Source organism: Mauremys mutica, chromosome 10, assembly GCF_020497125.1.
Source record: "Mauremys mutica isolate MM-2020 ecotype Southern chromosome 10, ASM2049712v1, whole genome shotgun sequence".
In the NCBI taxonomy this organism is placed as follows: domain Eukaryota; kingdom Metazoa; phylum Chordata; order Testudines; family Geoemydidae; genus Mauremys; species Mauremys mutica.
Genome location: NC_059081.1, coordinates 45,718,367 through 46,188,369, shown reverse-complemented (window position 1 = coordinate 46,188,369; position 470,003 = coordinate 45,718,367). Strand labels below are relative to the sequence as shown.

At 41.1% G+C, this 470,003-nt stretch overlaps 3 protein-coding genes and 1 long non-coding RNA gene across 8 annotated transcripts; 2 read left to right on the top strand and 2 right to left on the bottom strand.

The window, feature by feature from the left end:
- Positions 1 to 4,906: 4,906 nt before the first annotated feature.
- LOC123378729 (calcium/calmodulin-dependent 3',5'-cyclic nucleotide phosphodiesterase 1A-like) lies at positions 4,907 to 363,979 on the top strand. The gene is made up of 5 exons (XM_045032841.1): positions 4,907 to 5,027; positions 168,237 to 168,320; positions 199,052 to 199,165; positions 362,954 to 363,067; positions 363,910 to 363,979. Exons 2-5 carry the CDS (start codon positions 168,274 to 168,276, stop codon positions 363,977 to 363,979), a joined length of 345 nt encoding a protein of 114 aa, XP_044888776.1. The 5' UTR covers positions 4,907 to 5,027; positions 168,237 to 168,273.
- On the bottom strand, positions 41,136 to 74,529 carry DNAJC10 (DnaJ heat shock protein family (Hsp40) member C10). Its single transcript, XM_045032138.1, has 23 exons — positions 74,412 to 74,529; positions 73,044 to 73,423; positions 70,548 to 70,713; positions 68,639 to 68,689; positions 64,631 to 64,713; positions 64,287 to 64,418; positions 63,069 to 63,162; positions 62,757 to 62,834; positions 60,483 to 60,526; positions 59,953 to 60,090; positions 58,866 to 58,955; positions 57,105 to 57,218; positions 56,556 to 56,670; positions 53,487 to 53,614; positions 52,990 to 53,106; positions 51,557 to 51,658; positions 50,815 to 50,970; positions 49,395 to 49,528; positions 47,464 to 47,517; positions 46,698 to 46,845; positions 45,015 to 45,134; positions 43,350 to 43,469; positions 41,136 to 42,252 (listed from the first exon to the last, which is right to left on the bottom strand). The coding sequence occupies exons 2-23, from the start codon at positions 73,248 to 73,250 to the stop codon at positions 42,241 to 42,243; spliced, it is 2,403 nt and encodes an 800-aa protein (XP_044888073.1). The 5' UTR covers positions 73,251 to 73,423; positions 74,412 to 74,529; the 3' UTR covers positions 41,136 to 42,240.
- Positions 231,097 to 238,416, bottom strand: LOC123378409. Its single transcript, XR_006582595.1, has 3 exons — positions 238,259 to 238,416; positions 236,571 to 236,738; positions 231,097 to 231,155 (listed from the first exon to the last, which is right to left on the bottom strand). It is a non-coding gene; the product is annotated as an uncharacterized LOC123378409 (long non-coding RNA).
- A 15,637-nt stretch (positions 363,980 to 379,616) lies between the features above and the next one.
- On the top strand, positions 379,617 to 452,701 carry PDE1A (phosphodiesterase 1A). 5 transcript variants are annotated; one of them, XM_045032134.1, is made up of 18 exons: positions 379,617 to 379,867; positions 380,936 to 381,055; positions 384,075 to 384,257; positions 385,782 to 385,848; positions 386,695 to 386,811; positions 388,129 to 388,269; positions 395,378 to 395,478; positions 400,472 to 400,597; positions 408,271 to 408,372; positions 408,488 to 408,608; positions 413,999 to 414,080; positions 416,984 to 417,104; positions 419,360 to 419,547; positions 429,334 to 429,615; positions 430,495 to 430,782; positions 435,856 to 436,140; positions 452,191 to 452,310; positions 452,686 to 452,701. In XM_045032134.1, exons 1-17 carry the CDS (start codon positions 379,761 to 379,763, stop codon positions 452,265 to 452,267), a joined length of 2,508 nt encoding a protein of 835 aa, XP_044888069.1. In that variant the 5' UTR covers positions 379,617 to 379,760; the 3' UTR covers positions 452,268 to 452,310; positions 452,686 to 452,701. The 5 variants fall into 5 exon arrangements, with proteins under 5 accessions (XP_044888069.1, XP_044888068.1, XP_044888071.1 ...); XM_045032133.1 differs by lacking the exons at positions 452,191 to 452,310; positions 452,686 to 452,701 and having other exon boundaries at positions 435,856 to 436,316; XM_045032136.1 differs by lacking the exons at positions 430,495 to 430,782; positions 452,191 to 452,310; positions 452,686 to 452,701 and having other exon boundaries at positions 435,856 to 436,319.
- Positions 452,702 to 470,003: the final 17,302 nt, after the last annotated feature.

Here is a 470,003-nt window from a genome sequence, read left to right as displayed (position 1 = left end):
CATTTTGAAATTGTCAAAATGAAATATTTACACAACTTCAAAGCTCCCTCCAATTGGTTTTTTTTTTTGTGAGTTGAGATTAGTTAAGTCTGAAGCTGAGCAGTTTTGGTTTTCACCAGTTAGCATTTTTCAGTGGAAACATTTTGTCAAAAATGTCCCGACTACAGCTCTAGATATAAAGCCGCCTTTGTGTGCCAAGGTAGCAGATTTCAATACTATTAGAGTTGGTTGAAAAATGCCTCCCCCTCCCTCCAGAGTTTTAGTGTTTGGGTGGAAATTTGAATTCCAAAATGTTTCTGCTGAAAATCAAAATATTTCAATTCAGAACTGCCACGCTGGTGCTTCTTGGGAGTTGTAGTTTGTATGGTTGATGCTCCCCTTTCTCCTCCATAGCTTGGGCTCTCTGGTTGGTGCGATATAGGAGAATTAAATCCAGCCCATAGCAGAATAGGAGGACGTGAGACAACCAACTACAGCTCCCATGAGGCACTGTGGCAGCATTTCCAAATAAAAATATTTTGGTTTTAATGCAAAATGTAAATTTTCTTTGGAAAGCAGGCACTTTTAATGAAAAACTTGTTTAGTCAAAGTTTAGAAGGAAAATGTTCAACCCGCCCTACTATTATGCAATGGCTGTTCAGTGGAGTTCATGGAATGAGCCTAGAGGTATGGGGTGACTTCTCACATATGGCATGGAAATCCCTACACTCTGCCTCTGTGTCCTCAGAACTCCATCACCACAATACAAGTGGCGTTTTGATTTGCTTGATCTCTTCCCTTCTTGCCCTCCCCACTCCTTCATTTTGAAGGAGGTCAAAGCCTCCTCTTTCAAGAGTAATCATGGGATCATAGGACTGGAAGGGACTTTGGTAGGACATCTAGTCTAGTCCCATGCACTGAGGCAGGACTAAGTATTATCTAGATCAGTGGTTCTCAAACTAGGGCCGCCGCTTGTTCAGGGAAAGCCCCTGGTGGGCCGGGCTGTTTACCTGCCGCGTCCGCAGGTTCAGCCGATCACAGCTCCCACTGGCTGCTGTTTGCCGCTCTAGGCCAATGAGGGCTGGAGGAAGCCCGGCCCGCCAGGGGCTTTCCCTGAACACGCAGCGGCCCTAGTTTGAGAACCACTGATCTAGAGCAGGGGTGGGCAAACTTTTTTGGCCCAAGGGCCACATTGGGGTTGCAAAACTGTATGGAGGACCAGGTAGGGAAAGCTGTGCCTCCCCAAACAGCCTGGCCCCTGCCCCCTATCTGACCCCTCCTACTTCCTAACCCCCCCGGCTCCTTATCCCCTGTCTGCTCTGACCCCTATCCACACCCCCCGACAGCCCCCCCCCAGGACTCCCACCCTTATCCAACCTTAACCCCCCCCAGAACCTCTGCCCCATCCAACCGCTCACTGTCCCGTGCCTGCCCCCCGGGACCCTCTGCCCCTTATCCAACCCCCAGCCCCCTTACCATGCTGCTCAGAGTTGCATGTCTGGCAGCTGCACCGCCCGGCCGGAGCCAGACACGCTGCTGCACTGCTCAGCAGGAGCTTGCAGTTCTGCTGCCCAGAGCACTGCCCGTGTGGCTGCGGGGGAGGGGCTGGGAGTGAGCCTCCCCGGCCTGGAGCTCAAGGGCTGGGCAAGACGGTCCTACGGGCCATAGTTTTCCCACCTCTGATCTAGACTCTCATGAGTGCCTTCTGTCAGCTTGATGTGATGCTGCAATCTTTTCTTGTGGCACCCCCTCTAGGTTCTCAACCTCATTAGGCAGGTCTTCAGTGGCTCAGCTCTTTGGCCAAGTCACTCAGTTCTGTAGTTCTCAACCAGCGGTCCCCTGGGGGCATGCAGAGGTCTGCCGGAGGATACAGTCAACTCATCTAGATATTTGCCTAGTTTTACAACAGGCTACATAAAAAGCACTAGCAAAGCCACTACAAACTGAAATTTCATAGATAATGACTTGTTTATACTGCTCACACCAAAATTGATATTTTATAATTATATGGTAAAAAAGAAAACAAGTGGTCAGTAATAGTGTGTTGTGACATTTTTGTATTATGTCTGATTTTGTAAATTTAAGTGAGGTGAAATTTGGGGGGACACAAGACAAGTCAAATTCTTGAAAGGGGTACAGTAGTCTGGAGAAGTTGAGAACCACTGACTCAGTCAATATGGATGAACCCCTTCCAGGGTCTTCAAATCCAAAACAAACATGAGCAAGAGTCTTCCAATCCCTGGCTCAAGCCCCTCATTGGCTCCTTTAAATCAAGCCCCTGCTCAGGCTTCTAAAGGAAACTTACCATATCTCAGGGCTTAGAAAACAATCTCACCAGAACAGGCAGTCTACACTCACTAGGCCCCTGTCACTGGGTCACTCACTACACTGGCACCTCCTGCTGGGCGTTTTAGGAATTAGCTCCCCCTAGCAGGTGTACTCTTGGGTGGTGGCTCCTCTCCTATCATCACTTCTGCCTGCAGACCCATTATGGCTCCTTCCTCTCGGCATCTGCTTTGTGGCACAGCCCTCTGGCTGTGTCACCATCCCTTCTCTCCCCCCCGCCCCCCAGGGGACTCCTCCTCCTTGGCAGTCCACAACCGGGCCGCTCTTCCAATGGCTAGTGGGGGAGGGGCCCAGGTCCACACTACTCTGGGCCCCTGCAAACAGCAGCTTCCTGCTAGCTCACTGTTGTTATTCCCTGGGCAACTTCCCCACAGCCTCAGTTCCTTCTGCTCCTGCATCTGGCTCCAGCTCCTTTGCCCAGTTCCCAGGGCCATAAGCCAGTCTTCTCCCTAAGGCTCGCTGCAGCAGACTTACTCACACTGGTCTGCAGTTTTCTTTTATATGGGCTGGCTGGGCCCTGATTGGCTGGTCCAGCTGCTACCCTAATTGGCTGTTTCCCCTGTAGCCATTCCTTTAGCTGCCTGTAGTTCAGCCTCCCTCGGGTGGTTTTAACCCTCTCAGGGCCAGTGCAGGGCAGGTGCCATGTCACAGCCCCTTTAAATCTAACCCATTTTCTTGAGCTTTTAAAACTAGCCATATCCCCTTTTCAGGGCTTAGGCCATCCCAGCCCTGGCTGGCAGCAGGACCCAGGCCGGCAGGGGCGGCTCTAGACATTTCGCTGCCCTGAGCTCTGCTGAGCTCTGACTGGCTGCGTCTATGCAGCCTAGGGTTGCCAACTGTCTAATCACACAAACCCAAACACTCCTATCCTGCCTGCCCTGCCCTGCCCTGCCCCTTCCCTGAGGCCCCACCCCTTCTCCGAGGCCCGGCCCTGCTCACTCCATCCCACCCTCACTCACCTTCACCGGGCAGGGGGGTTGGGTATGGAAGTGGGTGTGTGCTCTGGGCTGGGGTTGGGGCTGAGGGGTTCGGAGTGTGGGAGGGAGCTCTGGGCTGAGCCTGGGGCAGGGGGTTGGGGTGCAGGAGGGAGTTTGGGTGCTGGAGGGGGCTCAGGGCTGGGGAATGGATTTGGATGTGGGCTCTGGGAGGGGGCTCAGGACTGGGGCAGGGGTTGGGGTGCAGGTTCTGGGAGGGAGTTTGGGTGCAGGAGGGGGCTCAGGGCTGATGAAGGGGGGGATGAGGACTTCAGCTGGGCGGCCATTACCTTGGGCAGCTCCCTGCCTGCCCTGGCCCTGCGCTGCTCCTGGAAGGCCAGGGGGCTCCGTGCACTGCCCCCACCTGCAGGCACCACTCCCACAGCTCCCACTGGCTGTAGTTCCCAGCCAATGGAAGCTGCGGAGTCCATGCTCGGGGTGGGGGCAGCTCACGGAGACCCCCATGGCTGCCTCTTGATGGGCCGCAGGGATGTGCTGGCCACTTCTGGGAGCAGTGTGGAGCAAGGGCAGGCAGGAACCCTGCCTTAGCCCTGCTGCACCACCAGATTTTTAGTGGACTAAAATCTCCTGGTTTGGCTTCAGTAGCCTCCAGGAGGTAGAGTCCGATTCTGGGAGACTCCTGGTGAAACTGGGAGGGTTGGCAACCCTAACAGCCTCTTGAGGCAGGCCTGGCTCCTTCCTGGAGAGGGGTGTGATAGAACCAGGGGGCCTCATATACCCCGTCACACCATCACTGACAGGTGTTTGTCTAAACTGTTCTTTAAAAACCTCCAATGATGGAGATTCCATAACTCCCTCATCTCCCCATGTGATTTGTTCCAGTGCTTAACTTCCTAATTGTAAAAGTAGTTTTTCCTAATGTCTCACCTAAATTACCCTTACTGCAATTTAAGCCCATTAAGTCTTGTCCTGTCCTCAGTGGATGAGGAGAACAGTGTATCACTCCTCTTTATAAGAGCCTTTTATGTACTTAAAGACTATTATGTCCCCACTCAACTGTCTCTTCTTCAGACTAAACAAACCTATTTTTTTCCATTTTTCCTCATAAGTCATATTTTCTAGACCTTTAATTGTTTTTATGTTGCTCTCCTCTGGATTTTCTCCAGTTTGTCCCCATCTTTCCTAAAGTGTGGTGCTCAGAACTGAACACAGTATTTCAGTTGAGTCCCTGTCATGCTGAGTAGTCAGCCAAATTTGTTGTCAGTCAAATTATAATTGTTTGAAAATCTCCTCCCTCTATTCCAGCCTCAGCTATGGTAGCTCTGTGGTAGAGGATATAGACCCCAATTCAGCTTTTAAGTAATTTTAAATGGTGTAAAAAAGTCTAAGAGGAGCGGAAGAGCGAAGTGAAGGAGGTAGCTACTAAGGTTCCATTTTCGGCAGGATTGGGTCCAGGTTTTACCAACCAGCTTGTTGTTTTCAATCCCAGCTTCTGGCCTTGGCCCCAGCATTTTGTTTGTAAAGGCTTGAAACATCAGCCTTCATTCAGCCACTTGTAGGCATTATGATGAGCAGGTGGGAGACCATGTTGAGACTTGGATTACCTCTAATTGCCTCAGCTGTTTCTTAGAAGTTACTAAAGAGGGCAAGAAGGAGCTATTTCATCCCTTGCCAGAGCAGGCCTGCTCTTTTTTTCTGGAGCATGCTGGAAGGGGGAAACAGGCCCCTGGGTCCACTTCTCCATCAAAGAGGACAGCTACTATCCAGGTAAGAGGGAGCCTTGTAGGGGTGTGTGGCTTTGTGAGAGGAACGATTATGATGAGGTCTCAGTTATGATACCTTGAGGATGCTCCCTATTAACTGAGCTGTAATGTCTTGGGCTGATGAGCACCTTGGCCGGTGAGTTTATTTAACCCAGGACATGGTTATTAGTTCCAAAACAGATAGTGTGCACAAGTTTTCTAATAGAACAAGTTCTGGTTAGCTAGCAAATCTGCACTAATTAATGGTGCTTACATGGTTTATTTACCTCCCAGGACCCAAGTTCTGTGTTGTATCTGTACCATCCGAGGATATATAATCAATATCTGAAAGAAAACAGGGCGTGCAGTGAAATGTGTGGGTGATATAACATGAAAACCTGAACTTGCCAGATAGGAAAGTTGATTTTCAGCTCTTCTGTTGCAAAGTGTATTAATCTGTGATATTTAAGTCTGCACATGTGTTCCCTAAGGGCCATTCACATCTCTGTGCACAGCCTGAGGAAACAGGCTGTGTGTAGGTGTACTCTCTGGAGACTGCAAGGAGAAGGAATTGTCTTTCTGAGGCTACGGCGCAGCAGTGCAGCCACTCTGAGGCCTTTACTGTAGCCTCAGAACAGAAGTAAAACCCCATGTCTGCTAAGGGGGACTGGCCATCTAATGCTGGGTAGAAGGGACGTGTAATGTAGTCTTTCCTCTTCTCCCTAGACCCTTCTGTAGGGGGTGCAGAAGGAACCCATGCTCAGAAGGTGAGCACAGCCTGTGTCGGCTGCCAGCATCCTGGGTCCCCTGCAGTGGAACCACTGAGGGTCAGGCATGGCTGTTAGGGCCCTCCTTGGGACCACGGAGTGGAAATGGGATTTTTCTGTTACAATTAGGGATTTTATTTTATACTGCTCATTTAAAAATATTACTTTTCTGATTACCTTTCAAACTTGAATTTGCTTGGAGAAAATATCTAGATCATTGTACACAAGGACAAACAAGTACAGATGGGCTGAATAAGCTGACAAAAATGCATGTCACAGCCAACTTGGACCATACATTAATTGTGGAGACTGTGGGTATTTCACTGTGTGACACGTGATTCAGTGCCATGGGATGTATAGGATGATTGATTAAAAACCAGGCCTTTCCCACATCTGTTTTTTATTATTTCAGGAAGCAAATATGCAACTCAAATCTCTGTGGATAATTAGTAGGACATGTTGCTTACCATAAGGGAGCATTTCCTTTTACAATTCCACAGATGAGAAGGCAGGAAGAGTAAACACTTTAGCACTGCCATTCACAAGCATGTCCTGGTTTCTGGTTTGGATTCATGGTTTTAATAATTCTGTACAGCAAGCACAGCTGTTCAGTGCTGTATACATTAGCAATAAGGTGAAAATAATGGCAGACTTCATTTTTAGTCTATGTAATGCTACTCAGATTTAACCCTACTCCCAAGGAAGTCAATAGCAGTGGAGCCAAGTGGCATACATTGAAACACAAGCTTCTTTCATAATGCCTGCCTTAACATTAATGGAAATAGCAATCTCATTTAAACTAGGTTCCTGCTCTTTCTCGGAGACATTGGCACTACAAATTGAAAGACCAAGGGGCTCAGGTTTTCAAACATGCCTTCATTTTGAGTAGGAGAAATATCACTAGGCAGCCAAAAATTAGCCCCACAGAGTAAGATTCCAAAGGGCAAGAACATACGTTTACTTAATGAGGTGACAAGGGGCCAGGCTTTTAAAGGATTCTAGTGAGTCAAGCCTGAGGAAATGTCAGCTGAGTATAAGACTGATGGCAGGGAAGGAAGCCTCCCTACTTTGAGTTATAGCCTGGGCAGATCCAGTGTCTTCTCTGAGGAACCAGGTTGCTAAAGCTCCAACCTTTGGGGAGATGTCATTATGATTATTGACTTACATAACAGCTGTGGTGTGCATGGCACCATCCAGACCTATAAGATGGCATGGCCCCTATCCTGAAGTCTAAATTAGGCAGATAAGGCAAAGATGGTAGGAAAGAGGTAGAGAGAAAGAGAGAACAGTAAACACTGGGAAAATAACACAGCTGTGGAGGCGTAAGCCATAGGAGAGATTTACCAGATGCTCCTGCTTCCCTTCACTCAGAAGATATAATGTAAAATACATGGATACACAGTTGCCTCGTAATCCCCAGTCATACAGCAGTCCTGATGGTCTACAAAAATACTTGGAACTTCTGGGATCTATTCGCAGCTCCCTTGAAAAACTTGCTGTGTAACTTTGGGAAAGATGCTATGCCTGTCTGTCCTAGTTATTCACCTGTAAAATGGATATAACAATACTAATCTACCTCCTGAGGGAATTCCATGCCTCTGTAAAGCATTTTACAGTCCTTGGATGTAAGGAATTTATATTCAGTTATCATCATTGAAAGGTCACAGTTTCCAATTCTAAGTATTAGGGAAAACAAATATTTCAAATGCAACTTTGTGCTCACTGTTGGCAAAGGTTGACTCTTTAAATGGCAACCACTGTATTGTTAAGTGCAAGACATTGCTATTATTCCCCTCCCTGTAGATGTGTAATAAATCTACATGAGAGACACAAAATAGAAAAATGCAAACATACCTGAAGTACAGCTCCCCTTATTGATAGTAAGCACCTGGTCCATACAATTATGCTAGGTTCCGGGGTGTTCTGAATGCTCACAGCAATAAGGGAGACCAGGAGGTAGTAATGCAAACAGAAAGTTTATTTTCTGACTGTGTCACCCATGATGTCCCTGGCACAATTCTTCTCTCATTGAAGCCAATGGCAAAAGCCCCTTTGACTTCTGACAGGAAAGGATCAGGCCCTGATCCTCAATCTGCTCTTGGCTTGTCTGCCTTTCTCTGAACAAATTCTTTGTCCCCTTCAGGATTCCTGAAGAGAAATGCATTTGTCCTCCCGAGTTGAACTGTAACCTTGCTGGATTTCAGTCCCGTTCCTCTGAGCATTACATTGACTAGTTCATCATTCTTCCCACGCTTCCTAACTGCTGGAGAGCTTTCAAGCTATATTACGGCTATCAAGCAGTCTGATATGATGCTTTCCAGATATGTAGTAAATCTCCATTTTCAGCTCACAGTGTAGAAGTTAGTACAGATGACAATGTGGATGAACCACGGAAGAAGTGGTTGCTTTCTTCCATGGAAGCATCTATTCTACTATGAAACATGAGAGAGGGAAATTAGAGCTTCCCCCCAAGAAGTCCTGACTTCTAATCCTGGCTCTTCCAGTGACGCTGTGTCTAGGGTTGGGTCACTTTCTTAAGCATTCTGCCTCAGTTTCCCCATCTGTAAAATAATTAATACCTACCATACTGGGCCGCAGTGTAGATTAATGTTTGTACAGCAGTTTGTAGTTAAAGCACTTAAATTTCTACAGCACTTTGACCCTATAAAGTGAGATATATGAATGAAATATTTTCATCTGCTCAGATTGGAATCTTCCTGAAGAAAAGCCTTTAATTTAAAAAAAAACAAAAAAACAACCAACAAAAAAACCCACCTCATTTACATTAAGAAAGTCTTGTGTAATGTCCAGTCTTTCTTTAATTCAGTCTACACTATTGCTTGTGGAACTTTGAAAATCCTAGAAATCAGGAACTGACCACATAATCAGCAGGCCCCTGAGAAGGTGACAGTGAGATCTAGTCATCTTTTATTCCAGGTCCACAAAACTTAAAAAGGGTGCCTTTAGCCTATGCTGGCTTTGACCTGACTATTTTATGTCTCTTAGATACCCAACTGCCATAGAATAAATGGGCCAGATCCTCCATTACACTAGTTTTACACCAGTGAAACTGCTGAAATTAACAGTTACACCAGCATAAAAATAGTGTAACAGAGTGGAGACTTAGGCCTCTCAATGTTAATTCCACTCAGTGGAAAAACCAAACCTCTGAGTGTTTGTTTATTTTTTTTAAGTCAAAATAATTGTCATATCTTTGAAGTTATATGCAACATTCGTGTCCAAAGGCTTCTGAGGTATACAATATATTGTACAAATGTGTATGTATGTAATATACATAAATAATGACACACACACAAACAAAAGCCCCCCTACATTAAAAGAATGATAAGGTTGCAAAGTCAAGGACTCAGAAGTTAGGAAATGCCAGAACTAAGTTTGCCTGTGCAAACTTAATTTGCTCCCTTGTGCATATGTATTATGATATGATATAGTGTTCACATATCCTTTTCCCATAGGATCTCTGCCTCATTAAATGCACAGAGAATGAAACAGTGTTGTGTAGTGAATGAGGCTGGCTGTTCCCTGCCTAATTTGTTGCAGAAGTTGGAAGGTATAGTTGGTTATGAAGAAGGCAGGTGGCTTCAGAAAAAGAGAATGGTATCATGGTTAAGGAAGTTGAATCTTACCCTTGAAAATTGGATTCTATCCTTGCCTTTTCCATAAATTCTCATGTGGTGCTGGGCAAGTCACTTAAAAAACATGTTTTAGTTGGCCACTACTTGTGTGTTCTTCATTTTCTGAGTGTCCAGCATGAAACAGCCAGTGCCTTGCAGGTTTGCAAAAGTGTTATACATGCACAACTGCAAATGAAGTTGACCGGAGCTGTGCTTTGAACATATAAATTGCTGAACACATGCTAAATTCTATGAAAAATCAGGTCCTAGGTGTGTCATGTTGGGCACCTAGAATTGGTGGATGCTTTTGGCCTTACTCTTTGTGCCTCACTTCCCCAGCTGTAAAATGGGGATATCATCTGGTCTCATGGGGGCTTAGTGAAGCTAGATTGATTAACTTTTGTGAAGCACTCAAATGTGATGGTGAGAGCACCTGAGAAACACCCGAGGAAATTAGTAATCGTCTTCAATGGTGGGTTTGAATGGTGGGCGTTAAATAGGCCTAGAACCACACTTTGAATGTGGAGGATAAAAAGAAATGTTGACTATCCATTCACTGGATGTCCTGGGGCGGGGGAGCACAGTATGCGATCATGTAATTAGAGACTGTATCATAATGTATACACACAAGGGGACTGAATTAATGTTGGACTGGAAACTTTAATTCTGGTATTTGCTAATTTTTGAGTGCTTGACTTTACAACCTTAACATTCCTTTCCTGTAGCTTTTGTGTGTAATTTCCTAGAATTTTAAAAAAAGAAAACCTGAAAAAAAACCCCCCAGAAATTCCATCAAGTGTATTCATATTAACACCCGCATGGTTCACCAGGAGGGTTGGAACCTTTAGATCCACTGCATGGACCTCTGTGCCTTGAGTTAACGGAGCAACTAAAAGCGATAGTAGGTTGTCACACTCTATGTGGACCAGCACTAGAGGAGGATGAGACATTCACTTTGCCAGTGGGTTTCACAGATGTTTGTTGGCAGCAGAGGAATAGTGAGATGCAGGAATCTTGGGTTACATTCCAGGTTCTCTTGGAAGTACACTTTAATGGTCATAAATCCTCCTATTCTTGTTCCCTTCAACCTTGACCACTTCTGCCTTGGCCTATCCAACCATATATTTCTCTAGTTCCCCCTCCCCTTCCCATACCTTCAGGTCTTAGGCTAGGTGAGGAGACTGGGATTATCTCCAGATTTTGGTCTCCTTATCTTAGTCTCTTTCTTTTTGTCCAGACAGTTCTAATCTCTCCCCTCCCTCCAGCTCCTCATTAAAGTCCAAGTTTTCCACCCACACCAGCTTCCAGTTCCAAACTACCCACCCCCCACTACTTGCCCAGGCCCGATCTCACACTCATGAGCTCCTCATCTGATCTCAGTGTTGTCCGCCCCCTTCCCAAGGTCCTCTTCCCAGTCTCCCCCTCCTCTTTGTCCCTGTCTTTTTGCCCAATCTGTCCCAGTTTCACTGTCCTCCACCCAGATCATTGTCCAATCTTTCCCTCCTCCCACTCCCATTACCTTTCCCCACTTGCTCCCAGTCTCCTTGCACAGCCAGTCCCAGTCTTCTCCCTACCCAGCTCCTCATCCAATCTGTCGTCTCCACATCCCATTGGCTCTCAATCCCCCACCCCCAGCTTCCAGTCTCCTTGTTCAGCCAGCCCTAGTCGTCTCCTCCTGCCAGCTCCCAATCCCAGTCTTTTTCCCACAATCCCAAGCTCCTTGTCTCACCTTGTCATCCACCACCAGGTCTGGTTCTTGTCCTATCTGCATTTGAGCCAGGCCATTTCCCCTTCTACATTGCCTGGGCACCAGCAGCAGGAGCACTTAGAACCCAGAGGAGACTGTTTCCCTGCCCTCAGTTCCTGTGCCAGTGCCACAGTGGCCCAGAGCAGTTGGGAGCAGCAATTGCTCTGGGCAAGAGCAGGATCCTTGGGGAATTTATCAGCCAGATTCTAACATTTCAACTGGGCATGTGTGAAGTGAGATTTTTTTTTTCCCCAAAGACTTGTCAATTGGCAAAATGTGGGTTTTAATTCACAGGTATAGGAAAAGGCACGTTCCATACACTATGGCAACCCCCTTCCAAAGATCAAGTCCCTGCTCAATGCATGGAGATGCTAGAGTTTCTCAATGAAACACTTGGTCAATTGTGTTAAAAATTTCTACAATGTTTTCCCCCCTTAATCTTGTTCTTGGAAATAGCTAAAATAAATTTGATGAAATTTTCCAAATATTTCAGCCTATCGTACATGCCCAGCATGGAAAATTTCAGCCCAAATGGTTCAAATCTGGCAAAGTCATAAGCAACTGAAAGCAGGGTATTTATAATAAGAAATGTTGGGGAACCTTAAGTATAGGCACCTTTGCCAGCTCCTCCTCTAATAAGTAAACATTGGCTGTCATGATGCCCAGGGCTGTCAATTTCCCTTTGTATGAAAGAAACAGCACAAAATATTTCCATAATACTTGGGAAAAATCAAGGCTTCTAATATATGTGAGATCTTTTTGAGTTTGCCAGTTGATTTTTAACCCATTATTATGTTAACACATTAGCTTTTGTTTTACTGTGTGTCATTGGAAGTAGGGACAACAACCTGACTGATCTTTAAGGATAAAATGCACTACTCTGCTTTCAGAGAAATTCCTAGTAATATTACTGTGGATGCTGGGAAAATTGTTCCTTATCAACAGGCTTTCAGAATATGCTCATGCATTCCAAATATTTCTGGAATTACCTGGAAAGCAGAGTAAAATAATTTACCCTAAATGCCCCCAAGGTCAATCAGGTCCTTTCTCCACTTAAATGCACACAATAAAACTATGAACAGAAGTAAATATCCACATTTCCCCCATCATTATGGAGACAAGCCAATGGACAGACTCAAAGGCCTTGAATTTTCATGTGGAATCCACTGTAACCCTCTTGTCCATTGTTGGGTCCTTTTAGGCTTTGGATGTCACTTTTTAATGGTTTGCATCTTGCAGTTTTGTAATTACATTTGAGATGCCACTGAAACTTGGCTCACATATATGATTAGTGCTGTGTGAGCCCTGCTGGTTCAGATAATGTAGATTATGCAAAATAAACCCAGTAGCTGACAGGGTTTGCAGAGATTTTCCAACAAATCCACTCCTGCTGATTTGCTTGATGGTAGAGGTTCTTGAGGGGCCTAGGGGGTGGCCTGGTCCCCAGTAGGCTACAAGGAGATGGGACACAATTTCTTCTCATTGCCAGCTGCTGTATCACTGACAAGGGACAGGTTCTTCAGTGATCCAGAGTCTTGTGTACGATTGCTACAAATTATGGGACATTGCTCAGAGCATGTAATTACACAAGTTAAAATGGGATCCTACCTGCCCCTATAGCAAATGTCAGAAAATCAGGCTAGGCCTTCCTGCTTCCACTAAAGACCCTTATTTATAGAACTGGGCAAGCTAGTGGCCCTATAATCCTCCCAAATTATACAGCAAACATTTCCCCTTTTAGTTTTTAAAATATTGTACAAATTACATACGGTGCCTAGATAGAAAGTATTCTGTGTAGCGATCAATACATTTTAAAGACTGTCTCCATACTAAATAACTTCCCCCAAACCCTCTTACTGTTGGTGTGTATTTTTCTGCCTTTTAAGAATTTTGAAATTTTGTAAGTATAGTACAGAAGTGAGATTAATGATACAAGATGTTGCCTTTGAGTTTTTTCACACCTGCTCTTTCGGCTTCCGATATTTAAATTCAGTTGACTGTAAATGGCAGCAGGAGTGCAATCCTGGTGCTGGTAAGAAAGGGGTTAACCCTTCCCCAGCTGACTGGAAGGACCAAAGTTGCTAGCCTGAGTGCAGAGATTTTGCAGGGTAGGAGGACTGAACCAGCTGTGGGGAAATCATTAATTCCCTCCACATGCTATAAGAGGCATAGTTGCCAACATGAAGAGTTTTGCCTGGGAAAATTCTCCTAATGCTGGACAGATGTATGTGAATTCAGGTGGATTTTAGGTTATTTTGCTCTTCCAAGATTAAGAGGAAAAGGCAAAGAAAAATTACCTGAAATTAACCAACAGGTTCACAAAACACTAACTTATTTAACAAACTGCCCTCCTGTCAGTGGGGGCCTATGCCTCCCTGTCCCCCTTCACCCCACCAAGGCTCCATCTCTCCCCTAATGGCTTCTTCCTTCATTCTGCCTATGTCGCCCCCACCTTCTTGCCCTCCAAGCCTCCCCTGAAGTACTTTTAATACAGCATCATTCTGCCTGCCCCATGTGTCCCCTCACCACTTTGTGTCTTCTGCCTGCCACATCTGTCCCCTTCTTTCTTCCATTTCCCGCAAAGGTCTGCCCCTTCTATGTTTGCAGCCCGTCTGTTTCTATCCCCAAAGCTTCTGCCTGCTCTGCTATGCCCATCATTCCTGGGACAGGGCAGATCTCCTCTTTGCTCTCCTGGTGCTGTGACCAGCAGCTGCACCTCAACACCAACCCTCCTGCTGAGTCCAGCTGAGAGGACACAGGCACAGGGCAAGACTGAGAGCTGTTGCTGGGAAGTAGGGTGACCAGATTTTATAGGGACAGTCCCGGGTTTGGGCTCTTTTTCCTTATATAGGCTCCTGTTACCCTCGACCCCTGGTCCTGATTTTTCACATTTGCTGTCTGATCACCCTACTGGGAAGGGAAGACTTCCTGCCCTGATCAGAGCACAGCTGTGCTACAGCTGTCAGGAGCGCTCAGAGTAACACTGGCCAGAACAGCAGTTCCCTTGGAATGAGTTTGCAATCTCTAAGGAGCAGTTCCTCAGTTAACGTAAAAGGTCATAGATCCACTGAAGTCAATGGACCTGTGAGAGTTTATACCACATGAGAATCTGCCCCAGGAGTCTGTTCTCCTCAAGTGGGATTATTGACAGTGGCCAGAGTACTGTAGGGTAGACAGTTGGGGTAGTGCAGGTCAGGAAGGAAGGCTTCTCTAGGTTGGAAAAACATTGTAGGCTACAATTTGTAGCTTACAGGAAAAAACATGGCAGGTTTCCTTTCTTTCTCCCTGGACTGTGATTGCAGTGAGCCACCCTTGAACTGAAACTGGCATGCTTTATATCAGTACTCTGGATGAGAGGAGCTTTATTGTGTTTGTGGGCAGAATTGTCTTTACATCTACTTTTCTGTTTTACAAAAATTTAAAAAAAACACACCACAAAGGTATACACCTAAGCATGCAGCATCCTTTCCTTCTCTGACAAGCCAGTCTCAGATATTTAAGTGCATGCCCACACCCACCACCACCAACAAAATCCATTTCAGTAGTATAATTTTATCACAAACATTTTTATCTCTTGGGTGCTTTGAAGGCACTTATCACATTGTGATCTTGGCACCATACAACAAAAAAGCATTGTGGGTACCCACAATCTTATTTTGTGATAAATTTATCACTAATCAGGGATCTTTTAAAAAGTTTTGTATAATTATTTATGCAAAATTAATACTTTGTTGTCTGCAGAAGACAGTTTAACACTCTTCAGTACATGACATAGTTCTTAAGCCCACAAGCAGTCCCATTGACTTTAAAACTAAATATGTCCTTAAATGCTTTGTTGAATGCTATATTTTATACTGAACCAAGAAATCCTCTATTAGTTGCCTGATAGAAATGCTGTAATGGATTTTTAATTACTCTCTGATTTTTAAAGCAGACATACTGACAACTATTAAAATGATGGGGACAATTTTATAGTACTTTTAAAAATCCTTATTAATGTATATTACATTTTTAAAAACATGCTACTAAAACCCTTGAAAACAGGAAAAAGCTCTGGAAAGCTGCTGATTCTGCACAAAAAACTGTGTCTTTAACCCTTTCTGAAAAGAAGCCTGATTTACATTTAATGTCAGTATTTGATGATTCCCATATGCTCCATAATTTAAACAACTTAATCTGTTCATATCTCAGGGGTGTTTATTTGGACTCTGATCCTGAAACTGGTTCATATCAGGAGTTCCATTATAGGATATACTGCAACTCTGTGTTGAAGATGGTTATACTCAGCTTCCATCTACAGATCCAAGTGATATAGGCTCATTTCTGGTCACCATAAATTACATGGTTATTTTAATTTCTCCATAAATCCACACGCATAGTGATGGAATTTAACTTTCAAAAATACATTTTGTGCAAAGACATTTAGAGGCCCATCTCCTGCAGTAAGTCAGAGGAACAGATTATTCTAATAATAATGGGAATGCGATTTAGCGCCCTAAATACCTAAACTATAATGTTTGAGACTTCAGCATTAAACACCTCAGAATTTCCAGATAACTATTCTTTGAAAGTCTGCACAAAGAATGTTTAGGGTGGGGAGGAGAACTGGATGTACTTTTAAACAGAGTCCTCAAGTTTAAAAACTGGAATATCAAACCTATAAGAATGTGTTCTAACAGCAGCAAACTGGAATAAACATGTTGGAGTATACTGCAAGCATGAAGGGTTCAGTAATGATATGGTAAATAATGACAATGTTATAGGGTATCTAGTGAAACTAGTAACTAAAGATATACTTTCTGGTTTTATGCCAAACAGACAGGTCCCTGTTATGTTGTGGTGTTTACTATATTACATGGGAATTACATTTTCTAGCATTTAATCTACTACCATCTCATTTTTGGTTGTTTTGCATTTTATATCTGTTGCTAACTCAGCTGTTTCAAGGTACAAATTTAAGCCAAAGTTTTGAAATACACATGTAATAGAATATTACCTGTATATTTATATATCTCTACTTTGTTTTAAAACCTATCCAAGAATTAGCACATGTGTAAATGGCATAGTAATTGTTTTTCTTAGAAATGTATTTTATAATAATCAGTTGATTTAATCCACTATAGTTTTCTCCTAAAATAGGTTAGCTTTATATATTAAATACCAATGATGTTTCCAATTGTTGATCTGTTCTACAAATTACTAAACTTGAATTGGTTTGAGTAACAGTAGCTCAAGATTCAGTGATAATCATATTAATTCTGTAAGTGTACCTGTTTGTTTTTTTATAACAAAAAAATTTGTTCTTAGTTTCAAAGTTTTCAAACGTGTGTCTGAGTATTGATCTATCATGGGGTTCAAATCAAGTTCAGAGTGGTAGTAATGAAAATTGTTACTTCTGGAGGCTGTTGGACAGCCTATATGTGCAATGAGTTGTTTGGTCTCAGCCTAATGCCTAGTGAATAGGTGTTCATATCACAAAAACTCAACCACTATCACAGCTGGCATCCTCACGGTGGAGGCCATAGCAGAGAGGCCAAGGATATTGACATCTACATTCATGTATCACTGAAGCCTGAAAATAAGCTTCATTTCATTCAGACACCTCCATTATTTGGACTATGGTGGGACTTTTGGCTTTTGTGAGCTGTCTCAAATTCCCACTGGTTCCCCCACATGCCTTGATTTGGTTAACTCTGAGGAGGCAGGAATTTACCCAAGAATAAATACAAATACATTCCAGCATCTGTTAACTGTCAATAATGGCATGTAGGGTGACCAGATGAGATATTGGGACACATTGGGGGTCCGCCAACGGAGTAAAAAAAAAAAAGACAAACCAATGCTGCCGGCAGAGTGAAATATCAGGACAACCACCCAAATATCGGGACGTCTGGTCACCCTAGTGGCATGGAGTTTTAAAAAAAGGAATAACTGAGTCATAAATGTGGTTAATTAACTGCAGCAAGAATACACTGAGAGTACATATATATCAGGGCTCAGCCTCTGGACAGTGTTTTTGGGGAGGAGGAGGAACAGGGAGTAGGGAAGTAGAGAAGCAAGTTCCCCCTGCCTGTCATGCTTCTAACCAATTAGGGCCCAAGGGGCAGAACCAACCATTTCACAGTATTGCTGCCTCCATGTGGCAGAGGGTCTCATAGATACTTTTATCATTTAGGAGTGTCGGTGTTGAATAAGTTGCACCCTGTATGGTGTGCCTAAGCTATTTGGAACACACTGAACCAGATTCTGCTTTCAGTTACACTGATGTAAATCTGAAGTAAAACCACTTGAGATACAGGAGTTATTCTGGATTGAAACTGGTGTAAATGAGAGAAGTCTTTTGTCCATTCATTACTTACTATATGATAGTTTGTTTATAGTGCATCTTCTAAAAATCTAATTCTATTTTTTCCTAGTCACATGTCACAAAAATGTGTATGTGTGTTGAAACATATGTAAAATGAACGTGGAGTTATCATTAATTCAATGTGTTTTTATAGTGGCATTCACATACGCTCAAACCTTGCTTTGTTTTCTGATATGCTTAGGTAAAGATGTTAACACGGTGTTTTCTTTCTGTATCTTAAGCAGTGAACAAACTAAATTTGTAAGAGTGAGGAACTAACAACTAGGGAAGGGGTAAAATCACTGAAGGTGAATTACATGCCATGCAGTTAACTCAAAGATAAATGGCAGCCAATTCTGAGTAGTCTGAAAGTTTAATTTTAAAGAACAGTAGATAGCAATTTGTTGCATCAGTCTCTCAATATTTCTTGTTCATTTCTACAAGAACAAAACATAGGGCACCATAATCAGTGACAGCAAATGCAGCCAAATCCCACAGGGCTAGAAGATAGGCTATATAACTCTAGTCTTCAATTCTCACAGAGGTTCTACAAGTATTAAGTAACTGTTAGCAGCTCAACTATGACCTGCTTATAGGTTTGAGCACTTCATCTGTTACAATACTTGCTCATTTCCTTTGTCACAAAGGGATATCTTTGTGGCTACTGTACATGTTTAGAAATCATGTAGCTTTGTTATTAAAGTTAGCATGGTCATGAAAAGATGAGGGAGGAAGAATGGCAAGAAAGAGAGAGACAGGAGAGGGAAAAGACAGTGTAAAGAAAGAAGACAAAAAAGTGAAAAGCACAAAGAGAACCTGATGCATTTTTTTGGATGAAGGATGAAACAAATACAGTAAGCGCTTAGGCCATGAGACAATGTAGGCCAAAACCTACATAGAATAATAAATTGTTGGATCTTCTGCTATTTATTGTTTAACATGGCTCATGGAGGGGGACCGCCCTAGCACTTGGCTCTGTGCAGACACAGAAAAGGGCTCTGTGTGGGAGCAGAATGGGAGCCTTGTTTCTTATTATGGTTAGTTATTTTTGCAGTACTGCCCAAATGCTGTACTTAGATCTATTCTGTTGGGTGCTCTGCAAAAACATGAGAAGACACCGTCACTTCCTCAAACAGGCTGAAATCTAAAAATACAAGATAAACAAAATGCATACAAGCAAAATCTCATTCTGGGGAAGGTGCTTTCTCATCCCCTCCTCCCCCGTTTACCCTTCCCCAGTGACAAATTGCCCCAGTCAATCTGCGTTACAATTGCTCCTAATGTTCCTTCCTACACCCATCTCACAGTAGGTTCAGGTACAGGGTCAGACACTGTATACACTCAATTAAAAAAGAATCTCTGCACAATCTATACCTGCAAAAAAATCTTTTTGCTGGCAGAGCTATGATGGCAAAAAATCATGTACCTAACCAACATAGCTATGCTGGCAAAACTTTTGGACCAAGCCTAAGTATATGACAAGAGACCACAACATTATTTCTTCTAATTATAGAGAAGTAACTGGTATCTGAGATACTGTGTTTTAGTAACTAACTTGGCAATGACCACTTTATTTGGTGCTCAAATAGTTACTATTTCTCTGTTTGACAAAGTGTCCTGGTAGCATTTTGAGCAGTCCCATGAGTTTGGAAGTTGGGCCTACCAACCCAGTTTACTGAAATCAAGACGTACAAACCAGAGGAACAGTGTGAAAGATGTCTATGCTGATGGTCCTATATATATATATATATATATATATATATATATATATATCTCTAGTCTAGAGTTATATAAGAATATATATATTCTTTGGAGTGGATTGAAGTAATATTTGAGTTCTGTACATGGGTAAATTAATGTGCATGAAATGCATTTAAAAGTGGAGCATCTGTCTGACAGGGCTTCATTTAGCAGAGCCAACTCCAAAGGATGTATTCTCTTGTCAAGTCATCTGTCCCCATTAAGACAAATAGGAGCTGCACTTGTGCTTTGGGGGAGGTTATGCTCATGTTAAACATATACAGGTCAAATACTTAATTTTTAAATTTAGTGAAAAATGCAAGTTAAACCTTGTAATTCCAATTAAGACCAAGGATGCTTTCCCCCCTCCCCTTCTCATAATCTATTTTAATAAACGCAACCAGTAAAATGCTTTCCTGTTTTTCCACTCCTAGTGGTTTTTATATGCTAATAAAGTTAGTCTTATCCATACGGCACAGTTGACCCTTCCTTCTAAGTCATTTCAATCTGCACAGCCTGCTTCTGCATGCTAATTGAACTGTCAACAATAAACAAAGGAAGGCAGACACTTTAAGCTACTACTTTAAACTACAGAAACTTACTTGGAGGCTACCTGCTGTTTCTTCCAAGTCTGCATGAGAAGCAATTAGGAAAAGTCCTGCATAACCCTGCAGTCTGCTAAATCAAGAATAATCTGTATGTTGTGAACTGACAAAAGACGCACAAAACCCCTGCAAATCTTCTCAGGACAAAACTGTGTGGGATTGTGCTTGTAACAATGTGTGGCCCAATTAATGGAAAAGCACTTAACTGAAAAGTTATATTGTCCTCTTGCCTTTTGCCCTATAAACTGGTGTCTTGCCTTAAGCATGAGAACCCTTGCTGAATACTTGTTTTACCAAGACAAGAACACAATGAAGTGGCTATGAACCAGCCTGATAGCATTAATACTTGACCCAGGATTGGTAAAGTTAAGAATTTATACTGAATGAATACGTTCCTCTTTGTCATATCTCTGGCTGTGGTTATGAAAAGGTTACTAGATTCCCACATGATGGCACAAAAGGCCTAGTAACACTTCTTGGGGGAATGTATTACCCACCAGCACAACAGCTTCCTTTTATAACAAGAAAGTGTAGATAAAATAAAAATCTAGAGCAAATCTAAGAGGACTCTATTCCCCAGTGTAATTGCTGCACCTACACTATACAATGATTTCTCTTACCCTTCTTCACCATGGTAAGTTTTCTGAGTGCTAAACTACAGAATGAAGACAAATGCAACATAAGAAAATATGGACCACCCTGTAAAAGACTAACACACACACAAACCAAATGAGGGGATCCAGTTTAGAAAAGAGATAGTAAAACATATAAGGACAAAAGCCTCTTGGAGGGGGGATTGAGAGATGAAACTTTAAGGTGACCTTTGAAAGTGAAAAGAGATGGATTTTAGGGGAGAGTGCATGCAGGGTGTATGTGAAGGAAGGTGCCCATCACAACAAGGCTAGAAGAGCAGGCCTCTAACGCACTGCATTACGCTGTTAAATGTCTGATATGGCTTATTGCCTGCCCCCTCGGTAGATTGCTTGACCCAGATGTGTCTGCTCCTAAGGCTTTGTGTCGCACGGTAACTTTGGGCATCGGTACTTGAAATGTTCACTCTGGCACTGCTGCCTTGGCTTCGCTGTGTCCTGAGGCAGCACTGCCAGGGGAAGGGAGACAGGAGCACAAGGGGAGCCAGACTCCTTCTTTGTACAGCACTGGGCCGCCTCTGCCCCGCCGTGAAGCCGTAAGAGGAAAAAATAGTGTCTCTTTATAGATCTGTTTAATCTTCTCTGGGACCATGAACAATGAAATCATAACTGTATAGTTACTGCCTGATGTCACTGCAGGGCAGAGCTGAAGTTGTCTGGGTGCTCTAATTATTCATTCCCACACTTGACTACAGGGCCGGTGCAACCATTTAGGCAACCTAGGCGGTCGCCTAGGGCACTAGGATTTGGGGGGCGCCGTTTTCTTCAGCAGTGACCACAGTAGACAGATCTTCGGCCGCCCCGGTTGCTGCCGGCATTTAGGCGGAGGGAGCTGGGGCAGGGGAGTGCAGGGAGGGCCGCCTGCAGCACGTGGGCGAACTTCCCGCCCCAGCTCACCCCTGCTCCGCTTCCTCCCCAAGCACGCTGTGGCTGCTTCACTTCTCCTGCCTCCCAGGCTTGCGACGCCAATCAGCTTAGGCACCGCAAGCCTGGGAGGCGGGAGAAGTGAAGCAGCCACAGCGTGCTCGGGGTGCTCGTGCGCAGAGCAGGGGTGAGCTGGGGCGGGGTGTGTGTGTGCCGGAGGGTGGGGGGTGGGGAGCTGCCGCAAGGGGGGCGCCTCAGGGTGGAGGGGGGGGGAGCTGCCGCGAGGGGGGTGTGCCTCAGGGTGGGTGGGGGAAGGGCGCAAGGTGGAAGTTTCACCGAGGGCACGAAACATCCTTGCACCAGCCCTGCTTGACCACATTGGGGTTTCTTTTAAGTTTACCTGTAAGTCTCAGTTCCTCGTGCTCGCTTTTGTAGTTTATTTTACTCTTAAATTTTGGACTCTCAACTTTAACTTCATCTTAACAAAGCTTTTTGTCTGGAAATTATTATAGGCTTGAATATACTACACATAAACCTGAAATGTAAAGGCCCAATTCTATATGTATTCAGGAGAGCACTTCAGTGGGACTCTTAGGCTCTGATTCAGGAAAGTATCTCTATTCAGGAAAACACCTATGAGCTGACTTCAGTGAGATTATTCATATTCTTTGCCCAGAAGTATCTGGAAGATTGGACCCTTGCATAGTGATGGCCTATGAAACACATGCTTTAATAAACACTGCTGAGAACAGAACCCATTTATTCTGAATTTGAAAGTGAATTTCATAACATTTCCTTTTGCTAAGGAAACTGTTTGCTAATTTAATCCAAATATATTCAAAATACAAAGAAACCAGTTTAGTAACTTTTCATAAACATTTTTAAATTTTAACTGGACATTGGGTGCAGCTGGAATCTGGGTTTTATAAGGTATAAGCACTTTTGCCAGTATTACACTGCTGCCTCCTGATTGTACCTTTTCAGTAAAGTACACAATGGCTAATTCATGTTAAGAGAGTTATTTATGCCATTCCAAGGGCAGACCTTGGTAACTTCATTGTAGACAGCAGCATTCTTTGTTCCATCCACCCAAAAACCAACTGTAACAAGATTGGACATTTTCCTGCATGCCCCTATTTTTAGTAACTCAAGGATATATCCTCGGAAATGCCTGCTACAGTCAATTTCTGTCTTTCTTAAAGTAACCAGTTAGATCAAAATGTCTTCAGCGTAGTTAAAGTCTTGGTCAAACATGTTGATTCAAACGGTAAGGTTTGCTCAGGGTTGGAAGTATTTTGCATACCACTGTTATAATGATAAAGGCACCATTGCAACAGTATTTTTTTTTTAAATTTCCAGGATGTGTTAGTAATTATAAGTTGGATCTTTAGAAACGGGTTTTATTTTGTGGGTTTAAGCTGGCTGATATCGAGCATAAGTATTTTACCACTTTGCAAACGTGTGAAACAGAGAACTGTGGAAAGGTACAATTTTTTATTTCCATTTTGATCAAGGTTCTGATCCTGCAAACTTATTCATCCTTACTCAGGCCTGTAGTTCCCTATTGACTTCACTGAGGATACTTGCAAGAATAACATTACTGTTATACTGACCCTCATATTTGGTTAATTTATGGAGTCTTTCATTAAGATTATTTTATCAATGTGATGTGCCATGCCATTTGTTACAGATCTGAACAGCAGCAGTATCAATCTCCCAGAAACGTAGGATTTGTTTTTATTTTACACTGGTTACCTTTCTTAATTTGTCTGATTTTTAGAATCCAAGTTTCTTGTTAAATGAAGCAGAGAGGACCACTCAGTAATTCTAAAAATATTCAAATAAAAAAGCAGGGAGGGAAGTCAGCAGTAAGCAGAAATTATACCTAAAATATTTCAGCTAATTAAAGTCTTGTCCAAGATTGAGCCAGTGCTCTGGCTGCTGGGTTCAGTGTCCAGCTGTGACCAATTACTGGGCCTCCCTAATTTAAAAAAGTAGTAATCACCGTAATTTGATAAAATATATTTAGTATGGCATGAATATGTTGCATTGACTGCAATAACATTTTAAGGTATTATCTTACATTATAATGGCATATACTTATTAGTTTCTGCATGCTCTGTTCTTTATGTTGAGTCATGTGTTTTAATCGGTGTTAAAGTTCTGTACAATTCCTACGGCAAACAATTCCTATTTTTGTAAACATTTTACTGAGCTTGCAAAATATCTTTCCTGAATGAATACTCAGGAATAAATGCCAGTATAACTGTCTAGTCTCATAAAAAGCAGCAGGATTAGTTAATAATTAGGTAACATCTTGATTTCACTTCTTTAACTGCTCTCCCACCCTTAATGGTAAGCTGTATTCAAAGTAAAATGGCTTATGTGCACAAGCAATAGGACTGTGAAAGTTGAATAGACTTTTTAGATTTTTCTCTTATTTCACAAATATTTTTATTTTTATGACTACGATGGGTGAAATCCTGGATCTTCTGAAGTCAGTGGCCAAACACCCATTGACTTCAGTGGGGCCAGGCTTTCACACTGTGAGCGGTGGGTGGGTCTCATCCAGGGCCCTGATCTTTCTCCTGTTAAACTTAATGGGATTTCATCACAATGTAGGGCTTCTGCTGTATCTTCCATCTTTCCTGCAAATGTGATATTTTTTTTTCTTCTGGGCAGTTAATTAGAGTATTTTCCATATTTCTGTGTCACACCACCCTGGTTAGAGCTTCGCTCGGCTATGGGCAGTTGTTTCTATGTCTCTCTCACTAGCAGATCAGGTTGTCACCATCTCAGCACCTGCATAGTGATCTTGTGCTTGATTACTAACTCCCTCCCATTATCAGTGGGGCCATGTTTACAACCTTTGTCTCTCCTTTCTGTGCCCAAGTTTGATTATGGTGCATCCCCTGGTCTCCGCCTCCTGCTGCCTGTCCATTACTGCTGCTCCTGGGAGAAGGGAGGGGTGCATGGGGATCTCATATGGAGTGTATTTTTTGCTATATCTCTGGAGGACTAGGCCCAAACAGGTTAAATACCATTTTTTTCCCCCCTCTCAAGCTACATTAATACAACACTATGGTTGCTGTAGAAAGCATGGGCCAGATCCTCAGCTGGTGAAAATCAGCTTTGATTAGGGTTACCAGACAGCAATTATGAAAAAACGGGATGGGGGTAAGGGGTAATAGGCGCCTATATAAGAAAAAGTCCCAAAAAACGGGACTGTCCCTTTAAAAATGGGACATCTGGTCATCCTAGCTTTGATGGATCTATGCTGATTTACTTAAGCTGAGTATCTGGCCCCATTACTACAACTTTCCTGTCCCCCTTGAGTTTAAAATATCAAATGTAATGTAACACTTATGTATTCTTGGCATTTACTAAAACAGGGGTTCTTAACCTGGGGGTCTCCACTAGGTGTCGGGGGTCTCGATCCTCTTGTCTATCTGTCCCATATTGCTAAATGGGAGGAGGTCCCAGTTAGATGGCAGGGGAGCGAGTCTGAGTGGATATATCTCCACAGCCAGTGGCAATGAGCCTCCGAGCCTGGGTTGACAGACTTGGGCTCTCAGGGCTTATGTTCCCATGCTAACAATAGCAGTGTAGACAGTGCTTTTAAATTGCACCTCAAGCTGGAAAGGCTTCGGAGCCTGAGCTCCAGCCCAAGCCACAATGTCTACATAGTTGCCCCCAGGTTCACAGGTTTGCTGCACTGGGCCAGGTAGACGTATCCATTATGGAAAAGTTTAAGAACCATTATTTCCTTATTGTCCTGTAGTGAAGGAAAGCAAATAATGCAGAAAGTGGGAATTATCCCCTTTGCTGGCTTTCACTTCTTACAATGAACACGTTGGGTTGAGGCTGATTGTGGTGTTACACTCCAATGTGGGCCCTATTTTCTAATTGCTTATCACTTCTAACCCACAGACTTTGGGGCTGAAATTCCCCATTTATTCTCAGTTGGCAGATGAATGCGTTTTTGATTTACTTTGGAAGATTTGATTAGATTGCAGGTTTTTAAGTTACATTTCAAATTTATTTTTTAAACCACTTAAGTGATTTCGAATGCACTTTTTCACAAGCAGAGTTGTGTGTGTTTTTTTTTTTATTAATTCAACCTCCAGATGAATTTAATGGCAGGCAGGGCCTGTTGGAGAGATTTCATTTAGGTATAAATTACAGCTGTGCATATTCTCAATTAAGGTTACGGCTACGCTTGGAGCTGGGGTGTGATTCCCAGCTTGTGTAGACTCATTCTAGCTCTCATCGAGCTAGTGCACTGAAAATAGTAGTGTTGCCCTTAGCTCCAACTGTGGCCATAGCTAAGTTGTGTTTTGATACACACTCTGAATATTCGCATGCATGACTTTTAAAAAGTCACACGGGTGTCTTTTCAGCGTGGGCACATTTTTGGATGTTTTTACTGTAAATGTGTGTGGCAAATACTGTGTAAATGGACGGACTTCTGTCTCCAAAATGACAGGTGGGAATCAGGCAGCATAGGGGGTGGAACAAATCAAAATTCGTCTTGGATTAATCCTAGTAACACTTTCTGGCACCCATTTAGGGTTACTGCAGCAAAGCTTGTTATCTCTATATTAACAAATATCATCAGCTGGTTGGACAACAGGGTAGGCACTACTAAAATTGGTTAATTACTCTCAGGGCTTATCTATATGAATAATTAGACTGCAGCAAGCTGGGGTGTAAATCTACACCGCAGTAGCCTGCTGCAGTCTAATGGTTCATGTGCACCCTGCTGATACGAGTTAACAGTTCATATTAGAGCACTTGAGCTCGTCTTGTTTCAAAGAGGACTAGATCAATTAACTGCAGGGTAGAGTCACATCCCAGTTTGCTATGGTCCAGTTCTTCATGCAGACAAGCCCTAAGACTCTCATTAAGGGAACTTGCAGGCACTAGTTTCTAGAATGTAAATAGCTTCTCTAGCAGATACAAGTCAATGCCCAGTGGAGTCAGTGGAAAGACGCCCATTAACTTGAGTGGGTTTTGGAGCAGGGTCTAAAAGAGCTAGAATAAACACCAGCAGCTTTTGTTGTACCTTATTGTTTAATGCCATGATTGTTTTTCATGTAATCCTCAAATAGAAAACGAGGCAGCATGACACACATAATGACAGCGTCATGACAAAATATATTCAGCTGTTAAGAAAAGTAAGATGAAGTAGTGGGGAAGGGAGTTATGGTGAAAGCGGTGCAAGATAATAATGTAAAACCAGAAAAGGTCACGCAGACCATTGGAATTTAGAGTGGGACTTGAGCCGAAGAAAACTGTAATCCAGGCCTGTGAGAGGAAGCTTGCAGTGCCACTCCTCCTGCTCTTCTTGTTGTGGCTATAGAGGGTGTGATGGGGTTTAGAGACCTCACACCAAGGCTAAGGGCGTGATGGGCAGCAGAGGGCCAAGAAGGCCCCACCTCTCAGCAGCTGCAGAGCATGCTCCAAATGGAGGACCTGCTTAAAAGAGGACACTGATAGTCAAGCGGGGGAGAGCGAAGGAGAGGCTGTCTTCAGGAAGGAAGCCACTTTGCAGCTTCTGGAACAGAGGGAGCTACGGTCTCTAGACTGTGAGTGAGACCCAACCAGGAGGTCAAGGGGCCTGATCCTTTTTCTCCCCTGCATCTCTCTGACAAGGGGAAACAGCTGGACACTGAAAAGTGAGCTGGGAAGCCCCAACAGACATCTGAATTGTTGAGACTGTGTGAGCAACCCTCTACTGAGAGGTAAGCAGAGGGCTGTGATCATGTGCTAAAACTATGAGAGAATAGTTAGGTAGGAAGTGGCCTGGGGATGCTGGTCTGGTGTATCAGTTAGAGACATTGGTGAAAGTAACTGAGAACACTTACTGGTACAGGGGGGTGGTGGCTCTGGCCCCCGGAAGGGGCGGGGCCTCGGGCATAAGGAGCGGGGCTGGGGGGTCCGCATTTCCCCAGCCAGCTCTTGGACTGCGTTGCCTGGGGCTCCTGTGTTGATTTAAAGGGCCCAGAGCTCCGGAGGTGGTAGGGGCAGCGGCGTCCGGAGCTCCAGGCCATTTTAAATGACTGGCCAGGGGGGCAAAAGAGGCAGGGACATTAAAGCACTGCCGCGGCCGGTATGGGTATGGGCCAGTGCAGGTTCTTACCGGTGTGGAGTACGGGCCCGTATCGGCTCACTTTCATCCCTCGTTGGAGGAGACTGAGACACTCCTCCCCATTTTCTGCTTGGACCTGGTAAAGAGGTAGGGGTCTCTCCTCATTCATCTGGCACAGAGCACCAGGGGATGATGGAGGATGATGGTTGCCAGGGCCTCAGGCACCCCAGGACTCTGCCAGATGAATGAGCTGTGGTCTGGCGCCAAGTTAAACCTGCTACAGTGGGATTCACTGTCTAAAGATGTTAATCTGGCACACTTCACTTAAAACAAACAAACAAAAATTTCAAAATTTGTAAATTCATGGGTGAAAACCTGTCCCAATGTACTTCTTTTACCCAAATAGATTTCATGGACTTTGGAAACAGATCTGTTTGTATAGTGCTTTGGTATAATGTAATGCCCTAAAAAGGTGCTAAATGTTTTAATATTTGGGTCAAATATAAGCCCATTCTGTGTTAAGCAGCTTATTCCTCAACCTCCTTGGTGTTTATATCTTCAGATTGTAGATGTTCTCCTTTAAACACTGTTAGCCCAGATTACATGCATTGGGTTATTTTACTCTTTCCTGATCAGTCAGACCCTCCAGCTACTGTTGATACACCCACAAGTACATGCAGTATTCCAGTATTCTAGGTACAGTCTCAGCTTTGGAGCATGAGCTTTCGTGGGTGAATACCCACTTTGTCGGATGCATCTGACGAAGTGTGGGTATTCACCCACGAAAGCTCATGCTCCAAAATGTCTGTTAGTCTATAAGGTGCTTTTACAGATCCAGACTAACATGACTACCCCTCTGATACTAGTCTCAGCTCTGTGTGTGTGTGTGTGTGTATGTATGTATATCAAAGGCTTTCTAGAGATCCACTGGGCCATCAGGTATATAACTAAAATTTTTGACTAATTTATACGAGAAAATTGCTTGCCTAAAAAAGCCCAGTGCAGCTTAATTATTATAGCATAAGGCAAGCAATGTCACTTTGTGCTGCTTCAGCCATGGCCTGCATTGTATAGCTGTTTCCAGTATTCCTTCAAGTATTTTACTTGAAGGAAATATATATAAAATATTATATTTTAATATAAAATACTTGAAGGAATATAAGGAATACTGGAAACTGGTATTTGTTTGTATGTTAATATTTTTCCCAGCAGCAGACTTGCTAGCTAGCTGGGAGGCAGTGGAAAGTGATATTAACAAACATATAAACATCACTTTTCACAGCAGATTTACAAAGCCTCAGCAATCTGGGGGACAAAGTAAGCCCTGGATGGGGCGGTGAGTAGTGAGACCGTGGGGGCCAGGGCGATGGATGGGAGGCTAGAGGAGGCAGTGGGGTCAGGGGCAATGGGCTAGGGGAGGCAGTGGGGGCCAGCGGGTGCAGGCCAAAGCCCTGTGGCTGGGGACCAGAGCCCACCGCCCCATGGCTGGAGCCTGCCACCTGCTGCCCCATGGTTGAAGCCAGAAGCCCAAGCTCCACTGGTCCCAGGAAGGTGGAGAACTCATACCAGCTGCCTGCTCCTCCAGTGTTTCTGGCTCCAGAGGGGATCAGGGCGCAACCCCTGCTGGTGGCTCTGGGGGAGGGGACGATGCCTCCCTCCCCTCCCATTCCCCCCCAGTCACTTCCCAGAAGCCTTTGGCCGCAAGCAAAGCCCCTGGTGGCCACAGTGGCTGCATTTGAGAAATGCTGGACTACAGGGTCATAAACCTCATTTCCAAAATATGAATAAATCACCCTATAATCCCTGCAAATGGACATTTGGGAGGTACGGGTGGCATTTCACTGCAGAGATACAGCTAGAAATGTTCAGACAATCAAGGGATCCATGTGAATGGGCATTCCCTAGTGCTTTTATATTGTTGTGAACTCACCCTGTTGTGCCTGAAGCTAAATGGGACAGTATCAATTGAGAACAAAGGGTTAAATCCTCAAGCCCTCTTCATAGCTTTGGGCAGGCCAAAGCCTGGCAGCACCTCTGCAGCATGAAAAGGTGAAGGAGTAGAGAGGCCACTCAGAGAGACTCTGCAACCTTCTGCATGCTCTTGAGTGAAACTATGGCATGTTTCTCTCCACAGTGGTGTTAAGGATAAGGGATTATGAGTGAATCAGTGTTATGGTGAAGGTATAGCCAGTGGGTCCACAAGCTGCACAGGCTTTCTGACTGTAACCTCCCTGTACTGAATGGCTGTTGTAATGAGTCTATGGCCAAGCACAGTGGTTCCCCACACACTACACCCTTTGCTGGTGTAAATGCGTGAAAATCCACTGACAGCAATGGAGTTGCACGCATTTGCAACAGAATTTGATGTTCTAAGTAAAATGCTGGCCCTACTGAAGTTAAATCTCCCATTGTCTTCAACGGGACCATAATTTCACTCTCTGTTTCTGGACAGGTTTGAGGTGGTGGTGGGGGGAAGAGAGGAGAGAGAACTTCTCATTTTGCCTGTCTTCTACATCAAGGCATGTGAATTTTGCCCACATTTTCTTGACTAGGGGATGGAGAGTTGAGGTGAAAGGAATATTTAAAGTTTTCACAAACGTCATGCATTTAACTTCCCCTTTTTATTTATTTTTAGTCCCCCCCAGAAATCACTGGGATCATATGTAAGAGTCTGTGAAAGCAATGTTGGCTGCTTGATCTGCAACAGTCCCACTAGAATCTTCTATTCAGGTTGTGGTCACTGCTTTGGAGCTGCTGTGATCTCAGTGGTCCTTAATCTGTGGCTCGCTGACTTGCCAGACCATAACTACCATCTATGCCCTCTAGGAGGGACTCTTAACCTGCAGACAACTGACACAATGAGCAGGCTCCTCTGGAGCTGTAGCATTCCATTGTGCCAATTGTATTATTCAAAACCTAGGCTGTGTTGTTGGCATACTGTACTGTGTATTTAAAGGAAGTGTGAATACTCAACCTCTTCTGAAAAAGGAGTTAATGCACATGTCCAGCTTCCCCCCTTTTAAAAATCTGAATAGCAAAGATGTTTTTACGATTTCAGATTTTTTTATTCTTTTTATACAAAGGTACGATTATATATTCTGGACTAATCCTCTGCAAAACTATTTTTCAAGTTTTGGGAACTCCATAAATGTCTGAAACCATAAAAATTGCATTCTCTGTGGTCTCCTATTACTATAATCTATCAAACTGATTTTAATTCTGCAGCGTAGACATTTCAGTGTGTCCTTTACAGGCAGCGAGCACCAAATGCTGGCATAAAAGAATAAATCAAACTAAATTTGAGAATCACTTGTTGTCAAGTTTATATGCCAAGTTTCTTCCTGAAGTGACTGAAGTTACATTTGAATGTCAAAGGACAGAAGAACAGGATAAATAATGGTAAAATCTGACAGATCTTTTAAAGCAGCATGAACAGCATTCCTATCATATGACTTAAGTGATACTGATTACCTTAAATATGTAAAAATCACACACACTCCTCCCCATGCTTTATCCTAAAAGACACACCGAGATAATATTCGGACAGCTCGAGGGCAACAGTGATCAATCAAGCTTTCTTATGAGTCACTCTTAATGATGATGAGACATAACATGCTACAGAAGGAGTTTGTTGTTACGCAGTCTTTGAAGATCTACAGTTTTCATTGTTTATCCAGAAAAGAAGTGGCCTATTGCTTTTTTGATGTGACCATTCTATGGAATTTCAGCTATTTACATAGAGATAGAAGATAAAATGGGACTCCGTGGTATTTCTGAGGTCATTTAATTAAACCACTACCACACAGACACCTAGCAGAAAATAACAGAACTGTGGAAGCAAGTTTCTCTTATTTTATTAAGCTTTCCCCCAACATTCCTTACATCCATTCCGTATCAGGATGCTGGAACACTTCCCCCTCACAACAGGATGCAGATGCACTGGCAAGGAAACCTACTAAGCAGATACTTTAAAGCATTTACTTATAAAAACATGGAACCAAGCATTTAGCGCTGTTATCTACCCTTATATGCTAAGGTCATAGATGCCTTTGAAGTATTTGGGAGAGATATGGTATGTAAACATGCTGAAAATATTTAACCCTAAATCCATCATTTTAGGCATCTCTGTTAACATATCAGAAGATATTTGTGCTTTCATGTCTGCTCTTGTGCCAACTACCATAACTTCTTTCTTTATGGTCTTCCTAAGTATGGAGAACCAGAACTCTCAACTCTTCACTGGTATCCAAAACCAGAGCATCAATTCTTTGCCTAGAATTTCAAAGTCTAGACCAAAATCCACCTTGTCTGTCTTCGCTTTCCCTCCTTCCTTTCTTTTTTCTTTGTAGTCAACTAGTGGATGATGGATCTATGCTTCTCCCATGTTGCTCCCAAAATCTGAAACACTCTCCGTATCTCTCTGTATTTAATGCCCTTACTCTTTCCAAATTGAATCTCAGAATTTCTTTCTGTCTTCTGGTATGGGGGGAAAACAGGATTTGATAGATGTATTAGACAATCAGAAGTAACTTGTTCACTCTGAAAGATGGCCATTGTATCACTTCTTACCTGTACCCTAAATCTCTCTGTAGGGCACATTGCAAACCACACTGTAGTTTATTTATATCCAATACACTCACCGTTTGCATGTACAGACTGTAATCAGCCATGGAACATTTTGTGATGTTGTTATTCTATAAATGATGCTACTAAGAAATTGTATTTTCCTTTAATTTGAAATGACAGATACTGTCTCTTCTTGCATGTTGATAGGGATTACCAAATCCAACACTATTCCTCAGTATATCAAGTTAGTAGAATTTTTTCAACACAAAGAAAACTTTAAAAATCTTAGCATCCCTTTCTCCAACCTTTCATCAGTCTTATCTATTAAAACGGCTGAACCTGCAGTTTCTTGTGGTGGGAGCAGATTGGGGCTCTGTGTAAATGCAGCAAAGTCAATAGGTCTCCACACGGGCACAACAGTCCACCTGCACACAAGATCTTTCAGGATTGGGGCCTGAGATGGTACTCTTTTGGAAAAGGATAATTCTTTACATTGTATGTACAAAGTCTGGCACAGTGGGGCCCTAATCTGGGTTGGGACCACTAGGTGACAAATATTAAATAATGCAACCTCTGAATGGTCTTTTGCTAAGTATTAATATAGTCTCTAAATTTCACTGGAGAGTGGTGGTCAGAGGTTCAATTCAGATAACCCCCCTAAAACTCACAGGCTTTTTCACTGTCTCTTTGATCTGAGAATTGAGCTGGACATTATGCATAAATAGGCTCTATTCGCATGTGAAACCAGAAGAGCCGGGTCACATGAATAACTAAACTTATCAGACATAAAAAAGGGGGCGGAGGGGTTGATTTAAGCTTTAGGGGCAGTTTTTACTTTGTCCAAACTGAACCAGTTCTAATGTAATGGGATGTCTGCTTTTATTTATATATATATATATATATATAAACAAACTGTTTGACTTGGTGCCATGCTAGGAGTTCATTATATTGTAGGAAACCCAGAAAGGAAGATTCTAAGTTATTAGGTGCTATTAATTTCAGAGCACCACTTTGTTTATTCATGAAGTAGCATTTGTGTGACCTTTGTACAAATCCTAATGTTTCAATCAAATAGAATCTTACTGCTGGAACTGTAGGTTAGCATTAAACTGCACCTTAAAATTATTTTATCTAATTGCTTACTTGTTTTAAATAATTCAATTTATAGAATTTGTACTACCAAGAGAAAATTTCCATAAAACAAAGGGCCAGATTCTCCCTTGAATGACTACAGAAAGTTATTTGAGACGTCCAAAACAGAATATAGCCCTAAATTATTAATAATCATAACAATTAAAAAGCTGGGAGAAGGAGAAGTCTGAGCAACTTTACAATTAACAAAAATATTGGGAGAACAAATCAAGGGCATAACTAAAGCAGAAAAATCAGGAACATTCCTTGTGAGGGAAAAAATAGCTTTCTGTTGGCGGTTCTGTGACTTTAACAATAAAGTAATATGCTAAGTGACTGTTGTGAAAATGGCAGTTTAGTGCAGTGAAATTAAGTAGTCCATTAAGACTAGCTTTTTGGCTTCTGACAGCCATCTCTCTTCTGGTGTTGTAGGCAGTGTAGTAGTAGCCGTGCTGGTCCCAGGATATTAGAAAGACAAGGTGGTTTGTGTGTTTCACCAACAGAAGTTGGTCCAATAAAAGGTATCACCCACCTTATCGCTCTTCTGAATCACGTTTAGAAGCCATCACTTTACATGTAGGCCCAATTCTATGATGATCTGAGCACTCTCAACATCTCTTGATGGCATTGGGAATCAAAGGTGCACAGCACCTTGTAGGATGAGGCCCATAATGAAGGCAAAGAGGCAGGAAGTGAGGGTACTAATTGTAAAAATTCCTACCTTTTGCCTTTCCAGTGGGACTCATCCTGCAAATTCTTACTCCCAGAAGCAGTCTCAGTGACTCAGCTAGGACTGTTCATGTAACAATTTGGAGATCCAGGCCCCATAAGAACTTAGTTTCTCTCACTTTGTTGTGGTTAATGCTTTTGTTGATTCATGTCCATATGTAAAGGGATTTAGAGAATTGCATTTTTTTTTTTTGCTGGGGGCATGGGAGTGGCAAGGGTGGAAGGATGAACTCAAATGGGCAATGGAGAAATATTATTATTTCACTTAGCTTTTATTGGATGTTCTCAAATTGATCCTGGGAGTACTTGTTAGGGGTTTATAGAAAACTGGGTGATCACATGGTGTGTTCTTCTCCTCTTTTATAAACTCAAGTTGATTATTTAGGTAGCTTGAGATTTGAGTCAGTACTCATGAATTTTCATTATCTTCAAACTACAACAGTGTAGATTTCAGCTCATCTCAGAACAGTATGAGAAGTAGCTGAGAATAAACTATCAGAAACCAATGTCATTTGCATTCAGTAAATGGACTGAGGATTAGAAGTACTGTGTAGACATGCGACTACTCCTTGGCTCTAAAGGCACATTTGAGTGTGAAGGCAGGAGAAAACTATTTTATTATTACTTAACAACAAAAGGTTACACACTTTGTCTTTTTGTCCTGAGACTGTAAGCATGTCTTCAAGTGACTCACATGAGGACCATATCCCGAATCTTTACTGCCACCTGCTGACAACCACTTTATCTGTCATGCCATTCTAACTGTAGTACGTACTCTAGCTGTATCTGTTACCTTCCACACCGGGACTGAAAAACAGAGAAGGAAAATATAGTATCAGTAAGGGATCTGCACTGGCTGCCAGTTTGTCTCTTGGTGTGTGATTCATAAAGCCCTAACTAGCTTGGCAGCTACCTACTTGCAAGATCCCCTCTCTCCTGTTGACATACAGCTGCAGTGATGCTGGCACTTGATTTCCTTCACTGTAAAGAGGGGGATTCCAGCAGAGCATTATCAGGGCCTTGGAACTCTCTCCCCATTTTTAGTTTCAACTTGATTGCTGAAGGCTGTTGGCCAAAGGAGTTTATTTTGTTGAGGATTTGGGGGACTCCCCCCCACTACCTGTGATTGATTTTTATCTGGCTGCTTGTATAATGTAGTTCTAGTGAGTCATGAAAACAGGTAGTGCCCATCCTCCCTCCAGTAGAGGGGGTCGACTGTCCCATGCTTCTCTTGAGGCAATGACAGTTTTACCTCCTCAAGAATGGCAGCATTGGGACTGATGCCTTAAAAATAAACAAGTCAATTCATATTTTATAACCGCCACATGACAGGCTTTTATTCTGTGGTTTCAATGCCTCCATAGCTAGCAACAGAACGTGCAGCAAGCCAAGGCATTTTAAAGTGAAAATGGTCAAAGTGGTGTCAGCATCAGAGTTTTGGCAAAAGGAGCTGATTCCACAGCATTGAGACACCTGAGGGCAATTGTGGTACTTTGGGATAATATCAAGCTGTGTTTACACTGTGAAGGCAATTCACTTGGAGTGTTTTTAAAGACGTTCCACATCTGATCAAAACACCAGATGTCTCGACTGAGTTCTAAAATGGGTCTTGAAAATAATTTGGCACTGACTACACCAACAGCCAAAGTGTTTTCCACCCTGATAGGAGAGAGATCAGGTTAGCAATATGCACTGTCTACAAATGGGTTACTTTCCTATCCTATACAGGGACTTAGTGGCTTCTGATGCATCTAGTTTTGTCCCAGTCTCTTTGTCAGGTGTGTGTGTGTGTGTGTGTGTTTTTTTTTAAGACACTCTCCACATTCAAAAAGATTGGGGAAACAAGGCACTCCATCTGTTCTGTTTACTGCTGTCCATTGAAGCATCCAGAGTTTTTATTCCAGTTTTAAATCAACAGCAAATGAGAATTTGGCTTATGAAGGTGTCAGTGAATGTGCTAAGAGTTCCATTCTTTTTTCCTCCAGAGACTGCATACTTCCTTTCGTTCTGTCAGGACTTTATCTCAGGGTTTTCCCTTGTCAGAGACACAAAAGGAAAACCCATTTAAAAAACAAAATAAATTTTAGCAGCAAGGCATAAGACTACCCTGCCAGAAAGAGTCAATAAGATTGTTTGTGAGCCTAGTGTTGATGAGACACATTTTAATTAACTTAAATTCATTCACACTCTTCCATTAGCTACATCTCCAGTTTTCTTTGTAAACTGGGTGCGGTCAAATATCCACAGAGATTTACAGTATCACTGACAGTCACCCATGTGGTATTTCAGGCAGAGGTATAGATGCCGATCCTTGCCTCTGGCTGAGGAGCACTCTGTGAGAGTCCAGAAGTGTTGAGATGGTGTAAAAGCCACTTCTGTACTTCCCCAGTCTTGGGGCTGCCCTGCACTGGCCCAGTTCATTGGTGTGTTAGGACAATTTGAGGACTGCTCTAATTTGTGCCAACTGCCCAAAGCAGTTGGCAGTCTCCAAGGCATAAGGACAACTTGGACCCCCTATGCCAGCTAAAGAGATATATGCCACCCAAAGATAGTCTTTTATTTGGGTGATCCTCCTATGGCGTGCTAATCTGGCATTAGCCTTGCACCAGTAGAGCAGTTCACAGTTGCTGTGATATAGGGAGAGTCTGGCCCACAGTCTGCTGATAAAGCAGGTCCCAGCATATGATGATCTCTTCTATGGATCAACCGATCACTAACCCTCAGTGGGGCAAAGTTTGGATGTCTCTACCTTAAAGTAATCCCACACTTTCCCATCCAGCACAATGGTGGTGGTGGGGAACCTTTTCCCGTGCACTCAGATGATATGGTGTTGGGGACTGGATTAGAACAGAGAGAGAACTTGATTGGGGTTGTATTTATATTCACATGCATAGCCCCTTACTCCATTTTATCAAAGAACAAAAATATCTATCACGCTTCCAAGTAATATTTTTTTCCATTAGAGCAAACTTGTTCTGCAAGTTCAATGACCTTGTTGGCACTGTCTTGTTTTTACTGGAAAAAAAACTTCAGATTACTGGTTTCAGAGGCAAAACTGAATCTAACATCTGCCCAAAATATTTGGTGTTCAAGAGCATTTGCACTAGCACAGAGGGAAAGAACTGTATTTATCTGTAAGTTCTATTAGTAGGGATTGTGCTTATTCCTGTATTTTCACTACAGCTGCTCTAAACTCATTCAGCAACAATTACCCAGCTAGGGGCACGTTCTTCTTTAGTTTTAACAAGTTTGGGCTCCTGCACTATCAAATATTTTCTTCATACACAACCATTAGTAAAGTCGGGCATACACATGGCAAGAACCATTATGCACATATATGGCCACATCTTATATATATGATCTGAACCAAGTCCTGGCCCACTTACTTCAGTGGGATCACAATCTGATTCAGTATGTAAATGTAAACAGTAGAATCAGAAAATACAAAAGTAAGGTAATCAACTTTATCTCACCCACACTGCACCTATATAATACTTTCTCTTATTAATGATGAGTTAAACCAGATGTAATGATAATGGTTGGGGCACCTTTATTATAGTATATGCAACCCAGAATACTATAATTAACACATTCTCAGCTGGATATTTCATTTTCTTCCTCCACATTCTTTTGAAATCTTCCAGCCAACAATATCACTACTGGTGATTTAGCTTTAATAGTAGTACTTCAAATGCATCTATTGTCCATAGAAAAGTATTGCAATACTGAGTACCTATAATCTTCAGTACAGTGCCCCCCCCCCAGGGAAAATGTTTTGAAAAATGTTTTCTCATCACTTTTCCATGTTCAAGTTAAAATACTTCTTGTGTCAAATTATTCAAGGAAAAGAAGTAACTTTGCATGCTATCCTATCAGCATGTTCAGGCTGCCAAATGTTCAATTTCGTGATATTAATGAACAAGCTTTTACTTTGTTTCAGATGCTTTTCTGGTAACATTTTAAGACCTATTTGTTTCAGCAATGAATATTTATGTATCATTTTAATTATGAAGACTTACTGATGATCTATATGTATACTTAAAAGACTTGGCATCTGGGAGTTGGAGATGTAATGGACTTGACTCAGATATGAAGGTATTCAAGTAAAGAATCTGTAAATAAAATTGATGTATAAACTCCTCTTTGTGAGTAAGTAGGGAGTGGGGAAGAGAATTTAAAAGGGAAGTGAATGGTATAATGGGCCAGATTTACAAAGGCATTTAGGTGCCTAAAGACAGATAAATGTGTGGTGGGATTCATAAAAGTACCTAACCAGTGTAGATGCCTAATTCCCCTTGAAAAACACCTAATACCTTTGTACATCTGGACTTCAATCTTAGCATCACTTGTTCAGTTCAAGCACTTCATGCTTTAGAAAGAAACAAATTTAGTAATAATGGATTCCAACATAGATGACAATGTATTGCTAGCGGGCATAAGGCTGAGACTATTGGGACTTGACAAGTTTCTGACGTACGAGGCAAAATATGTTGGGTTTTTCGTTTTTCTTTTTTCAAACGATTTGAGCAGAAAATTAATCTCCCCTCCCCCATCTTCAAACTCTGAAACATAAAGATGTTTTAGATTTTATTATAAATTATGGTTGATTTTACAACTACTGAAAAATACAGTGCTTCCAAAATTAATCGAACTTGAAATGTGCTTATGTTAGAAAACAAACGTAAGGTTACAGTTTGGATATCCATATTATTATTCTGCTTAACAGTCAAAACCAAGTCTTTCAACCAGATGTGCTACTAAGTCAACTCATGCCTGAATCAGCCTGTGTTCCTTCTTGCTTTATACATCAGATCAGCAATAAAGATTCAAGTAGCAAAACATGGCTGACAAGTTTGTTAGATTGGTCAGAGATGACAGTTTACTTTTCTGCAGCTAACTAGCTCTGTGGCCCTAACTGTGGTAAACCCCTGTCCGGATTAAAGCAAACATAATTCAAAGAGCCAAAGGCCCATTTCAAAACCTCAGGACAACTCATGCAATTCTTATATGTGTCTCACCCTTGCACTAACCTTTGTTTCATGCACATCTATTTCCATGTGGGGCGGGGAGGGAAGAAGCCCAGCTGTATTAGTTTGCTGTGTGTAATGTGAGAAATTTGGCTGGCTTGACATTGTTGACTTAAAACCCTGAGTGTCTTCAGCAGCTGAAGCCCTGGAGAGTGCTCACATTGTGCTCTGGCTTGACTGTGAGACATTCCATGGACTCCAGCCAAAGAAATCCTTTGCACCCCAGGTATTTCTCCATCCTGTGGAGCATGAGTGGTGGATTGAGAGTGGGAGAGGAAACAGTTGAAAGAATCATCAGGGCTGGGTGTCCTAACATTTCCACAGAGAAGGGAGAATGCTATGGTGTTGCTGGAATAATGTTGCTGGTGGGGATGGGTAAGATTCAAGCTTTATTGTATCTGCCTCTTCAGTGGAGAGGAAATAAGGAACCATTGAACATCACTTCTTAAATCAGAGCATCCAGTTTATATATGAATCATGATTCATCTTCCAGTTAGTTTATTGCATCTACAAACAGGCTATTAGGTATGTTATTTGGAAGAAATTTTTTCATGTAAACACTACTTTAAAATATCAAAACAGCAGTTACATGCAGTTTATTTTGAAATGCCTGCTTTTTCTGTATTGGAGACCATGTGGTATTTCAAATTGTCAGTTTAATTCTTTATGGAATTTTTTCCCATGTTTCCATTGTTTTAGAGGAGTTCTTCAGCATCTCCATTTATTTCCACTCTGACAGCAGAGCGACTGGTACTGACACTTCCCTGATGCTACTTTGAGGGCCAATATCGTGCAATGTATCCTACAGCTTGCAGAATCAGGATCTTCTATTTAGTGATCTTGCTATTGCAGGTGTCCAGGACAGTGCATTTAAACTATTGAGTAAATTACAGATTACTAGCATAAAATCATACCTGTGATATTAGCAACAAAGTAAATGTACCTTAAAAAAGCAAGTAAAATAATGTAAGATGAGTGTTTTGCACAGCTAGAAATTAAGTCTAGGCTTTGTGACAGTAAGAATTGGCAGACAAAGCAGTTGGCAAATAAAATCTTGCACGTCTTTGAAAACATACAGCATCCTATAGTAATTTTTCTAACCATACATCTCCTTATGTATTGGAGGCTGGAAGAAAAAAGTTCAATACCAAATCTCTAAAAATTTAAAATACAGTTTATCCATTAATCTTTTTTTCAATTCAGTTCATCCAATAATTTTTTTTCATTTCATGTCTTGAAATTATGCTATTTCAGAGCTGTGGAACATGGCAAGAATCTTTCCAGACTACAGACTTCTACACAAGCTCCTTCACATCAAATTAAATCTTAAACCCCTTTTTTTTTTAAACTTTACTTGGACAAAATTCCCTCCTTATAGCCCATTTTGTATTTCTTCTGTTCTACAAGGTGAGTTCTCATATCTGTAGACTTCTTGGGCTGCCAACTACTGGTATTCTGTGAACTGGACACTTCTGATGGGCACAACAGTGTCCTATTTCCATACTATCAATACAAGTTTGGAAGGTCTAACATGGGAGGGAATATTATTGAATCTGTATGTTCATTTAAGAAAAACCTAAGTGTTAGAAGGGCTACAGTCCAACTAAGCCAGTAGGTTCTTATGCTCCTATTATTTTAATCAAGGAGAATGCTGTGAATTCTTCATACTTATTGTCTTAGAATTTTTATAATGATTAATTGCAAGTCAAGGAAGACTGTCAAAACACCTCTGTTAGTGTTTGTATTTCTGCTAGAATGAATTTCCAAAAGTATTATCCAAGAATGTATAACTGACATCATTCCCTGGAGGAAAGGTAGAAAGTGATGTAACGTGAGAAATGAGGTTGCAGTTAAACAGGCACTGACCAAGACAAAAGAGTCTGATTGTTTTAAAGTCACATAAAGTTTAACACTTTCCTGAGTCTCCTTGAGAAAAGAAGTAGATGTATTACCCTTTTTTATTTTTTTGGGGGGGGGGGGGGATGTCTGGCTGGTAATATATATTAAATATCCTGCAAACAATATACATAACTGTAAACATGGGGTAAAAGTATTTGAGTTTGGGTGCCTCAGATTGGCTAGAGTCACTTTTTGTTTTTGTGTCTCACACCCTAATTTATAATATAAATTACTCAGTGAGGACAGGACCTCTAGGAATTTCTGATTTACTCATCATTATGGTAACTACAGTAGGTTCAATTGTGCCAAAGCTGGGTGGGTGGAAACGGGGAGAAAAGCTCATCTATATTTTATTAAGGAGTAAATCATTTAAAAAATACAATGATCTTTCAAAGAAGTCTGACTCACAGTAGACAGTTTTTGTGGACTCCAATAAAACAAAAATGTAAAACGATTTAAACGTTGCTAAGTGCAAATGGTGCATATAGGATCCTTTGTTGCATACACAATTTTTTAAAAACCATAACCTCAAAGAATGACCTCAGTGTCTACATGAACAATGTTAAATGTCCATTATGAAATAGTCAAAATTCAGAAGGCACTTGTACAAAAAGGGGAAATATGCACGGTGGACCAGGTCCATATTTCATGATGATTTTCAAGGGTGGCTGGGAGCATACGGTTTGACAGTGGTTATACCAAAACAAGTTAAAAGATGTCCCCCACGTATTCATCTGAGTTAAAGATAAACTGGAAAACTTTACTATGAAACAAGCTGAGAATTCTGTACAGGATACTTCAGTGGTATAACACATTTGTATTTCTGTTAAACATTGAGTTTTGAAATCCTAATATGGTGAGATGAATTTTAAAAAAAAAAGACCCAGCTCTTCAAAACTTTTGTCACCTCAGTTGGTAAAATATAACAATATTCTACAAGGAAGGTGATCTGTTGATTCTATAAACCTATCCAACTACTGGTTGCTTGGTGAATTACTACAAAATTAAAAATCCAAAACTAAACTTCCGTCATAAGATTATTTTCCCTTCACATTGACGTCAGATGATTGCTCAGTGTTCAGGAAGGGATAGTGCACTGTGCTGTGTGAAAATGCAAGTTTGGCTGGCTTGATTGCACACTTGTCCACAGGTTGAATGCACATTTCCCTATTGTCTAAGCCCTTGAAGTTTGTGTCTCCTAATCAGCAAGTGGGGCAGGCACAGCCTATTCCCAAATTCTTGGAATCCCTCCACCACAAATAGAGCAACTCCCTCCCAAAAGTTTTACAGAATTCATTTGGACAAGCCTAGGTGCCCCTGAATTCAAACTAAGGTTCATTTCAGTTTTTCTTATCATGAAATTAGTCTAACTTATATTTTCATCACGGTGCCTTCTATTTGTCACAGCTTCGGTATACTCTGAAATTGATCGTCTTCAACATCAGAGTTCATCCTGGTGGTAATAAAATTAACAAAATTACAATCCAAAAGCACTGATACTCCATTTTTTTTCTTCACACCAGTAATTTTATATTTTCTTGCACTAGTTCTTTAACACCGTAACTTGGCTGGACAAACACTTAGCAAACTCAAATTTTGACATTTAATAATTTACTATCTCCTTCCTGCTGGAACACAGAAATACTAGTCCTGGGCTAATATACCTCTGTACCTATGTCCCCTTGCCTGCCAGGCTCAAGGTAAGTCTGCCCTCCAGTGTAAGCCCAGGATTCAAACTCAGGCTCAAGCCTAATCCCCCACCCCCACTTTCCACCTACAAACAAATCACATTGACTTATGCTCCCAGGACCCTATGGGGGTGGAGGGTCTGATCCTGAGTCAAGCTGGAATCCAGTGTTCAAGCCCTATTGCTTTGCAGTGTAGATGCAGCCCCACTGGACTTGTGCTTTGGGAGCCTGCCAAAAACATCCCAGAATACCATGGGCTGACTTTTTGTCCTTGTCCTCTGGACAGTCAAGTTTTCCCTCAATGCACCACTAGCAAAGGGCTAGAGAGGCCACATTTTGGGAGAGTGCTAAGAAGTCTGGGTTATGAGTAGTTGGACTCAGGCCCACAAAATGTCATGTAGATACTGGAGCCCCAGGCTGGGACCCAGGATTCAACAATTTCTAATCTAAGGTTACAGATAAATGTAGATGCTCAAGCCCTAGGTTAACAAACCCAGGGTCTGCTAACTCTAGTTCTTCTAAACCAGGGATTACGTTGCAGAGTAGGCATAGCCAGTATGAGGGGCTTGGCTAAAGCACACTAAACTAACTCCAGCTAATGAATGGTCCCTTGGAACGGTCCTTTTTATACTGAATTAAACTTTGGCAGGAATGGTGCAAAAATAGCCTCAGGGAGGATGCAGTAACTGGTTCTGTGCCCATCCACACAAGCAGAAAAGCTGACTCAGTAAATACTTTAATTAGACCAAGACTGCATATAAAAATACATTTTATGGACATAAAGATGAAAGGCTATCAAGATTATTTAAATAGCTATTCTTTACATTAATACATGTCTTCACAAAAGCCACAAGTTTCCTACCTTGTTTCTAGAAGATTTTTTTCTCTTTCCTTTATTTTTAATGACGGCTAATCTTTCAGTCAGAAGATCGGCTATGCCTTTTGCATCTCTGCTGTCTATATGCTCTCCAAGAACATTTTTCTTTAAAAACAGGGAGAAGAGTACATTATTATCACTTCATGCCTTCTCTACTGAAGAGAAATGGATCTTGTGACTGCTGGGTGAAATTCACACCCATTCTGGAAACAATTGCAAGACCCTATGCAGTGCTCAAACTCCCAAATGGGGTGAATATCACCCTTTGGGGGGAGAGAGAGAATTTAAGTCTGTGCTTCATAAAATGTCAACTCCCTCAGTAATAATGACTATGGAGTTCCAGTGTGTGTAAAACATGCACATTAAGGAAAACTCTAATGCTTAGCTATAATACTTTTGATATGCATATTAAATATTTACTCAACTATGAATACATATTTTAGAAATCTATCACATTGTCAGCTCAACCCTGCAGTAAGAGATTTACTGAATGTAGGTAATAAACTCTCATTCAGAGAGAAATCCCATAGAAGTGAATGGGATTATTATTTGAGTACAGACTAGTTTCCGGGGTAAGGATTTTCAGAATCATGCTCTTAATATTGCCCAATAGAGGCTGTTTGTAAATGCAAAGTAAAATTGAAAGAATCAGCTTTGTCATTAGAAAGTATTGAAAAGTGAACACTTTTTCTGAAACACAACAAATAATTATAGATCTTGCCATACAATAGTTTGGAAGTTTAATAACATCCAATGATTTCTAATGAAAGAGGCGATTTTCTAGAGATGGCTGGAAACTTTGTGATGGAAAGCTTTTTCTTTTGTTGAAAAATGCTAATTTGTTAAAAGCATGATCTTTGGTGGAAATGTCACTTTCGAGAGAAGTTTGTTTGGAAAGAAAACTTGAAGAAATATTTCGATCATCTCAAAACAGAACATTTCAATTTTCTGTTCTGACACAATTTTGTTTCACTTTTTATATAACACAAAATAAAAATCAAACTCTGAATGAAATGTTCTGTTTTATTGAAGCAAAGCATTTTCAACTGGATCAAAAATGTTTTAAATTTTGTTTTGCAGGAAATTTTGAAATTTGTTCCTTTTGTTCCATTTAGGAGCAAAAACTTGTGACATTTCTCACTAAATGAAAAATCTGGTGCCCACTTAGTTCTACAATTTTTCCTTACTTTGCATTATCAATTTGTCTAGATAGTAGCTTCCTTTCCCATCAGACACAATGACTTATCTCTCATTACACTAGTGTTTTCCTGCTATAGAAATTCCAAGTATTATTAAAAAAGCATCATTTTTTTAGTGTTTCATTTCCTTTAGATAGATTAGGTTAGAGAATCAATGTTGATAGAATCCAAAGTAAGAACTATAATACATGTCATTTCCAGTACAAAATTAAGCACAATACAATCTTAAATAGTAGTGGAACTAGAGCACTTAAGCAGCAGTACTTCCCCTCATGTGTCAGAGACTCTCAGACTTTAAGGTCAGAAGGGACCAGTATGATCATCTAGTCTGACCTCCTGCATAACGCAGGCCACAGAATCTCACCCACCCACTCCTGTATCAAACCTTTGTCTGAGCCATTGAAGTCCTCAAATCATGGTTTGTGTGAATGATATTTAAACTAATATTTACCTTTGCTCCTTGGTAGGGATAAAATTTAACAGTTGGGTAGGCTCTGATGCCAGCCGTCTGACAAGTATGAGCATAAGCTTGACAGTCAACTTTTCCAGCTTTTACTTTTCCTTTTACAGTCTACAAAAGAAAATTGTTTACTAGAAACCCCATTAGAATAAGCAAACTTCAAAATTTCCACGACTCAGACAACTTTTTATAAATTGGAATTGTAGGAAAAAGACACAACAAAAAAGGATGGTATAGAATATGTTCATTCATTCTACCAAGTGCAGATAAAGGGTAATATTTTAAAAAGATGCTTAAAGTCCCAGTTATAAAATTAATATAGGCACCTTGATTTTTTCAGTGAGACTTAGGGTATATCTACACTGCAAGTAGGGGTGTAATTTGCAGTTTGTGTAAATGGACAAGTGCAAGCTTTAATCTACCTAGAATGCTAAAAATATGAATGAGAATGTTGTGGTGTAGGCTTCCGCATGGCTGTACAAGGGGTGAGGTGTGATTTAACAGTTCTGAAAACTGTACTAAACAGAGTGAAAATAAAAAGCAAAATCTTTATTCAGACTGAGAGAAGAAAAACCGTAAACAAACAGAGGCCTGAACAACACTTTTCAAATGGAAAGATCTAGGATAAGAGTTGCAGACACATAAAAACATCCATAAAGTCTGATTTCGGCGTACCCCTTAATAAGCCCCGATGCAGGGGCGTGTGTGCCAGAGATATGGGAGAGGTGTCTCCATTGGGCAGCCCCAGGAGATGACTGTAAATTAGTCAGACCCCCCAGAAATTATGCTGGAGTTGCAGCATCTCCTACAGCAGTCCTGCATCTGGAGGGTGCAAAGGGAGCTTAAAGCCACTTTAGCCTCCCCTTAGCCTTGGTCTGCAAGTTCTGTGCTGCTCCTTTTAAAAGGTGTAGCACAGAATCTCATCCCTACAAATTTCAAATTTGGGCCTGTCTTTTGGAGCTCAGTTAGGCACAGCTGTCACCAATTTGTCTCCCTATGAAGACATGAACTACTGGGACATCTTTCTTGTATACAAAAGGAATGCAAAATCACTGAACAGAGACCTGGGTTTTGTTCTTTGTTTTGACCTTGGACAAGTCCCTGAATTTGCCTGTGCCCCCCACAGATTCCGATCAGTAAAATAAGATATTTGCCTACCTCACAGAGGTAATGAGGATAAACTCATTAATGTACATGAAACACTTAGATACTGTGGTGACAAGCACCATTGGCAAGCCTATTTAAAAATCACATGTCCCTCTTCCCTGTAAAGGAAGGGGACCATAATTTCTAAGTATTTAAGTAAATAAATGCTCAGAAATTATGGTTCCCTTCCGTTACAGGGAAGAGGGACATGTGTAAACTTAGAAAAATCACAAGAACTTCTCTCTAGTCACATGCAAGTCCCTAATGGTGCTGAGGAAATAAAAGGCTTGTCCACATGATGAATTACTGTGCGGGAAGTTGATGCACTGTAGATTCACACCACGGCTTGCTGCCTAGTAACTTACTGTGTAGACATGCTCTAAGATTTATAGTTTTGAAATAAACATTTTACTTCATGGCAGTGGCATATATATAACTGCTACGAATGAAAAGCTATATAAGAAGTAGGTATTATTATTACTTATCAGAAGCAAACTAACTGCTGGTGTCAATAGGTTAAAAACTTACCCTAGCTAGCACCTCAAATTCTGGAGCAAAATTTTGGCAAGGGCCACACCAAGGAGCATAAAAATCAATGACCCAATGATCTTTCCCATGCAAAACTTTTTCTGTGAAGCTCTGAGGTGTCAGATCTACAGATACTTGAGGTAAATATCTGAGGAGAGGGGAAAAACATTTATAATAAAATTAAAAACCTTAAATATATTTAAAATTCCAGTTACACTACAGGAAGCTTCCAGAAATTAGGGAACAGCTATAATGAAATGTAAATAAACACCATAATATGTTGAAAGGCCCTTTAGTTTAAATGAGGTATAGGCATCTAAGCATTATCTCATCCTTCCTTGAACCAAAAATTGAGGCTGTTGTCTAATTTGAGTGTGGGGAGGGAAGACGCGTCCATTCAATATGAATGCTCTTTTCTCATCAATATCGTCTTCCTTTCTTCAGAAAACTTGAACTTGGTATTTAGTCTGAATCTGGGAAGTCAAAGAGCTGTGTTCCGAGACTACAATAATGCTTTATATTAACTGTGGGTTCAGGAACGTGATGCTACCTTCACTGTTGTAGGAAGCTAAGAATACCTTCTCTAAACAATGCTTTTAAGGCTTGAGCCAACAGAGTACAGAAATTCCTGCATCTGTCTTGTGAAGCAACATATCCATCTATATAGGCATTTCTAATGCTTTGTTTCCATGGCATCTGGGTGCCAGCTTCTCCTAGACACAACCATTGGGTTAGCTTGTGAACAAATTTTAATGTAACAACTCACCCAAGTGCCCAGCTTCTTAACGAATATGAATCCCTGTGCCAACCATTGTAACTACTATGAGAGAACACACAAGAAAATTATACAATAGCTTGAATAGGTTTGAAAGACTATAGCAGTGTTAAATCTGAACCCAGGACAACCTATTCACAAAGGCTGATATAAAATTCATTTGAATGCATACATTTTAGAATATATTTATACTATAATTTAGATATTGAAAAAGCTATTTTAATTTCAAATCTGAATAATACAAGTCAATGATACACATTGTAAAGTACAGGAACATGAAGAGAAGGAAAGATTGATCCTATGTTATGTTAAATTAAAGGAGAGTAAGGTAAGTTTAGTACTTCAGTCAAATTGACTTTTTGTCAGCTAAAAAGGCTTGTGAGCATTGTCTCTTGGGTAACATTTCCAGATAAATTTGTTACATTTAATATAGGTGGGACAAAAAAATACCACATGATCAAGTGGAAAACACAATTAAGTAAAAAAAAAATACCAAAACCCAAAAAATTTAACCTATATTACAGAGAACATATTATTACAATGGAAATATTTTCAATTAATTTACTTTTCATTCTATTAACTTCTTCATTTCTCTCAGCTTAGACTATGAAAAAAAAGCTAGTTAGTAACCCAAAAGATGTATTATTTGAACTGTAAATACTGTAGGCGATTGTTTGCTCAATGGAATTTTCACACAAATTAGTGAAACTAATAATCCTAGGCTGTGAGAGAGTTTATTTCACAAAAATATAAATTCATAGTCAAATCTAATCCAACAGTTCTTAGTGGCATTTCTTTCCAGGGGTATTATTTATCCCCAGAGTATATTTTAACATATTTCTTAATTACAAAATCCTGCTTTCTGCAAAATCTGACATTATTAAAGATAGAATTTTTTCCCCCCAAAAAAGGAAAATAAAACACCTCTTCTGGGGAATTTTAGTGCTTTGGGAGAGATTTAAATAGAATAATAATAATAATAATAAAATCAACTTTCATCACAGGTAGTCCAACAGTCAAAGCTTCAGCAGCCTTTTAGGCACCCCTCAACACAGTCTACATAATTTACTATCAATGAGCATTTGATGGAACCCTTCAATTGTATAAATAATCATTAGTCTTTCCCAATTCAGTTTAATCTTTCTTCAATATTCCATTTCCTCTGAGGTGCCAGGGTCAGAAATGTAAAGTGTTCCATGTTACAAAGCTTTATGATACGCGATAGAATCGGAGCATTATTACAATTTTTTTTTAAATGGTCAGATTTCACTTTCCATAGCAGGAGTTTTTTCACTATTAAGCATTTTTCTGTCATTGTCCCAAAGAAATGGTATGGTGGATGGGCTCACTGGACAGGTGAGATCAAAAGTTCTACAATGTTGATATCAGACACATGCCAAAGAAGGTTATTTATATATAATATCTACACCCATACTGATCTGTTTTTAAAGGTCAGGTTGCACTAAAGTATGCACGGTGAGTCAGAGCTATTGGCATTTTCTGCAGAAGACAAAGGACTGGAAAATTTAAGGATCTATGGCACTGTTCTGTCTTAACTACATATTTAGCCACTAAGATGGCAAAGGACTAATTGTTTGAAGTTATGTAATTCATTTTTATGTTACTAATGAATATGCTGCTCATGAAAACCTCTGGTAAACTTAATAATAAAACATAGGAACCCCAAACAATTAATTTCTTGCACTATTTTAGTATTACAAAACTGAAAATCTCAGAATGTGTGAGAATAAAATCATTCATACAGTACTTGTAAACACTTATGAGTTTCCAGTGGCTTTGACTTACCATCTGAAAGATACTGTTTTCCCCCCAGGCCCTCCTTAATACGTTTTTGAAGATATCACAACTCTTGAAATACAAACCATGACATATTTTCCAAATGTAAACAGTTATTTACTTACTAGTGATGATGACCTGTATTTGATTTTTGAGGAAAGAGTCTTATTTCAGGATATCCCTGTATGTTTTCTTCGTGACAGAAAGAAAAATATTTTTGACAATCCATACTGCCAACAGTGATTAATCCATTTAGCAACTGAAAAAGAAAAAATATTGCATTTTCTAGTCATTGAGGTTAGTTCGTGGCATGTGAATACTTCAGAATTTAGACATCAGCATTTACTGCAGTCTCACCTCTGGAGTACTCAGCCGGTAAAAAGCTGATTTTTTTTTTTTAAATGGTAATTTTGTGTGTGCAATTACATACATACTTTGCACATGAAATACTATGCATGTAGTAGAACCCCTATTTTATAAACAAACTGGAGATTGAGACATTCCTAATAAAAATGTTCATAAAATTGGACATCTCAAAATTACAGTAGGTACAGTACATAAGCTGCAGTATGGTGCTCTGAATTGCTTTTTTTGGTCCCTCTAAGCACTTCCAATGCACTGAAGCTATTGGTATGTGGCGGGATGTAAACTTGGTCTTAATTGACATCACTTTTGTTATGGCCCCCCCACACACCCTGGTTGGAGAAAAGCATTCATATAACTGACTGTTAGTATGACTGTTGTTCATGAAAATCAAAGTTATACTGTACATGTCCAGAGCCATGATTAGTCTATACACACTGATAACTGGCACCAAATGGCTATGTGATTGCAAATCCTTGATTTTTGTGCAATACTATTACGCAAATGACTACATAGAGCAATGGCCATGCAAAGTAAGCACAGACCTGAATACTGAAGTGTGTATAGTTCAGATCACTGAAAATCAGACTTAAAACATCCTGGAAATACTATTTAATAACCAATGAAAAAGCCCTCAAAAATATATTTAAAAATATATATAAATAACCTTAAATTCATATTTTATACATCAATTTGAAATCAGAACTAGATCCTGATTGGACTCTAGGTGCTACCTTAAATACAAATAATTATAAGCTATCCATAAAGGAACTTAGAGGGGAAAAACAGCTATGGTTACTTAAAGCCATTTCTGATGCAGTGTACATAAATGAGTCTTTTTTTACTTTTTTAATTTTAAACACAAATACCTAGTCACCTTGTAATTTACAATACATAAGGAATTAATCAAACTTCAAGGAAAGTTATTCTAAACTTGTCAAAATGTGTGGGATTATGGGTATTTAGGAAGACATTAGCAATGTTCAGGAACTTTTTAAAAAAAAAAATCACCATAGTTGGAACAACATAAAACTGCCATGGAGGAACTTATCATTTTGTCCATTATACTAATCACTAATCTTTTTTGCTTCTGGTAACTCCTCCAGGTCAATTTATTGAACAGTCTCAATACTTCTATTAAATAGGGCATTTTTAAAACTTAGAATGTGATTTCTACTTTACCCTGGCCATCCTTTTCCATTCCGGCATTAAAGCCTGGCAAGGCCCACACCACGGAGCATAGAAATCAACCATCCAGACTTCATCCCGTTTTCTTTGTTTAACTAGTGCACTGAAAGTGTCTGGTGTTAAGGAGACCACCGAAGGGTTCATGAGATCCTAAAATACACAAATAATGAGACTTACATTTCACCTACAATGACATTATCCTGCACACAGTATTATCAAATACAAACTGATTACATAATACTACCATGCTCATCCCACAAATGAAGCTTGTTTGTCTTAATTTATAGGATTTTTGAGTTATTGATACTTAAACAGCCTTTGAAGAATGGACTGAGAGTGTAGAGATCTGCACCTTATTTCACAAAGATGATAAAACTACTTGCAATCTTAGGTACATATATTAGGTACTACTGTCTCTGAGCACTCTCCATAATGAATGTATTTCTCCTCCCTATAAAGTTGGGAAGTGCTGTTAACCGCATTTTACAGGCGGGGAACTGATGCATAAAGACATAAAGGACTTGCTCAAGGTCACAGAGAAAGTGTGTAGCAGAGCAGGGAACTGAACCCAGGTCTCTGAATTTGCAGACTAGCACTCAAGAGACCATCCTTCCTCTCCCTCCACTCGTTCTTATTTTAAGAATATCAGGTAGTGATACTAGGATAGCTGGTTAGAAAAGATATCTTGGAATGTTTTACACCAAAATAGCATGTGTATAATGTGTGAGTCACATACCTGTATAAACTCCAAGATCTGTTCAGCAGAGTGATGACCTTCATATTCATGAACAGTGGACTGGTTGAACACCACTGTTGTTGGGTAAGCTCTAATGTTATGCTATTGAAAAACACAACAACAAAACAAATTGCAAAGAATGTTCCTGTTTGCTGCCAATCCATTAAGGACCATTGGTATTAATGATCCATACTCTTGCTAGCCAATCTGCTTTGCACAGTACAACTCCTCAAACGTTTAGATAATATACTTAATCTTGCCTTAGCATGGGATGGACTAGATGACCTATTGAGATCCCTTCCAACCCTACATTTCTATGATTTGTTGGATTTTGATAAATGGGAGTTTGGAAGGCCTAGAAAAGACTATGGACTAGGGTCTCCAAACCCTAATTCATAGTGAAAAAGATGCTGGCTTGTTTAAGAGGCTGTGCTGTTGGAGTTTAAAAGCCATCCCACACTCCTTTCACTGTGCTCATGGTTAAGGGAACAAAACTACAGCCTTTTCTAAGTCTTCTGACCTGTCCCTCCTAATTCTCTAAACAAACCAACCAAAACCCTTTATTTGAAGTTTTCAGATGTACCCTTCTCCAACCTTCAGGTAAAACAGCTTGTACTGTACTAATAATTGTACATTAATTTTGCTATCTGTAAACCTAGATTCTTCAATGATTTAAGTATCCGTGTACATTGGCAACTCCTCTATCTTTAAGGCTTTCAATTCTATGCCAATTTCCCCATGTATCTTACGACTTTAAATTTTTCACTATAAAACCAGAAATATCCTGGTCTAATTGTGCATACATTAGGAGATTACACCAGTTTGACATATATAAAAAATCAGTTGTTGAATTCAATCAGTGCACAGATACAGAAAAGGCCTAAGCAAGTAAAAAGGCAAAAATGCTAAGGAAAGTTCCTTCTTAAATGCGTGGACTGGTCCTGTATTTCTTGTGACCTCCAAAACTCCTAATTTGTACTGCAGACAAAAGCAATGCAAATTACAAAGCAGCTGTAGGCTGGCTGGGAACTTGAACTCTTTGTGGCATTCTGAAAATGGTGCTCCATCAGCATAAACTTCTCTGCTGGTTTTTATCTCTCCATGTTCAAAGCAATAATAGGACCAGTGTATACTTTGTATATTTTGTAAATAGATTAGGAACAAGTAACTGAGTCGTGCTCATTCATTTCTCTCTCAAAAGGAGATAACCCAACACTGGAATTCAAATCTTTCCTGACCACTAAGGAGGTTGGACAAGATTTTAATCTTATCACAGAACACATTAAGTTTACAGATTCTTTTAAGAGATCTGTATAGTTTATTCCCTTGAAAAAAGCCTTGATAATGGAGCACCTTGTTTGGATGTGTTTTGAAATTTTAACTACAAGAAAACAGCATTTATTGAATAAGACCTTTTAATACTTGCAGCTTACCATGTTGCAAAGCCCTTCGTGGATTGTGCAGTCTAGTGTGCCAAATTTAAGCTGACCAATAAGGTGCTTTGATGCTTTTCTCAACTCTGGCAACAAAGCTCGACATGGAGGACACCACTAAAAAAAATGCAAATCATAATACCACTGTTAAAACAAAGCAAAGAACATATAACTCTCCTGTAAGCAGTTCTCTGCAGAAATGTGAATACATATATTAATGTAAAGAACATATAACTCTCCTGTAAGCAGTTCTCTGCAGAAATGTGAATACATATATTAATGTCTCACAGTATGCTAAGCAATTTGTGTGTGGTTTTGACAAACAAGACTCCAATAAAGGATAAAAACATTCAATGTAGGAATGTCGCAACCATGGATTAATGAATGATTAGGGTGCTCTGTGCTATAGAATATCATCTTCAAAAACAATGCTGGTATTTTAATACAGTATTTACATATTTTAGAAAAAAGGAAAAATATAGCAATCAAATACTTACAGGTGCAAAGAAGTCAACAAGCCATGGTTCCTTCTCCTTGCCAGGAAAATTCTGAGGCCCAAGTGTGATAACATGAGAGTTTACACTCTCCTTGGCGAATGCAACTATGTCATATAGGATCATCTTTCCTAAAAATACCACCCCCCAAAAAAACAACCCACTGTTATTCTTAATATCTATATTCTTATGATTACTCATTATTTATTTACCAAAAACCGGAGCACGCTTCATTAACAGTGTATGATTTGTCTTATTATGAATGTTATGCCAGAGATCCGGCTGAAGAGCTGGTAAATGCAAATGTTGTCACTGGCCACACTGGTCCTGATTCAAAGCCCACTGAAGCCAATGGGACTTATTCAGTTAACTTCAGTGGTCTTTGAACAAGGCCTTATTAAATAAACTGTACAGCTATCATCTTACCTCAACTTATGTAAGCATCATTTCATCAGTCTGCTCAGTGTAGGGAACAAGTATGGCAATTCATGTCGGACATTTGGATATGAAAATGCTTAATGCATAAAATGTTTAGCCAGGATAAAATATAGAATTAGTGTTCTTTGTGGAAAATGCTTTTTGTTTTGAAAATGATTGAGTTGAAGAAACTCAAAGTATGCTGTGACCTGAGACATGTCTAGTGATGATGCAATTTAATATTGCTCTCACTCAGTTTAGATAGATGAGACCCTCAACATTAGTCTCTCATAACCAAACTAATAACTAGGAGAAGTACAAGTTGTGGCAAAGGTTGTAGATGCCACCTATTCTGCACAAATTAAAAGGAGATATTCCTAGGAGAAGATACAGATATCTTTAAAAACTTGCAAGAAAAAGGTTAGATGAATCGGCACTGATTGCAGTCATACCAGCATTAAAAATAAGATAAATTCTCTTTATGCTGTTTGCATCTTGTATAGAATTTGGCTACAAAAACATCATACCTATTTGACAGGAGCTCTCTTGGTCCCTTCTAAAGCAATGGCTTTAGCTCAGTAGGAGGTTTTATCAGACTAAGGGTACGTCTATACTACCCGCCGGATCGGGTAGTGTTCGATGTATCGGGGATCAATTTATCGCATCTCGTCTAGACACGATAAATCGATGCCCGTACTCCACCTTGGCAGCGGGAGTAAGCGGAGTCGATGGCGGAGCCGTGGTAGTTGACTCGCCGCCGTGAGGACGGCCAGGTAAGTCGAACTAAAATACTTCGACTTCAGCTATGCGAATAGTTTGAACCCCCCTGCTGGTGTAGCCCAGGCCTAAATTTCTGGTTGAGATCTTTTGTGTGCTATGCTCTTCATGCTTCAGAGCCTGAACCAGATCTTCAGCTGGTGTAACCACGCATAACTCAATTGAATTTGATGGAGCTACACTGATTGACATGAACTGCCAATTCCAGCCCTGGGTCAATACCTAAATTTTTACAGCACTTCAGAATTCTTTCAAGGGGACACTTCAACATTGTAGGTTTGGAATTATTTACTGGTGGGCATTGGAGGACCTAAGCATATATGGCAAAAGTGGCTGTGACTGAAAGCACCCCTGTATTCACACTCTACACACTAATCTAGTAAAACTAATAACTCACTGGTCAATAATATCATGGTGAAATGTATGCAGCAATATTATATGTAAAGTTATGAATTCCTGCTGTATGTTATTAGCACATATTCAAAACCACACAGCCCTGCCTAGACAAACATTGTTAAACAGGTCTATCCTAAACAAAAGAATGTGTATTTATCTTAATTTACATATTAGTAATAAACAGTGTCCTCAAGACACTAGGGCGAGAAGATGGCAGGAAACAGAGCAATTTTCATTTTTGCAAACACAAATGGGGGAAGAAAGAGCATGGAGCCTCCTTTATCATGAGATACTATGTTGCCTTCCTCCCGCTGCTTTGGATAAACTTCACTTTTTGGGGGAGGCGAGAGGGTATCCTTCAGAAGAATCCATTTAAAAGATTCAATAGCCTATAAAAGAAAGGGGTAGGTACCCCAAGTTCTCTCTCTTTTACCTAAGACAAAAGCACCAAAACCTTTTGGGATTCTGGGACAGATCCTGATCGAGGAGAGGGTCAGTCACTATCTTGCTGGAAGACTGTACGTCTTACAAAAAGCCTTGAACTAAAAGTTGCTAGATTAAGTTTTATATGCGTTTTATTTGCTGGTTACCATTTCTAATTTTATCTCTTATACTTGAATTCACTTGAAATCTATTTTTTTTTTAAATCTAAGCCAACCCAGTGGTGTGAACTATTTTGTAATTTCAGCTAAAGTAGTAAAGTGTTGAATATGATTCCTTAAAAGGGTAACAAACCTGAATATCCCTCTGATTGTTCCAGGACAGGGCTGGACACGTGTTTTGGGAAAATTCAGGGCCAGGGACAGTGTGGACTCATCATCCCAGTTGTTAACCAAGGCTAGGTGAAGCCAGTGGAAATCTGTGGTATTGCAGGCATTGATCCAAGTCTGCCCAATACATAGACAGAATGCTTGTTGCTAACTGTGGGAGTTCCAGGCAGAGAGCCAGTGACAAGGCATTGTGAGGCACTTGGGTTTACAGGGAAAGAGGTGATACAATTCTTCACTGGTGTGGATTTCACCCCAGAATGTGACAACGGTGGGTGGATGTGAAATTTAGTAAATGGACACATGTAAAATATGAGATCAAGTCCCAAGATTCTAAAGCCAAAAGCACTGTGCAAGCAGCATGTTCAGCATATGGGGAAGGGTGTGCCTTATGTCATTTTTCAGCTACCTTTGCCAAAGCAAAGAGCAGCAATGATCGGCTTCAGAAATTCCCATTCTTATTCCAAGGCTGTAATGATGTCTTTGAAATTGAGGGAGTACTAAAAAGTGAATAAGTAGGAGGAGAACCTTTTAGTGTTTGAGGATTGCTTACAGAAGAAAAAAGTATACAGAATAATACAACAAGACAATAGGCAATGTTAAAGCAAAATTATGATGTAATATCATTAGAGTTGTGGAAACAATTGTTCTGAAAAACAAATTCAGTCTGCAAAAGACTTCACACTAACTTAAAACTTCTGTCAGTTTGCCTTACCATGATGAATTTCATAATCTTCAGTTCCCTTTCCTTTAAAGACTGCTAGACATGGCTGATAGACATACAGATTACTGCAGACACTTGGTGCAGAAAGGCAGTCAATCTTTCCAACCTATTATTAAACAAACAATATATATATATATTTTTAATAAGGGAATCTAATTTATTTATATTATATTTGGAAAGTTGACATAAGTTAAGATGCTTTTCCAAAATGGTACTTCCTGTCAGTTATAAATGCAATATTCTTTTATAAGTGCTAGTGATCTTGATCAGTTTTATAACTGATACGATGTTTAAGGTGTAATACAATTCACACAGATGTATTATGTACCACAAGCACAATTAGGTAGAGAAAAGCTTCTAAAAACAAAACAATTTAATATTGCAACACAGCTAATCACTGCTAATTCTTACCTCAAAGACAGGTATAGGAAATGGAAACTAAACCAATCCGATTTCTTCCAAATAAAATGTTAAGAGAGAACATAGCATCTGAGATAAGTACTTGGGGACGAAATTCTGTAATGCTAAAACAATTCTTACCTGAATATGTTCATCTTTAAGCAGAAAATTCAGTTTTTTAAACTCGTGCACATTTGACTTGTCACTCTCACCAAACTGAAAGAAAAGCAGCCACCGGTGATGTGCCACGTGGTCCTTAAAATGGGAAGCAAATGAGAGAGAGAAATGCTTAGCTTCCAGTTTCTACCAGTTATGTAAGTTAAATCCATGTTTTCAGTCATGTTACTGTAAATCAAATGTTAAGTAATTCACCAGAACATAAACCCGTATCCAACACACATTGCATTGCCCTTCAGCTTTTCAACAGAGCACCACCCTAAGAGAGAAAATCTAAAAACTACTTTCTATATCTTTTTAATCTTGCTTACAATTTGCCTCCCTCATACTAGATCAAAACTGCTAAACTTTGCACTCTCTCTTTAAAGCAGTGATACTCAGACCTCGGTTGTTCAAGAGCCAAAGTAGCAATCAACATTACCCAAAAGAGCCATAAGAGTGTGAATTCACTGTTTCATTTACTATAATACAATTCATATTTAACAGTATGACAGGAAATATATATATTTCTCACAGCAAATAAGTTAATAACTTAGTGCAAGTTTATAACTTAATTGGTTAATAACACAGTAAAAGCATCCTGATTGGTTAATAATTAAACGTGCTGCAAAGAGCCGCAGGCGGCACATTAAAGAACCACTTGCAGCAAACAATATTATTAGCCTAGTGAAAGGAGACTGAGGCTTAGGGGTTGTCTTCACTACTGTCTAAATCGGTGCTGCTGCGATCGATGTGGCGGGCATCGATTTAGCGGTCCTGATGAAGACAAGTCAAGTCGATGGGAGAGTGCTTTCCTGTTGACTTCAGTACTCCACCTCCCCAAGAGGCGGAAGCTACATTGACGAGAGAGCATCTTCCATCGACACAGCGTGGTGTAGACACCGCTGTAAGTTGATCTAAGCTACGTTGACTTACCTCATTAGCGTAGACCAGGCCTTAGTTTGGATACACTCTAACACATATAAACCCATTCAATTGAGTCTTTAATGATTAGGATATCTAATATCTAGGATATCACTAGATTTAGTTGTCGAAACAGTCCACTAGGAACTTAGTCAATTAAAAAGAAAAACAGTAGTCGTTACACCATTCTGAGTTCTTTTATGGTTATAGTCATTTTCCTGTTTTAAAAAAAATGCTTCTTTTCCTCAGTTGCTGTGCGAAAGGCCTGATTGCAAATAGAGGAAACAATGAACCTCAATACAGATAAAAGGGCTTGAAAACATAGAGAGAGAGAGAGATTTTTTGGGTATAGTAATTTTAAGAATTGTTTATACAAGGGGTCGGGAGCCTCTGGCATGCGGCTCACCAGAGTAAGCACCCTGGCGGGCTGGGTCAGTTTTACCTGCCACGTCCAGAGGGTTCGGCTGATTGCAGCTCCCACTGGCTGCAGTTTGATGTCACAGGCCAATGGGAGCGGCGGGAAGCCACGGCCAGCACATTCCTTTGCCCATGCCGCTTCCCGCAGCCCCCATTGGGCTGGAACGGTGAACTTCGGCCAGTGGGAGCCACGATTGGCTGAGCCTGCCGACACAGCAGGTAAACAAACTGGCCTGGCCCGCAGGGTGCTTATCCTGGCGAGCTGCGTGCCAGAGGTTGCTGACCCCTGGTTTATACCAATAGGAGGTGAAAACTTTTCAAAAAGACGAGATTATTTTGCTGAATGTGGCCTTTTAGACTTAAAATCAGAAATTATTTACTTTTTTTTTTTTTTTTTAACTTTACCTCTAATGAGGCTGCAGAGAGCATTTCAAAATCTGGAAGATGCTGCATTACTTCCAAATATATCTCTTTGGCATCCAAGGAGTTAAGAAACTAGAAAAGAAAAAAGTCATTCTAATTATATAAAATGTATAAACATTAAACTGATTGTTGATTAGCAATCCTCAACAGAATTAACCTGATTAGTCCCCATTCATCAACTGAAAAATGCTGTTAATCAACATATGTTTCTTGATTCAAACTTCCTTTTAATTGCTATTACAAGAACACTATACTCTAAGCAGTCTGCTCTTTTAGGCCCAGATTTTAAAGCGTATTTAGGCATGCTGTGCTCAGTGTTGCGATGCCTGAATCTCATTTTTAAAAGTGATTTAGGCACATAGGAGATTAAATCCCACTGTCACACACTGCTTTTCTCCCTATTCCCCGCACTAAAAACACAAAATACCACATGCTTTCTCAAAATGAGTGCTAAAACAAAATCCTGGCCTCAACTCACAAAATACTTTGTTTGGCAACATATCTCTATTTTACTGTACTATTTGTATAGTTCAGATCACTGTATTTCTGTAATTTTGCAAACATCAGGAAGTGTATAAGTAGTAGTAACTCAATGCTGGTGGATTTAATGTAGCTCCAGTGATTGTTACTTTCTCTTCAGGTTCACTTTTGCAGAAGGGCTTAGGTGGCCATAGCATGAGAGAGAGAGTGACTGTCGTGTTTCAGATTGGTGATTTTCTTGCATAAATTAAGAATATTAACCTCAAGACAACTGAAACAAGAGTTTAAGGTGATATGGTAATAGGAGGATAGCACAACACAACACATATCCATAGTGACAGGCAATGCAAGTCCATTTTCATTGCATGTAGATCACATTTCTTTGAGATTTTAAGAAGGGTATCTAGCTCATTATATATCAAATTTACCAGTAGCACATAAGTTAAATGTAAAACTGGGAACAAACATTTCTCAGTGTAATAAATTCACTTTTCTTTGATTGGTGAATGTTTATAATCCACTTTCTCATCACCACCACCACCACCACCATATTGTATGTAGACACAAACTGTTTAAAAGTAACTCATACCAAAACACCTCCTTTCTCTTTATTAGTTAAGGTGGCTCCAGGTGGAAAGTATGCGGTAGTACTAGATGAGATATCCAAATTATCACAAAGCTCACCCTGGGTGGCACAGTCCATCCAGCCTACATTAACAAGGCCTTCCTGAAATAAACAAACAACAATTTGAGTGTGTTATTTTGAAAGTCAAGGTCAGAAGAATTTCTGCAACGACAACAGAGGCAACTAGTTAGTTTTTAGGAGATGGGGAAAAGGAAGACTTACAGGGAAGCACAACAATACTTTGATGGTCATGTACTCCATTTTACATGTACATCCTTTAAACATTTGGTTCCATTATATCATGTCCAATAATGAGATGGCTCTCAAACATAAAGGTGATTTGAAAACAAACTGTTTGAAAGTTATTGCGTGAAATCTTGGCCCCATTGAAGTAGGTGAGAGTTTGCCATTGACTTCTATGACATCAGGATTTCACCTTTTGGAATTCTGATTTAGATATAACGGGTAACATCTTCAAATGAAATACTGCTTACCAACATGCCAGCTAGTTTAAGGCGCGTCTGGGAAGTCAAACAATCTGGAAAATGAAAATAATGATTTACCTGTAAACACAAGGCTTTAAATGATCAAATCATTAAACTTACTCTAGTTTAGAATTTTTCTTCTCATCACCAAGTATCCCAGAAGGAAGCAGGCTACAGTTTCACAATGCATGTTTGCTAGCTTTTAAAAAAAACAAAAACAAAAAAAACCCACTTTTTTTGTGGCTTTTCAAGTGAAAATCTTGAGAAGCTACTTCCTATGTGATGACAATTGTGAATGAAAATATTCTATATTGGCTTCATCGGTAGAAAATCCTGAGAAATATGAGCAATGTTTTACATGGCTTATGATTCCTGCCCTTGTAAACTGATTCTCACCTGAGCAATATTTTAAAAATATCTACCTATGTATCAAATTTTGTCATAGAAAAATATTTCATTGGAATTATTAGAAACCCCACAAACATTTCTGAAAAGTAATAACTTGAGAAGATAACTGATTTTTTGACAAAGGAAATGCAGTAGATTTAGTCTACCTGGATTTCAGTGCTTGATACAGTTCCACAAGGGAAATTATTAGTTAAATTGGAGAAGATGAGGATTGATATGAGTATTAAAAGATGGATAAGGAACAGGTTAAAGAGGAGACTACAATGGATCATACTGAAAGATGAACTGTCAGGCTGGAGGGAGGTTACTATTGGAGTTTCTCAGGGATCGATCCTAAGACTATTCTTATTTAACATTTTCATTATTGACCGTAGCCCAAAAAGTCGGTGTGCGCTAATAAAATTTGCGGGTGACACAAAGTTGGGAAGTATTGCCAAAATGGAGGAGGACCAGAATGTCACACAAGAAGATCTGGATGACTTTGAAAACTAGAGTAATAGAAATGGGATGAAATTTAATAGTGCGAAGTGCAAGGTCACGCACTTAGGGACTAACAACAAGAATTTTTGCTATAAACTGAGGACTTAACAGTTGGAAGTATCAGAGGAGGAGGCAGACCTGGGTGTATTGGTTGATAACAGTATGACTATGAGCCGCTAATGTGATCCTAGGATGCATTAGGTGAGGTATTTTCAGTAGAGACAGGGAAGTGTTATTGCCTTTTATACAAGGCACTAGTGAGACTTCATCTGGAATAGTGTGTGCAATTCTAGTCTCCCATGTTTAAGAAAGATTAATTCAAACTGGAAGAGGTGCAGAGAAGCGCTAGTAGGAGGATCAGAGGAATGGAAAACCTACCTTCCTTATGAGAGGAGCCTCAAAGATCTTGGTTTGTTTAGACTAACCAAATGAAGGCTGAGGAGAGATGTGATTGCTCTCTATAAATACATCAGAGGGATAAATACAAGGGAGGGAGAAGGGAATTATTTAAGTTAAGCGCCAATGTGGACACAAGAACAAATGACCATTAACAAGTTTATACTTGAAATTAGACAAAGGTCTCTAAACATCAGAGGAGTGAAGTTCTGGAACAGCATTCTAAGGGGAAGAGTGGGGGCAGAAAAGCTAACTGGCTTCAAGACTGAGCTTGATAAATTTCTGGAGGGGATGATGTGATGACTGCCTACAATGGCACGTGGCCCATCTGTGACTGCTAGTACAAATGTCTCCAATGGCAGGAGAGGGGATACTAGATGGGGAGGGCTCTTGGAAGGGTGCCAGTCCAAACCCCCACTGATTTATTTAAGAAGTTTACCCCCCCCACATGCTTTAAAAAAAAATTTGATCATCATATTTGTAGTTTGCGATATGCAAACTTAGGTTGTGCAAGGGCTACATAATGCCTAAAATATTTAATCATTGTTCAATCTTTTCTGCATTGATTGGAAAGGGAAGTCCACCACTCCCACCAATCCAGGGCCAATGAGCAGGGATGCTGTGTACTTTTTTAGTATCTGATGCTGCAGCCTATGAGCTGTAACGCAGCCTACACCTGTTTGTGTCAATTGCATGGGATGTGGGGGCTACTGCAAAAGTATGGATCCCATTGTGGGCCCAGGACAGAGGCCCATCCTGTGATGCATGTAGGGTGCGCAAGCACCACTGTAAGGTTCCTCCATTAATGTTCCCTTTCCCAAGTAGCCCTATAATGAGGTTTAAGTGGTCCACATGGCCTTGTGCTGGCCTTCAACACTATGGGTGAATTTTACCCCATTAAAACCTTTATTAGAAGCAGCAGCAAATGTGTCACTGTCAGTGTAAAACAAAAGAGAATTGTTTTCTCTTCAATCAGTTTGCTTTATTTAATATATTTACCTCCACCCTCAGCACAGAAAGTGATCAGCCAGCCAACACCAGAGGCAAATGAAGTTTGAATAGCATTAACAAAATTTCCTAAAAAAAAAAGGCACAAAATCCATATCAATGTGTTTGCATGTAAACTATGAAACAAGCATGCTTATTAGCACAATTATAATTGAACAGTTTTTTAATTTCAAGTAGTGTGTGTGTTCAACCTTGAGTAAGAAATACTGGGTACACACACAATTAAATATAGATATAATCCTGGAAACACCTACTTGTCTTAAACAACATAAAAAGATCAATAACCCAAACAAATTACATTACCTGCCCATAACTCTGTCACTGTGCTTGTGACATACTGCATGGCAAAATGCATTAAACTTTCCTTTGATCTGTCTCCATAATATTTCACTGGATTCTACACACACGCAAAAAAGAAAAAACAAAAAAGTGTGTTAACGCAAAATTTAACTCACAGAAATTATTACACAGTAATTAATAATTGAAATTATTATTTACACTGCAGATGGACCTTTACTAAAATCCTAGATACAAATGCTTTCACCCTCCATTCCAAACTTTAGAGTGTTTGGAGTTCAGCCTTAAATTTGAATGTTGTGATTCAGGCCCTTGTCTAGTTTATATGTGGCTTTCATTTAGTCCAGCAATACAAGGATTATAGGGCCTCAGAAATATCAGTTCGCATAGTCATATTTGTTTGTTTAAAAGAAGTGAGTATTGTGCCAGTCTTCTGTTAACATACATCTCCTCTACTTTAACCTCCTCAAAAGTTTACACATTCTCTCCACTGTAGCATGTGCTGAACGCTCAATAACCAGACTAAGTAGCATGCAGTACAGCATATTGGTACAGTAGAAGAAATTTTGTAAAAAATAGTGTGGGTGTCCCTTAAAGGAATACTGTCAAAGTTCCTTAGGCGTAAAGCAGAGTATTGCATATATTTAAATATCATCCTACATTGTTGGAAACTCCAATACAGAACTGTGATAAAGGCAGTGTGGCTTAGTGGATAGGGCACTGGTCTTGGTGTTCAAAGCCTTGTATTCAATTCCTGGATCTATCACTTACTCATTGTACAGCCCTGAACAAATTATTTAACTTCAGTGTCTCAATTTCCCCAAAATGGAAGAAATTATACTTACTCTCTATTGCAAAATGATCTGAAAAGAACTGTTGGAGAGGTATTTATTTATTTCCTCATTTAGTTGTAATATAACATGATTAAAAATGGAATTGTCTAGTGTAATTGGGCTGTTCATGGTGAATGAAAGTCCAAATTTTTTTTATAAATGATGAAGAATAAATTAGACTATTATAAAGAAAAATTCTTTACCGCTATAGCATCAATGATAAAATGTATTTTAGTTTAGTATTCTTCCTTAGAATTCTTTAACTTTATTTTAATTATTTTTATATAAAATATAAACACATAACAAAACGCAAATACATGCACAAGATGGAAAGAGCATATAAATGTCCATTATTTATAAAACCTGGACAAAAACAAAACCATTTACTCACCATTCCAGTTTTGAAAACATAGAGACTTGGATAACTATTAATTCCTTTGATCCGACAAAGCATTCTATTATCACCACAATTTACAGCTCCAATGCGTATTAGTCCATCCATTTCTTTAGCAAATTCTCTCCACTAAAAAGAAGGAGGGGGAAAAAGAAAACTTGGGATATTTTCTTTTGAAAACAATTTTCAAAATTCTTCTGGTGTTGGCTTCTTGAATCATTGCTGTTTTAGACTTTGGCTTCAGCATGCAAATCAAACTTGACACTTTTTTTAAATTAGAGTAAAACTTTATCTACTTGAAATACATTTTCAGAATTAAGATGTTGACTGTAAATACATACTGTAGGTGCTAAATCATGGCAGTGTGAACATCGAGGAGAATAGAAATTGATGAACCAGAGTTCTCCAGAGTTAACAGCAGCATCTGGTTAACAAGAGGAGACAAAAATATACATAAGTTAAGAATTGATAAAAGCTTCCTTTTAAGTTGTGTATCTAGAAATGGCATGAGAGAGAGAATAATACACACCCATTTTAAGGCCCGAGTTCAAGTGTCTAGAATTCCCTGATTCAGTGGATATCATTGATACCTAGAATAGTGTAATGACTGCAACTCCATTTACACTCACACTGACATATGCAGGACACACAACAGGCATAATTAAAGTGAAATCACCTGGTTAACTATGAAATTTTGTTTACATCTAACTGAGCTAGTAAACACACTAGAGTAGTAGTTTAAACATTCCAACAGATTAAACATATACTTTAAATATCCGAAGGATTATAGAAACTTAGTTACATTAACAAAATACAAACACTACCTCTACTCATCAGCTACACATTATCTCCTGACAATCACTTGCATTCTTGCCATATGGTAAGTAATGCTCAAATCTGAACTGAATAAAAAAATCTATTTCAAATGAGAGATTTATTTTTACATCTGAAAATGCAATTTAAAATGCAGGCTGGAATCAGTCTAATGTGCTTTGGTAAAGGGCCAGCTACCTAATGACTAGTCTCAAAGGGGAGCACAATCAAAAAAGTGTAGGACTGGAAGGGACCTAGAGTCTCATCTCGTCCAGCCCCAAGGCAGGACTATGTAATAACTAGACCATTCCTGACAGGTGTTTGTCTAACCTGTTCTTAAAAATTGCCAATGACGGAGATTCCACAACCTCCCTAGGCAATTTGTTCCAGTGCTTAACCACCCTGACAGTTGAGAAGTTTTTCCTAAAGTCCAGCCTAAACCTCCCTTCCTGCAATTTAAACCCATTGCTTCTTGTCCTGTCCTCAGAGGTTAATGAGAACAATTTACCTCCCTCCTCCTTGTAACAACCTTTTATGCACTTGAAAACTGTTATCATATCCCATCTCAGTCTTCTCTTCTTCAGACTAAATAAACCCAATTTTTAAAAATCTTCTTTCATAGGTCATGTTTTCTAGATCTTTTAATCATTTTTGTTGCTTTCCTCTGGACTCTCTCTCCAATTTGTCCACAACTTTCCTGAAATGTGGCTCCCAGAACTGGACATAATACTCCAGCTGAGGCCTTAACAGCATGGAATAGAGGGGAAGAATTACTTATCATGTCTTGCTTACAACGCACCCCTTAATGTATCCCAGAACGATGTTTGCTTTTTTTTGCAACAGTGTTACACTGCTGACTCATATTTAGCTTGCAATCCACTATAACCCTCAGATTCCTTTTCGCAGTACTCCTTCCTAGGCAGTTATTTCCCATTGTGCTTATGTGCAATTGGTTGTTCCTTCTTAAGTGGAGTACTTTACATTTGTTCTTATTGAATTTCATCACCTATATTTCAGACCATTTCTCAAGTTTGTCCAGATCATTTTGAATTTTAATTCTATCCTCCAAAGCACTTGCAACCCTTCCCAGCTTGGTATGGTCTGCAGACTTTATAAGTGTACTCTCTATGCCATTATCTAAATAATTGATGAAGATCTTGAACAGAACCGTACCCAGGACTGATCCCTGTGGGATCCCACTCATTATGCCCTTCCAGTTTGACTGTGAAACAGTGATAACTACTCTCTGGGATCACTTTTTCAACCAGTTATGTTCCTTCCTTATAGTAGCTCCATATAGGCTGTATTTCCCTAGTTTGTTTAAGAGGAGGTTATGCCAGACAGTATCAAAAGCCTTACTAAAGTCAAGATCTACCACATCTACTGCTTCCCCCATCCACAAGGCTTGTTACCCTGACAAAGCATGTATGTATATTAGAAAACTCATTACTAAAGGGGTACCATTGATGTCAAATCACGTGGCTCAGAGTCCCTAACTTTTGTGGGGTTTTTCAGTCATGTTTTCCTATGTTAAAAATCTCTCTGTTGCTGTGAGAAACACCTAAATGAACAGGAGAAATTGACTACAGTCCTGTTTCTGCAGGTGGCCAGTGTTCTTATGTGGAACCTCTTTGTCTTCGTGAGGCTCTATGTGGGTATAATGGTGTATCTTGGTGGTTCAGCTTGCAGGTGCAAAGCCTAGCTGACTATATAAAGAAAACTATGCACAAAATGCTGTCAAACATATACAAGTGGGAAAACAATGACTTTTCCCCAACATTCTATATTAGTTATGTTTATCTTCTGGGTGTTACTTCTAACAAGAGGAGAAAAAGATTGCCACAGAAGTGAAATTAAGTTGGCTATATCCCTTTAATTTTTTTTAAACAGAACTTTGTTTAAATTCATATATCCAGAATTTTAACATGGAAGCTGTGATACACAGAAAATTACATTGTTTTGTTATAAAATAAATTTGTCATTAGATTATCATTAACCATAGGTTAATACACCACCTATCATAGAAGAGGGTGCAAAAGGTCCTCAGAACAGCAGAAACAGTGGTTCAGCGGCATGGGGAAGGGGCAATAAGGTGGTGGCAAAACAGGCACACAAAAAGGCTCTCAGTACTGGTTCTGCAAAGCCTGTCATAGCAGGGACTTGGGGGATTGATGGGGGTCTGAACCACTGGTAACTACTTGAATCCAGTGATCACAAACACCTGAGTAGGGGGTGTACAAGGGTGATGGCTGCTGCTGTGAAAATGAACGCTGAGGGGGCATAGGGCTGTCCTGTATCTTGGTTGGAGGATGGATTTTAATTCCCCTTTTAATTTAAGTAATTAATCCTCATAGTTCCCAACACTAACTCATATTTTTTTGGAGTATATATGTGTGTTTCATCCTAGACGTAGATTCTACTGTATCTATTACACATTTGTTTGACAAAGAGTAGCAGCAGTACATTGCATGCACATTTAAGGAATCTGAGCCAAAGTGTATATAAGAAAAACAAGCTGTCCTCTTCAGATATCTGTATAAAAAAATCACTATCACATCCTGGCTCTAATTCATTTGTATTTTGACTTTTCTATTTTGTCTGAGAATTATTGTTTGTACTACAAGATGTCAGTATGTTTGACTGAAAACTACTGTCTTAATATAATGTTGAAGTATAAAAAAGATAGTTAAGATTTACTAATTTCCAGATTTACTAATTACCTCGATATAACGCCACCTGAAATAACACAAATTTGGATATAACGCAGTAAAGCAGTGCTCCGGGGGGGCGGGGCTGCGCATTCCGGTGGATCAAAGCAAGTTCAATATAACACAGTTTCACCTATAACGCGGTAAGCTTTTTTGGCTCCCAAGGACAGCGTTATATCGAAGTAGAGGTGTAATAGTAGAACACTGGTAATAGTCTGAGAGTACACACAGCATCTTATTTTGAAAACACATCATCAACTGTCTGTAAACACAACAATAAATATGAGAAGGGAAAAACAAAAGCCCCCACCCACATCATTGATCAGTATGAGCTGTTTCCTGGTGTCCGGATTAAGACTTTTTATTTTTGACATTAGGGAGCTAAGATTTAGGAATGTCAGAATAGGAATCCTGTCAAATGGTATCTTCAAACAAGCAGAATTGCGGGTAAGTAGAAGTGACTGAATTGCTAGTTTTGGAGATCAGCTGCCTAGTAGGAGATGTGTGCTCAAGACCAAAGAGTGAGAATTTTGCAGGATAATAAATCTGGAGAAACAAAGTTACAAGGTAAATAATTTCCCCTTCTTTCAGATATTACACATTCTTTCAAATTCAGTCTAAAAAGCTGACAGGCATTGATCCGCATAGCATTTGTTAATTGAACCATGATGCTCAAAAACATTTTTATCTTTGGAAATAATGTGCACTTTTTCTCTGGTGGGATTCTGACAATTTATAATCTATGTACACCATGAAAATATTCAGTCTGAAAATAATATTTACACAATGTTAAAATATTAGCGAACCCATATGACTTGACAGACATACCAAATTCTCCTCTATCCAATGTTATAATTTCAGGATCATCATCATAAATACCTAGTAAGAAAAAAATACAAAGTCAGCAACTATGTTTTTCTTTTGCAATCTTTACATAAAAGAATCCAGAAATACTCCTGTGCCTCTTGCACAAAATGAAATTTGTAGAAAACAAGATGGTGCATATTAGCAAGGTGAAAGATTTTACCATGTGATATGTAATTCAGTGGTATGTATAAAATTCATTTGGTCTCAGTTCAATTCCCAGGAGATAAATGTCCACATCACAATAGCTACCATCACAGCTGGGAACCTTTTGGCATCTTCAGCAGACAAACCAATCTTTAAGTAGGCATAGGAGACTGAACTGGCTGTTCACACAAAGACGTGGTACATCTTTGTCACAGATGAGACACAATACTGAGTGCCTGATGAGGGTTTGAGAGGTAGCACAATTCAGCTGATAAGAGCAAAGCACTGAGACTTTTGAAACCCAAATTCTAATCCCAGGTCTGTCACTGGGCTGCTGTTTGACCTTTGTCGCTTTCCCTCTTGGTGCCCCAAACCTCTCTGACCCTTTGTCTGGCTTATCTATTTAGATTGTCAGCTCTTTGGGGCAGGAACTGTCTCAGTATGGTTTGTACAATGCCTAACACAATAAACCCAAATATCAGTTGAGGCCTGTAGGTACTTCTATAATTCAAATAAATAAGACAGAACTTCAGTCTCCTCCAGAGATATCAAGCCACCGCCATAAGGAAACAATAAATTCACAATAAAAATCCAGAAGAAAAAGAAAACTAAGCATAACTGTACATAAACTTAAAATGAATATTCAATAAAAGTTAAAAATCTGACATTTTAAATCAACCACTTTCATCAAGAAGTGCAGACTCAAACATGTGATTTTTTTTTTTAATTATTGTAACCGCTAAAGAAATCTGAAATCACTCTCATTTTCATGCAATGTGCATGTCTCTGGTTTATTTAATTTAGGTGTACACAAACATTAAAGTAGTTCTTGAGGTTTTTGTTTTATAAAATGTTCCCTTTGTATTCTGAGTTTTTTCAGGGTTAGACTGCTTTAGCAAAATACAAGTATAGAAATTCTCTTTCACTTCTGATGTTTTTAGCCAATTGACCAAAAGAGAGGCTCGCTTCAGCTTCCATATTTATGGCATGGTAGAAATCATCATTGCAGTCTTTCAGTTGCCTATTTTCCAGGTTAGCTACCTGTGTCACAATAGCTCTGAAAAGACATGGCTGTCTAATTCCCAGCAAATATCTGGACAATTTTTGTTTGAAGAACTGATTTCATAATCATTTTTGGCCTAACCCTTTTGCTCTGGTGTGTATGCTTACTTCCTGGTACTGTTACATTGATCTCCAATAAGACTCTATGGGAATTAACTGTTTTGCAGGAGTGGGCTCTTTATACATAAAGTATAATAAATAAATAAAAAAACTTGTTATGGGAAAATACTTGTTATGGGTTTCCACTATAAAAAAAATAATCTGAAGGAATTAAAAAGAAAAAACCTTTCCCTGTATTAAGAAGTTAATACGACACTATTAGTATTTGATTGCAAATGAACAAAGATCACTTATCACATATAATACGCATATATATACACAAACTATAACTGAACAGTAAAAAAGCAAATACTTAATATAATGAGTGGATTTCATACCAAGCTGACTGTATTATTACTCCTGTTTAGTGGATTATTTTAACAAGTTAGCCTTAAGGCTAACATAGTCAGTAGGGAGAAAGGAGGGAAAAAAAAGACAGCTGTGGAGGCTAGAAAGAGGAAGAGAGGGTCTAAGAGGACAGTATGTGCATAGAGTTGGCATAGCTGACAATTTTGCATTTACTCAGGACTGTAAAAGACAAGCAAACTACAAACACACATCTTACCAAAATCATAGCGATAAAAGTTCCAGCTCTCATATCGACCTCCTTGTTGGTGATCTTCAAGACCTTTCTCTCCATATTTATCATACTTCTTCCGTAGCTCATCATCTTTTAATACTTCATATGCTCTATTTATTTTCAAGAAGTTTTCATGAGCATCTGGATCATTCTATCAAAGGAAAACCACAATTATTAAATGTCTAATGTATAACTAAAAATATTAAATTAACTTTCAGTAATACATTTGTTTCAATGTCTCCATAACTATGAATGTTGTAAAGTTTCTCAATGGAAGTTGCCATCAGATGGAAGCCTCCAAGCAAGACAACCAGTGTTGACAATAAGGTAGAGTAGCACAGAGAGGTCAACTCATAGTTGAAGATCATCTTACAATAACTTTGAAAGTCTCTGCTTTTCTAATCACTCAAACGTGAGCTGAATTCTACACCAGACTGTCAAGCTAGCAAGTTTTGTTTGGTTTTTGTTTATTTTATACTTAAATATATTAGTGAATTAGACGTAGTAATTGCAATATGTTATTACAGTGCAATTTTCCCTTAAGAAAACACTTACATGCTCTCTGAGGATTTATCATTTTCCTATAGAAAAAAAACTTGGGCACGTGCTGGCCTTTGGCTCTACTTTATTTGCATCTGTCTGGTGGCACAAAACAACTGCAGCTAGGAATTCCTGTGACACAGAAGCAATCTTTACCTCCCACTCCTCTTTCCCATCCCCACTCAGGTGTAGGGGAAGTGATGGAGACAAGGTGGGCAGCCTGGGGTGGAGATGGAATATAATGTTCTCCATTAGTCCTTGGCTAAAGACTAGTGATCCTCTAGGGAGAGACCAAATGCTGTAGCTGGCACAATTCAGAACAATCCTTAGGCTTCCTTTTAATACATCAAGGAGCATTTTGGCTTCTAGTCAGCTCCAGAATCAGGGGAGTGGAAAGTTGGCTTACAACTACCTTTACATCCCTTCTCTTGGTCCTGTGCTGACTGAGAGATCTAGCTCACCAGTATTAACTCTCTCACCTTTCCCATTATTACTTAAACATTTGCCTTAAATTACTACACTAATGTACAGCAATACTAAAAAATAAGTTATAAAGAGACTATTTTCTGCCTGATGCACCTGCACAGCTGCTATTAACATTACAGAGTTACATGCATGAATCAGTGTCATCTAAGAGTCTACAAAAAATGTATGTTTAATTCTGCAGAAGGTAGTCTGTTGAGAAATCTTTCTTACATAGTAATATTTCCATAGTTTATGGAAATTATAGATACTACTTTGGAATCTTAATACTTTTGAAAGTATAAATAGAGAGTCCCGTTAAAGCCTATAAAGTAGCTGAGAGAGCATTTCACACACTGTTGAGAATAAGCTATTCTTTTTCAAGTGGCATATCAGTTATCGCTGAATTGCTCTTTGAGATAGCAAGAATCAGTCGCATATAGTAGGTTACAGCTAATCTGCTTTTATCTTTATTGTGGGGGGAAAGGCATAATAAAATAAAGTCTTCCTAATTAGAGGCTATATATGATAACATATTCCTCAACAGTTAATCCATGTTCAGTCACTCTTCTCTTCCCCATTGAAATGTTAGTACTGGGTATATAGTCAAATACACATTTGCTTCCTAGACCCATATCATAAATGTTTGGTCAAAGTCCTTCTCCTTGATGTCAAGTTCAACAGTATAGCATCAACGTTTGCATTTTAGGCCCCACTCCTGCAGCTTGCTCTGTGCAGGCAGATCCTTGTGTCCACATGAACCCTCACTGACATCATTGAGGGTGCAGGGCTCTACAAGCATGGAACAAGTAGCAGGATCAGTAGCAGGGCGTTTGTATTGTCCTACTCCAAGACTTTTAGTCTAATTATTCCAGCAAATCTTGAGTAACGTATAGGAGAATAAAAATAAAAAATGTTTCTTTAGTGTATTTGAATTTACACTAAAACAGACTTCTCTCAACCAGTGTAATGTCTTCAAAATTTGATCTGTCTCCTGTCTCTTCAGGGGTCCTTCCATTTCCCCTTCTCATTCACAGGCCATCCTAGAATTTTTGCTTTCCCCCACTCAGTTTCCAAACGGGACTGACATGACACAGCCTAGCAATATTTATTTCACAGATGCAGCATTCTAGTAAGAACAATAATTAATAGCTAAAACCAAAAGACGCAGTGTAATTCTAAGTAAGAGAAAGCACTGGAGAAAGTGTATAACCTATCATGCCTTTCAGCTGCAATGGCTCAGTATGACTTCAGTTCAACTTGGCCATAATTTACTAATATATCCACTCTTTTACTTTTGTTTTTCTTTGCAGGACAGTCAGCTAGTCTAAACTACCGTAAGTATCATGTTATTACATCACTTAGATTTTTAAAGACACAAAGATGCAAAGTTTCAAATTTGTTAAAAAGCAAATAAAAGTCCATTTTAAAGTTAACACTGGACAAATTAGCTCACAGGAACTCAAAGATTTTACTTACCTGATTTTTATCAGGATGTAACTTTAATGCCAGTTTTTTGAAAGCCTGTCTTATTTCTCTATTACTTGCTTCTTTGGATATTCCAAGTAAACTATAATAGTCCTGATCAGTGCAAACAAGAGCTACCAGACATGTTAAAACTAAAAATAATAACAAAGTTCTTTTCAAATCTCTAACGCAGTCTCCTTTGGATAATAAGAACTCCATTATGAAGCTTTTAAAAAGTTATATAAGTTACAATTCAGACAGACTTCAAAGAGCGTATCCAATAAGTTCCAAGATGTTCAAAAGATATGGATGTTTAATTTAAGGAGTTTTCTTTAAGATTTTAGTTGTCATAATCCACAGTCACATGATAACTGCCTTGCAAAAGTTACAACCTGTAAAGAGGGGGAAAAAGCCATTTAGTAGCAGTTTCACTATATTACATTGATGAGTTATTAAGAAACATTAACAGCTTTAGCAGAATGCACCCTAACATTAGTAACAGGAAAACTCGATCAACGTTTTGATATTTCTACTTAATGTAAGTGTTAGTGGTCATTAACTTTTATCACTCCTTCTCTAGTATGGGCTAATTTTGCAAAGCTTTACTCATGTGAATAGCCCCCACTGAGAGACAGTAAAGCCTAGACATGTTTACCAGTTAGGAATATATTTATCTTCTGCTTGCTTTTCCTGCCTAATATTTCCCCCCCTCTAGTCTCACTCTCTGAGAGGAGGAGCTATTTCTGCATGTGGGAGCAAGTAGTTTAAAAGTAATTGTTTTAATATTGCACAATCTTTCATCCCAGGAGTGAAAGGTGTTTCAATTAGACATTTAAAACCCCTTAAAAATCAAAACGAACCTAAAAACCTCCCTCATTCAAATGGCTTCAGCTGGCCTAGGGTGGCTGCAGAGTCATGCAGCCTGTTGTGTACCTAGATACACACAACCGTGGGGGATGATGCATAGTATAAGTGGGCTATGCAGGTTGTGTGAAACAGGCTAGGAACAAAGATAGCTCCTTTAGCACCTTAACCGGGAGGAGGGGGGGGGGGAGTTTACACAACAATGGGGAAGAAGAGAGCAGCAGCTGAGTGTGTGACAGGCTGGGGAAGGAAAGCGGGAGGAGGGAAGGCAGAGGGCAGAACACGGGTAAACCAGGGCTAGGGACGGTAGGGCAGAGGATGCTGTGGGGGAGGCAGGATCGGGACGAGGAGAAGAGCCGGGACAGAGGGGAGCAGGAAGGGGAGGCGCAGGGCTGGGGGGTGGCTGAGGGCAGGGCTGGAGCGGCGGCCCAAGGAGGACACAGGAGGAGGAGCGCGGGGACGAGGCGGGTTTCCCGCCTGCTCCTTCCCCGGGCGGGCCAGGCAGGCCGCTCTTACCGGTCTGCGCGGCGCTGGGCTCCCCGGCGGGACGCGCAGGAGCCGGCTGCGGGAGGCGGCGGCGGAGGAGGGGCCGGCGCGGAGCAGCATGGGACGGGGGAGGAGCAAGGCGGAGACCAGAGCCGGATCCGGCTCTAAGCCGGAGGCAGGTGGGGCCGGGCGGCCCCTGAGTCACCAGGCCGGGAGGGCTGACGTGGCCGCGGCTCCTGCGGCGGGGCCGGGGCCGGGCTCGAGCGCGGGGAGGTCCCGAGCGGGCCTGTGAGCGCCGTTCCCTGCGCCAGTCCCTGGGCCCGGCGCCAGTGGGAGCCGCGCGGGGCTGGGTGTCTGTGGTGTGGCAGGTTTCAGAGGAGCCCCCGTGTTAGTCTGTAGCTGCAGAAAGACCAGGAGTCCTTGTGGCACCTTAGAGATTAACACATTTATCTGAGCATAAGCTTTCGTGGGCATAAGCCCCCTTCATCGGCTGCACAGCGCGGCCCATACAGTGAGAAGATATTTGTACGTACAGAGACCACGAAAAGGTGGAAGGACCCAAACCAACTGTAAGAGGCTAATTAATGAAGATGAGCGAAGTGAAGTATCCTCACACCTTTTTGTCAACTGTCTGAAACGGGCCATCTTGATTATCACTACAAAACTTTTTTCCCCCCTGCTGATGATAGCTCATCTTCATTAATTAGCCTCTTCGCCTTGGAATGGCAACTTCCACCTTTTCATGGTCTCTGTATGTATAAATATCTTCTTACTGTATGTTCTATTCTATGCAGCCGATGAAGTGGGCTGTAGCCCATGAAAGCTTATGCTCAAATAAATGTGTTAGTCTCTAAGGTGCCACAAGGACTCCTGTTCTTTTTGTGGTGTAACAGTGACCCCTGCCCCCGGGTATAAAATCTCCAGGGCCAGCGGAGAGAGATTTGGGGTTGGGGCTGGGAGCGCCCTCTGGCATAGGTGTAGTTTGACTTCTACTGGGTGGGGGGACAGGGCTGTGGGGAGAGTGCCACTCACTTCAGCAGGCCACCCAGCCTGTCTTAGGTGAGGGAGTTGCAACCAAAAATTATAAAAGGGTGGGGGGAAAGGGCTCAGCTCAGCGGGGGTAGCTGGAGCTGTGTGGGCGGTATTGGGAGCTCAGGGTGCAGGCAGTGGGAGTAGCTGGAGCTGCATGGGGGCAGAGGGTAGCTCAGTGCAGGCAGCAGGGGGAGCTGGAACTGTGTGGGTCAGGGTGGTAGCTCAGGGTGCAGGCAGTGGGGGTAGCTGGGACTGTGTGTGGTCAGGGGGGATAGTTGGGGCTGTGTGGGGGGGGGATAGCTCAGGATGCAGGGAGAAGGATAGCTGGAGCTGTTGTGCGGGAAGGGGGTAGCTCTTGAAAAGGGGTAGCTAGGGACTGTGTGCCACTGCATGAGCAGTCAAAGGGGGCTGGGAGCTGAGGAGAAGCCACAACCCCAGGCAGGCACCAGTAGCAGGAGGAGGAGATGGGGGAACACTGTGGCTGCACGCTGCATGGCGCCAGCCGGAGACACAGTCATCTCACCTGGCTGCACTTTCCGCACTCTGACATAACCAAGGGGCAGGTCCTTAGGGACCTGGGGGAGAGACGGAGATGGGGGATGGGGTGGAGCTGCCCCGATGACTTCCCCGCTCTAGGTAAGTGTGACATTCCCCCGTGTTATCTGGACCACTGATCTGCTGGGTCATTCCAACCCTCGACTCTGGGAGCCAGCCTTACCCTGCTCTGCTGTGAGAACCCCCACTCCTAGGCTGTTCACACACAGCCTCTAGCATGTAAGCTGCTCCCAGTTACGTGAATGAGCACTTTTGGCCAGCTGCTGCTTGGATTGTGCAACCGAATGACACTAGCCAATATCTCTGGTCCCAGACACAACCCTAGGACCTTCTGTCTTGCAGTGTCCAGTTCTGATCACTGATCGCTACAAACTTGTATGGGTTCGTCAATTTAACAAAGAAATTGATATGTACCAGGCTTGTTATCCTAAGGGGAGTCTCTGACATGCTTCAAACCAAAGGCACTGCTTCAGGTAGAATAAACAAACAGATTTATTAACTATAAAAGAGAGATTTTAAGTGATTATAAATCAAAGCACAAGAAGTCATATTTGGTCAAATGAAATACAAGGAAAACGGATTCTAAGCTGATCTTAACACTTTCAGTGCCCTTACAAACTTTGATCAGAGCTTTAGTTGCTTGGTGGTGGTGGTTGTAGATGGAGGTGGAAGAGAGAGAGCATGGCAACCATCTCTCTCTTTTATCATGTTCTTTCTTCTCTCTTGGCTTTGCCATGCCCTCCCCCCCGCCTTCAGAGTCAGGTGAGCATTATCTCATCGCAGTCCCAAACTAACCAAGGGAAGGGAGTAACTCACTCAAGAGTCCAACAGATCCTTTGTTGCTGCCTAGGCCAGTGTCCTTTGTTCCTGTGAGGCTGGGCTGGGTTCATCCCATACATGCCCTGATGAGGTGTGAACTTACCCTCATGCTCCTGTAGAGTTTTGCCTGGGCTTGTTTTAAGCCATAAGGACACATTTTCATCCTCATAACTATATACATGAAATTACAACCTATAACAGGCCTGCACAATTCGTAAAGCGGTGAGGGCCATATTACTCCAAAGAAAACAGCTGAGGGCCGAAACCCTCTGGCCCCGCCACCCCCCCCAAGCGCTGCCCAGCCCCCGCCCCCAAACACTGCCGAAGGTTGTATTCTTTCGGGACGGCTAGGATTTCATGACACATGAGGCACAGTATTTTGTCTTTGGAAACAGTACATAAGTATTTATTCATCCATTCAGTGTTGAAAACTCTGTGCTCTGATTCTGTTTTTCTTGTCACTCATGGTATCCATTATGAAGCTCAAGATTTTGTTGAATAAATTCACACACAAGGAAAACACTCACAGTCACACACAGAGAAGAGACATCTCACGGTGCATGGCACACTAACAAGGCACTGATGGTATGTGGAAGCCCGTAGAGGGGGAAAGAAACGGTGCGCATAGGGTGACCAGATCACAGCAATAAAATAGGACCCGCCCCCTCCCTGGTTGGCCCCACCATCACATCCCTCTTCAGCCCCCCAGGGGTCACTATATTACTGCACACAGCAGTACCAAAAATTAAAATACTGAAAATGGATGCCCCCCCTCCAGCCACTGACTCACCACTTGTCTCCTCACCCCCCCCAATATAAAGCCTCGCCGCCACTGCCTGCCCACCTGCTTGGCTCATCATCCCATGAAATAAGGGGAGGGGAAAAGGGGGACAGTTTGAAGGGAATTTCTGGGGCTATGAACTAAGGGGAGGGGAAAGGAGGGCACTGTGAAGGGATTGGATGTGACTGTCCAACACACAAACACAGGGGCTGCAGGGAGCCCGGGGGGTAGGGAGGCAGTGTGATAGGGACTGTGGAGGGGGAAGGTCCCTGGACCAGGGAAGGGGGCAGCAGTTTTGGGGCAGGGCAGGTGCAACCCCTCCCCCCCCACACACCGCTCTCCCCCCCAAGGGATTTCCTGGCTGCCCACAGACAGTTCAACCTCCCCCATCACTACGGAGGCCGCCCTGGGACCAACCAGTGAAGTAGCTGCCCTGCCCCCAACTGAAGGGGGTGGGGTTGGGAGGGGTCTCAGCCCAGTCTCCACCCCTCTCCCCCCGAGCTGCAGCTCAAGCTCAGGCCAGGTGCCTCTCCCCTCGCTCGGCACTTACCGGCTCTGCCTCATGCCCAGTGCTTCCCGCCTCAGCGGGCCCCGGAAGTGAACACCTGCTGTACGCCAGGCAGGGGGAGCAGGAGACGGAGACACGTGGTTCTGGCCACTAAGGCAGTTGGAGCATGGGAAATGCTAAGTGACATAGCTGGAGGGTGAGTCATGAAGAGGATGCTGTGGTCAATGGGATGAGAGAAGAACTGTAGACTGAAAATGAGAGACGGCATGATGGCTTGCAACCACAGGAAGGGGTATTGACCTTGAGATGTAATTCCCAGACTGACCAGGAGAAGGTGCCAGACAAGCAGTGAGTAGTGCACCCTGTGACACGTGTATTAGCCTGGTTTATTGTTGTACCTTATGCTGTAATAGTTGAATGCTGCTGTTCAAGTATTTACAGTCTTAGTAAGGAGAGAATTTTAAAAGTGACTTACTTGCATCATTTTTTTATTTCCTTGTTTATCTGCCAAAAGGAAATCATTGAAAGAGTCTGACTGCAAAAGTTTGGCATGCTAGTGTACATATGAATCATGTTCACATATTTTTAATGAGCAGAAAAAAATATAGCCAGCTGAAGTAGCTCATTAATTTAAAAAACTGATGCTAACAATTATTTTTTAAGAAAGGTCAAAACTATTTTCTTTCAAAAGTTTTTTCCATTTTTCTCCTGTTAAAATGATCCATAGTCTCCTAACTTGTGCTCTTAGTCATCAAATAGGCTTAACCTTTATCGTGCTGAAATTGTAAAACAACTGTTTTACTGCCTGTGAAGACTTTTAATAAATAAACTAGCTTTTTATAAGCATCTTGCAATTTAGTAAAACTATTGACTATTCTAGAAATTTAGTGTGCACTTGCACTCAATGTGTGTCATAATATGTAGAAATACAGCATTCTGAATGTCCATTCAAATCTTAATATGTTTCATTTTTAATATGTGACTAATATTGGCAAATTGTCCCAGGAGATCTGTTGATGTTGAATGTCACCGATTTGAAGCATATTTTCAAATGTCATGCATTGTACATATGTGTGCCACCCTCTGGCACAATGCCTTTTGGGGAATTCTCACAATGTGTTGTGGGTCACACATGAGTCACACCAGGAGGGCTGGGAACAAGGGATCAAGTTCCCATCATGCTGCATTCTACATCCTATAATACCATTCCTATCCCATAATTTCCTCACCTTTTTAAAAAAAAACCCATGCAGCACTTGTCACTGACAGAAGCATGTAGCCCACACAATTCTGCACTAGTGTCATGAACACTGTGAATACAGGAGAAATGATCCTCTCCTCTGGTATTAGCATAGTCACAGGAAGTACGACAACAAGGGATGTGACAACATTTTTGAGGACAAATTGCTAAAGAACATAGCAAAAAATAATTCAGAGTTGGTGGTGGCTTTCATGGAGCAGCTGCAGATGGTGGAGAGCTGCTTCTGGGCCTAAGAAGCAAGCACTTACTGGTGGGATCATATTAAAATGCAGGTATGGAAATACAAGCATTGGTTATACAACTTTCTGATGCAAAAGACCATGTTCCTGGATCTGTTTGAGGAGCTTGCCCCTTCCCCTCCAGCTCGACACCAGAATGAGAGCTGCTTTGACAGCTCAGAAGTGAGTGGCAATAGCATTGTGGAAGCTTGCAATGCTGGATTGCTACCAGTCGGGGGGAAATCATTTTGGAGTTGGAAAATCTACAGAGTGGGTTATTGTCATGCAAGTGTGTAGGGCTGTTAGTTATATCCTGCTACACAGGACTGACTCTAACAATGTGCACAACATCATGGATAGATTTGCAGCTATGGGGTTCCTGAACTGTGGTGGAGCATTAGATGGCATGCATATCCTTATTTTAACCCCAAGCCACCTTGCCACAAACAACAGTAACAGAAAGGGCTGCTCTTCCATCATTTGAATAACCATAGTGGATCACTGGGAATACTTTACTGATATCAATGTGGGCTGGTCAGGGAAGTGCATGAAGTTTATTTCTTAAAGGACACAAGTCTGTTCAGGAACGTGTAAATAGGGACACTTTTCCCAACTAACACATTACCACTGACAATGTCGAAATGCCAGTTGTGATCTTGGGGACCCAGCTTATCCCTGGCTGCCAAAGCTGTGCACCAGCCACCTTGATAATACTGGAGGAGATCCACAAGCCAAAATAAAATAAACCTGATTGTGTCTAGCTAAACATTCTGATCTACTTACACATTTGGAGTTCAGATAAGTAGTTCTAGGCATGATCTAATGATTTATGATCATACCTGGCTTAAGCTGCGTATAGCATGGCTGCTCTGTCCCTCCAGCGCAGAGAACAACAGATAAAGGGAAAGTTTCCCAAATTTAAAACTTCTAGCCTTCCCATTGGCTCTTTTGGTCAGGTGCCCACTCCTCCTCCCTCCCCCTTTTACTTGCTTTACCTGTAAAGGGTTAAAAAGTCCCCCAGGTAAAGAACAGACACCAAGAGGGATTTTATAGCTAACTGTCTGGCTGGGTGTCCATGAAAGGGAGCTATCCCCCACTTTATTTATCACAGCCTATTTACTGCAATGGTGCCTGCCAAAGTCATTGTGGAGTGGCGTAGGAAAGTCCTTTACCACAGAGGACGAAATAAAGCAACCCATCCCTAGAAACCTTTGGGAGAGGATCGCAGAGTGCTTTTATAAAAGTTTCATCAAGATCTCTCAGGAGGATACAAAGGACATCCCTATGTAATATGTAAACAAAGTGTTCCTTATCTTCCCCCCCACCCTTCCCTTTCTGCTTAAGCTTACAGGGAAATGAAAAGCAGATACAACAAACAGAGGTAGAGTTATCTCTACTTTTTCTTGTAAGAGTAAAACCATGAAAGTAGATACCTGTGTCCTGCTAACTTGGGGTTGGGCTGGGTGCCATCTTCACACAGAAACACTTTAAGGGAGAATGAAATGCACACACTTACCCACAGTTCCTTCCTTGAATTGGGCTAATCTGTGCTCAGCTGGTGGGACTGACTAGATACTGGTTTAGTCTCAAAGATCCTGGCTCACGGTATAGCTGGACTCCTTCTTCCTTCCCCCACCATGTCTCCTTCCTCCTTATTGTTCAGAGGAGGGGGCTCTCTTTCAGGCTCCACTGAGGTAGCCACAATGGCCTTGGGGGTGCTGGTGGGGTCTCCTCCAAATATGGCATATAGCTCACTGTAAAAGCATTAGGTCTGCAGATCTGCTCTAGATTGATTAGTGGCCTCCCTTGGTCTTGCGGAAAGCCTGCTGCAGTGCCTTTGCTTTCATGTGGCACTGTGGCTGGTCCCTGTTGTCTCCCTTTGCCTGCATCCCCATTGCAATATTTTTGTAAATGTCCACATTTCAGCAACTGCGCTGTAGCTGTTCCTACACAACATCTACTCCCTACAGGCCCAATACCTCCTGTCTACTCCAGGCAGGTGCATGTAGCCGAAGTGGTCAGTTGCATGCAACAAAGAAGAGCTGCTAGGTGTGCTTGCTAAACTCAGCAATCAGAAAAATACACTTAAAAATATATGGAGATTTTCAAGGGGGAGGAGGGTGGCTTCTCATCTCTGTGACCCCGAGCACTGGAGTTCACAACTTTGAGTAGAGTGGTCACTGTTGGGCATTGTGGGGCCACTGCTGGAGGATTGTTAGAGTTGACATAGTCACTCAGTGTCGCATTGTGTCGGCCATAGTAAGTCAACCAAGGCTCAATGCCATTCGGGGAAGTGGTGTTACTTAAGTCACCATAACAGGGTGCTTACGTTGGTGGGAAACAAATTTGAGTGTAGACACATGCACAAGTAATCGACAGTAGGTGACTTATGTGGATCTAACTTTGGTCTATGTAGACCAGGCCTCACTGTGTATTAAAGTAGTAAATTCTGTTCATGGTATTCACGCTGACTTTATGTGAAATAAAGGGAGCTGCTGGCAGGGCATTCTCTGTGGGGTGGGGCTTTTCCACTTTGGAATTCCTTCCCTTCCTTGGTAGTCAGAGCCTGGATTTGTTAACCTTTCAGGAATGCTGCTTCCAACTCTGCTTCCCAGCATTTGGGGAGCAGAGTTGGAATGTAGGGCCTGAGTCAGAGGAAAGCTGAAGACTGTGAGGATTCTATGCACAGCAGGGCTTGCAGAAGCAGCATTTGAGTTATGCATGTGTAAATATTTGTGGTAACTTAGCTTTTTGGGCACTAGAAATATTGCTTGCATGTGATGTTGTCTTCAATAGCTGATCATTCTTTCCTACAAATAGTAATGTATTTTGTAAATATACTTTCCTGTATGGTAGCAGGCTTGGGGAATAGGGAGTAAAAGTAGGAAGGCTTGTAAGGATTATTTGTATTACTGTTGTGCCTATGAGCCCTAGTCATGGACCAAGACCCCATTGTTCTAGATACTGTACAAACAACAAAAATATGACCCCTGCCCCAAGCAGTTTATAATCAAAGTATAAAACAAAGGAGTACAAGGAGACCATGAGACGGTCCGCATGATAGTCAGCCTAGATGTTAAGTATTTTTAGGCATCACTGAAAAGGAGGGTTTTGAAGAAGGAAAATGTGTTCAACTTGTGGATGTTTATGGGGAACTCTCCGGAAGGTGCTAGTTTGAAAATTTAACAAGTGGGCAATGGAGGCTGGTATCATGGACCAAGTGGAGGCAAGCATCAACAGCTCAATAGTGAATGAAAGATGTTATAGGGAAGAGGATATACTGCTAAAGAGCCTTGAAGTGAAAATCAGTAGCATGTTTGTTGTCGGAGAGCAAGTTGAGGATAAAGACAACAGTATATAGTATGGAATAAATTTTCACTAGTTTCAATAATAACTTGACTAAAATAAAATGCTTTTCACAAACAAGCTTTTCAAGAATAATATTTTTAATTTGTATGAGATTCTGCTTACACCAGCGGACTTTGAAATTTAGCATATACATTGGAAGTGCATTGGCCTGATTGATCCCAGCCAATCTATTGTGGTTTTAAGAATGAGGTCTTTGTTATTTTGTCTCAGAGGCTGAAGGTGTTACCTGCACAAATCACTCATTTCCCAGCATGTAGGAAGGACAGAGTTCCATTATACTCCAAACTTTTGTTTCATTGTCATGTTATTCCCATGCCACCCCTTGTAGAGAATGAACAGAATAGCTGGAAAAAGTAATGGATACAGTATGTTGCAATGGGAAAATGAAATTAATCTCCAATGGGGTGGGGGTGGGGGAATCTTCAGGGAAATTATTCTTAAACTTTGATGAAGAAAATTCTTAGTGGTTCCTAATCCTGCAATATGCTGTGTTGATAAAGTAGGACTAACGTTTTAAAGGTGCAATTACTTTAAAAGAAAATAGGCATATCACAATTCTAAGTCTAGTTAAGCGTCATAAGAAATATTTGTGATAGTATTCCATTCATTTGTGACAGTGTTAGCCCACATGTCCATTTCTAGTTGTAACTGAAGTATGTGTAGCTGTGTTTTAGTTACATACTTATAATTGTGAATGTCAAGTTTACAAAGAACTGACTCATCTTTCTGGAAGAGACTGTCACACCTGGAACATAATCTATTTCTGTTAATACAGAAGAGTCTTGCTCTATGAACAGGGGTACAAAATAACACAAAAACAAAAGATTGGGAAAACTTTCGCTCTGCTCCCTGGAAGTTGATTCATTCAAGAGATTTTTTTTGTATAGTTTAAAAAAAACCCACCTATGCTTAAATAGAGAAAAGCAATTCACTGTTAAAATCCTTCTTTCTTTTGCGTTGACTTGTTCCCTAGAATGAATCAGTGATGGCTGGGTTAGGACCATACAGTCTAACCTGAGTAAGAGGCAGCATGTAGCTGTGTCCCTCCCTCCCCCAAGGTGCAGGCCAGAGACCAAATGTTGAGTCTCAGTCTTCTTCTCTACTTGCTCTAAGGGGGAGATAAGATGTGCCTGACATCTTCCTGGCATAGATTATTCCCCTATCTGTACTGGCTGGCACATTGAGTGGAGTGGAGGGGCAGAGGCAACACTCCACTTGCTCCTCACCCATACTACTAAGTTCAGATTCAAGTTGCCAAGTTGTGTACACTATAAAATATCACTGATTTCATTTGGTCTGTGTAAGTAGAATTAGCCCACAGTGCTAAGAATTCCACTCACAACTATACATATTTCTTCTGGGTTGCCACAATTTCAGACTGAGTTGTGTGAGATGAGACATGTAAGAGGCCAAGGAAAATAAGTGACCCATGCAACTGTTTGTTTCCCATTTTTTGCCTTATGTAGCAGAGGAAAGACTCTAGAGGGAGCTCTTATCACATAATTTCTCAGTGAAGGGAAAAGTATCTTCATGAAGAAAATTAATCTAGCTGCATTAGAGAATGAACTTAATGTCAAATCTCTTTTGAATACATCTGTGCTATAGGAGATGTTAGGATACCACAGGACAGTTATTTGCGAACATGACCTGATACGTTTCCTCATTTGTACAAGGAAACTTAGCTCACCATTACTTGTAGGATGTGAATATGAAGGAAAGTGAACTCAGTGAAGGAAATTTCAGTGCTATGAGCACAATATAAAAGTCACATTGTGACCTTGCTCCTGTGGGGAGCTGTCAGGGCACAGCAGGTGGGGGAGGGTGGGGGAAGGTGCCACACTGCAGTAGGTGAGGGTAATCAGCCACTCTACCTGAACAGAGCAGATGCAGACAGAACACCTCAGAGCTTTGAGGGAAACCTCTGTGTCATGCTCTTACACATGCTTGTGAAAGGTACAACATATGGTTATCTGAGGATCTGCTGCCATGTGCCAGCAGGCACATCAAGTAATAGTGGTGTAGTGACAGGAATCTAACTGTGCCTCTTCACTAGCTGGTCAGATTTCTATTCGAGTTGTGGAGTGCAGACCTCAGATTAAGCTATAGCAGTCTACAGCAGCGATCAGGCAGTGGCAGTAGTGCTTGATTATTTCTACTCCTTTTACTCTTGGGGTATGTCTACACTACGGGATTACTCCGATTTTACAGAATTCGATTTTTGGAAACAGATTGTATAAAGTCGAGTGCATGCGGTCACACTAAGCACATTAATTTGGCGGTGTGCGTCCATAGTACCGAGGCTAGCATTGACTTCCGGAGCGTTGCACTGTGGGTAGCTATCCCATAGCTATCCCATAGTTCCCGCAGTCTCCCCCGCCCACTGGAATTCCGGATTGAGATCCCAATGCCTGATGGGGCAAAAAACATTGTCGCGGGTGGTTCTGGGTACATGTCGTCAGTCCTCCCTCCCTCCATGAAAGCAACGGCAGACAACCGTTTCAAGCCTTTTTTCCTGGGTTACCTGTGCAGATGCAAAATCATGGCAAGCATGGAGCGCACTCAGCTCAACGCAGCAGTCATGACTATTGTAAACACTTTGCACATTATCGTGTAGTTTATGCTGAACCAGAACCTGCAAAACCAGGTGCGGAGGAGGCAGCAGCGCAGTGATGAGAGTGATGAGGACATGGACACAGAATTCTCTCAAACCACGGGCCCCGGCGCTTTGGAGATCATGGTGTTAATAGGGCAGGTTCATGCCGTGGAACGCCGATTCTGGGCCCGGGAAACAAGCACAGACTGGTGGGACCGCATAGTGTTGCAGGGGTGAGATGATTCCCAGTAGCTGCGAAACTTTCATATGCATAGGGCCACTTTCATAGAACTTTGTGACTTGCTTTCCCCTGCCCTGAAGCACCAGAATACCAAGATTAGAGCAGCCATCACAGTTGAGAAGCGAGTGGCGATAGCCCTCAGGAAGCTTGCAATGCCAGACAGCTACCGGTCAGTCGGGAATCAATTTGGAGTGGGCAAATCTACTGTGGGGGCTGTGATGCAAGTAGCCAAAGCAATCACTGAGCTGCTACTACCAAAGGTAGTGACTCTGGGACATGTGCAGGTCATATTGGATGACTTTGCTGCAATGGGGTTCCCTAACTGTGGTGGGGCGATAGATGGAACCCATATCCCTATCTTGGCACCGGAGCACCAGGGCAGCCAGTACATAAACCACAAGGGGTACTTTTCCATGGTGCTGCAAGCACTGGTGGATCACAAGGGACATTTCACCAACATCAACGTGGGATGGCCGGGAAGGGTTCATGACGCTCGTGTCTTCAGGAACACTAATCTGTTTAAGCAGCTGCAGCAAGGGATTTACTTCCCAGACCAGAAAATAACCGTTGGGGATGTTGAAATGCCTATAGTTATCCTTGGGGACCCAGCCTACCACTTAATGCCATGGATCTTGAAGCCATACACAGACAGCCTGGACAGTAGTCAGGAGCTGTTCAAGGATAGGCTGAGCAAGTGCAGAATGGTGGTAGAATGTGCATTTGGACATTTAAAGGGATGCTGATGCACTTTACTGACGTGTTCAGACCTCAGCGAAATCAATATTCCCATTGTTATTGCTGCTTGCTGTGTGCTCCACGATCTCTGAGAGTAAGGGTGAGACATTTATGGAGGGGTGGAAGATTGAGGCAAATTGCCTGGCCACTGATCACGCGCAGCCAGACACCAGGGCGATTAGAAGAGCACACCCGGAAGCATTGTGCATCAGAGAAGCTTTGAAAACCAGTTTAATGACTGGCCAAGCTACGGTGTGAGTGTTCTGTTTGTTTCTCCTTAATGAAAACTTGCCCCCTTGATTGACTCATTCCCTGCAAGCCACCCACCCTCCCCCCTTTGATCACAGCTTGCTTTCGAAGGAAATAAAGTCACTATTGTTTAAAAACCATGTATTCTTTATTAATTTATTATAAAAATAGGGAGAGAACTGACAAGGTAGCCCAGGTGGGGTGTGGGAGGAGGGAAGGAAGGAAAAGGCCACTTCAAAACTTGTTGAATGACAGCCTTTTGCTTGGGCTGTCCACTGGGGTGGAGAGGCAGAGTGCACAGAGCCTCCCCCCGCCACGTTCTTGGGTGTCTGGGTGAGGAGGCTATGGAACATGGGGAGGGCAGTTATATAGGGGCTGCAGCGGCACTCTGTGATCCTGCTGCTGTTCCTGAAGCTCCACCAGACGCTGGAGCATGTCCGTTTGATCCTGCAGTAGCTCCAGCGTTGCATTCTGCCTCTTCTGATCTTCCTGCCGCCACCTCTCATCTCGAGTGTCCCTCTTGTCCTCACGTTCGTTGGCTGCTTTCCTATACTGTATCCTTCCACCCATTCAAATGAGCTTTCACAGCAGGTCAACTGCATGATCTCAGAGAACATTTCTTCTCACGTGCGTTTTTTTCGCCACCTTATCTGAGATAGCCTTCGGGACGGAGCAGGGAGGCTTGAAAAATTTGCAGCTGCAGGAGGGAAAAAATGGAGAGAAGTATTTAAAAAGATACATTTTACAGAACAATAAATGTACTCTTTCATGGTGAACAACACTATTCACATTACATAGCACATGTGATTTCGGTACAAGGTCACATTTTGCATCTTAATATTGAGTGCCTGCCGTTTTGGTATTAGAGATCACAGACACAGGGCCAGGCAACAGAATTCGGCTTGCATGCGGCCATGGTAAGCCATTGTCTTTTGGCTTCTGCAACCTTCATAAAATCAGCGCCCTCCTTTCCCATACCAAGCAAAGCCCATTGAGTGCTGCAGTTTTCGTGTTAACGTGCAGCAGCAGAAACCAAACTAATCCCCCCGCATCCAATTCTCTGGGATGATCACTTTACCCCTCCCCCCATCGCATGGCTGGTATCAGGGAAGATCCCTGCTAACCAAACGCAAACAGCTCAGTGCCAATGGCCCCCCCCCCCACCGGCACTTGGCTAACTGCAGGGACCGTAGGAACGGCCACCTCTGTCCCCTTAATTAAATTCCCGTATTTCAACCAGGTTACCATGAAGGATAACACAGTGAGATAAAGAACGGGATGTTGCTTGAATGCCGGCAAACACCGGGACCATACGCTGCCAGGCTTTGTCATGCAATGATACCAGATTACTTGCTAGTAGCATGGCATGGTAAAGTGTCCTACCATGGAGGACGGAATAAGGCTGCCCTGCCCAGAAACCTTCTGCAAAGGCTTTTGGAGTACCTCCAGGAGAGCTTCATGGAGATCTCCCTGGAGGATTTCCGCTCCATCCCCAGACATGTTAACAGATTTTTCCAGTAACTGTACTGGCCGCGAATGCATCCCAAGTCCTCAGGGCAAATTAATCATTAAAAAACATTTGCTTTTAAACCATGTTTTATATTTACAAAGGTACACTCACCAGAGGTCCCTTCTATGGCTTCATGGTACGGGATACTGCCTTGGGAGGGTTGGGAGGCTACTTCAGTCAGGCTGAGAAAAAGATCCTGGCTGTTGGGGAGAAAGGTGTGCTGTGTGCTCCCCACAAGCTCGTCCTCCTCCTCCTCCTCATCTTCCCTGTCCGCAAAATCCTCAGGCATGGCTGAGAGTACCCCCTCCTCGGAATCTATGGTCAGGGGTGGGGTAGTGGGGTTGCCTGCAGCTCAGCGTAGAAGCGGCATGTCTGCGGCTTTGCACTGGACCGTCCGTTTGCTTCTTTGGTTTTCTGGTATGCTTGTCTGAGCTCCTTAACTTTCACGTGGCACTGTAGTGAGTCCCTATTGTGTCCTCTCTCCATCATGCCCTTGGAGACTTTTTCAAATGTTTTGGCATTCTGTCTTTTGGAACGTAGTTCTGCTAGCATGGAATCCTCTCCCCATACAGCGATCAGATCCAGTACCTCCCATACAGTCCATGCTAGAGCTCTTTTTCGATTCTCGGACTGCATGGTTACCTGTGCTGATGAACTCTCCAGGCTGGGCAAACAGGAAATGAAATTCAAAAGTTCCTGGGGCTTTTCCTGTCTACCTGGCCAGTGCATCTGAATTCAGATTGCTGTCCAGAGCGGTCTCAATGGGATAGCTCCCGGAGGCCAATACCATTGAATTGCGTCCACACTAACCCTAACTCAAACCGGCAATGTCGATTTCAGCACTACTCCCCTTGTCAGGGAGGAGTACAGAAATCGATTTTAAGAGCCCTTTATGTCAAAATAAATGGCTTTGTTATGTGGACGGGTGCAGGCTTAATTCGATTTAGCGCTGCTAAATTCGACCTAAACTCGTAGTATAGACCAGGCCTTGGTGGTGGAGAGTTCTTTCTTGGAGTTTGGGTCCTTTCCTGGGGCAGACAGGTTCAGTGACTCATCCAAAGTTGTTGTTGAGAGTTAATGTCGGGCAATAGTGGAATCCAAGCTTCTAGTCTGTGGTCCCCTGTGCTCAATTCCCTAGACACACTGCCTTTCAAGGCATGGGGGTAAGAAATAGCTTCAGACTGCAGTGTAGGCAAGTGGAGATTAGTACACAAATCTGTTTTGACATATTATTAAAATACAATATTTTTCTGGGTGGACTGATGGTTTCCATATTTAATGTAGTAATTTACAAGAGATTTAGTGCTGAAGGAATTTGTCTCCTAACTGTGCTGTATGTTTAGTCTCCAGATTGATGAACTGTAGAGCTAAATCCACCAAAAACTTGTTTATAAAATCAGAGGAAAGCAGTTACTTACTGAATATTATCACAGATCCATTTTAATGTCTCCTATTAGCAAATTAATTTAATATTGGCAAAAATTAGTTTAACTTAATTAGGAGAGGGCAACAGTACCAAATATTTCAAGTTTGATTAGAATTTCTTGGAATAAACAATCTCAAGGATTTTACTCCAGGGTCCTATTAGTTGAGCTATATTTAGGTTTTCTCTGATGCCATCTAGTTAACTTACAAGGAAATTCACATTAGAATTGATTTCCCTTTTATTAAATTGTTTACAGATGTCTATGTACAGGTGTTAATGACCAGAACTAATAGTTTCTAATATGAGTACATTATCATCCAGAAAAGATGAAACACAAAAAATCAAATTCCAGTCATGGAAGTCTCTTATCACGTAATATAATCTCTGTTCCAGACAGGTGCTTTTTGTGCTTCTTAGCCTCTACAAAAGCATCTGCAAAAAATATTTATCAGGTTTTTTTTGGGATGATGGATAGCCTGGTTAATGCAGATTCTCTACTTCATGGCTGATGCTGACCCCTCCCATTGTAAGGACATTTGGTGTAACTCTGGAATCAAAATTGTCAGAATGTAGAGAGGCCAATATCCGGAGGGAACAAATGCTCACTCTTCTCTGCTTGAGTTTGGCCATTGTTACTCACTGACGCCCTGAGTGTGTGTGATATTTTAGCAGGCTTGCAAAGTCAAGAGGCACTCAAAAGTTAGGAAACGCCAGAAAGGACATGAGAACAAAGAGCAATGTTCCTTTTAACATAGTATTTTGTATGGAATTCCCTAGCTTTTTAAAAAAAGAAACTGGAAAAATAATTCTACCATGTGGTTACCCATTGATACCCACTTGGTTCATCAGCAGGGCTGGAATCTTTAGATGCACAACACAGACCTTTGTCACTTGAGCTAATGGAATAACTGATAGCAGTAGTAGGCTGCCATCCTCTGCGTGGACCAGCACTAGAGGAGACAGAACACTTTGTCAGTGGGTTTTACTGAAATTTGCTGAAAGCAGAGGAATTGTCAGATGCAAGAATCTTGGGTTCCATTCCAGGCTCTGGAGGAGAATGCAGTCTTCTGCCTGTTCCTCCACACTCGATCCATTCATCTGTATCTAATCCAACCTGTACCTGACCAAATCCTGTCTGTTCCCCACCTTTAGTTTCTTGTTCCAGTCCTATTCTCTTTGCCTTCCCAGTCTCCACTCCCCAGGCATCTCATTCCATTTCCAGGCTCATTGCCCAGCCAATCCTAGTCCCCCCTCCAAGATCACTATCTGAGACCCCCAACTCTCCCTGACTCCCAGTCTCACTTTCCTTACACCCGGTCCCAGTCTTCTTGCCCAGGAAGTCCCAGTTACGCCTCTTCCTGCCCCAGCTCCTTGTCCCCAGTTTTCTTTCCCAGCCACTCCCAGATCCCCCTCCCAGGTCCTTATCCAATCTCAGTCTCAACCCAGTGTCTCTGGCTCCTTTTCCCAGTCTCTTTGCCCAACCAGTCCCAGTTCTTCGTCAAGCAACGTCCCTATGGGTACTTCACTTTGTGTACTCTCACCCAAAGGGTCTTTAATCAGAGACTCTTGGCAGTAATGCCTGTCCATTTGGCACATGTGCCCTACACTCCCTGTGCCCCACTCAAGGCTATATAGGGCTGTGCAGGCTAAGTGCCCTCTGTTCCTTCTCAACTGCCTTGGCCTGAGACAGAGCATTAGCATGCCTGACTTTTGAAGTCTCTTAGCTTCGTTTCTCTGCTTTAGTTTATTGTCTCTACTATAGTTATTTTATTTACTTTCTCGCAATCCCTTTCCTCCTTGGGGTCGGGGAGTTTCCTCTGCTACATACTGTTGCAGTTTGGCACACTTCGGATGTAAAGATGACATTAACCTTTTTATTTAGACAGAACTAAGTCATTTAGGAAATAACTCAGACTGTTCATGGCTATTGGAAATGGATCCAAAGGTGCTGTGCTTCCACCCAGAGATTCTCCAGTTAGATCTCAGACTGTCATATTGTGCTATAAATCTTCAGATATATAGATAGCCTCTTTCAAGGGTGTTGGTCCTTTCCACATGATCTCTATCTACTTATATGGCCTTACTCAAGAATGTCCATATTTTGGACACTTGCAAAGCTGCCATTTGGTCTACCTTCTCAAACCATTATGCAGTGTTCCAGCCTTCTAGATCAGATGCTGCCATTGGAAATGCAGTGTTGTCTTCAGTCTTGGACTTGGCTCCAAAGCATGCCCCTACAGCTGGGGGTACTACTCAGTACACAGGTGCTGACTCTGTGGGTGCTCTGGGGCTGGAGCACCCCCAGGAAAAAGGTGGGTGCTAAGCACCCACTGGCAGCCCCCCCATCAATGGATCTCCCCCCCCATTGCCTCCTGCCCCTGATGGGCCCCGCCGATCAGTGCCTCCCACTGCAAAACAGCTGTTTTTGTGGCATCAGGAGGCGCTGTGGGGGAGACCCAAGGGTGCAGTGCACTCAGGGGACGGGGTGGAACTGGGTGGGGAAGAGGCAGGGCGGAGTGGGGGTGAGAAGAAGCCAGACAGGGGCGGGGCATTGGAGGAAGGGGTGAAGTGGGGGAGGGGTCTGGGTGGAAGTGGGGGAGAGCATCCCCTGGCAGATTAGAAACTTGGCACCTATGACTTGATAACCATCTGAAGTGGAGGACTTATAGGGACACTACTTGGAGAAGAAGGAAAGGTTCTTCACCTTGTGCAGTAACTGGAGTACTTTGAGATGTGTTTCCCGGTGGGTGATCCACTACCACCCTCCTTCCCCTCTGCTTCAGTTTTCCTCTGGAGACTTCATGGTAGAGGAGAAACTGAGGGTGGTTCACCCGCACAATCCTATATAGCCTCAATAGGGAATGAGAAAGTGTAGGGTGTATGCAAGGGCTAACAGGCACTACTACTAAAAATCTCCAGTTAAAGGTACAAGGGGTGTGAGTACACCTGAAGTGGAGCACCCATAGGACACACACATGTCTAACTCCAGTTACTGCACAAGGTGAGTAACCAACTTCTTCTTCCACACCACAGCTCCTTATTAGATCTCTCTCTCCTCGCCGCCTGTTCCTGTTCCTCCCATACTGATTCCGAGTCCCAGTCTCCTTTTCCAGTTCGTCTCAGTTCCCTCCCTCCCCCAGGTCCACATTTGATTGAAGTGTTCCTGCTCCCCACAAGTCAACAGACTTGCAGTCCTCAGACATTTCCTTCGCTGCCTTACCAGTCCCAGTTCACCCCTTTTCCTCAACAGCTCCCAGTCTCCTTGGCCAGTAAGTCCCGGTCTCCACCCCTTCTATTTCTGCTCACAGTTTATTGTCCCTCCTCCAGTTCCAGTTTCACCATACTCCTTGTCCTAGTTTGTACCTTTCCCTCCCCCCCTGTACTGGCTTTTGTTCCTTCTGCATTCAAATCAGATGGCTTCCTCCTCCATGCTGCTTGGGTACCAGCAGTGGGCATCATTGAGAGCACAGGAGAGACAGGCTCCCAGCTCTCAGTTCCGGTGGTTTGGCTCCAAAACTGCAGGAAAGTAGCAATTGCAGAGAGAGTCTTTCTGATCTCACCCCCACCCCCCCGCATCCTGGGATTGGAGCATGCTCAGTCTCTGTGAGGATGGCACGTGCACAGCCTGGTCAGTACTAGGAGCTGTGATAAGATGAAGCATGCTCCGTTGATCTGTGGGGATAGCGCATGCTCAGTCTGTTCAGCATTAGGATTTGAGAGGCAAAAGCATGTTCAATAAAGATGGAATCTGAGATTTTAGTTTCTATAAAAGCAAAGTTGTGTCTCTTGAGCATGTGTGAACTGCAATTTTACAAAGGCTTGTAACGTAGCCATTTGGGACAGCAAGAGGCAGTGACACACAGGTCCTTACCAACTTTCAAGTCCCCACTCCAAAGCCAGGGGAATGGTTGAGCACTTCAAAGAAAAAGTGTCAAGAATTTTTAACAGGGGCAAAACAATGTGTCTTCCCTAGTCTTGTCCACAGGAATGGCTGAACCGTTTTGAGTGAAAGTGCCCCTCATCATTACCATTTTTTGAAACCTATCAGCCCTGGCTGTTGTAATCACAATGGCTTTCAGTTTTCTTGCTATTTCAAGTGGAAAGCCTCTCCTGGTTGTGTTTTAAGAATTTGGTGTTGTACATCTGCATGGTAGGGAACAAGGTTGTTTAGTTGCACTCCTTCAGAAAAGGCACTTTCAGAAACAAGTTCTTTGATAGTTTGAATGACTGACAAGCCCACCATTAACACCCTGCACAGCATAACTGCTGACTTCCATTTGACATAACAAAGATGAGTGAATTATAGCCTTGGATTGAATCAATGCCTTTGCAAAAGAAATGCCAGCCACACTAGTATTTTTTGTTTAGGTAGAGAAATGTGTGAAAGGAAATAAATTAGCTATGATGAATGAATTAAACCTCTTGAAACTGCAGGAATAAGATATTAGAGACTGAATTTTAAAAAACATATTTAAACTAAAAAAAAGTCTTAAATATTTTAGGCTGAAAGCAATTGTTAGAAAACTTGCAGAAGTGAGTATAAGATTTTAAATTTATCAGTAACGTATAAATACTTGCATGTGTGTTCACACAGCCTATTCTATAAACTTTGCACTGAATGAATTTGTAGTCCATTTATGTATTTTAAAAGAACAGTTTCTAATACAGCACATGGAAGATTTGTGTTGCCTGATATTTGCCTAAGCCTATTGTAAATGCCCTGACTAATGTGTGCATGAAACAGAAAGGAAAGAGATCTGGGGGTCATAGTGGACTGCAAGCTAAATATGACTCAACAATGTAACACTGATGTAAAGAAATCAAACATCCTTCTGGGATCATTGTATTAGCAGAAATGTTGTAAGCAAGACATGAGAAGTACCATAATTCTTCCGCTATACTCTGCACTGATTAGGCCTCAACTGGAGTATTGTCTCCAGTTCTGGGCGTCACATTTCAGGAAAGATGTGGACAAATTGGAGAAAGTCAAGAGAAGAGCAACAAAAATGATTAAAGGTCTAGAAAACATGACCTATGAGAGAAGTTTGAAAAAATTGGGTTTGTTTAGATTAGAGAAGAGAAGATGGATAGGGGACATAACAGTTTTCAAGTCCATAAAAGATTGTTACATGGAGGAGGCAGAAAAATTATTCTCCTTAACCTTTGAGGATAGGACAAAAAGCAATGTAAATTGCAGCAAGGATAGTTTAGGTTGAACATTAGGAAAAAATTCCTGTCAGGGTGGTTAAGCACTGGAATAAATTGCTTAGGGAAGTTGTGGAATCTCCATCATTGGGGATTTTTAAGAGCAGGTTAGACAAACACCTGTCAGGGATCGTCTAGATAATACTTAGTCCTGCCATAAGTGCAGAGTACCAGACTAGATGACCTCTCGAGGTCCCCTCCAGTCCTATGATTCTGTGTGTATCTGTTGGGGGCATGTCTTGGGTCCCAGTCCGGAAGTACTCTGGGCTGTAACCCAACAGCGAGAGTCAGTGGCTGCTCCTGGCAGTGTCACTCAATGACCAGAGTCAATGTCCACTCCCAGCAGCGTCTCCCACTGGCAAGAGCCAATAGCCCAGGGTAGGGGAACCTGGGTCGTCCCTTCTCCACCAGGTTCCAACCCAGGGCTCAATGAGATAATTCAAAGTATACAGACTAGGGAGGCAGGTGTCACTATGCCCCTTCCCTGGGTCACTTCCTCTGCTGGCTTCAGTTCCTCTTCTGGTGCTACGAGGTCATTTCTGAGCATCCCTTGGCCTGCAAAAATGATAAGCTGATGGAAAATTGCTTCTAGCTGTAGTGGCAGAGGCAGGGCTGGCTCCAGGCACCAGCCAAGCAAGCTCGTGCTTGGGGTGGCAGATTCTAAGGGGCAGCATTCCGTCCAATCCTACGGTGGCATGGCCACCCTTTTTTTTTCTTGTTCGCCACTGTGGCCACCCTGTAGGGGGTGGAGGAGGGGAGCGCCCTGCTGGGAGCCGGCTGCGTGCTCCGTCTGCCCCAGCCGGTGCCAGGTCTGCAGTAAGTCCGTCATCCTGCGTCCTTCCCTCCCTGCCGACCGGAGCGGCGCGGAGCCCTCCTAGCAGGCGATGTGCCGGGAGGGGCTGAGGGGAGAGCATCCTGGCTGAAGGAAGCCCTGGCCACCTCCCTTCTCTCTCTCCCACCCACTCCCTGCCCCCCTCCCCACTAGCCAGGGCACGTCTGCAACGCAGGGAGTCCTGCTAGCCGAAAGTTTGCACCGTGGCTCCGGCCGCCCCGCAGTTGTGGTTTTTTTTTTCTTGGGGTGGCAAAAAAGCCAGAGCCGGCCCTAGGCAGAGGTCTGTGTTTTGGAAATGGAAGGTCCAGGGTCTATTCTATACAGCCAAATAATATGGCAACCATGAAGTCTACACAGGCTTGAGTTTGTTACATTTGGAACTCAGTTGCTGGATTTAAATTCCTCTGAATGAGCTATGCCTCAATTTAGGGGTGGAGGTAGCATACTAGTTAGTACATAGTACCACTGCTGTCTGTTGGATGGATTGTCAGAGCTGCTCTAGTGTTTTGTGACCACAATATCCTATTCAAGCTGATTCAAACAAAATATAAACAGTGATATCATTGTAGCTGGACAAAGCTGTGATGAAATCATGTATGTCTAGTTTAACTGGTGACTTTGGTGTCCTTAATGTACGTTTGTAGCCAAGTATCCATTTCAGATTAATAATATTGATTATTTTATTCAGCTATACATCTACATTGTTTAATTAAAGTTATTTAATGTCACTTCTGTTTCATTAGTTTTTAAAATGACATTAAATGGGTTTTTAGGTTACTATTGTAGCTTTGCTATTTAATATAAAGTTTGATACGTGTAGCTTTACTACTGTTGAAGTGAATTTGGGGTAATAAAATTCAATATAATTAAGCAGCATGTGAAGAAAACTTCAATTAAAACATCATAGGTATTTGAATGTTTTAAGAATAAATTGCATTTGCCTAGCTAAGAAGAGAAAAGCAAACCCACTCTGCTACTAATTTGGATGTTAAATCTCCAGAAAGAATAAGCTGATATAAATCAGGAGTGATGATAGTAGAGCCAGAAAACCAAATGAAACTGATTTCCTTTTTTTATAGGGAAGTGCAATTATAGAGACCATAGGCCAGAGTGAACAATGATTCCACTCATAATACAGTGGTGAAACTCTTAAGGACTAAATGTAATGAGAAAGCGATCATATGAATTTATTTGCAGATAGAATGCTTCACCCAGGTACCTTTGCTGCGTTTGATTTAGAGCAGCAGTGTCACTGGCAATTTTGCAAGTAAGAACTGTGTTAAGAAAATTGTCTATGAAGTGGAAAGTACTTTTCTGGCCCACATTCCACTTGTAAGTTTCCTTATGTCTCTTGAAAACTTGACGGTGTTTCGTTTCTTTTATAACCATCTGTCTCTTAGATTCAAGAAGAAAACATAGGGCCTGATCCTGAGAGGTCACGAACACCCACAGCTCCCACTGCTTCATGATTTCTTGGGATCAGTTCCATAAAGAAAACCTAGCTGCATATGCTCTATGGCAGTTTTAACTTCTTCTGAAGCATCAGGCACTGACTACTGGAGAGGCATCAAACAGGACAATCTGAAACAGCAGTCTGATTCTATATGGAAATCTATATAGCCAAGATTTTCAAAAGTGACTAATAATTTTTGGATATCTCAGTTTTTGGGTGCCCAACTTGAGACCTCTTCAAGGAACCTAGAGTGAAATCCTGGTCCCACCGAAGTCAGCTGGAGTTTTGCCATTTATTTTAATGGGGGCTGGATTCCACCTTAGATTTGCAGAAAGTACTGAATTTTCTGAAAGCACATCCCTTTTAAGGTCTCTCAAGTTATGCATCCTAAAATGGTGACCCAGAATCACTAGTTTCTGAAAATCTTGGCCCCTGTTCCTAAAACAAATAAATTCAAAATCTGCTGCCAATGAATAATAATTGGATTATCAGGCCTTTTTTTCTTATGCTGACCAAGTATAAAGAGATTAAACCTTAACATACTTCCTAACTGGGCTATCATATCTCATATCCCTTTAGTGCTGATAGATAGTTCTTGCAGTAGGGTTTGTAGTACATCTGCCAATGTTATTCATCCTAAAATCTATCTGAACTTCCCACACCCTCATTAGACAGTTCCATACTATGCAGCCATTCATTTTCTGGAGCATTATTAAACTTATGTTAATTTATACAGTGTTAAGGAAAAACTTTACAAAATTGCACATCTTCATCTAATTGCTGAATCAATAGTTCCCTAATAAAAGGTCATGTTTTTTATTCTGACCTTGAAATAATTGTTGGAAATGTTGCATGTCCCAAGATGGTTAGGAGAAATATCAAGTACCAGTAATTATCTTTGTGGTTTCTTCTTCACATACTTCTGTCAGACTACAAATTTATCAATTATATTGCAAAGGAAATTGAAGTCTTGTATTTATAATTAATATTCTATAATACTGATTAGTATCATGATCTATACATACTTGATTAAATGTATTATGCATTTGTTTAGAAAGGACAAATACAATGACACTTGTAGCATAGTTAAATTTGCCACCCCCTTCCACTGAGACCCAGGATACAGTAGCTTTGATTTCTCAGTTAATGGTATGTATTTTAGTGGTATATCTTCCAAACACCTCTCTTGCGAATGAGCAGGGGCGGCTCTAGAAATCAGGCTGCCCCAAGCAGCGCGGTGCGCTGCGCCGCCCTTCCCCGGTCCTGTGGCGGGTCCCCTCTTCCCGCGGCTCCGGTTAAGCTCCCGCAGGCATGACTGCGGCAGGTCAACCGGAGCCCGGGACGAGCGGACCTGCCGCAGGCATGACTGCGGCGGGTGCCGTGGTCCCGCGGCTCCGGTTGACCTGCCGCAGGCATGCCTGCGGGAGCTCAACCAGAGCCGCGGGAAGAAGGGACCCGCCGCAGTCATGCCTGCGGGAGGTCCACTCGTCCCGGGGCTCCGGTGGACCTCCCGCAGGCATGACTGCGGCAGGTCCGCCGGCCCAGCCTCCCGCCCTCCCCGGCGGCAGGGGACGCCCCCTACATTTTGCCGCCCTAGGCACCAGCTTGTTTTGCTGGTGCCTAGAGCCGCCCCTGCGAATGAGATTAAGGCAGGTGCATTTATACAGAAAGCACTTTCTATAGAGATCTAAGAGGTGGCTCACATTATCCAGCAGCGTTGAGATGAGAGAAATGCAAACTCTATCGGTGTTGCCTAACTCTAGGAACCAGAATATACATTTCTGTCTTATTGTTTGACTTGAGCCAAGTAATTTCTCTGCTTCATTTCTGTTCATCTTTAAAATGGAGTTTATATTCATAAATATTACAGGTAAAGTGCTGCATGAATGAAAACCATTATGGGTCAAATTCTGATAGCCCTAAAGTAAGTCCCATTGAAATATATGGGACTACTGAAGGTGAATAAAGGTGTCAGAATCTGAAGTACTAGGTACTTAAGTAGGTTGAAAGCCACAGGCTGACACATACCCTGCACTTTCTATGATATCCTGATTTTTACAAGGAGATCCTGTATCCCGTAATCACTGTTAGCATTTTGTGTCATGACAGAGTAGCATTTTGACACAGTGTAGTAATCTTGCCAGCAAACATCATTTTGGTTGCATCAGGTATGCCAATGCATGGGTGAAAATTTTTCTGCCAAAACTTTTTTTACTCCACTGAAAACTGCAGATCCATGTCAACCAAACACTTTTCAAATTTGTGTCAAATGTGCCAAATTAATGTGTTTTTTAAAAAAAATTCCAGAAAAATAGTTTTCTTTTAGTATTTTTGAAATGAAATATTTTGGTTTTTTTATTCAAAATGACTGTTTTGAAATTTACTTCATTTTTAATTTTTTTTTTTAAAGTTAAAGCTCAAACTAAGCAAAATATTTAGTTTTGGGTTGAATGAAATGTTTAGAGCAGGGGCGGCTCTAGACATTTTGCCTGCGGGAGGTCCACCGGAGCCGCAGGACCAGTGGACCCACCGGAGCCGCCTGCCGCCCTCCCGGCGACCAGCAGAGCGCCCCCCGCAGCATGCCGCCCCAAGCACACGCTTGGCATGCTGGGGCCTGGAGCCGCCCCTGGTTTAGTGTGACTGGAAAGTAATTTTTTTCCCCAACTTTTTTGGTTCTCCTAAAATGTTTTCAAATTTTTATTTTTGGCTCAACACAACATCCTACCCCCTCAAATGTTCAGTACAGCCAGTGAGCCAAAAAATCCATTATCAGTACAACTGTAAATGCACCACAAAATGGAAATACATCATGACCTTAAAACATACTTGCACATCACATTAGCCATGCGCACGCCAAAAAAAAAAAAAAAAAAGGTCAATACTGGGCGTTTTCCCCATATGTATAGTTCTACTGAAGTGTTAGAATTCCAGTGTCTGCATTCTCTAAGAGCTGAGTGACAGCTGTGGTGAACAGCAGCAAAGTGCTTAAATTGAGTAGGATACATGTTTGAGTATTCAGCAGACGAGTGACAGAAGCATATTTAAGATTTTTTTTACAACCATAAAATGTACTGTAATAGTAAATGACAAGCTATTATCACCTCATTAGGTCAACTCCTCAGAGAAATATTTTTTGTTTTACTATCTGGGATATGAGGCCATTGCACTTATCTAGATTTATAAGTTTTAATGATTTGCCATTTAATTTAATAGAAAAAAGCATTGCTGTCTCTCTTATGGAAGTCCTTTGTTTACAAAGTAGAGCAGTGTAACTTAAGGGGTGAAGGAGGCAACTGGCATTGGAGTCATCACTTTCCATTAGTGTATATGGCATGCAAAATGTTCTGTAGACTATGTTCTTATGATCCAAGTGGAATGATTGGGATAAAAGAAATGCTACATTACTTAGCTATTATCAGCTTTCATTTTATCATCCAAAAAGGTAGACTGGGCATGAGGTTAGGAGCAGTGGTTCGTACCTTGTACTGAGGAATACTACAAATCAGTCAAACCAAGGCTGAATAAGGGAAAGTTACATCAGCTCTTTGATTTCTAAAGAAACTACATGTCTTTATTAGTGCAACTGTATTAATCTCATTTGCACAAGCAAAGTTTTATTTGAAAAATTTGCCATTAGTATTGAGTGTGTTGTATCAGGTCAGGTGAGGAGGGAAGTGATGGATTATTTGTTCCTTGAGTCTGGATGGATAAAGAAAGGAAAGCAGCAAGGAGGGTGTGTGTGCAGTGGCTGAAGGGCGAAGGCAGAAGAAGGGGCTTTCTTCACTGAGAGAGAAAGAAAACAGGTGAGGTTCTGTACTGTGGGGAGAATACGAAGGAGCCAGAGAGTGTTTTAGTCCCTCCAATTGTTTTGAACACCAGCCAACTTTAACTGTCAGAGTGAAAATAAATGTGGTGTTACGAGGAATTATGCTGTTGAAGATACACTCTGATGCACGAGATTGTTCTTATAACCTGTGGTCATTCCAGGTCCCATGGCAATTTGGGTATTTGTATTCTGCCTACCTAAAATCTCCCTGCAGTTTCAAATGGATGAGGAAATCTTGATTTCCTGTCTTAAAAGGCTACAAAGGAACACTGTGTGATACTTGAGAGCTGTCATGTTCCACTATAAAGGTAGTTGCATCACAGTGATATCTTTTTGAGTGTTTGCTCTGTAAAGGTACAATATGTGTGTGTGTGTGCATGTGATTTGGACTTCTTTCAAAGGGAGGATGTTATATAAATGTAAGATTATTTATACTATTAACTGTGCTTCTGGTTTTCATGTCTAATAGTATAATGTAACTAAACCTCCATATAAAGGCAAAATGGAAAAATAATAAATTCTGGGTTCAAAATGCACTATTATGAATATCTATAATGTCATGCATTGGAAAGATTTAATTAAACCCTTATGCACAGTTGAATACCTCTGAAATTTCATTTCACTTGCTATCTAGCATCTGCATTTGGGAGTAGTATAATCACAAGTTTTGTGACATTTGATACAAGATTTTTATTTGCACAATGGGAACCTACTTCAATTACAAGATTAGTGAATACTTATTCATTCTGGTTTATGCAGTACAAGTTGTGTAGTGATAAAAGATCATTTTTACTTTATGCATGCTATGAAATTCACTTTGTATCAAAGTACTGGAAGGGAAGGTAATGTTACCATTCAAAAGTAGTAAAAAGAATAAGAATAAAGAATAAAATACTTCTGCATGATTCTTTTGTGTGTGTGTGTGGGGGGGGCGGTGTTTGGTAAAACTTCCAGAAATCAGACATGCATTTAAATTTTGTAGGGGAAATGTGGGATCTGAAGTGTTCTTGTCTTTTAAACAATCCACATATCTCCAAAAAAGGCAAAAAGTCATAGGATTCACATTTTAAAGTAAACAGTATTTTTTCCACATTGAAGTTCGTGTTGACAGGTATAAGTTCCATCTCCCCCCACCACCTGCCTATAATGGTAGATGGATATATTTCAGCTTAACCTTTTCTGCATGATAAATTAACATACTAGTGTTGGACATGTACAAGTATGTGAAAAATGTGACCATTGAAGAAATAAAGAAACTAAATTGTTCCTATGATAACCATGATGACTTAAAAAAAATCCCTATTGTAATTATGTGCAAATGGTTTGAAATTAAAGAATATCAGATGCAATAATCTTTCTGATAAATCTTCAGCCACAGTAGTGCTCTGGAGAGAGAGAGATTCAGGATTGGTTCCAGTTTGGAAATGTGATGCCAAAAAGGCAATGTAATTAAAATAGGCAAACTGCAGACCTTTTAGTTTCTGTGCTTTATATTCTGAGTGGAGATATTAGTGTAAAATTAATCTGTGTAATACCTGTGAAAGCAATAGTATGGAATGAATCACATTTTCAATATGTTATAGCACTGACTGCACAGCTACTATTTTGGTCTCAAAAGCAAGCATTCAATTTCATTAATGGTACACTATTTATACTGTGCATCGCCTTTAAAATTAAAAGAACAACATGACTCTTTGATTTGAGCATCTTTGTGTGCTTTTTAGAGTCCAAGGTGCATTACTGAGTTAGCCATCTGTAATCCTACCTACACGTAAAACTTTGACATTTTCAGTACATCTGAATTAATGACTATGCAGATATTTGGCTTGATCTTGTGGTCATTCCTTTCAGGATAGTGCCCCAAATGCTTTTATGCTTGACTTAGTGTTCAGTAAGGGAGATGTCACTTATAAATAACAAAATCACACTCCTTGTGTTCAGGATCCTCCAATGATTCACTCCCACAACCTTCCTAATCCTAATCTCCAATTTGCCACATTGGCTCAATTGTGATTTGACAGAAATTGGGTTAAATTCAGAGTTGTTGTGTAAATAAGATTTCCTTACTCTCAACTAGCTTCCTTAGACCTACTCACACCCACTTGTTAATGTGAAAGGGAGCCTCCTGTGGCCTTCTGTGCACTGGGTTTTTGCCCTGATGCCACTATTGATGGTAGCCACTGATGTGACAGCCCTGGTGAAAGACTCCATGTATAGACAAGGAAAGCTATGATTTGCACTAGTAGATCTTATCCTGGTTTCAAGTAAGGGTAAGCTCCACTTTTACAACGTGTAGTTTTTGGAGTCTACACTTAAGGTTGCACCAGTACAACTTGTATCAGTGACTGGCTATCAATCACTGGAATCAGGGTAAATTTCCAGTGTAGATACGGTATAGGATTGTTTTCAGCGCCCATCTCTGTTCCATCTTTGCTTATTGGCCACAATAAGCGCTACTTGCCCCAAAACTGTCAGCCTTTTAAGGTTGAACATAACCATGTTTTGACCTGGAAATTGTCTTGCATGGAGTTGAAAGAAAAACCTCACTGTCTGCCATAATTCCCTTTTAGCACTATTTCTATTTTATATAACACATAATTTGACAGACTGATTTTCATCTGTCACAATCATTTTTCACAGAAGCATTTTGTGTTTCTTTGTTATGAAATAGTGAAACAAAATTTCTTGTAATATGTAATGTTTATGTGGATATGCAAGTAATCAACATCCTTAGCATATAGGCCCAATCACGACAATTCTTTGGCTTGGGGATATGTGAGCCAAGGACCTCTGTGCCCTTTGCCAACTGGGATCAAGGGAATGCATAAAGTTTTACAGGGCTCCCCTGAGTCAGGTATATACATAATAGTTCACCAAATGGTGACATGTGAAGTCTCTGAGAGCCAGTAGCCCATTGGTCATCATAATCCTTTTGAAATGTATGTATGGATAATATTTAAGGAGTTATGATCTATACTGGAGATTATGTTCCCAAAGTCTTGGAGTTAAGGCAGGTAACCAGGCAATGTTATACCTCAGACTGGTTCCTTCCCAGCAGAGGGAAAGAGATGCTTCTCTCCCTATCCAGGTGCTTTACAATATAGGTCTATTTGTATACAGAGCCAAAATGCTAATTAAGAGCTTGTGAAATCTTCAAGTGAGGAAACTTACAGGAACAGATAGACCAACAGGAGGGGATTCTGTTTAGGAATAGTGACAATGGTTTGTTGGAGTACATCTTGGGGGCAAAGGTACCCTCCTGCATCCTTTGCTGAGGAGACAAGCTGTCTTTGCGGCTTGCCTAATGGAAAAAGGATCACAGCCAGGCCTGGCTGAAAAATGCGGGAAGGATTTTGGGGTGAGCGTTAGTTAAATAAGTCTAGGTTCTAGAATGCATGGTATGATTTGGTTTCCAGTATTTATACTTGCTCTCTCTGTTCTTTGTTAAATAAACTTTTGTTTGTTTTTTACTATAAATATATCTAAGTGCTGTGTGGCACTCTGGTCAAAGGTGTAATTGATAAGATGAGGTGGGAGATTTTCCTTTGGGAGTAGGGAATCTGAGTGTCCAGTGGACCAGGGCTGGACACTCCAGGGGGATGCTCAGAGGATTTGGGGGTTGGAGCATGCCGATCACTTACCTGCAGAGAGACAGCACAATCTACATAGGCTGAAAGGAGAGTGCTTGTGTTGCCTGTGCCTGGTGGGGTTGGGGAGCTGATCCATGGCAGAGACAGACAAGGCTTCTTCATGCTAAAGGCTGGTGGTAGCGAGGTATGTCTCAAGCCTGGGTTCCTTTTGGGAAGTGTCACAGGATGATAGCATTTTGATTCCTGAAATACAGCTTAGCCAATACAGTTAAACTCTCTTCTCCTTCCCTAGAGGACTAATTCTAACTCTTTCTCATCTACAGTTACCGGGTTTTGTCTTTGACACTTCCCTGCCCTCGTGCCCCCTTCAACAACTCATGCTTTTCAAAGAGCCAACAAACAAGTTAACTCAGGCCAATTGCTGATTGGAAGGATTTGCTCACCAAAGCACTTAGTTTACTCTTATCCTATTGTGTGTCCTGATATGACTTATCTGAAAGCTGCAGACAGAATTTATTCTTTTCTCATGCCAGGTCTTAGAATCAGGTTATAAACACTGTATAAGTTACAGTATGGTAACACTATACAAAGAAAGGGCTAGTTGCTCCCCTTGGGGAGAAGACTCATAGACTCATAGACTTTAAGGTCAGAAGGGACCATTATGATCATCTAGTCTGACCTCCTGCACAATGCAGGCCACAGAATCTCACCCATCCACTTCTATAACAAACCCCTAACCTATGTCTGAGTTATTGAAATCCCCAAGTTGTGGTTTGAAGACCTCAAGCTGCAGAGAATCCTCCAGCAAGTGACCCATGCCCCATGCTGCAGAGGAAGGCGAAAAACCTCCAGGGCCTCTGCCAATCTGCCCTGGAGGAAAATTCCTTCCCGACCCCAAATATGGTGATCAGTTAAACCCTGAGCATGTGGGCAAGACTCACCAGCCATCACCCAGGAAAGAATTCTCTGTAGCAACTCAGATCCTAACCCATCTAACATCCCATCACAGACCACTGGGCATACTTACCTGCTGATAATCAAAGATCAATTGCCAAATTAATTGCCAAAATTAGTCTATCCCATCATACCATTCCCTCCATAAACTTATCAAGCTTAGTCTTGAAGCCAGATATGTCTTTTGCTCTCACTACTCCCCTTGGAAGGCTGTTCCAGAACTTCACTCCTCTAATGGTTAGAAACCTTCATCTGATTTCAAGTCTAAACTTCCTAGTGTCCAGTTTATATCCATTTGTTCTTGTGTCCACATTGGTACTAAGATTAAATAATTCCTCTCCCTCCCTAATATTAATCCCTCTGGTATAGTTATAAAGAGCAATCATATCCCCCCTCAACCTTCTTTTGGTTAGGCTAAACAAGCCAAGCTCTTTGAGTCTCCTTTCATAAGACAGGTTTTCCATTCCTCGGATCATCCTCGTAGCCCGTCTCTGAACCTGTTCCAGTTTGAATTCATCCTTCTTAAACATGGGAGACCAGAACTGCACACAATATTCCAGATGAGGTCTCACCAGTGCCTTATATAACGGTACTAACACCTCCTTATCTTTGCTGGAAATACCTCGCCTGATGCATCCTAAAACCGCATTAGCTTTTTTAATGGCCGTATCACATTGGCGGCTCATAGTCATCCTGTGATCAACCAATACTCCGAGGTCCTTCTCCTGCTCCGTTACTTCCAACTGATGCGTCCCCAATTTATAACTAAAATTCTTGTTATTAATCCCTAAATGCATGACCTTGCACTTTTCACTATTAAATTTCATCCTATTACTATTACTCCAGTTTACAAGGTCATCCAGATCTGCCTGTATGATATCCTGGTCCTTCTCTGTGTTAGCAATACCTCCCAGCTTTGTGTCATCCGCAAACTTTATTAGCACATTCCCGCTTTTTGTGCCAAGATCAGTAATAAAAAGGTTAAATAAGATTGGTCCCAAAACTGATCCCTGAGGAACTCCACTAGTAACCTCCTTCCAGCCTGACAGTTCACCTTTCAGTACGACCCGTTGTAGTCTCCTCTTTAACCAGTTCCTTATCCACCTTTCAATTTTCATATTGATCCCCATCTTTTCCAATTTAACTAATAATTCCCCATGTGGAACCGTGTCAAATGCCTTACTGAAATCGAGGTAAATTAGATCCACTGCATTTCCTTTGTCTAAAAAATCTGTTACCTTCTCAAAGAAGGAGATCAGGTTGGTTTGGCACGATCTACCTTTTGTGAAACCATGTTGTATTTTGTCCCAATTACCATTGACCTCAATGTCCTTAACTACTTTCTCCTTCAAAATTTTTTCCAAGACCTTACATACTACAGATGTCAAACTAACAGGCCTATAGTTACTTGGATCACGTTTTTTCACTTTCTTAAAAATAGGAACTATGTTAGCAATTCTCCAGTCGTACGGTACAACCCCTGAGTTTACCGATTCATTAAAAATTCTTGCTAATGGGCTTGCAATTTCCTGTGCCAGTTCCTTTAATATTCTTGGATGAAGATTATCTGGGCCCTCTGATTTTGTCCCATTAAGCTGTTCAAGTTTGGCTTCTACCTCGGATGTGGTAATATCTACCTTCATATCCTCATTCCCATTTGTCATCCTTCCATTATCCCTAAGCTCCTCATTAGCCTTATTAAAGACTGAGGCAAAGTATTTATTTAGATATTGGGCCATGCCTAGATTATCTTTAACCTCCATTCCATCCTCAGTGTTTAGCGGTCCCACTTCTTTCTTTGTTTTCTTCTTATTTATATGGCTATAGAACCTTTTACTATTGGTTTTAATTCCCTTTGCAAGGTCCAACTCTACATGGCTTTTAGCCTTTCTCACTTCATCCCTACATGTTCTGACCTCAATAAGGTAGCTTTCCTTGCTAATCCCACCCATCTTCCACTCCTTGTAGGCTTTCTGCTTTTTCTTAATCACCTCTGTGAGATGCTTGGTCATCCAGCTTGGTCTACAACTCCTGCCTATGATTTTTTCCCCCTTTCTTGGGATGCAGGCTTCTGATAGGTTCTGCAACTTTGACTTGAAATAATTCCAGGCCTCCTCTGCCTTTAGATCCACAAGTTCTTCAATCCAATCCACTTCCCTAACTAATTTCCTTAATTCTTTAAAGTTAGCCCTTTTGAAATAAAAAACCCTAGTCCCAGATCTATTTTTGTTTATCCTTCCATCTAGTTTGAACTGAATTAGCTCATGATCTCTCGAACCAAGGTTGTCCCCTACAACGATTTCTTCTATGACGTCCTCACTACTCACCAAAACCAAATCTAAAATGGCATCCCCCCTTGTTGGTTCTTCAACTACTTGGTGAAGAAATCCATCAGCTATCACATCCAGAAAAATCTGAGCCCTATTATTATTACTAGCACTTGTCCTCCAGTCTATATCTGGGAAGTTAAAGTCTCCCATGATCACACAATTCCCATTAGTGTTTACTTCATTAAAAACATTAAAGAGGTCTCTATCCATATCCAAATCAGATCCCGGCGGTCTGTAGCACACCCCAAGCTCTATCTCAGGGGAGGCTCTAGTAGCTTTCTTTCCCAATGTGATTTTTGCCCAGACAGACTCTGTCTTATCCATTCCATCCCTTCTTATTTCTTTACAGTTAACCTCATCATTGATATACAATGCTACTCCACCACCTTTGCCTTTATTTCTGTCTTTCCTAAACAGCACATAGCCTTCAATACCCGTACTCCAGTCATGACTACTATTCCACCATGTTTCTGTTATCCCTATAATATCCGGTTTCACTTCCTGCACCAGTAGCTCTAGTTCCTCCATTTTGTTACCTAGGCTCCTCACATTAGTGTACAGACATCTTAATTTTTGCAATTTGGCTTTACTGACATTCTTTATCCGATTAGGCACAGACATTCTACCACCAGTATCACCTATTAGACTGGTATCTACACTACCCTTCCTCCTTATGTCCATTCTTCTGCCCATGGCTGTATCCTCTCTTACTTTGTTTTCTTCCCTCTCAGTGTTAAATTCCGGCGTGGAGATTACCTGGACATCTCCCAACCATCTCCCTCAAATTCCTAGTTTAAAGCTCTCTTAATCAGTTGGGCGAGCCTCCATCCTAGAAGTCTATTTCCCTCCTTACTCAGGTGAAGTCCATCCCAAGAGAACAGTCCTCTGTCCATTAATGCTTCCCAGTGGCCATACATCCCAAAGCCCTCCTTATAGCACCACTGCCTGAGCCATCTGTTGATCGCCATAATCTTGTCACACCTTTGTTGTCCTTCTCTAGGAACAGGCAGAATCCCACTGAAGATCACCTGACCCTCGATTTCCTTAAGCATCTTCCCCAGCCTGGCATAGTCTCCCTTGATACGTTCCAGCGAGAATCTAGCCGTATCATTCATTCCCATATGAAGGACAATCAACGGATTCTTTCCCGCTCCTGTTAGGATCCTTTTCAGCCTCAGGTCCACATCCCGTATATTAGCACCTGGCAGACAGCACACCCTTCTGTTCTTCGGATCAGCTATAGTTACAGACCTGTCTATTCTTCTCAGTAAGGAGTCCCCAATCACGTAGACCTACCTTTTCCTAGTGACAGTGTGATTCTCCGGTCTATCCCCTGCTCCCACTGACTGCAAGTCCTCTCGATTCCTATTCGCCTTTGCAATCCTCTGCAACCCATCCCATATCCTCCTGGGGCTCATATTTGGTGTTGTCTCTATTGACTCTTCCCCTCTTCCTGTAGGGCTAGCTGCTTTTCTCTTTTTCCTTGCCCTCTCACCTTCAGCGACCACCTGCTGTGCCCCTTCTTCATTTTCCAACTCTGCAAACCTGTTCTTGAGCTCTATTTCTCCTTCACTGGCCCGTCTTTTCCTCTGCCTGGTTCTCTTAGTCACATGCTTCCACCGTCCACTTTCCTGACCCAGCAATCTCCCCTCAGAATTCTTTGGTCCTGCTTCCATCTGCAAGTCTGAGATTATCCCTTCAGCCTCCTCATGTCTTTGCTCCATCATTTGCTCAAACCCCCTTCTAAACTCGACCAGAGGTTTCCACCTGCATCTCCAGTCCTCGGATCTTTTCTTCCATCAGCTCTATCAGGTGGCACTTCATGCAGACAAAACTCTTTCCAGGTACCGCCTCCAGGATCATGTACATGCCGCAGCTTCCACATCCAGTCATCCTCATTGTGTCTTTCACTGCTGCCTCTGTATCGGTCATAGCCTTCCCACCTAAAACCTGTAAGGACATTTCCTTTATAAAGAGAACACATATATGTATGCTCCATTACTTTGAAGAATGATTGCTGTGCTTATGCTGGGGTACAAGTCAGACCAGTCATGGCAGATGCCTGGAGCTGAATCAATTCAATTTTCCTAAATTTGACTTTGTCAATTTTGAGAATGATGAGCTTGAGTTAGAAGCAAGTGCTGTTTTTCAAGTGCTATGGTTTATCTGAGGCTGCAAAAAGGGGAATGACACTAATTTGGTGAAATTGCGTCAGTGTGGCAGGATGCAAGTAGGTTGGAAGGAGAGAACATTATTGCTAATGTGAATGGGAGTGAAATGAAGAGGAATTTGCCATTAAATGCCATAGTATGATAAATGCCTACAATGATTTTTTTTTGAGACTGCATTGGATGTCTTTGAACAGAAGAATATTACAGGAGTATAACAAGTGTGTAGATTACATGATGATACAGTACAAAGTGTACAGAGTATTCACTGTAACTCTTTAAGATTTCTTTAAAATCATTCTTTCAAAGACCGCATTAGTTTTGCTACATCTGCTATTTATCCACCTACCTACCACATATAAGAAGTACAGTCTTCTAATGAAAAATAATACATTCCCTACGATCTGCAGATTGTTAATAATTTTCAGCCATTTGTACTGTGGTATGTGTAATTGTATAGTATCATTTTCATTTGTCCACTGTTCTTTTATTCCATTTTTGTTTTATTCTCTCTCGCTAGTTTTTGCTAAAGAAGTCCCTATAATCAGCATGAACACAGTAATTGTGTTAGCAATACTCCACTGTGTACCAAAGGTATATCATTCCAACTTCTTTAGCTTTTAGTCCTACTTCTGACATTGACTTAAGTAGTAAAACCGAACTGACAATTGAAATCAATGCGAGTTTGGCATTAATAAAGCTTAGTAAGAAAGCAAGATTTGGACAAATGCAGGCAGATGTTGCTTATGTACAAGTCTACAAGGAGATTTCTGTTTTGCCCTATTGCTCCACAAAATCACTCACTCTGTTCAGTGTTCATTTATATTGCTATCATCCATCTTATCTGCTTAAGAACTGAATAACTGCCCCAAGACATCTGCAAGGAAGGGGAAACTTAGATAAGGGTCTCAAAACTTCATCTTAGATTAGCATTATGTAGGGGAGGCAGTAACAGGAACATCTGTAGCAGTAAATGTGCTGAGAGGGTAGATGTGCAGTAGCCACCCATTTAGATAATCAAATAGAAATGTGTGCAGTCTTCATTTCTTACCCGGCTTCTCCAGGTGCATGTGTGACTTATTGAACTATCATCTCAGATGCCTGGATTTGGTACAAGTTTCCTCTACTGGATGTCCAACTGGGGTTATGCCATTAGCTTACCAACGAGAAGCAGTATTTTTGCAGCAGGAAAGATTGTGTTTTGATTCTCCTTGTGCCATATATGCAACTGGTGGGACATCTATGGAGGGACATCCATGGCTTCTATATGTATAAGGCCAGAGATTTTGATGCCATGTCAAATATCTCAAGTAAATTATAACTTCATCTAAACAGATTTTTGTAGAGAGTAAAGTCGAGCATCTCTGGAAGCAGAATTACTTAGTATGCACACTACCTATCCCATGTTTCATAGTTGTCTGAGAATGATCTAAAAAGATCTAGTACCATCAATAGCTATGTAATTAGTGTTCACATGAGAAGAAATTTCTACATGGATAAGCTGAATGCTAATGAAGCTTGACAAACCATTTAATATGAGCTGTTCAGGCTCATAATCTCATGGGCACAAGTAAATATGCAACATTTTTACTGGATATACCCTAGGAGGTATGTGTTTTGAGTTAGGATACTTTTACAATGATCTTTTCTTAAGCAAATAAATATACATTAAAATACCCCCAAAACATTGAAACAAAAGGTGATCCAACTGAGACCAGTAAACTAAAAAAAGGAATGAAAGTGAGGATAGTCAGATTTATATAATGAATCAGATGAAATGGATATTTCTACCACATTACTAGGGAAAGGATCACTGACCACTGAGATGGTTCTTCTAGTCAAAGTGATTCTCTGCTAATCCAGGCCCACTGTGTCTGAAGTAAAGGCAGGGCCGGTGCAACCATTTAGGCGACCTAGGCGGTCGCCTAGGGCACTGGGATTTGGGGGGCGCCATTTTCTTTGGCAGCGACCGCAGCGGCTGGATCTTCGTCCGCCCCGGTCGCCGCCGGCATTTAGGCGGAGGGAGCTGGGGCAGGGGAGCGCGGGGAGGGCCGCCTGCAGCAAGTAAGTGGGGGGGGGGGCGGCACGCAGGGGAACTCCCCACCCCAGCTCACCCCTGCCCCGCCTCCTCCCTGAGCATGCTGTGACTGCTTCACTTCTCCCACCTCCCAGGCTTGCGGTGCCTAAGCTGATTGGTGCCGCAAGCCTGGGAGGCAGGAGAAGTGAAGCAGTGACAGCGTGCTCAAGGAGGAGGTGGGGCAGCGGTGAGCTGCTTCACTTCTCCTGCCTCCCAGGCGTGCGGCACCAATCAGCTTAGGCGCTGCAAGCCTGGGAGGTGGGAGAAGTGAAGTAGCGACGGCGTGCTCGGGGTGCTCGTGCTCGGAGCAGGGGTGAGCTGGGGCGGGGGGGTGCCTCAGGATGGGGGGTGGGGAGCTGCCACAAGGGGGGCGCCTCAGGCCGGAGAGGGGGAGCTGCCGCGGGGGGGGGGAGAGGGGCGCAAGGTGAAAGTTTCGCCTAGGGCGCGAAACATCCTTGCACCGGCCCTGAGTAAAGGTGGCCATAGTCCTCTTTCTTTCAGGACAGTGCATACAACCAACAATGGTAAGAACCAATGATTTTGAAACCAGAAATTAATATGTTTGTGAGGTTTAATGCATTGCTGTTTTTGAGGTGTTCTGGCACTATGGAAATGGCACCGAATGCTATGGATTTGCCAAGAATCGTAGGACTGGAAGGGACCACTCATGGCAGGACTAAGTATTATCTAGACCATCCCTGACAGATGTTTATCTAGCCTGCTCTTAAAAATCTCCAATGACTGAGATTCTGCAACCTCCCTAGGCAATTTATTCCAGTCCCTGACAGTTGGAAGTTTTTCCTAATGTCCAAATGTAGTGGGGCAGCTGCCCTACTCCAATAGAACAGGGGTTAAACGCAGCTCTGGAGAGGGCTGTGGCTGGGATAAAGAGCAAGAGCAACTGGGGGCGTAGCTGACCACAGGTGTAGCAAGCTTAGTCAGGGCCCAGCTGGACACAGTACTCCAGTTGAGGCCTTATCAGCATGGAGCAGAGCAGAAGAATTACTTCTTGTGTGTTGCTTACAACACTCCTGCTAATAAGAACATCAGAACGGCCATACTGGGTCAGACCAAAGGTCCATCAAGCCCAGTATCCTGTCCTCTGACAGTGGCCAATGGCAGGTGCCCCAAAGGGAATGAACAGACAGGTTTCATCAAGTGATCCTGTCACCCAATCCCAGCTTCTGGCAAACAGAGGCTAGGGACACCATTCCTGCCCATCCTGGCTAATAGGTCCATCCACGTCTATCTTCTATGAATCTATCTAGTTCCCTTTTGAACCTCATTATAGTATTGGCCTTCACAACACCCTCTGGCAAGGAGTTCCAGAGGTTGACAGTGTGTTGCATGAAAAAATAATTCTTGTGTTTGTTTTAAACTTGCTACATATTAATTTCATTTGGTGGCCCCTTGTTCTTGTATTACGAGGAGGAGTAAATAACATTTCCTTATTTACTTTCTCTATACCACTCATGATTTTATAGACCTCTATCATATCCCCGCTTAGTTGCCTCTTTTCCAAGCTGAAAAGTCCCAGTCTTATTATTATTTCTTCATATGGAAGCCGTTCTATACCCCTAATCATTTTTGTTGTCCTTCTCTGAACCTTTTCCAATTCCAATATATCTTTTTTGGGATAGGGCGACCATATCTGCACTCAGTATTCAAGGTGTGGGCATACCATGGATTTATATAGAGGCAATATGATATTTTCTGTCCTATTATCTATCCCTTTCTTGATGATTCCCAACATTCTGTTTGCTTTTTTGACTGCCTCAGCTCATTGAGTGGATGATTTTAGAGAACTATCCACAATGACTCCAAGACCTCTTTCTTGAGTGGTAACAGCTAATTTAGACCCCATCATTGTATATGTATAATTAGGATTATGTTTTCCAATCTGCATTACTTTGCATTTATCAACATTAAATTTCATCTGCCATTGTTGCCCAGTCACTCAGTTTTGTGAGATCCTTTTGTAACTCTTCACAGTCTGCCTGGGACGTAACTATCTTGAGTAGTTTTGTATCATCTGCAAATTTTGCCACCTGACTGTTTTACCCCTTTTTCCAGATTGTTTATGAATATGTTAAATAGGACTGGGCCCAGCACAGATCCCTGGGGGACACCACTATTTACCTCTCTCCCTTCTGAAAATTGACCATTTATTTCTACCCTTTGTTTCCTATCTTTTAACTAGTTACCAATCCATGAGAAAACCTTCCCTCTTATCCCATGACTGCTTATTTTACTTAAGAGCCTTTGGTGAGGGACCTTGTCAAAGGCTTTCTAAAAATCTAAATACACTATATCCACTGGATCTCCTTTGTCCGCATGCATATAGCCCAGAATGATGATTGGATTTTTGTGTGTGTGTGGCAACATTGTTACTATTGACTCATATTTGGCTTGCAATCCCCTATAACTCCCTGGATCCCTTTCCAGAGTACTCCTTCCTAAGCAGTCATTTCCCATTTTGTATGTGTGCAACTGATTTGCTCCTTCCAAGTGAAGAACTTTGCATTTGTCCTTATTGAATTTCATCTTATTTACTTCAGACCATTTCACCAGTTTGTCCAGATCATTTTAAATTTTAATCCCATCTTCCAAAGTACATGCAACCCCACCCAGCTTGGTATTGTCCACAAACTTTATAATATATTTTCTATGCCATTATCTAAATCACTGATGAAGATATTGAACAGAACTGATCCCTTCAGGACCCCACTTGATATGCCCTTCCAGCTTGACTGTGAACCACTGATAACTACTCTGTGGGAACAATTTTCCAACCAGTTATGCACACACCTTATAGTAGATCCATCTAGGTTGTATTTCCCTAGTTTGTTCGAGACAGAGACAGTATCAAAATCCTTACTGAAGTCAAGATACATCACATCTACTGCTTCCCCCATGCATAAGGCTTGTTACCCTGTCAAAGAATGCTACTAGGTTGATTTAACACAATTTCTTCTTGACAAATCCATGCTGACTGTTACTTATTCCCTTATTATCCTCCAGGTGTCTGCAAATTGATTGCTTAATTATTTGCTCCATTATCTTTCCAGGTATTGAAGAAATAAAGAAAATCTCAATGATTTCCAAACATGTAGGCAGCGATTGTTCCAGACCCCATTAAATTGGTTTAAAAATCTCAATGATGATTAGGCAGTTAATTTTGTGATTTACTGGTCAACATGAAAAAGGGCTATGAACAGTGTGTGTTTGCAACCGTGTGTGCTTGCAATTACAAATTACCACTCAGCTCCTCCTCAACACAGTACATTTATTCAGCTTCAAAAGCAGACAGAGAAGATATAAAACCAATGTTCTACACTCACATTAAATGTACCAGAAATATCTCACCAGTTTTATGGGGCCCTGGTGTAGGCCCAAGTCCTTCCAACCCCTTCAGTAGGGGTAGGAGCCCCCTAGGATCAAAGGTCCCATCCATTTGTTGGGTCAGAAAGAAGACCCTGAGTCTGTTTAAACTCAGCCTTTTATACCAAAGTCTTGTTTTGTCTCCTCTTGAAAACAGGTAAAATGGTTATTCCCCAGGAGGTCAAGCTTCAAAGCCAGCCTTGGGAAATGCTACTGATCACTCCCTAGTGATTCCAGGAACACATGAATACATGTGACCTGTAATGGTACAAAGGGCTGTGAATGTGTTATAACTTATACCGTCTGGCCCATGTCAGGTTATAATGGCTTTTTGACGGTTTTGTGCTTTCAATGTAAAATACATGGCTGCATGTGGTTGCAATATCTGTCAGTTTTATTGTAAGCTCTTAAGGACAGAGAAAGCAGCAAGGAGTCCTGTAGCACCTTATAGACTAACAGACGTATTGAAGCATGAGCATGGACATGCATCCGACGAAGTGGGTATTCACCCACGAAAGCTCATGCTCCAATACGTCTGTTAGTCTATAAGGTGCCACAGGACTCTTTGCTGCTTTTACAGACCCAGACTAACACGGCTACCCCTCTGATACTTAAGGACAGATTGAATCTCTTTATTATATATTTATACAGTGTGTAGAGCAATGGGGCCGTAGCCCCTAAATACTGCTGGAATATCATCATAAACATTCAGACCTAACTGTGGTGGTATAATTTGTTTTCTAAAATGGCACCTACAGGCCCCAGTCAAGACTGGCACCTTATGTGCTAGCTGCTGTACATACTCATAGTGAGAAATGGTCCCTGCTTAAAGTGCTTACAAGATAAATAGACCAGGCAGACAAAAGGTGGGAGAAAGGTAGCAATATAGCCAAACCTGCAGAATTTTACACCTTACCGTAGACAAAGAACCTGCCAAGGCTGTTTAATGGATACATTTTATTTTTGTTTGTTTTCTATGCTTCCTTTTCTCTGTCTGTTTTACAAATAATGGACCAGACTGTGAAGCCTTTGCTCCACCCTGCTCCAGGAGCGATGCCTTGGAGGTGAGGGGAGAGGTGGTGAATGGTCAGATGCTTTCTAGAGGCCCAGTCTTGCTCATGTAAACCATTTAAAGTTTTTCATCCACCTAATTGGGAACAGGATCTAGTCCAGAGGTTTAATGTGTGTCCTGAAAAGTGATGCTTTTAAAAAAAAAAAAAGTTCCACATGTATTGTGTCTCCATGATTGTCATACATGTGCTCAGTTTACAAATAAAATATGCAGTGGTGTTTTTGGTAACTGCCTGCTCTGCAAAACTTGTCCCTGCTGAGAGTCAAACTGTACGCTTTCCATTTTATGCTCCATCATAGTAACAAGTTTCTGAACATCTAATTAGGCCCTTGATTACACCTGTGACCCCCTATTGTTTGAATGGGTTTGCATGTATAACAATTGAAATTTACCAAACAAATCTGTTGCTGATGCACAAGATGGAGAACTCAGCTCATTCAGTTGTAGCTGCGTTGGCTCTACAGTATTAGGAAGTACCAAACTTACTTTTGTCACTAAAGTCAGCAGCTGTCCGTAGGGATGTACTTGGAGAGCAGAGTTCTTCAATAAGAAGGCACTGTATTTGGACCGTTGCTTTATAGAATTGATCCCCATCTTTAGATGGACTTATGTGGTACATATCGGCCTAATATGGGCCGAGCACAGGAATGAAATTTACCTTGTGATCCAATCTAGGAAGTACTGGAGTTAAAGGAAGAACAGATAGAAAAGAAGCAATTTCAGAAAAAGCAAAAACAGAGACAAGACGAGAAATACGGGGGAAATATGGGTGTTTGGTACTTCCAGTCTGTCAAACTGTGAGGGAACATGACTAATTTTTCCTTCTTCATTATTGTTTAGATGTCCTCCAAGATTTTTTGATTCTTTGCCCAATCATAATTCTCTTAATCTATATAACATCCCTTCTCAGAACATGATCGGCATTGCCCATGCACGTACATCAGCTCTTTTTAGAGGGTGAGAATGGCTCTTGCCACCTAGGGCTGGTCTACACTAAGGGGGAAAATCGATATAAGATACGCGACTTCAGCTACGTTATTCACGTAGCTGAAGTTGCGTATCTTATATCGATCACTTACCCGTCCTCACGGCGCGGGATCGATGTCCGGGGCTCTCCATGTCGACTCCGCCACCGCCGTTCGTGGTGGTGGAGTTCCGGAATCGATAGGAGCGCGTTCGGGGATCGATATATCGCGTCTAGATGAGACGCGATATATCGATCCCTGAAAAATCGATCGCTACCCGCCGATACGGCGGGTAGTGAAGACGTAGCCCTAGACAGTGAGAGCAGGCATAATGTAAAGAGGACTTAGGGTAAATGAGAACAGGCCTGATCTTTATAGTGCAATAGTTAATACAACTTTTGATATTGGTTTTAAAAAACAGAAATCCTTAATTCTGTATATGCAGTGGCATGTGTATTATTGGTCTAATTTATCCCCCATCTATATGAAATGTGCATTATCCATTAACACAGCATCTTTACAAAAAGAGAGTATTTTTCTGTCTTTGAAATGTATTATACATTAGACAGACACAATCAAGATGCCCTGATTCCAGAAGATATCCTGACTACACTTGGGAGTAAATCTTAGATGTATTTTATGTCAGAATGAATTACTCATATTTTTGTCTTTTATAGACTGCAAACCTTCAGATATTATCAGCTTTTTCAGTTTGTAGGTTTTATGTAAGGTTCAGATGTTTCTGGAGGAAAACAAAGACATTAAAAAATTAAGCTCTGAGTAATTCTTATGAGAACTGCAGAATTGCTGTAACAGACAGGAACAATAAACAATGAAATAATAGATGTATATATCAAAACAGAACATCGTATTAAATGGTTATCAGCCACTTAATAGAAGTTATAACATTGATAAACTACAAATATTTCCCAGAAAATCCTTGATTATTATCTGTGTTTTGTTTAAAAAAAATGCCATTTGCATTGCCATGCACTGGATATATGCCATATGTTTTAGCTATTGGTAAATAATCATAATCACTCAGTTCCTATTATAAAGGGAATTCCAAAGTGCTTAAAAAAAGAGGTTTCTATGCTTTAATGCTCATTTATAAAGATGGAATTGTAACATCCTCTTAAAAAAAAAAGTACAAACATTTTCTATCTTGGAAATATCGGGTGGTATTTTTATGCAGGGATCCTTTGGAAGACCAGAGAACTGAAGTGGGTAGTGACATTGCAATATTTTTATAAGCTTTGTTCTTCTATCATTAGTGGAGAATTTAGGTGCCTAACTTCTATTAAAAAAAATAAATCAGTGAGCGCTAACTACATGAATCCTCCTATTAATGCTATTTGACATTATTACAGCATCTTCCACTTCAAAGATCCCAACATGTTTCAGAAACCCAGTATATAGGAAGACAATTGACAGAAATCAGTGCTAGACAGTGGTGAAGGAAGATTATTTACTGTAATGGCCACAAGGAGAGGCATGCCTAGCCCATGGCAGATGCAGCAGAATCTGGTACTAACTACAGTCTCCTTCCATAGTATGCTTGTAGCAAGGAGGCGGGGTGGCATATAAGCCCCTACATTGCTTGTATACCCTGGAGGATCATCCTTGGATGAGGGTGTTCCTCTCTGGGCTATTTGTTCAGCTTTTGTAGCTGAAACAATGCAGCACAAGTAGATGCAATGTACCCTAGGATCTGACAGTATTGCACTTATTATGAGCTAAGCCTTATATGAGACAGAAAAGGAAGGCATTTCAGAGCTCATTCAAATATACTGGAATGTAGAGTACAAATTGCCCAAAACGCACATGGAGAAAATTTATGATAACACCAAACAAATGACAGATAACAGATGTTACAAAATCACCTACTGCTGTCTGAATAGAACCCTACAGTGCTAATAACTTGTTTGAGGATTCATCAAGACAAATACATTGTTTCAGTTTGATTGTGCAGCCAATTCAAAAGAGGGAATTGCATAATATTCTGTGATTTATTATGTGTGTATGCCACTAGCATAAATATAGAGTGCAGTAGTGGGGAGAGCTACTCTGCGTTAAAACAATACACATTCGTTTCTTTTCTGTACATAAGAAATTGGCTTTTCTTAATTTAAAAACAGACTTTTTTTCTTTTTAAAGATTGTGGCCTAAATTTGGGCAAGGAATAGAGTCTGATTACTCACATGAGTAAAGCAAGCAGATATGGCCCAGTGTAGCTAATAAAGAAAACATATATTGACAACCAAGAAGAAATAAAATATAGTTGTTGATAAAAAGCAAGACAGGATGATATGCATCTCAGAGACTTAGCTGGCAAATTTAGTGGACCCACCAGCCTGGGGAATTGGTAACAATGAAGAAAAAGCCAATGTGATACTGAGATTCTAAGAAGGAAAAAACAAATCCTAGGTATTACCATCTGGTAAACTTTACTTTACTCCCTAGATAAAGGATAGAACAAATATTGGGTGGGGGGAGAGGGGAAGTCTGCAAACATCTAGAAGACAATGGAATCAGGAGCAAACCCAGTAAAAGGACACAGTATAAAGAACAAATTAGAATACATAAATATGAATGTTTCTTTGGATCATATTACTGTCTGGATTCCTTTCCTCCACTAATTTTGTAATGTGCAGTTGGACTTCAGTAAAACATTTCCTACTCAAAAAATAAAATTAATTCAAATGATTTGGTTATGAACATTTCATCTTGAAAGAACATTGCTAAAGGGCTATGGATAACATCCTGTACCTGCAGGCATGATTATCTCCACTACTGGATGGGGAGCGAAACATGACTCCCAGGTGCAATGCAGCTGATTTGTTTTGCACCACCAGAAGAATCTGGCCAGAGGACAGCTCAGTCACATCCCTGCTTCTCTGCCCCATGTGGAGGGCTTGGTTGGGGAAAAGAGACATGACTGGAGCACTGCTGTGCTCTCAGTCCCTGGCTGCTGGGATGGCCCCTTTGGGCCATTGGCAACTGGGGGTAAGTTAGATTTGCCATGATACTGTTCTAACGGCTTGTCTATATGGGACATGTAAAAACTAAGGCAACTCAACTAGAGGTCTGATGTTAATGCATATAAATTAAGCTGTGTTAAATTACCTATGTGGAAGCTCTCCAAGGAGAATTAAGGCCATGTCTACACTACAAACTTTGACTGACACAAGTTACATCAGCATAAAACTATTGCAGTTGGTATATTGCTTGTGTGCATCCATACTTCGTTTCTTGAGTAGGCACTGCACATGCTCACCGAGAGTGCTTGTGTCGATGCATAGTGTGATGCACAATGGGTTGGTATCCCAGTATGCAACTCACCACCATCCAATGCACTGTATTTTGGGAAGTTTTGACACACAGGTGGAAACGAGTTGTGCGGGTGACTGGAGCGAAGAGTCAAGTTCCCAGTATGCAACTTCGTCCATTTCATTATCTCATCCATATCCTGCAATGTTCACATCCCGCAAAAATCCCACAAACCTGCATAGACCTCGTCAGCTCTGCCAGAAGCACAGAACCTGTGCAGCTCTGCCCTGTTGTCATGAGTGTTGTAGCACAGGACATACAATCCTCCTCTGTTTGCAAAGCTGCAAAAACCACCACATCCACAGGGAATGTGATGATTTTGTGGAGGACAGATTGCTGTGGGACATAGCGAAAACCAGTTCAAGGCTGTTGGCATTCTTGGAGCAGCTGCAGATGGTAGAGCGCCGCTTCTTGGCCTGAGAAACGGGTATTGACTGGTTGGATCACATCATAATGGAAGCTTGGGAATATGAGCAGTGGCTGCAGAGACTGCGGATGCAAAATGCAACATTTTTGAATCTGTGTGCTGAGCTGGCCCCAGCTCTCCACCGCATGGACACCAGAATGACAGCTGCTCTGACAGTGGAGATGCGAGTGGCGGTCGCACTGTGGAAACTTGCAGTGCTGGATTGCTACTGGTCAGTGGGAAATCATTCTGAAATTGGAAAATCCATTGTGTGGACTGTTAAATGTGCAGGCCCATTAATCGTCTCCTGGTATGCAGGACTGTAACTCATGGCAAATTGCAGGACATAATAGATGGATTTGCAGCTAAGAAGTTCCTGAACTGAGGTAGAACAATAAATAGCATGCTTTCCCTATTTTGGCACATGTCCACCTCGTTCCAGCATATATCAACAGACAGGCTATTTTTCTATGGCTATCCAAGTGTTGGTGGATCGTTGGGGATGTTTCACTGACATCAGTGTTGGCTGGTCAGGGAAGGTGCATGAGGCAGGTATTTCTGAGAACACAGGACTGTTCAGAAAGCTGCAAGCAGAAACTTCCTTTCCCAACTGGGGATTACCACTGGAGATATTGAAATGCCAATAATGATGCTGGTGGGCACCCAGCCTACCCCTTGCTATTCTGGCTATTCCAGTTTTTGACCCCTTGGGCAGCAGAGTTCACAAATGTGACCAGAGCTGTCACTGTCCGGCATTATAGGACAGCTGCAGGAGGACTGTTAGGGTCAACACAGGTAATGCAATGTCTACATATTCCCTGGATTTATGCCATCCAGGGAACTGGTGTTACTTTGTCACTGTAATGGGGTGCTTACATTGGTGGAAGACAAACTTAAGTGTAGACTCATGCACAACTGGGTCGACACACTAACTCTGTAGTGTAGCCCAGGCCTCAGTTACAGCGGACCTAGACCACTTTACTCCTGAATGAGAGCATCCATACTCAGGGCTGCCGGGGGGGGGGGGGGCAAGTGGGGCAATTTTCCCCAGGCCCCCACAAGAATATAGTATTCTATAGTATTGCAACTTTTTTTAATGGAAGGGGCCCCCGAAATTGCTTTGCCCCAGGCCCCCTGAATCCTCTGGGCGGCCCTGTCCAAACTGAGGGTTAAAACACTTTAACTTATGTGTATGAAGTCAATTTTCCTTAACTTTCTTGCATGTTCCCATGTCTATCAGGTAGGGCTGTTTTCAGGGTCTGAGAGCTGTAAAGGTGAAGTAGAGAGATCTTGATTTCCCCCCTCTCATTCCCCCTCTCCCCCCCCCCAGGCTCCAGTGCAGAGTGCAGCTTGGCGAGCCCATTCCCTTCAGAGGAACTACTCCTGAGTTCTATCCGTGTAGCAGAGGAGAATCAGGCCCATGGTATCCCTCCAGGCCAGCACATACAGAGGCCATTTGGGGCAAAAGAAAGTCTTAAATTGTTAGGCCTCTAATCTGCTTTATTGAATTAGTAAAGTTTATTCATCACTGTGCTGGAAGATTGAATTTCTTAAAGGTGCATAACTAGTATTTCAAATTTATTTAGGTTAACCAGGCAACATTGTCCCCTAGTTGCACTTTTGTAGCCAGGTTCCAAGGAGTATCAGAAGAATTCAAAGACGAGCTTCATACACTCAGTGAGAACTGAGCTAACTGGAGACCTCAGTCCTGATGGTTTACACATTCTCCCCAGTTTATACTGGTCCAGTTCATTCCTGTAACTTGCCCTTCCTGTACCAACATGGCCTACTGTACCCCAAGGACTACATATAGGGAAGGACAGCTTTAGTTTTCGCAGCTGGGAGAACAGATTTGTGTCCAGATTCTCTCTTTAAGAGATAATGGGAAACATTTGTTCTGCTGTGTACAAAACCCTAATTACTCATCAAAATATTTTGACCGTTCATGGCCATTGTTGCTGTAGTTGATCATTTCAAACCAATGCTAGGAAAAATGGAGCCCTGGCTACACTGTGACCCGCTCCCACTAGGGTCTTGTATTGGGCCAGAACTCTAATGGTTATTTTAGTGGATCAAGCAAAGGCACATCCTCTTTGATAGGTTCATCATGCCCAGTCATATCCCGTTTCCTCCATATGTCCAACTTCTAAGGGTAAACAAATAAGCAAAAGTAATAATGGAAATAGACTACATATGGTCAGATGCCCCATTAATTACACATAATTCCAAACCTTAGTAATGGACTAAAGTGTTTGGGCTTTTAATTAAATATTAAGATATCTACAAGGTCAAAAAGAATGTGAAATAAATTCTCTCATTCAAAGCATGGGGAGAGATAGTTTATACTGTACAAGTGTATAGTTCTCCTCTGTGAAGGGTATTTTCTCCTATTTCCTTCCATTTCAGTACTATTTATATGATCCCCTCCCGAAAATATGAAGCCTAAGTTACTGCTTCTGTTGTGAAAGGTATCTTGTAATAGGATAATTACAGTTCCCATACTGGATTGTATTTATGTTGTCCATATCCTGACTTTGAGTGATCTCAATATTTCTCCCATACATACATTTGCCACCAAGGTACTTAATCACACCATTCTGCCATTGATTTTAGCCAAACTTCCTGTTGACTGCACATGGAATGACAGCAGAATATGACTCGGCATAGATCAGTCTGTACTACATGTGATTCTCTGAATACCCAATTTCCTACGTGACTGTAGCTCAACATTTGTAAAATGTACTGCTTGCTGATTTTGTTAAAGGGCCATTGTGCTTCTATAAACCATTCCTGTGTAGCTGCGGGTCAAGTCTGAAATTAATTTGATTGTGCATTTGGGAGCTCTGTCATACATGGAGTGAAATATGAACAGGTCTGAACATCTGGATACAATGAAAAACCTGAACTGATTTAAAAATTATTCTCCCACTTGCACTGAAAACATTGCAGCACTTGTCCCCAGAAATTAGTTTGTTCTCTTTCTTAATATCCTGCTTGCTGAGCCAGTTTGCAATCTGAATTCAACAGCAGCAGCTAGGGTTTCATTGTTAACCTTTTAAACTTTAGTATTTTTGTAGTTTCTACTGTTTATATTGTATAAATGCTGCCTGCTAATAGTCAGAGGATAACAATCCCTGCATGGGGTTTTGAAAAGGCAAATGATAGTCTATAAAATTTTATATTTTTTACTCACTTTTTTATTTAATAAGTTAATTTATATATAACAGCACTCCCAAATGCACAGATACCCATATAATACAGCACAGACTGTCACTTACTTTTTCAAAACACTATATATATATATTTTTTTTTTTTTGTGTGTGTGTACAACCATGGGTAAATCTGAATTTAATTAAATCTTCTCGGGTTTTTTTTAACCTCTTCCCTGTATGGATTCTTTAAACTGGTTTCCTAATGGCTTGACTTGCAAAATCTATTATCTTGTGGTAAAAGATAATTTAACTGACAGTGTCTGGCAGAGCAGGACTGTTAGATGCATTAATGTAACAGTCTTTTAAAAAAAGGTATTCTGCACTGCGGCTATTCCAGGGCTGCTTTCCAGGTCCAGCCGAAAACTTCCAGAAGTGAACTTTTAAACTCTCAACATTGGGGCTATTGATTCTCTTTTGCCGTGCTATCTTCCTTTTTAAGTGTGGTTCCTAATCTGAAAAGTGACTATGTACAAACAGCATCTTCCTGAATAGATCATTGTTCGTATTCTGACTTTAGTCACAAAAGTAAGTTTTTGACTTTGTTAGCACTTCAACATCAGTAGAGTAAGAAGAGAGTGACCTAGAGTCCATTCCTTTTTTATAGGGCTGTCCAGAAAACAAGAATTCTGTTTTGTGAAAAAATGTTGAGCTTTCAAAATTTGCTTTTGTCCTGCATTGGAATGAAAATTAGATATTTTGATTTTTTCTTTCTTTCTTTCTTTTTTTTTTTTAATGAATAAACACATGAGACACTTGCTCCAAATAAGGTAGCCAGGGGCAGCTCCATGCACCAGCGATCCAAGCGCGTGCCTGGGGCAGCAAGCCGTGGGGAGTGCTCTGCCGGTCGCCGCTAGGGCGGCAGTCAGAGTGCCTTCGGCAGCTTGCCTGCGGAGGGTCCGCTGGTCATGCAGGCTTGCACATATTACATACCCACTTTCCAACAAACTCTTGGACTGAACACAGGCTACCCTTATATTCCCAACTGGAATATAATCCTATCATGTGATAACACAACCCCTCCGGCGCATAGGTAACGTTGAGCCCTAACTCTCTTACAGGACCAGCTCACCATGTGACATGACCATTAGACAAAGTTGGAAATCAGACTCAGTCAGAGAAACAGTTGATTTTAAATCAGTGCTTTTAGCACTGCTGTAGTAGGATTAAGGAGTCTACTGTGGCAGTTAAATCACAGTCCACATGTGGGACAGGTGACGAGAGCAGAAGAGAGATAGGGAAGTGCTCTGCAGCAGCAGAAGTCCCTTGAGACATTCTGAGCCAAATCCACAAAGGGATTTAGGTGCCTAAATACCCATTTTAGGCACCACTACAATTCACATATTCTCCATTCAGCTGTAGCCTAACCCTGTAGGTTCCTAAACTCACTCAGTGCCTAAGTTTCTGCCTCTGAGCCAGTGGATGGGGTACTTTCCCAATATATGAGAGAACCTGGTTCAATTTTCCCTCAGCACGATGAGAAGAGATTTAAAGAGGAATTCTCCATCTCTTTGATGAGTGCCCTTGCCACTGGACTATAGACTACCAGATAGAAATGTTGAAAAATCAGGACGGGTATGGGGGCGTAATAGGCACCTATATAAAACAAAGCCCCAAATATCGGGACTGTCCCTATACAATCAGGATATCTAGTCACCCTAATAGACTGATTCTCACTCTGTCCCAATTAAAATCTAATTAGTTAATAAAACGGAAGAGCTTCAAGAGGAGAGATTGAGGGAGCCCCATGTCAGAATATTGCATAGTCCAGTGATGAGGTGGGGGACCCCTGTTCTAATGTCTTCTCCTCATCCTGCTTTGGTGCACAGGGGGACAGAACCAGGTTTTCTCACTTCCTAGGTGAGTACCCCAACCACTGGGCTAAAGATTAGTGGGACCCCTCCACCTCCTGTCTTCTCAGCTGTTTTACATGGAAGCGGGCAGGTGCCTAGGCTGTTTCTTGCAAGAAATGGCATAGGCACCTAAGCCACCTGACTGCAGAAGTGGGGTTCCCAGCTGTGGATTGCAAACAGAGAGGCACCTCCTTGAAGCCCAGACTCAAGCACTGAACTCCACAAGAGGGACGGTGCTTAGGACACATCCTTCTCATCGAGCTCTCCCATGGGCTAGCTTAGGCAGCTCCCCGCTAAGTGTGCTGGTTCTGTGGATTGCATTTTAAGGCACCTATCTCTCTCCATTCATTATATAGTGCCTCTAGGTGCCTAACTCAGGCTTTGTGAATCACAGTGATTCTCAAGGTGCCTAAAAGTTAGGTGGTGTAACGGCAGGATCCCATGGTGGATCTGGGCCTCTGTCTGACTCACCAAGGCACTGATGTAGCACACATGAGAATGGACACTGCAACTCCATTAGCAGTGTGGCATGAGCCTCCAACCTCTGCACTGTCAGTAGAGCTGAGTCTGGTATAGAACTAGGTGGGATCACTCTTGTCTAGTGATCTCTGAGGCGTATACAGCCACCCCAGGCGCTAAACTTGCATGCCTTGCACAAAATCTAGCATTGTTGCTAACCCCATTGTAGGAGTGTAAAGCAGGGGGAAGGTTCTTGGAACCTTGCTCCCACCTCCATTTCTCTGCTATGCAGGGACAGACACTACCTGGCCCTAATCTGAGTCACACATCGGAATCTATGGGTTTTAGCAATTTGGCCATTTCAAATGCCAGCCAGGGTGTCTTCAATAAAAACACAAAGGAAAAGAAAGGAAGTTCTCCGAGTTTCTGCAACATTGCTTATATCCTCATCATGGTAGATGTTAGATATTTTGCTACCAAAGAAAAGAGATTAGTGAAAGGCCTGGTGGGGCTGTTAAAGTAGCAGCTTAATGCTGGAAGTTAAATAATCAGCCTTCAAGCAGTTTTTGTTTTATTTTAACTGAAGTAGGAAACCCAAGCAGATACAAGGGCCCCTCTTCACTCACCTTATCCGTCAGTAGCCTGAGCACAGCATTTGACATTCTCATCTCCTCAATGCAAAGGCTAGAGCATGATGTGAAAACAAAATACAGAGTATGGACATCCATCAACCTATTCAGTTTGTCATACCATTTTCTGCACTGAAGACCTCTTTCTGCTGTCTGTGCATATGATAAAAGGAGGATAGCATCCAATCCAGCCTTAAAGCACTGAGGCAATTGGCTCTGAGACTGCAAAGTTGGTATAAAATCAGCTTCAAGGCAATATCTAAAGTGTGAAGCACACCATCAAGCCTGTTCCTACAGACCTGACATCTGAGAGCTCAAGGTTAGTCTCCAAGGCCTTTTAGCCTAGGCATATTTATTTCCTTGGTTTATTCTACAAGCAGCATTAGTCAGATGCTTTTGTTGACAAGTTCTAGACAAAACACCTTTAATTTTTAAAACTATATGGTTCAGGCATACTCAACAACTGCATGTAAATGAAAATTAATCTTTTTGGCACAGTTTCCTGCTGAAGCCTCTGTGGAGCAGGAGAATACGATCATATTTTTTTGAACTCTCAAGTTCAAAGATTCTCAGATTCTACAGCCATGTGCACTGCCAGGAAACCTCAATTAGTTAGGCAAAAAAATGGCATGTCACTTGCAAGCAGCTGGGTTTGTTTTGCTAGACTTATCAAGCGCATTTAGGTTTCAATGAAGTTAAGGTTCTCAAGTGCACTGATACGCAGCAGGAAAACCTGCTAAAGAGGCTGAAACTTGAATCATAACTGACTTCTGGATGCCAATGCTTTACTTTAGTGGTCTTATGGGTGTTATCATGGAATACCCAGGAACAATTCAATGAGATAAACCTGAATATTCATTAGACATTTACTGACTTTTCTCTATTTAAATCAGGTCGTAATATTGCTTTGACTCAAGACAGCGCCAAATTAATCCTAGAATCCAGAAATCTCCAAAGTCTGATTCCAGATTAAGATTCAGACTTTGTGAAGTACCCCTGTTCTCCTAATAGGCTGAACTCAAACCCCAGAATTGAGCATCCCTAAACTTTGTGAAAGCTCAGATCAGGAACAAAAATTTGTGGCTCAAGTTCATTCTTACTTTTATCCACATTTTGTGGGGGAATATTGAAAAACCTGATTCATGACTTAAGAAAGAAGATCTAGCGATAATTCTTGAGGACCTATGTTGATCTGTGACTGGAGTTGGGAAGAATTCCTGTATCTGCCCTATAATAGGTGTAGTTAGACCAATGCCAGGGGCGGACACTGGACTAGTTGCATCAAGGCACCTCTCCAATATGGAAGTTGCTATATTTCTACACACTGTATGGTATATATCACTTACTATAACACACAGCTAATAATACACAATACATATCACTCCAAACTGTATAATTATGTAGTACCAGTACCTATTACACCTTCAGATGTATGTAACATCCCAATTAATATATAGTATACATTTTCAGAATCTCCCCATTTCTATTTGTAATAGATACATATGCCAATATTAAGTTTTAACTATTCAGTGCTGCCTAACATATCCAGTAGAAAGGGGTTGGGGAATGAATTTCCAATACTGCCCCAGCCACTTCCTACTGACGATCCAATTTTCCAACTGAACATTAATATTTAAATATATTCTGCAGTGGAAAAGAAATTGCAGGGTCCACAGCAGTGAAATCTTTAAGGACTGTGTTTTGTTGTGGGTTGGATTTTTTGTTTGGTTGGGTTTTTTGCAACTTACATTTTTCTCTGGCCAGTAATATCGTACACTGGTGCATTTATAAGGAGTAGCCACCCCAGGTTGGAATTACCCCCCAAGGAATATTTTGGTTGCATTATTATATTCCATTTTTGCTAGACCCTACATTTTATTTTCTTGCTTTGGAGCATGTCAAGAGACCTAACTGATGCTATAATATAGAGCCACAACCCAGTGGATTTTCTTGAGTGCAAACAATCCCCCAGTGGCATCATGCTGTCATCTAATACTCTAAAATCAACATCTAACAGGAAATTTGTCTGTGAGAATTTAAAATGAGAAATTAAGCATTGCCAGCCATAAAATTCTTTCACATGGAAAAGACCCTGGGTATCAATATTTAAAGTATAAATCTTACTTGTACTTTATATTTAACAAACATTCAATGACTAACAACACATCCAGATATTAACCAGAAGTCCAGCTTACATTTCTAAAACCTTCTCTTGATTTATTTCACATGGAAGAACCCAAAATGACATTTCCATGCTACATATATTGGAAGCGTACTAATGCATGCTTCCATATGGGTCAATGCCCTTTCTTTTTTGTATGGTCACCACTGTATGACTGTTGATAAAAATATTTGAAAAATATAGTGTGGCTGTGCTCTTGATAACTCTTAGAAAAAAATAAACTGAATCACATGTGACTCATCCACTTTTGTTGTTGCAGGTGGAGAGGAAAGCACTTCTAAAAAAATGGGTGGAGGAAACGCCATTGAACTCGGAGATAGTATTATTCCTAGCTCCAATTTTGTTGGAATTTATATGCATGTATTTTCAATACTTCACAATTAATTGTTTGTACACAATAACTACTAAATGCAAACATTTGGGTGAACTGTGTAATCTTAGGGTATGTCTATACTACGAAATTAGGTTGATTTTATAGAAGTCGATTTTTAGAAATCGATTTTATACAGTCAATTGCGTATGTCCACACTAAGTGCATTAAGTCGGTGGAGAGCGTCCTCACTACCATGGCTAGCATCGACTTACAGAGTGGTGCACTGTGGGTAGCTATCCTATAGTTCCCACAGTCTCCACCGGCCATTGGAATTCTGGGTTAAGCTCCCAATGCCTGATGGGGCAAAAATATTGTCGCAGGTGGTTTTGGGTACATGTCGTCAGTCGCCCCTCCCTCCATGAAAGCAATGGCAGACAACTGTTTTGCGCCAGACACCAGGGCGATTAGAAGAGCACAGCAAGGTGCACTGCGCATCAGAGAGGCTTTGAAAACCAGTTTCATGACTGGCCTGGCTATGGTGTGACAGTTGTGTGTGTTTCTCCTTGATGCAAACCCGCCACCTTTGTTGATTTTAATTCCCTGTAAGCCAATCACCCTCTCCCCTTCGAAATAAAGTAACTATTGTTTTGAAACCATGCATTCTTTATTAATTAATTTTAAAAAAATGAGATAATGGACAAGGTAACCCAGGTGGGGTGGGGGAGGAGGGAAGACAAGGCCACATTGCTTATTGTAGCCACACTAAAAATCAAAACTGTTTGAATGACGGCCTTCTGTTGCTTGGGCCATCCTCCGGAGTGGAGTGGCTGGGTGCATCAGAGTTTAAAGTGCTGTCCAGAGCGGTCACAATGGAGCACTCTGGGATAGCTCCCAGAGGCCAATAGCATTGATTTGCGTCTGCACTACCCCAAATTCAACCCAGCAAAGTTGATTTTAGCGCTACTCCCCTCGCCAGTCGATTTTAAGAGCCCTTTAGGTCGACGGAACAGGGTTGGTTGTGTGGACACATTCATTTTTAAATCGACCTAATGTGGCTAAATTTGACCTATTCCCATAGTGTAGACCAGGCCTTAGATTTGTTGGCCAGAGGCAGTTCACTATTTGCTAGGTAACAAAGGCTGTTTCAGTGATCCGAGCATAGGACTAGGAGCCAGGAATTCCTGATTCTACTTTTGAGGACAGATCCTCCTCCTATTGAAGACAATAACAAAACTCTTTAATGGGAACAGGATTGGGCTGACTTTAGCATGGATTAGTTTCTTTGTAGCCTTGGCAAAGTTATACACTGAGAATACCCTCCTGTGTGCTTAAATGTCCATCTTATCCTTATTCAGATCCCCCCTGAGGCCTCCCCTCTCTTGTGAGGCAAACCAACACAACCCATTTCAGTGAAAGAGAAAGATTTAAAATATCAAAATGCCAGATGACCTAAAAAGCCTGTTTTTCCCTGTGCATTGTCTGTCCATTTAGACTATAGGCTTCTCAAGTAGGAACACATCTTCCTTTCTGGTTTTTTGTACTGCACTGTTCATGTTTAGATAATTGACTTACTAATAAATGACTCTGTGCAATGATTGCTTTGAAAAGAAATTAAATGTGCTGTGCAGGCACGGACCATGCAGTCAGGTTAGACGGTGGTGCGCAGGCAGTCAAAAAGAGATAAAAGCAAAAGACAGTTGAGTCTATACTGCAATTAAGCAAGCTCCTTGTTTTCATGGAGGAAGCTAGCTACAAGCATTGAACTGGAGTGGGTTTAGGAAATGAACAGCTGCAGGGATGGTGCTAAGTTATTTTGTGGTGAAAGTGTGGTGAGGTGGGGGAGGAGGACAGTCAATTAGGTTCCTTAAGAGACAAAGATTGCCATAACCCACTCAGAACGCTTTTAGTCTTTACCCTTGTTACAGTGCGTAGTGGGTGTTGGTATTTTTAATGAAGAAGTCTTCTCTATAAGACACAGGTTTTATAATATAGTGGGAGGGAAGGAACATGGTTCACTGGATTTTCAAGTGCTCAGTATCCAGAAGCAGGGCTGGATTTCTGAAGAGCTCAGCACCTCACCAGCTCCAGCATGACACTTATGGCCAGCTTTTTCTGAAAAGCTCAGCACATTGAACTATTTGCCCTTCTGAAATCTGATCACTTATTTGGGAACTGAGCTTGCTTGAAAATCTAACCCCAGTTATGGGTCCTGAGTGCTTCTGACAAGCTGGCCATGGGTGTCTGTGCCTCAGTTTCCCCATCTGTAAAACATGATTAATTTGATTTCCTTCCTCTATAAAGCTTAGTTATGCTAAACAAGACAAAATTAAGGCGATCTTGGCTCCACTCTCCAATTCAGATCTCCCACTTGAGAGTGAATGAAACCTAGGAGGGGACTAAGCGGACCCTACTGTGAGTGAGACTATTCCTGCAAGATGCCGGGTGACTTCTGAGGTGGTGAAATCAAGGGTGCTTAGCACCTTATAGGATATGACTCTCTGGGCCAAATTCAATTCTGGAGTAATTCCACTGACTACACAGCCCATTGGCTGTTATTCAGCATTACTATGAAAAGGTTCACCAGGGGAGCATGATCTCTGCCAAAAAGAAAGACTAGTGAGCATCTTAAAATCTCAACCCCCCACACTGACTGTGGCTACAATATTGCTCAGCTACCTTGTGGGGAATTGAAGCTTGGAACTAACTCACTGAGACCCGAGCAGTCTGTCGAACTCCATCCTGACATTGCTGGCTGGTTCTTTTAAACACCGTTTTGCATAGTTACTGGCTTTCAGACCAGGTACCAATAGACACATCAGGATACCAGCACTGGCAGCACTCTGATTACAGCAGAGAGCTAAAACTACCTCAAGATGTTTAATTGGCAGATGGGAACTTAAGTTCTGCCGAAGAAAATGGATGTGTAGTTTAATACTCAAATCAGTTGTGAGGTCACATTCTGCACTGATTTATACTCATGCAGTCCTACTGATGCCAGTGGGGTTGCAGAGGATGGAAGTCAGTGTGGAAGCAGGTCCATGGCCTTTTACAAGACCTTCTGACCCACGACAAGAATGACACTGTTGGGTTGGATTTTTAAAATAGAAAAGCATCAGGATTCTCTCTTGATTGGAAAGACACTTAAAATAGAGCCTGCTTTGAAATTTCACAGGAAAACTTTCAAAACTAATCCAGAAAGGATGATGCAGTGTCTCTGATGGCATGTAGGAGATCTGGTGCTCAATTCCTAATCTTCAATGCAGAGCCTTTAGTTTAAACCAAAGAAGAGAGAATGGTAAACTCTATGCAGAAGAGCGCCTTACATCATTCAGCAGCAATTCATCTAGTATCCTGGTAGTCAATCTGACTCTGAGCCATCTGCAGCAGAAGGTGAAGAAAAGATATGCCTGCTCACACCACCAGGGCAAAAGGAGTTGGCTCTTGCTGTCACCAATAGCTGATAGTAAGAACTGATACATCAAAGGCAATTCCCCCACTCTCCATAACAGGATTGCACTTGGTGCAATAAGGTAAAAACTGATCCTGGGTATCACTTTCTTCAAGTGTCTGCAGTGCCCATCTGTACAATCTGGAAAGTAAATAACCCTTTGACTAAGATTCCCTTTCAGCCATCTCTCTAGGAGGAGATGGATTTGGAGAGTTGGGAAGAGTTTGATTAGCTGTAGGAGGGTTCAGGTGGCTGCTGCTTTCTACAGAAGACTAGTTTTCCTGCCATTGCCATTTTGCTCAAAATGTCACAGCACCAAACTTTCATTTTTAAAATGATAGCGCAGGGATCGTGATCCCAGATGTGAGCCTTTAAAAGACACAAGATGTCTGTTCAGTTCTGTTTTCAAGCAACGAAGTGTCCTAGGTGTTTCACATGCCTGGTAGCCTTCAGCAAGAACACCAAGTAAGGCTGGTCTAGTCCTGTGCTTTAGTCAAAAGGAGTCAAGAGACCTGGTTTTATTGCTGGCTCTTTCAAAAGCTTCCGGTGTGACCTTGAACACCACCAGCTACCCTTTCTCTGCCTCAGTTTCCCTCTCTCTCTTTCACAGAGATGTTGTTAGAACTGAATGTTTGTAAAGCACTTTGATATCCTTGGATAAAAGTGTGACTGCATAAAAGTTGAATATTCATATATTATTCTCCATAAAAAAATGCTCAATAAATCTTTAAAACTAGTGAAGACGTACAAGAACTATTTTCTATCAAAAGAAATGTGAGGAATAATTGTTTAAAGATTCCTGGTATCCCAGTAATGATTAGTTTCTCTTTGATATTAACACAAAAGTGTTGTTTTTGGAAAAGCAACTCCTGAAGCAACTGAAATCTGGATCTTTCAGTTCTTTTTCCTCTTTATTCCTTCCAAGAGAGAGAAATAGTTATCACTACTCTCTTTTCTCTTTTCACTTTAAGGTAGCAGGAACTAAATGAGTTAAAATGAAACAGAAGTTTCATTAAAAACATGACATGGATTTGACTGAAGGATACAGACTATGGTAGTTGTTTTCTGGAAAATTTTACCCTTCTGTAGCTATCTGGGATGAACATGTCCTGCTCCGATTAAATGACTCTTGATGTGGCCCTAGAAGATATGGAGAGCTACAGAGGATCTAAGTTCTCCCACTGTTGATGACTCACATCCTATATTTTTCACACAAGATGGCTAGTTCCAGCTATGATAGAGCCCATTAAAAATTCCCTTCATGAATTAAAAAATGTCAGTTGCCATTCAGGAGCTGATGTAAAGAGCAGGCTAACATGCCATAGAAATTATCAGAAAAAATATTATAATCACAAAATAGCTGAACACTCCCTCGTGAGCCATCTCTGAGAGAGCAGACAAGTAGTCGGGAGTGGGAACTTCTCTCCTGTATCTGACAAGCTCACTCCAGCACAAAGAATAGCACAAATAGCATGTAGACTATCAACAGTCCAAATGGTCTCAACTACTTCTAATTGTCATTCAGAAATGTTGGCCCCAGTTTTGAGCTATGAGTCTCAGGAGGCACTGCCAAGGAGGGGGAGTGGAGAAGGCAGAGGTGGTTTATGTCATCTTTGAATTGGGATTCTGGAACTGCTAGGGACTAATTCAGCTCCCTGGGGTTGCTCTAATTTATGACAGCCTCACATTATTCTAATCTCTTTGTCAGTAGTGTAAGATTAAAGTAACGCCTCTGATTTTGCCCTGTGTAAATAGACAGCAGAATGTGACCAAGTGTCTTCAGTAGGGTTATCAAGTGCAGTTTATTGTCACTAAAATTGAATGTAGTATACAATTCTGTTGCACAATCAGCTTCCAGTGTATCAAAAAGTAGAGATGATCAGCAATTTTTTGACTAAATATTTTCTTCTCAGAAAATGCTGATTTGTCGAGATAGGTCCAGGATGAACCTGAGAAACTAAGAGAAGGCACTAGCTTAGAATAACCAATAGCCCAAAAGATAGGGCTCTGATCTAAGAGATGGGAGATCTAGGTTTAAGTTCCTCTGCTACCTGCAGGGGCGGCTCTGGACATTTTGCCACCCCAAGCACGGAGGGTCCGCAAGCCTGCCCTGTAAGCTGCTGGAACCTGTTAAGGGCTAAGCCTCACCTTAGCAACCTGTATGGAGCAGGGTTCTGCTGAGTAAGACGCTACAGGTTGGAGGGCTGCACAGAACTGTGAACCTGGAGGAAAGGGTATAAGGAGGGGGAAGACTTTTGAGCCTAGAGGGAGAGCTAGATGGATACTGAAGCACATTGTAAACTTAAAAGACTAACTGAGCTTGGGGAAGAGGGCTGAAAGGTTTTTTAGTGTTTTATGATAGTGAACCACACCCAGAAAAGGAGCTCTCTTGTGAAAACAGTTGAGGGTGGCTTGTTTGATGTGAACTGTAAGGTAAACTGAGACAGGGTCCAGGCCTGAAACCAGACTGGGTAACTCCTGCTACAGGTATCATAACTGGGCTAAGAATTATATCTGTCTTCATCTTCTTAGCTCCTGCCTCTTCCATTTCTTTAGAAAAATCTTTGTTTTGACCAAGGCTACAAATGATAGTGTACCAACATAGTCCTTTAAGGAAAGAACTGCCTGCATGTCATACTTTTTTTTTTTTTTTTTTTTTACAAACCCATTAATTAAAGATAAAAATTCATTGCCACTTGGATAAAAATCTCACTGAACTTTCAACAAAATTGACTGGGGGGACACTTCTGTTGCAGCATAAAGAGATTTAACCACACTCATGTAATGAGTGTCTTGGCTAACACTGCTGCATGGAGATTATCTTGAATCATATGAATGTACATGGACATTGTGTCACTCAATGAGGAATAGAAACCTCACCTTGAAAGATGTTCATTCTGTTTCTGTATTAAACAAGCAAACACACAAACAAAAGAGTTGTCAATGAAAGACTGGGGCATAGATGGGGTTATACATTCATTTGCTTTTTAGTGATTGCTGGTTTATTTCTTGTGTCCAATACTGTAGGGTCATCAGTCCTTTGTATGAAAAGAGCCAGTCTCTTATGCAATGACTGGGGATAAATATGGTTGAAACTTAAATCAGTTTTTCAACAGCTTAATGAATGAAATCTTAAAAAGAGGTTTTCTGAAACTTTTCAGTGATTTTTTTTTTACAGACTTTACAAAGCTCTTGTGTTGGATGCAGAGTTTTTGAAGGTTTAAGTGTAGGAATAGACTGAGGAGGATGGCTATTTACTGTTCATTTCAACATCACGTTTTCCTGTAAACTCAATGGAATTTATGCAGCCTGCACCACTTGGCATGTTCTCAAGTCTGCTATTGATTCCTGGAATCTAAACTTCCTCAGTGTTGATCCTGGCCAGGGAAGCATGAACACGTTGGAGGTTTTATCTGATTTTCTGCAGATGGGACTGCAATTTCTTGGAGTTTGCACATGGTAGGGTGAACTGCATTGTTTACTTTCATTCCTGTGCCTGGTATTTCCAAGAAGTTTGATTCACTATGGTCCTTCACATTAATTCAATATTGTACTTAATCTTCTCTAGAGAAGATTATATCTGTTTCATGCATGTTGGTTTCTATGGACATGATCCAGCAAAGCACTTAAGCATATGTGTAACTAGTCCCACTTACTTCAATGGGATTACTAAGGTACTTAAGCACTCTCTTGGATCAAGGCATATGAAAGTAAGTTGAGATCAATGGGCACGAAAAAGTCGCAGGGGTGACAAGCATAAGCATTTGACTCTGCTTTATTTTCCAAATGTTTCCATCTTTCTCAGAACATTATTAGAAATAGAACTAGACAAAAAAAGCAATAAACAGACAGCTACAGGCAACACAGAGGAAAGAAATGCAGCTGCTTCTATTGTGGTGCAAAGAGCTTTATAAAGTGGGGGAAGAGCTCAGGAGGTAATGTAGTTGGGAAGATTTTTTTTATATATATAATTGTATGCGTTTTGGTCAGTTCATGCTGATTATACTTTATTACAATTTTTCAAAAATACAGCCTGTAAACTGACAAAACAGCAGATGAAGAAAGCAACACAACCGATACTTCACTTTGTAAGCTCTTTTTAAAGAGAAAATGAGTGGAGTTTCTGGCACTTTCAACCACTCCGGTACACCAGCTTTCCTTTACCCCCCTAGATAATGGGTGTCTAGAACACACAGCTCTCTGGCTGGCAGGTTTTTTTCCTGCACTGGAATTCCACTAGAGCAGTGGCTCTCAACCTTTCCGGACTACTGTACCCCTTTCAGGAGTCTCATTTGTCTTGTGTACCCCGAAGTTTCACCTCACTTAAAAACTACTTGCTTACAAAATCAGACATAAAAATACAGACTGTCACAGCACTCTGTTATTGAAAAATTGCCCACTTTCTCATTTTTAGCGTATCAATATAAAATAAATCAACTGGCATATAAATATTGTGCTTACGTTTCAGAGTATCGCATATAGAGCAGTAATTGTCTGTATGCTTTTTATGTAGCCTGTTGTAAAACTAGGCAAATATCTAGATGAGTTGATGTACCCCCTGGAAGACCGTTGTGTACCCCCAGCGGTACACAAACTCCTGGTTGAAAACCACTGCATTAGAGCAGAGTGCACCCATTAAAATGTGGCACTGCAAGCTATTGCTGATTCAGTCTGTGCCTAAAGCTATCCTCATTACAAACTAATCTTTCTTTCTTCTTCTCAATAATTGTGTGTATGAGAGTTCAATGCTTGTGACACCCAGCAGCTCAGAAAGGAGAAAACCTTCTAACTTTCCTAAACTGAGGTGTCTTATGTTATGTAATAAGTGCAAAGTGCTACATACTGAACTCTCTGGGTTCATTTCTTTTCATAATTGAGATATTAAATAATTTGAGGTTACAAATATAAAACACACCCTTGCAGATGAAATGAAGAATGCAGTTCTGACCTATAAGAGGAAACAATTGTAGCCTTGCAGTGGAGTGTAAATCAGTCTATAAGGTCCCCACAAGAGAATGTCTGCTCTAGACATTAACAGAGTGGAATAGAAACATTCCAAGGCTGACATAATCAATAAAACAATGTGCACGTAGATGCAACCATAGCAACATGCAGTTGATAGATGAGATGTAAACAGGACAAAACGGCACAATCAAAGGTTACGGTTAAATCAGGGAAGATTACAAGTATTGCTTTCCCCTACAAAGAACAGGTAGGAAAGGCAGCATTAAAGCATTGATCCCCAATCCACTATTGATGTCTGCAGCAAAGAAACAAGGAAAAGGCTCCAAAGCCTTAATTGCATTTTTGTAAGGGACTATGCCAAACAGTGGGTGTTAGTCCACAAATCTCAGCAAAAGAGAAGATCGTTTCTGGGCACCTTTTATGCTTCCTCATGTTTTCAGCTCAGCTTCCAATGTAAATTACAGGAGCCTTAGGGCATCTTTAACTCATGGACTGGCTGTCAATTGCCCTAAGAGTCATTCTATTGACTGACAATAGCTAGAGAGCAACAGCACTTTAGCCGTTTCTTCTCCTCCAACTCCATGCCTTTCCCCAGGGCTTCACACTGCCAGAATGGTATAAAAGGTCTTGGCATCAGAGAGAATGAGCTTCATGGAATCTAAGTCACCAGATGAAAGAGGCTCCCATTTTGCTCTTTCCAGATCTGCACATATGGTACCAAAAGCATCACTTTTGCATGTTATGATCAACTGTGTTCAATAATCAGTTAGTGCCTCAAAGAATTATGGCCATGAAGTCAAAGCGAAGCTTAATCTCTATTCACAAAATACACACTGCCTAATGCCAAAGCTCTTTGCTATAAAACTGCGGTAGTTCAGATCCCATATATGGTGCAGCTCCTCTTCTTCCAGAATTTGCACACTGCACCAAAGCCTTGCTTGCCAAAGATAAAGTTATAACTATTTTATGTTTAATTTCAAAATTTCATATTCCAAAAACCACTTGAGTTGTGTTCCCACTATTGTCACCAAAGGACGCTAAAGGACTGAGATTGGTTGTAGCATCCCCTGACATGCTACCAGTCTGGGAGATTACAGCTGCAAGCATGGCACATGTTCATATTTTTCTGGCAGTAATAGTTCCATAAAATTCAGCAATACAGAACTAATAATTAAATAGGCTGATGCAACTGCCACCGAACTCAAGGAGAGATTTGCTATTGACTTTAGTGGGTGGAGGAATTGGCACATTGTCTTGGAATCCTTTGTGGTGGTCTGTAGAATAAAAAAGATATGAAAACCAAATGCCATATATGCTGCTGGGAAAGGAATATCAGGGGAGTTTAATGAGAGTAGCTCTCTTCCTCATATGAAAAAGTCTGCAAATGGGGAAGTCTGAGAACCTATGAACTTGAATCATTCACTCTTCATTTCAGTGGGGGGGAAACTCCAGGAGAAGCTGGTAAACTTCATCACACACACACACACACACTGTACACCATCCTTCATTCATCATCCAGATTTTCTGCAGCACCAGCTGCCAAGTTCAAGTTCACATGTAAAAGGACAATTTGGAGATTCTTCAGAAACAAGCTACACAAGTGGATCTTCCTGAACTCTCTTTGAACTCCAAATGAAATGCAACACAGTTATCTAGCTTAAACATTGTTTTAGTTTGAGAAGATTCATTTACACAAATTTTTCTCGGTCTCATTTGTGGTGTTAGAAGAAATCATAAAGGAATGGAACCAGAATCTTCCCAATTTTTGGCTTCCTGTGCATTGATAACCAAGATAACGTCTTCATGACTTAGTTATTGTTAGTGAGCATGCATGTATGAACATCTAATAGAAGAGCAATAAACACTATCTAGAAGGAAGTCTGATGCTAAAGGTTGAGATTTATACACTGCAAGCCCTTATCTAGCTCAGCATGATTTGCCAGGGCTGTTTGTTTATTTTTTTTGATTAAGTGGAGAGGTAGCTGAAGTCTTTTTCCAGGTCTTTGGGACACGTTCACTTTCCAGAATAGAACACAAGCTCAAGAACAGAGGGGAAATGTGGGTGTTTATCTGTGCTTTATATGCAATTTTATAAAGTGTGATGGGATGAATGAGCCTACTTAGGGATATTGCAGTAATGTTACGAATCCCCTCTTCCAAATAGCCACATCTGAATTTTCTAACAAGGGAGGGTGGGATGAATGCTGATGAACTTAACTGTATGCAGTGTTGTTGTAGCTGTGTTGGTCCCAAGATAATAGAAAGACAAGGTGGGCGAGGTCACTGGCAGCAGACAACTTCCAAGGGAGTAATGATAGGGCGACCATACGTCTCACTTTGGCCAGGACAGTCCCTTTTTAAAACCCTGTCCTGGCCGTCCTGGCAAAAGTGGGCATTTGTCCCCTTAATCAGTTGGCAAGAGCCAACAGGACGAATGCCCACTTTTGTCAAAGTGGGGTGTAGAGGAACATGCAGGGGGTGAGTGGTGATGCCAGCCCTGCGTAGTGGGGTCGGCGGGGCTCGGGTGCACAGAGACACCAGCCCCAGCCTTGCGCAGGAGCATGGAGCCAGCCCTGCATGGGGTGTGGGGTGGGAAGGGGGAAGAAGGAGGGCTCAGACAAGCAGCTCAGGCCAACCCTGAGCAGGGGAACAATCTTAGACTAGCCCCACGTGTCCCATTTTCCCTTGGGGGAAATCTGGTCACCCTAAGCAGTAGATCTGAACCAGTAGCTGGATGACTGTCAGACATCTGGCCCAGATCAGTGTGTTTTGGCCCCTCAAGGAAGACATGCCTGCCCGCTTATCACCTGCGGGGCTATACCTGTCAGTGACGATGAGGAGATGCTTCTGAAAGGTAGTGCAGATTCAAAGAGGTTATCGCTGTTTTGAGTGCAATCAGTGGGCTTGTCAGTGGAAGGGAGATTTAAAAAAGAAACTAGTGCTGGAGAGTCCAGACAATGCAAACAGTACATCAGAATTGTAACTTTGTGTGGACAGTGAGAGGGCAATCAGTTATAATTGATTAAGAGACTAAGATTATGTCTGTACAACCTGCAATATGAATTACAAAGGTATAAATTGCAGCATGTACTAGCGTGTTACACTTTAACTCCCCTGTGTGGACGCAGCTGGCACAAACCTAAAGATACCTGTTTGAAAACAGACTACATTAATGCAAACTAGGTACTTTTTTCATTTGTGCCATTAGTGTCTGCACCGAGGAGTTACGGAGCAGTATGCTAGTGCACACTGTGCAAACTGTGGGGCTGTGTAGACAAGCCCTAAGTCTAGGACAAAAATTTCAGAACTGTCCTAACTGAACTAATTTCCACTCCTCAGTTTTTGAGTACAGCGTTGAGCAGCTGCAACTCCCATTGTCTTCACTTGGTTTAAGATGCCCGTCAGGCTTAAGATGTCTGAATTGCTGCATCTCAAGAAAAAAGGCACTGAAATCAGAGGTGAACTCTGGAAAATTTTAGCTACAGTAGGCTTGGAGACATCCTGGCTGTGGTGCACACCATTACATTTGTAGAATGTTTTAGTTTTGGAATGCAATGTTCCAGCTGTGTCACTGGCTGTTCTCTTCTTCCATATGAGGACCAGTGATATAAGGAAGCTGCATTTTCTTCCTCATTTCAGATTAGATTCTTAGAGGTGGAACTATTCCAACAATCAGTGTGATGTTGGCTTCCAGCCATTTCCTCTTGACAACAGCCAATTATTGCTTATTTTCATAGTCCCACTCAAGGAACAGTGGATCCCCTCTGTGTGCTGAATGAATGCTTTTGATGTTGATGACTATAAACCAGACGCTTCTTAAATGGTGTTCTTACTGTCTCTTTCATTCACCAATACCCACAACCATATACTAGGTTCATAATGTGAAAGACAGATGCAAGGGCACTGTATTAACTCATAGCTGATTGACAACTGACTAGTTCTTGCTTTAAAACATTAGTCAGAGTTTAATGCTCATAGTGCCAAAATGACAGGCTGGGGAAGCGCTGGATTTTTCCTCAGAACAAGCACAGCACAGACAGCAGCAGTGCAAGCTTATCCACACTTCTCTGACAACATGCTTTAGTTCCCTGCCTGGAGGGGCCACCCCTAAGGAGCATATCATGAAATGCTAGTCTACACCTCCATTAAGTTCTTGGTTTAAATTCTGAGGCCACCAGATTTGTCAAGGTTAAAACTATTAGGCTGGCCTGGATCAAACAGGTGAATATGGCAGGTGAATCCTTCTTAATTATACATCCAGACACAGTTTAAGATTCTGTAATGTGATCTTCTGTTCATTTAGATAAAGCATTACCTTTTGATTTTCCTCACGCCTGGCACTTTAGAAACTGTCTTACTAAAATATTGTTTTTATTAACTTTTTAAAGGGAAAAAGCCACCTGTTTTATTCCATCTTGTTCATTCTTTATTGTCATTCTTCTTAAATTTCTTTTCCCCCCAAAGACAGCCTGTCTCCAGCATCGTTTTCCCAATCAAGTGCTTTCTTTTTTGTCTAATTAGATGACTCCAGCTAGCATGAACTATACAATAGACTTAAACAACATCAGCAGCTGATAGCGTAGTGTTGCCTAACAACTTGCAGAGCAGTTCCTCCATTTGTGCTTAGTTACCATAGTAATATCTGCCCACTGGTGGTGGACCCATTTAGAGAGAAATTTAAATGAAAACAACTGTCAGTATAACATGGTTGAGATTTTAACCACACAAACATTAGGAAACTCAGTTATTCCCAAAGCAACTGTAGTGAGGCTCACTTTTGCATATGAAATCTCTGGGTTTTGGATACATGTTTATTTTCTATGGGTCCAATGATCTGTTGCCCTGTCCCTGCATTGGGTGCAGAGATGGATGGGAAGGGCCACGGTGGCCGTGTCACTTTTGTGTTCCAAAGCCACCTTTCAACCACCAGCATTTTGGAGCTGTTCAGGAGCCTGCTGGCTCCCAGTGTAAGTTAGGGCAGCTTACAGTTTGCTTCCCAAGACCCCCGATGAGTGATGGGAAGCAGCACCGAGCCCAGGGGGGTGGTGCTAGCACCAGCTGCAAGCCAGCAGAATAGTCCCTGACAGTACACATGGGGTGTTCCCTGTGGGATGTTTGTTTCTTGATGGTGCTGGAGCACAGTCGGGTGGAGAATGAGGTGAAGTACCAGTGAGGGATTTCTCCTAAGTTTAAGGCTTAACACAAATAGAAAAAAAAATAAAAATTTGGCAGTGCCTTCTTCAGGTATTTTACATTACGAAAGAATGGGGAGGGGACTCTTCCAAAGTAAACTATACCTGATGGAAAGGTATGTCACCTGACCAAACTCTGCTATGAAACATGGGGTCTGAGATAGAGCTAGGCTTGTGATTCTCTCAGCTATTCCTAATAACTGGGCGTGCTCCAGAGAGATCCAGCCGCCTTTGGTGCTGTGTGTTTGTTTGTAGAGCGTCTGCCATCTCCATTAAAGGTATTTATGCCCCCATAGAACTGTCACTCTCGCCACAGAATTTGACTGGTCCCAGAGTAGTGTACTGTCCAGTTCTTGCTGTAACCATAGAGGGGTCTGCACCTGCAGTCTGGCCATCTAGGCAGAATCAATATTTTATGACATTAGTGAATCAAAATAGTTTAATAACCTAGTTAATGAAAACTTGAATTTTCAAAAAAAACCTAAATTCAACTGGAGTTGGGCACCTAGCTCTTTTATGTGCCTTTCAAAATGTCAGGCGATGTCTATGCTACAAAGAGCAGTTGACATAAATTACATAATCGTACAGCCGCTAACTTTTGTATATCGCTCAGGCGCATGGATGCTTGGGTGCTTGTATCAGCACCGTGCTTTCTCACCATGAGTGCTAGCATCAATGCAAAATGTGATGCCACTATCTGGTTCAGTGCCTTGTGGGATGTTTTCTCAGTGCTTTGTGGGACACCAGAGATTTGCTCAGAGATTTCTGGGAACTAGGGGTCAAGTCTCAACCATCCCATAATTTTCATGTCATTTAAAAAAAAATTCCCCCAGTCTCACGCTTTTCAGAAGCACAGACCCCGCACAGTTCAGTGCAAGTCTCATGAGGATTGCTAATACAGGATGCACCATTCTCCTGTATTTGCAGGATGCGAATGAGTACTGCTACAACTGGGACTGAAATGATGAAGATGGGGAGATTTTCAAGTGCAATAACTGGATGATGATGATGGACACAGCAGAAAAAAATGCCAGGTTGCTGCTGGCATTCACAGAGCAACTCCACACAGTGGATCAATGCTTCTGGGCCCAAGAAATGAGCACTGACTGATGGGACCATATTATAATGCAGAATTGGAATTCACTAGCAGTGGCTAAAGAACTTCTGGATGTTAAAGGCCACATTCCGGGATCTTGTGCTGAGCTCACCCAGATCTCCAGCACAGGGACACCAAAATGAGAGAAATGAGTGGTGATCGTGCTCTAGAAGCTTGCAATACTGGATTGCTATTGGTCAATGGGCAATCGGTTTGGAGTTGGAAAATCCACAGTGTTGGCGGTTGTCATCCAAGTGTGTAAGGCCATTAAGTGTCTTCTGCTACATAGAACTGAGGGTCTTGGTAATATACAGGAAATTGTGGCTGGGTTTGCAGAAATGGGGTTCCGGAATGCAATGGGGTGATAGATGGTGCACACATCCCTATTCTGGCATTAGCCCACCATACCACATGGTACCTCAACCAAAAGAGCTACTTTTCTATGGTTATGCAAGTGCCAGTGGATGGCCAGGGATACGTCACTGATATCCGAGTGGGCTGGTCAGGGAATGTGCATGATGCTCACATCTTTAAGAACACAGTAGTTTTCAAAAAGCTGCAAGCAGAGACATTCCTATCCAACCAGCAGATTACTGTTGGCGATACTGAAATGCCTGCAGTGAATCTGGGGGACCCAGCCAACCATTTGTTCCCCTGGCTTGTAAAGCCATACATTAGCAACCTCAACAGCACTAAAGAAGTATTCAGCTACAAGCTCAGCAGGTGCAGAATGACTGTTGGATGCTTTTGGTAGATTGAAGGGACTCTGGAGCTATTTACTCACTATATTGCCTTGCTAAGATCCAAACATCATCATGGTTATAGCTGCATGTTGTGTATTGCATTATATCTAGGAGGCAAAAGAGGAAGAGCTATCACCATGGTGGAGGGGCCAGAGGGACTGGCTGTCGATGGAATTTGATCAGCCAGACACAAGGACTATTAGAAGAGCCAACCATTGAGCTATCCAGCTGAGGGATGCCTTAAAAACATTTTAACAATCTGGCACAGTAAGGTTGTCTGTTTTTATGAAAATAGCATTTCTCGTGTATGAAGATTAAATGGGGATGGGTAATTGCCTCCTGCTATGAATAGTGTATTGCTTGGTATAAACTAATAAAGACACCGAGTTTCCAAAAATAGAACTTTATTGTGTGCAAAGAAACAGGCAACAAAATGTAAGTGCAAAGAAACACACCAGGTTAAAAATCTTTTACCAGCATGGTAAAAGGGTGAACCATACTCTAAAACCACAAGTAAAAATGGAAGTGAACATTTATGGTCATGTATTTAAAACCTATTGCAATGTAGTAGGTTGTAGCTACACATACCAATGGATATGTGTAGCTGTTTTTCTCCTTTTTCTCTCACAGCATGGGTTGAAAGGGTTATGGATGTACACCATGCCACCACCTGGTATGTTGGGGCCATAGGGAGCACCAGCCATGGTGTTCTCCAAGGACTGGAAAGGCTGCTGAGTCCAGGGTCTTTGGGCAGGTAGGTCAATAATGCTCTGCAACATATGAGTTTATTGTGTGAGCAAACCTACAATGTCCTGGTGCATTTTCTAGTGTGCCTCTTAGTCCTGTCCCCTCTCCTGCAGCAACTGCTGTTTCCATTATTGGTTCTTCTCCTTGGTCATGGTCATATTATCTCTCTGTGTTCATGGTCCAAGGCCCTAGTCCTCTTCTTTTTCCTCCCGAGCAGGGTTAGACATTCAGCAGGCATGGGGGGGAACCTCTCAAGGCCCCCATGCCAGAGGCTGCTGATTAAAACAGAGATACAGCATTAAATTTACAGTCACAGTGGAAAGGGAAAATATGTGTCCAAATTCCCTTACATCATACTTGTAAATACTTTAAATAAAACGTGCTCATTGTGACTTTAGCTTTGGATTATTACCTCAGTACTGCACTGCTCTGCAGCGCAAACCAAACCAGGCTAGTCTGGAGGGAAAGGGCAGGTGTTCTGTTGCATGGCACCTGTAAATGCTGTGCACCTCTCCCCAGGTATGAGTATAAGGAAAGTGCAATGAATATTGGCAGTATTCGGACAGAGGTGGAGATTTTGGGTGATCTCTCACTCCTGAGGGTGACAAAGGCACAGAGAGCCCAGCTGCTACTGGCATCCTGAAGCCACCCAGGCCTGTATGCTGTAGATCAAGCCGATCACTTGTTTAGAGGGTCAGAAAGAATTTTTTTCTCCCCTGGGGCAAATGGCAGAGAACCAGGGAGGTTTTTTGTGCCTTCCTTGCAGCACCTTCAAGCCACAGTGGATTGAGTAGGAATGCACTCAGTACTTAAAGGAGGTATTGTTGGTTGTTCATCACAACTTGTGGCTGGTTTCCAGTGTGGTTAAGAGAATAAAATAAACAGTTCCCAGAGGGATTTTGGTAGTGGTCCTTGGGCTCATGTGATGCAGTGAGCACTTGTGGCCTTCATGGGCTGAGGTCAGACCTTGTGGCCCTCGCAGGTTGAGGACCCCAGTCTGCTGCACCCTTTCTCCCCTTCCTGTGGGGAGGGTGCTAGGACTCAGACTAAGCTGAGTCCTCGGAGTAGGCTGAGTTGAGCCTATCCCATGTTATTGGTTATATGGTAAGGAGCCCTTAACCCCCTCACTGTAACCAATTAAACGCCTGCTAGAGGGGAGTATGGGTGATGGGCAGGTAGCACCTCTCCCCTGTGTTAAAGCTTAATAAAATTGTACCCTACTGCTTAATTCCATGTGTTTGTCTGTCCTCATTTTGCTGCTGTGTCCACATCAAGTTGAGTTGCTAGGAGTGCACACTAAGATGGGCAATCAGGAAAAGACATTTCAAAAACACAGGAGGGTTTAAGTGTGTGTGGGAGGGTGGGAGGGGGGCTGGGGAGGGTGCCTCAGGTCTTTGTTTCTCCCTGGGCAGTGGAGTTCAAAATTGTGAATGGAGTTGCCATTGTCTCAGAGGCAGGGGCCGTGCAGGACAGCTGCTGAAGACTGTTACAGTCCACATAGGTAATTCAGTGAACCTAAGTAGGTGAGTCTGTGTGAACCTAAGTAGGTCAACTCTGTGCCATTTGGGGAGTTGTTATTGCACCACTGTAACTGCGCGCTTACATCGGTGTGAGACAAATTTTGGTGTTGACACATGCACAGCTAGCTTGACAAGTTGACTTATGTCAACTAACTTTGTAGTTTAGACTACAGGCTAAAAAAGCTCTGTCACATGTTCAGAAGTATTCAAATCCTTTAATGTATGTGAAAACAGTTAAACGGGGTCTGAGTTACTCATAGTCTAGAATGCTGGTGTTGGGCCCATACATATTTGTAGTGGGGTGGTGACCCGCTCCGGCCCAGAAAGGTTAAAACCAGCCCTGGGAGAGGGCTGTGGCTGGGGCAGGAAGCCTGGGCTGATTGGGGGGGAAAGCAGGCTCAGCTGTGGCCATGCCCCAGTCAGGCCCAGCTGGCCCCCATAAGAGGCTGGGAGCCAGAAGCCTAGTCAGTCTCCCTCTGCATGTAGAGGGAGATGGGCCTGACTGTAGGGAGTTAGACATAGGATACCTGAGTGGAGCAGGGCTGTGGAAAGGCAGAGGAGCTGGGGAGCTCCAGCCTGGAAAGCCCCAGGCCACAGCCTAGCAGAAGGCCAACAGGTACTGAGGGTTGCAGAAGGCAGCCCAGGGGTAGGCAAAGGCAGCAGGTCCCAGCCCAACCTTGCCAGTGATGAGTAGGCTGATACTGCAGTCTGCCCCAGGGCGCAGGGGCTAGACGATGACTGGCAGTAGCCATATACTGAGATGAGGTGGGGATAGACGATTGGGGGTTCCTCTGGGATGGGGGAGACCCAGATTGGAGGGGTTACTGCCAGGGGTCAGCACCTCAGGTAAACAGGGCACCGGGGTCCAGGGAGGGACACGGGGGCCAGAGGACAGGCGGATCACCGGTCTGCAGAGGGTGCTCCAGAGCTGGAAGAGCTAATTCCCAGAACAGACCAGCAGGAGGCGCCATGGGGGTGAGTCCGCACATCTACAATTTTAAACCAGCGACAGTTATTAGCTCATCTATTTTGCTCTTAAGAAAAGAGCCATGGGGATTTTTTAGTCTTTTAATTTGGATGCATGGTTCCAAAGATGGTTCATATAATTTGAGGATGGAATAATGGGCTCTTCTTTCCTGAAATGGGGACTGTTTGGTTGGTTAGGTTTTCTGGATTAAAAATCAGTTTAGTTAAATGCTCAGATAAAATGATGCTTTAATTCAGTCTCCATACAAGCATTTTTCCCCCCTAAGCAGTAATTGTTTGCTTTGCTCAGCGCATTAAGCAGTAGTAATATTATTTGATATCTGACCTTCTAGGCTTTTGTCTTTGAACCACAGTGTGAAAATCTCCATTTAGAAAGCAGTGTTTATTGACAAGGCCTTAATTGCTCCATCCCCAACCATCCATTGTTAAATAGAATGAAAGTGGTACTATTGTGTAAACAGGAATAGGATGGAATATTAATTGAGTACTGGTGATGTATTTTCTTTGTAATTTACAGGCTATCACTCCGGTTAATAACAAGACTTACCGTATCTATGGAGACCGTAGGGGGGGGAAAAAGAGCTTCTGCATCTAAGGAATGTTCAAGGAAAGAAAATGCTTTGGTTGTCTTAAAAATCAGTGCTGATGTCTTGATTGGTGACCTTGTGGAGCTCTTGGTGTTACAAAGAGGAAAGCAAGGAAATGCAAGTAGAACTTGAAAAAATTAAGGGGAAAAAGTGACCCGCAGCACTGATGTATTTTACATATGCACTGCTGATGATAAAGTGGACTTTAATTGACAAATCAAATACAAGTGAGTGAGTTACAAGGATTTTTGCTAGACACTCAACTAGAGCCAGTTTGGCAAGTTGAGTTTACCCAATTTCCTTGTGTCTTGCATCCACGAGTTGCTACTTTTTTGTGCTTTAGCAGGTCTTAATTAAAGATGAACTATAAAGCCACCACATTTAGATCTTGGTCCAGAATTTGGGGATTTTTGGATCAAGGGTTTTTCTGTGGGTTGATCTTTATTTTTAGTGAGCTTCATGCAATGATCCTGTTGTGAGCTGGGTGAAACCTTGTTATGGGTTGAGCTCAAACCTCCATTGAGATTGGTGGATGTGAACACATACCTCAGCTAACATAACTGTAAGGATATGCTAATCACAATGCCTCACCTAAAACAAAAGGCTACGTGAATCCACTCAGGAGTTTTGGACTATGTGGATGGAGGGGTATTTGCTGAGTAGTGTAAGGAAGGTCACCCTAGAGAAGTTCTGGGTTTGGGGTGCTGACTGAGAAGATGCTTGCGCATGAAAGCTAAGAAACTACCCCTTTGCCTTTGGTTCCTCCTGCATTCAGAGAAACAGAATTGTGAACATTCCTTGTAAATAAACAAAATTGCATCAAAGAAAATACCTGACTCCACTGTCAATTTCTACTCCCAACTGGAACATCCCAGGGCCCTGAATTTTGATTAGTTACTTGAGTCAAAAAGGAGTCAATTCATTCTAAATAAGTAACTAAAATGGTCATAAACTAATGGCAAAGACCCCCTCCCCCGCAAAAGTTGCTTTATTCTAACACTAAACAAAACCCTTTATGGAAAACTGTATTGGTCCTAAAACCCGTCTCACTGCTTCACTGTAAAGTCAATGTCTAGAACCTTACCTACCTCCTTCTGAGTATGTTCTGATATAGATTGAAAGGAACAGTACACACATCCTCACCTTTCCCCTCTCTTGCCTTTATTTTCTGTGTAAACCAACTTTGACCAGAAAAATATGTAACAGAAGATAGATTGAAGGCATGTCATGGACTTTGCCACTTACCCATATCAATTCAAATTCTAATCTTCAGGAGAGTTTTTTTGTCTTTGTGATTTACCTGGATTATCAAATCCCAAAGGTGTAGACTCCTTTTCAATAGGTTTAAAACTGCTTAAAAGGGTTATTTCTTTTTCAAGTGGTCCCTGTTGTATTCCACTGAGGGTTACGTGCATGTGCCTGGAGCTGGAGCTTATGAAAGTAGTACTGTTTGACAATCTGTGCATGTGCCCTATACTGCCTCATGGTTTCGCTTGAGGTGCTAAAGGGCATGGCAGGCCACTAGCATCTCCAGTTCCTTTACGCTTCCTCATGGGCCAAGTTGGAGCTTCTACTCTCCTATCAGCCTTGTGACACACTTCCCAAAACTTTACAAAAATATCCTTAAACTATTTGTAGCTTAGATTTATTATTTTTGTTTGTTTGATTTTCCTTCTTCATAGCAGATTCAAGACTTGGGACGCAGCTTTGGTGGTGTTTCCTGCTGAACTCCCTTTTCCCACCCCAATACTCAGGCCTGGGTTCTGGATTATGCCAAAGATGCCAGGGTTCAAAACCTGTGCTTCCTGCCCGTGCTCTTTTTCCATCAGTGATGAGCACCAGTGCTATTTATACTGCTTGGGGAAAGTCCACATTGCATCCAGGTGCAGTATCTGCCTCTTTTCCTGCCCTTACTCAAGAGAACCAGACTCTCCACCACAGGAAATACCTTATGGAGAGGGCCATGGGAATGGCATTGGATCCTAACTGAGGAACCCCCCCCTTGTACATCAGCCTTGGAACGCATACTATTATCATCAGTGTTATGTGGCTTTGGAACCAGATAAAGATGCTGACTGTTTCTTCTTGACTGAGTACCTTGATCAGTCTCAACTATGCAGGGTGTCAGGGGGCAATAATACCAATGACAATAACTAGTATGTAATATTTTACCTCAATTCAGTTTTATCAGGATGGGGTGGAGATCTCCTAGTTTAAACTTGAGGGAGCTTTGGTTTGCATTTCAATGGTGAACAAAGAAAATCTGAGATGTCTTTTGCACCCTAGAGTCTGGATGGTTATCTAACATTCCAGAATCCTCAAGTTTGGTCTATTCTGGCCTGGCCTAAATCTATACTGTGGGGAAGAGGCAGTGATACAGAAATAGAGGGGAAGGAGCCATCTGGGACTAATGCAGAAAACAAGAATAAGAAAGATACCACATCCAAAACAATTCAAATTGGACTTGCCAAAACATTTGCCTCAGATTTTGATAGCACTTTTTGAAGGCCCATGTAAGGCATAAAACAAAGATACTTTAAAACTACACCACAAAAGCTGTTGTCATCATTGCACTGATAGGGTATGAATAATGCATTTTATTTGGTTAAAAAGAAACCAAGCATTGCTAGGAGTCCAAACATATTGTAATAGCTCCAGCTGAATTTACCCCCTTTCACTAGATAACATAACCATTCAATGTTTAGATGAAGATGACTTGGCACTTAAGTTTTCCATTGGTATTTATAGGTGATGGGTTTAGAGAAATGTTTTTCTGCAGCAGTCCATAGTACAGGATGATATAAGGTTATCTTACAGGATTGTTCATGAGTGACTAAACCCCTCCTGCAAATGTTTTATCAGGTGTGAGTAGTGAAATGCTCCAGCCTTATTTTTCTGTGAGGAAGAAGGGAAATAACCTTTTTAAATAGTTCCAGGAACAGCCAGTGTTTATATGAGTCTCAGATGGAAGATTTCCAGATCCTCTCTGTAAACCTTTATATGAAACCATGCATAATGTATAGTTTACAATTTGGAGTCCTCAAAAATATGTGAACATTTGGATGTTCCAGAAAATGTTGGATTTGTGTCACAGAAGAAGTCCCTTGGAGAAATGCAGATGGTGTACAAAAGACTTAGAGAGGTGCCTGGAAAAGCTTGGTGAGCAATCTGAAGGTGAATTATCTTTAATTGATATCGGATGTGCTTTCATTGTCATAAGTCTGATAATGAGGGTGTACAAAAGATTTCACTATGAAATGATACTTACTGCTTCTCTGTTAGAAGGGCTGTAACTTTAAACCTCCTGCGCTCTCGTCTTCTCCTCCGAGAAGTATTAACGAGTGGATGATTGAAAATAGTAAACGGTGGAGGCTTTTTAAACTGACATGGCATGTTTCACTTTTCGATGTAGATGGGGAATCTGAGCTGCACCCAGGAGTTAAGTGAGTTGCTCAAGGTCACACAGGCAGCACTAGGAATATAACCTACATTATAGCCTGATTCCCAGTCCAGTTCCTTTACCTCAGAACCACTCTTCCTCTTTGTCCATTATTCAAATACCCTTCAGAAGATGTCATTTTTAACAGAGTAAAAGATCCAAATGATACTGAAAAAGTCAAGGAGCAGAAAATAGCTACTGTGGCCATAACAGGCCTTTTGGAATAACAATTTTTGATAGATACCAAATTGACTTTACTTAGGTCCTTGAAAGATGTACATCTTAAAGATGGAGTTAAAAATAAGAGTGCATCAGACAGCAGGATTAGTCAGTTTATGTCTGGCAACCACTATGACCAATTTACTGAGGCATAATTTTTGGATGTTGTCCATTTCACAAGTAAGCCTCACCAATACGATCTTTCAAATAGAATCCCTTGGGAACTTTAATAGAGCTGAGTGAATGCAAATAAAATCAGACAATTCATTCTCAAAATATCACAATACTTATTCAGTAAATTATTCCACCAGCTCCTATTCAGACTTATCTGAATTAGAATATTTCATGTTTATAGAAACATAGTAACTGTCATGAAAAAGTTCTGAAAGTCTGCATTTGCAATGCCCATATTTCAAGAAATACACACAATTTTCAAAAATTCAGTTTCCTTCTGTTGCCTATGACTCTATTTTTATTTGGAAGGAATCTTCACTGTAATGGCTGCCCTTCTTTGAAATCGGCACTCTCTTCCCTTTTATATCCAGTCACATAATGCAAAGCAAGTTATTTTAGTGAACAGGAGCTGCAAATGGGAGTTTTGTGAGGGAGTATGGGAGCCAGATATACCTAATAAACATTCTTTAAATTTAGGCCAATAACCCAGCCCGTCCCCCATACACACAAAGAACAAACAAAAAAATTAACTTAGCAACATTTGTCAGAAATAATGCAGGCAGAAGTCCCACAGCAGTGTGGGCAGTAACCAGTATATTGCATTGAATGCAGCGTGTGTGTGCAAGCAACTTATGTCCCTCAGACACTAGGGGCTTGTCTACACTACCAAGTTTTGTTGACAAAACAAAAATCTCCAAAGGGTGATCATACTTGCTCCTTTTGTTGACAGATCCCATTGTATGCTCTTGCTGTTTTGTCTCCAAAAGGCAGTTTTTGGCAACACAGCTTGCCAGTGTAGACAAGCCAATAGTATGGGCTCTTCAGACCAGAGTGGCTGAACTGGAGGAACTAAGGGGGGCAGAGAGGTACATAGATGTGATTTTTCTGGGACACAGTAGAGTGGTCCCATCCCCAGTTGGACAGACTCTATGTTGTTGAGAATGAAAATCTTGGGGAAGGCAAACATCAAGCTGGACCAGAAGGAAATTATCCCATAGTTGGGACCCTCCTTCCAGCTGATGTCGTGGTATCTTCTTGCATGGAGGTTCCCCCCACAAAGGGAGGAACCCCAGGTGCTGGAACAATTTTTATAGTGAGGATGCAGAGAGCCATTGAACCAAACTGTAAACCCTGTATATAATGGAAACCACTTCAAGCCAGAGGGTGGAAGTGCATCCCTAGTTCCAGCACCTATGGAGGGACCCTCGTTATTAGGAAGAGACAGATGATAGTAATGGGGAATTTGATTATTAAAAATATAGATGATTGGGTTTGTGATGAACAGGAGAAATGCATGGTGAATTGTTGGCCGGGTGCAAAGGCTGAGAACCTCTTGAGACATCTAGACAGACTTATGTGCAGTGCTGGGGAGGAACAGGTAGCCATGCTATGTGTAGGTACCAATGACGTAGGGGAGAGGTCCTGGAGGCTAAATTTAGGCTGGTAGGTAAGAGATTTACCAGGACCTCCATCGTAGCACTTGCTGAAATGCTTCTAGTTCCATGCATGGGGCCACAAAGACCATCAGAACTGAAGGTCTCAATGTGTGCATGAAACTATAGCATTTGGAGGAGGGATTTAGATTTAATAAGAACTAGGGAACCTTTTGGGAAGCCTATATAGGGAGGATGGGCTCTACCTAAACCAAAATGGAACCATGCTGCTGGAATGTAAAATGAAAAAGGTCATTGAGGAGGTTTTTAAACTAAGGGCTGTTGGAAAGCCAACAGGTGCAGAGCAGCACACGCTTCAGACAGACACATCCCTTAGGGAAGATTTATTAAAGTGTATAATCTGTATCTTAATAACAAGGTGAGGAGAGGACAGAAGTTGGAAAAAGTACACGCAGGAGCTGAAGAGAGTCAAATGAAGAAGAGTCCCATTCAGTTACATCACATGAAGGCAGACAACTAAATATTGACGATTTATAAATGCTTGTATACAAATGCAAGAAGCCTAAATACTAAGATGAGGGAACTCGAAAGCCTGGTATTAAATGAGGATATTGATATAATAGGCATTATGGAAAGTTGTGGAATGCTGATAATCACTGGGACACAGTAATAGCAGGGTCCAAAATATCTAGGAATGACAGAGTAGGTCATGCTGGTGTGTGAGTGGCACTATGTATGAAAGAAAGCAGAGTCAAAAAAAGCAAAAACCGTAAGACTCAAACTGCACCATAGAATCTCTATGGATGGAAATTCCATGCTTGAATAATAAGAATATAGCAGCAGCAATATACTACTGACCCCCTAATCAGGATGGTGATTGTGAAATGCTCGGGGAGCTAAGAGATGCTACAACAACATATACCCCAATAATGGAGCATTTCAGCTATCCCCATATTGACTGGGCACATGTAACCTCAGAACGGAATGCAGAGAAAATTTCTAGACACCAGAAAAATTAAAATAAAGTAAGAGGACCAACAAAAATGCCACCATGGCTAAACAACAGAGTAAAAGAGGCAGTTAGAGACAAAAAGACATCTTTTACCAGTTAGAAGTCAAATCCTAATGAGGATAACAAAAAGAAACATAAAATCGGGTAACTCAAGTGTAAAAATATAATTAGGCAGGTCAAAAAAGACTTTGAAGAACAACTAGCCAAAGACACAATAATTAACAGCAAAGCAGGAAGTCTATCAAACCATCAGGAGGGCCACTGGATGATTGAGATGCTAAAGGAATACTCAAGAAATACCAGACCATTGCAGAGAAGCTAAATTAATTATTTGCATTGGTCTTCACTGCAGGGGATGTGAAGGAGATTCCCACACCCGAGTCATACTTTTTAGGTGGCAAATCTGAGGAACTGTTGCAGATTGTCCCAAAACCACCTCTAGAGACCTCAATCTGATAAATTAAACAATACTAAGCCACTAGGACTAGATGGTATTGAGCCAAGAGTTCTGAAGGAACTCAAATACGAAATTGCAGAATGACTAACTGTGGTACATAAGGTTTCAGAGTAGCAGCTGTGTTAGTCTGTATCCGCAAAAAGAACAGGAGTACTTGTGGCACTTTAGAGACTTACAAATTTATTTCAGCATGAGCTTTCGTGAGCTACAGCTCACTTCTTCGGATGCATAGAATGGAACACACAGACAGGAGATATTTATACATACAGAGAACATGAAAAGGTGGAAGTATGCATACCAACAGGAAGAGTCTAATCAATTGAGATGAGCTATCATCAGCAGGAGAAAAAAAACTTTTGAAGTGATAATTAAGATGACCCATAGAAGGTGTGAGGAGAACTTAACATAGGGAAATAGATTCAATTAGTGTAGTAACCCAACCATTCCCAGTCTCTGTTTAGGTCTGAGTTAATTGTGTCTAATTTGCATATTAATTCAAGTTCAGCAGTCTCTCTTTGGAGTCTGTTTTTGAAGTTTTTTTGTTGCAAAATTGTCACCTTCAAGTCTGTCACTGAGTGGTTGGAGAGGTTGAAGTGTTCTCCCACTGGTTTTTGAATGTTATGATTCCTGATGTCAGATTTGTGTCCGTTTATTCTTTTGCATAGAGACTGTATGTAACTACTGCATAAATCAGCCTTTGTACTGATGATGGGTGAATAGCTAATTTAACACATTTTAAAACAGGCTCCAGAGGCAATCCTGGCAATTACAGCACAATAACCCTAAATTCAGTACCAAAAAAATTTGGTTGAAACGATAGGAAAACAGAATTATCAGACAGGTAGATGAACATGATGTAATGCAAGAATCAGCACACCTTTTGTAAAGGGAAATCATGCCTCACCAGTCTACTAGAATTCTTTCAGGGGGTCAACAAACATGTGGGCAAGGGTGATTCAGTGGATATAGTGTATTTGGACTTTCAGGAAGCCTTTGACAAGATGCCTCACCAAAGGCTCTAAAGCATAGTAGTTAGTCATAGTATAAAAGGAAGTTGCTCTCATGGATTAGTAACTGGTTAAAAGATAGGAAACAAAATGGGGAAGGATAGCTCAGTGGTTTGAGCATTGGCCTGCTAAACCCAGGGTTGTGAGTTCAATCGTTGAGGGGGCCATTTAAGGATCTGGGGAAAAAATCTGTCTGGGGATTGGTCCTGCTTTGAGCAGGGGGTTGGACTAGATGACCTCCTGAGCTCCCTTCCAATCCTGATATTCTATGAAAAGGTTAGGAATAAATGGTCAGTTTTCACAGTGGAGAGATGTAAATAGGGTTCTCCTGGGTCTAGTGCCATTCAACATACAGTAAACCCTCGTTATAATACCTTTCGCAATAGCGAACCTTGGCTATAGTGAATGTGGTCCCTGGATCCCCCATCCATTGTGGTGGGGGGCTGAGAGCTCCTCCAGGCCTGGGGCTGCGGCAGGGGTCTGACAGCTTCTCTGGCCCCAGGGCCACTGCTGGGAGACAGAGCTCCACTGGGGCCCAGAGCCAGAGGAGCTTTGTTCCCCCCATTCCCTCTCACTACAACAAACCGCTGGGTATACTGAACAAATGGCTTAGACCCCCAGGAGTTTGTTATAGCAATGCTGTACTGTATTCATAAATGATCTGTAAAAAGGGGTGAACAGCGAGGTGACAAAGTTTGCAGACGATAAAAAGTTCCTCAAGATCGTTAAGTCCAAAACTGACTGTGAAGAGTTACAAAGGGACCTCACAAAACCCAGTGACAAGGTAACAAAATGGCAGATGAAATTCATTGTTTATAAATGCAAAGTAATGCACATTGGAAAACATAATCCCAAGGCTGCATACAAAATGATGGAGTCTAAATTAGCTGTTACCACTCAAGAAAGAGATCTTGGAGTTATTGTACATAGTTCTCTGAAAACATCTGCTCAGTGTGCTGCAGCAGTCAAAAAAAAAAGCTAGCAGAATGTTAGGAACCATTAAGAAAAGGATTGATAATAGGACAGTAAATACCATAATGCCACTATGTAAATCCATGGTACACCCATACATTGAATACTGCGTGCAATTCTGATTGACCATCTCAAAAAAGATATATTAGAATTAGAACAAGTACCGAGAAGGGTATTACAAATGATTAGGGGTATGGAACAGCTTCCATGAGAGGAGAGATTGAAAAGACTGGGACTGTTCAGCTTAACAAAGAAATGACCGGGGGGAGGATATTGTAGAGGTCTATAAAATCATGACTGATGTGGAGAAAGTGAATAAGAATTCCTTATTTATCCCTTCACATTACATAAGAACCAGAGGTCACCCATGGAAAGTAATAGGCAGCAGGTTTAAAACAAACATAAGGAAGTATTTCTTCACACAACACCCAGTCAACCTGTGGAACTTATTGCCAGGGGATGTTATGAAGGCCAAAAGTATAATTGGGTTAAAAAAAGAATCAGATAGCCATTGCTGGATCTATCCTCTATGAAGTTATTAGCCAAGATGGTCAGGGATGCCACTCCATGCTCTGGGTATCCCTAAACATCTGACTGCTAGAGGCTGGGAGTGGATGACAGGGGATGGATCGCTTGACAAATTGCCCTGTTCCATTCATTCCCTTTGAGGCATCTCACAGTGGCCACTGTCGGAAGACAGGATACTGGACCATTGCTCTGACCCAGTAAGGCCATTCTTATGTAATACATCAGATGTCACTCATAGGAAAATAAATCTGAGATGACTGCATGAATTGGTGAGAAGTGATGTGCAAAGGAAAACTGTACTCTTCCTTTAAATACTCTTTCTTTAATAATAGAAAAAGATATAAGCTATAGGACCTTAAAAGTAAAGGCTGAAGTTCATTCCTATGGTTCAATAACTGTTGAATCAAAAGTGCAATCCACCTGCCAAAATCATTTTACTCTAATGAATATTTAAAAAAGGAAATGCTGTTGTATCCTCCTCTATAGCCACTTAAATGTAAGTAGCTTGTATAAAGTAACCCAGTTATTTCTTTTACAATTACTTCTTACTTGTTAAGACAATATATTTTCTAGGCACCAAAATAAGCCCCATCTGGAAGTACAATGGTGTCTTAAGGTATGTGTTTACACAACAGAGAAAAACCTGTGAACTTAAGCTCGTGGGGTTCTGGCTCTGAAGTTGTTTCATTGCTGTGTAGACTTCTCGGCTCAGGCTGGAGCCCGAGCTCTGGGACCCTCTCATCCCGCAGAGTGCGAGCTGGAGTCGGCTGGCCTGGGCCAGCCACAGGTTTTTCTTCACTCTGAAGACATACCCTCAAATGAATACCTCATAGAGGAATAAACATAGAAAAGAATAGACACTTTAACATGCCAAAATACATACCATAATAGAAAATGGACCTAATAAAAATGTATACGAGTACATTTTTGTGTGCATTAAACCCAAAATACAGAGGTAAATTCTCTGCTGGTGTAAACTGCTGCTGCTCCATCGACTTAGTTGCATGGTACCAATTCATACCAGCATCTAATTTGGCCCATACTTTCAAGGGGTTTGATCCTGCTTCTGTTCAAATCAGTGGAAAAAACACCCGTTAACTTTAATGGTGCCAAATCAAGCCCTAAAAGAGCAGACTCGTCTTAAATGACCGCCTTCTGTACAAGATTGTCCATTTATCATCTTTATTGTATATATGCTGTGTGGATCCTTCACGTCAGCAGCCTATAGTGAGAATTGTCATGCGACTTTTGCCTGGGATATTATTTTTATTATTGTATTATACCCAAAGCTCCCAATCAGACTCATTGTCCTGACACTGGACAAACGCAGAGGAAGATGCAGTCCCTGTCTCAGAGATCCCATTTCTGCAAACCACACCTGCAGAACTTTTTACTCGTGATTAAACTTATGCTGGTGTGTAAATGTTTGCAGGTTTGGAGCCCATTTTTCTTTTTGTTAACATACTTATTTTTTAAAGAAAATGTCCCCTCTTGTGTATGTTTAACTGCTGCCCATGTCTCCTAAGTGTAGAATAAATTCTAATAGCTTGGTTGGAAAGGAGGCTTCATTTTAGTTAACTTGGACAAAATATTGTTGCATGTGGACAGTGGTGGTGTTGGTTCAAGTTTCATATGTGGTATTATGTTCATGGAGAAACAAGTGTCATGATATGGGATGGCATGGCATGGCATGGCACGGGATGGATTGAAGGTGATGATCCTCCACTTTCTATATATGTTTTTGAGAATTACACTGTCAACTGGCAGATATACCAATTGCAAAGGAGTCTCTGTTGATGGGAAATTTGGAGTTTTCAGTTGTCAAATCAATATTAAACTTCCAGTATTTAGGAGACTGTTTTCCTGTAAGAAAACTTTTAGTGAGAGTGTTTAACACAGTTAACACTGTGTTGTAACCAGCTAATAATGCTTGAGAGTGATAGCATAGATTATTGTGGTAGTAAATTGAATTGTAACATCTGGAAAAATCTTCTCATGTTCTGATTTGTGCATACATTTAAATTTAGTTCTGCTATTGATTAAGGTATAGAACCAAGACATTTCTGCTTTAACCACTGGGTCTTATTCCTTTTTTAAATCAGTGCTCCAGTTCATCAATTAAGTACTCTTCTCTGTAATAAAGTAGGAGCACATGTTATCTCCATGTATGGTATTCATGGAAGGCTAAATAAAAGGAAAATTTCATGTAAGAACATTTTGGATATGATGTATTTGCTACTACAAAGTTTAAGTTCATAGAACATTTGTACTCCACTGTTTCTCTTTGGAAAACATAAAGACTAAGTTCATTTCTGTAGATGAGCTTGCAGCTAAGGAAGCAAGCAAGGAAGGGAGACTAACAAATTTGCATTTCAAAGAAATACTAACATCAATGCCTTATCCTTATGCAATAGTGCATTAAAATTCAATACTATGGAATTCTAAAGGGCCTCTGTCAAGATAAAAATCATATAAAAATTCTTTACTTGTGTGATTCAGACCTTTTAGAGATGAGGACTTTTCAGCGGGAACACGCTGTCAGGAGTCAGGACTCACAGCTGACCTTGGGACCAGCTAACTGCCCTGCAGCTGAGCACTCTGATTGACCACCACCCGATTGGCTGAGAGGAACCACCAGATCTGTTCTGAAGCCCAGCAGCAGCACTAGACTAAGGCCTGGTCGACACTAGGGTGGGGGGTCGAACTAAGGTACGCAAGTTCAGCTACGCGAATAGCGTAGCTGAAGTCGAACTACCTTAGTTCGAAGTACTCACCCATCCAGATGCCGCGGGATCGAAGTCCGCGGCTTCCCCGTCGACTCCGCCACCGCCGTTCGCGGTGGTGGAGTTCCGGAGTCGACGGGAGCGTGTTCGGAGTTCGAACTATCGTGTCTAGATTAGACGCGATAGTTCGAACTCCGAGAAGTCGAACGCTACGTGTTGACCCGGCAGGTAAGTATAGACCTGCCCTAATAGTTACTCAATGCTTATGCCTGCAGCAGTGTTTGTTCCTGAGCTAGCCTTCCTATGCTGTTCGGTTCCTAACTTTGGCTCCGACTCGAGCTTTGACCAATGGTGTTGTTTCTGCTCTCTGACCACCACTGCTCTAACCCTTCAGCTTGACCACTCACACCTTGTTTCATGACATCTGCAGTCTGCTGTGTTTTAAATCTATGACTCCTCAACAGGAGGACTGCAGCTGATCTCAATTGTTCGGGACAGCCAATAGAAAGAAAGGCAGTTGCACAAGGCCCAGTCCTGCAAGGTGCTGAATACTTCTTGTGGGGTGCTGATCACTGAAATCAGTGGAGTTGAGGGAGTTTAACACCTTGTATCATTAAGTCCTTAGCCAGCATACAGACTTTATCTTAAAAACAGCATCCTAAATTGCTCTGAGAGCAAACAGGAATTCAGCAAAGCAGGTAGAATGTGGGTGTAACATGCGCAGGACCCGTATCAGTGAGAAAAAGTCTGCTACCTTCTATGCTAGCTGAAGGAACTTCCGTGATCTTCAAGGTAACCCCCTCTGAACAGTGTTGCAGAAATCCCACCTGATGTGTATTTATGCCAAATTATTTGCCTACTTGGAGTGTTTCTAAACCCATACACAAGTGCCTTTTGGAATGAATGTTTAATGATCAAAGGAGAACAAGCTGCCTATCTACAATGAAGGTTATGAGGCTGACTTCAGCTTTATTGAATTTATAATTTTTTCAAACTGACATGGCAAATGCACAAACAAACCAACCCAAATAATTCCTATACTTTTTTGTCTTGTAGTTTTTGTGGTTCTCTGGCAAATTAGTACTATTATTATTATATTCAATCCTAATTACTGAAATACCAATGGTCTGATTTTCAGAGGTACCCAGCCAGGGCCGGCTCCAGACCCCAGCGCACCAAGCACGCGCTTGGGGCGGCGTGCGGCGGGAGGGCGGCAGGCGGCTCCGGTGGATCTCCCGCAGACATGCCTGCGGACGGTCCGCTGGTCCCGCGGCTTCGGTGGTTCATCCGCAGGCGTGCCTGCGGGAGGTCCACCGGAGCCGCGGGACCAGCGGACCCTTCGCAGGCACATCTGCAGGAGGTCCATTGGAGCCGCGGGACCGGCAACCGCCAGAGCGCCCCCCGCGGCGTGCCGCCCTGCTTCGGGTGGCGCAATTCCTAGAGCCGCTCCTGTACCCAGCACTCACAACTTCCAACAAAGAAAGTGTCTTGGTACTTCTGAAAATCAGACTATATAAAAGTATCCATAGTTATGTATACCCCAGTTCAGCAAGATATTTAAACGTGGGTCTAACCTTAAGCATGCTCATTGACTTCAATAGGCTGTTTATGTGCTTCAAAGGGTTATGCACATGCTTAAGTACCTTGAAGAACGGGGGCCTTAGCTGTAGTTTTCAGCACTTATTTCTGAAATTCAATGTTTAACATATGCAAATTTTCAGGATGTTTGGTTTAGCAGTTAAGAAAAAATATTTCCAAAATATCTTTGGCCATATTATTCTCTTTTTTTTTTGATTTGGAGAGGACACTCTTTGCAGTGTGAGGACATGAACACAAACAGCCAGACTGTAAGCAGCAACTCGAGAACCCTTGAGGAAGTTCTGATGTTTATCAAGCTTCCTGCTGCATCATTGCCTGGATTTCTCTGTTAAGTCTGGAGCACCAGGAATTCTAAAACCACTGCACACTCTCCCCGGATAACAGTAAAACTATAAGCAACAAAACTGCACTAGTCTTTCTCTGGACTGAGCATTTAACTGCTCACAAACAAATTCATGTGCTTAAGTGCTTTGCTGGATTGGGGCCAGAGAGATCATCTTCCTGCAGGATCAAACACTATATGTAGTCTTATGCAATGCACCAAAAATTAAAGGGTAATAAGGAGAGAGTTGAATAGATTTAATTTCTCTTATGTAACCAGCGGTCATGTAGATCTGTCATTACTATTCATACCTGACATCTGTCTGGGGCAGTTGTTGACTGAAATGCACAGCTTGATAAGGAACTCTGCTCATTTCAAGAGCAAAGATTGCCTTGTCTGGCTCTTTCTCTTCAGACTGAAATATTAGACTCTGTGGTAGTTCTTCTATTTTGAATCGTGGATATTGGGGATTGACTGATAGTAAGAATAATATTATGAAGAATTACCTAAGCGTTATTGCTCTCAGAAAAAGTGTTTTGTTTTTCTGTTTTATTGATCTATTTCCTGTTTTCATATGAGCTCTTCAGCATGTCTAGAAAGACTCTGTTTCATAGTTTGGGTTGACCTGGTTGGATATTTTGTTTTGATTAGGCCTTTTTTGTTTGTACTTTATTTATTTAACATATTCTTGTTGCACGAACATTACAAGAACCGCTCTTTTCATCATGTTATCAGACATTTTATTGATCACAAGGTGAAACTAGAGCTGTTTGAAAACTGCCAATTGCTTTTTTGTGTAGGAAATCTTGAAAAAATATTGTTTGTTTTTTCCTGAGAGAAATCTCTGTTTAAATGACATAAATATTTTGGTTTAAAAAATCCTGAAAATTAAAAATATGTTCGGACTTCAATGAAAAAACAGAAAATTCTGACTAAATTTAAAAGTTTTCATGAAAGAGCCATCATTTTTGGTTGACAGGACTTTTATTTAAAAAAACAAACAAACAAACAAAAATGCTTTCCACCATTTCTAGGTGAAACTCACCCTTGTGCAGCTTTCAGTTTAGGATTGAAGTGGACTGTAAGTGGTGCATAGGGCCTTGTTTCACCCATGGCAACATACCAAAGGGACAAAGAAGGTGGTCAGTCATTAGTTCTGTCTTTCACAGTTCCCATACCATATCTACATCTGTTATACAGTATACTATAACCAACCATATTGGCTTATATTTGTATATCGAGGGTAGTCAATAGGCAGACCATGGGCCAAATCTGGACCACCAGATGCTTTTGAATGGACCCCATCTTTTTATTAATTAAGTAGTATTATTATTTATTATATCTATTGTTATTGTTGCCAGATTTCTTATTTGGAGTCTGGACCTTGACCAAGAAATTTGGACCTTGACAAAAAATAATTGATTATTCTTGGTATAGACTGTCTGATCCTAAATACACCACATTTATAAAGAGTGAAGTTAGGAAAAAGAATTTCTCCTCCAGAGAGACAGAATGATAATAAAAATGGCCACATTGTGGAAAGGGTTAAATAAGACCATTTCCTAACTCATGCCCGGAAGTAGGGCTAACAGATGTACCAGCATGATCTACGGATGGAAGTGAAGTTAACCTAACTGCCTCGTTTAACTTGTCCATTTATGGCCTACTATTCTTTCCCTTTCGCTCTTCCCCTGGCTTTCATTATGTAACAAGACACACTTAAAAATCTTGGATCTGACAGAAAAACAATGTTTGGCAAACTCTTTAAAAAGATGGGTATTTTGTCATTTTAAAATCCATGAAAGAATAACTTTTAAAAACAAATAAATCAGTTGTTTCACATCTGACATGGCTGGGGTCTGCTATCTGAAAAATAGTTTAGAAGAAGGCTTTCTTGTGTTTTTTGCCTTCAGCAAAGACTTATAACCCAGTTAAAACAATTCTGAACAGGCAGATCAGGATTGCTTTTGAAGTTCAATCTGAGTTAGAAAGTTATTGATGTTAACTTTCCCAATCTCTTTATGAGGAAATATAAAACATAAATTTAATAAAAGCTCATTAGTGCTGCTGCTGGCAGAGAGCATGACTGAAGAGAAGTGCTCCCCCTCCTCTCTCTCTCTCTTTCTCCCCCCGCCCCACTTGGTTTATGAAGAAGTGGCAGGGGGAGGCTATGGAGAAATTTACTGGAGCATAAAGATAGACTCTGGAGTCTCCCTGAGAAACAGCTGCAGTATGGATGGCTGAATTGCTGACGATGTTTTCATCTGATAAGTTTCTGAGGCAGCACTCATGATAGTGCATTTATTTTGCTGCAACAAGTAACTGTTCTTGTTTGCTTTCTCAGAGTTATATTTTTTCAAAACAAAAGCCTAGAAGCTTTGAGAGTAAAATAGTTTTCAGGTTTATTCATGTCCTATGGTGGGTGGGAGGCAGGTGGGGAATGCTACTGTTTCTATTTTATATCCTTTAGATTTTCTATAATATCCATTTGTGATTGTAAACATATTTTAACTACTCAGATCAGTTTGCAAGGAGCAATATAAATAATACATTTGAGATATTCAGTTAATCAAGGATGTAATGGCATTGTTCTCTTCTTATCTCAACTGCTTGCCCTGAGTGATATTGCTCCAGTTGAAATCAGCTTAGGTTCTCGGGCCCAGATCCACAAATGTACTTAGGCATCTAAGTACACCACTTGGCTTCTGTCTAATCCTGTGGGTCCCTAAACTCACTGAGCACCTACATTTACATTCTAAAAGTTCCTAGGTGTCTAAATTTCTGCCTCTAGGCATGCACAGTGGACATGTGCCTTCTAGGAGCCTGGCCATCTATCTCTCGCATATGCCCTTGTACAATCCACAAATAGGAGAGATGCACCTTCCCCTGCCTATCTTGCCTGCAGGGCCTCATCCAGTCGGTATGCAAAAAGGCTGCCTACTGGCTTGTGTCCCATTGAAAATCTGGACAAAGGAGGAAGCGATGGTGCCCACCTTATAACTTGTAGCCCAATGATTAAAGAACTCACCTGGGATGGGGATGACCTGAACTCAGTTCTTCCCTTTGCCTAGTGTGGGGGTGGGGGCTGTGAGCAGGGGCTGTCCCATCTCTCAGAAGAGCGTTGTAGCCACTGAGCTATGGGATATTCTGATATGGAGCTCTGTTCTGATGGGAGGGCCAAAGGAAAGTTTGGGCAAACTGAGATATGCGCTGGGATGCAGGGAAGAATTTTATTTTCGCATGCTTTGGGGAATTACTTCATTTTTCTTTTATTGGAGTTATTTTTTATATTTAGCTACATAATGATTGATTCAAAGGCACCTACAGTCTCGGGTGCTTTTTTTTTTTTTTAAATAGATGGAGATAAAAGTAAATATTAAAAAATTCTGTTAATCAGGATAAATGGGCCCTTTGCATGCAGGCACCAATGTAAAAGTGTCTGAGTGCCTAAGCAAATACAAGTTTGGCCTTGCAAATAGTGGATTTTGCAAATGGGTGTGCTTGTAATTTTGGAGGCACCTTTCAAAATCTTCACTAAACTCAAATCAAATCTCTTTTGAAATCATAAAATGCTCAGCTAAGTGTACTTTCATTTCATCTTTCTGTATAGAACTGGAAGTGCCAGAAGTCTTACAAGAAAGCCTGCACTCATGACGCTTCCAGCCAAATTTCACAAATTCAGGAGCTTTGGATAACCTGTATACTGTTTATCTCTTCCAGTTTCTATTGATATATAACCAACTTCTATCTAATACTCCTGATATCTTTGTCACAAATTAAAAAAACTTGCCTAAGGTCACAGCATCTGTGGCAGAGGCCAAAATATAACTCAGATCTCCAGTTTCCCAGGTCTGCGCTTTAACCACTAGATCAGTGGTGGGCAACCTGCAGGCCATGGGCAATCCGCTGGTGGGCTGCGAGACAGTTTGTTTACATCGACCTTCCACAGACATGGCCGCTGGCAGCTCCCAGTGACCATGGTTCGCGGGAGCTGTGGGAAGGGGTCTAGTGCAGGTGTCTATCACTGCACTAGATCATACATACCCCTTAAATTAAAAGAAAAATGTTTCTTCATAATTTTTATGTCAGAAATTGCCAATGGTGCATATGGCATTCATATATCGAATAGAATAAACTGTGTTACAAAGGAATCTCAAGTCTATTCTTTTTAAGGACATAGAGTAACTTAATATTAAATTACATGAAGTGTCCTGGAATCTTATAGCAAACCTCTTTAACATGCATATTCATATACCTTAAACATGAAGACATGTTCACAGAAACCTTGTTTAGTTAAGTTACTTTTTATTGTCTTCAGTAGATAATGTGTGAGTCAAATGGCTTTGAATCCAGGGAAGGCATTACTTTGACTAGGGCTTTATTGAAATTAAATTTAGAGTTTGAATCAATGCCCAGGAACGTCGTCAGATATAACAGATTCAATTTGTTAGTCTCTTCACTTTAAATGTGTTTTTAAAAACAAAGAAGATAATTCTTCCAAGCCTTCAGATTTTCTAATGCTTTGCTTAGGCTGATTAACTGTTATACTTTGGATTATTGTACATTAAAACTACCCTGTTGTGTCTGTCATATGATTACACATGAATATGATGCATAATCTGGATATAATTTGTAGATCTTTATCTATGTGCTTTGTTACTATCATAGCTGTCTTATATATAACATTTTGGAGGGGTGATGGTAAAGGCAGGGGTTCTGGAACAATTTTTATGGTGGGGGAGTGTTGAGAGCCATTGAGCCAAACTTTAAACCCTGTATATGATAGAAAGCACTTCAAGCCCTGGGGTGCGACAGTATACCCAGCACCCTTAGTTCCAGCACCTATGGGTAAAGGGCAGGGCAGGGAGCATAGTTGCTATTGCACTTCAATAAATACTGTGATTCTTCAAAAAGCCAAAGACAGCACAAGATTCTCTAAATACGGAAGCATGAAGATATTGTTCCCCATTGCAAAATAGACAAAAGTTCATCTAGTTCAGTCTCCTGTAGTTGCCTGTATCAGATATACCTGGCCGGTTCTGTTTTGCTATAACAAGGGATTTAAGCTCTAAAGCATGAGACTTACTAGTTCTTTTTACTTTTGCCCTATCTAATGTAATAGCAGATGCCATTATTATTTATAATATATTTTAAAGCTCTTACTAAGCTAATTATCTCACTTCTATATTGCAGCAATGTGTTCCTCAGTTAATGAGTTATATAAACCCTGATGCTGAACTGGAGATTACATGAAGCTTCATTGATTTCAAGGACCAGGTAATTTTTTAAGAACCGTAAGTAGGTGACATTTGTAAATATGAAGTTCCAACACATCATGGATTTTTTTGCTTGCTTTAGAGAGCATGAAGGAAATAATAATGGGCCAGATCCTTTAGTGTGGTGCAGCAGCTTTGCAGCAGTGTTAGAGGCATACAGGCTGCCACACCCCTCCCTGCTGGTGCAGAGGGTGTGGACAGAGGAGAGGAATCAGGATTTTTTGCACTGTATTTATCCTTTTGTTCTCAGCATACGGACATTAGCTCACAAGGGGCCAATGGCGTAAAAGGCCTCAAATCAGAAACTGCAAAGGCCACTTTTATCTCACCGGTGCATCTTTCTCCCCCTGCTCTCAAGTGCTCAACCCCCATGATCTGACCCATTGTCTCTTGATCATCTGTGCTACTTATTGGTGCTAAAAAAGATATTAAGAAAAAGGTTCCTGCTGAGATTAATCTTTTCTCATCTCTGAAGTGACTCATAAAGACTGCTTTGCTTTCTTATTATTTAGAAAAATGAAAGTTATGTTGCTCTTGTTTCTGAAGCAGATATAATATGCGTCCTTTCTGTCATGTTCCACATGTTCTTCTGTTTCTCAGTCTTGTGACCTTGTGTAGCACTAGCCACTGCACTGGGAAAAACTGTTTTTCTCCATGTGTTTTGTTTGATTTTGTTTTTCTTCAATCTTGGATTCTGTTTTCTGGGCTCTGGCAAAAGCCACTTGCCAACTCCCAGAAAAGCAAGTCAGGCACTAAATCCTTTCTACAACATAAAGCATCTTTCTGCATTTTTACACTAATTGAGTGAAGCCTAAAATGCAATAGAAGTTTTAAAGTACAGTACCAGCCATTTATTCCTATTCCTATCCCCTCTACTCCTCTTTGAGCATCCCTCCAGGAGAAAGAGAACACACGTTACCTTTGCTAATTTCAAGAACTTTCTTTTGCAGTCATCCCATCTTGCTTTAAAAGCTCCATCCCTCTTTAAAGCACTCTGATGGCAGTATGAAAGAAAAGCTGCAGATGATAGGGAAGTAGGCTGTATTCACAAAGATGCTATTACAAGTTATCAACACCTTGGGCGAAACTCATCTTGTATAGTGTGCCTGCATGAGGTTTCTGCACTACCGAACTACTTAAAATAGAAGTGAAGTGCTGCAAAGGCCTTCTGCTAGCCACGTGCACAGGGATGATTGTCTCCTTTTTTATTTCTTTTCTGCTGCATCCCAAGTTTTGCTTCAAATATTGGCCTGGGTTGCACAGCGGAGTAAGGTGAAGCAGAGTCTGCAGGGTATTGTCTTCTCCACTGGACGGGCAGGTGGAAGAGGGAAGGATGAAACTCCCCCCCTCCCCCTTCAATATGCTGGCCATTATAACCACATGGCCACACTAATGGAAGGATGCAGCACCAAGTATAGACTTGGCTCAGGTACTTCCTTCCTGGAGTAGCTGGGAGACTGGGAAGCAGCTTGTGACTTTCTGAGTCGGTCTCTCTCCTGTGCTGCTTCAGGGACGATGCAGTAAGGTGCTAACACTTATGCTGGAGAGACTGTAAAGTAATGATATAGCTGGAGAAAGAAGAAGTTTGCAGTTGCCAATGGCAACCTTTTAGATTTCTCAAATATAAAAAAATCACCAAATTCGCCAGTTTTGTTTCACACACTGTTCTTTAATTACTTTCACTGAGACACTGATATCTTCATTAGGTGCTGTTTAAATATTTTCTTGAATATGTTTAGCATTTTTCAAATAATAAATGCATTTTCCTCTATTATCATAGAATCATAGAATCCAAGATCAGAAGGGACCAATATGATCATCTAGTCTGACCTCCTGCAAGATGCAGGCCACATAAGCCGATCCCCCCACTCCTTTAGCAAGCGACCCCTGCCCCATGCTTCGGAGGAAGGCGAAAAACCTTAAGCAAAAACTTCTTTTGATAACTCCTGTTTTGTTTGAATAAAACTAGAAAAGTATATTGTTCTCTGAATTTTTCCGCAGCATATGTCAGGAATTCAGAAAAATGTGATTCTTTATGCTCCATAATGACCCAGTAGAAGTTCAGCTACAATACTGCACCATGAAGTTGAAATCATAATTGATTTTTGTACTGCTAATTTCATAGCCTTCTATATGCCTTTGAAATAAGAATATTGGAGGACTGGGAATTGGATTTGACAATACAGTTTGACTCATACAATTTAGTTTCCCTAAAGGTTTGTTGGAATGCAAAGTGAACTTGTGTGCAAAGATGTGTGGTGTATTATATAGAAACCTGAAAGACTGAATTCTAAGAACATGTTGAGCAGTGGGTATCAATTTGCCTAGCTAAAAAATGAATAGGCAAGTGTTATCACTATAGACAAAGTTTACATACTCATTAAAAATGTTACACATCAGAATGGTTTACATATGGTGGACTATTCCATAAATGGCTTTATTTAGTGAGCAAAAGGGAATCTCAACTACACTATCTTAGTAGTTGTAGTAATTCTTTGTCAGATGTCTTTACTAAAATAGTAGGAACCATGATCATTGAAAGCATAGATGACTTGGGAACCATAGAAAATCTTGTAGCCCAGTTAATAAATGTATCACAACGACTGACAACAGTTGGAAAGGGCCCGTCGCTGTTTGTTGATATCTTGTAGTTAATATTTATAAAAAGTGAGGGTAAAGGAGACGTATTTCCTTGGGGTGATCTCCTAACCACTCTGAAGTCAATAAGAGTTTTGCCAGTGACTTCACTGGGGCCAGGAATAATTGTTATGTGTTTGGTTTTTTTTTTTTTTAAACAAACTGTTTGCTTTCTGTGCAGTTTATAGATGTTAATCTGTATGTGAGAAAAAAGTTAACATGTTGGATAATATATGTAGAAAAAGTAATTGTGACCATTTTCCCATGAACTAGGTCTTTTGTAGTCACCATGGATCTGATTGTTTTTGTTCCTATGCTGATTAAAATAGTCTATACACTTTTTGTAAATTATGAATGGCAATGACAACAGTTTGGGAATCTCTGTACAAATTATGTATTCTGTGTGAGATTATGAATTCTGTATCTTTACCAAGATGCAAACACCATTTGAATGTGCAGCCTTTTGCCTTCTCTGTGGTCTATTTACTTCCATGTTGTCCTGAAATCCCAAAGGCGGGTGGCAAAAGAATAACAAAAGAGGGCTGTTTGACATATGCTTAACCACTGAAATGTAACACTCTAAACTGGCTCCCAACTAGCAAAATTGATTGAGCAGAGGAGAGGTCACCTTGACAACAAAATTACCTGGCAGGGGTTTCTGATCATGTGGGGAGGCTGGAAGGACAATACCTGACAAAGGGAACTAAAGTTATAAATAGGGAGGAATTGACCTATCTGGGATCTTTGACCATTTGGTCTCCAGCTGTCGAGGAGAGAGAAGCAATTCAGTACGTCCAGGCTGCGTGAGGCAGGAAGCTCTGCTTGCCTTCCTTATCCCGGAGGATCCCCAAAAGAGGGTGATCTAGAAAGGGGCACTGCTTTTAGGATGGATGTTGTTTTCTATTTGATCTGTACTTTCTTGTGCTTTATATGATTAAGTAAAAGAGCACTGATTCTTCTGATTCTGTGCAAAGTATCTCTGTATGTTAAATGGTTCACAATCTGCTGTTTGCCTCTGGAGAGAGTTAAACAGTGAACCGGAAGCATCACACCTTTGGGAGGGAGTTCTGGGAAAGGGTATGTGTAAGTGTGGGGAAATCTAAAGTGCTGAGCCTAGAAGGCGTAGGTATCTGGACAGCGAGTTCCAGTTCTCAGAAGGCCGTGTTAGACCCTGGGTCCACACTCAGAGTGTGTGCCCACAGACAGACCTGTCACTGGGTAGCTGGTCTCCGTGAGTAGACTGGGCTCAGCTCCCCTCTATCACAGCAGGTGAGCTGAATCCAGCCAATTAAAAGGGGCTGGGCTACACCTGCACCTATTCAGGGCTCTAGAGTTCAGGCAAAGAGGAGAGTGGTTGGGCCAGGCTGTACCTGGGAAAGAAGCTCTTGTGGAGAGGAGCTAACGCTCTAAGGACTCACCGCAAGAAAGTGGCCAGGTGCTCAGGGAGGCAACTCAGGGGCTATTGCTCTAGGAAAGGAGCCAAGTGACTAGAACTGGGAAGCTGCCATTAGCAGACTCCCAGGAGGGGTGTTCCTGAAACCTGCAATCAAAGAGTGAGTTAAGACTGTTTTCTGTTTGTTTACTCTCTCGTATTAAGAGAAAAAAGCAGCTTGAAGGAGACGTGGTATGGCAGCACATACTTGGCTAACAGTTGTGGGATGCGGGGGAGGAGACCTGCATGGTCACAGACCCTAAAACTTGGGCAGTGGCTGGGCTCTGTTCAGGCTCCAGAAGGCTTAAAACATCTGGGGACCCAGGTGTTGAATTGCACCCACAGTAGTACTGTGGGTGGCCACTGGGGGGTGCACAACTGGATCTATGATAGTAATATCATATGGAATGGTGCCCAGTGCATACAGGTTCTTGTACCATACATTTTGTGATTAATTTCTTATGATAAATAGACCTTCTTTGTTAGCCTGCTCTTAATTTGGGCTTTTTGATTTGGACTTGAAGGCTAAGGTTTTATATTTAGGCTTCTAAATCCATGCTTAGGCACTCGAATAAGTGCCTTGATTTTCATTTAATTTCTTCTGATCACTCAGCACCTTCTACTGAAGTTAATGAGAATTGTGGCTGCTTGGCACTTTTGAAAAGCAGGCAATTTATTTAGATAATTCAGAGCTCAATTTCTAGATTTTTCAGAGTTGTTCAGATAAGTATCTAAACTTCTGGAAGCTTATTTGGACTGAACATTTGGAGGTTTTTGGATCACCAATAAGCAATGGAATAACTAGATATAATCAAGGCCTAATGAACAGGTGTTTTGTTCTTTTATAAATCAGTAAGATCAAATAAATACACTGGTACAAATCCTCCAGTGCAGTTTAACCACTTGGTGACTCTTCACTTTGTGTCCTAAACCCACATAACCAGCAATGAGAGGACTACCCCAATGATTCCTTAGTGGCATAGGCTCAGCATAGCAATTCATAAGTCACTCTCCTCATGGCTGCTGGTGTAAGAAGCATCATACATACTAAAAAGAAAAATACCTTTTCCTGAAGAACTATCATGAGCAAAGGTGTAGGGCTTAAATGTCTTGATTTTGGAGACTGCTCTGGTTCTATATGAACTGACTGTGGCATGTCTGTCTATATGCTACGAGCCAGTAATGATAGTGAGGTCCTCCCTGGACAAAGGTGACCAAACTCTTCAACAGGGGAGCAAACACACTCTTTCCTTATCTTAAAGATGCTTTCCCCAACCTACGGCATTTAACTAAATTTGGCTTCAGCCAGCTTGCTCCCAACCAAGTCCCTATCTTGGCTAGCAGCTTGCTGCACAATCTGGATTTGATAAAGGAGTGTGTGCTCTCTCATTTCACTGTCTACCCCAACACCTTCATATATACTTTCAACAGTAGAGTGTACAGAATATATCCTTGTGGATCTTCACATGAGGGAAATCCCACAAGGAAGAAACTATCCTCTGTGTTCCCAATCCTATTTCTTTGACCTCAACGGGAACAGGATAACACCCTTGAAAAGAATAGAACCACCCGAGTAACATTGTCTATTCTAGGCAGGATCCAGAGACACAGATTGACCAAATCTTTTGGTTAATTGTGTCAAAGTCTGCTGACAGATCCAATTGAATCAACATGGACATGTAACTTTTTTGTCGTCTTGTGTGTGTGTATGCAACCTATTTCTAATTTATTAAATTAACTTAGCTAATTTATAAGTATTTTAAATAATTTGGGCCATATTAATAACATATAATTTAGGTTTAGATAAGCAGAAAAATTTTAAACTGGATAAAATAGATCTCCCCCGCCCCCGAATAGTTGATGGATGCTCTTTTAATTTGAGGGCAAAAGTTAGTCTTGAGTAGAAACTTGATTAATGCTCATACGGACTGAACTGAGTCATAGTGGAAAATTTAGTAGCTCAAAATAAAGCCTAAGCAAATTTAAATAACGAATCTAACTTTTGCACCATCTCAAAAGCTTCAATAGAACTGCATACCAGTTTAATCATGTTTGTTGGACTCTATGGTAAACGTTGATCTAGTAAAAATATGACTTTTATGAAATGTCACATTTTCCTCCAGGCATCTTTCTATCACAGTGTAGTAAATAATTTTCTGTCAGTGTTATTAAGCACAGTTCCCTAAAGGACAGGTAACATGACAATTTGAGGTACTGACAACTGTCTGCCATTATTAATAATAAAGATGTTGAAATTATTTTGCTACATAAATTGGCAATAATTTGGTTGGCTCAAAAATATGCCTCTAAAATCTTGTTGATATGGTCAAAGGAGCATGTCAATGTTTTCAGTATATGCCAACTTGATTCCTTTATCTGAAAGAAAACCAAATAACTAAAAATGAGATCCATGTACAGTTTCACTTTTTCTCATTTAGTAATTAGATATCTACTGTAGTAGTTGAACCATTTCAGCATCAAACATTATACTGAAATTGGTTTAGCTGTATGAAAAAACGATGGTAGTTCTGAACATGAGGCAAGTCACCGGTTACTCACCACCTAGTTACTTCTTGCAATATAGTTCAGAATATTAATTTGACATGCAGCTAGCTTGTCCACCTTTTAGACAATCAAGAGTAGACATTTGTTAGCACTTATACAAGTAGTTTCCTTGAATATTATTATATGCTCACCACTATGAGTAAGAGTTGCCCAATTGAACCCAACAGATGTGATAATTTTGGTAACCATAATTAGCTTTTTGAAATAAATTCCTTTTGTGTGAATTTAGTGTTTTGTAAAAGGTGGTGAATTCACCTCCCTGGAGAAAGAAGTTCTCTCCCTGCAGAAGAGTTACAGCGTAAAAAGCAGCATTGTAAGCTTTCCTGTTTTGTCACAGAAATGTGCCTAAATTCTGTTCTGGAAAGACCATCTCTAAATCTACATTCCAGCTAATGCCAATGGCGATGATGTGTGTGTTTTTTTTTTTTGCGACGTTTAGGTTTGTCCACTGGGAACTCAAATGAGACAACCAAGCTAGTTTCACAGTCAACTTATTTTTTCTGAATTTAGAAAATCATTTTTGGTCTTATTGAAAGATTGGAAAACACGCCTTATTGTAAGAAACTCAAGGAGCTCCTATCTCTTTAGCTTATCAAACAGTGATTTGATCACAGTCTAGAAGTACCTACATGGGGAACAGAAATTGGATAATAGAGGACAAAGGTTTTAACAACATCTAATGTCTGGAAGCTGGGACTAGACAAATTCAGATTAGAAACAAGGTACAAACTTTTAGGTGAGGGTCATTAATCTTTGGTATAGTTTACCAAGTGATGTGGTGGATTCTCCATCACTGTGAACTTTTAAATTGAGCTGAATATTTTTCTAAAATTATACGCTGTAGTTCAACCAAAGGTATTGGATTTGAAGCAGGAATTTAATTGAAGGGAATCCTGTCCCATGTTATGGAAAAGGTCAGACTAGGTGATCACAATGGTCCCATCTTGCTTTAAAATCTATTGATTATTGTACTTTACAAACACTCTGTGGAGACTTTGGAACTGAAAGTCATTCAGTTATTTGAGTGCTGGGTTACTGGCATGTTAGAGAAATATTCCAAACTCCTTCCCTCCTCATAAAAATAATTACATAGACTTTACAAAGAAAAGTGAAAAATTGGCCTTACCAACCTGGGGCTTGCTCCTGTGAGGTACTGAGCAGCCTCATATTTGTTATGCATTGTCCTACATTGCTCTGTTACTTTTGCTTCTCTGTCTGATCCTCCTGCCATCCTCTTCTTCATGAGACACATTTGACCAACCCAAACTAAAGCTAATTAAGACGGCTATTTTCTAATCTGAGGTGACTGAGCACATCTTCACTTTTTTTCTCAACATCATTTGTATTTTGCAACCAAGAATTCATTCCTGATGTCACCAGAGATCATACGAACTGACATAGCTCCTCTCTGAATTCATCGCCAGCTATTCCTTAGTCATTAAAGGCAGGTTTTCATCCACATAATTTTGACAACTGTAGCCTGAGATCACATTGATGGAGATTAATACGGGCAGAAATTATTTACCAAGAAATGGATACCCGATTGTAGTGTCTAATAACCACACCTATAGAATACAAAAATAGATAGGCCAAGAATGGTACCCTACTGATGTAGGAAGAATAAGCTTTGTCTACGGTAGGCTCTCTTTCTTAAAATGTCATTCCCAGTGCAGCTTCACTAAATGTAATAATGGTGGGTGTGCTAGTGATTACTGACCTCAGTCACTATAACCATTGTGTCATTTAACCCTGTCAAAGCAGAGCAAGATAACACAAGAGTTAAAATGCTGGCAGATGCCAGTGCATGGTTTCCCTAGCACTCCCATCATTGCTTTTATCTGTGGAACAGCATCCAATGATAGAAACTTTCCAAGAAGACAGTTAAATGTAGAAGAGAAGCCCAAAAGTGCTTAAGGAAGGGAACAAGCTCAGGGTGCTGGGAAAAGAGAATGGAAGTCTATATTTCTCCTTATCCTGTATATCCTCAGTCCTTCTGGCATTTTCCTTTTACTCATTGAACCCGTCCCCCCCAAGATCTGACTTCATTGCTGAGGCACTGCTTTACCAATAACATGCATTATTTTCTGTCTGTTTTTCTGCCTGTAAATGGGAATAGTTATAATTACCACCACAGAAAGTCAGTCTGCAATGTACACGTATACAATGCATTTCTTGAATAATTAATATACTACTAATTAGTTCACATGACAATTAAATTAAGTTTCCAAAAATCTCTTATTCCAAGTGATTTTTGAATATTTTAAACTAAAATTTGTTTTCCTTAGGTTTACCTTTTTAACCAAATTCACCCATTTCCTTTTAGGAAGTCTGTTAGTACCCTTGTATTCAAATCATAAACTGTCATAAAGAATCTTTGACCTGGGTTACATTTTATCAGTTTGTCTCTAAAACTTGCCTAAGTTTCACCCTTACACTTCAGGTGAGTTTACAGCATGGTTCAATGATATTAAACATCTAATCAGGACAGCTGAATTTTGCTCTCTTGTCCTTAATCTTTGTGCACTATAGCCTGTTGGACTCATTTTTCAATGTGTTGCCAGTTTTAAGTATCAGTTTTAATACTCTAGTCATCTTAAAAGATGTTTAAAAACCAGATGCCAAAGTCCTCATGAGAGGAATTAAGATTATAATACAAAATGTATTATGGGAAGGGTCTCTTAAACCTCAGGCTACACAGCAAGTCCCTACATTTCCATGATACATAGACTGATTTTGAGTTAGATTATGTTTTGCATACTCAAGTCACATAGATCAGTATTCCATAAAATCCCCCTTATCCCTTTACCATGACTTTTGGAGAACATTAATATAGCACAGTTAAGAAATGAAAAGTCAGCAGATGCAAAAGTTAAAGTTACACATTCAGGATTTATGGCCATTATCCCTGCCTCCTTGTATGTACATAATGTATGCATTTTATTCTGCATTATATGATTGTACTTCTCAATACAATAAAATAGTGTATATATTTTTTCCTATCACCTAAGAGGCACACTTGTATTATCTTCTGTTCTGCACTGTGTATGGTGAGCAATGTTCCCAGAAGGCATTTTTATCAAACATAGAGAATAAATCAAACATATTTTATAGATGAATTATAACCGGAAGGGGTAATAGTAAAAATGTGCTGGTATACACAGGCCACCTAAATTCACTGCAGTATTTATCTAAGTAGGATATAATGTTCTTATAGTGGTACCTGTCACCACAGTGTCTTGGGTGCTGCCAAGATAGAAGACACTATTATATCACAGAAAGCCAGTTGCCTTTCTTCCTCCTCCTCTTCATTTTTTTCCCTCCTCCTCTTTGATTTCCTGAGTTGTCTGTGGAACATAAGTCCAGGAAGTGACTTTGTTCCAAAGGCTGAGAGATTTGCATCCATTCTTATCTCATCCTGTGAAGGCTGAGTTTCAAACCCTTGGCGCTGTTGCCAAAAATGACCTGTCTCCCCCACACAAGTCTTGCCTTTGAAGCTGACCGCATCATAGTTCTTGAGGAAGTAGCTTTCGGGGGGAGATGGTGGTTGTGGAAAGAGGTTCTCTGATATCTTGGGCTGATTCCATGGAAGGCCTTGAAGGTTAACAGTGAGCCTTTGAATTATTTGATCTATGGAGAACCAGTGTAGGGAGCAGAGCACAGGGGTAATGTACAGGGCTCAATTGGCTTGTATGTACATCTCCAGTCTGGGAAATTATTTCCTGATATCCCTGTGATGTCAAAACATATATTCTGGAAAAGCAGATAGCCTTCAGGAGGCTATTGGCTCCAGAAGAGGGAGGATGTTTTGAAGAAAGCAGCAGCTGCTGCTCACTCCACCCACTAAAACCGCAGAGGAGGAAGAGAAGGAAAGTAGACCCCTGCCCCCGTCCCCCCCGAGTTACCCAGACCAGGCCCCTTCTCTTACCAATGATACACCCAAGATGAGGGAAGTGACTCAGGCTGAGGGCTAGGTAACCATCACAGCTGCCTGGGGCTAATGCTGGAGTTACTCCTCTGGTGGGCCATTTATACATATAAATATTGAAATTATTCATACACAGAAGAAAAGGGCCTTCCCACAGTAAAAAGAACATATGTAAAACTCTGGTTTATGCAATGTGTCAGACACCAAATGGAATCATCACACCCAAGGACCTGGAGAGATGTAGTGGTTTTTATAGCTGCTGCTGGTCCCCTAGCAGATGGACAAGAAGGAATGATACAGTCCATGGCTGCGTCTTCTAGCCTGGAACTTCCCTTTTACCCACCCTACCACCTCTACAACTCTCCAGCCAGATAAGGGATAGAGGGATGTTTGGTCTGCTGTCACAGCCACATCTCCTCATCTGGTGAGCTGGGACAGGAAGGGCATGACCACTCTTCTGTGGGTGGAGAGGAAAAAAGGTCTGTTTCTCCACCAAGCCCCCAGTCCATTGCATGGAGCAGTGGTTCTTTTGGGCCCTTCCTGCAAAACGTAGACTGCAGAGTGCCTCGGAGGTTTGCTTCCTGAGCACCGTATGAAGTGTGCAAGAGCCGTCGCTCAGTACTCCCCTTTGACAATAACTATATATTGTGCCAACTGAAGTCAGTAGAGTAACTCTGGGTTTATATCAGTCTGAGAGTAGAATTTGCCCCATAGGTTCAGTGTGAGGTGTATGGCATTTTTTTTCTGACAGGAGGCTCTGACTCGTTTGCGTATAAAATGTCCTATAAAGATTTAGGCAGGACTAGATTACTGGTGACTCTAGAAAACTGCATTGGCTAGATCCATAAAGTTACCAATGGTGCAGAGCTCTTGTGGCAAGAAACTCTGAAGTCTGTGGCAATGTTAATTCTGTTACTCTGTTCATTTGTTCTAGTGCCATGCAATAACTTTTATCTTTAATTAAACAGTTGTCAAAAGAAAAAAACCCCAAAGTGAAAATGTAAGTTTTAGAACCTAACTCATTTATCTTATTTATTGGCTCTTACATTCCTGGCTTTCCAGCCAGTCACTGCTGAATAAACCTCCATTCCACGTGTTCCAATTAGAGAGAGAGTGACATTTGGGCTGCCATACCTAGGGAACCCACCTATCCCTTGGCATTGGTAGGAGAGAGGTCGGGCACTCAGCCGGAACTGAAAGCTTCAAGAGAAGCTGCTGCTGAAGGCAGCCACCAGTTTGCTATCTCCCTGCAGCACATATGTGGAGGCTGGGGAGGAAGAAGAGGGCTAAGCTGGGCTCAACTTGGTAACATTGGGGATAGACCAAATTTAGCTGATCTAAAATTCAGATCCAGGAATTGAGGTTCAGCTCAGCTGCTCAGGATTTACCTACATGTACATTCTGGTCTTTGTCAGAATATGCAAATACGCATTACAACTTTGATGGAAAAATACTAGAATTTGGAATGTACAGGCTCCAAAGTCCATGGTTATACAAATCTGATAGGGTTGCAGGTAGGGTGACCAGATGTCCCGACTTTATACGGACAGTCCCAATTTTTGGGTCTTTTTTTCTCATATAGGCTTCTATTACTCCCCACCCTCTATCCCGATTTTTTTTCACATTTGGCTCATTTTCCCCTAGCTTTTGTTATCCTAGACGTACTGAACATACAATTGCAGATGTAATCATGATTGACTGTTTCCACATTAAGCTGAAAGAATATTCAGGGCCAGATTTGTAGTCGGGTCCACTAAATATGTACAAGCCACCCACTGTGCACGTAACTGCATTTTTACTTACACAGTCATCTATTTGATGTTAATTACTGTAGCTATTTCCTCCCACAAGTCCCATATCTTGCAGGTACAACACATTGTTCCTAATTGTAAATTTTGCCTCTAATATTTTTAGTTATTGGATTAAGGAGGTCATGACCACTTTGTTCTCCTTAAAAACAAACAAACAAAATTACGGCTGTTGATTAATCGCAGTTAACTCACTTGATTAACTAATTTTTTTTAATCGCAATTAAAAAAATTTATCATGATTAATCGCAGTTCTAATAACTTTGTTAAACAATAGAATACCAATTGAAATTTATTAAATATTTTTGGATGTTTTTCTACATTTTTCAAATATACTGATTTTAATTACAACACACAATACAAAGTGTACACTGCTCACTTTATTATATTTGATAACAAATATTTGCACTGTAAAAATAAGAGTTTTTTTTTCAATTAATCTCAGACAAGTACTGTAGTGCAATCTCTTTATCATGAAAGTGTAACTTACAAATTTAGCTTTTTTTTTTGTTGGTTACATAACTGCACTCAAAACCAAAACAATGCAAAAATTTAGAGCCTACAAGTCTACTCAGTCCTACTTCTCGTTCAGCCAATCACTAAAACAAACCTGTTTGTTTACATTTACAGGAGATAATGCTGCCCACTTCTTATTTACAATGTCACCAAAAGTGAGAACAAGTATTTGCATGGAACTTTTGTAGCCGACATTGCAAGGTATTTATGTGCCAGATATGCTAAACATTCATAAGCCCCTTCATGCTTCAGCCACAATTCCAGAGGACATGCTTCCATGCTGATGATGCTCATTTAAAAAAATAATGTGTTACATACAATTCAGTCACAAATTTAATTATCTGGATATATTTTACCCACATTCTGTCATATATTTCATGTTATATTCGTCTCGGATGATGACTCTGCAGATGTTGTTCATTTTAAGAATACTTTTGCTGAAGATTTGACAAAACGTGAAGAAGGTACCAATATGAGATTTCTAAAAATAGCTACAGCACTCAAACCAAGGTTTAAGAATCTGAAGTGCCTTCCAAAATCTGAGAGGGATGAGGTGTGGAGCATGCTTTCAGAAGTCTTAAAAGAGCAACACTCCAGTGTGGAAACTACAGAACCAAAACCACCAAAAAAGAAAATCAACCTTCTGCTGGTGGCATCTGATTCAGATGATGAAAATGAACATGCGTCAGTCCGCACTGCTTTGTATTGTTATCGAGCAGAACCTGTCATCAGCAAGGACGCATGTCCTCTGGAATGGTGGTTGAAGCACGAAGGGACATAGGACTCTTTAGCGCATTTGGCATGTAAATATCTTGCAACACCGACTACAACGGTGCCATGTGAACACCTGTTCTCACTTTCAGGTGACGTTATGAACAAGAAGAGAGCAGCATTATCTCCTGAAAATGTAAACAAACTTGTTTGTCTGAGCGATTGTCTGAACAAGAAGTAGGACTGATAAAGTTTTACATTGTTTTATTTTTGAATGCAGTTATTTTTTGTACATAATTCTACATTTGTAAGTTCAACTTTCACGATAAAGAGATTGCACTACAGTACGTGTATTATGTTAATTGAAAAATACTATTTCTTGTTTTTTACAGTGGAAATATTTGTAAGAAAAAATAAAGTGAGCACTGTACACTTTGTATTCTGGTATAATTGGAATCAGTATATTTGAAAATGTAGAAAACATTCACATATATTTAAATAAATGGTATTCTATTGTTTAACAGTGTGATTAATTGTGATTAATTTTTTTAATTACTTGACAGCCTTAAAAAAATATATAAAATGCCCCCCTCTCAACTCCTCCCCCCAACACATGGTGGTCGGGTATGGAAAGCACTATTTGATGTACATCATTCTCAAGGTACCCTCAGACAGAGATAAACACCTACAAGATCTCTATCAAGCATTCTTAAACCTACAATACCCACCTGCTGAAGTGAAAAAACAGATTGACAGAGCCAGAAGAGTACCCAGAAGCCACCTACTACAGGACAGGCCTAAAAAAGAAAATAACAGAACACCACTAGCCATCACCTACAGCCCCCAACTAAAACCTCTCCAGCGCATCATCAAAGATTTACAACCTATCCTTAAAGATGATCCCTCACTCTCACAGATCTTGGGAGACAGGCCAGTCCTCGCTTATAGACAGCCTCCCAACCTGAAGCAAATACTCACCAGCAACCGCACACCATACAACATAAACACTAACCCAGGAACCTATCCTTGCAACAAAGCCCGATGCCAGCTCTGTCCACATATCCATTCAAGTGACACCATCATAGGACCTAATCACATCAGACACGCCATCAGGGGCTCGTACACCTGCACATCTACCAACGTGATATATGCCATCATGTGCCAGCAATGCCCCTCTGCCATGTACATTGGCCAAACCGGACAGTCTCTACGCAAAAGAATAAATGGACACAAATCTGACATCAGGAATCATAACATTCAAAAACCTGTGGGAGAACACTTCAACCTCTCTAGCCACTCAGTGACAGACTTGAAGGTGGCAATTTTGCAACAAAAAAACTTCAAAAACAGACTCCAAAGAGAAACTGCTGAACTTGAATTAATATGCAAACTAGATACTATTAACTGTGGCCTAAACAAAGACTGGGAATGGTTGGGTCATTACACTAATTGAATCTATTTCCCTATGTTAAGTTCTTCTCACACCTTCTATGGGCCATCTTAATTATCACTTCAAAAAGTTTTTTTTCCTCCTGCTAACGATAGCTCATCTCAATTGATTAGACTCTGCCTGTTGGTATGCATACTTCCACCTTTTCATGTTCTCTGTATGTATAAATATCCCCCGTCTGTGTGTTCCATTCTATGCATCCGAAGAAGTGAGCTGCAGCTCACGAAAGCTCATGCTAAAATAAATTTGTTAGTCTTTAAGGTGCCACAAGTACTCCTGTTCTTTTTCCATGTGATACTGTATGTCATTCACAGCTATACAAATCATGCCTGGAAGTATGATAGGGAAGTCCCTGTTTATTCATTTGTGTTTGCTTCTTTGCTGTGTGCCTGTTTGTGGTAGCTTTTGGGATGCTGTGTGCTGAGCCTAGTGGCCTATTAGGCGATGCTGAGAGCTTCCTAATGAGGCTCTAGCCTGACATGCTTTGATCCCTAATACCTTTAGGATCCCTTGCTACATAAGAGATTGAAGTCCAGGACCATCATAGTAGCAGTCTCTGAGGGTACGTCCACACTACGGGATTATTCCGAATTTACAGAAACCGGTTTAGTAAAACAGATTGTATAAAATCGAGTGCACGCCGCCACACTAAGCACATTAATTCGGTGGTGTGCGTCCACGGTCCGAGGCTAGCGTCGATTCTGGAGCATTGCACTGTGGGTAGCTATTCCGTAGCTATCCCATAGTTTCTGCAGCCTCCCCCGCCCCTTGGAATTCTGGGTTGAGTTCCCAGTGCCTGATGGGGAAAAAATCATTGCCGTGGGTGGTTCTGGGTACAGCCTTACCCCTCCCTCCCTGAAAGCAGCAGACAACCGTTTCGCGCCTTTTTTGCTTTGTGAACTGTGCAGACGCCATAACACAGCAAGCATGGACCCTGCTCAGCTCAATACTGCAATCGTGGATGTTTTAAACACCTCGCGCACTCTCGTGCAGTATATGGTGAACCAGGACCTTCAAACCGAGGCGAGGAGGAGGCGGATACGGCAGCGTGGCGATGACAGTGATGAGGACGTGGACACAGAATTCTCTCAAACCGCGGGCCCCTGCGCTTTGGAGATCCTGATGGTAATGGGGCAGATTCTATCCATTGAACGCCGATTTTGGGCCCGGGAAACAAGCACTGACTGGTGGGACCGCATTGTGTTGCAGGTGTGGGACGATTCGCAGTGGCTGCGAAACTTTTGCATGCGTAAGGGCACTTTCATGGAACTTTGTGACTTGCTTGCCCCTGCCCTGAAATGCCATAATACCAAGATGAGAGCAGCCCTCACAGTAGAGAAGCGAGTGGCGATAGCCCTGTGGAAGCTTGCAACGCCAGACAGCTACTGGTCAGTCGGGAATCAATTTGGAGTTGGAAAATCTATTGTGGGGGCTGCTGTGATGCAAGTAGCCAAAGCAATCACTAAGCTGCTGCTACGAACGGTTGTGACTCTGGGAAACGTGCAGGCCATAGTGGATGGCTTTGCTGCACTGGGATTCCTTAACTGTGGGGGGGGGGGGGGACGATAGATGGAACCCATATCCCTATCTTGGCACCGGAGCGCCAGGGCACCCAGTACGTAAACCGGAAGGGGTACTTTTCAATGGTGCTGCAAGCACTGGTGGATCACAAGGGATGTTTCACCAACATCCACGTGGGATGGCCAGGGAGGGTTCATGACGCTCGCATCTTCAGAAGCACTACTCTGTTTAAACAGCTGCAGCAAGGGAATTACTTCCCAGACCAGAAAATAACAGTTGGGGATGTTGAAATGCCTGTCGTTATCCTGGGGGACCCGGCCTACCCCTTGATGCCATGGCTCATGAAGCCATACACAGGCAGCCTGGACAGTGGTTCTTACACGTCTGGGTGAGGAGGATGTGGAACATGGTGAGGGTTGAGGGTGGTTATACAGGGGCTGCAGCGGCACTCTGTGATCCTGAAGCTCCACCAGACGCCGGAGCATGTCAGTTTGATCACGCAGCAGCCCCAGAATTGCATCCCGCCACCGCTGATCTTCCTGCCGCCACCTCTGATTTTCCTGCCGATCTTCCTGCCGTCACCTCTCATCTCGGGTGTCCCTCCTGTCCTCATGTTCACTGGCATCTTTCCTGTAATTTGATACCACCTCCTTCCACTCATTCAGATGAGCTCTTTCCTTGCGTGTAACTTCCATAATATCCGAGAACATTTCATCTTGCGTCTTCTTTTTCCTCCGCCTTATCTGGGCTAGCCTTTGGGATGGAGTAGGGAGGCTTGAAAAATTTGCAGCTGCATGAGGGAGAGAAGTATTTAAAAAGATACATTTTACAGAACAATGGTTATACTCTTTCACAGTGAACAGCACTATTCACCTTACATAGCACATGTGATTTCCCTACAAGGTCTCATTTTTCATCTTAATACTGAGTGCCTGCAGCTCTGGGGTTACAGATCTCACAGACACAGGTCCGGGCATCAGAATTCAGCTTGCATGCGGCCATGGTAAGCCACTGTCTTTCGGCTTCTGCAGTGATTTACGCCTCCCCCCAACGCATGGCTAATACCATGCTAGCTCCCTGCTAATCACCACCCTTCCCCCGCACCACTGCGTGGCTGGTAGCTGGGAAGATCCCCGCTGACCAAACGCGAAAAAGATCATCGGCATTTCACTCCTCCCCTCCCCCCGCTTGGCTACGTGCAGGAAAGGATTTTTTTTTAAGCTGCTGCAGTCCACGAACCCAGTAGGAAAATGGCCATCCCCCTTACTTAAATTCCTGATTTTCAACCAGGTTACCCTGAACGATATCACTTTGCTGAGGATAACACAGCGAGATAAATAACGGATGCGTCTTGAATGCCGGCAATCACCGGGACCATACGCAGCTATGCTTTGCCATGCAATGATACCTGATTACTTGCTACATGCATGGCGTGGTAAAGTGTCCTACCATGGTGGATGGAACAAGGCTGCCTTGCCCAGAAACCTTCTGCAAAGGCTTCTGGAGTACCTCCAGGAGTGCTTCATCGAGATGTCCCTGGAGGATTACCGCTCAATCCCCAGACATGTTAACAAACTTTTCTAAGTAACTATACTGTCTGCGAATGCATCCCAAGTCCTCAGGGCAGATCAATCATTAAAAAACGCTTGCTTTAAAAACAATGTTTGATATTTGCAAAGGTACACTCACCAGAGGTCCCTTCCATGGCTTCATTGTCTGGGGTAGTGGCTTGGGAGGGTAATTCCGTCAGGGTGAGAAAAAGCTCCTGGCTGTTGGGGCTAATGGAGTGCTGTGTGCTCTCTGCTAGTTCATCCTCCTCTTCTTCATCGTCATCTTCCCCGTCCACATAATCCTCAGCCATGGCAGAGATTACAACCCCCACCTCGGAATCCACGGACGGGGTGGGGTACTTGTGGCGCAGCCCCCTAAAATTGCAGGCAGCTCAGCGTAGAAGCGGCATGTTTTTGGCCCTGCCCCGGACCTTCCGTTTGCTTCTTTGGTTTTCTGGTAGGCTTGTCTGAGCTCCTTAACTTTCACTCTGCACTGCATTGAGTCCCTGCTGTGGCCTTTATCCGTCATAGCCTTAGGAATTCTTCCAAATACTTTTTCATTTCGTCTTTTGGAACGCAGTTCTGTTAGCACTGAATCCTCTCCCCATATAGCGATCAGATCCAGTACCTCCCGTGCAGTCCATGCTGGGGCTCTTTTTCGATTCTCAGGAGACTGCATTGTTACCTGTGCAGATGAGCTGTGCGTGGTCACCTGTGCTGATGAGCTCTCCACGCTGGGGAAGCAGGAAATGAATTTCGAAAGTTCGCGGGGCTTTTCCTGTTTATCTGGCCAGTGCATCAGAGTTCAGAATGCTGTCCAGAGCGGTCAGTGGTGCACTGTGGGATACCGCCCGGAGGCCAATACCATCGTTGCGGCCACACTAACCCTATTCCGATATGTTAATCCCGATATTAGCGCTACTCCTCTCGTCGGGGAGGAGTACAGAAACCGATTTAAAGAGCCATTAAAATCGATATAAGGGGCCTCTTAGTGTGGACGGGTGTGGCGTTAAATCAGTTTAACGCTCGTAAAACCGGTTTAAACGCGTAGTGTAGACCAGCCCTGAAATGCTTCCAGTTCCTTGTGCAGGGCCGGTCAGACAGGCAGAACTGCAGGATCACATTGTGTGGATGAGACAATAGTATCCAGAAGAGGGATTTAGGTTTATTAGGAGCTGGAGGATGTGTTTGGAAAGGAGGAGCCTAGACAGGAACGATGGGCTCCACCTAAACCAAAACAGAAATAGGTTGCTGGCATGTAAAATTGAAAAAGGTCATAGAGAGGTTTTAAAACTAAGTGCTGGTGGAAAGCCAACAGGTGCAGAGGACCTCAGGGTTTGCATAGACATATCCCTTAGGGGAGGATTTATTAAAGGGGATGTTCTATATGTTAGTAAAGAGTAGAGGATAGAAGTTGAAAAAGTACATACAGGTGCTGAAGAGAAACAGTTCAAATGAAAGAATCCCATTTGATTACATCACATGAAGTCAGACAACTAAATATTGATGAATTTTATAAGTTCTTGTATACAAATGCTTGAAGTCTATGGTGGGTGCCTGGTATTAAATGAGAATATTAATATAATAGGCATCACAAAGTTGGTGGAATGATAATCAATGGGACACAGTAATAGCAGGGTCCAAAATACATAGGAATGACAGTGTAGGTCATGTTGGTGGGGACCATATGTGAAAGAAAGCATAGACTCAAATATAGTAAAAATCTTAAAAGAATTAAACTGTACCATGAAATCTCTATGGCTAGAAATTTCATGCCTGAAGAATAATAGTATAGTGGTAAGAATATATTACCGACCACCAGGATGGCGATGGTGATTGTGAAATGCTCAGGGAGATTAGAGAGGCTACAACAGAAAACACAATTAACAACAATGGGGGATTTATTTTCAACTATCCCTATATTGACTAGTTACATGACACCTCAGGACAGGATGCAGAGATAAAATGTCTAGACACCATTACTGACTGCTTCTTGAAACAGCTAGTCCTGGAACCCAGAAGGGGAGAGGTAATTCTTGATTTAGTCATAAGCGGAGTACATGATATTGTCGAAGAGGGGAACATAGCTGAACTGTTCGTTAATAGCAACCATAATGTAATTAAATTTAATATACTTGTAGGAGGGAGATTATACCAAAAAAACCCACCACAGTAGCCTGTAACTCCAAAAAGGGGAACTATTAAAAACTGGGGAGACTTGTTAAATAGAAATTAAAAGGAACAGTCACAAAAGTGAAATTCCTGCAAGCTGCATGGAAACTTTTTTTTAAACCACTGTAATAGAAGCTCAAACTAAATATATACCCATAATAATAATAATAATAAAAAATAAACAGTAAAAGGATAAAAAATGCCACTGTGGCTAAACAGAGTAAAAGAAGCAGTTAGAGACAGACTTCCTTTTATAAACTCGAAGTCAAATCCTACGGAAGAAAACAGAAAGGAGCATAAACTCTAGCAAGTAAAGTGTACAGTTATAATTAGGCAGGCCAAAAAAGACTTCGAAGAGCAACAAGCAAAACACCCAAACTAACAGCAATTATTTTTAAAGTGCCTCAGAAGCAGGAAGCCTGCCAAACAACCAGAGGGGCCACTGGACGATGATGATGCTAAAGGAATACTCAAGGAAAACAAGGCCACTGCAGACAAGCCAAGTGAATTCTTTGCATGAATCCTCACTGCCAGAGATGTGAGGGAGATTTCCACATCCAAACCATTAGGTGACAAATCGGAGTCCCAGATTGAGGTGTCACTAGAGGAGGTTTTGGAATGAATTGATAAATTAAACTGTAATAAGTCACCAGGACCAGATGGTATTTACTCGAGTTCTGAAGAAACTCAGATATGAAATTGCAGAACTACTAACTATGGTATGTAACCTATTACTTAAATCAGCCTCTGTGCCAGATGACTGATAGGTAATGTAATGCCAATTTTTATAAAAAGAATTCAGAGGCGATCCTGGCAATTACAGGCCAAAAAGCTTAACTTCAGTACCAGGCAAACTGGTTGAAATGATAGAAAAGAACAGAATTATCAGAGACACAGATGTTGGGGGAAGAGTCAACATGGCTTTGTAAGGGGAAATCATACCTCACTAATCTATGAGAATTCTTTGAAGGGGTCAACAAACATGTGGATAAGGGTAATAGAGTGGATATAGTGTGCATGGACTTTCAGAAAGCCCTTGGCAAGGTCTCTCACCAAAGGCTCAATGGATCAGTAACTGGTTAAAAGATAGGAATCAAAGGGCAGGAATAAACAGTCTTTTTCTTTTCAGTGGTGGTGCGGGGTGGGTGGGGAAAGCTATGTTAAGGCGGCATTTGGTGGACACATTTTCTAATTTAAATCCCTTGTGTGATGGTGAAGAGATCCCCTCCCCCCCAATGGCATCTGTTCCATTATAGCCTTTTATAAATATCAAGGAGCTTTTTCTTGTTGCCATGGTCCTTGTGGAAATAGTGTACAGCTAGAGGGAACATTTTCTTGTTTCCTTTGAGCCATTCAAAGTGAATGTCTAATGAAACTATTTCAAACGATTGTTAGCTAGAACATTTCGTGCTACCTCCTATGTCCATGTCTCACCAGAATCAACTAGTTATCTCCTTAACCTTTTCTTGGTTTAGTGGGAGAAGCTGGCAGTCACTGTGTCAAACCCAGATTTCTTAATGCCTTTTGCGTATTCCTTCCCTGCATTTCCCCTATGCTGTTCTAGGCTGAGAGCGATCACTTGGCAATTAGTTTTTTCATGGGGTCCTATTGAAATGTCAGTCATGGCTCTGGAATGTCTAGATTGATGTGTTTTAAGGTACTTTATTAGTCAGAAGGGTTCAGGTAAGAGTATCATTTACTCCATAATGGCTGTATGAAAACACCTAAGGAGGTTGATGGAAGAGACTTTTATCAATTGATACAGCCGGTTTGTGGAAGCTGAAAAGAGACACAGTGAAACCCAGAACATTTATTCTGTTCTTGTGTATTTGTAGAGCACAAGGTTGTACCTCTGATCCTCTCTCTATGGTAATTTTGAAGTTGTGTAATACATTTCACATCCAGTGCAGTGCTGGCAGAGTTTCCAAAGCTCCGAGTATCAATTTTGTTGCCAAACCATTTGACTAATGATGTTCCCCAAAAGTAGTATTTGCTTCTTGAGTCCTTCCTCCTGTACTTCCACAGTTACTGTACAAAGCACACGTGCTTTTTAAATAAAGATGTTAACCCCCAAATCTTTCAGATATGTGACCTTTCTCATTCCTTCATGAATTTCTTGAGCCAGAGATCCATGTATCTGCTCCAAATACCTTGATGATTCTGCCTAGTCATCTTCTGCTTGTTCTGACCAAAAATGTATTGTTTCCTTCTAATTTATTTCAGTTAAATGTCTCGAAGGCATAGAGGAGATTTATTTTTGGAGAGGAGGAAGGGATGAAGAATGTCATCAAGCTCTACTCTATCCTCTCTTTCTCCTTCACTCAATTTCAATTTATCTCCATCTGAAATCTTCAGTTCTCTTACCTTGAACTCGTGTCTTTCCACATCTTCTACATGTATAATGTGCTTATCACCACTCCCACAATACTGCCAGCGTTTCCTCTAGACTTGGCTATTGTAACCTATCCCTATGCCCTTCCCAAATGGTCTGTAAAGTGCCTTAAGTTACATAAGCACCTAACTCCTATTGATTTCAATTAGTTAAGTGCCTAGCCTGCTTAGCAGCTTTTGTGAATCCCACTAGGCTGTTACCTGCATCCTTAGATTCCTAAATACCTTTGTAAATCTGGCCCCAAGTCCTTAATGCCTATGAGACTAGTGAACCCTCAATGTAAGTAGTGTATGAACAGGAGGTTCTTTTCCAATACTGTATTTAAACCTCTGGGGACATAATGCACATGGTTACTAGCGGGAACTATATCAAAGAGCTCACTGCTGTGGAGGAAAAGAAAATGCAAAAGCTTTTTTTTTTTTTTTTTTTAAAGACCAAAAGTATATTTCCTTTTGATTCCCTTTATCTAGGTCATCTGGTCTGTGCCAGTCTGCTTGAGAGTCTGTATCAGTCTCAACTCTTTTAGCTAGTTAGTTTAATCAGTGCCAGTTTACTGAGTGGGCCATCTATGTAAATCCGTCATGTTGCTGTAACTTAGTTCTATTGTCAGTGGTAACATCTATTCTGTGGGCAGTCTGCACAAATCACAAATTATTGTTGTGATGGGTTGGATCACAGAAACCCCCTTGGGAGCTGCCAACCGATATGCCCAGACTACTTCTATCCCTGTTTTCCCTGCCAGCTTAGGACTTCAGCACCCTGTCTTGCCGGGCCAGACACTCTTGTCTACTTCAACAAAGACCCAGAGTCTGAATCACCTGCCCCAAAGCTGCAGGTTTACCTGAAAACAGCTCACAGAAGTGTGCTTGTCTTTAGCACCCAGATGCCCAACTCCCAATGGGGTCTAAACCCAAATAAATCCGTTTTACCCTGTGTCAGAGTCTACCCTCACTTGAAACTGGGGGGTTTCAAAGTGAGGACCCGCATGTCTTCCCCCACCCCAAAATCCTAGGGTAGGTCTCCCTTTTGCTGCCACCACCTCGGTCAATTATGTGGGCCAGGACACCCCTGTTTTCCCCCTGTCTCCCTTCAAAGACACTCCCTGGGGAACACAGATCAACTCACAGAGGAGGAACCTTCCCCCTCCCCTCTCTGCCCGGAGATAAGCTGTCTCACCATCGAGAGAGAGTGTCTTAGCCCCTTCCCCTATCCACAGTAGAAGGGATTTAATCAAATCTTTATAGAAAGAATTTATTAACAGAAAACAAGAAAATACAGAATCTCTATGAGTCCAAGCCGGACACTCATAGGGTATAACCTTGCTAAGTTCTGGAGAGAATCCCCTCTCCTTCTCAGTACAACCAGTACAGGCAGAATTAAGAATAATCAATAACAAACACACAGAATTGCAAACATAGGATTATTAGATGAAGACACAACGTATCTTTCTAATACTCACTATCTTGACTAGAAGAAATTAGTTCAGAAAGGTGGAAGCTGGTAGACACTTGATTAAAACGTCTGGACCCTTGTAATTCCAAAACGGCTAAGAACAAAACACACAGCAACAGAGGGAAAAAGTTCCCTCCTAGAAATTTCAAATTCTCTTCCCTGATTGGTCCTCAGGTCAGGTGCCTACCAGGTACTATTTTTAACCCTTTACTAACTATTCATGACACCCTGTATAAAGCTTATGCAGGGTAAACTCATAAATTGTTCGCCCTCTATAACACTGATAGAGAGAGATGCACAGTTGTCTGCTCCCCCAGGTATTAATACATACTCTGAGTTAACTAATAAGTAAAAAGTGATTTTATTAAATACAGAAAGTAGGATTTAAGTGGTTCCAAATAGTAACAGACGAAAAAAAGTAAGTTACCAAGCAAAATAAAATAAAATGCGCAAATCTATGTCTAATCAAACTGAATATAGATAAGATCCTCACCAGTTCCAGAATGCTCCCTTTTGCAGGCTAATCTCCTTTAGCCTGGGTCCAGCAATCACGCACACCCCCTGTAGTTACTGTTCTTTGTTTCAGTTTCCTTTAAGTATCCTGGGGTGGTGGAGAGGCTCCTTCTTTAGCCATCTCAAGACCAAAATGGAGGGGTTTCCCAGTGGTTTAAATAGACTCTCTCTTGTGGGTGGAGACCCCCCTCCTCACCCTGTGTAGAATCCAGTCACAAAATGGAGATTTTGAATCACATGGGCAAGTCACATGCCCATACATGACTCAGGACCTGCAGCAGCAGTCATTACCCACATGCTATCTTGAATGTCCTCAGGTAGACTTCTTATGTGGATTGGAGTCTTCCAAGCTCTTTTGTCTGTTAAATGCTTCTTGATTGGGTACAATCCTTTCACAAGAAGTGACCAAATGTTCTAACTAAGGCTACTTAGAAATCAAGCAATTATACAGCCAATGTTCATAACTCTGAACACACAAATGGTGCCTGCATACAATTAGTAGATAACCAATAGATCATAACCTTTACATAGATATGTTACATGACATATGTAGCAAAACTCTATTCCAGTTATATCATATATACATTTATAAGCACCCCCCATAAAGCCTTATGGGATACACTGTCACAATTGTAACATGGCTAGTTTACTGGTGCCAGTTTTGCAATTTACATTAGGTCTGTGCACTTTAAGACTAGATCCTCTTCTCTTATCTCACCCATCCCTTTACATCAGATCAGAGGAAGCACATGTGGAGCAAGCAGGTGAACCATGGATTTTGTTTATGATGAAAGGCATTGTATGTGATTACAAAACCAGGATATAGGCAGAAGGAGAAAGAAGAGTCTGTGGAGAAGACTGCCTGACAAAAATTCCCTGGAAGCCTCACATGCGGTGAGGCTTAGGCCAGTTTAATTACATTCGATGAGGTGTGAAATTTTTCACAGCCGTCAGTGATGCAGTTGGGTCAGCTTAACTTCGTAGTGTAGACCAGCCCTAAGTTTAGGCATTGCCCCAGGTTACATCTACACTGCACACCACTGGTGGCAGCATGTAGGGTATGTGCAGCTACATGCAGCGGTGAAAAGCTGGCTGCATCCACACTGCGATGTGTAGTTACGAATGTCGTTGAAAGACTCTGGTGGAGGGAGGCAGCGCCCCTCGCCAGAGCGTTTCCTCGCTGACTTCAGTGACTTCAAATTCCTCAGTTAGTTCCTGTCTCTCCTGCAGTTCTCCTAATTAGGGAAGGTTGCATCGTAAGATTTGAAAAGATGAGCGATAATGAGAGTATGAGAAATCAGTTCTTCAGGTCTCTTGTTACTTTCTCTTTCTGCGCCAGTTTTGATCTACAGGTGCTGAACAGAACAGTGAATAATGTGGCATGTTTTGTTTCCTTTCAGGAGTAAAGGATTTATCTAAAATAAATCTCTAATCCTCCTCATCAAAACCTGTGTTAGCCCTTATCCTATTCTAGTGGCCAACTCTCTAATCCGTCTAGTTGCAGGCTTTTCCCTTTTTCTAAAGTGGATTTTTCTGTGTAATTTTAAACTTTTATTATTATTCAATGTTCATAGTACAAGGAAGGATGTTGCCTTTTTACCTGTATATTAAGACACTGCGTCTTTCTTTTCTAAGGCCAACATTCCATTTATTCTTAAGGAAAGGATGCACTTTGAATCATGGGGGGGGAGGGCATACCATGTTCTATTTCAGCATCTGATTTAAGTACTTGTTTGAGGATTAAGTGGCACAGTGACAATTTTATCAGGCCTTAGGTAGCGGGATAGAGCAGGGTGCAAAAGAAATTTTAAAATCTCCAAATTGAATCACTAGAGCTTTGCCTAATACCCAAAGACTTGTCTTGAATGAATAGATATTAGATTAACCCAGGAATATAAAGCTAAACTTCAAAAAGATGCAGGCAAGAGATGAAAAGATTGGTTTTTTTTTGTTTTTGAAGAGAGAGGAGAATGGGCTCTAAAACCTAGCAAGCTGAGAGCATGACACAAGTAATCAAGAACAAGAACATGGAGAGGCCAGAGAAAAACATCTATTACTTTACATTTTAAAAAAACCACTCATCAGTTCAGCTGCTATCCCCTTGGGTAAATGCCTGTTCCTAAAATAATTGCCCACTGGTTAGTATTTGGGGCTAGTTTAGGCTAGATTTTGCCTAGAACACAGCCCACAGCAAGGGAGCAGCTCAGGCAGCCATAATTTCTCACCTGGTCAGGGAGGAGGCTGTAATTTTATTGCTGTCCTCCTGACCGGCGGGTTGATGGGGGCAGATCTAAGGTTCTGTCTGTTCTCCATCCATCCTGACTCCTACCTATCTTCCTGAAAGTGGAAATAGTGGGTGAAGAATACCTGTTTACCCCTATGTGCCTGGCTCCATGTTTTGGTAATGGAGTCAGATATCTGTCATCCAATCCTGTTTATTTAGAAAGAATGTGTACAGTCCTGTTTCCCTGAACAGAGTAGGAATTAAACAAGTAAGTGGTTTGTTTTGCTCACAGTTCTAAGCCTCTTTTAGTATCACTTTGTCCAAAAAGCTGTTTCTCTAGCTTTTCTCTGGACCTCACACTCTGTGCTTGGGCTGACTGTCTCCTTGGCTTTCTACTGTCTTCTTTGTGTCTGCTTCTGTGTGTTTCTTGATGCTTCTTTCTCTCTCTCTCTCTCTCTCTCAAATATTCACATCTCCACCAATCAATCTTCTAGCCCCTGTGTTTGCTATATCAATCCTCAGAGAAACTGCTTTGGGCCACATGGTTCATATTCTACTCAAGCCTTGCCATGCATCTATGCTCTGTGAGGTGCTCCTATTGCTTCAGCCATCTGGTTTCACAAAGGAACTCAATTGCTTTTTACACTCATCCTGAATGAAAGGCAGCTGTTACACCCACCAGCTTCAATGCAGTTTCCCAATGTATAACAGTATTGTCTTGGTTGCACATAACCTCAGCCCTACCTGAGGGGAGCAACCGGAGCGTAACACCTGAAGAACAAGCAACATTTCCTCCTCTTCAGAATATCAAAAGTGATATTCACAACCATTCCTCCTGTTCCCTTGCGGGGAAAGAACAGCGTAAACATGGTGTTACTGCCACTAGGAGCTGGCACTATTTCTCACCATAGAATCGTACTACAAGGGCAGAGAATGCCTTATGAGGAACAATAGGGGCTTAAAATTTCCCTCTGTCCCTGGAGGAATGTATGAATACATAATTATTTTCTTTGCATTGCTTCAGATGCGGGGGAGTGAGAGGTAGGGGGCAGGGAAGAATTCACATTAGTGCTAGTGATTCATATCTGTTACTCCCTGTGAGGATATGTATACTATTTCTTTAAAACTGTATCAAGATGCCATGCAGAACAGGACTGGGAGGTTTCTAGGGGCTTGGCTACACTTGCAGATGTACAGCGCTGGGAGTTACAGCTGTGTTCGTACAGCTGTGTAGGGAAAGCGCTGGTGTGTGGCCACACTCACAGCTACCAGTGCTGCAGTGTGGCCACATTTGCAGCATTTGCAGCGCTGTTGGGAGTGGTGCATTATGGGCAGCTATCCCAGAGTTCAAGTGGCAGCAACATGCTTTTCAAAAGAGGGGGGTGGGGTGGAGTGTGACAGGGAGCGGGGAGAGAGAGAGAGAGAGTGGATTTTTGGAGCCGACACTGTGTGTCAGCTCCCTGCCTTGCAAAATCTGAAAATTTCCTCGACCCCTCATTTACTCTTAACCGCAAATAGCCTGCAGACCAGATAAGCAGCTGCTCCAACGGACTCCCTTTCTTCCCCTCTTCCCCCCGCCCCACTGTTTCTCTCCTCAAGCAAACAGCATTCATCCCCCTGCCTCATTCACAGCAAGGTAGTGGGTTTTCTCAATTGATTGTTCACAGTCAGTTACAGATTGATCACAGCAAACAAGAGCTGTGTTTGTTTTTTAGATAAGCAGCTCCTGGAGCCCCGAGTTCACAACAAAACAAAGAGAGGCATCATAACAAAACAAAGAGAGTAATTTAGTTAAAAGCATTCTGGGATATCTCCTAATAGCCTGGAGGCCAATAACAGCGCTGGTGTGTGGCCACACTTGACAAGCAGCGCTGCATCACCAGCGCTGCACTCGTTATACCCCAAGCAGACCAGGTGTACAGCCAGCGCTGCAGCCAGGGAGTTGCAGCGCTGGATGTGCCTTGCAGGTGTGGACAGTTACTAAGTTGCAGCGCTGTAAAGCCTCCACCAGCGCTGCAACTCTCCAGTATAGCCAAGCCCTAGGAAGAAGTTCCTAGTTCAGTGCAGCAGCAAAAGAAGGACAGTGTTACAGCTCCTACTATCTTCCTTAATCTAATCAAGTACTTTGTACAGTGTTTAAAGAAAGTGATTGTTTCTGTGGTGCTTCAGTTTTGTCACGTGACACTCTTCATTGCGAGCAAAAGGGGAGGTGTGGATCATGCGCTGACTTTTTTAAAAAAGCCCCATTGAAATCTATGGGTCTGATTCACACAGGCATAAGAGAGAAAGTGGAATCAGGAATACCTCTAGTGAAGCCAGTGTAACGACACCACTTTAAAACCAATGCAAGTGGGAGGTGAAACCTTTGGAAAGATATGAAATGTATCAGCTAATGATCTCTCTCTGATAGAAATCAGTGAAGAAAGAGGAGGAGCCAGTACATAATAGAGATTAATAGGACATAAGGGGGATATTAAAAATGTATTTTAATGGAGAGGAAATCATCCTAGTATTAGGAAACTTATGAGGAAAATAAAGGGAAATGATAGGGGAACTTCAGTGACAGTGAATTATTGTGATTGTTCTTTTTCTTTTTCCTTGGCATTTTCACCCATCTCTGCCAGCCATTTCAGATGGAGATCTCACATAACCTCACATCTTTGTTACTTTTAAACATACACAATGCTCTGTGGTTGAAACTGCTGCACAGACAAGCTAGTGGTATCTGGGACTATTTGGATCTTCCTCCAGAGTTGCAGATCCGTGTCTATTCACAAAACAAGAAGGAAGATGTTTATAAAATAAAGATCGAATTTTGAAAAGCTCTGCAAACACAGTTGAGCAAGCAATGAAATATTCTGATGCAGCGCTAACCCCAGTTCTATTGAAACAGCAGCTTTGGCTCTGCAACTAAACGCATGGGTCTGCACTGTAGAGATAGAGCTGGCAATCTGCTGCATGGCTGGCAGACTACTTAGTTCTCATTCCTTTTGCTCTTTACATGCACTTAATTTTTTCTCTGGCATGCACAAACAGTTCAACATCAGATTTTGACACATGCAAGCTATTGTCCCAAAGGATTCATTGAGCAGGCTGTCTTGCAGCTGCTGCATTTTCCACCAGTTAAATTGACAGTTGCCTACTGTGTGGAGTTGCTAGGAGAAGGTGAATAGTCATGATTACAGCATATTCCTTCAATAACAACCTGTAGAGCTCTCTGATTACTCTTCTGAAGGGATTTATACATGTCTTAGAGTCCCAACTTAACGTTTGTTCAGTTATGTTGTTAAGAGGCTGGTAGATATTTATTCATTGAAGACCAATTCAGGATCATCTAAAGAGACAAAAGCAGGCATTCATTTCTTACGGTGGTGCAGCTGATACTGACTGCTTTCCTATTGCAGCCTGCTTCTCCAACCTGCACAGCAAAAAAAAAAAAAAAAAAAAAAATTTCTGGACTGCTAAAGTCATTCACATTTATCCTGCATGGCAATGAATTCTAATACATTTTAAGAAAGCTTTTGTGCTTCAGTGCATATCCCTACAACAAACGAAGTGCATGGGGAAAGAGCTTGAGCCGTCAGTCAGTGAGTAGTATAGTAGCTGGCTCACATGTATGGAGTAGACTTGTGAGGTCAGAAGAGCTGTTTATAGTGCTGTATGCTTAGGGGGAGAAAGAGTGGATTTGTCTATCAGAGTGAATAGCAATTCAGCCAGAAGCTTTCCTTAGAATTCCTTGTAATTCTGAAATGTTTTGATAGATGAGAGCTGCTCCTGTGTAACGTGTGGCTCCTCTGACGTTTGTAGTGGACTAAGGAATGCTTTTACTTGCTGCTGAGCCTGACTGTACCTGTGTTGCTGTAGGACAATTACCATGGGGGCTAGAGCTACCGAAACAGCCCGGGAACTGGAAGACACCTCTTTAAAGTACCAAATAGGAGGACACACTGAGAAAATGTGGCAACGGCTCAAAGGAATGTGAGTAGATCCTCTCCTTGTTTTTGTGCTGTTTCCTGGGACAGATCTGTTGCTTTTGAATGTGACTAATCAATACAGGGGAGAATTATTTTATAAGTAGTTACTAGTATTTTAATAGCAGAATGAAATGTCTTTTTAAAATATATGGTAGTTATTAGATTCAGTCACCTTGTTTAAGAGACACATGGACAGTAAAATAACTATTGCCCAATCCAAATGCAGGTAACCTCTTGTATCTGACTACCCACTATGCTGTGACATTATTTTGCATGTACTATCTTCAGAATCAGCATTTCTATAGCTATGTCACTGTTAGAAATGGTTCCCTTTGGAGCTGGTACTTGTTCTCCTGGAAATGGTGGTACATTTAGGTAAGTATATAGCTGTCTGAGGTACTGTAATTCACACTGCTTGGGTGTGCAGGTGAATTAGCCTATATTGAGAGGGTCTTCGATATTCATAGGGATGCTGTATGATTCCTGTCTTGCATAGATTTCTTTTTTAAAACACTTTAGAGGCTTATATTGTCACTAAGCTAACATCTACAACATGCAGGCAATTTAAATGCCAAAGAATAAATCCATTAGCCAGTGTGTTCCTAAAGCCACAAAACTTTAATAGTTTATTTAGAATGGCTGTTGCTCTAAAGGCTAATGTCAGTATATGTTACACTCAGATATGTATGTTACTTAAATAACAGTTTCCTTCTTCAGTGTTTTGGGAGCAAGGGAACAGCATTAGCCTTCGGATGGGGAGGTTTGATATGCTGAGTTTGAAAGGCTATGCAACAGATGCTATCTAGTGTGTAAATAGCAGAAGGAACATTATTGATTTTAATTTAAAACCTATGGTACATTACAGCATTTAGAAGATTAGATGCAGTACAGGAAGGTATAAATTACTAGGCTTCCTGTGCCCAGGGTGAGGATTCATCCTGAGTGTGGGAAGGAGAGTTTTTACCACCTATTTGCCTGCAGTGTTCATTCAGTGGAAGTCAGCTTTAAGTCATGATCAGGGCACTTTAGGAAACCAGCTGGCAAAGACAGTTGGTTACGTGCACTGAATTATTTGACCATTCTGTCTAACTCTGCATGCTTTTGGGACAGTGCTGGCCCCTGTGAACTCCAGCGAGTGCCCTGGTGGTAGACGTGTTTCAGCCATTTTTTGTGCCACAACCTCACCTGATGGAGTTTCTGTCACTGGGGACCACCACCAATCTTTATAGGGACTTCCATTGGTGTAGACTCTAAGTTGACTTAGTGTTTTGTAAGGTTCTCTGCAATTACTAGCCTCTAGATTAAATGTTTTCTTTCAACTGTCTCTAATTAGTAAATTGGGTCAGTTTTATTATGATAACTAATTAATGTAATAAAAAACAGCCTCACTCTATACTGCATATCAAAGCAATAAGGTTAATTCCTTTGAGAGTATGTAAAGCAATGCAAGGAGTTTGAGGCTTATCAAATCCAAAAGGAATCTGAAAATCAAAATATGCCCATATTGTAAGTAGGAGCCAACCCGATAAACATTGTTCCTCCTATAGGACTTGTTAAAGCTAAAACATTTTACAGTATTGTAAAATGAAAAAATATTATTTTGACAGATAGAACCAGCTGGGCACTTTCCTCAGCCTCTCCGATTTCATTGTGAGATTGTGAATATTACAAAGAATATTGAATGAATTGAGTCTAAAATGTTAATTGTTTCAGGGGAGCTCTTTAAAGACCACATTTATTCAAAGCAGGAAATAGTGAGGAAAGGGACTGATTTCAGTCCGCACACAGTGGTATTAAAACAAGTGTGTGTTTTTCCAGGGATGGGGTGAGTGGAGCAGGACTGCAACATGTATCGTGGTTCTGAAGAAGAATCTCTATTTATAAATTAATTACTAATTAGCTAAGGGAATTGACTTCTCATAGGTGAAGTACAAGATGGTGTCTGTTAAGGGAAATGAACATAACTCTAAAGTCAAATTCCACTGTTAGTTGTCCATGCATGGTTCTCATTGAAGGCGATGGGAGCTATGCTTGTGAGTCCAGAACAGAATTTTACACCTGGGAGCACAAAAAAGCCCATAACTCCATCTCAGTTTCATCAGTTTAAAACTGTGGCTTCAATAAGGCTTTCATTGTTACTTGTGAGGAGACCATGAGGATTTCTCTGGCCTGCAAACTGGCTCAAATTAATCTTTGAGTTTCATATGAGTTTTATTTTGTTGTATTTAATTTCAATAATAAGAAGCTAGGTTGTGTTTAATAGCTGCATGCTGCATCTGTATGCATAGCTGGCTTGTTTTTTTCAGTCAGCATTTCAAATACAAGCATTATATATGTAGTTCTGCAGATTATTCCAAGATGAAACACCTTAGTTCAGTCTGAAACCATTTGCCTTTTGATTATCAGTGGAGGGTCCTCTGCAAAACAATATTTTGGAAGTATCAGCAACCATAATTGTTTGATTAAGTATTAACATGCAAGTCATCAACCCAGAATCCAACCAGAATAACTGGTTTGGGCAATATGGATGTGGTGGGGCAGGGAATGGAATGGCTTTGCAGGCTGTAGCAACCCTATTGCCCTAATACTCTTCTTCTGTGATGGAGCCCTGGAGATTTAACAACATTGAAACCTTTGGCCATGCCCCATCTCCATGTGATCCATGTGGCCCTGGAGTCACCAGAGAGCTGATCTGCAAGCTGTGCAGAGGGCGTGCACCTCTGCCTGACTACCCCAAATCCATCTGCATTGCTCGTGCATGAAAGGTGCTGGCCTTCTGTGGCAGTGGAGAAGAGGGCCAGATTTGCCCCAAACGAATGATTGCATAATACTCGATTCTGAGTTCATAGGTGACAGGGTTCACAATACCACCTTCCTGGAATAGGAATGTCTTGACCTGAGCTGCTGTTCCTTGAATTAAGACACTTTGAATATTAAAAGTGTGAACTCCAAATGTGTTGGTACTTCAGGGAGAAGACAAAATAAGCTGGTATCTCAGTTAATAAAACAAATAATAAATGAGCCAAATTATTCCTTTAATTATTCACTCCTTACACAAACTGCAGTTAAAGGAGTAGTAGCAGAAGTCTCTGACGCTGCTGGTAGAGCTCATACCGCCCGTCTGAACTGCAGTTTTATACAAGCATCATTTACCCAAAAAACCCTATATCTTAGTGTTAGGAGCAAGTTCCACTCAAAGAACTGGAAGCTCATACATGAGAGAAGAATTTACCTTTCATATAGGAATATTTGGCCTCTCTTCATTGTGCTAGAACTTTGGAATCTAAAAGTTTGGGAGGAATTGAATTCAGGGGTATGGCTAGAATTGTATCTAACTAGAATTGTTTATATTATGCAACCTGTAATTGTTTTAGAAGGAGACAGTGGGTCATGTTCATCATTGCTCTAAGACCCTTTTGTGCTAGCTTAGCTGGAACACAGGGGCCATTGGACAGGCATAAATCCTGGGTAGAAATACCTCTGTTGCAGGAACGCCCTTTTCATCTTAGTGCCAACTGGGCTTAGTTGTGTTGGGAGTGGGAGGAGGTGTGGTCAGGTCAGACCTGCAATCTAGTGATTCTGTACTCCTGCAGGAGTCCATACAAACTGTTACAGTATGGATACAAAGTGAAAGCAGTCCTAAGGGCTTGCCTTGGTTTGTACCAAAGGTGGAACTGGCTCCTACAGCCCCTAAATAGGGAGGCACAATGATTCTAGCATCAAACCCATAACTTCTTTCTTGTATCATAACTAACTAATAAACCCAGTCATCTCTCCTTTGTTTTTCTTAGTTTTCTGTACACATTTTTACTTTATACTGCATTTGGTGCTTAAATTTGTTGGTTTCTTTTTCTCTTCTGCTCCACCTGCTTGATCCAAGAAAGTTCAGGAAAGTCTAGACTATTGCTACTGCAATTATTGCTGTAGCAAACAATGTAATGTCATAAATGGAAGAAAGAAGATGGTCTGGAAGGTGGATGGAAATGATAAAAATACCTAGATATAGAAAAATCTCATTTAATGTGTCACTATCTACAGTATTAGCAAATTGCTGCTTCTTTTCTAATGTGTAAAAAAAAAAACCCTTTAGAGGAAAATCAAAAACGTCATTAGGTAGTCTCAAGTTTTCATTAAAACTAAAGCTAAATGGAATTGAAGTAAAATTAAACCAGTTACGTGTCAAATATAATGTTTGAGGAAAATTCATAATAATATACCTAGAATGATATACATCCCATTAAGTCTGTAGTTACAGTGAGAGATTTTTTCCATTATAAATCATGAACTTGTTCTTTTGATTTCTGAAGGTTAAAATAAAACGTTGCTCTGTCCATTGATTAAGCAAGACTTTTTATGTGGATAGCTTTGTAACCTACAAACATGATTTTTTTTTATTATTGTTGTCACTGTAGATGTTTTAATACTTCAGTTCTATAACCATGTTAGCACTGTAGAGGGACTGGAGCCCTGGCTTAGTCGTATTATGACAATAATATTCTTTTACCATTAGAAAAACAGTTCACCTATTGTAATGTACAGGAGGCATAGTTACCTGTTCTAGCTCACAGTTAGTGTTGCCACAAGTGAAGACTGGTTTTGATGGCTAGGTTAAGATGGAATCCTACAGTTTACAATGGGTGGATGGATTGTGTAGAGGACTCTATTGAAGTTGGTTGTAAAATTGCAGAGTTAGGGCCCTACTTTGTAACATTCCTATGCTATGCCTAGGAATGCCAGCTTCAGGCCTATATATAGGTCACATCGTACCAATGTTTATGTATTACTGGACCGTAGAGCATAAGCGAAGTGAGATATGTAAGGGATATTTTCTTGAAGATATATGGAGGGATTGTATTTAAACATGTCTTTTTATTTCAAAATTATTACAAAGAACAAATATCTAAAATATTACTTTAATTTAAAGAGTTGAGGGCTAATTTATAATACAAACAAGCAATAAAATCAATGACCTACAGTTTTCTGCTAAGCTCAGACTTCTACTTCCTTCCACATTAGATTTAGCAATTTCTAAACTCTACTAAAAGATGTTTCCTTGTCTGTGTAACTCTGCCCTCTTTATAGGAAGGGATTACACATAATCCATCACCTAAATATTATATTCTCCTTTTTCATATGACCACTTCCTCTACTTAACTTGCAGCTGCTGCAGACTGTTTAATATAAACCCTTTAATATAAAATTCCTTTGGTAAAACCACATTCTTTACCTTAGTCAATAAAATGTCTACAACAAAATGGTCACTTAGTTATTAAACTGCATTTCCCCAAAAGCCATTGGCTAGAGTTCACATTAACCTTCCTTGAATAAGAAGCCTCTGGTTCTGGCGGTAACTCTACTACAGGGAGCTGTAGAACACAACTTACATACCTGGGTACAGGGCTGGATTAACTCTCCTGTGGGCCCGGGGCTATTAAATTTTGTGAGGCCCCTGTATACAAGTTGTCTTCCTAATTTAGAACAACATGATCACAATTATGGCATTGAGGCTATTAACGCTATACTAAACTTGCCTTCTAATTAACATAAGGCTGTTCTGTGGTTACATTTCAGTCTTAAAATATGTAAAATATACTTGTTAACACAAAATAGCCTACTGCTTACCTTGAAAAAGCTGTTACATTAGTTTCTTTCTTTCTGGGAGGGAGTTTGGGTGCAGGTGGGGGCACCAGGCTGGGGCAGAATGTTGGGATGCAGGAGAGGTGCGGGGTTTGGGAGGGAGTTTGGGTGTAGGAGGGGATTCTGACCTGGGGCAGAGGGGGTTCAGGTGAAGGAGGGGGTGTGAGGTGAAGGCTCCGACCAGGAGGTGCTTACCACAGGCAACTCCCGGCCAGCCGGCGGTGCAGCAGAGTTCAGGCAGGCTGACTGCCATAGTCCCATGCTGCTCCTGCAAGCTGCCAGCTGCTGCCACGTATCTGCGCGCCCCTGCAGGCAGGGGGACCGCATGTCTCCTTCACTGCCCACACCTGCAAGCGCTGCCCCCCACAGCTCCCATTGGCTGGTTCCCAATTGGTCAATGGGAGCTGCAGGGATGGTGCTGGGGATGGGGGCAGCGCATGGCGCCTCCGCCCTACTCCTCCCCCATGCCAGAGACATGCCAGCAGCCAGCCACTTCCGGGAGTGGCGTGGGGCCATGGCATGCAGGCAGCTTGCTTGGGCTCCCCTTCGCCCGAGGCCCTGGGCTGCAGCTCTTACAGCCCTTGCATTAATCCAGCCCTGCCTGGGTAAGTAGGAGCTTCTCATCATATGCTGTTTAGTTACATAAGCAAATATAATATCCCTTTCCCTCTGCCCCCAGGAAAAAAAACACACCAGAAAACAGAGCCCTAATAAGGTACCAGTTAACAATGATTAAATATATTATTTTGTATCCAATAGGGTAACCATTTGTCCTTATTTTAAGGAACCTTTTTTCTTTTGATGTCAATGCCCCTTGTATCAGAGGGGCAGCCGTGTTAGTCTGGATCTGTAAAAAGCAACAAAGAGTTCTGTGGCACCGTATAGACTAACAGATGTATTGGAGCATAAGGTTTCGTGGATGAATACCCACTTCGTCGGATGCACGCCCCTTGTAGAATCCATGTATTTTTTTACCAATAATGTAGCAAAGAATCCTATGCTATTGTTCAAATGGAAGATTTTGTACCATATAAAACTTTTGGCACAAATATAATATTGAGTGGGAGAATGTCTGTTAAATAAGCTTATCGTGTATTTTTCAAACATTTGTCATTTATTTCCTTAAAATATATTGGTCCCTCTATATACCAGCTCACTCTAAGTTGCGCATAGCAACTTTAATGTGTATGTGTATATCAATCATCCACATCTACTTGTTTTTCAAGGGCTAGATCCTATCAATTCAGTAGAGAAACCATGCAAATGTCTAGGGTAGAAACAAAGAACTTGATTTAATGGGCCAGATTCTTGGCTGATGTAGATTGGTGTAACTCCACTGAAGTAAAAATGTCCCAAAATGTTGAAGTCACCGATGAATACAAATGAACTCTGTAGCTATTTGGTAGCTTGCAGTAATCAAGGCTGCCACTATTTTCCTATAGGGGATGTCATGCTAGGAAATTTAATTTGTTTGGAGAATGCTTGGTAGATATTTTCCAATCTCTTTTTTTTAATGACGTATAATGTAGAGGATCATTTTCAGGTGTTAGATAAGTTTTAGGTAATCCATTCAACCCCCACCCCCACTAATTAGTGCTAAAACAGATGATGTCAGAATATTTGATAGCAATAATTCTTGCTTTACAGCTGCTCCTGAAACAATCTAATTTAGACAGAGCAGATACTTAGAGAAATGCCAATGATTAAGTACCTAAATGTTTTGGATATCCACTTGAAGTTATAATTATAATTTGACATCATTTCTGTGAAGGAGAGGCTGCCACGGAGAACCAAGGCCTAACTAGCCTATGTCGGCCATGTAAACTACACTTGGGAGCACGTAGATGCTCCAGGTGGAGGCTCTTTAGCCAACTAGCCAGGGAGCAGCTGACTTGTACAGATCGGAAGAGGAATCCCAGGATGATGAGAGTTCTATTGGTGGGGAAGGCCTTGGTGTGTAAGCTGTGTGGGAGCCTCCAGGAAGAAGTGCAGGCTCCTGTACGGGAAGAGCCCTTAGTTAGGTCTTTGAGGTAACTGAGGGAGCCCAGAAGAAAAACTGCGAGAGACCCGAGGGGGAAGAGAGACAATAGGGGACCTCTGGTTGTTGGTTCAGAGAGGAGAACTGGTGATGTGCCTTGGGAGAGGCCCAGCTGTTTGGGTCTGACTGTAGGTGGTGAGTTGAGCCACAGAAATAGTGCTAATTCCTGTGATGGATCCCTGGAGCAAGGGGTCAGGCGTCCAGGAAGGCAGTCCTGGGCCTGGTGTTCAAAAAGAGAACAGGGAACAAAAGAGACCCACAGGAAGCAGTTCAGGCTGCTGTAGGGGAGCCCTGAGACAGGGCATACAAGAAACAAGGACTAAAAGAAAAAGCCCAGCAGGGGTGGAACACCAGTTGCTGTTGCATTAGGATTCCCAGGGGGCAAAGCTCGTGTATGTGTGAGTGCTCTGCTGAGAGTGAGAAAGAACTGTGAGTCCAGCTCAGGAGGGATGAAGGATGTTCTGTTTACATCATCTGGAACTTTGAGTAGCCTAGGGTTTGAACTTTAAGTGACTTGGCCACAGGGCAGAGCCATGGAAAACCTGTCGAGAGGCATGTGGCCTGCAGGAGGCGCTGCAGCCCAGGATGCAGTGAAATTATGCACTGACACAAGGTGTTCTCTAAAGGTGCATGCACCCCTTAACAGAGGCTAATCTCAGATTTACCCAAACTGGGTTTATAACCATAGATGGTGCTGTAGTATTCAAACTAGGCTTTAAAAGTGAACTGAGAGTTAGCAGTGCTCCTATTACTATTTCCATCCAGCCCAGCCTATGGCTGACATCAGCTCAGGTAGTGGGGAAGTATGTAAAGCTGGCTGCACTATTTCAATTGCTGCTGCTGCTGCCATTCCATAACGATCACCAAATGACTGCATCCAGTATTTAGCATCTAATAGAACATAGCAGTTCCTAATGAACTGACTCTTAAAGATAAACTGAAGCACCTTTAGGAATTTTGGCCTGTAAACTCAGTTATACAGTGTGTAAGTCAAGTAGTTTGTCACCTAAACTACTATGTTGTTTCTGTGGATGCCATAGAATTTTCATTCTTCCTGAATACAATGAAGACTGGCTGATACTCTATTGCCTAAGGGTCTGAGTACACCACCGGAAGCCAGACAACCCTGAGGCTTAATCTAGACTCTGACACTGAGTCACTACAGGTATATGTATACAGCATATGGCGGCGAGCCTCCCGACCCAGACTTCAGTGAGCGGGACTTGCGGTAATGCTGCAAAAATAGCTGTGTAGACAGTGCATTGAAGTTATGGCTCAGCCGGGCTCTGAAGCCCACCCAACTCCCTAGGCATCAGAGTCCGAGCTGCAACTCCAAAGCTCTGTCTACACAGCTATTTTTAAAGCATGAGGTCTGTTGACCCAGGCTGGGAAGAGTGTTCCCACAGGCTGTGTAGACATACCCTGTGTGGCCTCAGGGAAGGCATTTGACACATCTGATTCTCATAGACTCATAGACTTTAAGGTCAGAAGGGACCATTATGATCATCTAGTCTGACCTCCTGCACAATGCAGGCCACAGAATCTCACCCACCCTCTCCTGTAACAAACCCCTAACCTATGTCTGAGTTACTGAAGTCCTCAAATTGTGGTTTGAAGACCACATTTGTGAAACAGAGAGAATAATACTTGGGTTTAGAGTCATAGTGTAAACCAGTCAGCTGTGATGTAATTCCTGAAAACTGCACAACTTCCATGAATATTTATTGCATTAGCTGATACAAAAGAAAGGGCAACCCTGACTTCACCTGCAGGACTGCAAATATCACTGAGTTCACAACAACACAGGGTCAGGATAGCAGGTGGAAAAAGAAAGTACCTGGGTTGTTCTTGTTGTTTGGAATCTAAACTAATAAATGCTTGAGGGGGCATCTATAGCTCCAGTCTTTAAAGGGATTTTTTTTTTAAAAAAAGCCCAATGATACAAGATTTCTTTGTCTTATAAGTTCTTATGAAAATCTGAGTCTTACAAAATCCAATATCTTTCCTGCTCACAAAAATGAAACAGGAAGACACAGCAAAGAAATGATACAATGTGTTCCTGGACCAGCAAACCAAGGCAAGTTGGTCTAATTTCAGACCTCTCAACTTTGCCAGTATATCTTTAAATATTGCTTATTGGAGACTGGAAAAATAAGCATCAGGCTACTGTTTCTGAACTAACTTTCTGATAGGACTAATGGATCTATACAAACATCCTCTCAAAATGCACTCCTCCCCGTCAATCTCACAACAAATGACCATCACTCCTGGCCAGGAGGTGAGATAAATAAAGGAACCAAAGACTTGAATGGGCTGTAGCTCAGGCCTTATGTATAGAGCTGATTACACCCTCTGCATAGAAGTGTTCATAATCATAATATGCAGCAATTGGCTGGACTCTTCCCAGTAGCTTGTCAGTGCTATCCCTGAAAAGAGAACAGCAGCAGCGCTGGTTGAATATAATCCATCCAATACATTTTGTGGCCAATTTTGTTGTTTGTTGAATGACTCTTTACAGCAGTGGAAGCTTGATTATTTCTAGTGAGACCTGTTGAGTCATGGTAGAGTTTTAGGTCTAGCTCAGTAGCGACCATCCAAGCATAATGCATGTGTTCTCTGGTGCAATGTTCTTTAACAGGCAGAGATCTAAAGGAGGATTTTCTCCCATGTAAGTACTCCTGCTCCATTATCTATTGTTTGACATTGGCTGCAGTTTATTTGACCCAACCTATTTGCAGACTTTTGGCGCCCCCAGGAAAACAAGTAGCCTCTATAAATATTATTTGGACATTTCATTGGTATGAATTTCCCTGATATATAGTGTGTTTGGAGGCAGTAACATCGGAACGGTTCACTGCTGGAGTGATTTATGCCTGAAGACACTAAGAAACAGACTGCAATGCAGTATTTACTTTTCTTTTCTAGTTCATACACTGTATTGAAATACTTCACGGCGTGTGAGAATTCAAAGGAGGCGAAGCCATTGTAGGTCTTACTGTTCTTTCACTCTGCAGAGCTAATTGAGGAATCAGTATCAAACATTACTTTTCCTGCATAGTTGTGTATTGTGTTTCATCTCTTTGTTTTGAATGGCTTGTTTCCTTAGTGAAATGTTCTCACCTCTCTATTTTTAAATTGTTTTTATAAAAAGGACTGATGACTCTATGACTCTTCTTCCTTCTTACTGTAGCTGTATGTGAATATGCTCTGTATTCCCTAACCCAGACTATTCTAGATTGAGATAGTTGAGAGGCAACCACCCTGATCTCTCAGTCATTGATCTCAGATGGAGTTGGGAGTTGCAAGCGTTCGCCCCTTTAGAGAGTCTTGGAATCTTTCACCTGTTAGCGGCATCCGTTCAGATCTTAGTGCACAGATAACCAAATCACAATAAGCGCCACCCCACTGAACTCCACTAGACCTGTGTGGAAACTGAAATTCCCATTCCACAGGCAATTCTGAAATTATACAAGAAAATCATTCTGAAATGAGACACACAATCCAAATTCTGAAATTCCCAGTGGAATCCCAAAATCTTTTTATGAAAAAATTAAAATGACACATTGTTTTGACCTGTTCAACATGTTTTTGAGGCTCCCCAAGGTGTCTAGGGCTCTGGCAGCCTGCTGTGTGGAGAGCCTGGGGCTTGGGAGCCAGGGCTTCCAGACTGCTGAGAGACTGTGAGCTCTGGCTCCAGGGCAGTCCACCTTATGAGCTGCCCAAAGGCCTTGTAGGCCCAGCTCTGAGGCATCCCAATAGGCAGGTTGTTGAGGAGTGGGGGAGCTGTAGAGATGGGAATTATTTTCCTACATAAAATTTTCCCAATGGAAAGTGAGTTTCCTGTTGGAAAGTAATTATCATCAGCTCTCTCACCCTGGTCAGTCTCAGCAGCTAGGCCAAGGACTGAATAGGCCACTAAAATTTGAATGCGTCTCTCTACCCCTGGAGGTGCTTCATCTTTTGTTGAGGCATTATGTAAAGTTTCCTCTGCCACTGCCCGTGCCAATCCTGTTCTCTGGTAAAATGGGAGACCAGTCTCCAGGGCTGTCGAGCTTACCCATGTCTTAACTCAAAAATAGTTCAAATTCAGAGAGATGCCAGATGAGGAGACTAAGGGCTTGATCCTACACATTGTGAGCTTTGTCATTGACTTCACTGTCAGTGGGAGCAGGACCTATTAGCAGTGCTTGGAGGAATCAAGCATAGCAAAGTGCCTTTCCCAACACAGTTCTGCAAATATACATTTCTGTCATAACTAGCCGCCCCCTTTTTATTTCACTCCTAAGCTATTGAGCAGGCACTATTAATTTATTTTGAGAAAATAGGGACTAGAATGAGACCACTAAGCTTATATACATAAAACACAATATACTGATTATTGTAGGGGGCCTAAGAACTAATGTTCTTTTTCTGTGGAGCTCCTGATTTGGATACAAGCACGGTTAAGAGACAGGCATTGGACGTACACTCCTGAGCAAGAGCACTTACATTTGGTGTATATGTTTGCTTCTTTAGACTGTCTCCAATCATATTGTTTGTGTTGCACTGAAATATGCTGTAATAAGACTATATAACTGTTGTCATCTGAGACCTTCATGGAAACAAGCTGGTTATCTCCTGAGGCCATCTCAGGAAGTAAAACTATAAATAAAGTATATGGTAGGAAATAAGTGGGAAATGTAACTTAGAAGTGGCTACAGCCGTTTTCTGACTTAAGTGCGTTTTAAAATGTTTGGAATGTTTCATACTTAACCTTTTGTGCAACCTAAGTACCTACTTTCTGGGTAGATCGATTGCACTATTTGTGAGAAACAGCACGCTTTAGAATCCCATCTCTTTTCTAATGAATTTTAAACAGACTGATTTTAATATTAATTGCTCTTTCTAAAAATACCCTCGTGAAAAAATCAGTTGATGACATGCCACAATGAGACTTTTTATAAAGTATGCATTTAAACAGATCAGTGATAGGTGCAATTGTTTCCCCTAATAAACTGGAAGTTATTCGATAGTATTAGTTAAAATAATTTGTTTTGAATCATTGTGCAGTTAATATGAATTGCACATTGAAAAGTGATTCTGTGTTCATTTGAATCCTGGAACTTCTCTATGCCGCCAACAACAGACAAATAAATATAATGCATATGAATTCTTGCATAAAAGGGTTAATACGTTTGGGCTCCATATGCTTCTGAACTTGCATAATTAGCTTCCTGGCTGTGTAATGAATAAAACTGTGAGCAGCTCATACAATTAATTTGTTGTTGGGTGAGTTATGTCAGACAAACTTTAGCATAGTAGGTAGGAAAAGATAAAGCCAGTTAATCAGAGTTTACATTTTTATAGATGCCAGACAACAAGGGCGCAGGACCAATAACACCTAATTCTGAGTTTGTAACCCTCCCTGCCAATATACACATTCCTTGGCTACAAATATGTTACTTCTAGCTTTGGTTATATCCTTTGGTTTGCCATAGGGCATGAATGGGGAACCCTCTCCCCACTACATATTGTGTAAAGATGTAAATGGCACATGGGATTGGGGGGGAGGGGCAGTGATATGTCCACATGCCAGATGAGGGGGAAAGCAGGGCTGTGTTTGTAGGCTAAGAGACCCACAGCTGCTTGTCTGCTTTACAGATGGGCCCTAGCCAAAATATTAGAATACCCTTAGGGAAGTTTGTAGTTAAATCCAAACTTTCTGACTAGCTCTTATCTCTGCAATGTGCTACTCCAAAACGTGTGTCCAAACCCCTCTAAACTTTGGGAAGACTGGGATCAGTTTCATCTCTAGTCAATTCATGCTTTTTTAAGCATTAAGAATAAAGATTTCTAGGTCTAGTTGAAATACTTCAGTGCTTGTGTTGATGGCATTTATATTAGATAGGAGATTAAGTTTTGCTTATAAAAGACAGATACCAAACCTTGGCCTGCCTTGACTTTTTATTTTATTTTATTTTTTTTGAGGGGAGAGCAGAGGCACCTGACAGAAAGTGTGTGTATATAATTTAACTGGAGTCTTGCCTGTCGATTAATGTTAGAGACTGCTAACATTAACATGTTAGAGCTGTGCAATTAGATGTGCTTAAATTAGATAACAACAAACATGTTTAAGGGTTTTTATGTTGTCTCCTTCCAGAAAACTGAGGTTATAGTTTGTTAGGCTCAGGTGGGTACATCCTGTATGATCAATCTGAGGATTTCCTGTCACCTGTTTCTATATTTTCTTACACCCTTGGGTCATACTCAGGTTTTCCTAGCTCTAGTTAAGACATACACCTCTACCCCGATATAACACGACCCGATATAACATGAATTTGGATATAATGTGGTAAAGCAGCACTCCAGGGGGGCGGGGCTGCACACTCCGGCAGATCAAAGCAAGTTCAATATAACGTGGTTTCACCTATAACGCTGTAGATTTTTTGGCTCCCGAGGATAGCGTTATATCGGGGTAGAGGTGTATATGACACAGGCTATCTTCTCCTATTGTACCCCTGTTTAGTTCTACCACAAGGCTATATTTTACCCTCTAACATTGCATAGAACTTCCTTTCATGTTAATGCATTCTTCATGGAGCATATACCTCACAAAATATATGATTGTTTACTCATTCGCAACAAACCGCAACAAACTTTTGGGAGATATATATATACACACCCACACACACTAGGTTACTCAGGATCATGCATTTTTTCATGCTTAGAATGAGTTGCTCATGTAGAAGGGGTCATATTCACACTTATAGCTTCTCATTCTCACTGTTACTACCTGGACATAATTAGACAAGGTGCAAAGTATGGGGAAATAAAACATTACTCTGTGTGTGGGGGTGTTCTAATATTCTGCTACAGAAGATCTTCACTTCAGAAAGCCAAGGAATTACAAATTTCATTCTCTGTCATTCTTTATCATACTGTGGCATTGTATTGTTTATATGTGTCCTGTTTAGGCTAGTGCACAATCAATGTTACATGAATGTAGGAACCACATCCCCTAGCACATGGTGAAAGTAGTAGTGTCAAAGAATCCGTTTGACAGCTTCAGTCTCTGTTGGTGCCAGTCTCACTTGGCATACTCTATTTGATAAACATTGCAGCCAAAGACCAAAGCAACAAGTAGGAGTTGGATGACTGGCTGATGACTGCATGCCATCTCCTACAAATCTCTGCAAAGACCTTCTGGCATGGAATGTTAACTCAGAATGTCTTCATCAGCACAAAAAGAGCACCTTCCTTTTTCCTTGTAAGATGAGGACCCAAAAGTTGCAGAGTCTTTAAATCATGTTGTTATCCGGCCAACATCTTGGGACCCCTTGTTGCTTATGGAAGTTGACACTTTATGCATATTTGTGTTTTCACCAAGAGCTGAACTGTATTCTCAAGATTCATAAGTTTACTTTACCAAGGAAAGTTTAAAAAAAACGAACAAAATGTCTTCAGCTTCAATGAAGGAGACCTTGAAGGAATAAGTGAAGTTTTAAAGGTTTGGCATAATACAACCATGCCTCCTAATGAGATGCAACTTTTCATCTTCACATGCAGCATCTTCACTGGTGAAATAGACTGGAAATATACAGCGTACAATGGTGTAATGTCCAAAAGTGACAACAGATGAGATCTTCCATAATGAAGCTTGTTTCCATTATTTGATAATGTTCACTATCAAGAGGATCCTCTTGGCACAGAAGTGTAATTTTTCTACATTATGCAGGCTATACTAAATCCATTTTTAGGGGGTACCTATGCCCTGCTGAAATTGGCAGACTACCATGTGTGGGGCTGCTGCCAGCTTTCTAAGTTGGCACGAGCACAGAAACAGCCACATGATGCATTACTTTTGAGTATTAGTTGATGAATCCCTCAAGATGCTGCCTATGTGAAGCAATTATGTGTATCAGCAAAAATGCTTCATGGCCTGGCTGTGTGTTCTACTCAGAGGTTTAGTCAACTGCATTAATTTAATCTGTTAGGTTACCCCATCGACATGCACTCTAATAGCTTTGCTCTGCTGGGATCTTATGACACAGTCTAGTGAAGCTAATGATGTCAACCTTCATGAGACTGCACTTGAGAGATCTGATAGAAAACCGGATTGTGGTAATCTATTTATTGCTTCAGTAAACCATCACCTTTGGGCAACACCCTTGCTGACATGAGTAAAAAGCTGTTTTAAATGAGAGAAACTATAATGGATTTTAAGGCCTAAAGGCACCACTATCATTGTCTAGTTTTGCATAACATAGGCTATAGAACCTCACCTACTAATGTCTGCCCCAAGTACATAATTTAATTAAATCTAAATGTTAAAAGCACTGATGACATGGTTCTGGTCTCACTTACGCCAGTGTAACTGAAGGCTACCAGGTTATATCAGGGTAAAAGTGAGATCAAAACCAGATTTTACAAGTTTATTGTATGATGATATTTTATGAATGCACTAGAATTTGGTTTGGTTTTATCTGTCACTTCCTGTTGTGATCATTTGGCCAAATGGATTACATTTTAATTTTCTAATTTCTGTTGGTGCTGATGTTGGTTGCATACTTATTTATCACTGGGCCGTTCAGCTGGTAGGGAGAGATTTTAAGTGATTTCTTGGAGTCTGTTTTCAAAGGAAGGAAACAATTTTGCACCTTTCTGAGTTCCATTTGGCTGCAGGTAGAAACAACATGGGAGCACTAATTGGCACCAGTAAGAATTTGCTTCTGAGCATATGTGAGACTTGGGATTATTGCCACTCAGTGACTTTTAGGCTCTAGTCCTGCCACTAGATGAGTTAATGGGGACCCAGGCCCACATGGCAGTGATGTTAGCCCAGTTTGCCATTCATTTATTTTCAGTAATAATAATTTATATTTACATTACATTTTCCATCTGTATCTCTCAAAGCACTTTACAAAAGTGAGAAAATATAATTCCCCCCCCCCCCCCCACACACACTTTACAGATGGGGAAGTGAAGCACAGAAATGAAATAACTTGTACTAGCTCACACAGCAGGTAAGTGGCAGAACTGCTATTAGAAATCAAGTCTCTTTACTCCCAGGCTTATGCTTTATCTGCTGGATCATATTGCTGTCCTATTCTTTCCTGCAGCCCTTTCTGGCATTACTGTAATCTATATAATGCCTCCTGATTTTAGTCAAAAACACAAAGCCGCCTCATACAAGTAAGTTGATGGTAATATAGCTTAAATGTTTTTCTTTGAGCTCTTCTAGATATCTGTAACTAAAAAAAATAGAAATGTGAGAAAACCTTATTTTCAATCACTTGTCTCTTAAATGAGCTTGGATAGGCTCTCCGGATAAGACAAAGGGTTTTAAAAACTATTTTGCCTTGATAAACACTTTCTGGGCAAAGTGTTATTTTGAATTTTCAGTTATTACCCTCTGATTGTTCCATCATATTTCCTACCCTTACACATTTAGGACCAAATTCTGCCCTCATTTTCACGATACAACCTCATTGCACTCAGTAAGATGCATTCTACACATGGACATGAAAAGACAATGTACTATGTTGGGGAAAATGTGTCAGGTAGTTCTAAAGCCCTGAAGTGGTGTAATTATACCGAAATGGTGAGCATAGAAATGTAGGGCTGAAGGAACCTTAAAGTCATCAGGTCCAGCCCCCTCGGCTGAGGCACGACCAGGGGAACTAGACCATCTCTGATTGGTGTTTGTCGAACCTGTTCCTAAAAATCTCCTACGATCTCCCTGGAAGCCTAATCCACAGTTTAACTGCCCTTCTTAAATTAGAAAGTGTTTCCTAATATCTAACCTAAATCTCCCTTGCTGCAGTTTAAGCCCATCTCTTCTTTGCCCTCCCTTCAGTGGACATGGAGAACAATTGATCTCAGTCTTCTTTATAACAGCCCTTAATAGATTTGAAGACTGAAGAGGGACCCGATAGCAGTCTTCTTTTCTCCACACTAAATATACCCAGAAATATATAATCTCTCCTCATAGGTCAGGTTTTCTAAACTGTTTACCATTTTTGTTGCTCTGTTCTGGATGCCCACCAGTTTGTCCACATCTTTCCTAAAGAGTGGTGTCCAGATTTTGACACAATACTCCAGCTGAGGCATCGCCAGTGCCGAATAGAGCAGGACAATTACCTCTTCTGTCTTACATATGACACCTCTGTTAATATACCCTTCTTTAGCCTTTTTTGCCACTGCATCACATTGTTGACTCGTATCAATTTGTGATTCACTATAACCTACAGATCCTTTTCAGTAGTACTACCACCTAGCCAGCTGTTTCCTATTTTGTAGTTGTTCATTTGAGTTTTTTCCTTGCCAAGTGTAGTTCTTTGCACTTGTCTGTACTGAATTTCATCTTTTTGATTTCAGACCAATTTGTCAGGGTCATTTTGAATTCTAATTCTGTCCTCCAAAGTGCTTGAAACTCCTCCCAGCTCAGTGTCAACTGCAGATCTTATATGCGTAGTTTCCACTCCATTATCCAAGTCATTAATGAAAATATTGAATAGTAGCAGACCCAAGACTGACCCCTGCAGGACTTCATTAGATATGCCCTACCAGGCTGACAGCAAACCATTGATAACTACTCTGAGTACTGTCTTTCAACAAGCTGTGCCCACCTTTATAGTAAATTCATTTAGACCACATTTCCCTGGCTTGCTTTTGAGAATGTCGCATGGGGCTGTGTCAAAAGCCTTCCTAAAATCAAGATCACATCTACTGCTTCCTACACGTTCACTAAGCCAGTAACCCTGTCAAAGAAGGAAATTAGGTGGGTTTGGCATGATTTGTCCTTGACAAACCCATACTGGCTATTTTTTATAATCTTATTTTCCTCTACATACTTACAACTTGATTGTTTAATAATTTGTTCCAGCATCTTTCCAGCCTTTAAACTAAAGTTAGGCTGACCAATCTATACTTCCAGGGTCCTCTTTTGTTCCCCTTTTAAAGGTTAGATACTATATTTGTTTGCCCTTCTCAGACCTCCATGAGTTCTTGAAGATAATTGCTAATGGTTCTGAGATTACTTCAGCTACTTCCTTAAATACCCTAGGATGAATATGAATATGAATATCATTAGGATCTTTCAACTTGAAACAAAGAATACTTAGATAAATTAGCTGTAACTTGTTCTTTTCCTATTTTGGCTTTCGTTCTTTCCCCCTTGCTCCTGCTGCTGTACTGTTACCCTTTTAGTGAAGACTGAAGCATTAAACACCTCAGCCACCTTGATGTTACAGCAAAGAGTCCTGTGGCATCGTATAGATTAACAGACGTATTGGAGCATGAGCTTTTGTGGGTGAATACCCCTTCTTTAGCCTTTTTTGCCACTGCATCACATTGTTGACTCGTATCAATTTGTGATTCACTATAACCTACAGATCCTTTTCAGTAGTACTACCACCTAGCCAGCTGTTTCCGATGAAGTGGGTATTCACCCATGAAAGCTCATGCTCCAATACGTCTGTTAGTCTATAAGGTGCCACAGGACTCTCTGCTGCTTTTACAGATCCAGACTAACACGGCTACCACTCTGATACTTAATGTTACAGTTATTAGTACTCTATCACTGCTAAGCAGAGGACCTATGATTTCCTTTGTCTTTCTCTTGCTCGTAATATATTTAAAGAGCCTCTTATATAACTACCTGTGTGGACATTTTGGCATAAGAGTGGCTTTATCTATTTATTTATTTTTGATTTAGCAAACTCCTTCCTAAAGAAAATAAGCTAAACCAAAAAAGCACTCGTATTGGAATAATAGTGTATAAATTTTAAATTTGCACCTTAGATTATACTGAAAAAAACTTTCCCATATAGGCAAGGCCTAACAAACAAAAGGAAATTGTATCAGAAATACCAACAACACCATTGCCCATGCTGAGGTTTTCTTAGGAAAACATTCGATTTTTTTTCTCCTGGCCCCTCGATGCGGTTGAAATAATGAAAGACTCCCATTCAAAGACCAGTGTCTTTACATTTGCTCAGCACCATGCTAACTTAATTCAGAATTGTCTTACCAGAGGGTTTTTTCCATATAAATAGAACAAGACATTTTGGTACCACTCCCAGAATATGACTCTCAAGCAGAAAGCAGCAGATAAACTGTTTTCCTCTTCTGCTTCTTTCATAAAAGCATTTACTTCATGTAAAGGTTGTGAACTATGGGGTTTTTGGTTTAATATTAAAAGAATTAAGTCACACATTTAATGTTTGGGGGGGAAATCATCAAAGGTATGAGATCCTCATCCTCTTCTTTTTCTATAATAAGCATGTTATATCCACTGTGTGTTTAGTCACTTCAGCATGGAGAAATGAGTTCTTGGTACGATTACAAGCATCCTTGACTGATATAGCAGTAAACTGCTATGCTGAAACCAAACATACTGATACCAATCTTCACTATCCATTCATTAGCATAAGGATTTGGGAATATCTTGACTGGAGAGTCTTTCTTTTGTAGCTAGGGTACTTCTCACTTAGATTTATATTAACATACTGTATTGTCACTGCCTAATTTTCCCTAAAAAGCTCTTAATATTCAGTTCATATTACTATACTTTGTATTCTAAGTGATGGAGCTTGCTCTTGCTCAGATAGGATCTTCATTAAAAATGCTGGCCAGTGGTAGCTGTCCTGCTCTTTATAAAGCCACAAATACAACAATCATTTCTATACTACTGTGCAGGATACTAGATTGACTCTGTGCTGCAATCCTTCTATTTTGGTATAACTTTGGCCATCATCCTGTTCTCTTTAGTCTGGGCTCCTGCTCCAGTGTGGTTCACTATGGCAACATTGCTGTGCTATCTACGTTTGTAGCAGATCAAGCTGCTTCTGAAACATTTAAATAGCTCTTTCTGCTCAAGCAGCATGAACACTGCAGTGTTTCTGCCACTAATATCTATTGTCCAGAGAGAGAAAGAGCATGCACATGTGAAAGTATCTGTCTGGGAATAAGTGCTTAATTTTCAGAGTTTGCATTGATTTACATGGCCTTTGTCATGTCATTGTGTTGGAAAAGCTGTTTCTCCCTCCAGGAAAAGGACAGAGGGAATATGATTGACCTTGTGCAGCTGAACCAGTACTTCCACATAATGGCATTGTGGGTAAATAAATGTCATCAGGGCTCAGGGAAACATGCAGTTTTTGCTGGTTTACAGTAATTCCTGGATGTTACCATAGGTACCTCTATGCAACAGGAAAAATAGGACTTATGTTGTGTTCCAAATTCCTATGACTTTTTTTTTTATATAGAAATAAGTCTAATCTTTAAGAAGTGGAAAATGTTGGGATTTGTTTAAAACAAATATAGGTCAGCTATTGGGAAAGAAAGCAACAGGTTGCCTGAACAAAATTGTCACTAAAGGTTGTTACGAGTGGACATATGCCTAGTGATTCATGGCTTGATGCCATCTACAGTGGTTAGACAATGTTTCCGAGCTGATCTTTGGGGCCTGTGAAGATTTTGGAAACTAGAAATGTCAGGGTTAACCTCAGTATTCACTTTTAAAAAAAGCTAGTTCCTAGACTCTTTCACTGAGTTTAAACGTGAACATTTAAATTAGTCACTGGAGTGTAAAGTTTCGTGGATGTCTTCTTCCAGAAAGGGCCGGTTCTAGCTTTTTTGCCGCCCCAAGCGGCGAAGGAAAAAAAAAAAGATAAAGCCGCGATCGGCGGCACTTGGGCAGCTGCTCTGCCACGCCTCTTCATTCTTTGGTGGCAATTCGGCGGCCGGTCCTTCCCTCCGAGAGGGACTGAGGAACCTGCCGCCGAAGACCCAGATGTGCCGCCCCTTTCCATTGCCATCCCAAGCATCTGCTTCCTGCGCTGGGACCTGGAGCTGGCCTTGCTTCCAGATGCCACTGATTATTTACAGTTTCCTCTCAATACATCTACTGTGTCATTCATGCCTACATACTCTTCAGCTTTTAGGAAGGACCTCAGAAACATCTGATTATGAAGGGTCATGCTACCCAGGACGTCCAGTGTTGCTTGTGTGTATTGCAGGCAAATCAAGCTCCAGATCAGCAGACAGTGTGCAGCTGAGCTGGCTGACCGCAGAGGAGGAGTAACTCTAGCTTGAGATGTTATGTGGTCCTAGTAGACTAAGCACAAAGTTGACAGAATGGGATTCCTTTGTTCAAATTTTCACTCTTACTCTGTTGGTAAAATAGAAATGATAAGGCTCACCTGCATTTCAGAGGGCTGTTGTGTCAATAATTCAAAATGCTTGTAAAGTACTAAAATTTACCATTATGTGCTACCCAACCCCAGCATATTTGCATACATTTCTCTTGGAAAAGTTTTCTTAGCATTGACAATTGTGAATGAAACCAAGTATAAGCAGCTGGACTCTGAGGATCTGATCCTATTTCCATTGTATTCAATGGGACTCTTTCTACTGACTAACATAGGCATTGGATCAAGCCTCAAATGAAAGCTGGATGGAACATCAGATCTGCTCAAGTGTGCATCATGTCTCCATCTAGTGGTTGATACATAGATGGTATAGAACAGGTGTCCGCAACCTATGGCACGCATGCCAAAGGTGGCACGCAAGCTGATTTTCAGTGGCACTCTGCTGCCGGCCTGGGGTTCCGTCTGTAAATGGCTTTCCATTTTTTGCAGTGCACTGTGCAATCTTGTAACTTCCTTCTGTAGCTTTGGCTGTTACACCTGGCCTAATTTCAGTTGCTGATGACTTATGACATGCAGGAGACCAGGCTAAATAAGCTGGTGGTCCCGTCTGGCCCTGGACTCTCTGGCTTATCTGGCCCCCATCACTACAGTAGCTGAGCAATTCACTATTTTTAAGACACTTACCCTCCCGGCAGCCATGCGGGGCAGGGCAGTTGTTCCCATTGTACAGAGGGAACACTAAGGCACAAAGGAGACATCCACACCATGATAAAAAACTCTCCACACCAAGTCTCAGCCTGGGTCTGCTGACTCAGGCTTGCAGGGCTAAACTAGAACTTTTTACTACTGGTGGTGTAGGACCTGTTATTTTGGAGCAGAGGGTCCGAGTTCTATAGCTGACACAACAGATGTGCGTGCACTTTAATTGGTGATTGGCTATTTGAATGTGTGCAGCCACAGATTGTGTTACAGTATGATATGAGTAACTAGCAATAGTGACTTCAGGTACTGGACCTCTTGAGTATTGAGATTTATTCGGTAAAGTACCTAGCAGAATAACAAATAACAAGTAAAAGATTGGTCCTTGCCCTAAAGAGGTTACAATCAAGACTTTAGCTAAAAAGTGAGTCTACCAAAACAATTTGGAAGTGTAGCAGTAGAGGGGTTATAATAACCTAGCCATAGGGTTATCCAGTGACATGTGCGTATCTTGATGGTTTCATATGGATTTGTATGTGACAGTACCTCCAAATACCTAGTTAGACAGGAAACCTAAAAAGATGATCTTGATAGGAGCAATTCTTAATAATTTACTGGATTGCTTCTGATCTGCATAATAATAGAATTATTATTCCTTTTTATTAGTAGGCACCAAAGACAGGAAAAAAGAGACTAAGCTAAGCTATGCTAAATCCCTTTGTCTCAATCAGCTTTGTAAATCTCGATACTCAACAGGAATCTGTGCAATTGAAATTTAAGCCTTAAAATCCTATCTTCTGTGATATAGTTTGAAAAGTCTCTGTATAAACTAAAAAGAATCTGTAGTATGGATTGAGCATAACTGAGCTGCAATATGCAATTTATGTTAATGCTTATGCAGGGTATTAACCTTGATGCCATGCTGAGCAGATGAGGCGCTCATTTGGAGCACTTGTTAGAGTTCTCTCACTTATTCTGTGTATCAAAATCCAATCAACCAGTTTTTTAATTTAACTACAGTGACTTCAAGTAGATCCAAATTAGAAGGAAAACCAAGTTAGAGTAAAAGGGCCCCTTGCGCCCAAGCTGTGTAAACTCTTGGGGGGGCAGGAATCATCTTTTTGTTCTGTTTTGTAGAGCACCCAACACAATAGGGCACTGGTCCATGACTGGGGCTCCTGGGTGCTACAGTTGTACCAACAATGATTGATTAATAGTAATCCAGTATCACTTCATTTGTGAGTGCCAAATGACAAGACTTTGCAGGACCAAATTCTGCCCTCAATTGCCAACCACCCAACCTAAGAGGTGGAACATTTTATCTGGATCCTCAAGGTGCTGGACAGCTGTAGAATAAATTGGGACTGTACATGTGGGTAGGTTCCTTCCCCCTGACTTACTATGGGTGCTCTTCTGACTATTGGCCAGCCAGAGGGAAATGGGAGCAGATTTGCCTTTCTCCCTGTTGCTCCATTTTAGCTGAAACCACCCTCCCTTCCCATAGCTGTATGCTATAGGAACTGTAGTATTAGGATGCTGTGGGTCTGACCAATGGCCTGTTCTAGGATCAGGTGGACTTTTTTTTTTCTCATTGAGGCCAAATTGGCTGAGGATCATTAGGCTTTTTTGCCTACGTCACAGTATCATGAACCCACAGGTTAAATAGGGATAGGACCTACAAATGTAATAGTAGAGAGACAAGGTTGTGAGGTGATATCAGTTATTAGATCAACTTCTGTTGGTGAGAGAGACAAGCTTTCAAGCTTATACAGAGTTCTTCTTCAGCTCTGGGAAATGTATTCAGGTTGTTGCAGCTAAATACAAGGTGAAACATATTGTTTAACATAAGTAGTTAATGCATATTTCAAGGGACCATTGAAAGTGAAGTGGGCCATTAACATGTCTCCCGTCATGGGGGGGATGGAGGGAAAGGGTTAGTGGGTAACCAGATTTGTTGTAATAAGGCATAAATCCAGTGTGTCTGTTCAGTCCATGATTTTTTAGTAACTAGCAAAGTTATGAATTTAAGCTCCCAGGCTCATCTTTTGAAAGTGTTGTGCAGGTTTCACTAATGGACCAAGTAAAGGAGAAACCCTCACCGACTAAGACCCCCTGTGAAGGAGACAGAAGATACCAAAGAGGGAAGGATGAGAGAATTCAGCCAAGCAAGCTGAATCCTGAATCCTAGGGGTAGGCCAGGGAGAGTCTACCGTGAGTTATGAGCTATGTGATAGCCCTGTTAACCCCACACTGGACCCACTTAACAGTCTAGTGGGTGGAGATGGGGAAAATTGCACCCCTTCCCTAATGTTAAGTTTAATAAAGTTGTGGTCTGCTCCTTAAATCCATCACTGTGTCTGTCCTTGTTCATTTGCGTGTCCTGATCACTTGTGCAAGACTACTGAAGATAAGATTGCACAGGTGTAATGGAGGCAGAAATTCCTACTTTTCCACAGTGTCCATCACTATAGTACCTAAGCACTTTTGCCACTCTGTCTGTGACTGTCTATAGACCCTGCTGTTCAGGAAGGAAATAACACTTTTCAAGAACCTACACTTTAATATGAGCCATTTGGCAGGATTTGGGCAGATGTGAAATTCTAACACAAAAGAAAGTTGGAGATGCAGAAGACTGAGCTGACTAGTGCATTGCTATGGTGCAGCACAGGGGGATGTTTTTTATAAACCGAGCAGGAAACGGTAAGTTAAATATGTTGGGGAGCTGGAGGTATCTGTTCTTTGTGATCAGTGTCCAAGGGGATAAAGTTCCATAGTTCAAGCCACCTGGTGTGGTACATAAAGGTCTTTGCATCTACCCCGTGGCTTGAAGAACGTGTTTGGTGATAAATTACCAAGCTGCTAGGTTTGGTAGAGGGCTTATTTCTTGAGAGTGAGTGGGATTAGAGGCCGACCCCCAAGAAGCTCATGGGAAGAGTGAGCTTGGAGGAGTATTAATTGTTCCTTTGGGAAATTCTGTGGGTGGCTGTTGGAGGCAGATAAAAAATAATTTTGCTGCAATCAACATTTTCTCTAGAGAAGATAGTAGGAGGGATGAGAGTATTGATGAACTTTTGAGTTACAGGATTTAGAAGGCATCTTCAGAAGCAATGTTGCAAAGTATTTGGGAGGTGGTTCTCCTACCTCAGGCAAGAGGAAATGAGTCTGTTTTCTTACATTAGTTTAGGGAGAAAAAATTAAGAGGTAGAACCAGGTGAGGGAAGAAAAGTTACGTTTAAAGTTTAGGGAGCGTGAAGTTTCAAAAGGTAAAATTTGAATGTAATCTAACAGTAGTATTGGATGCAAGGGAGCCAGTTTGGCAGGACAAGGTGAGCTAAGAGAAGTATTAGCTAATAGCAGTTAAGCCCAGGAGTCAGTAACAGAATCAACTACACATAACTTTTTTTTCAATTGCTTAACTACACACTATTAAAAATCAGACGTTTGCTCTCCTTGACAGCTGTAGAAACTCATGAGAGTCAGGCAACTGCCACAACCTTCATAGGCAAAAATCTAGCTCCACTGCGCTTAATGGGAGTTATAATTTCTACAGATGGGTATTGTAGCAGGCGATACTTTTCCGGCCAGGCATCGATGAAACTGAAATGAAGTTGTGAGCACCACATCAGCTGATGTCATTACAGGCACAGCACGAGGACTCCAGTGACTGAGCCATTCTCATATTGCTGAACGAGGGAGCAACTTTGACGGTGTCATCATCTGAACAGCGTGCTGAGCTGACTAACCAGAGGGAACTTATAATTTACAGTAATAAAGTTTAAAGGGATGTAATAAAACAATTACAGGCTAAGACATCTTAATGGTAATGTATGTAAATAGACTGCATTAGAGGCACAAGTGATTCCTGACAGTGAATAAGAAGATTAGAGTGTGTTTTGTGAAATAAAGATTGGATCCCTAGTTGCATCTGTACTTTGTCTTTTAATCAAGCTCATCTTGCCTCTGCTAAAACTGGATTCATATTCTTATCCTACCATTGTGCATGCTGTGGGAGCAGCATCCTGCTTATCACATCACAGTACGTGGTATTGGATCCAATACTGCCTGGGGGAATGTTGAGGAGTTGGAAAGATTATGCATACATGCTCTCTGGGTCACTAAGCTCAAGTGAGGCAAGTGTCATTGTTGGCACTAACTTTGCACAGTGTTTGTGTTCCGTATTTGGACAGTGATTGTCACTAGCCCTGTGATGTGTGAAGCAGGAGGCTTTTTGTCTTTTCTTCTACTCATACCTTGCTCAGTTAACAGGATCTGGCCAGGTTCTGTGCAAGGAGCTGCATGTAAATTACTGTTGATTCATTGTGACAATTGTGGCTTATTAAACTCCATCACGTAGGAAGATGGAAGTAGCTCCCTGGGCCAGGAAACAAAGGTCTAGTCCTGAAGAAAGAAACCCTGGCAGCAACCAGACCTTGGAGGAAGGCCTGAGTTGGGGCTCATGTAGTGTTGTTTTGGCATAATTTATCTTACCTTTTTTAACAAAACCGGGCTTCGGGGGGTGGGGGGAGGAATTTTGTGTGGGAGCTCAACAAGCTTGCACCCCCGCTCTTTGCATACCTACGTAGATGTGGAGATCATTACAATCTAGCTCTTAATATTAACTTTTGTGTTCTGAACAGTGATGGTTGCATGTGATAAACTGTCAGTATGACTCTCTTCCAGATGAACATTCAAGTAGGCGTAAATGCCATGATAAGCATGCTGTTTTCATGTATCTGCCGAAAGTTATCTCCTCTTTTGAGTCTTATATAACTACACTTTACTTTTGGCTGATGAAATAAGAGTGTTTAATTTTAAAGTATTTTTTTCTGTATCCAGCTGTATTCAACATATGTTCAAGATTGGAAAAGGTTTTCCCTTAGCATACTAAGATGAGTATTTTTTGTCCTTGAAATTATTTACTAAACTTGAGGCTGCTACCATTTTTCCACATTACCAGTTAAGTAGGCACAGTAAACTGAGGTTAAATAAATCAACGACAATTGAATCTGTGATATTCTGTAGGAAAAGCAATATATGGGTCCCTTCCTGTTATACGAGAATAACAAAAGACAAGACTCATCCATTAGATGCTGTGGCATTGCTTGCTCAGTCTACCCACAGTACATCTAGATGGCTGAATACATCCAGATTCATAGACCTGTAAGGCAGATAAGACTTTAAAATACATATTATTTATGTTCACTTTGGCCTTTATTCACATCAGTTCACAGAAGCTAAGCAGCAATGGTGGCTCCTAAAAAATAAATAGCAGGAAAACAGAAAATATAGTATGGAAGCTGAAACCTATCTCAAAAGTTAATATGCATTTAACAGTTTGTCTATGACAACTTGTATGCACAGTCATGGCAACTGGGAGTTGCTTGATTAACCTGAGGGACTGTGTGTGACTTAGTTTCCAGTACTTTAAGAAAACAGTAAGTTACAATTTAATGTCAAATATTACTTTAGAAACATGACATTGTGGTGATTAATTATATAATCACTGCACTTGATATGTGGTTAATGAGCCAACCATATCATCTAAATTTTGTGTTTAAATACTTCTATAAATGGTTAGTCTACTAGATGTTGCTATTTTCCAGTATCTTGATGGGCAACTTTTTTTGTTTGCTTTGTTTGTTGGGGGAACACTCATGCATGTTATGCTTTATGCTTCTCTGTTTTAGTGCCAGGTTTGTTTTCTTTGTCTGAAGCTTTTTTTGCTGTGTATGTGCATGGATCCAGACCTGTTGCATGTTTGGTGCAGCAAGAAGTTCACATGCTTAGGAATTTTAGTATTTCGTGACTCTGGAGTGCTTCAACTTGAAACTTTTCACTTGATTGTTTTATTTGGTGTGTGGGTGTGTGCGCGCACACAATAGAATTGGCTGTAAGGAGCACCATACCCATAAACACTTCCTCTTATATTTTCTGTTTTTTAACCTCAGCTGGTGGGGGGAGGGAAACCTATTATTGTCTGTACCTTGTGTTTTATGTATCTATGTGTATAGACGCAGTACTGAGAAAAGCTATGGATTACTTCACTCACTACTGAAATCTGCCCCTCTTTGTGGTGAAATGCAATCAGTATTTAACAACACTATGTGACAGTTTAGGACACAAACAGAACAATGTGATCCGTTTCTAACTATAGGGTGATGTTAAGTCCAGGAGCGTATAATTAAGTAGTGTTGTACAGTAATCTTGTAAGTATTGATATATTCAGACAGGAAATGTTTCTATTCTAAATAAAGCCTACAGTACAGTCATAGAACTGATTAGGTATCCAAAAACACTGAAGAAATGTAGTTACCAATGTTGAATTAAATTAAAGAAAAGGTTGCTGTTACCCTGCTGGATAGAAAATCTGTTCCATGAAATGCAGGAAACATACTAATGCAAGCACTCTGAACCAAAACAAAACCCCACCAAACCAAACAAACGTTGTGTTCATTCTCGTGAGGTGTGACAACTGCTGAAGGAAAACCAATCCGGTATCTTCACATTTCAAATAGACATCAGTTTTTATATCGTGTTAATGAGAATCTTAGGAAAAAACTTTCTTTGCAGAGAAAAGAGATAAGGAAACAACTAAATAATTGTTGTGTCCACAACCCAGGCGCTCATATCTTGTAGGGACTTTTATTTACATTAAAATAACTAAAGAGATATTGAGAGCTCTGACAGCTTATTCACCAGTTGTGCCACATATTTAGTTGCTAGCATGTTAGTTAAATTTTTAGATTTCACTACTAGTAGTGTTGATTTGTCTGATCATGATTCACTGACATAAAATGAGAAATTCCAAATGATCTGAATTTAAATATGCTACGTTCCGAGCAATTTATATGAAAACTTAGTGGCATTAAATCCTCACTTTATTTAGCCCTCACTGACAATCCAAGCGATCATTTCATGGAAAGATTTGTACTGTAGTTTCCTATCCTTCCTTGTTAGGGTCAGTAACAGCTGCTTGAACTTTAGTCTATTCATGTCAAATCAGTGTATGGAAAACTCAAAACAAGACTATATGCTAGTTTGAAACCTATAAGAGCTTCTTTTTCAGTTCCTACTGCAAAACATGAAAGGCAAAAGAGTCAAAGCAAAAGTTATCCAAACTTCTTATGGTGCCCATGTGATCATCAGTGCTGAAAGGCCACAAGGAGAGAGGTTGAAAAGACACAGAATTCTTAGGGGAGGTAGGAGAGAGATGTTCAATACCTGGATGGGTGTGTCCATGGGTCAATAACTTACAGTCTCCTTTCTTGGATTTAATTATTTTAAATCAAAGTCTGTAAATGTGATTTTATTGGTTTAGTTATCAACAGCAAAGCAGCACTATATGAGAATCTGTACTCAGAAGGGACATGATGTGTCTGTCTAGGCTTTAAACGAAGCTCTATGTGAAACTCAAACAAATGCTGGGATTTTTTTATGGTATTTTAATGCTGTGTAGGCACTACCTTCCAAAGTCTTTTAGTAGGACTTAGGTAAATAACTCTTAAGAACTATAGAAAATCCCACCCAAAACCACTAGTGTAGATGAGAGGTAGATTCTCTGGGAAAACTGTTCCCAGAGAGTAGCTATCAGTGGTTCAGTCATGCTGGAAGGGCATAACAAGTGGGGTCCTGCAAGGATCAGTTTGGGGTCCAGTTCTGTTCAATATCTTCATCAATGATTTAGATTATGGTATAGAGAGTACACTTATAAAGTTTGCGGATGATACCAAGCTGGGAGGGGTTACAAATGCTTTGGAGGATAGGATTAAAATTCCAAATGATCTGGACAAACTGGAGAAACTGTCTGAAGTAAATAGGATGAAATTCAATCAGGACAAACGCAAAGTACTCCACTTAGGAAGGAGCAATCAGTTGCACACATACAAAATAAGAAATTACTGCCTAGGAATGAGTACAGTGGAAAGGGATCTTGGGGTCATAGTGGACCACAAGTTAAATATGAGTCAATGGTGTAACGCTGTTGCAAAAAGAGGTGATCATCATGCTGGGATGTATTAGCAGGAGTGTTGTAAACAAGACACAAAAAGTAATTCTTCTGCTCTACTTTGCGCTGATTAGGCTTCAGCTGGAGTATTGTGTCCAGTTCTGGGTGCCACATTTCAGGAAAGATGTGGACAAACTGGAGAAAGTCCAGAGAAGATCAACAAAAATTATTAAAGGCCTAGAGAACATCACCTATGAGGGAAGATTGAAAATATTGGGTTTGTTTAATCTGGAAAAGAGAAGACCGAGAGGGGACATAACACTTCAAGTACATAAAAGGTTGTTACAAGGAGGAGGGAGAAAAAATGTTGTTCTTAGCATCTGAGGGTAGGACAAGAAGCAATGGGTTTAAATTGAAGTAAGGGAGATTTAGGTTGGACATTAAGAAAAACTTCCTATCAGGGTGGTTAAGCTCTGGAATAAATTGCATAGGGAGGTTGTGGAATCTCCATCATTGGAGATTAAGAGCAGATTTCACAAACGCCTGTCAGGAATGATTTAGGTAATACTTAGTCCTGCCATGAGTGCAGGGGACTGAAGTAGATGACCTCTCGAGGTCCCTTCCAGTCCTATGATTCCCATGATTATAAATAAAAATTTAATTAATGGCCAGTTCTTCAATTTGTGTAAACTGGTATAGCACAGTTGACTTCAATGAAGTCTGCATCTCAAAGAATAAACCCAGGTTGTTGTTCTCCATTTCCTTCTGTAACGTAGTGATGCGGGAGTTCTTTCTTCTTCCTTGATTCCTGGAGTCTTCAATGAGTTCCTGCAGTTCCTTTGGTTTATGCAGCTAGGTGGTTCTCTGGATCTCTTCCCAGTTCATATCTCTGTTGGACAGATATTTAATTTCTTTTCCTGAATTGTCTTCCACTTCTTGTGCAATGCCACTGATGTCATTTTCTATACTAGAGAGTTAATATCTACCTTTGCTGGCACTGTTAAACGAAGCTTGTATCACCATTGGCTGCTCCTCTTGTTCTTAGCTGTTGGCCTAATAAAATATGCTACAAGGGGTTGGGAAATGTCCCAATAAGTTATGGATAGACTCCAGCCTTTTAATTTTAAAATATGCCCTACAAGAGAGTATAGAATGACTCATCACTTCCTAGCAAACATAATTATCAGTGCAATCATCATTCATTATCTATCTGTGCCTTAAAATGTGCTAAATATTACTGTAAATGCAGGAAAATACACAGTGAAAAATTAACAAGCACAGGTGTGCAATTAAAACAGGAAGCAGTCGTGATTTCCAAGTCTGAGTACTGCCTGTCTAAGAACGATCGACAAGAAAAAAAGTTACTATTCTCTAGAAGCTGTGTATTGTAAGGGTTAGGATACTTGTAAGGAGATGGGAAGTAAACTAGTCTCATCAGCCGCTTGGACTTTATTGCAAGCTGACGACCAATTTTTTTGACATTTCCGGTCTCCATCTGCTGGTAGATCTTTTTACCCCCTGCTTGGAATGGCATCTCTGGAATCTGGTGAAACAAGGATTACACCTTATAAACCAAGTTGCTGGGTTTCTTACCTTGTTTTAGTCAATTACTAATGAATAAATAAATGAGAACAGGTATGCTTTTTTAACCAGATATGTCTACATCTTCTCTCTATTGTGACCCTTGTTTAAAAAAAAAAAGTTAACAGATTCTGGTTATAAGTGAACAATTACACAAGTAATTTCATGTTTAGGGTCAAATTCAGATCTGGTGAAAACTAAATATATCCATTCATCAGATGGTAACTTACTTATATTTGAAGCAGTTTGGGGAAGGGACTAGCTCTTTGTTCTCTATTTATACAGCATTTAGCACTATGGGGTACTGAGTCATGACTGGGGTTTTTAGATGCTACTGCAATACACTTAATAAATGGACAGCTTCGCTACCCTACAGTGCATCAAGGAAATTTCATGTAAATAATGTTACATTTGCCACCTCTGTGAATTTTTTAAAATTAGAATAAGTTAAATGCTATTACTTCCCCATGTTGGGGGGCGGCAAGATTCTCTACACTGTCTAGACTCTGCTCATACACATGGGGGTGGGGCACAGGGAGTCAGTTTTAGGTCCCTGGCCAGGTAAAGATCGCTCAGTGTGACATTAGGTCAATGGAGGATGAGGTGTGATGTAACTCTGCTCTGCCACACACCACCACAGCACACCCTTTGTAATGGTACAGGTGTTTGTTTTGTTGTTTTATCTAAACCAGTGTGTGTTTGGATTGAAGTGTTTGAGGAACTTCACTTGAGGTTAACAGGATTTGTGAAACCAGATATTATAGAGATAACAGAAACATGGTGGAATAGTAGTCCTGACTGGAGTACAGGTATTGAAGGCTATGTGCTGTTCAGGAAAGATAGAAATAAAGGCAAAGATGGTGGAGTAGCATTGTATATTAATTATGAGATAGACTGTAAAGAAATTAGAAGGGATGAAATGGATAAAATAGTCTCTTTGAAGTAAAATCACTTTGGGAAAGAAAGCTACTAGAGGTTCCCCTGATATAGTGCTTGGGGAGTGCTACAGACCACCTGGATCTGATTTGGGTATGGGTAGAGATCTCTAATATTTTTTAAAGAAATAAATACTGCTGTGAATTGTGTGATTATGAAAGACTTTAACTTCCCAGATGTGGATTGGAGGACAAATGCTACTAATAATAGTAGGGCCCAGGTTTTCCTGCATGTGATAGCTGACAGATTTCTTCATCAAACAGTTGCTGAACCAACAAGAGGTGATGCCATTTTAGATTTGATATTGGTGAGTAGTGAGGGCCTCATAGAAGAACTAGTTGTAAAGGACAACCTTGGTTCAAGTGATCATGAGCTAATTCAGTTTATACTAAATGGAAGAATAAACAAAAACAGATCTGCAATAAGGATCCTTAATTTCAAAAGAGCTAATTTAAAAAAATTAAGAGAATTAGTTAGGAAAGTGGACTGGACTGAAGAATCTGAATGTGGAGGAGGCTTGGAATTAGCTTCTTCAGCTTTGACAACGTATCTGACGCCTGTATCACAAGCAAGAGGAAAAATTCCAAGGAAGGGTTGCAGATCAAGCTGGATGAGCAAGTATCTCAAACAGGTGATTAAGAGAAATCAGCCTATAAGGAATGGAAGATGGAAGGAATCAGCAAGGAAAGCTGCCTCTTGAAAGTCAGAAAGTGTAGGGATAAAGTGAGAACTGCCAAAAGCTAAGCAGAGTTGAACCTTGCAAAAGGAATGAAAACCAATGGTTAAAGGTTCTATAGCCATATAAATAAGAAAACCAGGAAAGAAATGGTACCGCTAAACACTGAGGAAGGGTGGAGATTAAAGATTTATTTAGGCATGGCCCAACACCTAAACAAATACTTTGCCTCAGTTTTTGATGAGGCTAATGAAGAGTTTAGGGGTAGTGGCAGGGTGGCTAATGGCAGCGAGGATATGGAGGTAGAAATTACCACATCCGAGGTGGAAGTCAAACTCAACACCTTAATGGGACTAAATCAGGGGGCCCAGACAATCCCCATCCAAGGATCTGGCACATGAAATTACAAGTCCAATAGCAAGGATTTTTAATGTATCTGTAAACTCTGGGGTCATACACTATGACTGGAGAATTGCCAATGTAGTTTCTGTTTTTGAAGAATGGGGGAAAAAGTGATCCAGGAAACTACAGACCTGTTAGTTTGACCTCAACTGCATGCAAGATCTTGGAACAAATTTTGAAAGAGAAAATAGTTAAGGACATAGATGTGAACGGTAATTGGGATAAAATACAACATGATTTTATAAAAGATAGATCGTGCCGACCAACCTAATCTTCCTTGAGAAGATAGCTGATTTTTTAGACAAAGGAAATGTAGTAGATCTAATCTCCCTGCATTTCAGTAAAGCATTTAATATAGTTCTATATGGGAAAGTACTAGTTACATTGGAGAAGATGGGGATTAGTATGAGAACAGAAATATGAATAAGGAACTGGTTAAAGGGGCAATTACAATGGGTCATACTGAAAGGTGAATTGTCAGGCTGGGGGGAGGTTACTAGTGGAGTTAGTCAGGGATCGGTCTTAGGACCAATCTTATTTAACATTTTTACTACTGAGTTGGCACAAAAAGTGAGTGTGTGCTAATAAAATTTGCAGCTGACACAAAGTTGGGAGGTATTGCCAATATGGAGGAGGGGTGGAATATCATACAAGACGATCTGGATAACCTTGTAAACTGGAGTAATAGAAATGGGATAAAATGTAATAGTGCAAGGTTAGGGACTAACAACAAAATTTTTTGCTATAAGCTGGGGACTTATCAGTTGGAAGTGACAGAGGAAGAGAGAGACCTGCATATATTGGTTGATCACGGAGGACTATGAGCCATCCATGTGATGTGGCCATGAAAAAGGCTAATACACTCCTAGGATGCCTCAGGTGAGGTATTTCCAGTAGAGACAGGGAAGTGTTAGTATCATTGTACAAGGCACTCATCTGGAATACTGTGTGCAATTCTGGTCTCCCATGTTTAAGAGAGATTTATTTAAACTAAATGGGTGCAGAGAAGGGCTGCAAGGAATGGAAAACCTACATTGAGAGACGACTCAAAGAGCTTGGCTTGTTTAGCCTAACCAGAAGAAGACTGAGGGGAGATATGATTGCTCTCTGTAAATACATCACAGGGATAAACACCAAGGAGGGCGAGGAATTATTTAAGTTAAGTGCCAATATGGACACAAGAACAAATGGATATAAACAGTCTTTCAAGTTTAGGCTTGAAATTAGACAAAGCTTTCTAACCATAGGAGTGAAGTTCTGGAACAGCCTTCCAAGGGGGAGCAATAGGGCAAAACACCTAACTGGCTTCAAGGCTGAGCTTGGTAAGTTTATGGAAGGGATGGTGTGAAGGGCCTGTCTATAATGGTGTGAGGCCCATCGGCGACTGCCAGTAGCAAAAATCCCCAATGGCTGGTGATGGAACACTTGATGGAGAGGGCTCTGAGTAACTACAGAGAATTCTTCCCCAGGTATCTGACTAGTGGGTCTTGCCCACGTGCTCAGAGTCTAACTGATTGCCATATTTGGGGTTGGAAAGGAATTTTCTCCCCAATCAAATTGGCAGAGACTGTGGGGGGTTTTCACCTTCCTCTGTAGCATGGGGCACGGGTCACTTGCAGATTTAGTGTAAATGGTGGATTCTTTGTCTTTAAACCATGGTTTGAGGACTTTAGTACCTGAGCCAGAGGTTAGGGTTCTGTTACAGGAGTGGGTGGGTGAGATTCTGTGGCCTGCAATGTGCAGGTCAGACTACATGATCACAATGCTCCCTTCTGACCTTAAAGTCTATGAGCCTTTCTATGAGCTTGCATTGTCCAGAAGGAAAGAGATGGCAAGTACAAGACACACATTTCTGGGGAAAGTCTGGGACTAGAAATTTGCTGGTGTTGCTCTGCGGTGTAATTTAAGGGGTGGGGGACTGGCTAAAGTACTCTTGCAGTATAGCTGGGAGTAATTTTCATGCTGGAGGCTGTGTGTGAGCAGGCCAGAAGTGGATGTTCTCACAGCGAAGCAATGTAAAAGGCACCCCAGGTTGGAGAACTGAGGGGACACAGCTATTCATTGGCCCAGATTATATCCTGGGGAATGTCACAACAGGGAAATCGTCAATTTGTATGTGTAGGGGAGGCAGGCAGTAGGGTGGGATGGACAGGGGTAGGCGGGCACAGGATTAGCACTCCTCGGGATTAGGGTGACAAGACTGGTGGCTTAACCCCGTTAATCCCTCCCATCTAATTTGTGCTATGCTGTTGCTCTTGTTTATTTTTGATAAAACAAAACAGCATTCCAAGACAGGCTGGTGCTTTAGAATGAATATTATATTGTCTCTACTGGCTAGGATGATTCTGAGCTTAGGAAAAGCTTTTCTTTGACTTGCAATAGTTGTACATAGGGAAATTAAATAAATGGATATTCTGCACATATGCGTTTCACTTTAGACTCCTGCATGTTTGTCCTTTGTAAACTTCAAAATAGCCTGAAATTATAAAGAAAATAGCCTTTCTAAAATGATTAATTCTGCATTAGAGTAAGTATACGAGTGGGAAGACTTCTGAATAGTTGCTGTGTTCCTACATAATTTTGCAGAATGAAAGACTAGTTATGTCCTTGACTACTACTTCTGGCAACCTGTGAGAAGCTGGCTTTTGAAATTATAGTGCTATTTTCCCTTCTCACACTCCATGTTCCACAGCAAAGGGTCTTTTATTTTCCTGCATAAGCAGCTGAAACAAAAAAGATGTTTTTCATTGCATCGATTTATTATATAATGCTGCTTATCTTGAAAGGTTGCACTGTGCTAACTGGAGAGGGCAACCTATTTTTCCCATGTTCAGATGTTTGAACATTTTGATTCTAATTCCCATTTATTGGGTTCACATGCTACTTAAACAAGAATGTGGGAAAGGAGCAGAGAGGGGGAGAGAGGAGAGTCCATTGCAAAAATAGGATGAAACATGAGTAGAGAGTGGGCAGAGCTTTTTTTTTTTAAAAACACAGACACACACGGGCCCAAATCTAGCATCTGCCCCGGAATCAGTTCTGGGCTGAAATCTTGGTGGTCTGAACACAATGGCAGAACTCCCGTTGATGTCAGTGGGATAGGATTTCATCCTGGTGTAAGTAGGAGTAGCTTCATAGAAGCTGATGGAGTCACTCCAGGGCTAGATTTGTTCTTCTGAGTTTTAGGAAAACATTTTTATTTTCTTTAAGAACTCAGGTTTGGAAATTATGGCCTTGACCGAGTCCAATTCTCAATAGAGAGAAAATAAATAACACAAATTATTTCATATTAAAATATAATATCCCAATGCCTATAAACTGTAATGGGTTATGTTTTCACTAAACTGATGCAAAACTGCTCACCAATGACATCTATGGATGTTGAGTTGCTCATTTAGGGCCTTTGAAAGTCCATTGAAAAATCCATATGTTGACTCCAGTTGGCATTGGATCAAGTCTCTCAAGACTTTGCTGTAACTTCATCTGAGCATGAATCCGAGCAGTCAGCATGCATCTTTACCCTCCAGTATTCTGTGTGACATACAATGTGAAACAAGCAGGATATTATCTGAACTCAGCAAAACTGTATCAGTGGTAATCAGACATTTGCATTACGAGCATTTACCAACATGTGATGTCACCCCATCTAAAGTCAGCACTACCTCTGCCATTCACAAGGCACTTTTCTATTTGAAAAGCTTGCTGGTCATAAGGAAATGAAATACTCTGAAACCACAGCTCAGTAAGCCAGCATGATTAAGTACAGTGGCTGTCTGCTATGAATACTCTTGGTCCTTCAGTTTCTCTTAGTGTAATCTGCAGATGTGTGTTTGCATTACAGACTCTGAATAAATGGCTGTGGTATAAGAGGCAGGGTTTGCCAGCATACTGGCAGAACCTAAACTTTCCTTTGCCTGCATAGATCACATAATAAAATTCATCAAGCAATATTATGCAGACTCAAAATCTGTCAAGAGTTTGAGTGATGGAGTGACAGGAACCACCTGCATCTCTCATGATGTTCTAGGATCAAAGTACCAATAGGATGTTGCTGCAGCATGGCAAAAGGTGAGAGTTTGGGAGCAAAGCAATAACGCTGGGGATAATTTGATGTCCATCTAGTGCCTATTGTCCCTTGAAAAGCAGTTCCCAATGTTTATGTTGAAGCAGTGCCATATTTATTAAGGTGGCTACTGAAAAATAATAAGGCATGTATCCACTAGATGACAAAATCAATATGAAGCAAGTGAAATTGATAGCTAACCAGGAGGGAAAAGAGGAGTACTATAAGAATTTTACTGCAGAAACATAGGTAAACTCATAATTAAAGCAAAGGGCAACAGTTTGGGAAGTCAGCACTGAAATGAAAGGGAGAATATAGTCTCCTGGAACAAGTGGAAAATAGGACTTTGTGTAAAGCAATTTTAATCAGTAGATCTCAAAACACCTTACAGAGGAGGTCAGTAACATTTCCCCCATTTTAAGAGATGTGGAAACTGAGGGACAGAGGGGAAGTGACTTGCCCAAGATCACCCAACAAGGTAGTGGAAGGGACAAGAATAGAGCCCAGTCACCTGTGTCCCAGTCCAGTACTATGTCCAGTTGGCACTATTTCCAATTTGAGGAGAGAAAAGTCAGGATAGCTATGCTGTTAACCTATTGAAAAAGCCACTTGCATTTGGTAGCAAAAGTGAGAGGAGCACTTTCTTAGAAGTGTATAACTTTCACCATAGGCACAGCTCATTCATCCAAGGTTATGTACAGTATTCACAGTAAAAGGTGGACTCATTGTGAAGCTAAAATCCAAGCATGCTCGCATTCAGGTGCCACCAAGGAGAGGTATGTGAATTAGTTATTGGTCAAAGAAGAACAGTAATGATATCCTGAGTGTATTTCCAGCTTATGAAGCAGATGGTTTCAAACACAATTTCTGAAATGGTTGTAAAAATGACTTTGTCTCATCTACACTTGCAATCAAATAATATTTAACAGTAGTTTAGGTGGAACTGAAGTATGACTCACTGCTAACTATTGCCAGTATTAATACTTACCTCCATTATAGAGCTTTTCATCTTCTGATCTCAAAGATCTTCACCAAGGAGGGTCAGTATCATTCTCCCCATTTTTGAAGGTGGGGAAATTGAGGCACAGGGGAGACATGACTTGCCCAACGTCACCCAGTAGGCCAATCGCAGTCCAGTTTACTGTTCTAGACAGACCCTTAGATGCAGGGCCGGCTCCAAGGGTTTTGCCACCCCAACCAGCCCCCCCCCCCAAAAAAAGCCCGATCGTGATCTGCGGCAATTCAGCGGGAGGTCCTTCGCTCCGAGCAGGAATGAGGGACCCTCCGCCGAATACCTGAAAGTGCCGCCCCGCTCCGGAGTTGCCGCCCCAAGCACCTGTTTGATAAGCTGGTGCCTGGAGCCGGCCCTGCTTAGATGCGAAGGTTCTCTTTTTTTCTGCCAAACGGATTGAAATGAGAGGATTAGGTGGCTATGTTTGTGGGGATGCTGCATGCACGGAGTTCTGAGGATAGTGACACATCCTGCTCCATAGTTACTGAAAACCATTGTATAATTCTGAGTCAGCAGTGGTACAGCATGCCTGCACTGTGATTGGTCGAGGCTATTCCATTTCAATACCGTTGACAAACAGTCATTCTCTCTGTCAGTGCTACATGAAGACCCAGACCAATACATTTTTTCCCCATGAGAGCCAGAGCATCTCTAGGGGTGATATTTGTCCCCCGCTTTTTTCAATAAAGATTTTTAGAAAGAAAACTAGAGTTTCTAAGGACATATCTGTTATGATTCCTGTTGTGTTTAAATCTCTGCCTTATTAGCATAAGCAAAGTGATTTGTGCTAGAATGTTTTGTATTCATAATTTTCTGTTTTTCACAATGTATCCTTATTTTATTTCTATTGGTCTTACACCTTTCTCCATGACCACCCTCTTATTTTTTTCTAAAGATTGCTGTGCTTAAACAGCCCTAGCCAAGACTAGCTCTCACCTCTTTCACTTCTCCTTAAGCTATACATGTATGTGGAATGCCTCAGTGAATCTACAGTTTTTCAGTGGTTCATGCAATCTCGTTCTTCACAACACTTTCTGGGAGGTAAAAGAATCTAATACGTGAATTCACATAACGAATCTGGTTTTTAATTATCCATTTCTCCACTGCATTGCTCCAAGTGTGAAGAATTCTGTAGTTAAATGACACTTTACAGACAAGCAGTGTGGGCACAGGCACTTGCTTATACAGAGTTCTCACAAGTCAGTGAGGAACCCAGTTTCATAAATGTCCCAACTGCTTTGTGAGAGAGGCTGATAAGTGAGCAATTATATTTTTAGTACCTGTCATGTAGTCATTAATTATAAAATGATCATTTCATTTTACTCACTATTTAAACGCTTAAAGTTCTTTCTTCGTTCCGTGAACTTGCAGAAGAAAGTCTCACATTCTAGACCAAATCAAAATCAACATACTCTTAATTTCCTGAGATGGTCTTTAACATCTTGCAAATTTCATCTAAGATAGATATTATGTTGTTAGCTATGAATTTTTGTAGATCTGCCACTAAGGGATATAGAACAAGGTCGTAAGAGTGTGTGTAAACAGGAAATTTAGCCAGTCTTGCATTCACTCCAGCCATGGTGTGCTGGATCTCTGTAATCTCTACAATATTCAGGGTTTCTTCAAATATTAGAATTTGCATCCAAGAGTTTTAAGCATGTTGGCTGAGGAGCTCATTGGGCTGTTAATGGTAACCCTCTCACCCCAAGAAGTCTTGGAACACCAGGGCAGTTTCAAAGACTGGAAGAAAGCTGATTTTGTGCCAATTTTTAAAAAGGGTAAGTGGGATGATCTGGGTAATTATAGGCCTGTCGGTCTGATGTCAGTCCCAGGCAAGATAAATGAGTGGCTGATACAGGACTTGATTAATAAAGAATTAAAGGATAATTAATGCCAATCGACATAATTTCTTGGAAAATAGATCCTGTCATACTAACTTAATATATATATTTTTAAATTATATCTCAAGTTAGGTTGATAAAGGTAATAGTGTTGCTGTAATATACTTTGACTTCTTTAAGGTATTTGACTCGGTACTGTATTATATTTTGATTAAAAAAATTAGAAAGATTAACATGGCACATCTTAAATGGATTAAATGGCTAACTGCTAGGTCAAAAAAATATATCTGTAAACACATAATCATTATTGAGCGTATGTGCTCCTAGTGAAATCCTGTAGGGATCAGTTCTTGGCCCTGCACTACTTAATATTTTTATTACTGACTTGGAAGAAAACAAACACAAAATCAGAGGGGTAGCCGTGTTAGTCTGGGTCTGATTAAGTGGCTATTTACCCACGAAAGCTCATGCTCCAATACGTTTGTTAGTCTAGAAGGTGCCACAGAACTCTTTGCCGCAAACACAAAATCATCACTGATAAAGTTTGCAGGTGATTTTTTTTCTACCACAAAAATCAGGGGAGTGGTAGAAACTGAAGAAGATGGGTGACTGATAGAGCTATCTGGGCCTCTTATAAGCTGGGCTCAGGCAACCAATATGCCTTTTAATATGGCTTAAATGTAAATGTATACATCTGGGAACAAAGAATGTAGGCCCTACTTAAGGGATGGGGGAATCTATCTTGGGAAGCAGTTACTCTGAAAAAGTCTGGGGTTCCTGGTGGATAATCAGCTGATCATGAACTCCCAAAATGATACAGTGGCCAAAAGGTCAAATGCAATGTTTGGACAGATAAACAGGAATCTCAACTACAGTGGTTATTGTAGAGTGGTTATTGTACCTCTGCATTTAGCACTTAGAACAGCTGCTGGAATACTACATCCAGTTCTGGTGTCAACAGTTCAAGATAAATTGGAGATGGTTCAGAGAAGAGCCATGAGAATGATTAAAGGGTTAGAAAACATGCCTTAAAGTGATAGATTCAAGGAGCTTAATCTATTTAGCTTAACAAAGAGAAGGTTAAGGGGTGACTTGATTAGTCTGTAAATGCCTACATAAGGAACAAATATTTAATAATGGCCTCTTCAATCTAGCAGCGAAAGGTATAGCACATCCAATGGCTAGAAGTTGAAGCTAGACCAATTCGCACTGGAAATATGATGTAGGTTTTTAATGGTGAGAGGAATTAACTATTGGAGCAATTTACCAAGGTTTGTGGTGGATTCACAATCTCTGACAATCTTTAAATCCAGATGGGATGCTTTTCAGAAAGCATTGCTCTGGGAATTATTTTTGGGGAAATTCTGTGGCTCGTGTTACACAGGACATCAGACTCTAGATTGTCCCAATGGTCTCTTCTGGCCTCGGAATCTAGGAATCTATGAAATAGTGTCAGTCTAACAGATGGGTTAATTTACATGGACTTTATTAAACTTGCACAGAGAAAGTTCCAGCACTATGCTTCAAGGAATTGTGGGAGGGGATACGAAATTAGAGCTCTGTGTTTCTCCCTGCTCCTCCTACCTTCCCTTAATTAATTATGCAATTGGAATCATGTACACAATCTGCCTGGAAACAGCTTATTCTCTAAATCAGGGGTGGCCAACCTGAGCCTGAGAAGGAGCCAGAATTTACCAATGTGCATTGCCAAAGAACCACAGTAACCTGTCAGCAGCCCCCCATGCTCCCAGTGTCTCCCACCCACCAGCAGCACCACCAATCAGCACCTAACCCTCCATCCCTCGCCTCCCGCTCGCCACAATCAGCTGTTTTGTGGTGTGCAGGAGGCTCAGGGGGTGGGGCGGGGGTCTTGGGGGAAGGGTGGAGTGGGGCCAGGGGCTGGGGCAGAGCCAGGGGTTGAGCAGTGAGCACCCAGTAGCACATTGGAAAGTTGGCGCCTGTAGCTCCAGCCCCGGAGTCAGCGCCTATGCAAGGAGCTGCAGATTAACCTCTGAAGAGCTCCATGCGGCTCTGGGACCACAGGTTGGTCACCTCTGCTCTAAATCCTTCTTTTGAATCGCTACAAAAACACACTGCAATAAAAATCATTGCTTCAGGTTCAGCCTGCCCCTTATGCAAGGGGGAAGGGCCCAATGCTTCCCTCTCCCGTCCCCACCTTGTGTGGTCCATGTAAGGAGCAGGTGGAATTCTAGTCCCTGCTCCCTCCCTACTCCCCCAAGGTCGCACTGAGCACCAAAGAGAAAAGGGAGGGCTGGGATCATGGTTCTCCATGCAGAACTAGTGCAGGAGCAGAGCAGGCTGTAGGCCAGGCAGAGTGCTTGCTGGGTGCACTGGGGAGTATCTTGTGTTCTACTAGAATGACTCTGCTGCTCTCGGGATGCCTGGCTGTGCATTACAGGCACTATCAAGCCCATTATTTGTAGACAAAACCAGAGGACTGCTAGTGTCTTGGATGTTGTGACTGATGTACTATTGACTCTTCCTATCATCTTCCTGAAATGACAGCAAGCAAAAAGCACATTATTTAGGCTTTTGAATGTCTTCTAGCTTAGTTATATTTCTTCTAGAAAATGCGTTATCTTATTATGTCTCCCAGCTTTAGATTTATTTTTTTTCATGCAGCTGCAGCAATGTTAACTTAATGCCACTCTGATTGGGTAATTATAATAGCCAAAGCACAGTTTTATGGAAACTCTTGGATTTATTTTTTTTAGACCCAACATACCAAAACACACCACACACATACAATGCCATTAAAATGAATACATCAGATTTGCTCTTAACCAGTTCTTAATCTGATCTAACTGCAGGAGATTTTAGTTTCCCCAGTAATATGGTTTATTTTATTTTAAAATATTTCCCTGAGCTAGCTGGCATATTATTTCATGCCATGAGCCAAGAATGCACATTCATGTGGGTACATTCTTGCCTTTTGGCCCCTAGGCTAACAGATGCTGGATGTGATGCAGCAGTAAAATGTTCAACCCTTGTTTCCACTCATGGAAAATTCTCCAGCTTGTTCCCATTCATGGATCCTCTGATTAATTTTTTGCATCTTTGGCTCAGAATGGTCCCCAAGTGCTTCCACCACTACTTTATCTATTTGACATCAAATGCAAGCTCATTCAATTGTATCCCATGGTAACAAATGGTTGAAATCATTGCTAAACAGAAATATTGTTCCTATTACAGATGGACCTGAACCAAACCTCTGGATCTGAATACCCAGAGATTCTGGATATGAAATTCCCCAAACTTTGCAGCTGAACTCCAAACTCCAGACTCTCATATCCCTGGAAATTCAGATGTGGATATAAACGTTACAATTTGGACCATCTCTAACTGGAACCTTATTTGTAAGGGAATATGGGGGGAGGAGTGACACAGGTGGATGAGAGAAGATCGTATGAGTCCTCTGACATGCAGTAAGTTTTGAAACTAATCAGTTTAGGTCAGTCTCCCACCATCTCGTGGTGAGCTAGAAACAAGTCTTTGGTTGAAACTAATATTCACAGCAGGAGCTGCTATCATGGTCTCTGTCTACATTGGCAGTTTTGGGGAAATCTCCCATTGTAACACTAGCACCAATGTGGTGATGGAAGTGCTAATGTAGAAAGCGCTAATGTGTCTTAACCATTGAATCATCTAACCCATGCTTTAGAGGTGTTGTCTAACTGTGAGGCTTAGAGTAGATACCATGCTAAATAGTGTGCTAAATCACATTGTGATTACAATGGGGGCTGGCCTATACTAGCATTCTGATCCTTGAGCTATGCTGGTGCTAATGGCTGGCTATATGGTCCTTGACAAGTCATCTAATTTCTCTCTGCCTCATATTTTTCTATCTGTAAAAGGGTATAATACCTGCCTCACAAACTCTTTAGAGGCTTATTTAATTGATATTTGCAAAAGCTCCTTAGCTAAAAGGTGCTATACAAGTGCACATTATTTTGGTATCTCTAAATAAAAGCAAAGAAAGCAATACGCTGAAAGTTGTATTGGGTGATCACAGAATATGCATCTTCTAGTAGCTTCATTGCAACTCATTAATACCTTTTTCTCTAAAAGAATGGGGAATGGCTCATTCCTAATGCAAGCCCATGTATGTTCTTCTCTATCTAAAGATGTTCTGATTAGTTAAGGGTAACAAACAGATGGATGTCATTAAAGCAGAGTGAACAATTTGCTACAAATAACTAATAATTTTAGCTGCTTCATTTCTGCCTGTCTTCGTAAGGGCCAGACTGTCAACTCTTTAATCACAAAATTACCCCCACTGACTTCAATGGGACTAGTTATATGAGTAAGGGGCTTGCACTCTGGCCTTAAATATCCATGAGCAGTGTGTGATTTCCTCAAAATTATTGGCAATTTTGAATTTATTCAGCAAATTGCTTTGTGAATTAGAGTGTGTGCAAGGTGATGGTGGAGAGGGGATTAAATGCAACAGCTGACTATAAGTGTCTGATGCTCAGTATTCCAAATGGGAGCTGTATTGGTTGGTTGTGACCAGGCATGTAAATCAGACAGTATTGTTTCTCTTGCCATAATGCATAAGCATAACTTGTACCAAGCACTCTGCTCCAAATGCTCATGCATATGAGTAAGAAGGGATAAGTTCACAGCCAACAGAGAATCCTTTTCATATCCCAGATAATGCTTCTGTAAATGTGCTTGTGATCACCCAGCTTTAGTTGTTATAGAATAGTTTAGACATGGTGCTGTATCTGATAGGTAATGTGCTTGTTTATTTCACAAACAGTTTTGTTAAATGCTGTCTTTGCAAAAATAAAAATAAAACAAGACAACTTGTTTCTTCCTGACAATAACCTGGTAATAGCAGAGCCACAAAATGCTTGACATTTTCCAAGGAACAATCTCGAAGCTTGTGCAAAAATTATCAGTTTAACATATATTCATTAGTATTATTCATTGTTTGACTGGACTGGATATTGTTATCTCGGATGTGCGTTAATTTAATTTGTGGTTTGTATTGCCAGGATGATGGCAGAATAGCATTAATGAATATACATATTTCTGTGCTTAAAGATTTCAGCCTCAAGATCATGAAAAATCCACTGCTTGGATATTTACATCATTAATTTCAAATTAGTCTAATTAGGTCCTACCTGTTTGACAATTTGAATAACAAGAGAAGCTTAAATGCATTGTACATGGCAGTGGGTTGTAGAAGATCCTGAGACTTCTCTCTTTAATATTACTTTCTATCTTAAAACATTTTTGGAGGGATGAATCTGGTGCCTGTGAAAGTGAGACATGTAATGGACTAATTACTAGTGCCAAGTGTATTATGGATAGGAGCAGGAAAGAAAACTAATAACTAAAATACATCTATCAAAGTTGCAGCTGATGCCAAAGTAACCGATGTAGGGGCAAAAATTCAATGTCATTTGAAAGGATCCAATCAGTCTTCCAGACAGCAGTCTCGTGTCTATTGAGTTTGTGCATGGAGTTTCCTGTGGGTGTGGCTTGCATTATGACAGAGTACCTGCAGTGTTGGGAAATATTGAATATGAACCTGATTTCTCCAGAGAACTCCTTTTGAAGACTCCACTGGTTAGGATTTGGGAGTTTCGGACAAGTTCTAGACAGCTCTGAATGTCTGGGAGATTTTGAGTCAAACTTTGTTCCTTGGTCTCAGTTCAGACAGCATTTTTGTTCTGTGCTGAACATTGAAGTTTTGTTACTACAGAATTTTTATTTCAGTATCCTGTTTTCAAAATTCCATTATCAGATATGGGGACTTCAGGATCTCCAAGTCTTGCAAATATTTACTTTAGTTTCTGGATGACCTGTGCTGATGAGTATAGGCAAGTCAATATATCTGAAGAAGTGATTGGCTACAATAACACACGTATCCTTTCCAGGAAAACAAATCTGTGGCTACCATCTGTCAAGGTCTGTCAAGTAGCTTTGCTAAGATAGTGGTTTTGGTGACTTATTTTATTGTATTTTTTGTTACATACCTTGCAGCTCTCTACTAAGATCTGAATTTGCCTACTCAAACTGGGCCACCATACAGATAGTTGTTGTGGTCATGCCTTGCACTTGTTTATACCTTGGTGTCTCTTGTGGATTTTAGAAAGGATCTCTTTCTGAAGTACCCTAGGGATAAAAAAGTGCTGTCCTTTTGGAAGCAGGCCATCAGCTATGTGAAGGTCATTTTGGTTGGCCCTGCCAGCATGGTAACAGGTATGTTGGAAATTGACTCATTCGACCCCACCTTCTTTAGCAAAGTTGAGTTAGTTTTTTGGCAAGTCTCGTCCTTTAGTTGTTTACCTTTAATTTGCAGAAGTCATCTGGTAGATGCCAGATTTGCTGCCAAGACATGGTCAATGTGAACTTAGACATCTTTCTTTAAAGTTGCTGCTCTTTTGTTGGTGGTTGCTTAATCAGAGCTATAGATAGCACTCATAGCAGCAGATATTTTCCCTAGAAGGTGTTCAGTCTTGAAAGTAAATCGCATCAGCTGTAGTTTGAACCCTAGGTTTAAGGTCAGTCAATGGTTTTAAACCCAGTGATGGCACTAAGGGCTTGTGGTTTTTCTGTGTTAAAATCTAAGCTGAACAGATAGCATGTGCCCGAAGGACTGCTAATGCTTCCTTTTCCAGTTGAGTGTCCTGTGGCTTGGTTTCTATGAGGCTTCTGGATATGAATGCAACAGGTCTCTTTCTGGCTGCTTTTGTGAGCCCTGCTCCTAAACCGTATGAAGATGTGCCAGCTGCTACTGTTGTTGGATAGTTTACTAGCTATTGTGTCAAAACAGGTGGAGCTGTCAGTAGTTTTTATTGTATTAAGTGTGGTGGTTGTCTCCCTCAGATGCACATGTTGTGACCCTCACAGGTTTTTTAGATGAGCTAAATTTTGGTAGGAATTTCCCAAAATGAGCTTTCATGTCCAGGTGTCGTCTTACACAAGAAATGTCTTGGGATTCAGGTAAGGTGAGTCATTAATGGCACCGGTTTCTAATTTTTATTCTCTCAACAGCATTCATAGCCCAGTGAAGGCGTATTTTGTTTAGTTGGCTTTTTGCCACTTTCGAATTTCAGTTTCTCTATTAGGTGTAATCCTTTTATTGTTGCCAGCCTTAGTAGGGGTGGTGTTAGCCCTTGTATTTCACATTTTTTGAAGAACTTTCCATCATTTCTCCAGTTTCCCAAGAAACTGGCCACAAACATCAAATGTTGTATTGCTAGCGCCACGTACAATTATATGTGATCTTCACAGATCTTGGGAAGGAGATCTGCAATGATATTTTTTTGGAATTGCAGTGACTGCTGCCCAAATATCAGTTTTAAATTTAAGGTTTCAACTGTTGAGATTCATGCATGTGTACCAAGGTATTGCCTGTTCTATTAAGGAAATAGTCTCTAAAACTATGGACTCATTGTCGTCTCATAACATTCCCTCTTATATTGTTTCCACTATTCTTGGTGATCTTCATGTTACTGCAAAATGTCTCATTTTGTGGCATCTGATAATTTCTGCCACTTTTTACATTGTTGCCAGCTGTGGTGTCTTGTCATATCTTCTGCACCTTTCCCTTCTTCCCTCATATTAAAGTTCTTTGGCATCCCACGCTCTGATTCACTATTCTTATGTATATAAATTTAAGATTGCTCTTCTCACAATTATTTTCTGTTTATTGTGTCAGTGTTGTCTGATGCAATCTCCCCTGAGTTGCTGTCATGTAAGCCACATTGCTGTTTCTTTCTCTTTCTCTCTTTCTTTCTTTTGTTATAGCTTTTGCTAGTGTGAGATCTGGATCTATCTGAAGCTGTACTAATATTGGTGTGTCTTATGCCAACAACTATCTTGTCTTTTAATGTTTGATATTTTCAACGTACAGCAAGACTATGAACTGCAGTAATAAAGGCCTTGGCTGTTTTTCCCCCTTCTTCTTGACACCTTCTGTTAAATTTGATCCTTTCATATACACCTCTACCCCGATATAACACGACCCAATATAACATGAATTCGGATATAATGCAGTAAAGCAGTGCTCTGGTGGGGGCGGGGCTGTGCACTCCGGCGTTTCAAAAAAAGTTTGATATAACGCGGTTTCACCTATAACACGGTAAGATTTTTTTGGCTCCCGAGGACAGTGTTATATCGGGGTAGAGGAGTATAATATTCTGTCTGCCTATGAAATGGGCATCAAAAGCTTCTTTCACTTTGGTGTATTATTTTCCCTCCTCAGTGAGAGGTACAACACAGATGTCATCATCAGCATCGCTCATGGCATATATCATGGCATTTACCTGGTGTCTGGTCCCTTTTGTATTAAGCCAGAAGCCATACAGAATTGTTGAAATCTCTGGATCCACCAAGGCCAGCTGTCTGAGTTGTCAAAATCAAACTTCTTTAAGAGTCTCTTGCATTATGGGCTCCATTGCTGAATTGAGACAGGGCTCTGCCTCCTTCCTGTTGCCATTTTCATAGGTCGTCTCCCTGATTTTTCCATTTTCCCACTCACCACTCTGTCAGTCTGGAGGTCTCTCTCCCTTATTCTTTCTTTAGAAGAAGGGATTCACTCATTTCTGACACCATGTAGTGTGAGGACATAAGCACACAGAGCCATGCATTAAGCAGTATGACGAGAACTCCCTGATTGGGAAATGCTTCCATTTATTAAGCTCTCTGGCATAAGTTATATACTGGTCTTCTCTGGTAACTGTGGAGGACTAGGAACTCTAACCATTCCACAGTTCACTTTTTTAGGGTTTGAAATGAACCCGTTTGTCACTGCACATTTATCACTCTGATTGTAAGAAGTTGGATCAAAATAAGTGTGTATTAAAATTGGTTTTAAAATCATCATCAACATTTTGAAACTTGTTTTCTTACTGAAAAATGGGTTTTTGGTAAATGAAGAATTTCCACAGTGATTTTGATAAAAATGTCAATAAAGTTTTAATTAAAATTTTTGTGAATAAAGTTCTTAATTTTTCATGAAAACTTTATTTTTTAAAAAAAAGTCTGTTTATTGATGGGAAAACTGTCAGAAAAATGTTGATCTGCACTAGGGATAAGGCATGTTGATGGACCATGTAGAGAAGTTTGCACTATTACTGTGTACCTGTTTGCTGGATAAGCAAAAGTCTCCATTCTCCGAGACTGTCAATCTAACAACTTATGAGCACTAAATTCATATGAAAAATAAAAGTATGAGTAATAAAGCCAATTATATTATACCCACATTAAAAGCTGCAGGAGAAGAGAACAAGCTTAATTAGCCTGCATCATAGAGGAGTGCTGGTACAGCATGCTCTCTTCCAGAAGCTATGAAATCTGCTCATTTAAGTAATCCCCTTGCAGTGTGTGGTTAAAACAATGCAGACATTGATTTTCTGAAATGTGATTCTGAAAATATGAATGAACAAAGATTTCCAAGAGAGGAAAAACAAGCAAGAAATCCAAGTAGAGAGCATGAAGGAAACAATGACTCATTCATTGTTTATAAACTGAAACATGTTTGGTATGTTTAACTTTCTCTGGTCAGGTCCTTTTTTATTTTTCATTGCTTGCAAATGTTCAGACCGTCTCAAAAAGGTGTGCTGGATGCACTAAAATGATTGATTAGACCGGGAAGTATTGACCCTGGGCAGAGTTTAGGAATTTGGCCTAAGGAACTCATCGGTGATGAACACAAGCATGGTCAGCTGGAACCCTTTCATGAGAGAACCTCTGGGGTCTCCAGGAAGGAGAAATATCAGCCTTCATTTCAAGGAAGATTCTAGGCCTTTTCCTTGTGAAGGTAGCCTGAAAATATAATCCCTTTGGGAGGACTGAAGATAAGAAGCAGCTAGGCTCCATTTCTGCAGCAGGAGGCTGTAGAATCCTGAAGATTTCCCCTCCCCCTTCACTCACAACCATATTTTTATGTTAGTCAGTTAAGTTTGAGGTATATGCCAAACAGTTGTCTCGCACCTTCACTTTAATCCTCAAGATAGCTCTGTGCATGGTCTGATCATGGTAGACAGCAATTAGTTATGTTGAGGGAGGAGATGCAAGCCATTGGAACACACAGCTCACCCCAAAATGCTAAGGCCTGCCCTGCTTGTTAAAATTATTGTTCCTCTCTGAGGCTGGAACTGAGCTGGTTGCTGCTTACTCAGGCAGTTGCTGCATTGTAGGCACTCCCACCATTGATGCAGACATGGCAGCTACTACAAGGGGAACTTTTCTTCTGTCCCAGCTGCACTTTTAGGAGTGCACCATGTAGTCCCCCCTCATCCAGCAGCTGCTCCAGCATATGGAAGATATGGGGCTGAGTGTTATTGCATTGAGTGGGAGTTCTACCAAGATTGCAGCTTGCCTCTTTCCCCAGCTAGTGACTGCCTGTCCCTCTCCATCCTGCTTGGAATCTGAAGAAATGGGAGGGAGCCTAGAAACCCATTACCTGCCCTAGAACCCCCACACCAGCCAGGTGAAACCACCTCATCCTAGCCTTCCATTTCCTATGTGCCAAGGGATACTTGCTCCTCCACAAAAGCAGATAGGGAGACTTGTGCACTTCAGGAATAAAAGGGGAGCCATTCCTAAGGGATCCCCAAACCCACACCAGAGGAGCCTGCTACCCAACTAAACACCCCATAGCAGGATGAGCCACCTGGCAACCCCGCTGTCATCAGAGGTTGCATGGTGCCTACCTGTCACCAGTGCTGCTACTGTAAAGAACAACTGCCAGATAGGGATGCGCTGCAGAGCAGAAAACACTGTTTCACAAAGGAGGGGACTGGAAAGACTGTTGAATTTGGGGAGGACTATAGAACTGCTAGCTGAATTATTTTTGTGGGGGTGAGGAGAAGTTCAGAATGTGAATTGTATTAATAGATGGTTTTGGAAGGTAGAAGGTTTGTTTTACACAGATGTGTCACCAAATTAGGTGGAAAACATTTGAAGGAGCCCCTTGTTAAAATGTTGGCAACTTACCACTGTGCATGCACTCTTTTAGAGATTGCAAGTTTGGAGAAAGAGATCTGGAAGGGTAAGCGTTAAGAGATAATTACCACCATTGAGTTCTTGCATGAATCTTGGAGTAAGAGCTTTCGTGGGTGAATACCCACTTTGTCGGATATATGCATCCGATGAAGTGGGTATTCACCCACGAAAGCTCATGCTCCAAAACGTCTGTTAGTCTATAAGGTGCCACAAGACTCTTTGCTGCTTTTACAGATCCAGACTAACACGGCTACCCCTCTGATGCATGAATCTTGATATTTAAAAGCAATGTTTGTAATAATGGAAGGCTGTCTGAATACACTATGTAAATATCACTTGGGTTTGGAAGCTGCAGGACCTGATGCTCACTTACACTAAGGCCCCTTTACCCCATTCAGTAGTGTGAAGGGGTGTCGTAAGGTGGGTAAAAACACATGCTACCAGAGTCCTATAAAGGGGCCTTAGTGTAACTGAGACCTAGGTCCACTGAAATTAAGGATACTTACTCAAATTTAGCAGAACAAATGCACACTAACGATTTCCGATAACTTATTTAATGCGGACAGTGTATCCAGTGCTGTGTACTGTACAAAAATAGAGCCAGTCCCTGCCCTCAAGGGCTTACAGACTAAGGACCTGATCCTACAGATGGTGACGGAGTCTGCCTGCATGCAGTCATTTGCAAGATCAAGGCTTAAAGGTACACAATAAATGCACCTGGAAACCAAGAGAGAATACCAGTTGTTGTCACCCACAATTATTCCAAGATCACTTCTTGTTGGCAACGTGACAGAAGTGGGTTTTAAAGAGATTTGAATAAGAGGTAGGAAGTGGTGACTTGTTAATACAACAAAAGTGATATATTATTTCAAATGTAAAATGAAAGATGTAAAATCTGTGCAGTGCCTGCATTTGGGAACTACTACAGGGCCCATGTAAGAACCAAGTTAGATAGAGAAATTATTTTAAAAATCATTAGTGTTAGGAATACTTTTGAATAGAAAGATGGGTGTGATCAAAATGTTGATAGACGTACAGATTTCATAGTCACGCACTGGATTTATGTTCATTTATGGTTATATCACATATCTGAGGGTGGGGTTGGACCCTTTGTGTCAATTTACCACTATTCATAGGGCTGCAAAAAGTAGTAATGGCAGCTTTCAAGGTGTCTAAATTAATTTTTAGAAATGAGCAAGGTGACAATGCTCTGATGTTTATTCTTAGTGATGCTGTTCCAGAGAGTAAGTTTCACTAGAAGGCTCATTCACCTTTAGAGTTTCTGCTGCTTTTTCTTTTTTGATTGCCAGTCCTAGGTAGTGGCAGCGGGACCAAAGAACGAAGAGTTGCCAGAAAAGACCACTCTAGCAGCAACTTTCAGATCATCTGTTCTCTGGTAAAATGTGTGCATACTTTTCCAGCTATCTCCCATGTTTGTCAACTAGATGCTGGAAATTTGATGATTAAAAACATAACTTTTCAGTATCTGTGTAGAAAAGAGAATTTTATCCAGTGAAACTCAGATTAGTCCCAGATGGGTCACAGATGCATATTTTTTTTAAAATTTGAGGCAGTGATTGTTGGCGCTAAAAATGTTAGTCTCAAATCAAGCGGTGGAATAAGATCCTATAGCAAGTTATCTGAAGAGAAATTGTCTAAAATGTTAGACATACTTTCCTGTGCTTTGAATTTTTCATGTACCTCTAAATAGAAAGGATTATGTAATTCTCCCATGTCACTTGCTATGGCATCACTGTGATATAACTGATCGTTTAATATCCTTTACCTGACGTTCCTACTCAGGCATAATTTCCCTCTCAACTACAACCACGGGCTGAAGGATTTGGACCCTCAGTTAAGGATAATAATCTATGGACTTGATAAGACAAGTATGCTAAGTGTTCCAGCTGGGAACTGGGAACTCCTGCCAAGTAGAGCGAGAAATGATATCAAAGAGGACTCTCAACTTTGTTTAAAAGTGAGACCCTGTAATTTGGTTTGGTGCTAGCGTCACTGATCTCTGCATCTGAATCCTTTCCGCACCAACAAATGTTGCTTATGGAACAAACAAGGCTCCTCTATAGCTATCTTTCCTGAGTTGCTTTTTTGCTTGTCTTCTATGTTAAGTCCCATAAGTGGTTTTCCCCTCTGAATACTGCTTGATGGAGGAATTCCTCCTGTCAGCCCCTTTTGCATGTTCCTCCAGATGCCATGGCACATGCTCTGGCTTCATTCTTAATGTGTCCCTAATATTTCCATCTTCTTTTCTGGATAACTATGGAGATAAGGGGTCATTGAACTTTCTGACGCATCTTGGCATTTCTTATAATTTCATTCCATTTCTTACCTAGGGATTTCCTAAGGTCTTTGCTTTTGAAAGCCTCTTGATGTCTAGCTGTACCTTTAGTGGATTTCCAGCTTTCACATCACTGTATTAAAATGGAAATAACAATTATGTTGAAGATTTGTTGTTTAGCCTTTAAGCTGTAGATTTTTCAGTAACCAAATCTTATCTAAGATAGGCTACTGCCTTGCCAATTTGGGACATTGTTTCCTTATGGATATCTCCATTGGCTTGCAAGTGACTACCAATGCACGTGAACTGACTCACATTTCTTTGTTTTCTAACTTAACGCTGGAGGTGGGAGTACTTGGCGTTCTCATTTTTCATAACTAACTTTGTTTTTTCATAGTGATTTAACCCAGTGTTTTTTGTGATGCTGGACAGTCTTTTGGTCTTTGCTTGTATGTCACACATCATTGACCTGTTTTATTGTGTTTTGCCAAATGCACTGTAGCATGTTTTGTACTGTAGTTACCCTGAAAAACTAGCCAGTTTTGCCTTAAATATGTGTTAGTACTGGCAGTGTTACTTAAATTTCCTTATTTACTAAAGGGAATACTGTAAATATTGAGGCAGCTATTTAGTCAGGACCGGTGCAAGGAAGTTTCGCGCCCTAGGCGAAACTTCCACCTTGCGCCCCTCCCCCCCAGCCCTGTGGCAGCTCCCTGCCCCCCCACCCTGAGGCACCCCCCCCGCGGCAGCTCCCCCGCCCCGGGGAGCCGTGCGGCACCTCCCCACCCCAGCTCACCTCTGCTCCGCGTCCTCCCCAAGCATGCCGCCAGTGCTCTAATTCTCCTTCTCCTCCCAGGTTTGCAGCGCCAAACAGCTGATTGGCGCTACAAGCCTGGGAGGCGGGAGAAGTGGAGCAGCGACCGTGCGCTCGGGGAGGAACTGCTGTAAAAAAAAAACCCAAAAAAACAAAACTGGGGGCACCGCTTTTTGGCGCCCCCAAATCTTGGCGCCCTAGGCAACCGCCTAGTTCGCCTTAATGGTAGCACCGGCCCTGTATTTAGTTATCTATGAACCCAAATTATACAAATACTTAGCTAGTATGGTGCTTAATATCTCAATCTATCTCATCAAAAAGAGCTGGAGCAGCTCACAGCGGTAAATGCTATGCCCATTATTGATGGTAGTAGCAACTGGCTAGTTTTTAAAATGGTGACCACTGAAAAGGGGCACAAACTATCTACTGTGATTGTGGGACACCATACACAGTAGTAATGCATCAATTTCTTCTCTTTAATTTTGCCTTCTTCCCTTTAGATTAATTAGCATTTGGCTGTTATTGAAAAGGTTATTTCTGTGCAATTTGGCCATTTCTCCCCTCTGTCATTAGATGTATAGTATGTGTCAATATTACCTCTGGGGGGAACCCTTAAATTTTTTGTTCTTTCAAAAATGGTATTACATAGTGATACTGTCATTTTATGTTGTAATCAGTATCTTTATTATTAGCATTATTTTAACTTCATCTTCTGTAGCCTGTCTGTACTGAATCAAGGATATTTTCTGACCCTTTAAGAAGATGACATAATCTTTACTCCAAAGTTATAATGTTCAGTATACAGACATCATTATATTTATGCATTTAGAAAGCATATGACAAAACAATTATAATGTATTCCAGTCAAGACTGAAATTTTGTCCACCATGGCCAATAATAATATTGCACTGTCTCAGAGACAGGAATGCCAGTTTTGACTTGTGTATCCCAGAACTATTTTAGCATCCTAAATCCCAAAGGAATTTTCTCCTTCCCGCTGTCTCTCCCCTCCAACCCTTCCCTCCCCTTACTTTTCCTTACCACTAAAAATGCCAAGTATAAAATCCTAATGAAAACTGACAAAATCCTAATAAATAAAAATTAAAGTAATGAAAATGTTCTCCAGAAAAGTTATTCACACTGAGAAGTGACTGACTTCAATAGCCAATAGGCCATCTTCACTGGCGTCAGCAGGAGCATAAACAGTGCATATTTTACAGCGTATGGACCTGGAATCTGGGCCACCGCTCCTCATTACCACATAATTGCAGCTAACTCTAACAGGCTTTTGGCACCCAACATACACCACCTTTCAATGGCCCTGACTGAGCTCCTATCTTCTGCTACCTCGTGATCAGACAGGAGCAAGATTGGGTCCTACAGCAAGTGGCAGGTGGGTTCCAAGGAAATGAATAGACTATCGTTATCCATTGTTGAGTACAGTGGCATGTAGTTAGTTTGAAGACAGACAAATATTGATTGGAAAAGAATGCTGCTCTCGTTCAAGATATCAAAAGCGTTTCAGTGAGCTTCACTCACTTGAAAGAATCTATAATGTATCATGATATAGACTGGCAAGAAACCATTGGGAGAAATTCTTATTCTTGCCTTGTTCAGGGTGGGTGGGAGGTAACAATGGTTGTAAAGTGTAGTTGTGGCCCAGCTTTGAAGTGTTGATTGTAGTATTTGTTGTGTTCCCCAAGAAACTGCTCTAATCCATGACCTAGTACTTGATATTTTTTTCCTTATGGGTAAAATTTTCGGAAGGGCCCCTTTCCCACAGAAAGAAAGAAAGAAAAAAAAAGTAAAAGGGACCTAGGTTAAGTTGCCTAGACACACAAAAAATGTGATTCTGTCTTTTTGGCTAGTTGGTACTAGATACAATACAACTTGGTTGTTTCTCACTGTCATTCCCAGCATGAATAACTTGAAATTTAGAGATACACTGATGGTGCCTCTGTCTTTTGCCGTGGCTGATTACAGTCGGTTTGAGTCCTGCTTGTCCCTGTACGTTGCAGTGCCTGTTAACACCACGTGGTCTGACTCCAAAAACAAGCAATATATTGGTGGTGGATGTGAGACATTTTCACTGTTAATTCAATTTGGAGCTCTAGTAGCCCTAGAATTCAGGAGAGGCAACAGTGGCTGAAAGCTTGAACCTTGCATTTTTGTTAGAAAATGACATATTGTGGGTGTTGATTTAGCTTTTATGTTGGTACATTTATCAAATCAACTGATAGACCACTTGGTCTATTACAATATATGTATTAAAATGTATCTAGCTTTCTCCCAGACCCACATTAGCAGCCAATTGCATTATTTCCCCTTATCTGTGGATTTAAGGAAGCACTTTAAAAGGACTGCTGCATGCTCTCAGAACTTCTCCCACCCGTCAGGAAGGTTCATCCTTTCCCAGTTCATCCTGGGTAACTGGACACCGTCAAACATCATAATCATGGCCACTTGCCTTTTCTCAGGCTGCTTCTGCAATTACAGGCTTCCTGATCGTATAATAATGTGGTTTTCCTTGCTGGAGTAAATTTTTACCAGCTCTACACCTAAGAACTGGCTGAGCATGAGATAGGCTAGGATAGTAAATAGACTTTACTTGTGTATGCTCCTCTTCTAAAAAGAACTGAACCACAAAATTACAGGCATTTCTCTGACTGCCTATGCAGTCTGTTAAATAGATATAGCAGGTAAGACTGTAATATCACCATCTGGTGACTCTGGTTTTGGGCTCCAGGTCCCAGACTCATCTTCCCACCCAAAGATTCTTGCCTTTGGCACTTGGGGATTCCAGGGAGCTACTTTGTCATTCCCCTCTCCTCCAGAGTATGGTAGATGATGACTTCCTGTTCCCCAAACAGCCCCACAATTAGGATGATGGGGCAGGCTTGCAGAACATCAGGTTCCTTCCACACAAGGTGGCAGCAGGGAGCTCACGAGGATGTAAAAGCCAAGTTCACAGGTCTCATTATGAAATAGTTGCACCAATTTCTGTGAGCTTTGCTTTGAATATTTAGGCTTATGCAAATCTGAAACAAAAACCAAGAACATAAATCAAAGCCGCTGTGCTCCTGTATGAGCAGGAAAGTCTTAGCAGGGAAATTAAATGTCCTACGTGATGGCTTTGACGTAAGCCTCTGCTCTGTCTGTGTGTGTCTGTGACTGAGAATTGTATAATTCATATTTATGAGGCGAAAAAGAAAGCCAGATCTTAGAGACCTTTACCACATATACTGCAATCGTAAGTAGTTTGCAAACTTTTCTATCCAGAGCCTGGATGAGTCACACCTATCTCCAGTACTGCCTAGTTCCACAAAGTTCGGGAGGTTAAGTTTCAGAATGTCTTTTTCCATTTGCTAACATCAACGCACAGAAATAGATTGAGGCTGTCCTACACGTGTGTACTTAGAGTACTATAAGCTTAATGCAAACATAGTAGAGCTGTTGGGTGATAAAACATCATGAATCTGATCTGTGGCTTGATGAATCCTATTGAGGAATATGAGTGGCTATAACTGAATTCCTAAAACACTTATGGACAGAGGTGCGATATAGCAAATGTCATGTTGAGTATGTTGCACTCGGAATAAAGTTTACCCTTGGCGTGCAGGGCTAACACAAAGTCCCCCATGTCACTTAAACCTTACAAGGGGGCTGTGCCAGAGGACACCAAGCTGCATGGCTATGCAACGTCAGTGCAGAAGGGCCAGTTAGGTACAGTCTGGGGGATGTCTCGGAGCAGGCCAGTCGTGGGGCTGTGGATCCTAATGAGATCCCATGAGCCCAGTGCAACTAGCGAGGACAGACTGTGACTACTATTCTAGCTCAAATATGAAAAGGCAGCCCCATACTGTGACCCTAGATTGGGTAGGTGAGTTTCACCTCCCTAGCTCCTCCATATTTTCTTCCCCATGGAGAAGTCGAATACTCAGGCTTTGTGCAGGTGGAGTGAATTTCACTCCCTGTGCACATGGCATATCCACCTACACATTTGCTAAAAGCTGTGCAAGGTACAGTACCACTGATTGACTATTCTAATATTTTTTGCATTTACGTATTAAAGACTGACTTCCTCTATGCATTGATTAAACAGAATCTGTGGCAAAGTACCGAAGCGAAAGATGAGATGGCATTCTCATAATAAATCTCATTTAAATCTTTTCTATTTCAGACGTGGGCTTTTTTAAAAAATGAGTGTTGAAATCCATTGCTATAGTTAATTATTCCAGAATATAGACTTAAAAAAAAAATCTAACTCCAATTATATCTATTGGACTTAGTGAACAATATGGGGAAGTTTTTTAACATCTGTAAATTCCTTTGTATGCTAAACAAAAAGTATGACACTCAATTAATTAAAGCCCAAAATATCAAATGCAGATGCTTATAGATAAGTAGCTAAATCCACATTTTTGCATCTAATTGTGTGGAAGCAGGTAGGTGAGGGAATGTAAAACCTAATGGATAGAGCTGGTCAGAAAATATTTGGGGTTTTTTTCCCCTGTGGAAAATTTAGATTTTTTCAGTGAAAAATAAAAAAACCTGAACATCTTTGTCAAAAACTTTGAAATGAAAACTGAAATATACAATTTTGAAATGTTACCAAGGTGCCTCACGTCCCCATTCTCCCCTATGGGTTTGGTTTCCTAGCAGGACTACATCTCCGATGATACACCACGGTCTCCTCTCTTGGTGAGGCTTTGGATTGCACAAAGGGAGTCCCTGTCTGTGATGAATCCTGGGAGATGAAGTCCAGTTGCATAGAGGAGAATGGTAACATGAGGCCTGGTACATGGTACAACTTCCATGCGGCATCAGAGTGGCATTTTCAAATTGAAACTTTTTGGGTTTGGATGTTCCTCTATTTTTTATATTGTATTTATTAATAATAACAATAATATTTATTATTTAATCTACCCACAAAGTTTAAATTTTCCATGGAAAGCAGACAGTTCTTATGAAAGATGTTTTTAAATCAAAACCTAAATTTTATGTCAAATATTTTTGATAAATTTTTTGACCAACCTTACCTGATGGACGCAGGTGGGATTTGCTCTACATGGGAGGGTGGCCCTGTCACTCTTGTGACAAACTGTCCCTTCTCTGATCTCATTGAAGTTCCTCCACACATGTTGTTGGGGCTGGGGAATGAACTCTTTTTGGCATAATTCCTTTCTAAGCCACACAGGCATTTCACAAGTAAATTATACTCCTTCCATCTGAAATGAATCCCCCTCCATAATGTGACCCTGCCCCCGACAGGGTGGTCCACGGCTATAGCTGTTGGGGGAGCTGCTTGAGGATTTTAGGGAGCTGGATTTTAATGCAAAGTTACAGGGTGTCTAATTGATCTCAGAGGATTCCATACTCCTCTCTACATCTGGGTCTAACTGAAGTGTAGGAGAAAATACTGGATTACGGTGAATGACTGGAGAGAGACGTCTGTCTGACCTTTTTAGATGGCTGCAAGATCTCAGCAGATACTCTTAGGTTTTCTCCATATAAGATAAATTTGCTGCTTAAGTTATTTAGCTAATGCAGAAACAGAATCTTTCATAGTGAGGGGATCAGTTTCTGTGTGTTCCCTGGCCAACCCACCTCACACTACTGATCTGCTTTATAAACAAGAAATATCCAGTCTAGGAGGAGATTTTCAAAGGCACTAATGGTAGCTAGGTGCCTAAATGCCATGAAAAGTCAATGGGAAATAAACGCTTACGTGCCATGTGTGTCTGTGAAAATTGCTCTGCGAGAGTCTAAGGATGAAGTAGTTGCCAGTGAGCGGTAGATGAGATTTCAAGGGGATGTCTTTCAAGAGAATGTTTGAGATTTTACTAGGAGGCCTGCACAATGAGAGAGTGAGCACTAAATTGCTCAGATACCACTGTGATGGGAGCAGTATAAAAACCTAAATAGTATTTCTTACTGATTAAATGTATTGTTCTTTCATGGGAATTTTGCAGCATTAATAATTTTTAATATGCAATGTGGTATTCTTTTTTAACCTAAACACTTAAAAAAAAATCTAGGACACATCTTGGCATGACTTATCCTGCTGTTTGGTTGTGCTGCTGTATTTATAGCACCTTCCAGATTTAATTTGGTTTTGTTTACATTGTATAATTTAATCATGTGTGATATCAATCTTAAGGTCACAAAAAATAAAATTACAATGGCTTTCTTTGTGGCCTCTTTACCATTTCACTTACCCCAGTTTAATTGCACTACTACCATTTAAGTTCCTCCTGATTTATGCTAGTTTGATGTCAGTCAGCTCTTAACATCTTGTTTCATCTGTTTGAATCCCCTGAAGTCTTTTGGCACAAACAACAGTGGTGCATTAGTGTAGTCAACTGAACTCAGCAGTCTTTCTTTTTCTCGCTCACGTAGAGAAGGTCTGGTTTTGTGTAGTAATGGTTCCACCAGCTGCAAACACCATACTCTGCTTCAGCCAACTGTAGGTTATTAGGTCACGAGTGCCAAAAATTATGAGTAGTGCTTCAATTTGCATAGTTATTATCCACACATCATTCAGAGTGAATAAATGCCAGATTGTAAAATAATTATGATCTCTTGAAGTGGAGCCAGCCCCACAAACAAGATCCATCAGTCTTCATTAATTTGTATACAGTTCTTTTAGCAGAACAAACTTTCTGAAGGTACTTGCATGGGAATGTTGAGGCAGTTGCACAACTTTTATTTTGAAGAAAAAGTTGAGCCTCGGAACAGCGTGTTTGTGAGAGAGAGAGAGAGAGAGAGACTGCATTTAAGACTTTGACCAGCATGTGCAAGAAGTGTTCTCATGGCTGGAATACTCTAACACATTTTTACCTGGGTAACACTTGGCAAAGTTTCACATTTTCTTTCCACAGCTGAAAGGAATCCAGTACAATTCCCTGCTTCGATCAACTTGACTCCAGGGTTTTTGCATAGCCTGCACGGTTTGGTAGTGCACAGACGTGCCTGTCTTATGTGGCCTCTATGGCCCTTTTTTACTCAACTATCAGAGAGAGGGAGGGAGTCTTTCCCCAGCACCAAAAATTCATTCTGTGTGCTCTCTGCAGCACAGTAGCTAAGAACAAGTTTCCAGATTACTCCCTGGGTTTTTTGGAGTTATTTTCAGGAAGAAGTCATCCTCCCCCCTTTAAATGGATGATTGTGTTACAATCAAGAAAAAGCATCTCCAAAGACCTATTTTTAGGTAAGTGATGCTCTTGTTACTTTGAACTGAAATGTTCCAGACTTCCTCCTACATGCTTACTTATAAACGTAAGTTAATAAATATACAGAAACAAAGAAAATAGTTCACTGGATTGAGCCTCAAGTTTAACTTGGTGTGTCCCACTAAAACATTAGATGCTTTAGTAACTTGGAATTGTTCTTTCAGCTTATATTGAAACTTTGTGGACTTTTTTTTTTACTTCATCAACTTTTTCAGGTTTTTTTGTGAGAGATTTTCCTTGTGAAAGAGGCACAGCACTTGAAAAACTTTTTTTTATTTACTAAAGCTCTGCAGTCTCTGAATGTTTTCTGAATTATTAAGCCTTTTAAATGCAGAACATTGTTCTTGCTTGGTTTGGCTGATTATGTCTGAATGGCAGAATTTTCATGCTGGAAATGAGACACCTTTCAGAGTGAAGTAGCTTGCTCGCAGGGACTTAAAGCCAAGCTCTACATGTGATCAAACTATACATTTTATAGCTAACTCATAGGAATAATTATTCAGATTGGGAAGGAGGAAGATTAATGAATCAGAATTAGTTTTGTGTTTTGTGTGATCTTTTCTATGTATATTTTAATCTGTGAAATATCCTGGTAATTTAGGAGATTGTTTTTATTTTATCTCTTTACTTTCTGATTTCTGGTATATTTAATTAGTTGTAAAGGTCCTTTGGTGTAGATCTGGCTAACATCATCATATACTCCAAAAATCCCCTCTTGACTCATCTAGCTTGAAAGCTAGTGAACTTGCATGGGAATAGCATTTTTCTACTGCTTTGAACAGGGATTCATGGCTGTAAAAAGCAAATAAAACTACAATAGTTCACACTTTTGTTTATTACTACTGACACCCTAAAGACAGCACTCAGTCCTACTGGATAGAATACGATGACATCGATAGGGTATTGTAGCCAGAGTGTTGATATGATAGATAAATATAAGATTATAGATGGCTCTATAGCATGTACAGGGTTGTAATTTAATTGTGTCATAAACTATCCAAATACAGTAATAATTAGTGTCTGAGCTTCAGAGGAAATTCAGACAAGTACTTGTACCAGGATTTTCTATTGTTTGTTGTTTAAATATTGGGGGGAAGGAAGGGGATGGAATCTTTAGAATATGATACCAGCAGAAAATCAGAACTTTCTAAGGCTTTGTGTAAATTAAATAGCTGGAATATCAGCCATAAACTTGAATAACTTGGATTTTGTGGATTTGCCACACAATATTCATGATGACTAAAACTGAATATGTTGCATTTATTAGATCAAAAACAAATATTTTAATGTAAAAAGGTTTTGACTGAAGATTAAACAATGTGTAATATTTTCTTAATGTGACACCTTTCCATTCAAATTAATAGTTTCAGGCAAGTATATATCTGTTCACACATCTATAATTATTTTTAAGATGCTCAGTAATTATCCAATAAGCTTTGACAAATGTTGTCTAAAACACACATTCTTCACCCTCTTTTGAAGCAATTATAGTCATGGGTGAATGAGTATATACTTCCTGGTATGTTCAGAGCACTTCTGTGATGACTTTAATTGCTGCCAGAGCTCAAAGCTGATGTAGCTAAGTCAGAGACATATAGCTTACTGTAGCTACTTTATGGAATTTTTCCCAAAGCATCTTCTGGGAGTAAATATTAAACGGACAGAGTATTTCTGTTTATTACGTTTTACTTTTATTATTCAGCATTTCTCTCAAACCCATTCCCCCAAATCTGTTCTAAATGATGAACAGCTAATTGCTACTGCTGGCAACTTCAGGGCCATCGAACTAAAAAACCCCAACATGCACGGCACCCTAAGATTTCACTGAGTAGCAATTACTTCTCAGCCACAGGAACTGTGTATATACTACAAACATTTTTTAAGTGTTCCCTCAGTCAAGACCAAACAGGAACAAAATCTCCTTGCAACATAAAAATCGTCATGTGCAGCAAATAAAGATGTTATCATATGAAATATTGTAGCTATGTTGGTCCCAGGATATTGGCAAGACAGGGTGGCTGAAGTTATATCTTTTATTGGATCAACTTCTGTTGGTGAGAAAGAGACAAGCTTTCAAGCTACACAGAGCTCTTCTTCAGGTCTGGGAAAGGTACTAAGAGTGTCACAGCCAAATTCAAGATTTAGCAGATAGAATATGTGGTAACTGCTTATACTAAACTAAGGGACCATTCAAGCTGAAGTGGCCTGTTAAAATCCCTGTAGTCATAGTACAAAAAAGGGGGTTAGAGGGTTACTGTTTGTTGTGAAAGAGACGATTTCTAGCAAAATTATACATTTATTAAACTGTGGGGTTTTTTGTTGTGTTTATTTTCCTTCAAAATTTGGGGACCATTTGTCTTGTGAAACAAAGTGTGTGTACATCAGAACTGTGACGCTTTAGACCACACTTCTTTTAAAACAGGCATTTCTGAAAGTACAGATTAGATGGTTTCGTTAGGTACAAACTATAAAGTTGGTAGCTTAATCATTCATTCAAAGACTTTCCCCCTCAAAACATGTTGAGCTATCAGCCCCATTAATACAAAAACTGTCTTACCTGGCTATGTGGTGTCTCTCATTTTTATCAGACACTTTAAAATACATACAAATCACCACTGTTGAAAGCTATAGTTGATCTTAACAAGTGCATATGAAACACTTTCCTTACTAACTAAAGTTGCATTCACAATGGATATACAATTACATTAATGTTAAATAAGGCTGGACAAACCAGTTCTGCTAAAAATAAGAATAAAATTGAATATTTGCCCCCCAAATAACCTTCAGTCACTAATTCCTTATGACAAATAACACTCTGAACAGGATAAGGGAGGAGAATTATATCTTCTAGAGGTCTTGATGCTTCTTAAAGCCAACAAATAAATAGGAAATAGAATTTCAAGTTCATTTTCCCACATTTGATACTAAAATGAGAGAGAGGCTGGTCTTGTGGTCCACTCTAGCTGGGCCAGAAATGGAAAGTACCAAATATTTCTTATATATGTGCATGTGTGGGAGAGCTCTTTAAAAATTCCACACAGCTTTCGAGACCTAAGATATTCAGATAAGCCTCCAAAATTTTGCAGTCTTATCAAAACCAAACTTCCAAATATTTTGAGATTCACCTATCCCGTAATATTAAAACAGTTTGATAAACAGAACAAGGAATTTAAATAACAAAACTCATGGCTTGGATATGCATTATTTTTATACTAATATTCATTACAAGGATGTTCAGTATTTATTACTAAATCTGCTACATCTTGTGCAGATGGGTGAATTACTTCCGCTAATAATCAAAATCAACTTTCCCAAGAAAAGCAAAGTTGGGTCCCCAGAGCTGTGACTTTTAAAACTGGACTAGAAAAAAGCCTTATAAAATACATTGTAGGGAATAAATTCAGTGCTGGTATGGGCATGGAGTAAATGACCTAATAGGTATTTTTATTCTCAAATTTCTGTCATTTTTATGAAAATATAAATCAACCCAAATATTTGCTCAAAGCTTGTATTGAAGCTAACCCGTTCCCCAGTTGGAAACCATTTACCTTTTTTTTTCTTCATGCAACTCTGGCTTTCCTGGTCCTGACTGAGACTGGAAACAGAAGGATCACAGTACCATGGGAGATATTGTTCTTTTGGTATCTTCATGCTGCCTGAAATAGATAATACCAGAATTCTTTCAAAGAAACTTTGATCTTGTGAGACTTCCAGAATAAAGAAGGTTGGGTAATAAATAAGAATTTGCATTTGATATATACAGTAGTACCTTAGATCCAAGGATTTAAGTATGTTTTTAAAATACAAATGCTTTATCTTTACAACACTTCTCTCTCTACCTCAATGCCTCCCACACCCCTGTGAGCCTGGCTAATACTATTCCAATTATACAGATGAGGAAACGAAACACAGGGAGGTTCAGTGACAGAGGAAGTTGTGCCTGAGCTAGGACTAGAACTCATGTTTGCTGGTACCTATTTCTATACCTTAACTATAAACTCTGCTTTTCTCCCTAGAAAAGCATCAGTGCTTTTGGATGTTTACTCTGAACTGAATGGCCTGAACCTACAAACATCTAGTATTTCACCCACCAATAATTAGATAATATATTTTCCTACCGATGTATCTGATCAGGATGCAATGGTGGGGATGAGTCTACGCAGAAGGTTTGGAAGTTCACTTTAGATAAGTATCAGAGGGGTAGCCGTGTTAGTCTGGTTCTGTAGAAGCAGCAAAGAATCCTGTGGCACCTTATAGACTAACAGACGTTTTGCAGCATGAGCTTTCGTGGGTGAATACCCACTTCTTCGGAAGAAGTGGGTATTCACCCACGAAAGCTCATGCTGCAAAACGTCTGTTAGTCTATAAGGTGCCACAGGATTCTTTGCTGCCACTTTAGATAAGTGTCCCAAAAGTTGGCTGCTTATCTGAAACTGATGATGAATTTTTGAGACTCGCTCCTCGTTCCTATGCATGAGCCAGCAACAACTCCTGGCTCCTCTTTACTGTTATCTTTTAGCAGTACTCATCTTCATCTCTCTGAATCCACAACCCACCTAATTTTAAAGATTCATTGCACAGTAGCCTCCCAACTAGATCACATCAGCTGCTGACCTTAAATTTCTTGTGTTCTGGAGACTACCTAATAGTAGGGGACTTGACTTCAGCAGATGGTCAGGACCCAGCAGACAAGCTGTCTACCAGGCAATGCAGTTGGATATTCAAAGGGGTGGGCAGTCTGTGTAGAAAGCATTTCTCTGCTCCAATACACCACTTTCAGATATAGATGAGCCTCAAACTTTCCAAAATTCTAAATGTTAATGCTATTTCAGGGGCAGATAGCTTCCTTAACCACTGATGTGTAAGCTCAGGAAAGACCGTTATTTCTGTGTAAAATACTTATATGGCTGTAGAATCAGAGCACTTGACAATCTTTAATGTAGTTCTCCACAAACACCCCTCTGAGGTGTGGAAGTGCTCTTATCCTCATTTTACAGAGAGTCTCTCTGTGCCTCACTTCCCTAGGTGACTGGCTCAGGGTCACACAAGAAGTCTGCACTGGAGCAGGAACTTGACCCCAGGTCTCCCATGTGCCAGGCTAGTGCCTGAATTACTGGGCCATGCTTCAAATCTGTAATCTTGACTTTGGCCTCCATACTTGAGACACCAGCAGACGTTAATCCTTTAGCTGCCTATTCTCGTCTGTCATGGTCAGAGATAGGCCAACACCAAAGCCGTTTGTCTTTCCCACACCGCAAAAAACAAACAAACAAACAAACAACCACCCTCCCTCCAAATTTAGTATTTTAGATCAGAGGCTAGCTGGATCCAAACCACTTCTGGCTTTGCAAATAGAGAATATCCCACTTGATAAAGATTTTGAAACTGAAGAACAAAATATGTTTTGCGCATATTAGACCCTTTCATACCAGGATCTCAAAGCATCTTGCTGTATTAATTCTCATGGTGTGTTTGTGAGGTAAGTAAATACATGTGAGGAAACTGAGGCAGAGGGGCTAATGGACTTGCCAAAGATAACACAGAGAATCAGTGGTAGAATATAGAACTCCAGAGTGCCATGCTTTGCTAAACCATGCTCTCCCCCAAAAATCAAATCACCCTGTTTGCTTTTTTTATTACAATGGTCTTGTATCCACTCACAAGACTTTTCCTGGATCTTATGTATAAGACAGAGGGACAGTCATTGAGTTGAATGGAATGCCATTAATGAACTGTTGACACACATGCTATTTTATACATAACCATCCATGCTGGTAACTTAATTCTGTTTTACAGAAGATGAAAGGAATTCAGATCAATAATTTATCAGAGATAAGAAAATACTTTCCACTCACTGGCTTTCCATGAAAAGACAAAGCTTGCACTTAAAATGGCACTGATGGACAAAAGAAACAACAAATAATTGGTGCAGTTGGTCTGGTAGCATACATTTTGTAATTGCATGAGATTGGACAAAGTCTCAACAAGTTAGATTAAGAGCGTGCACTATGTCCTTTTTGTAGGACACTGAGAAAAAAAGATATTCTGCACATTTGGTTCTGCTTCAATAATCCTAATAGTGCAGGGAAAGTTCAAAGATAAGAATGGAGCAGCTAGGTTACCTATCCGTAGCTTCTATCAGCTTTTTAGATATTAGTTGCGATATAGATGTTGGATTATGTTCATGTGTGTACCAGTGTGTCAGTCTATGTCTTGCACATGGAATTTGCAGGCACAGATCAGGCATGTATTTTATACTAAGTGAATGTAATTTTGAAGTTAAGGTGGTAATATTCCAAAATAAATGGATGAGTCTTAAAAGTGAAAAATTATTTTTCACTTGTAAATAGTGATTCCTCATTAGAGATACTAAATGGCCTGGCATGAAGTCAAGTAACAGCACAGCCACAAGAGGTAGACTTTAAGATGGCCAGCCCTTTGAAATTTACCTGTGGAAAAAATTTCAGGTAGTAGAGGCAATAAAGCGTTTCTTTAAAAAAAGGAAAAAGAAAAGACCCTTATGATTATTCTTGTCTCAGCCAATTTTCTGAAGTGTTTACCTTTTAAAATCTGATTATATACAGTTTGTGTCCTGGATTACCTGCTCTGCCAGACAACCCCATTCTATTCAATAAGGTAACATCACATAATGCAATTTGACTGGACAGATTTCAGTGTCTCAGCTATCGTTTTCAAAAACACAGCATGTTTCCTCAGCCAATATAACGATGTGTGAACAACAAAACTATTTTTTAAACAAAATGATTTACTGCTGTTGGTAATAATTGTAACTACTTGATATGAAACTCTCCATAGATAGGGTTAAACACAGGTAGCCTCAACATAGCTCATCGACTGGTGTAAACTGTAGCTCCAGTGATTTCCATGAAGCTGTGCTAACTGACATTGGCGGAGTATCTGACTCAGAGACCCTTGCCCAAAGGATTCCACTAGGCCTGGCTAGAGCCCCATTGTCAGTGAGAGGAGATTTTCAAAAGCACAGATGAGAATTAGGTGCCTAACTTGGGGGTTGGGCACCTAGCTGCCATTTTTGTGTGCCTTTCAAAATCTCCCCGTATGGCTATTGTTTTGGTCAAGCGTACACTCTTTTTTCTGGATGGAAACTCGCACAGAAGCCCGCTCAAGCTCTTTGTCATATTTGTTACTTATATCGTGGTGATGCCTATAGGGCCTCATCTTGTAAGCAGGAGCTCTGTTGTGCTTTGGACTGAGGGATTTTTTCCAGAGAGTACCAGGGACAGACAGACATGGGGACATCATGCTGAAAGCAGGAGAAAATCAAAGAGGGTTAGAAAGGGAGTTGATTTTTCCAGCGACAGGACCAGGCACAGCAATGTCTTGTCTGTGGCTTCTGCAGGTGGAATTACCTGCTTGTAGTCTTGTTGTTTCTGTCACTTCTGCTCTGTGTAAATAGGAATTGTGTACATATTATAAACAAATTAATTAGATTAGGGAATAGCTGGAGTCTCTAACTTCTCTTCCCAGACCAAATACCCAAAAGTTGTTGTCTCTTGCCAAAAGAACAAGAGAACTCTGAGTTTAGCAGGCCCATTATTTTGCAGAATGCTGCCTGGGTATTTTCATGAGTAGCTAAAATCAGGTTCAAAAATTGGGTACCAAACCTCTCTGCTCTTCCAGGGTGGAAGCTAATCAATGGGGATTTTTACATCAGCCATGTGTAGGTAGGCAATTCCACTAATGCTGTACACTGAGGTGACAGTCATATCCTCCAGATTTCTGTACGGTGTTTGGTTTTTAGAAAATATTTATAGTGTTGCAATTTATAAGCTAATAAAGTAGCTTTTGGTTTGTTTCACTTAACTGCAGTGCAATAAACTATAGAGACTGCATGATTTCTTTCAGACCTTATTTGTTGGCAAAGTCTTTCCTTTTCCTCTTAAACAATATACTAAAATTTATTTTCTAGCAAAAAATAACTCTCCTTTCAAGCCAGCATAGAATGCCCTTACATGGCTCTTTGCTGTTTCTTGAAGCTGAAAATACTCAACAGTTTTACTACAGGCAAGTGTACCCACCCATGTGGGAAAGCATGAATGCTCAATCTTATTTATTAAAATTGTTCTATTTGTGGGTCAAGATCTCTAGTTCCCTGTGGCCCCAGTTCAGAATAGTACTTACGCATTTGCTAAATAGGGATGCTTTCCTGAATCAGGGCTTATTGGTTTGTTAATATTTGTCAGGAGGAGTATACCAAGAGTTGGCACCTTTTTAATAAAAGTCCGTGGAAAAGATGCCAAATCAGAGTCCTATGAAGTGGTTGACAATAACAAGGAAGCAATTCACTTATGTATGGGTGGCTTTATCATGTCACATGATATTTTCCCATTATTAGAATATAATATTGAAGTGGGCTGATGTCAAAATACTTTCTTGTGTAAATAACTGTTCATCTCACAGAACATCTCTTTAGCTAACTTCTAACCTAGGGTAAATGCATCAGTACCACCCTACCCACTCAGGAAGAACATCATTTAAAGAGCCGAGGCAGTCAAAATGGAATCATTTACTCTTTAAGTAAACAGCCTAGAAAAGGAAAAGATTTTAGAGCAATTCAGACAGTGCTTGTTAAAATGGGTTATTTATCCCCTTCACTTAAACAATTGTCTTCAAATGTGTCCAAACTGTTATCCTCCTTATCCTCACAGTATGTCATTAATAAGCAGATGTGCTACAGATTTAACAGGCTCATATGGAGTTATGTACTGTAACTAATACAAATGATTATTGCTAGTGATCACTTAGTTGCTAATTGTACATGAATGTAGCACATACACTTAATTAAGTGATTATTTATTCCCTGGGATCTAGAAACACCCTTTGCTTCTAGCCCTGAGCAAAGGGCCACATGTCCGTGCACTGCTTCAGAAATCATAACTTGTGCTCCTTGCTTTAATGGGAAACTATTTTACTGCAGCCTTTTACAGGGCACATCTTACTCCTCATCTTGCACCACCTCAGCTCTGCTGACCAGTGTGTTGGGTGGGGTGGAGCTTAAGGCTCATCCTACCCCCCCGGGCTTGTTCTACCCACCAGCTTGCTTATGGTGGGGAGTAGTGACCCCAAGAAGATTGTGCAGGGGATAAGTTGGGGGTTCACATTCCCTTATGCTCCTGTGTGAGTACAACAGGATCACTGATGTCTGAACCCAAAGTTATTGTTTAACACTTAATTTTTAAAATGACATTTCATTAAATGGTTACTTCACAAGGCAGGAAGGTGAGGAGACTGACCTGGGGAGTCTTCATGGAAGAAGTGGGTTATGGGAAGAAGTTGAAAGAGGAGGGAGGGAAATGTCTCCATGCACAGGGGCAGTGTGAAAAGAAAGGTGTGAAGATGAGACTGGGAGAAGAATGTAGTGGGAGCAAAAGGAAAAAAGGTCTGTGAGCAGTATAGAGAGCCAGATGGGGTGGGGCAGTGGAAGGAAAGGAAAGTCGAGATGCAGGTGGCAGCAAGATGATGATGGTTGTAGAAGGTGAGACTGAACGTACTGGTTATGTGGGAACAGAGTTTAGTGGAGAGAGATGGAGAAAATGGGTTTGAAAATAGCACTGAGGCTGTGAGCCTGGGAGAAGAAGTGAAGAGTTCGAGTCGTTGGCCGAGCGAAGCAAGACCCTGCACTCAACTTGACGACATTTCTTTGTTTGTCTTCATGTAGTGTGGACAATTGATCATTTTTAAATCAATTTTAAAACATGAGGGAATGTCTGAGGCATCAGTGAGCAGAACTGTCACCAAAATCACTAAGCAGAAAACCGGGAGACGTGAAGGACACATGAAGCCTTCCAGCAGAAGAACCCATTTCAACTCTACCCATTGTCCCACTAGAGTTTAAAATGTTAATGCCCCGAATGACTCATCTCCCAGTCAGCAAGACAATAAATACTTTAACAAGTTACAAATTATACAATTTTAACTATTTACATATTTAGCTATGTCCCTGAAATAGAAGGAAATGGAAGGGTAGCACACAGGGAACATGTATAACATGCCTTGGCAATTAAAAAAAATATTCCTTGCTCTCCCTCCTGAGAGATGCCTAACAGTTGTGTGGTGGGTTGTCAGCCAGAAGGGGAAGCTAGATGGAGAGGAGAGGGAATTAAACTTTATTCATTCATCTCTACTAGCATCCCTCACTTCCCAAAAACCTACACACTGAAAGGAAGAGAGAAAGAGAGGGCACCAGCTTTCTGTCTAAGCCTTCCAATCCAGGGCAAGACAGGGGCTTTGAAGGGGGGAGAGTTGGGGAGACTGGTATAGGGGAGGTGAAAATGGGGGATACAGAGACCCTGACATAGGGAAGAGAGGGGGAATGAAGGCACACACAGAGCCCCGGCATGGGGGATGAGAATGGGGGATCCTGGCATGGGTGGGTATGCAGAGCCTTAGGTCTGAGGGAGGGTACTGGGGACATTGTAGGGAGTCCCTGCACTAGAGCAGGTTTGGGGAGGATGGCACACCAGAACCTTGTGCAGGGAATGGAGGAATGCAAGGAGCCCATTGTGAGTGCAGTGAGCTTGGGTTCCAGAAGCAGTGAAGTGTGTGAGCCTCTAGTGAATAGTGATAGAAAAGGAAGGAGAATAGTTTTGTTTTGGATAGACTGAACTTGAAATGCTGATGGGATATGCAGGAGGAGATGTCTAAGAGAGCTGGAGATGTGAGATTGGTCAAAGGGACAGAGATAAGGAGTTGAGAGGTTGATTTGTCAGTGGCAGAAAAATGGTAGGTAAACCCATGAAAGCAGAGGAGGTTACACAAAGGGGGAGAGGGATTAGACCGAGGACAAGGACAGAACTTTTGAGGTTTACCAATAGAAATGAGGGGGAAGAGAGGATGAGGATTTTCCAAATGAGAGATGGAAGGTGAATGGGAGTTTGGAGAGAGCAGCTGCAGATCCTGTGCTGGAGATAAAAGGATTTTGTGAGTTGTGTGTTGCATTTGATCTGTGTGTTTTCGGCGAGTGCCATGTGGCTGGGCTTTTGGGCCCCCGAGCAGGCCAAGAGAGAGAGGTCTTGTAAGGTTGTGTCTCTGTGGAGATCATATGACTGGGACTGTGATCAGCCCTGTAACTCCATTGATTTCAGGTCCCGATTCTCACAAGTGTGAGATCAGAATAATGTTTTTTAAGAACAGAAATGTGCTTTGACTCAGTAAGGAGGCCTTAGAAACATAGTCAAGGCAGTTTTAGTGGAAGGCAGTCCATAGGAGATCCCAGTGAGAGGAGGCAGAGGAAGTCTGGATAGTGAGGGCAGATGGCATGCTCAAGTATTTTGTAGGAAAGGAGAGACAGGGCAGTAATTTAAATAGGTGGGACCAAGGTGATGCCATTAAGAAGACAGAATATAAGAGAATGTTTGTTCTGTACAGAGATGAAAGGAGATAGATGCAAGAGCAGTTAAAGACATGTGAGGGAGGGAATATCATAATTTGCTTTTCTATCTTAAAACTATTTAGGTATATTGACACCGTTGTCCAAATGTTCGTATACAACTCATGCCAGTGTAAAATGAACAAATAGATTTTCAGTTATTTTTGTGAGGAAAAACTGATTTAAATGAAATGGTGTCTAAATTAGATTACTTTCTTATACCTTTACGTAAACCCAAGAACTGATCTGATTTCAGTTCAGACAGTAGACATGGGAAGAGAAGTGTCTAAGTGAGAATAGATGGGCTCTTAATACCTTTGGAAATTTACAGTATGTATGGCAGCAGCATGCAAGCATGGTATGTCTAGAATCTAGAAGTCAGTGGTATGGATATGGTTCAGCCTCAACACTGAATTTCAAATACTTGTTTCAGTTTTCTTCCCCGGACTCAATGTTTCAATGTACTTTGTGTATATGAAATGTTTGGCTGAACCTTAAAGAACTCATCAGATAAGGTCATTAAATTCATTTGCAAACCAGGAGGGAATAACAAAGAGAGATCCGAGCCAACGTTCTATTTAGCACTGAATGCTATGGAAATCTTGAGCTCTCTCCTGAAATGCTGTTTAATTTTCCATTAAAGCAGTTCATGCTCACAAATGTACACTTTATTCTCAAATATTTCTCCTTTTATGTACATTATAAAAGCTAATAATGGAAAAAAATGACACAAGCTGTCTAGTCACCTAAGAATGGGAACCATATTAAATTTAAAAGCAGCAAAGAGTCTTGTGGCACCTTATAGACTAACAGACGTTTTGGAGCATGAGCTTTCGTGGGTGAATACCCACTTTGTCGGATGCATCTGACGAAGTGGGTATTCACCCACGAAAGCTCATGCTCCAAAACGTCTGTTAGTCTATAAGATGCCACAAGACTCTTTGCTGCTTTTACAGATCCAGACTAACACGGCTACCCCCTCTGATATTAAATTTACTTTTTTAAAGCAAGTAAACTCTTGTTTAAAAGGAATTTAAATGCTACTAAGCATTTTAATATGAATATGGTACCTGTGAAGAAATACTGACGGTTACCAAGAAAATTTGCAGAGTCAATAAGGAGACCAGGAAACTGATTGCAGAAAGCTTTGTGACTGTTGTAACAATACAAAAATATTTTCTTAGTTCTGCTCGTGAGTATAATTTAGAATTCATCCAAAAGCTGTGAATTTAAATAATTTGATCATGATAGACAACTGTATATGCTAAGGCTGACATTTAATACCAGATCTAGCTGGTGTGACCTTTGTTATAGCAGGATTAATGAATATTAAAGAGGTGTCTGTCTTCTTTTATGTGATTTGAAATCAACATAGGTCTGATTTTCTAAGCTAAGTTGCTAGTATGCAAAAATAGTATTAAAGGAATAGAATCTCCTTAATTCATAGTTATGCTGTACATTGGAAATATAGGTGCACTGGAAATATCACCATTTGGTTTTGTGTCCTGCTGTGGTAATCTTACTGAATTCAGAGGCTGAGAACCAGAATTTCAGCATTTGTAGGAAGAGGTGAAAAACAAGAACAACAGCAAAAGGTTTTGAAATTCCAGACACTTAACATTTATTGTTTTAGCAAGATGCAAATATTACACATAGAAAGAAAAATATTTTCCATTACTTCATTGTACAGTTTTGAAATTTAGTAGACTATTCTGTGAGTAAGTGAGCAATATTGGGATACATGAATGCAAAGAGGAGCTGCAGTAATGACAAAATGATTTGTTGATTATATATTTGTACAAGTAATATTCCTTCTAGAATAAACCACCACAAAGTATTTCCATGCAACTTCTGCAGAATGGATACTTATAAATCATTTTAAAAGGCCTTTAGTAAAGTTATTCGTTTTGTAGCATATTACAGTATAACAAACAAGTATCTGACATTTAGTGTCATGAGTTATTCCTACTGTGCTAGCATCTAGAGGCCTCAGTCAGAATTGAAGCCACCCTGCTAAGTGCTCTACAAACACAGAATAAAAGATACCTGGCCCAAAGAGCTTCCAAGCTAAGAAATTTTGATTGGAGGAGAGGGACTCAAGGCGGTGGTTATAGACAGCTTGTTCAATGAGTTGGGAGGTGAAGGGAGAGGTTAGTCAGTAGTTGGAAATAGAGGGGGATTCAAAGCTGGTTGTTCATAGAATGGGGAAGGCAATAGTCTACTTGTATTGTGACGGGAAGAAACTTGATGAGTGTGAGACGTTAATGGAGGTGAAGAAGGCATTGAGTTGTGGCCAGGATGATCACAAGGTGGGAGGGGGTTAGGTCGCTGTGGCAAGTGTAGAGGGTGGAGGAGGAAAGCAGGCGAGAACTTTCAGCGAGACAGGAAAAGGGAGAAGAGAGTGATAAGTGGCAAATGAAAGAGAGTGATTTGTGGAGGGGAAAGTTTGGAAAGGTTGGCAATATCCTGCTCATGGAGGCCCCTGGGGGAGGATTTTTGGAGGGAATCAAAAGGAGTGAATAAACTGCTGGGACTGTGGTGTGGGATTCAAAGGGAACAGATAAGTAGTGCTGCTTGATGAGGAGGATGGCAGAACAGATGAAGGAGAAAATCATTTGGTAGTGTAAGAAATCTGTTTTGGTCATGGAGTCTTTTTTGAGAGGCGCTCAGATTGTGTTGCAAGAGCAGAGGAAATGGATGCTGGGGTGTGTGTGTGAACTGAGGTTGTGGGGGTAGAAGTTGCTGTGGGAGAGAGGGGCAAAAGAGTCCGGCATGATTTGGACAGTGGAGTGAGTAGACAACCGAGTCAAGTGGGGGGAAAGCATGGAAGAGGAGGTTGAGAGTGGCAGAGAAGTCATGGGCATAGACTGATTGGCAATCACAAAAGTGCTTCGTGGAAAAGACAAGCAGGTAGTGCTGTATGACTGAGGAAACTGGTATTGGGAGACTTTTGAGTATTTAGTGAAGGCAAGGTCAAGAAAGTGATTATTTTGGTGTGTTGGAGAGTGAACTCAGTGTTGATGGTCAAGTGGGCAGATGAGGATGAAGAAGCAGGAGACTAAGCAGTCAGATGGAATATCACTATAGAACAGGGGTGGGCAAACTTTTTGGGGCGAGGGTCACATCTGGGTGAGGAAATTGTATGCAGGGCCGGGGCAGGGGGGGTGGAGTGCGGGATGTGGAGGAAGGGGCTCAGGACAAGGGATTGGGGCAGAGAAGGGGTGCAGAGTGTAAGAGGGGGCTCAGGGAAGGGGGTTGGGGTACAGGAGGGGTACGGAGTGCAGGATGGGGCTCAGGGCAGGGAGTTGGGGTGCACGGGGTGCAGGGTGCAGCAGGGAGCTCAGGGCAGGTGGTTGGAATGCACAGGAGTGCAGAAAGGGGCTCAGGGCAGGGAGTTGGGTGCAGGAGGGGTGCAAGGTACAGGCAGAGGGCTTAGGGCAGGAAGTTGGGGGGCGGGGGGCAGGAGGGGTTTGAGCTCCAGCCCGGTGCCGCTTACCTAAAGTGGCTCCGGGGTGGCAGTGGCGCACACCAGGGCCAGGGCAGGCTCCCTGCATGCCTGCCCTGTCCCCACGCCACTCCAGGAAGTGCTGCGGCCCCTGGGGGGGTGGGTGGGGCCGAAGGCTCTGCGTGCGCACATGGAGCCCTTTGCCTCCCGGCCCGGGGGCTGCTTCTGAGAGCAGCGCCGGGCCCGCAGCACCACCAGGGGTAATCCCGCGGGCCGGATCCAAAGCCCTGAAGGGCCAGATCCGGCCCGCGGGCCATAGTTTGCCCATCCCTGCTATAGAAACTGAAGTTGATGAGGATGATTGGGGAAAGCTAGGAGTCAAAAACAGATGGGAAGGTGGTTGGGAAGGATGAGGAGGGCAGTGATGATGGCTACATAGATGGGAAGAGTTTGGTGCAGTGTTGTTCAGAGGAGAAAAGAGCTAGAAGAGGAAAATGGTATGAGCTGGAGAGGATATGTCCACAGACGTGGAGGTGGTGACAAGGAAAGATGGAGTGGTTGTGATCATGATGAAAAAGTAAGCCGAGTGTGTTGGTAAACTGACACATTGATTAGCAAATGGTCAGTAATGTTTCTATAAGAATCCTGACCCTCACATGAAACCATATATATATTTTTATGAATGTGTTAATTTCTTCGTGCTATGGATATGTACAGTAAGTTGCACAGTGACAGTAGTGAAACACTCTTTGTACCTATAGTAATTCTTGTGACCTATTATATGTGTTGCTGCCATTCTGTGTGACATTACATCATTGGTGAACTTTACCTCGATGGGTTGTTATGAAAAAGAGTGAGACTGAAACTAGATTAGTAGTTTAGTCACTCTCCTGCTGACCTTTATAGACTTGGTAATTCATCTGTATGTTTTTTGTCAAGAGCCTGTGACTCCTTAAATTTACTCCAAGTTAAATTGTGACATCTACACAAAGAACCAGCTTTAACTTTCCATCAGTTCACAAACACTTTATAAATCTTTTCCCTGATCACCTGAGACATTGGTTCTTGCCCTGCTTCCAAATTTGCAACATTGCCAAGATGAAGAAATTAATTCAGTATCATGCTTTCATTCTACTTTCCCCTTTCTTTGAATTGTAAGGTTCTCAGTATCTGTGTTCAACCCGTGCCAAACTGATGGGTGGTGGTTATTACACAAACACAATATGGAAAGTCATTTGTACTACGTGAGCCACTAGGTTTGGGCTCCTGGTCATGCTGAAGCTGAAAAACTTGGTGCTAAATGGTTGTTTCTTGAATTATTAACCCCCATGCTTTGAAAAACCTTGCCCAAAGCTGTGAATGTGTCAGAACAATATGCTGACCTCTAAATTGAAAACCAGCCACGTGTTTTTTCAGGCATCTGTGTGTAATTTGACTTGTAGTCACATTTTTACCCAAAGCAGGTAGGATGCATGGGTATAAAAAGGTAGCATATTACAGTTAGCCTTTATTGTTGGTAATAGTTGATTACTCTGAATTGTTTAACCATTACCGTGAACCAGAGCTAATGGCTTCTTCAATGCTTTATGAATTAAGAGATTGGTGGCATGGCTCAAAAAATCAAAACAAAACACAACCTTATTTATATAACTGAGATGACCAAGTAGTTAGTATTTTTCTACCAGTTTTGGGGGAGAAAAAGTTAAGCCACAAATTGATATTTATAAGTGTGACGGGTTCCCCCTGGGGTGCCACCTGGAACTGGGGTACCACTGAGCCCTCTGACCCACCCGCCTGGACTCCCTCACACACAGTGCTGCTGTGACACTCTGCACTTTCACCAGCTTTCATACAGGTAGGGACACACCCAGCTGCAGTTACATGCAGGCTCTTTAATCACCAGCTTCCCAGCCTGGGACGCCAGAGCAATGTCATCCTCCCCTGGTCAAATCTGGCCAGTATATGGGTTTAACACAGGGGTCGGCAACCTTTCAGAAGTGCTGTGCCGAGTCTTCATTTATTCACTCTAATTTAAGGTTTTGTGTGCCAGTGATACATTTTAAAGTTTTTAGAAGGTCTCTTTCTATAAGTCTATAATACATAACTAAACTATTGTTGTATGTAAAGTAAATAAGGTTTTTAAAATATTTAAGAAGGTTCATTTAAAATTAAATTAAAACGAAGAGCCCCCCCCAGACCGATGGCCAGGACCTGGGCAGTGTGAGTGCCACTGAAAATCAGCACGCGTGCCGCCTTTGGCACGCGTGTCATAGGTTGCCTACCACTGGTTTAATACCTGGTCCGCCTCTCCCTCAATGTGAAGAGAACAATGCACATTTGTGGTAACCAAGCAGAGATTTTGCCCAAGCATCCCAGTCAAAGCTCATGTTTGGATTAAAACATAAAATAAGTTTATGAACTACAAAACATAGATTTTAAGTGATCATAAGTGATAGCAAACAGATCAAAGCAGATTATCTAGTAAATAAACAAAACACAAACTAAGTCTAAGATACTAGAAAGATAGGGTATGAACTAGCAGATTCTCACTCTGAGAGATGATACAAGGTGGCTGAAGATTCTTAAGGGGCAAGCTGCACTTTCTTTACAGCTTGGAAAACCCTGGTCTTTCATACACAGGCTAGAAATCCCTTTAGCCTGGGTACAGCACTTCCCCCAGTTCAGTCTTTGTTCCTCAGGTCTTTTCCAGGAGTCTTCTTGTGTGGGGAGTGAAGAACCACAGATGATGTCACTCCCTGCCTTATATAGTTTTAGCATATGTCGGGAATCCTTTGTTTCAAAACTTCGTTCTCAGACAGGTTTGTGAAAAAATTCTTACATCCCAATATGGAGTCCAGAGACATGTGGTCTGGTCACATGACCATACAATGTTATAGTAGTCATTGCTGGCCAAAACGCCCACAAGAAGGTTAAACTATTCCACAGTCCATTGTCTTCGCTGATGGGCCATTAGCCCTGTCTGGCTTCTTCATTGTTATACCTGAAAGGCTGGCTGTGGGTGTTTTCCAGAGTAAGCCTATTTGAAATACAGATCCCTAGTCAATATTCATAACTTCAGATAAAAAATGATATATGCATAAAAATAGGATAATCATATTCAGCAAATCATAACTTTTCCAATGACGCCTCACATGACCTTGTCTTGTACAAAATACATCATAACTATTCCATAGCCATATTATAATATTACTATGACAAATATGGGGTGCAGTGTCACAATAGATGCATTCAGATTTTAAATAATTTCAACAATGGCTAATATAGGTGGAATGATTGCCCCTCAAGGGCCTAAAATAAAAGGTATAATTGATTACCTTTCCCCTTCCATGGGGGGAGAGGGAAATACACCTCCAAGTCTCTCCTTCCCCTTTTTAGAATGTAAGAATGGTTTTAATAAACCAAATCAACAATTAAAGAATTTCTGAAGGGTCCATGTTTCATACAGTACCGTATTTTCCGGCGTATAAGACGACTTTTTAAATTAAAAAACAACCCCCAAAAATCGGGGGTCGTCTTATACGCTGGGTATAAACAGGCTTCGGCTGAGCCAATCCTGGGAGGCGTCTCTCTGGTGTATGCCATTAATGCATACAAAGCCTGCACGGATTGGCAAAGGTTGTAATAGCCTGCCTCTCTGACTCAGCCAATCCGAGCAGGCTTAATAGATGACACCGCTCCCCTGAACGCTCCACCCTCCTTCTCCTCTCCTTCCCCGGCTTCCCGCGAATCAAATGTTCGCGGGAAGCCTGAAAAAAGGAGCAGGCAGGTAAGCTGGGCGTGTGGGGAAGGGGGCAGGACGGCTTACCTGCGGCGCCGGTCCCAGTGTCGGCCCGGGGAGTCGGGCCCTGCGGCTGCGGCTCCGGCTCCGGCTCCGGTGTCGGCCCGGGGAGCTGGCCCCGCGGCTGCGGCGCCAGTCCCGGTGTCGGCCTGGGGAGCCGGGCCCAGCAGCTGTGGCGCCGGTCTCGGTGTCGGGCGTGTGGGGGAGGGGGAGGGGGCGGGACGGCTTACCTGCGGCACCGGTCCCTGTGTCGGCCCGGGGAGCTGGGCCCCGCGGCTGTGGCTCCGGCTCCGGTGTCGGCCGGGCCCGGGGAGCCGGGCCCCCGGCTGCGGCTCCGGCTCCAGTGTCGGCCGGGCCCGGGGAGTCGGGCCCCGCGGCTGCGGCTCCGACCCTGGCCCCCGGCAGGGGTAAGAGGCCAGGGCCAGGGCTGGGACTGGGGCGGGGAGGAGGGATTGGATCGGGCAGAGGTTCTGGGGGGGGGGGCAGACAGGGGATGGGGAAGGGGTGGTTGGATAGGCGCCGCGTGGGAATTCCTGGGGTCTGTTGGGGATGGAGTCGGGGCAGTCAGGGGACAGGGAGATTGAAACAAGTTTGGCAGGGGGTGGGGTCCTGGGGGGGAGTTAGGGTTGGGGGTCTTGGGAAGGAGTGGTCAGGGGACAAGGATCATGGCAGGGGGGGTTATGGGTTGTGGTTTCTGAGGGGGGGCAGGACGTGAGTGGGGGGTGTACTCACTGGACGGTTCCCTACCGGGTCTTCGGTGGTGGATCCTTCAGCCTCGGAAGGGGGGGTAGTCTTATACGGCGAGTATAGGCCAAAACCTATATTTTAAGTGGAAAATTAGGGGGTCGTCTTATACGCCCAGTCGTCTTATACGCCGGAAAATACGGTAACTCTTTGCTTAATGTTGTAGTTATGTTCCTGAAAAATGCGACTTTAAGCAAAACGATGTTAAGCAAATCCAATTTCCCCATAAGAATTAATATAAATAAGAGGGTTAGGTTCCAGGGAAATTTTTTTTCACCAGACAAAAGACATATATATTTTGTCTGGTGAAAAACACACACACACACACACACACACACTCTCTCTCTCTCTCTCTCTCTCTCTCTCTCTCTCTCTCTCTCTCTCTCTCTAAGTTTTAAACAATTAATTTAATACTGGTACACAGTGATGATGATTGTGAAGCTTGGTTGAGGTGGAGGAGTCAGAGGGTGGGATATTTTCCAGGGAATGCCTTACTGCTAAATGATGAACTAGCAATTGGCTGAGCCCTCAAGGGTTAACTCTCACACTCTACAAGGCAACAGAAATGGAGGGAGGGGAGACAGCATCGCAGACAGAGACAGAGATACACACCATGTGTGTGGGAGAGAGAGATGCATATTTCTCCTTTAAGTACACTGACCCTACTCTTAAGTACACTTCCTTGTTAATTAGATCAGCTTGCTGAGACCACAGCTGCTACCAGCAAGCTTCCTCTGTCCTGAACCCTGTCATATGTCATGTCAAAATCTGCCATGGGTATCTTGGAGAATTTTGCCCCTAGTGTTAATGGTAGCTGTTTGCAACTTCAAATAGAATAACCTTTTGGTGGCATTTAACAATTATCTCGCAAACAGAGAAATGCGGTAATAATGCATGGTGAGAATAAGACATCTCCCAGAAATTGATGCTAAACAAACCAGTCTAGTTTCACTTTGAAGCAGAATGAAATCCAAATAAGTAAACACACAGCATGAACAGTTAGATAGTAAAACTCTGTTTAAATAACCTGAGGTGGTGGTAACTCATGCTGAGGAGTGTTAAAATACTTTATTTCTATCCTGACAGTGTTCCGATAAAGCACAACTGTTCTTTTCATGAAAGTGTGCTTTATTAGCACTTCCTCGTGAATATTCAAAGAATAAAGAGTAAGTAGATGAACTGCAACTACTAATCTTTGCTATCCTGAACAGATCCATTAATGTGTACCTACACAACTGCCACATGAGGCCTCCTTATGAAACTGCCAACTATACATTTGTTTAAGCTTGCAAATTTATTTAGCAAGAAAGACTGATTTCATTATGCCCAAGGTGTGACTTTTTTTTCCTAGGGGGGTACCAATTTGTTAGACTATCTATGAAGTAAAGGCAAGATCCTTCAAAGTCTTATTCCCATGAGTAGTACGTATTCACTGAAGTCTCACTGAAGTTAATGGAACTATTGTGTGAATGTATCGGCAGTTTCATTATTTTTCTTGGGATTGAAGTTAGGTTGACATGCCTACAATTATGTAGGTCCTCCTGTTTACCCTTTTTAAACACTGGGATGCCATTAACTTTCTTCCAGTACTATATGACCTGAATAAGTCATCTGACTTTTTCCCAAATACAGAATAAAAATAGTTGAACATTTCTGCCTTTTCTGCATTATTAATGACAATTCTACCATATCAATCTAGTAGTGGACCAATGTAATTGTTAGGATTCTTTTTGTTCCTGATATACTTGAAAAACTCCTTATTGTCTTAACTCCGCTAGCCATGGATTTCTGTGTGTGTCCTACTGCTTCCCTTATACATTTTCTTCATTTTCTAGCTTACAACTCATATTTATTACTATCAGGTTCCTTTTTTCCTCACTTATGTTATATTGATGTGTTCACTTCCGCTCTAAACCAGACTATTTTTTTAAGCAGCTGAGCCATCTTTCTTAATTTGTGAGATTGAGGCTTTTGGGGCATCTTGTAAAATGTTCTTCAACAGCTCCCAATTATCATTTCCATTTTTCTGTTTAATTTCTTTCTCTCAACTCATTTGGCTCATAGTTGTTTTCAGCTTTGTGAAACTGGCCCTGTTAAAGTACCAAGAGGAATTGGAATTCCTCATTTTATGCTGCTTTGATTACTCTTATGTCCTAAACAGCTATATATATATATATATAATTTTTTTTCCATAACAGTAATCAAGTAAAGTTTACTTGCTCCTGAGCAATCTCTAAATTTTAGTTCTATGATCAATTCCTCTTTATCACTATGAGGTCTATATAGAATTCTCTCATGTTGAATGTAACACTTTGAGTTAGGATATTGTTCATAGGTACTGTCTCTCTAAAGTGCCGGGGGGTGCTCAACCCCTGGCTCTGCCCCAGGCTCTGGCCCCACTCCACCCTGTCCCCCAACTCCCCACCCATACCTCACCTCTTCTCTCCCCTGCTGCACCCCTTCCTCCAAGGCCCTGCCCTCCTCCAACCCTGCCCCACCTCTTCCCGCCCCACTCCACCCCCGCCCCGCCTCTTCCAATCCAGTTCTGGCCCCAAGCATGCCACATCCTCGCTCCTCCCCCTCCCTCCCAGCCTCCTGCATGCCGCAAAACAGCTGATTGCAGCAGTCAAGAAGTGCAAGGAGGTAGGCAGAGGTGCTGATCCATGGGCCCCACCGGCGGGCTGGATGCACTGTGGGACCTGGGGGTGGAGCTGATAGTGGGGCTGCCAGTGGATGATCAGCACCCACCATTTTTTCCCCCATGTGTGCTCCAGCCCTGGAACACCCATGGAGTCGGCGCTTATGATATTATCAACTATAATTTTTTAGGAATTCCAAGGAAGTTTTACTACTAGCATCTTGAGGCCTCCAGCATGTGTCACCCAGATTATGCACATTATAGGTAGGTACTTAAGGAGCCAGTCATCCTGCTCCCTTGTGTGATCTGGTTATCTGTAGCAGATAACAGATAACCATATGGTACTTTGTCTGTTAGAACATTCATACACAAATATTCACAATCATTTGCTTCTGAGTTTTCAGTGAAACACACAGAAAGAGGTAATACCATTTTTGACAGCGTGCCATTCTTTCCTCTTTTGCCTACTCAGTCTTTCCTTAATAGGTTATAACCAGTTATTTTAACATTCCAAACATGTGACTCTTTCCACCATGTTTCAGTAATACCAACTAAATCACATTTATGCTCATAAATGAGCAATTCCAATTCCTTTTGGTAATTACCCAGGTTCTTAACATTAATGTGCAGACAATTGAATATTTTTGTCTTTTCATATGCCTTGATTAATTTTGTTCTTGACATCTTAATGTTTGTGCTAATTTATTCCCCTATTTAGCCCTTTTGCTGTTAACGTCCTCCTGACTAGCCTAGTCAGCTTATCCTCTAAAAAATTAATTCCATTTCTGCCGAGATGGAGGCAGTCCAAACTGTATAATTCCCTCTCCCTACAGAAATTGGACCAGTGTTCCACAAAATCAAAGTCTTACACCATTTACCTAGATAATGGTTTGCTTTCAGAATCTTCTGCTTTCTGTCTTCCATTGCTTGCAGGACAGGAAGGATCTCCAAGAAGATCACTTGGACGTTTGTCTCCTTCAGCACCCTTCCTAGTTGTTGGAAGTCTGCTATAATCTGTGACATATCATGTGAAGCAGTTTCCTTAGTGCCAATATGTGCCATCAATAGTGAATCCTTTCCTGACTAATTTAGAAACTCATTTGATTTTGTAGTCACACCTTGTGCCTTGGCTTGGGGAGGACAACACACCATCCTGTAGCCCTGGGGTTCTCAACCTTTTTCTTTCTGAGGCCCCCCCAACATGCTATAAAAACTCCATGGCCCACTTGTGCCAAAACAACTGGCTTTCTGCATATCAAAGCTAGGGCCAGCATTAGGGGATAGCAAGCAGGGCAATTGCTTGGAGCCTCATGTCACAGGGAGCCCCCGTGAAGCTAAGTTGCTGAGGCTTCAGCTTTAGCCCTGGGTGGTGAGGTTTGGGGCCCTGGGCTTCAGCCCCATGTGGTGGGGCTTTGGCTTTCTGCCTTGGACACTAGCAAGTCTAATGTTGGCCCTGCTTGATGGACCCCCTGAAATCTGCAGAATGTCCTTTCCATTCTTCTAACCACAGAATCCCCAACAGGGATCACGTGTCGTCTTTGAATGGTTAGAGATCTCTTTGTGGGTGCACTTGATGATCTTGTAGGTTGGGCTGAGTAGCCATCCTCAGGAACATTATATGCAGGTCTGTTCCATTTGACCAGCTGGATTTTCAGCAATATTTTCTGCAGTTATCATGCTGAGAACTTCATAATGATTGAATATTTCCAGTGCTGTGGAATTTTTTCTGGTTCTCTTCTCTTTGGTCACAGCCTGCCCATCGTCTTCTGCCTCTAGCAGCATAGGATGTAACTGGTCCTTTCTTCAGATGGCTACAAACTGCCAGTCCTTCTCGACAGTTTCTACATTCTTTGATTCCGTGGTCACCAATTCTTTTCTTTCTTGAATCAGGGGAGGTGATGCTTCCTGAATTTGGTTGTCCAGGTAATCCTTAACCTCTCTGATGCTTTGCTGTGTCAGTACTTGGTCTTTTGCAAACCATGAATCTTTTCTTCTAGCACAGCCATGAACTTGCAGTTCATAGAGTGGAAATCCCTCCTGGCTTTTGACAGGAAAGAAAACATGTCACAACTACTGTTCCTTTTGCTGGCCATAATTATATTGAATGTAGAACTCCACCTAGAAAGAGAGTGTTGGAATTATTAATAATACTTGAAATTATTAAGACTGATATGGGAAACCACCAAACACTAATTTAACCATAAGTTCCTTTATGAAATCCAAATGCCAAATGGTATTCATACAATTGCTTAAAATGCCTAAATAATAAGCAATTTACTGCACTCATTACAGTAATAAAACTTTTGATAAGCATTTGATCAAGATACTTACAATACTTAATAGGCAGCAGGTTTAAAACAAATAAAAGGAAGTTCTTCTTCATGCAGCGCACAGTCAACTTGTGGAACTCCTTACCTGAGGAGGTTGTGAAGGCTAGGACTATAACAATGTTTAAAAGGGGACTGGATAAATTCATGGTGGCTAAGTCCATAAATGGCTATTAGCTAGGATGGGTAAGAATGGTGTCCCTAGCCTCTGTTCGTCAGAGGATGGAGATGGATGGCAGGAGAGAGATCATTGCCTGTTAGGTTCACTCCCTCTGGGGCACCTGGCATTGGCCACTGTCGGTAGACAGATACTGGGCTAGATGGACCTTTGGTCTGACCCGGTACGGCCTTTCTTATGTTCTTATGTTCTTATGTTAAATGGGCTAAACCAAGAGATGCTTAGACCCATATTGGTTGGCTCCAATGTGTTCAGGCAAGTATTAGCAATGAACTCTTTAAGAGTTTGCTTTTTATACCCTTTAACAAACAAGTGCTGTCATCATCAATTACTGACTTTAGCTAAAAAAACAATTTGAGACAGTTCACCCCTATTTCCAGTCTTAATCCAGATAAGATTTACAACAGCCATTCTTTCCAAGGCCTTTTCTCCCCACCTTCTTGTTGCCCAAACATTTTTCCATTGCACCTGAGTTCACGTAGGCTTTAACACTGGTGAATGGGGTGTCAAGGGACATGTTGGCTCATTTTAAGACAGATTCTGTTTGAGTTATTTAAAACCATCTACAGTCACCCCTGTCAGTCAGAGGCCTTCTTTTTAGAAACTTGCCCTACTTCATTCCTTTTGGCCTTATAATTTATTATTTTCAAGGCCTTTCTTCTACTTCCTAGTCAGGGCCTTTTTTTACAACACATTTTTCTTAACCAAACTTTAGCTAACTCTAATTCTTTAATTTATTATTTCTACAGAGAGCCTCTCCCTCTCTAAACTGCCCCCCAAAACTCCCATTTGCCACTGCTGTTCCCCTACTGAAGAGTTCATTTGGTAATGGCCTTCTATACTAAACCTTGCTATTTAGCTCCACCCCCTTGCTAACAGGGAGGGATTAACCACTCAGACGTCAAAATCTGGGATTGATCACAGACCCAAGGGTTCCAGACACGTCGTCTCCACAGACACAAACTTACAGACCTATTTCACTTGGCCCATTCACAGGCCCAAAAGCCCCTCCACCTGCCCCTCATGGAGAACAAACAGACCAGACCAAACCAAACACACAACTCACCAAGTCCCTTTATCTCCAGCACAGCACCTGCTTCTGTTCCTGCCAAAACTCCCCTCTTCTCCTGTTTACCTGCCCAATTTAAAGGTCCTGTAATTTTCACTTCTGCCATGGCTACCCTTAGTATCATTTGTATTTCTCCTCCATGGGCATCAATGCTTTGTGTACTAGTGTAAGTTGACTGCTGGGACTTCAGCCACTGTTTTGCCCATCTCGGGTGTAGGTGACATGGTGGTTAAAACACCTGCTGCTGGGCTACGTAAGCACTGCCAGCTTTTAGGACAAGAACTCCCTGCTACACTCTGACTTTATTCTCCAGCTCTCTGTTCTGGCGGAGCTCCACTTGACACAGGACAGGAGTGAGGTGAGGGCTGACTAGAAGTGTGGAGAGTGGTGTGCTGCTATGTGCAGTGAACTGTTTAAAAATAGATCGTGTCTAATCTGTGTTGACTAAATAAGTAGCTGTTTTAACTATTAGGTACTGAGTCATAAAATCCTAGGAGTTAGCGAAAGAGGCCTATTAGATCATCTAGGCCAGTACCCTGCTAATACAGGATTTTTCCCTGTTGCACATTTTTCTAGTGGCTTGCCCAATTTAGTTTGAAATAGCCTAAGCAATGTGATTGCCATCCATTCCTTCCAGAGACTCAGGACGCTTCTTCTCAATTTTCAGCCAACATTTCTCATTTCTTAATTTCATTGTTACTGCTGGTTGGGCCCCTTAATAATTCTTCCTCTTTGATGTTTACACTTTTCAGGTACTTGTAGACTGTTATAGTCCCATCTTCTTTTGTCTTGATTTAACCAAAACTGTACATACTTAATTGTGTTTTTCTCCCCTGATTCTCCCAATCCCTCTTTTGTTGCTCTTCTGTGAACTCCCTCCATTCAAGCCTCTTGCCAGAATTTGGACAGCACAAAAGGTGCTTACAGCCTCCTTTGAGCCATCTCCCTCTGTGCTGCTCGTTCTGTGCCACATCTCCCAGGGTGAATGGCACAGAATCCAAACCAGTGTTTAGATCTATTGCCTCATATTTTGTTAATTAAGGCCTCCTTTTTCTCTCATTTAATCAGCCTCAGGGCCTGATCCTTTTAATATGCACAAAATTGGTTTATTAGTGCATGCTACAACCTCACAAGTGTGCTGAGCCAGACATACAGGACTCTTGTAAGTAGGGTGACCAGATGTCCCGATTTTATAGGGACAGTCCCGATTTTTGGGTCTTTTTCTTATATAGGCTCCTATTACCCCCTAGTCCCTGTCCTGATTTTTCACGTTTGCTCTCTGGTCACCCTACTTGTAAGTAAGTATGATTTTAAAAAATCCTTCAAAAATGCTCCAGCATCATGGGGCACGTACATTACTAGAATCACCCAGAGTATGCTGGATCATTGTACATTTCTACTCTTCAGCACTATATAAGGATCGCTCCATCTCTTTCACATACTCAGTCATCACAGGAGATGAGAAAGACACAGAGGAAAGACGCAACTTAGACTTTCCATAGCTGCTGTATTTAAATCTTAAAAAAAAATAAAACTGCTTTCCCTGTTGTCAGCATCAAGTTTTGGATGCATCCCAACTGGGCTGCTATAAATATTGTAAACAAAATAAGACAGGAAATTCTTATGCACACATGCACACAGTAGTAGCTGTTTCCACATTGTTTATCAGAGTTCAAAGCTTCCTGTCCACAAATCAGTCACTTCCAGCTCCTGGCTCGCAGTCATTTCAACTGTTGGGTTCCGTCATACAGCTATGTTCTGTTCATATAAAAACTGCATTCATACAAGTTGTCCACTTTCATTACAGCAAAGAAGAATTTTTATATATTACAAAGTAAAAATAATAGCTTATACTGTCTTCGAGGCTTAGGGTGCGATTTTCAAAAGACCTAAGTGACTTGGGAACAAAAGTCCCATTAATATTTCCCTCTCCCCCCACCCTGAACTTGTATTCTCGTGTCACTGATGCTTTTGCAGGTTCCTTCCCTTCCTCCCCTCGTCTTGCTACTTTGTCAGACAGAATTCCATTCTGGAAAATACTTTGAGCAGATAATCTTTCCTTATTGTCTGAATGTAGTTTCTACATTCTAGCTCAATGGTAAATTTCCACCTTATTTCTTTGAGTTTTCTAGATGCAGTCTTGAAGGTCTTTTTAATGCCAGTATTTTATGTGACCAATCTTAGTTCAATCACATTTAATAGGTTAGCTATGATTTTTATAGCTATCTTGCTTCATTTTTAATTTGTCACCAATTACAAACATGTAGCGCCAAGAAGGTTTTTTGAATTCTAAGTCACTCTGTCACAGGTCATGGCAAAGGATAGTCCCAAACAACAAAATATTAATAATCCTGGCTAAAGCCTGCCAATAGGGAGGTTCAGCTCCTCCCCCCCAAATCTCCAACCACCCTTCTTCTGCACTCAGTGGCTAGGGTCTAGTTGACAAGTTACCTCTAGGGATAACAGTACCACAACTAGAAGATGGGCCCATTTTTTCCTTTACTGATACTGGTCTACCAATTTGCATTATGTAGGAGTCCAAGGGTTTCCCCTTCTTGAGAGATAGTGATCTCAGTGAGTGGCATGCAGTGATGTAGACTCTTCGTATAACTTAGGGGCCAGGCAGGCAAGTAGCCAAGAGCCATTGGGCCCTAGCTGTTTAACATAACATTAGTATAGAATTCTAATCGGCGCGTGAAAGATTCTTAGAGTTCTGTAAGCATACGCAGCACTTTACAAAACATGGTTTAAGGACAGCAAGGCAAGGACTTTCAATAGAAAGTGGCATTTAGATATTATGATGACTATATAATGGTTTGATTCATCAAGGCACTTCAATGCATATTTAAGCATATGAGTAGCCCCACTGATTTCAATAGGATTAGTCACATGCTTAAAGTTAAGCATGTGCTTTCGTGCTTTGCTGAACTAGGGACTAAGAGACTTGTATGCCTTCTCTCATATCAAGCTATACCTTTATCATGCGTTGTGTGGCCAAAAGGATTGTTCCTCACAGCATTATGGAATATAGTTAGGCAACCATAGGCTTTTGATTTGTTCATTTTCATAATAAAATTCTTGGCATAAATACAGTATAAGTACTACCAAAGAGGCTTGCATAAAAAGCAGCCCACTTACAAAACTCTGGATCTGTGTCACTCGGTGAGCATTGATAGAAATTCAGTATATTTCCTTTATGAAGCCAGGGTTGGAACATTGTACAGTAAGTCAGTCAATTCTATGGCACCTGAGCTTCAGCTTCTGCTTCATTGTGTTGTGGCTTGAACATTTTTGTCCCCTTGAAAGTCTCTGAATTGTTATCAGACAACACTTGAGTTATTTGCTCTGTTTGACAAAATCACTCATATTATTTGAACATTTGTTGGCAAGTCAATGAACAGAAAAGATCATTCTGAAGAAGCTATCAGTGAAAAACCTTGAGGCAAAGGCCCTCACCTGCGTAAGCTGTAAAACAAAGCTCCCCACTCAAGTGTAATATTCTTATGTATTTGAAAATAGTTTGACATTTACTGAAGCCATTTCTTGATTCAATCTCCAAGCCTAGAGCCATCTTAGCCTTGCACAGAGATATGAGCCTTCAAAAGTTATGTGCAGAATAGTTTTCTGTGATCTTCTCCGACACATGGCAAACACCTGTTCCATCCCTTCAGTTTATCTGGCACATATAGGAGTTTTCTAGTCTCCTTATCTCTGTAGCCTCCAAAAGTCTCTGGCATAACTCTGAAGCCTAATGATAACAATTTAAAGATTGTCTATTCTGATTGATGATTTTAACAGAAATATCTCAAAGGTTTGGATATTATAGACCCTAGAGAATGCCCTGTGATACACAGCCTGTCAGCCTTGCTGTACTAGCTTTAATATATCATTGGAGTGGTAAAGACCTGCTAGATCATTGTTTACTTCCATATGAAGAATATAATTTTCAGATTCTTGCAGAGGTCAGAATCTGCAGAAATCCTTCTAGAATGGAGGTCAGACTACTGGAACATCAGACTTCATGATATGGTATCAAGTGAGAGAGGAATATCATCATGGAGTATGTGGGATGCACATGAACATTTTTATCTTTTTTCAGAATCAAAGGCATATCCTTATTCCATGGTCTCCGATATTAACAGTATAGATACCATTGGGCAAGGAATGCATCTGGCAAAAAGATTACAATGGCTGTTCCTTGCATGTTAACATTAAGAAAGCAATATTTCTGTGCAGACTCAAACTCTGAACTAGGTAGACAGGTCAAACATCTTTCAAGAAATACCACCTGTGAAATCAAAACTGAGGAATATTACTATATCATGTATTTAAGTGCCAAAATATAAAGAATTTGTAGCCTTGGATCAAGTGCTTTGTGGAAAAAAGGACTTTTCATTTTAGGCCTTGATTCTACAGGCAAGTGGACTGCAGTTCCTGTGTAGAGCCTAGTTTATTTTCATATAGCTCCAGGTGTACAAAACAGTCTTCTTGCATGCTATCAGTTGTAGGCTGAGGTCTTTGACTTGTGATTTTTTTTTTAACCCCAGCAACAGTCATGATGGAAAATTAGGGTTATGCAAAATTGTGAAAATATTTGCATTAGCTGTCACTAAAGTTTTTCAGGTTTAGCTAGGAGAATCTTGTATCTGTGACATTTTGCAAAATGAGTTTGTATGAAACATACGGAAATTAAAAATTTCATAGTTTAAAAGTCTTTTTGAATTAAGTTTTCATGCTATAAGACTTGCGTGTTCCTAATTTTTGGTGGAAACCTGAAAAAAGTCATTTGTATCCTATCAGTTGTGCAAGTATGTGTTGAGATTCCAGTGCTTTTTACTACTAGTTCTAGAAAAATAAATTAACCTCAACCTGAGACTTAGAACTGGAAGGACGGGCTAAGAACAGCTAGAAAATTGTAAGTCAGGCTTAGGAATGTGCACAGAGTTTCACACCAAAAGTAACCAGACAAATTTTGTTGTCACTTTCCACTTTGGGTGCTAAACTTCAACCAGTAAACCCCCAAATTCCCACTCTACCCAAAGGCAGAGAGGTCAGTTAGGATTGGGTTTTTCAAATGAGGCTAAGGGAATCCCTTAAACACCTTTGGAAAATTCCACTCTAAAATTGACTGTATTGCGGTTACACCACCAGTTGTAACCCAGTCTGGGATGCTGAAAAAAACCTTATTAGCTGCCAGTGAAGTCAGAAATATGGGCCATGTATCCAGCAGAATGCACACCTGAGGGACACATGTTTCTCAGAGGTGTTTACACGTTACTTTATTCTTGAGTTTCCAGGTGGAGGTAACTGAAGGTATTCTCATGGGCACAATATTAGTAATACACATTTGATGACCTAAAACATTGAGAAGCAACAGATCAAAGGTCCAGCAAGTTACACAAGTTGGTATCCTGTTCACCAAGAGTGAAAGCACTGATCCCCATAGGAAATAAATATATACCAGAAGAATTTAAGATGATGTTTTTGACCAAACAGCCATAAATGGCCTGGGATCTACTTACCTGAAAGACCACCTCTTTCCCTGATACAGCTTGAGGTCTATAGGGGTGCCTGAGTTGGAGCTCTACTTGTATAAGAAATCGGGCAACTGGCAGAGTATTCTCTGTGAGGGCTGGCCCCTCACCTGTGGAACTTGCTTCCATACTCCATTCTGAAATAACAGTAATTTACTGCCTTCGGGTTCTGCTATAAGATACTGTTTGCCCTAGTTGTGAAGAACCAGGAAGACTCTGGTGGGAGTAGATAGAGCTTCGGTTCTCAGTCTGGGGGGTCATGGGCACCTGGCATGGCAAAAAATAGATCTGGTTGGAAATTATTTGCAAAAGTCCATGTTTATAAATCAAGTTTCTTGAACAATTTCAAACTCACTCTAGTTACAAACAGGTCCGGGGGTGGGAGCCACCCTTCCTTTTTGAAAAGTAGATGGGAAGGGAATTCCAATGCATTTTTGTTGTTACATGGGGTTACTGGGGAAAATTTTGAGAATCAATGGCAAAAAGCAAAGGATTGCAGGGGAGGGATAGCTCAGTGGTTTGAGCATTGGCCTGCTAAACCCAGGGTTGTAAGTTCAGTCCTTGAGGGGGACCATTTAGGGATCTGGGGCAAAAATCTGTCTGGGGATTGGTCCTGTTCTGAGCAGCAGGTTGGACTAGATGATCTCCTGAGGTCCCTTCCAACCCTGATATTCTCTGACTACATGTGTAATTCTAAAGGAATAAATAAAAGTGACCTCATATCTAAGTCTTTCTCTCCCTACCTTCTTGTCCCTGTTCCTTCCTTCTGAGTTTTTAAATGGTCAGTAGATATTTTAGTTTCCTTTTTCACTGTTCATGAAACGTGCCAACTATAGTAACTTCTTGCATGATAGAGAGTGATCAGTGGGGCCAGGAAAGCCTCAGTTCATTTGTGGGATGTGCAGACAGCTCTCTCCCTTCTGGTTTCATGATAACTGCTCTGCCTTCCAGTCAAAACATTTCACCATAAAAACTTCAGCCTGGAGAGTATTTCCAGAAACAAATTGTTAGTCTGAATGTGAGCTGCAATAACATAGGAAAAATAGTTAGGAGGAAATGATGCTCTAAAACTGAAAGGAAAAATATCTTAATTTTGAGCAAGTACATTTCCTGTGGATCATACTTCTTGAAAGTGAGGTCAGGGCCCACTGAAATAATGGTGCGAACCTGCTGCCACAGGGTAACCCAACTATCATGACTGTGTTCCATCTAATGCTTGTGTGATGTTTTCTGCTCATGCTGCATGGCTACATGATAGGGAGAATGAGCTGTTACATGCAGACTGAGCTCCATGGTGAAAATGTGAGCCAAGTGGGAAATCAGGACAAAACTCTGTCACTTTATAATTGAGGGTTTCTGATTTTAACTGATAAAACACCTTTCTCTTTGGAGGTGGGGGGAGAAAAGAAAAACAAATTTGTGTTTATTCAATAACCACCAGAAATGATTACCCAATTAGCATTGTCTTCACCTCTTTCCCAGTGCAGTTTATTTATATAAGTGATGAACCTGCTCCTGTGCTAGTATCTAAGGCTTTGTCAATATGAAGCACTAATGTGGAATATAGGGGTGTGATATTTCTAAATTGCACTAACAAGTTGTGTATTAACTGTCTGTGTAGACCCCGGTGGTGTTCATGAAAGGTTCCCTAGTGTGCTTTACGGTAGTGCGGTTGGAAACAATACTATGTTAAAGCCCTCTAGGGAATAAACGCACAAAACTAGGGGTTTAATAACAAGGGTACAAAGCTTTAAAAAGGATGTGTATGTTAATTTTACATAAAATAAAAATTAAAGTAGATCCTATTTAAAAAAGAAGTATGTGGAAAAAAATCTCAGTACAGTATCTGAAAGTCCCAACCTCCCCCGCTGATTTTTGAACACCAATGTAGAAATAAAAAAAAACAACTACAAATACCACTTCCCCAAAAATGAAATTAGTAAACCCGGAAGCTCTCTATAAATTTATTAGAGATGGTGCAGATTGCACCACCTTTAGTTAAGGTTACATGAGACTTTTCATTGTAAAGACCTTTTTTTTCAGTTGCTTATAACATTACGTTTGGCAAAGTGAGTTGAGATTTTTCATGCAAGGTGTCTGACTCAGGATGAATTTTTTGGAAGGAAAGTTTTACCCAAAACGGTTAAGTCATTTCTGAGAATGAGGCAAGGGGAAAGTGTTGGGTTTTTGCCATGTTTAAAAAAAAATCTGGTGACCTTTTATTTGAGATGTGTTAGCATCTGTAGGCTTTGGAGCAGGGGCTTGAAATTTGGCAGGGAGGCACATTTTTGTCAGAGATTTCTTTTACTAGCCTCATGAAGATTCATCCAAATTTGGCAGTTATAAACTCTAAAAACAATTTCAGTTCACACATGTTCAATAGAGACTTGTTAAGAGTAGTAGCTAAATTATCTGAAGAGTCCACCTGCACTGAGCGTGCTCCATGTCCTCACCGCTCCAGTGTGCTGTTTGGGGACTGCACATGTGACCCACAGAGCAGTTCAGCATGCTCAATCCTGGGGATGCAGAGGATGAGCAGTACTTTCCCTATACAGAGGCACCAAAACAGCCCCACTGTGCTCTTTATTGGTTTTGTTAGCAATTCCGTTTTGAGATTTCCTATTCCTGCAAACCCGAGCTCAGTGCTAAATTCAGAGGTATCAAACTAAACTGAAATAGGGCTTGCAAGTTTTTTCTTCTGCTGAGAATTCTTAACATGTCCTGGGATTTATTTACATAGGCATAAAAAATTAAGGGCAAAGAAGTCTTTCTTTATATATATTCTTTTGAGGTCAGCACAATTTCATCAACTCTGCAGTTAAACAGGTTTTCTTCTGACAGCTACACATACAATATCCTGTAGTTAGCTAATAGCCCAGAAGGGTTAAAGCTGAGCCCTTCGCTGAAATTCTTTTTCTCGCTACTTCAGAATGAGCTACTGGCTTGTACAGCTCTAATAATCTAGCAGTTAAACATGCACCAGTACAAATCTTCTAGGTTTTCTTTGAATAAAAAAATCTCTTGAATTACAGGAAGGTGTGAAAGACAAACCAGTACCATTAAATGTTTCCACAATCTATCATCATCATGCCTAAAAAGGGTCTTGTAATGTTTGCTGTAAAAGCGAGAAAAGGGAAGTATGGAAAATGCATCCTGAATTTGCTGCTGCGGAGCAGAGTAAGTAACAGCTAATTTACCAGCAATGAGACAGAAAAGCAGTTTGAAATAGTTAATTTTCCCAGCAGTATTTTTTCCAGAAACATTTGTTCTAGCTCCCTTTTTTCTCACTCCCCAAGAGCAGTATAGAGAGCTATTAAAACCTGTATCAGTATAAGAGCACAGTACCATCACCAGGGGAACAAGAATGTATAAACAGTGTCATTGCTTGGCAGAGCTGCAGACTATCCTACCACCCCTTTAGTGGGTAGTTTTTTCATGTGATGTGACCATCTGAATTTTCTCAGATGAGGAGGTTTATAGAATGCAGGGAAAAAGAAGCTCATGGGAAAATGCCTTTTGTAACCTTTTCCCTGTTACTTTTCTTGACTGTTTGGATTTTTATTCTCAACTGCATAAAGTGTGTCTGCCATAGTATATGATTAATAATTACTCAGTTACTATCTTGATGTGTAAGTCCAATAAAAAATTACTTCACAAAATGACATCACAGCAGTTTCTGATTGATGGGTGTGTGGGGAGGTTAAAATAAAAAGGCTAATAATAGAAAAGGGGTATGAACTTGTCCATGTGAGCCATGGACACCGGGAACTCATTTCTGTCTGACATAGTGCAGTTGATGATCATCCTAGAGTTTTGTTTAAATCACGCTACTTTTTTTTTTTTGTAAAAAACCTTACTTAAATGCTTCCCCTCACCCCATAAAGTAACCACAAGCCCCAGATTGGGCTGTTTCATTAAAGGCTTTCGTAGACTGATTGTGCCAAGATAGTGTAGGAGACTTAGCCTTTGCAGTAAGTAAGACAGAGTATAATTACTGTAACATTTTTTCTAACTTGCATATAGCTCAACAAACGATGTAGTAGCATTAGCATTTCATTTAATAGAGGCTAATTGCCAGGACAGCCTTGTTGGCATATTCATCTGAAAGACTTGTGGCTGAATAGGCCTGGAGGGTGTACTATCCACTTATTTCTAGATGCGGTCCCTCTGGGTCAGGTTCATAGCACATTGGTGGAGCATCATGGGGAGAAGCTTGAAGCACTGTATTTGTTCTGTGCTAAAGGTCCTTATCTAGCTGCCATTGACTCTAATGGTGCAGGACAAGGCCCACATGTTGGATTTCATTTGAGGGCGGGGGCTGTCACGTGGGCACTTCGCATGAGCACTAAAGTCACACTGAAAATAATAATGAGCCTGTTATTGAATACTTGGGCACAGAAATCTACATTCAAGTATCTTAAACATTGTGATCTACAGAATGTGTGTGTTCTGGCTTAAAATGTGTCCTACAAATGCCTTCAGAGTGGCATCCTTCCATGCACACTATTAGCTTGTAACTGATATTTATCTTTAAACCGCTATTTATTTTAGAAGGTGAGGGTCACATCACAGTTTAAATAACATTCTCAAGCTGCTTATAGTGCTATGTAAGCCTCCTTAAACAAACCGAGGGCAGTGTCTCTGTGTATGATCACTGGTGCATGCCCAGGTGAAAAACAGTCACATGGGAAATGGTATACAGAGAATGGTTTTCCATGCTGGGCCAGTCAGCAGTTTTGAGTCTTTCCCAGGATGGAGCAGATAGGTGCAATGAGGGTAACTTGAGAATTTACCTACACTCCAAAACACCTTTGAAGGTCACAATGTTGCCACTCAGCCATTCTACTAAATTTAATAGAAAAGTTCTTAGGGGAAAAAAATTACAACCCCATTTTTTTAAAAGAAAGATAATGAAAAATGCAAACCAAAAGTTGATTTTTTTCCTAATGATTTTGTGAGTTAGAGTAACTTTGAAAATTCCCCTTTAATCCCACTGAAGTTAATTGTCTGTTTTGTTGTGCTTTATTCCAAACTCCTCCAAATTTAACATCCTAATATTGTAGCTATTTTACATTCTTTTTCTCTAATGCAATTTTTCTTCTCTTACAGTGTTTATTTACCAAGTCTTTTTTTGCATTTCCAATCTTCCTTGTCTGTCCATTGTACAGGGCTACCCAGAGGGGGAGGCAAGTGGGTCAATTTGCCCCGGGCCCCACAGGGGCCCCCATGAGAATATAGTATTCTATAGTATTGCAACTTTTTTTTATGGAAGGGGCCCCCGAAATTGCTTTGCCCCAGGCCCCCTGAATCCTCTGGGTGGCCCTGCCATTGTATTTGTTGTGATGTTCTTATTTTCATTCAGAAATGGTTCATTAGATGGTCAGAACATAGGTAAACAAACCCCAAATCAGACGTTTGTATTAGTGCTTTTCACTTCTCCAGTGGTTGGTTAAAGTACCTACCCATAAACCTGGGTGAGGGGAGCCAAAATTAATATTAACACATTCCTTATCAAGTTGTGCTCTGCCCCTCGCAGTAGATTCATTCATACAGATTACTCAAGTAACATCACTATGAGAAAAGCACTCTTATGAGTGACCTTGTGCAATGGATCCCATGGATATGCCCGTGGACCTTTTTAAGATATCAGTGCGCTATTTGCAGCTAACTTTGTTGGCTTTTTCTCTCTGAACATTTATGTAAAGAAGGGCAGTGAGTGCTGAATAAAGACTATGGTAATATCAGGGCTGTTGCTGGAAGTAAACAGAAATGTGATCCCTCTGAGTGTATAGTGTATGTGAGGTGGTTGCTGGAAGGAGGGTGGGAGATGGTAAAGATGCTGGTATTATCAGACCACATGGACCATGAGCCAGAACAATAAAATTGCTACCCCCTGCATGAACTTGAACTGTCCTGTGAGTTTGCAAGGTACTGAAATCCTGCATGACTTTTACTCTAAATATGTGCAATAATTCCCAGTGTGCTAAGAAAGGTGTTTGTCTAGTGCATTAGTTGGATGCTCATGTTGTGTTGTGAAAAAAATATTGGTTGAAGGCTAGTTGTATGCTACTGTGAATGCATGGATTTGGTAAGAAATAGCCTCTGGCATTTTGCTGGCTTAGCAGGGACTGCAGCCTTACTAAAGCAGAACAACCAGTGAAGTGAAAGGAGCTTTGAGTGAGCAAGGAGTGCAGGATTTGACCCTGAATTAGTAGATCTACCTTTCTATGCAAGCATTCCCCTAAACACATGGTAGTCCCAATCGTAGGGGCTACGGTATATTTAGCTCAAGAAGAATTGAAACTGTGGGTAGCCCTCTTATCTACGTTCAGCATGCTCTGTGAATATTGTTTCTCATTCCTGAGTGTCACAAATTTAATACTCCTAGTTTATTTAATTATGTGTAATTGTATACAGTGCTCAATTAAGGTAAAATTCTCTCTTGTAAAGAGAGCTTAATTACCACTTAAATCCCATGTAAACCCACAACATTTAAGCTTATACTGGCCCTTTGAACAGATTTCCCGTACAAAAAAGAAGAAAATTTAATACACTTGAAAATAGATCACTTGTTACATGTCTATTTAAGGACAAAACAACCCAAGGATGAGCATTCATATTCCTTTTTGACTTTGATACTGCATCCTTCTTTAGCTGAATAAAGTTTTGCATGGTATACTGGAAATATAAGCCACAGAACAGGGAAAACCATGACGAATCCTTAACAGCAGCACTAGCAAAGCTCCCCTTGCACAAATAAGCCTCCTGGGTTCCTTGGAATTATTAGCCCTTTCTCACAGTTACTTTTCCACAGCACTGTAAAGCTGTCTGTGCACCTCAGCGTTCAGTAGGATGGTTTTAAAGTTATTAACAATCAAACTCTGACCTCTGACTGTCCTCAAAATGAGCAGCTGTTACATATTAGATATCTTTATTATATGAATAAATATTTCTGTTATATGGCTTGTTCTCTATGCGGTGTTGCTTCAAGATGGTTACTAAATTCCTTTTCAAATATTTTGCCAAATCTGATTAGTTTTTCAAGCCAATGTGAGGTTTTTGTGACTAACCTGAATAAACAACCTAATTTCGGAAAGCAACATTTTCCACATTAGAAAGATTAGTTAGTAGGTGATGTTAACTTTTGTTTCTTTGTGATGTAAGCAGCAGAAAAGCAACTTTGCTCCGGGCAGTTAAGTTTGGAGGCCTTAAAGTAGGTTTTATTTCTTTGCAATTAGTTCAAAGAGCAAATCAGAATGAAGTGTATTCAGCAAGTATAAATTAGTTAACTTTGTAACTTTTATTGAGCCATTCTGAATTTGTTTAATAAAACTAAGACTAGTACAATAATATACATTACATTAATATAAGAATTTTCTGATGAATTAAAGCCAAATGCTAATATTCAAATTCTGTCTACAGTTCCCCCTGTGCACTCTCATTGATGTTGGTGGGGTTTGAATGGGTGTTAACCAAGGGCAGAGTTTGGCACTAGACTTAAAATGTTCTGTTTACAAAGAAAACTGTGTATGCAGAAAGGAATGAGTTTCATGATGCTTCTTAAAAGTTCTGGCACATTATTAAGAAGAAATATGTAAAGGGATACTGCCAAATTTAAAATAAAAGATATTTTTCCATCTACTTTATTACAAACATCTATTTAGATTATAAACACACAGACACACCTATATGAAAACTCTAGATACCATGAAAATTATGTAAACTCACAGCCCACATAGTACTTGGCAACATCTTGCAATAAAATTAATTAATTTACCCCCTAGTAATTCAAATCAGCAGAGCACAGCACTGCCTACTTCATCTAAAGCCCCATATGCTCAGCCCTCCCCTAAAGCATAAACAAATAATAGTACCTTAGAAACTATGGGTCAAGTTTTGCTGGGATACATTACGCCTGGGGGAATTCTGCACCACTGCGCACATGCTGAATTTTTCTCCCACAGATTCCCCCTCCCCAAACATAGATTCTGCTGGAGAGGCGCTGTAGTTGCACCTTTTGCCCACCAGGGGTTACTGTGGCACCAGAAGAAAGGGCAGCCAGCTGGTGGAGAGGTTGCATTCCTCACAGTGGGGCCAGATGAGGAGGCACGGGAGGGACAGAGGGGACACACAGGGCTGCTGGAGGATCACAGACGGGTTCAGAAAGGCTAGTGAGGAGACAGAGTGTGGCGTGGGCTCAGGAGCTAGTAGGGCTGAATGGGAGTGGGACTGCAGAGGCCACATGGGGAGAGAGGAGTTGGGGGGCAGCAGGGACACATGGGAACAGAAGGAGGAGAGGTGCAGGGACACACAGGGACCGGTGCAGATGTGCCTGACTGAATGGGAGAGGCTAGGGGTTAATCAGGGTCTGTGTGGGAGAGGCTCCTCAACTCCCTAACATTCCCTCCTCCCCCTCCCCACAAAAAAACCTGTTCCATACTTTTCCCACCCACACCCAACAACCCTCCAGTATCACTTCCAGGTTCCTTCCCAGCAATAACGTCTCTCTCTCAGCTCCTTCATTACCCCTGATTCCCCCAATCCTTTGCACTGCTTCTGAGGGGTATGGGAAATACATTTCTGTATTGTAGTTTAAATGAATTATTACTCAAAGTTCTGTATTAATATGCCTTGTAAGCAATCTATTTTATCAAAAAAAACATTTCCGGAATCTTTTTTTGTCTGTATTGTTGCAGATATACTTGCTGACAGGTATTTTGAAATAAATTACCAAAATAATTGAAATTGGTATGATTATATTGTTATTTTGGCAAATAAAATGTGCAGAATTTTGCAGAATTTTGAAATATTGTACGCAGGCTTTTTAATTTTTTGGCGCAGAATTCCCTCAGGAGTAATACATGCATTCACAACCCTTTGGAAGTTCCATATGAATATCTCAGGGTAAAATATGACCACCGAAGTGAAAACTCTTTTGGAACCTGGATATTCTCCAGTTGCACAACTATTTTTATTTGCTAGCATTTGTGAAAATGGAGACATATCTTTATTGGTTCATTTACCCTATCATAGTAACATGATAATTTTTATGTACTGTACAGTCAGGGAACTATAGATCCCTGTCATATAGCTATAGAAATTAGAGATGGAAAGGACCTACTGGCATTGGGTCAGTCATCTATTTCCCAGGCCAGTGCAGGAGTATTTGCCAAACTACATTTTGAGTATTGTCTAGTCTAGTTTTAAGCTATGTGGATTCCACCACTTCCCCAGGGATATTGTTCTGCAGCCTAATGCATTTCACTGCCAGGAAGTTTATCCTGATATTCATCTTAAATTTTTCCGTTCTTGATTTTATTCCATTAATGTCAGGGTATCATACTAAATAACTATTCTTCGTTTGTGTTTATATCTTTCAAATATTTGTAGACCTATATCTCCATCTACTTAGTTTAATTTTTTTTCTCATAAATAATTCTTGTTGCTCCTCTCTGAACAGCCTTTGCTTTGTCTATATCAGTATGGCTACATGGTGGCTAGTACTGAATAGAGTATTCCAGGTTTGATTGCACCGGCATTATTAAATGTGCTGCTCTCTCTGTGCCCTAAGACATGGTGCCTCTATGTATTCAGTCCAAAATTGCATTGACCTTTTTTAGCCATATCACATTGTGAATTCCTGTCTTCTCTCTCTGACCCCCTACCTCAGAGTGACTGATTCTATCCCACCGAGTATAGGTATATTGTGAATCATTTTTCTCACAGATGTGCTAACCTGCAATGTTGAGAGAGTATTTCATTTTGTTGTTTTACAACCACGTTTCCAATTCCTCGCTAGGCCTCTTTTATTACTGGTATTTTTCTGTCCTGACTAGCATTTACAGCTCTTTGTAATGTGCAGATTTCATTAATGTGCTGCCTTCCACATCATTAATGAAAATGTTAAATATGTTTCCCAAAATGTACACCAGCATAGAAGACACCTGACCCCAATCTTGACATAACTTTTGATTTTTCAGCCAATTTTCAGTCCACACAACTATCTTCCTATTAGAATTAAATTTTCAAGTATGATTTAATGGGACAGTATCCAAAGCTTTTCTGAAATCCAGTTATGTAACATCTACTGTATTCCCTTCATCCACTAATTGTGCAATTCTGTCAAAAAGGCAATCAAGAGTTAATGTTGTTTGTTTCTTTTTAATGCATGTTCTGTTTTAGTAGGATTAGAAATTAGTGATGTTGTCAGTTATCAACCATTCATTCTATTACCTCCTTTCATTTGAAAAAATCAGTATTATGTTTGCTTTTCTCAGGTCCTTCATTACCTTCCTAGTTCATGATTTAAAAAAGATATATATTTGTCAGTAGTATGGCAAGCTTGTTTGCTAATTCCATCCTGACCGGCTGATTTGGAACTGTCATTGATACATTTGAACTACTTCTATATCTGCATATCCTTAATGTAATTGTAAAGGGTCTAATCTTTAACAAGAAAGGAAAGCCTGAGGAAAAGGGTCTTGGTTATGCGAAATTCCAAAGGAGCTGGAGAATGGACTCCTGGCCCTTAAAATAGGAACAAAGCCCAGCCACCTGCCCAGCTTCTGAATCTGGTGGATATAGACAAATATCACACTGTTCCTCTCTTACCTGTTTTGTGCAAGGTAATACAGGCTTTGCATGAACCCACTGGCTTCACCCCTAACACACCCACATTTTAAATCACCCCCATGCCTTGTGGAAACCATGCTGAAGGTCTCCTCTGTTGTGTACATGGAGATGTGGAGTCTCCCTGCACTGATGCTCTACCAGCTTGGTTGCCCAGGCTGTGGAAATACATTGTTTCCACAGCTTTGGGGCCCACACACATGAACTCAGATTTATGGGACTTCCTGTTTTCATTATTGTAGTGCTTCATATTTTTACACACAAACACAATGCTCTCCTTGCCCATTAACCAATTCTCTTCTGACCCTTTGTTTGATGCTAAAATTCAAGAAGTCCAATTTTTATCCCCAATTCTCTAAACACCTTCTCTCCAATTAAGGTCTGAAACCACCTACACTTTCTGCCTCCACAGAATATGGTTATTCCTGCCTCCTCCATGCTTTAGTACGTGAAACACATCTCATCTTTTGGACCCTCAGTGTGTGAAAATTCTTCCCCTCATAAGTCATAAATCCATCCTTACTCCTCTAGACCCCCAGAATGTCCTCATTTCCTTCTGAATGGATGGGATGGGATTCTGGTTCCCATTGTGCATAGCCAGGATGGCTGCAACCTGTTCTGATGCTGACTCTGACCTTTACAAAGAAAGCTGGATTTACTTTAACTAAATTGGACATATTAGTCCCCTTAGGGGAAGGAAAACTAGATGCTGGCTAGATCGTGACCTCAATCTTGTTATGAAATGCTTGGAATTGAAGGATTCCATAGGAGGGAAACCTGCTGTAGCAGGCACCATGTGGCAGTGTGCCAAGTACAAGGAGTACCAAGGCGTTTCTGTGAGGCAGGGGCAACTGGGGACAGAATAACAAGGTAAACATTAAGAATAAAGAGACGTGCCAATACTTAACCTGTGGCTGAAGCAAATTGAGATCTCTTAGGCTGACCAGAATAAAAGTCAAACTCTAGATCAGCATCCAGGGCCAGACTGGGCCTGCTAAGTAGTGGAATAAGTAGGGGGAACAACCCACCACACCCTTGTGAAACTGTCTGAGGGCTCCCAAGCCTTAGGTAACGAGAGAAGGGAGAGTAGAGGTTGCATGTTCTGTATTCTCCCCTCTATCTCCTATGACACAAGCATGCAGATGGGGGAAGGATCATTTGGGGAGGGCAGTGAAAGCCTCAGCAGTGGGGACTTCCCAACTAGGTGGGGAGGGTGACTCTGCCCTATATGTGCTGGCCAGTGGAGATCTGTTGGCACAGGAGAAGGAATATGCTATGCCCAGTAAAGGGTCATAGCGAAGTATTGGTTCCCCTACTCAGGAGCAAGCCTGTGACAGAGTGCAGGGAGTTGGTAGGCGAGCCTGCACTCTGATCAGTGACATCCATTAGTTCCCCACACTCCTCGAGAAAGCTGATTATCTAATTGCCTTCAATCAGGCTGGCAGGTTGGGAGAGCCAACCAGCAAATTAGCCATCCGCTCAAGACTGATAAAGAGGCATAGGAAGGAAGTTCTAGGGGAGAAAGAAACAGGGCTAGCTGAGCCCAGTCTCAGAGGCCTCAGGGTAGGGAGATCTCTGCTCCTCTCAGATCCTGAGGGGAGGGCCAAAATCCAAATGCTCAATATAACTCTCAGTGGTTCTTCTACCTGTGACTCACTGTGACTTTTTAGCAGAACATGTAATAAAATCAGTCTGTTTATAAGGACCTGAAAGAAAATATTAATCATAATCTTTAATGTGACAAACAGGTATAATGTGATAAATAAGGTGAACTTTAGTCCACAATGATGCAAATGCTTACACATGTGAGTAGTCCCACTGAAGAAGTAATAGTCAATCATTTAAATACTCTTGTGTATTAGTTAAGAGCTGAAGTGCTTTTAGGTTCAGGGCCTTATTTTCTTTCTTTTTATTATAGCCAGCTTAGGCTCATTTCAGGAAATCACTTAAGAGTGTGCTTAAATCTGTCCTATTCAGGAAGGCATTTAAGTGTGTGCTTAACTTTAACCATGTGCTTAAGTTCTGTCGATAGGGATGCTTTCCTGAACTTGATCCTTGGTGGATAAAGGAAAATGCAGTGACTTGTATCTCAGCTTTTGGTAAGGCAATTTATAGAATTTTGCACAAGTCTCAAGGAAATTAGCGAGATTTGTATTTGATGGATGAACGATTAGCTAAAAATAAACTGAACACTCAGTATTAATTGTTCAATGTCTATGATGTGTTCAGTAAGGTTTAGCAGGGTACATTCTTCATCCTCTATGATTATAAAAATATTGAATAGTAGTGAAGTCAAAGGAAAAGTTAATCAAATTCAGATAATACACCTCTACCCCAATATAACGCGACCCGATATAACACGAATTCGGATATAATGCGGAAAGCAGTGCTCCGGGGGGTGGGGCTGCGTACTCCAGCGGATCAAAGCAAGTTCGATATAATGCGGTTTCACCTATAATGCGGTAAGATTTTTTGGCTCCCAAGGACAGTGTTATATGAGGGTAGAGGTGTACTAAGAAATAGTTATAGATTCTTCAAATAGGATAGAATTTTGGAGAAATGTCCTGAAATCTTTAAAATCTGATCCAAAACAGTTATTCACAGGCAAAGGAATAATAAAATTCACCAAATAAAATACAGTGAATATTAACCAGGCAGCAGAAAAACTATGGTGGCTGCCCATCCTGAAATGTGTGTACTCCTTCTGCTTTCAATGGGTGGCCATATATGTTGCAAACAGAATTGCTTTGAAAGTCATCTCAAACCAGCACAATGTCGTTATACTGAAATACCACACTGCAAAATGAATGTTTTGCAACATATTTTTATGTAATAATGAAGTAAAATAAGATGATGCAAAATTGTAACATTATTAGGCTCTCAGAGACTGTTTTTGAGTGATGGAAAAACAGAGCAAGAGGAATTTTAATAGTTACCATATTTTGTAATTTATCGTACAGGAAATATTAACCCTCAGAGCCACAGCAAAGGCTAAACAATTGAATAAAATGAAGCTATCTCAAAAAAGCAAATGAGTAATTGTTTTAGGGGCTACTTAAAAAAAAGAAGAAAAGACAAAGTTCAGGAGAGAGCAACAACATAACTTGTTTGAAAAATAGGATGTGAGGAGAAAGGTTAAAATAAATGCTCAGCTAGAGAAAAGAAATTGAAAGGGAGACTTAACTGTCTACAAAGATGTGATTAAAAAGGACAAATAAATTATCCTCCATCCAGTGAATGAATGCTGCACCATGGATAATTTAAATATGATGAAATACATTAGAAGTATAAGAAATATTAGGCAATTAAGAGAAGCTGCCAAGGCAGATCATGGACGCTCCTTAACTAGAATACAGTAATCAAATTTACTTATCCCTCTAGTAAGATGATTTAAAAGTAACGAGAGTCTTTGAATTTAGGAACAAGTAGTTTTGTGAATAGGATAAAGGCATGTTATTTCCTATACTTGGATTGTTCACCTTTCCTTTTAAATTACATGATCTACTTAATGAGGTTTCAAATATATGAGCAGGAAAACCAATGACCTGAAGAAAAACTTTGTGGAAGCACAAAAGCTTGTCTTTCTCACCAGCAGAAGTTGGTCCAATAAAAGATATTACCTCATCCACCTTGTCTCTCTAATATCTGGGACCAGCATAGCTACAACACTGCATACATGAAAACAAGTTATTTTCTTTCACTGCAAAGGGGTTAAATTAGATAAAACTTAATACCCAGCATTCTATCAATTTGTACAATGCATTATCAGCTGGTTTTTAAAATGCTAACATTAACCAGATGTGACTGAAAGCACCCTATAGTCCTACCCTATAGTCGTATAGTCAATAGTATCATAGTGAAATATATGTAGCAACATTATAAGTAAAAACAACGAGGAGTCCTTGTGGCACCTTAGAGACTAAAACATGTATTAGGGCATAAGCTTTCGTGGGCTATAACCCACTTCATCAGATACATGGAGTGGAAAATACAATAGGCAGGTATAAATACACAGCACATGAAAAGATGGGAGTTGCCTTACTGAGTGGGGGGGTCAGTGCTAACAAGGCCAATTCAGTTAGGGACGATGTGGCCCATTTTCAACAGTTGACAAGAAGGGGTGAATATCAACACAGGGGAAATTATTTTTTGTAGTGACCCAGCCATTCCCAGTTGTTGTTCAGGCCTAATTTGATGGTTTGCAAATTAATTCCAGTTCTGCAGTTTTCGTTGAAGTCTGTTTTTGAAGTTTTGAAGAATTGCCACTTTTAAGTCTGTTATTGAGTGTCCAGGGAGATTGAAGTGCTCTCCTACTGGTTTTTGAATGTTACAATCCTTAATGTCTGATTTGTGTCTATTTATTCTTTTGAGTAGAGACTGGGCAGTTTGTCCAATGTACATGGCAGAAGGGCATTGCTGGCACATGATGGCATATATCACATTGGTAGATGTGCAGGTGAACGAGCCCTAATGGCGTGGCTGATATGGTTAGGTCCTATGATGGTGTCCCTTGAATAGATATGTGGACAGAGTTGACAAAATGGTTTGTTGCAGGGATTGGTTTCTGGGTTAGTGTTTTTGTTGTGTTGTATGTAGTTGCTGTTGAGTATTTGCTTCAGGTTGGGGGGCTGTCTGTAAGCGAGGACTGACCTGTCTCCCAAGGTGTGTCAGAGTGAGGGATTGTCCTTCAGGATAGGTTGTAGATCCTTGATGATGCACTGGAGAGGATTTGGCTGGGGGCTGTAGGTGATGGCTAGTGGCGTTCTGATACTTTCTTTGTTGGGCCTGTCCTGTAGTAGGTGACTTCTGGGATCCTTCTGACTGTCAGTTTGTTTCTTCACTTCCCCAGGTGGGTATTGTAGTTTTAAGAATGCTTGTTAGAGATGGTGTAGGTGTTTGACTCTGTCTGAGAGATTGGAGCAAATGTGATTCTGTCTTAGGGCTTGGCTGTAGACAATGGATTGTGTGATGTGGTTTGGATGAAAGCTGAAGGCATGTAGATAAGTATAGTAGTCAGTAGGTTTCCGATATACGGTGCTGTTTATGTGACCATCACTTATTTGCACAGTAGTGTCCAGGAAGTGGATCTCTTGTGTGGACTGGTCTAGGCTGAAGTTGATGGTGGGGTGGAAATTGTTGAAATCCTGGTGGAATTCCTCAAGGGCCTCCTCCCATGGGTCCAGATTTGGGGACGATTTATACCTTTAAGGCAATGGCACTGCTATGGGTACCCACATGGCCCCACAGTATGCCAACATTTTTATGGCTGACTTAGAACAATGCTTCCTCAGCTCTCATACGCTAGCACCGCTACTCTACTTGCGCTACATTGATGACATCATCATCTGGACCCATGGGAAGGAGGCCTCGTTAGCACTGACCCCCCCACTCGGTAAGGCAACTCCCATCTTTTCATGTGCTGTGTATTTATACCTGCCTACTGCATTTTCCACTCCATGCATCCGATGAAGTGGGTTATAGCCCACGAAAGCTTATGCCCTAATAAATTTGTTAGTCTCTAAGGTGCCACAAGGACTCCTCATTGTTTTTGCTGATACAGACTAATACTCTAAAACCTGTCACATTATAAGTAAAGTTATGAATTCCCCTTTGATGATGATGTTAGCACATGTTCAAATCCACATAGCCCTGGCTAGGCAGAAGTTGTTAAACAGGTCTGTTCTAAACAAACAAATGTATTTACTTCAGTTTACATATAAGTCATAAACAAGGTCCTCGGAACAGCAAGAGGGGCTAAACGAGCTCCTCAAAACCAAAGGACAAGCTGATGCTTCTAGCCTGGTGTCAAAGTTGATTGGCAAGGGTTCTTTGGTAATGAAGGGGTAGGAGGTCAGAAACAGATTGATCTGCCTTTTAGCAGACAACAAGGAACCTCTTTCACCAAGAGACACCATGTCTCCATCCTCACAGCTGGAAGGAACTTTATCTAGAGGTGACCCTCAGGAAAACACATTTCAAAGTGTCAAAAACACTCCAGGTTATCTTTTTCTCTCTTGCTCTCTCTTTTAACTTAAGAAGACAAAGAAATGAGCATTTTGACTTTGGGATGGATCCTGACATGAACATTTGATCAGCAATGTTACTGGGAACTTGTTGTAAGGATTTTACATTGAACCAAATCTAGCTTTTTAAATTTTAGCTCCTAGAAGGCATTTTATCTTTTTCTCTTGTAACTGTTTCTGATTTTAATACTTTATAATCTCTCTATATAACTAAATAAACTTTTTATTTTTAATTCAAACTAACCCAGTGTTGTGTTTAAATCGAGCTGTTTGGTAACTCCATTTAAAGTAGCAGGCTGTTGGGTATTGACCCCTTACAGGAGCAATGGACCTATAATATCTGAACTGTCCAGGAGAAGGCTGGATTCTGGAGACCACACATTTTGGGGAGAAATTGGGACTGGGAGTGTGATGGAGTTGCCCTGAAATTAGTAACCAGGGCTGCTGGAAGCCAGTGAATGCCTGGTGTGTTGCTGAGAGGCTTCTGGGATCAGAGTTCCTGGACCAGGACTGCACCTATACACAGGCACTCAGGGTGTGACCTGCATGCTGTTTGTGAGCTACAGCAGCAAAGCATGGTGAGGCACCCAAGGTCACAAGGCAGGTGGTGACACAGCCCCTCACTGGTCTGGATTGCACCCAAGAATGTGACACCAGGCGATGGCAAATCTATTTGTCAAGGGTTACGTTCACTTATCAGAGAGACTTATAGACCGAACAACTTTCTGGTATGAGTCTAGCTCATTAAATTATGTTATGAGTTACGTTCCTATTCCTGAAAGCTCAGGAATCAAAGAAATCTCTCCTGAGCACATTGTTCCTATTTGTGTAGTTTTTAATCAAGCAAAAGTCCCACTGAAGACCATTATTATTATTAAGTAAACCAAAGCAATGTCTTTATTTTAAGCAAGCTGAAGTTAACTAAGGACCTGGCACCTCTTCCTACATAAGCAGCAAAGAGTCCTTTGTCACCTTATAGACTAACAGACGTATTGGAGCATGAACTTTCATGGGTGAATACCCACTTCATTGACATGCATCCGACGAAGTGGGTATTCACCCACGAAAGCTCATTCTCCAGTACGTCTGTTAGTCTATAAGGTGCCACAGGACTCTTTGCTGCTTTTACAGATCCAGACTAACACGGCTACCCCTCTGATACTCTTCCTACATAATCCTGTATTCAAGTCCAAGGAGTTTTGCCATTGACTTCAGTAGGGCCAAGATTTTACACTAGGAGAAAAAATGAAAACACAAAATGAAGACTGTCCCTGCCTTAAGGAGCTTACAGTCTAACAGACAAACACAGAAGGGAGTGGGTGCACTGGGAAGGCCAAAGGAGGAAAACCATGGAGTACTTTTGTTTGTTTTAAGAGGATGGCTTACTTCCTGGAAAAAGGTGATCACTGAGGAGGAATTTGAATGATGAAAAGGGGCTGACTTGTTGAGCCAGGATGGCGAGAAGTGTCGGGGTATGCAGGCTGATATCAAGGATATGTCCTTTTGCCCTGTGGAAAGGGGCAAATGTCTCTGACATTGTTCTCCAACTGCTTGGGACTGTGCAGAGAGCCTTCCATGGGGGTACAGCCAGGAAGAGAGCCTTGAGGAATTTCTATTACCCTCAGGTTCTTTCCACTGGTATTTCCAAGTGAAGGGGAAATCTGGACTCATAAAATGGCCTAAGCTGCAAATTTTTGGGTCCAATCTTAAAGTTCAGGCATGTATGGATCTGGGATATTAGTTTAGCCCTTGGGCCAGTCCTAAAGTTTGGATCTGGATCCCTAATTCAGGATAGTAAGTCTAACCCCAAACTCTGGATCCATCTTTTATGTAGGATGTTGCATTGCATAACACAAAAATCCCCACTGTACATTCACCAGTTCTCTCTAATAAACACCGTGATATCAGTGTTAATAAAAACTCAAGTATTTTGGTTAAGAATTTTATGTTGCTGTGTGGTCTCTGTATTTTAACAAAAGACTTTGAGCTAGGAGGTTCCTGCTGATGATCCTTGCTCATGTGTAGACCTCCCTAGGTATCTATCAATTCAGCTGGAAAGTGGAAGGAAGTGGGAGACGTTCAGTCGGCTTTGCATCAGCCTTTATAATCTGTTATTCTGCTACAAGCCTACTATCAACTCTAGCACTATGGTTCCTAACTCCAGTGCCACTATGGGTAAGGTACATAGTTTAAATGATGCAAAGCCACTCGACCTATATGTTTATAAGCACCAAGAACTACCTTGGTTCTATAGAAATAATACAAACATGAGCACAAATACAGCTAAACTGATAAGTCAGATTCTAATCAGTGAACACAGTGAAATGCTTAACAATACAATGCCCTTTATGTCTACAATAGTATAATTCGTGGGAAGTACAGTACCTCTGTTTTTCTTGGAAGTAAAGTTACCAAGATTCTGCAGTATGATGTATGTACATCAGTTTTTTTCTCATGTAACACAGGAACTTTAAAAAAAGCTATTAGACATCTTTAACCTTCTGCAACTACATCTTTGAAATCTTTCCACAAAAAACTAAACATTTTGCAAAGTGACGAGAAGAACTAGACATCCATTATATACCCTGCAATTTATTCAACAGAGTGCTATACAGCAGCAGAAATGACACTGAAAAGTGACACATGGAATAAGAGAGAGCACGGACAAGCTATTACATTATTACATTAACTTCAGAGAAGGAGTTTTTCTATCTGAGTTTAAGTACTTTATATTCATAAGACTTCACTGCCTGTCTTTTTGTGGAATATAAAGTGTTCTTATCCAGTGTGCAGTTCCAATAACAGCTTACCTATAACTCGCACTAGTTGGTATCACCCAGGCAGATCAACAGAGTGCTTTAAGACTTCAGAAAGATAGTAACGAAGATCCTGATAAATATATTGGGGCACATTTTTAGTAACAGCTTCTAAACTTGCACCCAAAAAAGTATGTGTGTATTTGAAATGGAAAAGGGAGTATTAGCATATACAAATAGGACAGTTGGTTGGTTGACTGCCTCATTTGTGCACACACAATTTGCATTCCAAATTTAGAGTCTGACTTGATGCTGGCTGATAATTTGAGCCCGAGAAACTTCCTTGGGGTAAATTTAAGTCTGGTTAATCATTTATTCTTTGTTTGCTGGTAAAACATAATGACTTTGTTTGCAAAAGGTTGTAGAGAATGGTAAGTGCTTGTCATAAACTTAGCAGAGTTGTTGACAAAATCTTGTGAGCATTAAGGTCACATTAGGGCCATAGTCTGCCCTTGGATTCATACAGGCAGCTGCCATTGACTTTAATGAGAGCTGCCCACATGTGTCCACAGTTAGAATTTTGCAGTAAGTTTGGCATTGCTGTGGCTTCTTGTGGAGTAATGAAGCAGTACCTAGAATTCTTGTAGTTCTCTTCCATGTAAGAATCAGGAGAATTCTTGTCCATAGGAAGAGAACATTGTGTTTAATTACTAGTTTGCATACAATAGAACCTAGAAATGAACTGTTTTTTTTCAACAGATTTTTGTAAATCTTTCTTTTAAAGATACATGATCTGAGATAGGGGATCTACTGTAAAACTGCAGTTTTTAAATAGAGGATTTTTAAAGCAGCTAAGTGATTTAAAAGCTCGGTTACTGCTGACTTTCAATGAGAGGCCATCTGCTTTAGAGCCCTTCTTTCAGCAATGTACTTAAGCAAGTTCACAACTTTACTTACGGATGTGGTGGATTCTCCATTCCATGACCTCTTTAAGTATGTTTTAGATGTCTTTCTAAAAGATATGCTGTAGCTCAGCCAGAAGTTGTGGACTTGATGCAGGAATTGCTGGGTGATATTTGTAGTCCTTGCTTGTTATGCAGGAGGTTAGATGAGATGATCATAAAAGTCCTTTCTGATATGAAAATCTATGAAGTTTAACCACACGAGCAGCCACATTGATTTAGATGGGACTGCTCATGTGCTTAAAGTAATGCATACACTGAAGTACCTTGCTGAGTCAGGGGCTAAGTTAGCCTTTTGACTGTCAGCAGTTGATCCAGTTTTTCCACTAGAAAATCATCACTGCAGATCAGTTGTTCAAGTGGGCAAATGGATGTTGGAAATGGTCACGTGGAGTGTTTGCATCTCTTGTGGGGCAGTGGAGCTTGGGTGAACTGAGTTAGGCAGAGTGAGGCCAGAGCACTTGTGAACAGATCCTCCTCTCCACCTTCGGGAAGTGGGGAACCACATAAAGGCTTTTGGAAGCTACAGGAGAACCTCAGAGTTGCGAACACCAGAGTTATGAACTGACCAGCCATCCACACACCTCATTTGAAACTGGAAGTACTTAATCAAGAAGCATCAAAGACAAAAAAAGAAAAAAAAGAAAAAAAAGAAAGAACGAAAAAAAGGACATTGCAGTGGTAAACGCAAACTACGAAATAAAAAGGGAAAGCCACATTTTTTTTCTGCATAGTAAAGTTTCAAAGCTGTATTAAGTCAATGTTCAGTTGTAAACTTTTGAAAGAACCACTAGAACATTTTGTTCAGAGGTATATTCAACCTTTATTCTGGAGGTGTTCGTAACTCTGAGGTTCTACTGCACTTCATCTAGCAGTGGCTCCACAATCAGTACCAAAGGCTGTGGGAGGAGATTCATTCATCTGCTCAGCATTAGCTTAACTACTTGTGACAGGCACTCCACTCAGGATTTGTTTCTAATTGAACTGGAAACATTGAAATGTTGTGCTTCAGGTTCATCAACTTTTACAACCTACTTTGTGCTTTAGCAAAGTAAAATATGTATATCTTCATTAGAGTTAGAGTTAGAAGGAAGATCAGGCTGCAGTGCCTTGGCATAAATTGTTAGTTCACAGTCCAAAGGAAAAGGGCAGTTAAATGATGAAGCCCTGCTTCTTCATCAACTCCTTTGTTACAGTATGAGGTTTCTGTGGCTGACATTCAAAACTCCAAAAGCAAAATAAAAGTTTTAAAACCATGTGTTTGAGAACTAATCTGAAATAGGTAGTAAATGATGATAGGTAAGTATCTGGGAAACATCATCCATTCATTTTGTAATCTAGTGCCACTCATCCTCTGACAGAAAACAGGCATTCTTCTTCCCACAAATTTTGTAGCACTGTATTAAATATGGCCCGTTTCCCAGCAGCTTTCAAAATCATTTTATTTCTCCTTAACAAATTTGGTTCGTGCACTATAGAAGTAAATCTTGGCAGTGAAAACGGTTTTGAATGTCTAGAAAGTTGCTCAAAATGTGACAACCTATTTATGAACTTATAAAAACAAACAGAAAATTAACTGTGCCTTAGCACTGTTTATTAGAAAACAGTGGAACTGGCAATGACAACTGCATCTCTGCACTGTGAAACTGGAGGGGCAGGCAAAACAAAACAGTGCGATCAGGAGTTGGACAATACTGCTAGACAGGTATTAGGGTAAATGGACACAACACGCTGATGAGTTATTCCTTGGGCTACATGAAGAAGTCTCCTCCTTTAGAAGACCCCTGAAAAGTCATGGAATTGTGCCTTTTCTAGACAGGAGAAAAGTGAAACATTTTTCCGCTATTACTGAAATATTTTGGGTTTTCCACTGGGTAGAAAGCTTTGCAGGCCAAAAACAAGGCCTTTCTTCCTTGGCATCTTACCAGCATAGAAAGCTGCTTTGGTTACATAAATGCAAGTGCCTCAGAAACTTGCAAGACTTAGTGTTTTGTTTTTTTTTAAACAAGAATGGATAATTTCTTTGGTGTGCACAGATTAAATGAATTAAATGATAATTTTGCAAGATTGAAGGAAATTAACAAATTGTGTAAATCTGCTGAGATCTGAAATAATATGTCATGAACATTTCATAGTGGGCAAAGCTAAAATAGTTTTTTCCTCCTCTGCTTTTTAGATATTGGGGTTCTGTCACTCAAGAACTCTCAACCCCTGACAGGTAATTGTCTTCTTTAAATGAGATTCCTTGTGAAGTTTTAGTTAATAAATTCCAGGATTTTTAGGGTCAGAAGGGATTGTGATTGACTAATCTGATATCCTGCATAACACTGGCAGAGGACTTCCTTGAATGAATTTCTGTTTCAAGTCCAATAGCTCTGGTTGAACTACAGCATATCTTTTAGAAAAATATCCAGTCTTGATTTAACAATTTCCACTGATGGAGAATCCACTATAACCCTTGGGAGGTTGTTCCAGTGGTTAATTACCTTCACTGTATTTAAATAAATTGTGCCAAATTTCTTGTCTGAATTTCTACCTTCAACTTCCAGCCACAGGATCTTATTGTACTTTTGTCTGCTCGATTGAAGAGCCCTTTATCAAGTTTTTGTTCCCCATATAGGAATGTACAGTTTTGATCAAAACACCCTGTACACATTTCCTTACATTGAATTATTTGAGTCCCTCTCTAGGAGCTACGGTAAAACAAATTATGAACACTAATGAAAGGCATGTTTTCTAACCCTTTAATCATTCTTGGGGAATTTCTCTGAATCAACCCCAATTTTTAAACCTCCTTCTTGTAGTGTGGACAACAGAACTGGACATAGTATTCCAATAGCATTTGCCAAGTAGAGCTAGTATAACCTCTCTACCTCTACTTGATCTAGTCCCATTTATACATCCAAAGATCACATTAGCCCATTTAACCACAGCATTGCACTAGGAGCACATGATCAGCTGATTATCCTCCATGACGGCCCAATCCTGTAAGTATGTCCTACATTATTTGTTCCTGGATGTATGATCTTATATTTGGCCACACCAAAATGCATATTTGATTGCATCCAGTTCACTAAGCGATCCAGACCGCTCTCTGTTCATGACCTGTCCTCTTCATTTACCACTTGCCCCAATCTGTGTTATCTGCAAACAATTAGTAATGACTTTGTTTTCTTCCAGCTCATTCGTAAAAATATTAAATAGCATAGGGCCAAGAATTTGTATCTGAAGGATCCACCTAGAAACACACCCACGGAATGACATTTCCCCATTTTAAAAAAATGATTTAGTACTTGACCCTTCTTCCCTGTGTGTTAGCACCAAACTAGTGTCCCAGCCTGGCATGAGGGATACTGTCCTACTGAAAATGTCATTTGTGAAATAAGAGGTAAACAAGATCTTCATTATTTCCTGTTGCACACCAGTACCCTTGCCAAATACCAGCTTGATTTGTATATTAAAATATGTTGCCTACCTATTTAATTCTTACCGTTATTTTATCTTACATTTATATTAGAGGTTCTAGTGAGGATCAGGGCTCCATCATTCTATGCCCTGTACAAACACACATACAAAGACAGTCCCTGGTTGAAAGAACTTGCATTGCAGTTACAAACGATATTCTTCACTTCTTGTGTTCAATCGTGTAGTGTTGCTAAGAGTTCCTAGACAGTTGTTCCTTCAGATAGTAGCAAAGATGCCACTTTAATGGTGACCGGAAATATTGCTATGAATGTGAAGTTTTAGAGCAGAAAAAATTGGCAATTGTCACTTACTTTTGTTTGCCAGGGTTATGCAAATCAGTATAAAATTCTTAAATGGATTTGGTACTATAAATAATTTGCAAATTTCTGAATTGAATAATTCTTCATCTGAATTATAAATATTACAATCAAATATACAATTTGCAGTTCACACTATCTTATGAATTGAGGTATCTTGACTACCTAAGTCATGTTAGTTTACATACATTTCTACGTAAATCGCATATTTGATTTCAATATTTATAGCTTGCTCTGTTTTGGTCAGTTACCTATGCCATCCAACCAGAAAACAGAAAATAATACCATGTGACTTACCAACCTAGTGCAAACTTTGAATTTTTCAAACAAAAATATAGTTTGAAATTTGCTTTTGACAAATCTTAGAACACTTGATAGATTTACTTTTGACTTTAGCTTTGTATAGTTTAATAAGGGTTTTGTGACATTTTGAAAAAGCATTTTGGGATCCATTGGGATGCAAGGCTCTAAACCAAATGTACAAAAAATGAGTGCTTTGATACAGGCAGGAGGTGATCCTAAAAATGTTCTGAAAACATGTACTTTAAAAAATTGATTAAAGGGAGAGAAACTATCATTAAGTTTCAGTGACATTAATGTAGGATACTCTCACTTAAGCTGCCCTCATCTACCACAGTAAAATCTGGAAACAGGCAAAGCTAGGCTTGGTGGTGGCTTGCTCTACAATAAAAATTCTGAGCACTGATGATGCTGTTGCCCAGGGTGTATCAACTTCCAGAGCCTTAATAGTGCCAAGTGAATAAACAAAACAGCCAAGTTGTAATTGAAGACTGGATGCATTCTGACACAAGAAAGCAAAGCTATAAACTGTTTCCTGTTTAGACTTGCATGAAGTTATGTGGCGCTTTTTAAATGAAAAGAAGTTCTTTGGTGCAACAGGAATTATTGTTTGAGGGATGATGATTTTCTAATTTCTGAGCTGCAAATGCATTCTGAGAGGAATTGCTACACAAGGATCTTTCCTTCAGAGGTCATTGAATTGCTAGAGAACCACTATACAATTATTAAGTTTAACTTGGGTGCTAAGGCAGGTAACCCCAGCTCCCCTCTTCTTTTCAACTGGCAGTCTGTTTAAAACAAATCACAGGCTATACCAAGAAATAGTTTGGTCCTGCATGGTTTCTTGTGTCTATTCAAAGCACACAGTCAACCTTTTTCTAAAGCACTTGGTAAGAGACACTGGTAAATATAGCAATATCCAAGTTTAGATAAAACCACTGGAATCTTGTAAAATTAAGATTACATGGCTTTTGGACTGATGGGAATGCTTTATTCTTAGTGCAACATCCACTATGCTGTCACGACGGACTATATTTGTAATGATAACATAGCCTGCTTTGTTAGAACAGTACCATATAGTGGTATTTTCCATTGCATCACAGGTTTTGTATCCTGATATAGCTCCCAGTGCTTTTTTTCAGTTGCAGTTGGGAAACTTCTAATAGTGTAATTAGCCTTGCAGTTAAAATATGCTAAGCCAGGAACCCATTTCACCGGCATATTAATCACTCACAGGTGAAAAGCTGACTGTGAAGTAAATTCTCAAATAATTAAGAAATAAGCAATCACCACTTCCGTGTTTATCTTTCAGGCTCTTTGTAATGAGCCTAATTTTAATTTCACTCCTGACTGACGCTGGCATGAGAGAGCTCAGAATCAGGCCTGATATCTCTTGCTTGAAGTTTGAAATGAATGAGCTAGTCAGGCTAGTTTCAGTTGTGTCTTCCTGTAGTGTTGGAGTTCAGTGGATTAAGTTGAATGAGGATTTTGGGCACTGGATTTTGAGTGTAGAAGACTTCTTGGTTTGCAGGGTTGAGTCGTGATTCAGATACCCAACTCCTAAAATTTAGTTGGGCGAGGAATTTGTTTTGAGACGTCTCAGAATGAACCCAAAGTAACAGGAAGAGAGCATATAAGTGGTTTGACTTCTTATATGGTGTGTCTCTTGATTCAGCTGGTATGACGTACTTACATGGCCTTGGCATTTGTCTACAGTGCAATCTTTTCTCCATATATGGTACAAGGGTATGTACTATTGCTGATGCTATGGTCTGCCCCACTGATGCTTCATCTAATCTGATGGTGTCCTTGTAAGAAATAGCTTTGATATTTCCTTATTGATGGAGTTGTACGGTATACTCAATCACTCTTGGGCAAGTTGGAGACAGATTTGTTTATTTAAATTGCTTTTACTTTTCTTATGTAGCAATAATGGTGCCCTGAGCCAGAAGAGCAGTCAAGTATTTTCTCACAGCTGAACATTTTCTGCAACAGCAGAAGCTGGTGGCTCTAGTTTTTACACTGTTAGGAAAATGGCAATGGAAGAGTGGAAGTACTATTATTGTAATGGGGTTCACTCCTTGCTGGGGCACCTCTTTGTGGCCACATCTGGGGATTAGCTCCTTTTAGGCCTGACACATTCCCCTGCCCCCTTCTGACAGTTCCTACTGTGTTCCTTCTCTCTCTCCAAGACTCGCAGGTCTCCTCCCCCTGTGTGACTCAGCCCTCCCGCCAGGTCACTGTATAGTCCTCCTACTCTAAGGTATCAGAGTTCCACTGGATTGGCCATCCATATGCCATTCCAGTCTTCTCATCCAAGACCACATCCTGTGCCACTTTGCTAGCACCTGGCAGGGAAACCTGACCCGCCCACCACTCTGGGTTCTAATTAGGTCAATTAACATTATATGTTGCACCTGAAGGATCCTGTTGAATTCGTGGCTGAAAGGTATGTAAGAAGCATGTGCAGTGAACACTGCTAGGGCATTCTGCTAATAATCAATTAACTCTATTGCTGGTCCCTAGTTGTGAGCCACAAACGCCTCTTCTCTCTCTGAGGGTTAGTTTGACATTAAAGTGTCTTGGTTGCTCTATTTTTCTCTTTCCATTGTAGTCAAGTATTTTAAGCTATTTTAAAAATCCTGTGGTTTCTAACTAAAAATACCAATGTCAGATCTCGGACACAGCTATAATGCATAGAAAGGTCTGCCTGGACATTCGACTTTAGACTTAAAGTTGCTCTGGCAGTATAAAGAGGCCTTAAAAGGGCCCTACTATAAATAAGTTTCAGGCCCGCTATGTCATATGGGTGTGATTCTCCACTCTGTTACTCTGGTTTCATATGGAGCCAAAGTGATCTAAAACTGGTGTAACAGAGTGGAGAGTCAGGCTCCATTTGTTGAAGCAGGGTTGCCAAGTATTATGAAAGACTCGTCAGGCATGTGCCTTATTAAACTAGCCTAATGGAAATCTTTCTACCATTTCACCAGCACGCAGTATCTTCTCACATGTGTTTCTGTCTCCAGCCAGTGCGTTTACCAGACTCCCCTTTTGTTTTTCCAGCCCTGCTGCCACAGCACCATTGCACAGTCTCTCTTATCTTTAAAGAAATCTAACCCCTTTCCTATTTATCTTGAATGAGGTTTCATTGATGTGGGGATTGACTATGACCCAGAATGTCTGGTTGAGAAGCAAATATCTGCTTTATCCCTGTTTTGGGAGGTAACTGATTTTTTTTATGTGTATATTTGAGTATCTGTAACAATAGCACAGAAATGAAACTCTCTTGGGCTCTATTGTACAACCCACACTCACATCTATGAACACGTTTATCTCTGTATCTTGAAGCCAGTGGACTACTCATGTGCATAATTGCTCACTCATGTGGGTATGGTGTGCACAGTCAAGCTTTTAATGCTCTCTAGTTTGAGGTGTGCAGCAGCTGTGCTTCTAGGCGAACCTTGTTGAAAGATGTACTGTTGAAACTCTGAGCTGCATGCAGTCCTACAGGAAGACTGATAGCACAACATTTCTGCAGCTATTATCTGACGTTACAAAGAGACTGTCAAGTCTAACCTCCAGTCTCACAGTGTTGACCTCAACACCTGGGAGCTCTTAGCCCCTGATAAGTTTTGATGGCTGCAGCGCTGCCACCTCGGACTGAAAGCTTTTAAGAGTTCACAGGATTGCTGAAATCTAAGAGAGATGTGTGAGGCGTAAAGCTAAAAGCAGTGCACATTCATCTACAATTGTCTTCATCTGTGGCACTGGTGGATAAGCTGCAGGTCCAAAACTGGTTTTTGGTCTCATTTCAGGATCCAAGTGACTAGCTCATCAGCTGAACTTGATGAGAGACTCCATCATCTAGATGTGAACGTGTAAATTCATGCAGGCAGGGTTACACTTCAAAACCTGAAAAATCAGAAAGTGTACGACTTGTGAAAGGAGCAGTAAAGGACTAGACTATATCACATCTCTCACTGAGGCCAGATTTATGTTTTGTGGGGCAGAATGACATTTCTTCCTGCTAAAGAAGCCTGCTGGTTTGCGGCTTTCCAGCATGTTCATGTTTAAATGATAAACACGACTTTGAAAATATTTCTGTGCACCTGGGGACTGACCAAAGAAAACAAATAACAGAACAGGAAATTATAATTCAAATGTTCTTCTACACAGAAAGCTTTTCCCAGTCAAATTTGATTTTTAGCTGAGTATGACCTGACTGGTTTGATCTATATGTACTGGCTTTTAATGAGGTCAGTATAGGTATTTTGGTTGACAAATGGTAAGTGTGCCTCTTTTGATGCATTCTATGTATATCCAACTCCTTTTTCTCTCTTTTTTAATTCTCTTAGGTCACTTGCTGCCTATATTGGTTTCACTGTTTCTCAGAGAGCAGAGTATTATGAGTTACAGTGAAATATATCCCCATAGAGAAGCCTTCAGAATGCAAAGGTCTACCAGACCAAACCGGCGGAATCATTTTTCCTTCTCTCTAGAACAAAATCATTGTAATAGTGCCTTTTTTGTTAATTATTATTTTTAATTATTATTACCTTAATGTTTTGGTTATAGGAGACGAGCATTAATGGCAGCTTTCATAACATCACAGTTTTGTTACAACTGGCTTTTATTTTCTAAGGAACAATAAACCCCTTTCCTAAAAACACCCAGTAAAGCATTTAATCACATGCCTAGTTTTAAGCACATGAATAATCCCATTGATTACAATAGGGGGCTACTTACATGCTTGACACTGAGCACATGTTTAAGTGCTTTGTTGGATGGGGGCCTAAAATCATGTACTTGTAGAGCTGGTTTTAAACAAGAGTTTGAGTTAGGCAAATTCTCCCCTCAGATATACACAATTTCTGCTGAAGTCAGCCAGGATTTGGGCAGTTATCTCTGAGAATGGAGTTAGCCTTTTAGAGCTTACAGTCAATGGAAAGACTCCTATTAACTTAAATGAGGTTTGGACCAAGAGCACAAGACAACTGTATGTGGCATTATAGAGGGGTGATAGTTATGGACCTAATTTTGTACTCATTGATGTGAATAGGGGGCTTTTGCTGTTGACTCTAGTAGAAGCAGGAACAGTAACAGAAGCAATATGGAGTGAGTGTGTGTGTGTCTGCGTTACCCTTTCTTTAGCTGGTTCTAGCTTAGAAAGGACATAAAGATTATAAGCAACCTGTTGGACCCTAACCATTCATTAACCATTTATTAAAATCTCTATTAATTTTTTTAAAAGCAGCAAAGAGTCCTGTGGCACCTTATAGACTAACAGATGTATTGGAGCATGAGCTTTCGTGGGTGAATACCCACTTTGTTGGATGAACTGTATATAAATGCAGCCTTAATCTAATATGGTACCCTCAATGGAATCTTGCTAAGTAGCTTTATTTCTCTGCCATTATAGACTTCTGTGCATGTAACCCTTATTGCTTTTTTTCCACCTTAAACTCTCTCATGCCCACTCTGCCTCCTTCCCTTTGCACCACAGATCTAGCCAATACCTTCAAATAAAATATGGACAACAAAAACTAGGAAATAACTTGATGCCTACTATCCGAACGAGTAATCCCACAATGTTGTTCTTTGTATTCCCTTCTCCCTCTCTTCACCTCCTTTACCTAGTGTCATCTGTTCCAGTGACCTGGCCTGTCTGGTCAGGATCCAGTTGGATTGTAAACCCTTCAGAGCAAGGACCAGGGACCAGATCCTTGGCATAAACAAATGCACTGATGGAGCAGAGCAAAAAGATTTTAAAATGTCCCTCGATGTGCTGCTGATGGAGGAAGCATTCTAGATTAAGCTAGGGCAGGGGTCCCCAACGCGGTGCCCCATCTAAATGTGCCCATGTCCTGGCTGGCGGTCAAACATCCGTCGAAATGCCACCGAAATTCGGTGGCATTTCGGCAGTGATGCCTCTCGATGACGCCGCTTGCTGCTGACAAGCGACGTCATCGAGAGGCGTCGCCACCGCCAAAATGCCGCTGAAATTCAGCGGCATTTCAGTGGATGCTCGACCGCCGCCACGGTCCTTCGTCTGGCAAGCGTCAGATGAAAAGGTTGGGGCCAACTGAACTAGGGTCTACCTATGTGGCCCAAACAGAGGAGGGCTGGAGGATACTGTGCTCTAATGATCTAAGCTGGCACAAAAATCTCTATTGGAAACATGGCTTAAGAGCTTGATACAGTTGAGGATCAAGTTCTTTGGGCCTAATTCTCCACTGCACGGCAGTTGCTGTAGACACCTAGAAAGTGGGTGTAAAATGCTTCCATTCTAGTAGCATTATGCACCCAAATTGAATTCACCTTCTACTGATGTAAGTCATGGTGAGGTACAAGGCAACAGAGAGTTAAACCCTGAGCCTTTACTCACTACATACAGGGCCATGCATACCTGTGGCACTATATACAAATGTTAATAATGATATTGTATCTCACCTAAGCATAAAATGGACAATGAGAACAAACTACTGTGAGAGATTAGTGTAATACAATTATTCAGAAGAGAGTTAAACATATGGGCAGTCTCATTTCTAGATTTAGAATGGTCATTAAGGTTAGCAGCTAAATCAAAAAATTTATAACCATCATTGTGAACCCAATCCTGCTCTCATTGAAATCTGTGAGAAAATTCCAATCAGTAAGAGGATCAAACCCTCGGATCCTGCAGTACAAAGGCTACATACATGTAATTTTATTAATAACAATGGAAATATACTAAAAAAAGATGTTATAAAGTACAACAGTGTTTATACTGTAAATAATGAGCATTTGTTTCTATACAATGACTAATATATTAAATAGATTCCATAGGAAGTGTGGATAAGATAATCTTGATATATTTATATGGGTTTTTTTTACAAAAAACCTCAAAACACTGAAAGGTCTGGAAAACCTCTTAAATTACTTTTCTAAAGTTCCTATAATCCTATTTATAACTGAAAAGTTTCCATGTTCACTGACTGATGTAGGTCTGCAAAATACTGTTTAAAGATTTTTCTGCTTAAATATGATTTATGAGTCAATATATTTTGGAATAATTCCAGAGTTTAAAAAAAGTGGGGTTGGGGAAGTGCTAAGGAGATTCAAAAAGACAACTCAAAATCTTGAAAGTGATTATTCACTGCAAGAAAATATTGGAGGGGGCAGGAGGATTGAAAGAAAATACCATGTTAATATTTAAAGAAGAGAGCAGGCCTTTCACGTGTAGAATTGAGTGTTGTAAAGGATATTATAGAAGAACTCAATAGTCGTAAGATACTATTAATTTTACCCATTCAGTGAAAAGAATATATGGATTACTTTCATTAGATGTGCCTTGAAGCCTTGCAGGATCAATCAATCCCTTACTCCTTTTGTGAAAGATAACATGTTTTCCTCTTGGCTTCATTTATGGCATTACAATAATTCTGTAGCAAAATCAAGGCAGGGGTTCTATAAATTTAGTTCCCCAGATTTGGGGCCTGATCCTGGAGCATGGAGTGTAAAGTATATAATTCAAATCAGCCTATAAGGGTATTTAACCAAGATCTCTCTCCTCTTCAAGGCACCAATCCACATGAGTCAAGAGTCTGCCTGTGACAGCAGATCTCATTGTAGGTTTAGGGCCTAGAGTTTGCGCCTTTAAATTGAGAAGTTAGAATTTACATTCTTTCATTTGTACCTCAGCTGATGGCAGCTGCAAAAAGTAGACACTGTTCTTGAAAGGTTAGGCCCACTGGGAGATTAACTTCCAACCTCTGAACTGAGGCTTAACTCACTTATTCTTGGGGATATTATTGCTCTGTCCTAGAGTTCAGAAGACCATGGATTACTGCAAAAAATAACTACATTGGAACAAGAACTGACCACCCACAATGACCACCCTGGTTCTAAGGAATAAAGCAGAGGGAAGAGGAATTCATGTATTTCTCTTTAAAGGTTGGAATTAACTCAATAATTTCAGAGACACAGAAAATTATATAACAAAATGTCAATAGTCCAGTCAATGTTTTATTTCAATCATATATACCAGATTCTTATATTATTACCTCTAGTCCTTCAGCTCTAATTTCAGGGTTCAAGTCTGCTGACATGGGGCTTGTACCATAGCTACTTATACAGATGGTATCGGCTGTACAAAAGAGCTTGTTAAGTAAAAGTGTTACTCACCCTACTAATATTTTGCACTCACAGTTCTTACAAATTTACAGGGTTTGATTTTTTAAAGGGTTCCATCTTGCCTCAAGGTTTTGTGTCAGCAAAATTGCAGGTGCAAATAATTTTATGGAACAATGTAATGCAGTTGCAAAAAGACTAATATCAGTCTGGGGCGCACTAAGAGGATTGCCTTGTGTAAGACAGTAGTTGTCCTGCTGTCCTTGACACTGAGACCCTAGCTGTGTCCAGTTCTGGGCACCACATTTTAGGAAACATTTCTATGATGTCACTGCCTTTTTATGACAACTTTGATTTTTCTGTATGTTATTCTTTCAATGAAGTTAAATCATCCGGGCTGTGTTAGAAACGAGGGTTGGCTAGAAAACAAAAATTCTGGTTCACAAAAAATTTCAAAGTGTGGGAATTTGTTTTCATTCCACTTCAGAATGAACCTGGGACCTTTCAAACATTTTCTCAAAGAAACAAGAGATCCTACAGAACAGCCAGTAGCCTGGGCTCTCACCTGAGATATAGGAGCCCTAGGTTCACCTCCCTGCTTTAAATCAGTGAATTATTAAATATTCAGGGAGCCAGAAAGATAATCCAGTAGAGCAAGGACTTGAACCTGGGTCTGCCATATCCCAGGTAAATGCCATAAACACTGGCTATTCTAGAATCTGTCTTGGTCTGTCCCTCTCTGTCTCCTGGCCTCCCCCAACAGGAATTCCATGTTTGCCCTGGAACATTTAATCTAGAAAACTGATACATTTCCACAAAAAGTTTTGTTTTTTGGACAAATCAGCATTTTGGGAAGATAAATGGTTTCTTTGGAAAATTCCCTACCAGCTCTATTAGAAACTCAGTATTTCCTTTTGTAACTGACCTAACTTCCAAATGTCACACAGCTACTATGGCCTGGTCTACACTAGGATCTTAAATCGAATTTAGCAGCGTTAATTCGAACTAATCGCTCAACCGTCCACACCAGGAAGCCATTTAATTCGAACTAGGGGGCTCCTTAGTTCGAATTTGGTACTCCACCCCGACAGGTGGAGTAACGCTAAATTCGCACTTGCTAGCTCGAATTAGGCTAGGTGTGGATGCAAATCGAACTTAGTAGCTCCAGGAGCTATCCCACAGTGCACCACTCTGTTGACGCTCTGGACAGCAGTCCGAGCTTGGATGTTCTGAGCAGCCACACAGGAAATGACCCGGGAAAATTTGAAATCCTTTTCCTGTCTGGACAGTTAGAATCTCATTTCTTGCTTTGACATCGGGGCGAGCTCCGCGGCACCTGCAACGATGCAGAGCTCTCCAGCAGAGGAGTCAGCCCAATGCAAGAATAGAAAGAGATCCCCAGCATGGACAGACCGGGAAGTCCAGGATCTGATCGCTGTGTGGGGCGAGGAGTCTGTGCTGTCGGAGCTGCGCTCCAACAAGCGTAATGCAAAGACCTTCGAGAAGGTCTCCCAAGCCATGACACAGAAAGGATACAGCCGGGATGCGATGCAGTGCCGCGTGAAAGTCAAGGACCTGAGGCAAGGCTATCAAAAAGTCAGAGCGGCAAACGGACGCTCCGGAGCACAGCCCCAGACATGCCGCTTCTACGAGGCACTGCATGCCATTCTCGGTGGGTCTGCCACCACTGTCCCACCAGTGACCGTGGACTCAGTGGATGGCATAGTGAGCCAGGACAGTTCCTACTCGATGTTCGCCGATGGGCAAGACGACGAAGGGTCCGTGGAGGAAGGCGCAGGCGACAGCGAACACAATGCCCCTTTCCCTGACAGCCAGGATCTCTTCATCACCCTCACAGAGATCCCCTACCAACCCTCACCGGCCGTGAACCCGGACTCAGAGTCAGGGGAAGGATCAGGCGGTAAGTCGTATAAACAAGAAAATATTTATTTGCTCGAAAACATGTATACCAAAAATATAAATTCTATCTATAAATACTATATCTAAAAGTTTTTAAAGGGAAACTAAACGAACAGTAGGTCTACACAGATTGGGATGGAACAATAGTCCTCCATGGACAATTCCACAAATGCTTCAAACAGTTCCTCAAATACCCTCCGCAGGAGGTTTCGAGGAAGAGGTGCCTTATTTGGTCCTCCGGTGAAGCTCACTCTTCCACGCCACGACATCCTCAGATACAGGGGAACCATCGCCTCTACCAGCATGGCCGCGTAGAGTCCCGGTCGGTGAAGTGCTTCCCTTAACATCCTTTCTTTCTGCACTCGAGAGACACGCCTCAGGGTAATCTCGTTACTGAAGTGCTGCATCTAATTAGGGCAATTAGCGAATAGTTACTGTTCTTAATGGTTTACTTATACTTTGCATAACAAAGCCCCGCGCTTAGCAGCCACGTGCTGTAGGCCACACAGGAAAAGCATACATTGATCTTTCCCCTGCAGTGTCGGGAGTGGCTGCAAAAGGGTCATAGTATCTGATTTCCAGATTGCCTTTAGCACGACGGCACAGCTATCCGTTAACTGATAAGCATAATGTACTGTAAGGCTTACCAGGACTCTCTGCTAGAGGGATTCTGCTATCTCTCCCGACTTCTCCGCTCTCCTGTGCAATGGCGCAGCCAATCAGAGCGTAGGCCAAAATGTTGTGCTTCTCTGGAGACCACGTGACACTTGTTGTCCGGTACGGTCTTCTTCATAGAAATTGACTAGACGGTGTTCACTGTTCGCCAAAATGTATCTGTACAAGGAAATCACTAACTTTCCCCATCACACAGCTTCGGCTCCTTCCCGGACTGCCCCGGCATCCCCCTCGCAGAGACTGGCAATGATTAGACGGCGAAAGAAGAAGACTAGGGACGACATGTTCGCTGAACTGATGGCCTGCTCCCGAGCAGAGGCTGCAGAGCAGAAACACTGGAGGGAGACCCTATGTGAGCAGCATCGCACACTCATGGAACGTGAGGATAGGTGGCGGCAGGAAGACCAGCAGACCACCCAAACGCTGCTTGGTCTCATGAAGGAACAAACGGACACGCTTCGTCGCCTTGTTGATGTCCTGCAGGACCGCAGGCTGGAGGACAGGGCCCCCCTGCAGTGTCTCTGCAATCGCCCTCCCCAGCCAAGAAGTCCTGGCCCCCCCTCACCCAAAAGTACAAGACGGAGGGGTGGTAGAGGCCGTGAGAACTGTCACTGAACCAGAGCAGAGCGGCCGTGTACCCCGCACTTCTCACGTTAGAAATTTGTAGAAGTGCTTCCCTTATAGGCTCAGCCAGTCCCAAATCCAAGGTTCATCCCCCCACTGTTTATTAGATTAATAAAAGATGTTTGCTGTTAATCACTGTTTCCGTCATGTCTTTCCTGTCAGAGGATTTTTCGGTGTATGGGGTGGACAGGGGTTTCATACTTGCACGGTATAGCCTACAGTACCAGGGTACAGACTTGGGGAAAGGATCAACTGCGGGGCACACACACACTGCAGTCAGTAGGCACCAGGGTCATTCTGTGTTGTGTATGCTGCCCCTGATCATTTCGTAATGTGTATGCTTGTCCAGGGTCCTAGCGCCTGCCACGCCATTACTGTGAAGGCAGGCTGCCCTTACGATGCACTTGCAACGGATCCACGAGCCTATCCGCTGCCCTGAGCCCCAACAAGAGCCCTCATCCACGGACAGATAGTCACCCTTCTCCCACACCCATCACCCCTTCCCACGCAGAAACCCGCAGCCCACTGCCGTCATCCAAACCCCTATGCAAAGAAGGCACCACTCGCCCCTTCCTGCAAACCCTCCCCTTCATGCAGAACCACTGTCATCCGTCCCCCACCCCAGAGACCTATGTAGGAGCAGGAGGATGTCAGTCCTCTATGGAGGAAGCGGTCTGTACGTCAGTGCACACCGTGCCCAGCACAGTATGCGTCCATGTCTCAACACCAGAACAGAAATGCAAAGTAAAAGAAAGATTTATTAATAATGAGTGTAACAATTAATTTGCTTAAAAACGTGCTTTGGAAGTGGGGGAAACTTGGAGAATGCGGCATGTAGCCGCAGATCCAAATCGACACAAACTGACACAGGCCCAGGGTCAGTTTCTCTTGAAAGCAAGTGGAGAGTCATAGGTTACCCTGCTCTCCGAGGAAACTTGCTTTCAAAGCCTCCCGGATACAGAGCGCTTCCCGCTGGGATATTCTCTCGGCACGGGTGTCTGGCTGAGCGTAAACTGCAGCCAGGCGATTTGCCTCAACCTCCCATCCGGACAAAAAGGCCTCGCCCTTGCTCTCACACAGATTGTGCAGCACACAGCATGCAGCAATAACTACGGGGATATTCTTTTCGCTGATGTCCGAGCGAGTGAGTAAGCTCCGCCATCTCCCCTTGAGACGTCCGAAAGCACACTCCACCACCATTCTGCACTTGCTCAGCCGGTAGTTGAAGAGTTCCTTCTCTCTGTCCAGGGCGCCTGTATAGGGCTTCATGAGCCAGGGCATTAGCGGGTAGGCTGGGTCCCCGAGGATCACTGTAGGCATCTGCACATCCCCAACCGTTATTTTGTGGTCCGGGAAGAAAGTACCTGCCTGGAGGAGTCTAAAGAGACCAGAGCTCCTGAACACACGCGCGTCATGAACCTTGCCCGCCCACCCGACGTTGATGTTGGTAAAACGTCCCCTATGGTCCACCAGTCCTTGCAGCACCATAGAAAAGTAGCCCTTTCGGTTAATGTAATCGCTGGCCTGGTGGGCCGGTGCCAGGATAGGGATGTGAGTCCCATCTATAGCCCCACCGCAGTTTGGGAATCCCATCGCGGCGAAGCCATCTATGATGTCCTGGATGTTTCCCAGGGTCACCACCTTTGAGAGCAGTTGCTCAACGATTGCGTGGGCTACTTGCATCACAGCAACCCCCACGGTAGATTTGCCCACGCCAAAGTAGTTCGCTACTGACCGGTAGCTGTCTGGCGTGGCAAGTTTCCAGAGGGCTATGGCCACTCGCTTCTGCACACTCAGGGCTGCTCGCATCCGGGTGTCCTGGCGCTTCAGGGCAGGGGACAGCAAGTCACACAGTTCAAGGAAAGTGCCCTTACGCATCCTGAAGTTTCGCAGCCACTGTGATTCATCCCAGACCTGCAGCACTATGCGGTCCCACCAGTCCGTGCTTGTTTCCCGGGCCCAGAATCTCCGTTCCACAGCATGAACTTGACCCATTGCCACCATGATCTCCACTGCCCGGCGTACCCTGCTTTCTGAGAGGTCTGCGCCACTCTCCTCACCGCGCTGCCGGAGCCTCCTCGCCCGATTTCTCAGCAGCTGACTGTTGCAGAGGTGGACGATAAGGTGCGAGGAGTTGACAACGGCCATAAGTGCAGCGATGATCGCAGCGGGCTCCATGCTCGCAGTGCTGTGGCATCCGCGCTGTCACTGACCAGAAAAGTGCGCAAACAGATTTCCCGCCGGCGCTTTCAGGGAGGGAGGGCGTTTGTGAGTGACGGTTGAATGATGACAGTTACCCAAAACCACCCTCGACACATTTTTCCCCCAGCAGGCATTGCGAGCTCTACCCAGCATTCCAATGGGCAGCGGGGACTGCGGGAACTGTGGGATAGCTTCCCACAGTGCACCGCTTCCAAAGTCGACGCTGGCCCCGTGAATGTGGACTCAGAAATTCGAATTAGTGTATTTAGTATGGATACACAAATTCGACTTCATAAGGTCGAATCCACAAATTCGAACTAAGTTGATTCGAAATAGTCTTGTAGTGTAGACAAGGCCTATGTGATCTTCCAAACAAACTTCTGGGTTTTGGTTTTTGTTTACTCTCTAATGATAAATAATTTAACTGTTAAAAAACAAAAACATTAACCTGGGGCCTCATGGGACCTTTTAATCTTTGCAATGTTGACTTAACTGATTCATCATAATCATTAATTCCCAAATTCTGGCTCTAGACAACTTAAAACTTTGGGGAGAGGGAAGGTTTCAGAATTTAACCCTGCTTCTATATCTGCAATACACAGCAGGCTTCTCCATAACTATGATGGGTTAAATCAAAGCCAAATCTTTGCACCTTTAGAGGTTTGAAATCCAGATCTGATTTTGCAGCTGAGACCCATCTCTAATTAAACGAAATTATTAACGTGCATGCATACTGCTGTATACTGTAGCATTTATAGCTCAGCGTGAGCATCATTCATAATCCAGTGAAATATTCTCATACTAGGTTTAAAGAATAGCAAAGATTCTTGTTAATTAGAGGTTTACCTGTAAATTATATAAGAAATCGTGTACTGTAAGGTGAATTGCAGAAGTGCATGAGGGTAAACAATTGGAACAGAGAAAAATGTAGCTGTGTGATGTATTCTTATCCCCAAATGTACTGAGTGTTGAAGGAAAAAACAGTCTCATAGTGTACTGCTAGAACAAAATCAAGGTAGCCCACTGTTGTGTGAATGACTTACACTACTGACTGTTTCCAGGCCACACACTCAGATAGTGTGAGACATTGTTCAAATGTGATGTTTAGTTAGCACCACCAATTAATCCAAAGGCTTTAAAAAATGTCTGTGGTGCAAAATTGCTTAGTCTTCCTATATGTTCATTTATACATGGCAGAAACCCTTTGGACAATTGATGATGTAATGCTGTACGATTTTGTTCCTGCAGAGACAGTTGTGTGGGCCAGCGTAGAGGCACTGGTGTTGAATAAAGATATAACTGTACAATCAGGAACATTAAGCTTTCGTTTCTGAATGAACTTGATTAAGACTCAAGGTACATAACTAGTTAAGGTGAGATAGGCAAGAGTGATCAATGGACACGGAACCTCAGACATGATAGCCTAAAAGAAAGGGGTATACAGCAAGGCTTAACGCTATGGAGAATTCAGGGCTTATAAGTGTTTTACCCCCTCCCTTTCCCATGTAGCTTCAATTTGTATTGTCTTCCACAGCTGCTTCATCCTGTAAATGACAAATGTAATCACAATTCAGTATTTAATTTTTTAAAAGTCATTATACAGAAATAACTTGCTACAATTCATTATGATGATGCTTAAATGTTGCTGATATTTTGTCATTGGATGCAGACTAAAAAAAATTTTTCGCAAAAGGAAAGCAAAAGAAGTTGAATCAGGATAAATCCTGTAACAACTCACTTGTTATATGACCTATATTAGGCTTTTTAAAAAGGCATGCCAATTCCTGCATCTCTTTGACTTTTAAACATTACAGCAGTATCCACAGTGAATCAGACTGTCATCTGAGGTTAGCTCATTGAGTAATTTAAAGTAGCTTTGCCATAGAGTATCTACTGTTTACACTGGCTTTCAAAATTTACCCAGTACATAAACTGTTTCCTAAGCTTTTCATGTACTCTGATTATTATTTTGAAGTCATTGTTTATGCATCTAGTTTAAATCTTAATCCAAAATGGCTAACTTCAGGCTGTTAGCTAGAATGTACTTTTTCCAAAGTTCAGTGATGATCAACATCAAATTAATAAACAAAAACAATGGAAAAGAACAATGTAACAATGCAATGGTGTCTTGTCTGCTAGATAAATACTAAAAAGCAAAGCATTTATTATTATCAATATTATTTAGTAAATAAGAAAATATGCCAAACTTATGGAATGTTATGATGATCTGTTCTGTTAATGGACTGAAGACATCATTTTGTCTGATGGTAGCGTCACAGTTGCTCACATAGCTACATTCTGACAGCTGCAGAGAAAAAGATTTGGGGGCTTCAGTCAATTGGCAGCCATTTTGTTCATAACTACAGAAATTCCGTTAAAAGTTTATAGCATTTCTATAAATGTTGAAGATTTTTTTAAGGTTTTGACTATCCATTAATCTGACTCTGGTTTTAGTTATTTTCTGCTATGGACTGATCCCACTTCAGTCTTGGGAAACGCTGAAAACCATGTATCATACATGTCTGATCATAATTTGAGATGGGGCCCAAACCCCAATGCCAAATAACTCTAAATTTTGGATTGTACTAGGGTTTCAGAATCTGAACCCTTATCTGAATTACACAGCTGATCCCATGGCCCGTGATGGGCTGAATCAAAACTACAGCTCAGACATCCCTCTGCTTTTAGGGATACGAGATCCAAATCTGAATTTTGCAGTTCTCACACATCTTTAGTTTTGATATTATTAATTTGCATAAATTAATACAATGTGTCACAGCTACAGGGCAAGCTGCATCTTTTAGTCCCTCTCAAATGCATCTCTCTGGGGACAGGTTTGCTACCTTTACCTCTCTCAGAATGGAACAAAAGCAGTCCTCCCACATGTTCACTGGATGTGTGGGGGTAACTGTGTTTGGTACCTGCAAGCACTTTTCCTCTGGGAGCCTGTGACAGCAGCTGATTAAAATGACTCAAAACCAGCTTCTTCAAAACAAAGCATTATGTATTCATTCAACCCCACGGTACATAGCAATCAGAGACTATGGTTAAAACAATAAAGGGTTAGACACACAATTCCCCTACCTAATCCTTAATCTTCCCTGGAAAGCTTTGGTAAAATCCATTCAGCCCAGTTACCTCCTTCTCTAGCTAGAGAGAAGCAGAGTTCCCTGCTGAGGCATGTCTCTCTCTTTTTGTTTCTTTTATCCCTGTCAGCACTCATCGACACTTTCTGGACAGCCCCAGCAACTCACACAGCCCACCTCCCTTTTCCAGTCTGCAGTCCTGTGATGGTTTAGGATTCCTTTTGACCCTGGGCTCAGGCCTGGGGAAAGTGAGGCTTGCCAGCCTGGCGTGAATCAAGCTGGGGCATTCTCCAATTCATAGCTTCCCACCTTGTTCCAATAAGGATTCTTGGTATTCTTCGGACTGTACCCTTATTTTTGCTATTGTTTTGTTTCTTCTTTGTTCCCTCCCCTCTCCTCCCCCATGGCTTCACTCTGTGCATTCAGGCAGGATAATATCAAACAAGTGAACTGAGATCCATATAATAATACTCATGAGGTTCTGATTCTCTATATTTACTGCTCACTCAGTGCAGATTAATCATTATACATTTCTATAGCCTCAGATTAGGTATATGGAACAGGATAAAATTATCCTTTTTTTTTTTTTACATATGTACTTGAAGTGATCTGAATATTTGATCCTGTGTGATTAGTTGTGCTATTGGAGATGAAGGAGAACCATCCCTGTCAAACAATCTCATATGGAAGTAAATATATACTTGTATGATGCTTTGTTATCCTCCAATGTACTGAACCATCCCTATGGAACTCACTCCTGGTATTCAGAAAAATGACCACACAGCTAAATGCAAATTTTGATTTAGCTTTATTGTTTATTTCGTGCACATGTGCACACGCATACTTACACAACACACATGCATATGTATCTAGACAATCATAAAAAAACCAAAACAAACTAGCAAAAACCTACTACTGAACAAGTTATTTCACCTCAAGTCTGAGAAATAGAGAGTGAGATGTCACTGCCGTTATTTCTATTTTGAAATACTTGGGAGGGACTCAAATACTATGGTAGTGGAAGCCATATAACACCTAGATGGCTAGATAGTTGTGATGGTACAAAGGAGCTGGAATCTCTGTTACACCAAGAATGGGATGTGTAGGGGCCGATGTGGCGGAAAAAGTGGATGCACCATAGGCAGGCTGGTTGTGCAGCTGTAGAGGCTCCTGTTACTGGGGGTCCGATGCAGTTCCAGTGGGGGTTAAAGGTGACTCTCCAGCAGGAACCCAAGGAGGACAGCAGCAGGAATACAGGGTTGAAATCCTAGATCCATTGATATCAATGGTAAAACTCCCAGGGGTGTAATTAACATTTCCAGATGCTGGGTTAGCTGCCCTGGCCCATATATACTAATGTAGAGGTCCAGTTCCTCCTGTGCAGCACTGCTGCAATTCACATTCATTTAAATAGGAATTGAGCCTGTGTAATAGAGGAGAGAATAGGACAACCAGTTTGCCTATGTATAACTTATACCACCATTTATGCCACACCTAAATTTGGCCCTGTTCATACAGTTCAAATCAGAAACACACTGCAATATCTTTAAAGGAATTAAAATACTTTTATAGTCCTATAATATACATTTACTGTACAAATAAATTATGCTAATTCTCTTTCACAAGTACATGCTTATTAAAGTCAATGCTAAAGACCTAGTTTTGCACTCCCTATTCAGATAATGCTCCCACTGATTTCACGAAGAGTTTTGTCTGTATAAGGATCGAGTAAGTGGGATGTAAGTGCTTTATATGGGTTGAAGGTCCAGTTCCTACCTGGGAAAATTAGTTTTAGATTGACACACCATTGACTTCAGTGGAATTACATCAGTTTACAACTAGTCTAGCAAAGCGAAGAACCAGGTTCTTAAAGTACTGTATACAAATGAAAAGTAGCACAACGAAGAGTGACTGGGTTAGTCAATGCAATGATATCTTGAGTCCTGTTCTTATGATAATCCTAACATTTACTTTCAGTGCTGGAAAGCAATTCAATACTGACCTTTCAGCCATATACTAACTCTTTCCCAGTCCTTTCATTTATTTGGGACTTTTCAATTGCCTAATATTGTAGTATTTCAGTGCAGCTAAGGAAACTTAATGGTGATAGGCCAGATCCTTGGTTGGTTTAAATTGGTGATGCTCCATTAAAGTTAATGGAGGTATGAACATTTACACTTGCCAAGTGTCTGGCCCAGCACTTTCAGTTTCTCCCAGATTTGATGACTTAAAGAAGCAAAATGCAGTTCTTTCTGAGCCAAGAATAATGTGCTGTTATGTACTCTTATCATATATAAAAATGCTTTCACTACAAAGCACGTTGAACAATATTTATTATACAGAGAGCTCTTTAGAAATGCATTGACAATTTTCACATATTGTCAGGGATTATGTGACAATAGGGATTGTAATAGTAAGGTTAGGGATTCACAAACAGTTTGTGAGGTGTATTCCATTATTGCCACTGTTGAAGCAACAGTTTCCATAGTACCATTAGCATCTCTCTTCATCAATCCTGTAGTTGTAAGAGATTATAAATCATATAGGTTTGACATGGAAAAGTCCTATTACAGGCTGTTTAGTTCATCTTTCTGTCCGTGCAGAATTGTCCCCTACCATACAATTTCTAGTGTTTTCTCCAGTCTAGACTTTAAATGTCACAAGTGACAGGCTGTGCAATAATCTCCCATGGAAAATGATGGAAACCCTAACCTGATATTCAGCCTAACTGTTCCCTCTCTTTATTTTATCCCATCACTCCTAGTTTATATCTCCATGTCTTACCCTAAATAATTCATCACTACCTTTCAAATCCTTGTAGGCTCCACCCTATTTTGGCTGTTGCCAAATTGTCCATATTTCATTCTTGTAACCTTTCCCCAGGAACCTCTTTCCCTCTCGTCCCTTGATTATTTTACTTGCTTTTCTGCGAACTATCATATAATATTAAAGGTAGAGTGTTAAGTGGGAACTATTCATCCTGATCGCAATCCAGCAAAGAATTTCAAACAGGTGCCTAACTATAAGAACCTGAATAGTTCCATTAAAGCAAAGTGCATGCTTATGCCCTGTGCTGGAGAAGGACCTATAGGCAAAACCACATTCAACATTTTGCTCACTTTCTTTCTCAGTCTCAGTTTATCCAGTGAGGAATGCAATACATTTGCAGAGAGAAGATAACAATTTAAATATTGGTGTTAAAGATGAGAGTCATGGGCCACTGATAACAGAACACTTACAAACTGCTTTTTAGGGGTGGGAGGGTGTTTGAAAAATACTGATTTGCTGCAAATTTTAAACCAGCGTCTGTTTTTTGTATGTTTTTCCTTTGTACCTGTCTAAGGCCCTTGTTCAGGAAAGCGTTAATTCTAAGCATATACTCAAGCGCTTTCCTGAATCAAGACTTGGATTACCCCAGTATTAAAATTGTCCATTGTTGGCTTGTTTTTGTCTTGGGTGGACTATCACCCCTCTTCTCTGAGCTGTATTAATCTTTAGTATAAAGTGAACAATGTAGCTGTGATTACAGTACTCAGACAGGATGTCAGAAATGAAGGTCACAATAATAAATGTCTGGTATAATGGATTTTGAAAAGCAACGGGAAAGAAAAATGTTTATTTGAGGAATGTTTTGCCTGCCACATTTTATCTAGTTATACTATTTTAATCCCTCTTGCAAATCCTTTTTACAGATTATTTGGACTGTGTATCTTCTATTTATTAAACGTACAAGGCTATTTCTAAATCCACACACAATCCAAGATTTTAAAGGAAATATTTAAAAAGCAATTTCTTCATGAGATAGAATCAAGACCTTCACTAGGTTTCCTATTTGCAATTCAAACCTAACCTAGTTCCTACTTGGAATGAATTTGATGATTTTGCAGAGACTGAAGGATAACAGTTTATTCAGTAAAACTATTACCAAAAAAAGCATAATTATCCCACAAACCTGTTAGTCAGGATCCCAGAGGCAGAGCTTTCCAGGGGTCAAGTTTCCAGGCAGATTTCAAGTCCTTAGAAGGCTGCACAAGGGGAAGTTGAACAAACATTAGGCTGAATACTTCAGCTACCCAGAGATGCACAGATCTTCAGAATAACATTTAAGCTTAGTAAAAGTTTTTGAAAATGGTTTGTGTAGCTCTGAGTACCTAAAGGTCCATTCTGTTTTTTCTATTGAAAATGCTTTTTGTGCTTTCATTTATTTTGTGGTGAAAATGACTAAATAATTACAGACAGTTGCACAAGTAATTTAAATATAGCTAGATGCATTTGGTTATTTGGTTAATTTTGAAATCAATAGGGGATTCTGCTGAATGTTACAGTATGAGCTGTAGGTGCATCATTTAGAGCAGGGGTCGCAACCTTTCAGAAGTGCTGTGCCGAGTCTTCATTTATTCACTCTAATTTAAGGTTTCGCGTGCCAGTAATATATTAACCTTTTTAGAAGGTCTCTTTCTAGAAGTCTATAATATATAACTAAACTATTGTTGTATGTAAAGTAAATAAGGTTTTTAAAATGTTTAAGAAGCTTCATTTTAAATTAAATTAAAATGCAGAGCCCCCCGGACCGGTGGCCAGGACCCAGGGAGTGGGAGTGCCACTGAAAATCAGCTCGCGTGCCGCCTTCGGCCCACATGCCATAGGTTGCCTACCCCTGATTTAGGGACTGAGTAAGACAATCAACCTGTCAGATAAAATGAGAGCATTTTTGCCATAGGAACATAGTAAGGAACAACTAGTAAAACCTTGTTCAATAACTTACTTTCTACATTATCTTTTGACATAAAAAGAAATTGCTTCTCATTCTGCCTCATGCAGTTCAGCAGCAGCTATTTACATGAGTAGTGCTATTAAACTGCAGAATTAGTCTTATTAATAGTAATATAAACTAATGCAGAACTAGTTTTTTCTTTCTAATATGTAAATTTGAAATCTAAGTCCTTCTATAAATTAATTACCCTATGAATATTGCACATGGAGTTGCATTGATTTTATACCAGCTGACTCTCAATTGACAGTATGGCATATGGAGCTAAATTGACTCCAGTGGACTGACTCCTGATTTATACCAGTCTGGCTCTTGATGCCTATTAAAAATTGGTAGAAAATTATCAACTTTAACGGTCAAGACACAACTAGGTGTTTGCTTTGCCTCTGACCTACTTCTGAACATCCACGTGTGAGTTTATCAGTCCTAGGAAGATTCAAGTATTCCTAATTTCTAAATTGCCTTTTTTAACATGCTCATTGTTTTGGTGTCATTAAGTGCAGTGGAATACACAGTGGTCAGTTATCCTGGAGTAAATGTTGGCACCTCTCTTGGTATGTTGCATGGCCTTTTGATGATACATTATTGCCTTAGCTTTCTTATAACACAGCCCATATGGAATGTCTTAGCAAGAAATTTGGAGTCTGATCCTCCACTTGATTATACCAGTTTTGTGCTGATGTTACACCAATGAAGTTAGTGGTGATCTAGCTGCATGCATTCAGTGTATTGGAGTGGAGAATCGGGCCCTCTGTGAAGCATGCTTTCGTCTTCTCAGAGAGGCATGGCACATTCCAGAAAATGCTGTAACTACACAATCTCTGGTTTGTAGAAGTGAATTCTATTCTGTTGTGTGATCTGAAAAAGTTAAGTAAAATGTTATCAGCTGTCACAAATGCAAAAATGACATTTATGAGTCAGTGTAATCTATGCATTGGTTTCTGATCCTCTAGTCTTCCAGGCATTGTCAGAAATCAGTTATGATGCCTTTGACTGCTAGGTTCTGAATTCTGATCGCCGATTTAGCTGAAATAGGTGTGAAGCCTATGTAGCCTGACAAATCCCAATTGGCTGCACATATGAAAAGGATCAAGAGATTAATCTTATCCTTTTAAATTACAGTTTGTGCTTACTAAATTGGCTCAGTGAAGATCTTCCTGTTTCAGGTAGCAATATAAGACAAAATTACACTTTGGGCTAAAAATACAATTTCTGAAACAAACCTCACCACCTTTTGGAAATCCCGCATCACAAGCATGGAGCACATGCATAATTGGGACCCACAAAAAATAGCAGCAGCTTGTTTTTAAAGAGTAGGTTGAGAATCAAGCTGATTTAACACCATGTGTGCAGATTAGCTAAGAAAATTTTAGCAGTAATTGCAATTAGCAATTCTCACAAGAGATGAAGTTTAAAACCTTTTGCAGAAGGCATAGGGGAAGAGACCCAAACTCATGTATGTCCTGAGTTCTTTGCTCTAGGCAATCATAAGACATGCATTGAGAGGAGTGCCCTCCTTCACAGAAAAACAGAAGTGTAGGACTGGAAGGGACCTTGATAGGTTATCTAGTCCCAGTCCCCTGCACTGAGGCAGAACTAAGTATTATCTAGACCGGGGCAAGCAAACTTTTTGGCCTGAGGGCTGCATCGGGTTTTGGAAATTGTATGGAGGGCCGGTTAGGGGAGGGAGGTGTGGGCTGGTCCCCCCCCATCTGCCCCCTCCCACTTCTCGCCTCCTGACGCCCCCCCCCCCGGGACTCCCATCCCACCCAACCCACTCTGTTTCCTGACAGCCCCCTGGGACCCCTGCCCCATCCACCCCCCACTCCCTGTCCCCTGACTTCCCCTGGATCCCCTATCCCTGACTGCCCTTTGCCACCCCATCCAACCCCCCCTCCTTCCTGACTGCCCCCCCCGGGACCCCTGCCCCCATTCAACCTTCCCTGTTCTCCTCCCTCTGATCACCCAACCCCAATCCACACCCCTGCCCCCGACCACCACCCTGAACTCCTCTGCCCTCTATCCAACCCCCCCTGCTCCCTGGCTTAATGCGCTGCCCGGAGCACCGGTGGCTGGCAGCGCTACAGCCACACTGCGCAGCACAGAGCACCGGGTCAGGCTGGGCTCTGCAGCTGCACTGTCCCAGGCGCTCGCAGCCCCGCCGCCCAAAGCATTGCGCCGGCAGCGAGGTGAGCTGAGGCTGCAGGGAAGGGGGAACAGCAGGGGAGGGGCTGGGGGCTAGCCTCCTGGGGCAGAAACTCAGGGGCCGGGCAGGAGGGTCCCGCAGGTCATTGTTTGCCCACCTCTGATCTAGACTATCCCTGATAGGTGTTTGTCTAACCTGTTCTTAAAAACCTCCAATGACAGAGATTCCACACCCTCCCTAGGTAATTTGTTCCATGGCTTAATACTCTGACAAATAGGAAGTTTTTCCTAATGTCTAACCTAAATCTCCCTTGCTGCAATTTAAGCCCATTGCTTCTTGTTCTGCCCTCCATGTATAAGGAGAACAATTTATCACTCTGTCTAGAACTGGACACAGTTGAGACCTTATCAGTGCTGAGTAGATGTGGAAAAATTACTACTTGTGATTTGCTTACACCTCTGCTAATACATCCCAGAATGATAATTGCTTTTTTTGCAACAGTGTTACATTATTGATTCATATTTAGTTTGTGATCCACTATAACCTCTAGATCCTTTTCTGCCGTACCTTCCTAAGAAATCATTTCCCATTTTGTATTTGTGCAACTGATTGTTCCTTCCTAAGTACAGTACTTTGTATTTGTCCTTATTGAATTTCATTCTGTTGATTTCAGACCATTTCTCCAGTTTGTCAAGATAATTTAGAATTCTAAACCTGTCCTGCAAGTGCTTGCAACTCCTCCCAGCTTGGTATCATCCACACACTTTATAAGTGTACGCTCTATACCATTGTCCAAATCCATGTTGACTGTTACTTATCCCTTATTATCTTCTTACAAATTGATTGTTTGATTATTTGCTCTATTATCTTTTTCGGTACCAAAATTAAGGTGTATAATTTCCCGGGTTGTCCTTATTCCCCTTTTAAAGATAGGTACCATGTTTGCCCTTTCCCACTCCTCTGAGTTCTCTCCCGTGCTCCATGAGTTCTCATAGATAATTGCTAATGGCTCAAAGGTCTCTTCAGCCAGTTCCTTAAGTATTTCATCAAGACCTGCTGACTTGAAGACATCTAACTTTTCTGAGTAATTCTTAACTTTGTTTGTTCCTTATTTTAGCCTCAGATCTTTCCCCATTTACACTGTTGTTCTTGGTTAGTCTTCTAATCACTGCTAACTTTTTTTTGGTGAACACTGAAACAAGAAAGGCATTTAACACTTTGGTCTTTGACTTTTGTGCTATAGTCTTCCATCCATGATAAAAAGAATTTATCTAGAGTCGTGCTCCCTTCTGGCCAATGTTCTGAAACTCCCATCAAGTCGGTTTCAGTGTGTGAAGGGAGGACTCTGCTGCAGATAGTGCTGACCGAGTTAGGGGAATCTCCAGAGGCTGCGGAATGGCCATTCCTTGACTTCTACTCTGGCTCACCCCCTCCACACCTATAGAGCCTGAACCCTGTAGTTTGGGGTTCTGGGAATTCTATAGGATGTCAGAGAAGGCAGGAACGTGCCACATGACTGCTATGGCCCTCTTCCTGTGCTCAACAGGTTTTGCTTGATTTTGCTACCACCCCCCACAGCAGCAAGTGTTTTGCAGAATTGGCCCCTATATACATATGTATCATCACTGAAATGCAGTTACCTCTAGTTTGAAAGGCAGCAATTATGTGTAATAATAGAAGAAGGAAAATTATGCCCAATGATACCAAGACAACTCTCTACTCTTACAAAAGTGGCTATGATTCCAAACTATGTAAATGTTAGTATGTGAAATCAGTTTTGCATATAATTTATAATGTTAATTTTACATTTTACCTTGTTTGATGCTCCATGCAGATCATGGTATGGTGATATAGGGGAGTCTTCATTTAATTGATTCTTGTTTTACACATTTATACAGCTCCTGGGTGTGTTTTAATCCTTAATGGTTCTATTCCTCATTACCAATGAACTGCTTTTAAGTATTTTTGATTTGGCAGTTCTTCAGCAGAACATTTATTTTTAACAATTTACAATACCAGAAGCTAGATTTGCACAAGTAGTCTATTGAATTCTAGCATCTCCTATTTTTTCTTTATTCATTTTAATTTCAGTATTATAATTTTAAATAAAAGCCTATTCATGTGTTTAAGTTGCTATATACATTACATGCATTATATTCTTCCTACAGTCTCACTGAGATGGCAATGATTTTACTGCAAAATTGTACTGTAATTATTACTGCTGTTGTGCTGATGCATTTGTGTCTTGTTCAGCCTTTTGAAGAAAAAATCTCTTCCTTAGTGAAAACTATTTATTAATTTTTCAGGACAATTTTTCAAAATAAAAGACACAGGAATGAATTTGGTAACATTTTTTTCCAGGCCACTTCAGCAAATTTGTTTTTAGTACTTTATGCCACAGAACATGATAAGAACATAAGATAGTTCATAATGCAAATGTTTTTATTTCTTTAGATTTATACACTTATCCCTTCAGAAGGGGTATGTGTCCACTGCTCCTGATGCTTCTTGACACATTTTGAAATACAGTTCGAAAAATATTTAACCCATCCTTAGCCAATAGTTAATATCACATAACTTTTACTTTCTGTTACTGTGATGGCTATTTAAAAATCATATGTTTTTGGAAAACTGAGAGTCAATTTTAAAACAACCTTTTCTAAACCAAAAATACGACTGAGGGCTCAGACGGATCGTAATTACTCTTTGCATTAAGTAAGTTAGCCAGCTAGTGAACATGGGAGTATTTGCCTCTTTTATCTGTATCTATATCTTCCTTTCTACTGTGTATTATTTTAACTAGGTTGCTTTTGCCATTTCCATTGAACTTTTACCCTGCACCACTGAGTGGTATAGGTGTGTGTTTTGGTGGAAGTGGGAAGGAGAAAAATATCCAGTGGCTATATACTTAGACACTATTTTTTCAAAGTAATAGCACACAATTACTCTGGGAATATTATTTCTATTTCAATAGCACCCAAAGGTCCTAGTCAAGGCTCCAGTCATGCAAAGACAAGTCATTTTAAAAAATGTAAGCATGAGAGTCATCCCCCTGAAGTCACTGTAACTATTCATGTACTAAAAGTCCAGCACTTCTGTAAATCTTGCTGGGTACTATACAGACACATCTGGAGACATGGTCCATGCTTTGAAGAGCTTGCTATTTTACAGTTCAGGACATTCTGCTTCCAAACTGCACTCCACTACTACTGGAGCAAAGGGAGAATCTTGTTCCAATAGAAATATTTTAAACAGCAACAACCACAGTAATAATAGTAATAATTAACTAATAGTTTTAAACCATTCAAAAACCCAGATATCCCTGCCATGCTCAACTAAACTGGGCCTGATTCAGTGCCCACTGAAGTCAATGGAATGATTCCCATTGATTTCAATGGGCCTTACATATGGGGCATAGATATCCAAATTTGTAAATATTTATGGTGAAATCTTGTTCAGTAGGGTCCTGATCCTGTTACTGGATCTCTGCAGCAGACACCTGGGTTATGAAGACTTTGACTACTTATTAGGGAGGGGAAGGGAAACACCTATCACATGTTTTTGCCACAAAAGTCATGGCTACTGCAAATATACAGCTTTATTTATGTATGTTGTTCTGTGCCCTTAAGGAAGGGAATTCTGTCATTGTCTATCAAAGTTATTCCCTCTCCCACCACAAATCTAACTAATTGATCTCTGGTATATATTGCAATCAAACTGCATGGAGAATTTATGACAAAAATAGTACATACTTTAATTTTAGTGAAGCAAAGTTGTTTGCTCATGAGTTATTTTATTAAAGATCAAACACAAGTTTACTAAATGTCAAAGACAGTAGTGTCCTTTGATCATTCGACAGGGACTTCATTTTCAACGTGCCACACTTATCAATCTGTCCTTAGTAATCACAAAAAAGGCTTTAAAAAGCAAAGACACACCACTTTATTTCATTATTATTATTACTGATTAAAGTCATTTCCTAACAAGACTTCCAGTTCTGACTGGTGAAGTATTTAACAAAATGAACACCAAGTGATTTTTAATGTGATAGCTCTCTCTGAGGGTAGCAAAGAGAACTTGCTCCTTTGTAGCATGAAACTGTCAAAGCATGAGTTTTAGACAAGAATATACCAACCCAGACTGTCTCACCCCTAGATCTAGGCATGGAATGGACACTGCACATGGAAGGAGGTGGCTCAGCCATCCCGGTAAAAGAACCATCACCCTTGCCTGGTGTTGGGGAAGAAGAGAGGAGAGATAGTGGGCAAGGGAGAGGAATGTATGGGCTATGGATGGGGGAAGGGAAGACATCATCTCTTCCCTCTTCCAGTACTACAGAAATTTGTCAAAAAAGATAATATAGCCCAAGAGTATATTGTCCATGAGTTCCAAGTATAGTCGTGGCAGGGAGTTTTTTCTGGCAGTGCTGTATGGGAGACAGGCCATTAGAAACCAGAGCCAGTGAAGAGGTGCATATTCTCTGTATTGTGTAGGTGGCTTCACACAGTTTCCCATGGATTCACCAGGTTTGGGGGCTTATTCCACAGGCTGCCTGGTGCATTCCTTGTGAGAAGGGTAAGTCCTGCCCTCTGACAAGGTGATGTGAGGGAGATCTCTGTGAGGGAATATATTTGGAGCTTTCCATTTCCTGGCCACAGGTTTTTCCGTGAGATGAGGTGATCATCTAATTGAATTGTTAGGCTACAAGAGCTAATAGTAATTGAGCTGTTCAGATGCAAGTGGTAGTCCATACTGAGTATAACTCTGCTTCATCATAGTACTTATTTGTGTCATTTAAAAATCATGTTTATGGTACATAGAAACATTAACTTCTAAGAGACCCCTCTAGTCAAGTTAAGCATTGTTATCTGCCTGGTTTAATGTTGTTTGGCCGTGTCACTGGCCTCTGCTGAAGGAAGGATAGCAGATTATGTGAGCTAATGGTATAATGTGGGTCAGCAGCTCACTGTACTATGTATGTTCAACAATATATCAACCCATTCATCATTTTACTGTGCTGGTGTTCTCAAAAATATGGTGGGTATGCAGGCCCCATAAGATCCATCTTGCAGGAATCCTGAGAGTCTAGACATGGTCCCAGATCTTGTCAAGGAGAGGAAGAAATCCAAGCGGCTGTTTTAGGAGATTTAAAGGCTTCACTTTTGCTTCAAACAGCTCTTTTGAGCACAGTGATCAAAAAACTGTTTGAAGCAAAAATGGAGCTTTTAAAGCTGCTAAAGTGGCAATGGGGAATAAGGGATGCATGCAGTTTGGTGTGTTTGTTGGATTAACTTCAGTATGAGTTTAAACCTTCCTAAAAAGTTTTTCATCATCTTCAGGCATGATTTTTGACAAGCTGGATATTTTACATTTAATTTTCAGCTTGTTTTTAATAGTGAAGTTAGCTAAATTCTAGTAAAAACTTTGACATATAAATATTCTGCACATATTTGGCAATTTCCTCCCATTTAAAAAAATCAGTCTCTCTGTCTCTATAATGGGCATATGCAGAAGGGACTGTTATGGGCCAAATTAAACACTGGTGTAACTTCAGTGATGTCAGTAGTATTACTTCTGGGATGAATTTGGATTTATATCTCCAGTTAAAAAAACAGTGAAAGCCAATAAAGGGATAATCTGCAATTTACAAGTCAGCTTTACAGATTTTCCCTTACCTGTGTTTAATTTGCTCACACGGCTGTTAGGTGGGAGTATGGCAACTGAATGGGAGGAAGGGAATATTCATGGAGGCTTGAATCCTATGATCTCTGTTCCGACGAGCAGGGAAAGACTAGATACATAAAGGCAAAGGGGAAGATGTGAGACAAATGTACATTTAATTTCTATCTCATTGGCTATGAACAGGGTGTTTAGAGGGGCGCACGATGATGTCTTTTTAAGAGATCATACTTTTAGATTCATCTTGTTTAATACAAGGTAGATAATAAAACTGTTGCCATCTGTTAGAGCTGGGCAGGAAATGTGTTTCATGTCCCAGGAAAATTTGAGGTATCGCAAAATGTTCCTGTTCCAAGTCGGGATGAGAAATAGAAATCTCAAATTTCTCAAAAATCTGAAGAAAATAATCAGTTTGGGTCAGTTAAAACATTTTGTTTTAATAATTTCTGAATGTTTTGTTTTGATTTTGATCATTTTTTTATTTTTAAACTGTTTCACTTAAATTTTGAAACGAAAAGTTGCATTGAACCAGAAAACTGGATTTTTTTTATTTAGAAAAGGTCAAAACAATATTTTGATAATTTTAAACTTTGAAAAATTACTTGAAACTGACCCTTTCCTGCAAACAGCGAACAATATTTTGTCAAAAAATTCCTGACCAATTCTTCCATCCATGATTTGATACTGGATGAGGCTCCTGACTTTCCACGTGTCAACGAATATGGGCTTGTTGATGCTGGAGAGCTCTTATTAACTCAGATGATCTCAGAGCACTTCTCTCATCAAGAACTGAGTGTGCTGATGAGCTGATATGGCTGTGTTGTTGACACTGATTTTAAATTCAGGAGATCTCCCAGATCCATTTTGATATTGTGTCCATTTGATATGTAAGTCCTGTCACAGGGTGAAGACAGAACTAGTATTAGTGCATAAATCACCTCACTTGCACCATAGTATCCTTGCTTGAGTTGGTAAAGCTGCTCTCAGTGGTGCTTTGAGATAATCTAAATTATTCATGGTGATTTATGTAGCAACCTGCCTGGAACTTGGAGGGAGGAGCACAAGTTGCAAAAGGGGGAAGAGTTTTTGGAGGAGGTACCAGGAAGTCAGTCTGTGCGCACATGGTTAGAAAGCTGGCTGCATCTCTATTAATAGTTCTTTTAATAAAGAGTCAATTGAGTTTTACAAGCATGGTGCCCTCTCATGTTGTTATCAAAACATGGTACATGGAATAGCTTAAATATCCACAGGGATGGTGCCTCCTGTAGTTCACTCCAGGAATTCAAGGCCACTCTGACAATGTGGATCTCTCAGCAATTGTCTGGTTCACCCTGTATAGCTGGACATACTCTGCATTGTGTTTATAGTATGGGATTAGAGATCAGTAGGATGGGAATTGTGTCCTATCATTTCCCTACCATGTCCCTTTCATTATGAAGCAGATGCACACCTTTGCTGTCAGGAAGAGGGGGGTGTTTTCATAGATTGTCTTCAGTATGTAATGAAACCCTTTGTGTTTCAGAAGGCACTTGGCAAAAATCCTGTCACTCCAATAGAACATTCAGCTATTGTTTAAATGGAACATTGTAATAATCTTGTGTTTTTCATCATTAATGCAGAGGGTGTGGGAGACTGGGGAGGTTTTTTCCTTAGGATGCCTGTTGTTTTTATGGATAAGTTCATAGAATCATAGACTTTAAGGTCAGAAGGGACCATTATGATCATCTAGTCTGACCTCCTGCACAATGCAGGCCACAGAATTGAGATGTTTTAACTTTTGTATTATAAATGTTTAATGTACCCAGAGGACTGAATAGATGCAACTGGGGGAAAAAAGTCTTAATAAATACAAATAAACTAAACAATCTGATCCGTGGGGTCACTCAACTAGGCGTGGACCTGAAAAACCTATTTCCGTGGAGGAATCAAATTAGCTTCTTGCATCATTGCATCAACAATCATGTGCTGATTGTTTCTTATCAGAGCTATTGGAAACTTTTCTAACAAAACTTGAAACTTGGCAAAATTCACCTGGTTTTCATTACAAACATTTGGACCAGGTTAGTTGAGAATTTTGCCAAAGTTCACAAACATTTTGTAGGGCTCGGGTCTGTTTATGGTCTCACATGGAAATTATTTAAAATTTTGTGGTTTTGCATGGTTTCAGCCCAATATTAAAAAAATCTCAGAAGTTTTGACTGAGTATTGCTTCAAACATATGTTTGAAACCCAAATGTTAAGTAAAACCCAAGTGATGTTAGATACTATGGAATTAGACACTGTGGAAACCCATATGATCGATGCATACGAAATGAAGCCACACAAAGAATTTACACAATCCCTCTGTGAAACAAAACCACTTAATTTTGCTCAAATCTACGCAATCTTCTCACACCCACCTTACTCCCACCACCAAAATAGTCTTCTTTGTCTCTATCAAAATGTAAATTTTGGTGTATAATATATATCTGCAGAAGCCAAAATTTGCATTTTAATCCTCCAGTATGGGGTAGTTTCAGTATATCAGAACATCAGCTGAATTTACAGCATATTGAATATTTATTTCCTAATGACTGAATCATAATTACAGATCAGAGTGTACCACTGGTTGTGCTTAAAATAACAGTGAAATAGATGTGATTCTTGAAACCCTTAGCAACAACAATGTTTCCTGAGCATATGCTCAGTTACAGGAGAGCCTCAAAAATAATATCACAAAACCCATTTGCTGTCCTTAAAATGTGATATTTTTTACATATTAAGAAATATCCTTCTCACATTTCACAGTATTGGAAGACAGTGGGAGATGCTGCCCAAAAAATAGAAAGAAAATGTGAGATAACCAGTAAGAAAAGAGTGTTTTTCAAGTTGGGACAGTGGAGTAAGAATCAGGAGACCTTAGTCTGGCTCTGCCATTGACATACAGGCCTTGTCTTGACTGGCAAAATGGATGTTTTTCTGTCTTGGTAGCTTAACATGATCAAAAAGCCCTGTAAAGATGCAGGCTAACGTGCTTGAAGCTATGTTATCTGGCCATGTAACAGCCTAGGCGCTGTTAATGCTATTCTGAGACATTAGTTTAATACTCAAAAAGAACAGGAGTACTTGTGGCACCTTAGAGACTAACAAATTTATTTGAGCATAAGCTTTCATGGGCTACAGCCCACTTTTTCAGATGCAACATGAAAGCTTCTGCTCAAATAAATTTGTTAGTCTCTAAGGTGCCACAAGTACTCCTGTTCTTTTTGCGGATACAGACTAACACGGCTGCTACTCTGAAACCTAGTTTAATACTGACTCAGAAGGAAAACACACATCTACTGAATCTATATTAGCATTTCCTTGGTCTTTCTTTGAGGTCTCTCATCCAGGTATGTGATCAGGCCTGACATTGCATAGTTTTATATGATACAGGAGTGATTCTCAAACTTCATTGCACCACGACCTCCTTCTGACAACAAAAATTACTACATGGCCCCAAGAGGGGGAACTGAAGCCTGAACCTTCCCGAGCCCTGCTGCTCTGGGGTGGGGGTGGGGGTGGGCGAGCAAAGCCCAAATTCCACTACCCTGGACAGGGGAGCAAAAAGCCAAAGCCCAAGGGCTTCATCTCTGGGCAGGGGGCCTGTAACCTGAGCCCCACTGCCCAGGGCTGAGGCCAAAGCCTGAGCCCCGGATGGTGGGGCTCAGGCTTCGGCTTTGGCCCCGGGCCCCAGCCAGTCTAACACCAGCCCTGGTAACCTCATTAAAATGGGATCGTGACCCGCTTTGGGGTCCCGACCCACAGTTTGAGAACCACTGTGATGCAGTACATCGCTGGTCTTCATTTTTCACATGCAATATTTATTTTGCATCCAGCAAAAACATCCATAAGGCCATTATTTCTTTTGTTAAGATGCAAAAAGATTTCTAGACACAAATAATATTATTTTTAGCAATGATGACTAGAGAAAGTAGGGAATTCAGGTTTTGTGTGTAGGCGCACTATCTGGTTGTTTAGTACTGTGTGCTGTACGATTTCTGTTCCTCTGATATTTTTTGATGTATGGTATTTTTCTGTTTTTGTCAGAAGCACCATGCTATTCAGATATGTGCCTTTTGTTTTAGGAATGCAATTAAATAATAAATAGATAGTCCTCCTAGTAAAGTATAAAGTTCAGCTGTTTTTGAGACACTTGTGGGAGGGAGAGAGAGATTATTTTTATAGGGAATTTTAGAAGTCAAAAGAGAAATAGGCTAGTTTGTTTAGCTGGTATGATTGTTCTGATATTGGGTTATTATCGTCCTATTTCTTGGTTCTCCTCTAAATGCCTGAAGTATTTTGTGCAGCTACCTGAGCTCAGAACTGATATGGGTCCAGCCATCTTGGGTTTGTTTTGTGGGGGGAGAGAGGGGACAGGGGATTGTTTGAAACAAACAATCTTATTTTTAGTGCAGTGGGGTCGTGTGTTCTTATAACTGATGGACCATTGGCCCCTTGCTCATGGTGGCAATGTTTTGAATAATGATATATTTGCTGCCTTTGGAAGTTGGGGAACTATTGGGTGAGTCATGGGTTCTGTCAATTGTGAATATTATTTAACAGGTTATTGCCAGTGTCGCCTACAGGTGGTAAAATTGGTTTCCAATTTGAGGGCTAGGTAATTTGAGGGAAATTACAAACTTATTAAAGTTACTAGAGACTTGTAAAGAACAAATCATCACTAATCACATTATCAGAATAGCTACCCTCCTCCCCCAACTTTAAATTCTAAGATGCAGATTATTCCCTTTTTAGGTCTTTAAAAGTTCCTTTGAAAAGATCAAATACCCATATTTTCATAGTTATGAGCGGTTATTTACTTTTCTAGACAGTGGCTCAATATTAAAATTTCTAAATAAAACATGCAATTATACACTAAAATAAACATTATCAAGTGCCCTTACTCCACTAAACAAAGAAGTATTTACTAATTTTATTTTTCAAAGGATTAATACATTTTGCATACAAGGATTATCTCAACTAGTCCTGGGAATTACTGCAGTATAAGTGTTAAAAAATAATAATAAACCTCATTTTCCCTTTGTTTCTCTAAGTTGCCTATTGGTATGTTAAGCTTGTTACCCAGCCATGATACTGGTGCTCAGCAAACACCCAACTTCACCCAAAATGTGCTGCAAGAGGGGCAGATGTCAATTGCAGATGTCGTCCTCATCCAGATTCATCCTTGCAAACCACAATTGCTAGTTTTGGAAGGAGGTTACTGATTCTCCTAAGAAGATTATGCTTTGTTGTCCACAGATCTAGCCAAGAATTTCTTTTGCATGATGCATCAATCACTCTGCCTCCTTTTTTGTCCTAATTTCATAAGAGTTCATTTTTCTTATTTTATTACTATGGCCCCCTTCCTTCAGTTTTTATTATCATTATTGTTTATTATTTGTTAGCAATGCAGTTTGCAGGCCATAAATCTCCACCCCTGAGAAAGAGGTAACTGCATTCATGTCTATGTATTTGCCTAATGACTTGTCTTATATTTCCTTTCCATTTACCACACTTAATTCAAAGGAAAACTAACACTGTTAACAGAGGGAAAAAGTCCAGTACAATTGGAACAATAATTCAGTTTTGGAACTTTCCCCTTTGTTCCTATAATTTCCTTTGTTTCTTGATTTTTGGGCCAAGTGTGTTGTAACTACTTGTTACATTGTCTCATTAATTGGCATATTTACTGTTTCCTCAGGCATTTGATCTCTGTACTAAATCTGTCAGCTCTTCTGCCTTAATCTCTATGGATATTTTGTTTTTATGCAACATTGAGTAACTATCTGTTGACAGTTCACATGCCATGCTCACCCATTTAATTAGTTTGGCTGCTGAGGGAAATCATTCTGTGACCTTTGCTATGTTCCAGGTAATTATAATCATACAAATTTTCCCAATGGAGTGTCCTACTCTGCCTGCTCTGGATCAGCTCCACACACTCTACCACGCTTATTAATGCAGGAGACAAAAGTGCCATCAGTACCCACTTGTTGTTATTTAATTGTACATCCTCTGTCCTTTTGTGATTGCCTGGCCTATTCTGAATCTCTTAGACATTGCCTTGACACACACTGTCAACAGCTGAAGCTTCTGTCTGGCTCTACCTTCTCTACACAAATATGAGCCATGATTCTAAATCATAGAAATATCAGGCTGGAAGAGATGTCAAGAGGTCATCTTGTCCAGCCCCTTGCACTGTGGCAGGACTAAGTATACTTTGACCATCCCTGAAAAGATGTTTAACATAAGAACATAAGAACATAAGAAAGGCCGTACCGGGTCAGACCAAAGGTCCATCTAGCCCAGTATCTGTCTACCGACAGTGGCCAATGCCAGGTGCCCCAGAGGGAGTGAATCTAACAGGCAATGATCAAGTGATCTCTCTCCTGCCATCCATCTCCATCCTCTGACGAACAGAGGCTAGGGACACCATTCTTACCCATTCTGGCTAATAGCCATTTATGGACTTAGCCACCATGAATTTATCCAGTCCCCTTTTAAACATTGTTATAGTCCTAACCTTCACAACCTCCTCAGGTAAGGAGTTCCACAAGTTGACTGTGCGCTGCATGAAGAAGAACTTCCTTTTATTTGTTTTAAACCTGCTGCCTATTAATTTCATTTGGTGACCCCTAGTTCTTGTATTATGGGAATAAGTAAATAACTTTTCCTTATCCACTTTCTCAACATCACTCATGATTTTATATACCTCTATCATGTCCCCCCTTAGTCTTCTCTTTTCCAAGCTGAAGAGTCCTAGCCTCTTTAATCTTTCCTCGTATGGGACCCTCTCTAAACCCCTAATCATTTTAGTTGCCCTTTTCTGAACCTTTTCTAGTGCTAGAAAGTGTTTGTCTAACCTGTACTTAAAAACCTCCAGAAATGGGGATTCCACCTTGGAAGCCTTCTCCAGAGCTTAGCTAGCTTTATAGTTAGAAAGTTTCCCCTAATATCTAACCTAAATCTCCCTTGCTACAGATTAAGTTTATTACTACTTACCCTACCTTCAGTAGACATGAAGAACAATTGATCACTATCCTCTTTGTAACAGCCCTTAACATATTTGAAGACTCAGTCTTCTTTTCTTAAGGCTAAACATCCTCGGTTTCTTTAACCTTTCCTCACAGGTCAGGTTTTCTCATTTTTGTTGCTCTCCTCTGGACTCTCTCCACTTTGTCCACACACATCTTTCTTATCACGGCACCCAATCATGGACACAATACTCTGGGCTGAGGCCTAACCAGGGCCAAACAGAGTGGCACAGTTACCTCCTGTGTCTTACATACAACACTTCTGTTAATACACCCCAGAATATTAGCCTTTTTCTTAGCCGCATTACATTGTTGACTCATCATCAATTTGTGACCCATTATAATCAACTGATCCTTTTCATCAGTACTACTGCCTAGTCAGTTATTCTCCATTTAGATAGACAGGAGGAAAAGAGAGGAGGTGTTGCCTTATGTATTAAAAATGTACACACTTGAACTGAGGTGGAGATGGACATAGGAGATGGAAGTGTTGAGAGTCTCTGGGTTAGGCTAAAAGGGGTAAAAAAACCAAGGGTGATGTCATGCTAAGAGTCTACTACAGACCACCTAACCAGGTGGAAGAGGTGGATGAGGCTTTTTTTAAATGACTAACAAAATCATCCAAAGCCCAAGATTTGGTGATGATGGGGGACTTCAACTATCCAGATATATTTTGGGAAAATAACACTGCGGGGCACAGACCATCCAATAAGTTCTTGGACTGCATTGCAGACAACTTTTTATTTCAGAAGTTTGAAAAAGCTACTGGGGGGAAGCTGTTCTAGACTTGATTTTAACAAATAGGGAGGAACTCGTTGAGAATTTGAAAGTAGAAGGCAGCTTGGGTGAAAGTGATCATGAAATCATAGAGTTCACAATTCTAAGGAAGGGTAGAAGGGAGTACAGCAAAATAGAGATAATGGATTTCAGGAAGGCATATTTTGGTAAGTTCCTAACTGTCAGGGTGGTCAAACACTGGAATAAATTGCCTAGGGAAGTTGCGGAATCGCCATCTCTGGAGATATTTAAGAGTAGTTTAGATAAATGTCTATCCAGGATGGTCTAGACAGTATTTGGTCCTGCCATGAGGGCAGAGGACTGGACTCGATGACCTCTCAAGGTCCCTTCCAGTCCTAGAATCTATGAACCTATGAATTTTATATTTATGCATTTGATTTTCTTCTTCCTACGTGGAGTACTTTGCACTTATCTTTATTGAATTTCATCATCTTGGTTTCAGAACAATTCTCCAATTTCCCTTCTAGTTTGGTGGTGTCATTCACAAATTTTATAAGCATACTCGCCACTTCATTTCCAAAGTCATTAATGAAAATATTGAATTGTACTGGACCCAAGACAGACCTCTGTGAGATCCTACTAGATACATGCTCCCAGTTTGACAGCAAACTACTCTAAGGGTACGTCTAAACTACCCGCCGGATTGGTGGGTAGCGATCGATCTATCGCGTGTAGTGTAGCGCGATAAATTGATCCCCAATCGCTTTCCCATCAACTGCTGAACTCCAGCTTGGCGAGAGGTGGAAGCAAAGTTGACGGGGGAGCCATGGCGCGCTGCGAGGCAGCAAAATAAATAATTTTAATTCTATCTAAGATATGTCAACTTCAGCTACGCTATTATCATAGCTGAAGTTGAGTATCTTAGATAGATTTCCCCCCCCCCAACCCCAGTGTAGACCAGGCATTAGTGCAGTCTTTCAACCAGTTGTGCACCCACCTTAGTAATTTCATCTAGATCACATTTCCTAGTTTGCTTATGAGAATGCTAGTGGGACCATGTCGAAGCCTTACTGAAATCAAGATATATCCTGTCTGCTGCTTCCCTCCCATCCACTAGGCTAGTAACCCTGTTGAAGAAGGCAAACTGTATCAATACACTGCTATCTTTGTAATGTCATATTGTAAGGTCAATGTGGCTGACAGGCAGATTTCCCATAAGGCCCCGGGATTTATAGGCTCCCCATAGAACCCCTCCACTGGGTGGTAATTTAACCATTAATCCATATCCAATCTCTGCATGCCCCAACAAAATTTAGATCCATCTATGTGGGGTGGGATGCACCAGTGGAGAAGAGTGGGGCTAGGAGCTGGGATGGGGATACTAGGAGGGCTGACCTGGCTCACCTCTGCTGCCTATTGTATTTTTAATTTAACAGTCTATGCTGTGATCTGAGATTCCCTACAGTGCATGCCATGGCAATATAACAAATTCAAACACTGAGGGAGCAGTGTACGTGCCAGACCAAGTACTGAGGCACCCTGGCCTACTGGAGAAACACAACATGAAGTAGTGTCAGTGGTGTACCAATCTCATCTGAGGGAAGAAAAGAGAGCCCCTGCCCCTAGATCTTGTGATATTAGTATTAGGCAGATACTCTGTATGTGCAAAGGGCGGTGGTGGCAGGGGGATGAGGATGCAGGCATCTCTAAGTTACTGGTTTTCATTGTGGGGAACAGGCATCTCTTGGAGGGGGAGTGGAGGATAGACATCTGTGTGGACATCTAGATCCATCTCCGTCTCCATGTGGCAGGCCTCTCTGCGTGTCTGTACGTGAATGACGGGGCAGCAGCATTTGTGAGTGGTGTACAGGGGAGAGTGTGTTATGGATGAAGGGAGAGATTGAGGTGCAGTGGTTAAGGAGAGACTGAGAAGTTCAAAAGTAAAAATTAGAAAAGCGAAACAGGGATGGTTAGAAAAGAGTGAGAAGACAGAAGAAAAGGGAGAAGAGGAAGAAAATACTAAGGAAGATTAGAAAGAAGGAATGAGAAAATGAAAATAAAGGGGAAGAAGGGTTAGAACAATACAGGAAAAGAAAGGAGGTGGAGAAATAGTGGACACAGTGTCAAGAAAAAAACCAATTATTGATATTTATTTGTTGAACACAGTGAGTTCACCATGGTCAGAAACACAGTCCCTGGCCTAGAACTTACAGTCCAAAACCTTGATCTTGCAAAGAGCAGCACTGACTTCAGTGGGGCTCCAAGTGAGTGCAGAGATCCACCCACAGGTTTCACTTTTCAGGACTGTGGCCTAAATCAGAGTCTGTGCTTTTAAACTGAATTGCCCTGGGCTTTACTAGCATTTGTGTGAGGAAGCCACATGGGGAAATCTTTAAAGTAACTTGAGAGCCTACGTAGTGCTGTCAGACAGACTATGTTTCCACAAGGGAGGAAGAGAGCACAAGAACTGCCTCCTTCCCCTTTATGTCTCCATGCCAGGGCCAGAGACATTCCTAGTCCTTAGGAGTTAGCCCTACAGTACAGTCAGCGGGTACTGTGGTAATGTTGTGCTCTATACATACCTGCGATAGAAGGGGTGGTTCTTGGTGGTCCTGTGAAACAGCCAGCAGATCTGGTTCTGCACTCTCTAAGAGGGTGCAGCAGCAGCCAGTTCTTCCACAGGAACCATGCCTGGTAAAGACACAATGTCTCAGGCAGCTCCCCCTAAACAGGTGCACCTTGTGTTGGTCTTCACTTCTTCTTTTCCCTCACCCCACACACCATGCTTCTCTGGCTTGAAAGGCTTTACTTCTATAGCTTCCATTGCTAGGTTATCTTCTGTGATATACAGTTCAATGGGTAAATGATCAGCTAATTAAGATGACTAAAAAGAACACTATTCCTATCATTTCCTCTGCTAATCTGATTTGAAAGAGGACTTTCCACCTACTGGTCTGATAATTTTCATGTTTACATTTGACTGTAGTCTCTTTTAGTTATTCACACAATTAGATCATAGTCATTCATTGTCTTTGCTGTCCTATTGAACTCTTTGTGGTTATCTCCCCATCACCTTTGTGACCCTGGGCTGGCTACTGTATATTTTCTGCATTAGAACCAAAAATACAAAAATAATGCAGGTTTTAAATTAGATGTTTTGTTATTCTGCCTGTAAAGCATCTCTTTAAATTACAGATACTCATTTGGATTTTATTTAACTTTCAAAATAGACATTAGGATTTTTTCTTTCAGAAAACCCTTGCCCCATTTTTATGATGAGAATGACCTTGGCATGAGACAAGGTTCATTTGAAAATGGAATGCTGATTTCTCATTCCAACACTTCATGTGACTATAGCAGTATGCCACTATAACTGCAGATATAATGGTTTAGTTGTAATAATAATAAAAAGACATGATGTCCCCTTATAGACTAACAGACATATTGGAGCATATTGGACATATTGGAGCATATTGGACGTATTGGAGCATGAGCTTTCGTGGGTGCATGCATCCGACGAAGTGGGTATTCACCCACGAAAGCTCATGCTCCAATATGTCTGTTAATCTATAAGATGCCACAGGACTCTTTGCTGCTTTTACAGATCCAGACTAACACGGCTGCCCCTCTGATACATGATGTCCCCTGTTTCTGTTTGTCCTGTATGGGCTAAGTCCTGCCCATATCAGATCAGGAATTGCGAGAGTAGAAGCAGTTCCCAATGTATTCTCTCAGTGGGGTGATTTTTAGCTAGAACAGGTTTCTTACAGGGAAGGCTAGGGGCTGCAGTGTGGAGCACATTTTGAAGAGCACCTAAATTGTGTCATTCCCTTCCCTTCCCACAGTGAAGGACACACAAAATATCACACCTTCTCTCAGGCTGCATTCCCCCACTTCCCGTCCTGGTACACAGTTCCCTACCCCCAGATTCTATCTGTATTTTAAAATTCCTTTTCCAAAAGAAGTTTTATGGGTTTTTCTGTTTCATGAGGGTATTTTTCTACAGGGCGAGTCTGAGAGAAATAGCACAAAAGGTGCTCAGGCCCCACCCTCTCCCTCTGTGCATCTTCCTGCTTGTCTCTTCAGCAGGCAGCATCAAGTGTTGAGGTAAAGTCTCTTATCTTTCAAACACCTCCATGGACTTGTAGAGGACTCCCGTGAGGGAAGAATCATCCCCCTCACTGTTCCTATCACCCTGTCCCCATGGGCCTTTGGCCCCTTACTGAGATCTGGGGTGGAAACTTTCCAGGTTTCCATTGCTTCCCTGTTCTGTGCAGGGCGCTAAGGAGGAAAGAACTACTCTCCCTTGGTTCTCCAGGTTTTAGTTATTCCCCAGCAGGGCCACCTGGGGTGGGGGGCAAGTGAGGCAATTTGCCCCAGGCCCCGCAGGGCCCCCACAAGAATACAGTATTCTGTAGTATTGCAACTTTTTTTTATGGAAAGGGCCCCCGAAATTGCTTTGCCCCAGGCCCCCTGAATCCTCTGGGCGGCCCTGTTCCCCAGCCTCCATGGAGGGGATTCCCTGCCCCACCAGGCTTCTCGTTCTCTCTAGTCCTATGTAAGATTCTAATGTGTGAAGAAAGGGGGCTCATCCAGCAGGCTATTACAGCTCCTGTTATTCCCCAGCTCCTTGTGGAGATCATAGGAAAAGGAGACTCTTCTGACCAAAGCTTTTCTGCTGCTCTTACTGAAGAAGACCCTTTTGCAGAAGCAGAGTGAGCTCCCCAGACCAGCAATCCACGAGAGTCATTGTCATCATGTTAGTCTAGGTGACACGTGCACCTTTCCGTCAGCAAAACTATGAAACTGACAGTATGCAAAGGGATGACAAGTGCACAAAATAAACAAAGTGTGTGTAGGGGATCAGGGGGAGAGACAGAAGAACATTATTTCTTATTAAGTTTCTATTAGAGTAATTTTAGGGATTTCTTGTAATTATAGTGGTAAAAAAATAAAAAAAGTGATTTTTTTCATGTTCTTTTAAGTTCTCCATCTCAGGGTCTTTAATAAAGCCTCATATTTATATCTTCACTGATGCTCTGTGGCCTCTGCACTCATTAAAATACAGCAGGGAACTCTTTAAAATGTTTGAGTAAACACATACTGATGAACCATAAGTGCTTGGTGCTTTGGCATATGATGATTCTCTTTCAGTAATAAGAGCCACTCAGTCGCTTCCTGCAGATTACTAACATCCATTTAACTAGATGAGCTTCTGCTTCTAGATATTTATTCTTTACTTGAACAAATAAGGAAGTCAAACTGCATATCAGTTATTTAAATAATACAGCACTGTTATTTTGAATCTTCTTTCCCTTCTTTATACATACATACATACAAATTAATCTCTTGTGTTGTGAGGCACAATTCCATTATCTTCTGAGGAGTTGCAGCTGTTTATAGCGGGGCAGAATTTGGTCTATCGTGTGCCCTGATTATTACTAATTTATACAGAGTCCCTTCAGAGCTGTGAAGGTTAAAGTGGGCTCACTGCACATCATTCGGCCTGAAGTAGTTATGACTTCATGTCTTTTGGGAAAGTGTAATGGATCTCCTACGGGGTGATTGCTTAAGGTTTAATTTTTTGCTTATTCTACTCTAAATTAGAATCTGTACTTGAGATAAAAAAGATAAACCACCCACTCGGCTAATGAAAATGCATGTGCAAAAGAAAGCAGATTTCAGTATTCCAACCAGGAACAGGTGGAAGGCATTAGGCATTAAAATATGTATGTATTTATATATGGGCCTGGACTGATCTACCCAGATAGCTGCAGACAGAGCTGAAATAATTTAAACCTAACTGAGCTGTTCATTTTCTTGTAATGTTGGTGAAGTCAGAACTGATCACTTTAATTTTCAGGGGGAAGGGTGTAAAAGGCTAGTTTGGTACAACAGAGTATCACATTATATATATATATATAGAGAGAGAGAGAGAGAGAGAAAAGTTACAGTACATAACATTGGGCCTGATTCTGCTCTTACTTACACAAGTGTAAATCAGGAGTTGAAATCAGGGGTTACTCTGGTGTGAAACAGATTCAAAACCTAGATGTATAAGGAACGTCAGAAATTCTGGTATCCACACATGATGTAAATCAACAGTTTATGAATGCCAGACTGTTTTTGCTGAAAAATCAGCAACCCCTGAAGGCAATCCTGATCTAACCTCAGAGTCCTTGTAAAGCCAGTTTAAAAAATGCAGGTGGTTAATATCTACTTCCGCAAAGAGCTGCAAGCGAACATGTAGCCAGCTCCTGTTGTTATTGACATCAGTCGCACAACTGTTGATGACTTCAGGGGAGCAGTACTGGTCCTTTAAAAACATTGCTTATCAAGAATATCCCCAAGGGCCTGCTTTCTGCAAGGAAGACTGAGACTAGGGTTACCAATTTTGGTTGGACACATTCCTGGAGGTGGAGACACCCTAGCCCCTGTCCTAAGTGACCATGCCAAGACTGGTGGTCACATGACATTTTAAATTAAAGATTAATCTTTAATTTCTGGAGACCCCAGGACAACCCTGGAGGGTTGGCAACCCTAGCTGAGACCAGAGCATATCTGTACTCATATCAGAACAATATAGAGGAAAAAATAGCTTGGTTTCTATGGTTGATTACTTAGATTGTAAACTCCTTGGGACAGAGACTGTCCTTTTGTTCTGTGTCTGTAGCGCATGTAGCACAATGCAGTCCTGGTCCATGCCTGAACCATGAAGCTGGTGATGATAAGATGGTGCTTTTATACTTTACATTTATTGTAAGAGTTTTGCTGCAAATAGCATTTTAATTTTAAGTCCATAAATTTTAATCAAGAGTGATGCAATAGTGAGTACAGGCCTAATAAAATCATAAGGAATGGACATTGGCGCCACATTACATTTAATTAATTAACCTTTATCTTAGTGTCTCACTGGAACCACAGGGATAGGAAATATAACTGCTTTTTCACAAAAGGGGCAGAAATATGAAATTATTTCTGAAGGGAGATTCAGATATTTAAATGCACTTCTTCAGCCAAAAGCTTTCACTTCTACATTAGCTTGAAAAAAGTCAAGATAATAGTTTTAATAAAATTATATTAAAAGGAATGAATTGGCATATTTCATTTTAAAGATATGCTTTTGTCATGTCATATAATCCCGTGGTTCATTTCAGCATTGAAAGAAAATAAATTGCCATATTCAAAAAAGGAAAATGCATCTTTCAAAAACCTGTACACCTTTTTTCAGAGGATTAATTTTTCCCCCATTAGTCTCAAAGGTTTTGTCTAGTCAAGTAGGAAGAAAGGGGTTATGGCTCCTTTGATGGTTCACCACCTCTTTGGGGCTGGGAAGGGGGCATCATCTGAGCTGCGGGCTGGCAGGAGGAGCTCAGATAAGCCAGTGGTTCTCTGTGGACCATATATGTCCTGTTCTGCCAGACAGAGCCCTCTCCCATATCAGTTGCTCCCACACATGGGATTGCAGTAGGCCAGGTTTTTGTGATCTCCTGTGGCCATTGCACTGATTGCCTCTTTTGAGACTGGTAAGGAATTTCCCCCTCACTTCCAGATTGGCTGGAGCAGGATTTTTTGTTTTGTTTTCACCTTCCCCACAAGAGCTCCAGGACTTGCCTGGATAGGTTAGGAGGAATGGTTCAAGTTGTCCCAACTTGGCAGGTGCCCAGTGCAGGTACTCATTCCATAGTGGGTCCAGTTCCCTGATAAACTGGAATGGGAAGTGGATTTAGGAGAAGGCATCCAATAAAGAATCTTGGGAAACAGGGTTCGGGCTTCTAATATCTGGCACTGTGAAGAGGCAAGTCCCTTTACCCTTATATGAAGGGAGGGTGGTGGGATCCCAGCAACAGTCTGGAGACAGCTGGGGAGGGGGGAAATGGGAGGGAGTGTGCTGATAACCTATAGGTGCAAATGATTAAGGAAGGAATCATGACATGCAGTGTACAAGTTATTGCCAGGTAGTTCTCAGAGGGGCTCAGTTAATAAAGTTGTGGCCTAACTAAACTACATCCCATGTTCTTGCTTTTCTTCCTGTATGTCTGGGACAACAGTGAACTGTCATTGATAGGACTGAAATTTCATTGTTTTATATGGTTAACTTAAGCAGGCTCAGAACTGAGTTTCCCCCCTCAATGGGAATGGGTGGAATCTGATGATCTAATAGCTTAGTAGTATAAATTGATTGCCATGGACACTTAAATGGAAGCATTTAACTTTTGGGCGTATCTACGTTTATAATGCATAAATGTTCTCAAAACCAAAGAACACACAGGGGAATATGTTTGGATTTTTCTAATGCTATAGTTACCACCTTGCATCTGGCAAAAACAATGAATCCTCTCTAAACAAAGGAAAGCTATAGAGCTTAACTTTAGTTTAATAACAAAAGCAAAATCTGAGGCTAAACTGTATTGGAGGAGAAAATAAAAATGAAAGCAGGAATTGAAGCTAAGGCTAACATTTCACTGCATCTTGTTGACAGATGATTGTTTTTAAAGGGCAGCCCTTTTAGAACTAAATCAACTTCTTGCTAATATCATTAGTTATGTATCAATTAGAGACACAACCTTCATAGGTATAATCATATTTTAAAAAAATACATTTGTGCTAATAATTATTGAGCTCCTCTGATTTTACTGGTTATCTTAATTATCTCATCTTAATATGTTACAAATTCACAAAGTTGTAAAAATGCACTGCTCATTACTACTATCTGTGTTCTAAAAAGAGGTGCTTTTTAATAAAAAAGAGACAAGATAAAGGTTTCCTGCTTGCATTGCGGACAACTGTATTATTTCCTAAACTCAAAATAGAATACAGCTACTAAAATAGTTGCTACATTTTTATGAATCCCAGAACATACAATGATGTTTATATTTTGGTTTTTGGTTTTTTTTTTTACAGATTAAGATGCCTGGTCAAGCAACTAGAGAAAGGTGATGTTAATGTGGTGGATTTAAAAAAGAATATTGAATATGCAGCATCTGTGTTGGAAGCAGTTTATATTGATGAAACCAGGTAAGTTTTCAAGGGAGAAAAACAAGAGTTTTATGATGGGGGCTCATATTCTACCATTGGTGTTTGCTCTTAATTCCAACTGACATCAGCTGGTGCTCAGCAGAAGACATAAGGACAGAATATGGCTCTTAGGTCTTAAGAGCAAGCGAAGGAATTTAAGATTCAGGGGATCAAATGTCACCTTCTGGAGAGCTTGCTCAGTTCCCATTTACTTTAATGGGAAAATGGGTGAAGCATAATCCTATGTCATGAGAATTTATGAGTGGGTGTAACTAAAAAATCCAGCAGCCAGATTCTGATACTCTTCATCACTGTGAGGGGTACTTTACAGCACGAACATGTCTGTTGAAGAGAAGGAGAGTTGTTGGCAAGTGAAATGCTAATGAAGCTAAGTCTGAGAATCATAATCTGGCCCACAATAAAGAACTTTATGGAAAAACTAGGATTTGTTTTATTCTATTTTTTACAAATATAAAAACTTGATGATTGTTACTAGAATTATTACCTGCAATTATTTTTTAAAAATGGTTTGACTTTTTAATGAGACTGTAAATTCTAAATATTCCTATATTTGATTTCTTGAAATAATTCTAAGACTTGCCCTGTAATTGATGTTTAACTGTAAGGCAACTTTCTGGTGTTTCCCTCGGTCTTATATTTCACTGTGCTGACCTTTTAAAGTTTTCTCCTGAACTGAATGTGCTTCCAAGAATGCCTGTCAAAGCTTCTCCAATATTGTTTGGATGTCCAATATGTGTCTGGTCCTGTTTCCTTATTCAATTTAAGAATGCCTGACCTTTTAATAATCATTTCAAGGACTTAACTCATCTCAATGTGCTTAGTGCGCTATTGGAAGATACACTCATCGGATACTATGGTGATGAGTGTAGCATTAGAACCTTTATAGAATAGAATAGCATCTACATTTAGAAAGATGGATGGAAATACTCATGTAATGTTTCTGTTCCCTTTCCTTTAATGTGAAACCTTCACATACCAAGCATTGCACATCTATAATTTTGAAGGCTCTCCCATGGGGGGATTGTGGGGCTTGCTCCACTCTGAAAAATGAGAAAATGAAATCACTGCAAAATAAATTGACCTTCAGCAGCAGTCTATGCACCATTCACAGTAGTTCATATCACAGACTAATTCTTGCGTCAGAAGGAGCCAGGCAGGATCAGCTGCTGCAGTGCCCTATTCCTGTCCTTAGCATGTGCATATTCCTGTAAGGGGTTGCAAAGCTGCAGCACCTGAAGAACTTTACTGAGTAGCCTGTCCACCATTACATAGTCCTGAGAGACACTTTCAAAAGTGCCCTGAATGTCCCCAGTTCCGCAAAGTACTTAAGCACAGGACCTAATTCAAAGCACATTAGGAGTCTCGTTGACCTCTGTCCATGTGCTCTGAGGAACATTGAGCTTTTAAGTTAGCTATGTGCTTAAATATTTAGCTGACTTGGTGATGTAATGAGCATTTACAGAGCTAAGACAAGTTCCAGTGCCCAACCTGAAATGCTGACCCTAGAGCTGCTACTGACCAACCATCTGCAAAGATGCTAAGCTAGAAGGCTTGAGGCTCAGGCCTTGTCTTCATGAGAAAGCTACACCAGTTTAATTTAATTCATTTTATACTGATTTAGTTAAACTGGTGCAAACCCCCCTGCAGACATTTACTTCAGTTTATCTTAAATCAGTTCCTAATTGACTAAAGCTAAACCAAAATAAACCTGCTTTAAAGTGAACTGAGTGTCCACTCAAGGCTTTTAGTTTAATGAAGGCTGTTTAAAAATCACACCCTTTAGCCTGTGTGGTTTCCTCAGGTGAACAAGCCCTCAGAAAAGTGCTGCACATTTCTTTGGATTATGCCTTTCCTGATAATAAATCAGTGGTTCTCAAACTTTTGTACTGGTGACCCCTTTCACATAGCAAGCCACTGAGTGCAACCCCCCCCTTATAAATTAAAAACACTTTTTTATATATTTAACACCATTATAAATGTTGGAGGCAAAGCGGGGTTTGGGGTGGAGGCTGACAGCTCATGACCCCCGCATGTAATAACCTCGTGACTCCTTGAGGGGTCCCAACCCCCAGTTTGAGAACCCCTGTAATAGATGCTGTAATATTGCAATGCTGCTAATTTTCCCCAGGACAGAAAATTTTGTTTTTTAAATCTCTCCAGTGTGCTGTGTCCACTGCCAGTTATAAACAATTATTTTCTCATGATTGCCTGCACAGTTCACTTCCCCAGGAACCTTTAAAAAGTTATTTACCATTTTACTTCAAAGGTGCAGTTCATAGTGATTGGTTCTTCTATTGCTACATGGCCAAAAAAAGCATGTAATTCCCATTAGTAATAATGGGAGCTATGTTAAATAGATTTCAGCATAGTCAGCTGTAGACAAAGGCATAAAGCAGTGCTGGGGAGGGGAAAGTATTCTCTCCATCCACTTCTCAAACACTGTGGTTAGAGGGATGTACCATTCTTAACCCAGTTCTCAGCAGGAGTACCATGACTATGTACATAATGTGAGTTTGGGCTCCTCTCAAACATGGGGTACTATGGGGATATGAACAGAGCCATTATAATGGAGTATCCAGGCTTTTATGGATTTATGTGGCAAGACATCACTGAGCAGGTGATGATGGCCAGCAGGTAGAATTTCATACAAACAGCAGGATAAAATGCCACACAAACGTATTCTGTGGCTGGAACAGGTGCATTACATTTAGTGTGAGCAAATCCTCAAATGAGTTAGTCACCATTAGGGGGCTAGCAGGCTTATTTTGACTGCCCAAATAAGAACAAACATATGTAATTTCACACTGGTTTGGAAAATTCCCATTCCCCGCAGGCTACTTTCCTAAGGAGACTAGTTTTTTGTCCTGAGACTATTAAAATATTTTCAAGAACTGTAACTAAATCTTTGAATAAAAGACTTTTCGCTCTTCTCTGACCTTATGCAAAGCAACATTTATTCTTAAAACAATTCCCTGTAGGGTAATCTAATTTTTCACAGCACAACATTGAAAGAAACCTGAGATATTTTTCTTTCTTTTTTTACTCCTACTGATAATTTTTATTCTCAAATGCAACTTCAAAATGAGTGCTGACCTCAGTTCACAAACCCACCAAGTTCTGGCAGCATTCCCTTTTATAAACGTATAAAGTGACCCTGCCAGTATTTTATGTTATACACACACAAATACATATAACAGCTTTTCTTACCTGTGTTACTAGTGGCTTGTTAAATAATAAAAACGGAAATAATTTTTAAAAGGAAATTTACTTTTCATCATTTGTTTACTTATTGCGTGTGTGTGTGTGTGTGTGTGTGTGTGTGAGAGAGAGAGAGAGAGAGAGAGAGAGAGAGAGAGAGAGAGAGTTTGACCCATGACGGGTACACAGTCTGCTGCCCAACCCTGAGCCAGTTCACAGCCTTATATTTACAAAATATTCTCTCTGGTGCTCCTTAAAGTCTTGATTCTGCACCACTGAAATCAATTTGGAAATTAAAAGGGCTATTGTTCAGCACAGGGAACTGAAATCTCCATTATAATGTATTCATAATAATACCAGCTCTTTTACATAGCACTCTGCCATGGGTGATGCAGAAAAGGTAACTGCACTTAGTGGTAAACTCTGTTCCAAATCCCCAATATAAAGTTTTTAGGTATAATCCATAGACAAATTCTCTCCAGTCGTTGGGGAGGAAATCTGTCATTTGGTAGGAATGATAAAATATGAAGTCCCAGTGAATGAAGTGGGAAGACACAATTCTGTGTGGCCACAGCTACTACCCATCCAAGAGGAAAGCAGGTGCTTTGTTCCACACAGGGTTTCTCCAATGAGAATTTGGAATGGAATTACATTTATCTATTAGTAGATTAAAAATAATAGCCTAGATCATCAAAGGATGGGTTAATCCCTCCTCCTTGTAGTACTCTGGAAGCATTTAGTCCCAGATATTTTGAGCCTGAATATACATTTCTTAATAATGCAGAACTCAAATTGACTTCAGCAAGAGATTTGCTTACTTAAGGACTGCAGCAGAACATTCTTTAATTAGCACTACTTTACTTAGTGGCTATTTGTCAGCCTGTTTTCATACACGTTGTGTTGAATCCAAGCTCAGTACCTTCCTGGGATTTCATTTATTAACAGAAAAACTTACAATAAAATAATGTAGGCCCTGATCCTGCAAATATGTAACGGTGTAGCCAACCTGCTGCTCTTACACAGATCACAACTGAAATTAGTGAGGCGCTGCATGCCCCATATTCCTCCTGTGTGCTACACATTAGAAGACAAGCCCCATAAGGTTCAGTTCAAACTTTTTGTCCCAGACTTCACTGCTCCTAGAGTTCCTCCCTCCATGCCACACCCTATATCCTCTGTAAGAGCCACTCTTACCTCTCATATCCAAATGAGATAATGAGCCACCTGCCACATAAGCCAGCAAAACCCTCCCAATCCTTTCCAAGCAGAATCAACACAGGCTAACAGGATGGGGTGTTTTAGATGAATACTGCCAGCCTGTTATACTATGACTTGAGGAGCTATTGCTATCCATATTTGTACATTATACTTCATTCGAGTCAGAGGAGAAGACTGGGTCTGCATAGAAAAGTTGGATGTATTATTTCTGTAAGTAAAATTGCCAGAGCCTTGTTGGTTTATATTGAAACTGGGGTTTAGAATGAAGCTGTTTAATACAGTAAGAAGGAAATCTTTCAGGTTCTCCTGTTTTCCTTCTGTCTGGTTCTGTGTCGCTCTACACTCTATCGTACCATCTGAGAATGTGGTAGAAAATTATTCCTTTTAAGATTTTACTATCCGTTTCCAAGAAATATGCTAACAACTTCACTTACGAAGTGCTGAAAGTAATCACCTTAGAAAGTAGCCTGGCAGTTGGGAAAGCCTTCCAGAGCGATGTGAAATTATGTTTTCCTTTTGGGCAGTGATTGTAAATGTCTCATAAAAAAGCTGAAGCCTTCAATCTTCAAAGGAGGCTTTTGACAGTTCCTGGCTGAGTGAGAAATCTTAAAGCAAAAAGAAGTCAGAATGTGTCAAGGACATGTTCATGGTAGGAAAGCTGGTTATTATGAGTTTAGTAGTCTGCCACTCTATTTTAAATATTCCTATGTTACTCTTTTAATTCCAAATGGGAAATGAAAAACATAACAATGAAAGTAAGTTTCTTAAAGTCACCATCATTTTGTTGTGATACTTGTTTAAGTTTGCTGATTTTACTATTCTTGATCATTAGAAGTTGCTGCAAAAGTTTCTTTTTCAAGGAGAAATGAAAATGTCAGTAATTGAATAGAAGAGCTGCAGTCTTAATTATCTGCTGAGAATACAGATTCAACAATGCTCCCATGAAATTGCCATTTTGTACTCTGATGTCAACACGTCTCATGTTAAACAAACCTCAGGTGCTGCAAAAAGTAGTGCTGGTTATTCGTGAGGTCTCTCTTGGTTAGAATCATAGAATATCAGGGTTGGAAGGACCTCAGGAGGTCATCTAGTCCAACCCAGTGCTCAAAGCAGGACCAATTCCCAACTAAATCATCCCAGCCAGGGCTCTGTCAAGCCTGACCTTAAAAACCTCTAAGGAAGGAGATTCCACCACCTCCCTACGTAACCCATTCCAGTGCTTTACCACCCTCCTAGTGAAAAAGTTTTTCTTAATATCCAATGTAAACCTCCCCCACTGCAACTTGAGACCATTACTCCTTGTTCTGTCATCAGGTACCACTGAGAACAGTCTAGATCCATCCTCTTTGGAACCCCCTTTCAGGTAGTTGAAACCAGCTATCAAATCCCCCCTCATTCTTCTCTTCTGCAGACTAAACAATCCCAGTTCCCTCAGCCTCTTCTCATAAGTCATGTGCTCCAACCCCCTAATAATTTTTGTTGCCCTCCGCTGGACTCTTTCCAATTTGTCCGCATCCCTCTTGTAATATGGGGCCCAAAACTGGACACTGTACTCCAGATGAGTCCTCACCAATGTCGAATAGAGGGGAATGATCACGTCCCTCAATCTGCTGGCAATGCCCCTACTTATACAGCCCAAAATGCCGTTAGCCCTTCTTGGCAACAAGGGCACACTGTCGACTCATATCCAGCTTCTCGTCCACTGTAACCCCTAGGTCCTTTTCTGCAGAACTGCTTCCTAGCCATTCAGTCCCTAGTCTGTAACAGTGAATGGGATTTTTCCATCCTAAGTGCAGGACTCTGCACTTGTCCTTGTTGTACCTCATCAGGTTTCTTTTGGCCCAGTCCTCTAATTTGTCTAGGTCCTTCTGTATCCTATCCCTACCCTCCAGCGTATCTACCATTCCTCCCAGTTTAGTGGTTAGTACTTAACCAATGCCCCAGGAGAGCGTGAGGGAGCACTGGAGACTTTTTATTTTTCAGGAAAGACATAGGATCTGATTCTTCTGCCATTTAAACATGTTTTTGCTGGGATTCCATCTGAAAACTTTTCCACTTGGCTTATCCTGAACATCTTTTCCAGTTGTGGGAGAATACTTCAACCAGTTTTCTGGGATCTAAAAACTCAGTTTGAATCCAGATTTTGTCACTAAGGTCCTTTATTTGGCATACAGTAAAGCTTTGCTGAGGTGATCATACTGAAGCGTAGGTGGTGGATATAGGACGTACCACACATCCAAAGGTAGACAGAAAACCTCTTTTATATATATTTTCACAGTACATTGCATTTACTATACATTGCATCACACGGTTTGGGACTGGCTTGGTTACTTTGAAGGAACGAATCCCTGCACAGCATGCTCTGCCCATGCATTTTCCATGTGGAATCTGATCTTTTCATTCCAGGTTTGTTGTCCATTATCCCTAGCATTAAGGTGTTTCTGCTTATCTTAGCTAGCACAGACATTCTGACTCCAGCATACTGCTTGTTATGCCTCTGTTTACAACTTAACTTTCCATTCACCTTCCCAATCCTACCCACTAAGGCTACATCTGCACTACAGCACTTACAGAGGCGCAGGTACACGGCTTGTGGCAGAGACACTGAAAGTCGATAGAAGAGAGTTCTCCTGTTGGCTTAATAACACCTGCCTCTGTGAGTGGTGGTAGCTATGGTGGGAGAAGCTCGTGCCGATATAGCACTGTCTACACCGGCACTTAGGTTGATATAATTTATGTCGTTCAGGGTTGTGGCTTATTTTTTTGGTTCAGCCACCAAATGAAAAATCATTATTCACCCGGCTCTAGTCCTTACTACTAGATCCATGATGTGTTTTGCAAGACCAGAGATAATGCTGGTGTTCTAGCTGAATTCTACTTTGTTTTCAGATTCTACTACAATGAGAGCCATAGAAATGCCTGTAAATAAATACATTCTATTCTGCCCGTCTAACCCAGTGGTTTCAGTTGAATAAATTATTCTTGGCTTTGTGTTGAACTGTTGTCTAGTGTCCTTTTAAAGGTTGCAGTCACTAAGACCTTTTACCTGAGAGGTGTCTGTGTTTCAGAGGTGGATGAAGTAGCAAGTTAGTTTGCATGTAGTTAGTAATTAGTTTGGGCGCTGTTGGTTCTTTCTATGAAAGGAACTACATACATAAGTTTTTGTATTTTTGAAGCTGAGAACTGACAGTTACAGTTATAACTAAAGATGGAATCACTATGTGCTTTAGAGGTCTTGAAACAATGCAGGATAACTCAGTGATATACTAAATAATCTTGCACACATTCCCTTCTGAAAAGAAGGTCAGTGTTAAAATTAATCATGCAGATGAGCCTGAAGAAATGAAGGGCAATAATTTCACACACTTTGTGACTAGTGCTGTAACAACCACCCTGGGTCATAAATGTTCAATGTATATTTCTGGTAATTGAATGCACTTACCACCCACTTTCAACCACCTGCACATTAACAGGTGATGCAACTATCATCCTAATCATTTTTTAAAATCTTAAAATTTGAAGCTAAAGTGAAATAAGAGTTTGGGATGTGATCACATCTCTCATGGGTGCTGGAGGCATACGTGAGTTACTGCATTCCATCCCAACCAGGTGGTGGTAAAATCTGTATACCACCACACAGTCATGCAGTCTGAATATGCCACATATATTACAGAAAAACTATTTCAGAATTTTTTCAGCTTTTATATAATTTTTGGGCCAGATCCTGCCCCATGCAAGGGTTTCTTGTACTGCTGCAGCAGGGCAAATGGAGCATAACATTAGCTGAAACAGCCAGAATCAGAGGGATCCCCAGGTGCAGTACAGCCAGTGTAGCCTCCTCTAGACCAACTCTCTGTCAGCCTTTAGCCCTGGGGATGGGGGGGGGTGTTGGCCTAGAACTGCCCTGTGCGCCTATGATCCCCCGCTACTATAACAGCCCCTTTGTGTCCATTGCATCTAGTTCAATTCAGAGCAACCCTGAAGCTGCTCCAGACTGCACAGAAAGCTGAATGGAGAGGCTAACCGGGATGAGACAACTACAAAGATGACTTAGAGTCACATTTGTCACCCCTAACCCCAGTGGAGCTCCTGTGCCTTTTATTGATATTATTTTCCACATCCCTCTGTCTGTAAAGCATGGCTCCCTTAATTACTGTGGCCAGTTTTTTGTAACTGAAGAACCTAAGGTTAGGTGGGTGTGGTGATACCTTTTATTGGACCAACTTCGGTGGGTGAGAGAAACAAACTTTCGAGCTACTCAGAGCTCTTCTTTGGGTCTGGGAAAGATACTAGGTGTCCCAGCTAAATACAAGGTTGAACAGCTTGTTTAGCATAAGTAGTTAACACGCATTCTGTGGGATCATTCGAAGTGAAGTGGCCTGTTAACATTCCTGCAATAATAGGACAAAGAAGGGAGGTTAGTGGGTTTCAGATTGTGGTCATAAACCATAAATCCAGTGTCTTTATTAATATCATGATTTTTAGTGTCTAGCAAAGTTAAGAATTTAAGCTCCCAGGCTTGTCTTTTGAAGGTGTTTGTGCAGGTTTCCTTTGGGGATGAGGACTGAGAGCTCAGATGTGGAGTGGTCATTTTGTGAAAAGCGTTTGTCAACGGATGATGTAATGATTTTGGCTTATCATCTTTCTGTGTCAGTGTAGTGATTGGTTTCACCCCCATAGTTGTTGGGGAATTTAGTGCAATGGATGACAGACAGTACACCTTATGTTGTGATAAGTATATGTAGAACCCAAGGATCTTGAAAGGAGTGTTGTGGAAAGTATTGTTCATTGTAGCAGTGGAGATATGTCTACAGGTTTTGCATATGTTCTGGCAGGGTCTGGTGCTACTTTTAGTTGGTGTATGCTGAGCTGTCGGGAGCTTGCTTCTGATGATGGTGTTAGCAAGGTATATGGGAGGGGTGTACTTTGAAAGCCAGAAGAAGGTGTTTGGGAAAGATTTTTTTCAGGATGTGGTTCCCATCAAGTATGAGTTGTTATTGTTTAATGATACCCCACGTGGGTTCCAGTTTGGAGTGGTAGGTTACAACTAGAAGTGCGAAGTTGAAGTTTTTTTTTCTGTATAGAAGCAGGTTCTCTCAGGGTATTTGGATGGCCTGTTCCATGATGTGATCTACTTCTCTAATGGAGTGTCCTCGTTTGGTGGAGGTAGCTTGAAGTGGGTGACGGCACGTATCCAAGACTTTCTCCTTAGAGAACATTCTCTGCTATCTGAGGACCGCACTGTAGATAACAGGTTTCTTAGTGTGTTCGGGATGTTTACTGGATCTGTGAAGGTAGGTGTGGTGATCTGTGGGTTTCTTGTATATAGTTGTCTGTAGGGTTCCATTGTTGAAGCTCATTGTGGTGTCCAGGAAGTTCATGCTGTTTCATGTTTTGTTGAAATATATATAAATAAAAAATGTGCTGGAAATCTGACGAATTTTTTTAAATAAATGTTTTGTTTGACTCAGAATAAAATGTTCTGTTTTGTTTACCTAAAGTTAGACACCTACAAGCATAATTTTGCATTCCTATGTCACCAGTGTATGTTTGAGAAACAAGGTTCAATGAAGACTTTTGCTGAAATTTTTATTTTATTTCCTCCTCTGAGGTCCTAAGCTCCTATTGAAAGCACCTGACAGGAAGAGTTCATCATAGTGCTGAACGAAATTTTTTTGACCAAAACCTTTTTCGATGAAAAATGCAGATTTGTTGATGCTAAAATGTTTTTTGAATGTGTTGGTTTCATCAAACTTGTTCATTTTGAAAAAAACAAAAGCTGAAAAAAATCAAACGTTTTGGCATTTTGAAAATGCAACATTTCATTTTTTTGTATAAAATCATTTTAATTTTCAAAATTTCCCTTTATTTGTCAGAAGTGTTAAAAATGTTCAAAATCAAAACAAAACATTTTGATTTTTGTCTAAAAGAAATATTTTGTTAAACCTGAAATGAAACTTTTAGCCTTCTTATTTGCAGAAATTTTTGAAAATTTTTGTTTTCAGGCTAACCTGAAACAATTTTTTAAAAAACTTTTCAAAATTGCTAATGAACTGAAAAATCTGCACAGCTCTAGTTCATCACCTGATATTATGGGGCATTTACAGTCTCTGTTTTCACAGAATATATAAATTATGAAGTCCAGTTTACTCTATAAGCTATTAAAACAACTGATTTTATCCTGAAAACAAGGTGATGCATTTTCATAGACCAGGAGTAGGCAACCTATGGCACCCATGCCAAAGGCAGCACGCAAGCTGATTTTCAGTGGCACTCACACTGCCCGGGTCCCAGCCAGTGGTCTGAGGGGCTCTGCATTTTAATTTAATTTTAAATGAAGCTCCTTAAACATTTTAAAAACCTTATTTACTTTACATACAATAATAGTTTAGTTATATATTATAGACTTATAGAAAGAGACCTTCTAAAACTGTTAACATGTATTACTGGCACGCGAAACCTTACATTAGAGTGAATAAATGAAGACTTGGCACACCACTTCTGAAAGGTTGCCGACCCCTGTCATAGACTCTTAGGTCCTGACCATGCAAAAACAGATGTGCTTGTACTGAACCCTCTATGAGATCATCAGCATAGTGATCTACATTAGTACATCTCTTTGCAGGATTGGTGAAATCTTAATATCTAAAATAGATTTAGATATTTACTTAAATTTAAAAATCATACTGTCCCAATCCCTCCACCCCAAAAGGTTGACTGATTAAGTCATTCATTTCTAAATGAAGAAAACAATGTGTATTACATGGTGCAGTACCTATCCATGGAAAATAAGAAGGGTGAGTGTTCGGCAGGTGACACAATTCATTTTAGAGGAGATGGGTAATATACTCAAGCAGATTGTGTTTTAAATTATGAATATCTAGAGAAATAAATCTATCTGAGATTTCAACAAGGATGACCAAATATCTGAAACAGATGTTTACTGTGAGTTCACTGAGGGAAGGACGCCCGGTCTGGCATTTATTGTCCAAATGGCGAAATATAAACTAGATGACTCCTCTTTGTACTTGGACCTGACAGATGGGTAATAGAATGTGATGATTCCATAAACAAAAAATTAAAATGTTGATCTACTTACGTTTGATAATGTAATTTGAAACTACAGTTCAGCTGAGTTTGCCATGACTTCATAGTACTCTTCTCAGGCTCCATCATGTGACATGGTTGAATGTACTCTACCAGAAGTAGCCTTGCCAGCCATAAGTGCTTCATTCAAAGAAAATGATTCTGTGCATCCATCAAGAGAATTCACAAAAGATTCTTCTGTGAAAACTGCTATTAAAGAAGCTTGTGTTGTCAAAAAGCTTTCAAGCCTTCTTAGCTTTACAAAAAATAATAATAATAAAAAAACCCTTTTAAAAGATCTTTTGTAATAAGCTGCAGGTTTTTCTTAGAGGTGAGTTTAGCACAATTTCTGGGGATATGAAACACCTCTAAAATAACTGCAAATCTATGGGATTTTGGCTAAAATTCTGCAAATTTCCCCCCGCTCCTCCCAGTTCATATATGATGTTTAGTAAACTGATCATGCCATTTTCAAGTAGTTACTGATTTTTACTAACTGAACATTATTATCAGTTTTTTAAATTTTTCAGTCTTGTCCTAATTAAAAATAACCCTCAGTCTCTTTTATAATATCTTTCACTTGCCTGTTCCCTTCTCACCAACCTTGCAAACTGCCTCCAAAGATCTTCCTTGTTTTCCCTTCCTTCCAAAATCTTGTGGGGGCCAACAAAAGGCAATTTGATAGAACATTCAAATATTTGCATTTTGAAAACCTCCAGCTTTATCTTCTCTGAAATGAGCTTTTTAATCGGAGATGGCCCTGGGCCAGACACCAGATACAACCCTCCTGGACTGTTGGGAAAATTTGGGCTATAGATCTACACTTCTGAACAGAAAAGGCAGCTGAAAGAGGAAGGGTCATTTATTACATACGTGAATTTTTTCACTAACGTCTGTAGCAATGAAATCCAAAATTAGACATTTTATGTCCCACCACTACTCTATCACCACAGTGCCTATAGTTCTCCATATTGTCTTTGCCATTTATTGCTATTAAGTTACTGCCAATAATGTCAGGACAACTATTCTAAGCGTGCTCCTTGAAACCCCTTGAGAGGCTAATATGGAGATGGACTCTTCCCTGTAAGACTGATACGTTTTTTGTTTGGGCAAGAAAGTCCTATTTCTGCTCAAGATGGACCTCAACCACTGTTGTATTTGATCCAACTTCAATGGAAGTAAATGAGAGTTTTTCAGTTGACCTAGGATAAGGACCCTAGAGGAGGCAGATAGGAAGTATTCGAGAATTGGATACAACTGTGCACATTAATTTAAGGAGAGAACGGTTAAGCCAGTAAAATTCATGAAAGGTCATGGCTGGTGGTTAAAATGTGAATGAATTGGCCATTTGGACTATAAGTACTTTATCTTCCCATGGGTGCTTCAGTTCTCTGTATGATAAGCACTTTATTTTATAAACAGTTTCCAGGGGTTGATTCCAGGCTTTATCAGTTGACTGAGTTGAAGAGCCAATTTCCCCCCACTATGCATAACGGGTGCTGTGGAAGCCACAAAATATATTTTACGGAATTAGAACTTCAGTATCTTCACAGGCAGTATGACAGATCAGCAGTAAGAGTTTATTTTTTCACCATCGGATAATTTTAAGTGGTTTAAATTTGGACTCATTTTCTCATCTCTCATCTCTTCCATAGTACTTTTTATGTATTCCTAAGGGAGAAGAAATGTACTTCTGACTATTCCATTATTATATTTAAAATTCTAATTAAATGAAAAGGCTGTAAATTAACAATACTTGGAGTTTGAAGAGTTATACTCTGTAAAAAGCATTCTACCATGACAAATAGATCAAGTTGTTAGTTATTCTAAGTACAATATTAATTTGTCTCTCATTTTTACAGTATGTTTTAAATGCTCTGGGCCATATTCTATATTCAGTTTTTGCTCATCATTCCCACTACTGTCAATGGGAGTGCCACCCAGGGAATGAATGTAATTAAATGCAAAATCTTAACACACCCACATTCCACATACTAGATATATTTAATATAAGATATTATATATGTGCAGTGCCAGAGAATTAATGTTACATCAGTAAAATAAATCTTAGATTTAGCATTTCTTGACTTGTTGTGTTTAGCTAATTCTTACATTAATATAGGGGATTTTTAGTTCATTTTTTATATTGTTTAGTTTTTAAGTAGAGAAAATATTACCTGTCTATGCATACTAAAATTTAAATAATTTCAACTAGGCTTTGAAGTTCACACTTCCCAGATATTTATAGGATTCTGGGGAGCAGAGTAAACAACTTAGTGGGGTGAATAGGATAGAGGGGAGCTGCGAGCTCACATCTGTGTTGCAGTTATTTGACTGGATACATTTTTATGCAAGGCTAACTTTATAAGACAGTTGCATAACTGAAACAATATGAGAGACATTTGATTCCCTATTCTGCAAATGTTTATGCATGTGAGTATTCCCACTGAGCAAAGTCAAGGGTACAGCTGGGGAAAAATTTGGGGCCAAAACTTTTTTTTCCATGAAAAATGCAGATTTGGCAACAATGAAATGTTTTGAGAATCTTTTTGATGTCACCAAGTTGGTTATTTAAGGGCGAAAAGAATAATAAGTTAAGAAAAAATCAAAATGTTTTGGGTTTTTTTGTATGAAACAACTTTTCATTTCAAAATTTCCTTTAATTTAGTTTTTTTAAAAAAAGTTCAGAAACATTTAAGTGGTTGAAATCAAAACAAAATATTTCAGTTTTGTCAAAATTAAATGTTTTGTTTGACCAAAATTATATATATATTTTTACTTTTTGATTTTCTGAAAATTTCTAAAATTGTTTATGGTCTGACCTGAAATTATTTTTTTTCCAACTTTTCAAAATTGCTGACAAACCTCGTTTTCCTGATTCTATTCAAGGGTCTTCTCACATGTCTCCTTAAGTAACGTGTGTATGCTTGCAGAATCTGAGCCTTAATATGGAGGTTGATGATGCATGTTTTATGGTCACTCTCCTGCAGATCATCCCAACATCAGTCTCTTTGTCTTTGAGGCCAGGAAAGTATTGTGCACATGTGTATACACACACACAAACCCACACAAAAAACCTAAGGCTTCATTAAGATCTGCTAATTTTTAGCATGATTTTAAATGAACGTGAAATGAAAATTTTAAACAAACAGGCTCAGAAGTGATTGTTCATTTTGATCTAACTTTCTGATTTGTAATTTTTTTTCTTTTCATAAGTAGTAAAGAGCCTGGTCCTCATTTGTTCCAAGCAAAATTTGGAGGTTTTTCCTGAGTAACTTTGAGTTATTGATAAATGAAAAAAGTCTAAAAACAAATTTTGTAGTAGTAGTGTTTTTCCCCTTTCACTTTCCAGTAACTCAAAAACAGCTGCAAGGATTTTCCTCAAATCAAAACAAACGAAAGTCATCACCTCTACTTTGTGAATGAACCTGGAAAGTTTCAGCCCCAAAGGAGATTTTTTTCAGGAAATTAGGAGCAGATGCACAAAGTCCTGCCAAATTTTAACTCACAAAACCTATGTTCTGTCTTAATCTTTTCTTTCTAACAGTCATTACTTCTTTCTGTCTCCACTTTGTAAATACTCTTTCTGCACACACATAGCTAAGCCACGTGCTTTGAATCCTGTCTCCTAGAATTCATTCTGAATAATATTTCTTTGTCTCTGTCTTCTTTTGTGACTGCAGGGGTGTTGAGAATAAAGTTGACAGCTCTAGGGATTAATGCTGGTTCTGTTTTTCCCTGCTTATTATTTATATAACGTCTTAACTCCTTCAGAATCAGACCATGAAAAAATCTTTTGCTTTAAGCTCTTTGATCTCAACAACTCTAGTACAACTGAGATTTTCTATTTCCTCATTTTGTTGTGCTTATGGTACAGTTCCATGGTTCTGTTCTCAGTGTCACCCAGTTCTTCATGTTTTCTTTGACTGTAGGCACTATTGTATGTGATGATACTATACTGGTTCGGTGTTGTCTTTTCAGGGGATTGTACTTCAAGCTTAGTTGAAATATCTTTCATCTCCAACAAACATAATGTCTTTGAAGTACTCTTATGTATAAAGTTACTATCTGGCAATTCTGAATTCTGCATTAAACCAAGGGCCTCCTGCTGAGCAGCCTGCAGGCGAAAGTCACAGGTGCACCTGAACTGATGCTAAACACAGTTTAGCTGCAAGTGTAAACCAGGGCAAACTGTGTTTAGCATGACTTAAGAAATCATGCTTAAATCTTACAGGGAGGTGGGTTTGGAGGCAGGTCTGGCTGGCGTGCTCTCTTCACCTGCAGTGTTTAACCATATTTGCGGCAAAGGTGTTGAATACTTAGATGGCCCCATTATAATCTTTCATGGGTGTGTCTGCAGTTTCTGAGTCTTAAATCTCTCTGTGAGGTTGTGGCATACTATTATCCTCATTGTACAGATGGGAAACTAAGGCACAGAGAGACACTGACTTGCCTAGAGTAATACAGGAAGTCTGTGGTGGAACAGGCACTTGAACCCAAGTCTCCAAGGTTGTAGTCTAGTGCCTTAACCACTGAACGGTCTTTCCTCTTGCTCCACTACTTGCAATTAAACCCTGTTCAGCTTCAGTTCAGCTGTACTCGATCTCTCAGCAGAAGGTAAATTCCCTAGAATAGATAAGGTCTCTGTATCAAACGTAACTCTTAAATGTGCAGGAGTATCAAGAAGGTGGAATGATTTGAGTGTCCGTGAGGCTTTCCAACTAATCTATAGCCAATCCTGGTCTTAATTAACATGAGTTCCACTTATCTGGACAGTAATAACTTTCATTGGAAAAAATCAATAATTCCTTGTTCTTTTATTGAAGTTTTGTAAGGAAATGGAGATTTGAAGTGTATAGGTAATCGGAGATTACAAGTAAAAATACTCTTTAGTATGAAATTTTTGTATGTTAAATGATGCCATCCACATGGGTATACCATAGAGATTACATAGATCAGTGATTACATTACAGTGATCTGTAATTACATCAGCGTGACCTCATAATACATCTGCTCCAGAACCACACTGTCGTTGTTACTGCTATGTTCAGAGCAACCGTAGTAATAGTAAGAATGACCTGCACTTAGGAGAAGGGGCCGTACAATTTACTTAATATATTTAATGTAGTGATTTACTGCAGTGGGTTAGGGCACAAAAAGCAGCTACAAAATGACCCAGGATAAAAAAGACAAAATTGGTGTCAAAACAAATTGCAGCTCAGCCAAATCAAAAACAGACAGCCATAAGGTCAAAAAGAAAATTTCATTCACTGTTATGTAAGTACTATATTAATATTTCTAGTTGATGCACACTTCTGTTCAATTGTTCCTTGTATCCCAATTCAATCACATTTGTACTTACATGTATTTTGTGAATAATACTTAAGACAATCTAAAGTTGTTTATAATATGCCTTAATGAGATTTTTATGACTTGGGAAGTATGTTTCAATTTGGGCAATTTTCAGTGTTCATAAATGTCTGTACAGTGAAGTGAAATGTGAAGTGAAGTGAAATGTTTACTTTAATGCATATTCACGAGTCATAAGATCTGTATGTTATACCATATACGTTTCCAGAGTCCTATAGATAACAATGGTAGGGTATTTACTGGTGGCCTAGCTATTCACCTATATAAATGTAATTAGATATCATTCATTAGCATGACCAAGTGAATAGATTTGGAAGTAGACAAAAATAACAGGCTTTATTAGACAAGGGTTGTGTATTTTACGTAATAAGTATAGAGTGAATTACAATGAATAATCTACTTGTTAGAGTAAGGCTACTTATTTCTTTTGTGCAGTATGTAACTTATTTAGTTTTCCTTGGGTCAGCTCAAATGTATATGTTTGTTTATTCATCTATATATCCAGCCAGCCAGGTATCTAGATTCTTATATGGCTCTCTTTACTGTACTACCTCAGTGCCTCACAATCTTTAATGAATTTAACCAAAGGCCATTCATATTTCCATCACCAATGTGCAATCTGCATAATTCCCTACTCTACAATACCTTATTTCCCCAAAAGTCTTAGGTGTCTCTCTAAAACCCTTAGGAAAAAACAGTTTGTAGTGCATGTACTGCTGTAATTACAGCTCTGTGAATAACCAATTTTTTTTTCAGTGGGTGAACTGAGGTGAAGGGGGGAGAGAAAGTTTAGGGCCAACTTGAAACAAAAAAAATTCATTTTTTTCTGTCAACTGAAAAGCAAACAAAAAAATAGTTTCAGCTCAAACAAAACACTTTATCCAATGAAATAATATGGGTTAGCATGATAGGCAGTGGTATCAAATGCACCAGTAACCTAAACATTATCAAGATTTTGTTTGTTTGTTTTTATAGGCATTACAGCAAAGGAGAGTTTTTAAGGAGCAAGTTGAAAGAGGATAATGAAGTAGCTTTGCAGACGTTTACAGGGAGTTCCTCCCTAGCAAGAGGAGCAGCACAGGAAAAGGCACAAAGGTGCTTGTTTGAAAATTTAACAAGTGGGCAAGGGAGACTGTTACCTGCACCAGTCAGAGGCAGGAGTTAACATCTTGATAGTAAATGAGAGATAGGGTGGGCATAGACTATGAAACGTGTTAACAGGGAAGATAAGTAGCTTATGTTTGATGTGATAGAGATGGGGGAGCCAATGAAAGGATTCAAGAGAGGAGTGACATGGTCAAAGTGATGGGCTAGGGATATGATATTTGCAGCAGCTTTCTGAATGGATATGAGTAATTCAAGATTGTCAAGGTCAAAGAAAAGTATGTTGCAATAATTGAGATGCAAGACAATGACAGCCTGGAGTTTTAGCTGTGTGATTAGATATGAAAGGCCACATCTTAGACATGTTCTGCAGAAAAAAAATGTAAGATTTAGGCAAAGCCTGGATGTGAGGATCTGTTGAGAGGTCTGAGTTGAAGAGGATGCCTAGATTACAGGCCTGTGGTGGTGTTCACAGTGGTTGAGAAAGGAGTTGGGGAAGAGCTTGGGAGGAAAGGTTAAGAGCTCTGTTTTAGCTATGTTGAGTTGACAGCTAGATCCATGGCTGAGATCCTGGTTTGGATGGAAAGATAGGTCTGGAGTAGAGAGACAGATCTCTGAGTCAACAGCATAGAAGATGGTAGTTGAATTTGTTTGCAGATGAGATTACCCATAGGAAAGGTTTAGAAGGAGAAAAGGGGACCAAGGATAGAGCCCTGTGAACCCTCACAGAAAGTTGGAGGGCAGATGAGGAAGATCCTCCAAAGGGATCTGCTGAAGAAGGGATTAGAGAGGTCGGAGGCGAATGAGGAGAGGACAGAGTCATGGAAGTCAAGGAAGCACAAGATTTCAAAAAGAACATGGTTAATGGTGTCGAAGGCAGCTGACAGGGAAAATTACTGGTTCTGAACTTTCATAGAATCATAGAATATCAGGGTTGGAAGAGACGTCAGAAAGTCATCTAGTCCAACCCCCTGCTCAAAGCAGAACCAATCCCCAACTTAATCATCCCAGCCAGGGCTTTGTCAATCCTGACCTTAAAAATCTCTAAGGAAGGAGATTCCACCACCTCCCTAGGTAACGCATTTCAGTGCTTCACCACCCTCCCAGTGAAAACGTTTTTCCTAATATCCAACGTAAACCTCCCGCACTGCAACTTGAGACCATTATTCCTTGTTCTGTCATCTGGTACCACTGAAAACTGTCTAGATCCATCCTCTTTGGAACCCCCTTTCAGGTAGTTGAAAGCAGCTATCAAATCCCCCCTCATTCTTCTCTTCTGAAGACTAAACAATCCCATTTCCCTCAGCCTCTCCTCATAAATCATGTGCTCCAGCCCCGTAATCATTTTTGTTGCCCTCTTTTTTGGCTAGGAATAGGCCTTTGTAGACTTTGACAAGAGCAGATTCAGTTGAGTGCAATGGGTGAAAGCATGATTGGAGAGGGATTTAGGATGGAATTGGAGGAGAGGAACTCCAGACAGTAATGGTAGATATTGAAGGTAAAATGTTCATTCAGTTGGATTCTTTAAAGAAACTAATAATGCATTAGGAAAACTTACTAAGTCCTCTTAGCTATCCCAGGAAGGGAGCTGTACCAACTTATAATAGCTGAGGATCTGGCCCACTGTACAATATCTGTATTGCAGCAGTTGGTTTCCTAGTTTGTTAAGCAGGAATGAGAGCCATTTAAGATATGTTTACTCTACGCACCACTGGTGGCAGCATGCAAGGTCTGTGTATCTACATGCTACAGTGAAAAACAGGCTGCATTCACACTTGGAAGTGTATGTGTCAGTGAAAGGCTCTGGCAGAGGGCTGGCAGCCTGGAAGGACTACAGCATCTCCCTGCCAGAGCCTTTCTCTGCTGCAGGGAAAGGCTCCAGCAATGGGGAGATGGCAGAGACTTTTCCCTCCGTCTCACCCGTTCCAGAGCCTTTCCCCACTGAGGGGAGTCTTTTCCTGCAGAGGGGAAAGGCGCCAGCACCAGGAGGCAGCACGACACCACACTGCTAAAAATAGCAGTGTAGACAGGGAGGCACATCTTGAGGTGAGTAGAGTGTGAATGGTATTTACTCACCTCTATACCCACACCCTTCAGGTGTGTTCTTACTCTACTTGCCTCATCACTTACGCTGCTATTTCTACCCTTGCTGAGGTCAGGAATGTAATTTACCTCCGAAACAAGCATACCATGTGGGTGTACCGTCAAACTGTCTCTTGCATGTAAATTGCCACCCGGGTATCTCTCATGAGAAATAAGGGGTCCCATGAGAATTGCTGGAATGTGCCTTGAAAGAAGGAGGGAGAAACTAAACAGTAAAAAGAAACAACTTGGTTAAAAAGGCAATTTTCTCCCATTCCCCTGTTCCTGGGCTGTGTTCATATTGAAACTCCTGTTAACATCCATCACAGACAGATTAGGCCCTATCTTTGTGAGGGAATAGTAAAAATGGCCAGAGAAAATTAAATTTACAACCAGTTTCTAGTTTTTAATCTCCTTTCAGATGAAAAATAGCAAGCTCCTCCATCCCCCACACAATGGCAGAGAGAATGGGTTTGTATGTGGTGGCTATGAAGAATTTGGAAAGTATTCAATTGTCCAGCCTGGAGGAGCCCTTTTAATGCTGCTTCCTACAGCGTAGGAAGTGAAGGGGGTGGGAGGTGAGGGAAAGAGGTGAGATTAGAAGCTGTTCCCACACGCTGACGGCAAAGATGGGTAGAAGGAAGGAAGGAATAGGAGGCATGTAGAATGCTGTCACAACTGCTCCCTGTAAGCTCCCTTGCCCCTCTCCCTCACTCCCTCCCATCCTCCCCCATCCCAAAGGGTGTTTCCAGTGCTCCAATCCCTATCAAAGCCCTTCCCCAGTGAGCAGGGTAAGTGTTTTGTAATGAACCAGAGACAATGCTACAAACTAGTCTAACTGCAATTAAAACTGCACGTTATCACCTGGTCACTTATTCCCACCTCGTTGCTTCAGTTTGACAGATTCTGTTATTCATATCTTTTGTAGGAGACTTTTGGATACTGAAGATGAACTTTCTGACATCCAATCTGATTCAGTCCCACTGGAAGTACGAGACTGGCTGGCTTCTACCTTCACGAGGAAAATGGGGATGACGAAAAGGAGACCCGAAGAAAAGCCAAAATTTCGAAGCATCGTACATGCTGTACAGGCTGGGATATTTGTAGAAAGGTGATTGTGGATTTTAGTGTGATAGCAGATAACATGTTTAACCACAATGGTGCTATCCGAGCCAAATGCTAGGCAACAAGTGGGACCAGGATGCGTACCAAAATTGGAGATGACCCTGAACCAAATATTTGGGAAAGTTCAGATCTACATCTGAATGCCATCCTCGCCCCATCTTTCTAATGGTCTGTCCTAAGTTCTAAATGAAACCCCTAGATACCAATCCTCTTGAACTCTGGAAAGTTCTGGACCCAAACTCCATGGCTTAGACCTATTTACACCAAAATGTGCCAAAGACTCAACATTTACTTTTTTATTTATGATTTTGTATTGTTTTTTTCAAATACAGCAAATATACCAAAATACCGGATTGATCAGAATACAAGTAAATAAAGATGGTTAGGAAAAAAGGGAAGGGAGGGGACGGGAAGTAACATAACTATCTTCAGGGTCTACATTAATCATAGACCTCTAAAAGTCAGCCCAAATTGCTTTGAGTTTTTCTGGCTTTCCCTTTCTGAGAAATGCCAGTTGTTCATTTGCTGCGACGTCAGCCATATCCCTGAGCCAGGCATCAATATTTGGTGGGGATCAACTTTTCCATTTTTGCAGGATTCATTTTTTTGCAGCCAAAGCTGCACTCTGGAACCACGCTGCCTTGTTACCAGGTAATTTCCAGGTATCAGGAATATATCTAAGAGTGAAACTTCAGTGAAACTCCAACTTAGCATCCAATATGAAATTGGTCCTTTGACACCCCCACTTTATCAGAAATTCTTGATATAGGAGGACTGCCAAAATATATGAGCTAAAGTAGCGCAAAGGGAGTTACATTTCCAACAGCATTTATGAGGACCATTACCTATGTGCATACCAGAATATTTGTAAACGTGTCTTTTTGTGAAAAAAACATAGTCTCAGGTCTATAGTTGCTTTTTTTACATTAGATAAATTGTATTCCAATGGATCAGAGATATTTGTGTATCCAAATCTCTATTCCAAACAACTCAAATGATCTATCTTTGGCAACTCCACATTTACTTAAGTAATAACACAATTAACTTAGTTATATTTGATACTCATGGTTTCATACTAAAATTAATTGAGCAGCACCGTCTTACACCAGCTGAGGATCTGTGCCTGAATATTTTAATACCTGAAGCCCACATGTAGGCCATCCTTTTGTTAGGAGACAAAGCAGGTGAATCTGTGGTAATGGTACTGATGACCATACTAAACTAAAATAGCAAATTTTCTTTATTCACATTAAGTGATATGAATAGCTACAACAATTACTTAGAGGAGCAAGAAGTATTCCTAGCAATGTAGTATTAGACTGGAAAGTCAGACTTCGTAGTACACAGGATCCTTCTTCAAAGCCCATGAAGTTCATAGAAAGACTCCCACTGAGTTGAATGGGTTTTGGATTAAGCCCTTAATTCAGAAATTATAAAAGAGAAACTGAAAAAAGAAATGTTTTAAAATGGCATAAGTACCACCTAATAAATAATGCATTTGTTCTTTTAGGATGTACCGAAGGACCTCTAACATGGTTGGTTTGGCATACCCAGCAGAAGTGATAGTAACATTTAAGGTGAAATCAGTTCAATCGTGTAATTTCAATATATTTGTATGTGTGCTAATTATTTTTTTAGGATGAAATTAGGGTGCTTTTTCTGAAAATATTATGGCCATATATGGTACTGTAGAAATGAATATGCATAAGAGAGAAAAGCCGTATTGAAAAATTCATAAATAGCATATGATGATATTTATTATATCTCAATTTCATTATGATTTCATTTAGATATCATTAGAGCAAAAGGACAAATTTGAGTAGAAAATTGCTTTATAAAATGTACCTGTCACGATTTTATCAGCTCCGAATTATAATAGAAATCCAGTGTCTCAGAGAGCAGCGTATCTTTCCTTTTTGGGGATTTGGGGGAAGAGTAATCATGTTGTATATAGCTACAACATACAATCGACAATGGTATTTCTTAAGCAAGAAGGTAGTATGTAACCTGTTTCCCTAAAAGACAAATGTTATAGTGCTTACCATGATTTTTTTAAAGTATTTATGGCATAGTCTATGCAAAAGAGCACACAAGTAGTTCCACTGAACTCTGTGTGGAACAATTTATGTGTGTAAAGCTGTTCGTGTGTTTGAAAGATCAGGGCCTTAGACTGTGAGCATACAAAACAGCTAGCAGTTTTTCCTACAATTATATAACTCAGGATACAAGGGTTTTTTTCTAATAATTTTCCTAACTAGGTTTGTTATTAGTATTAGAATAACCCTTAGTATGAGTAACATGAAGTAAAAGGAACCTGTGACTTTGGGGAAATAGATATTGTTTTAAACCTTTCCATTTATTAGATGGGACCTATTTAAACATATGAAAGTGTTTGTTTGTTTGTTTGTTTTTTTAATCTGCAGGATGTTGATAAATGGTCATTTGATGTGTTTGCCTTAAATGAAGCAAGTGGAGAGCACAGTCTGAAATTCATGATGTACGAGCTGTTCACCAGATATGACCTTATGAGCCGTTTCAAGGTCAGAAGCATCATACAAAATTCAAATAGAAAAATAAGACATACATATTTAAAATATTAAAAAATTGGGTTATGTTTAAAATTATATTTTATTGAACAAATGAAGTACAGAATTGCAAAGTTTAAAAGACATCACATACAGGACATCAGACTATATTCATTGTAATAACAATAAAGTTCCACCTAATGTTGTCTACAGTCATTCTGCTGCTCTTGAGATCCTGACAAAGATTGAAAACTAAGCAGGTCTTCAGCTTTTGGATGGGAGGTCCCCAGTGCACAGCAGAGTGATGCAAAAAGTGCACAGGTAGCTTGCTTCCTTATGAGTTTGTACTGAGCCCATGTCCCAGACTTGGGAAGGAGACACGGTGCTGGTAGACATGCAAACTTTGGTCCTGAGCATTTGAGATAGCTTAGATCACAATCTGTGGACCTAAATGCTCACTGCGGTTTCAGCTGAGTACTATACACTTCCTCTTCCTGTTCTAGATTGTTTTAATGGCATAGTGTTAAACACCTGCCACATGCCACCCTAAAGGAGGCTACATAACAGTGCTGTCTGAGGGATATTGTATGACTTAACTGTTTCATATTTGTAAAGCACTTTGAGATGCTCACCTAAAGAGTGCTATCAAAGTGCACAATACTTTTTTATTTATCATTATTATGATATTGAACTAAAGTTTCACTGTCATTGCGGAAACCCAGTTTTCAGTTTATCACACAAAATTGCTAGGAGTCTTGTCTTAGGAAAAAACTTCTTATTTAACTGCCTAAAAAAATATAGAGCTAGATTGTGCCTGTACTTCACAGCCCTTCCTTGTGCACTGTGTGCGGCCCACATTGAGGGAGCGTGAGGCTATTGAAGTCAGGGGACACCATTTGTAACCCTGACCTCCTGGTTAGGTGATTGGGGCCAGGATATAAAGATCAGTCTTCTACTAGTAATCCTATGTGTCATACCTTTGTTACATGAATGCCTCATGAGTTCCTAGACATACACGGGGAATGCTCCCCTCCTGCACCTTTCTGGGTACAGTCCATTCCCCCTTATATGCCGGTCCCACATTGCATGTAGTGTAAGCAGGGGAATGTGTCCCCTAAGGGGAACAGGAGCAGAGCAGTCTGTGAATTCCTCCAGTGCCGATCAGGTTCTAGTCCTTTACGTTTTAGTAATTTGCCCCGTCACCTGGATATTTGTGAACTGGTGTATCAGAGTTGCACTGTGTGTTAATTTATGTTTTAGTTATTACACCGTTGACTTTGTAGCTGTTGCAAGAGAAACATAGCTTATTATTCTAATGTTTGCTTCTCTCAGATCCCTGTGCCCAGTCTTATTTCATTTGCAGAAGCTTTGGAGGTTGGTTACAGCAAGTACAAAAATCCATACCACAATCTGATCCATGCAGCTGATGTTACTCAAACCGTGCATTACATAATGCTTCATACTGGTATCATGGTAAGAAAAACTACAGAACTCAGCCATTTTAGTTTCTCAAATTCACCGTTATATATGTATCTACATGGGTATCTATATGCAGGCTTACTGGTGCTACAGACATCAATAATTTTAAAGGGGGCTTTATCTAGAGATGGGCCCAAACTCGGGAACTGGCTCTGAACCTCATGTCTCTATAGAGGTTGCATGAAAATCACAGCTATAATCACAGCCAAAATTGGGGACTCTCAATCTAAATGAGAGCTTTCTCAAATTTCTGATGCTTGGATTTGGTGTGTGATCCATTCTGCAGACAGATTTGAGCTGCTTACTGTGATACAAATCTCAATCAGGATCTGGGGTTTTGGGTGTGGGGCCGTTTCTAGCCACGGGGCATTCTCTCCCCAGGGAACAACAGTGTAGTTTAGCAGTACACATTGAACATGTGGATGAGGCAGCCTATTCATTTCCTTTCTTTTTAGAACTCAGCAAAGGAAAATGGGCTATAATATGCGGATGATTCTCCCTACATAAGCAAAAAGGCTTTAGAGAGGGTCTTCTCTTAATTTTCCCTGGAGCATCCCTGGAAGTGATTAGTGTCCTAGTGACCTAGAGGAGCATTCATCCACAGGGATGGACAAGTGTTGTTTCCATTACCAGCCCTTACCCTGCAGGTTTTGCAGCTTTAATCTCTGCTGAGGGTTCTGCAGGTAAGGGACTGCACTGAACCAGTGCATCCCTTGCTACCCGCACAAAATTCTCTATTACTCACACACTCGAGGGTCACCCACCTTTACCAAGTGTAGCAGGGTGGTCACCTGCTCCTGCCTTAAAAGGCTTTAAACAGCCCAGGGAGAGGGCTGTGGCAGGGAAAGAAAAGCAGGGCTGATGGGGGAAAGCAGCCTCAGCTTGGGGCCACGCCCCAATCAGGCCAAGACTGGCTTAATGAGGGCCCAGCTGGCCCTTATAAGAGGACTGGGGCTAGAAGCCACAGAGAGACTCTCTCTAGCTTTGAGGGGGAGGGATCTGGCTTCAGGGATCTGAGAGAAGGTACCTGGAGTGGAGCAGAGCTGGGGAAAGGCCAAGGGAGCTGGGGAGCTCCAGCCTGGAAACCCCCCAGGCTGCAGCCAAGTGGAAGGCCAATTGGGTACTGGGATTGCAGGGGGCAGCCCACGAGTAGGCAGAGGCAGCAGGTCCAAAAACCCCTTGTCTATGATGAGTGGCTTTTACACCGTAGTCTGCCCCAGTGAGCGGGGGCTAGATGGTGACTGGCAGTAGCCCATGACTGAGGCAAGGTGGGGATACAGGGTTGGGGGTTGCCCTGGGTGGGGAGACCCTGAGACTGTGGGGTACTGCCAGGAGGCAGCACCGCAGCCTGAAAGGGGCACTGGGGTCCAGGAGGGACTTGGGCCCAGCGGCAAGTGGGACACTGGCCTGCAGAGGGCGCTCTGGAGGCTGGAAGAGCTAATTCCATGGATGACCAGCAGGAGGCACCACAGGGGTGAGTCCCACCCCATTACACCAAGTTCCTAGGGTTCAAAGCGTAACCCTCTTAAATTAGGCACCTACCCTTACCCTGTTCCTAGGGCTCAGGCATTTTTTAAGTACAATCAGGCATCAATTTAAGTACCCACTCTTACCCAATTCCTAAGCTCAGGGCATAATTTTGTGCAGTTTTGCAGGACCTTTTTACCAATGAAAGAGTTTACACAGTAATATCCTTATCCTCTATCTATTAAAAATCACCAAAAATAGCCCACAGTACACATACAGTGCTTACCACTCCCAGTCCCAATAAAGCACATGAACTTTTCTTGATGGCCAGTCAGGATCAGGTCCAACTGGGGGACTTCAGTTTCTGCACAGTGTCATTGGCAGAGTGCTGAGGTCTGGCAGCTCTGATAGGGTTGTGTCCTGGTGCTGGTTTCCAAAGAACTTCCTTTTGGACCCCAGTTTATATAGTGAAACTTGAGTCCTGCTTAACTGTACCTTAACCAATCATTATACTAAAATTTTACTAACCAATCCTAACATATTGTAACAAAATTCTCTTACCAATCCTACCCCACCACCTTAATTGATTTACACCTAGCAAAATTAATTATGTAAAGGACAGAAACAATCAAAGAATGAGACAGAGGTCATACAGTCAAACAATAGAGAAGTGGGGACCATAAAGACAAAACAATAAAGAAATGGGGATTTCACAACCACAATTTTTGATAATTGGTTTCTTGCCAGATGGAATGCTATCAAACTAAGTTTTCCTTAACCAGCTTAAGATCTGTTTCTTTATCTGGTGATGGTGGGTACTATTAGGATGGATCTCCTTCTTAACAGCCCGATATTACAATGTTTTCATGTAATTTAGATGGAATGTGAGGATGTTACTTCCTGCTTCTCAGCTAATGGCTGCTGCTCTCCTAATATGGCTGCAGACAAAGGCCTTAGGCTTTAGGCCTTACAATATGGCTACAGGAAAAGGCCTGATCCTTACACCCTTGAACACCCTGAGCTCACTTGCTCCTCATAGAGCCTGTGGCAGCCAGGAGATTGCTTTGCACTGCTACAATGTCCCAGTGCTTCCGTTTGTTGTCTTGCCTTTGGCAGCTGATGCAGGTACATACACTCATCCTAACTTGCAATGTTTATACTATTGCCCTTTGACATTGCTTCAGTAAGGAATCTCCACACTACCAATTTGGTTAGTTAGACACTTGTTAGTCCTGACTCAGAATTAATGTTTCATCTCTGTCAATTACCTTTCGGGACGCTGTTTGGTCCTGAGTGTGAACATTGTGTTTTAAAAGACAGAGAACAAGGACGGAAGTGGTAACAATATATTGTATGACTTCTGTTTCTAAGACAGTAGAGTACAAAGCACTTGTGAAAATGGCAAGTTTACAGTTGGCTCTACGGGTTTTCAAGTTATGCCCTGATATACACCTTGTAAATCACTGGGGTTACATGTAATATAGGTGCCTGATGCTTCCTCATTGACTGGCAATGGGAAAAGGATCAAGCCCAATGACAATGTAGAATTTGGTCTTAGTATTCTAGGAAATTTTGATTTCCTTTCTAGAAAAGTGTCTAAAGTATCAGGCATTTAATTCTAATATTGTAAATGTTAACTATAATGCTTCTTACAAAGCGAGAGTCAAAATCTTCAGTCTTTTCTTAGACACAATTCCCACTGGTGTCACTGGGAGCAATGACTTCAAGTCTTACCCTGAGTGATTAGTTAATACATGCCTGTAAAGAGCCTAGCAAACTATTACCACTATATAAATATGAAGACCGGGAGAAGAAAGCCCTAATACTGAAATTTGACTTCAGCCTACAGAGTTCAATGACACCCAGAGTGTATCTCTGAACACTGGATGGAGGAATACATTGCACATCAGAATCCTTGCTATTGAGTATTTGCATATCAGTACCCAGAATGCACTTGGGTGTATTGAATTCTGTCCCACACTCCTAGGCTTGATAGCTATTTCTTGTCCTGTGTAACACCATAATAATTTGCACTGCCTATACAAATGGTTCTTAATCAATTAAGGCCTGTTTTAGATGGCCACAGTTGAAAATATTTATTGTAACGGTTCCTGGATAACTTTTGTCACTGTTAATGGGACCGCAGAAAGCCAACAGTATTTTCAAAGTGATGCAGCCTACCAGGCAAAATAATATTTTCTGAGTGTCAGTGCTTGAAAAAGGCCCTAGTGATGCCATTGCCCTGCAACGTATTAATGTCATGCAATAAAGGCTGAGTTAGGAGATGGTCCCATGGTTAGAACTGTAGCCTCGGACTCAGCATACCCGGTTTCAATTCCTGGCTCCACTATACATTTCCTGTCAGCCCTTGCACCAGTCACTTTGTCCTTCTGTGGCTCAGTTTCTCCTCTGTAAAATGGAGATAATAGTACTTCCCTTCCTCACAGGGGTGTCTGGAGGATAAATACATTTAAATGAATGTGAGCCATATCAGTACCTCACATTGCTAGATCGCACCACCCTCACTTGGGGGAGCTTGACAGTACAATGCACAAATGTTATGTTTGTCTTTTCTCCTGCTTCTGTCACTTAATTAACTTGCAGCCTTATTTACCTGTTGAGAACGACACACAGTACTGCTCACAAGCTAATTGTTTTCACAGCAGGCATCCCTTCTAATGCCTTTATCTGCACTGCCACTCTCCTCTCTGACATGTGCCTGGGATATTTCACCCACCTTTGATGTTGTTCTAGAATAGGTGCCCACAGGAGTGGATTTATCAGTTCAGGCACGTCATTTGTAGCCTTTCTGTGTTTTCTCTGTAGCTTGTGGAACTGAGACAGAGAACTGTCAAGTATTGATCCTGTTTTTTCCCTCTGCACTTCTCTGGGCCATGGATTAAAGCAAAGATAACATAAAGCTGGGTTTTAGAAACCCCACAACCTCTAATCCTTTTTACAGAAGGCATACATCTTAGTATCCTTAGTTTTACAGTTCTCCAGAGAATTGCTTTGTTTCCAGTTTGCCAAAAAGCCTAGATAGTCAGAATTATCTTTTCCCAACTGTAGTATTTAATAAATGAAAACAAACAAACAAACAAAAAACATACATTATTGGACTACCAGGGTTATGAAAGTCAAGAAATAAAAAAATCATACTAACATTAATTTACCCAGAGTAAACCCACAATGGAATCTGTTATCCAAAACTTTCAGGTAATCAGAGAAGCTGCCTTTTCTGCTGCTATCTTAGTCCAATCCTTGGACTCATACTGAAGATCTGGGATAATTCTAGTATCTGAAATCTGAGGGCAGGTCTACACTAAGGGCGGGGGTCGAATTAGGGTACGCAAATTCAGCTACGTGAATAGCGTAGCTGAATTCGAAGTACCCTAATTCGAACAACTCACCCGTCCAGACGCGGCGGGGTCGAACTCCGCGGCTCCCCCGTCAACTCCGCCAACTCCTTTTGCCGAGGTGGAGTACCGGAGTCGACCGCGGCGCTTCCGGAGTTCGAACTATCGCGTCTAGATCAGACGCGATAGTTCGAACTCCGAAAAGTCGAACTCTCCGCGTCGAACCAGCAGGTAAGTGTAGACGTACCCTGAGTCAAATAACAGATAAAATCTTTCCCTGGCCCTAATGTGGCTCAAATAGCTGAATACCCATCTGAAGAAGTCAGAGCTAACAAGGACCAGGTGTCTCATCCAGCCAGGTGTCTATTAGACATACAAAGTCAAGAATCATGGGAGATGGAGAATTAGCCTCCAAACTTGCATTAAATCCCTGAACTGAAGGGTAGGGTCAATGTTATCTGATGTTTTCAGTGATTAATCTCCAGATGAGACAAGTGGGACAGATAATACGGGTCTACAGTTAGGAACCAATGAATCTGATCCCTGAGATACACATTCTTGTGGAATGTAGAAAATTGTATGGGGATTCTAAAGTCATTGTTTGTTTGTTTTTCTTTTTTATCTTGTGAACAATGCTCAAAGTAAGGGGAAAATGTTCCTCCCCCACCATTAAATGTGTTGTGATACTCCCACTTTCTTACATTTCCCACCATACCTTGTTTTTTATTTTTTTCCAACTCTGAGCAATGGAAAGTGGAGATAAGACATAACCATCTTTCCTGTCCTCATTCCATGTCTTATATAAAGGCAGATGTTTGGAAGATTTTTGCTTTGTATTTCAATCTGCTAAAGGGACCACGTGTGTTTTATCTGAATACTTAACTGAATATTGTCTGCCCTACTGTAGCTACAATATTTGCCAGCATACAGTTTCACATGAAATTTGTCTGCAGTCCATAGACATCTTTGCAAGAAATTCTCTACTAATTATAGAAGGATTTTCCAGCAACTATTGTGGTTGCTAAAAAAACGATTTTGGGAAGAGATGCTTAAAGATTTTCTGTTTAGCTTTAGTTACTAATAATGTATGAGTTTCTATTTCAGTTGTTCTGTTGAAAACATTGTGGAAGTCAGTCCCAGCTCAGGGCCTAGTTTTTATAATACAAAATACTATGGAGGTTGTTGTTTCCATTTTTAGAACTTCTTACAGTACTTTCTCTCATTCCGTAACTGTAGTCTTCATAAATCTATATAGCTTCACCAACTAGTCAGTAGTCTCAGCATTCAGACAGTCTTATCTTTTCTCAGCATGTCCCACTACGTTATTCTAAAATACTAGTGAATCTTTACTGGCTGTTTTCATCCTCATGAAACAATCTGTGGTACTCATATCCAGGCAGCTTATGAAACAGCACTTGTACCTTGTATGATATGAACCTGGTGCCATAATAATAATAGTGGGTGGGTGAGTATGGTATGTATCAAATCCAAAGAGACCTTCAATTTAGTGAAAATTACAAAATGGGTGTAAGACATTTTCGGCCATACCAGGCATATGTGTGGTTAATTTGTAGTTGTTACTAGATTTGTACTGGGTTCACTCTTAGATGGATACATTTCATCTAGACTGAGTAAATGTGTTCTGCAAGACAATAGAACTCGTATCATGTGTCTTTAGAAATGCAGCAGCACGGAATAGTATCAGATAGCAAGTAAAAAATATATATACAATTGCTTCACAAGTGGCAGTATTTTAACTATAATAAGAAAAAAAGAACCCTAGTTTCCATCTTGCAGGATTGGAAAAATCTATGTTTAATGTTGATGATGTACTTAGAAAAACACTGTGCATTGTTCGTCTGAGGGTCAGATCTTACACTAAGTGGGAAATTACAATTGTAACTTAATACTAAGTTTTACGTGTAATTAATTTTGCAAGAGACAAACATTGGCTGGCTGACAAAAGACCTCATGTTCAAAACCTCTGCCAAATGTATCACACAAGCTTTTATCAAATAATAACTATTTATTTATTTTTTTTAACATACAAGTTTTACATTGCTGTTGCACATAAATGGCCCATCCTGGTCCCAATGAAGTCAACAGAAGCTGAAGGAGACTCTTGTAGTGTAGTATTTAGCAATGTTCAAGATTTTATGATTCAGTAGGAAAAGAAAAGTAAGGTTTAATTAAGCTACATATAGAAACATTTTCAATAATGTAATATCACAGTTAAGCTGTTGTACAAAATGTGACTGATTTTTGCTTTTATTCACTAGCACTGGCTCACAGAACTGGAAATCTTAGCTATGATCTTCGCAGCTGCAGTCCATGATTATGAGCATACTGGGACCACAAACAATTTCCATATTCAGACAAGGTAAGTGTGCTTCATCTTGTGATAGTGTGTCTGAATGCAGCTGTTGCAGCATCATCTAGGAGAAAAAGGAAGGCAGTTTAGTGGCATAGATCTGAGGTTCATACCCTTTGGATCACAGCTGCAAGGCTCAGTGCCACTGGCTGTGGTTAAGATAGTACCTTAGTACACTGAAAAGGAGATTCTTGGCACTCATTCAGCGGGAAATGCTTCACCTGACCAGCAATTTCTCCGAATGGCCTTGCTGTGAACATTAAAGTTCTGCTTCCTAAAATGTTTTACTTCTTTGGACACAGATGGCAGTCAGCTTTGCAGCCTTTACTTACCCATGTCATCCTTGCTCACGTGAGTAGCCTCCTTGGCTTTGTGAGCAAGGACAGCATGTGAGAATAAGGATTACAGGATCTGTTCGCATATCTTTAAAGTGAAATCTTCACGTTGGCCGGTCATTGATATGTGAGGGGTCATGGCAAAATGCTTGGAACACTGACTGCCAAGGGTGCCAGTTGTACAGAATATTTCTGAGCGTTCTCTCTTCTCATTATCCTTTGTACCCACTCCCTTTATTTCTGGCTTAGTAGCTTCTTATAGTATCCCATTAAGTCATATATTTGAAGTAGGCCTCCCAGTCCCCAGACACCCTCCCGGCCCTCCTCCATATCTCTCCTTAAATGCTGCTTCCCCTCTAGCAATGTCTCCAAACCCACCTAAACTGTTATTTGGGATGTCATATTTGTTTGTATTAAGTTGCAAGATCCTTGGGACACTAAGACATTTTCAAAGACACAAATGGCAGTTAGGCTTCGGGGGGGGAGCAGGTCTGAGGTGCCTTTCCCTGCCTATTTTGAGAGCCTCTATACTGTGTATTGTGTAGTCCAATGGAGAGAGCACTGGACTGAGAATCAGAAGCCCTGTGTTCTAGTCCAGGCGCTGCCACTGCCTTGCTATGGGATCTTGAAAGTCTCTTTGCCTCAAGTTCCCTCCCTGTAAAATGGGGGGAGATATTTATCCAGCTTTTAAAAATATTTTGAGATCTACAAATGAAAAATGCTGTAAGTGGAAATTTAATGCTATTGCAGTAGGAAAAAAAGGTATAAAATGCATAGCAAGCCCTTTCTTCCTTAATTCAGAAGTGTGGGTGGGGTTGGGCCTCTCATGATATGGCATATGGAGACATTTAATAATAATTAATAATGGACTTAAGTATATTTTTGCTGAAATGACTATATCATTTAAAAGTATGTTGGGCAGGGATTGGTTTGTTTTAACTATAGAAAAAGCTGTCTTTTTCTTTAAATACTGTAGGGCAGATCCTGACCCACTGCTGCCCTGAGATTGCCCGGAGTAGGGGAACATCTGGTGGTGCTGTCTCTATCACTGCAGTTTGGGAAAGGGGTGTGGGCAGGACTCTGTATGTCAGATATCACTGGCTTCCATAATGACCCCTTGGCCCATAGACACAGCCGGTATGAGCTAGAGCAACCAGGCATCATTGGGACACAGTGCCCCACCCTCTAATGTGAGTTAGATTGCGGAACTGGGGATCAGTCTAGTGCAGAGTGGCTCATCAGGCATCTTTGCACCCCCTCCTCAGCTGTACTGAAATACCGAACAATTATTTCCATCACTTTTATTTTGGCAAGAAAACCACTCTTCATAAAAGAGAACAGAAGTGTTCTTCCACTTACCTAGGTTATACTGCCTGCCAGTGGTACGCTTTAAATGCTGTAAGGACTGCATACAGGTTAATCAGTTGATGTACTTTGGGACATATGGTTTGATAAATCTGATGATGAACAAATTCTATGTCTGCAGCTAGATTATGAGCAAAAGCCCTTTCCTCTTCAACATACTGGTGCACTCACACAGTCTGGCTAAAAATAAATTGTTGTATCACTTCAATCAGTTGTTCTAAGTTTAAACTGCTTTTCTATTTTAGTCTTTATATTTTGGTTTGAAGTACTGCAACAGTGGAAAATAAATTAAGTTGTTAAACTGAGTTTTACAGTTAAATACTTACTAGTACATATTGAATCTGACCCTAAAAAAAGAGATCTATTCGCCTTTCATCCATGTTTCTATTGCTTCAGAAAGGTAGAAGAAATTACCCTCAGAGTCATGTCAAATCTCTGCACCAATTAAAAACAACCATGATTAGCTATGTGGATCAAAAAAGTGTGCTTCACCAAAATACCTGATTGGCAAATCATAGATTTTTCCCATATTAATAAGAGACTGGACAGAAACACTGTCATCATTTAGGTAGGATATGCTTTGTTCACTTAATCAACAAACTTTCCAATCCTGCTTTACTTCTGTAGTTTCCCTGGTACCATGCCATACGCTTTTAGCTGCCTCTGATCACAGACTCAAAACAGTGTTGCAAAATATGTGTTCTTGGCCGGCTAAGCAGGACACTTGTAAAACAGAAGGCAAAAAGAGAGAAATAGAGGAAAGAGAAAAAATAAGGTGGGAAGGGAAAATGACACTTGAGGGAGGAGGTGACAGCAGAAACCCAAGTCTCATTCCTGTTGGTGTTCAGGATTTAGCCAAAGCCGGGAGAGGTAGCAATGTTATCTGGTTCCCTCTTTGTGGTCTGGTCTGGTCAGGACACCTTTCAGGAATGGGATGATGAAATACCAGCAGTGTCCTTGTGGTTTCTGGAGTCCCAGGAAATGATGAGGTGGCAGCCCTGATGGCAAGGGCATATTCCTTCTAGCCCAACTGGCATCATAATTTCCCAACAATGTCAGTTTTTAAGGCTCTCCAGAAGTGGAGCTGAGAGGAATAGTCAACTTAAGAGTACAGGCCCCTGCGCAAATCTCAGGTTGAGCATCCAGAAAATGGGGAACACACAGAAGCCACTTGCAAAAAGTTTGGTTTAAATGACTTGCTCGACATCTCACAGGAACTCTGTGGCAGAGGAATGATAGAATCCCATTTTTCAGGGTGACATTCAACCGCCTAATCTATGAGACCATTCTTTCTCTTCATGCAGTCTCCTACCTCATTCACTACACACCTTTCAACTTCTGTAACAAATGAGGCAGGCATCAACCACACAGTGGTGTCATTAACTACACAGCCTGATTTATTCCCAGAGCACCTTAATTCTGGCATTTCCTAACTCTTGAGTGCTTAATGTTCTGTGTGTTTGTGTGTAATTTCCTAGTTTTGTTTTTTTTTAAAAAAAGGAAACTGAAAAACAAGTTCCATGATGTGGAACCATACTGATCATATGGTTCTGAGCAGGGTTACACCCGTTAGATTCACAACACAGGCTTCTGCCACTTGAGCTAACAGTCTAACCAACAGCAGCCAAAGGTTGTCATCCTCTGTGTGAGCCGGCCTTTAGAGGGAGATGAGGCGTACATTTTTGCCAATGGGTTTCACAGCTATTTGCAGACAGCAGAGGAATGATGAGATTTATTTCAGATTCTGAGAAGAGTGTTCTCTAATGGTTATAGACCCTCCTGTCCCTGTTGCTCCCAGGCCTGACCCCTTCTATCCATGGCCCCTCCAGCCTGTCTTTGTCTAGGTCTCCCACCCCCACTCAGCTCGTCATCCCTATCCCAGGCATCCAAACTCCTCACCAGCTCCACATCCCTGACTGTTTTCCTTTCATTCCCCTGGCCAAATCTTCATCCCAGCCACCCACCCACACCCTTGTCACTCCCTTCGCCACACCCTTTGGCTCCAGCTCCTCAGCCCTCTGCATTCCTTTCAGGCTCCTTCCTCCTACTCCTAATTGCTGCCTGTGCACCAGCTGTGGGGGGAGGGGGGGCATTGACATGAAAGGAAAGATCAGTTCTCATCCCTAGTGCCATAGCTGCCCCAAGCAGCTGGGAGGAGCAATTGCAGGAAGAGGCCTGCTCGGGCCCTATAACCCTGGACTGGAGGATGCTTAGCATGGGCAGAATCTTCAGCGAATTTAGCTGCTAAACTCTAAAATGTCTCTACAGATCATGTGTGAACTGAGATTTTCAGAGGCTAATAACTTGGTCAAATTCAGGTTGATTTCTACAGGTCAACCTCCTAACATCAAGGTTACCCACATCTGGCACATTTCAAATCCCCACTCCAAAACATGGAGGCTCAAGAGCTTCTCTGTGAAATGGTGTTTAGAATTTTTTCACATGGGCAGAACATATATTTCCTCTAACTCCATTTGAGAAATACCTGAACCATTTTTGCTGAAATTCCCCCCACCTCTTTCTAACTCCCCATTCTAAAATAAAATCAGCCTGAGGTAGATATCTAGCATGGATTTAGCCCAAATGGTTGACATTTGAGAAAGTTATAAGCAATTGAAAACAGGGTTTTATAATGGGAACCGTCAGACAACTTGAAGTACAGGTCTCACTCTCTGCCCCACATATAATATCATATAAGTTTTATTATTATAATTTTTTTTTAGTCAGAGTGAGCCTGATTTTGCAGTCTTTTCTTAGGACTCAGGCAAAACTGCCTTTAAATTCAATGAAAGTTTTCTTTGTGTAAATACTATAGAATTGGACCCTTATCCAGTATACCTCATGAATTAGCTGTTTTATTGCTAAACGATATAACGGGTACAAACATGAAAGAAGGCCCCTTTGATACCACTGGATGTACCTGGTCCAAATGCTTGTGAGACAGGTGGAAGAAGGAGTAATATTGTTTGAGGATATTATTTTTCTCTTAATTCCTCAAATTAATCTCTCTGATGTATTAATTACATATTATAAAGAGAAAACAATGATACATTCAAAATCTGGTTCTTGCCCTTTACAGTAGCTAATATGGCAAGTAAGTTCAATTACCAGCATAGTTGCACTTTTTTTTTTTATTCTGAGGAATTATCTGTGAGGTTTTCTTTTCAGATCTTTATCTTCTAGGACGAAATAAATATCATGTCAAACTAACTCAACAAACCCTTTAATGGCAACAGAGCCCCTTTCTCTCTATTATGCTAACATCAGTGTCCTGTTACTAATCATACCTCTTTTATACCTAGGTCAGATGTTGCAATTTTGTACAATGATCGTTCTGTTCTTGAAAATCATCATGTGAGTGCTGCTTACAGACTTATGCAAGAGGATGAGATGAACATTCTGGCAAATTTAACCAAAGATGACTGGAGGTAAGATCTATTGGGACATTAAGGATGATTCCAATAAATAGAAAGGGTAGGTCTTCTCCTTTGCACCTCATTTTGGATATGAGTACACTTTGAATTGGGGGTGACATTCTCATGCTAACTCTTTTTGAGCTAGTGCACTAAAAATAGAATGTAGTCCTGGCAGCACGATGGGCCAGCCACCCCGTGTACATACACATCCAAGACCCTAAGCACAAACTAAAGGCAACTAATCCATCCCACTTTCATGGCTACGTTCTATTTTTAGCACGCTAGCTCAATGAGAGCTAGAGCAAGTATGTCTCCTCAAGCTGAGAATAATACTGCCAGCCTGAAGTGTAGACATGCCCTTTGAGTTCTAGCTGAAACTGAAGAAGCCTTGGAAATGGAAGCATGTAAGAGCATTGGAACTTAAGTGGGCATTAAAAAAAGATGGTCAGAATCATAATTGACATTTCACAATAACTCGAGCCACAATATCATAAATGATAATTGTCGGGACTGCCTTGAGGTCTTCCATTATTAAGAAAGTTGCCATGGTGTACAACAGTGCATGCAGAGAACTCAGATCACAAGCCTTCCTGTGTTACTATTGGTAGAGCTGTTATCATTCAAGTACCCCTAAAATATCTAACCAATAGCTATATTGCGGTGTTACTGATAGGTGTGCTGCATCTGGAGAACATTGCTTCCGGGAATGGTGTCCCTAAAGACACAGTGCCAAATTCTGCTCACAATAATACCTGCACAATCCAATTGTCTTCAGAGGAGTTGCAAATTTGGCCCATCATGTACATAAAGCTGCAGTACTTGGCCCAGACAGAAGCCTCTTTCTGTAACACCTTCTTGTTTGCATGTATTCATTTATTTCCTCTTTGGAATCAGACCATCGTTCGACCATTCGGTTGCATGTAGCTGAATTCAGAGATGGAATGTGTAAAACTGGCTTATAGACAATCAGGGTGTTAAATATTTAACAATACAGGGAGTTAAAACCTATTGATTTTTAATCCATTAATTACCCTTAATTAATTATGGCACACCTCATACATAAAATATTTTTTTTCATCTCTATGATTGAGGCAGACTGCTATATGTTTTTGTCTTTATTTTTTTCTTTCAGTGCACACTTACTCTAATTCATTGTCCTTAAATTCTTTAAATGAATTTAGTTCTGGACAAAGATCAATAGCTCTGAAAACTGATTTTAAATTTGTGCTATGAGAGTATTCTCTTACCCACACTGCCTCTACCCGTATGACTTAACATTGTTCTGGAGGCTTCTACCTTCTGAGAATTGAAAGGACAGTTCCGTCTCTGTGATCCCTCTGCTTAGACTGCCACTGAATATACGAAGAAAGTGATAGTGTTTTGGGGTCCTAGAAGAGCCAGCAAACAACTTTCAAATGCTGATACCTTTCAATCCCCAGCAGTCTGTGTCACTTAGAGGGTGAAAGATTCTGAATCTTTATGCCGCTTATGTGGAGGCGTGGAGTCAGGAGTTTAACTTTTTCTCTTTATTTTTTCCCCTAGATATTTTATCCTAGCTAGATGTTTGTCACACTCATTAACATGTTATCGAAGTGCCTTAAGATATATAGGACTAGAATCTGGTCCAGCCGAGCTACAGTCAGTAAAGGACTGGGGCAAAGACATCTCTGGTTTTCCCTGATCTTGGGGTCACCAAGGACTAGGTCACCCAACATAAATCAGTGCAATTTGGGCACTGACTGAATTTACACCCAGCTGCCCCCAGAGGCCACACTAGCAGCCTGGGATCAGCAGGACCCAGTGCATCCCAGTCACTCCTCCTTTCTCAGGTGGCTGTGGGAGGGGAGATAGGAATAGAACAGGAATCCCTATGACAGCAGAGGATTTTCCAGTGCTGGGAGAAGCCTCCAGTGCCCAGATCTGTCAGCTCCATGCTGCTTTGCACTGGGAGACTGGAGCAGAGCAGGTCTCAGGATCTGGACTGTAATAGTGTAGTTTTTGTAGCATATACATGTATTTCTAAAATAGTCTTTTCTGCCAAGACTGATCAATCTTCATATTGACTTTCCTTCTTTTTTATGCTGGACTGTACACAATGTGGCTCCTTTATGCTCTCTCAGTGGCACTCTGTCTCTTTCTCTTACATTTCTCTTTGCTTTCGTGGTAATTTAGTATGCTCTTTCAGAAGTTGTTCAGCTACCCTCCAATTGTGCTTGCACTAGCTTTTGAAATACCTTTTATTGTGACCTATTCTGTATTTCCCATTTATTTTAGTGATGTTTTAGTATAGATATTTGTATCAGAATTTCTTTATACACAGGGCCCAGATTCTGCTTTCTGTTATACTCATCCAACCCATGTGAAGCCAGCAAGGTTGCATGGCAGCCATAGGGGGCAGAAATTTGGCCCCTTTAACGAGAGTATAATATATATATTTAATAGAGGCAGGAAGCCCAATTATTACATGTAGGTAGGTATCATTAATTGTGAAGACTTCTGAAAATTCTGCCATGACATCACTGATATTCAGACGTGGAATAAATGGATTTACTTACCTGAGCTAAAGTAGGGCACCCAATTCTCTATTTGGTCACATAAATCAGCATTTAATATTGGTACCTCTAATAAATCTGTGCATGCCTAAGTACTGATTTGAATACCCACGCAGTTTGTGGAACTGGTTGACCTAATTTTGAGGGTCAGGTTGGAAAATTATGATTGCCTGGTATTCATTTTGTAAGTTCAAAAATATTCTTGTTTCCCTGTTATTATTTGCAGTGGTTCAGTAGCACAGTGGAAAATCCATTTAGCCACTTGAAAGAAGCACTTCAGGTTTTTTTAATTATTAATAGAATGAACTTTTTTGATTCTCTTTATTCAAATTCATGCCATTAAAATAGCTTTGAAGCTTACAATAAAGCAAATTGGCAGTAAATTGAAATGATAATTTGTTCGACTTTTTCAACACACTTCCTGTCTGATTCATTTCTTAAGTACTGTCAGACTTGTTTTCTTCACTTTTACTGATTTTTTTTTAATGCCCATGCCTGGTTAAACTATGGCTTTGCTGATTATTTCATCAAGATAAAGAAAAGCGATTGAGAATTTTTTTTTTTTGCATTACCATTTTTTTCTACCTGTTAACATCAGGGAGAATGTGCTAATAAACTGTCAGCCTCAATTAAGTTTAAAACACAAGGTTTGGGTCTGAATCAGTAAAATGCTGCCAACATTGTAACAAGGGCTTTGTCAAGGTTAATACATGTGACATTCCCCAAGTAGTATAGTCATTCCTCACGCTTTCCCTCAACCAAACCTCACCCATCCCCCTGACACACACAAAATCCATCCTTTCCATACTCTTCTCCCTTACCTACCTCCCCTCCCCAAAAACTCCAGCAATCCTTTCACCTTCCTTTCAAAGAGGAAATAAACGAATACATGAAAATAAGAAGGTGTTACAGAGAGAGGCTTCTGTCTGGTCCAGTACTGCAGCTTTATGTACATGGTGGGCTAAATTGTGCTCTCACATCATGCAACTCCTCTGAAGACAATTGGACTATGCAGGTATTATTGTGAGCAGAATTTGGTCTCCCTTTCCACACCAGCCATTATCCTTTGATTCGCCGTGCTTCCACCTCCCCAGCAGTACAGGGGTACTCTTCTAAGTGGCTCACACAGCAGCAGTAGTGCTGGCAAATGGGTGCCCTGTGGTCTTTGCTTGCAGTAGTGGTGGACGACATCTTGTCCTGCAACCTCTGGGTGTCGGGTAGGGCGACCACTTTTTCAAAAAGCAAACATGGGACACATGCAGGAACCCCACCCCCTCCATGGGCTGACCCCTTGCCCCTCCTCTTCCCTCAATCCCCCGATCCCTGGTCCTCCTCTTCCCCATGAGGCCTTGCCCCCTGGCCTGGCTGGAAGCCAGAGCCAGGCTATGGTAAGAACCACCCAGGGAGCCCTGGTCCTTCCACCTGCCCTGGGCAGGGGGCTGGGGTGCCCGAGAGCAACCTCCAGCCTGTATCTCCACCTCCTTGGATGTGCCACCAAAGGCAGGGGAAGGGTCTGGGGCTCCCCACAGTGGTCCAGACACCCTGGGCAGCTCTTACCACGGCCTAGCTCAGGCTTCCAGTCTGTCCAGGGACAACCCTTGAGAGGAAGAGGAGGAGCAGGGGACAGGGCCTCGTGCTGAGAGTGGGCTCAGAGATTACTCTTAAAAGTGAGCTCAAGAATTACAAGTTCAAAGGAAGAAAAATCTGTAGAAACAGGGAGTAGAAGTTTGTTTCAGGTTTGTGTTAGGTTTTTTTTCTTTCCTGTTTTCCCCCAAAACAGCAGAATGTAACTAATATAAACCCCTCAGTTTCCATGCAACTTCTGCCTGTTTCTTACAAAAATTGGCTTGCTTCATTTGAAGGGTACAAGTTCAAAGCAATGTGCAGGAGGAACAGTTGGGATGCAAGTTAATTAGTGTCATATCACGAGGTCAGGCGAGGTTGCCATGGTTGCACATCATTATTTGAATAGCAAAGGGAGGCCTGAATCTCCACTCAGTTACACCAGTGAAAATCAGTAGTAAATCCATTGAAATTAATGAGTGACACCAGCTTAAACCTACTGTTGAGGGAGCTCAGTCTCAAAACTTATAATAAACCATCACATCTCCTCTAAACAGAATTGTAATTAACTCATATCTTAAAAGCATAAACATAGAATTTCACATTAATGTTTAACAAGGTTTGTTCTAGAACCCCTGAATACCACATTTTACTCACAGACTCAAACTTTAAGGTCACAAGGGACCATCATCATCTAGTCTGACTTCCTCCACATTGCAGGTCACAGAACCTCACCTACCCACTCCTGTAATAGACTCCTAACTGCCGGCTGAGTTACTGAAGTCCTCAAATCATGGTTTAAAGACTTCAAGATACAGAGAATCCACCATTTACACTAGTTGAAACCTGCAAGTAACCTGTGCCCCATGCTGTAGAGGAAGGTAAAAAAAATCCAACCCACCAGGGTCTCTGCCAATCTGACCTGGGGAAAATTTCTTCCCAACCACACATATGGTGATGAGTTAGACCCTGAGCATGTGGGAAAGACCCACCAGGCAGACACCTGGGAAAGAATTCTCTGTAGTAACTGAGAGCCCTCCCGACTGTGCTGCTGTGACAGGCTATAGACTGCTCCCGGCCCTACACTCCCACTAGCATTCACACAGGCAGGGACACACCCAGCTGCAGTTGCGTATAGGCTTTGGCCAGTCGCTGCATGGACCAACAATAGAGAGGCTACAGCCAAGATAACCCCCACCTTCCCAGCCTAGGACCCCAGAACTGTACCATCCTGCCCTGGTCAAAACCCCAACCAGTACAAATTTATTACTCAGTTCTCCTCTCCCTCAATGTGGAGAGGAATATGCACAGTACACTTGTGTTAAACCGAGCTGAGATTTTCCCCGGACACTTCAGTTCAAAGGCACACTGATTTAGATTAAAACAAAAGTTTATTAACTACAAAAAGACAGATTTTAAGTGATTATAAGTGATGGCAAACAAATCAAAGCAGATTACCTAGTAAATAAACAAAACTGCAAACTAAGACTAAAATACTAGAAAGATTGGATATGAATTAGCAATTTCTCATCCTGACTGGTGATACAAGCAGGCTTGCAGATTCTCAAGGCACAAGCTGCACTTGCTTTGCAACTTGGGATCCCCACCCCATTCCAAGTCCTTTTCTTTCGGAGCTTCTCCAGGTGTTGAGTTGTGGGGGAGTGAAGAACAACAGATGATATCACTCCCTGCCTATTGCGGGAACCCTTTGATCCTAAAAACAGTTCCCAGCCCAGTTTGTGGAAAAATACAGGCACCCAAAATGGAGATCAGTGTCTTATAGTGTCATGTGGTCTGGTCTCATACCCTTGCTTGCCCTGCCAAGTCATAGCAGCCATTATTTACAGTCTGTCTGGAGCAATCTCAGGATGGTTCACCAGGTGGGAGATAAGCTTCTCCTAAGGCAGGGGTTCCCAAACTTGGTTTGTGGCTTGTTCAGGGTAAGCCCCTGGTGGGCCGCAAGACACTTTGTTTACCTGAGCGTCCACAGATACGGCCGCTCACAGCTCCCAGTGGCTGCGTTTTGCTATTCCCGGCCAATGGGATCTGCGGGAAGCAGTGGCCCCACCCACACCACTTCCCACAGCTCCCATTGGCCGGGAACAGCAAACTGCAGCCACCGGGAGCTGCGAGCGGCCGTACCTGTGGACGGTCAGGGAAACAAAGCACCGTGCAGTGCGCCAGGGGCTGACCCTGAACAAGCCGCAAACCAAGTTTGGGAACCCCTGTCCTAAGGCCTCTTGTTTTTCCTAATGGCCCGTTACTCTGAGTAGGCCCTTCCCACCAGCTGTCTAGGCAGAAAGCATTTGAGTGTCGCCCAGGTGTAACCACATTTGAAACTCAGATACACAGTCAATATTCATAACTTCAGATCCAAAAAGGATACATGCATCCAAATAGGATCATCATATTCAGCAAATCATAATTTTCCACTGATTACATCATAATCATATCATAATTGTACCCCCATGATAAATATGGGGTGTAGTGTCACACCATCTCCTACATGTCTTTGATCTAATTGACACTGCTGTTTTTCAACAGTGAGTTCCCACTGAAAGGTCTGATACTGGGCCCTTCATAAACTGCATTATCAGTGGTTAGCAGTAGAGTCCAAAGTCTCAGTACTACGGAAGAAAGAATGTTAAGATCACAGAAGAATGCATAAGGTTGCATGCTTCATAAACACACATTTCAGGTTATGTATTCTCCCCTACATCCTCCTACCTACCTGCAGCTCCCTTTCACTCTAATGGGATATGTATACAGCATGTCAGTAAGAGTCAGTGAATGAGGAAGCACTTGTTACCAAATCAGCAATTGCTAGTCATGGGAGTTAATGATTTATAATATATATGCATATGTTTCTGTGTTTATTGAATAGAAGGTTGGCAGACAAACCTTTGTCTTTGAAAGAAATATGTACAAGCTGTAGATAAAATGTAGAGCTGTTCTAATTTATGCCAGTTTGTAATGGTCCATAGTGTTAAGCTCATGGGGTATTTGACAAAGGTGCTGTTCTGACCAAACTTGAAAAAGTGGAAAAGAATAAAGAGGAACTTTAAATAGCCTGAATTCCTAACATTTCAGACTAGACACTTCTTGGTCTCCTAAATGGCTCCTGAACCTTCTAGCTAATAATAGTGTTGTATCTGCTGGACACTAAGTTGGAAACTTATATCCTCCTGCTGTTGTAGTGGACCCAATGGTCTAATTGGTCCCCCCTCTTTCTGAATGTGATGATCCTAGTACTGGAGTGAAATAAGCAAAAGAGTTATAGCCAGGATTGCACTTAATTATAGTTTATGCACTAGAAAAGAGGAATCACAAACCAGCATGACTCTGAAATAATAATTGCAGAGCCGATTTTGTGAAGTATGCTGCTGCCATAGAATCCCCTTAGGGACTTAAGGTTACAGTTGTTAATCATGTCTTGAAGTGCTTTTTTTAATTAAAAAAGTGTTCATTTTTGTTTAGAAAGATATGAATTAACCAGTGCTTCTCAAGCAAATGTTCCGTAAACAGAATAAATGAATTGTAATTAGTAACTTTGCTTTTGATTGCTTTTAGGGAACTGCGTAGCCTGGTCATTGAGATGGTCTTGTCAACAGATATGTCAGGACATTTCCAGCAAATTAAAACAATGCGACATACTCTGCAGCAGACAGAGGGGTAGGTTATTTTCCATTCTGTTCTTTAGAAGTTTTAAATGAGTTCATGCACAAGAAAAGACTTTAAATAGTTGCTTTTGTTCTGAGATAATCGGAGCATGTCCTTGATTTGACAGGATAGACAAAGCCAAAGCCATGTCTTTGATTCTACATGCAGCAGACATAAGCCATCCAGCAAAATCTTGGGAACTGCACTACCGGTGGACAACAGCACTGATGGAAGAATTTTTTCGACAGGTGCCATTTTCAAAATCTGTTAACATAGTTAAAGTATTAGTTACACTGTTAGATATTTTATAATTCCACCTGCGAGAATACTGTCAGTTATAATTTAGTAGAATGATCAGAATCGTGCTTGCCTTACTCTCAGAAGTAGTCCCACTGTCTTCAGTACAACTACTCATGTGAGTAAGATGAATAGGATGTTGGTTAATATCAATTTCAGCTGATGGCAGGCTCCAAAGCATTAGCTTTTTTTCTTCTCTAACAGTATTATAATTTGTCAAGCTGATTTCATTCTTTAGACAGAGATCTGTGTACACTCTGAACTAAAAAGAGGCATTGGGTAGGAGGGAGTACCTGGATATGTGAAGGATGTGTGTTCAGCAAAGAAGGCAGATGAATGTTGTATCCATATCATATTACATAAGTCTTCTCTTTTCCCCTTCTTGTGAGCTAGTGCTGTGCATATCCCACATAGGGATGATGGATTTTTCCTTTCATGCCCTATGTGGGCCTGATCTGGAGACTACTCAAGTCAATGGGAGTCTTTCTATTGATGATGTGGCCATAATTTTGGAATCAAACACAGTGACACAGCAACGTGGCAGTATTTTTTTGTGGTGGTGAAATAGTCATACAAAAGACAAAAATGCACTTTTTAAAAAATGTGTGGTGTTGTGCTGTTGCCAGCTTCTGATTCAATAGCAACATGTGTTTATTTCACAGAGTGGAGAATTTTTTCTAGTAACAAACAATGAGTTTATCTTGAATCACTGAGCAAGTGCAATTAATGCTAATTTTAAGTAAAGATGAAGGGATTTGATAATGTTTACTTTGTTTCCACCTTTCTAGTCACTCCAAACACTTGTTGCTTGCAAACACAGAGCAAATTCTACTGTCTAGCAATACCACTGAGCAAACATTGTGTAGTTAGGGGAAAGCAAACATTTCAAGTGGTGAAATGAAAAAAACAGGGCAAGAATTGTTTAGGATCCTAGGACATCATGTTAAACACTGGGTTTGTCTTGATAAAAAGACCACCTGTGATCACTTTACCAATTAACTATGAGTGAGTGATTTTTGCTTTCTGTTGTGTTCAGGATTTAGAAATTGCTTGAAATAAGAGAAAAATATATTCTAACCTTTTTATTTATTTTGAGCATCATTTTGATATGGGCCATGAAAATGGTAACAAAAGAATGGGAATGGGAGAAATAGGTAATTTAATAGTAGGGACACTTTAGAGAAATGCATTTTGCTGTCTCCCGTGTTTTCCTAATGCTCAATTTTAGTCTATGCAACTAGGCTATGCCTTCAGTATTAAAGCATTATTGGAGAAATAGCACTTGGTAGAATATTCTAGGCACTTCTTAGGAAGAGATTAACATTGAAATTAATTTGCTTTTAAATGGGCAGCTTTTGGTGGGGTGGGCATAAGATGATCACCAAAGAGGTAAGAGGCATTTCCCCACTGTTCTGTACAGCATTTGAACAGTTCATTTTAGAGCACCATAATTATTTTAAATTAAAATATAGCCTTACAAAAGGAAAAGAAAGTTGAGCCTATAGATACTTCAGTGTCTTCCTGAGTCAGTAAAGTAACTAAAGCAACTATTTCCCTCCATTTGGGATATAGCGCGCATCCCTATTAGTCTGGGCCCTGGACAAAGCTTTAAAACAACGATTAAATTAAAATTGGACCTAGTGGCCCAGAGAGAAGCAGCAATGTTGTCACAAAAAGAGCCATAAAAAAAGCTGATCGAAACCTAATTTAGATAATATCATAGCACCTTCGGTGATTACATCTTTGACAAAGCACATAAGGAAAGATAGATATTGGCTGCCTGGCCCATCTAGATTGTTCTTTTGCTATGTTGTATTTTGTGGCTTTCAAACAGGAGTAGTCATACATTAACCTGGAAGGAGTCAGGGCAATGAATGAGTCAATAATTTACACCATCTGCTCTCGAGAGTTCTCACTCAGTTCCTAAAGATGCTTACTACTGATTTTGAACAGTAAACTTCAGGACCTAATTGATTCTTTGATTTGCCTTTGGAGAAAGTGGAGAACTGGTGCCTTAATCTAAATAATGAATAAACCCAGTTCTGTGGAAATGTTGAGCAGCAGCAGATCATTAATTAAGTTCAACATCTGGATTTGAAGTCGGGAGTTACCAGTTGGTGCCTCTTACCGTAAATAGAAATGATGGTGATATAGGGTGGAGGAAAAGGGGAGAACCCTTAACCCAGATGAATATTATCAGAAGAGGTCAGAAATGAACAACTGTAGAAGCATTTTAGACATAGGGAGGCAGGATACATAGACTCCATGGAACAGTGAGGCAATATGTTCAGGCCAGGGCTGTCACATTAACAATATATAGTTCTGTTCTGCCTTGGTCGTTGAGTGGACAGGATCGGTTAATGCTTTAGTTACTACTTTATCCTTTCACTATTTTTTGTCACTGAAATACACGTATGCATTTCATAATTATAAAAATATGAAACTCTCTCATAGCACCTTCATTTCAAATGTACACAACAGAAACTGGGATAATATGCACTCAGTCGAGACAGGATATAAGCTGCACATATCTCTAATATGAACAGTTCTGGTTAATGTTAGTGAGAGATGAATCTCCAAAGCTTCTAAAATATGTTGCAGACAAGCACAGTCAAGGGAGGAGTGTCTAGTCTTGTAGTCTGTATCCAGCCAAAACTCCCACCCATCGACTTCAGTCAGGGCTGCCCAGAGGACTCAGAGATCCTGGGGCAAAGCAATTTTGAGGGCCCCATCCATAAAAAAAGTGGCAATACTATAGAAAACTATATTCTTGTGGGGGCCCCACTTGCCCCTCCCCCGCAGCCCTGACTTCAGTGCCTGTATAAGAACTGCAGGGTCGGGTTATAACATTTAGCTGAACTCAGAGCCCATGGAAAGTAGAAAATGTGCTGGAATTTCATTTCCTTTTTCCATCCAGATTGGGAATTAGATGTTAATAGCTATTTCACACTAGTTTGGTTTGTCTGTTTCTGGTCTCAGCCAAAGCCAGAAAGTGCAAAGCCATAAAAAATAAAAGTAATAAAATAAAACTTAAACTTACAATTTCTGAACAAGATTCAGTTTGAGTTTCACATGAAGGCTTAATACTTTGTTTAACTCAAACTGGTTTGATAAATGAAATGGATGTAATAAAAGCAGTACTTGAAATATAATATGAAGAGCTTGAGCTCTGACATCCAGCTTGATGTCTGTTAACCAACCTGTCTTATAAAATATGTGATGATAATGATGATGATACCTTAGGACTGACAAGGAATTGGAAACTTATTTATTGTATGTTTGTTGCATTCTGTACTACATTGGTCAGTCAAAAAGATTAAATTCCAAATAGTAAAACACTGTTCATGTTAGAAGACCCAAGTATGATAAAGACATTTCAAGACTTTGGAACTTAAATTTTAAAAAAATGTAATTTACCTGCTTACACTGCAACACAGACAAAAGCAGCAGAAACTAAGAGTTTCTGTGAACATAGAAGTTTTTAATATGCAGTTTTAAAAGTGGGCACAGATGGAAAATGGACATTATCTCAGAAAACTTTATTCAAACTGGCACTAAGATTTAAAATACGTATCTGTAATAATTTCAAGGGCAAAGCCTTAGAACATTATCATAAAAAAAATTGTTTTCACTTAAAAAAACCAAACAAACAGAAACCACACCCACCCATCTCAAATGCATAATGATAAAGAAACATACAGCTGAGGTCCCTCAAACAACCACCCAGCCCTGACAGCATTCTGCTCTAGGTTTGAGTTTATTTAAAGACAAACAAATAAAATTTCAACTTTCAAATAATAATTTTTAAGTCATTTAATTGATTTTCTTCAAACTTAGCTTGCTTAACTTTGATATCTCATGAGAATTAAAGATCATGTCAAATCTTAAGGCTGTGTCATGTACTGCAATTTACAATATAGAAATTGTTTAAGAAATTACAGTTTTTATTATATATTGTATGAAATGTCAAAAATACATAATGCAGTAAAGAAGTAATTAAGGCATAAGCTCAAGGGAGTTAAGTTTTTAGATTTTTAGTTCTGTGATTTTTACTCTTGCGTGGAATTTCCTGAGTTTTGAGTTCTCAAATATAATGTTACTTTATCCCTGTCAAAAAAACCAATGTTAATGTAAGTAATAACATGCTCCTGGTGTTAGATAATTAGGCCACAATTCCAATGAGGAGTTCTGGAGGCATCTTAAGCCATGAAAGCAAAGCCAGGTTGGTTAGCTCAATTTTTTTTTTTAGTAAAACCTTTAGTGCAGTAGAAGCCCATTGAACCAAATCCTCAGCTAGTTGAAATCAGTGGAGCACCTTCATTTATATTCATGTGGTTCACTTCTGGGGACCATTAGCTCCTTTTGGTAATACTACCTGCTCCTGCTCTCTTCTGTTCCCTATAGTCAAATTATGGGTACCTTCTATGTGGGCAGGGTGAGGGAAGGGGTCCCTGGGCACTCTACCCATTTCAGGCATAAAACACAAGGTCAGCTATAATTTGGTCCTCTGTCTCTTTTCTTTCTGTCTGGGCCCATTCTATATGTATGGCCACCGATAGATTTTTTTTTTTTTATATTTTCTCTCTGCTCTCTTCTTCCAGCTCTAGATATCTATCCACAGCTTCACTTAGGTTATGGCATTCAATTGGACTTTAAGGAAAGAAGTGGTGAAACCCTCCATTTCTATCTGAAGCACATTCTTCTATCTCTGAGGCTGTTTTTAAGCAGTTGTATTGAAATTATTTTTCTATGCTTTTCTTACATCCGTTCCTTCTTATCTGAATGATAAGAATGTCAAAGGTGTATATTTTAAATGCACCTGCAAATGGACTTAATGCTACAATTACAAATTTATCAGTGAATTTCCAGGCAAATGTGGAGCCCCCAGCATTCTAAAATGCAGTTATATAACTGGGAAAATATCAGAATGGTTGGCTTCCCCTTCTCTCCCGGACTGTCTCTTCAACAGAAGTTAAGTTGAATTATGTCTGGGTGCTCCAAGTCCAAGCTGTGAGGCTGCAGAAGGTCTCCTTATAAAACATGCTTTTTATTTTCCGTCCCTGACAAATACTAAATCACAGTGGCAGATGCTTTAGTCTTGACGAGATCTTTGCTTTCAGCATATTCTTTTCAATGCAAATTGTTAAAATTAAGTTATAATGTTGACTTTTCCTTTTCTTCTCTCTTTTTCATTTAAAAAGCAATATTAGATTTATTTTACCCACAGCTTGTTTTAATTTAGGAAAAGAAGTAAATTGTAGAAGTAATTGGTCAGAGAGCAGTGTTCAGGCTTTCTCCATTGTATATGTATTCTTATAATATGAAACATTGCTTTTTCCAGGGAGACAAGGAGGCTGCTTTAGGGCTACCATTTTCCCCACTCTGTGACCGCAAATCTACCATGGTGGCTCAGTCCCAAATAGGTAATGATCAGTGCTGTTTTCTTTTTCTCATAAATGTAGGAGCATGTAGTGTTGTCATCCTCCATTCGCACACTGCACACAATGTTTTCAAAAAGCTGTAGATACTACTATAAATGGCACATTTCTTCCTACACGTTTACTCACAGAAATCAGAGCATATTACACTAGTGAAGTGCTGTTGTCAAAAGGGACATTAAGCTCTTTCAGCATGGCATATGAAGCAAATGGGACAGTATGTTTGGTGATTAGATCAGGGTACTGGAAATCTGCACTCTTGGGGTCCAGATATTACTATAGACATTTTAGAATTTGGTAAAGCAAAGAATGGAGAAGTTGTCACCTACTCAAAGCCACAAATGTCTTATTGCAGTGCAGACATACCCTGTGGCTGGCCTGGGTCAGCTGACTTGGGCTCGCAGGGCTATAAAATTGCAGTGTAGACATTCAGGCTCAGGCCAGGTTCTGAGACCATCCCTTTTGCAGCATAGATATACCCATAGAGTCAAGCTGGCTGGATACAAGTAACTCACTGTTTTCAAAAGGCCCTTCAAACAAGCTCCTGGTATCTATCTCCAGCACTGCTGGTGGCTCACTGTGTGACCCTAGGCAAGTGATTTCCTATCTCACTTAATCCAACTGTAAAATGGGTATATTATTATTTATGTTCCCCCATTCAATGACTTTTAAAGTCTTATTGTCTCAGCCCTTTTAAATTGTTCAACTGAAAAGTCATGTAAAGTCCATATTATGAACCAATAAGAATCAGAATTTATTTTTAAATTTTACATAGAGAAGCATGACAAACCTATTAAACATTCTTTTCTCTTCTTAGAAAGAGCCAGACTAGGTTTCCCCGCCCCCAAATGCCAGTTTCTAAGGCAGTGTGGTATTGTGGATTAATAACTGGAAGTTAATAAAACTCCTGACTTCTAATACCAACTCTGCTACTGATTGGGCCCCTGATCCTGAAGACATTTATATATGAACGTGAGTGGCCCCAGTGAATTCAATTGGACCACTCAAGTACAGTAACTCATCACTTAACGTCCTCCCAGTTAATGTTTTTTCATTATTAGGTCGCTGACCTATCAGAGAACATACTCCTTTAAAGTCCTGCAATGTTCCCTTATAACATTGTTTGATTCCCCGCACCCCCTCCTGCCGGGGAGCGGGGTCGAGGTCCCTGGGATTGCCCACTCCGCCCACCAAGCATTCCAGCCGGGGAGCAGGCAAGCCCTGGCGCCCCAACACCATTCCCCGGCTGGAACGTGTGGTGGGCGGAGCGGGGCAAGCCCCCGCACCCCAACCCTGCTACCCCCCTGCCTCAACCAAGCTTTACAATCATCACTGGTGAGTGCAATATTAAATTGTTTGCTTAAAATTATTTAAAACTTATACAGTGTATGTATATAATGTCTTTTGTCTGGGGCAAGAAATTTCCCTGGAACCTAAGCTCCCCTATTTACATTAATTCTTGTGGGGAAATTGGAGTTGCTTAACATTGTTTTGCTTAAAGTTGCATTTTTCAATAACATAATTAGGATGTTAACTGAGGAGTTACTGTAGGTGTTTGCCTAGTTAGGACCTATTGTGATTAGATAATAATCATTTGTATTTCAGTACCACTTAAGGGCCCCAATGAAAGATCATGATCTCATTGTATAAACACCTAAAGAAAAGATAGTATCTTCCCTGAGGAGCTTACATTAAAAGTAAAGAGCCTTAATGTGTAGCCTTGGGATAGCAAATTAGGGCCTAATTTTTTCAAAGGTGAAATGCAGGCCCTTGCCTTCCCCCATCATCTGTAAAGTAGGGATGCAAATAATTACTTTAAAGTTTTATGGGGCCAATAACAGGTATGAACTCTAAAAGTTTGCTGAGGAAAGCATGCCTTGAAAAGTGCCTTTCACAGATGTCAACACATCCCCCCTAAATAATCCTGGGACTGGGAGATCCTATATGTTAAGATGTCATATCCTTGAACTGAACAGTATCCTCCAGTACTATCCTGTAATGTAATACGTCTCCCATTCCATTTCCAGCCAGACTCAAGTGGCAACGTACTTGAGCTTATACCTGTTGCTCACCTTTGTGCTGAGTTAGAGTGTGAAGAGAGCCTGAAATCCGTAGCAAATCTCATGTTCTACCTACATTTTGTTTGCTAAGTGCTCAGAAGAGGATAATGCCTATTCTCTCTAGCTATGTCATTCTCTACCTTGATGAGCACTTTAAAATGTAAAATACATTGTTCAGTGCTGACATCTTAGAGCTGTGGGATGAATGCTGTCTCCCAGGGATATTACTTGTTCTCTTCACTGATTTGACAGAATACTCCTACACACTGTGAAATAACACTTTACTTCCACAGAATAATAAACAGCAATTTGGAATATTGACTCATTGGCATGAGGCTCTGAATGGTAACATTGGTAGACTGACTTCTTGCCCACTGGCTCTGTCATGGCTTCCCTTTTATTCAGTAATTAATCGCAGTCTCCAATGAAAAGCTTATTGTGAAATGCACAGGGTTCAGTGGAGACAGGAGTGGAAAAACTGTAAATATTAGCATTTAGTTACTTCCGTACCTCTCCAGGTGTTTTTTTGTTTTCCTCAGCAGAATAACAACTATGGAAATTACACTGAGAGAGAAAAAAAGATCTCAAGTATATTGAATCTGGATTGCATTTGTATTCAGAATATTATCCTGATATTAAAACCTCGAAGTCCAATTTTTTCCGACTTGATCAGACATTATGGATATCGTTGGGTGACATTTCTCTTTAGTGTTTTGCTAATCTGGTTTCTGAAATTGGAGCCAGTCTGTGAATAAAGACAGAGACTAGTCATTGGCTTTGAGACCCAGAAAAATGTACAACCTGAATTCATCTCATTCTGCTTTTCAGGTTTCATTGATTTCATAGTAGAGCCCACGTTTTCTCTTCTAACGGACTCAATGGAGAAAATTATTATTCCTCTTATAGAGGAAGCTTCAAAGTCTGAAAGTTCTGCCTTTGGAGCACCCAGGTTTGAACATTTTCTCCTTTTACTTTGTGATTCTTTGTAACTAAGCATTAGCAACAGCAGCATAACTATTTTCTAATCTGTTCATATTTGCAGAAGTCTGATGTGAATAGTTATACTGTGTTACCACCTAGTGGCAATGTCTTGTAATTGCAGCTGTCTACTATGTTCCTGTACTGGACAAGGAAACTATGTGCATAGAAGGGTAAAAAACACAATAAAGAACAAAGTACCCACCTCTAAGGACTTGAAGTTGAATTTTCTTCTGGACATACAAAAAGAAAATGTTTGCTGGTTCTTTTCCATCATAAAAAATACTGGGCCATTTCTTCTTAAAGCAAAATCCAGGAAGTGTCTATTATCACATTTTCTTTTTAATGTGTGGATTTAACCCTTCACTGTAGTATACCACTATAAAAACACTGCAGTGCAATAATTCCTTAGTGTATTGCTTAGATTTGGTAGTGTCAGAATGATGTGGCTATAACTTTGCTTTTTTAGGTTTAACTTATTCTTTGTGCATTTCTGTTGTGGGCAGTGTTCCCAACCACTTTGGGCAACTGTGCTAGACTAAGACATCAGTGGTGTCACATACTATTTAACTGCTCCCTTTTACTCCAGTTGGAGTTCAAGCAGCTTCAACTCCCGATTTCACGTTAGTGTGCATAACTGAATGAGAGGTGAGCAGAGGCTTTCTACTGGGTCTTGCACAGAGGTTCAACTTTAGGCACCTGATCCTGCAGGCCTTGTTTGTACAAAACTCCCACTGACTGCAAAGGGAGATTTTCTTAAATAAGGGATGCAGAAGTAGGCCCTATAGAAGGAATGGGGAGCCTAGAATATTATACACTGAAGTCTGTACCAGCAATGATACATATATACCAGTAGCTGGAAACCACTAATGTATTGTAGCCCATACACCTTCTGGGTGTGGTGTTCTGTCCCATCTAGTGGCACTGAGACCACTTAAAGAAAGATAAAATGAGTCTGTTCTACAGCCTTAGCTAACGGGGGAGGGATAGCTCAGTGGTTTGAGCATTGGCCTGCTAAACCCAGGGTTGTGAGTTCAATCCTTGAGGAGGCCACTTAGGGATCTGGGGCAAAAAATTGGTCCTGCTAGTGAAGGCAGGGGCTGGACTAGATGACCTTTCAAGGTCCCTTCCAGTTCTAGGAGATTGGTATATCTCCAATTATTACTAACAGCCAGTTGGCTTTTAGCTCATTCAGTAGAGGCTCATGCAACCAGAGGTCCCAGGTTCAATCCCACCCACCGATGACTGGGATCTGTCGGCATTACATAGATAGTAAATTTTAAGTTGTTGACTGAAAAAAAAATTAGAAATACACCATATCCTTTCCATTTAACACCTCTGGGGCACAGGGAAGTTCTAATTTGCAGTTCCTTACACCGTACTTATACTTTCAATGAAATATTACTTGTAACTGTACTTTTTCTTTGCTGGGAAAATTGGAGCCCATTTATGTGCTTACAAGCATTTACTCTTTTGTGCTAAATCTTTGAGATCATATTAGGCAAGCAGTATTATGTGGAAAACAAAAACTGGTATGGCATGACTTGGGGCATGGCCACAAAATAGCCCCCACCCTTTGGTGTTAAGAGAATTAATTTTGAATGTATCAGTTTCTCACATGTACACACACACACTCTCTGACCTGATGCACTAACTGTTGCTTGGTGGATAATGCCAAATTTTGTTGTTAATATTTCAACACATTTCTTAACACTTAGTCCTGCTTTACTTGTGTGTTTTGAAGCAGTGGGGTTGAAGGTAATTGAACCAAATCCTGCCTTTAGATAACATGCACAGAGCTCCTGTGGTGTGTTCGCAGTTGGAGCCAACCACATGCATCTGAAAGCAGAATTTGCTCTGTCATGTATTGCTTTTCCGGCATGGATCAGCAGCAGATATCTCTCCAGAACAGCCCCACTCATTTCAAAGAGTTGAAGAGAAAGGTGCTACCAAACTTGGTATGTTAAAATTCTTCCAAGTACTTAACCAGGAGGTTGGAGCACTGCCCCATTTTCATAATAATTTCCTAAAAATGTGGCATTAAGAATTGTTCACAGGAAACAATTCACTTCATAAGGAAATGTGTCTTATACTTTCCTTGACTAAGGCCAGTTTTCTAGTTAGTGATTTACATATAGATCCTAAGGAATTAACGTGAATGAGCTATTTTTATGTAATGGAGACCCTCAACTCTTTTCATAATGTAGAGTTTTCTTATTTCTCTAGCCAGCATAGCTTGGGAGGAGTAAGCAATGCTGATGTACAAAGAAGACCCAGTGTTAAAAGTACTACAAGTGATGGAGGGACTTCCACAGACAATTCTTTAGCAACAGTAGACCTATCAAGCTTTAAGGACAACTTGGTGCAGATCATTCAAGAAAACAAAGAAAGATGGAAAGAGTTAGCTGTGCAAGGTATGATAAACCCATGGGGAATATCCTCTAAGTTATTCCCGAAACCCTCCTCTACCTACAGCACATGTTCATTTTATCCTTCAAACCCCTCTTGATCTATAAAAATGCATCTAGTTGTCTTACGTGCATATTTCTTATTTATAATGTTTGCAGTGGTGGCTTCACTTTTCAGCTTATTACATATGTTTGCAATTCTTTATGTGCAATACTAATCCTGTTTATGTTTTGTCCTGTGAAACACAAATAGATTTGTGAGAGTGGGGGAGGAGAAGAAATGCCAGACACTCCATAGTAAAGCACTGTGCTTCTCAACAGCCACTTCTTCAGAAGGTGCCGTTTAGAAAAGGGCTGAGGCGGGGAGGGGAAGGGATTATGCAATGTCCTACATTCAATTATAACGTTCAGACTGCTGTCCACTTTGAATACATACTGTATTAGCCAAAATCACAGGGTTCAAAGTATTCTATGCCTGCCATGGCAAGATTAAATATGAATTGGGAAGACTCTTATAAGCTGCAGTATAGGAAATGTGCTGCGTACCTTGGTACTCCATTGACCACATTTTTGTATTGCAAATTGTTACAACAATGTGGTTATATTCAACAGGGACAAAATGTTAATGGAAGCTTTGTGCTCAAAGTAATGGAGGATCAGGCTATAAATCTTAAGAAACGTAGAAGTTAAGATGCAGGATTAAAAGTGGCTTTATTTGTTGTGGGAAGCAAAATGTAGTATTTCGGTCTACTTGGGATACACTCTAAAAATCATTTAATTGGATCTATGGATCTAAACATCAGGGCAGTCACAGAATGCACCAGACCCCAACAAGGTTGAAAAATGACCCTTTAGCTGTCTGCTGAAAGTGTAAAAAAAATAAGTCACTCAGTTATAGGGTTAGCCAATGGTTCTTCAGTTTTGTTTAGTTGTCTTCTCCGGAATAAATGCTGTTTTGACAGATGAGCTCAAGGTGGAATTTGAATCAGACATAATGTATTTGGGCTATAGTACCTTCCTAGGACAGCTTGTCGCTACAATAAGCTATGCTCCTTAGAGCCACTCTGCTGCAAGGTTATTCTGATCATAGAAAAAAAAAGCCTCTTCATTATAAATCACTGGAGTAACAGTTCATTAAAAATAGCTAGATATGCAGATGTCATCTGTAAAAGGCTAAACAGATTTATGAATAGATTTGGCTTCTTTCAGTTGAACTGTATGCAGAATCCTCATTATGTTGTGTTTGGGGTCATTGTTCACTACTCAGTTTCATGCTGAGGTGGTTATGGCTGTTGTCTGTTTGATAATCTGATATTTAATATATAGCATGGTCTCCCCAGTTGATAAGGTGTTGTGCCCTGTTTTGTGTAATCTTTCGTTCTGTCTGAAGGTTGGAAGTTTGGTTTTTTGCTTACTTGTTTTGCTAAACATATTTGGAATTAGATTGCATTATAGAGCTATTAAATCAGTTACTATGTTTGAGTGTTGCAGTCATTGTCTTTGTTTACCCTTAAAAAAATAAAATTAAGAAAGAATATTACAAACTATGAATGAATGAGTCATACTCGGTAAACATGTATATGGGCTTAGATTTAACATATTTTGGAGTACACCTATTACTGTTTCTGGCGGGGATTCCTCTGTGCAGAGTGACAGCACAAGGCCTTTTTAAGGCCTGAACCATTTAAGTAGTTTAAATGGGAATTTAATGGTCTATGTATCTTATACTGGCCTTCCGCACAGGGCTGTAGAATTGTAGCAGATAAATATTAAAGGTGCCCTATATAGGAAGAATGTCTTATTGGAACAGTATTTGTGCCGCAATACTGAAGTCATAAAAGCCCTAAGTATTTGTAACCAAGCCTCTGAACACTCTTTTTGTGGCTTCTACCTCTGCTTTGAACAATTACATGCTTACATTTCACTACTTCTTCGGATAGGCTGAAATCGAAACCTCTCAGCTGAACACCATCTGTGCTATCATGCACTTTAATCCTTCTGATTAAAATTGACAGTTTAGCATGCATGATCCTTAAGCCAAGCTTACAGGGAATTTAAGTAAACTGAAATGGCTCATGATATTTACTAACTACTACTATTAATAAACAACCTGCAAATGTCATCTCAATAGAGTGCTTAGTCTATTGAAAAGTGTACAGGGGATTCACTGTAACATTTGTAGGAAACATGGATCCGCTGAGTCTCATGTTGTGTATTGGTAGGCACAAAATGGATACATGCTAGATGGTTGAACATCATATACTTGATGCCATTATGAGGATTGGTAGCTGTTGTGACAGGCTATAGTATCCATCTGCATGTTGGAAAGGGCAAGAGGGTATCTGGGTTAGATAACCTTGGGGTTCTATATAGAGAGAGGCAAGGGTTACCCAGCAGAACTGCAAAACAGCTAGAACCTGAGACTCCCAGGATGCCAGCCTGGAGCCATATAAAAAGGAAGTGCAAGCTAGCAGCAAGGGGAATGGGAAATGAGCATGTAATGGCTTTATTGGAGAGGTTTAGCTCCTCATAGAGGCAGTGCTAATAACTTCAGCATAAATCTCGGGGGATTTTTTTGGCGCTATTTTGCTTGCAGCCAGTTTAAAGGCCCAATTTTCTTTCTCTTCAGAGGAGAGAAAAGGTGTTTAAAGACCATTGACCAGATTTTGCTTTATAGTCCAAACCCTCTGCACTGCTCAGGGTTATCTTCACAGCCGTAAGGGTTGGGGACTTAATGTTTTTAAAATGGAAGCTTAAATTCTGGTACACAAGTTAAAAAGTTTCTGCAAGGGGGATTACCACTTATGGCTAGTTCTTCTCCTTGCATTTAGGTTTGGAAATCCTTTGCATCATTGGTGCATCCCTCTTGCTGCTCATTGCTCACTCCATGATGATCTTTCTTCTGGTAACTTGGCCTTCTGGCCAGGTCACAGTTTAGTCCACCCTTTCTGGGGTTATGAAGTCCTACAGGACCACTGTCCAGATACCTTCTCTGGACAATGTTCAGCCCCTCCTCGGGCTATTCCTGGACAATATCCCAGGATTTACTCTTCGCCTGGACTTCCTCCTTGTTCCTGAAGGCTTCCCTGTAACTGTCCCTGCAACCCCATTCTGCTTTCAGCCTCCTGGTTTTGTAGTGTGTTCCCAACCGGGCTTCATTATCGATTAGCCCTGGCCCTCCTTCTCTTCTGTGATGCCAGGTGACCTAAGTGACCTCTCAAACCCTCATTTATTTTACCTGGGCTGGTGTGGGGTGCACAGCCCATCACAGGCACCAAAGAAAAGAACCAAGCCAACTTACATGGTGCTCTCGGGCCTCCAAAACCAAACTCAAAAATCTTGCAAGAACTAGAATTTTACCTCAGCCTGAATTCACCTCGACCTAGTTAGAGGTCTACCTGCATTCTTCAAACTTCTGCTGTTTGTGGTGTGATCTATGGCACTTTTAGATCTTACGCTGCTGCCTCTATCTCTGTTGCTTATTGTAAAGTTCTGAGGTTGCTCTGGGTTTACTACTGAAGTTGAGTCTTATCTATATATTAACGTTAGCATGTAGTGAGGAAGGAAATACTGGCGGTAAATCATAGCAAGCAACAGGGGTGTTCCATTGCTACTGTCCTTCTCAGCTGGATAATTTATTAGAAACTATAAAGAGCTGGATGTATTATTAAGAAGGCTATATCTATTATAATGGAAGATCTGTGCTAGCAGCCATTCCTGCTGTTAGCAGAGATCTTCATACATGCTTCCCAAGTTGACTGTGACAGTAGCACCTTTGCTTCTGAAAAGGGCCATCTGCACTCCTGCCTGTAGACTGCACACACAGGACACTGCTTTCCACACTGCCAACTCAGTTCCATGGGCTTGGGAGGAATGGCCTCTCTTAAAAATAACAACTAACAGGTCCAAATTAAATTAAATTTTAAAAAAGGAAGGAAACTAAAAATTCCTGAGTAAGAGTTGAACTCTTGCCCCCTACTAGGCTGATATATTATCTTGAAAGCTATAGCACTTGCTGGGATGCAACTCTGCCCAGGTTTTGGGGCTGATAGTGTCCGTTGGGTACCTAAGCTGGGCAGAACAGAGCAGGGGATCCAGGCCCAGCAGGTGGTGGTGTTGTCATGGGCATCTTGCATGAAGATCTATCAGTAGTCAGGGCTGCTTGCACTGCCCCATTGTGAAGAGAGAGTTACTAACTCTCTAGAATATTGATTCAGAGTAAATAGCTTGTGTGTAGAGTAAAGTGCTTTATCTTGCAAAGGACCCCTGTTGGTAAGGAAAGTGTTTACACACAACCTACTTAGACAGCTGTTCAAGAGCTTCCTTAACAGAAGGCCCACTAAATGAATTACTCAATTTTGCTAAAAAGGCCATGTCTAGTATAATTGATGGCATAGATGCTCAGTGTGCTCTATAGCCTAAGGGTCTTCAACCTTTCACCACTGGAAGATTAGTGGAATGTTTCTGAGGCCTTTAAGGGGACGCAGTTAACAGTGGATTATCATAATGATCAAACATCTGGGATTCTAATGTGAAAGCCTTGATGTTTAATTAATATTCCAAACCCCCTAGTAACTATATAATCTGTCTTTTTTCACTTCAGCACTTTTATAATAGAGACTATTCAATCTTGTGCATATTTCAACAGATAGCAGTGATGGCAGCTGATAATTGTAGTGATGATACTTGATAACAATTTGACTGTAAAGACACTCTGACAAGTTTTATAGGTTGCTCCATTAGAGTAAATAATCTCTAAATTGATTTTAGGGACTGGGAGTTATTGATCTATTGAGAAAGCAGGCTATAACACAAATGTTATGACAAAAGGTTAAAAATACTACATAAGATCACTCATATAGCATAGCTTTCCTCAGGACAAAGAAGTTGAAACACAAACAATTGTAAATTGACAGTGATTGGTGGAATCAGTTACTTTCAACTGAATATACAGTTCCACAAAAATAATCATATCTAGCACCTGCATAGCACTTTTCATCCATAAATGAAAAAGCACAATGGTGCTTAAGTATCATTATCTGCATTTGAGGGGAAAGATAGGTGAGGTGATATCTTTTATTGGACCAACTTCTGTTAGTGAAAGACAAGTTTGAGCTACACCGAGCTTGTCTCTTTCACCAATAAAAATTGATCCAATGAAAGGTATTACCTCACCCACCTTCTGTCTCTGGTATCCTGAGACCATCACTGCAACCAATTATCTGCATTTTGCAGATAGCAAACTGAGGCGGTCAAGCGACTTGCCTTCGGACACACAGTGAGTCAATGGAAGAGTCTGGAATAGATCTAGAGACTGCCAGTTCAGTGTCTTCTCTGCTGCAGCATGCAGCTGTCTCATACCTGAATGAACTGATCAGAGTAAGGGACGTGAGTGGGACAGTACAGGGAACTTTGCGTAGCTGCTGGTCTTAGTTATTGTTCCTTTGCAGTGGAGGACGGAAGACTTCATTCTCCAAGGAATTCAGTCTGGCATCTTTTATGGACACTAAATTTCCATGTTGGGCCATATTCCCTGATGGTGTAACTCCAGTGAACTCTATCAGTCTACTCTAATTTATTTTAAGAAACACTCCTCTGCCATGCATGCTACTGAATTGTTGGAGGTTTCAATTAATACTCCACAGTGTGTACATCCAGTGAAGTAGTGCCTTATTTCCTACAGCATTCCTGTACTTTAATTAAGAAAATGTATTCTATAAAACATGATTATATAGAAAACAGCAGCTAGAAGACATATTATTTTAAAAGAAGGACAATGTCATTGAAATGGAAGTATCAAGACGTGATAATTGTTCACAAAAGATGATGTATAGTAATTAGAACTGGTCAGAAACTGCTTTTCTCCCCCTCACAGACAGTTGGCTTTTCAGCAAAAAAAAAAAATGAAAACTGAAATATTTTGATTTTGAAATAATAGCATGCTGCCTCATGGGAGTTGTAACCTGGATGATCCGTGCTCCCATTATTCTCCATAGGGTACACAATGCATCATGGTCTTGGTCCTCTCTTGGTGAGGGAAAGTTGTGCGTCATGGGAGTTCCATGGCCATCCTGTATTGTGGGAGATAAAGTCTGGTTGAGAAGCTCTGAAGGAGTCCCCGGGGTGCAACCTGCACTGTGAGAAAGCTGAGCCCTCTGTCCCACCAACCTGGGCTGGTCCTCACACTGTGATGCTGATGTCAAGTTATATACCTCTGGCAGATACTGCACTTACAGAGCCATCCATGGGCAGGGACACACCCAACTGAGTTACATGAATGGTCTCCCAACCACTCATGAACCAACAACAGAGACACTCCAGCCAATTCTCCCCAGTCTTTCACCTCAGAACTGTACTGTCTTGCACTGGTCAGAAGCCAGGGCAGTGTAAGTTCATTATCCAGTTCTCCACTTCCTCAATGTGGAGTGGACAAACACTAGCCTTTGTAAACTGAGCTGAGATTTCCCAAGCACTTCAGCCAAATGTACTGTTTTAGGTAAAATAGGTTTATTAACTATAGAAAGATGGATTTTAAGTTATTATAAGTAGCAAGCGTAGAGATCAAAGTTGGTTATTTAAGAAATAAAAATAAACGTGCAGCCTAAGTTCTACAAACTAAACACAATTTGAATCAAGCAGTGTCTTACCCTGACAGATGGTACAAGCAGGTTACAGACCTTCAATACACAGACCGGGACTACCTGCCAGTTCAAAGTCTTTGTCCTCCAGATGTTCCTCCAGGTGTTGAGTCAGGGGCTGGGCTGGAGAGTGATGATGCAACTGTCTCTCTCTTATAATTTCTTCCAGCTTGATGTGATGCAGGGGACTGGACTAGATCAGAGGTTCTCAAAGCTGGTCCGCTGCTTGTTCAGGGAAAGCCCCTGGCAGGCTGGGCCGGTTCGTTTACCTGCCGCGTCCATAGGTTCGGCCGATTGCAGTTCCCACTGGCCATGGTTCACCGCTCCAGGCCAACGGGGGCAGTGGGAAGCGGCGGCCAGCACATGTCCATTGTCGTTCTGAGTGTTGTATACCATCATTTATAGATCATTGTTATTAAACTGGAAAAATATACCATTCCATATGCATAATTATTTGGCAATGGACAACTATTTCCCAGATATGCTCCTTATTAAATATTTCTTCTACTTTCTAAATTATTATGAGTTGCCTGGGCTTTTTAAGCAACTGCCACTTTAAAACTCAACAGTAAAGCAAAAATAAAAGCAGAATTAAGCCCAGCTTTCTGTGCTGAATGCCTCTGTTAATCAAGCTGCTCCTCATGCATGGGATAAGCTCCCTGTAAACATCCACAAAACAAAGTCATTATTCTCCTCCAAAACCCTCCTCAAAACTCTCCTTTGACATGATGCCTACAGAAAACCTGACAACAGTTAGGTTGCTGGGGTGCTGAGACCACAGCCCATCACATGGACCAATATGTCTTGTTGTTTCCTTGTGCCCATCCGGGGGTGTATTTGTATCCACTTATTGTCTTTTGTCTATGCTCAGATCGTAAACGACTGGGACTGGCTTTTTGTTCTGTGCCTGTACAGCATCCCGTGCAATGGGAGTCTCTGCCTGGGCCGCTAGAGTAATAAATAATAATGATAACCAAACTTGGAGGGCATTCAATACGCAAATAAGTGTTAACTAATTCTTAACAAATATTTTGTCTGTCTATGAAATCCTTGGAACTTCTTGGTTTACTGAAGGTATCCCAAAATAGATAATGCTATGCTGTGACATCAAAGAACCATGGCTTACGCAGGTTGCAGTGGAATTTATGGCATTTGTGATGTCATGTACTGTGATTAAACTTGTTTCATAACCTGGAAGTCGGAAGCTATAAATAGCTATGAAATACTGACATTTATTGCTAGCATTGAAAGTGGCAGAAAGTCAGTCAGAATGACTTGCACTATGATATACTTTCAGGAAAATAAGCTTGTTAGGTTAAATTCCTCTGGGATTTACTTTGTCTTATGATTTATCCGTTGATTTTCATTTTAAGTTTGTATGAATATATAGCATATAGTCTTATAGAATTACTGATTGGTCAGCCTACATAAAGAGCATATTATGTGATTGCTTGCAATGTCATTTCAGTGATTTCTGTTGGAAAGAATCGTTGTAGGTATTTTTCTCACCTTTCTTCATGTTTGACAACAGTGCAAGTCAACACTATGCCAGTTTCCATCAGAATTGCTTTGATTCTGGGATAATAGGATTAGAATCTGTGGCAATGGAGGATGTTGCAGTTTGTTAAAAAAATCAAATAATATTTTTAAGTATTTTGGCTGTGTATTTATTAAGATTGTTATGATAATAAATCACAATTTGGAAAAAAAATCAATTTTTAAAACAATTTGGAAATGGGCCTTTTTTATATACCAGATAAATTACTTGTGGACAAACTAACTACATAGAAGTGATGTAACTGTTTCCAGGGATTCTTTTTCCTTATCAGAACCAGTTTGCATGGGTGTACAGGCCCTGCATTTTGAAGAAGACTATGTTCAAACACAGCTATTGTACCTATGTCAAATCGTTTCACCAAACCATAGACAAGGTTTCAAGTGTTTGCATCCATTTGCAGAAATGTCATTGGAGTTTTTCTTGGAAATTTTACTAGGGACTGTCCTAGAAAATTCCATTGTTTTCTCCAATGTTCTTTAATTAATGTGGGCCAGATTATTAAAATATAGCATGGTCAGTAGTCTGTCTGTCTATCTATCTATCTATCTATCTATCTATCTATCTGCTGTTATCCATAACAAGTAAAACAGTTTGCAGGAAGTATTCATTGACCATTGGCAGACATGAGGTTGTAGTTAATCAGTACTCATTCATTAACACAGAACACAATTGAATGTGGAGCAGTGTCAGGTCTGTTCAAAGTTCAAGTTTCACAGACCTCCTAACCACCAGTTTCCATGGGGTTTGTGCAGACAATGGCAAGTTTTTGTGAGCCCAAAAGACAGAACTGAATGGAGAAGAGGAATATGAAGACCCTAGAGTGGAGTTGTAGGTTTCCTAAAAAAATGTTTTGCTTGGCCACGAGCTACATGTTATCTGTCAAGGGGAAGTTGAGTGGAGGTGATTCACTGTGATGTAATTTCATGAAAAAATATGTTCATAAAAATGTCACTAATGCAAAAATCTATAGCTTTTCTCTGTTCTAGTAAGACATTTGTCATACTGACAGTGATGATTCTAGTTCACAAATTTTTGACATACAACCGTTCAGAGGCCTGCAGAAAAATGTGAGCCCACGCAATGGTGATTCTAGAACAATAAAAAATAAATATACAAGGTTTTATAGAGACCAACTGTAAACCTGGTTCCCTTCCCATTGACAGAGGTCAGGAGGGACATTAATAGATATTGTTCATACTTGAAGATAGATTTGTTTTCTCTCTCCAATTTGGTAAACTATTAGCTTTAAATTGCTTCAGTGCTACTGGTGATATTATGGAAACAAATTTAGTTATTTTAGTCTATCTATAAGTAAAGAAACAATAATTCAATTAATCAAAGATTTTATTTATTGGAGTTTTGCACTATAGAATTTTAATTATCTGTAAGTGGCTGCAGTGTAGGCTGAATCTTGATGTACTGCTTTACTGCAATTTAAATTTTTTATTTTCCCCTTATCCACTCACCAGCATTTGTTAGTAGACACTCTAATGGTACAATAACTTGAACCAGAAATGCATCTTATACATATAAGATAATTATTCTACAGATGAGTGGTTGCAAGTTTACTTCTCTCTTTCATTCACCTTCCTACAGACATATCAGGAAAAGAAAGTAACAGAAGTAAAGACCAAGGCAGTAAAAGAGCAGACGTAGGAATACAGGAGAAAGCATCAAGACGTAGAGAAGATTCTGTACTGTCTAGTAAATCCTGTCCTGTCTCAACTCCACTACCAAATGTTCCCACTGGTTCTGTACTACAGGACCCTGATAGTAACACAGCTGAGCCAATGGAAATCAACTTTTTAGTTTATAATGCAGACTCAGAGCTTCTACAGCCACAGGACAGTGATACTATGGAGACCACAGAATCATATGGTAATCCATAGTCATTAACCACATTCCCACATGGATCAAATGCTAATAAATCTAGAGACAGATGTTGTGTTTATGCATAAGTGTGAGTGGGTATTAGTTCCTGGAGGGATCTAGCTTCTGAAGGGAGTTCGTATTTTCCTACAGCTTTGCTTTAAGGACAGAGTAGGATGCCAGATGGTCTGTAATACTTGATTCTTTTGATTCCTCCACAATGATCAAGTGAGTTGACTGCTTCTACTCACTGCGAACAACAATACAAGAATGAAGTTGCAAGATTTCAGTGAAATAGCCACGTTACAGGCTATTTTTACCTCTGGGATTAATGACCTTCAATAACGGATTGGGCTAAGGGTTCCTTTTGTGTAACCAGCAATAGATGAGGCTGCTGCCAGCTTCATTTAAGTGAAAGCCCTTGATAAAACACTATGCAATTTAATTGAAAACAGGTTGGGATGTTTTAATATCTTATTTTCAAAACAACCCATTTTAGAGGTTGCAATATCCTCCCTGAAAAATATATTGGGTCAGCCTACTTCTCTTGTCCTAGTACCAATGCTACCTCGGTCTTGCTGGGTTGAGTCACCAAATAGCCCCGATCCCAGCCCCATCCTCCTTTAGAAACGAGTGCATCCGTCATAGCAGTGGGATCGGACAAGGCAGAGTCAGTGAGCTGGGTACCAGCAGCATGCAGCAGATACCACAGGTCATATTTTCTTGCTAGTCCTCCAATATAATATATAGCTCTTATATAATAAAGGGGTATGTTTTTAATGTTATGGATATTTTCTATCTAGCATACAACATAATCCATGAATAGCTGGAATATTCTATCAGCTAAGGATTCCTAGTTTTATTTCTCTTTCTATTCCTGTTTTGCAGAGGATTTCATAGGGAATGAACCTGCATGGAGTAAGGAGGGTCGGGACATAGAGTCAGATATACAAGAGATGAGAGACATGATACCAAGAACAAGGAGTCTGGGTCCTAATGAGAGTGATGATATCATCATTGAGGAATATATACCTGACTATCCTGAACCTGAATCCCAACCATTAACCCATTCCTGTGATTACCTTGCCAAAACTTTTCAAGAACACACCACTAACGTTTCTTTTTTTCAGGCAGATTTAACTAAGAGTGACATGGAGATTTTATCACTGTGGAATGGTAATCACTATTCAGATTTCAAGACTGATTAAGCAATAGTTGTAGCATAAATCTTGGTGGAAAAAATACATGTACCACACTCAGGCTTTGCAGGGATGGATATGCTATCAGCCTGCTCTAGGTGTCACTGAAGCCAGTGGTAGTTCTGCCATTAATCAGTTACAGTCCCATTCCTATTAAATTTACTGTGTAAGTTAAGTTAGCAAGTTAGCTAATGGGTGACCAAGGGTAATAGTATAGTCAGAACCCAAACAAGTTGTGGTGATAATCAAATAATTTTATGCTTGTTGAGATAAGAATACCAGACTTGTTCTGGCTATTAGGCTATCAGGCTGAGCAGACATACAGTGGTTGCCATAGTAAGTCCAACATTTACCTACAGTTTTCACTCCATGGTATCCAAAATTCCACTGTATGCTCATGTTCTTAGAATTGAAAATAATAAATTTTCACATATTCCAGTTTACCAACATCTATTCGGCCTGGTCTACACACAAAGTTACACCAGTGAGTGATGTTTCCTCAATTTAATTAAGGTGGCATGTGGACAATCTTAGATCGGTATAAAACTAGGTAACTTCTGTGTGTAGACAAGCCAATAGTAACAGAGGTAAACAGCCACACGCTAGCTGTCCTACTTTGTGATTCAGATGTCACCGACCATAGGCACTCACTCAACCTGTGATGAGCATGGTGTAAACATTTAGATAAATAGATAACTGATCTCAACCAGTCAGAGGCACTTTTAGAAACCAGGGCCCAGTACAATAATAATCTGTAACAGGCCTTCAGTACTGTTCAGATGAAAATGCTAATTTTCCTTTGTCAGCCCAAGTTTTGGAAGAACATAAATGACTTTTTTCCAAGACCAATTCTAAGATGCTCAATTTTTCATTGTACAGACTGAGATGTGTGAGAATATTGGAGGTAAGGATATTTCAAAAGATTAACTTCTGATATGAACTTGAGCAGTACAGCCATCAGTTGTACCATAGCAAAGTAAAATTCTGTTCTGAAGTTTTCCTGAAATACCATCTCAGGCCTGCAAAAAACGCATTTCATCTTTTTTCCTGGCAGAAAACTTTCTTAACCCTGAGTTGAAATAGTATTCCTTCTTTACAGTACTAGAAATTTAAATAGGAATCATCTTAAAATAATATTGGAATATAACATCCTCAACATTAGAAATCTTAGATTAATGTGAACTTAAAAATGGAAAGTATTGAAATGCATTTTTAAAAACACTTAAACTTAACTCTGTTCCCATACTGTGTTATAAACAGGGATGTTGATTAATTGCAGTTAACTTAGGTGATTAACTCAAAAAAATTAATTGTGATTAAAAAAATTAATCATGATTAATCGCAGTTTTAATCACACTGTTAAACAGTAGACTACCAATTGAAATTTATTAAACATTTTGGATGTTTTTCTACATTTTCAAATATATTGATTTCAATTACAACACAGAATACAAAGTGTACAGTGATCACTTTATTTTATTATTTTTCATTACATATATTTGCACTGTAACAATGATAAACAAAAGAAATAGTATTTTTCAATTCACCTCATACAAGTACTGTAGTGCAATCTTTTTATCGTGAAAGTGCAACTTACAAATGTAGTTTTTTTGTTACATAACTGAACTAAAAACAAAACAATGTAAAACTTTAGAGCCTACAAGTCCACTCAGTCCTACTTCTTCTTCAGCCAATCTCAAAGAGAAACAAGTTTGTTTACATTTACAGGAGATAATGCTGCCTGCTTCTTATTTACAATGTCACCTAAAAGTGAGCACAGGCATTTGCATGGCATTTTTGTAGCTGGCATTGCAAGGTAATTACGTGCCAGATATGCTAAACGTTTGTATGCCCCTTCATGCATTGGCCACCATTCCAGAGGACATGCTTCCATGCTGATGATGTTCGTTTAAAAAAAAGGGGGGGATAATTACTTAGTGACTGAACTCCTTGGGAGGATAATTTTATGTCTTCTGCTGTGTTTTACCGGCATTCTGCCATATATTTCATGTTATAGCAGTCTCGGATGATGACCCAGCACAGCTTCATTTTAAGAACACTTTTCACTGCAGATTTGAAAAAACGCAAAGAAGGTACCAATGTGAGATTTCTAAAGACAGCTACAGCACTCAAACCAAGGTTGAAGATTCTGAAGTGCCTTCCAAAATCTGAGAGGGATGAGGTGTGGAGCATGCTTTCAAAAGTCATAAAAGAGCAACACTCTGATGTAGAAACTACAGAACCCGAACCACCAAAAAATCAACTCAGATGATGAAAATGAACATTCATCAGTTCACACTGCTTTGGATCGTTATCAAGCAGAACCCTTAATCAGCATAGATGTATGTCCTCTGGGATGGTGGTTGAAGCATGAAGGGACATATGAATCTTTAGCACATCTGGCATGTAAATATCTTGTGATGCTGGCTACAACAGTGTCATGTGAACACCTGTTCTTACTTTAATGTGACATTGTAAACAAGAAGAGGGCAGCATTATCTCCTACAAATGTAAACAAACTTGTTTGATCGATTGTCTGAACAAGAAGTAGGACTGAGTGGACTTGTAGGCTCTAAAGATTTATATTGTTTTGGTTTTGAATGCAGTTTTTTTTAACATAATTCTTCATTTGTAAGTTCAACTTTCATGATAAAGAGATTGCACTACAGTGCTTGTATTATGTGAATTGAAAAATACTATTTTGTTTTTTACAGAGCAAATATTTGTAATAAAAATAAATATAAAGTGATCACTGTACACTTTGTATTCTGTGTTGTAATTGAAATCAATATATTTGAAAATGTAGAAAATACCAAAAATATTTAAATAAATGGTATTCTATTGTTTAACAGTGTGATTAATCAAGATTAATTTTTTAAATCACGCAATTAATTGTGATTAATGTTTTTAATCACTTGACAGACCTAGTTATAAACGGAGGATTATCTCCAGTTACTGTTTGTTCACAGTGAGGACAAGCTAAAATTGTTTGAATGATGCTATTGTTACATATTTTCTAATAGCTATTTTATTTTAATTTTTTAAGTATTACATTCATTTATAATTTATAATTTCCATTCTTTCCATTTTCTGTTTTGTTTTATAGTTCAACATTCTTTTAATTTCCCCCTCAATTTATTGATACAACTTAAACTTTGTTTTTTTGCCTTGGAATTTCCTTGGCTTTCTGATAGTCAAGGAAAATGCTTGTAGCTCTACCACATGGAAGCATATATTCTCCAGCAAGTATGATATGTAAATTAGTTCTTTTGGGACAAAAGCCTTAGGTAGATTATGCCATGAATGACATCTGTTTTAATTAATACAACTTGGTAGAACTGCATGAAAATTGCTTCCAAACTACACCTACAGATTTTGTAATGTCTTTTAATGCAGCCATTTCTGCAGCAGGTCCCTAGAGGAAGCAATAGCTATGAAGAGATCAAAAGTCCCCTCAGTTATAGAATCCAGGAGACATTTCCTGTTTCTCTAATGTTTGTAAGCAGTTTGGATCAATAAACCAAATGTGAAGTTCCTCCCTTTTTTAAAGCTATAACAGGCTAAAAAAATCATAAGAACTGACAAAGAAGGGAAAGCACCTAATTGTTCAAACTTCCATATATTAGAAACATCTAATGAACTTGTCTCAGATTTGGAGAGAATGTTTCTCCTGCCTCCCACCTCCTATGCCAAATTGCCCTCCAAAAGAACATGCCCTGAGGATCCAGGAGAGTAGTATGGAGGGGATAAATTCTGCTTATAATGGTAATGTGGTTACAACCTGTGCTGCAGAGATGCTTCTACCACTCCATAATACTATGTGATCAGTTTTGGTCTGGGTTTAGATTTGGGTACTCACAGAACTGAAGTTTGTTCTCAGTCAAGCTAGCAATATCATGCTAGCAGAACAGGAACAATATTGTTGGGCCTGCTTTCCTCCTTTAATAATAGTGAAAATGGTGGGCTTGGGAAATCGCACACTAATCCCCAGAGTGTTCGTGGAGTTACAGGTCAAATTCTAATGCTCATCATTTTATAGAACTGGAGATATTTTACATCTGTCATGGGAGTATCAAGGAATGTGAAAGCTGAACCTAAGAGATAGGAAAAGGCAGGTGTTCTAATAACAGGGAAAACAGCCATCGCCTGCCATTTGGCCCTCTTCTTGTCACCCCTTCCATCCCCACCACCAAAGTGTGCTCGCTATCCCCTCCCATACAAGTCTTCTCCATCCCCTGCTCTCTCTATCCTCCGGCTCCTCCTACCAAACTCTCTCTCCCACACTCAAGTTATGTCCTCCTGAACTTCCCTTTTCTCAGTTCCGTGCCATCCCCCCAACCTTTCTTTCTCTACCTCCAGTTCTCTTCTTGCAACTGCGCGTTGGCCTCCTGGATCAATCTCTCCCTTCCCTCACTGTCTGTCCCTCTGAAGTACTATTTCTTTGAGATTTGTCCCCTCCCCACTGTTGCTGCTGTTACTGTTAAAGCACAAATGTGTAACCTCCTAAAGCTCTCTCCATCCTGGGTTCTCTTTCTTTTGCCCTGATATCCTCTTCCTCCCTCCAGGGTTTATTCCCTCTCCTCCAGAGCTGCCACAGCTCTCTTCACTCCCTTCTTTCTGCAAGGCCCTCCCTGTCTACCTGTCTCGGGAGCTCCTGAGCTCTGCTTCCTCTAGCACTGCTGCCACAAACAGCATTGCTAAATGGAACGGCACTCGGCAGTGATCTCATCCTGTTTCCATCCTTTCCCTTCCCATGTGCACATGGCTTTTCCTGGAATGCTTGCCACTCCAGCTGTAGATGGAAGTACTGATTAAAGATCAAACACCAAATCCAGCCACCACCACTTCTGTTGCACCTGTGTAACTGAGATCAAAACTTGACCTACTTTAAACAAACCAGTGCACATGTATTAACACTAAAAGTGACAAAGAATTCCCGTGTGCACAATGTTTCCAAGTCCAATTCTAGGACAGAGCGATTGCTAAGAAATCAAAGCAACTGCAGCATATATTTCATATCTAATTTACATATTTTGTTCCCTTTCTGTAGAAGAACTTGTGAGAAATGTTGGTGAACAGCAAAAAGACCAAAGCAGAAAACCCGCAGATGCACAATTACAGGAGGAAACAACCAGGACACAAAATGAGAGTAGTCAGGGAAGCGATGACACGCCTTTACCAAGAAGCGTCACTCCCAGTTCCTTCGTCCTACAAGTTATAACTTTCGACTGTCCTCCTAGTGCATCCAGCTCGGAGAAATTCACTAACTCTGATCCAAACCAGAAAGATCTCACCGAGGCACAGCAAGAAACACAGCCCACTGACCCATTGAATGGTAATATCTCATCACAAAACACACATCAGTCTAATGAAGTGGTGCAGGGTGGAGCTGCCGCCGTGTCTGTTACATCCCTATTAAGCTTTGATATCCATAAAATGTCCAATTAAGTAGTTGTTCGAGCCTGCAGTTTAGGAATGGCCCTTCCTCAGACATATGTAGAAACTGAAGTGTCATCAAATAAAAAACATTTGACATGAATAAATTTAACCTTTTTGATATTAAGTACTTGATATTTAATAGTAAATTATTTGGCCTAAAATACCAAAAATATGACAGTTGAACTCATAATTTAAAAATAATTTTAGATACGTATTTGCAGCTATAGAAGTTTTAAGTTACTGGGAAATTACATAAACTCTGTAGAAACTGCTTGTCATTTTCTTTTTGAATAGGTAATTCTGCTTTGGCTATTACAGGGCTTCTCACTTATTGTAGGCACTTATGATCAAAACTTCATGAATCAAATCATTTGTAATAAAAATGAATACAACTTCCCCCATTTATTTTGATCACTTTAAGCAGGTGTAATTTGATCATTAAAATAGGTATAAAAAGTTGCCATTTCATTAACAAGGAAGGTGAAAATTTGGAATGTTGAGGGGGAAGGGGATGGAATAGCCAAAGACCCATGATGAAGGAATATGATGAAAATGAAAAGGGTTTTATTGACATAGGCTGTGGTCTGCATTTTGGTGATCATATGAGCACCAGTGTCAAGGTGTCCAAGCGACAGTGGAACTTGATCTAAGTAGAAGGAAGGTACTGTGTGATGTTCCATTTTAACTTACAAATGGTACTGAAATTGATGATAAAGTAAGCTTTAAAAGAATGGGACATTGAGAAGAAAGTATTACCTCTAATTTCACTATGAAATTAGGTCAAATTTATAGAAGTCGGTTCTTCAGAAATCGTTTTTATACAGTCGATCGTGTGTGTCCCCACAAAAAATGCTCTCAGCGCATTAAGTCGGCAGACTACGTCCACAGTACCGAGGCTAGCGTTGACTTCCGGAGCGTTGCACTGTGGGTAGCTATCCCACAGTTCCTGCAGTCTCCGCCCCCCATTGGAATTCTGAGTTGAGATCCCAATGCCTGATGGGGCAAAAACAGTGTCATGGGTAATTCTGGGTACGTGTCATCAGGCCCCCCCTTCCTCCCTCCCTCCATGAAAGCAACAGCAGACAGTCGTTTCTCACCTTTTTTCCTGGGTTACCTGTGCAGACGCCATACCATGGCAAGCATGGAGCCCACACAGCTGACCATCACCGTAAGTCTCCTGGGTGCTGGCAGACGTGGGATTGCATTGCTACACAGCAGCAGCTCATTGCCTTTTGGCAGCAGACAGTGCGTTACGACTGGTAGCCATCATCGTCATACTCCTGGGTGAGGTCAGTCAGGGGTGCCTGGGCAGACATGGGAGTGAGTCAGCCAGGTCATTCCCCAGTCGTACTGCACTGTCTTCTGCCGAGCACCCAGGAGATGATGATGGCTAGCAGTCGAACTGCGCCGTCTGCTGCCAGCCTAAAGATGTAAAAGATAGATGGAGTGGATCAAAACAAGAAATAGACCCAATTTGTTTTGTATTCATTTGCTTCCTCCCTCCCTCCCTCCGTGAAATCAATGGCCTGCTAAACCCACGGTTTTGAGTTCAATCCTCGAGGGGGGCCATTCTGTCTGATAGTTGTTTGTGTTTTTCCTTGATGCAAAGCCACCCCCTTTGTGGACTTTAATTCCCCGTAAGCCATGTCGTCAGTTGCCCCTCCCTCCGTCAGAGCAGACAATCGTTTTGCGCCTTTTCTCAGCCCAGACGCCATAGCACTGGGATCATGGAGACCGCTCAGATCACCGCGGCAATTATGAGCACTGTAAACACCACGCGCATTACCTGGAGTATATGCAGAACCAGAACCTGCCAAAGCAAAACCAGGCGAGGAGGTGATGGCAACATGGTAACAAGAGTGATAAGGACAGAGACATGGACATAGACTTCTCACAAAGTACGGGCCCCAACAATGTGCACATCATGGTGTTAATGGGGCAGGTTCATGCTGTGGAACGCCAATTCTGGGCCCGGGAAACAAGCACAGATTGGTGGGACTGTATGGTGTTGCAGGTCTCGGACGATTCCCAGTGGCTGCGAAACTTTCGCATGCATAAGGGCACTTACATGGAACTTTGTGACTTGCTTTCCCCTGCCCTGAAGCACCAGATTACCAAGATGAGAGCAGCCCTCACAGCTGAGAAATGAATAGTGATAGCCCTGTGGAAGCTTGCAATGCCAGACACTACCAGTCAGTCAGGCATCAATTTGGAGTGGGCAAATCTACTGTGGGGGCTGCTGTGATCCAAGTAGCCAACTCAATCAAAGAGCTGCTGATATCAATGGTGGTGACTCTGGGAAATGTGCAGGTCATAGTGGATGGCTTTGCTGCAATGGCTAACAGCGGGGAACATTTCCGTTCAGCCACAGCCGAGCAGGAACGGGCACCTCTGAATGTCCCCTTAATAAAAGCACCCTATTTCAACCAGGTGACCATGAATGATATCACTCTCCAGAGGATAACACAGTGAGATAAAGAACGGATGTTGTTTGAATGCCTGCAAGCACCAGAACCATCCACTGCCAGGCTTTGTTATGCAATGATTCCCGACTACGTGCTACTGGCCTGGCGTGGTAAAGTGTCCTACCATGGTGGATGGAATAAGGCAGCCCTCCCCAGAAACCTTTTGCAAAGGCTTTGGGAGTACATCCAGGAGAGCTTTATGGAGATGTCCCTGGAGGATTTCCGCTCCATTCCCGTACACGTTAACAGACTTTTCCAGTAGCTGTTCTGGCCGCAAATGCCAGGGCAAATTAATCATTAAACACGCTTGCTTTTAAACCATGTACAATATTTACAAAGGTACACTCACCAGAGGTCCCTTCTCTGCCTTCTGGGTCCAGGAGCCCGCTTTGAGTGGGTTCGGGGGTTACTGGCTCCAGGTCCAGGGTGAGAAACATATCTTGGCTGTTGGGGAAACTGGTTTCTCTGCTTCCTTGCCGTGAGCTATCTTCAATCTCTTCATCATCATCTTCCTCATCCCCAAAACCCTCTTCCGTGTTGTGTGATTCTCCATTGATGGAGTCAAAGCACAGGGTTGGGGTAGTGGTGGCTGCACCCCTTAGCATGGCATGCAGCTCATCATAGAAGTGGCATATTGGGGGCTGTGATCCGGAGTGGCCGTTTGCCTCTCTGGTTTTTTGGTAGGCTTGCCTGAGCTCCTTAATTTTCATGTGGCACTGCCTTTCATGTCCTTCATGCCCTTTGAGACTTTTTCTAATGTTTTGGCATTTCATTTACTGGAATGGAGTTCAGCTAGCACAGATTTGTCTCTCCATATGGCGAGCAGATCCCGTACCTTCCGTTTGGTCCATCCTGGGACTCCATCATGGTCACCTCTGCTGATGAGATCTGCACTCACCTGCACCTTGCCACGCTGGCCAAACAGGAAATGAGATTCAAAAGTTCACGGGCCTTTTCCTGTCTACCTGGCCAGTGCATCTGAGTTGAGAGCGCTGTCCAGAGCGGTCACAATGGAGCACTCTGGGATAGCTCCCGGAGGCCAATACCGTTGAATTGCGTCCACACTACCCCAAATTCGACCCAGCAAGGACGATTTCAGCGCTAATCCCCTCATCGGAGGTGGAGTAAAGAAATCGATTTAAAGAGCCCTTTAAGTCGGGGAAAAAAAGGGCTTCATCGTGTGGATGGGTCCAGGCTTAAATTGAGGTAACGCTGCTAAATGCGACCTAAAATCGTAGTGTAGACCAGGCCTACCTCTTCCTTCTGGGCTGAGGATCCTTCACATCTTTGCATGAGCCATGAAGATCCAACTCTCTCCCCTGGTGTATTGTACATTCTTCCCCACACCTACACCCCTACACACTCAAGGGCTTATGATGGACTAGATTGCGTGTTCTCAATCCATCCTGAGTAAGAGGCAACACGTGACTGCATTGCCCCAGGAGACACCAGAGAATGAATTAGGGCTCTGAGCACTACAATTCATCCCCTGCTTTCCCCTTGTTCTAAGGGAGGAATATGTTACCCCACTCCATTTCATGGACCCTCCTGCTCCCTTCTCCCTCCGCCCCCACATACACCCAGCCAGTTATCATGGCCACTGAGTGAGGGGGACAGAGCTCCTCCCAGTCCCTGCCCCTCACCAATTTATTTGCTTGCAGCAGGGAGTATTGGGAGAGTAGCCCTTGTTCTCCACGGTGCAGCCAAGGTCATAATCTGATCAGAGCTGAATGGGTAAGTGAGGATCAGGGCATTATTCTCCTGCAGGTGAAGAAAAATAAGGGGACTGAGTGAGAACCAAACAAAGTTGCCGCTTAATTTTTCCCTGTGTCTTGTACTTTAGGGGCTTGAGGTAGTCACATGCTCTGTTCCCAGCTCAAACGTTGGGTTCAAGTATGTCTTCTCTGAGGCTGAGCCTTGTGAAGTTGGGCGATGAGGTGGCACTGCCTGAGCATCAGAGCGTAGAAGTATAGCTTAGCACACCTCTCAATTGTCCCTCATCTTGAGAGATCTCCCTCATTTTATCCCCACCATATCCTACACACACATTTGATGTCCTTTCATTTTTATTGTTGAAAACTGTTCATCAGAGTAAAGGATCACAAAGCTTCGGTTCTGGACTGGGTTATTGCTATGAAAAGAATGAATCCCCCAGTACTTAAAGTTTCTTAAATGAATATTTTTGTCTCTTTCATTTTGGGTTTTTGTCACACACTGCATGCTACATTTGGGCCTTGGCAGGTTGAAAATGAAGTGCCTTAGAAAGGTATAATGCCTGCTATGCACTAGAGGAGGAGCCCAAGGAGAAGCACTACTTGCTGTGCCCATAAAAGAGGTATAACAGCCATCTTGTACTAAGGGTCATTACCACACCACCAGTGCTATTTCTGCAGCACCTAGATGTTTCTTGGAGTTCTTCCATCCAAACGTTGACTCAGTCAGATCCTGGATAGCTTGAGAAATCTGATCAGATAATGGAACAAATTGGCAAAGTATGGTTGTAGGCATACAGTTCTTGCAGCATAAATTCCACCTTTCTTGTGCAATGAGCATATCACTATTTACAAGAACTCAGCGTTATTGAAAGGAATTCATTCAGCATGGTAGGAAATCCCCTGTAGGACAGGCAGGATTTTAAGGCATCAGGACTGCAGTTTATGAAATTGGTAATAGCCTACATTTGATTTAGTTCCCATTGGAGTTATTTACTTTCCAAAGGTAAAATGGTTTAGAAATTATTCGTTTTGCTGGAAGAGGGCAGAAAAAGGAGGGTGTGCAAAGCTGCAATAGACCAGGGAAGTGTTTTGGGTTTGTTTGTATGCTTGTTTTAGAGAGAAATAAATAATTAAAGGGCTAAAAAGGAAGGAAGTGGGAGGGCAATAACTGAGTTTAATGAGGAGATGTGAATAATGTCAGTCAAGCTCCTGAACTACAAGGCACGGCTCATATGCCTACATCCTGCTCCACTGAACTAAATGGCCCATACCGAAGGCTCATTTCTGTACAAACTGCCCTAGGACATGCTATAAAAAAAGCCAGAGGTAGGGACTTGTAAACCTAAAGTCTGTCATGGCAGTAGCAGGTTTATCCTATTATTAGACTGTAGCAGCAGTAGTCACACCACCTTTTTAAGGTCCAGGTCACCTCTAGAGATTGATTTATGGTCCAAAACATCAATTATGTCTCCTCTAATTTATCTAACAGTGATGCATCTGAGCCTTCACAGTTAAATATCTGGCTGAAGCAAACATCAGGGCTAGTGCTGCTGCTATAGGAAGCTCAGCCACAGTATGTCAGATTCACTACAGATTTTGAGATAATAGCTGAATTGTGATGAAGGTGACTTTAGAAACTAAGTGAAATGGAAAAGGGCTCATATCCAAGACTGCCACCAACTGTTCATCGTCATCCTGTTAGCAATGATGGGAACATATAAAGGGTATTGCTCATTGCTGGGCATGCTGTTGATAGACAATGTGCTAAACTATAATTCTGAGTTCTGAAACTTACTTCTACCTCATTTGAAACTATTCATCCCAGATACAATGCAGGCCGGCTGACAGCAATTCCGGGCCCCCAGGCAGAACAGTCAATGGGCCCCCACACACGCACAAACTGTGTGGACGTGGTCCACCTGACATTTGGGCAGTGCTGCACCTTATTGGCTGGTGCCCAGCGAGCTGCTGGGTGCGCTGCTGGGTGCACTCCTCCGGCATGGCTAGGGATTCCATATGCCCACCCGGTAGGCTTGCCAACTGTCTAATAGCGCCAACCCAAAGCCCTTTGCCCCACCCCCTTCCTGAGACCACACCCCTGTCCCGCCCCTTCTCTGAGGCCCTGCCCCCTGCTCACTCCATTCCCCTCCCTCCATCACTCACTCTCCCCCACCTTCAAACACTTTCACCAGGCTGGGGCGGGGGATTGGGGTGCGGGGTGCTGGCTCTGGGGGGGAGTTTGGGTGTGGAAGGGGGTACACAGTCAGGATCTAGGAGAGAGTTTGGGTCTGGGGTGTGGACTCGGGGCTGGTGCAGGGGGTTGGGGTGCAGGAGTGGATGGAGGAGTTGGTGCTTACCTCAGGCAGCTTCTGAAAGCTACCGGTACATCCCTCTTGCAGCGGCTCCTAGGCAGGAGACCCAGCAGTTCCAGGTCAATGGGAGTTGCAGAGTCAGCGCTTGGGGTAGGAGCAGCTCGCAGGGACATGCCAGCCCCTTCCGAGAGTAGCACAGAGCAAGGGCAGGCAGGAAGCCTACCTTAGCCCTGCTGCGCCAGCGGCGGCTGGGGGCCCCCGAGCCCTTTTAAATCGTCTGGGCCCTTGGGCAATTGTCCCCTTTGCACTCCCCTGTCAGCGGGCCTGATACACTGTATGAATGTGTTTGCTTATTTATTCATTCGTTCATATTGAGCTACTGGTGGAAATATTTTATACAGCTATAAAACAAGTTCCCTGCTCCCAGCATCTTACCATCTAGATTACTCTGATTTGTCTTTTGTGCACTAATGAATGTGCATCTAGAGCTATTTTCAGACTAACTGAACCAGGAGATTATGCAGTAGGATGATACAATATAAGAATCTGGACAGTTACTTAGACTGCATTTAGCTGTAGCTTAAATTAAAATGATTTTTTTTTTTTGCATAGCAGACATTTCTGTATCCAAGTTCAATGAGTGATCAGCTGCAGGCATCATACTGTGAGACTTCCTTTCATTGATCGATGTTGAATTTAGTCTCAACCATCTGCTTCAGTGATTGCTTGCCTCCATTTTCCAACATAGATAAAAGTCACACTATGGAATGGAGAGTTTCTAATTTTCTTAATTAAGAAGGAATATTGGATATTAGCAAATAATTAAAGTCACATATGAAATAGAAGTAAATCCATAATTTGACAGCACTACCTATTTCAAATGAATTTTATGTTTTTTGTGCCTATTTGAGATTAGTGAATAAATCAAGAAAAAGAGTGAGATTTTCAAGGCTGATAATATATTTGGATGCTCAGTTCTCATTAACTTTGTCAGAAATTATAGCTCAGTGGTTTGAGCATTGGCCTGCTAAACCCAGAGTTGTAGGTTATACAAAATATTCTTGTTGCCTTCAGCAAGCTATCAAAGACTGAAGTCAGATAATGTATATTCTGTGACTATGTTGAAGTTAAAAGGAGTTTTCACCCTAGGTATTATTTGAATTGTATTTGTTTGCTGATCATGATAGTCTGATTTATTTTGTAAATTTAATATTTCATATTTATTCTTTTAAAAAGGAAACCAAGAATTAAAATCTATCAGAAGTACAAACTGTTCCAGTCAGTTACAACCACTGTTTGCCAGATATAAAATGAATTGGTTCTGCCCAGACTGAGTAGCCTGCAGTTTCAGTAGATTAGGTATTTTGACTGCCATTCTCACTTCAGAAATGTGTTTGATGTACCTACTAAACCATTAGTTTGGGAAATAAATCACTTCAGCACATCCTTTAATCTTTCTTTACCATGGGCAGTTGTTCTGATCTCAACAGTAAATCAAATCTGACCTACCATTTGTAGTTTAGAAATTTTCCTGGCCAATTCCGATATTTTCAGTTTTGTGAATCTAATAAACAGAAGGGATCTGGAGTAATTCTTGACTAAGGCCATGTCTACACTGCTCTACAATTTGGGTTAAGAGGGTATGAATTGCAGTACACACCAAAGTGCTGTGCTGTAATTCCCCCATGTGAACACTGTGGACATGAATGTAAAGGTCCCTAATTTGCACTAATGTAGTCCTTTTAGGGACCTTTAAGTTTGTGCCCACATGGGGGAGCTACAGTGCAGTTTATTTACACCCCCTTTTTCTGAACTGTGGGGCAATGTAGACAAGTCACCATGCTCGGATGTTACAGCTCCTTTTAATCGAGTAGAGTTTAGCAGTGTGCTGTAGCAGGTAAAAAAGTTTCTACATGAAGTTCTTTGCTAATCGCTATTGCGATATGGAAAACATATTACATTTTACTGAGATTAGCTGAAGTCAGTTCTATACCTACAGAGGTGCCATAGATGAGAGAATTAAATAAAGCCGGGTTTGAACTTCTTTGTAGCAGTCTGGTTTTACATTTATATTGTTATTAATTGCATTACAGTAGTGTCTGGAAGCCCCAACTGAGGTCATTACTCCCTTGTGCAAGGCATTGCACAAATACATAGCAAGAGGCAGACCCCGTCCCTTGAGAATTAAAGAATGATGTTACCTGTGTACTTATCCATGTAGAGTGTGTAACATTGTGTCAGTGCTATCCGGAAAATAGGCAATATGCAAAACTCCAGTCTGTGCAATTAAATGAATTTGCAACATCCAATACCAAAGGGAAATCCCAGCCTTAAAAATAAAATACTTTGCGTTTCCATTTCAAAACTATCATAATTCAAAATAACCTCTGCACAGTAAAACTAGCAGACCAGCCTACAGTAAATCCATTCTACCTGGGGTGAATGACCTTATCCTGTCACACTCTCAAACCAAGTATTTAGCGCAAAAATATAAAATAAAATAAAAGCTTGATCTAGAATCCCCACAACGTGTTGGGTCACTGTTGTATTTCAAAGCATTGTTGATTAAAATTATGCCAAGTGATTCTAGAAGGAAGCCTTAATGCAGTAGTTCTTAACCTTATTGCAGCCTGCACCTCTTTGGTTCTCAAAATGTGTTCTCGCACCCCTTAAACCTAGATATATCTTTTGTTTGTATATTACAGTAATTGTTAAAAAATTATAATGTTAATAAATACATAGGTTTGATGAAACAAAGTAGTTGTACTTACGTGCCTGTGCTTAATTTATGTTTCCGATGATTTACCTTCTAAAAAAATCTGGCATGTCTCGCACTCCCAGAAAGGGCATCTCGCACCCAAGGTTAAGAACCACTGCCTTAATGGAATATAAAATGTAACCATTTAAAAGGGAGGAGATAGAGTAATCCTTTACAAAAAAAAAGTCTTTCAGAAATTGATTCGCTATCTAAACTAATATAATCCACCTTCAAGAATATTATAAGTGTGCAAATGAACAACTTTCTAAAGCAACTCATTTTCAACTTTCTTGTGTATATCATATCTAGAGTTTATTGACATTTTTCAACTGGAAAATTTCCTCACTGGAAAATGTGGTTTCATCAAAGTCTATGTTTTCTTGGGAAAATGCCAGTTTTGTCAAAATATTTTAATTTTCTGTTCAGATAGTCAAAACAAAAACATTTCTTTTAAGATGACATTATGAAACTAAATGAAAATTTTGTTTTGAAATGGTTGCCTTAATGTCATTTTAAGTCAAAATACCAATTCAAAACAATGTTTTTTATTTTAAAATGTTTGAGTCAAAAATATACAAACCTCTTGCATTCACATTTCTGAACTGCAATTTTTTGGAACATTTAGTTCTGTGAAAATTTTTTATATTCTGACTTTTCCTCCCAATTCAGAATGAAAACAAATGTCAAAATATCTGAATTTCCCTAGGATGGAAATTCTGTTTTCCAGCCAGCTGTAATCATGTCCAAGTTTCCGGTATTCGTGCAAGTATCAGTCAGATAGTAAGATGTAAGTCACAGCAGTACAGAACACTAGGTGATCAGTGTTTATTGCAGTTTGTGGTGTATCATGCTGACTTTTGTACACTCTTAGGTGACAAAAGTGTAAGAGACAAATAATGTTTGAGTACAGAATGGAATTAAGGAGTGTACCAGAGAGAAAAAGGAAGACAGTTATGTTGTTTCCTCCTGCAGCTCATGTAAACTCTTTAGTCCCACTGGACAAGCGTGATTGCAAGGCACGCCATGCTATCAGAAAAATCAATATTTGCTTCCTGTTAAAAATGTTTTCTCCTTGGGTGGAAAGGGAGGGTTAAGGGAAAAGCAAGTCAATGAGCTAATTAAGAGTCAGATGTGGAAGAGGACAATGGGATCTCTGTGAGCAGGAACCAGTGACCATAGAAGTGAAAACTGAGGTAGTTGAGAAGAGCTGCCTGTTGAGGGCTCCAGGGAGTCATGAATGAATAAAGCATGCCAGCAGTGAAAGTGAAATATAGTTCCAATCTTCTCACATATCTGTTGTTACCATTGGACATGGTATCCATCCATCCTCCCCATAAGGCAGCTAGTACTTTTTCATTTAACTTAACAATGTAAAACTTGTAAACTTGCCATGATATTCATTGTCTTTACTATATAAACATCAATAACAAAGAAGAACACATTATTATTATTTGTATTCCCATAGTGCCTAGGAGTCCCAGTCATAGACCTCATTGTGCTAGGTGCTGCACAAACACAGAATGAAGAGAGAGTCCATGCACCATAGATCTCACCATCTTAGTACAAAATGAAACAACAGAGGGATACAGACAGACTGAGAGAACCTTTGCTTTATATAACCATTGAGAGGAAACCACATTTGCTCTGCAAAAAAGGAGAATATACACAATGTAAAACTAAAAATGACTTAAAAAGTGCTGTGGTAAAGGAAAGAGTTGGATGGAATACCCTTAAATACATATTTGTCCTGTAAGTCCACTCAAGGTTTTATGCCGTGTATAAGAACTAGTATTTTATGTTTACAGATTTTTATGAAAATATTTCTATAAAATGGGTTTGTTTGGGATTTTAAAAATAGAAAGAAAGGCAAATGAACATATAACGAGGGATGAGTTCCATACTAGTGCTTAACATCCTTCAGGCATTTCCTCCCTCTTATACTATTGGAACAAAGGATCTGAAGCTGTTATACCAATGTATTTTAAGAAGATGCCATTTTCCATTAAATCAACTCTTCTCCTAAAACATGGAATAAGAACTTTGCACATTGCCATATCTGATGCAATCAATAGATGTAGGCAGGGTCCCTAGCACTTGCTGACAACATGGATTAACAGATACCCTCCCACCTTGTTACAGATGTCTTGTGTTGATGTGAATAGCCAAAAGGGTAAATGGTTGTCATACGATAGTCAGCTACTTTAAAAAAAAACTGTCTTCACAGTCTTTAAAGTAGCCTGGATCCTTCAGGATAAAGGGCATTAGCTAGTATACAGAAAGCAAACCAAAATATGCTGAGAAGAGGACTATAGAATACAATGAAAGAGATCATGAGCAATTGGTTCTACAGAGACCTGGTGCTCTATGAAAAACATAAACTATCTAAAGCAAGTTGATTGTGGAATAATAAAATTCCTTGTAAATGTTAGAATTCTCAGGACCTTGGTATAAATAATGGAATCATCTCTGAACATCACTATGCCTTGTTCATACATTTTGCCCTTCATTTTCAAGACAATAAATACTATTTTGCTCTTCAGCTGAGGTTTCCAGAGAGTAAGTGGTGCTCTCATCACATTTACAATAAAAGGCCATGGGACCGTGCAGTTTGTCTGGGATACCCAAAGGGTTGGGTCTTTGATACAGTGAGAGCAAGTGTCTTGTGTGGAAGTGATGTAGTAACACTCAGCAAACAAGAGAGACATCATAGCAGGGCACTATCAACATCCTCACTCTGAACTGGGAAGAGAGTGTTCATTTCATCTGCTAATTCCAATGTGCTTCCAGAGTACCCATGCATATCGCTCATGCAAGGAAAAGCAATTTGAGAACTGCTACTTATATATAATACAGTTGCTCATTTAAAGTTAGGCACATGTGCACAGATTCAGTTGTACCATTGTACTGAAACCTCGTAAGCTGCAGAGCAAAAACCCAATGGAAATAAGTAAGAAAAAGAATATACATTCTGCCTGGACTCTTGGGCATGGGTTTCATCCGACTATACTGGCACAAATTGTGTAAAGGCATATCTCCTCTGTAACATATGAATATTGGAAAGTGTTTTTAGATATTAGGGGTCTTAGGTTGGGGCATATGATTGTGTAAAAGCTACTTTCTGGTGTGAACTGGCCTTTTTTGGGTTAGACTAGCTTCTACTTATTCAAGCAAAGACTGTCTACCATATATCTGTAACCCTGGTGCCCTAGAATATGGGGTAAGGTTTGGCTCGTAAAGCCAGTGGAGTGTTGGGGAGAGGAGTATAGGGAGAGAATGAACTGGTGATCAGTTTGTACCACATTATGCCTTTTTATCACAGGGAGGTGTAGTGCCTCCAGAAAAGATGATGGGGGCAAACTCCACAATGGTTCTTGGGACCCCTGGTAAAAGGTACACCCCTTCTCTCCAGTGATGGCCTTTAAGTCACCAGCCATTGTGCATGCAGAGTGGGACCCTGACTATGCCTCAACCCACACAGACATGCTCCTTTTGGATGGGTGTGCACCACCCTAGTGTTCCCTTTGCACTTCTGGGACCACAAGAAGTTGCATTACTGTTACCTCCTTTGGGTGTGCTAGCAGGGAGGGCTTATCTCCCCTGGATGATTATAGCCTTTTTCTTTTCATGCATGGGCAAATTTGGCTTCTGATCCAGCCCAGAGTTAGTTGCTCCAACAAGCATCTCTCAGTTTCTCCGACATTTTTGCATGTACTAGTTAGATATCTTTCTATCTGTCTGCATGTCTAATGTGCTGCCCATCACCATAGTACCTGCCCACCAAGTCCCAGCTCCCGCGCCAGCAGTTTCCAAAGCGTAATCTATGGAGCGCTTGCTGGTGCTCTGTGCAGAGATGGCATAGGTGCTTCTTGTTTTATGCTGAGAAGAACAGAACAGATGTGAGGGGAGAGTAAATGAAGAGCAAAGGGAGACAGCATGATTATTTTTTTTAATAGGATAAAACACAATGCTTTAAAGACAACTAAAATACACAATTTCCTAATGGAAATGAGTAAGCAACTACTGCAGTCACTACAAAGATGTGAAGGGATTGTAAATGCAGGGCAAGGTGGTGTCACCATGCCTGCACATAGAGAGGGAGGATGGTCCTTGACACCCTAAATCAACTAAGAGGAGGTGCAAAACTTGGGATCTGCTGTCCTAGCACCTACTCAGAGATTTAACTCTTGCAGGCGCTCCTAGTTTATTAACCAAACCTGATTCCTGCTCAGGCTGGCATTCATGCAAAACTGACCATCAAAAGTTTCCAAGGAAACACGTCCTGAAAAACAACTTATCCTTAATGTGTCAAGAAATACCAACATTTAAGAAGCCAGTGAATCTGTGATTAAAAATGACTGACTATAGCATCGATCTCTGTACAGTAGAGGACTATCCAGTAACTACCAGTAGTATAAAACATACATGGGCAGTATCAATTGATCACTCAAAGCCTCCTGGAGCATAACCACATAGAATAGCAGCAAGAAAATCCACATCAGCAATGTGGCAATGTAATTTATGTTGGCTCAGATGACACCAGTTGATGACTCTCTGGCATATAAGTGTCAGTCAAAGGAGACCGGGTAGATTCCTGGACCCCCACTTCATACTTTTCCCTGCACTGGGTGTAATTATTTACATCAGTGCAAAGGGGTATTTGGTAGTATTTTAATCTACTTTTCTGCTGGTATAAGGGGCTAAACAAGGTGCAAAGCAATGCTGAATCAGGGCACTGACCCTTCAATTATAATTAGGAGAAAAACATATGCTGATGTGGATAAAGAATAAGGTAAGATCAGAGAACAAAGCATTGAGCTTTGATCAAAATGCTGCTCAGAGAAACCTTGCCTGAACCATACTCCTTTGGAATATGCAGTTCCATCAAAATCAAAACACTTCACAAAATCATATCAACTTTGCTGGAATTTAATTTTGAAGGGAAAATGGAGGGGAAAAGTTCCAACTGTGTCCAGATGTCCTGTTTTGAGATTGTAGGAACAAACATTTCAGTTTCCTGTTCTGAAACTTATTTTTTTCCATTTTTCATTATCGCTTATAATACGAACTATAAAAAGATGAAATCAAACTGAAGCAGGTAGTGTGACCCAAAATGAACATTTCTTTTCAGAATTTTACTTCATGGGAAATTTTGAAATTCTGTTTTTATTTCAGTTTAGATTGAGGCCAGATTCAGAAATCTTGAAATCCTTTGTGAAATGGAACTTCCATCCTTCACACGGCTCTGATAAACATCTTTAGAAAGGAAGACAGTGCGGGGCTGACCTAGCTTTCCAAATACTAGAGCATGGCATTCAGATATGTGAAACTGCAAGGGACTGAGAGCTGCGGAGAAATCCTGGCCCCACTGACGTAAATGGCAAAACTCTCCCTGTCTTCAGTGGCACTAAGATTTCACCCATAGTGAATTCAATGCTTTTCCTCCTCTTCTGTCGCCTTCTCTCTTTGATAAACTCTTCCTCTGACACTTCTCTACTAATCATTCCGTTTTCAAGCTAAATGCCTCTTCCTTTTGTTTCCTCCCACTTGCAAACTATTGTTTGTCCTCCCTTAAAGACTCTTCCTCTACTTTAATTCTTAGCTTCTAATAGTGCTTCCTTCCTCTTTCAAACATCTTCCTCTGCCTTTCTCTATCTCCCCATCTGGTTTTCCTCTACTTCCCTGTCCTTCTATGTTTTTCCTTGCTTTCCTTCCTCCACAATCTGCAAACCGGCTGTAGGTTTTATTGGTGCAAATCGGTAACCACAATGTGCATTTGATTGCTTAGAACTGAGCAGCTAATTTATATTCAATGTATTGGACATATTTCACCTTTTCTATAGTGGCAAATTGTCCACAGTTTTTAATTTTCTATATTCAAAAATATTCACAAATAATTTTTATGATCTAAATACTGTTAATTGTGACTATTCAAGAGCTGAAATTCAAGCTGTGTTGCTTAGTTTTGAATGAATACATAAGTCATGTGGTATTGTTTCAGTTAGCAGACTGGACAAATGGAACTCTTAAAATTAGGCTTCGATTGCAAATTTACAGTATCATTGCTTTTCCAGGTGAAACTCACCCCCAAAGTGGATTTAAGTAGCCATCTTCGCAGGGGTGAATTCCCCCCAAGAAACAGTTAAAATTTGTACAGAAAATATATTTAATTTTTTTTCTAATACTTCATTAACAATAGACTAATAAAAATTGCTTTATGTTTGTCTCAATTAATGTTCTGATCCAGTGCTTTCATTCTGTCTCTTTCCACATGAGTAAATGAAAATGATTAAACTCGATCCCACATATTCACTCTGAAAAGGAAGTAATGATTGAAATATAAGTATAAGATAGGCAACCTTTGGAAAAGGAAGGAAAAATGTCCTACTCAGATGTAATACTACAATATGTTATCCACAAAACAGGTTCATACATCTCTACCTCGATATAACACGACCCGATATAACACAAATTCGGATATAACGCGGTAAAGCAGTGCTCCGGGGGGGCGGGGCTGCGCACTCTGTTGGATCAAAGCAAGTTCAATATAATGCGGTTTCACCTATAACGTGGTAAGATTTTTGGGCTCCCGAGGACAGCGTTATATTGGGGTACAGGTGTATTATATATGAAAATGTAAGCACATTCGCTTGACTTGATTAATGTCTTAAGGTACCTTCCCATTTGTGTGTTTTTCAGGTGAGCCTAAACACTGTCAAAAATCAGAAGATATAGTAAAAGCCACTGAACAAAAACACGCTGTGATACACAACTAGATTTGCTACTTCTTAAAGGCTTCTGACATTTTAGTCATGAGAGGTAATTTTACCATTTTTACCATGTCATAATTCTGTAAGTTTTGATTGTAAGCATTGCAGAGGAATCTTAATTGATTTGTAGTATTAGAAAAATTATTTCCAGTGGCATTTTTAAAAAAAACTATAGAAACATTTCTGTTACTTGTAGGTTTTTACGAATTTTGGGGTCCAACTGACCCTCCAGCATCTCCTTAAGAAGTGGGACAGAGTAGAAGAGGGAAGGACTGATTAAAACAGTACCTTAAGTTTCTTTGAATTCTCTTTTCCAGGCTAAATAATCTATCTGAAATGTATCACTGTAAGAATTGTAAATACTTGAAGTTTCATGGTAGAGCGCATGTCACATCATGTATTTTCATTTTAATTCTGTTTGCAGGAAAAACAGAACAGCACTACAAGTTCCTAATTCAGCTTTCTGTGAGGCTATCATCTCCTCTATCTACTCGTTCTTGGACCATGCCATTTTAATGGACCATTGGACGAAATAATGATAGTAAAAACCATAAAATCCTGAGCTGGTAACTCAAGGCACTTAATAACTCTCAAGGTTTCAGATGTATTTGTAACTGTTTTATTTCCTCTTCTATTTTGCCTTCTTAAACCTAGCCAGAGTACTTTTTCAGCCAAAACTTGGACTTCATTTTATTTGCATCACTGAAACCAGTCGTTGCCAAATGAGCATGATACACATGTTAAACTATGTCACTTATCATTTGCACTGGTTTGCTGTAAAACTGCTGGTAACCTCGATCTACATCCAACGGAAATGGAAAGCCAAAATGAAGCTGGCACAGACAATCGTTTATGCATCCACATTGTCAGATTTCTTAAAATGTTTGGAAACAAATTAGAAGGTAGACTGTACAGAGAAATGTTAGTGTTGTACTAAGCAGCCCACGTGAACAATCAATGTATCCTGATGCTGTGGCTGCAATTTGGAGAAAACTTGGTGTTTAATGAAACCAGCCTTTGAAATATCAGTTGAAAACCTGTTAAATAATTGTCAATGCTAAGATCAAAATGTTCTAATACCATGTCCTATGGTGTTCAGTAAGGGCCTTGGCAGTGGAGTTAGGTGTATATTGTTTGAGATCACGGCAGAGGAAATAGATACAAGAATGTTCAAGTGACACATTGGCTTCACTTAAGAAAAACCATGTATAAATAGTCTGCAGAGGGTATTGTGGCCCCTTACACTGAGCAGGAAGGGAAAATTTGGAGCCTTGTGGGTGATTCTGTTCATATGAAAACTCAGTGACATGGAGTCAGGATAATCCATGCTGTATTTGGTTTATTTCCACAAATATTCACACAATCCTGTTTCCCCGAGCAGCAGTAGAAACATACAGCAATCAGGCAGTTAGTTTCCAGCCAGCACAGTGCCCAAGGAGACCCCGCCTCCCTGCCTCAGCTTCCTTCCAGGGTCACACATGACTACTTCTCCTGTCTCACTCTCTCTAACTCACACAACCTGCAATCAACTGCTCACCCCTGCATCTGGAATCTAAAGGGAAATCCTGTAGCTCCACACTGCCCTCTGGGTTGCATGTTCTGAGCAGGTGACTTAGGCCATTAAACTTACAATACTCCTTTAACAGGCCTTTGGGTGGTGACCTCCATGACCAACAACCCTTCATAAGCAGCCACTTGCCCCTTTCACAACATTATTCAGTGGGTGTGAAATTCACGCCTGTCTAGATGACCAAAATAAGACCTATGTACTATTTATTTTGGGACCCTAAGTGGGACTAAAGTGGAGCATAGGCCTCATACTGGTCCTCAGCAGGGTGAATTTCACCCGGGTTGAATAAGGACTAATGCAATAATCACAATTATGTTGGTTTTCACTTATGTGTCTGTATTTGTTGACTCTGCCTCTTTTTTTGGCCTGCACACACCTGAGCAATTGTGATTGAACTGGGTATATTTCAAGCTCTCAATATCGGGGTTAAAGGACTACCAAAAGGTGGAATTCATGTCGTTCAACACATAAGCCATATATTCACTATGCATATTTAGTGTGCATAGTTTTAATTTAAGAAATATTTGTGCATAGAGGGTGTAAAAAGTGCATTTAAAATGTTTTTGAATCCGGTCCAGAGCTTGTATTTAGCATGGACTTTCTGTACAGTGCAAATAACAAATGAAATGTTAACATGAAATTGTATTATATACATTATAACATAACTGGGTTTTTTTTGGGGGGGGGGATGGTTTTATTTATTTTTTTTTTTTTTTGCTGAGTTAAGGATTTATATATACTCTGCTAGAGTTTGGGCAGATCATTAGTTACCTGAATCACTCAATTGTACCTTCTCATTCTTTCATTGAATGGTTTTTGCCCCCTCTTATAATATACTATAAATAATCTGATGGTTCCTTAGAGCCATTATGACAACGGAAAAGACAGCATGGTCATATCAGAAGTAATTTTGTAAATTCTGAGCCAATTAGGTACTGTGGCAAAGCTTCCTTTGAATTCAATGAAGCTTTGCCTCAGTAAGAGTGGAGTCAGAACTTTGGGATTTTGCCATGTGGCAAAACATGGGGCTAGATTTTTCAGATGTGCTGAGCATCCGCAGCTCACATTGAAGTTGGTAGGAGCTGCAAATGCTTGGCATCTTTGCAAATGAAGTTGATGAAATCTTAGTGTTATGAGAGAGTACCAGTATTTTCCAAACATGCCGTTCATGATTCACGGAGACTAAAAGCTTTGCACAAATGCGTGAAAAGTTTGACCCACACATTTCAACTTTTGACTTTTTTCAGAATTGAATTTGACCTCTCTGCTGTATCTATTTCCAGTAGTGATTTACACACGGCAGACGTTTGTTACTGAAAATGTATTTACCAGCAGAATTCACTCCAGAATCTGCAAGGCACTGTGTGCTTTGTGTGAGGTGTTCAGCACACTCCACTCATATTGAGCACCCTCAACTCCTTGGCTGGAAGTTAAGCGAGCTATACACCTCATAGGAGGTATTCGGCACCTTCCATGACTGGATCATTAATCTGCAAATGTGTCTTGTGTATAAATAACCTGACTTGCCTGTTTGTATTCAATTTTTAAGCACTGTGATGGACTGCATTGAAATAGTGAGGAAGGATACTCCATTTTCTCAAGTATGTCTTCTAGTTAACATAAGTTAAGTTTCTTTCTTTCTTTGCAGTAAGATTGTGCCAGTGTTTGACCCAGATCCTGGGTTATCTATAGAGGTGAAATTTACCTCACTGGAGAGAACCAACTTGAAACCTATGCGCCAACTCATTTGACTCTTCAGAATATGGCATAAGGGGGACTTAAATGGTGTAAAAACCTTGTGCTGAGGCCTCTGTAGGAGGATGAATTTCCCCCTTAAACATTTGAAGATGCACTAACACAATATTACCTGGGGCTATAAGGAATGGGGTTTGTGTCTGCATCTCCCCTAGAGCATTAGGGCAGTGTTTCTCAGCTGGTATGCTGTCAGGCCTGAACAGTATCAGAGGGGTAGCCGTGTTAGTCTGGTTCTGTAGAAGCAGCAAAGAATCCTGTGGCACCTTATAGACTAACAGACGTTTTGCAGCATGATCCGAAGAAGTGGGTATTCACCCACGAAAGCTCATGCTGCAAAACGTCTGTTAGTCTATAAGGTGCCACAGGATTCTTTGCTGCTTCTACAGGCCTGAACAGGTGTGCCACAGAATTTTTTGAAAAAACTCCATGTGAGAACAAAAAACCTTTCCATGTATTTTAATTAGCGTCAGAGCTGGATCGCATTCTGTACTTTTGCTGTCTGGGACAAGGCTCCTTTCAAATATTATGCATGTGTCACATTCTATTCCCCAAAGTGAGGTTAAGATAGCAAATTTTACTCCTGTGGAGGGGGCGGGGGACGGAGAAAGAAGGGGGGAAGCCACCTTCTCATTGGCCATCTGCCTCACTGCCCTGCCTCCTCTAGAGGCAGAGCAACCAATCAGAGCTCAATTTCCCTCCCTCCTCCCTGCCTGGGAGCAACAAGTCAGCTCCTCTGTCCATCCCACTCCCTGCTGCTGCTACCGGCTGAGTGTGGGGGGAAGGGCCCCTGGAGCCACCCGCCCCAGCCTGCAAGTGGAGTGTGAACCCTGCTGCAGCACTCCAGGGTTGGAAGGGGGGAAGAACCCCCGGAGAAGCAGAGATGGGGGGGCTGAACTGGGAGGTGGGGTTGGGAGAACTGGGGGGGCATAACTGTTGGGGTGGGGGATCTAGGAAGGCAGAATTGGTGTGAGGTGGGGGCTGGGGAGATGTGGGGCAGAACTGGTGGGGCAGAATTGGGGTCTTGCTGGTGTGAATGTGAGAGTCAACTGAAAATATTTGTCACAGTCTGTGCAATAAAATTAATGATGTCAGCTTCTAGCATCATTAACTGTATTGTACAGACTGTAAATGGCAAGGGTGTTAAACTGCTTAAACTGAGAGGATAAGAGGGTGAGTTCATTTGGAGACAATATGGTGGTCTGCCTCAAAGTAACAAGGTATCAAGGTGTGCCGCAGCAGAGAAAAGGTTGGAACCACTGCACTATGGAAATGCACTCCCAGAGCACCATAGATAAGCATAGTCCTCAAAAGTTTCATTTTGTATTTTTATCTTGAGTTATCTGACGAATATATCCTGTAATATAGTTATGGATTATGATTTAGCCAGTATTTTTATTTAATTCTCAGCCTACAACTCTTGTGTTTTTATTCTGCTGTACGTGTCCGTATTTCCTATGATAATATTGCTAAATAAATCATATTTGAGGGCAAGGATTGTGAAACATTTGAGTATCAATACAAGTTTGCTTTACTGAAGCATGTTTGATCATTTGCATATGGATTGTCTTTGGAACAAATGACACAGCATAAATGGATTTTACCAAATCCTTCTCCCTTTTGTGACTCTGCACTTTTTTTATGCCGCCTCCTAGTTGCCAAGCAATTTTGCTTTCCTCAAGGCCATCTTGAAATTAACTTTTTTTAGCTGGCCTGCCACAGTTAACCTTTGCATTTATGTTCAGACTGGGCTTGTCCCCCTAAATATTACTCACATTGAGGAAAACATAACCAGCTAAACATGGGATCTTGCAAACCCTGACTGAGGTGATTGGTTCCATTGAAGTCAATGGGGCTATTAGTGTGAGTAAGGGTTTGCAAGATTGGACCCACGTCTGGAGCAAAGGGCTTAATCCAAAGCCTATTGAAGTAGATGGAAAGACTCTCATTGACTGCAATGGACTCTAGATCAGAATACCTGGTTCCCATCCAACTCCCATTGAAATCAATATGAAATTTACAAGGGGAGATAAACAAAATCAACAGATTTTCTCTATTATATCCCATCCCTCTTTATTTGTCTGGACTATGTCTACTTTAGACTGTGAGCTCCACAGGGCAGGTTTTTTATCTTTTTGTAAGGCTGTAAAATGCCATGCAAGGCACTATAGAAATAATAAACAATGATGTTCAAGACTTCAGTGGTAAAGGTGTAACAATAGATATTTAATCATGTATTTTAACTGAATATTGGTGTGTAGTGATAGCCAATGACAGCAAGAGAGAGAATTAAATACAAAACAAATGTTCAACTGCAACTGTCAAGTAAAATCACAGTACGTGAGGGTCCTTATAGCTAATGTGCCATTTGGTATTTAATTAGTATTATCAGATGGAACCCATGCAAATGTGTTAAGCCAAAATCTGTTTTCACTTCTGTGGGTGTAAATCCTGTGGAATTCCATAGACACCAAAAGAGTAAGTCAGGATTTGGATTTACACTGACTTAGCTGAAGGCAAAATTTGACTTGTCATGTTTTACGCTGGGATTTTCAAATGCCCCTAAAGGATTTAGGCATCCAACTCCCACTGACTTTGAGCTCCCATTGACTTTTGAAAATCACATCCTTAGAAAACCAAGATAAGCAAAATATTGGCCTCTAATGCAATGTAGTGGTTTTAATTTATTTTTAAGTAAAAATTTTTTTTTTAATGTATAGCTGCTTTATATAAGCTGCATTATGGGAAAAATGTTTGGGACATTTCATTTTTCTGGGATTTGATTTAACTTTCCTGCTCATTTATTTATTTAGCAGGGCTCAAAACAACATTGTAAAGGTGCTTTTCTCATGCCCAAGCACAGTGAATCTGGTATGAGTGAAGTGTTGTACTTACTTAGGCTCTGATCCTACAAAATCTTACACATGTGAGTCATCTTAAATCCTACTGAGGTCAATCAAACTATTCATGTTCATTGCAAGACCGGCACCTTAGTCATTTTAGGCTGAACACCTTTGCAAAAAAGTTCAGATTTTGATTATGCAGCTACTTTGGTCATAGTATCTTTATTCCAATGAAACTGATGCTGCCATCAGGAGAGTTTAGCCAACACTACAGCCCTCTAACAGAGATCAAATGGCCCACATTTTAGTTCATTACCACCTATCATTTACTCAAGTGATGTAATTAACTAATTAATATTCAAATGATGCATAAAGACTGACAAAACTAAAAGAAAACATAAAGGTGTTGGAAAAACATGAGATGCTGATAAAGCTGCTTTTGTCTTTTAAATACCACTTGTGCTCTTGATCCCTGTTACACTGTTTTCGAAGACAGGATACTGGGCTAGATGGATGATAGATCTGACCCAGCATTGCTGTTCTTATGGTCTAACAAAAAGTTAGGATTTTTTTTTTTGCTTAAAAATGATGGCTTGTGTCAAAACTTAGCTAAATTTATTTAAAACAAAACAAAAAGTGTAAAAAAAAACCCCCTAAACATAACTAAAAAACTATAACCACAAAAATTAGTTTCAGGTCCAACAAAACTTTTTTTTCAGTTTTTCATTTCAGAAAGAAAAATTAAAGAAATTCCTTTGGGGTCAACCCAAAATATTTTTTTTTCAGATTTTTTCAGTTCAGCTCTACTCAGAACGTCATGAGCAATCATTTCAAATCCCATAAAAATGTAATGGTTGCCTGTGAGATCAAGTCACATTCAACTACCCTATTGATGGGTGTACTCTGCACCTCATGGGATTGGGCTGTTAATTGGGAAACCTAAACAGCTCTCTACAAATAGAGCTATTCAGATTACCTTTATCTCATTTGAATATTAGTGTTTATCTTTTTCAGCGAGTACATTTTTATTGATCTAGAAAATATCTGTGTTAGGTGTTTTAACACCATGCAATATACATCTGCATTATAGCACCAGTAAGCACCATAGCTTTTATAAGGTAGCTTTTGCTAGAGCAGAAAAATGGGGAGTTAAATTGAGGGTGCTATTAAACAGATAGAATTGGTCTTGATTTGGTCTTTCTTTTTCTGTCTTTCTTCTTGAGAATGAAGACTGAATGGGGACCTGATAATGGTCTCCAGTATGTTAAGGGCTGTTTATAAAGAGGATGGTGATCAATTGTTCTCCATGTCCAGTGTAGGTAGGACCAGAAGTACTTGGCTTAGTTTGCAGCAAGGGAGATTTAAATGTGATATCAAGGAAAACTGTCTAACTATAAGGATATTTAAATACTGGAATAAGTTACCAAAGTAGGTTGTGGAATCACCGTAACTGAAGGTTTTTAACAATAGGTTCGACAAACACAGGTCAGGGATGGCCTACGTACTAGGAGATGGACTAGAAAACCTCTCAAACTCTATTCCTGTCCTACAGTTCTGTGATTCTATGTGTGTTGTCATGTGAATAATTCCTAGAAACTTGATACTTCTAAATTAGAGATTTTCAGAAAAAAACAACCCCCCACACATGCAATTCAAATATTATTTATAATTGACCTTCATGTCAATTTTTTAATATTCAGTCTGCTGAGTGTTTAAAAAAGCAATTAAAAGACTCATATAATGTTAAAACCCTCAATACATGTACTAAACAAATGACATTCAAAAGAGAGAATCTATGTCCCATTAGGACAGAAAAAGAAGGATGAGAGCAACATATGGCAGTATAGTTAGCATGATTAGGGAAGAACATCAATTGAATTAATGCTGCAGGAAAAAATGCAATAAGAAACCAACTGCCTTGCAAACTGAAAATATGTCTGCTTAAAAAAAGCAGACTGAGAGGCTCTGGCATTTGAAGCTGGTGTGTTCCTCTGCCATTATTAAAGAGGTAGGCAATCATCTGCAATCCATTCATTTTTTGCAGATTTCATATTGTCCCATTGCTTTGATTAATAAGTCGGAATATTACACATATGCTGCTTTTCAGAAAGATGGTACTTTGGAGACCTAATTAATACATATTCCATAGTTAGCTTGAGGTATTTGTTAATGCCCGATATAGGCTTCTTATTTGTTCCTCATAATGTAGTGTGTGTCTTGACATCACACTTTTCATGTTGCATTCTTCACATGTAATCATTATTTTGATAGAACTGGTATTATTTATACTTCTGACAATTATAGGGGCTATTTACATGTATCGTGACATACAGCATATATATCTATCCCTTTCCAAATAATTAGACCATGGAAAAGCACTGTTTTGAAATTTGAACTGTGCTCATATTTCCAATTTACCACTAAGGGTCAGTCTATACTAATAAGTACACAACTGCAGACAAACGATGTATTATTTGTCCTTCTAGTGCTACAAAACTGCACAGTAAAAACACAGGGTTTTGGAAAATGGGAATGCTCCTTCCTCACACCACTCTCTCCAACTGTTCTGTTGTGGGATGCCTGAGTCAGTTATCCCATAATCTGCAGCTTCCCGGAGCCTGAAAAAGTAGAAAGGTACGATAGGACTCAATTGATATTTGGGATTTAAAATGACATTTATGCACTAAACTACAACAGTAAAAATGACCTTTCTTGCTTGTTGAGTTGGCAGGTGAGAGAGGCTTTTTCTTCATTCAAAGATGGCCCATTTTTATGGGGTTTGATTTCTATTGTTTTTCAGCTGAGCTGACAGGTTTCTCTCCTGTTTCCTCCAAGACTGCGAGGCAGATGTGGTCTGGGCCAGTGCCCAAAGGGAGTTGGGTGTTCCAGGAGAGTCACTGCACTTAGGGTCGGCCTTCCTGCCGACCTCTGGCAGTGATCATCAATCAAATGGTCTGTATTTTTCCTCCTAAAAATGGAGGGAAACAAACATTGTTTGAAGTATCACGGGACAGTAAATTTGTGGTTTGAGATTTAGTTATCCCATAATCCACAGCTGGGGATAAGGAGGTAGCTTTGCCCAGTGAATACATTTGTACTTGTGATGTCGTTTCAGTCCTGTGCCTTTTCCTGCTCGCTCTTTCTGGGGTGCCTATAGCTTGGCAGATGCTACTGAGCCAACTCCAGGGTGAAGATTCCCCCTAGTAACAAAGTGCTCACCCCTGTGATCACTTGAATTTTTCCAATTGGATTTTTTTATAATTGTGATGTCAGTAAAGTTAATGGGCATTGAAGGCACCCAGCCTCTCGTGGGAGTTCCAGGCCCAGCTGAGCTCAGCTAAGTAAATGCCTGAGCTACTGTTAGGACTGCCAGGAAGGGAGACTGCCAGTGGACTGAGCTCACAGGGCATAGCAATGTGCAATAGAATTGAGAGGGCCTGTTACACCAGTGCAGCTAAAAGGCATGTGTGTTCCCATACTCTCTGACTGGGTACTAGTGTAACAATGCACAGCTGCAGGTGGAGGCAGGATAAAGACTTTCAAGCCAGAGTGAACCTGCTACTGCTAGCAATGCGCGGACACAGTATGGACATGTGGGACCAGACTATGTCCCTCCCACCATGCACTTTGCTCCACTCTCGGCACCACGGAGCTAGGATACAAGCATAAAGTGGAAGCTGGGGATTTCCCTTATGTAGCAGGCCTGGGCAGGAAAGCCTCTGCACTCTGGCTATCCTGAGATGCCAGCAATGGCTCGGGAGAGTGAGGTGTTAGAGCAGCCAGCCTCAGGCTTTGGGATCAAAAAAGATCTGAAAAGCTATAATGCTCCCCTCTCTGGACCTGCACTAACCATCACTCACCTAGATCAAAGACCTGGGCTTGAGGTGCTTTTGAGGTATGCAGGAAGCTGGTATTTTGCTGCAGGCATACAAACAATGAGACATGTAGGCTATAGTATGATTAAATGTGGATGCTGCAACTTTATTAAAGCAACCAGCCAGGAATCACTCCCTGAAGTATCTGGCAGGGCTGTTGCAGGATGGATTTCAACTAGGCATCGATGCCCCTGAGTTCTACAAATCTGAAGACAGGTAGGAGGGCAATACCCCCTCTATCCTCTCAGTCCTGCCGAGGAATCCTGCCTGGAAACCAGAATTCCACCCTGCTTCTCTTCTCCACACACGAGGTAGGCCAGAGGGGATGAACGAGCCACTCACTGTGCAAGACAGGCAGGTAAACCCCTCACTGTCCAATGTTGTGCTCTGGTTCCAGGCTTCAGCATGCCATTAGGCTACAGACCCTCTTTAGCACATCAGCCAACTGGTAAAGTTGTGAGAATGTAATTTAAACCTGTCCAGAATCGACCTCTTAGATGCCAGAGGGAATGTGAATAGCCCAGACAGCAGTTTGCCAGCTTCACCCTATGGGAAAAATCCCTTGCAAGCCCCAAATAAATCTGGTGACCAGCCTAGTCCTCTGCATCATAGGAAATTCAGCAACTAGGCATGAGTAGGCAAGGCGGGGCTGGAAGAGAGCCCAAAATGGCTACTTGTCAGCAGCAAGCGGAAGCAAACTTCCATAGTCCCAGCAGGTGAGAGTGAATCAACTGGCCCATCATGACTCCCTACTGTTCAATGGCAGCAGGAGGGAGCAGAACAAGTACCTGGATGCTGTATGAAATATCCCCCTTTGTCCTCACAACATGGGGGAAAGAAACACAAAAGACGCAGCATCCTCCCTCTCTCACATGGTATAAGCCAGCAGGAGTGGGAGAGGCTGTAGGGATGTGCCAGCCACGTCTGCTTGAGATCCCCCCTCCCTCTGATCCATTGCTCCTGGACCCATCAAAGACACACCGTGGCTAGTGAGATGGGCATTTTGTCTAGTGTAGCTGGTCTCCAAGAAATATTGATGCTCTTCAGTGGGGCATTGGTAAAGTCGAGAGTATTTTCACTTACATTAATAGACTAATAATGACATAAACTATTAAGGAAAGGGGGTGGGTAGGGAGATGTATGTCCTTTTTAATCTTTCTTAGGGTTTTTTATAACACCTATTATAGGGCAAATAGAGGCAAGTGCTGGAGAATCGCCCTCCACTCTGAATGCATAAATTGATAGCAGCATTGCAGAAAGTGTTCCAGCCCTGCTTACATTATGAATATGGTTTTCTCAAGAGAGAGTACACCAATGGCCAAATCCGGGAGACATTCGCAGGCAAAGTTCCTTTGCCTTCAGTGGGAATTATGTCTTAACAAGAACTATAGGTCTCACCCTTACTGCACAGATCTTCTATAGCTTTATATACTTATATAGTATACTTTATATAGCTTTAGTTCTATTGAAATATTAGCTGGTTTTGTACCTGGAGAATAAACACCACATACCAGGCTGTAGGCCAAGCAGTGGAATTTTCCTAAAGAATTTGTTTGCCTCAGTAAATCTCTCTCTAAAGGGGTGGGGGTGGGGGTGGGGGTTGTTCAGTGTTAGGTAAGAAGGGAGCAGGACTGGGTAATGTAAAAACAGCAACGCCTATACATTGTGTTGTGAATAATGAGTTAAGGGGTATTGGAAGGTGTGGATACAGTACACTAAAAAGGAAATCAGTTCATTTTCTTTTTGCTTTTTTTCTAAATACAGAAGGCCAAATTCAGGCTTCCAACTTGGCACAGCAGCAGACTCGAGAAAACACACCCCAAGAGACACTCTGGCCTGCAAATATTGCACCTAACTTCCAGCTCTTCCAAAACCTGTAGAAAGCTCCTGGGAGGAAGCACTGAAAGTGGGAGGAGGGTGTTCTTTGGAGGGGGACATACCACACCAGATGCTTTGATCGCTACCTGCCTCTTGTGCTGTCCCCTGTGCTATTTACTTAAGACCCTCCTAGTCTGTGCAACTGTTTACCTGCTTACTCAATCCCCTTTCCCCTCACTCATTCGCTCCTTGTGTAAAGCCATGAAATTTTTTTAATCCGTGCTTTTCATGTTAGCTGGGAAACAAACACTCCTTTCCATTTTTACTGACTTCAGCCACTTAATCTAGGAAAGGACATTGCCTAAACTTCAAACGACACTTGGACAATTGAAGAAAATAGGGCCTTCGTACATTTTTTGATCAGAGTAACCCCCAAACTAAACTTTGATCTCTCCCACCCCCAAACTAAAATAGCTACTTGAAATTACTGCCTTGTTCTAGTGCAGTAGTTCCCAAACGTGTTCCGCTGCTTGTTCAGGGAAAGTCTCTGGTGGGCCGGGCTGGTTTGTTTACCTGCCGCATCCACAGGTCCAGTCGATCGTGGCTCTCAATGGCCGCGGTTTGCTGCTCCAGGCCAATGGGAGCTGCGGGAAGTGGCGTGGGCCGAGGGACATACTGGCCGCCACTTCCAGCAGCTCCCATTGGCCTGAACCAGTGCACTGTCGCCACTGGGAGCCGCGATCGGCCGGACCTGCGGACGGGGCAGGTAAACAAACGGGCCAGGGGCTTTCCTTACACAAGCAGTGGAACAAGTTTGGGAACCACTGCTCTAGCGTATGTATACAGGAGCTGGACTTGCACCTGTTGCTCTTTGAGCTCTGATGCCTCTGTACATTCAGCTGTCCACATATTTTTCTTATTACCGTCCGTGCCAGTAGGCTGCAATATTGGGCTCTTCTCTGCAGTGAACAGAGGCTGCTCTGTCTGGAAGCTCCTCAGATGAAAGAGACTATATGAGTGCTAAGTAGAATGATTAATATTTTTAAGTACATAGGAACAAAGGAACAGCCCTGTCATCCCAAATTAAATCCTTGATGCAGCCATGTCTCCAACATCTAACATTTCCGAGGAATGCAAAACCCCTCTCCCTAACTTTATCCAGCCATGTGTGCAACACTGGATATGGTGTGTGTCTGTGCGGAAGGATGACCCCTAGAGAGGCCCATTGTATGCTTTAAAGCATGTAGTTTAATTACCTGTATTGTTACCTTTAATAGCAGAACTCCAAAGTGGCACTAATGGTGGTAAAATTACCCAGGTCTTCTAACATTCAGCTCTAAAAGCGAGGGCGCTGGCGCTAAGCTGCATTAGTTCCACTGAAGATGTGCCAGGTTACAACAGCTGAGGAGCTGGCCGCTGTCTGTGGCTGCAGTCGTTTCCCTCATGAGTTTCAGCACAGTTTACAGCAATATGTCCCACTCTGGCTCTTGACAAGCTTCTCTATGATTGCTCATTCTAGGTTTGATCTCCACTTAGGCTATGTGGCACAAGGGGGAACACAGAGTGACTAGGCTGGGCTTAACTTTCCTATTTTGACTTGATCCGTACCTAAAAAGCTGAGTGTAGCCCTATAGCTGGGCATCCCCCCTCCCCCCCCAATGCTGGGGGGATTCTGAGTAATGACCATAGGCAAGATGAGGCTTTTGGCAGGAGGAGCCAGCCTGTTGCTGTTTAGGAAAGAAAAGAAAGAGGCTTTTAAAATGATGAAACACAGTGGTGGTGGGGGGGACCAATAAGGGTTTCATTCAGAGATGTATCCAAATAGCGTGGGCTGTAACTGAAGATCATATCCTACTGTGGCGCTTCTCCCAAATCACTTCTGTCTTGCTCCTCACAATTTACCCTCTGGGCCTCGCTCCTCACGCAAATTCCCAGCTCTTTAACAGGCTTTAGCTCTTCCCCTTATCTAACATGCTCTTTCCGTGGGAGGACCTGCAACTTCCTGCCCAGTTCTGATGTCGTCTGAGAGAGGCTGGTAATCCTCCTCCCTTAGCTGGGCTCTCAGGAGAGCCGCCAGAAGGTCCACTTCTGCGGCCTGCTTCTTTCTGAGATGTAGTTGAGAGGCAGAGAAGCCTTTCTCCCACTAAATTCCTCCTGTGGGCATCTCTTGGGATTGGGACATTTGATAGCGCAGGAGGAACTATTGTTTCTGGCCCTTTAAACTCTGGCATTATGTCACAGAGTAGCTTGGTTTTTCAAGCCCTGTCCCCATTCCCAAATCAAGCATTGGAGAACAATTGCTCCCCTGCCTCCGCAAATGATTCATGGAGTTGGAAGGGGGTAGTCACGTTTCAGTGCACATGTCTAGGTGTCTTACCACTTTGATCCTAGTACTTACAGCACACTGCAAATACAGTAAAGGTTGCGTAATGAATAAGTAGGAAAATATGTTGTCATGCCAGATTTGTGAGGGCCCTGAAACAAATCTGTCCCACTCAACGGGAAAAACTATACAGACACCATTGGCAGAGGCGGGGCGGGGGGGTGTGGGACGGGAGCAACTAAACCTGTGCTTGCCCTACTGAAATGCGCACACTGGGCATCGCCCTTTCCTGCTGTTTAGTTGTGTTTATTTGCTAGTGTCTCCCTGCCTGCAGCTTCACCAGTCAGCAAAACTCCGGGGCTTCTTTCTAGCTGCTACCTATTGGCAGCAGCTCCAACACAGCCCAGAAAACTTTTCCTCCCATCAAGCTCACTGCAAACCCTGCTGAAAGCTTTCTGGAGTGGACCGGTAATTTAACCCCATCTAACTAGTCACATCACAGGAAAGAAACTGAGGCAGGGCAGTGGGGATTATTTTTTATTAATTTTGGTAGGACCCAGAATATGCTGCAGTAGCTACTAATCAATCACAAAGACTATGCAGTCTAGGATACCACATGGGCCTTACAGACTAAGGGAATAGGAATCAATTCTAGTTGGAGAGAGAGAGGACTTGGTAAGGAGAGGGTATAATTACACTTGAGGGGAGGCCAAGGGCAATGCTTGAGAGAGAAAGTTGGGCAACAGAGCACGTGTGTTTTCTCAAAACATGCTGTGTTGTCACACAGTTTGTTGTGGGGAGAGGGGAAGAGAGCCAGAGACTTCTGCTCTAGTGCCTGGTATTCACTGTACTGGCCTAGGATGTGAGAGACGCAGGTTCAAGCTCTGGCAGATTTGGAGTGATCTGGGATGAAAAGCTCTGCGCTGAAACAGGAAGGGAAGTAGAGACTTGAACCTGGGACCACTCCTCCACTCCCCTTAGATTTTTGTTCCAAAAATGAACATTTCCAGGTTTGTGAAAACATTCTAAAGCAGTGGTCCCCCAGCTGTGAGGGCACAGCCCCCTGGGGAGGCATTGGGGGTGAGGGGGGTGGCAAGTCCAGGCCAGCCCCAATAGAGGTCAGGGAAGGAGCGCCACGAGCCCCGCTCTGCCCCCCAGCTGCATCCCTGTCCCTGCCTTTGCCCCAGCCAGGGCTTCGCTCCCAGCCCCAGCCTTGGCCCCTGGCCATAGCTCCATTCCCAGGCCCAGCCTCAGACCCGCCCCCAGCTGCAGCCATGCCCTTGACCCACCTTCTCCCCCCTCCTCCTGGGAGCCACAGCCCTGCTTCTGGCCCTGGCTCCCAGGGCAGTGGGGAAGAGGCACAGACGTGGGTAAGGTGGGGGGGGGCGTGACCCTGGAATTTTGTGGCCCACTGGTCTAAAGGTTTGGAAACGTTGAGAGTTGCCACAAAACAGCAGTGTCTTTCTGCGGTCAGCTCTAGCGACCATACTCACCTGTACTAGTGCTGATGCACTCCAGTAAGATAATAATTACACTTTGATATATAAGGCTTATGTATTTAATGGCGTTACTGAAGCATGATTCTGCATTTCCTAGTTAATTCGTATAAACTGGTATCTGCCTAATGTGCTACACATAGGGACGATGGGGGTGCGGCAGCATCTCCTGGCTTGAAGCGGTTTCCCTCATATACAGGGCTTACTGTTTGGTTCAATGGGTCTCAGCACCCCCCCCCCCACTATAAAAATTGTTCCCGCACCCCTGTTCTAACTCCACCAGAGCGGTCCTTTGGGGCCATCTGCCTGTCCCAAGTCAGGTAAAGGAGGAGGGTTGGGCATGGGGCTAGAAACCCCACCCCCTAAAAAAAATCAATTTGCTACAGAAATGCCAAAAATGGAGATAACAGAGGCTTTTATCCTGGAAAAAGAAGGGTCTTCCACTCAAAGACGCATGATGCTAGGTGGTGAAAGCCGTGAGGAAGCCACTAAGCCGATTACCCTTCTTGCAACCAGAAGGATTACCATCGGCACATGGAATGTGAGGACCATGTACGAGTCAGGAAAGACGGCGCAGGTTGCAGTAGAGATGAGGAGCAACAACCTGACCCTACTAGGTATTAGTGAGACAAGATGGATACAAGCTGGACAGGGGCGACTGCTGACAGGAGAGCTGTTGCTGTATTCTGGACATGAAGAGAGTGACGCACCTCATACACAGGGAGTAGGCTTCATGTTGTCTAAGCAGGCACAGAGAGCACTGATTGGTTGGGAGGCACACGGCCCCAGGATCATCACAGCATCCTTCAGAACTAAAATGAAGAGGATTAAGATGAATGTTGTTCAGTGCTATGCCCCAACCAATGATAGCGAAGAGGAGGACAAAGACCACTTTTACAATAGACTTCAGAAAATATTAGAGACTCTCCCAGACAAAGATATCACCATTCTTATGGGAGACTTCAATGCCAAAATTGGACCTGACAATACAGGATACGAACAAGTCATGGGGACCCACGCTCTGGGAGAGATGAGTGAGAATGGAGAGAGATTTGTGGATCTGTGTGCATTTAACAATCTGGTCATAGGAGGCAGCATCTTTCCTCACAAGCGGATCCACAAGAGTACTTGGGTATTGCCAGCAGGCACAACAGAAAACCAGATCGACCATGTCTGCATTAGCAAGAAGTTCAGAAGATCTTTACAGGGCGTTAGAGTTAGAAGAGGAGCAGACGCAGCGTCCGACCATCACTTAGTGGTGGCCAGATTGAAGCTGAAGCTGAAGCTGAAGAAGAACTGGATAGACACGTCAAATAGAAGAACGAAGTACAACATCAGCCTTTTGAAGGACCACAAGATCAAGGAAGATTTTGGACTGACGCTAAAGAATAAGTTTTCAGTACTACAGGATCGGTCTGAGGAAGAGGAAGACAGTGTACTCAACAGATGGCAGAAAGTGAGAGAGATACTTAAGTTAGCATGCCAGGAAGTGCTTGGAATTAAGAAATACCAACAGAAAGAGTGGATTACAGCAGAGACCTTGACTAAGATAGAAGACAGAAAGAAGAAGAAGGCAGTAGTTAACAACAGCAGGACTAGAGCAGCAAAGGTCAAAGCTCAAATAGAGTATGCTGAAGCTCACAGAGTAGTGAAGAGGAGTATTAGGAAGGATAAGAGAGATTATGTGGATGGACTGGCAGCAGAAGCGGAGCAGGCAGCATACAGCGGCAACATGAAACAGCTGTATGACACCACCAAGCGACTGTCTGGAAAGTTCAGCAAGCCAGAACGTCCCGTTAAAGATAAGCAGGGAAAGTCTATAACAGGAATAGAACAACAGATGAATAGATGGGTGGAGCACTTTGAGGAACTCCTGAATAGACCAGCACCACCAAATCCACCAGACATTGACCCAGCCAACGAGGACCTTCCAATCAATTGTGACAAACCAACTAGAGACGAAATCAGAAAAGCCATCACTATGATGAAAAACAGGAAGGCGTCTGGACCTGATGATATTCCAGCAGAGGCCCTGAAAGTAGACCTGGATGCTTCAGTGGAAATG

Excerpts from the sequence above, each read along its gene's own strand:
- DNAJC10 (XM_045032138.1), bottom strand. The coding sequence starts at position 73,250 with ATGGAGTTCTTATTATCCAAAGGAGACTGCGTTAGAGATTTGAAAAGA. Across the intron at positions 64,714-68,638 it reads ATTGGATAGAGGAGAATTTG|ATGCTGCTGTTAACTCTGGA; the intron begins GTATGTCTGTCA and ends CTTGTTAACCAG. Across the intron at positions 45,135-46,697 it reads AATTTGAGGTGCTAGCTAGG|ACTGTAAAAGGAAAAGTAAA; the intron begins GTAAGTTTTTAA and ends TTTCTTTTGTAG.
- PDE1A (XM_045032133.1), top strand. The coding sequence starts at position 379,761 with ATGACCCAGGATAAAAAAGACAAAATTGGTGTCAAAACAAATTGCAGC. Across the intron at positions 388,270-395,377 it reads TGCTTCATACTGGTATCATG|CACTGGCTCACAGAACTGGA; the intron begins GTAAGAAAAACT and ends TTTATTCACTAG. Across the intron at positions 395,479-400,471 it reads AATTTCCATATTCAGACAAG|GTCAGATGTTGCAATTTTGT; the intron begins GTAAGTGTGCTT and ends TTTTATACCTAG.
- LOC123378729 (XM_045032841.1), top strand. The coding sequence starts at position 168,274 with ATGCTGAACTGGAGATTACATGAAGCTTCATTGATTTCAAGGACCAG. Across the intron at positions 168,321-199,051 it reads TCATTGATTTCAAGGACCAG|GACAATTACCATGGGGGCTA; the intron begins GTAATTTTTTAA and ends GTGTTGCTGTAG. Across the intron at positions 199,166-362,953 it reads TGGCAACGGCTCAAAGGAAT|ATTAAGATGCCTGGTCAAGC; the intron begins GTGAGTAGATCC and ends TTTTTTTTACAG.